At 39.7% G+C, this 576,716-nt stretch overlaps 4 protein-coding genes and 1 pseudogene across 4 annotated transcripts; 3 read left to right on the top strand and 2 right to left on the bottom strand.

The window, feature by feature from the left end:
- Positions 1-40,658: 40,658 nt before the first annotated feature.
- MAN1A2 (mannosidase alpha class 1A member 2) lies at positions 40,659-282,112 on the top strand. Its single transcript, XM_044000249.1, is given in 14 exon segments — positions 40,659-41,351; positions 129,125-129,380; positions 142,387-142,483; positions 159,655-159,773; positions 172,692-172,772; positions 196,621-196,715; positions 215,931-216,054; positions 216,377-216,470; positions 240,874-240,916; positions 240,918-240,987; positions 245,080-245,299; positions 258,345-258,517; positions 266,441-266,556; positions 274,923-282,112. Coding segments are annotated over 14 exon segments (1,929 nt in total). The 5' UTR covers positions 40,659-41,043; the 3' UTR covers positions 275,056-282,112.
- Positions 256,238-256,921, top strand: LOC122753124 (40S ribosomal protein S14-like). Its single transcript, XM_044000250.1, has one exon. The coding sequence runs from the start codon at positions 256,272-256,274 to the stop codon at positions 256,725-256,727; it is 456 nt and encodes a 151-aa protein (XP_043856185.1). The 5' UTR covers positions 256,238-256,271; the 3' UTR covers positions 256,728-256,921.
- A 2,160-nt stretch (positions 282,113-284,272) lies between the features above and the next one.
- Positions 284,273-306,196, bottom strand: LOC122755223 (translocon-associated protein subunit delta-like). The gene is given in 6 exon segments (XM_044003549.1): positions 284,273-284,687; positions 284,689-284,827; positions 284,830-284,855; positions 289,823-289,896; positions 293,990-294,179; positions 306,147-306,196. Coding segments are annotated over 6 exon segments (858 nt in total). The 3' UTR covers positions 284,273-284,308.
- Positions 306,197-372,419: 66,223 nt separating this feature from the next.
- LOC122755224 lies at positions 372,420-373,477 on the bottom strand (annotated as a pseudogene).
- A 32,358-nt stretch (positions 373,478-405,835) lies between these two features.
- TENT5C (terminal nucleotidyltransferase 5C) lies at positions 405,836-432,277 on the top strand. Its single transcript, XM_043963411.1, has 2 exons — positions 405,836-405,969; positions 426,123-432,277. The coding sequence occupies exon 2, from the start codon at positions 426,149-426,151 to the stop codon at positions 427,319-427,321; it is 1,173 nt and encodes a 390-aa protein (XP_043819346.1). The 5' UTR covers positions 405,836-405,969; positions 426,123-426,148; the 3' UTR covers positions 427,322-432,277.
- The last annotated feature ends 144,439 nt before the right edge of the window (positions 432,278-576,716 follow it).

Raw genomic sequence — 576,716 nt, forward strand, 5'->3', positions numbered from 1 at the left:
CCTGTGCTTTATCCACTGGGCCACCTAGCTGTCACCAAATTATAGGAACTCTGTTAAAGATTTTTAGATATCTTACCACTCTTCACCCAGCAATGTGTAGTGTGGTAAAAAAAAAAACGGAAGTTTTAGCTTAATCATTTGAGAGTCGAATGCATACTACTGAAGCGGCTTTTGAAGGACCACCCTTTTGGGGAGGAGACCATGACGAACACCCATACGCCTGCTGCTGCCCAGAGAGCGTGGCCAAGCACACCCGTACTTCCAGGATGCCAACTTAAAACTGAGAGTGGGAACGGAAGTTGGCTCTCTGTCTCACACACTCTGGCTTCTCAGTTTAGCGTTCTGGTAATCGGCTCTGGTTCTCAGTCTGGCAGGCAGTTTTGGGATTTGGTGAGTTTTATAAAACAATATAGACTAAGCTTAGATCTAAGATTATTCATTTGTATTTCTACTTTCCTATTTCCCTAATTGGTATCACTTGTTTGTTATCTAAACAATAAAGGCTAATCCCTCACTGATTAAAAGCTCAGAGATTTCTTTTCTTACTGGTCTGGGAGATATATGAAGGGAAAAGTTAAAGGGGGAGTTTAATGCTCTTATAGTCAATATTAAATCTCACAGTAGGTGAATAAAAGTGAACAAAGACTGTTCACCTTTCTAATAAACAAAAACATTAAAACTCGCATTAGGAAGAATGATTAGATGTAAACATATTATTTTATCCTACATGATTTTAAAGTAACCAAATGACATGGAAAATGAAGTAACTCCATTATTGTCACACTTTCTTTATACAAAATTTTTTGTTTAACCAAATAAGTTTATTTCCTAAATAATTGGCATCTCTTAGTACTGAAATTGTTTAACCATTTTGATAGAGAATTTAAAATATTGATTTTTTTTAGTGTCACTTTCATTTCCAAATATATTCTTTCCTCTATCCCTTTCTCAGAGAGCAATCTCTTGTAACAAAAGATAAAAGAGAAAGGAAAAAAAAGCAGTTCAGCAAAACAAAACACTATAAATCAAAACTGATAGTAAATGCAATGGTGCATACCCATGGTCCTTTTGAGGAAATGGGGATTGATCTCCTCTCAATCCGGACCTGTTTAAGGAAAAGGTCTGCTTCTCCTTCTCCTCCCCTCCCCCAAACAAAATCACATGATTCAGAGAAACCCTAGGCTGGTCACAATTAGATCTGCTCCTGAGCTGTGTCCATATAAGGGAGGAATTAAAGACTTGTCCCTGTATCACCTCCCCCATTGGCTAAGAAATACTGCATTCTGATTAGCTAGTTTTTGTGCATAGATTGTAACCTTTGAGTAATCAGAATAATGATGAAAAAGGGGAGGGGTCAGTTGCATTAGGGACTAGGAGATCAAAGGGCTGTGAGCCTCCATTTTGGTGGTGATTCCACAAGATGGATGAGGGGTGGCCCATTCTTATGAGAATGACAATAAATGAACCTTTGACACATCACCAACACTGAGTTCCAGAAGTTATTGAAGTGATTTTTCTCACAGTTCTCCACCTCCATAAAGGGAGCAGTTCAAGGAGTGCATTATCTCTTTTCTTTGGGGTCAAGCTTGATCATTATAATTACACATCACCCCATTTCTTTCAATCTTTTTTTTTTACCTTAAATAGAAGTCTTCCTCAATGTAATATATGCTTCCTTACTTTCCTAACACGATAATAATGACCCTGGGTAAGTCATTTAACCTCTCTTTACCTTAGTTTCCCCAAATATAAATGGAGGATATTAATAGTACCTACCTTCCAAGGTTCTTGTGAGGATCAAATGAGATATTTGTAAAGTGCTTAGCTCAGTTTGTGACACACAAGGACCCAAAGTTACATAATTTCCTAACCAGTTCCATAGGCAGTGGACAATTGCCTCTCTTTCTACCTTGGAACCCATTCTTTCTAAGTGTGAAATTTAAAATTGGATATTAGATCATAAATCTCCCCTACTTAACTTTTCCCTTAATTTATCTCCCAGACTAGTAAATGGAAGCTTCTGGTTTTCTAGATAGAGCCTTTATTGTATATAAGGTGTTGTTGATTAGAAGGATAGGAAAGTAGAAATACAGTAGAAATCGTCTTAAATCTAGGCTTAGTCTATATTTCTTATAAAAACTCACCAAACCAAAAAAGGCCACCTTTGGAGTGAGGGAGACCGTCTGTGCTGCGCCGCCAGGAGTCCCGCCAAGCAGGCAAAAAGGCCTCTTCCGTTCTCTCCACCCCGGAAGTCAAAAAAAAACCCCGGCAGGCAGTCTGACATGCGCAGCAGGCGGACTGCACCCGGCAGGCAGTCTGACATGCGCAGCAGGCGGACTGTTCATCTCCTCCCCAAAAGGGTGGTCCTTGAAAAACTGGCGTCCTTCAGTTATCCTAACCGACTGTTAAAAACTTTCATATTTTACTACATTTCCCCCCTTTGCTTCCTCAAGAAATGGAATGTTTCCTTGATGGAACAGTAAAAAGAATATAATAACCTTTGCTGACTAATAATATGCGAACAACAATACAGAAAAGGAAGAGAGGAAAGTTTTGTCCAGAGGGGCGATTTTTTTTCTTTCCTCATGAACCGACGCTTTGACATTAGTCTTGCAAAGGGAGAGCCTCTGCAGAGAGTACATGTTACAGATAGTATATAACAGAAAGGAGATAGTAAAAGCTAATAAAGCAAAACAGTTCATATAAAGTCTCTGAGTTCTCTTGTCTTCTTGAAGTGGTAAGATGTCATCAGGAGGAAACTGGATTCTGGTCTGGAAAACTGGATTCTGGACTCTGGTCTGGAAAGCTGGATTATCTTCTTTAACTGTTTGAATTGCTGTATTTTTAAAACCTTAGCATAGCATTGTCAATGATCAAATTAATAAATTCCATTACATTCCCTCCTTTATATGGTTAGACTTGTAATAGAGGGTTGAGGTAGTTATGCAATGTGTAACACTTTTTACCACCATGTGTCTGGATCAAAGCCAAATTTAGTATGTGTTCATGACACCTGAAAATGTTATGGAAAGGTTATCATACCATATCTCATGGTTCTGAGACAGCCAGTGATTGTGCTAGGCCACAGGTGAATTCAACTGAGTGAGATAAAAAGATAAATAAGTTCAGTTAAATTAGGTTAAATTAGGAGGGAGAGAGGATGAATACTGGACTGTGCCTAGTAATTGTGCTCTACATAGTCACCATCATAAGCAAACCATGGACTTATGTATACCTGTCTCTCCTTTTGTTGCACATATATTCTCTCCAGGGCCTGCATCAGAGTTCACAGCAAGTTAGTCTCTGAAATGATAAGTTTCCATATTTCTGAAATCTCATTAATTTCACCAAAGACAATATGATGGTAAAAATGTGTGCTATGCTGCATAACTGAGAATATATTAGTGATATATACAATAATTCCAAACCATACCCAGAGTATAATGACATATAAATAATAAACGAATGTAAATAGCTGATTATATTAGACATTGTTACATAATCTTCTTTTAGACATTATTACATAATCTTCTTTTAGCAATTAGACCACATCATCTTATACATGAATTCTCTAGTATAACAGTAGCAGATACTTAAAGTGGTGATTAATTCATCAAAAAGAAATAAGACTTCAATAAGCAAGATTCAATATTCAATAGCATATACTTAAAATGCCTTTGAAAAGTCACTTAGTTTACAAAATCGGGTTTTTAAAGAAAAGCAAAAGAAACAAAAGTAAAAAAAAAAAAAACAAAGCAAAACCAAAAACCAAAAATAAAAGGCAAAAGATTCGCTAAGCACCCTTTTGTGCTCTTAAAGAATTTAAAGGTGTGGTGAATTCCAGGTCTTTTCAGTGCCTTTCAAAAGTCAAAACAAAACAAAAAGCAAAAAGGATAAAAAAAAAAAAAAATAGGTATAGGGTAGGGAAAAGGGTGGGAGAAATTGAGGTGGGCCAGAAAACTAGGCCATGTGCTTCAGTGCTTTTGCCTGTGGAAGGAAATGCTTGTTAAATTTTAAGGTATTTAAGCTGCTAGAGTTTGGGGTATGCCACATTGTTTTAACTGGTTCCCCAATTCTCTGCATGCCAAAGTGGCAGGGGTTTCTGAATTGTCATTGATCTTTCTAATGCTGTCATAATGTTCTTTATGGTAGAAAATGTGGAGTTCTCTAGCATCAGTTTTGTCTGTGCCACTGATTCTCAATAAAGGCTGATTTAATTGATGAACCACAACATTCAGCTGATGCTGCTTAGCAAATGCTACAATTGTATCATTTCCTCCCCACTTTCCAAATTTCTTTAATTCATCAACATATTCTTCAAAAGGGGAGTCATTTACTATAAAAGACTCAAACTCTTGTCTATGGTTAATCATATAAGAAGCAGCTTCTTGTCTGTGTCTGAGATGATTTCTACAGTGACCTTCTAGCTGGTCTGCTAAAGCCCTAAAAAGGCAATTTCCGTCTCCTGATACTTTACGAAGACTGAGTCCCAAAGCATTTAACTGATCAGTGGGATTCTTAAATGGGAACTTCCTGTTTCCTCTGAACTTTCTTTGCTCTTTAACAGTTGCTATCGTTAGGGTTTTTACCTCTTTAGCGTCTACCTCAGGTCTATCTGAAATCTCTTCACCTATGAATGGTGCAGGCTTTATATGAGAGCAATGAATCCATGAGTCTTTTTCACCAATTTTAATGGCGGTAGGAGTTGTCAATAATACCTGAAAAGGTCCTTCCCAGGCAGGTTGAGTTCCACTGGTTCTCTGAAAATTCTTTACATATATTTTATCTCCTGGGTTGAAGTTATGCAATGAAAAGTCTAATGGTCCTGCCTGGACCACAGCTCCTGCCTCATGGAGTTCACGTAGCCTGGTTTGTAATTCCTGTATATAGGAAGCAACAGAAGTATCACCTCCCACCAGTGATGTATAAACTGGGGAAAAAGTTTTAGCTTGGATAGGAGGGTGACCAAAAAGCATTTCATAAGGAGATATATGAAGTTCTCCTCTTGGTCTACTTCGTAGATAGAATAATGCCAATGGTAGAACATCAGGCCATTTCAAATGGGTTTCAGTACATAATTTGCCAATCATACTCTTAAGCTCTTTATTCATACGTTCAACTTGGCCTGAACTTTGTGGATGGTAGGGCGTGTGGAATTTTGGAGTCACTCCCAAGAAAGAGTAGATTTGGGATAAAATCGAATCAGTGAAATGTGTGCCTTTGTCAGAATCGATGCGGGCTGGTGGGCCAAAACGAGGTACTATCTCTTTAAGGAGAATTTTGGCAACAAAGGCAGCTGTGGCTCGGGGGCTGGGAAAGGCCTCCACCCACCGAGTGAGCTGATCAACTATAACAAGGCAAAATTTATAATGTCCTGCTTTTGGCATAGTAATATAATCAATTTATAAGTGCTCAAAAGGTGTATATGCTAGAGGACGCCCTCCATAAGCTTTGGCCTTAAAAGCATACTGATTATAAGACTGACATGTGGAGCAGCCCGAGCAGATTCGAGATGCTGTATTAGTCACACCTGGTGCTATCCAGGTTCTCTTAATAGAGTCTACAATGCCTTGTGTACCAAAATGGCCTTTTCTGTGAACAGAGAGGCATACCTGGTGGTAGAATTTCCGGGGAAGAAATGGCTTACCTTCCGGAGACACCCAGATGCCATTGATCTGTTTCGCCTTAAATTTCTTTTTCCACTTTTCTACTTCAGAATCGTCATAGGTTAGGTTGGAAGGAATATCCTCAGAAGGTGAAAGGTTAAATACATGTTCAGGAGCTTCTAATGCAGCAAGCTTGGCTGCAGAATCGGCTCGTGCATTTCCCTTTGAAACAGGATCACTATTCCCTGTGTGGGCAGGGCAATGTACAACAGCTAGGGAAGAAGGCAGTTTCAGGGCATCTAAGAGGTCCTTGATAAGGTCCCCATTGGCAATAGCCTTGCCCGAGGATGTTAGAAAGCCTCGTTGACGCCAAATCATACCAATAAAGTGGCATATGCCAAAGCCATATTTCGAGTCAGTAAAAATAGTGGCACTCTTACCTTTGGCTATATTACAGGCCTGTGTAAGAGCCACAAGTTCAGCAGCCTGTGCACTAAAATGGCAAGGCAGAGAAGCTGCCCAGAGGGTGTCATAATCAGAAACTACAGCAGCTCCAGTAAAACGGGTTCCCTCTCTCATAAATGAGGAACCATCTGTATAGAGGACAAGATCAGGATTTTCTAAAGGTGTATCAAAAAGATCATCACGGGGTTTTTCAGCCATATCAACTAAAGAAGCACAGTCATGCAACGGTTCCCCCGAGAATGGTAAATTAGGGAGTAGTGTTGCTGGATTAAGAACTGTGCAGCGTTTTAAAGTGATATTCTCATTACCTAACAGGGTTATTTCATACTTAGCCAGCCTTTGATCTGAAAAGGCTTGTGTCCTGTGACGTAGTAAGAGAGCCTCCACTTCATGAGGGCATTGCACAGTTAGAGGGTTACCTAGGACCAAATCAGAGGCTTTTTCTACCAAAAGCGCTGTGGCCGCCACTGCTCTAAGGCAAGGTGGCACTCCAGCCGCTACAGGGTCCAGCTGAATTGAATAGTAGGCTATAGGACGCTGGTTAGGCCCCAGTGACTGAGTCAGGACTCCAGAAGCCACCCCCCTTTGTTCATGCACAAAGAGAGTGAAAGGCTTACTATAATCTGGCAGTCCTAGGGCAGGTGCTGATAACAAGGCCCGTTTTAATTCTTTTATGGCTGAGAGATGCTGGGGATCCAACTGTAAACTGTCTGGAACAGAACTTTTTGTAAGAGCTATGAGGGGTTTAGTAATTTCACCAAAAGAGGGTATCCATTGTCTACAGTACCCGGCTGCTCCTAGAATGGCTCTCAACTGCCTCTTAGTAGTGGGGGCAGAGAGTTGTTGAATGGCCTGGACTCGCTTAGAAGAGACAGAGCGAGTTCCAGCAGCCAAAATAAATCCTAAATATTCTACCTGGGGCAAACACCATTGTACCTTTGTCTTGGAAACCTTGTGTCCTCTCTTGTGCAGCTCCAGCAGTAAGTGACGGCTATCTTCCTGACAAATTTCAGCATTAGGAGAGGCCAAAAGTAAGTCATCAACATATTGTACTAGTGTGGAGGCTTTAAAGGTAATAGAGGCCAGATCCTGCTGTAAAATTTGGGAAAATAATGTGGGACTGTCTACAAATCCCTGTGGGAGTCTAGTCCAGGTCCACTGTCTATTTTTCCAGGTAAAAGCAAATAAATATTGGAAGTCCTCATGTACTGGTATGGAGAAAAAGGCAGAGCAAAGGTCTACCACTGTGAAACATGTAGATTCATAGGGAATTGAGGAAATTATCATAGCCGGATTTGCGACTATAGAATGTCTAGGAATAACATAATTATTAATCGCTCTAAGATCTTGCACAAAGCGATAAACAGGTTTACCATCTGGCCCAGGCTTGGGTTTTTTAACTGGCAAAATGGGAGTATTGCATGGAGAGTGATGACATGGAATAATAATACCCTGGCTTTTCAAAGCCTCAATTATAGGGGTGATCCCTTCTATTGCTTCCCTAGACAATGGATACTGTGGAATGGAGGGGGGTGGTCCCCCCTTAACTTTAAAGGTAACAGGCATGGCAGACTTAAGGAGCCCCACCTCATTAGGGGATGAGGCCCATAAAGACTCAGGAATGTCAGAGGGGATTTTGGATACCTCCCCTGCTGTTCCTTGAGCTTCTGTAAGTAAAATTGGTAATAAATGAACAGTATCCTCTGGCAATTGTAAGGAGACAGCCCCATCTGGAGCACAAGATATGGTTGCTCTAAGCTTGCAAAGGAGATCACGACCTAATAAATTTACAGGGGCATCAGGCATGAGTAAAAATGAATGTTCTACTGTTAAGGGCCCCATAGATACCATGCGTCTGGTTTTCTAGATAGAGCCTTTATTGTATATAAGGTGTTGTTGATTAGAAGGATAGGAAAACAGAAATACAGTACAAATCGTCTTAAATCTAGGCTTAGTCTATATTCCTTATAAAAACTCACCAAACCGATTTAGGCCACCTTTGGAGTGAGTCAGACTGTCTGTGCCGCGCCGCCCGGAGTCCCGCCAAGCCGGCAAAAAAGGCTACTCCCCTTCTCTCCACCCCGGAAGTCAAAAAACCTGGCAGGCAGTCTGACATGCGCAGCAGGCGGACTGTTCATCTCCTCCCCAAAAGGGTGGTCCTTGAAAAACTGGCGTCTTTCAGTTATCCTAGCCGACTGTTAAAAACTTTCATATTTTACCACACTACTGAAGCGGCTTTTGAAGGACCACCCTTTTGGGGAGGAGACCATGACGAACACCCATACGCCTGCTGCTGCCCAGAGAGCGTGGCCAAGCACACCCGTACTTCCAGGATGCCAACTTAAAACTGAGAGTGGGAACGGAAGTTGGCTCTCTGTCTCACACACTCTGGCTTCTCAGTTTAGCGTTCTGGTAATCGGCTCTGGTTCTCAGTCTGGCAGGCAGTTTTGGGATTTGGTGAGTTTTATAAAACAATATAGACTAAGCTTAGATCTAAGATTATTCATTTGTATTTCTACTTTCCTATTTCCCTAATTGGTATCACTTGTTTGTTATCTAAACAATAAAGGCTAATCCCTCACTGATTAAAAGCTCAGAGATTTCTTTTCTTACTGGTCTGGGAGATATATGAAGGGAAAAGTTAAAGGGGGAGTTTAATGCTCTTATAGTCAATATTAAATCTCACAGTAGGTGAATAAAAGTGAACAAAGACTGTTCACCTTTCTAATAAACAAAAACATTAAAACTCGCATTAGGAAGAATGATTAGATGTAAACATATTATTTTATCCTACATGATTTTAAAGTAACCAAATGACATGGAAAATGAAGTAACTCCATTATTGTCACACTTTCTTTATACAAAATTTTTTGTTTAACCAAATAAGTTTATTTCCTAAATAATTGGCATCTCTTAGTACTGAAATTGTTTAACCATTTTGATAGAGAATTTAAAATATTGATTTTTTTAGTGTCACTTTCATTTCCAAATATATTCTTTCCTCTATCCCTTTCTCAGAGAGCAATCTCTTGTAACAAAAGATAAAAGAGAAAGGAAAAAAAAGCAGTTCAGCAAAACAAAACACTATAAATCAAAACTGATAGTAAATGCAATGGTGCATACCCATGGTCCTTTTGAGGAAATGGGGATTGATCTCCTCTCAATCCGGACCTGTTTAAGGAAAAGGTCTGCTTCTCCTTCTCCTCCCCTCCCCCAAACAAAATCACATGATTCAGAGAAACCCTAGGCTGGTCACAATTAGATCTGCTCCTGAGCTGTGTCCATATAAGGGAGGAATTAAAGACTTGTCCCTGTATCACCTCCCCCATTGGCTAAGAAATACTGCATTCTGATTAGCTAGTTTTTGTGCATAGATTGTAACCTTTGAGTAATCAGAATAATGATGAAAAAGGGGAGGGGTCAGTTGCATTAGGGACTAGGAGATCAAAGGGCTGTGAGCCTCCATTTTGGTGGTGATTCCACAAGATGGATGAGGGGTGGCCCATTCTTATGAGAATGACAATAAATGAACCTTTGACACATCACCAACACTGAGTTCCAGAAGTTATTGAAGTGATTTTTCTCACAGTTCTCCACCTCCATAAAGGGAGCAGTTCAAGGAGTGCATTATCTCTTTTCTTTGGGGTCAAGCTTGATCATTATAATTACACATCACCCCATTTCTTTCAATCTTTTTTTTTTACCTTAAATAGAAGTCTTCCTCAATGTAATATATGCTTCCTTACTTTCCTAACATGATAATAATGACCCTGGGTAAGTCATTTAACCTCTCTTTACCTTAGTTTCCCCAAATATAAATGGAGGATATTAATAGTACCTACCTTCCAAGGTTCTTGTGAGGATCAAATGAGATATTTGTAAAGTGCTTAGCTCAGTTTGTGACACACAAGGACCCAAAGTTACATAATTTCCTAACCAGTTCCATAGGCAGTGGACAATTGCCTCTCTTTCTACCTTGGAACCCATTCTTTCTAAGCAACTATAACTCAAGCCTTGGGGCAGCTAGGTGGCACAGTGGATAGAGCACTGACCCTGGAGTCAAGAGGACCTAAATTCAAATCTCAGTTTAGACACTTACTAGCTGTGTAAGCCTGGGCAAGTCCCTTAACCTCAATTGCCCTAAACATATGGGGCCATCTCTAGTCATCCATATCTATCTATCTATCTATCTATCTATCTATCTATCTATCTATCTATCTATCTATTTATCTATCTATCTATCTATCATCTATCTCTCTTGCCACTGGACCCAGATGGCTCTGGAGGAGAGAGTGAGGTTGGTGACTTTGCACAGCCCTCCCTCACTTAAATCCAATTCACCGAAAGCCATGACATCTGTCATGGTCCTCTTCAATAAAGAAGGACACACAACAGCAATAATAACTCAAGCCTTACTAAGAACACAGTACCTCTTGAGTACTTAAAAAAAATACCCTTGGTACGTACTAGGTTCTTTATAAATGTGTTTTTTCCTCTCCTTCCTTTTGAGCATCATTCAGCCTCTTCTGGCTGAGTCAAAAATCATCATTATGATCATCAATTATTATCCTCTATGATGTAGCAATGCCTTCAAAGGTCCATTACCAGAACAGGGCTGCTTGCTCCTGCTCTAAATGGCTCTCTGACTGGTACGCTTGTCTGCCTTCTATTGTTGTCTTTCGTCTTTCCCAAGATCATTAGCTTTCACTTCTGGCTGCTATAATTCTGAGTGCTTCTAGTAGTCCTCTTTCTAATTTGCTTGTGATCTGAACTGACTAAAAAGTTATATAATTAAGTCCATTAGGATTTTTGTAAGGAAGGGAACAGGCATTTATTAGGCACCTTCTATGTCCCAAGGCATTTTGCTAAGCACTTTACAAATATTATTTAATCCTCACAACAACCTGGGGAGGTAGGTGCTATTATTATCCCCATTTTATAGCTGAGGAAACTGAGGCAGACAGAAGTTAAGTGACTAGTCCACGGTCACATAACTAGCAAGTATATAAGGCCAAATTTCCATTCTGGTTTTTCCCTTCCAGACCCAATCCTCCATCTGCTGTATCACCTAGCTGTCTCTAACCTTCCCAAAGAGGGGTTACTGATGACTTGGGCCCATTCCTACTGTGTTTTTGTACTCTGGCTTTGGGTAGGCTTTTTGGCACATTCTATTGTCTTGTTGGGACGCCTAGGGATAAGAGTGGGTGGTGGGGATAGAGAATCAAAACTTTGCCATTTAGATGTATCATTGACCAGGACTTGTTAACTCCTCAGAGATTCCCGAATAATGGCACCACTCTATGGGGATCCGCACAAGGTCCCAGGGTCACACAACTTCCTGACCAGTTATGTAGGCAGAGGACAATTGCCTCTCCCTCACCATAGAACCCATTCTTTCCAAGTGACATGGGGCTTAGGATAAATCAGAAGAAGTTTCTCCTGTGAGAAGCAAAACCAGAGATGGCCAGATAACAGGCCAGACATATGGAGGCATCAAGGGATTATTAAAGTTTAGACTGATCAACTAGATATCAGGACAGACACACTAAGAAGGAGAGATAAAGTTCTATAGTAGGAAAGTCAATTAGGCATGGCTACTACCTGACCTGAGCTAGGACACAGAGATAACCCCAAAGGTCAGGACCATCATTTCAAAGAAATCTCCCTAGACTCTCAGGAATAAGACAAGCATCCAAGCTTTCCCCAACCCACCCCAAAAGGGAACTTTCCAGTTTTCAAGTGGACACCCTATCTATCCTCTATAAAAGCTTTTGTCTCCTCTGCATTCATGGAGGAGAATGTTTCTAAGAATCCTCCCCTTGAGGCAAAGTCATCTACTTCCCTCTTGGTAATCTACCCTAGTGCCAAATAAAAAACCATTTTAATTCTAATTGGACTGTGTGCGAGAGAGTGTAATTCTTTATTGAGGAATACCTAACGATTCCCACCTGTTCCCCAGTTACACAAACAACTGTAACTCAAGTCATACTCACGGAGAATACAGAATCAGCCTCAGGGACTTGAACCTAGAATACTAAAAAACACATTTAAATTGCATGGGGATCTACACTCAAACATTATCTCCCTCTCTCTCTCCATCATTCTCTCCTACTACTGATCATTCAGTCCAACACTAATACTCTCCACTTTTGCACCATTATAGTATCTCTGCTTCAACATATTCATTCAAAATACTATTTTCCTCATCATATTCAATTCTATACTTCCTCATAAACACCCAGAGGTCTTTCCAACAAGACAGTTAGTCCACAAATCCCTCTAGATGAACCCATTCTGCCTGTGTGGACAACAGTGTTCTCTTCAAGGTGTATCTCTGGTAAATTAAGCTTATGGATTTTGTTTGGTTTTGATTTTTGGTTTTTGCAGGGCAATGAGGGATAAGTGACTTGCCCAGGGTCACACAGGTAGTTAAGTGTCAAGTGTCTGAGGCTGGATTTGAACTCAAGTCCTCCTGAATCCAAGGCCAGTGCTTTATCCATTGAGCCACCTAGCTACCTTAAGTTTATGGATTTTTTTTTTTTGCAGGGCAATGGGGGTTAAGTGACTTGCCCAGGGTCACACAGCTAGTAAGTGTCAAGTGTCTGAGGCCAGATTTGAACTCAGGTACTCCTGAATCCAGGGCTGGTGCTTTATTCACTGTGCCACCTAGCTGCCCCCAAGTTTATGGATTTTGAATATATATGTTGTCTATTCAAAGAGTTCTTAATTGTGTAGTGGATAGTTGAAGCTACCAGGTAAGTGACTTCTAGATACAAGTGAGGGATTGATATAGGAGGCAAAAAAGGGGTTAACAGAAAAACCTAGAACCCAAGCTCTAATTCAGATATTAGTTCTAAAAGGGATTCAGACCCCAGTTAATGGATAACTTAAGACTTGAGTCTTCATTAATATAAGTCAAGGCCTAGGTTTTCCTGTACCCACATAAATCAGTACCCATAAGAAGAACATACAGAGACAGGTCATAAAGACTTTAACAATAACAATGATATACTGACAGGCTATAGAAAATCAAACTAGAAATAAATGAAAAATGAAGATATTTTGAAACTAGCCATGGGAATCAGAAAGAGACATGTGCAGAAAAGACCAAATTTGTTCCCGGATTCACCTTATGATGGGTAAACCCCCAAAACACACCTCCATGGAAAAAGGTACCCGCCTTGGGGGTTGGCTTAGAACCCCAGGAACTCCAAATTAGGATAGGCCCACCCCTGCACCTCCCTAAGGTGGAGATTATTATAATGAGACTGATAATCAATTAATCCATACTATAAATATAACTATCTTTTCTTTCCCTATTCGAGAGATACCTTTTCACTTTTCTGGTTATCTCCTTGTGTTCACTCACAATATTGCAATAAAACTTGGGAAACTGAGTAACTGAGTCTTGTAATTCTTTTGGGATGACTCATGATCAATTTGATCCTAATTCCAGCCCACATCATTATCAGTATATTTTCTAATATGCTCGTTTGTCCATCCAAGACACCCAGACCTTCTTTTTTCTCTCTTTCTTTCTGTTCAACATAGGGAAGTCAGAATGTAGGGAGTATTGGGAGTTTGTCATGACTGACTCAACCTGAGTCCCCAAAGTTTCCATCTTTATATGTGAGGCCCAGTAGATGTCACCCTGTGGAGGACAGTTTGGATAGTTTCACCCCCAACCTCAATTTGGGGGAAGTAGCTGGAATGAATTCTCCCGGGTCGATCTTGTCTCCACCCACTACAGCTGGCTCCAGCATCATCTTCTTTGGAGGTCTCAGCCTCAATTCCTCCTCTCCTCTTTTGCCTTAGGGTTATGTCATGGGGAGCAGAGCACCCCAGAATTTCTCTGGAGCACATCCAGGAATCTTCTCCTTGAGAAACTAAACCTGAGGACAGATACGCCTAGAGAGATAAATGAAACCAAATTGGAACCACCCTCCATTCTGGTCTCCCTTAACCCTGGGGAGATAAATGTTGAGTATGGCTGTGGCCTTTGTGTCCTGAAGAGAGATCCATAGCCACCCCTCACCTAATTCCTCCAGTCACTGCCAGTGGGGGATGGTTCTCCCTAGCTAAAGGAACTTTCCACAGGCAGATGGTCCACCCCCATCAGTCCTCTATAAAAGTACCTACCAGCTTCCTGCTCAAGGAGATTGGTACCTCTGAGCCACGGGCTTTGTACTTATCTCCCCATGAGAAGTCCAAGGATTTCTGTTATGGTTTCTCTTCCCTCCCCCCTTCCCTTCCCTTGTCCCTAAATAAACTACCATCTTATTCTAACTACTTTTGTGTACAAGAGGGTGTAATTCTTTGAAGAGGAATTACTAAGAACCCCTAACCCTCCGGCAGCTAGCAGTGGATAGAGCACTGGCCCTGGAGTCAGGAGTACCTGAGTTCAAATCCAGCCTCTTAACACTCCAGACACTTAACACTTACTGGCTGTGTGACCTAGGGCAAGTCACTTAACCCCAATTGTCTCACTAAAAAATAAAAAGAAAGAACCCCTAACCCAAACCCGTACCCCATTCTCCCCATTACAGTTAGATATAGAGAAAACCCCTAGTGTGTAATAAATGAAATTATCTTGTGACAGTCTTAATCTAAGACAAAGGCCCCACTCTTCTCTGAAAAGTTAGAAAGCTGAGCAATAACAAAATTCATAAAATGCTGAGCCCCAAGGGGATTCTTTTGATCACAACACACTTGACTGAAACTGCCCTGTCTCAGTTCCTAGGCCAATGAATTGTCTGGGGCTGACCAGACCTTGTCACTCTCAGCCTCTGATTATTTTGTAGATCTCCCCAATTTTTCCCTCCCAAGATTCCTGAGCTTTCTTTGTGGACTTTTGCTTGTTATGCAAAACATCTTACCTCCAGAAACTGAGATGCTGAGCCTCTCCCATCAGCAGCTTAGTCATTCTCTCAGCCTTAGTAACCTATATAAACCGTGTTCCTCCTTAAGTATCCCAGGACTTGCTGGGTGACACTCTAAGCAGCAACTCACTTGCCCCGATTAAAGACTTTACTTTTGTTGTATGGACTGTTTTAATTTAAAATTCATGTTGAGAATCACCAAGCCAGAAAGCTTATCTAGCCTGGTGAATGTGGTGTAAGACATCCATAGATTTGATGTGGGATGGAATTAAGGGTTCAAATTGATTGTGAGTCATCCCAAAAGAATTACAAGACTCAGTGACTCAGTTTCCCAAGTTTTATTGCAATACTGTGAGTGATCACAGGGAGAGAACCAGAATAGTGGAAAGGTGTCTCTTGAATAGTGAAAGAAAAGAGAGTTATGTTTATAGTATGGATTGATTGATTATCAATCTCATTATAATAATCTCCACCTTAGGGAGGTACAGGGGAGGGTTTATCCTAATTTGGAGTTCCTGGGGTCCTAAGACAAACACCCCCTCTGCCCCCCCCCAGGCAGGTACCTTTTTCAGTGGAGGTGTCTTTTTGGAGTTTACATGTCATAAGGTGGATCTGGGGACAAATTTGGCCTTTTCTGCACATCTTTCTGGTTTCCATGACTACTTTCAAAAAATCTTCATTTTTCATTAGAATTTCTATACCCTGTCTTGTGTCTCAATGTTATATGACCTGCCCCTTTATGTTCCTGTTATGGCTTGCTAGAATGACTGTGAGGAAATGGGGATTGGTCTCCTCTCAATAAGAATATAATAGTCACCATTCAAATTACACTCATCTGGACCTGTTTGAGGAAAAAGGTCTTCTTCTCCCCACCCCACCCCCAAAATCTGGCAAACAAAATCACATGATTCAGGGAAACTCTAGGCTGGTGGCAATTAGATCTGCTCCTGAGCTGTGTCCATATCAGGGAGGAATTGAAGAATTGTCTCTGTATCACCTCCCCCATTGGCTAAGAAATACTGTGTTCTGATTAGCTAGTTTTTGCACGTAAATTATAACCCTTGAGTAACTGGACCAATGATAAAAAGGGGAGGGGCCATTTGAATTAGGGACTGGGGGATAAAAGGGGCCTGTGAACCTCCATTTTTGGTCACCCACCAGCTGCACATGGGGTGGCCCATTCTTGTGAGAATGACACTAAATGAACTTTTAACACATCACTACTGCTGAGTTCCAGAAAATTATTGTAGGAGTGATTTCCCTCACAATGACTTACAGATGTTAACTGTTTGAATCCTTCCCCTCTGCTTGGTGCTGACATAGTAGCATAGGCATAGATGGGATTCTCTATTTTTTTTTAGTGAGGCAGTTGGGGTTAAGTGACTTGCCCAGGGTCACACAGCTAGTAAGTATTAAATGTCTGAGGCCAGATTTGAACTCAGGTACTCCTGAATCCAGGGCCGGTGCTCTATCCACTGCGCCACCTAGCTGCCCCGGGATTCTCTATTTTTCTCCTGCCTCAACCCTTTCTGTTGGGCATTGGATTCACATAGAATGAGTCAAATCAGTAAGTATTGCAAGAAAAAGATGTGTATACTTCAAAAGAAAGTCATAAAAGATGACGGTTAAAAAATCACCTATCCTATCTCCTCCCAATGCTAGAAAAAAAAAAAGCAGGAAAAGCTAATTCAGCCTCACTAGAGAAGGAAAAAAAAAGAAAAAAGAAAAAGAGAGAGAACTGAGGCAAGGTCCATATGGATGTTGACATAAGGTCAAATAGAAAGGGGACTGAAAGACAGTTTAGTCAAGTCAAGTCCAGCAAGGACCTACTTGGGTCAGGGACCAAGCCCTATGAAGAGTAAATTCTTCAAAGAGGCAATAGACAGAGACAGCTTTGTAGTTTAGCTCTACAATCAAAAGGGTAGGAGTCCGAAAGTGAATAAAAGAGAATATAAGGGGAAAAGGGTAAAACCAGCAAAGACTTCAAGGCAAGAAAATACTATTAAAAATCTAGAGTACTCGGGGCAGCTAGGTGGTGCAGTGGATAAAACACCGGTCCAGGATTCAGGAGTACCTGAGTTCAAATCTGGCCTCAGACACTTGACACTTAGTAGCTATGTGACCGTGGGCAAGTCACCTAACCCTCATTGCCCTGCCCTCCACCCCCAAAAAATGTGTGTGTGTGTGTGTGTGTGTGTGTGTGTGTGTGTGTAGAGAGAGAGAAAGAGAGAGAGAGAGAGAACAAGCAGATAAATGAACGAAGAGAATACTGAAATTAGAAGGAAGAACGAGTACTAAAAAACAAAAGGTCTTACATGTCTCTAGCCAAATATTATAAGGAAAAGGAACTTGAACCAATGAAACTGAACTAATTGAAAAGAATTAATGAAACACAGATCCCTGGGAAATGTCAAGAGAATGTGGGCAAAGAAGGTGTTCTAGAACAATTCAAAAGAGAGAGAAAATCATAAGGGAACATATTAGAAGAGAGTGAATAGTAGAACTTATGGCCTTCACAAGAGAAATAATTAACAGAATAGAAAAACTTGAATCCACTGTGGCAAATCTCCAAAGAAGTCAAAGAGAGAAGAACAGATTTGGAATACAAATATGCTGAAGTGAAGGACAACCTAGATGAAATAAAGCAGAAGACCAAAAAATGATTAAAAAAAAAACCAAACAACTGATCTTTCTGCAAGGAAAAGCTATTGATCTTGAAGACAGGTTGTACAGTATCAACTTAAGGATTATACATCTCTAAGAAAAACATGGAAAATGAAAAAATCTGAACACTGCAATTCAGTAAATAATACAAAAAGTGGTCCAGAGCTTCTGAATAAGAAAAAAAAAAACACAGTACCAATCAAAAGAATTAATATGTTACTTCTAGGAGGGGAAAAACCCCAGAGCAAAACACCATGGTTCAAACTTCAAAGCACATAGTGGTTAAATTCAACAATTCCAATAACAAATTCTGAAAGTGGCCATGCATTTGAAAAGCTAGCAAGCCAACAAATAAGCACAGAAGAGCAAACCTTGAAAAATTAGAGAAGAAACAGGTAAGTTAGAAATCAAGATTATAGAACTGACAAACAAAACTAAAAGCTGGTTCTTTAAAATGACTGTGGAAATTTGTTTTGGTTTGGGGACCCTGCCTGTGGGCTGAGATTGAAAAGCCTTGGACTCTCAGGGGGGTTTTCTGTGTGGGAGGGGCTGGTGCCCCTCCCATTCTGCTTCAGCTGAGCCAAAAAGCCCTGTGGATTTTACAGGACACCAGGTCAGAGGGCTGGGGGAAAAAGCCCCAGCTTCCTCCGCCCTGGGGGGATCTACCCCAGAGATCCCAGGCTGGTGCAGGCTGGCCTCTAGTGCATCTCGTGCTGAGGTCCCAGGGGTGCAGCAGGAGGCATGGGTCCCTCGAGCCCCGGTGGGCACAGGCGGTCGGCGGATTAGTTTGATGTGTGTGGGGACGTAGGTGGCCCAAGGTTTGAGGGAAGAGAAGGAATATATATATAGGGGAGCTAGCAAGAAAGTAAAGGGGAGAGGTCGGAAGATTAAGAGGACAGACAGAAGAGGGGCTGCTACAAGGATGCTAAGGAAACTGAGGCTATGTAAAGAGAGGGGCTGATGGAGACGGAGAAAAGGCTAAGAGCAAGGAAGAAGAACGCCAGAAGGCTAGAGACTCAGAGAGGTTGGTGAGAAAGGGATGCTAGAGACGCCAGGGATTGGCAACAGAGCTGAGGATGCTAAGGGGCTTTTCAGGGGGTCAACGAAGTGAAAGGGGCTTGGAGTTAGAAGAAAGCAGCTGAGCAGTGAAAGCACAGGGAAGCCAGAGTGAAGGAGAAAGAGAGTGAAAGTTGGAGAAAGCTGGAGCATACCCTAAGGAAAGAGGTGCAACAGCCCTTATAATATTAAAAGCAGATAGTGGGGCAGCTAGGTGGTGAAGTGGATAGAGCACCGGCCCTGGATTCAGGAGGACCTGAATTCAAATCTGACCTCAGACGCTTAACACTTACTAGCTGTGTGACCCTGAGCAAGTCACTTAACCCCAATTGCCTCACCAAAAAAAAAAAAAAAAGCAGATAGTCAACAGTCCCCAGATTAGTCCTCCAGTTAGTTTAGTCCCCCCAAATTAGGCAAGTAGTTAATAAAATATTTCTACATTTGAATGGTGACCCAGATGGGATTTAGGGCCCAAATTATAATTTTTCTAAACTTATAATTTTTCATACAAGCACAGTTATATAGTTTTTTCAGATTAGATTAGTTATAATAAATAATTTTTTACATGTCTAACAAAATTATTGATAAACCATTGTCTAACTTAATTATTTTAAAAGAAGGCAGAAAATAAAATAAATAAAATGAAAAATGAACAAGGTGAAATCTCAACAAAACAAAAAAGGATTATCAGAATCTACAATGTACAGTTGGAAAGAAGTAGATTACCTTAAAAAATATAAAATTACCAAACTAACAGAATACCAAATAGAAATGTTAAATAATATAATCCCAGGGAAATAAATGACATTCACTTTAGAGGAATTACCAAAGGGACGGTAACAAAAAAAATTCCTGGTAGAGATGGAGTTAAAGAAGAATTCTTTTTTTTTTTTTTTTAGTGAGGCAATTGGGGTTTAGTGACTTGCCCAGGGTCACACAGCTAGTAAGTTTTAAGTGTCTGAGGGGGATTTGAACTCAGGTACTCCTGACTCCAGGGCCAGTGCTCTATCCACTGTGCCACCTAGCTACCCCAAGAAGAATTCTACCAAAGATTAAAAGAACAATTAATATATGTGGTACACAAATTATTACCAAACCCTGAGAAATAAAGCAGTCTGCCAAACTCCTATTAAAAGATAAATATATTTCTAAACTAGAGAAGGATGGTGGAAAGAAAGAGAACTATGGACCAATTTCATTAATGAATATCAATTCAAGAAATTTATATAAAATCTTGGCAAAAAGATTGTAGCAATTTATTTTTAAAACCTCCATTATGATCAAGTTAGATTTATATAAGAAATGTAAAGTGTTTATAATATCATGAAAACAATCAATATAATCAATCATATTAAAACACAAAACATCTAAAATTATATGATTATCTCAATAGATATTCCAAAAAGCTTTTTAAAGAGTATATCACTAATTTCTGCTAAAACCCCAACAAAGTTTAGGCAATAAAGCAATTTTAAAAACCCTCAACTCTCTCAGCTTCCTTTCTCCTCTGATTGAAGGGCTGTTGTGGAGAACTGAACTTTCCAGCTAAAGTTTTCTATCTGTAGTTCGACCTGGTTTGAACTCTTAACATGATGCCCACTTGCAGAGTACCCCCTAGTGTACACCCCTACATTCCCCAACTCTCTTTTATGTGTTGTCTTCCTCCATTAAATTGTAAGCATCTTGGGGACAAGAACTGTCTTTCTTTTTCTTATTTGTATCCCCAGTACTTAGTGTTGAGAGAACTTGGAACCTGGATGAGGATCATCTAAAGAATTGGAGGCTCATCACAAATCTTGTAAAAAAAAAGATTTATTAGGAGAGAGGAATATATGGCCAGGAGACAGAATGACTATGGAGATTGTCTCCCTGAGTAAGAGTAGAGCTGGCTTTTCTGTGTGTTTATAAAACAAAGAAACCTAAAACGGGGAGGAAATTACCAAGCGGTGGGAGAGGATTTTTAAATAATGGTTCATCAATTAGATATAAAGCACCCATCTATATCTTGCATATCATCCTGCATACCCTGACATTGCTTATCAGTGTACCAGGGTCATGATCAGCCACACTGCATTCCTAAGGTGGAAGGCAGAGCTTTTTTCCCTTGGGAAAGTTTAAGGATTCCTTGGGGCTTGGGGTCTTTTGGTTTATTGGGGTCCCACTATACTCAGCACAGTGCCTGGCACATAGTATGTGCTTCATATGCATTGAGTTGAATTGAATTGAAGAAAAAAGGACTTATCTAAAACCAAAATCAAGCATTATAGGCAATGGAATATAATAGAAGTTTTCCCAGTGAATACAAGAGTAAAGCAAGGATGCCTCTTTTCCCTACTATTATGCGATATAGTTCTAGAAATGCTAGTAATAGCAATAATAGAAAGAAATTAAACACATTAAGCTAGGCAAAGAGAAAACAATACTATTCTTTTTTGTTTATGACTTGTTTCCTAGAGAAACATCAGAAAATAATTGAGATGGGGCAGCTAGGTGGTGCAGTGGATAGAGCACCGGCTCTGGAGTCAGGAGTACCTGAGTTCAAATCAGACACTTAACACTTACTAGCTGTGTGACCCTGGGCAAGTCACTTAACCCCAATTGCCTCGCTAAAAAAAAAAAAAAAGAAAGAAAGAAAGAAAATAATTGAGATAAAAGTGATAGCAAAGCTGCAGGCTATGAAACAAACCCACAAAAATCAATAGCATTTTATATACTAATAGTAACAAAATCCAAGAGGCAATAATAGAAATGAGAATCCCAATCAAAATGATTAAAAATGCTTAAAATATTTGGGAGTCAATCTATTTAAGTATACTTGACACCTACGTAGATTCAATTACAAAATGTTCCTTAAAAAAATAAAGAAAAACTTAAACTGCTAGAGTTATATTCAGTGCTGAAGGCAGGGCCATACCACCATAATAAAAATAACAATATTACCAAAGTTAACTTATAGATTTAGTGCTATGCCAACAATCTACCAAAGAGATACTTTGCAGAGTTAAACAAAATAATAACAAAACTTATTTGGATGAAAAAAAATGAATGTGAAAGGAAATAATTTTTAAAATGTAATAAAGAAGGGGGAATAGCATTCCCAGACCCCACATTATAAAGGAGTTAATCATTAAAATCATGTGGCACATGAGGCAGCTAGATGGTGCAGTGGTAAAGCACTGGCCCTGGATTCAGGAGTACCTCAGTTCAAATCCAGCCTCAGATACTTGACACTTACTAGCTGTGTGACCCTAGGCAAGTCACTTAACCCTCATTGCCCTGCAAAAAAACAAAACTCCAAAACCCCCAAAACAAAACAAAAATCATGTGGCACAGGTTAAAAAAAATAGAAAAGTTGATTGGTGGAATAAATTACATAAGGAAGAATCACAAACAACTCAATAATCCTATGGTAAATAAACCGCAAAATATAATTAAATAGGGGGGAAAACTACCTGTTTAATAAGAACTAATGGAGGGAGGCAGGTGAGGGAGGGAGAAAAATCTGAAATTGGAAAGCTTGTATAAACAAAAGTTGAGAACTATCTTTACATGTAACGGAAAAAAAATAAAATACTTTATTAATTTAAAAAAAGGGATACAGTATTTGAATTTGAATTAAATAAATATACATAAACTTTCAAAAAAAACTGATGGAAACTGATAGAAAGCAGTCTGGCACAAATTGGGTTTACACCAACAGCTTAGATCATGTTGCATGAGAAATTTAAAATAGATACATAAGCTGGATATTAAATATCATAACACTAAAAAATCAGAAGAGGGGGCAGCTAGATGGCGCAGTGGATAGAGAACCGGCCCTGGATTCAGGAGTTCCTGAGTTCAAATCCGGCCTCAGACACTTGACACTTACTGGCTGTGTGACCCTGGGCAAGTCACTTAACCCCCATTGCCCCGCAAAAAATAAATAAATAAATATTAAAAAAAAAATCAGAAGAGAGGCACATCACTTACTTTTTATAGTTATAGGTAGAAGATGAATTCTTAACCAAGAGAAAAAGGCAATTACACAAGATAAAGCCAATCATTTTGATTATCTGAAATAGAAAAGGTTTTGTTCAAATAAAGTGTGGTGGTAGTTACAAAAAGCCATGGTATTTCTGGTCTAGTATAGTATATAGTGTAAGGGAACAAATTAACTGAGGAAAAAAAACCCAAAATTTTGTATCATAAATCTCTGATAAGGTTTTGTTATCTAAGAGAGAGAGATTAAAATTCATTCCCCAATAGAAGAGTTGTGAAAAGATATGAACAAATAGATTTTAAAAGAATTGTAAACTATTAATAATGTGAAAAATCGTTCACATCATTAATGCTAATAGAAATACAAATTGAAACCCTAAGGTTTCTTTTCTCAGTCCAAAAGATTGGCAAAGATGATAAAAGACAGGAAAAGTTAGTGTTGTGGGAAGAAAAAGAAATTCCTGGTGGAGCTGTGAAATATACAACCATTATGAACAGCAACTTGGAATTATGAAAATAAAGTGATTAAAGAGATTCCGTTGCTATGTGTATACCCCCAAAGAGGTCTTTTTTTTTTTTTTAAAGAAAGGTTCCAGGGGCAGCTAGGTGTCACGGTGGATAGAGCACTGGACCTGGATTCAGGAGGACCTGAGTTCAAATGTGGCCTCAGACACTTAACCCTGGGCAAGTCACTTAACCCCAATTGCCTCACCAAAAAACAAAAAAAACAAAAGAAAAGAAAAGAAAGGTTCCATGTATCCCAACATGTTTATAGTAGTACTTTTGGTGGTTGAAAAAAAAAAGTAAATGCCTGTCACTTGTAGAAAGCCTAAATAAACTGTGGTACATGAATGCAATGGAATGCTACTGTGCCATAAGAAATGACAAAGATAATGAATGTAGAGAAGCATGGAAAATCTCATATGAACTGATTCAAAGTGAAGTAAGCAGAGTTATAAAAAACAGCACACACAGTAATAGTAGGCCTCCACCAGTCTCGGACGACCATGGATCAGCGCCTTGAAGAGCCACAGGCCACAGTGTGGCTGTGCAGTCCGATACAGGAGCCACAGCTCCTGAGCGACTTATAAACGGTAACTGCCACATCCCGTGTTGTAACTACCCCATGAAGAGTAGCTGGAGTGTCCTCTCCAGGGCGCTGGCCTGGGTGGATCAATTGGAAAACAAGCTGTTGCTCATGCAACAGGTTTTCTGTGAGGGACAAATCCACCCTCTTCTCAATAATTCTCAGGAACTCAGCAGCCAGGTGATAAAGGCTTTATTTTCTTCTCATGAGAAGGAGGCACCCTAGTGTGCAGGTAGTGGGTGCCCAGAAAGGGGGCTCACAGGCCCTATTTTATACCCTAGTCCCTAATGCGAATGGACCTTCCCCTTTTTCATCACTGGTTGGGGTTACAATCTATGTGCAAAAACTAGCTAATCCGAACACAGTATTCCCACCCCTCTTCCTTGTATGGGCATAACTCAGGAGTGGACCTTATACTTCCTTATATGGACAGAACTCTGATTTCAAATTTGGCCTCAGACACTCGACATTTACTAGCTGTGTGACCCTGGACAAATCATGGTTTTTAATCCTCATTGCCAAGGAAAAAAAAAGAGAAAGAAAGAAAGTGAATGTTGCAAAATTATAAATACCAAGCTTGGCCCCCAAATAAAAGCAATTAGAAAAAAAAAAGCCATCTATTTAATAACACATCTATATATCCATACTATGTATACTTATAGCAGTGTATCATTGCAGTATTTTTGCATGTGGGGCCTGAGTCAAAGTGGCTTGCTGTGGGAAGTGTGGTAGTAATGGTTACAAAAAGCCATGGTATTTCTGGTCACAAATCCCACAGATACTGCACTGTATGGAATAATATATAAGCTCATGCAATCATAGTTATGAAGCCGCAGCATAGTGTAATGAAAAGAGTGGAGAATTTAGAGTCAGAAGGTCTGGGTTCAAATCCTGCCTCTGACACTATGTGACCCTGGGGAAGTCATTAGATTTTCAGTTTCCTCATTTTAAAAATGAGAATAATAGACTGCCTATCTGATGAGATGTGTATGAGGAGAGTACTTTGAAAACCTTAAAATGTTCCAGAAATATGAGTTATTATGATAAGTGATTGTTTCCATGCTGCTATTTTGCCTATATTTGAAATTGCTTTAAATGCATTTGAAATTATTTTAAAATCTTACTTTAGTGTTCAAATGAGTGCTGAAGTCAAGAAAAGAAAGTAGAATTTTAATAAGCAAAGCTTACAAAGTGATATGCTTTTAAAAAGAAATGTGAGGATCAATACTTAACATTTTGCACCCAAATGGTAGTGGGGTAAATGTTGTTCAGGTCAGGAAGCCTGATGTTTATATATCCAATCAAAGAAACATCAGTTAGGTGTCAGCTCTGTAACTTCAGTTTTCCAATGAAGAAATTTCTTCTAAAAGATGATTTTATTAAAATAGGATTTGTGGGAAAAGAAGCAGTAATTGTATATCACACTGTAAAACATAATCCCAGTTTCACATTTTGAGATTGAACTTCTTCCTACGTTGTTTGAATCTAAATTTCCATTAGCATGAATAAAAAGAAGGCATTTTCATTTTTAAGTTTTATTCGTGCTTTTTTTGAATTTTACATATCAATTCCTGACATAGCCCACCTTCTTCCACTGGAATGTTCCTTTGTAACAAAGGACAGTTAAGAAAAACTGAATAACAAAACCGCAATTGACAGTGTATACAACATTTTACATCTCTATTCTTTTACTGTTTTACCTAGAGATGGGTAGAGGTATGTTGTCCTCTAGGGGACAAAAATTGGTAATTTCATTTAATTTGAAGGCCGTTCTCTATTAGCCTTGTTTTCCTTTACAACTTCGTGGTCCAGTATATATTGTTCTCCTGATTCTGCTTTCATCTCTTTGAAACAATTGATGTGTGTTTCCATGTTTTTTTGAATTATTCATATGCATTGCTTCTTGCAGTGCATTGCATTCATATGCCACAATGTGTGCACCCACTTTTGTTTCCAGATTTTTGCTACCATGAAAATTGAGCAAGGCAATTTTGAAAAATGTTCTTGCTCCAGAATCTCAAAATATTTTATGACCAGAATTGGGTGAGCATTTTTGTCTTAGCATTATGAAAGATTCATCTCATCCCAAAGATAAGAGGAATGTTTCTTTCTGAGGAAGATATTTTCATGGGAGTTCCAACTTTAGTGTAAAAATTCTTGAACTGGATCCTCTGCCTGGTGAAGTAGGTGACAATTGGATTATGATTTCTCCATTCTGAGCTGCACTAGACTTTTTGATAACACTGCAGTCATGTCAGCTAGTAATCCTGACTTCAGAAGTGCAAAAAGTATAGGTTTGAATCCTTTTTTTTTTTTCCCCAGAAAAGGTCAATTAACTGCAATGGAATACTGGTAAGAATTGGTGCTTTTGCATAAATTTGCAACAACTGGACTAATGATGCATCCCACGTTCTTCTAGTTGACCTGGAAGTTAACATTGTAAAAAGTATTCCTTTTTTTCCCTCACATCTAGACTTTATAAGTGAAGACACTGAAATCCTTTTGTGATTTGTCAAAGTGTAGGACAGGTAAATTTTGTTATACTTCAACACAAGATTTCTGAGAGATGGGCTATTTTGGAAAGCATTTTAATAATGAGATTTATTTTTTCAGTTAAAAATGTTACTAGTAGTCTTTTGTTTATCATCATTTAATGTTTTAACGACATTTTATTTTTTTCCCAATGACATGAAAAGACAATTTTTAACATTCAATTTAAAAAAATGTTGAGTTCCAAATTTTCTCCTTTCCTCCATCACTTTCCCTCTACCAAATGTCACAGGGGAAATGGGGTACAGGGTTTGGGTAGGGGTAGGGGTTTGGGGTCCTTAGGAATTCCTCTTTAAAGAATTACACCCTCTTGCACACCAAAGCAGTTAGAATAAGATGGTAGTTTATTTAGGGGAAGGGAAGGGAGGGGAAGGGAAGAGAAACCATGAAAGAAATCCTTGGATTTCTCATGGGGAGAGAGGTATGGCACAAAGCATGTGGCTTTGAGATACCAATCTCCTCGAGCAGGAGACTGGCAGGTACTTTTATAGAGGACTGATGGGGGGAGGGTGACCATCTGACTGTGGAAAGTTCCTTTAGTGAGAGAGGACCATCCCCCACTGGTGGTGACTAGAGGAATTGGGTGAGGGGTGGCTACAGATCTCTCAAGCCATCTCTCTCTTCAGGACCCAAAGGCAGCAGCCACACCCAAATTTATCTCCCCAGGGGTAAGGGAGACCAGACTTATCTCTCTAGGCGTGTCTGTCCTCTGGTTTAGTTTCTCAAAGGAGAAGATTGTTTGATGTGCCCCAGAGAACTTCTAGGGTACTCTGGGTCCCATGACACTAAGATGGTAATTTTCTATAGCTTACATATACTCAATCATGTTACTATTCTTTAAAAAAAAATTTTAATTGTTACAATTATTCTTTATAACTTTTTGAACATGCAAGGTCATTATTTTGGGTTTGCTTTTTGCAAAATGATGCTATCATTTTCCATGTTGCTATTTCCAACATGGAAAGGCTGAACATATCAGCATTAGGATCTATACATTATCACATTCAGTTGTAAGAGGATTTTGCAGAAGAATTTCCAAGCCTTTGTTGCTCAAAGACAGTTTGAGAAGAAAATTGCTTGTGATCGCATTCATAGTAAACATTTGCAGGGGCAGCTAGATGGCACAGTGGATAAAGCACTGGCCCTGAATTCAGGAGGACCTGAGTTCAAATTTGACCTCAGACACTTAACACTTACTAGCTGTGTGACCCTGGGCAAGTCACTTAACTCTCATTGCCCTGACAAAAAAACCCCAACCCCCCCCCAAACAAACATAGTAAACATTTGCAACATGAAAATGGGGAACTCTGGATCAATTGTTTGTTCTGAAGATCTGAACCTTTGGAAGTGGAATCTTGATAGACTTTATCAGATTCTAAATTAAGTTAAAAAATAGCAGGTAAGGGGCAACTAGGTGGCACAGTGGATAGAGCACCGGCCCTGGATTCAGGAGGACCTGAGTTCAAATCCAACCTCAGACACTTAACACTTACTAGCTGTGTGACCCTAGGCAAGTAACTTAACCCCAATTGCCTCACCCCCAAATAAATAAATAAATAAATAAATAAATGAAAATAGCAGGTAAGGGATCATTCAGAGAAGAATGGGCAGCTAGATGGTACAGTAGATAAGAGTTCAGCCTCAGACACTTACTAGCTGTGTGACCCTGGCCAAGTCACTTAACCCTATTTGCCTTAGTTTCCTCATCTGTCAAATGGGCTAGAGAAGGAAATGGCAAACTAATTTAATATCTCTGCTAAGAAAACACCAAATGGGGTCAAGAAGAATCAGACATGACTGAAAAATAACTGAATAACAACAAAAATCTAGAGAAGACATGGACTCTTTTCGAAAATACATTCAATTTAAGTCAACAATAATAATTGCTAGCATTTATATTTAAGCTTTGTAAAGTACTTTATAAGTCATTCCCAAAAAGAGAAAAAGACCCATTTGTACAAAAATATTTATAGCAGCTCTTTTTGTGGTGGCTAAGAATTGGAAATCAAAGGAATGCCCATCAATTGAGGAATGGCTAAACAAGCTGTAGTAGGTATATGATGGTGATGGAATATTATTATGCTATAAGAAATGACAAGCAGGATGACTTCAGAAAGTCCAAGAAAGACTTACATGAACTAATATATAGTGAAGTGAGCAAAACCAGGAGAACATTGTGCACAGAGACAGCAATATTGTTTGATGAAGAACTGTGAATGACTTAACTATTCTCAGCAATACAATTGTCCAAGATGATGAAGCAGACCATCTACCTCCAAAGAAAGAACTGATACTGATTGAACACAGACTGATGAAGCATGCTATTCTTCACCTTCATTTTTTTCTTTTATTCAAGTTTTCTTGTACAAAATTATTAATATGTTAATGTTTTACATAATTGCACATGTATAACCTATATCTGATTGCTTACCACCTCAGGGAAGGTGGATGGGGTGGGAAGGGAAAGGAAGGAGGGATAGAATTTGGAATTCAAAAGTTTAAATAAAAATGTTTAGTATAAAAAAAAAAAAAAACCAAAGTACTTTATAAATATTCCCTCATTTTTTACTCACAACAACCCTAGGAGGTAAGTGCTATTCTTCTCACTTTACTGGAAATGAGGAAAGTGAGGTTAAGTGCTTTGCTCAAGGTCACATAGCTAGGGAGGCATCTGGGTGGCACAATGGATAAAACACCTGCCCTGGATTCAGGAGGACCTGAGTTCAAATTTGGCCTTAGACACTTGACACTTACTACCTGTGTGACCCTGGGCAAGTCACTTAACCTCATTGCCCCACACCAAAAAAAAAAAAAAAAGAAAAAGAAAAGGTCACATAGCTAGTAAGTGTCTGAGGACAGATTTGAATACAGGTTTCCCTGACTTCAGGTCTTCTCCACTGAGACACCTGCTGCCAATAACTATTCGTTAATTTCTGTGTAAGGCACTCCAGTAGATGCTAATGAAGCAAAAATGAAAAAGGGTATATAGTCCCTGTCCTCAAGAAGCTTACAGTTTTATAAGGGAACTAAGATATATACAGAAACAAGTCTGATTCAAGATTGAATGTGATAGTAGCTCATGTTTCTACAATTCTTTAGTGCTCCCAAGATGTTTTTTTTGCAACAACACAATGAAGGTAAAAGCAAAGGAGAGAGTCAAGCAAAGGCTTGGAGAAAATTTGCAAAGATACAGATCACTTTTAGCTGGTGGCTTAATATAGGAGGTAGTACTTGATCTTAGACTGGTATTTGTGTGAGTAAAGAAGAGAAGATGGCAAGAAATGGTGTAGAGGTAGATTCAACAGGAATTATCAACCAGTTGAGCGTAGGGAGAGAAAGAAGCCCAAATTTCCAGTCTGGATAATTGGGAAGATGGTGTGCATGCCATGAAGAATAGGGAAAGAGTATGTTGGGGCAGGGTTTTTTTTGGGGAAATGATGAATGCTCTTTCCACTTTGATGTAAGATGATCTTTTAAATGGATTTTATGTCCTCAGATAATATTTTAATAAGAATTTTCAAGCCAAATGTAATGAGAGAAAAGTACTTACAGATCAGAGATGACTTGATATACTTAAGGATTTTTATCATGAGAACATTAGTATTCCAACCATAAAGAAAATGTGTGAATTCATCCTCTCAGTGCCAGGAAAGAGTGCTGAAATTGAAAGGTCATTTTTGCTGATTAACAACTTTTGGGGACAAGAAAAATAATTGATGATCATTGAAACCATAGAGGCTCTCTCGATAATTTAAAAGAATTATTTAGAGATGATGAGAGATGTTTAAAAGAGTTAAGGCTACATAATTATTGAGGAAGCTAAATTACTTCTTTCAGATAAGTAACAGTGGAACAATAAATATGACATTAACTTCAGCATTGATCAGGAAAGAAAATGATACTGTATTAATTGATGAATGGATGAATGAAATAGCATTTATTATAGGCTTGCTATGTGCCACGCTCTATGCTAAGTGCTAAGGATAAAACTACAAAAACAAGGGGCAGCTAGGTGGTGCAGTGGATAGAGCACCGGCCCTGGAGTCAGGAGGACCTGAGTTCAAATTTGACCTCAGACACTTAACACTTACTAGCTGTGTGACCCTGGGCAAGTCGCTTAAGCCCAAACGCCTCACCAAAAACCAACCAAACAAACAAAAAAACTACAGAAACAAAACCACACTTGCCCTCAAGAAACTTACATTCTAACAGGGGAGAGAACACACACACATTATACATACATGCATAAATATGTGTATATACATATATACTATATACATACACATACATACATATGTGTAAACACATCCATCCATATTTCCATCCATCCATACACACACACACACACACACACACACACACACACACACACACACACACGGCATATACAAATCAAATACAAGATAACCTTGGAGGGGAAGGCACTAGTTCCTGGGAAGACATCATGCTGTTGGTGACCTACTGAGTCTTAAAGGCAGCTGGGGATTCCAAGAGACAGAAGTGTGATGAGGGGGCATTAGAGGAATAGGAAACAGTTTGTGCAAAGATATGGAGATAGAAGATGAAGTGTTGGCCTGGATGGACAGCAAATAATCAGCATGTCTAGACCTGGGAGAACAGAGTGAGGAGTAATGTATGAATAGACTGGAAAGAAGGTAGAAAAGAACCAAGTAAGGCAGAGGTTAAATTCCAGAAGAATTTATATGTGATTCTAGAGATAATAGGGAACCATTGGAATCTAGTGAACAGGGAGGAGTGGCACGGTCTTGTGTTTTAGGGAAAAAAGCTGTGCAATAAGGACCCCATAGAGTGGGAAGACTTGAGGCAGGTAGACCAATTAGGAGGCTACTGAAATTTTACCGGCAGGATCGATGAGGTGCTAAGAAGATGTGACAAGGATGATGATCCAGTGAAAGAAACTGAGAGAATGGCCAGATGGGGAGTCGGAGAACCAAGAGAAGAGTCACAAAAACATAGAAAAGGAGGGATTAATACTGAAGAGAGGGGGAGGAATGGTGTGGGCTAAAGGTAGAGAGGTCAAGAAGGATGAAGACAAAATCCTCAAGATTTTAATAATTGATGTTTACCCCTTAATGAATTTTATTAATTTTTATTATATAGTATGTATTTCTCTAGTTCTACTTACTTCACTCTGCATTTGTTTCTTTCTTTTTTGGGGGGTGGGGGGGTGAGGCATTTGGGGTTAAGTGACTTGCCCAAGGTCACACAGCTAGTTAAGTGTCAAGTGTCTGAGGCTGGATTTGAACTCAGGTCCTCCTGTATCCAGGGCCGGTGCTCTACCCACTGTGCCACATAGCTGCCCCTGCATTTGTTTCTGTAGGTCTTTCCATGTCTTTTTTTTTTTTTAAGTGAGGCAATGGGGGTTAAGTGACTTGCCCAGGGTCACACAGCTAGTAAGTGTTAAGTGTCGAGGCTGGATTTGAACTCAGGCCCTCTTGAATCCAGGGCCGGTGCTCTATCCACTGAGACACCTAGCCGCGCCCCCCCCTCCCCATTTCTTATACTACTCCTCTGGGTAAGTCACCCTGAGCCACCACCCTGGTGGTGGTCCTCCTCACCTCAGGCCCAGACTATTGCCATAACCTGGTGGTGGGTCTCCCAGCCTCCAGTATCTCTCCACTCCAGTCCATCCTTCAATCAGCCACTAAGGTGATTCTCCTAGAGCACAGGTCGCACTATGTCACCTCCCTATTCAATAAACTCTAGCAGTTCCCTGTCACTTCCAGAATCCAAGAGAAAACCTTTTCTTTGGCTTTTAAAGCCCTTTGTAACCTGGGCTCTTCTTCCCTTTCTAATCTTCTTGCACATTACTCCCCTCCACATACTCTTCAGTCTCGTGACATGGGCCTCATTCCTGGTTTTTGCACATGACAAAATCATCTTCCAGATTTTGAGTGTTTTCATTGGCTTTCCTCCATGCCTGGAATGTCCTTCTCTTTCCTCCTGTCTGCCTCCTGGCTTCCCTGAATTCCTTCAGGTATCAGGGAAAGTCTTCCCTTTGGTAAGAATTCCTGCTTAATCTTAGTGCCCTCTGAGATTATCTCCAATTTATCTTGCAAATATCTTGTTCATACATGGTCTTTTCCATGTAAGGCTCCTCAATAATATTCCTTGAGAGTAGAGACTTTTTTTTTCTTTATAAATCTTCAGTGCTTTAGCACAAGGCCAAACATACAGCACATGATTAATAAATGCTTATTGACTGACTTTTCATTTTGCAAAAATAGCATTAAGATTCTTCTCCTGGGTGAGGCTCTGAATAAATGCAGAAGGAACTCCAAGGAGATAGAATGTATGCTTTGAGTTGATGATATTAAGATCCTTCTCCTGTGTGACTGTTTTTGGTTTTGCTTCCCCCCCCCCCCCCCCCCCCCCCCCCCCCCCCCCGCCCTTTTTATTTGCATGCAGAGACTAGTGTTCTGTGAGAGGAAGAAGATAAACCCCAGTGAAAAGAATTCTTTAGTTTGAAACCTCTGCTAGAATTGTGTTCTGGCCAATAAAAAACCCAAAACTCTGTTGGCCAAGTTAAAGGTGGATGAATAGTTCTAATAACTAATTTCTGCAACATTTTAGAAAGTGCTAGGTGCTGTCTTTTCAACAACCTTGTAAGGTGGGTAGGGCTAGTATTTTTAATTCCTATTTTAATATGAAGAGACTGAAACCCAGAGAGGTCACAGCATTAGTTGGGGTTAGGATCCAGATCTTTTTACTAACAAAAGCCTGGGCTTCCCATACTCATTTCTAGGGTACCAGAAAGAGTTATGAGTATCCTGAACACTCCAGACAAGGTACTGGCTAGATTATGACAAGGGTAGCAGTGATGCGAGTTGGCCAATAAAATAGAGCTTGTGGTAGCAGTGCGGGGGGCCTCATGGAAGTTGGAGACTTGATTTCTGTTGATTTCCTACTCTCAGGATTGGGAGAAAAACCTTGGCAGGTGTTTCAGTCATATGGCTGTGAGATGAGGCTTGGAGGCTATTCGGATGCTGGCATTTTTGATCAAGATAACATGGTTTGGTCCCTCAGTCTTGGACTGATAAAATCAGGAGAATTCCCTTAAGTTTAGTCTCCCAGGGGCAAAAAACCCAAAAAACCTTCTCTGTGGGTATTTGGTCAACTCAATTTTAGCTTCAAAGAAATATACTATTTCAAATATGGTTATAGCCTGGGTATCCCTGATAACATATTCTGTTTTACCAGATACTCAGTTGGCTGGTCAAATCACCCACCGTCTGCTACTCTATACCCATATTATATGTTTTTCAGTCCTGTCTGATTCTTTGTGACTCAATTTGAGGTTTTCTTGGAGGAGACCCTAGAGTGGTTTGCCATTTCTTTCTCTAGCTCACTTTACAGATAGGGAAACTGAGTCAAACAGGGTTAAGTGACTTACCCAGGGTCACACAGCTGTTAAGTATCTGAGGCTGGATCTGAACTCAGGGAGATGAGTCTTCCCTCTTCCAGGTCTGGCACTCGAACTGCTACGCCACCTAGCTGTCTAACCCTAACTCTCTTGGGGCAGCTATTATATTACTCTTATTATCATATTTATAAGGATTGTCACCTCCAGAAGTGTAATTCCCTTTATGTGTATTTAGAGGGTAAAAGATAGCAAGAAGAATAAGGTAAATAAGCATGTATGCAGTGTCCACCAGGCACTATACTAAGAGTTTTACAATTATTTCCTTTGATCCTCACAGCAATCCTAAGAAGTAGGTATCATCCTCATTGTATAGTTGAGGAAACTGAAGCAAGCAGGATTAAGTGACTTGTCCAGGGTCACACAGTTAGTGCCTGAGGCTGGATTCCAACTCATATCTTTCTGACTCCAGGCTTAGAACTCTATCATCTTGCTGTCATTTATTAGGTCTTTATGTTCCTTGTGCCTTCATGCTACCCCTGTAGGCTTTACACTGATATGTGAAGTCTTGGTATTACAAAAACCACATAACAGGTTATGCTGGAAGAAACAAGTTATTATGTGAGAAGTGATGCACACTACAACACTGGACTTTAAGTTAGCAGACTGTAGTTGGATTAGTGATCATGGGTGAGATAAACTTTCTTATCTTGCTTCATCTTCAAAATGGAAATGATACTTGTATTATCTGATCCATATGGCTGTGAGGAAGAAAGTGCTTTTTGAAACTCAAAGTGATAGACAAATATGTTATTATTCTATGCTCCAGGATTGTTATTTCACTGATGAAGCCTCTTTGAGGTCCAAAGAGAGATTATGACTTTCCTGAAGTTATACAGCAATTAAGTGATTGAGCTAAGACTAGAACCCACCTCTTAAAGATTCCATATCCCAAGGGGGCAGCTAGGTGGTGCAGTGGATAAAGCACTGGCCCTGGATTCAGGAGTTCCTGAGTTCAAATGCAGCCTCAGACACTTGACACTTTACTAGCTGTGTGACCCTGGGCAAGTCACTTAACCCCCATTGCCCTGCAAAAAAAAGCCAAAAACAAACAAACAAACAAAAAAGACTCCATATCCCTCATCTTTTGTTTCATACTGTTCCATTTCCTAGATTACATCTGAGGTCTCTTTCAACTCAAAGATTCTATGAATATGTTTATAAAATTTTGGCCAACATAATTGCAAGTAGGGAGTTGTTTGTAGTCTTGTGGGCTAATGTGATTTTTTTTCCCCCTTGGTTTCTGGGTGGGAGCTTATGCCCACTGAAATGTGATAACACCCAAAACATTGCCCAGGTACTTCTTGCTGCAGAGGGGTTCCTGCAACAAAGGCTGCATAATTGAAAACTTGGTATCTATAGATACTGTAGACAAAATTCAGGCCTTCTGATTTTAAATGAATAGCAATTCCCATCAATCAGCTATTCAGAGACAATTTTGCTTCCAAGGCAGAGTAAGAAGTGGCCTACAATTCAAATTCAAGGTAACCCAAGTTTAAGGTAGGATGGGTAAGGATAGTGGAGCTAGAGAAGGGTTGTTTGTAAAAGTAATGAATGAGGCATTGAAAAGGTTCCAAGCCAGAAGAAGCAGGGGATGTGAAGTGGTAACTGGTCTGGGATGAAGAAGTAAATGAAGTTTTCTGACTATATTCATAATCAGTGGAGATTGGTTTGGGAAAAGAGTTCTATTTTATACATATGCATTTCTAGGTTCCTTATTATTTAAAGAATAGGGAAGCATGCTCCTCCAAAGAGGAAGGCATAGATTGGATGAAGGGGGCACAAGCTTTCCTTACCAACTCAGTACGTTTGTGTCCTTGTCTTTACCTTCTCACTTTTGTCCTTTAGTATTACAGTAATCAACTAAAATTAAAAGAGAGAATATAAGGAGTCATGAGGTATACATGAGGACTGAAAGAATTTCTTGTAGACCAACAGAATTATTCTTGCAGCAAATTATGAATCCAGTAACACTTAAAGCAGAGTGGGGAGTTGTATTTTTTATATCGTTGTGGGTGTTAAAAAAGGCATTGATACTGGAAAGAATACATGATTGAACAACAAAAAGTAGAGCTTTAATTTTAATATATAGTTTTGAAATTCATACATGTCAATTTTGTTCTTAATGATTTGTGGTACTATATTAATGATATTTTCATTAAAATATTCATTAATTCAGATGAAATCAATATTGTACTTGCTACTTCGGAAACTTGTCTGTACCTTTGGTCAAAGCACACATATTCTTTGTGGACAAAATACTGTCAGGTGACTTTCTGAAGTGAATTGTTTACTGTTTGTATACATGTTTTACTTCATTTAAATTGCATGAGATATGACCTTAGCCCCCTCAATTATTACAGATTAAAAAAAACCTCTAGTGGGTAGGGGTCCATTTAAAAAAAGTTTTGTTAATGCTTTCCCCCATCACTATCATTTTCCAATATTGCCCTTCTCCTCGACAAACTCCCTCTCTTGAAAGAAAAGTCAATTAAGCAAAATAAACAGATATAGGTCTAACAGCATATACATCATTTTTGCACCTGTTTTCTACCACATCTACAATGAGATAAGGGAGATATAATTTTATCATTATGAAGAGGCCATTTTCTTGTAAAAAAATATGTGGTCTTCATATAGGATATTGTACAGTAACTGAATAACATGTTAATCAGTGGTTCTGGAATTGAAAGTCCAGACATAAGCGCAAACAATTCAGTCTTTTTTTTTTTTAAACAAATTTTTTTTGTGTGTGTGAGGCAATTGGGGTTAAGTGACCTGCCCAGGGTCACACAGCTAGTAATTGTTAAATGTCTGAGGCGGAATTTGAACTCAGGTCCTCCTGAATCCAGGGCTGGTGCTCTATCCACTGCACTACCTAGCTGCCCCTAACAATTCAGTCTTAATGAAGTCTCTCTGAAACAAATGCATTTAGAAGATGTTGTTGGCCATTGGTTCTCAAAGAGGACCATGACATCTGGAGGTGATGCCATGACTTGCACTGAATTAAATTTAAGTGAGGGAGGGCCCTGTAAGATTGACAACCTCACTCTCTCCTTCAGAGCCATCTAGGTCCAGTGGCAAGATATATGTCAGGATGACTGGAGATGACCCCAGATGTTTTAAGACAAAGTCACCCAACTAGTAAGTGTCTGAGGTGAGATTCGAACTCAGGTCCTCTTGACTCCAGGAACAGTACTCTATCTCCTGTGCCACCCAGCTGCCCGCTTAGAAGCAGGAAAGGCTAGAAAACTACATAAGATCTAGCAGGGCTCCCAAACCAGATTTAAAGGATATCATACAGTGCCATTTTTCTCAAGCCTTTTGGTCACAGGCCCCTTTTATACGCTTAACAATTATTGAGGACCCTCCCAAGATCTTTTGTTTGTATCTACTAATATTTACCACACAAGAACTTAAACCATCTTAGTATTACTATGAAAAGTTTTTACCTTGAGGACACGCTGAGAGGGTCTCAAGGGAATCTCAAAGGCTCCTCTACCACACTCTGAGAACCGCTGATATAGAAGAAAGGTTACTGGCCTAAAAGGTTAGGTCTAGATTCTGGTTCTGGCCCCGTCACTTACTGGTTATGTAATCTTAGGTAGATTACATAATCTCTCTGAGGCTATATCCTCATCTGTAAATTAAGTCAATTGGAATGGATGAAATCTATTTTCTTCCAGTTCTAACATTCTGTGATTCACAGAGACAAGAAAAAAAAAGAGACCAATGGTTTTAGGGCCATTATTAGTATGGCCAAGAGGGCTACCAACCACTAAAAGATAATAGTGTTAAAGTTGGGAGAACCCTCAGAATTTATGGGGTCCAACTATCTCATTTTATAGTTGAGGAACTTTTTTTTTTTTTCAGGGCAATGAGGGTTAAGTGATTTGCCCAGGGTCACACAGCTAGTGTCTGAGGTCACATTTGAACTCAGGTCCTCCTGAATCCAGGGCCAGTGCTTTATCCTCTGCAACACTTGGCTGCTCCGAGTTGAGGAACTTTTAAGTGACTTGCCCAAACCCACAAAAGTGTTGACACTTCTATGAATCAAATCAGAAACTGGGAACTTGAAATCTGTTCCACTGGATACCTAGGTACAACCCAGTTGGAAGGAAGGGCTTTAGTAATGAACTAGGAGAGACAGGCTGTGTTGGAGCCCTCTCTAACTGGGTTGTGAGGGCCACTGTGAAATTTTCAGTACAGATATTTACAATTTAGAAATCAGCAATTGCTACAAATTAGGACTTAATTTGTTTGGTTGATTGTCCACATTTAAGAGTTAATGGGGGGGGGTAGCTAGGTGGCACAGTGGATTAAGCAGAGGATTCAGGAGTACCTGAGTTCAAATCCAGCCTCAGGCACTTGACACTTACTAGCTGTGTGACCCTGGGCAAGTCACTTAACCCTCATTGTCCGGCAAAAAAAAAAAAGGGTTAATACTAGAGATAAAAATTTGAAGCATATATATGTGTGTGTGTATATATATATATATATATATATACACACATACACACACACACATATGTGCTTAAAATATGCTTAAAATCCTCCCTCCCCCCAAATATTTACCAGTACATCACTGTATTGTTCCATAAACATTATTTGAGCTCAGCAGGCTTGCAAGAGGTCTCATTGACTGGAGGCCTACTGACTATAGGCTAATAATAATAATATAAATAACCAGCATTTATATAGAGTTTTAATGTTTGCAAAGTATTTTATATCAATTATCTCATCTGAACTTCCCAATACAGCTGGGAATAGACCCATGCTTTGGGGGTCACAGAAGAGGGGTATAGGGAGCCAGTTCTAACTAAGAAATATGCTGGTATGAGTAAATGGGGAGACCTTTGGGATCAGGGCAACAGTGGGGAAAGAGGAGGGCCAATGTGTGGAGAGGAAGAGAACCTCATCTGCTTAACATTTCATTCATTTTAAAGCCTAGTTGTGTGGCCAGTACCTTGTAAAGGTGTTCTACAGTTTATATATACATATAAAAGTTTATATATATGTATATATATAAGTTTATATATATATGTGTATATATATATATAAGTTTAAGTTAGGAGTTGGAAGACTCTGGATAACCCCCAGTTCAATACCTTAGTTTTTCAGAAGGGGATACTGAGGCCCAAGGTGGGTTGAAGTGATTTACTCAAGGTTACAAAGCACTAAGTGATAACGCTAAGACCTGAAGGCAGGGAGTCCCCATTTCTACAGCTAGTAATCATTCCTTTACATCGACCCTCTAGGAATTTATATTCCATTTAGGGAAGGGCTGAGGAGTGACAAGATTTACCTACCAGTGAGATTCAAGATTAACTGCTGGATTGGGTTGGATGTCACCAAATCCAACAGTTTTAATTAGGATTACCCTCCTGGTGACCGATCCTTCCCTTCTTCCAAATACCCGATTTGCCCCATGACTCGGATTTGAGACACGATGCTAAACTTGGATGAAAAGTGATCGTTATCTTCCGTCCCCAAAGAAACCCATGCCCAGTCTCATCCTTCCTCTGGCTCAGGATGCCCCTCTCCTCCCCCCCCCCCCCGCCCAATTGGAAGCCGTGCCCGAGGCTGAAAAGCTTCGGGAATGTTGGGCTGTAGGAGTGACCAGACCTGCCCTGCTTGCCCCCGAGGGCCTGGCAGAGGTGGCAAAGAGGCAGACGAAGGCTTGGTGCCAGGGGGGAGGAACAACTTAGCCATTAGCGCTGTCCAGGAGCGGAATGAATGGGCCGGCCGGGGGTGGGGGGAGGTGTACGCTCATTGGAGGTCCGCGAGCCGAGGAGGGTGGGAGAGGGGGCCAGGCCGGGTCCGAGCGGCAGAGCCCGGGTTGCGGGCGCCGGGACGCGAAGGGGGAGGGGAGGGGAGGGGGAGGGGAGGGGAAGAGGAGGGAGGAGGACGGGGAGGGGTACGGAGAGCGTGCGCGCGCACCGCCAGCTCACACCGCACACACACTCGCTCTCGCCCTGACACCCACTCGCGAGCCCAGGCGCGGAGGCCGCGCTCGTCCCCTCCACCCGCAGCCCTTGCTCCCCGGCGCGTGCCCGCTCGCCCGCCCCCACCCAACCGCCCAGCCGCCCAGCCACCCGCGGTGGGGGCGCGGGGAGAGGCTCGGCCGCCGCGCGCGGGGCCGGGGGGGCAGGGAAGGAGAACGGAGCCAGGCCCGGCCTGGCCCCGAGCAGCCGCCGAGTCAGTGCGTCTGTCCGCCCGGCGGCGGCGGGGGGAGGTGAGGGGCCGGCCGCGGGCCCGGAGTGAGCGCCCCGGAGGCCGGCGTAACCGCCCTCCGCGGCCCGCCCGCAGCGCCGCCGCCGCCGCTCGTCGTCTTCCTGCTCGGCGCCCTCCTCCTCCCGGCGGCCGAGGAGGGGAATGAGCAGCTGCCCGCCGCTGGCTCCGGGACCGAGTGGGCCCGGCGCGGCTGCTTCCCACGCTGCCAGCGCCGCCGCCGCCGCCCAGCGGGAGCAGGCCCGGGCCGGCGCCGTCCGGGAGCCGCGGCCTCGCTCCGTCCGAGGCCTCGAGAGGAGCCGGCCCCGGCACTAGAGCCGCCGAACGGGGCCGCGGCGTTCCACCCCCTCCCCCCGCGCTGGGGCTTGAGCCGCGACAGGAAGTGCCCCCCCACCCCCCCGCCTGGGCCAGCGATCGCTGCAGCCGCCACGGCCACGGTCACAGCCACGGGTGCGGCGGGAGCCGCCTCGGGGGCGCGGGGATCCCCAATCTGCTTTCCCTTCCGGTGACCCATGAAGCCCGGCGCCCGCTGACGAGCCCTTGCGGCCGCTGCCCAGCCCGCGGAGTGGCCCAGGCCCCGGCGTCTGCCCGCTCCCGCCGCCGCTGCCGGGGTTGGAGCCGACGGAGACGCGCCCGAGCAAGTTCCCCACGCGCCCTTTTTTAAACTTCGGAGGCTCCCTAGTGGAGGCATGTGAAGCCCCCCGGGGGGCCGGGGAGCAGGAGCTCCACGAGCCGCCGCTCGGCGTCTTCTCCGCCGCTCGGATTGTGGGACCGCGACGCCCCGGCATGAGGGGGACGCCGCTGACTGCTCCCCGGGGTTCAGAGAGCCGAGAGGCCGCGAGGATACGGAAGAGCAGACAGCCGTGATTCTCTGGGGGGGGGCGGTGGGAGGGCCGCCGGCTCCCGAATGTACCTGGAAGCCGGGGGGCAAGCAGGTACTTGTTGAATAAGCACAATCATCTCCGAAGTCCCGAACGGCGCCGAGTTTCTCCGTTTTTGCCAATATTTTGGAGACTGTTCGATGTGTTGTCCATTCGACGTAAGATGACGGCTTTTTAAAACTCTTTCTAGAAGAAGTAAACAATGACCACCCCGGCTCTGTTGCCCTTGTCTGGACGTAGGATACCACCCTTAAACCTGGGGCCGCCCTCCTTTACCCATCACAGGGCTACATTAAGACTATCGGAGAAGTTTATCCTCCTCCTTATTCTTAGTGCCTTCATCACCCTATGTTTTGGGGCATTTTTCTTCCTTCCGGACTCTTCAAAACACAAACGCTTTGACCTGGGTTTAGAGGATGTGTTGATTCCACATGTAGATACCAGCAAAGGAGAAAAAGACATTGGAGGCTTCTTGATCCATGGACAAGGACATGATGAACACAGACACAGGTATACAAAAGGTATTCTTTTGGTTTCAGATGGGAAAGCAATGGCATTGTGCTCAAGTACCTTAGTGAATAGAGCATGGTTTTGGTTGTATTAACGTGATTTTTCGGGGCCCCCCCCCTCCCCCTGCACCCCTCCCCCCGCTCCCGTTGTAATATAGTGATCCATACAATTGTTTGGTAAATTCTAGATTTTTTGGAAACTAGAATCAGAATTTCAAACTCTTTAAAACTCAGAGTGCACAGAGAAATCATTTCATTCAACCCTCCGATTTTACAAATAAGGAAAACGAAGCCCTGAAAAGTCACTGTTAAGGTGTCAAATGTGAAAAAAAATTTTTTTTGACTGTGTGTATACATACACACACACACATATAATATACACATATAGACATACACTTACACACATACTTACATTTAGGCTTATATCTGTGTGTGACCTAAAAGTTCTTAAAGAATGCTTTGCTAGAAGTGCCTTTAGTCTGGTGATCTTTAGTCTGTAGTATTTGCCGGTGCCTCTTTCCTGAACCTTTCTTTGGTTGGATTTGGTGATGGGCAGACGTTTTAAAGATTTAATTCTGTACCTCACTCATCTTTTCATCTTCACCGAGAAACACGCAAAAAAGGTGTCTCTTTAATAATTTATGTATTAAAATTAGGCTGATTTTTTTTCCACATCCAGGGAAATGGATTGCTTTATTTTGTAAAGCAATTTAAGAAAATCAGTACTTTAAATTGACTTTGATGTGAGTCATGTTTAACAGTAACACAGATTTGTACTTTGCTTGCTTCTACCTTTTCTCCCTATTTTTAGCTTTTGATATTGATTAATTTATCTCTTTAAAATGCAAGGTGGACTCTGTTGAAATGAATTATTTTTTAATCCACTGTTTTATAACTTACTTAACTTGAATTGTGCTAGTCAAGATTTAGATAACTAAATCTAATGAGACTAAGTGGAATACAGCTGTTAGGATAAAATGGGAAACCAAATTATAATCCTTTTAGATAATATTTATATTACTGATCAAAATATGTTTGTGGCGTAGTTTAATCTTTCCAGCAAGAGTCTCCAAACTTATTTAACTGTACTATCATCTTTTCATACTCTCTCTGTTTCCTAGGAGGAAATAGTCCTCTGAAAAAATGGAAACATAAAATGCTTAAATTGGATTTTTAAAATGCCGTAGTTATTGTTAAAGTCTATAGGCTTGTTTTCAGATAACTGATTTATTTGCTTAAAACTGACAAGCTGGATGTGTAACGAAGCCATAACTTTCGAGAGAAGCTTTATCCATCTGGTTCTAGACTCAAAGATTAGAGAGGTTTTGGAGATCACCTACTCCAGACAGTACATGAGCAGGAATCCCCTCTTCCTTAGCCAGCATCTACTTCTGTGGACCTCTGTTGATGGGACGCTTTTCAGTAGCTTTGGTTGTTAGGAAATTTTTCCTTATCTCAGCCAAAAAGTAGTCTTTCTCAGCCTTAGATTCATCATTGCTGGTTTGGGCTTCTGGGGCCATGTCAGCCCATCAAAGAATTGAAGATAGCGCCCCTTCTTCATTATTCTGGTCTAATTTCTCTAGTTCCTGTTCTAATGCCCTTGTGGCATGATTTTTACTACTGTAATCAGAAAGCCACCCTCTTCTGGATCAGCCTCTTCCTGAACTGCCTTCCTTACATGTGCTGCCTGGAATGGAAATGGGTATTTAGATTTTATCTAACTAGAACTAGAATATAAAGCTGACCTTTCACCCTTCTTCTGGATACTGTACTTGTATGAATGCAGTTTAAGATCTCATTGCTTTTTTTGGCTGTCAAATCTGTTGACTTGAATGAGCAACTGTTGACTGATGTTGAATTTAGAGTTTACTAAGAGCCTTGGGTCTTTTAGACATTGGCAATTTTCTGAGACAGCTCATGGCCCAGTGGATAAAGTTTGGAGTTTGGAAGACCTGAGTTCCAATTTGGTCTCTAACCCTTAGTAGTCATGTGACCCAGGACAAGTCATTGTAAGCTCGGTCTGCCTTAATTTTGTCCACTGTAAAATGGGGGATAATAATAGCACCTACTTCCCAGGGCTATTGTGAGACTCAAATGAGATATTTGTAAAAGCACTGAGCAACACAGTGTCGTGCACACAGCATACATTACGTATATAAATGCTTATTTCCTTTCCTTTCCTTCCCCTCCTAGTCATGCCTCCCCTATTTTGGACTTGTTTTTTAAAGGAATTTACATTTATCCTTATTATTATTAAATTTTAGAGATTAATCCAGTTTAATATTTAAAAAAATAGAGTATTAATAAGATTTTGTTTTCGAATACCTTTTTTTTTTTTGGGTGAGGCAATTGGGGTTAAGTGACTTGCCCAGGGTCACACAGCTAGTAAGTGTCAAGGTTCTGAGGTCGGATTTGAACTCAGGTCCTCCTGAATCCCAGGCCGGTGCTCTATCCACTGTGCCACCTATCTGCCCCCAATACCATTTTAAAATCTACTCACCACTTGTTAAACTCTAAGCTCAATTTGTGAATGGTGATTTCTGTAATTTTAATATCTCTTCTATAAATTAGTTTGGAAGTTGCTAATCTTTTTATTTGCTCCCTTTAATTTTCTAGTTGGGCATAATAAACACATTTTCAAAAGGTCTGGTATAATAGGCATTTATCTAAGACTTTAAATAGGTTATTTCATTTGAACCTTAGGTATCTTGGGAGATAAGTACTGCAGGTAAAATGCCTATTTTATACCTTAGGAAACTGAGGCTCTGGGAAGTTAGGTGATTTGCCCATATCTTTAGTGAATTCCTAAGGTATCCAGGCATTCTTTGACTCCAAGCCCATCCGTCTTTGCACTGTGGAAAGATGCCAGTGATATCACAATATTTGCTACAAAAGCATTGGTGCTACTTAGAATACTTTTCTCTTCAGCACTATTTGTATAAATTGTTATAACAATTTAAAAAATAAGTTTGTTCTTTAAAGTTTATACTTTGGTCTGACCACGACAGAATGACTTTGGTCAAGTCACTTAACCTCTTTAGATCTCTTATATTTAAAAATAATGATTGGACCACAAAATCTCCAGGACCTTTTGAAGTCCAGATTCTAATTGAGTCGATTCCTGTTTGAAGTGACAGCATGTGACACTAGCATCACAGGAACCTGCCATTTACCAGACACTTTCTATCATGTTTTCTGTGTTAACTTAAAATAAGTCATTATTATGCAGCCTAGATCAAAATATTTAGACAGTGTGTCATAGTTAAGCTAAAAGTAGAAAGCTTGATTTAAAATAGAAATGTATACATTGTATTCTCATTTTTATAAGCAAGAATAAGTTCACACAAATTCCTTATATTCATGTGGTACTTTTAACTTTCTCCATGGTTCTTTTATTGGTTTATGTTGTCAGAGTTTGTTATATTAGTTAATTTGTTCCTTGTGACCTTGCTTTTGTCTGTTTGAGTGAAAAGCAAGAGTACATTATGCTTCCTCGAGCTTCTTGCAGACCATATTCTTGTGGTGCCCTAGGATACTCGACCGTTTAAGTCTATCTTTTCAGCTGGTGGTAGCAGAGAGCAAAATGAAGAAGGCAATGCCTTTATAAAATAGTGTTTCCATGGTTGGTTCAATATGCAGAATAACTCATTTTTTTGTTAGTGTCGTAAAGTTTGCCAAATGCCTTCCTCATGATGACAGCCCTCTGAGAAAGCTAGTGACTCTTTTTATAGATGAAAAGATTTAGGGTTGGAGAGGTTGTCATTTGCTCATTATTACAGAATCCTAACTTAAAGAGCTGGAAAAGACCTTAGAAGTTATCTAATTCAGTTCATTCATTTTACAAATGAGGAAACTGAGGCTCAGAGAGACGACTTGCTCAAGAACTCAGGCAGTAAATAGGACTGCTGGCATGTGAACCTTGGTCCTAGAACTCTTCCACTGGATTATACAGCTGATGAGTGTCTGAAGCAGGATTTTCACCCAGGGCTCCAGAATTAAAGGTCAGCACTATCCATTATATCATGCTGCCTTTTATAGCACCTTTCTCTGATTGAAAACTGTAGTTAAACATATTATGTTTAAACGAAAGATGGTGACATCTTTTGAACTCTCATGAATGATTGTTGATAATGACACGAATGCCAGGTTTTGATGAGTTTCAAATAAGTCCTGTTAGTACTGGCCTACATAGCTTCCAGTGATCTCTTTGATATGAGGAAAGTGCTTTGTAAACCTTGAAGTACATTGTAAAATGTGAGTTACGCCTGCTATTTGCTGCATATTTTTCTTATTTCATTTTTCATTATAATGATTAAAGAGTTTATTCTGTTTTAATGGAATATTATGAAAATGAATGAAATCTGAATACAGAAGTATTTAATTGAAGGTATTATATTTGGGCCTTTAGCCAGTTAGCATTTTTTAGAAAGGGACTTGAGAAGGATATTGGACTTGATGTTATTCTTTCCCGAGGAAATACAGTGAATATTTTTAGTTTATATATCTGAAGTTTATTAACTTTGAAACTTGAGTTCCTGTTTCCTCTTATCTCCCTTGTTCCCTGTCTCCCACTCAGCTTTTACGTTCTCTGTCCACTCATTTTATTTTTTATTTTTTATTTTTTTTGCTGGGCAATGAGGGTTAAGTGACTTGCCCAGGGTCACACAGCTAGTAAGTGTCAAGTGTCTGAGGTCGGATTTGAGCTCAGGTACTCCTGAATCCAGGGCTGGTGCTTTATCCACTGCACCACCTAGCTGCCCCCCACTCATTTTATTTTTGGATCTTACTGTGAATGATCTTTTAACTTCTCTTGAGTTTCTGTCTGTTGCATGTATTTTATATCTGAACATAGATTTTTGTATGTTATTTCTAATCATATCTGAAAAATATCTGTGGTGATAAAACTTCTTAGTGAATAATGTAATATAGTTTTATTGACGATAGATAATTTTCAGATAGAGGTGTAAAATGTGCAAATTCAGTATGTAAAATATGTGTTAATCATATAAACATAGAAAGATTCCATTTTTATGGAAAAGGTTAGGCAAGATCATAACAGAAAAACTGATTGATTGATGGTTTCTTTTCCCCTAGACATTGCTTCCTAGTAAGTTTATTGCGAAAGATCTATATGAAGGATGATGGGAAGTAAATCATTGTTTCCCTAGGCCTTACAGCCCCCTCCCCTCCATTTTTACAGTATTGTCTCCCTATACCTTATACTACAGTGGCTCCCCCCCCCCCAATTTTACGGATTAAAGAACTTAGCAAATACTTGATAAATACTGTTTATCTGATGAGTTTTCCATCCATAATTGATGAGTTAGGATATACAATAACTTAGAGAAATACAGTGTATCTTGCTTTTTATAATAGTGTTCCTGAAAAGTTTAGTGAATATTAAATAATTTTAAATATAGACTGGAACCTGATATTTAAAATTGAGCATTTCTGTAAGTAGTTGTAATTACACATTTAAAAAAATCAGATTTCAATATAAGTAATCGGGGTGGCTAAGTGGCGCAGTGGATAAAGCACTGGCCCTGCATTCAGGAGGAGCTGAGTTCAGGTCCAGCCTCAGACACTTGACACTTACTAGCTGTGTGACCCTGGGCAAGTCACTTAACCCCCATTGCCCCACCAAAAAAAATATATATATATGTATATATGTATATATATATGTAATCAAGTTTACTCAGTAAATATATACAACAAACTCCATAGTAAAGATCCTTATCAGTGATTTTTGTTGTTGTTAAAAAGACATTATGTAAAAATGATACTTTTCTGTATTGTCTTAAAATCAGACTCCAAACCATTATGTGAATGGTTTACGTTTTGGCCCAGTTAAAATGAGTATGTTGCGAAGTGATAAAGTGAAGTCCTATATTGGACCAAATATAGGCCATTTGACAAGTGAGCCACACCCCTAAAGTGAGGTTCTTTGAAAGGGGAAAAATGTATATAGGTATACACTGAAAAAAGTTAAACAAAATGATGATGTTAAAATAGATGTATTTATCATTCTGAGTCAAAATCTCTGAGCTGGCAGGTACCTGCTTCAGAGGCCATGTGGCCCAGCCTATACCTCAGCAAGCATCCCCAACAAGTAAGTGGTCATTCAACCTTTCCTTGAAGCCTGTGGTGGCAGCTGATTGCACTTGGTGACAGTGCTTATCTTTTGAAAGCTTTTCCTCTTCAGTTGAAATCTGTCCTTTTGTGACTTTTCACTTGGAGCTGGCCAGAACAAGTCTAATCCCTCTTTCATATGGCATCCCTTCAGATGCTTGAAGATGACTGTAATGCCCCTCCAAGCTGAGTATTTCCAGTTGTTTCAGCTAATTCTTGTGTGTGGTGATCTCAAGGAGCTTCATTCTGCATAGTGGAGTGGTTGGAGGGCCCAACTTGTAGTCAGGAAAACTTGGGTTCAAATTTCTGCCTCTGATACTCATTGGTTGAGGGATCCTGTGCAAGTTAGCTTCTCTCAACCTCAGTTTCTTTATCTGCAAAATGGATCTGATAATAGCACCTACCTCCTAGGGTCCTGAGGGTCTAATGAAAAATGTATGAAGCATTTTGCAAGTAACTACCATATAACAGATACAGAACCTTGATGTGTTGGGTGAGATACAAAGATCAGACAAGAATTGGTTCCTGATACAAGTAGTCTATGTTGTCTAATAGATTTCTTTTCTTTTCTTTTTTTTTCCTCCATAAAAGTATTTTATTATTTTCCAGTTACATGTAGAGATAGTTTTCAACATTTGTTTTTTAATAGATTCTTTTAAACATTCATTCATTCATTCATTCATTGGATGGGGGAGGGTGACATGAACAGATTTGCTAAATTAATATTAGTAACTTTCATTTTAAAAAATAATTTAAAATTGTGAATTTGAGAAACATCAACAAATACAGATATTTCATATAAAAGAACAAAGATTATATGTGAAAACAAATCTCCATTATGTATAGCTTGTTTTTTAATGTATATAATAAATTTGAAATATAATTTTAAAGCTGTCTATCTTAAAATAAAGGAAATTTTAAAGCAGTCTATCTTAAAATAAAGGAATTGGTTTCTGTTCTCGTAGAGCTTTACAGTGTCATGGAAAGATTTGAGATACACAGATTACTACACAATAATATATGATAGAACATAAGAGAAGTCTATACTATATATTAGGAAGCCTGGGAGAGTGGAGGCGGCAACATCCTTACTAAAGGATGGGATCAAGGGATGCTTTAAGAAAGATATTCCACATTTGTAGTAATCATTATGGGCTGAGGAACATTTAACAGGTGGAGATGGGATGGGTGGGAAAGGAAGTCCATGCTTAGGAAATGGCATAAGCAAAGAAATAGAAACAAAAAGCTTGGAAATGTGTGTGTGTGTGTGTGTGCTCATGAGGTGGCAAATAGTTCACTTTCTTGGATCGTGAAGTAAGTGGAAAGGAAGCTAGGTGGCACAGCAGAAAGATCACCAGGCCTGAAAGTCAGGAAGACTCATCTTCCCGAATTCAACTGTGGTGTTACTAGCTGTGTGACTCCAGGCAAACCGCTTAAACCTGTTTGCCTCAGTTTCCTCCTGTGTAAAATGAGCCGAAAAAGGAAATGGCAAACCACTCCAGTGTATCTTTGCCCCAAAAAAACACCCCAAATGGGGTCACAAAGAGTCAGACATGAATGAAACAACTGAACAGCAAAGTAAGTGGAGGGATAGTCGTATGAAATAACACTGGAAAGTTTACAGATTGCGGAGGCCTTGAATTCCTGACTAAAGAGTGGATTTTAATTCATAATCAGTAGGGAGTCCTTGTAGCAGAAGAATTATAGAATCTAATTTGTCTTTAAGAAAAATTAGTCTCGTAGTATATGAAGGATGGCTATTGCAATAGAGCAGGTAGAGAGTAAGGAGACCCAATACGAATGTGGAGACATTCAAGAAAAAAACATTTGAGAAGTAGAATCAATGACTTGACAGCTGATTAGATGTGGCAGTGAAGAAGAAGGGTGAGTTTGAGACAACACGTTGTTTTGATGGAAAGATATAAAAATTCCCACACTAGCTGATAAGTTTCCACTGCAGCCCATGCTGCAATGGAATTCTAACATTAAGAGTACTAGCCCTAGGGGCAGCTAGGTGGCGCAGTGGATAAAGCATCGGCCCTGGAGTCAGGAATACCTGAGTTCAAATCTGGACTCAGACACTTAACACTTACTAGCTGTGTGACCCTGGGCAAGTCACTTAACCCCAGTTGCCTCACTTAAAAAAAAAAAAAAGAGTACTAGCCTTAGCTGTAGGTCCTACTACTAGTATAGATATGGTACAAGAGAAAGGAGGAGGAAGAAAAGTAATTTCTTTTCCTATAAATCTGTGTTAGGTGAAATTGCAAAACAAGCCTAAATTTATCTTTGGCACCCTCCCGTCCTTTTTGCCCCTCCCTGTTACTTCCTAATATGTCTTTCTAAAGATCCCTGTGCCTGTAAGTATTTCTACTGCAGAACTCCAGCTTTGGGGGAAGCAAGGGACTGATCTGCCATCTCATCAGAATGACATGTGCCAAAGTTATTGTTTTCAGTCTTCAAAAAATAAAAATTTCCATTTTTTTTTCAGTGTGAGGTAAGTTGTACAAATACTTTCTCTCTTTTACAGATGAGGGTACTGAGGCTAAAATATGTTAAGCAGTTTGCTCATGAACAATATTAAATATGAGAAGCAAAATTTGAACTAGTCTTCTCATATTTTACATTTCCAAAAGAGGATGCTGTTCAACCAAAAACAGCACATGTGTAATAAAATTTCCGAGACTATAGCAAAAGGAAGGGAAACATCTTAGATAATTTGGGTGGGTGTACCATAAGCAGGTTAACCTTGCTTCTGAGTTGATTCTTGTTATGTAAGATGTTCTAATATGGCCAGAGAGAAGTATGATGTGTCTTGGGTAGTCTAGGTATGATGAACTCTCAACAGTGAGGAGGCCAGGACCACGTGTTAATTCACTTTCTTCCACTTCTGTGCATAGATTTTCTGGATACAAGGCTTTTTCCACAAGGGTTAGATTTTGGGAGTATTGGGTGAACATTTAGGTAGCCTGCTTGGGGATCATTAAAAAGTCAAGGTCACATTGTATTGGTTGATAATCTGTCTTAGATAGTATTTGTTGTGTTATACCCTCTCTGCCTTGTGCTCAGATCTGGACCTGCCACTTCAGTTCCCATTCTGGGTCCCTGGGTGAAATTGTTGAGAGTTTACCATATCTAGACTACCCTTTGTTATATTTTTTAATTAAGGTAAACTGAGACAGTTGGTCTAGCAGTAATCAATAATTTGGGTCAGTGGCTTATCTCAATGACCAAAGACCTGGAAGTAGGGCTCACCAGCCTTCTTTTAGTTTTGGGGATTAAAGAATTGAGTAGGTGGGGAAAACAGTGTTATTTGTTACAGGGTAGCTGGCATCATGGGAGTGGGGGCATGATGGATTACATCAGGAAAAGCAGGCTGGCACCCAGGTGGAGCTAGTAACCATTCCTCTTTGTCAGTTAAGGGATATTAATTGTTTTATGGGACCCTCTGCATCTTGTATTCTTTGATAGGGCATCAGAACTACTCCACTTGCTGTCTCCTTGGGAGAGATGAAAACTCCTAATTGTACAAGGATAGGCAAGGACAGATGACATCTTTTGGGGATGTACCAAGTTAACTTGTAACTTTAAACTAACTCAGGAAAAGTGGAATTCCTGAAGTCAACTCAAGGGCATAGAAGGGTGGCTTCAGGCAGAGATAGACTCAGTTATAAAGTTAATACAGCAAAAAATCAGTTACATTGTAGAATCAGTTCAGTAGAAATCCATACAGTAGAAACTAGGGGTAATATTAATTTCGATCTTTTCACCTGGGCATGTGATGCTGCTCTCTAGAAATCTTATTGCCATTGCCTTTGAGTGTAATGAAACCTCTTCCTGACACCCCCTTCCCCAATCTCTATTTCTGGGAACAAAAAATAAACATTTATAGACAGGACTATTAATCAGTTCTAAGGACTCCATTTCCCATCCTTGGGATTTCTTAGAACAAAATACTCTTCCCTGTCCACCATTTTTCTTTATATGCGGTCTTTCCTTTTAGAATGAAAACTCTGAGGTCAGGGACCATTTTGCTTTGTATCCCCAGAACTTAGCACAGTACCTGCCACTTATAGGAAGCCAGTGATAAATGTTTTTTTCTTTTATTTGTTCATCCAAAGGGGTCTGTCCAAGGCTAAATTATTTCTTGTGAAATAATTAAGAATACAAGGACAATTTGTGATTAAATGCAACTGTGAGTGATGCACAAAATACTAGGAGTTTGGAGGAGAGTATTGTCAGTGAAGGTAGGGGTGGTTGAAGATGGTCATTTTAAGAAAGCAATAAGTCTTGAAGTTGGACCTTGAAGGAAGCTAGGTTTGGATTAATAGAGGGGAGGAGAGGGATTTGGGGGAGAGGTGAAAACAGCATCAATGGACAAGTATAAAGTGGTTCTAAAATATTTAAGTACTACTTCTATAGTAAGTAGCCTGATTATTGACCCCTGACTCTCTCCTTTCCAATCCATATTTCAAGGTTGCCAAATTTTTGTGATATAATAATAAAGAGGAGGATGAAGGGCAAAAGAAAGGTGACCTGGCTGAATAGGATTTGTACCAGAGATTATTGGAAGGTGATATTGGATAAGTAAGATGGGATCTTATTATGAAGTCATAAATGTAAGGCCGAGGCATTTGGACTTGATCCTTTAGATAGTAAGGAGCCATTGGAGATTAAAAAAAAAATTCAGGGGCTACCATTTGGAGATAATAATAATGATTGTTAGTTCTCCTTTTTGGAAAATAGTTCTGGAATGTCCTTAGTGTGAATCGATTGAGGTTTAAAAAAATGTAATGTAAAGATGGATTAAAATAAGTCTCTTGGCTTTCTATATTAAAACTTCTTCTAACATTAACATGTTTGTGTTTTTATCTAAAGAGCTCTTAAAAATTAATCATGGGCTGAAATTTTATGGTATTAATTAAGAAGTACACTGCTAGAAAGTATAGGGTACTATGATAGTTTTTGGAAGTAACTTTTCCTTCCAGCACTGACCTATGATTTCCTTGGCAAGGAAACTGCCATTACCAATGCAGACTGACTGACAAGTGGTCTGCAACTTTTAGTCCTGGAAAGTTGATTGAAGTGTTGAAAAATTAATAGACTTGCCCAGGGTCACATACTTAGTGTCTATTAACAATGGGACTTGGACCAGGTCTTTTGGATGTTGAGAGGCTAGCTCCCATGAGATCAAAGGATAATGAGATCATAGAATTGAGAGTTGGAAGGGATCTTAAGAGTCCATGTAGGTTAACCCCATCATTTTACAGATGAGGTAACTGAGACTTAAGGAAATGACTTGTCCAGGGTCACACAGCTGCAGAGTAACATTTTAAAACTCAGATTCTGACTCCAAAGCAAGAGCTCTTTCTGTCAGTCTATGTTGCCCTCTTGTCTAGTTCAATGGTCTCTCATTTTATATACATTAATTGGAAGTCTTATTTAGATGGCAAGTGAAATGAATTTAGTTTCATCTTTCTTTTTAGTTAAGAATATAAAATAACTGGATACATTGCTATACATTGATACAGATTTCTGGATGCCCTAGTGTAGAGGAAGTATTGTTTTAGGTGGTAAAATTGCTGAATGGTAGGATGGGAGGTTGCATTTGTTTCTATTCCATAGGCACTCTATGTACTTCATTCAGTTATTGCAAACTTCCTACAGAGATGAATGACAATGGATGCCCAGTATGGTTTTTTTGCTTTTTCTCTGCACATTTCAAGAACACTTTGTCAGACGCCCAGTTTTCAAAGGCATATTTTTATTTCCTTTTTTTAAAGGTTAGGAAGCATTTATTAATTTCAAGTATCTTTCTTAAATTGTATTCCTTTAAATGGAGTATAATAAAGTGAACGTCTTTCTTCCTAAAGTATTAGCACTGAAGAAGATGGTTTCCCCAACATGAAGAACAAAGTTGGATTTCAGTTAACTGTGAAATAAAACATATGGAGTAAACTTTTGTCTATTGTCTGACTCTCTCGATGTGGGAGAAATTTAATATTTTTCAAGATTTTGGTTATTCTCAACTACTGTGGGCTATCTAATAACTTTCCCTAACTGAAGTAAAAAAAACAAAATCCATTTCTATATGCTTGTTACTACAGGCAAACTATGCAGTTTGCTTACTCTCTCTACTTCCTCCTTTCTTTTGGCATAATTTGACTTTACTGTAGTAATTTTTGTTATACCACTGTTTATTCTTCAGGCTTTTGGAATGACAAAGAAACTAAAATATCCATTAGCTATGTCTCTATAAACCTGCAGCCTTTTTTGGGTAAGATTATTTGTTCTCTTATTTTAGAAAGAATATTGGGTTTAAAGTCAGAAGACCTGTATAAAGATCCTTCTTCATTACTTATTAGTTGTGTGACTCTGAACAAATTACTTAACCTTTGGGAGTCAGTGTCCTTGTCTATAAAATGCTGATAATGATGCTTGCATTACTTTCCTTGTTGGGTCTTTGGGAGGAAGACATTTTGTAAACCTTAAATAAGCACTATGGAAATAAGCTATTGTTATTCATAGAAACACTGCTTTAGAGTAAAATGGAATTTGTACTTGTAGATAAATGTAGAGCTTAAAGGAAGCATTTGTCTTGAATCCACACTTATGTCACCACCCATGGATTCAATTACCATCTTTCTGTAGATGATTCAAAAGTTATGGATCTAACCCTAACTTCTCTTCTGAACTACATTTCCTAGCCTTAACAGCCTGCCAGATGTCTTACTGGCATCTCAAATGCCCCTTATCCAAAATAGAATTCATCTCCCTTCCTTAACCTAGCTAGGCTTTCTCCAAACTTCCCCACGACTGTTGGTGGTGATACTTTTTCCTATTAGCTGAGGTTGCAATATTGAAGTCACCCTTGACTCCTTTCCCCATCTCCCATCTCTCATCAAAGCTTGTTGACCTTGCCTCCGCTCATTCTCTTCACTCACTATGCTGCTTCTTTGCTTTCAGTCTTGGCTTTCTCCTCCAATCCATCCTCCATAGACCTTTAGAGTAACTTCCTAAAGCACAGGACTGATTATGTCACTCATTCGTTCAAAAATGTGTCTCTAGGGTAAAATACAATAAAACTCACCTACCTTTCCAAATTTCTTTCTTATCCTTTCCCTTTTATTCACTCCACATTAGAGCCATACTCCTTCCTGGCTTAGCTGCGGTGTCAGTTCTCTTTTTCCTATCCTTCCATTTCCACAATTGTTAGTGTTCTCTGCTTTCTGAAGTTCTTTTGTGTTTGCTTATCTGTATACCTGTAAACCCCCTTCAGTAGAATCTAAGCTCTTCAAGGCTAAGGACTGTTTGTTTTATGCCTTTGTGTTCACACCTCCAATCACAGTGACTCAGAACATAAATGCTTGATAAAGATTTGTTGTATGAATTTGTACAGTCCCCCCCAAATATGCCTAAACTCATTCTGCTGGGAACTCTCCATTAGGAAATTAAAGATGAGAATTAAAGAGCGTGCCTGAGTTCTTTATCCCTTAAATCTAGTTTTGTAGATGCTATGTCCATCTAACAAATTTAATTAATTTAATAAAATTCGTTTAACAACACCTGTTAGATGTGCAGACAGATATCAAATGGGTTATTTTCTAATCTTGGGCCTTGATGTTTGAACACTTCCCATGTTACAGGGTATTTTCAAAGTTAAGAATTTATATGATTTTTTTTTTTGGGGGGGAGGGAGGATTGGGAATACTGAGGTGAAAAGAAGTAGGAGGAATTAAAAAGTAAGTGATAGGAGTTAGCAGACAAAAGAAATGCCATAATTTAGTCTTAGCCCTTCATGACCTAATGTAAATAACTCACTGGTTTTATTTTTTTATTTTAAAGTCATGATACTTTGATTTTATGGATAGTGACTAGGGAATGCTTTTATTTTACAAGATTATTGTGGAGATTGTCGTAACCAGATCTGTGAAAGGTTACAAGGATATGGAGATAATTTCTATAAAGAATCTGTTGTAATAGGATTTTACTTGTCAACAGCTATAATTTTAGTTCTTTAAAAGATCAATGTGTACATGTTTTTTTGGTATGTCTTTCATAAAGCCATAATATTTTTTAGTGTGGATAAAAGTTAAATCATTTTTGTATTTAAATTCCAAGGGAATTAGACTACTTTCCATATAAGGTCTTTAATATTGTAACTTTCAAATGAGATAATGTATTTAAAAGAACTTTGTAATCATTAAAGACTGGTATAAAGGTTAATTATTACCATTATTTTCGTCTCAGAGTTAACATAGTTTAGCAGAAAGAATTTGAGACAGGCTGGAACAGTGGACCGAATCTAGTTAAGTGTTTAATAGACTTAAATGTAAAGTCTTGTGTTTGGGTTAAAAAATGCAACCACATGAGTATAGAATGAAGAGAGTATAACCAGCCAACAACACTTCCTGGGAAAAAGATTTGGATGTTTTGCTGGACTATAAGGACATTATAAAGCTAAGGTGTGAATGGTAGCTGAAAAAGCTAATTTTATTTTATTTATTTATTTTTGTTGTTGTTTTTTTTTTTGTGTGTGTGTGTGTGAGGCAATTGAGGTTAAGTGACTTGCCATGGGTCACACAGCTAGTAAGTGTTAAGTATCTGAGGTGGGATTTGAACTCAGGTCCTCCTGAATCCGGGGCCAGTGCTCTATCCACTGTGCCACCTAGCTGCCCCTCCAGTTTTATTTTAAGCTTCATTAAGGGACGAATAGTGAAGAAACATTTAATATGGCAGACTTTAAGGATACAAAGGCAAAAGTTTCCACCCTTAAGGAACTTAAGGACTATTGGAAGAGATAACATGTACATATTATGTACATATTAAAAAAATTGAATACATAATGAGAAAGATTATGGTTGGTTGTACTTTGCCTTTGTCAGGTAACAGCTGAAATATTTTGTTCAGTTCCCAGGGACATGTAAAGATGGCGTCTAGGGAAAGGCCACTAGGATAGTGAAGGACTGGAAGCTATGTTCAATACTCAGTTGAAGAACCTGAGAAATATTTACACAGATTTTTTGGGGAGGGGATTATGGTAATTAACTTTATGAATTTGAAGAGAAGTCATGGAGAAGAGTGATGAAGTGATTTTCTTTGGCCTGAGAGAGCAGAACTAGAAATAGAAATTCAGAAGAGAGATGTTTAGTCTTTTTTTTTTTTTTGGCGGGGCAATGAGGGTTAAGTGACTTGCCCAGGGTCACACAGCTAGTAAGTGTCAAGTGTCTGAGTTCATATTTGAACTCAGGTCCTTCTGAATCCAGGGCCAGTGCCTTATACACTGTGCCACCTAGTTGCCCCCAGAGAGATGTTTAGTTTTGATGTAAGAAAACACTTGTTAACAGTTTGAAGTCTCTAAAAGTAGAATGGGCTTCACAGGAGGTTCTCAGTCAGAGACAGAAAGACTGTTAACTATTTTATTTTTATAAGTTTTATTGTCACTTTTTGTTTTCATGCCAGTTATTTCCTCTTGACCACCATAAAATCTTCCCTATAAAAAATAAAGCAAAACAAAACCCCCCAGCACAATCAATAACACAGAACTGAGAGTGACGGTTTATACCACATTCTATTTTTTGTGGGGCAATGAAGGTTAAGTGACTTGCCCAGGGTCACAAAGCTAGTAAGTGTCAAGTGTCTGAGGCTGGATTTGAACTTAGGTAGATCCTCCTGAATCCAGGGTGAGTGCTTTATCCACTGTGCCACCTAGCTGCCCCTATACCACATTCTACATCAGCATTACTATATCCTTTTGAGGGGGGGGAGGTATGTTTCATTATTCTTATTTGGAATTTAGTTTACTTTGTTTTAATGTTATTTTTAACACTTTCTTTTGGAGCAATAGTATTACATTCATGTAACAAAAGTTGCTTGACTATTACTCAATCAGTGGCACTTAACTTTCTTCATAGCTCTTTTTTTAATTCAAAATACTATAAATATTTTGGTATATATGGGACTTTTCCTTCTATCTTAGACCTCTTTGGAGTTTATGTCCAGTGATGGATCCTTAGGTGGAAGAATATGAACAGTTTAGTAACTTGTTGACCAAAATTCCAAATTGCTTTCTAAAAAGATCAGATCAATTTATAGTTTATTGGTGTGCCTTTTTTCTGTCAGGCCATTGAACAGTAACTATATTATTTATCATCCTTTCTACTTTGAGGTATGTGAGGTGAAAACTCTTATTCTTTTTTCTTTTTTTTTTGAGGTGACAAAGGCTTTATTTTCTTCTCATGAGAAGGAGGCACCCTAGTGTGCAGCTAGTGGGTGCCCAAAAAGGGCACTCGCAGGCCCTGTTTTATACCCTAGTCCCTAACGTGAATGGACCTTCCCCTTTTTCATCACTGGTCGGGGTTACAATCTATGTGCAAAAACTAGCTAATCCGAACACAGTTTTCCCACCCCTCTTCCTTGTATGGGCATGACTCAGGAGTGGACCTTATACTTCCTTATATGGACAGAACTCTGGAGAGGACCTAATTGAGATCTGGGCTCCTTGAACCATGTGACCTTGCTAACCTGAGGGGGAGGAGGGGATCTGAGACCTTTGTCCTACCAACTGGTCAGGGGGAAAACTCTTATTCTAATTTGCATTTCTCTTGCTAATGATTTAAATAATTTTGATATGGTAGTTGGTACCTTGACATTCTTATCTTTTCCTTGCTTATCTTTTTGAGGGATAGTTATTTTTTGCATGCTTATTTGTTTTTGTTTTTTTGCTTTAAATTTTATTTTACTTAGTCCAATTTAGTAGACAATTAACATTTTCCATCAACTCGAGGTGCAGAAACTCACTGGCTTCACAATTTTTTGTTTAGGTGCTGCCTTTGTAGGAGCCTTAGCAGCAGATGCAGCTGTTTTTTTTTTTTAGTTGCTTGCTTAGCCTTTTTTGCTTCCTAGGCAGCCCTGATGGTTTGTTCTTGTTGGGCCTTTCCAACTTCAGGTTTTTGGTTCCTCTGGGCTATTATATCAGCAAGAGAAGCCCCAGTGATGGCTCTCTGGAATTTAACAGCTGGGAGAGTTCTTTTCTTTTGAATTTTTTGACTGTCCCTTCTTGTGCTTTCTTTTATTGTATATGTTTGTATGAATTTCTGATATATCTTTGATTTAAGATTCTTATTGGATACATTTTTTGGCAGAGATTTTTCCCTGCTTAATTTTTCCAATTACTCTAGGAGTATAGATTTTGTTCATGTAAAAGTTTAAAAATTTTATATGTTCAAAATTATATTTTGTCTTTTGTGAGTTAATCTCTTTTTTGGTTGCGAATTTTGCTCCTTTCATCCTATAGTTTTAAAAATAATGTGACCATTGATATTTGTCTCATTCATTTGGTGATTATTGTAGTGTATTGCAGTCAGGTATAAGTATCTGGACTAACTAATGTCTGGAGAACTGCATTCTGTATTCACTTACTTCTGAATTAGTCAGTAAACATTTATTAAGCAACTACTACATAAGTGAGTTAAGTGCTAAGCTGGGAATACAAGTAAAGGCTAAAGACAGTTCTTGCTTCTAGAGAGCTCATAGTCTAATGAGAGAGGCAACATGCAAAACACTCTATACAAACAAGCGATATGGAGATAATCCAAGGGAAGGCACTAGTATTAAGGGAGATCTGGAAAGATTTCTAGTAGAAGGATTTTAGGGGGACTTTAAGGAATTCAGAAGGGAGAGAATTCCAGGAATAGGGGACAGCCAGTGAAAATTCATGGAGTGGGGAAATGGATTATTTTTTAAAAAAATCTTAATAGTCTTTTTTTTTTTTTTTAAAGTGAGGCAGTTGGGGTTAAGTGACTTGCCCAGGGTCACACAGCTAGTAAGTGTTAGGTGTCTGAGGCCGGATTTGAACTCAGGTACTTCTGACTCCAGGGTCCGTGCTCTATCCACTGCGCCACCTAGCTGCCTCAATAGTCTTTTATTTTTCCCTCAATTACAAGTAAATATAGTTTTGACTTTAATTTTTGTAAGATTTTGAGTTCGAAATTTTCCCCGTCCCTCCCTCCTTAAGACTGCAAGCAATCTGATATAGGTTATACGGTACAATTATGTTAGACATATTTCCACATTAGTTATGTTATAAAACAAGAATCAGAACAAAAGGAAAAAAAACACAAGGAAGAAAAAACAACAAAAAAAAGTGAAAATAGTATGCTTCAATCTGCATTCAGACTTCATGGTTCTTTTCTTGGATATGAAGAACATTTTCCATCATGAGTCTTTTGGAATTGTCTTGGATCATTGTATTGCTGAAAAGAGCTAAATCCATTAAGGTTGTTCATTACACAGTGTTACTGTTATTGTGTACAGTACTCTCTCCTGGTTATACTAACTTCATTCAGCATCAATTCATGTAAATCTTTCCAGGTTTTTCTGAAGTCAGTCTGGAGATGGATTATTTTATTTGAGGAAAAACAAAGGAGACAAGTAAGGAGTAAGAAGATTGGAGAAGGGGGGTATGTATGTAGGGAAGGATATGAAGGATTTTGAATGCCAAACACATGATTTTATACTTGATCCTGGAGGTGTGATAGGGAGCCATTGGAATTGATTTAGTGGAATGGGTAGAGATGTGTGTGACATGATCAGACCCCAACCTTTAGAAAAAACACTTTGACAGCTTAGTGGAGGATGGGTTGCAGTGGGGAAAGACTTGTGGCAGGAAGACTAACCAGAAGTTTGTTGCAATGGTCCTGGATGTTAGAGGATGAGAGTCTGCACCAGGGTGGTTATCGAGTCAGAGAAAAGAAAGGAAGGAATATTAGCAAAGTAGACTCAAATAGAAGTTGGCAACAGATTGGATATGTGTGGAAAGAGAGTGAGGAAATAAAAGATGACACCTGGGTTGTGAGCCTTGGTGATTGGAAAGACAGGATGGTAGTACTCTTTTATTCATTCATTCATTCATTCATTCACTTATCTATCTATTTTTTAAAAAATTATAGATGTCTTTTATAATCATATCCTTTATAAACAATGATCTCATTGGCAATTCTTTTGAAAATTGTGAATTTCTCTGTGTTGAAAAATAATCTTCATATTTAAAACTTTAGGAACTACTATTATAGATACAGCTTAAAGCTAGAATCTGAGGCCATAGACAAGGAATGCAGATTAAGGGAATGTGTCAAAAGATATTTATATGAATAAAATAGGGACAAGGAAGCTGGACTTGAAGTTAGGAACTCTGGATTCATGTCTATGATGTTATATATCTATATATCTATATATATCTATATATACATATATATACATATATATGTATATATATATACACACACACACACACACATATAAAACTGTGGGTAAATAAATTTGTCTTGACTACAGGTAGATGGATGGATGGATTGATAGATGATAGACATAGTTTTATGTACATATCTAATTTTATAGATGGTAGTATTCTCAATAGTAATAGGGAAGTTAGGAAGAGGGGAGGGTTTTGGGGGAACAGAAAAAGGGTTCAGTGTTGGACGTGTTGAGTTTAAGATGTCTATGGGGGGGGGCAGCTGGGTGGCACAGTGGATAGAGCACTGGCCCTGAATTCAGGAGTACCTGAGTTCAAATCTGGCCTCAGACCCGTGACACTTACTAGCTGTGTGACCCTGGGCAAGTCAATTAACCCCAATTGCCTCACCAAAAAAAAAAAAGATGTCTATGGGGTATGTAGTTCAAGATTTCCCATAGACATTTGGAGATTCTAGACTGAAGTTTAGCGGAGACCTTAGGGCTGGATAAATAAATTTGAGAATCAATAGCATAGATATGGTAATTGAATGCTTTCATTTAAATTTGGAATGCTTTACAAATTTCCATGGGTGGTCTTTATCTAGTCTGTTCCACTATTTTACATCTCAGCTTTTGAATCCATTACTAAATAGTTTTCATGATTACTGTTTTCTAATAGAGTTTGAGATCGCCTAATGCTAGGCCCCTGTCATTCCTTTTTTTCCCCCTCCATCATTTTCTTTGAGATTCTAGACTTTTTGATCCTCCAAGATAATTATTATGCTGTCAGTGAAGGATCTTGACATAGAGGATAGAGAGCTGGCCTTGGAGGAACTATGTTCAAGTCTCACCTCTGATAGATACTGACTTTGGGAAGCTGGGCAAGTATTTTAACACCCGTGTCTCAGGAAGCTCTCTCACACCATAAGGTGTAGAGCAGCAGGTTCTAGTCTGTATTGACAGAGGAACTTTCCTTATTGGGAGTTCTCTGTACCAATAAAATCACAGTTCTGGTTAAAAAAAAAAAAAGTTCTTTAGAGTAAACCCTGGAAGGTCGGATTGCTTTAGCACGATATCTGCAAATTAATTTAGATAATCATTTTTATTCTATTGGCTCAGCTTAGCCTTGAAACAGTGACTTGCCAACTTTGATATCTTTAAAAATTATTTCTTAGTTGTATTTACATGTCTTTAGAGTCTCTTGGTAGATTAACCTTCAGATATTTTATGCACTCTATAACCATTCTCAATGGAAATTCTCTTTCTTTTCTTCCTGATTTTATTAGTACTTTGTAAAAATATGGATGATTTTTATGGATTTATTTTGTATCATGATACTTTACAGAAACTATTAATTGTCTTTATCCGTTTCTTGATTCTTTCAGGTTACCTATATAAACCATGATCTTTATAACTTAGGTTAATTCTTTGTTAACGTTTATGCCTTTATTTATCTTGCTTTATTGCATCAAATATCAGACTCAGCACAAACATGATACAAAGTTTGCTTGCATTTCTACAACTATGTTAAATATTAGTGGAAAGAAGAGGCACCCTTTCTTACTTTATCCCTGTGCTTAATGTTGTAACGATTGGAATGATGCCACCTGCTGGAGAGGTACTGTAGGAAAGCTCCACCATGAGGAGAAGGCATCTGAGGGGAAGCCATATGGTCAGTTACTTGGCATCAGGAAGTGATGTTTGCTTGGGGGTAGTGTCTATCGAAACTACCAGCCAATCAACTTGAGGAGCCTCCCATTTCTGGGAGGAGGACATGAAGTAGGAAGCGGAGGCTGGCAGAGGGGTTCTTCCTCTTTTTGTTCCTTACCTCGTTATAGTGGGTTGGATGATGGGGTCTCTTAGAAATAGTTAGATTTTTACCTTTCTCTCTGATCCTAATACTCTTTAATAAATACTTAAACACTTAAATACTCTTGCTAAAGCTTATGATTTATTGGCGACCACTCATTAGATTTTAGGTAGTATAGCTAGAATTTTAGCTCATTACAATGTAAAAGCTTCCAGTGTTTAAACATTGCAGACAATATTAGCTTTGCAGACAGTATCAGTTTTAGGTATATACTTTTGTTCATATTAATTCTTCTGTGTCTATGCTTTAAATTTTTTTTTTAGCATAAGTTAGTACTGTATTTTGCCAAAGGCATTTTTCCTGTAGCTATATAATTCAGTTTTTTATTTGTATGATTAATTTTAATTGTTTCCCTAAATTTGAATCATACTTGTTTCCCTTTTGTAAATACAACTTAGTCTTAGGAATAATTTCTTGTATATGTCGCTAAAGTCCTTTTTCTAAGAAAAAACTTTATATAGTGAGAATGGTCTATACTTTTCTTTCTCTACTTTATTCCTTCCAAGTTTAGAATCATGATCATATTTGTTTAGTAAAATGAGCTTGATAGATTGTAGTCTTAATTATTAAGAAATAACAATTAATTCTTTACAGTAACGATTATTAATTTCTCTTTAATTGTTTGGTAAGAATTCTCTTCTAAATTTGGTTGTCCAAGGAAGAATTAGTATTTTTTTGGGATATTGTAGAGATCATTTTTCTTCAGGTTGGGTTAGATTGATGGCCTCTGAAGACCCTTTCACCTGAGATTGTGTGGAACATTTTCTAATCAGATGACTGAGAAGATAAATGATCACACTTCATTTCCTCATGTGTAAAATGGAAGTCATACTTGCATTATACCATTAGTTCTCAAAGGTGTGGATTTGGGAGATGGAGTATCATGTGTGAAGAACAGAGAGAAGGCCAGTTTGGCTGGATAGTAGAGTTCAGAAGGGGGATTTATATCTATTGGGGTGGAAACAGGACTTTAAAAGATAAACAGAGGGCACTTAGGTCCTGTAGTAGATAAAGCAACTGGCCCTGGAGTCAGGAGGACCTGAGTTCAAATGTGACCTCAGACAGTAACACTTCACTCCCACCAAAAAAAAAAAAAAGCAGAGAAGTTTACATTTCAGTTCAGAGGCAGTAGGGAGCTCCTGGAGTTGATTGAATCGGGAGTCACATGGTCAGGTCTGTGTTTAAGGAAAACTGCTTTGGCCGAAGTGTTTGGCATAGACTAGAGTAGAGAGAAACCTGATTTAGAGAGAATGGATGAGGAGACTTAAAATAATCTAGGCCAGAGGTGATGAGGACTTGAATTAAGGGGGGAAATTGTGTGAGTGGAAAGAAGGGTTCAGTAATGAGAGATGTTGTGGACAAGTGTTTAGTTATGTGGTGTCAGGGAAAGTGATGAGAAATTCTGAAAAATGCTGAGGTTATGAATCTGAAAGTCTTTGTAGATGAGGTTTGGTGATCTTTTTTTAGCATTTCTTTCCTGCTCTTATTACTTTTTTTTTTTTTTTTTTTTTGGTGAGGCTATTGGGGTTAAGTGACTTGCCCAGGATCACACAGCTAGTAAGTGTCAAGTGTCTGAGGTCAGATTTGAACTCAGGTACTCCTGACTCCAGAGTCGGTGCTCTATCCACTGTGCCACCTAGCTGCCCCTCTTATTACTTTTTGATGCTTATTCTCTTCATTGTAGTGACCATTCAGGCCTTAGAAATCACAAAAATAAATGTTACTTCTAAAGATTTAAGTAATGTACTTTTATAGTTTACTTCAATTTTTAATGTTGTTATCTAGTAATAGCTACTTTGGAGAAACACTTTTCTTCAAATAAAAACAGTGCAGTGTATGAATTGTGATACATCGCTGAAAGTGAAGGTAGTGATTCTTTTTCCAATTATTATTAACCTTTCAACATATTCAAAATGAAATTTTTCTAGTACACTAATGGATAGGCTTATAGAACTACACACAACATCGAAAGCTGGCAGGTGAATTCTTAACCAGTTAGGAGAATTAGTAATTTTCTTGCTCTAAAACTGGCCCAACGAATAACTGCTGCTACTTTTAAAAAAGTAGCATCCTCTTTGAATCCCATTGCTCTAGTCTATAGCTGCCGAGGAGGTTCTGCTCTGAGCATGGATCAGCTTTGGGGATTTCGTTATCAGGTCAATTCTGAAAGTGTTTCCAAGGGGGGTGTGGGGTGGGCCTGTTGGTGTTAGTTTTAGAGACTTAGAACTAGGCTCCTTGGATTTTTCCAGGTAGATCAGAACCCTTGGAAAAGAGTTGAGGATGGTAGCTAGCATCTTGTTGATGTCCTCGAGACCACCTTCTTTAGGGTGCTCTGTGTTGGGAGATGTACTTTTGAGACTTTGGTAGATAATCAGTGCTGCAAGTGTACCATTGAACTAATTTTCCCAATTACAATTTACTAGAGTACTTGTATTTCCTTTAAAACACAATAAATTTTCAATTATACATACCAATATTGGAAGTAATGACTCAGATAAATATGGAATGGATTGGGGTTATGGCAGCTGGCAGTAGAATGATGTGTTGATCAGTAGTTCCACTATTCATCCCACCCTACCAGGATAAAAAGGGAACATTACTGTTGAACTTATTGCTCACTTCACTTAGTCACTCAGTAAGTATTTATTAAGCACCTTTACATATGCCGGATACTGTAACGAGCAATAGCAAAACAAAAAAGAGGTGAAAGACAATCCCTGTTCTTGAGGAGAACACAATCTATGGGAGAGACCAAAAGCAGACAAGTCTATACAAACAGGCTATAAATACAAGATACACAGGCAATAACCAAGGGGAGGCACTGACATATAGAGGGGTTAGAAAAGGCTTCATGTACATGAGGAGTGAGAGCATTCCGGTCAAGGGGGACAGTCCAAGAAAATGTCTGGAACCTAGAGATAGTGTCTTGTTCATGGAACAGTCAGGAGACCAGTGTCAATGGTTGGAAGAGTATGTTGAGGGGCGAGTAAGGTGTGAGAAGATTGGTAAGGTAGAAGGGGGCTAGGTTATAAAAGGCTTTGAATGCTAAATAGAGCACTTTGCATTTTCTCCTAGAGGCAATGGAGAGCCACTGGAGTTTATTGAGTAGGGGGGACAGACATTGTCAGAACTGCCCTTTAGGAAAACCACTTTAGTGGCGGAAGGGAGAATAGATTGGAGTGGGGAGACACTTGAGGCAGGTGCACCCACCAGAAGGCTGTTGCTATTGTTGTAATCAAGGCCTGAGGGGTTGAGCTCTTGGAGCAGGGTTGTAGCTCTGGGCTCAGCCATGGGTGTTGTGTCTGTTTGACATAAAGGAGTTTGACCTTCGGGAGGGAGGTCGTGAACCTAACCCTATTTGAACTGGGTTGTGTGTTGGGTTGGGGTGAACAGGAAAGACTTAGAGTGGGTTAAATGAACAAATATTTATTGATCATCTATTGCTCTGGGAGCTGTAGGGGATACAGTACTGTCTGTGTCCTTGTCTTCTAGGAGTTTACAGTCTAATCAGGGAATTGATGTTAATACAAGTTCAATCTAACAGCAACAACAATAATAATAACTAACATTTATATTGTACTTACTCTGTGCCAGTTACCGCATTAAGTGCTTTATAATTATTACCTCATTTGATCCTCACAACAACCCTAGGAAGTAGGTGCTATAATACTTGATTAATTGTCAAGTAAATGTTATGGGCAGTAATTATTCTAGGAATTGCTAGAGGCTCAGACATTATGTTGGTTGTGGTGGTCTTGAGGATGCTTTGCTTAGGAGAGAGGACTTGGAGTCAGGATCTTGAAAGTTGGGTAAGATTTGGAGACTTGGAGGAGAGGAATGCATTCTGAGAGGGAATGTGAGCAGACACACAAAGGTGGGAAACTCAACATGGTTCAAATGATAGTGAATCAGTTTGTCTGGAATACAGGGTTTGGGAAGGGGTATAATGTTTGACTTCAGATTGTGAACCATAGGGAATTACTGAAGGGTTTTGAACCACTGGATTGTGTAATTTACAATGCAGATAATTTGTATTTATACAGCCAGGAATTGGTGGTAATTGGTATTATTAAAATTGAAGTGGACCATTTCCTTAAGATTGAAGATTTGCTGGGTATGAGGTATACAATACTTTGCTAAATTTGAGGGTTTATGATTATTAGAATGGTTTCCTAAAGAGGTTAAGGAATCTCTTTTAAAGATCTTACAAAAATAGTAAATATGAGAATTTGTGTTAGACTTTTTGAAATTAGGGTATTTAGAAGTTTTGGAATTCTTAGATCTTCAGAAGTTTCAATAGATCTATGATTAAGTGATCTCTGATCTAATCTAAAGGAGATATGCTGTAACCATTATAAACTTTATTTAGGAGTAAGTAGTGTTATATTTTTCATAAATGGACACTAAATACAGTACAATAATGGCTTACAAGCCTTTTCATAGTATATTACCATTTTTTGGTGTTAGTCATAATTTTATTTTATTTTATTTTTTTTGTTTTTGTTTTTTTTTTGCAGGGCAGTGAGGGTTAAGTGACTTACCCAGGGTCACACAGCTAGTAAGGCCAGATTTGAACTCAGGTCCTCCTGAATCCAAGGCCAGTGCTCTATCTACTGTGCCACCTAGCTGCCCCCTAGTCACAATTTATTTATTTATTTATTTTATTTTATTTTTTTTTTTTTAGTGAGGCAATTGGGGTTAAGTGACTTGCCCAGGGTCACACAGCTAGTAAGTGTTAAGTGTCTGAGGCCGGATTTGAACCCAGGTACTCCTGACTCCAGGGCCGGTGCTCTATCCACTGTGCCACCTAGCTGCCCCTAGTCATAATTTATTAAAGGTAAATTCTCCAGTATTCATTGTAATGCTTTAAAGAAAGTTAACAACAACAAATGATTAAGCTCCAACATTAAATCAACATTAACATATTAGCTTTTCTCCTTTATTTTCAAATCTATGAGAAAATGATCTTACTAAATTACATCATATCATTTTTAAGTGAGGTAATGCCTTTTCTTTAAGAAATTCATATTATATGTGTGCTCCAAATAAGAAATTAAAAACTAGAATTTACTAAGTAGATAAATTCGAGAGGAATTACTTTTTTTTTTAAAGTATTTCATTATTTTCTGGTTACATATAAGGATAGTTTTCAACATTTGTTTTCACAGGATTTTTAGTTCGAATTTTTTTTTTCCCACCCTCCCTCCTCCCCAAGATGGAAAGCAGTCTGATATAGGTTATATATGTACAATCACAATAAACATATTTCTACATTAGTCATCTTGTAAATGAAGAATCAGAGCACAAGGGAAAAACCTCAAAAAGAAGGAAAAAAAAACAGCCCCAAAATAGAAACAGTATGGTTCAAACTGCATTCATACTCCACAGTTCTTTTTTCTGGATGTTGAGAACATTTTCTATCATGAGTTCTTTGAAACTGTTTTGGATCACTGCACTGCTGAGAAGAGCCAAGTCTATCACCACTGTTCATCACACAATATTGCTGTTAACTTTGTACAGTGTTCTCCTGGTTCTACTCCTCTCAGTCAGCATCAATTCATGTAAGTCCTTCCAGGTTTCTCTGAACTCCTCCTGCTCATTGTTTATTACAGTACAATAGTATTCCATTACATTCATATACCACAACTTTTTTACCTGTTCCCCTATTGATGGGCATTTCCTCGATTTCCAATTCTTTGCCACCACAAAGAGAGCTGCTATAAATATTTTTGTACATGTGGGTCCTTTTCCCTTTTCTTTGGTCTCTTTGGGATACAGACCAGCAGGGGTACCACTGGGTCAAAGGGTATGAACAGTCCCATAGCCCTTTGGGCATAGTTCCAAATTGCTCTCCAGAATGGTTGGATCAGTTCACAGCTCCACCAACAATGTGTTCTGATTTTTCCACAGCTTCTCCAACATTTATTATTTTCCTTTTTTGCCATATTAGCCAATCTGATAGGTATGAGGTGGTACCTCAGAGTTGTTTTAATTTGCATTTCTCTAATCAGTAGTGATTTAGAGCATTTTTTTCATATGGCAGTAGATAGCTTTGACTTCATCAGAAAACTGCCTGTTCATATCCTTTGACCATTTCTCAATTGGGGAATGACTTGGATTTTTATAAATTTGATTTAGTTCCCTAAATATTTTAGAAATAAGGCCTTTATCAGAAATGTTGGCTGTAAAAATTATTTCCCAGTTTTCTGCCTCCCTTCTAATTTTAACTGCATTGCTTCTGTTTATACAAAACCTTTTTTTTTTTTTTTTTTTTTTTTTTTTTTTTTAGTGAGGCAATTGGGGTTAAGTGACTTGCCCAGAGTCACACAGCTAGTAAGTGTTAAGTGTCTGAGGCCAGATTTGAACTCAGGTACTCCTGACTCCAGGGCTCGTGCTTTATCTGCTGTGCCACCTAGCTGCCCCTAAAACCTTTTTAATTTAATGTAATCAAAGCCTTCCATCTTGCATTTCATATATTCTCTATCTCTTGTTTGGACATAAATTGTTTTCCTCTCCATAAATCTGAGAGATAAACTATTCCTTCCTCTCCTAATTATTTGCCCTACAAAAGAATCCTCTCCCCCTCTCCTTCCTTTTCTCAATACATAAGCTACTTCTTATCGAGCTCTCTTTCATGGATATGGCCCTGTTCTAGGGGTTCTGGAGGGGCACAAACCCATAAATCACAAATGGGCACTGCCTTTGCTGAGTGTATGATGTAGTTGAAATTTAGGCCGAGTTATTGGCAATTATCCATGTGAAGAGCAACCAAAAATGACAAGTCAAACTGTTCTGAAATTATAGTGTTAAGTCAATGGAAAAATTATTCCATCAAAATTTAAGTTTATATTGAACTTTTTAGGAATATTTGTAATGCATAAGGTGTCTGTAATGTGATCAGTATGACAAAAACCAATCAGTAATCAATAAACATTTACTAAGTCCCTACTATGTGTCAGGCACAGTGTTTAGTACTGGGAGTACAAAAAGGCAAAAGAATGCCTCTGCCTTCAACCAGCTTACAATCTAATGGGAGAAACAACATGCAAACCAATATATAAAGTAAGCCACAATAGGATAAATGGGAAATAATTAACAGAGGAAAGGCAACTGGAATTAAGAGGGGTTGAGGAAAGTTTTCTGTAAAAGTTGGGATATTAGTTGAGATTTACAGGAAGCCAGAAGGCAGAGATAAGGGAGAAGATGCCTGGAGCTGAGAGATGGATTTTTTTGTTTGTGTAATAACCAGAAAGCTAGTGTGTACTTGTATTGAAGTAAGTAATAAAAGAATACTGTTGGTAAAGGAACTCAGAGGATAAAGGCTTCCAGTCACCACTTGACCTACATAGACATTCATGAAAGAAAATTAAACCAAAACACAACCTAATATATTCTTTTCCTTCAAATATTTGTATGGGCAAGTGCTTTAGTTAGAAGAGTTTCCCTTTCTTAAAATAAATGAAGCTGTTTAAAAAACGTTTTACGTAAATATCATCTTATTTGATTATTAGAACAATCTTGTGAGGAAAACTGAGTATTGAAGAGGTGAAGTAATTTGCCCAGGATCAAAGAGAGCCAGTACATGGCTGATTAAGAGCTGAAATCCCCTTGGGCTGTGAGCAAAGTTCTTTCCTCACCATACCACTCCTGCCTGCAGCCTTGTAGCACCAGCATTCTCCTAGTGATGCTGTATATAGCGGTAAATCCACCTTTTGGATAATTGACCAAAAGATAATGTAGAGGTTTGATCACGTTGAAGAAAAACGTGTTAATACTAATTTTGTTCTCTGTGATTTAGGTTTAAGTCTTCAGAAACAATTTAAATTTAATATGAATCCTTATCCTAGCCATTGCTGTCTTGGAAAGATATCCACACTGACATTAGGCCCCTACCTTATGACATGACTTTGCCCCAGGATGATTTCAGGTAATACTTACAGGTATCTTGAACAAGAAAAAGGTCATAGTATGTAAAAATGCAGTTCTGGGTTAACTTCCAGAATAGTTATCACTGAATTCCTTTCTTGACCACTCCCTTTAAGAACTGAAAATAGTTTTTTCCTGTGACAGATATCTTAACCTTGAATGCAAAAAAAGGACTCTCCAAAAGAGATACCTGGTGGTGCCAACCACTTTAGGTGAATGGGGAGGCACTGATCTTATCTAGACTGGAATTAAATTTGGTTTTCACCCTTAATCTTTTTTTAACCTTTTACCTTTTATTCTGTTTTCTTCCCAAAGAGAAAAGTCTGGAAAGGGTTTTCAGCTAGAGAAATACTATATCTTAATATTTTTAGAGAAACTAAAAAGGAGGTTTTAAATATGCTTCCACCCTGGTTATAAGTAGGCTGCTACAGCATAGTATAAGATAAGACTTATGTAAGAAGTGGCATAAAATTCCTCCTTATTATGGAGGAAGGAATGATAGATGCAAGAGGTGGGCAAGAGTGAGGAACAAAATGAAGAGTTTGAATGTTTGAGCTGGTACCTGTGAAATGTTAAAAGACATAGAGGAAGACCCCTACCCCCTGCCCCAGTGTGTTGGGTAGATAAATTAATGGAAACTTTATGGGAAGATACAAAACAAGAACTGTGTAGCATAAGGTGTGCATGGATTGTGCTTTGTACCATTAGAGGGTGCTCCTACACTGATGCCCATATTGATGTGATTGAGGTGCCATAGAAATATAAGCAATTCTATTGAAGGTGGGTCAGTGGTATTGTCTTTGCATATCACAGAACTTAATGTGATTTTGAAAATCATTATAACTAAGTGGACTGATACTAGAACCTAGCTTCTTAAACTGTGGGTCACGACCCCATAGCGGGGTAACTGAATGTGGGGGTCGCAAAAAATTTGGCAACAGTAAAAGGTTATGTATACCTATTTTATATACTTATATATTTATGGTCGTGTAAAAATTTCTCAGGCGAAAAGGGGTCACGAGTGGAAAAAGTTTAAGAAGCCCTGTACAAGGTGAACACTTTTGTTTTTGTTTTTGTTTTGTTTTAGTGAGGCAGTTGGAGTGTGACTTGCCCAGGGTCACACAGCTCATAAGTGTTATGTCTGAGGCCAGTTCTGAACTCAGGTACTCCTGAATCCAGGGCCGGTGCTCTATCCACTGTGCCACCTAGCTGCCCCCTGAAGGTGAACACTTTTAAAAGCATGGTTTAAAATACCTCCTTTTTGGTTCAAGGAAAATTTTCTACAAATACATAAAGTAGCTTCCAGCCTCTTATATAAGTGTCAAAATGCAGTTTGTCAAATATTTTCTTTAATGTCCATGAAGACTGAAGTCACTTTATTTTCTTTGAGTCCTTCTAGGAGTATATACCTTTTCTTTGTCCAGACTACCCACCATTCTCACTTATTTTCCTCAGTGTGAGTGTTCATTTCTCTTAATTTGTCATTTACATTTTGATCTCTATGCTTTCTAAGGAAAATGGAATTCTGCATGATTTGAATCACAGACACTTTGAAAGTCCTGATTGTACTCCAGGGAGAATTCAGTCTAACTCAAGGTTAGAATTCCCTAAGCTTAGTAATGCGGAATGCCAATTTAAATGTCTGTCTCCATGCTTTAACAGCCACTGTTGGGAACAGATAAGACCTTATTAATAGTGAAGAAAAACAAAGGATATGAAGTAGTACTCCAGAGGGCACAAAGTACATAGTCTGCTTTAGATATTGGTATTCATGTATTCATCCCATTAACCTCTCTAGCTCATGCATTTTTCTTAGCTTTCTTGATAACTCAAGAATTCTTTCTCTTATCTGTGGAGAAAGGGACAGAAAACAGATTTTGGCTTTAGGTAGGGTTGAAGATGCTAGTTTTATAAGTTTTCCTAGCATTATTTTATGGCAGATATTAATGCTTCATTATTTCAAGGACCTGTGATTTCATGAGTGGGTACTCCCTGCAACAGTGATCATAACCTTTCTAAGCAGTCAATCAGGAAGCATTTATAAAAGTATTAGGAATACAGAAATAAAAAGGAAACAACCCCTGGCTAGGGTAGTACAGTGGAAAGCTGACTCTGGAGTTAAGAGAATATGGGTTCAAATCACACATTCACTACATGTGTCACATGACCTTGGACTCAGTTTCCTCATCTGTAAAATAAGTGGGTTGAAACATGGAGATGGCTTCTGAGGTCCCTTACAGCTCCAGATCCGTAATCGTTACTTTGTTGGAGTACGAGATAGAAAGTAACTACGGGATAATTTTGGTGAATGGGAGGAAATGCTCACAGTTGACAGATCTCTTGTCATAGACGACCTTGAGCTGGGTTTTGAAGGAGACTAGGGATTCGGGAATTGGAGGTAGGGAGCGAGTACCTTCACAGTATAGGCCTCCAGTGGGTGGGCAGGGATAGCCTGTGTAAAGGCACAGAGATAGATTGTAAAAGGGGGTGTTAAATAAGTCTTGAAAGGTCAGATGGTGAAGGAATTTCCATATTAAACAGGAACTTTTATTTGATACTGGAGATAATAGGGAGCCACTGGAGCTTCTTAAATAGGAAGTGACCTATCCTCTGTTTCTAACTTGGTGGATTTCAACATAATGTCCCATCTGTGGCCTCACCCTGGATCTTCAGTCATCCCTTGTGTCTTCTCGTTCTGGACATGTCTCTGCTATCTCCGCCCCTTTTCCCAATGATTTCCTTCTGGGACCTACAGTTTGGGGAGGGCCTCAGGCCAGTTCACCTTCCTTGTCCTCCTGGATATATTTCTGACTTTGGACTTTAATAACATGTGTTCCCCCCATCCCCATGCCCCCAATTTTGTTTCTGACTTTCTTTACATTCCTAGTGCTTAGCACAGTGCGGGTCAGATAACAAACACTAACTGAATGTTTCTTGCCTTGCCTTCTTTCTGAAGCTGAGTGAAGTGTGGAACAGAGAGGGGAGAGACTGCAGGTGAATAAAGGGAAGAGTATTCTGAAGAGCCCATTATTAGGTCTGGCAATTAAGTGAACTTTGATAGCTTTGGTGAGAGCAATTTTAGTTGAATGATGAGGTCATTCTCTGCTGTGGGAGGTTTGTAGTAGCTTCTCTGGTGAATTGATTTCCTTGTTGCAATGAGGGCCCAGTTAAAAGTACATAACGGATTTGTAATGGGTCTCCTAAGCACTACTGTGTACTGGTAAGAACTGGGATACAAAGAAAGGCAATAATGTTTCTTGCCCTCCAGGACTGTATATTCTAATGGGAGAGAAAACATGTAAATATCGAGGTACCTACAAAATATATACAGAGTAGATGGAAAGTAATCTGAGGAGAAAGGCACTAGAATCTGGGGCAGGGATTGTTTTTATATTTTTCACTTTGCTTTGTATCCCCGGCATAGTACAGTGCCTGGAAAATAGAAGGTATTAAGTAGATGCTTGTTGATTCATTCCAAGTCACTAAATGGTCAATAGAATAAGCCAAGGGCAGAGCCCTCAATCATGTCATTAGAGATATTCCCCCATGTTGACCTTGAGCAATTCTTTGGGTCCTTCAGTGAGCTTACCCATCCATCTAACCACAATTTTCATTTGTCCATAGTTATCATGAGAGACTTTGTCAAACATCTTTTTTTTGTTTTTTTTAGTGGGGCAATAAGCATCTGAGGCCAGATTTGAACTCAGGTCCTCCTGACTCCAGGGCCCATACTCTATCCACTGAGCCACCTAGCTGCCCCTTTTGTCAAACATCTTGGTGAAAGCCAGATAAACTGTGTTCAGCAGTTCTTCATCTATCAGTCTGTGAAACCTGTAGAGAAGAAAAGGAGATTTCCCCCCCCCCCCAATGTCTTATTACTAAAATAGCCAGGTCATAATAACTTCCATTTTAAGGGTCTAAACTGTCAGTTTAATATTCTGATCTAGAATTTTGGGTCTATAGCAGATTCAACCGTTAAAATTTGTAGAATCTACCTTTCTCTTTTTGAAAATAAGGACCTTTATCCATTTTAAGTTGTATGGCACCTTTTCTTTTATTCACGGTACCTCAAAGGTTATTTTCAGCATTTCAAACATTCACAGTCTCTTCTTTTGTAAAGTGATCTCAAGTTCTCTTCAAGTCCAACATTTTATTCTTGATTGGTAAATTTTTCAGTACCTCAAGTATAATTTGTGCAGGCTAGATGACTTCAGTTCATTTTAAGGGCAGCAAAGTACTTTCTTATCTTCAGTTTACATTTCCCTGTATAACCCTTTTTTGTGTTTTTTTTTTTTTTTCAGTCTGAAGATCATTTTCTTTGATACAGATGACAAGCACATTGATTCTGTTTTCTCTCTTGGAACCATAAATATCACAGTCTGCTCCAAGCAATGGGCATATTTCTTACTTTTTTTTGGTGGCTGTTCCCAACCTATAGCTAAAAAAAGTCTTTTGTTGTCATTGTCTTATTCCTGAGCCTTTGGTCTAGTATTGCAACTTTTTGGAATAGTATTGCAACTTTAGGCTTCCTTACGTTATTCTTATGGTTCCCAACCTGTCTTTTGTTTCTGTTTTCTATATTATTCTGTCTTATCTAAGACTTTTCTCTTGTCTAATAAGATAATTTTGAGAAGCTTTCCTTAAGCCCTTTGACCTTTTTCTCTGGCCAATCTTTCCACTCTGGCCAGAATCAGTGGCTTTTTAAAGTCTTTGTCCTTATCAACCACAGTGTTCTTCATTATACTTTCTCCTACCTTTGATTCCATGATTTCCCCCTGCCCCTCCTTCTTTCCTGGACTTTGTATCCTTTACTGGTTCTTTCAGTTATCTTCTCTATGTAGATAACTCTCAAATCTTTATCTTTTACTCTCATCTGTCTATTAAATTCCAGTAGTCATTGTTGTTGTCATCATCAGCTCTGTTTATTGATGACACATCAAACTTAATATGTCTCAAACCAGACTTATCATTTTTTTTTTCCACCCACTCTTCTTCCCAAATTCTCTATTTTGATTATGTTTCTGGTCACCAAGATTGAAAACTTGGAGAGTCATCTCTGACTCTTCTCTGGGTGGAGCCAAAGCTGACCTCCATAATCTCTTTCATACCCATCCTCCCCTTTCCAGTTCAGATGCCACTACCTTTGTTTAGATTCTGATTACTCTTATCTGGACTACTGTTAAACTCCATAGTGATCTGCCTGCCTTTAGTCTTTCTCTTCCTTTTTATATCCACACCAGTGCCAGAATAATCTTTTGTATAACTGATTATATCTTTCCCTGGCTCAAACCCTCAGATGGGTTGTCAGTTGCTTCATTGCTTATCAAATAAAATATAAAATCCCTACATTAACATTCAAGGCCCTCCAAAATTTGGCACCAATTCATCTTTCCTTATTTAACTGTGCTTTTCTTGATGAAGCCCACGTTGCATTATTTCTTGACTCTTTGGATTTGTCCATGCTAACTCTCACACCTGGAATGAACTTCCCCTAATGGTAGACACCTTGAAATCTTCCTTTAAGACCTAACTCAAGTATTGTTTTCTTCATAAAACCTTCTTTGATCTACCCAGTTTGAAGTGATCTCTGAAATCTTATTTCTCTGTTTAACCTTTCTGCACTTCATCGTATTCTAAATTGTGCCATAGTTATTAGTGTTCATATTTTACTTGTATTATAATTATTGTTTATCTTTCTTTGGGTACTTTATATATTGCTTATGGGACTTAAGAACATAATGGCCTGTAGTCCTGGGGATTGGCAATTTTAAAGTCCTTGACAGCTGGGACTATAGAATTTTTTTTATCTTTACATCCTCAAAGCTTAGCATAGTGTTTTGTGCAAACACAGTAGTCATTTGAGACAGCTATCTCCAAACAATTTTTTTTTTATCATTCCAAGTTTTGAGAATGTACTTTTACTATAAGCATATTTATTTACAAATTATATAACTGGACTACTCTACCAATATGTTGCGTTCATTACAAATCATAGACCAAAATAGAAATGAAAAGGTAAGATAAATGTTATTTAAAAAAATCTTTTAGTGATTCAGAATACCTTTTTTAATTTTTACTAAATATAATTAATATTTTTAGTGAGAACACTGATTGAAATATAGTTTATTATTTAAAAATTTTTGATTTAATATTGATATAGTAGTACTTCCTCATATTCTGAAAGTGAGCCAGTTGAGGGAATGACTGTCAACTCCATTGCACTGTGCATCTCCTGATCTTCCTCCCAGAATGCTTCGTATACCATATATGACACATGTACAGGCTAAATTTGGGTGTTAAGTGGCAAATATAAGTAATACAACTTTATGTTAAAGTGTTTTTTGCTTGGCATTTATAATTTTTCTCAAATGCCTACAGGGATCACTCATACCTCACCTTTGTCTAATCATGCCAGAGTCCTTGATAAATGTGTGGTTCAGCATCAAAAGCTGATATATTTATATGAATGGAAATGATGCTAAAGTAGATGCATTACCATCTGCTCTGCTGCTGTATCCTAATAACCATTGGACCTTTCCGTCTGACTTGCAGCTGAAACCTCTTATATATGTTGTTTTACTGTGTAAGAATGGAGCTTCTTGAGACCAGGTATGCTTCTTTTTTGTTTTCCTGGTGCTTTACATTTCATAAGTAATTATTAAATACTTTTTTATTCATTTGAGTTAATAAGCAGCTCCTGATTTGATGTGAACAAATGCAGGTTGGGTGCCACCAGGCTCTTATCGTTGGCAGCTAGAGAACATAAGATGTGTGGGACTGAATTCCCCTTGCTTAAGATGATCATCTTATTGAATTCTAAGCTAGAAAGATTAATTAAAATGAGCCTCTTTAGTTTCTTATGTCAACTGTTGTCTGAAATATAGAGAAGGACATACTGCAGTGACCATGCAGCACCAAACACTGTTTTGGAGTTCTTTTAAAAATAGCTCTTTATGGAGTATTTCTCTTCTGTCTCTCATTTGAATAATAATAATAATAATAATAATAATAATAATAATAATAATAATAATAATAATAATAACAGTAATCATGACCAGCTAGTGTTTCTATGGCATTTTATGGTTTGCTGAAGTCCTTCGCATATATTTGATCATTTCTTCCCCACAGCAATCCTGTGAAGTAGATAGATTACTATTATTTTGCCAGTTTTTCTGGTTGAGGAAGCAGGCTGAATGAGCCCATGTGATTTACTTGAGGCCACGCCCAAGTCTCTGAGCTGAGTTTGAATTGAGGTTTTCTTGACTCCAAGGCCAGAGTTTTTGACTGTGCCATCTTTACTTCAACCATAACTTTAATAGAGTAAACACAAATTTTTATGTAGACTTTTCTTTTTCTTTACAAAACCGTGCTATCGAGCCAGTCTTCAAGGTCTTGGTCTGTAACATTCATGGATGTAGTTGGAGGTTGTTCACATTCTAAACTCTTTTCTGAGCTCAGTGAGAGTTTTGCAGGAACATTTTTCTCTTAGTCCATCTTCTTATATTCTTTAGATTTGGAGATCAGAGCTGTTTGAGCTATTAGTTTCTTCCACTTTCCTCTAGGAGCATCTGATTTAGCAGGTGATCTAATTGTGCATCACTATGGCCCACTTCTCTTGAATACACTCTCTTCTCTTCCTCACACTGCCACCACCCTGGTGCAAGCTCCTAGCACCTCATACCTTGCTTATTCCAATAACCTGCTGGTGGGTCAGCCTGCCTAAGTCTTCCCCTACTCCAAATCGACCTCTATTCAACCACCAAAGCGATTTTCCTAAAGCATAGGTCTGACTATGTTTCCCTACTGCCCTGCCTTGCCTCTACCACATACTCAGTAAACTCCAGTGGCTCCCCATTGCCTTCAGGTTAAAAAAACTTACCTCTGTTTGGTGTTCAAAGCCTGTCATAACTTGGCCCTCCTCCTGCCTTTCCACTCTTCTTATACTTTTTTCCCCTCTCTTCTTACACCTTTTCTTTTTTCTTCTTAAACTTCTAGTCCCCCCTTCATTGACACTGGCCTCCTTGCTATTCTCTGAACAAGACACTAGATCTTTTTGCCATAGATGTTTTCTCTGGCTGCCCCACATACTTGGGATGCTCTTTCTCTTCATGTTCTTACATGTTGGCTTCAAATCCCATTTTTATTTTTAAGTGAGACAATTGGGGTTAAGTGACTTGCCCAGGGTCACACAGCTAGTAAGTGTTAAGTGTCTGAGGCCGGATTTGAACTCAGGTCCTCCTGACTCCAGGGCTGGTACTCTATCCACTGCGCCACCTAGCTGCCCCTTCAAATCCCATTTTGAAAAGCCTTTTCCCAACCCTTCTTCTTTTTTGTTGGTTTGTTTGTTTTTATAGGGCAGTGAGGGTTAAATGACTTGCCTAGGTTCACACAGCTAGTTAAGTGTCAAGTGTCTGAGGCTGGATTTGAACTCAGGTCCTCCTGAATCCAAGGCCAGTGCTTTATCTACTGCACCACCTAGCTGCCTCTTAACCCTTCTTAATTCCAGTGCTCTCCCCATGTTAATTATTTTCTGTTTATCCTGTATCTAGTTTGTTTGTACATATTAGTTTCACGTCTCCACGATTAGATTGTGAGTTCCATGAGAGCAGAGACTATCTTTTGCTTCTTTTTCACCCCCCCATCACACTTAGCACAGTGCCCGGCACATGGTAGGCACTTAATAAGTTCCACGATTAGATTGTGAGTTCCATGAGAGCAGAGACTATCTTTTGCTTCTTTTTCACCCCCCCCTTCACACTTAGCACAGTGCCCGGCACATGGTAGGTACTTAATAAGTATTGATTGATCAATATAAGCACTTATGTGTATGAGTATTATGATTCTTCTCTTTCTTTCTTTCTTTTCCCTAGGAATGAGTAGTGTGTGTGTGTGTGTGTGTGTGTATGTGTGTGTGTGTGTGTGTGTGTGTGTGTGTGTATTTTTTGGGGGTGTGGGGCAATGAGAGTTAAGTGACTTGCCCAAGGTCACACAGCTAGTAAGTGTCAAGTGTCTGAGGCTGGATTTGAATTTGGGTCCTCCTGAACCTAGGGCCGGTTCCTTATCCACTGCGCCACCTAGCTGCCCCCTGTGTATGAGTATTATGTATAACAAGTTCACAGACCCCAAGTTAAGAACCCCTGTAATAAAGGAGCTTTATAATTTCCTTGTTCTTTTCCTCCTGGCTAATTCTGGAGTCAACTCATCCTACATTTGTACTGTCTGTCCCAGCTATATGTACGTATGGGCAGGCTATATTATAATGTAGGCAATCAATATTCTTTATTGACTTGGTCTTTATTCTTGATGATTAGGCTCCATTCTTTCAAATGCTTAAATATCTCTTACAGGAGATACTGCAGTATTCTAGTGTTTGCAGAAATCAGCATCATGGGGCATATGGAAGATATCACCATCCATAGGAAATCTTTTTTCAATTTGGATTCTGTGGTAGAATCTCTTCTATCACATGGAACACTTGTTGAGCATATGTCTCCCGATTTTATGCCTTGACTGATGTTTTATGGTCAAAGGGTCATTGAACAAGGTTTTTTATTGTTAGCTCTTTCACAGAGTCTTGAATGATTTTGAATTGTGAATGGGTGACACTTTGTTGGAAGAGAACCTTTAAGTCAATATTTTGTTCTAACAAATAAAATGCTTTTTCCAAAATAAACAGTGAGCACAATGAGGTCTTATATTCTGTGCATCTTCAGTTACTTTTGAGGTGGTAAGGATTTGGTACATGACAGAATGTCACTTACCAAAATGCCTGCCTATTTCTTGCTAATACTCTGGTAAGAATGCATTCAGTGTGTGTGTGGATCAGTCTTAGGAAGATTTTGTACAGAGGGAAGAGTAGGAATGACATTCAGTAGCTGATATTCTCTTATGTGGGTTTTTCCCCTGTGTTTTTGTGTCTTGATTTCCAGATAATGTGAATCAGTCCCTCAGTGACCTCAAAATTGTTGCTTCTGTCATGGATCTCCTCTGTGTTTTGTCCAAATTGGCTATTTCCCCCCATTCTTTGTCCATTTAATTCCATTTCTAACTTCTCTATAAGAACATCTGTCATAGTAGAGTCTGAGTATAGTGCCTCTACAGGCTTAAATGGTAAATTATTCAGTCATCTTTGTAGGTTTTTTCCATTTTTCTTCTCTGTGCTATCCTGTTTTGTCCTTAAATGCTCCTGGAATAACTTTTACTAGTTGAATTCTTGCTATGCTTTCTTTAAATTTATTTTACCCTTTATTAAGCTTCTCTCTGCCTTTCAAGGTGATATTGTTCATAATCACCAATTGTTACTCATTTGTTTTAGAAACAAATTTTGAAATTGCCTTTGGCTGCTTCCTCTTTTTTACTCTGTAAGTAAGATAAGTATTTGTTCACTAAGGTTGCTTTAAGACTTTTTTTTTCCTGCTCGCTACAGTGTCATTTGACATTGGTTAAATTTTTTTTTTTTTTTTTTTTTTTTAGTGAGGCAATTGGGGTTAAGTGACTTGCCCAGGGTCACACAGCTAGTAAGTGTGTGTTAAGTGTCTGAGGCCGGATTTGAACTCAGGTACTCCTGACTCCAGGGCCGGTGCTCTATCCTGGTTAAACTTTTATGTAAGATTAATATAAAATCAATATTGGTATAATTTTTACTGTTCATTACCCATTACCCATTTTTAATTATTAGTTGTTTTAGGTCAGGATTAAGATATTTCTTTTGCATACCATCTCCTTTTTTCATTCTTTAAAAAAAACACCAATCATGATCTTTGCTTTAACAAGTTGGTGGTCCAGTTGAACATAGATGATTTAGAGATAAACCCATCAGTAGCAGGCTGTCTTTTACAATTTAAAATTTCATTTTTTATGATTATTTTTTGTACTCACCATATCTACCACCTACTGATTCTTTTCTCAGAGAAAGTATTCATTAAAGGTATGAAACTTATGCATAGTCTACGATATTTAATATTTCTTTTTAATTTTTGGGGGGTGGGGCAATGAGGGTTAAGTGACTTGCCCAAGGTCATACAGCTAGTGTCCAGTGTCTGAAGCTAGATTTGAACTCAGGTTCTCCTGAATCCAGGGCTGGTGCTTTACCTACTGTGCCACCCTGCTACCCCTCTTCCATTCCTTCTTCATTTTTGCAAGGTGTCTAATAATTTAATATTTAATGCTTTTGGGGGGGGTGGCGGGGCAATGAGGGTTAAATATCTTGCCCAGGGTCACACAGCTAGTAAGTGTCAAGGGTCTGAGGCCAGAATTGAACTCAGGTCCTCCTGACTCCAGGGCTGGTGCTTTATCCACTGTGCCACCTAGCTGCCCTCTTCCATTCCTTCTTCTTCTTCTTTTTTTTTTTTTTTTGGTATTCCATTCCTTCTTAACCCATGCTTTCCAATATAATTCTCACCATCCTTTCCTATTCCCACCTTGGCACTGAATTTAATATTAAATTTGGTGAACATAGTGTAAGTTGATTTAATTTGGAGAGTCATCTTAAATTCTTCATAGGATTTTTGTCATGTTTTATAGCTGATCTTGGTGTGTAAGCTATGTTTAGTTTTATGGTCTTTTTCAAAATACTCATGAACATTCCATTATGAAGTGACCATATATGAGTAATGAAATGTTTTTTATTGCTTTTGAAGATCCTTTTTGATCTCTTCCATGGCCTGAGACAAATTCATATTTTTCTTGGAGCCTTGGATGTAGTAGCTTTGACTTTGCTATCTTCTTCTGAGTGTGTTTTGATCTTCTTTGTCACCACAAGTAATTTTCTATGGTCAGATTTTTTTCTGTTTGCTCATTTTCCCAGACTATTTTTTGACTTTTAACTCTTTGTTAAAGTAGGGCTCTGCTTCCAGGGTGGAGGGCACACTGTCCCAAGCTTCAGGGGTTTTGTGTAGCTGTTTTCAGAGAGATATATCTAGGGTCCTGTAAGCTTTTAGTACTTCCAAGATGATATCTAAGGAGATGTGTGTTTACTACTCTCTTGGCCTGTGATCTGGTCTGTGAGTGACCATAAACACTCTTTTTAAGCACTAGAACTGTGATCATGGTCCCTGCTCCACTACAGCCATAAACTCTGGTGTGCTAGTGCTCTTCCTTGCCCTGGGCTTGCCACTCACAACTATGACCTGGATCTGAATATGGGCAAAACAACAGCGTCCTGCCTCAGTGCTAGCAAAGAGACCCTTGTAATCTCCTTCTGACAAGTTGTTTGACCCCCTTACCACGCTTGAAGCAGTATGTGGTCAGTGGGGCTGAGAGTTGACCCCTGCCCAGAGAGATTATCTCCACTCAGATCACCCTGAGCCTTGGGCTGTTGAAGAGAGCCATGACATCAGGAGGTGAAGTCATGACTTGTAGTGATTTGGATTTAAGTGAGGGAGGGCTGTGCTAAGTCATCAACCTTTTTCTCCTCCAGAGCCATCTGGGTGCAGTGGCAAGATATATATCAAAATGACTGGAGATGGCCCCTGATGTTTTTAAGGCAATTGGAGTTAAGTGACATGCCCAGGGTCACACAGCTAGCAAGTGTCTGAAGTGAGATTCAAACTTAGGTCCTCCCAACTTCAGGGCCAGTGCTCTACCCACTGTGCCACCTAGCTGCCCCTGAGCCTTGGGTTATCAATTCAAAGAATGTATCCTCCTTTTAATGCTATCTATACAAAAGGATATGTCTTTATTCAAGTTTGAAAGCATTTATTAAGCATCTACTATGTGCTGTGTCCTGTGCCAAGTGCTAGGGATAAAAAAAAAAGGCAAGAGACAGTTCCCACCATCAAGGAATTGACAATCCAATAGAGGAGACAGCAAACAAGCACATGGATATAAACGAGCTATATACAGGAATAGTAAGAAGCCCTCCTGTAGAAGGTTGGATTTTAGTTGGGACTTAAAGGAAGCCAGAAGGTGGAAGAGAAGAGGGAGAGTGTTCCAGGCCAAAGGAGCTGGCCAGCGAGCATGCCTGGAGCTGAGACAGGGAGTGCCTTGTTTGTGACACAGCCCAAAGGCCAGTGTCATCGGATCAAAGAATGTGACTCGCTGGAATTTATGGAGTTTGAGGGTTATGTGGTCGGATCTTCATTTTTAGAAAATCATTTTGGCGGATTAGAGAATTGACTGGACTAGGGAAAGACTTGAGGCAGGCCAGCTAATCAGCAGGCTGTTTCTTTTTTTTTTGGGGGGGGGGGTCGGGGAGGCAATTGGGGTTAAGTGGCTTGCCCAGGGCCACATAGCTAGTTAAGTATCAAGTGTCTGAGGTCGGCTTTGAACTCAGGTCCTCCTGACTCCAGGGCTGGTGCTCTATCCACTACACCACCTAGCTGTCCCCAGCAGGCTTTTTCAGTAGTCTAGACATGAGGGTTCTGGACTACAGTGGGGTTGTGTCAGAGGAGAGAAAGGGGCATATTGGAATTGCAAAGATGAAATCAACAAGCCTTGGCAAAAGGTTGGATATGGAGGGTGAGAGAGAGTGAAGAGTTGAGGATGACTCCTGGGTTGTGAGCCTGGGGGACAGGGAGGATGGAGGTGTGTTGGGTTGTAAAGATAAATGAGTTTAGTTTTGTACAGGTTGAGTGTAAGATGTCTACTGGACATCCAGTTCAGATGTCTGACAGGCAGTTGGAAATGTGAGACTGGAGGTCAGGAGAGGTGTTAGAGCTGGCTAGATACATGTGAGAATCATCAGCACTGAGGGGATAATTACATTCATCAGAGCTGGGGTGAAGTAGTTAGTTATAGAGGGAGAAGAGGGCCCAGGACAGAGCCCTATGGCACAAGGATAGGTAATAGGCAGGATCTGGATGAGGATTCAGCAAAGGAAGTTGGGCAGTGTTTTGTCAGGTAGGAGAACCAGGAGAGAGGGATGTTCCCTATCAAAGTATCAGAGGTTGTGGAGAGGTCAGAAAGAAAAGGCCATTGGATCTGATGACTAAGTGATCATTGGTAATTTTGGAAATAAGCTTGAGTAGAACAATAAGGTTGGAAGCCAGATTTTAAGGGGTTAAAAAGAGAGGAAGCAGGGCATCTGTCTATTCCTGACAGCCCTCTCCATTCTCTCCCCACATAGAAGTCAAAAAGATATTCTGGTAGCACACATCTAACCAAGTTCTTCTTGTACTCGAGAAGCTTCAGTGCTTGCCCATTTCCACAGTGATGATAGGCCAACTCACAGTTTGGCATTTCAGAATCTAGAGTCAGCTTTTCTTTCCAGGTTGGCACACACTGTGCTCTAGCAAACTAGCCTACTTGCTGCTTTCTGTGCAAGACATTCCATCTTCCATCTCCATGCTTTTCCATAAGTCATCCCCTCTGCCTGGAGCATTCTCCTCCCTTACCGCTAATTCTTTGGAAACTGTAGGTCTCTTCAAGGCTTGGCTCAAGGTCCACCCCTTCAAAAGGACTTTCCTGGTTCCCCAAATGCTGGTTCTCCCCTCACCCCCAAATCACTTAGTATTTATTTTGCTTATATCTTATATTTAATTATTTGTGAATGTTATATATTCCTGAAGTAGAATGTAAGTTTGTTGAAAGCAGTCAGTGTGCCTTAGCTTTTCTAGTGGTACCCTCAGTGCCTAGTGTGGTTCCTGACATATAGACATCCCTTAGTTTTGAATGATATATGGAAGGGATTCTTCCAATTGCTAAAAATTGTACATGAAATTTCCATTGCATAAGGGAAGCATCCACCATTAGAATAATTAGGTATAGAGAGGTTAGTTTGTTGTTGTTGTTGTTTCTCCTAGGAATTGAATTAAATTAATCCCTGTCCTTAAAGAGGCAGCTAGGTGTTGCAGTGAATAGAGTGCTGGAGCTGAAGTCAGGAAGATCAGATTTGGCCTCAGGCATTTACTGGCTTTGTGACCCTGGGCAAGTCATTTAACCTTTCTGTGCCTCAGTTTCCTCAACTGTAAAATGAGAATAAGAGATTAATGCCTACCTCTCGGGGAGGTATTTTTATGAAGATAAAATGAGATAATATCCATAAAGCACTTTGTAAACCTTAAGGACTGTGTAAATACTAGCAATTTAAAAGTTACTATTATTAAATTTTATTTTACCCTTGTACTTAGGCATCTATTAAACCTCTTCACTAAGTCATCAAGCCACATCAGTGTAGCCCATTTCCTTAAAAAGTAACTCATTGTTCACTATCTGTCATCAATTGGAGAACTGAATGGTCAAGGGATTGGAGGTCACAGTGTGAGTGAAGAGGTCTCTCTGTGACATAGAAGTGACCCTGAGTTTTCAAAGGTTATTCCAGTTGAGTGTATAGATATATAGCCTAAATGTAAAAAGTCAGACCTTTAAAAAAATGGAGGGGAATGGAAGGAAATATTCAGAATTATGGTATAGGTAGTATATAACATAGTATACAGAATTAACACACACACACACACACACACATATATATATATATATATATATATATATATATATATATATATATATATATATATATATAGTTAAGATCTATTCCATTGTTAGATCTGGTGTTAAAAGCTATGAAAAGTGTTCCAAAGAATAAATGAGAACTCTCACCAATCAAATGAAAGATTTTTCTACATGACTAACAGAGAACTACAAATAAAAATACTCCTTGAGTTTTCAGCTCACCTGGAAAAGCAGCAGAGAACAGATATAAACTAGCCAGTGTTAGAGGGGCTACAGGAAGGTAGGGATAGTGAGCATTGGCAGAGCCATGAATTGGTCCACCCATTCTGGAAAACTCTTTGGAATTATACAAGAAAAGTCACTTAAATGTTTAATAATCCTTGACAGAAATGTCCGTGGAGATCAGAGACAGACAGACCCCACATATATGAAAATACAGTAGCACTTTTTGGGGTAGCAAAAAATTGCAAACAAAGGGGTTCATCGATTGGGGAATGGCAGAACAGAATATAATATGCAAATGTAGCAGAATATTTTTGTATCATAGGAAACAGTGGACATGAGGAATTGAGAGAAATGTGGGAAGACTTATGAACTGATGCAGAGTGAAGTCATCAGAACTAGAACAATGTACAGAAATACTATATTAATGTAAAAAAAAGGAACACTGCACGGAATCTGAATACTAAGTTCTTTTAATAAATAATATTGGCTCTGAATAAGAGGAGAAAGCACTTCCCTCTCTGATAGGTGTGGAATATGATATATACTTGTCAGATAGGGTCATTATGTTATTTGGCATTGCTCGATATTTTTTCCTTTGTTATAAGTGTATAACACCTTGGTTTGCTGTAGGTAGTATATCTAGAAATGACCAATGTAAAAACAAAAGGCATCAATAAAACATACATTTTTGGTGGTCCATTAATTTAGTTTTATTTTAAAAATCAGTTGGTTAGTGAATTCCCATATAAATCCTCACTGGTCTTTTCAGACAAAAAGTTCCCTTTGCCTCTTTAGAATAATTTTATTTCAAGTTCTTCCTAGACCGTCTGGGTTGATTTTTCTCTGTAGAATTTGAATCTGTTGTATTCTATCTCCTCTTTCTCTGAACTTTTTTGCAATCTGTTCTCCCCAAATAAAGGATTTATGTCAGATAGCCTGGTTTTCCTTTCTTTATCACAAATTCTAAGACTGAATAGCCACTCTCACCAAGGTTCCTGCCATTTTAATCTTGGAAACAAATTCTTCCATGTCAATGAGAATCAGATGCAGGATAGAATTTCCTTTCATTGGTTTATCTACTTTTTGAAGGATGTTATTATCATTAAGGCAAGTTGTGGATTTTATTAGTTGCTCTGCTTATGGCAGAGATAGAGCTTTAGCAGATGTCCAGATGATTGAAGTCTGACCTCCAACCTTCTATGACATATGTCTGTCTTAGACTTGTGATCAATTTCAGAACTTTCTTTTTCTTTCCATATGATCTGTAGTGTACTCAGAGGATAATATTCTGTGTCTGTCTACCTTGATTTCCATTGAAATGCCCTCAATCTTGTTTGTCTGCTCTTAGATTTCCTTATGAGTGTATCTTCGGGTACAGTGCTACCTTGCTTGTGTGTAAGTTTATGCACACAAAGAATACACATGTACACTCAATTTTATGAATCCTGTTCTTTCGAATAAGATATATGTTTATATAACCATTTCCTATCAAACTGTTCTTGATTCAGAAAGTCTTAATGATAACAAATTTGTTATCTTCTGTTAGGCTCTCTAGTTTACCTTACTTATTAGCTACATACTTTCGTGTATGTTCATAGGTATCTGAGACCATGGGTTTTATTCTGAGACCTTTTTTGATTTTGGCTTCTGAATACTTCTTGAGTATCTGCAAGAGTACTTACTGAATCTATCCTTATAATGTAGCTAGCTACTCTGGAAAGGCACTAAACAACTTTCTGCCTCTTCCTTTGATTGGATTTGCAAGGTTCTAGATAAATACAGTCCTTTTTAGTCCATGTTAGTTGGCCAGAATCTTGTCATTATTATAACCTTTATTACAATTACTTACTGTTAATGAAGAGATAACTTAAAAAAAAAAAGCATTTATGAAGAGCTTACTATATGCCAAGCAATGTGCTAAGCTCTGCAAATACAAATAGAAAATTTAGACAGTTCTGTATCAAGAAGCTCATATTCTTTTTTGTTGTTGTTTTTGTTTTTGTTTTTTTTTTTTAGTAAGGCAATTGGGGTTAAGTGACTTGCCCAGGGTCACACAGCTAGTAAGTGTTAAGTGTCTGAGGCCGGATTTGAACTCAGGTACTCCTGAATCCAGGGCTGGTGCTCTATCCACTGCGCCATCTAGCTGCCCCAAGAAGCTTATATTCTTATAGAGGGAGACAAAACATATCTTGGGCTACAGGCAGGCATCAGGGACTAATCCCAAAGGTGCAACAGCTAGGTAATTGTTATTTTGCTAATTTATTCAGTTTGTCACCAATTATAATCCACAGATCTTTGCTATAAATGAAATAATGTACATAAGGTCTTTGTAATGTGATGCTAGTAATGTAATATCCATTTACATAGGACTTTTTGCTTTATACAGTGCTTTACATGTTTTATCCAATTTTAACACAGTAACCCTGTGAGAGAGGTAGTACAAATATTTTATAGCAAACTGAGGCTCACAAAGGTAGCCACTTGCTTAGGGCCACATGGCTATAAAATAATAAAACTATCATTCAAATCCAGAAACCTTCATGAGAAGTACAGTTATCAGTTGTCCCATTGCTTCATGAAATTTTTCTCTTTAGTTACCAATATGTTTTTAATCTTAAACAAAATGGTTTTATATTGTACATAAATAGCAGTTATTTTGTGGAGTAAGGGTGAGAAGAGTTTAAACTTGGGATTGCGTTGGTATAGGGAACTATTATGAAAAATCTCCCTTTATAAATGAAGATTAGCAACGGTGCTAAAATTTATAGTCTTGTACAATGGTCTGGGACATTGAGAACTTGGACCCATGGTTACATAGTCACTATAGATCAGGGAGATAGATTTTCCTAACTCAGATTTAGATCCATTCACTATTGTATGCTTTGTTATGAAATAGAATGAGTAGCTGCTTAAATTATTTTTGTTAGGCTTTCTTGGCACTTCTTCAAATTTTCTATGACACTAAGCTATAAAGTGAATGTATTGAGTTATTTTGTGCATTATTTTCTCATTTTGATACTCAACAGTATTATTTTGCTGATTCATTCAACTTATCAATTATCCACTGACAGATTTTCTGCAATAATGAGATGTGTAAAATGCTTTGTAAATCTTGAAGTCAACTCAACATTTATTACATTCTTATTTTTGGTCCACACAGTGCTGAGCAGTGGAAATACAAATACAAACAGAAAGATAGTCCTTACCCTCAAAGAACTTACATTCTAATGGGTTAAGACAATACATGAAAGGAAACTAAAATAGAGGATGTCCCTTTATAGGGACATAGTATAAAAAGTCCAGGGTGTCTGGAGTGTGCCTGGAGAGGAATGAAGACATCACTAGCCTGGGTGTTTCTCTTACAATGGAGTCTGTGGGAGAAACCAGCTAATCAAAAGAAGGTGCTACATTGGTGAAGTGAGAAGGGTGAGAAGTCTAGGAGTAGAAAGAACTTTCCAAGGTAAGGAAGAGGCTTCATTGATATGGTAGAGAAAGTCCAGAGAGTCAGGAACAGATCTTGGAGAGGAAGAAAAACACTATATTAATGCTAATTGGGATTAGCCAGTTATTCCTATTTATGGAATTATGGAGTTTCAGGGTTGAAAGGACATTTATAGAAAAAGGGAAGTGTTGATAGGTGTCTTTCTTTTGTTTGTAGGTTTTTTCATTAAAACTTTTGTATTAAAAATATGACTCTTTGTGCCAGTGCAACTTGAGAACTGTTGAAAGTGTTGCACAGTTTCCCTATTGCATGTTAGCCTGATCCTCTTTCTCCTATTCAATTCTGGTTCCAACATAACCCTTTTTTATTCAGTATCTGTCCTTAGATACATGTACAGGCTGGGCCAGAAGTCATGAATGTGAGAATAGGCTCTGGACTCCTCTCAAAAATGAAAAAGATTCGTAAAGCAAGAGATTTGTTTCCCCTGAAATAATGTCAGGACATGGTGACATGAGACAATCTGAATGGAGGAGGACTTAGATGGAAGGAGGATATGCAAAACTAACAGGTTGAGAAATAAATTGATTGGATGTTAAGAAGTTGAATAGTTACATAAATAGGTTTTCTAAATGCGCCCTTTGATTAGCTAAATTTTGGAATCAGATTGTACTTCGAGTAATGGGCCAATGGCAAATGAGGGGGGGGACTTAACATGCATTAGGGGATAGGATAAAAGGAGCTTGCATGCTGCAATTCTTTGCACTCACTTGCTGCAACACTGAATCACTGCTGAGTTTGGGAAAATTATTGAGTAGTGGTCTCTCACAAATATTTAATAACGCCTTAATTTTAAAAAAAAATTTACAGTACCATAGCATTGTATTCAGTATATATAGGAAATGGATTTATATTATGTGTGAAAAATCAAATTTCATAAATCGTGAAAAATCAAGACAAATAATTTTCACAAAGTTGTTAATACATTAGATTCCCGCATGACTTTTGTCCATCCTATATTAATGTACTGATTCAACTGACTAGCCATCCACTAAGCATTTCTGAACATTTAAATTTTCCAAAGATAACACATGGAAGAGTGGCATAAGTTTCTCAAGAAAATAGATGATTTAAAGGCATGATGGGCCTGTCATGTGGCCGCTGCGTAGCCCAAGTGATCCACTGATATCCATAATCTGTAGAGACCAAGGGCAAGGCCTCTAGCACGTTTGTGGGATCCTTGGTGGAGGATCAAAGACCAACAAGTGTCATGTGAGATAAGAGAGAAGGCGTGAATGAGTTGGGATCTATACTGACAGAGAAGATGACCAAGTTAGAGTAGAGCAGGAAGAGACCTTAGATTGAATCCTTTTATTTTACAGATGAGGAAAATGGGGACCATAGCAGTTAAATGACTTTATTGAGGCCACACAGATAGTAAACAAAGAGCATTAATTCTAACCTAGACCAATTCCAACCTAGACCGGCAAACTCCAAATTGTACCATCTTTCCATTGTATTGGATGTTCACAACAATGAGATCACATACATACAAACTGAAGTGTAACTACTACTCTAGATAGAACTCTTTTAATTTTTAAGTAAATCAGGCCAATTTAGTTTAGGTTTAAGCCAGGAGCTAGAAGCCAGGAGCTAGTATACAAAGGTAAATAAAACACAAGATTCTGATTCTTTAGTTCACAGTCTCCTTTGTAGGTTTAGGGAATTAAGTTGCTGTTAACAAAGGATAATGTAAGGACAAAGAATTATAGGCAAAATGTTACAAGAAATTTAGGAGAGAGATCACTGCCAGGGAGGAGTTGGAGGGGTGGTAATGTGGAAGAGGAGGAATGAGGATGTCACATAATTTAAATTTGATCTCGCAGTACATTAGTCACTCTTTTGCCTTCTTGTAGTGAATGATTTTCAATTTTCTCCTTCTGATGTTAAATTCCAGGTGAATTCACTATCCCCATTGGAGGCAAATTTCTTCTATTAACAGCCATGCCCCACAGCAATTCAGAAAGAACAGAAAATGGATTACAGACTGTGTCTTATGAAAGAGTTCTTAATAATTACAACCAAAGATAAGTGACAGTTTAGAGGTACCTTCCTAAATTACCAACCAATTCATCACTCTAATTAAGTTTGCCATATAGACTTAGCAACTGTTAGCACTTGAATTCAGCTGAGCTGTGTTGATGGGAAGAAGCAAAATTTTACCTGGCTTAGGTGGTGGTGGTTGTTGTTGTTGTTGTTGTTGTTTGCAGGCAATGGGGGTTAAGTGACTTGCCCAGGGTCACACAGCTAGTAAGTGTCAAGTGTCTGAGGCCAGATTTGAACTCAGGTATTCCTGAATTCAGGGCCGGTGCTTTAACCACTGTGCCATCTAGCTGCCCCCCACCCGGCTTAGTTTTGAAAGGACAAATAAAGATGGGATAAAAAAGTATTATTTATGTAGCATGTTCTGTCAAGGTAGCACTAAACATTTTACATTTAAATTTTTTGTTGTTCATGATTTTGCCCAAAACTCATGCAGAATCTTAGAATATTGTTTTAAGAAATTACTCAATAAATATTGATTTACTGGGATTTGAATTTTTTTTCAAGAAAATACATCATTAGAACTGCAAACATATTTTCAGCTGGAGACTAGCTGATCTGATGAAGAGATCTATTAACTGAAAATGAATAAATAAAAAGTAAGTGCTTACTGTGTAAGAAGCACTGGGGTTACAAGTTCAGCCCTGAACCTCAAGGAGCTTATATTCAAACAGGGAGAGAGTAGTGACTTGAGAAGAGTGTTTTAGTCTGGGGCAATCTTAGGGCTGATGGGTTGATGGATATGTCCTTTCCAGAGACTTATCATAGTGATAAGTCTTTGATTGATTGATTGATTACAATTCTGAGAGTAAGAGGTGGAGGTGTGTGAAAGGGAGATAGGCCTGGGTCAGGGCAGGAAGCAGCCTAGGTGAAGAAGCAAGCCTACTTTCTGGGAATTCAGAGTTGAATGGTTTAGCCCCTCTACAAGATCTCTGAAAGTCCTTTTTGAACAGTGAACCAACAGCAGCTATAGGGTAGAAATTGGAGGAGGAAGGAGAAAAGTTCCTGGGTATATATAACTGTTTAATGGGACACTGTGAAGAGGAGATAGGAGATAGAAAACTAGTGTGGCAGTGTGCATTATATTGGCAGGAAATACCTGGGAACAGGGGCTAAAGGATGTGTGAATAGTTTTCAGAAGAAGAAATGCTTGTTAACCATTTAATGGTCCAAACCACTAACAATAAGAGAAATGCATGTTAAAACAGTTTTGTCTCATACCCATTAAAGTGGCCAAAAAGACAGTCAATTTTATTGATAGATTGTAGAAAGATATGTTAATATCCAATTTACTATCCAATTAGCCTCCATTTAGTATCAGAGAAATATGGATTAAGTGGCAGCCATTCTATAAAACAGTTTGTTTGAATCTAAGTAAGTCTATATATACCTTTTGGCCCCAGTGAGACAATGACAAAATTCAATTTTACAAGTTATAATTAAGTGCCTTCTATGTGTAAGACATTGTGGTAGGTGCTGAGGATACAAAGGCAAAACAAAACAAAGAAACCTAAACAAACTTCAGCCTTTTGAATAGTTGCTGCCCTTTAAAAGCTTTTGCTTTTACTCGGGGAAGGGGAGATGTGTGCAAGCATGCACATAAATGTAAAGGAATTTTATTGTGCCATAAGAAAAGATCAATAGGATGGATTCAGAGAAATATTGGAAGACCTCTGAAGTTATGCAGAGGTAATAAAGTGGAGCCAATTAACAGGTGTGTAACTACAGTAATGTATCTGAAAACACTAAAAGCCAGCCGAATTTAGATTAATTGCAGTGGACCATCTTGGTTTCTGAGAACACAGGATGTGGTACGCTTTCCTCTTGGTATTGTATGGAATGTCAGAGTCGGTTGCTCTTTGTTTAGTTATTCTTAAGTATCTTTCTTTGTTGTAAGTTTAAGTGGTGAGGTTGTAGAGTGTTTCCATAAAAAGCAAAGAAAGGGCATAATTTTTAAAAAGTTTACAAAATAGCTGTAGAGTGGGTTAGCCAGTACTCTTGGGTAGTTAGCAATATTCAAGATTTTAACACGAGGTAACTATGTGATTGCATTTGTATCACTGAGATTTAGCGGGATGGGCTTCATAAATAGGAAGTAGTGTGGGATAGCGGAGAGACTGCTGGATTTGAAGTCTCAGGAACTAGAATCCAATTTTGGCTTTTCCCCTTAATCCTTGTGTAGTTTTAGGCAGTCACTTAATCTCTCCAGACTCGTTTTCCTTGTCTACAGAATGATGAGGCTGGATTTCTAAGGCCTTTTTGAACTCTTAAGTCTGTGATCTTCTCTGTCATATGTATTTAGAAGAAAGAAGACAGAAGGGCAAGTAGTATAATGCTTTCTATAAAGCATATGCCCCCTTCCTCCCTCCCACCTGGCCCCTCTATAAATTCACACCCCCTAGAAGTCTGAACAAGATAAAACCTTGGAATTGAGGTTAGGTAGCTCAACCTCTCTCTACCTGAAGCATCATTCTCCACTGCATCATCCTGCCAAAATATTCATCTCTGCTCAATAACTCCTGTGAAAACAACCTCATTGATTTAATTTTTGTACAGTTCTTATTGTTAGGGAGTTTTTTGTGTTTCACAGTAATTTTCACCCTTTGTCCATACTTTGGCATATAGGAAAAAGTACTGAGTGAGTACTTGGGAGATGATCTTGGTTGTCATCTCATTTCTGTCACTGTGTCACCTTAGGCAAGTTACTTGATTTTCTAGGACTCAGTTTAATCATTCGTAAAATACAGGTGGGGTAGGGAAAGCTGTGTACTAGATCTGGCCCCTTCCAGCTCTCATAATCAGTCATCCTACTTTTATTCTCTGTACTCAAGTAAAGTAAGTATGGTTGTCATTCTTCAGTGGTATTCATCACATTACTTTTGACTGGCAGAAGCCCTGTTGATGGGTCCCAGGTCTCCTGTTTTAGGTTACTCCAGGAGTTCCTGTTTGGCTTCCACCTATTACTTCCATGTCCATCTCCTGGCTTGTTCAAGTTTCCAAGCTATTTTATGTTGTCTTTTTAAGTGGAGCTTTGTCTCAGTGTCTTTTGAGGAAACCATTCACTAGCTTTTTCAGCAGTCTCATTTCTTACATTAAATTGTCAGAACAAGGCACTCTTGTCTTAAGATAGTTCCATCTTTATTATTTACTCATGGATTTTTTAGTTATAGCTCGAATCCTGACAGCTTCCGAATAGGTTCTTTGTCCCCTCACATACATAGTCTTTTTTGTTAAAAGTTTTATTCCTCTCCTGTGCTTGGTGTGTACATTGGTGGGGGTGTTCATTATCACTGACTTTGGCCTCTGATAAAGTCACTGAAATTTCACCCCAGCCTGGGTGTCATCCCACCCACCTCTTCTAGAATGGTATTACATGTTCTTTCTCCAAGGGATACATATCCTAGTTATTTGCTTGCAAGTAATGACTCAATAAATATTTCTTGGTTGACTTAGACATGACTTTTCTGCAAAAAATACATTGATAAGATTACAAAACAACCTAATCTGATGAAAATGTCTAAGCTGAAGATGTAAATTATAGTTACACACACACACGTGTATATATTATTTATATATATATATATATATATATATCCTAATTATTCTGCTCTAATGAGATATTCCCTTGTTTTGCATTCTACTCACATCTAGTAATAAGTTATAGGAAGATCTCAGAATCACAGATTTCAGGGGTTAGAAGAAGAATTAGACTCTGGTCCTTGTTTTTAGTCTTGTCTGACTCTTTGTGACCTCATTTGGGGTTTTCTTGGCAGAGATATTGGAGTGGTTTGCTATTTCCTTCTCCAGCTCATTTTATAAATGAGGAAACTTAGGCACATAAAGTTAAGTGAATTGCCCAGGGTCACACACCCAGTATATGTCTGAGGCTGGATTTGAACTCAGATCTTCCTGACTCTGGTACTGTGCCACTTACCTGCACCTACATATTCTTTATACCTCTGTGTGTGTGTGTGTGTGTGTGTGTATCCACTAAGGAGCCTGTTCTCTAATGTTAAGATATAAGCAAGGAAGGTCATTACTTAGAAATCTTATTCTTCCCTAATAGTATATATATTTTTTCCAGTTACATATAAGAATAGTTTTCAACATCATTTTTTATAAGATTTTTGATTTCCAAATTTTCTTCCTACCCTCCCTTCCCTTTCCCCTCCCCGAGACAGCAATCTGATAGTTTTTTATATATATATATATATATATATATATATATATATATGTGTGTGTGTGTGTGTGTGTGTGTGTGTGTGTGTATATAATATACACATATATATATGCTTATATTATATATACAAAATCATATTAAACATTAGAAATTTTATCCTTGTTGACTGAATATACACTAGTTAATATTTAAATAGAATATTTAATAGTTAAGCAACTTAAAATTTTTCCAGCTTTTATTCCTGAAATAATGGAAATGTATTTGTTGTCTTTGCTAGTGAACTCCTGAAACTGGCATACATTTTTTTTGTGGGGCAGTGGGGGTTAAGTGATTTGCTCAGGGTCACACAGCTAGTAAGTGTCAAGTGTCTGAGACTGGATTTGAACTCAGGTACTCCTGAATCCAGGGCCAGTGCTTTATCTGCTGCCCTACCTAGCTGCCCCCCATGTATAAATTTTTACTTTGATCTAAGATATCTATTTTTAGCAGTTTTTGTTTTGTTTTGTTTTTTTGCAGAGCAGTTAGGGTTAAGTGACTTGCCCAGCGTCACACAGCTAGTAAGTGTCAAGTGTCTGAGGCCGGATTTGAACTCAGGTACTCCTGTATTTTTAGCAGTTTTTAAAAATAAAAAAACCTTCAGTTTTTAATATATGCAACTTATATTTTATAAGGAATACCTCATCTTTTAAGAACTCTTTGAGGGCATTAAAAAATGTCCTTATGCCCTATATATAATCTTTGATAATCCTAGTGCATACATAGTTTTGGTTCTGGAATAATAAAGGGATGATAATCCTTTAAGTAACACTTGTTTTAGATATCCTGTTCATTGTGAGTATTGCCCTTAGCACAAGTTGTTTTTTTGTTTGTTTGTTTGTTTGTTTTTTTAGTGAGGCAATTGGGGTTAGGTGACTTGCCCACGGTCGCACAGCTAGTAAGTGTTAGGTGTCTGAGGCCAGATTTGAACTCAGGTACTCCTGACTCCAGGGCTGGTGCTCTATCCATTGGGCCACCTAGCTGCCCCTGTTTTTTGTTTTTTTGTTTGTTTTTTTTTTTTTAAGCAAAAAATTGAATTTAAGTAATTAAAGGAGGAATGAAGATGACATTGTTATAATGAAAGAACTAGGACTGGGAACAATGGAGGCATAGTCATTCCTGAAAGTGTTGCTTATTAGGTTTCACATAGTTCTTGTTTCCCCTTATGCACTTGTACTTTTTTTCCTGTCACATAGCATTTTGAAGCCTTTTGTTTTTTGTGGATTCCACCTTGTGTTTTCTAAATTATTGTGGGGCTAGATAGGGTTTTTCTAAAACATTTCTACTTACATATTAATGGCTATTTATATAATAATGGCTATTGCACCCATTTTGGCAGCAAACATTTATTATTAATTAATATTAAATATTAGAAGAGCATTGACTGAGTGACAGTTAACACAGGCTGAAAAGCCCCAGTGCCATATTGTCTCTGAGAGAGCACATGGCCTCAGGCAGAGTTCAGAAGCCCTACATTCATGACATTGGCCTAAGAGGAGAGTGAGCACCAAGAGACAGCAGGTCCAGGTCTGGAGCTGAGCTCAGCTGATGCCAGCCTCATGGTTGAGGTCTTTAGCATCTTTTGATAGAGGTGGATCACTGTATTGATCCAAGCTAATTGATTAGTGTCATTCACTTCCATTGGTTGATGTGACTTGAGGGTGGTCCATATAAAAAGAGCTCTACCAAGACATGACCTAATGGGAGAGACCCCCTGAGGGGCAAAGTCAGAGTCCAGAGAGGTACTGCTTAATCCCATCAGTTTACTGAACTAGTCAAAGAGGCTATTCTCCATTTCTGTTGTTCGCCCTGAACAGGATTAAAACTTCCTCCTAAAAACTGAATCCTCTGAAGTAGGGGGAGAGAAACCCAACTAAATTTGAGCCCCTGGGTTCCCACAAGAAATCCATTATTAGTTATTTTCTCACACTTCCACATTCTATTCGTTATTTAGCATTTGTATATGTCATATCTTTTCCACCAGATGCTAACTTAGGGCTGTTAGGGCAGAGAGCATGCTTTAATTATTTTTGTGTCTCTTTCAGCATCCATGTTATGCATAAATTTTTGAAATAAGGACAACGAACATGGCTTGGACAGACTTTTGGGAGATAGTGGAGGATAGAAAGGTCTGGTGTGCTGTGGACCATGGGGTCCTGAAGAATCTATTGGTTATTTAAACTCTGTGTTGATACGTGACTGGGCCACCTCTTCTAAGTATACATCTCTGTAATGATATCCTTTGAGCCATTTCTATGCGTTTTTTTTTTATTAGCAATATACACATACCTTCAAGTCGATTCAGGTCAATAAGCATTTATTAAACTGTAGACAGCACATATAAGACACTTTGCCAGGTGTTAAGGAGCCAGAGGAAATCATGAAAAACAGTATCTATCCTTAAAGACCTTACAGCCTATTATTTGAAGATGTACATCCCTAAACATGAGATAATTTTAGGAGTAGAGAGTCCCAGCACCAACACCAACACTGAGGGGAATCAGTAAAAGTCTCTGTAGGAGGCCAGACGTGAGCCTTGAAGGAAGCAGTTGATGTGAGGGAGGTGTGTATGCATTCCCATTCCCAGTGTGTTTTTGAAGCAGACAGGTTCTTAGAAGTAAATCAGGGAGACAATGCCAGATGCACAAGTTTTTCTAAGCCTAGTATAGATGCATCATTACAATCATATAGCTTTGCTCTAAAAGTTATTAAAAACTCAAGGATGAATGAAACTGGCTAACTCTTGTCCAAGAGGTGTAACTGGTCATTAAAAATGACAGCTATGACAGAGGGTCAGTGATTGGTATTATGACTCCTTGCTCATAAGGAGGTTCTAAAATGAAACGTGAGAAAAATAGCAAACTTTGACTTTTATTCCACTATATATCTCTTCAGTGCTTTTTGCCTGACCTACAACTTTAATTCTTTGGAGTTTGTAGTATTCTGTGACTTGTAGGCATACAGCATTACTGAATATTGATGTTAAGCAGATGGGCCTTTGGTTCCAGGAAAAACTTGAGGTCATTAAAAAAACTATCCAGGAGGCAGCTAGGTGGCCCAGTGGATAAAGCACCGGCCCTGGATTCAGGAGGACCTGAGTTCAAATCCAGCTTCAGACACTTGACACTTACTAGCTGTGTGACCCTGGGCAAGTCACTTAACCCTCATTGCCCCGCAAAAAAAAACCCAAAACAAAAAAACCCCAAAACTATACAGTTTCCCAAGCGCAGCCCAACCTAGTGTCCTTTATTCTGGGTCCGTTTCATTGTCCAGGAGTTCAGGTTTAAGATTGGAAAGAAATGAATACTGGACCGTACCTCATTTAAAAAAAAAGTTTAACAATAGCATGGAAAAGATTCTGTTCAACAAGGATACAGCATTTATATTTCCCCTTGTCTTTTTATAGAAGCTCATCTGGTCCAATGGGTGCATTGAATTGCATAGGTGGGGAATATGCATCTAGTCTGGAGGGCAGCTGACACTTAGGGGGCCAGGAAGTTGCTTCAGTTGCTTGACCTTTAACAAATTCACCTAGATGAATCAAAGTTTTGGGGGCAGCTTCTTGGTCTTTTAGAGAACAGCAGCCTGGCCCATGTGGCAGGAGCCTTAGTACCACATCATTGCTCCAGTAATGCCTCCTTAAGTGAACTTTCTCTTATTCTTCTCCACTCCCATTCTCCAAAAATTAGTAACCCGTTAACCTTTGGATTTCACTTAGCACTTTACTTATATGTCCTTGATAGATTATATTTATTTGTACATATATGTCAAAACCCCCTCCTAGGTTTTAAGTTCCATGAAGTTAGGAACTGTTCTGTATCTAAAATTTTAATTTCACGTAGCATCCAATTCAGTATAAAAATCTACTATGTGCAAGGCCAAGTGTAATCACAGGGACCACAGGTTTTATGGCATTCTGTAATGTTCGTGGAGCTCATGTTCTGTTGTGAGGGAGATATGTTTAATATAAGGGACTCAACAAATGACAGGCTTGGACTGAGATGGATTTGGAGGGTTAGGGAAGCCTTCATATGGGAGGTGGCACCAGAACCAAGCCTTCAAGGGAGGTAAGCATTCTAAGAAGTGAAAGGCCAAAGTGATTGAATTATATGAATGATGTAATCAGATGGAGACTGATATTAAATTGGGGAAGAATAAATGGATTGCTGTGCATTAGTGAAAGCCCAACTGAGGTCAGAAAACATATATTATCTGACATTGCATGCTGCAGATTTCCTGCATCACAAAGGGAAATAAATGAGAAGTTAGGGAAACAGATCAAAGCCATGCCACAGAAGCACGATAACCTAGTTCATCAGATATATCTTCATATAGGCTGGCCAAAAGCAGAGCAACTAATTATTTCTTGACTTGCTTTAATGTAACTGGATTTTCCTTGAGTTTATAGAGGGTGCAGAGTTTTGAATTGTATCCCAAATACTAGTCTTTGATAAATGGGCTTCAGAAATTGAATTAGATTTAATTTATATTTGATCTATGACAAGAGAAGCATCTTTTGAGTTCGTGATCTCAGTGAACTTTTTTTAAAAATTAATTTTATTTTTTGAAAAAATTTTTTTTCAAATTACATGTAAAGATATTTTTGGGGGTTCCAAAGTCTCCCACTCTCCCTTCCCTCCTTGCTCCTGAAGCCAGCAAGCAATCTAATATAGTTATACATTACAGTCATGTTAAACATATTTATTTCCACATTAGTCATGTTGCAAGAGAAGAACCAGAACAAAAGGAAAAAAAACACAAAAAAAGGAATAAACAACAAAAAGGCAACAAAAAAAGTGAAAATGGTATGCTTCAATCTGCATTCAGATTCTACCATTCTTTTTCTGAACGCAGAAAGCATTTTCCACCATGGGTCTTTTGGCATTGTCTTGGATCATTGTATTGCTGAGAAGAGTTAATTCTATCACAGTTAATCATCACACAATGCTGTTGATACCATATACAATGTTAGCTTTGTTTCTTTTAATGCTTTTTTGGAATGGGTAAATCATAGGATCATAGGCAATCAACAAGTGTTTATGAATCACCTGTGGACTTTTTAAATATAGTATTTTATTTTTTTCAACATTTGTTTCTATAAGATTTCTAGTTTCAAATTTTTCTTCCTTCCTCCCCTCCCCTTCCCTCCCCCTTCCCCAAGACAGCAAGCAATCTGATATAGGTTATATATGTACAATCACATTAAACATATTTCTGCATTAGTCATGCTGTAAAAGAAGAATCAGAGCAAAAGGGAAAAACCTTATAAAAGGAAAACAAAAAAAATAGAAATAGTATGGTTCAGTCTGCATCTAGATTCCACAGTTCTTTTTTTTCTGGATTTGGAGAGCATTTTCTCTCATGAGTCCTTTGAAACTATCTTGGACTGTTGTGTTGCTGAGAAGAGTCAAGTCTATCATAGTTGACCAACACACAATGTTGTTGATACTGGGTACAATGTTCTGATTTTTCTCATCTCACTTGGCATCAATTCATCTAAGTCCTTCCAGGTTTCTCTGAAATCCACCTGCTTATCGTTTCTTCACATTGATTTTTAAAAAAACTTTGTGTTCTCAATTTTCTTCTTCCCTCCCCCCTCAACCCTCCCTATGGAATTAAGCAATTCAATATAAGTCATACATGTGCAATTATGCCAAGCATCTTCACATTACTCAAGTTGAATCACCTGTGTTTTAAAAAAATTATTTGTGCTAAACTGTGTTTTTTAAATTATTGCTATTTATATATTAATGGCTATTGCGCCTATTGGATATTGGTACAAAACCTTTTGATTTTATTTAATCAAAAGTTTCCATTTTATATTCTATGATCCTCTTTACCTTATTTGATGAGAGGAAAACAACCCCTACTCAATAATTTTCCTGAACTCAGCAGTAAAGTGTCAAAGGCTCTTTTATTTCTTTCTTGCGAGAAAGTGCACAGTGAGCAGTGATTCAGTGTGCAACAGTTGAGTGCAAAGAATGGGAGCATGCAGGCTCTTTTTTTTTCTGTACCCCTACTGCATGTTAAGTCCCTCCCTTGTTTACCACTGGGTTACTAGAGAGTTACAATCTAGTCCTGAAATCTAGCTGATCAAAAGGCGCATTTAGAAAACCTACTTACATAATTTATTGAGTGTCTTAATATTCAATCAATTTAGAGTATTTCTCAATCCATTGGTTTTGCATGTCTTCCTTCTATCTAAGGCCTCCTCCACTGGGATTGTCTCATGTTACCATGCCCTGACATTATTTCGGGATGTTACACTTTACCCAAACTCAAGTCTCTAAACTTAAACCTCTTCCTTTTGAAAGGAATCCAGAGCCTATTCTCACATTTGATAAGTAATTTCTTCTTTGTTTCCCTAATTTTTCTCATACTTCACTGAAAAAAATGAAGGCCATTTGCTGAGAACTCCTTTTCTTGCATCACTCAGACATTGTCCCACACTGTCTCCTTCCTTCACTCATGTCTTCATGGAGAGGTGGCCTTTCTCCTTGCCAAGGAGAACCTCTAGGTTTCCAATTCTTTGCCACCACAAAAAGAACTGCTATAAATATTTTTGTACATATAGGTTCTTTTCCTTTTTTAAATTTCTGTGGAATATAAATCTAGTAGTAGTATTACCAGATCAAAGGGTATGCATAGTTTTATAGCCCCATGGGCATAATTCTAAATTGCTCTCCATAATGGTTGGATCATTTCAAAACTCCACAAGCAGTACATTAGTGTCACAATTTTTTCATATGCCCTCGAACATTTCTAATTTTCCTTTTCGTTCATATTTGAGGTGGTGCATCATAGATGTTTTAATTTGCATTTCTCGAATTAATAGTAATTTAGTGCATTTTTAATAGTCGGGGAATGAATTTTTTAAAATTAAAAGTATTTTATTGTTTTCCAGTTACATGTAAGGATAGTTTTCAACATTTGTTTTCACAGCATTTTTAGTTCCAAATTTTTCTCCCACCCTCCCTTCCCTCCCTCCTCCCCAAGGCGGAAAGCAATCTGATATAGGTTATATATGTACAGTCACATTAAGTATATTTCTGCCTTAGTCATATTGTGATAGAAGAATCAGAGCACAAGAGGAAAACCTCAAAAAAGAAGGAAAAAAAACCAGCCCCAAAGTAGAAACAGTGTGGTTCAATCTTCATTCATAGTCTACAGTTCTTTTTTCTGGATGTTGAGAACATTTTCTATCATGAGTTCTTTGAAACTGTTTTGGATCACTGCACTGTTGAGAAGAGCCAATCATCACACAATGTTGCTGTTAACTTTGTACATTGTTCTCCTGGTTCTGCTCCTCTCAGTCAGCATCAATTCATGTAAGTCCTTCCAGGTTTCTCTGAACTCCTCCTGCTCATTGTTTATTACAGTACAATAGTATTCCATTACATTCATATACCACAATTTTTTTTTACCTGTTCCCCAATTGATAGGCATTCCCTCGATTTCCAATTCTTTGCCACCACAAAGAGAGCTGCTATAAATATTTTTGTACATGTGGGTCCTTTTCCCTTTTCTTTGGTCTCTTTGGGATACAGACCAGCAGGGGTACCACTGGGTCAAAGGGTATGAACAGTCCCATAGCCCTTTGGGCATAGTTCCAAATTGCTCTCCAGAATGGTTGGATCAGTTCACAGCTCCACCAACAATGCATTAGTGCTCTGATTTTTCCACAGCTTCTCCAACATTTATTATTTTCTTTTTTTGCCATATTAGCCAATCTGATAGGTGTGAGGTGGTACCTCAGAGTTGTTTTAATTTGCATTTCTCTAATCAGTAGTGATTTAGAGCATTTTTTTTTTCATATGGCAATAGATAGCTTTGATTTCTTCATCAAAGAACTGCCTGTTCATATCCTTTGACCATTTCTCAATTGGGGAATGACTTACATTCTTACAAATTTTATTTAGTTCCCTATATATTTTAGAAATAAGGCCTTTATCAGAAATACTGCATGTAAACATTGTTTCCCAGCTTTCTGCCTCCCTTCTAAGTCTGGCTGCATTGCTTCTGTTTGTACAAAACCTTTTTAATTTAATGTAATCAAAGTCATTCATCTTGCATTTCATAATATTCTCTATCTCTTCTTTGGACATAAATTGTTTTCCTCTCCATAGATCTGAGAGGTAAACTACTCCTCTCCTAATTTCTCTATGGTATTACCCTTTATGTCTAAATCTTGTACCCATTTTGACCTTATTTTGGTATATGGTATAAGATGTTGATCTATGCCTAGTTTCTGCCATACTATCTTCCAGTTTTCCCAGCAGTTTTTGTCAAATACTGAGTTCCTATCCCAGAAGCTGGTGTCTCTTGTGCCTAACCTATTTCATTGATCCACCACTCTATTTCTTAGCCAGTACCAAATAGTTTTGTTGACTGCCACTTTATAGTATAGCTTCAAATTTGGTATGGCTAGCCCACCTTCCTGTGCATTTTTTTTTTCATTAGTTCCCTTGATATTCTTGACTTTCTTTTTCTTTTTTCTTTGTTCTTTTGCAGGGCAGTGAGGGTTAAGTGACTTGCCCAAGGTCGCACAGCTAGTTAAATGTCAAGTGTCTGAGGCTGAATTTGAACTCAGGTCCTCCTGAATCCAAGGCCAGTGCTTTATCCATTGCACCACCTAGCTGTCCCCTGGGAGTGGGTTTTTTTTTTGGGGGGGGGTGAGGCAATTGGGGTTAAGTGACTTGCCCAAGGTGACACAGCTAGTAAGTGTTGTGTCCAAGCTTGGATTTGAACTCAGGTCCTCCTGACTCCAGGGCCCATGCTCTATCCACTGTGCCACCTAGCTGCCCCTGGGAGTGCGTTTTTAAAAAGACAATTCTGATCAACTAAATGATCAACTATGATTCCAGAAGAAGGGCAAAGGACTCTGTCCACCTAATGAGAGAGATGATGGACTGACTAATAAGCAAAATAAAAAAAAAAATTCTAGGTTGCACAATGATTAAAGCACTGAGCCTGAAATCAGAAAGACCTGAGTTTAGATTTAGCCTCAGACACTCCTAGCTGTGTAAAATCCTGCCCCCCCCCAGTCACTTAATCTTAATTTGCCTCTGTTTCCTCTGTTGTTAAATAAAGATAATAAGAGTACCTACCCCCAGGGTTGTTTTGGGGACCAAATAAGCATAGTGCTTGGCACATAGTAGATGTTGTTTAAATGACTATTTTCTTACTCTTTTCCCTTCCATTTTTTGATATGACCAATGTGGGAAAATGTTTTACTTGACATGCTTTTGTGTTACAGAGGTTCTGTATTTCTTTTTTTACCTCCCTTTCTTTTCTTTCAGTGGGTGGGACAGAAAAAAAGAATTCTTAGTCATTAAAAAAATTTTTTTTTTAAATGAAGAAAGACCCTCAGCTGTGAAGGTTGGGGAAAGGGAGTGAATGCTGTGGGAGGCTTGCAGAAGGGATAAAAAGGTTTTGGAATAGCAACTGTGGTGAGCGGGATAGTGAATTGATTAAGGGGATATATAAAGACTGCCTTACTATAACCCATTTAAGATTATGCAATATAAACTTGAAGTGGACCTAGTTAACATGATTTTATGGTTTTCTTCAGCTCAGTCCAGTAGCATATGAATAGGAGCCAAGGTGGCAGATTATGGGAAAAACCCAGCGTTGGGGTTTGTAAAAACTTGATTGACAATAATGTTAAAAATTAATGAGTAGGGGGCAGCTAGGTGGCACAGTGGGTAAAGCACTGGCCCTGGATTCAGGAGGACCTGAGTTCAAATTTGGCCTTGACACTTACTAGCTGTGTGTGACCCTGGGCAAGTCATTTAACCCTCATTGCCCCCTCCCCCCCAAAAAAATTAATGCATAAAGTCTGTCCCCAAATTTAGGATTTAGGTAGGGAAAGGAGGAGAGGGTGGTCAGTGTAGAGATAATAGCCTGGAAAATAACTGAATAGAGATTAGTGGTCATGGTGAGGATGAAGAAGAGAGACAGGGATTGTCAAGTAGAGGGAAAGATACAATGATAGAAAGTGATGATGAGAGATTTCAGAACATATGAACATGGAAGGGAAAGAACATTTTGGAATGATGGCCAACTCAAGGGTATGAGCATCTCTGTGTATAGCCCTGGTGCACTAGATGTCATAGGAATTAAGTAAATTGAAGGAGTCTGTTTATTTTGTAAACTTTAAAGTTCTGTATACATGTTATTATCATCCCAATATGAGGGAAGGAATTGAGAAAGAGAGACCATGAGCTAGGAATTGAACTCAGGGAGGAAGGAGGAGATTGTTCTGGAAGGGTTCATAGATCATAGACATCAGGATTTGAATTGATTGATAAAAGTTTTTTAATGTGAACCTCAGAAGACGAGAGGTTGCTGAGTGAAGACAGTAGAGAAAATCTGGTAGTTACAGTGGGAATGAGCACTCTTGTTCTTCCACCTTGACCACTGAGTCGGGGGAGGTATGAAAGAAAGTGCAACCATATCGGAAAGGGTGGTCACCAGGGGTGTGATGTCCATTGGGTCCAAGTAAATGTGTGTGGTCACCCTGTCTGTCACCTTGTGGGGACAGCTAACTAGGACAACAGTTTCACAGTTTAGGTATTCAACATTTATTAAAATATATTAGAGTTAACAGAGAGAGAACAAGAATGGGAAAACCTAACCTACCCTCGAGGAGAAATCAGAGCTGCCAACCCCATAAGGTTCCAACCACCAACTCCTCAAACCAACTGCCTTACACACTGCTTCAACCTGGTTGATTGAGGGTGGTCACATGCTCACACAGCAGGGGGTCCATGTAATGTTAATTATATTGTCACAGAGTTAAGTTTCAGTGAGAACCAGAATATGGAAATAGTAAGAAAAAAAAAATTAAGATGTAGGATATTGATCACACTTTTTTTTTTTTTTTTAGTGAGGCAATTGGGGTTGTGACTTGCCCAGGGTCACACAGTTAGTAAGTGTTAAGTGTCTGAGGCTGGATTTGAACTCAGGTACTCCTGACTCCAGGGCCGGTGTTCCATCCACTGCGCCATCTAGCTGCCCCTAGTTGGTTTTTTTGTTTTGTTTTAGCTAGTAAGTGCCAAGTGTCTGAGGCCAGATTTGAACTCAGGTCCTTCTGAATCCAGTGCTGGTGCTTTATCCACTGCATCACCTAGCTGCCCCCTGGATCACACTTTCTTTCTTTCTTTTTTTTTTTGTTTGTTTGTTTGGTGAGGCAATTGAGGTTAAGCGACTTGCCCAAGGTCACACAGCTAGTGTCAAGTGTCTGAGGCCGGATTTGAACTCAGGTCCTCCTGAATCCAGGGCTGGTGCTTTATCCACTGCACCACCTAGCAATCACGCTTTCTTAATATAGACCACAAAATTGAAAAAAAAAAAAGTCAAGATTTAGTACCTATGTTTACCTACCTCTATCATTCTTTGAAAAGGATATCATTTAATAAAATTTGACTTGTCTTACAAGTTTACTTCTCAGAAAGGTTAAGAAATATGATGGGTAAGGGGATACTCTGCATTTAATTCTGAACATGGTTGAAACAGAAGTTAAAATAATTTGTGAGAGTGATAATGCCTTAGAATTCTTAATAGTGAAGGAAGAAAATCCTGCATGATGCCACTGTGACTTTCCAGAACAAATTACTCATTCTGGACCAGTATTGCCCTAAGTGTATTGGCTTTCCCTGTTAGAGGGTAAGCTTCTTATTTATGTCCTCACCAGTGTTTAACAGTGCAAAGAACTTTGTAAGTTCTTAATAAATGCTTTTTTTCCCCATTTATAATCCAAATTGCTTTGCAACTTTCCAGCTATGAAATGACTGGAACAATTTACAGTTCCACTAGTAGAGTATTAGTGTGCTTATTATCCTTCCATAGTTGATCCAACGTTTATTGTTCCCCTTTTTTGTCATCTTTGCCAATTTGTTGGGTATAGGGTACAACCTCAGAGTTGTTTTGTTTCACATGTTTCTTCTTATTAATTATTTTGAGCAAAATTATATATGGTTGTTACCAGTTTGCATTTCTTTTGAGAATTTTCATTTCCTTTGACTGCTTATCCATTGACAAGTATATCTTGGTCTTTTATATTTGTGTTACTTCTCCATGTCTCTTTAGATAGAAAATCATTGTAGGAGATATTTAACGAAGCTGTTTTTCCCCCAGTTAACTACTTACCCCTTTATCCTAGTTGTGTTAATTTTGTTATTATGGAAGCTTTTGTATTTCAATTAAAGTAGCTTAGATTTTAAGGAAAAGAGGCATGTAACTAAGGGCAAATATGAAATGGCACAAAATTGTAAGAAAAGTATCATGAAGGCTAACATTCTAAATGAAGGAAGACTTTTAGAGAATGTACAAAGAGAAAATATTTTTTAATTTTTAATTTAATATTTTATTTCTTCCCAATTACATGTAAACATAATTTTTAACATTCATCAAAAAATATTTTTCGAGTTCCAAATTCTCTTCTTCCCCATCTCCTCTTGTTGAGAAGGCAAGCAATTTAATATAGATTATGCATGTGCAGTCTTGCAAAACATATTTGTGTGTTGATCAGGTTGTGAAAGAAAACAGCAAAAAAAACCCCCAAAACCAAAAAAACCTGGAAAAAGAAAAGCTTGCTTCAACCTTCATTCAGACTTCAGTTCTTCCTCTGGAGATGGATCTAATTTTTTCATCCGAAGTCCTTCAGAATTGTCTTGGATCATTGTTGTAAAGTTGCTAAAATCCTAGCTAGTCTGTCTAAAATTATCTAATGAGTGGTCACCATTAAATTAGAAGCTTTAGCAAGAGTTTAGATTTTTAAATATTTATTAAAGAGCATTAGGATCTAATGATCAGAGAGAAAGGTAAAAAAATCTAACTATTTCTAAGAGATCCCATCATCCAACCTGCCATGGCGAGGTCAGGAATTAAAAAGACCAATGCTTCCTTCTTCCTCTCAGAAGCCTCCTGTGAAACTGGGAACATCCCATCCACACATACACACACAGCTCCAAGCTAATTGGCTGGTAGCCTTGATAGACAGTACCCACGAGCAAACGTCACTTTCTGATGCCAAGGAAAAGCCGCATGGCTTGTGCTCAAATGCCTTCTCCTCATGGCGGAGCTTTCCTACAGTAACTCTCCAACAGGTGGCATCACTCCAATCGTTACATTGTATTGCTTAGAATATCTAAATCATTCATAGTTGATCATCATACAATATTGATGTTACTGTATACAATAATCTCCTAGTTCTGCTCATTTTACTTTGCATCAGTTCATGCCAGTCTCTCTAGGTTTTTCTGAGAGTATCCTCCTTGTCATTTCTTATGGTACAGTACTATTACATCATACTCATATACAACAACTTGTTTAGTCATTCTCTGATTGGTGGACATCCTCCTCAATTTCCAATTTTTTGCCACCACAAAAAGAGCTGCTATAAATATTTTTGTACATATAGGTCCTTTTCCTTTTTGTTTTTTATCTCTTTGGAATATAGACCTAATAGTATTGCTTGGTCACAGGGTATGCATGGTTTTATAGCCCTTCGGACATAGTTCCAAATTGCTCTACAGAATGGTTGAATCACTTAATAACCTCACCAACAATACATTAGTGTCTCAGTTTACCCATATCCCCTCCAACATTTGTCATTTTCCTTTTTCTGTCCATAATAATATCCTTTTGATAGGTGTAGTGCGGTAGTTCAGGGTTGTTTTAATTTGCATTTTTCTAATCAATAGTGATTGAGAGCATGTTTTTTATATGACTGTAGATAGCTTTGATGACTTTGTCTGAAAACTGCCCATTCATATCATTTGACCATTTATGAGTTGAGAAATGTCTCCTCTTTTTTTAGAAATTTGACTCAGTTCCCTTTATATTTGAGAAATGAGGTCTTTATTAGAGAAACTTGTAAAGTTCTTTCACAGTTCTGATTACTGTGTATTTCTCTCCATCTTACTTCCCCCCTGTTTATCCTATTCTTACCTTTCACCCAGTCCATTCTTAAAAGTATTTTACTTCTGACTTTTACCTCTCTCAGACCACCCTTCCTTTTATCAGTTCTTCTCCCCCCCCCATTTCCTTCCCATCTTATACTGTAGGGTAAGATAGATTTCTATACTAAACTGAGTGTGTATGTTATTCCCTCTTTGAGCCAGTTCTGATTAGAATAAGGATATCCATTTTCTTATCAGTGGATAAAGTACTGAATTTTGAGTCTGGAACATTTGAACTCATCTCTCACCTCTGACTCCACTTCCATGGCTCTGGGTCACTTAACTTCTCTGTTTCAATTTTCTTCTAATCTATTAAATAATACCTGTTATTTTTGTTAGTTATGTGATAATAAATAAGAGTACGCAAAATAGTTTGCAAAATTTAAAGTACTGTATAAATGTCATTTGTTACTAATTTTTATAGAAGATATTTATATGCACCCATCTTATCTTTCTCAGACCAATTCACCTTTTTTTTAAATAGAATTTTATTTTCCAAAATATATGTAAAAACAAAATTTTAACATCAATTTTTAAAAAACTTTGTGTTCCAACTTCTTTTCCCCCCTCCATCCCCCCCCCCCCAAGAACTCAAGCAATTCAAAATAAGTTATACATGAATAGTCATGGAAGAATTCCCATATTAGCTAGTTGTGAGAGAAAACAGTCAAAAAAACCAAAACTTCAGATTAAGGAATTGTCAAAGAGGAAATGAAAAAAAAATTTTAAAACGTGTTTCCATCTGTTTTCAGATACTATCAGTTCTTTCTCTGCAGATGGGCTGCAGTCTTCATAAGTCCTTCAGGGTTATATTGGATCATTGCCTTGCTGAAAATAACCACATGCTTCCCAGCAGATCATCCCCCACTATTGCTCTTATTTTGTATACAGTACATTTCACTCTGCTTCAGTTCATGTAGGTCTTTCCAGGTTTTTCTGATAGTATCCTCTTCATCATAACCTCCCTCCTTCTTCAACCCTCCCTATGAAATCAAGCAATTCAGTAGGTCATACTGGTGCAGTAATGCAGAACATCTTCATCTTCCTTGAAAGTGTTTTGCTTTTTACTGCTTTCTCCCCCAGTCTGTCCTTTCCTCCTTCCCTTCCTCCCCTGCTTTTCTCCCTCTCCCCCCCAGGGCAAAAATATATTACTATACCTACTTGAGTATGTATGTTAGTCCTTCTTTGAGCCAATTCTGATGATATTAAGGTTCACTCACTCCCCAACTCCTTCCCCCTCTTCTAAGCTTTCTTCTTGTTTCCTTTATGTGAACTACCTCTCCCCAGACCATCTCTCCCCTTCTCCCTCACCCAGTTTATTCCTCCTACACCTCAACCTTATATTAATGATGTCATCATGGATTAGTTAGGTGGCACAGTGGACAAAGCACCAGCCCTGGACCCAGGAGGCCCCAAGCCCAAATCCAGCCCCAGACATAGGACACCCCACCCTGTCTGCCCTACAAAGAACAAAACATAAATGCTTTTTTTTTTTTTAAGTGAGGCAATTGGGGTTAAGTGACTTGCCCAGGGTCACACAGCTAGTAAGTGTTAAGTGTCTGAGGCTGGATTTGAACTCAGGTACTCCTGACTCCAGGGCCAGTGCTCTATCCACTGCGCCACTTAGCTGCCTCAAAACATAAATGCTTTACAGATATCATCCCTTCATATTCAGTTCAGCCCTGTCTTCTGTGAATTTCTTACTGAGATAGTTCTTATGATTTCAAAGTATTATCTTCCTATGTAGGAATTGTTAAGGGCTAAAATTCTAGTTGAACTGTCTAAAATATCTAATGAGTGGTCGCCAATAAATTATAAGCTTTAGCAAGAGTTAGACTTTTAAGCATTTATTAAGGAGAATAAGAATTTGGTAAAGAGAAGAAGAAAGGCCTAGATTCCTATCTATTAAAGGGAGAGCACATTTCTAGCTCCGCTCTCCACCAGAGTCCAGAGGAAAGAGAGCGAGACTGAGTGCCAGTCTCTTCCTTCCTCCTCCCACTCACCCGCGTCACTTCCTTTTCCCAAAGAAAAGACTCCTGGTCTTGCCCTCAAAGACCTTCACTTCATGGGTGGAACTCTTCTACAGTAAGTCTCCAGCAGGTGGCGTCATTCCAATCGTTACAGAATGTAAACAGTTTGATCTTTTAATATCCCTCATGAAGTCTTTTTCCTGTTTACCTTTTCATGATTCTCCAGGATCTTGTATTTGAAAGTCAAATTTTCTATTCAGTTCAGGTCTTTTCATCACAAATGCTTGAAAGACCTCTTTCTCATTGACATCCCATTTTTGCCTCTGAAAGATTATACTCAGTTTTGCTGGGTATGTGATTTTTGGCTGTAGTCCCAGTTCCTTTGCCCTCTGGAATATCATATTCCATGCCCTTCGATCCTTTAATGTAGAAGCTGCTACATCTTGCTTTATCCTTATTGGATCTCCACAGTATTTGAATTCCTTTTTTCTAGCTGCTTGCAGTATTTTCTCATTGACCTGGGAGTTCTGGAATTTGGCTATAATATTCCTGGAGGTTTTCCTTTTGGGATTTCTTTCAGGAGGTGATTGGTGGATTCTTTCAATTTCTATTTTAGCTTCTGCTTCTAGAATATCAGGGCAATTTTCCCTCACAGTCTCTTGGATGATGGTGTCTAAGCTTTTGTTTTGGTCGTGGTTTTCAGGTAGTCCAATGATTTTCAAATTATTTCTCCTAGATTTATTTTCTAGGTCAGCTGTTTTTCCAAGGAGATATTTCACATTGCCCTCTATTTTTTCATTCAGTTGGATTTGCTTTACTGTGTCTTGGTTTCTCATAAGGTTACTAGCTTCCATTTGTTCAATCCTAATTCTTAGGCAATTTTTTTCAGCAGACAGTTTTTTAATCTCCTTTTCCATTTGGCTTTTCAAACTGTTGACTTTTTTCTCATGACTCTCCTTCATCGCTCTCATTTCCCTTTCCATTCTTTCCTCCTTTTCTCTACATCTTCTTTCTATTTCTCCTACTTTCTCTTCAGAGTCCCTTTTGAGAGCTTCCATGGCCTGAGACCAGTTCATATTTTTCTTGGAAGCTTTGGATGTTGGAGCTTTGACCCTGTTATTATCTTCATCTTTGAGGTTGTATTGTGGTCTACCTTACCCCCAAAGAAGTTTTCGATGGTCTTCTGCTTTCTCTGCCTACTCATCCTGGCTTATTATTTCTTGTCTTTTAACTCCTTCTTAAAGTGTGGTGCTGCTTCCAGGACACACTGTTCAAGCTACAGCATGGCCTGGGGGATGGTTGGGGCTTCTTTTCAGCCTGCCTGGCCTTGCTTTCATTTGATTTTAAGCTCTCCACTGGAGGGTGGTGCTGCTTCTCGGCTCTGCTCCTGTTCTTAGCTTCAGAGGGTCCCAGGTGTTTTGGGTTGAGGGGAGGCAGGCTTTAATCTCACCTGGCCTGTTCTCAGGTCCGGAGATAACCGCAGGCCTACTTTACTAAGTAACCAACCAGCAAAGCTTTCTCTGGTGTGGTTCTCAGCTTCTGATGAGACTGCTCCCCTGTTCCTCTCCCCCACCTGGGTCTCCCGCCGCTCAGGATTTCTTCCTCGTTGCCCGCTGGGGTGGGACAGTCGAATCCTTCCCCCCAGTCCACTGGTACCCCTGCACTTACCCCCTCGGGCCAGCCGTTCAGTCCAACTGCGTACTCGGTTCCAGAAGATGCTGGTGCTGCAGCCGATTCAGAGGCATTGGGGCAAATTCCTCTGGCGGGTGTCTGGTGTGTTGGCCCGATTGCGGGGTTAGGCTTTATTTGTGGCCCAGCATGGCCCCCTGAGATCTATCTATAGCTGGAACAAACTCTCTGCCTGTATTTTTGTGTGTTTTTCTGCCCCAAGGGTTCTTTTATTGCTATTTTTGGGGTGGTTGTATCAGGAGCCCTGTGCGTTTAATGTCTTTCCTCCACCATCTTGGCTCCGCCCCAATTCATCTTTTTGCAAAAGGACTCAGATTGTTTCTATCTAATTTGGAACCTCATATTAATAAATAATCCTGTTGAAGGTATTTCTACTTTTGAGTGTCTGTGAATAGCTAAATATTCAATAAATAGCAAGGACCTTTACATTTTATGTACAAGAAAAAAACAATTCTTTGGCCTGTGTTTAATTGCTTGCTGTCTGTTATGTTTCTACTTGTGTGTGTGTGTGTGTGTTTAACTCATGAGTCACATTTAGCTGTTTTTCATAAAGGCCTACCTTATCTCTGAAAAACTTCTAAATTTAAACTTTCTAACAATGAAATGAAATTTAAGACAGGTTTTCCTTGGTGACTTGGACCAATTGATTGCAGGGATTACAGATTTTATGGCATGAGGCTAGGCTGTTGTTTCTGGTCTGTAAGTCAAGAGGAGGTTGTGGTAACATTGCTTTAAGTATTTTCTCCCTCCTTTTGAAGTTTGCTTCTCAGTCCTTTCCTGTGGTCTGATCTTTTGGCAGGTGTGGCTTTTCCTTGGGCATGCTCACTCTCTCTGCTAGTATGGATTACTGGCTACTGAAGCCCTGAGAGTTCTGTTGTCTATGTGCATGATATATGTGTGGGAGGTTTTCCTTAACTCCTGGGGGTGCTGGTTCTCTTTGTTTCCCTGATCTCTTGTTATATGACCAGTCTCCTTCCTTTTCTGGCTAAAGAGATGCTTACTGGCATTTGTCAAACCATATCTTATGGTTAAGTCATCCTTGGGAATAGGTTCTTGCAGCCTGATATTCCCCATGAATGTTTCTGTTGACCTATGGGTTACCTATAATTTGATCTGCTGAGACTGTGATGTATTCCATAAGTCACAGCTTTCTAATTTCACTGAAAGATGGGTATTAAAAAATGATGCTTTTTTGTCAGGCAGAATCTGAATTCATTCAAAGCTCTTCATGGTTTCTGAAATGAAATCTGTTCTCTGAGTCAGCTCTATCCAGCTTCTTGCCCCTCTTTGCTTGTCCAAGGAACATTTACAATTTGACTAAATGGGAAGCTTACTGTGCTTGCTAATATCCAGGCAATATGCATTCTTCATCTACTTTCCCTCCACAACTGGGTGCTTTACCAGGTTGTATGATATCCCCCCTCCCCCCCAGGTTTAGTTTTGAGACAACCCCTATATGGCATTATTTGGAAAACAGCACCTAAGAAATTCTACCGTTTGCAGAAAATCTATTCTATGTGAAGAGATAGTATACCTGCCATGAGAGTGATGAACATATCTGGTGAGTATACATACCATAGATCTCTCCCTTTTATGCCTTTCTCCATATTGATAATCTGTATTATTGTACCAATATACCTTTAGTATTATCCATCAAGGAAACGTTTAGGATTTTCATAGTGGTTATAGGAGACATTTGTTGAAAGGAACAACTTTAAGGCCTTGTTTTGGTCTGAGAATACTTTTTTGGGGGGGACGACTAATAATAATAATAAAAATAACAACCAGGCACAGCAGGATATTGTATTCCTTGCTTCCCTAGTAAAGGTGGTATATAGAAAAGTTTTTAATATGAGGCTGCTTGTTCCTTTTGAATTTGTGCATTAATTAATCTCAGATTAATTACTTTGGAGATGAGAAAATAAACATTTATGCCTCATAAAGTAATCAGTTTCATTTTGGAGGAGGGTTGTTTTTATGTGCAGATTTGTCCAGTATATCTTAGAACTTTCAAAGGAAATATTCATGGTACATAGCTGTTGTGCCTCTGAGAAGCATATAACCTTTTGGCCTTTTAAAATTTTTCAGTTCTGAACCAATTTTCAACATTTTTTTGTATTCTACCTTTGTGTTCAAGTTATCAGTCTTCAGTCTTTATGTTGAATTTGTTTGATGGTTCTTCTTAGGGTCTTTGTAAAATTTCTTTTGTTGTTGTATTGTTTCAGTTGTGTCCAACTCTTTGTCACCCCATTTGGGGTTTTCTTGGAAAAGATATTTGGAGTGATTTTCTATTTCCTTCTCCAGTTCATTTTACAGATGAGGAAACAAAGGCAAACAGGGTTAAGTGACTTACCCAGGGTCACAGTAAGTGTCTGAGGCCAGATTTGAACTCAGGAAGATGATTATCTTCCTGACTCCAGGCCTAGCACTCTATCCATTGTCCTACCCATTCAACAGATTTTGGTATGTAATCTGTAATTATCTTTAAGGTGGTTCTTTTGCCTTTTTTTTTTTTTTTTTAGCACTCCTAGGAAGGAAGACAAAAATACCATGAAATAATGTTTTTTGTTGCCTTCAGATATTATGAAACCAACTTTGACAAATCTTACTTGTTTCTCCAAAGAGAATTTATAAATCCTCCACTTACTGGCCTACTTTAAAAAATATCTTCCACTTTCATTTATAGCAAGACTTTCAATTTTAATATGATTTAGTTTAAGTAGCACCTTAACTTATTACTGTTCCTTGACTAAGGATCTCATATTTTTTCTTTTTCTTTCACTCAACCACTGTCATTATCACAGCAGAAGGCGGGTGTATAGACACATAGACGTCAGCATTATTTTGTATTTTTGTTTGTTTAATTTGTTGCTATGGGCAAATGATTTCTTACCATTGGCTATCCTCTTGGCATTGAATTGTTCCATACTTAGTAAGTCTAGTCCTTGGGTAGCAGTCTATTAATAGAAACAGAATAGTTTGGTAGAATATGCCAGAACTCGCTGTCTTCAAATAAGGCAAGGCATTAGAGTAAGACTTTTGTGGATTTTTTTTTTCAACCCGAAAGTTGTAGAGATTTTGTTTTGTGGGATGGGCTGTGATCTGTACTGTGGAAGGGTGTTTACACATCATTGAGATCTCAGATCTATTGAAGTTTGAGAAAGAAGACTATCAATCAATAGTGGATTTTTTTTTTTCTTTTTTGGACAAAAGGAGACTTCTCTCCCTCTCTTGGGGGGAGTTATTATACTGAACTCTTCCATTTGGAACTCTCTCCTTATGATAGCTTTAAAATCTTAATTGTTTTTAAAATTGTATTCCCAGATTTGAACTCAGGAAAATGAGTCTTCCTGATCCCAGGCCCAGCACTCTATCCACTGCACCACCTAGGTGTCCTTTGTTGTTCAATTGTTTTTCTGTCAAATGACCAAAAAAAAAAAAATTAAAAAAAAATTGTAATTTTGTTTCCATTTGCAAATTAGAAAGTCCTATTATGCTTCTGCAGTAGATAACTTGGTTTAGTCTGTAGTACATTTAAAATGAAAGTTTCTTACTGGAAATATGCAGATATCTTTTAACAAAAACCCAGAGAAAGAACAATCTGTAAATCATAATTTTATATGATTGACTACTGTTATTCATATAAATTTGAGTCTGTGTTTTCTGATAGCCTCAGCTTTTTCACTGTGTAAATGAGTAACTCTTTCATATGGCTGTATTTCTTTTTTGTAAGCCATACTCTTTATGAGTAGTAAAAATGTTAAGTTTTTAATCAGTTAATTTTTTCCCCTTTTATTGGAGACTAGTTTTTGTTATTTGTCTAAGATCATTAACTACCTATAAAAGGTCATTGTACTATGGGTAGCTTAATTAATGTTCATTTATAATTTCTTTGGATTATTGAGAGACCAGAATTTTCAGGTGATACGGAAGTAACAGTTAATAATTTAAGTTGAGGACTACTTGATCTAGATGTAGAAATATTTGTATGGGCTTTAAAATGAAACTGCCTTTTAGCATACAGGGTAATTTGTATTCATGACAGTATTTGTTTTCCATGCATCAAAGAAATCAAAACTTCCAGTGAAAGCAAGATAAACTTGATAGTAATATAACTTTCAAAAAGGAAATGAAAATAATAGTTTGCTTCAGTTCTCTAGTCTAGCAGAAGCAGGCAGTAGCTAATTTTTGGCTTTAAAAATTTGAGTGTAGATTTAACATTAAAAATAAATTCTTTTTAGGGCCAGATGACCTTCTTTCAGTTAGACCCTTGAAGGATGCACGTTTCAAAGCTGGTATCTCTTTAATTCATAGCTGGGGGTCATGGATGATAACATATTCACTGATGATAGTATAGTTGGAATGGTATAGCCTGGGAAGTGTAGGTGGAGGCCAACAAAATTAGGTTTGGAAGAGAGAAAACTAACCCTGTGATAAATCTTTAAAAATAGCTTTCTTTTATTTATTTTTCAGAGCTTTATGAAAGTTTAAATAGATTATACCTTCTTAAAAGAGGTCATCAGATTAGTTAAGTAAAGTCTTTTCCCCCTTACAGAAATCATGATATATTTTTTGCTCCCATTGTTTGTATATAGTAATTCTATTTTATTATTTTTTAAAAATAAAATCTTACCAGTCTAGATGGAATAAAAGTTATTACTGTATTTCTTTTGTTGTTCATCTTAGGGGTATGAGTTATAATGTCTATCCACTAATGCTCTGTCATGTTTATAATATATGACCATATATTATATATGATCACTGGTTACACATTTGGACTAGCCATTAACTAATTTCATTCTTTCTAGAGTTCTTTAAAACCTTTAAAGCAAAGTCATCTGGTATCAGTACTTTATCTAGAAAAACTTATGTATTTGGCATTCTCTCATCTAGGGCTTTCAACCCATCTGCTTCAAAAAACAAGTTTGGGAGTGGAAAAAACCCTTTCTCCACTTAATCCATAGTTTCTTTAAGGTTTAGCTTAGGTGCCCAGTTCATTTTCTGATCTCCCTAGTTGTTAGTGTTCTCTAGAGCACTGGACTTGGAGTCAAGAAGAACTGAATTAAAATCCTACCACAGGGGGCAGCTAGGTGGTGCAGTGGATAAAGTACCAGCCCTGGATTCAGGAGGACCTGAGTTCAAATCTGGCCTCAGACACTTGACACTTACTAGCTGTGTGACCCTGGGTAAGTCACTTAACCATCATTGCCCTGCCCAAAAGAAAAAAAAAAACAAACAAATCCTACCATAGATATTTAGTAACTGTGAACTTGGGCAGGTTGTATGCCACAGGATTATTACCTCCTTCCTGTGCCTTTCAGTTTAGTCCCCGGTTGGTTAAACTCTTGCGATTACTAATTTCTTTTCTAGATATCCAACCACCTCTTTATAATTCATTTTAGAATGTTCACAGTCATACTCGCTGATCTATAGTGTGCTGACTGTAATCTCTTCATTTTTTTGGAAAATTTGGCCAATGTTTGCTCTTCTCCAGCCCTGAGGTACAACTCTCATTCTCTTCAGTCTTTCAGCTATCACTGACAGAGGCTCAATGATCACATCTGTCACATTTTTCAGCACTTGAATTCATGAATAACTAAGAGCACTCTTAATATCTCCTTGCTTATCTTAGGTATTATCTCTGTATTAACAATTTTTGTTGTTGTCATCCAAAGGTTATTTTTGGCAGAGAAAATATAAGCTAAATAAGAGTTGAAGGCTATTTAATGATTAGCACCATATTCTTTTTGCACACCCGTCCTGTTACAGTGGTTGGATGGGGTTTGCTTTACTGCCTGAGGCACTCACTACTTGTCCTCACCTAGGAAGTGAAAGCACTTGAGGAATTCCCCTTTATATTGTGTTTTACTAGAGAGGATGAAGGATTTTAAGAAAGGATGGAAGAAAGAGTCTGAGCATATTGGAGAGAATCAAAATCAGCACCAAAAGCTTGACAAGTAAAAGAATGAAATATAGAGGAACAAGAGAAAGTATACTCCTTCTCATTGGGGCTATACAGTAAATATGAGGGTCTGTTCCCCCAAAACGGGGAAGGGTTTTTTCTCCACAAAAAAGGAGGGAAGAGCTTCATAGCTTTCAAATAAGCAGCAGCTTCTCAAACCCCACAGGAGTATTTGTACATAGACACTAACAAGTTAGACAAACTGCTATAAGCCCTTCACGTCAGTTTCCATTGTTTCTCCATTTATTGTACCTTGAATTCAAGGGAGAGAAATGTTGTAGAAAGCTTTAGTTTAGTTGTCCTAAAGCCAATATGGAATCTTTCAGTATCGATGTAACTAGTCTCTCTCCCAGTCCACTTCCTTCATCCATTGACAGATGAAATGAGTTGGGAGCTACCTAGATTCTCACTTTATCTTAGCTCTCATAGTTCTAACCTTACAAATAGAATGCATACAGATTCCATGTAGGTAGCCCACAATTTGCAGAAAGTTTTAATTAGGGAAAATAATCATGAGTTGTGGCCACAAAGGTCAGTTCTGAGATCTCAGCAGAATTCTCAAGTGCTTTAGAAAGAATACTTTCACAATTTTGCTTTAACAGAACTATAAAATTGGACCTCAAAGATCTCACATGCTTGAAGTATTTGCAAGCACCTTCTATATATTGCGTGTAATTGTTTCTAGGAGTATATGTAACACTAACTGATCTTCAGGCTAGTACTTTCTGTCTCTTGCATCTACTATCCTAGTGACAGATTAAATGCTGATTTGAAGAATGGCCATCTTGCCTCTATCTACATTTCTGCATTTACTGACACCAAGAGGAAGAATTGAGTAATGATGTTTAGTGACTTGCTGATGAGTTGTACAACAATATATGGAATTGATGTGCTGAATAGATAGTTGTGCTGTTTTCCCAGAATATTTATTTGGGATATGAAGAACTTACTGAAACTTATTAGATCTGCCCAATTTATCTGATTTGCATTGGGAGAAATGATTCACCCAGAAGAAACCTAGACTGCATCTTTTGTAAATTAAGTTCATCAGCTGATTTCAACTTAAAGGAAAGTTTTTTAGTGGCATGATAAAAGGCTCTGTCCTTGTCCCTCTCCTGGTTCAGTATTTTATTGATGACTTTGATAAAGATGTAGAAGATACTTTAATCAAATTTCTGGATTACAGGAAGCTGGGAGGGATAGCTAATTCATTACTTCTGTGATAATGTTCCAGTTTTGTGGCTCAGATTGTACCAAAAGATAGTCTGAAATACTAAATATTAAAGCCCTTTAATTACTGAAAAACTTAAAACAACAACAAACCTTACTCCCCTTACCCTGTTTCATCTTCTTTTTCACTGTGTCCTCTTGTTATCCCTGTTCTAGTCTCATCTTATTTCGCGATAGCTCCTTCTCCTTGGCTACTTACTAGTCTTTGCCCTCAGAGAATCCTAGGACCAAGAAGACAAAGAGAATGTAAATGATTTAATGCAAACTCTCTGGCTGAGAATTTGTAGTCAGCTTATATGGTAGCTCATTTTTTATTCTTTTATCAAGAGGGAATAAAGGAAATGAACAAACCTGTCTCCTCCTCCTCCCTCACTGTTCTCTTTTTATTCTTGTGTTCTTCTTATCCCATTCCTTGATATCTCTTTTTCCTTAGCTACCAGTCTTGGTCCTCTGAGAATTCTTGAGCAAAGGAGAATGGCACACGTTACTACATTACTCAATTTTATACTATGTGAGACCCTGTCTTAAATAAATCATGGGTACTACTCAGTAGAGGCAAAGGGGAAAGTCTTATCAGTTCCAGTGATTTTTCAAGATCTTTTATCTTATCATATTTTATATAGTCTTATGACTATTGAAGTTTTACTATATCCTATGTGAGATTAAAATTGGATATTAGATCATAAATCTCCCCTACTTAACCTTTCCCTTAATTTATCTCCCAGACTAGTAAATGGAAGAAGCTTCTGGTTTTCTAGATTGAGCCTTTATTGGATGGTAGTCACAAGGTGATGTTGATTAGAAGGATAGGAAAGTAGAAATAAAATACAAATCGTCTTAAGTCTAGGCTTAGTCTATATTCTGTATAAAACTCACTAAAACCCAAGGCCACTTTTGGGGAGAGAGACCGAGTCAAGCGCGTGCTGTTAACCGAGAGCTGGGCTGAGTCAAACTCCAGTCCGCGTCTGTCTGTGCAGAGCAGCCAGGAGACCAGCGGAGCAGGAAAAAGCTCCCACTTCCGTTCTCTCCTTGCCTTTTAAGCTCGCACCCCCGGAAGTCAGAAGTCGAGTGCTCAGCAGGCAATGCTGTTGGTCTCCTCCCCAAAAGGGTGCTCCTAAAAAAAACCCCAAACTGGTGTCTCTCCATTATCTAACCGACTGTTAAAACTTTTTACCACATTCCCCCCTTTTGTTCCTCAAGAAACAAAATATTTCCTTGACAGAACAGTAAAAAGAATATAATAACTATTGCTAACTAATAATATGTGAACAACAATGTAGAAAAGGAAGAGAGGAAAGTTTTGTCCAGAGGGGCGATTGTTTTTTTTTTTTTTTTGTCCTCATGAACTGACGCTTTGACATTAGTCTTGCAAAGGGAGAGCCTCTGCAGAGAGTACATGTTACAGATAGTGTATATTATAACAGAAAGGAGATAATAAAAAACTAACAAAACATATAAAGTCTCTGAGTTCTCTTGTCTTCTTGAAGTGGTAAGATGTCATCAGGAGGAAACTGGATTCTGGTCTGGAAAACTGGATTCTGGACTCTGCTCTGGATTCTGGTCTGGAAAAACTAGATTCTGGACTCTGGTCTGGAAAGCTGGATTCTCTTCTTTAACTGTTTGAATTGCTGTATTTTTACTAAACCTTAGCATAGGATTGTCACCTTCTATGAAAATTAGAAAGATACTGTCCTATAGGTGTCGGCACTATAAAGAAGTTGATCTGAGTTGAGTACTGTGATTCGAATCTGCTTCCTGACAAATTTTGCAGATTCCTACTATCCCCACCCTCTACTACCTTTTTATTATGAAATTCTCACTAATGATCTTTGATAATGATATATGGCAATGAATCATGTAATCAAAATTGTGGGTTATATAAAAGGCAATGGAAAGACTCATTTTGGGTGAAAATTGGCTTCTATTACGGAGATTGTAGCTTGAGCAAGGGATAACCAATGGACAGCCAGCCCCTCTTTGCATTGGCATGCTCATGATCTCGAGAGTTAAAGGGGATGGTGGTCCCTGGCACATTGTATGAACCTCTTTTAGAGTAGAAAACTTGTGGGACAATATGGAAAAGAATCATATATCCCAAAGTTTAAAAGCTGCCAAAAGCATGACATGTAACCTGTTGCGTAAGGACATAATAATCAATTTTAGAGGCCATGAAAAGGCAAAATTCATCATCATACAGTTGAGGAAACCAGATAAGGAGTGAAAATTCCAGGGGAATTTTTATGGAGAAGTAGAGCACATACAGATTTGTCTTTGTCAATAGATACTAATTTGGCAGTGGCAAACCTAGGGCTACACTAAAGAGAGATCCAGCCTTTACTCCCTAAATCTTCTACATGCATAGCTAATAGTCAATAGTCAAACATGGAAAAGCAAATGTCCAATATAAGAAAACTATTATACTTAAGACAGTGTAATACTATGTAATTTGTCTAATATTTTCCTCAGAGATAATACTTTGCTCAAGGCTTTTTTCATCTGAATTATAGAATATTGTTCTAATTTCTCTTTTTGCCTCTAGCCTTTCTCTATTCTAATCTATCTGGTTTTATGTTGTGTGAGAAATAGCACTCAAAAATATCTGGAACCCAGTAATGGAGATGTTTCAAAAAGCTCCTTTGTTTTCATTCTCACCAGAATGGGCCATTTCTTAGTGAAATATGCTACAAAATGGAGGCTCCTGGGCCTTTTTATCTCTTAATGCGACCGGCCTCTCCCCTTCTTCCCCCCTTACAAAAACTAGCCAATTAGAACGCAGCCAATTGGGGAGGTGACACAAGGACAACCCTTCAAACTCCTCCCCCACATGACCAGCCTAGGGTTTCCCTGAATCATGTGATTTTGTTCTCTATGGGGAGGAGAGGCAGACCTTTAGGAGCCCAACCCCCATTCCCTCACAGGTTGCTAAGTCTTTTTTCATTTTTGTCTGACTTCATGACCCCTTTTGAGGTTTTCATGGCAGTGATACTGGAATGGTTTTGCCATTTCTTTCTCCAGCTCATTTTACAGATGAGAAACTGAGGAAAGCAGGGTTAAGTGACTTTCCCAGGGTCACAGCTAGGAAGTGTCTGAGTGCAGGTTCGAACTCAGGAAGATGAATCTTCTTGACTCCAGGACCAGCACTCTATCCATTGTGCCCCCTAACTGTCCCCATTTAGCATAATACTATAATATGTAATAGAGTATCTTGTATAAAAGTGGTAGAATGGTATGACTTCTGACATGTGATTTCACTGTTTTAGAACCTTTTACTGTCTTTGCTTATTTAATGAAGCTATTTTCACATTGAAGACCTTCCCTAATCTGACCCTACCCATACCATGTATTCAGCCTTTAATTGTTCTTGTTTAAAAAAAGTATACAATTTTTTGGGTAAACCATAACACTTCAATGGTAATTTTTATTATTTTGTCATTATCATCACTGCTTCATATACCACACCACCACTTCTTCAGTTCAGGCTCTCAGCACTTCCTCCTGGACTATTGTAGTAGCTTTCTAATTGGTCCCCCTGTACCCATCTTTTCATCTCTCCAGTCTATTCTCTCCAGAGCCAAATTGATATTAGAAAAGCACAGAAGCTTAGTGTCTCCCTTCTGCTTAAGAAGCTCCAGGGGTTCCCTTTACCTCTAAGATAAGAGAAAAACTCCATTGACATTTAAAGTTCATCAAGATCTATCTTCTATTGACCTTCCCAGAGTAATCTCACATTTTTTTTGCCCTTAGAATACTAAATGGTCCAGCCAGAATGGCCTTCTAGCCATTTCTCACATAGGTCATTCCATTTCCCAGTTCTATGCCTTTTGCATAGGCTGTCTACCCATCCTTGAATTGCACTTTTGTACTTTTGTCTCTTGGAATCCTCAGCTCTCTTTAACAATCAAATCACTTGGTACATCTTTCAAGAGGGTTTTCTTTATTTTTCCAGTTGTTCTCTCTTATTCCTACCCAAATCTTCCTGAAAGGCCCAGTTTAGGCCTCTACTCTGAATGTTTCCTAGATAGTTCTGTGCCATATCAAGCCTTTTCTTTCATCACCTATTATCAATCAATCTATGCATTTATTAAGCACATCCTAATTTTTGGTGATACAAAATAGTTCTTGCCCTCAAAGAGGCTGCATTCTGTTGAGGCAGCCAGATCTCTCTATATAACATAGACACAAAGTGACTGGGGGACACTGTTGGTGGAGAGCAGGAAAGGCTTCATGTAGAAGGTGGTGGTTGAGCTTGGCCTTGAAGAAATGAGCCAATCTAAGAGACAAAGATGAATGAGAACCTTTCTGGCAAGAGAAACGTCCATTGAAGAGCCTCAGAGATGCCACACAGAGAGTGCTGTGTTGTGTGTAAGGCCAGCATGACTGGGCCCTACTCGAGTACTTGAAGGGCAGTAGTGTAGTAAGACTAGAAAGGCAGGTTGAGGCCAGATTCTGAAATGCACGTAAAATGCCAGGCTGAATATATTTGATTCTTGAGGTAATAGTGAAGCAACATGGTCAGACTTGTGTTTTAGGAATGTTACTTGAACATCTGTGTAGAGGATATATTAGAGTGGAGTGAGACTTGAGACAGGGAGATCAATTTTAGAACCTTATGGCAATAGTCCTGGTGAGAGATGACAAGGGCTTGAACAAGGGTGATTGCTGGATGAGTGGAGAGAAGACGACCAATGTGAAAGATATGGTAGAGATAGAAATGAGAAGATTTAGTATCTGATTGGATATGTGAGGTGAATGAGAATGTGATGTTAAGAATGACACTGAGGTTGTGGACCTGAGTGACTGGAAAGCTTGGTAGTGCCCTTGGGAGAAATAGAGAAGTTTAGGGGAAGGGTATGCTTTTGGGGGGAAAAGGATGTGTTCTGGTTTTTGGTTTGTTTGTTTTTTTGGTGAGGCAATTGAGGTTAAGTGATTTGCCCAGGGTCACACGGCTAGTAAGTGTCAAGTGTTTGAGGCCGGATTTGAACTCAGGTCCTCCTGACTCCAGGGCTGGTGCTCTAGCCACTGTGCCACCTAGCTGTCCCCTGTGTTCTGTTTTGAACACATGGAGGTTGAGATGTCTACAGGAGAACTAATTCAAAATGTTCAGTAGGGCTGTTGGTGTTGTGGAAGTGGGGAGGCTATCAAATGAGAGTGAAAGAGAAAGAGAAGAGAAGAGGCCCAAGATAGAGCCTAGAAGTATACTCACAATTAGGTGGTAGAATATAGATGATCATTCACCAAAGACTAAAGAGAGGTCAGACAGATAGGAGAACCAAAAGAGAGCTGTCATGAAAACCTAGAGATGAGAGAGTATCTAGGAGGTAGTCAGTAGAATCAAGTGTTACAAAGAAGTTGAGAAAAGGCTAATAGATTAGGCAGTTTAAGAAATCATTGGTAACTTTATAATAGCATGCTACAATTTCCTACTTTTTTGTGTTCTACCTTGTAGGGTGTGTGTGTGTGTGTGTGTGTGTCTTGTTAATTTTATGGGACTATGAGACTATAAGATTTTGATATATTATTCAGTGCTTAGCATTAAATTCAAAGCTGATTTTATACACAGGAAATGTTACTGTAAAAATTGATTTGATAGTTGATGCTATTTTTTAGGTTTGGGTTTGGTAGACTAGTTTTTCATTTGCTATTTACTTTCTTCATATTATTCTTATTTAGAATTTTCCCCAAGTTACATGTAAAAACAAATTTTCACATTGATTTTTTTAAAACTTTGTGTTCCAAATTCTCTTCCTCCCTCTGTCCCCACCCCTCCTTAAGAACTCAAGTAATTCAATATAAATTATACATGTGCAGTCTTGTAAAACATTCATATTATTCTTGTCACTCTAGGTGGGCCAGTTGGTTAGGATTTACATATAAGTATAGACTACTGAGTCCCTATTATAGGACATGATCTAGATATTTGCTAATTACTAACTCTTGGAAGTAATACTTAACTACTTCAAAAGTTTTGTTATTTCATTAGATATAGGCACATTGTGCATGGTTTGGAAATAAAAATTACTTTATTATTAGAGTTAATTGCAAAAAATGTTTAAATTGGGCATTTCTGTGGATGACACCACTTCAGTTTATAAGATCATTGTTATCTTCAACTTCCATCACCTCATAGATAGTCAGTTGCCAAATCTTGCCCATTTTACTTCCTTCACCATCTTTTATATCTGTCCCTTTTTCTTACTTGCATAATAGTATCCACTATCTTAGTTCAGAATCTCATTATCTCTCTCCTTGACTATTACAAGAACTCTCCCTGCCCCCCCCAAAAACTTTTATCTGAATCATTTTGAGTAGGAGGGGTATATAGGTACAATTTCTTACACAAAAGTTGCAGTGAAAGCTTTCAGTTAATTAATAAATTCAAACAGTATTTAACCTTTAGCAAAATTAAAAAGCCAATTTATAATAGCATGCAACAGTTGTTAAATATTACTATAATTTCCATCCATCAACAGTTTACCAATTAAAACATGGACTCACAGTTTACAAAATATCTCTTGAGCACAGAAATACTCGAAAGTAATTCTATTGAATATGTTCTCATCACAACAATCATATATCCAGAATTCCCAACTGAGTTGTCCTGGGATTACAATAGGTTTCTGATTCCTATTCCTAATTATTATACAATTTCTTAACATTGAAAGGTTCCCTCTCAACATAGAAATATCAAAGGAACTAAGGCTAATTCTCAAACATTTTTTAAAAATGATTTCTCACAAAAGTTGTAACCAAACAATAAAGTTTTCTTATAAATTCAGATTAAAACAGCAAGACATCCCTTTCACAGTTTAGTGCAGCAATTTGGATGCCCTAGTATTAATTTCTTTGCAACAAATTAACTCTCAAATAGAATAAGCCCCCTAAGTCCCACAAGTGTTATATACACATAACTTTCTCTTTTCTAAGAAAAAGCAGATTCCCATGCCCCTTTTCCAAGCAAATGAATTGCCTGGGGCTAACTGACCTAACTTCTTAATTGGTCTACTGGCTAATAGTCTTTTCCCTCTCCTGACCTCTATATAACTGCCAAAATGATACTCCTACAACTCACCACCTTGTTCAAGAAGCTCCTTTGAATCTCTCTGGCTTCTAGCAGCAAATACGGGCTCCTCTGTTTGGCATTCAGAGGCAAGCTTTACAGCTCATCTCCAACTTATCTTTCTTTTTTTCTTTTAAGTGAGGCAATTGGGGTTAAGTGACTTGCCCAGGGTCACACAGCTAGTAAGTGTTAAATGTCTGAGGTCAGATTTTTAACTCAGGTCCTCCTGAATCCAGGGCTGGGGCTCTATCCACTGCTCCTCAAAGCTTATTTTAAATGACTTTCCTTCATGCATTCTTCAACCCAGCCAGACTGGCCTCCTAATGTGACATTGCCTGTCTCTGTTTCCCCACCCTGTTTCTTACAATCTCTGGCTTCCTTAAAAACTCTGCTAAAGTGCCACCTCCAAATGAAGTCTTTCCTGAAGCAATGATATTTGTGCCATCCTCCCCCAATTATCTTGGATTTATTTTGCAAATGTTTTGTATGTATTTAAATATGTACATGTTTCCTATTATGGAAAGAAAGCTCTTTGAGGGCAGGTACTATTTCATATTGTCTTTGTATCCCTTGTCCTCATGAACTTTTTTTTTTTAAGTGGGGCAATGGGGGTTAAGTGACTTGTCCAGGGTCACACAGCTAGTAAATGTTAAGTGTCTGAAGCCAGATTTGAACTCAGGTACTCCTGACTCCAGGGCGGGTGCTCTATCCACTGTGCCACCTAGCTGCCCCTCTTTGTTTCCCTTGTGCCTAGCACTTAGAAGGTGTTTAGTATTGATTAAGATCCATAGTAGGGGGCAGCTAGGTGGTGTAGTGGATAAAGCACTGGCCCTGAGTTCAAATCTGGCCTCAGACACTTGACACTTACTAGCTGTGTGACCCTGGGCAAGTCACTTACCCTCATTGCCCCCCCCCCCCCAAGATCCATAGTGCATTATGAAATGGTCCTGATGTAAACAGACATGGTTTCCCCATATAGCTATTTGTGTTGTCACTTCATTTTTTTCTGTCTCCTTGGCCCACATTTCTATTTTTCTCTTCTTTCTTCTCCTATTAATCTTTACCTCCCTACTCTTTTTTCTACCTATCTCAATATGGGTACTGCTTTTCTCCTTGTTGTGGTTAGTCTGTATTTGTTTTCTTTCTCACATTTACTTCTAGATCTCCCCATCTTCTCTCTGGTTCTTTGCCTCTCATGGTTATTTTGATACAAGTTTTGTTATATGTTTTGATCAGTCTCTTGCTAGTGGATTGCTTCTGCAATCTAGTAGAAGAATTGAAAACAACCAGCATGAGATGGTTATATGTAGACAGATGTAAGTTCTTTTTAGGAAGTCAACTTATGAACCAGCCTTTTTTCCTCTCATCTCCCAGGGAAGAAGAAGAACGCCTGAGAAATAAAATTCGTGCTGATCATGAGCGAGCTCTAGAAGAGGCAAAAGAGAAACTAAAGAAGTCTAGAGAGACAATACAAGCAGAGATTGAAACAGAAAAAAATAGGGTAGCCCAGGAGATAAAGAAGAAAGAAACTAAGCCACTGCCACCAGTCCCTTTACCAAACCTCATAGGAATAAATGGTGGAGAACCAGAAGATGAAGACACCAGAGAAAAGAGGGAAAAAATTAAGGAGGTAAAGAATTAAATTTTACGGGGGAGTTGGTTGGGATATGTATTTTGTGCATTTTGGGATCAGTACTGTTTGTGACTTTGTATGTTTGGTCCTTGTTTGGAGAGAAGCTTCTAAGTTCTTCATTAGTCTTATTCCCTTTTCATTCTTGGGTAATTACAAGTAGGATTGTTTTTGTTCATATTAACAGTAATATAAAATGTGGATATTGTTCTGTGTTTTTATTGCTTTGGGGTCTTTCTCATCTCATATGTCACTGTGTCATTCAGAAAACTTGTCAAATTTAATGGCAAATTGACCATATCGAAAACTTGTCTTGATTTATTCAGGTATTTATTCAGTATTTACTCATGTATGACTTTAAAGAAAATACATAAAGTGATTTAGACATGACATTTTAGGTGATTGTAATCTAAAAAACATTTATCTTCCAAACTCTCTCCTGTTGCTTCATTTTGCTGTGGTGGTGACCCTGGTTTCTTAAACACAATTCAACACAAGCCCTAGTAATTCCTGTTGAGGTGGAAAGGCTTGGAATATGAACTTCTGCTTTCTGAGGACCAGTTTAACTAAATTCAGTTAAGTTTATATCCACTTTGGGTTTAAGATGATACATTTTTTGTCCACAATTCCTCTCAAAGAATGCCTACCAACTTATAGGGTGGAAAGGGTACTGTTAATATTGATAATATCATGTTTTCTTCTCTCTGTCTCTCTCTCTGTCTCTCTCTCTCTCTCTCACACACACACACACACACACACACACACACACACACACACACACACACACTTCATGGTTTTTTGTCAGTCAAGTCAATAAGCATTTGTGAAGCACTTACATTGTGCCAGAAACTATACTGACTATACAAAGAAGGGCAAAAACAAGCCTAGTAATAATAGTAATAACAAGTAATATATAGGACTTGAAGGTTTGCAAAGTATTTTACATGTTATGCCATTTGATGTGGGCTCCATCTATCATTATTTATTGTATTAGAAATTAAAACTAATAAATTTTAGCAATAGGAAGAGAGAAGGGAAGGGAATAAGCATTTTTATAGTGCTTGCTATGTTCCAGGCACTGTCTTAAGTATTTTTTTTGCAAATATTATCTCATTTAATTACTTAAATATTTATTAATTCATTGTGTTAACATAAACAACATAGTATTTGTGGAAAATAACTTTTCCAAGTAGTAATTATAGTGAGAATGGCATTCTTTTACATAGTTTTCAAATCTCTTTAATGGCTTAATAGAAGACACCTAAATTCTCATCTGCTTCTGCATTCAGTTTTGTGTGATGTGTTGTTTTGGAATGAAGAAAACCTAGTCTCACCAATGAGAGAAATTATTATTTTTCTATCATACTAATAACCAGTTGTTAATTGGGACAGAGGCTTTTCTTTTTCTGTTTCCTCATTTAGGACCCAGCCCCTGTAGGTCAGTCAGCCAGTGTTTGAAGGACCAGGCCGATAGATGAGATTGCCCAAATCTTCCATGAATATGCTCCTCCATCTTGGGGCTGGACCCCACCCAACTAGGAGAGTTTAAACAGTATCTAATCTAGATGAATTCCAGCCTCAAATCATTAAGCCTACATCTTTGTACCACTTCACTAGAGTTTAGGGCAACCCAGCTCATGAAGAAGTGCTCTGGACAGAGGGAGATGGATTCCCCTATCCAGATGGTTGGAGGCAGCTGTCTCATGATCAAGCCACATTCTCAGCAGGAGGAGCTGAAGAGATTTAGCCTACACCCTCATTTAAATGCCTAGTCCCTCATTAATTGTTAACCAGTCAAGGTGGATTTTTACCTGTTTGGGGCACCCACTTTTCTAAAAGTATATTAAGGCATTCAGTATCTCCTTTAGGGATTTTTGGTTACTGAAAGAAACCACTGACCATCAATTTATTGATTATTAATTAGCTAGCATAATTAATACATTGTTAATTAACTAGAAATTTTGTGTATCAGGTTTTTCTTTAGTATCACAGATTTGTAGTTGGAAAGGGGAGGAACATTTTAATAGGTGAATAATATCTTAGTATCATTATGAAAATGGTTTTTACCTTGCTGAAAAGGAACTCCTGATCTAGAGAAAGCCGTCATTCAATCAGTCAGATAGCGGTTTTCTTTTTTCTCTCCCCATTGTAATGATTGGAATGACGCCACCTGCTGGAGACTTACTGTAGGAAAGCTGCGCCATGAGGAGAAGGCGCCTGAGGGCAAGACATGTGGCTTTTCTTTGGCGGCAGGAAGTGACATTTGCTTGTGGGAGGAAGAGGGGGCGAGGCTGGTGCTCTCACTCTCTTTCGCCAGAACTTTCATGGAGAGCGGAGCAGAACCATAGCTCCCCAAGATAGATAGCTGAATCTAGGCCCCTCTCTCTCTCTCTCTCTCTCTCTCTCTCTCTCTCTCTCTTCACCAAATTCTCATTCTCTTTAATAAATGCTTAAAAGTCTAAACTGTTGCTAAAGCTTATAATTTATTGGTGACCACTCATTAGATATTTTAGACAGACTAGCTAGAATTTTAGCCCCTTACAGATGGCTGGATCATGAAGAGGAAAGCTGAAACCTCCATCTTCCATATTTTGCACATCTATATCAACTGATCTTCTGTCCTTTTCAAGTTGGAGACATTGTCCTTGGTAGAGGGAATACCCACAGAATTAAGAGTTGAAGAACTTCAGTTCCCTTCCTTTGTTTTCATCACCTCTTTTACCTGTAGCAGCAGTCTTCTTCCCTTTTAGCTGTTTATATTTTCTCCATTATAGCTGAAAAACAAAACAAAACAACTCCAAGTTCTTTTAATCTTCAGTATTCTTACAGAACTGTGCTGTGCCTCTGTACTCACCATCTCAAAAACATCCTAAATGTGGCCCAACCTCATTTTGTCCCTACCCTTGGTGCATGAGGTACTGTTGCCTTCTTTTCTAGTAATTACTTTGTATTTATTTAGTAGATATATAGTCGATAACTTGTATTTAAATATATTGTCAGGGCAGCTAGGTGGCGCAGTGGATAGAGCACTGGCCCTGGATTCAGGAGGACCTGAGTTCAAATCCGGCCTCAGACACTTAACACTTACTAGCTGTGTGACCCTGGGCAAGTCACTTAACCCCAATTGCCTCACTTAAAAAAATATATATATATGTGTGTGTGTGTGTGTGTGTGTGTGTGTGTGTGTGTGTGTGTATGTGTGTGTATGTATGTATGTAAATATATTGTCTCCCCCTGTGCAATGTAAGCACCTTATTTCTTTGTTTCCTCAGTGTCTGGCCTGTTTCCTGTGACATAGTGGTTGCTTAACAAAATGGTGGTTTGATTGATTGGTTGGTTAGCAGCTACATGTTCTTCCTTAAGTCTTCTGTACCAGTCATGTAAAATTGTAAGTTGTTTAAAAAGTGCAAGTTGATCAGTTCCTGTATTTCCACTTTGTTCTCTTTTAGACACCTTCCTATTTTCCTTCTCATCAGAATTGTTTAGGTTTGTCCTTATATCTTCAGAGGCTCATTCTCGTGAGTTTCCTATCATTCCTGGGGTAACTTGCCTAGGGTAGGTGCTAACTCATGTGTTCTTAATTAAATAAACAGATAGATAGTGCAGTAGATAGAGAGTTGTCTTTGGAGTGCCAGTCAGTAAATACCTACTATGTGTCAGGCATTGTGTTGTTACTGGGGATGTAAAAATAAGAATGAAAATAACCAGTGCCATCAGGGAGTTTACATTCTATTGAGGAAACATCACCTACATGAAATCAGAAGACCAAGCTAAAAATGCCAGCTCTATTTCTTACAGCCTGTGTGATGCTGGGTAAATCACTCCTTCTGGAAATCCCAATTTCATTTTCCATAAATTTCTACAGGGTTAAATTGGAAGTTTCCCAAATGTTCCTTCTAGCTCTGAATCCTATGATGTTATTAACTCTACACAGATCGACGCTTAATTTGTGTTTTATCTACTATTCTTTGCACACAGTCCTCTGTATGTTTTTTGTCCTATTTTAGGGACCTATTCATTTATTCAATCTGTGAAGAATAGAAGCTAAAATGGTAATTTGAAAAAAATGCTGGCCTGGGAGTGAGAAGGCCCTGGTTTTTGCCAATTACTTTGCCATTAGCAAAGTAATTGACCTTAAATTAATCATTTACCCATCTAAGTTTTCCTTTCCTCATTTCTAAGATGAAGAGTTTGACAAAGTCTGTCTTTTCCAGTATTAATACTGACTATTGGATGATATCATGTATGAACTTCCTGCCAGCTCCTAAAGTTTGTGACTCTGAATTGGCTAACATAGTATTTGTTAGTGTTTTGTCATAATTACCAACAAAATTAATTGAAACTGTGGTTTTAAAAATTACTTTGCTAGGTATCAGCTTTGTTTTGTTTTTTTGTTTGTTTGTTTGTTTTGCTTTGGTGAGGCAATTGGGGTTAAGTGACTTGCCCAGGGTCATGCAGCTAGCAAGTGTTAAGTGTCTGAGGTCAGATTTGAATTCAGGTCCTCCTGACTCCAGAACCAGTGCTTTATCCAGTGCGCCACCTAGCTGCCTCGCTAGGTATCAGCTTTAAAGAATGTTTTCATGTTTTATTGCTGCACAGCAATGTACTTGATTTTTTCTTTTTAATTGATATTTTGGATGAAGACATTGATGTCATGCTCTTCAGATTTGGAGCTAAAATGAAGTTGTGAGGGATTTCTGGTCTAAAAAGTCATTATAAGCTAGATAGAATAATGAATTTAAAAAGATGAAATGTAAAAGACCTAGGAATTTTAATGGTACATTTGGTATGAGTATTGGACATTTTAAAAGAACTAAAACAAAAATTCTTGTAATCTGGAGGTGTTTGTATTGTGCCTTGGAATATTGTGGTTATTTCAGATCCTCATTTTTTAGGAGGGATATTGATGAACCTGAGAACACTTAGAGAAAAGCGACCTGGACAGTAAAGGGGTTTGAAAGCATGAGGTTTGAGATTCAGTTGAACAAAATGCAGATATTTAGCTTGATGATGAAGAGACTTGGGGAAACAGGGTTTTGGTTTTCCAGTGTTTGAAAGGAGACTGTTCGGAAGAAAATTTAGTCATACCGTTTGGCTTTAGATAACATAGTTGGTATAAATGGGTCAAAGTTAAAAGGAAATAGATGATTTTGAAATGGAAAGGGTTACTTACCTTTGGATCCTAGTACATTTCCTGTTTTGTTTTAGAAATTCTCTCCCTCCCCCTAACCCTCTCCCTCCCTCCCTCCCTCCCTCCCTCCCTCCATTCCTCCTCTGTGTCTCTCTTCTCCTTCCCTGGACACTGGTATCCTTTACCACTTTGCTTTCCTTTCCTTATATACCCAGGCTCCTTAACTGCTCACAGGGCTCTAATAAGATGGAAATCATCAGTTCCCCTCCTTTTGATGAAGGGAGTATGATGATGTTTTGACATCTTTCTTTCCACTGCCTCCTAGGATCCTCTAGGTCTTACCATCACTCATACCTCTATACTCTTAAAGTCCCTCCTCCCCCTACTGTCCTCTTAACTGACATAGCTTAAGGACTTCTCCCCTTTCCATCTCTCCCACTGCTGAACTCTTAGGGCTTCTGGGCCCTACCCCCAACATGAAACTGAATGAATTCATTTTTTAAAAAATGTATCTCCAGCTGTGGCATAGTTCTTGGCAACTAGTATTTGACAGGTTCTTTAAAATTCATTCATAGTTTTAAGTGTGACCACAAACAAAATTATTTGAGGAAAATAGGCATATTCTTTGTGAAATATTTCTAAAAGAGCAGTGTAGTTCTTTTGATCATATATATTTTTTTGTAACTAAAAAGTTGGGTGACCACAAATATACCTTCCCAACACAAACTCCCATGATTCCAAATTCTGTGATTTCATCAAAAGATTTATATTCTGTCAGGATATTCTTTTCTCTGCCATACTACATATCACATAATAGTCTTACCTTTTTTCAGTTTAAGTTCAAAGGAAAAATTTTTAAAATGCTAAAAGTCCATCAGCAAGTGAATCTGGCAGAATTCAAGCTTGCCTTCCTGTATTCTTAAGTCCACCAGTCAACAGCCAAAGGCTAGAAGCAAAAGCTAAAATAAACCCAAACCCAGCCATTATGTTGACTACAGACAGTTCTTGAAGCTTTGACTTCTCTTTGCAATATTTTTGTTGTATAACTTGTTCTCTTGGTTCTTATTTCATTCTTCATCAGTTGATAAAAGTTTTCAAAATTGTTTATTTTTTTTAAGTGAGGCAATTGGGGTTAAGGGGCTTGCCCAGGGTCACACAGCTAGTAAGTGTTAAGTGTCTGAGGCCGGATTTGAACTCAGGTCCTCCTGACTCCAGGGCCGGTGCTCTATCCACTGTGCCACCTAGCTGCCCCCAAATTGTTTATTCTTATAATATTGATGTTAAAATAGAAATTGTTCTTTTAGTTCTGCCACTTGACTGAGTATCACTCCTATAAGTCTTCCCATGGCTCTTTGAAATCATCTATTTCATAATTTCTTATAGTACAATGATATTCCATTACATATATTTATGTGTGCACACACATACATATGCATATATACATATCTGATAGTAATATGTCACATCCATGTACTACAGTTCATTTAGCTGTTTCTCAATTGATGGACAGCCTTTTAATTTACATTTTTTGCCCCCACCAGAAGAGCTGCTATAAATATTTTTTGCACATATATTGACCCTTTCCTCTTTTGGGGTGGGGTGGGGTGGGTAATCGGTAATAGGCCTGGCAGTGGTATAGCTGGGCTCAGAGGGCATGAACTGGTCAGTGACTGTTTTTTGGTGTATTATTTCAGATCGCCTTCTGGAATAGCTGTATCCATTCACAGGCTGGACATCAGTGTACACTGAGCCCAGGATGTCTACAGGTTGGACATCAATGTGCACTAAGCTCAAGAAGGCCCGGGAAAGGTTTCTTATAGAAAGTGGGACTTTAGCTGAGACTGGGAGGAATCCAGGGGAGCCAGAAGGTGGAGATAAAGAGGGAGAGAGTTCCAGGCATGGGTACAACCAGTGAAAATGCCTGGAATTGGGAGAGGGAATGTTGTGTGTGAGGAAAATGAAGAAGGTTAGTATTATTGAATCACAGAGTAAATACATGGAAGCAAGATGAAAGTATAAAAAGGAAAGGTAAAAAGGAACCCAGGTTGTGATGGACTTTAAAAGTTGAACAGAAAACTTTGATCTTCGAGGTAATAGGGAGCCACTGGAATTGTGTGTGTGTGTGTGTGTGTGTGTGTGTGAGAGAGAGAGAGAGAGAGAGAGAGAGAGAGAGAGAGAGAGAGAGAGAGAGAGAGAGAGAGAGAGACATGATTTAGAAGATCAGTGTCATTTGGAGGATTGTCTGCAGTGAGAAGAGACTTGAGGCATGTGAGAGATGTGTTGAAGTGAGCCTAGGTGACTGGAAGAATAGTGGTCCCCTCAACAGGAAAAGGAAGAGTTTCAGAGGGAAGATGGTAGGTTCAGTTTTGGACGTGTCCAGTAGGTGACTGGAGATTGGAGATCAGGAAAGGAGTCAGGGCTGGACAAAGAGACCTAAGAATCTTCACCATAGGGATGATCGATGAAATCCTATCCCTTCTAACTCTTTTGGAGTGCTTTACCCCCTCCTAAACTAATTTGTCCTAAGCTCAGCCTACAGTCACTTTATTCCTGTTTTCCTTCTCTTCAAAGTCTGACCTATAGTTAACCAGTTCAACTTTAAGCAGTCTTCTTCCTTTGAGTTCTTTGTCCTTTGGCCTGTCAAAGCCTTTCCAAACCCCTCGGGCAGGATTACTCTTACAGTCCTCCTCCTTGTCTAGGCTGAACAGTTGGCTCTGAGAATCATCTGTAGAGATGATAATGGAAGCTGATGTAATCACTATGTAATATAACAGATCCTGAAGAGAATGGGCCCCAGGACAGAGTCAGGGGACACCCACAATGATCAGACATCACCTTGATAAATGTCCAGCAGAGAATACTGAGGAGCAGATGGGTAGGAGAATGACTTAGGAGAGAATAATACCATGGAAACCCAGAGAGAAGAATGAATCAAGCAGAAGAGGGTGTGTGGCAGTGTTCAAGGTTGCAGAGAGATCAAAAGGATGAGGATTGAAAATTGCCATTAGATTTGGCAACTAAAAGATTATTGGTCGTCTTACATCTGGGACAGCTAATTTGACAGTCACGTAAAACTGGAAGACATACAGATGTATTTGGGGGCAAATGGAACATCGGTTGATTTGTTTATATCAGAGTGGAAACAAAGTTTCTCATTTCATGTGCCAGAATATAAAAAAATTGTCGTTATTATATATGTTTGATCAAATTAGTGATAGTTTTAAGGGGAAAAGTCAATAGAGGCTAAGTGGTTTTACATTAATTATATTCATCAAGGCTTTATTTTATAAGATCAGCCAAAAAAATCTCAGTGAATATCGCTTAAGACTGAAAGATTTAAATGGGACTTTATTAGGGTGAGCTTATAGAACTTAATGTTTTTCATTTGAATAACTAGAATCTTAGCTGCAAGGGATGACAGAGAACAACTAGTTCATAGCAATGATCAGCTAATGTGTTCATCCTTGAGTCTTATCTTCGGGATAAACATTCTCATTTCTTCAGCTAGTTTTCAGATAGTATGAACTCAAGGCCCTTCACCTTTCTCTACAGCATTTTGATGTCCTTCCTAAAATGTGATGCCCTGAATCAATCAATCCAGAGACATTTGTTAAGTAGTTCCTAAGTGCCAGGCTCTGTGCCAGGCTCTAGGGAGAATGGAGCACAAAATTGAAGATGTGACTTAACAAGGACAAGTTCAGAATGATCACCTCTTTGTTCTCAAAGGTAGTTCCTCTCTTAATGCAGCCTATGGTTGTATTAATGCTTTGGGCTGCCAAGTCACAGTTAATTCATGTTGAGCTTTTCCTTATAAACTGCTGTCTAACTGCCCCTTTGCATCCCCCACCCCATTTTGTATTTGTGTAGTCAGGTTTAAGACCTGACATTTATTTCTCTTCCATTAATCCAACCCAATGTTTGCATCTGAACTCAGTCATCTTTGTGTTATCAGACCCTCCCCCTATGAAGGCATCTACCTAATGGATCCTTACAGAATCTTGTATTTTGAGATTTGGTGCATTGGATCCCAAGACAGTTACCCAAATTCTTATCTTCTCTCCCCCCCCCCCAACCTTTGTGTCAGCTGCAAATTTTATGAACATGTTATCTACGCCTTTATTCAGATCCTGAGCTATTACTCAGGGCCAAGGACAGATCATTAGGGCATTCTACTAGAGTTTTGCTGAAATACTTTATAGACATACTGAATCTATGATATTTATTCTGTGGTCTGTAAGTCTTGCAACTATGAAAATGGGAAATGAAGTTGGCTTGGCATGACGATTTTTAATGAAGCTGTGTTGGGTCATTGATTACTGTTTTCCATTTATAGTGCTCATGATAGGGATAGTTATCTCTTTGATTATACATTAAACAATTCCATCAGGAATTGTGTAGAACAAGCTTGTTGTTCTATAGTTTACATACTCACCTGCCTCCCTGCTTTTCTTTATTTGGAGGCACTTGTAGTTCAGTGACTTGCCTAGGGTCACACAGATGGTGAGTGTCTGAGGCCAGATTTGTACTCAGGAAGATGAGTCTTATTTTCTTCCATCTCAGAACTCCATCCACTGTGCTACGAATTTGTGTAACGAATTTAAAGAATAGCTAACATTTGTAAAGCACTTTACATATGTTATCTAAACTAATGTAAGGAACCCTTAGTATCTTCATTTTCATACATGAGCAAACTGGCTTGTGACTAGCCCTGGGTCACACAGTTCTAAGTGGCTGAGTCAGAATTTGAACTTGATTTGACTTGAATACTAGCACTCTGCGTACCATGCCACCAAACTGCTCCGCACTGATGGGGAACACTGTAGACTGCAAGACAGTCTTTGCACAGCTCCATCACAGTACCCAAGCAGTTGTTGTTGTTGTTGTTGTTGTTCTTCTTCTTCTTCTTCTTTCTTCCTTCTTCTTCTTCCTTCTTCTTCTTTTTTCCCAAACAGTTCTTTTAAGCTGCCTCTCCCCACATCTTTCCCACCACTCTCTCTGTCCACCCAGTCTCTTAGTCAAGAGTCTTCACTTGGCATTCGTGAGAAAAGAGAGGCCATTCACCCCAAACTTGCCCTGAAAAACAAGCTCCTTTTGCTACATCCCTAGACTTCTTCATATCCCCCATTCTCTTCTCTTTTATTCCAGGAGTATGTATGATGAAGAGGGGCCCTTTCTCTTTGCCAAGGCTAACCTCTCTTCTGTATCTGTATCTGTATCTGTCCTCTCTTCTATTTTTTTTATACTAGATTGTCCTTGTAATAATTTTATTTTTCTCAGATGTTCATTTATTAACTCCTTCCTAGGTGCTTGGAAATGCTTCCAGGTCTTACCTGTCCTTAAAACCCCCTAATGACGACTTAATAATTTTCTCAAGCTATCTGCCTATATTTCTTCCCTCACATAACCAAACTCCTAGAAAAAGCTGTTTGCTCTCTTTGCCTCTACTTCCTGTCCTCTCATTTCAGTTTGGCGTGTTACATCCTTCATCAACAAAAAATGCTCAGTGATCTTTTAACTATCAAATCTGATGATTTTTTTTTGAATTCCCACATTTCTTGACTTCTTTCCAGCATTGGATACTGATGACCCTTTCCTTTTGGATACTCTCACTTCTCTTTGTGCCTTTCTTGTTTACTTCCTAAATGCTTACCAAGACTATTGAAATAGTTTGATTGTCTCTGTTACTACCAAATCGATATTCTTAAACTACAGGTCTGACTTTGTTAATCATAAATCTCTTGCTCAAAAAAGTGACCTTTCTTTGTTCTTGGATCAAAAATCTGTGCAGGATTAAAGTCTTTAACTACCTGGCTCCAACCTCTCTGTCCAGGCTTAATATGCATTACTCCCCTCCACACAGTAAAGTCTGGCCAGATTGGCTTTGAAAGACAACTGCTCTGAGCAAGAATGATCTAAGACAATTCTGAATGATTTATGATGAAAAAGGCTATTCACTTTTAGAGAGAGAACTAATCCCTAAGTGCAGATTGAAGTATACTTTTTTCTCATTTTCCCCCTTCCCCCGCTTTTGGGGCAATGTTGCTAATGGAAATAGTTTTTTCATGACCACATGTATAAATTGATGTATTGATTGCCTTCTCATTAGGTGGGGAGGGGCCAGGAGGGAAAGAATTTTAGGCTCAATTTTTAAAAATGGCTGTCAGAAAGAAAGAAAGAAAGAAAGAAGGTAGGCCCTGGTTGAAAAGATGCCCTTCCTTCCAGCCTTAATACCTTTTTAGAATAATCTGATTTTGTTAATTTCCTGTTTATCTACTCATCTTTTGGTTAATATTCTTGTTTCTTCCGCAGAATATTTTTTTGGGGGAGCATTGTTTAGACACAAAATTCTAAGGTACCCATCCTTAAGGGGTTCTGTACTCTTGTTTTAAAATAATGAAATTCTACCTGTATTTTCTAAAGTCGTTGATATTTATTTTGAAATACTGAATTTTTGAGCCTGTGTAGTTTTCTTTCTTTCATGTGTATTCTGAGAATTAGTGTTCATTTTATCTCCAAGTTCTTATCATTTTTACTGTAGCAGCTAGTTATTTTTTGTTGGTCACAATGAATTGTAGAATAATTACTTTGATGATTCTTTTGCTTTTTATAGAGTGAAATTAGCAAGTCAGGAATTTATTTGTTGCTCTGCTACTTTTGGAAGAGTCCTCTCTTGACAGATATTGGATAATTGAAGTTTCCAATCGGTACTATATAGTGCCTCTGTATCAGGGTTTGTGACTCATTTGTATTTCTCCCTTTACAGGATAAGTCACTAAGTGATGGATGGTTTATGGTCTGCATGTTGGGTGGGAGTACTCGTATTGATGAGATTATTGAGGCATAGCAAGTATTGAAGCACAGGAAGAAATATGTAGCAGACACTTGGGAGTATAGGCCTGGAGTTTTATAGAAGCATTAGGGTTGCAGATAAAGCTTTAGGAATCATCTGTATACAGTTGGTAGTGAAAGGTGTAGAAGTGGATATGATACCAGTTCAGCCTCACAAATACTTATTAATCACCTACTCTTTGGAGAACTTTATGCTAAGTCTTGAAAGATACAAAGTTTAGAAAAGAAAAGGTTCTGGTTCTTTTAGAACTCTCACTTGAGTGGAAAGGAGAACACAAAATAACAGATATATGTGATACAAAATAAAGTGTTGCAGGGAGGTGTCCTAAGGTAGATGGGGAGACATGGTTGTTACTAGGAGAAAAAAGGATCAAGAAAGACTTCACAGAGTCTGTGGAATTTGAGGCGGGCTTTAAAGTGGTTGGATAGGAGTAGAAGAGGCAAAAGGAAGGAAAGCCATGTGTGCCAAAAGCTTGAAGGCAGGAAAAGGAGGGTAGAGTTCATGGAGTAGAAGAGTATGAAATAAGCAGGATGTTGAATCTGGAGATAGCAAAATAAATCCAAACAAAATACTGGGAAAATAATTTGCAGTGCATGCTTTCTTGATGGTGGGTCAATATCATTTTCATAAATACAATATAGGATTATAATATAACTGAATTTATTTTCTGAGGAAAAATTTGGAGTAGTATTATGTAGTTTGGATATTGAGATGTGTAACCTGAGTGGTAAGTGAAATAGAACTATAGTCCACTATGATGGTATATCCTTTAATTGGCATGCTTTGAAAATGGATTGTGTAGAATTCTGTGTTGTTCTTTTCAGTGATGAACAATTTTAGCTCAAGGGAGTTTTGTTTTAGTATCATACTTTTAACTGATAATATTGTGATAGAATAAAAAAGAAATAGGAAATAAAAATTAAGGAAATTAAGGAAATAGAAATGAAACTACAAGGTTACAAACTTTTTAGAAAAAATGTGCTGTGGGTATCTAGAGTGATGTATTAAAATTTTTGTCTCTTCAGATGATGAAACATGCCTGGAGTAATTATAGGAAATATGGCTGGGGGCACAATGAACTTAAACCCATTGCTATGAAAGGACATTCCACTAATATATTTGGTAAGTTGATTTTATCAAATTGCATTATTTCCGTTTTTAACCCAGATCCTTAAAAATTAAAGTTATCTTAGCTGTATTATACTTGAAACATTATTCTCTTTTTAGTTTTCTGTAGTTCAAAATTACTGTACTCATTTTTATGAGCAGTAAATAGTTATGTTCATTGTGGAGTGATTGTCCTAAATGTCTTGCAGGAGGGAGGTTATTTATTGAATTACTATTGCTAAAATTTCTGTTTCATTTTAATTTTCTTGTAATAGAAAACAACATCAGAGGTTGATACTCAACATTGTCTTATAGTTGGGTCCAGGAGTCTTTGAACACTCCTTTGTCTTTTTGAATCTGGATTGGGCTCTTGATGTGTGGGAAACATTAAAAGAACTGATGCATGAAACTTTTGAGAAGTTCTCTTATCTTTGAAGGGAAAGTGAGGTCGGTGAAATTTGTCTTTGTATCTCTAGGACTTAACAGTGTTGAGTTGAATGTATTGAAATGAAATTCACAATTGCTTCAGTTCATTTCACTTAATCTGTTTGGTCTGCCTCTTCTTCCTTGACTTTGAAGCTCAGAACCCCAAGGGAGTAGGTGTTTTCTAGAAGTTTAGGGAACCTATCCTATCTATTGGCTGCTGGAGTCAGAAGACTCGAGTTCTAGGCTCTGACATTTACTAGAGATGTGACTTTTGTCAATTTGCGTGGTCCTTTTGAAAGTAACCCCTTTGAAACTTTCATTAAGTAGCAATAATATTCATAGTATTTACCCCCAAAAGATTGCTCTGAGGAGTAGATGGAATCATGCTTGTGAAAGCACTATGTATGATGTAAATCACTGCATACTGAATTAAGTTTCTACTGGAGCTTTTTCTCTTTGCACTTCTATTATAATTAGAATACCCAGATCCTTTGAGCAGTGACCACTCAGAGCCAATCCTTGTACTTTTCCTTAGAGACTCCTTGAATTTCTTGTGAAATTTGGGACTGTCATCGTCTAAATATAGCTTTTCCTTAAATATTTTGTGATGAGTACAACAAAACACCCTCCTCTAAAACTATGCATATTTAGAACTCCTAAAGTATTTAAGTTGGCTTAATTGTAATGTTGTGAGGTTGTTGATATATATATTTTCGCACATATGCATGCACTCTGATATATGTACATGTGTATATTTATACACATGCATACACATGTATTAGGCAACTTTCTAAGGAGGTTGGTGGGAATTTAGGAAGGGGAGCTATATGATGCTATGTTGAATGGGAATTGTGAATAAACAGAGCACTTTAAAGCAAACTGTGCATTCAGAAATTGGGTAGGAAGGAGATGATTTTTGAGCTTAACAAAAATGATAAAGTTTTAGTCTATGTCCTCCAAAGGCTAAAAATGTAAGAAGGGCTCTCTAGGGACTCTCCCTTGAAAGAAGTTAGTTGAGTTTGGACAGAGAATGGTTTCTGTCTAGGATGGGAGTAAACTTGAAGCCTGAATGCAATGGGATCTTGTTTCAACAGTGATTAAGGGAACCTGGCATGGTTCCAACTTGGATTGAAGTTTAAAAGTAATCTGACAACAGAGGTCTGTATTCATTCATTCATTCATTCATTCATTCATTCATTCATTCATTCATTCATTCATTCACTTATTTATTTTTGGTGAGCTCCTCATAAACTGAATCGAGTAGATTAAAACAATGTACTTGTAACTTAGCTATCTAATACATAGTTTATAATATACCCTAAGATTTTCTTTACATTGTAATATTTTATGTACTTCAGACAATTGACTGATTTATTATTAATATTTGGGGGGAGAACCATGTACTATAGAAAATGTGATCCATGAACATGGCCAGGAGCATGATGGTCTTTGAAAAAGACCCCCATTGACGAGCAACTCTCTGGTGGCAGCTAAAAACTATCCACAGAGGGTGAAACTAGGTGGTATCTCTCTTTTTTAAAAAATCTTTTTTTGCAAGGCAATGAGGGTTAAGTGACTTGCCCAGGGTCACACAGCTAGTAAGTGTCAGGCCACATTTGAACTCAGGTCCTCCTGAATTCAGAGCCGGTGCTTTATCCACTGAACCACCTAGCTTTCCCCTAGGTGATATCTCAAGGTTCATCTTTCATAATGATTAGCTTTTTACTAACTTCAGGCTTTCAGGGTTTTCTAGGGGAAACAATAACAACTATTCATTGCCTCAGAATCCTGAATAAGATGTTAATACTATAATCAGTTCTCTGATTCTAGTTTTGGTTATCCAAGGAAATGATAATTCTTTAAAGGTTTAAAGAAATATAGTAAAAAAAAAAAAGATTCTAATTCCTTTTTATTTCTGATGTAGCAATGTGATGGATTAATTGTAAATTCCATTTAGAGCATAAATTGCACTATAATTATAATATAAAGCATCATGGACTGTTGCAAAGCCTATCTCTCTAGTCTCTCATCTTGTTTGCATACCACTTGTGGATTTATTTCCCCCAAAATGTTGGTTCTTTCATATTATACTCTTGCTCAGAAGCCTTTCTATTACCTTCAAGGGAAATATAGTCCCAGCATTCAGTGTATTTTATAAACAAAATAAAACGTGTGCCAGACTACTTTTTTTTTTTCCAGTTTTCTCTTATTGGAAACATCATGAATTCCCTCTCTCAACTAGAGTGATTTCTTCAACATTTCCTAAATATACCATGCTCACTTACAGTACTTAGCTTGACATGTTTCCCTCTCCTTATGACTTATTCACATCTTATTAATCCTTCAAACCCAGTTCAAGTTGATCTCTTTCTTGAAGATGCCTTTGACTACTTTGTATTCCCATGACACTTATCTGCTATTTTACACTTAAACATATGTTGCCTAGAAAGTTATTATTTTATCTTTCATATATATGAACCTTATCTCCTCAACTAATTTTATAAACTCATCAGTGAAGAGAATGTTTCATACTTGTTTATATTGTATTCAGCATTTCCTATAGTATTTTACAGGGCATGTGTGTGTATCATATTATACATACACATACATGTAATACCCATGTAACATAGTGAATAGAGAGCCAAACTCAGTCATGATGACTTCGTACTTGTGCACAAACTTTTAAATTTATATAATCAAAATTTTTGGGCAGCTAGGTGACACAGATAAGAGTCCTGGGCCTGGAGTCAGGAAGAATCCTCTTCCCGAACTCAGATTTGGCCTCAGACACCTCCTAGCTTTGTGACCCTGGGCAAATCACTGCAACCTGTTTGTCTCAGTTCCTTCATTGGTAAAATGAACTGGGGAAGGAAATGGCAAACCACTCTAGTATCTTTGCCAAGAAAACCCCAAATGGGGTCACAAAAAGTTGTGTATGACTGAAAAATGACTCAATCACAACAATGAAATAAAAATTTTCTATTTTAGTTTCTGTGAATGTCTTTGTCTCTTGCTTGGGTCATGAAGTCTTTATCCATATATCTGATAAGTCATGTCTTCCATGCTTTTCTAAGTTGTTTATGATGTCACCCTTTATTTCTAAATCATGTACCCATTTGGACCTTGTCTGGTATATGGTGTGAAATGTTCGTCTATATGTTGTTTCTGCCAGACTGCTTTCTAGTTTTCCCAAAAGTTTTTGTCATATAGTTAATTTTTGCTCCAATAATGAGGATCTTTGGATTTATCAAACAGAGGTTACTATGCTTCTTGGCTTCTATGTATTGTGTATATACTCTCTTGCATTGGTTAACTGCTCTGTATCTTAGCTAGTACCAAATTGTTTGATGATTATGGCATTGTGGTATAGTTTAAGATGTGAGAGTTTTCAGCGGTTCCCTTGATGTTCTTTTTTTTTTTTTTTTTAAGTGAGGCAATTGGGGTTAAGTGACTTGCCCAAGGTCACACAGCTAGTAAGTGTTAAGTGTCTGAGGCCGGATTTGAACTCAGGTACTCCTGATTCCAGGGCCGGTGCTCTATCCACTGTGCCACCTAGCTGCCCCGCTTGATGTTCTTTTAAAGAGCTTTAAAAATTTTTTTATCGCTCTATGAATTATTCTTTTATAATTCAATTGGTGTGACACTGAATATATAAATAATTTAGATAGCATTGTCATTTTTACTATAGTGACTCGGCCTACCCATGAGCAATTATTATTCTCCACTTATTTATATCTGTCTTTATTGTGTAGAGAGTGTTTTGTAACTGAAGTTCATATAGTTCTTATATGTATCTTGGCAAGTAGATTTCCAGGTGTATTATACTATCTAATTATTTTAAATGGAATTTCTCTTTCTCTTTTTTCCTGCTGGATTTTGTTGGTAATATATAAGAATGATGGTGATTTGTGTGAGTTTATTTTATATCCTGCAACTTCATTTAGTTTGTTAGTTTTTTTAGTTGCTTTTCTTTTTTTTTTGGTGAGGCAATGAGGGTTAAGTGACTTGCCCAGGGTCACAAAAGTGTCAAGTGTCTGAGGCTGGATTTGAACTCAAGTACTCCTGAATCCAGGGCTAGTGCTTTAACCACTGTGCCACCTAGCTGCCTCTTTAGTTGCTTTTCTGTGGTTCTCTCTAGTGTTTGTAACTAATGGGTGTTGTATCTTGTCTTTCAGTAAACTTCAAACTTCCCCCATCTACAAACTCCTTTTCTGTGACTTATAAATATACCCTTATCTTTAAAAAATCCTCACCTAACCTAAGTATCCCTGCTAACAGTTTTCCTATAGTTTATATAAGTATTTATTTCTTGTAAGTTATCTGATTGTTAGCATAGCATTGCACAAAACAGTTTCATATGATTTTCTTTATTTCTTCTCTAACTGTTCTGCATTATTTTTAATTTTTGATCTGTCTCTTTTGATGATGAGAGGTTAGAGGTGTAAATTTCCCCCTAAGTTACACTTTAGACTTCACTCAGCCAGCTTTGGTATGTTGTCACATTGTAATCATCATTTTCATTGATGAAAATACCTGGTGTTTTCCATGGATTTCTTGGGGGACCCAGAGCCCAGAGCTTCCCCGCCCCCAGCCAGAAAGTCCTGTTTTTCTCAGCTGGGACAAACCTAAGGCAACAAAAGAAATGGAAATAGATTCTTTTTTCTAGCTCGGTGGAGAACTGATGAGATCATACCACACCTAGATAATGGACTTTCCCTTGAGGAACTTGAATGAGGTTCTTCTCTCTGATGTCATCTGTAGAGTTCATTTTAATGTAGACTACCCTCAAGTCATATCAACCAGTGGAACTGAATGATGCTAACCAATTAACTTTGATCAATGTATCATGACTGGCCTCTATGGAAAGAGGATAAAAACCTCTTGGAAAAGGCAAAGTCCTCTCTCTCAGTTGGCCTTTTGCTCTGTCTCTGATGTGCTTTTGGTTTGGCCCTCCCTCTTAGGACATCATAAGTCTAACAGCCTGAGACCATGAGAAATTAGGGAAACACTCAGTCAATCCTTTACTGCTATATAATTTTTTTTTTCAGGGCAATGAGGGTTAAGTGACTTTCCCAGGGTAACACAGCTAGTAAGTGTCAAGTGTCTGAGGCTGGATTGAACTAAGGTCCTCCTGAATCCAGGGCCAGTGCTTTATCCACTGCGCCACCTAACTGCCCCCTGCTATATAAAACTAATAAATAATATGCTCACTACCAAAACTGATATTGCAACAGCAGTTATTTTAAAAAAACAGGTTTAGCTAATTAAAAAAAAAACCCACACATACACATGTAAGGGCCAAAATTGGTATGGGGGAATTAATTGGATGGCTCGCCTTAATATTGGGGTAAGAAAGGAGATTAACAGCCTCTTTCAAAAAACAAAACAGGGTTTATTAATGGGAATAAATGTAAAACTACAGTAAGGTTAATAGAACTAGGGACAATGCAAAAAAGGGAATAGGGGAAGGAAAAAAATAGAAACCACAAACTCACCACCACCCAGATTAAGCAGTTTTCAAAGAGGACCAGCTGCACACCCTTCTTGCATCTCGCTCCCTCTCTCCTCCGTTCTCTTTCCCAGAAGCCCCGCTCCTACAGGAAACCGGGCCTTACACACACACACACACACACACACACACACACACACACACACACACACACACACACACACACACAGCCCCAGGCTAATTGGCTGGCATCCCTGATTGATAGAATCAACAGATGGCTCTACAAACACCAGCTACCCAGCTTCTGGATGCCAGGATCACCTGACTGCCCTCACCGGGCTTTTAGTCATGGTGGGGCCTCCCCCATTATAATTTGGCCAAGCCCATGAAGACGCACGGGTGTCCAGCATCAGCTCAGTGCGCATGGGCATGCACTGGGGCTTCTAATTTTAGCCAAAGATGGGGTCATAAAAACCTCAAATCACAATTCCTTATACACACACACATATACATACACATACATTCCTTTCTCTCACTTAGAAAGGCACTGTCCTGATGCAGGCTCGTATCATCTCACCTTTAGATTACTGCAGTAGTATTCTGGATGCTTTCTGTGCTTTTAAATCTCTTCTCCCCTCCAATTTAACCATAAGCCATTTGCTAAAGTACCTTTCTTAAAGTACCGATCTGACAAGTCAGATCCAATAGGATCAGACAGAATATGCTTTATTTGTCATTAAGAACCCTTTTCAAACTTTCCTCTTCCTATATTTCTTGTCTTACAATTTACAATCCCATAAAACTTGACTTCTTGCTGGTCCCTGTACATAGCAGTCCTCCCAACTCCATTCCTTTTCACTGGCTGTCTGCCACTCAGTCCTCCTCAATGCTTTCTGACAAACTCAGCTCAAAATTCTACCTTTTTCTGGAGGGCTTTTCTACTTTTCTTCACTGCTAGAGGCTTCTCTCTTCTTTTATCATTCACCTACTCACTATATAGGATGTCCTAAAAGTCTTAGTATAGTTTTAAGCTATTAAAGCTTTTTAACTATTAAAACTGCATTAAATTAAGACTTTTGGAACAACTTATATATCGTTTGTGTATATAATTGTTTACATATTGTTGTATAAGTAGAATTGTCTGCTTTTGTTTTTTCATTTGTCTAGATCTTAAATGGGTTCATTGTTTTGTTATTTCCTCCTTTAACTCTTTTTTTGGGGGGTGGGGTGGGGCAATGGGGGTTAAGTGACTTGCCCAGGGTCACACAGCTAGTAAGTGTCAAGTGTCTGAGGCTGAATTTGAACTCAGGTCCTCCTGTACCTAAGGCCAGTGCTTTATCTACTTCGCTACCTAGCTGCCCCTTAACTCATTTTTTAAAAGCATTTAGGTATTATGACATTAGCACATATTATATATTTCTGTTATTGTACCTGTGTGTGTGTGTGTGTGTGTGTGTGTGTGTGTGTGTGTGTGTGTGTGTGTGTGTGTGAGAGTTAAGTGACTTGCTCAGGGTCACACAGCTAGTAAGTGTCAAGTGTCTGAGGGCAGATTTGAACTCAGTTCCTCTTGCATCCAGGGCCGGTGCTTTATCCACTGTGCCACCTAGCTGCTCCTCTGTTATTGTACCTTTAAGCATAATGTAGTTTCCATTTTTATATCATTTTACCAAGTCTGTTTTTGGTTTTCCTTGTCTTGAGATTATGATTACTGCAACTGCTTTTTAAAAATTTCTGCTCGAGCATAATAGATTTTGCTCCAGCTTTTTATTTTAACTTACTGTATCTTTTTTCTCAAGTGTGTTTCTTGGTAAAAAAAAAAAAAGAATTGTTGCATTCTATTTTCTGATTCATTCTGATGATATCTTTGATTTTATGAATGAGTGCAGGTCATCTCAGTGATTATTAATTCGGTATTTCTATCCTGTCCTTTTATACTTTTTTTTTTAATAAGCTTAATAAGAGGGAAAAGGTGTTCTCAGAATCCAGTAAGCTTTGTATTTCTGTTCTGGTGCTTCTCATCTTGGCCCCTTATGTGGTTCCTAATAACATTAATGCCTTTTCCTTTTAATGCCTTCTTCGTGATCCACCATTCGAGGGTTGGTTTTTTTTTTTAATGTCTAATTTCTTCCTTATTTTTACTCCCACTCTTAAACCACTCTCCTTTCTCTGTTTTCTTGTTTCTGTGTTGAATTTGATGTTTTTTCCTATTAAAACTCTCTGTGTGTGTTAAACTCTCCTTTGTCTAGTTGAGATGAATGTAAAGTTCATGAGATACCTGCCTCCTCTATGCTTCCTTCCACATTTATAGTATTTTTCCTGTAGAAGCTGATTACGTGAAATAGTAAGTTTTATTCTGTTGTTCCACTTATCTCTATTGTTTTCCTTTTTCCTTCCCCAAACACCACTAAGCCATCTATCCTGTTCCTCTCTATGCATACATATAAACATATATAATTTTTAATGCATTTCTGTGTTTCTAAACTTTTTCTGTGTTGTCTGTTGGCCTTTGCAAAACTCCCCCAAAATTCCCATTTAGTTTCTTATACTAACCTGTGTTATATAGAAACCAAGATGTGGAAAATTATGATGTAAAAGGGATAACTGTATTTGTTCTGGCTCTGTTTTGTTTTATCATTTAAGCAGTACATGAATATTGATTGTGCTGTTTTGCTCCCATTGACTTGTGTCTAGTGGAAGTCTATTTATTTATCTATCTATCTATCTATTTATTTATTTTTTTTGCGGGGCAATGGGGGTTAATTGACTTGACTAGGGTCACACAGCTAGTAAGTGTCAAGTGTCTGAGGTCGGATTTGAACTCAGGTTCTCCTGAATCCAGGGCCGGTGCTTTATCCACTGCGCCACCTAGCTGCCCTATATATTGATTTTTAAAGATGGTCATACTGTTTTGGTCATCATCCTCTTTTGTCTTCCTTATTGTCTATTTAAAATTAATTTACAAGTTTCTATGACTATATACTTGGTTTTTTTTTGTTTGTTTGTTTTAAGGGCAATGGGGGTTAAGTGACTTGCCCAGGGTCACACAGCTAATAAGTGTCAAGTGTCTGAGGTCGGATTTGAACTCGGGTCCTCCTGAATCCAGGGCCAGTGCTTTATCCACTGTGCCACCTAGCTGCCCCCATGACTATATACTTGTAATCAATATGTATACTTTTTTTTTTTGGTTCTACTTTTTTTACTCTTCATCATTTCATAAAAGCTTTCTTATTTTCCTTTGAACTCTTCATTTTCATTTTATCTTAAAGCACAGAAATTACATACATTCTTTTTTTTTTAATTTTTAAAAATTTATTTGTATTTTTTTAGTGAGGCAATTGGGGTTAAGTGACTTGCCCAGGGTCACACAGCTAGTAAGTGTTAAGTGTCTGAGGTCAGATTTGAACTCAGGTCCTCCTGACTCCAGGGCCAGTGCTCTATCCACTGTGCCATGTAGCTACCCCATAAATTCTTGATCCATTCATAAATTCATTCCTTGTTTGTTCCCTAGGTTTATTCACTTTTCCAAGAATTTTCCTTTGCTTGGGTTCTCATAATTACCTCATATCACCAACACCTGCTAGCATCACACTAAGTATTTAGAGGCATGGGGGGGGGCAGCCAGAGCAAAGGCATAGAAAAGAAGTAAACAAGAATTTGTTAAGCTTTTACTGAGTGTGTAGGACCTGTCCCATGCTAACAGAAACAAGAGATGGAGGGTTGTATTTGAAAAGCAGCAAGAAGAACAATTTGACTCTAGAGTGCATGGAGGGAGTGATGTGTGATAAGGCTAGAAAGGTAAATTGGGCTCTGGCTTTGAAGAGCTCTAAATGCCAAGGGAATAACTATGTGATCCTAAAGGTTATGAGGAGCCACTGACTTCTGTTGAGTAGGGAGCCTTTGAAAGTCAGATTGATGTTTAGGAAAATCATTTTAATGATGGTGTGGTAGCCAGGTGGCACAGAGGGTAGAGTGCTGGGCCTAGAGTCAGGAAGACTCATCTTTCTGAATTCAAACCCCACCTCAGACACTTACTAGCTGTGTGGCCCTGGGCCTTAACCCTGTTTACCTCAGTCTCTTCATCTAGAAAATGGTCTGGAGAAGGAAATGGCAAATAACTCCAGTTGTTGAATATCTTTCCTTCTGGAAGGGGACCATGACGTTGGAAGGTGATGTCATGACTTGCAGTGGATTGGATTTAAATGAGGTAGGGCCACGCAAAATCACCAGCCTCACTGGTCCTCCAGAGCTGTCTGGGTTCAGTGGTAAGATAGACATCAGGATGACTGGAGATGGCCCTGGATGTTTGAGGCAATTGAGGAAGTTACTTGCCCAGGGTCACACAGTTAATAAATGGCAGATAGTCATGACTGCAGGGCCAGTGTTCTATCTACTGGATCACTTAGCTGCCCCAAACCACTCCAGTATCTCTGCCAAGAAAACCCCAAAGGGATCATAAAGAGTCAAATGCAACTGAAAAAGAACTCAACAACAACATTGCATGGAGGACTTATATAATTGTTTTTGGAAATATTCCTAAAATGTATTAATGTACTTCTCTGTTTGAGGAAGTAGAGTTTTTTAAAATTAAAATTCAGACCTATAATTTCACTGGTATAGAAGACTATTACTCCATTAATTTTTTATTATTTTAAACATTTATTTATTTTTTAATTAATTTTTATCAGTAATTCTTCTACATTTTAGTGTTAGAGAGCTGCTTGGAGCAATTAAAGATGAAGGGGCTTGCTCAGGGTCCTATAAGTGTGTGTGTCAGACTGGTTCTCTTTCTATTGTGCCATATTGTTCTAGAGGAGAGTGTGTCATTTACTTTAGTACTGTTGTGACACCTGGGGGCAGTGTGGAGCTCACCAAATCCCCTTATAACAGCTTTTGCCTTTCTTGGTATGCTCAGTGGTTAGCATGCTGTGCACATAATAGGCACTTACTATTTGTTGCCTGATCCATACTTACTGTGTTCTTCTGGGCAAATCCTATAACATTTTAGTGCAAGAGACAACTCTTTAAGACTTTAGTTCCAGAGCAGGTGCTGACCTCACCTCATCCCACTGAAATTACAGGTCTTATCACAGCCTCTATCCTGTCATTGCAGAGAGATGGTAAGAAAAAGCATTTCATTTCTTTGGTGATTCACCATCTTACAGTGGACGAGGAATGTCCTTTTGAAGTGATGTTCTCCTTTGCACAAGAGTGTACATGAAAGAGTCATGGAATTTCATAGAGTTAAAGAGAACTTCAGCACCCCTCTAGTTTCCAAGCTCTTTGGCATGTGGTCATTGAGCAGGTTCTTAAATACTTTCATTGATGATGATGTCATGGGATATAGCAAGGATAACTATTCAGTGACAGTGTTTTTATTCCAGAACATGACTTAAAAGTAATTATTGTAGGTAAAGTAGAAGACAATGTGGTCATGTAACATTGCTTTTTACATAGTCACACATTCCTCATTAATGATATATAATTTTATTAATCTAGACATAGTAACATTACTTAGGAAGAATATATTTTCTCTCTTTAGTCACAAGGGGGTAACCTTATAAATTAGTGAGACCAGCATATAGCCAGTGTTTTTAAAAATTATTTTCACTATCAGTTTATGAGCCACACTCATTAATTATTTTATTGTCACATTTTCCATTTTGATGAAAAATATATTATACACTTTATCCTTTAGTACAGAATTAGAAGAGTTTTTGCCTATTCCCTCCAAATAAAATGAAATTCCAGACAATAGGTTTGCAACCATTGAAAATATTCCCCAGAAAGACTTTCAGAGTCACAAATGGGCCAGTTTGAAGAGGATTGCCCTTGTTTGGATGTAAAAGGTCTGGTCTGTTTCTTTAAAAAACAGATTCAGTCACAATACTTCTGTAGCATGGGTCCTTACATTGTTTTTCTTCTTTTTGGTCATGGACCCATTTAACAATCTGGTGAAAGCTATAGATGGACCCCTCTCAGAATGTTTTAAAATGTGTTTAAAAACATGTGTGCACACACACACACACACACACACACACACACACACACACACACACCACAGGATTGCAGGGAAGGAAACCTATTATACTGAAATAGTTATATATAGTTTATGAACACCAGGTTAGTCAGTCAGTAAAAATTGGCATACAAAAAGAGGCAAAAAGCACTCTCTGCCCTCAAAAGATTCACAATTTGATGGCGGGGACAACAAACAAATATATACAGACAAGCTATATACAGGATTAATAGGAAATAGTTAAGAGAGGTAAGGCATTACTATTAAGAGGAGTTGGGACAGGTTTTGTGTAGAAGATGGGATTTTTACTTGGGACTTGAAGGAAGCCAGTAGGCAGAGATGAGGAAGGAGAATATTCCAGGTATGAAAGCTGGAGAAAATGCTTGGAGCTGAGAGGTGGTGTATCTTATTTGTGAAATAGGAAGCCAGTGTTGTTGGATTGAAGCATATGTGGAGGAAAGACGTAAGAACACTGGAAAGGTAGGAGAGGTTTAGGTTATGGAGGGCTTTGAATGACAAGAGTATTTTGTTTTTGATCCTGGAGGCAATAGGGAGCTACTGGATTTTATCGTGTAGGGGAGGTGACATGATCTTTCCTGTGTTTTAGGAAATTCATTTTAGTGGCTGAATGGAGAGTGGATTAGAGTAGGGAGAGACCTGAGAAAGGCAGACCCATTGGCAGCTATTGTGATAGTCCAGGTGTGAGGTGAGGAGGTCCTCTACCATGGGGGTGGCATCATCAGAGAGAAAGAAGGGGATGTATTTGGGAGATGTTGCAAAAGTGAAATTGATAGACCATGATTGGACATGGGAGTTTGGGGGAAGTTGAGAGATAGTGGGGAATTGAGGACATCACTTAGTTTGTGAGCTTGAGGAACTGGGAAGATGGTGTGTTACCCTTGATAGTAATGGTAGGAAGTTGGGAGGGTTGGGGAGAAAGATAGTGAGTTCAGTTTTGGACTTGAAGAGTTGAAGATGCCTTTGGAATATGCAGTTTGAGATACCCGAAAGGGAGTTGGAGATGTGAAATTGGAGGTCATCAGAGAGTTTATTTTCTATCCTGCCGATATAGAGCTGGTAATGAAATATATGGGAGCTGATCAGATTATCAATTTAAATAGTATAGAGAGAGAAGAAAAGAGGACTGATGGAATACCTACATGATCTGGATGAATGTCCTGCAAAGGAAACTGAGGAGCAATAAATAGGTATGAGAAGAACCCAGAGAGAATGGTGTTTTGAAAACCTAGAGAGAAGAAAATATAAAGGGGAAGAGGGAGGGTACTCAACAGGGTCAAAGGTTGTAGGGATATCAAGGAGAGTGAGGATTTGGCAATTAGAAAATCACAGGTTTGTGAAAAGTTGGACGTGACAGGAATGACTGACCAAGTAACTTTGGAGGGAGCAGCTTTGGTGGAATGGTGAGGTCAGGGGTTTAAGAAGAGTTATAGGAAGTTGGAATTGACCTGTTGTGGAGCAGTTTGAAGAAGCTTAGCCCAAAGGGGCAGGGGGAGCATAGGACCATATAGTGAATGGGGACAGAAGGATCAAATGAGGGGTTTTGAGGGTGGGGGACCCATGGACATTTTCATAGGCAGAGCAAAACCTCTACTCTACAGTCTTGCTGAGCCAGCATCTGCATGGTGGTTGTTTGGAACTTAAAAACAATTTCATAAATATGCTTAAGTGGCCAGAATATCCCACAGAATCCTGCTTCACCTGGAATGTAACTGAATTTGTACTTTTTGCAATGAAATAGTAGAAAATAATATTCTGTTAATGTCTATTGAAAGATAAAATGAATATTAGTTATTAAAAAAATAAGCAAAAGAGACGTGTGTAAGGAAGAAAACCCAGCTTGCTGATTGGGAACTCTATTCTGAAATACACTACTGATCATGTACTGATCCCTGAACTGCACTAGACTGAAATAGATTTACTTCAAGTGGGTTGAAGTTCTTAGGTAGTCATCGAAGTCTTTTATAGTTAAGAAAACTGACAAGTTCCAGAGAAGTTGTCACATACACAGAAAAAGAAAATGCATTGCCCAGAGAGAACAGTCAGTTCATTAATTGAGACAGTTTCAGAATTGGCAGGAACTCCAGAAACCATCTGGTCCAACCTATACTTTAAACTCCTTCTGTAACATCCAATACACGTGTTTATCTAAGCCTCTACTTGAAAGTCTACATTTTTAGCTAACTTTCTGTTTTGACAGTTTGACAACTGATTGCTAGGAATTTTCTTTGTAATTTTATGTTGATTTGGGGGGGGTATATTTTAAAAATTTCTTCCATAACATTGACTAATGTGTAAATATGTTTTGCATGACTGCATGCATACAACATCAAATTGCTTCCTTTCGCATTGAGGGCGAAGGGAAGGAAGGGATAGAATTTGGAACTCAAACTTTTAAAAAAATGAATGTTAAAAATTGTTTTTACATGTGATTAGGAAAAAATAAAATATTAAATTTAAAATAAAAAATAATTTTATGCCACTGCCTCTCCACCTATTGTTTTTCCCCCACCTATTGCTTTTAATTTGTTCTTTTAGACTAAGTAGAATAAGTTTTCCTTATGACAGAATTTAATGTAGTTGAAGATAATTCTCATTGTTTCCTTCCATCACACCATGCCTCCCACCAAGTCTCTTCTCCAGGATAAACATTTTTGGTTCCTTCAACTCTTCCACATATGACAGAGTCTAAAGTTCCCTCACTGTCCTAATCATAGCCATCTGTATGTATTGGAGCTTGTTAGTACTTTCCCTAAAATGTTGTATGCAGAATTGAGCCCTCCAGTTAAGATGTTGTTGGACAGTGGCACAGTAGAGTGGAACTATCACCTCCCTCCTTCTGTCTATGCACGGTGCCTCATTTAATGCAGTGTAGGATGGCATTAACTTTTTGGCTATCAAGCTGTACTTCTCTGCTCTTCCTGCTGTTCTCACTTGTTGCCCCTGACTGCCACTGATACCTGCTTCCTTTTCCTCAGGAAAGTAATGACTCTTCAAAAACAGAATCTCCAGAGCTCTCATTTCTCTGGGTTAGTTACCACATTTCCCCTAGTTTTGTTAAGCCTCCACTAGTTTTTGTCTTTCCCCATACCTCTTTCTAGCAAGCCACAGTCAGTAGCAGAGCTCACATTTGAACATTGTTCTCTTGACTTCTGATTCAGCATCCTTTCTTTACATAGAGTGCTACACAGGGAGGAAGGAATTTGGTTGACCATCATGGGATTGTTTTCTAGCTGGATAGGAAATTTAAGAATCTAGGTGATCTCTAACTTAAATGAAGTCTGGCTACATATAGTCACATGGAATCTGGGTACACTTAGTCTGAGTTACACCACTATTTATCAGCCATAGTAATGTTTCTGGCATGGGGTAGGTTGGTGGTGGCTGGTAGAAATTATTTTCATATATATATATATATATATATATATATATATATATATATGGTAGAATTTATATTGCCTACTCTGCTGTCTGTCTCTTGTCCTTTGTTTTAGGAAAGAGTTTAGGGAAATGCTGTATCTGTCTCAGAAATTTGTTTTGGTAAAAGAAAGTAATATGTCAGGAATGTCTCTGTTCTCACCCATAGTTTCCCAGTTCCTGTGATATGATTTAATCATTGGTTGTTTGCATGTTGCTTCCCATATTATAATGTGAACTTCTTGAGAACCAGGCTATGTTTTTGCCTTTCTTTGTATTCATAGTAAACACTTAAATCTTTGTTCAAGGAGTGACAATTAAATATATTTTGAAGATAGTCCAACAAGTTTTAATAGTACATTTAGTTATAGTTTTCTCTGTTAAGATTCAGTTGCTCATATTGCCGTTAGATTTTATTTATTTATTTTTTTAAATTTGACTGGACTTTTGGAAGCATTTTAGGTAAGTTTTAGCTTGGAAAAAAGGGTCAAAAAAATACTAAGCATTAATTTTAACTTACAGTGCCACCTACTGTTATGATCCCTGTATTGTTACTAGTTTACTTTCAATTATCTAATATGGCTTACGAAATTTAGTTGAATTTTTACAATTGAATAACTTTTCCACTGACTTAGTCACTTGCCAAGTATTTATTAAGCACCTATAAAGTGCCAGGCATTGTGCTGGATTTAAAAGTGAATAAATTTCCGACCTCAAGGAGATTGCAATCTAATGAAGTGAGACGACATGTACATATAGATGTGTATACAAAGTATATGCAAGATAATTTTTGGGAGAAGGCACTTGTAGCTGGGGGAGGGTCATGAAAAGCTTAATGGATGGTGACAAATATTTTCATATATGCTTTTACTTTAATTCGTTGACTTTTCATTTGGTTTTGATTCCAAGTACTTTCATCATTATTGCTAGTATGTAAGCCTTGATGTTATGTAGTAATTTGTAAATCATTAAATGCAGTGGGGTAAGGGAACTCACTATTATAAGAACCTTCTTTGAATTATAATTTTTCAGTGATATTACCTTTTTATATCAGATTTTCTTAAAGTGGGGTGTCACTTTTGTGTTAGTTGCCAAACCAAGGTATATTTTACATAAATAGTTCAGTCTCAGTTATTCCTCTAGCCATAATAGAATTCCTTTCAACATCTCCTAATTGAAGTTTCCTCATCTAAAAAATTGGAATAATAATGTTTGTATTCCTTAAGGACCTCACAAGTTTGTTTTAAGGAAAGTGCTTTATAAATTGCCAAGTGATTTAGAAATGGGAATTGAAACCGAACTGAAAAATTGCGAACTATTACTTTCATTCTTTGTATCAAGAGCCCCAAGGCATTTTGAATTTTATTTTTATGAATAATATTGATATTTTAAGATATTTGAATGTTCTCTAAATTTTTCTCTGCCTTTTTCCCTTAAAAAACAACAGCAGGGGCAGCTAGGTGGCGCAGTGGATAGAACACCGGCCCTGGAGTCAGGAGTACCTGAGTTCAAATCTGGCCTCAGACATTTGACACTTACTAGCTGTGTGACCCTGGGCAAGTCACTTAACCCCAATTGCCTCACTTAAAAAAAAATAAAAAAAAACAACAACAAACCAACAGGAACAACATATTTTAAAACTTCCTTGGTTGTTTGTGGGGATAAGTTGCTCAAACACGGGTCAAGATAATTAACTAGAATCTTTATTTTTGAAATAATGATATGGATGATTATCTTTCCTTGTTCTTTTAAGATAGGTACTCTGTCAGACTTAATTTTTATACGGTTTTCCTTTTTTTTTTTTTAAATCAACTTTAATGAAAAATATATTTACTATGAAATTGTATTTCTTAACTCTAGGAAGTTCAAAAATGGGTGCTACTATAGTAGATGCTTTGGATACTCTTTATATCATGGGACTTCATGAGGAATTCAAAGAAGGACAAGAGTGGATTGACCACAATCTTGATTTCAGTGTGGTAAGTATATAATATTGATTAATGTTCTTTTTTTTTTTTTGATTAATGATCTTTTAAAGCAACTTTCAAGTGGTATTATATAACATAGCAGGAAATTAGTGTGACAGTGGAAGGAGACTAGTGTTATAGGCTGAAAGTCTCAATTTAAGCTTAAGCCTTGACCTTGATATTTAATAAACATTTGGCCATGTGACTTTTCTGAACCTTAATTTTCTCATTTACAAAATGGGAATAATAATTACTTGTTCTCCCTGCCTCATGGAATTGTTGTGAGAAAATCTCTATAAGTATGAGCTATTATATCAACTGGTAATGAATACTACTAGAAATAAGCCTTTTTTTCTTCTATTTTTTATATAATTCATGTCCTTTCTGTTTTTTCTCCTAATAAGTCTTACTACCCCTTTATTTTTAGCTTGAACTACTGAACTGATTCTTTGAATATGTTTTTGTGGTAAAAATAGCTGCAAGAATACATTGTCATTATGGTATTCTTATATTGCTTTTTAATATTTTTGTTTTGTCAATTATATAAAATCCTCGTGTCTGCCAAATAATAGATTATTAAGGATTGTGTTAAGTAGTAATTATTTATATAAGTAATATGTTTGGAATAGACTTCTGCAAAGGGCATATTATGTGTTACCTTATGTTGACAAGCAGATATTTTAGACTGTAAGAAAGCTTCTTTTGGTCTGCAAACTGTCATATTTAAAAGCCTTTCCACCCTCTTTCTTAACATGCTAATCAGTCTTTTCCCTTATTTTCTCCTCTTTCTCTTGTGAAAATGAAGGATATAATATAAGATATTAACTTATAGTCTTCCTAGTGATTGTAATTAAAAAAAGGCATATTTGTGTGAGAGAGGTGTAGGACTTAGGGACTAATTTAGTCCAAGAAGAGTGCACAATTATTGGCTTTTTACTAGAGAATGAAGATGTATATTGGTCACTTGGGTATGAAATGGGAGTATTAACCATAGAAAGATAAGCTACATATTTTTTGATTGAGTTAGTGTGAATGTGGCTGGCCAGATGTATCAGTGTTGTCTCTGGAAGTTGAGGAATAGAATAGGTGAGAATTTTCCCAGCCTTTAACCAATCCAGCTATTATCCTCTTTTTCACTCATTCTAGTGACTGAAAAATTTAAACAACAGCTACCCTTTTTTTTTTTTTTTTTTTTTGGTAAGGCAATTGGGGTTAAGTGACTTGCCCAGTGTCACACAGCCAGTAAGTGTTAAGTGTCTGAGGCTGGATTTGAACTCAGGTCCTCCTGACTCCAGGGCCAGTGCTCTATCCACTGCACCATCTAGCTGCCCCAACAGCTACACTTAATACTTCTATTTTTAAAAACGTAACCCTTGCAACATGAGTTCAGCACTTACTATTTTGTTGAAACTGCTCCCTTGAAAGATACCAAGGTCCTTCAGCTTGCAAATTCAGTTGTCTTTTTTAGTAAGCATTTCCCTTGACATCTCTGAAATATTTGACATTAAAAACCACCTCCTCCTTCTTAAAATTGTTTCCTAGGTTTCTGGAGCTCAGTAAGTCTCTGATCCCCTGATTTTCCTACTTCTACAACTATTTGCTATTTTCTTAGCATGGTGATCTTTTTCTCAAAGTTTGGATAATTCTTCCAAGTTGTGTGCTCTCTACTCTCTCCCCTCCCCCCATCCCTAAACACTTTCAGAAATCTCATTCACTATTGTGATTTAGTCTTATCACTTCAGTACAGTTGGCTTACAGATTTAGATCACCAGGTTTGAACTCTTGTTAGATAGTGTCCCAAAAGTCTTAGTGAAGTTTTAAGCTGTAAAAACTTTAAAAAAGAATAAATTTTATAAGTTAACTGTGCTACTATAGGATGGGGGAAATGTGATCTAATATTAGTAGTTCTTATGGCCTTATAGCTAGCATTTCTATAGTACTTGAAGCTTTGCCAAGTGAAGCATATGTGCCATCTCTTGATCCTTAGATGAAGCCTGCAAGGTGGTTGTTATTATTATTTCCATTTTACAGGGGGGAAAACCCACCTGAGCGTGAAAGCACGTAAGAAGTGGATGAGGTGGGTTTTCATCTCAGGTCTCTTCTGACTCCAAGTCCATCACTCTTTTCTATAGCCTCGAATAAGGACCTTAATATAGTATGATAGCTTAAAAAAATCAGTGCTCTCTTTTTTGGTCTATACCTTTGGTTTCCTTAATGTACTGTAACGATTGGAATAACGCCACCTGCTGGATACTTACTGTAGAAGAGTTCTGCCCATGAAGGGAAGGTCTTTGAGGGCAAGACCAGGAGTCAGGAAGTGACGCGGGCTAGTGGGAGGAGGAAGGAAGAGACGGGCGCTGACTCTGGGTTTTTTTTTCCTGGGGACGCTGGCGGAGAAGGGAGCTAGGAATGTGCTCTCCCTTTAATAGATAGAAATCTAGGCCTTTCTCTCTCTCTTTACCAAATTCTTATTCTCCTTAATAAATGCTTAAAAGTCTAACTCTTGCTAAAGCTTATAATTTATTGGCGACCACTCATTAGATATTTTAGACAGTTTAGCTAGAATTTTAACCCTTAACAGATGGCGACCACGAAGGGATTCGAACCCTCAATCTCCTCTTTCTCTTGTGAAAATGAAGGATATAATATAAGATATTAACTTATAGTCTTCCTAGTGATTGTAATTAAAAAAAGGCGTATTTGTGTGAGAGAGGTGTAGGACTTAGGGACTAATTTAGTCCAAGAAGAGTGCACAATTATTGTCCTTCCGCTTTCATCATTAGACACTTGGGATGTAATGTATTATCACATCAGGCTTTCTGTAAACTTTTTTCCTTTCACTGCTTCTCACTCTGTTATGAAGTGATATTGCTTCTAACCTTCTCCTCCTTTATAAGATTTTGGAAATGGATTTAAACCCTAATATGGTGTTTGATTAGTTGATCTACAAGGACATTTTTGGCTCTCAGTATATGATCATGAAAAATTCTGAATGATTAATGAAAGCATGTTCGAGGAGTTCATAATAAAGAGATATCATTTCAGCTAGGGAAAGCTTTGGGAAGGAGGTGAGATCTGAGCTGGACTTGTATGTATTGTTAGGATTTAAGTAGATAGAGTAGAGTAGGGAGTTCACATTCAATATATGAGATGATATGAATGAGTATGGAGGTTGGGAAGATGAAGATGGAGTGAAGGTTTAGTGAAGTCAAAGGTAACAGGACTAGAAAGAGGAATTGAAGTTAAGATAGTAGAGGGTCTTGAAATACCAGGGTGAGGAGTCTGGACTCAATTCAGTGGGCAATGGAAAGGCAGAATCTTCTTGAATAGGGAATGGCATCCTAAATGCTTTTGGGAAAGATGAGGATCGTGATTTCATATCAGGAATCAACATGAGATCCTATCTGATCTAAGTTGCCCTTGTCTTACAGAAATGTAAACTGATATATGTCCCTGGTCACACAAGTTGTGACTGTCAGAAAGGGGATTTGACATAAGGAAAATTTCTCCTCATTTTTAGTCCAAGAGCTCCTTGAGAGCCCAGGCTGTTTTATTTTGTTTCTTTACATTTATATTCCCCTAGTTTAGCACAATACTTGGAACATAGTAAGTGCTTAATAAATGCTTGTTGCCTTGTTTACTTGACACGGGCCCTCTAATTATAGAACCACTGCCGTTTCCATTTTGGCAGCCTGATTAATCTGCTGGGTCCATAGAATAAATTGGAGATAGATGTATTGATTTGGGATATATTTGAGTAATTGAAGTTTGAAGTTATAAGAGTATGATTTAGGATGGTGGTAGTAGGAATAGAAAGGAAGGAACATTTATGACACATTATGAAGGAAGCCTTAAGACGTTTGATAATCGGCTATTAAATATTGGTGGTGGGGAGAAAAAGTCAAAGATAACCATAGGGTTTTGAGCTCTCTATTAGATTGTGTTCTCCAGTGGTTGATCTTAAACTCCATGAGGGTAAGGACAGTTATTTTGTATTCCCAGTAGTGCTGACTCCCAGGTGATGAATTTTATTTAGCCGATTGTTAAATTGTCTGCTAAGATAAAGAGGATTTGTTGTCTGTGTTGCTTGTAGAAGTGCCCATGCCAATCAAATAACCACTTAGATAATAAAACCACAATTATATAGCCAATTGGCAAAGTATCTTTTCTTGGAGCTAATTTGAATATTTGAAATTATTTTTTGATAATCATACTGCAAAAGCATATACATGACAATCCTTTTTCAGCTTTTAAAAAATAAGTATTGAAGACTGATAGTATATGTATACGTATTACATAAACATATGTGTGGGTATATATACATTTTCTTTCTTCTTTTTTTTTTTTCTTTTTTAGTGAGGCAATTGGGGTTAAGTGACTTGCCCAGGGTCACACAGCTAGTAAGTGTATTAAGTGTCTGAGGCTGGATTTGAACTCAGGTACTCCTGACTCCAAGGCCGGTGCTCTATCCACTGCACCATCTAGCTGCCCCCATACATTTTCATTACCACCTTATGAAATATGTGTATCTGAAAATACCACAAGATTTTGACTATTGCATCACATTTCTTTTGGAAGAAATTGTTCTGTTCTTAATATCAGATATCAAGTTGATCATCTATCCTTTTAAACCCTTTAGCATATTTTCCTTCTTTCATTTTAGTTATTTCTCCTTTTATGTCTACTTTTTGCTTTTAGATATTGGAAATGTTAAAAAACTGAGATTAATTTACTTTAACACAATCTGATAGTCCACCCAACATACTGAAAAATTTGGCAGTTACATGGTACGCTTCCATGTGTCCTAGAAGGAAGTACATGATTTAGGAAGTAAGTTTCCAAGAATTATGGCAGTTTTTTGATCAATGTAACCATTTAGGCATCCAGACAGACTTGATTGTTAGTTCCAAAGCAGATAGTATATGTTTTGATTCTATATTCCATTTTTTTTAGCTTAATTTTCTTCTTAGCACCATGCCTAGAGCATAGTAGGCTTTATTTTGGTGGGGCAATGAGGGTTAAGTGACTTGTCCAGGGTTACACAGCTAGTAAGTGTCAAGTGGCTGAAGCCAGATTTGAACTCAGGTCCTCCTGAATCTAGGGCTGGTGCTTTATCCACTGTGCCACCTAGCCACCCCAAATTTATTTTTTCCTTACAATTTTAAATAAAATTTTCAAATGCTTAAGTAACTCTTAGTTATGTTAATATGATTAAATTATTACAAAGTGCATGAAAACTGAATGTACAGACTTGTCACCTGGTAACAGACCCAGGGACCATAGCAACAAGTTGAAATGTCTGAGAACATCATCAAATATTAAAGCGTGATTTTTTTGAGCAATGGCTGTGTACTTTCAGTTGTATTCTGTACATTGGTAAGGTACTAATAATGGAATAGCTAATAATAATAGGTGGCCAGTAAAGTAGAACATCTCATTAGGTAAACTAAACGTGTTAATTTTCTTGAAAGCTAAGGACTAGCTAGGTTAGAGTATACTTAGGGTTTCTCTACTCTGACAAGGTTGTCTCCACTTAGGGAGCTCTCATATAGGACTTGGCCAGGTTCCCCATAAGGATTCTGGACTTCATGAACCCATTCAGAAGATGTAAGGTAGGGGGCAGTTAATTCTAAACCCATATTAATTGACATAAGTTAAGACTCAAGATCATGGTATGCAAATAGCCCTAGTTATATTTGCTTTTCCTAGCAAGAGTGATCTCATATGTAGGTGTTGATACTTTTTCAGTTTCTATACAAAATCATACTTTGCAAACAAGTTTTCTAGCATTTGATTTTTTCATTGATAAGCATTTCCCTCAGAATTGCCAGTGAAGAACCATGCTCCGACTGCCATATTTAATTCTTCCAGATTCTTTCATTGCAGTTATTATGCAATGCATTGCAGGGTTATGATTAATTATCTTTTTCATTAATCTTTATTTTCTCTGTTAATTTCTTTTCTGTTAAACTTAGAAATCTCACCTTTCCATGATTATGTGAAGTTCTGGCTGTGCCCACTTGGTAGCTTTCCTGAGGTTTTCAATGTGAGTGTGAAGTTGGGGACAGAGTACATGGGTATATGTCCAGTATCCCAGGATTCTTAATATTCCCACAAAAAAAGGATACATCAAGATGAGTGATAGAACTGTTGTTGTGACTGATTTGGTACCATTGAATGAGAGCCACAGAAAGGGAAGGGGCTGACCCCTTTCCTAGAGAGGATATAAAGCACCCAATCATATCATATGGCTTCTTCCAGTACTGAAGATCTCTCTGGGAGTTCCCTCTAGGGATGTAGATAGCAGACCATCTTTACCTAGTCAGCCTGTGTGATTCTCATCTATGTCCTCCATCTGTGTCAACTTAGGGGGTCCACTGTTTGTGCTAATGGCCTTGTTGCTTTCTGCTGATACCTACTTGTCAATCAGAATCCATCTGGAGTAGCTGGGTGGCAGGAAGAGCCGTTACCACTGGGCATGTTCTTTACTTTTGCTTCTCCTCTGCTTGTCCCCTCTTCTGGCCTTGGCTGTCCCAGACACATCTGAGATGACTGGGTAGGAAGACCAGTGAAAACACTGCCCCCTTTTCTCCTTCAATCCCTCTCCTGGCTGCACACAATCCCTTTAGGTGGCTTGACTGCTTATGCATTCTGGATGACATGGGAGCTTATTTGTTCTGGTGATAGGAAGAACCGCCAGCCCTTCCCATTTGCCCTGCATTCACACCCTACAGATTCCTGGCACTCTCATCTCCCCTCAGTGTAGCCCAGACCTTCCCAGCATCTTCATTGTTGATCCCTTAGTATTTCTGGACCTTTTTGTATGCTCTGCAGCTGGACTTCTTCTAGAGTATAAGATCTTGAAAGCAGAGGCTTTCTTTCTTATTTGTATTCTTAGTGCTTTGCCCAGTGCTTGGCATATAATACGTTTTTGAAGCAAGGTTTTCATGTATTTACTTATTCATTCATTCATTTCCAGTTTTTCAAGGTGATCAGCCCATCTTCTTTCTATCGAATAGGGTTTCTTTTTTGTATTTTGGGTGGGGCAGTGAAGGTCCATCTTTACCTACCAAAGATGGCCCAGAGTCACACAGCTAGTAAGTGTCAAGTGTCTGAGGCCGGATCTGAACTCAGGTCCTTCTGACTCCAGGGCCAATGCTCTGTCCATTGCGCCGCCTCGCTGCTCCCTATCAAATAGGTTTCTTGATGGCATCCTGTATTCCTGTTCTTCAGAATTCATCATTGGTCACTTGTTGCAGCCTGCTCATGCTCACCATGCATCTTTCTTTTGCTCTCTGTATGTTGCTTACTTTAAGTTATTTGAAAGCGATGGTCTCCAGGTCTGGCTGCCACATAGCAACATGGGTAAAAATGTATTGAGAAATGTGGACCTTTGATTTCATAGAGAGCTGGTGTTAGTAAGAACAGTCAAACCCACTCCTCTTCAACTCTGGACTCCATCTATTCTGTATGTCCAGTACAAACTTAGGCAAGTTCTACAGGGTATCTCTTTAGTAGCATATTGAAATCTGGGCAAGAGACATTCCACAGCTGCTTCATCTTTTATATATGGATGGGACAGGCCAAACTCCTTGGAGTGATTATATTTCTTACAGGAATCTTTGCTCTATCTTGAGGCTTGATGCAGTCAATAAAATGTCTTCTGTAAATAGGAGCGTTATCCACAAGGAATTCTTCCTCAGCCTGGACTCTACCTTGAAGTCCTTGAATCATCCTGAATCATCTGGCAAGCATGCAGCCCCAGTTTTGTGTCTAATCTGATGTTTAAAATCAGAACGTTGTTTAACTGGGTTATTTCTATTAATATCTTCCAAGGAATCTTGAATGATTTTGATGTATAGGAGACATTTTGCTGTAAAAGAGCTTTTTGTAGTATAATTACTGGTCATGTTGCTTTTGCTCATTACATATTTGTTGAATTGACTGTGTGGCTCTCCCCCTCCATGTACTACTTAATCATTGGTTGTTCCAAACCTCCACTTCCTATTGTCTTATCCCCGTTTTCAGCTCTTCCCCACACATGTCCTACTTCAAACTCTGCCCAACCTTTCTAGTGTGCAGTAGGTGGTGTGGCCGGTTCTTTGGAATTCTTATTCCATAATGATGAAACTTTGGTATATTACTAACCTTGTTAAACTTCACTCTCTGATTTAGCCAGAATCTTTTCTGTTCCTTACCGCATGACACTTCTGTCTCCTGTTATCCTGATCAGAAATGCATTCCTTCCTTATTTCATGGAATTATTTTCTTCTTTCAAGATACAGCTAAAGCATCCCCTTTTATATAAAGTGTTTCCTGATCCCTCAACTGCTAGTGCCTCCTTACCCCAATTCCTTTGTATTTAACTACATTGTTTTTATTTTGTATATATTTATTCTTCATATATTTATTTAAGTAAAATATCTACCCAGATAGGATATAAATGCCTAAGAGTAGAGATTTTTTTAAAAAAATCTGTATCCACAGTGACTAGCATTAGGTGTTTGCTGATTAATTGATTGATGCATTCTCCCAACTAAAGCACCTTAAATGCTCCATTTATGAAGCTAGTCGACTTTCTCCCAGAGCCTGTGAGAGCAAAAGTCACAGAATCACAGAATTTGGAAAGTTGGAAGGTACCTCAGCAGTCACCTGGTCCAGCCCATTCCCAGGAGGATTCCTCACTAAAATATATGGGACAGGTGGCTACTCAGCTTCTTGAAGACTTGAGAAGGAAAGCCAAATGTCCCATGCCGCTTTCGGACCGCTCTTTTGTTATGAAGCTTTTCCCAACATCTAGTCTTTACAGCTTTTACCTGTTGCTTTTGTTTCTGCCCTTTAGGGATAAACAGAACAAGTCTAATCATTCTTTCACATAACAGCCTTTCAGATACTTGAAGAGAGCTATCATGTTACCCACAAGTTCTCTCTTATCTAGTTAAACATCCTCTCTGCCTTGCACCAGTCTCTGTAAGATGGATACAGGCTCCTCACTATCTTGCACGCCCTCTTTTAAGTGCTGTCTAGCTTATCAATGGCTTTCTCAAAATTTTGTAGTCAAAACTGAACACAGTATTCCATAGATTATTCAAGGGTCAGGTTGAGACAGACAGTCACCTCCTTTTTCCTGGAAGCTAGGCTTCTCTTAATAGAGCCCGAGAGCACTTTAGCTTTTTTGGGTGCCGTATTTTACTGTTGAATCACTAATGCCATCCCTATCCCCAAATCTTCACAGACTTTGGTCTAACCAGCTTTTTATTTTTTTACCCAAGTTGAACATTTTGTATTCGTTTTTACTGAATTTCATTTCATTAGATTCGAATTTCAGTGTTTTAGCCTGTCAAGATCTTTTTAGATCTTACAGTGTTAGTTATACCTTCCAGCTTATTGTCAACTATAGATTTGATAAATATGCCATCTGTGCTTTTTCCCTTGTCATTGCTAAAAAACGTTAAATAGTACAGGGTCAGGCAGCACAGATTCCTGGGTTACTGCCCTGGAGATCTTCTACCAGTCTGACTCTAACTATTAGACGCTGCTCTTTAAGACCAGCCTTGTCATTAGCACTTCATCCACTTTGGTGGATTGCCATCTACTTCGCATCTATCCATATTCTTCAGGAGAATATAGCCTGAGGTATCTTCCCAAAAGCCTTGCTGAAATCTGGGTAAACTCTGGCTGCAAGAATGTCCCTGATTTAGCAGTTTAGTAACTCCTGTCATAAAAAGAAACAAAATTAGTCAGGCTTGACTTACTCTTGAGGAAGCTATGCCAGCTAAGTGTGATCATATCTTCCTTCTAGATTGTCACCAGATATCTCTTTGGTAAACTCTTCAAGATTCTTTCTAGGAATAGAAATCAAGCTCATTGGCCAATAAGACTATCTTCTCTTTTTGAAAATCATGACATTTGCTCATCTACATTTCTTTTTAAAAATCTAAGTTGGTGAATGAGTTCCCTGTGCATCCACACTGGGCTTTCTTTGGGGAGGGGGGCAGGGAGGGGGAAGAGCCTTTTCCTTCCTCATTGAGATGGTTTCCTACTCCACCTTCAGAATTTTATATTTAACTTTCTTCCATATATGCTGGGCTTGCTTCCCTTGTAGCATTTTAGTTCATGGGATTATATTTGTCCTTTCTCTAAACCCTCTGAAATCTGTTTTCCCAAATTTCTTTTCTTTCTCTTTCATAAAATCTAAAATGGAGTTGTTATTTCTCCCCAGGCTACTTAGTATTTCTACCCCAGTAACCAGTTCTTTCTATTCAGTAGAAATCAGATCCAGTGTAGAATTTCCCCTTGTTTAGTTCTTCATCTTTTAAAGTATGAAATTACTACTAAGGCAAGTCAAAAAGTTAGAAATTGCAATTTTTGACAGAGCTACAAGCAGATTTGTGGATATTTGAAGTCCTTCATTATTCGTGTATCATGCTTCTGTGCTAGTCTTAATCTTTTTCTCAAAATCTTTATGTAATTTTCTTCTTTAGTCTCTGTGTTCCCTAGTATGTGCCAGTGTTAACTCCCTGCTTTTCACCTCTGGATTTCCTTATGGGAATATGCATTCTTATTATACACTGTCACATTCCTTTTACTTTCATATTCTTATCTTACAGAGGCAACTAGGTGTCCTAGCAGACAGAGTGCTAGGACCGAAGTCAGGAAGACCTGAGTTTGAATACAGTCTCAGACACTTAATATCTGTGTGATCCTGGGCGAGTTACTTAACCACCATTTGCCTCAGTTTCCCCATCTGTAAAATGGAGTTAATAATAGTACATACCTTGTGGAGTTGCTGTGAGATCAAATGAGATAGTTTTAAAAAGTACTTAGCACAGTGAACCTGTATAAATGTTTGCCCCCATCACCACTACCACCACCATCATCATTATTTTAAAGAAATTATACCCATTCTGAACCATGGTTCAGTCATGAGTTTTTTCCCACCAAGTATTAGTGGTACATATGAGGTCAGATTTGCTCCTTTGTACCCCTTGTTTGTTGCTTAAACTTAATGTACAAACATTTGAGGCCATGTGTTTTTGTTTCCTAGGAATTTCTACCTGTCTCAATTGCTATTCTTCCTTCATTATAGCCACTCTATGCTATTTAGAGGGGGGAGGGTGAAGTGTTTGAATCTTCATAAGCTTTCTTATTCTTTCACTCTCCTTTTTCATTTGAAGTCTAGTAGATTAGATTTTTCATGACACAAAACAAATATTCTTGCTAGCCTTCTTTAAGGGGATTTTATCTCTGGTCAGGGATCTCTGTATTTTATGCTATGGTTCAAATGCCCAAGTTCCATTCTCAGATACCACCTTTTTAGCTATTTGTTTCCATCTCAAATAAAATTTTCTATTTTGTGTCCCTGCCCTTACTCTTCAACCATGAAGAAAACCAAACCTGTCAATATAATCTTCATTTTCTTGCCCAAAACTTTGTAATTTTTGGTAGTGGCATTATCATTTTTCTTCATGTGAACCATCATAAGTGGATAGTTGTCTTCCACTTTGGGGGGTGGTGTAGAGAGAGGGAGTAATATCCTTTATTGCTATTTTCACAGTGCTTTATAGTCAACAATTTGCTATGGTTGAGAATTCATGTAGATTTTTGCTTCAGAGCAGGGTTCTGTTTGTAGTTACTACTCTGTGAAGAGCTCACTTACCATATAATTTTATTTAAATTGAAAACATATCCCCTTTTCTGTTAGATTTACAAAAGGAATTTGTTGGCACAAAAACATCTACAATAGAATTTTTAAGTGGCATGGTCTAGGATAAAAGTATTAAGATCTAGCTTTGAACTTTTAAAAATGAATTAGAAGGTGGAAGTAAGTACTATGTTTGCAGAAAGTTATATAAATATATGGAGGTACAAATTGAAAGTTAAGGCTGAAAAGACTTCATAGTTAAATGCATTGTCAATATCCCAAAAGTAGTTTTCTTCAAGAGGTTTTTTTTTTCCTTACATCTTAAAGATAAAATGTATCTAAACTCCTTCATCCTCTTTCTTGGGAGTCAAAAAAATCTTTCCTTTATCTTGTTCTTTATTCTCATTGAAGCCAAAAGAGGTTTTAACTGCAGTATATTACAGTTTACATTGTTATACATGTTCCACGAACCAGCTTGCTCCCCACTTGCTTTATTATAGGCTGACAGTGGCCACTGTACTACAGCCAGAGAGATATGGGTACAGTGTTCCCTTTGATTTATTCATATGTGTAACTATGTAGCACTTCAAAAATATCTACTAATAGCTTCTGTGTTTCTCATAAAAATTGAGGGTAGGGGCAGCTAGGTGGCGCAGTGGATAAAGCATTGGATTCAGGAGGACCTGAGTTCTAATCCAGCCTAAGACACTTTATACTTACTAGCTGTGTGACCGTGGGCAAATCACTTAACCCTCATTGCCCTACCCCCCCCCCCCCCCCCAGAAAAATAGTATATAAAAACTAAAAATAAATAAAACTGAGGGTAAGTGAATTAGGCTGGACACTTTGTTGCCCCCGCTGCCTCCTTTTGGACTTGTTGGGCATAGACCTCAATTTGGTGCCATTCTTTCTGTCTTCATAGCAGTGAGCACAAAATCCTTGGGTCCATTTCATTAAGACAGTAGAATCCCAGAAAATGATGATGTGTTTGGAAAGTATAGAATTCCATAGCCTGGTGGTAGAAACAGGATATTGTTTTGCCGTTCTTTTTGATTTGTCAAATCGTGAGGTTAAATGAGAGTTGACTTACTTATTTTTTTCTTTGGGTGTTTTCAGGAGCGGTTGGATGCATTACTTGGACATACTGTATACCCTTGACAGAAGTTTTTCAGTATTGTTGCTTTCACAGAAGAATAGCTTTCTCACTTTTAAAAATTGCTTTGAAATACTTTTTAAAAAAATAAAGCCTTTAAAGGTATTTATTTTTATTCTTTTTGTCTTCACAGAATTCAGAGGTGTCTGTATTTGAGGTCAATATTCGTTTCATTGGAGGACTTCTTGCCGCATATTACCTTTCAGGACAGGAGGTAAAAGACATTAAATAATATCATTTTGCCACTTACCAAATAAAATATTTACTTAGATGTTCTGAAAAGAAAGCCGTTTTTAATACATTAAATTGCTCCAATAAAAGGATTGCTAAAGGACTGGGTGTTTGAAGGAGAGTTGTTCTTGTTAATATATTTCATAAGTAAGAAAAATAAGATAATTTTTTCCTTTTGTGGGTCTTCACAAGAAGCAGACAAATTAATCAAAGAGATTGAGTGTTGTGTTTCAGTCTGTTACAGTGTAACACAATATGAAAAAGGTGCTTTCTCTCTGTGCAGATAATTCAGAAGTCCCACTCTCATCTTTCTTCTGAGCTTCAGTCGTGTATCATCAACCACTAGGGTTAGACATCTTCCCTGTGTGTCCCAGAGATATCTCAAGCTCTTTGTGTTTCTCCCTAATTCTCTCCCTCCTCAGAACTTCCCCATTTCTGTCATGACCACTACCATTACTTCAGTCTGCTAGACTTAGAGCCTAGGAGTCACGTGGCACTCTCCACATCTAGTCAGTTTTCAGTTCCTATTAATTCTACTTCCATATATCTCTTATATTTACTTTCCCTCTTCTCATACAACCTCTGCCCCAAGTCATGCTCTTTTCATCTCTTTTAAACTATATAATAGCTTAGTAATTTAGTCTCCATGCCTTTACTTTCTCCCCTCTTTACTCCATTTTATACACAGATGTCAAAGTGATATTCTTTTTTTTTCTTTTCTTTTCTTTTTTTTTTTGTGGGGTAATGGGGTTAAGTGACTTGCCCAGGGTCACACAGCTAGTAAGTGTCAAGTGTCTGGGGCTGGATTTGAACTCAGGTCCTCCTGAATCCAGGACCAGTGCTTTATCCGCTGCGCCACCTAGCTGCCCCTCAAAGTGATATTCTTAATGTGCAAGTCTAACCATATCACTCCCCTGATCAGTAGACCCAAGTGGCATTCTGGTACCTTTTGGGATCATATACTATGGTGAGTGAGATAGTGAATTGATTTTTGGAGATTTAAAAGGATTCTTTTGCTGCAGTGCAGGTCCAGTTGAGATTGTGTATTAGATTATTAGTGAACCCAATCAGTATGGCTTTAGAATTTTCTCCAACTTGTATTCAGTAGCATGCAGATAGGAAAGAATGAGACAGATGATGAGAGTGATACAAGTTTGGGAATTGTCACAGTGTGCTTGGTGATACAGTAAGGACTCGAGTTCTTTCCAAGTATAGCCAAGTGCACATAGTTGGATTGATTCATCAAAAGGTCAAGGGAGGGAATGGTGGAAAGTGTGGCCAGTATAGGGATGATGACCTAAGAGAACCAAAAGTAGAAGGATTGGATATTACGGTAAAAATGAAGAGTAGAGTGAGTGGTGCCAAAACCTGGATAAAAGTAGAATGCCGAAAGATTTGATTAGAAAGTTCATTAACATATAAGTAGAATACTTGAGGGTGATGGCAATATTGAGGGTAGGACTCTATGTAGCTGAGATGAATGGAGGAGTAGATCATGGGAACTTGGTAGATTGAGGGACTAAGATGTTAGGGTAGTTTGAAGGGAATATCCATATGTGTAGCTGTCCCCAGATAGAGACTGTGAGCCAGGCATTGAACTTACTGAGGAAGAGAGGAGAATGTCATGGGGGTTAATAAATACTGACCACCGGGATTTGGATTGGTTGATTTAGATAGCATGAACCTCAGAGGAGGAAAGAGTGCATCGTGGCGATGGTAGAGTCAGGAAATGGCTGTGGGGAAGAAGGAATGTTTGCATTTCCCTACCGTGACTGGGAGAGGAAGGGGAGGGGGAGGAGGCGATGTGGGAAGGTAAGAGTCAAAGTGCAACAAGTACTGGAAAGAGGGTAGCCAGGTATAGTTTCTGTCTGTAACTAAGGCATGTCATGATGATCAGAAATCAATATTTCTCCCAGTGATTATGATCTTATGTTTAGTAGAAAATTTGAGGAAAATTAAGAGAAAACTTTATTAGTTTAATAAGTATTTGTAATTTAAAAATGTTTCTGTCGAGGTTTGTTGCTAAGACTTCAAGGGGCTTACTGAAGCATCACAAGAGCCAGCCAATGCTGAAAGCAACAGACCCTTTAATTTGGGGTAAGGAAGGGCAAAACCCATATGGCTTGGCTAGACACACCAGAGGGACCATGAGGGATATAACAGCTCAAAACAAAAACCAAGATGATGATGATGATAAAACAAGCCCTTGGAAGCAGGATGATCCCTTTCTTCATCCCCCCCCCCCATTCCCCCACTTCCCCCTTTTTTTTTAAAACATTTTAGGCATTAATTTCTTAAACTAGGTAATCTGATGTAGTCTGGGGCTATTGTGATAAAATAAACACAGATCCTGCTCCTTTTAGGAACTTAGAATTTAGGGGTTAAGTGCTGGCTCTGGAGTCAGGAAGACTTGAATTCAAATGTGGCCTCAGACACTTACTAGCTGTGTGACCCTGGGCAAGTCACTTCACTGCTGTTTGCCTTAATCCGCTGGAGAAGGAAATGGCAAACCCCTTCAGTATCTTTGCCAGTAAAACTCTGTGGACGGAATGGCCCCCAGGGTCATGAAGAGTTGGATACCAGTAAACACCACCACCATGAGAGGCATATAGGATATTTGCCAATCAGTGAGTAAGTCCCTTCTAGGTGCTTGGCCCCAGAGATACAAGTTCAGAGAAGGAAACAGTCTGGGTTCCCTCAAGAGCTTCAGTGGCTAAGGAAGAAGCTTCAGGCGAGGGGCAACTGCCGAGATCTGGGAGGAGAGGGACTCCGTCAGTAGGGACGTGCAGTCCAGACACGGGGCCTACAAGGGATGTGGCCGTAGATGTCCCTTCCCTTTTTATAGTGCCTCACAGGCACCCGCTGCGTTATCTCAGCTGTCTTGGGAGAGGTCAGGACAGCCATTCTTGCTGCTCCTCCAGTGAGGAAGCTGAGCCCCAGCGAGGCTGCAGAGCCCACACCAAGCCAAGCACCTCCCGAGAGATGGATGGGACTGGAAGCTAGTCATACACCTTGCAGCACTCTATGCGTGGGAGTTATCAGGTGGTTCTGTTTCCCTTTTCCCACATTGTTGGTGCCTAGATTTTCTAGATATCCAGAACCTGGGTCACCCTCACCAGAAAAGACATTGATGTGGGACTTTTAGTGGCGGATTTGGTTTCCCAATTGTTTAAGAGTATCACAATCACAGTATTCTCATTAAGTACTCCATGATATTCTCTTATATGTCAATTTATACTTTGACAGCACTTTCTGACGTATTTTTTCATTAAGGGCCTACATTGTAAGGTTTGGAGATGGAAAGAGGAGCATACACTCAGTGGAGCCAAGATGACGTGTGCAGTGGGTCTATGGACATAGATGCCATCTAGTTTTCAGGAGGAAGCCATGAGCAGCTGGGGGGATGAGGAAGGGCCTCATGTAGGAGAAGGTGGTGCTGGAGTTGAGTTTTGAAGGGCATGAGTTGTTTTAAGGCACAGAGCTGAGGAGGAGTATACAACCTAAGAATTTTCAGTAGTCATTGCACAAGTACAGAGATGGAAGACAGCATCATGTATAGAACAGGATCTGACTGGATTAAAGAGGGTGTGGAGGGGAATAATGTATAATAAGGCTGGGAAGGTAGAGTGGATCCAGGTTGTAAAGGACCTTAAATGTGAGGTGTTCAAATAGCCTGGATAACCATTAGTCAAGGATGGCATAGAGATGCTCATGTTTGTGGCTTAAACTTAATCCTCTTCTCCCTTTCACTTTTTGCAGTACACAGTAGGATTCACTGAGGCATTTTTGTTATAGGGAATGATTTTTTCACAAATAGGGATCTCACAAAGCATTTAAAAAGTTGAATAATTCAAGCAAAGAGCCCTGCTGTTGTGAACCATCTGTACTCTTACATAATGATAATATTCTTTGTAATGAGATTTTGATGGAAAACTTGGCACATAAATACAGAAATAGTTTTTGAGAAGAAGAATATAGAATAAGGTGGGATTAGTCATTGAGGAATTTTCTGGAGAGAGATGTTTGATGAGGAGGGAAGAAAAGCAGGGTCAGAGAAAAGACAAAGTAGAGGCAGGAATGAAAAAGTCATATGTGCAAACGGCATAAAGCTTGTACTTACATGACTGTAGGCTGCCCAGAGGAATAATCTGCACTGGGGGATGATCTGACCTAAAAAAGCCTTTAGGTTTAGAAAATGGCCCCTTTTAATGTTTTTAGGGGAACTAGGTAGCACCATAGTGCATAGAGTGTTGGGTTTGGAATCAAGAAGATCCATCTTCATGAGGTCAGATCTGGCCTCAGACAATTATTAGCTGTATGACTCTGGGCAAGTCCCTTAACCCTGTTTGCCTCAGTTTCTTCATCTTGAAGATGAAGAAAGAAATGGCAAATAACTCCAATACCTTTGCCAAGAAAACCTCAAATGGGCACACAGAATAGGACACTTTTTTTTTTTTTTGCAGGGCAATGAGGGTTAAGTGACTTGCCCAGGGTCACACAGCTAGTAAGTGTCAAGTGTCTGAAGCTGGATTTGAACTCAGGTACTCCTGAATCCAGGGCCAGTGCTTTACCACTGCGCCATCTAGCTGCCCCGGGACAAATTTTTAACTTAAAAATGTTTTATTCAGAATTTCTAAGAAATTTAGCTTGGTATTTATTATGTTTTCTAAAATATATCTCTATATATGGCTATATATCTAAAATATGGCTATATATATCCATTTTGGTAGTGAGCATATTATTTATTAATATTATATAGCAGTAGGGGCAGCTAGGTGGCACAGTGGATAAAGCACTGGCCGTGGAATCAGGAGGACCTGAGTTCAAATCTGGTCTGACACTTGACACCTACTAACTGTGTGACCCTGGGCAAGTCACTTAACCCTCATTGTCCCACCCAAATCTCTTTCTCTCTCTTTCTGTGTGTGTGTGTGTGTGTGTGTGTGTGTGTGTGTGTGTGTGTGTGTGTATGTATGTGTCATATAGCAGTGAAGGATTGACTGTGTTTCTCCCTAACTTCTCATGGTCTCAGGCTCTGTGGTAGAGGAAGCAGGGAGAGAGCTTCAGCATGCCAATTGGCTCAAGCAGGAGAAAAGCCTTCAGAGACCCATGTTGTTCCCGAGAGAGACAGTACATGGTTTCAGGGAGACTGAAGAGAGTTCAGAAGACCTACAAGCCAGAGCCAAGAGTGCAGCCGAGAGAGAGCTCATGGCCTTTTTTTCAAGAGTTTTTTTACTCTTTAGATAGAGGCAGGTCATTATACATTGATTAAAACTGATTGGTTACCATTATTCAGTTCCATTGGTTGACATGACTTGAGAGTGGTCTACATTAAAATGAACTCTACAGATGACATCAGGGAAAAGAATGTAAAAGACCCTCCTGAAGTGCAAAGGCAAAGTCCATTATCTTGGTTTGATCCCATTGGTCCTTCACTGAGCTAGACAAAAGAATCTATCTCCATTTCTTTTGTTCCCTTGGGTTTATCCCAATAAGGTTTCCTCAAGTACTTCAAGAACTGGACTTTCTGTAGTGTGGGGGAGAAAGACTAAGGAACTGATCTCTAGGTCTCCCCCACCCAATTTTCTCACATTATTATGTACATACTAAGTGTGAGCACTGCACAGGGTGCTATCAGGCCTCCTTTTAGATGAGACTTTTTTTTTTGGGGGGGTGAGGCAACTGGGGTTAAGTGACTTGCCCAGGGTCACACAGCCAGTAAGTGTTAAGTGTCTGAGGTCAGATTTGAACTCAGGTCCTCCTGAATCCAGGGTGGGTGCTCTATCCACTGCGCCACCTAGCTGCCCCCAGGCCTCCTTTTAAAAAGGAGAAAGTTATTTGATCTTAGAGGTTAGAATTTGTTTAAGATACCAGAAAAGGTTACTAAGGTGCTGTGCTTTAGTGATTCATTTACAAAACATAGATTGTGAAAAGGTTTATAGGGACTGGCTCTTTTATGTCAGATTCTCATCAAATGATTGCAGGGAGAATTATTAATGACATAAGTAAAAGTAGCCCTTTAACAGTGCACAGCAATGACAGGAGCAACATTACTATTGTTGGGCTTCCATACTTTCCCAGGGAATTGGAATGATTTGTTTGAGAAATACCCAGTATTTTTAACTGTATCATTGATGTAATTGAGAGGCATTCCCAGATAGTACATAGATAGCCTTAGGTTCAGGTTACCTTTGGTCAAGCCCTACCTCTGACCTGGTTTGCTGACTTTGCCTTCCTAGGAAGGCCACTTAACCTGTCAGCATCCCAGGCCACTCTCTTTAGCTAGAAGGTTCTTCTGAGCAATTGCAGATTTGAACTGGTAGAGGGAGTTTATTTGTGTATTATCTATGTGGGTCAGTGAAATCTTGGCTTGGGAACCAGAGAAGATCTATTTAGTAAAGTGAACTATTTGTTGAAATATTAAGAGGTAAATAAACTTTCTTCTTTCCACCCTTTCTTTTAAAATGGAAATTTCACAGTGTATTTACTTTTCCTCTTGGTATTTTGTATCAGAAGCTATGAATAGTTTCTGGCTTTGGAGAACAAATAACGAGGCCCTAAAAGCATACAAGAACCAACAGAACTATTTGAATGACATAATTCTAGAATTGGATTGGCAGCAAATTCCCATATCTTGTACAAGCCTAGAAACAAATTCTAATTTACACCATGGTAAATTGCTATTTTTTAAGGGAAACAAGTTATATATTAAGACAAAGGAAAAATTTATATCAGTTATACTTTCTAGCGCAGGAAAGTAAATGAGGGCTATATACCATCCTAACAAAATGTTCTTGTCTATTTTTGATTTATTTATACCATAAATGGGAAGCTTTATCATTTTCTTCCAGAACAAGGCTATTTATATTAAATATTCACAGGATAAAAAACCTCAATGATTTATTATGTTTACTGATCTTTGTCCTAAATAGAAGGCATTTCTTTTACGTGATTGTCTCTTCTCATTTTTATAATAGCTATCAAAGTGGCATCCCTTCGTGGATAAGATAACAACATAATTTCTGTGGATAAATGCACTCTGAAATCTGTCAGATAAAACAGAGAAATGGTACTTTGGCATATTTAATACCCTGGTCACAGATAATAATAAAAAAGCACCCTTCACTAGAGCACTAATATACACTATTGCCTTTGTGCAAGATGATCCTGAATATGATCTTACTGCTCTAACTTGCAAGTGCAATAGAAAGAATTTTTTTGACCTAAAAGTCTCAAATATTTACTAATCTTTGTTAGATTTAGGTGATCTTTTTCTGTCACACTATCATACAAAAGTATTTATTTGATGCAATAAATAGGTTGAGCCAAATTCTCAGCCAAAAACATTGCCAGTAAAAAGTCTTACTTCTATATTTCTCTTTTATTGCCTGATTTCCCCCTCTACTATCATACTGTTTTTCATCCCCAATTTTCTAAACAAAGAATCTGCTTTTAAATTGACTTGATTCTCCCCTTGGAAGCCTCTGGGGGAACATGATTGCTATCTTCAAGCATCTAAAGAACTGTCCCATTGAAGAGAGATTAGATTTGTTCAGGTTGATCCCTGAGGACCAAAGCAGGAATATCAGGGAGAAGCCACAGAGAGGCCAGTGAAAGTTTCATGTTAGGAAAGGCGGCTTCACATTGAGAACTCTTCCCCAAGTGGGATGATTACAATAAAGGGTGCTGGCTCAACTTCAGTGAAGGTTTTCAAGAAGAGGCTAAATAGCCACTTAGTGTGTATGCTATAGTCAGGTCAGGATTCTTTAGATACAGATGGGTCTGACTAAGTGGACACTGAAGTGCCCTCCAACTCAAAATTTCTGTGATTCTTTGTCAGAAAAAAGATGGAAGAAATGAAAAAAAGAGCTACTTTAGGGAAAAAAGAGAATTACAGAGGATTATTGAAGGCCAGTGTTTCTAGGCTGGAAGGGAAGGCTGGATACCAGGATTGATCTAGCCTTGTTAAAACAGGGGTATACTTTCCCCCTTATTTGACCTTTTTAAGCTTGCTAGGAATTAAGTAAATTCATTGTTTACAGCTTGGGGTGCAAATGAGCTTAATATTAAAAAGACTGCAGAGCTATTGGGAACATATGCATTTTAACATTAAGACATTTTAAATGTGTACTGCTATCTAATTTGTGAAAGTAAAATTTATATATTGGATGCTAACAGACTCACTTTCATCAAAATCCAATTTTTTACAAGAAGAACACTTTTGTTTTTATTGATTAAAGTAACTCAGTCACTGTAAAGATGAACATTTAAAAAAATAAAAGATCTTTTCCCACAGATAACATCTACTACATTAAAGTTGTGTACTTTATTCAGGTATTTGTCATAGTCTTGTCTTCCTGTTGTAATGATTGGAATGACGCCACCTGCTGGAGACTTACTGTAGAAAAGCTCCACGATGAAGCGAAGGTCTTTGAGGGCAAGACCAGGAGTCTTTTCTTTGGCGTCAGGAAGTGACGTCTGCTGGTGGGAGGAGGAAGGGGGAGGTGGCGCTCTGTCTCGCTCTTTTTCCTTTGGACTCTGGTGGAGAGCAGAGCTAGAAATGTGCTCTCCCTTTAATAGATAGGTGAATGTAGGCCTTTTTCTCTCTCTTTACCAAATTCTTATTCTCCTTAATAAATGCTTAAAAGCCTAACTCTTGCTAAAGCTTATAATTTATTGGCGACCACTCATTAGATATTTTAGACAGAATAGCTAGAATTTTAGCCCTTAACATTGTTCTTATTCTCATAGAGAAAAACATGGCTCATATTTTACTGTGTCCCCCCCTCCCCCCCATTTTTTTTTGGGTGAGGCAGTTGGAGTCAAGTGACTTGCCTAGGGTCACACAGCTAGTAAAAGGTAAGTGTCTGAGGCTGGATTTGAACTCAGGTCCTCCTGACTCCAGAGCACCTGACTCGGTGCTCTATCCACGGTACCACCTAGCTGCCCCTTCCTTTTTTTATAAATGAAAAAACCAAAGCTTAAAGAGATGGTCAGATGTCCTTTGACTTGAATTTTAAAAAGTGTCAGATTAGGAATTATAGGATCTCAGAAGTTTCGGCCTCAAAGGTACTTTAGAGGTTATTTCCTTTTGCAGATGAGGAAATTGAGGTCCCTAGAGATTAAAGGACTGAGCAAATGAATGAATGAGAAAAGAAAAAGCAGTCATTCAGGGCCTTTTCTAGCCAGGCACTGTGCTAAGGCCGGGGACACAACACCCATCTTCCAAAGGGGAGATGGCATATATTATGGAGTGGTAGCCAAGGAAGGGGTGGGGGTCTGGGGAGTCACACAAAGAAATCCACTGATATTCCCTTTCTAGAAACAATTGTAGCATAGTGGTATTGATTTGATTATTGAGTCAAGAAATGGAAATAAGAAAAGGGAGTATGTGTTAAATGGCTTGGGCAAATGGTAAGATGGTGGGTAGTGGACAGTTGTGAGATGTAAAGCATGGTTTCATTTGAGCCCTGCTATAGAAGGCATGAGAAGGTTTGAGTTTGTATGGATTTACTACTCACCAGTCAGTAGAGAATGGGCCATTTTTTTGTTTTTTGAGGGACAATGAGTGTTAAGTGACTTGACCAGGGTCACACAGCTAGTAAGTGTCAAGTGTTTGAGGTCATATTTGAACTCAGGTCCTCCTGAATCCAGGGCTGGTGCTTTATCCACTGTATCACCTAGATGTTCCCCAAGCATGGGCCATTATTTAAAAGCTGAGTACGCAGAACTCTCCCAGGGACTGGGGCATTTTTCTAGTATTCTAGGTGGGAAGAAGTTGGCCTGTGTCAAGATGGATAATAAGAATGCAGAGACAGATTGCCCAAGGTCATATAGTGGTAAAAATGACATTTGAACCCAGATCCTCTGATTTCATATTCAGCCGTCTTTCTACTGTGCTAGTATAAATTTCCTGACACCCAGTCCAGTGCTTTTGCAGTTTGGCCATTGATTAGCCAAACAGGAAATGGCTTTTACTGGTGGTTGGCCTTTTGTTTTAGAGAACTAGAACTACTTGAGGCAGCACTGGCATGCACATGTTTAATGTTTGCTGCATACTGTCTCCTCTTTTGGTGTTAGTATTAGATTCTACCCCCTCCTTAACCTCACTAGGAAATTTGGTGTGACTCTTTGAGCACCTTTTGTGGGAATCAGCTGCAGTTTAGTTATCTTAGAAGAAGAGGCACTTGTTTGTCTTGTTTTACCTTAAAGAGAGAGCCAGTTTTACTCAGTTATTCATTTGAACATGGTTAATAACTGAAAATATTTTATTGTTTAACACTTTATTTGATATGCAATGTTTTGTAATTGATTACTTAGTGTATTTGTACATCTCATTCCAGAACCTTTTGTTACAATTGAAGTTAACTCGCAACTTTTGAATTAATTCATTTTTGCATTACAGGTTATTAAAAAGAAAGTGTTCAGTTATTACTTCTTTAGCAGAATCCTATCCTCCTGGCCAGGTTGGGGATGGGGGGAGGATATGGGTTCTCATCCTCTGTAGAATGAGTTTTTGTTTTAAAGAAAACATTGTTTTAATAACAAGGTTAGATAATTATATGTGCCAAGAATTTTATAACTTTGTAGTTGTTCTTTGAATTTGCTAACCTATAAATGTAAATTCTCTAGCTTAGAAGTTTCTAATTTAATGTTCTTATTGGAGCTATAAGGTTTGAGGTATCCCTCACTACCTGGCCTAGTTATTGTCAAAGGAAACTTGAATTGTATTAAGATATATCAAGTTTACTTTGCCAGTAACTGAGAAGAGGATTGATGCAAATGAAGCTGCTCTGAAACATCACCCTTTCCAGAATGCCTAACAGGATAGATTTCTAGAGCAGGGCTTTGTAAAGTTTTTCCACTCTCTAACCCCTTTTGCCTGAGAAGTTTTCATGTGACCCCAGGTATATAGGTATATAACACATAACCTTTTACTATTGCCAAATTTTTTGCAACCCCACATTCAGTTATATGACCCCATATGGGGTTGCAATCCACATTTTAAGAAGTTAGGTTCTAGAGGACCAAAGGACTGCTTTAGGAGATCATAGTACAATGCCCTTTGATGATGTTACTATGATAATGATATCTACCTAAAAGGGGGAATTGGTGGGAAATGTGATTTAGTGAGAACCTTGACAAATTTTCAAAATTGGTTAGATTAAGAATTTTAAATGTAAAATTGCATTGACAGTTGTGAAGAAAGTGAAATTGTTTGAAGCATCTATCTCTTGATTTTAAGAGAGAAAAGGACTAGTTTTCCAATTTCGTCCCTCATGATATAGGAATTGGGATTATTTGAAGTTTCAGGTAAATTATAGTATGATGATTCTTAGAGCTCTGTTTTATATTGAGTTTGTATTAAGTCTTTATATATGCTCTTGGAACCTGAGGAAAAAAAATCTAGAAGGAAGAACCCCTTTAGGACTGCCATCAACTGAGAGCCACTCCATGAGAAGTTTCTCCAAGGGACCACATGAAAACCTAAGAAGAAATGACCCTATTCAATAATTGTCTGGAACTCAGCATCGAAGTGTCAAAAACTTTTATTTCTTTTTCAGGAGAGGGCACCGTGAGCAGTGATTCAGTGTTGCAGCAAGCGAGCACAAAGAATAGGAACATGCAGGCTCCTTTTATCCTATCCCCTAACACATGTTTAAATCTCTCCCTTGTTCACCATTGGCCAGTTACTAGAGTTACAATCTGGTCCTGAAATCTAGCTAATCAAAGGGCTCATTTAGAAAACCTATTTACATAATTATTCATTGTCTTAATATCCAGTTAATTTAGAGTATTTCTCAATCCATTGGTTTTGCATAGCCTCCTTCCATCTAAGGCCTCCTCCACTCAAATTGTCTCATGTCACCACGTCCTGACATTGTTTGGGGGAAATTACACTTTAGCCAAGCTCTAGTCTCTAAACTTAAACCTCTTCCTTTCTGAGAGGAGTCCAGGGCCTATTCTTACAAACCTGAGGCATCTGAATCTCTACTGAAGATTAAATGGACATTGGGAATGGCTTTCTAGTCCCAACAGATTTTTGTCATCCCTATGCCTCAGTAGGGGTCTGCCCCCTCTGTTTTTGTGTTGCCTCTAGAGGACTCTAGATTGTGCCAATCCACAGAAAGATGAGTCTTTCTTTGAATTGAAGGGGGGAATGCCAAATGATTAACCCCTATTTTATCATATTGGTTTTTTTTTTTAAGTGAGGCAATTGGGGTTAAGTGACTTGCCCAGGGTCACACAACTAGTAAGTGTTAAGTGTCTGAGGCCGGATTTGAACTCAGGTACTCCTGATTCCAGGGCCGGTGCTCTATCCACTGCGCCACCTAGCTGCCCCTACCCCTATTTTATCATAATCAAAATTATTCAGTTTATGTGATTCCATAGGAGTAGTGATTATTTCTGTTAGACTTACATCTTACATTTAAGGATAATTAGATATGGTTACATAGATGCTTTCCAGCATTAACCCCCAAAACTTTAAACTGCAAGTTCTAAGTTCACTTGCTTGTTATAAAATTCACTTGCTTAACCATAAGAAGATAATTGGAGAACTTCCACCCTGTGGACCTCCACCCTTTTTGCCAAATCGTTGTGTATGGTGGAGATGACTTAATGATATGGAAAGTCCCCCAGCTATTTTTATTGTTCCTCTACCCTTACTGTCCTTCTATTGCCCTACATGAGAAAATGGCCATTTGGCCAGCGGATGTCCCTTGTCTTGCCCATTCTATGACCATGATGGCCAGTTTTCATGACTCTCTACCAGCCCTTGTTGGCCCTCTCAGAAGGTCAAGATATGGGTCTGTCAGCCAATAAAATCCTTAAGTTTACTTTGCTTCATCTGTATAATTTGGGTATCAAACATGATAAAACTAATGCCCTGGAGGAAGGGGGCCTCTCAGATCTTGAGGAAGATCTAAGGTTTCATTCATTGAAGAGGGTCCAGTCCCTTTAATAAATGGTTATTGACTTTGAGTTCTGCCCAAGTTGTCTTTATTGCAGATTGCATATTTTTCCGGCCCAGCATGCATACATGCATACATACACATACATGTATGTACATGTATGTGTGTGTATGTCTTTAGAGATGGGAAAATTCATGGTAGCTCCTGCTTTTCCATGTATGTCCATGACATTGTGGAATTAAACTGCAAGCACAACTGAATTCAGATTGGGAAGCTTCTTTTTACTTTGGGCAACTGCTGCTGAGGGTGATTAAGTCCTGCTTCAGCTGGCAGGTACTTACTTGAGATCATGTTTCTTTCCTTTCAATTTGAGCAGGGATTCTTAACCCTAGAGAATACATGAACTTGAGCGGGTGGTTTTATGATGATTTTTGTCAATATGATGGCTTTCCTTTGCAGTCCTAATATGTTCATTTCAATGCATTTAAAAATGTGATTTTTGAGAAGGGGTCCAAGGATTCACCAGACTGCCAGAGGGGTCCATAACACACAAAAAGGTCAAAATCCTTGCTCTAGAGTATCATAACGGTATGAAAAATAACAGCAACTGAGAGGTAACTGATGTGTGACGACTTTATTAGTACCCTCCTTCTGCAGGATTGCCCAGGTGGTAGGAGTTAGAGCTGGAAGAGGACCCTTAGAATAGATCCTGTCCAACTTACCTTATGTTTCACAGTTGAGCAAACTGAATCTAGCTGTACTTAGAGAGAATTGGAATGAGAAGATTGGTGGGAGAGCCTTTGAAGGAGCAGCGGTCCTTTTTTATGCTGAGTAATGCTCTAGGACACTTGCCTTTTGATTAGTGTGTTTGGTATTTGTCTGGAAGCCTGTCATGATTTCTGACTGCTCACTTTCCCGAATTTTGAGATTGAGAACTCAAAGGAACTGATGATTTTGGAACTTTTAGGCAGCCTAAAGACTTGTAAAAAGTTCAGCTCCTTCAGTGCTGTCTTAGAGGATAACTAGGTTAATGTTGGTGTGTTCTGGTATTAAGAAAATGGCTATCAATCAGCAGAATTCCTGGACTAGACATAGGATCAGAATGCTTGATTCCAGGCTCAAAAATTGCCTCTCTTCCAATTAAACTAAGGATAGGCATTAAAGAGGAAATATTTTGTTTTTTAAAAGAAAGTGTTTCAAAAACATATTTATGATAAACCTTTTAAAAAACTAGATAGTGTATAGAAATATGTCTCTGGGTCCAAATGATAAAAGCTTCCAAGAGTGTACTCGGTTCAAGAAGTTTTATTGAGTATATACAATGGAGAGCTGTATTTATTTATTTATTTATCTATCTAATCTATCTACCTACTCATTTATTTATTTATTTATTTACTTACTTACTTACTTACTTACTTACTTATTTATCTTAGTGAGGCAATTGGGGTTAAGTGACTTGCCCAGGGTCACACAGCTAGTAAGTGTTAAGTGTGTGAGGCCGGATTTGAACTCAGGTACTCCTGACTCCAGGGCCGGTGCTCTATCCACTGCGCCACCTAGCTGCCCGAGCTGTATTTATTTAACAGAAGAAAGTACTCATGATTGGGTGTAAAGTGTGAAGCAAATTTTTGTTGGATTTTTTGTAATCTTTAATTTCACAGCATTTATACACAATGATTCCCAGCCTTTTTGTTCATTGTTTCTGTATTCGGTCGCTAAATACTGGTTAGATGATAGCTTTAGAGCGAGAAGGAACCTTGTTGTTGTTCAGTTGTGTCCAACTCTTTGTGATCCCATTTGGGGTTTTCTTGGCAAAGATATTGGAGTGGTTTGCCATTTCCTTCCCTAGCTCATTTTACAGAGGAGGAAACTGAGACAAACAGGGGTAAGTAGCTTGTCTAGGATCACCCAGTTAGTGTCTGAGGCCCAATTTGAACTCATGAAGATGAGTCTTCCTGACTCCAGGCCCAGTGTTCTGTCTACTGTATCACCTTCATCCCCAGCAGGGACCTTAGAGGTCATTTATTCCAACCCCATTATTTTACAGATGAGAATCTGAGGTGCAGAGAGGTAAAATAACTTTTGTGGAGTCACACAGGTAGTAAATAGGGAAGCCAAGATTTGAGCGGAGGTTCTTCTCACCTCTTTGCCAGTTTCAGCCCTTTCTCAGCTCTAGTCCTACATCATTAATTGCCCACTGTAGAACCATGCTTTGCAGACCTTGGGGTCCTCTCCTTGACTCATCCCTCTCCCACATAGCTTTGTAGTCGTCAAGTCTTGTCAGTTCTACTTCCACTGTGTATTTTCCCTTCCCTTTTCTTTCCTTACACAGTCACTGCTAGGAGTAAGGCCCTTGCCACCTCCAGTGAATTAATTGTAGTAACCTGCTGATTGTCTTCCCTTCCTCTAGGCTTTGCAAATAGCTGTCAAATTCATGTTCCTAAAATGTATATGTGACTGTGTCATTTCTCTGCTCAAGAAGACCTAGTGGCTATGACTTCTGTGATAAATTGCAAACCGTTTGGCTTTTAAAGCCAGCCCTTCATGGTCCAGCTTAAGCCTAACTGTTTGGGAGTATTATATATTATCTCCCCTAGTTCATATTTCCCATAGTCTACATTCCAGCCGTAATGTCTTATTCTCTCCATCTAGGCAGGTGGCTAGTTGTCACAGTGGATAGAGTACTGGACCTGGAGTCAGAAAGACTAAAGTTCAAATGTGGCTTCAGAAACTTATTAGTTTTGTGACCCTGGACAAGTCACTTAACCTCTCTCTACCTCAGTTCCTTCATAGCGATAAGTTGGATTTATAAAAGCATTTAACCTCCCCGGCTTATGAGAATAGAATGAGATGTTATTTCTGAAGTTCTTTGCTGTATAAATACTAGTTGTTGCTTTATTGTTTTCTCCCTCTTCCTTGCCTTTTAGAGGCTTCCCTCTGTGCATGGAATCTGCTCTCTCCTATTTTCACCACTTTCAATTCTCTTCTTCTTTTAAGGCTCATTCCAAATACCACAGGGGGTAGCTAGGTGGCGCAGTAGATAAAGCACTGGCCCTGGATTCAGGAGGACCTGAGTTCAAATCTGCCCCCAGACACTCAATATTTACTAGCTGTGTGACTTTGGGAAATTGCCCCACAAAAACAAAAACAAACAAATACCACCTCCCCCAAATACTTTGTAGATATTTTGAATTTCATTCAATTTGCATATCCAATACAATGTAAGCTTCTCGAAAGAAAGGTTCATTTTTGTCTCTGTATAACAAAAGCCACAACAGCAATAATAACAAGCATTGACATTTCATTTGCAAATTTGCAGATGACTTTACATGCATTACTTCATCTGATCCCAGTGCTCACACTTTGGGAAACATGGGTACTTTGTAAATGCTCCTTGTTTCGGTTTGTTAGGGCCTGGGGCCTACATTGGAGCAGCCTGGAGAGCTCTCACTGTCTTCTTGCTCCTCTTGGGTATCTGCATCTCAGTGGTCATTTGTGTTCTGTCCTTTCCAGGAACGGGATCATTCTCCATGACAGAAAACAGAAGTAAAATGAGAGTTGGCTAGTACCTTGTTTGTTTTCTGCTGGTTATAACCATTCCACCCTTCCTGAGGAGCCCCCAGCTCATTTTTTGATCCTCCCCTTTCTCCAACTTATTAAAAAAACAACAACCCAGTAATTCAAAACTCTTAGTTCTGTTCAGCCTTAGCTTATTCTGAGCATTTGTATTCCTGGTGCCGTTTTTACATGACCATACCACACTTTTGCATTCATCCTGTGTGTATATTGTCTGGCTTTGCTTTCATGTTCTGTGCAATAATTACAATATATTTATGTCTTTTGTTTCTTTGTCATCTATATTTACCAATGTATTGCTCACATGTGACTTTTTCAAATCTGATTTGTATGTTGTTTCTTGCACCATCCATATTAGGTCTTTTTTTGGAGAACTCTATCTTTTCCTTATTCAAATTATTCCTCTTCTTCCCCCTCCCCCCAATTCATTAATGATACCTTTCTGTAGAATTTCAGGCCATAAGATTCTATATGTTCTTATTCTGAACTTGACAGATAATTTCCCTAAATGTAGGGTACCTGCTACGCTATTTCTATATTTTCTTCTCTCTCACATTCCATTTATTTCACCCCAAGATTCCAGCAATTTCCATTTAACAAACAGTTTCTCCTTTTTTGTGTGAGAATCCAGAATAGAAGCTCATTGGTCCTTCTACCTCTTGAAAGATATTATCACAAATGTAAGTCAAGAGTTAATTAGATGCCCTGCTCTTTTGCAGAAAGAACAGAATGCCCTAGCAGATTGAAATCTCTCATCACTACTGTAGCATATCTCTATTCCAGGTTCATGACCTGTTTCCTTAACTCTTCTTTATTTATTTATTCATTAATTTATTCATTTATCTATTCATTCATTCATTCATTTATTTATTCATTCATTCATTCATTTATTTTTTGCAGGGCAATGAGGGTTAAGTGACTTGCCCGGGGTCACACAGCTAGTAAGTGTCTGAGGCTGGGTTTGAACCCAGGTCTTCCTGAATCCAGGGCCGGTGCTTTATCCACTGTGCCATCTAGCTGCCCCTTCCTTAACTCTTCATCTATCTTTTTCTTGATTTCTACGTGATCTGTAATATAGTCTAATGAAAAAATATTGCTTCTGTTTCTACATCCTTTGATTCTCACTGAAATAAGGACCATTGTTTCTTCACATGCCTTCTCTTTTTGATTTAAAAAATCAATATTATCTATTGATATAGATATTAACATTTAAAACTAGCTATATATCAGTATATAGAGAAAGTTATCAACAGCTGTAGATATAGCTCTAGGTAGATATAGCTATATATTGAGACATCTCTGTGTCTACCATGGAAAAAGGAAGCCTTGGAGTGGGGAAGGGTGGAAAAAAGGAGAGAGGGAAAGGTATTTGTCATACACATGAACATTATGCTACCATAGAATATAGTGCCGTTCTTGAACCACATTGCAGTTAGAGGTTTCATGCCACTAAGTCTTAGTGACACCTTTGACATCCAATTTGCCTTCTAGTATTAGGGTCTTTATTTCCGTTTGCTAGTGACCCATATTCTGTGCTTTTTCTGTGTCAGCATATAAGGTCATGAGTTTTAGGGATGGTTTTTCCTTTTATGTTCTGAGACAAGGAGGGAGCCAATAGTCCCACCATATTCTGATGTGGTCTGACAACATCCGATGCTTTGTGTTTAATGCTGGACGCCATTTTTAGGAAGCACATCAACAGATTAGAACAGGGGCTCCTGAGGTCAGGATGGTGGGAGTCCTGGAGATTTGTGCCTTATTGAGCTCTCTTGAAGGACCTGGGGACATTTAACCTGGAAAGGAAAAGACTTCAAGTGTACGAAGGAACGTTCATGTGGAAGACATTTCAGACTTGCTGTTTGATTCCAGAAGGTACAGTCTGGGGTAAGGGATAGAAGGTGCTGGAAGAGGTGGGGTAGTAGAAAAGGTACTGAACTTGGAATTTGAAGAAGCCTGACATTGTAGAATTTATTTGGAATTGAAAGAGATGTTAGAAGTCATATATTCCAACTCCCCACCTCATTTTACAGATAAGGAGACTGAGGCTCAGAGAGATTCAGTGACTTGCTACTCCCTGGTAACATAGATAGTAGTAAGGATTTGAACCCAGATCATGTGACTCCAAATGCAGGATTCTTTACTATGCTGCTTTTCAAATCCTATTTTAATATATACCAAAGGCAAGTCATTAAGCTTTCCCTGAATTTCACTTTCTTTTTCTTTAGAATAGGAATAATAACAACATATATCAGAGGGCTGTTGTGACACTCATGTGAGGTAGTCCTGGTAAAGACCTCATGTGCTGTACAAACCCCCATTAATTTTAGCTCTATCATCATCTTCAGCACTATTAGACACAGACAGAGGTTTGATGTAAGAAAGTTTATTTTTAAAATTTAATTTCTATGCATACACTCCCATGGTGCTTGTTTGTTTTCAAAGTAAGATGCTTTTCCTAACAGTTAGAACTGTTGTAGCCTGCAGTGGGATGACTTAATAATTAGCGAGATATCTTCAAGTTTAGATTAGATGGCTACTTGTCACTGATGTTTTTAAAGTCAGTGATTTTGAGGGCATAGGTTAAAACAGGCAACTTTTGAATCTCTTCTCATTAAGATTCTCATTCAGAGACACCTTCCTTTTTCATTGCCTCTGTTAGAAGATTAATAGGTTCTAACAGTGATGATAAAGCTAATATCAGTCATATTTCTAGCTTCTATAAAACTTTCCCAAAAGGTTTCACTGAAAGGAAAGAAAAAAATATTTATTTAAAACGCCTAATTATCCCATTGTTTCCCAAGCTAATTTGGCCACAGAACACTCTTGAGGCAGTAGCACAGTGCCAGAATCCATAAATACTGATGGAGAGAGAGGAGGAAGCATTGGCTTTCTAGAAATGTAGCGCTGAGCAGCCGTGTGGTTGTTATCATGTCTCTCAGTCTCTCTGAATTTTGGTTTCCTAATCCCAAACCCTCCCTTCCACTATTACTCCAAACAGTTCTGCCATCTCCCCAGTCCCCCAGTCTTGCCACTGGGGTTTCGTCTTCAATGCCTCACTCTAAACCCCCCCCCCCCCCCCCCCCCCGAGTCAGTTGCCAAATCCTATTGCTTCTCCCTTCATAATATCACTGCCATGATGCAGCCCCACACCTGGACTGTTGCAGTAGTTTGCTGGAAGGACTCCCTGCTTCATCTCTCCCCACTCCAATCCATCTTCCACCCTCTGTCAAACTGACATACAAGCCTTACTGTGTCACCTTCCTATTAAATGACCGTCACTTGTTCTCTGTTGCCTCCAGTATCAAATAGGAAACCCTCTTTGTCTTACAACTCCCTCTGTAACCTGGCTCCTTCTACTTTTCCAGTTTTCTCACATCCCTGAACAAGACACACCATCTGCTGATTCCCAGCCTTTTCATTGGCTTTTCCTCATGATTTGAACTTTCTCCTTCATGTTTACCTTCTAGACTTTCTATTTTCCTTAAAGTCTCAGCTAGAGAAGCATTTCCCAATTCTGAAACCATTCCCAGTTTAACCTCTTTATAGCTTGTTTGTACGTAATTGTTTAGATCTTGTCTCTCCAGTTAGACTGTGAGCTCTTTAAGAGCAGGGAATGTTGGGGCAGCCAGGTGGCACAGTGGATATAGCACTGGCCCTGGATTCAGGAGTACCTGAGTTCAAATCCGGCCTCAGACACTTAACACTTACTAGCTGTGTGACCCTGGGCAAGTCACTTAACTCCAATTGCCTCACCAAAAAAAAAATATATATATATATATATATATATATATATATATAGTGAAGCAGGGAATGTCTTTTGCCTTTTTCTGTATCCCTAGTGTTTAGCACAGTTCCTGGCACATATTAAGCATTTAATAAATACTAGCTGACTGACAGTAACCATACTGACTATTTGCTACCCAGTTTTGAAGAAAATGCCTCTTTGGAAACTGACCAATAAAATAATTATGAGAGACAAAATTCTAGGTAAATCATAGTCAATTTTATCAATCACAACTAGTAAGAGAGTGACAAAAATGGATCCATAACTTCTCATAGTTAAAAAAAAAGTACGTGGCCACTTCAGGTTTTTATGTCTTTTGGACAAGAGGTGGTCCATTAAATAGCAATCAGATCTAATTAGTTGATGTGATCTGAAGTGGGTTATATTAAAATGAGGTCCTGGTTAAAGAGACATCAGGGAAAGGAAGTAGACTCTACCCAAGCTGATAGGAGCACAACAGCTTCCACTTAGGTATGGTTTGGTGCAACATTGTAAGTCCTAACCTCATGTGTAGGGAAGGTAAAGGTTAACTCAAACATTAATAAGAAGGGGAGGGAAGCTCTCAATCTCTAAAATATTGATTTTTAAAATTATTTCTCACAGAAACAGCACAAAAACCAGTTTGCCTAAAACATAATCACAGGGAACAATGTATATAAAAGTGCTCTAAGATTGCAAGTTATTAAGTATGTGCTCATGTGTGTACCCCTGTTTTACTTATACACATACACACACAGAGTTGTCATGGGAGTTCAGCTACTTACTATTTTAAATGTCTGCATGTAGCACATTATATTTGTATATCATTTCTAAGATCTTACTATTGGGGTCCCAGTACCCGAGTTTGAATCCTGACTCTAGCCCTTATGACCAGTGTGAACTTGTTTAAAGCATTACCTCATTAGGCCTCAGTTTCCTCCTCTGCAAAATGAAAGGGTTGTGTCATAGAAGGGTTCTAAGAGCTTCTCCAGCTATTAGTCTATGATCCTGTGATGCCAAATAGGAAAATTGTGAGTATGTTACTTTGAGGAGCTAATAATCTAGTCAGAATAGCTCCAATAGATTTTTTTATAAGACTCTTGCCCCTTCTTTCTTTATGCTAGCAGCCTGATTATCCTTCAGTTTGCCTACCCAAATAGAAATTTTTATACAGAACCTGGAACTAACTTGAAAGTGGCTTTTCTGGCTTGAAAATTGGAGTGAATGAGAAATATTTAATTGAGATTTTCTTCCTCATTTTTTCTGTGCTTCTGGTTATTTGCTATCTGGTATATTTCTTCTGAGAAATAGAAATTTATAAAATTAAAACTAGCGTCCCCTCTGTAATTCCATTTAAATATGGCTTACCATTCTGATAACCTTTACAGGAAAGCTGTAAACACAGGACTATAGGCTCTCAGCATTGAAAAGGAGCTTAGCCTTTATCTAGTCTCTCACTTTCCACAACGGGACATTGATGTGAGTCATCTTTTTCTTGCCCATTTTATATTTGTCTCCTAAATGTCTTCCTATTTTTTTTTTTATAATAACAGTGTTCTTGTTTCATCTTTATCCCAGTCTGTAAAACCTCCCTGATGTACTAATGCTTTCCCAAGCAATTTATAGTTCATTAGTGTTTGCCAAAGGTAATTGGCTATACTGAAAATTTATAAGCAGCATACTATGTAAGATTAAACCAGGATGATAGTGGGAGTGGGATATGCATTTCGGGCCATTGCCAGTTGTCTTGACTTTTTTCCTGCAATTGGACTTTGACGACTTGGGAAGAGAGAGTTGAGGCTGATGACTTTGTGTAGCTCTGGCTTACTTTAATCCAGTTCACCTATGATGTCGTTGGCCATCTTTGAAAACAAAAGACAAATAGCAACAACAGTTGGAATAGGATGAAACTGGTGTGTTCCAAACTTTTTTGGCTTTAGTTCTTGAAATAGGAATGTTGAATTTGGTAGGGGGATGTCTGGATAAAAGAACAAAACTCAACTTGTCAGATTTGTTTTTGTTTAGAAACTAGGGTATGGACCAAGTTACCTCGAGTTTATGGAGGAGGAGAGTCATTTCTAACAAGCTAGTTTGAGGAGGAAATCCTTTATAACTTAGGCAGTGTTCTAGAGTGTCCCTTTGTATATATGGGGAAAGATGTTGGTTCATGTATGGTTTCTTTGGAGAAGTATGACTTGTAGATGAAGAGAGAGGAGCAAGAGGTGGTGGAGGTGGCTGATGGACCCATCCTTATTTTCTCTCCAAATTTCTTCCTTTTTGTCAGGCAGTCCTGGGCAAGAAAGTAGGTAGGCAGGATGAAGTGATGGAAGAGGGAGAAAAGTGAGGCTAGGCAGGCAGATCTCAAGGTGGAGAGAGAAAAGCCATTCCCTTCTCCATAAATCCAACTGGAAAGATAGTATTAAAGGTGGTTCCTAAAGGAAAGAAGCCACTGAATCAAAAAGCCATTTCCCTTTTCTCCTGTCTTTCCTTTTCCTCCATCCTTTTAGTTCCATCATTATCACACTCTTCCTTTATTCAATAGCCTCTGGACTCCCCAACATTACTTTTTTCTCCATAGCTGGCCCCTTCATTTCTCACCAGTCATTGCCTTCTGTTTTGTTGCCCAGAACACCCTAGTTCCAGGTGCTTTGTTTCCCTCTGCCTCCTTTCTCTTCTCCCCTCCCTCTTTTTCCCCCAGGGCAGGTCCCTGTACCTTTGTCAGGAGACCAAGCTTCTTCCTCCTTCTTCTCTTTTCCTTTCCCCTGTGCCCTCTTTCCTCCCCTTTCACCTCTTTTGATGGATATATACCTTTATGTTTAGTACTGTAGAAGGGGAAATAGAGTTAACATTGAAATGTTTTCCCGGAGATCCTGATTATACCATAGACATCACAAGGTTCTCAGGGACAGAGGTTGAGAAGCATTGGTTTAAAGGATTTTGAACCAAAGCTAGATCGATGGCAATATTTTTTTCAATCTATATACTATGACTAAAATCCGGATACGGGTCACCCAGTTTACTTGATTGACAATGAGAAAATGATAATGGCATGTTTAATTTAGTATTCTTACCAGCCATCCTTAGAAACAGGAGTTTTTTTCCTAACTCCTTTGCATGAAATTGGTTGAGTTTTGGTGGCAAGAAGTGGGTAGAATATACTACTACATGAATCTAAGTTCATTAGTGCATGTCTTCAATATTTCATTTCTTTTTACTACTTTAACTTCAGAGTTGAACTAGCTTTGTAAGGAAGAAGCTAGCATAACATTGTTTATAAAGAATATTTGTCTTTCTTTAAATTTTTGTCTACCAAAGTATACACATATCACTAATATAAGGCCATCTCCTTTCTTCCTATAAATTGAATTTCCATATTTAACTCTTCTGGGTGACTTTCTTCATCAACATCAATAGTTTCCCCAATCACCAACACAATCCCTGATGTCCACCTTTCCAGCAATATAAAAGTCTCATCTTTTTCCTGTGTCCCGAAGTTCAGTGTCATATGCACTCTGAGTATTCAATTAATAGCTACTAATTGATGGTATAATTTATGACTATTCATATTTTTGTCTCAGGTATTCAAGAACAAAGCAGTGCAGTTGGCAGGGAAACTCCTTCCTGCCTTTAACACACCTACTGGGATTCCCTGGGCAATGGTGAATCTGAAAAGGTAAAATATGTTTTCTTCAGTTATTCTTTGCCTGAAGAATTAAATAAACCATTATCTTCCTTTTCTAAGTATAGGAAATTCTATGAATCCACTTTTTCATTTTCTTTTTTAAACTCAGGCTTCTATTTTTTCCTCTTCATATGAATAGATGTTTATTTCTTATATTGTATCTTTAAAGATTTTCCTTTACCTCTGCCTTGGTCCTTTCTTCCAGTTATCTTCTTCCCTTTATTCTGTGTCAGTTCAAATTTTTAACTAAATCCCAAGTTTCTCTCCTATTTTGTCTAATTTATACAACTCTTTCTTATTCACCTGGCTCATTCTGCATGACCACAAAATGTGTCTACCTCCCTCATTATTCCCTTATGCATTTCCAATTCTGGTGGTTCTTTTGGTCCATTCTATGGACCCAAAGGAATTTTCCCCTTCTGTACTATGCTACCTGCCTTTCCTCTTCCAAATCAGAAGGAAAATGACATTCTGAGAGCTGTGCTTCCTTTAGCTACATAATTTAACAAAAAAGGAAGCTTTAGGCCATGGCGTAGAGCTACAATTCTTTTCTTATAATAAGTGAAGTTGAAGGTTAACTCTTTAAAAAATTAATTATTTCGCATCTTTTTTCTTAGAACATATACCCTTGCTTTCAACTTCACTATAGATCATAGATATAGCTAAGGGACCCTAATGGCAATTTAGACTAAGCCCCATAGAGTTTAAATGACTTCGTACAAGGTCATAAAGGTAAAATATTTTGTTGTTGTTGTTGACTTGTTTTCAGTTGTGTTGACTCTCCATGACCCCATTTGAGGTTTTCTTGACCAAAGGTACTGGAGTGGTTTGCCATTTCCTTCTCCAGCTTATTTTGCAGATGAGAAAACTGAGGCAAAAAGTGTTAAATGACTTGTCTAGAGTCACACAGTAAGTGTCTGAGGCCAAATTTGAACTCATGAATATGAGTCTTCTTGATTCCAAGCCCAGTGCACTATCGACATAGGCCACCCTTTGAATACAAGAACATTATTTAAAAGTGATTATATCATTCATCTTTTAAATTGTATTGAAATAATTTGTTTTTTGCTATGAAATATGTATAACTGGACCTTTAAAACCTTTCTTGTTAGAAAAAAAAAGCCATACTATTTATTTTGATGTTTAGACTTAAACAACTTTATGTAGCAATCATTTGTAAAACTTTAAAAAGTTATATACATATACAAAGAAAACCTCAGCCAAGAGTATTCATTTTCTAGGGACTATTCCAGGGTGACTTGATTTGTAATTTTACCATTATAAAGTCAAATCTATTTGTTAGCAAAATCTCAACCAGAGTATACATCTGAAGAGTTAGAAGCCAGATATGATTCTTTGCTGTGCATTGAATCTAATTTACTATCTTTTGATTATGCTCACTATATAGTATGAATTACTTTCATACAACGACAGTGCAGACACACCCTTTTCGTTTAACTTGGTCTTATGATAAAAGTTTTTGGCATTTTATTCAGCAGCATCATTAACAATGACTTTTAAAACAAAATTTCAAATTGGCTTTGGTATAGAAAAAGGCCCTGAAGGATGGCTTTCTTTGTTTGCAAAGCCATAAACTGCATAGTGGACCTAGAGGGGACATACAGGACTCAGAGCATAGGAACATAGGAATCACAAAGAAGTACTTTCACATCCTGCTTTGATTCATAACTCTGTGATCATCTGCAAGTCACTTAAACTTTCTGTGCTTTGTTTAATAGCACCAAAAAAGTTTTCTCATCTGTCAAATGAGGATAATAAAAGTTATAGTACTTCACAGGGTTAATGTGCAGCTCGGGTGAGATAATTTCTAAAAAGCACTTTGCAAACTTTATTCCTCCTAATACTGGTACTACTACTATTACTACTATGGAAATACAGCAAAATTGTAGGAAGGAAAATTGATTAAACCTTGAAATACATTACTAAGTAAGATTCGACCTAGTATCTCTACTTGTGCAAATTTTAAAGAATATAATAAAAAATCTTTACTTTGGATTGTTAGCATAGAAATTTTAGTGTGGAGTAGAGCCTAAATTAGTTGACTTTTAAAGGTCCTAGAATTCCATGGATATTATAACAGTAGAATTGGTCTAGTATAGTGCAATATAAAAGGTAGATACTTATTAGTGTTGGGGGTAGAAGAGGAGGAGAGAGCAGGAGGAGAATAGTAGAGGTGGTGGGATGACAGTAGATGGTGGTATGAAAATAGATGACAGTCTTGAGAAAAATGTAGAATTTATATGCTATTTGGTGAATATATTTTTGCAGTTGATATTGGTTCCTTTTCTGTAGTTTCATTAAGCCTAATATAACTTTCTTGTCTATTTTTCTTGATTTTGTGAACTTTTGGTTTTGCTTTTGTCTGATAGAATGATTGAAACTCCTGCCTTTAATTTCCACTTGTTGCCTCTAATTTTTTTTTAGCTTCTCATTTTCATCAGAGCTTGTCTACTTTTTAGATTTCTTTTTGTATGTAACAACTTGTTGGGTTTTGTGTTCTTATCTTTCTGTCATTTTCTTGAATTATCTATGTCATACTTAAAATTAAAGACTTGTTTTTTTCCTATCTATTTCTTTTATGTTACTTTGCTGTATTTTCTTCCTCTTGTGTTTCTGGGATTAGTTTTGCTTATACAGCATTGTTTATATTCTCTTCCCACAGGCTCTCCAATTCTCTCCCACATCCATTTTTCTACCTTATTCAAAGTTCTTTGAATTTACTTATGCTATTCAGTTCTCCTTATTTCATGATTTTTTTTCTATTCTACCCATATCTTGTTCTTGATCCTCTACTGAATTAAGTGAGGAGCTTCCTTCAATTCCTCCCAAACTTTTTTTTTTAATAACTTTCTTTTGGGGCAGCTAGGTGGTGCAGTGGATAGAGCACTGACCCTGGATTCAGGAGGACCTGAGTTCAAATCCAGCCTCAGACACTTGACACTTACTAGCTGTGTGACCCTGGGCAAGTCACTTAACCCCAATTGCCTCACCAAAAAAACAAAAACAAAAAACAAAAACTTTCTTTTATTGTAGTTTTCTAGGAAGTTTTCTTTTACTTTGTTCTCTTCATTATTTCTCTTCTCTTCCAGTCCATTCCAAATTTATTTTCTTATTCATAATCTATATCTTTCCATGTTCCTCCTTTGTTCTTCATGTGGGCAGTGACGGTGCTTTTGAAATATCAGGTTTAAACTCATATTTCTATTCATTTTTGATGTATGTTAACATCTTTGTAAATCTTACCTCATCTTTCCTTTCTTTACCTCACTTTTAGAAATATTAATTCATGAGAGAAGTAATATCAGAAAGTTGTACTACTTTGTTGTAGAGATTGCTTCGTGTTCTAGATCCATGGCTTAGTTCCATTCTTTATCCATGATCAGCCTCCATTCTAATGACAACATAATCCTATCTTTGGCTTTGTGTCCCTCTTATTATTCTGAGTGCCTTTTTCTAAAGTCTTCTATTTTTTTTCTCTTCTTCTTCGTCTTCGTCTGTCTTCTGTCTTCTGTCTTCTTCTGTCTTCTTCCTTCTTTTTTGGTGAGGCAATTGGGGTTAGGTGACTTGCCCAGGGTCACACAGCTAGTAAGTATCAAGGGTCTGAGGCTGGATTTGAATTCAGGTCCTCCTGACTCTAGGTCCGGTGCTCTATTCACTGCGTCACCTAGCTGCCCCTATTTTTTTCAAAACTTACATATCCTTGTTGAGGTTCTTCTCCATTATAGATTCATTTTTTCCTATCCTGATAAGAGTAGTTTTATATTCTGCATTGAGAGCTTGTATTTCTACCCTAAATTCATTTCTAATTTATTTTAGCACTGTTTGTCTTTTAAATCATTTTAGGATTTCTTTTTTTTGTTGTTCTGTGATCCATGAGGTGTCATTGGAATTTTTTCTTTTGTTTTTGGTTCACTTTCCTAAATTATATTTGTTTAGCATATTTTGGTTTTGCTTTGAGGTTTTACTTATTTGTGGTTGTTTTTTAAATCAAATAACCAACAAGCATTTATTAATTGCTTTCTATGTAGCTAGCTGAATACAATAAAGGCAAAAACTCAGAAACAGCACCTGCCTTCAAGGAACTTACAAACAAATGGGCAAGGTAACATGAAAATAAGACTTATAGGTAGATAAAGAGTCATCTTAGAGGGGAAGACTTCAGTAACTGAGGGGACCAAGAAGGCCTCCTATGGAAAGTGTCATTTAAGTTAGACATAAAAGAAGCCATCAATGTCCTGAGGTGGAAAGGAAAAGGGAGAAGTTTCCAGATATGGAGAGAGCCAGTATAGAGGTAGAGAGATAGCATTTGGAGTGTCATGTGTGAGGAGCAGTGAGTAGATGAGAGTGTCTGTGTCCTAGATTCTGTGGAGAGGGGTTTAATAAGTTATAAAGAACTTTAAATGCCAAACAGGACTTCCTATTTGTTCCTGGACTAAGAGCAGGGGGTAACATGGCTTGACTTGGACTTTAGGAAAAACACTTTTATTGCTGTGTGGAGGATGGATTGGAGTGCAATCTGTGGGGTAAGTGAGATTGAGACAATAATACCAAGGATATAAATTTGGGAAGGATGATGGTTCCTTTAGACCCAGGTTTTTGGAGCTATTGGTATCAAAGACAATGTGTTCTGTTCTGAGCATGTTGAGTTTGGAATTTCTTTGGAACATCCAGTTTGGAATGTCCAAAAGTCAGCTGATGATCTGAGACTAGAGTTTAGGGTGGGCTTTATCTCTCTCTCTCTCTCTCTCTCTCTCTCTCTCTCTCTCTCTCTCTCTCTCTCTCTCTCTCTCTATCTATCTATCTATCTGGTGAGGCAATTGGGGTTAAGTGACTTTCCCAGGGTCACACAGCTAGTAATTGTTAAGTGTGTGAGGCCAGATTTGAACTCGGGTCCTCCTGAATCCAGGGCAGGTGCTCCATCCACTGTGCCACCTAGCTGCCCCATGGGTTTTATTTATAGATTTACGTAGAAATGATCATTGAAAAATGAGCTTGTGTGGAAAGGAAGAGGCCCAGGACAGAGATGTGATGAGGCTCATGATCCATCAAAGGGAGATCATCAGACAGGTGGGAGAGTCAAGAAAGAGCAATGTCATGAAAATTTGGAGAACAGAGATTATCCAGTAAAAGTTGGTGATCAACAGTGTCAAGTGCTGCACAAAGGTCAAGGATGAGAGCCTGTTTTGTGTGCTTTGTTGTTGTTCATGTTTTCTCCCTTTTTGTATTTCATTTGTTTTTCTGTGGCTTTTTTTTTTTTGCCTCCTATCCCAAACCATATCTCTCTCCCCTCCAGCCGTTTTAATTGATATAATATCAATATATCCCAATTGGGATATAAGGCTAATAGGTTTGAAGGAACATCCATCCCTACTTTAAGTAAAGGGGATCTAAAAGGACTGGTTGTAGCTGGTTTTCCTTTCCTTATCCTTTCTATCCTATGCCTCTGAAACCTATTTTGTATCCCATGCAATTCCTCTTCTTCTTTTCCTCCTGTTCTTCATGTGTCTGGATGGAATTGTAGGTTATGTCTGTGCATGTGTGTATTTGAGGGGCAGGGGATGGGCTGCAGCTGTCATAGATAGTCTGGGAGGACCAGTTAAATTCTCAGTGTGAATATTTACTTGGAAATTTCCAAATGCTACATATTAGGGCTTGATTGCCAAGACTTAAAGTGATGGAGAAAAAGGTAATGATGCAGATTAAAATGTAAACTATGTCATGCAATACATTTCCTCCCCCCCCCCCCCCCCTTCACATCAAGCAGTGGTTAAACATTTATTCAGCATACCCACCCCTGGGTAAATGGAAAGAAACAGAGTACTTGGGTTCACTTCCTGCTTTTGACATATAGTGATAATGTGGTCCTGGTAAGTCAGTAATATCCCCTCCCCTCCACCATTCCCCCCAAAGGTCCAGGCAGCTCTCCAAGAATGTTAGGTTGCAGAGAATGTCAGCCAGCATGACAGAGGGAATCTCCTTAGCCTAGAGGTCACCCACACTCATGAAATAACAGGTTTCCACCTGTACTGAAGTACTTTATCTTGTTCAGTGTTGTGTTGTTTAAAATCTAAATGTGGGTCCTAATGTGCCCCCCCCCCAGTCTTGGTGGGGGGATGCTGGCTAAAATCACTAATAAATTCAGCAAGAGTTTAGGCTTTTAAAGATTTATTAAAACTTGGATCTATTCGGTATAGCCAGAGAGACAGAAACCTTTCCTTTCCTAGCAGCCCACGTGAAATTCTGTCACCCAGCCGATGTGTCGAATGACAAGGGGCACTCCTGTTCTCCCTCACCAAAAAGAGAGTCCTTCTGTGAGTGAGCATCCCCTTCCTAGTTCCTCTCTCCCTCCTCAAAGGGGAGGTCCTTCAAGCTGATTGGTTGAGAGTAGTCTCTTGCTGATGTCAGTAGTGCACTGCCTCTGAGAACAGTGTCACTCAGGGCCATCCAGGTGTGGTTCCCATCCAGTCATCCATAAGTAGGTACTTAGTTTCTCATTCTCACCCAATTCAAACAATACTAAATCAATCAGGTGGGACCCCTGGGCATCTGCCAAATTCCATTATCTTATCACAGCATCTTATTTTTGTAGACCAAGAATCTGAAATTAAAGAGGAAATTATGACTCTATCTATGTGTGCCTGTATATATGTAGACTTCTATCTAGTTAATCATTTGTATTCTGGAGTTCATCTGTCATTTGGATATTTTAAAATCCAGAAGTATTTCTCCATATAAACCAAGTTTTATCCATCCTTGAGTAATAAACATATTACATGAATGTCATTATCTATTTAATTTGGAAATGTATTTTTCGGGGGGGGGGCGGGCAATGAGGGTTAAGTGACTTGCCCAGGTTCACATAGCTAGTGTCAAGTGTCTGAGGCTGGATTTGAACTCAGGTCCTCCTGAATCCAGGGTTGGTGCTTTATCCACCTAGCTGCCCTCTAACTTGGAAATGCAGAGGCAAGTTGCATCAGACTGGAAGGTGAAAACATTTTTGGTCTTTACAGTATTTTACTAATACAGTACTTTTTATTGTTTTTGTCATATACTGACCGACCATATGTAAAAGTCTTCATGTTCTAACTTGAGATTCCAGAAATATTTCTTTTTGCACAAGTTTTCACAGAGGTATTGAGTATAGAGAGCCCTGGATCATATTCCCAACCTTCTTGGTAGCTAAAAGAAATCATAAGCAGGTAGAATGTTGCCCAGTTTCCTCTTCTGGCAATACTGGAAATATCTTCTTCTTAATCAGTATGATTTCATTATTTGGTAGCAATAATTTGGTATTCATCATTTGGAATATATGCATTCTCAGAACAGAAACCTCTTAAATGTTTTTTAAATTTAAAATTCTGTGCTATAAGTATAAAGGTATGTTTTATATTTTATCTAAGTCATTTTGGTGATTTTATACCTACACTATCAAGATAATTCTTTTCAAATTTTTATCTTATTTTCCTCCTTATGAACGGATAATTAAAGGTTACTTTAAATTTAACTAATTATGTTGGTTATCCTCTCATCCACACTTTTGGATTTCCTGTTACAATGAGGGAAAATAAGTTGTAGTAATGGCAGAAAGTAACATTGAACATGAAATTAATCAGGGAGAAAAATCACTTTAAAAAAGCAAGGGTGTTTCTTTTCTTGAAGTTAAGAAGATTTATACTTCTTAAACATAAGACCATAGATTTGAAGCTGTAAATAACCGTAAAATGATCAGGTCTTACTACACTAGATTTTGTTAAAGAAACTGAGACCTAGAGAGGGGAAATTACTTTTCCCCTGGCATAAGTCCTAGTAGGAGGCAGAGCCAGGAGTCAAATCCAGCTCCTTTAAGTTCACATCTAGCTCTTTTCTGTTCGACCACAAAGATTCTGAAGAGCCTAGTCATGAGGAAGTCATACAACCTGATTGTCTGCAACCATGACCAATTTAAGTTCTCTGATTTCAAGTGAACTGCTTCAGGGTAGTCCCTAACTGATTCTCTTCTATGTCCCAGAAAGACTGATTTATTCTAAATCTTTTCTTTTCTTCTCAAGCCTTCCAACCTCCTCCTCCCCCTTCCATCTCATAATTTACATAGAAAATTGAGGCCATTTGCCATGAACACCTTCTGTTCTTCAACCTTTCAGACTCTCTTCTAACATCAGCTGATGGTGAAGAGGTTTTTTTCCTTGCCTCTACTTTTGCCTTGATCCTATAGCCTCCTGTTCAGTCCAGCCAATGCTTGTCTTCACAAATCAGTACTCTTTCTCTCTTTGCTTTTTAAATATCATCCTCACTTTTGAGTATAATTTCCCACTTTTCTTAGCCAGTGAGCCATCTCTAGTAATAAAGAATAAATAGGAAGGGGGGGCGCAATTTAGCAAAACCAAACAATATATTAACTAAGTCTGACAATAAATACTCTTTACCATAGCTAGAGTCCCCTACTTTTACCAGGAATGGAGGAGAGTGCATTTTTGCATCTGTTCTGGGGTTAGGGTTGATCATTATAATTGTGCAGCATTCAGGGTTTTGGGTTTTTTTTTCTTGTTTGTTTGTTTTGTTTTGTTTCCATTTCAAATGTATTTATAATGTTTATTGTCCTGATTCTGATTACTTCACTTTGTATCAGTTCACATAAGACTTCTCCTGCTTCTCTGAATTTCTTCAGTCATTATTTCTTATGGTGCAGTAAATATTCCATTATATTAGTGTCTTCCATTTGTTTAATCATTCCTCAGTCAGTGAGGGGATACTTTGTTTTCAGTTCTTTGCCTCAGTAACCTGATCCTCCTGAAGGAGCATTTCAACTTTGGAACTCGTGCCTCCTTGGTACCCCCTACCCCTGGGGGCTTCTCTCTCTCTCTAATTTAGAGGGTGGAGATAGAGGCTCCTTCCAGAAACTCCATTTAAGGAAGGGACCCATATTAGCCGTCGGTTCATTTTCCATCCAGCTGCACAGCTGCACTGCATTTTGCCATCATGTCCCCATACTGGGTACCTATTTCCTTGAGGGCAGAAAATGCCTCCTTTTTTTGCAGGGGAGAGGTATTACCAGTGCTTAGCGCAGTGTTATTCAGTTGTGTCTGAATCTTCATGACTCTATTTGAAGTTTTCTTGGTAAAGGTACTGGAGGAGCTTGCCGTTTCATTCTCCAGTCCATTTTACAGATGAGGAAACCGAGGCAAACAGGGTTAAGTGACTTGCCCAGGATCACACAGCTAGTAAGTGTCAGAGGCCAGATTTGAACTCTGGAAGATAAGTCCTCACAAGTTCAGGCCTGTCTTTCTATGCACTGTGCCACCTAGCTGCCCATTAACATAGTGCCTAGCACATCATACGTATGTAATAAGCATATGTTAGCTGGCTATGAATCCTTTGGTATAAAATATAAGACCTTTCTTTTGCTTCTGACCTGCTTATGCCTAGCTTTGGAATTTCTCAGAGGATATAATCAAGTTAGTCACTTTGTTTACCATAACTTCAAATTACTTTCCAGGATGAATGAATTTATAGCTTCATCAACAGTATATTGTCAAGCCTGTCTTTGTGCAGCTCCAGCATCATTGATAATATCTTTGTCATCTTGCCAATTTTGTCAGTTTTGCTTCATATAGGGTTGAAGTAGAGAGTTGTTTTGATTTTCACTTCTGTTGTGACTCATTTGGAGCTCATTTTTGCAAGGTGTTTAATAATTTAATATTTAATGCTTTTGGGGGGTGGGGTGGGGCAATGAGGGTTAAGTGACTCACCCAGGGTCACACAGCTATTAAGTGTCAAGTGTCTGAGGCTGGATCTGAACTCTGGTTCTCCTGAATCCAGGGCTGGTGCTTTATCCACTGCACCACCTAGCTGCCCCCTGTAATGCTTTCTAATAGTATACACTTTTTAAAATCAGAACCATTTGTTCATATCCTTTGACTTGTTTATATTATGGAATGTTTCTGTCTCTAACTTTTATTCTCTCCTTTTGGCTTCTTCCCTGCCACCTCTAAATATGATCAAATTCCCTTCAACTTATAAAACAAACCCAGCCATTCTCACATGATATCATCCTATATTTCTCTCATCAGCCATTTTTTTAAAAACAGAAAGCTGTCTATAATACATCTTGCCTCCATTTCCTCTCCCTCACTTCTCAGTCCTTTTCAGTCTATTTTGAGTGTTTCTGTGGCCTGAGACAATTCATATTTTTCTTTGAAGCTTTGCATGTAGGAGCCCTGATGTTGCTATCCTCTTCTGAGGGTACACCTCAATCTTTCTCGTCACTAAAAGAAACTTTCTATGGTTTGCATCTTTCTCTGTCTTCTCATTTTGCCCACCTGCTTCTTGACTTTTAACTCCTTAAAGTGGGGCATTGCTTCCAGAATGTACTGTCCCAAGCTTCAGGGGGTTCAAGGTGGTACAATTTAAGGAGGGGCAGGTTCTTCACTTGCCTGGTCTGTACTTGGGTCTATAAATAACCCCAATCCTACTTGCTATTCAACCCAGCACTTGTGAGCCTGAGCCCCTCCACAACCTGGGCCACCATTCACAATTGCTTCCTGGCTCTCAGCTAGGGTAGAACACCTGAATTCTGCCCCAGCTCCATCAGAGGCCCCTGTAGTTTCCCCCGGCCAGCTGCTCCACCCTCTCACCAAGACCGTGAGCTTAGTTCCAGAAGACACCGGTGCCGCAGCAGATTCAGAGGCTCCAGGGGTAAATTTTGTTGGTGCGGCCAGCCTGGGGCTAGATCTGTGTTGATTCCACCCGGGTCTGGGCAGCCGGCCGGCGTCTGGATCTGTGTCAGTGATTGTGGGGTTGGGCTTCACTCCCACCCCAGCACAGCAGCCCCCTCTTGCCGACCTTCTAAGCTGTCTTTGGCGGGAAAATGATCTCAGCCCGTTCTTTTGTGGGTGCTGCTCTCCTTTTCAGTCTAATGCCCAACCTTATCTCCCATTGAAAAACTCTTCAGTCTTACTGGTGCTCTCTTGATCATTCATGGATCACAAATCTAGAGCTGCAAGGGACCTTAGAAGGCCATCTAAGTCTAGTTCCTAACTTAGATGTCCGAGGTATGCTTTGAACCCAGGTCCTCTGACTCTAGAGCCAGTGCTCTTTCAACTGTGCACTTTGCCCCCTCAGTCCTCATTTGTCCGCCTTTCCATGTCCCATTTCCCTATTGGAACACTTTCTTATGGTTCTGTCTTGGGAACGCTTCTATATTCTCGGCAGTTTCCATAGGTTGAGCTCCTACCTCTTTGAAGATGACTTCTTGATTAATGTATCCAGATTTGATTCTCAAATCTACTTATCCAGCTCTGACCTTTCAACTGATCTCCAGCTACCTGGATGTCCAGTAGACATCTTAAACTTAACCTGTCCAAAACGTAGCTCGCCTATCCCTCCAGACCCTTTCCCCTTCCAAATTTCCTTATGACTGGCCAGGGTTCCACCATCCTATAGAGGCTTGTCTTCCTGGATTTCTCACTTCCTCTTACAATCTATGTTGCCAACATCTTTTTTTACTTTTGTGACATCTTGAATAGGCCCATTTTCCTCTTCTGATACTGCCACTCCCCTGCCACAGGCCCTCATCTCCTTACACCTGGACTATTGCAGTAGCTGCTGGTGAGTCTGCCTGCCACAAGGCACCCCATTTCAGTACATCCCCCTACTCAGCCACCACTCAGCCACTTTCCTAAAGCTTAGGTCAGACCGTGTGACAGCCCTGCTCAGATGCTAGTGACTTCCTATCACTCAAGAGATTAAATACAAAATCCTTCTTCATTTGACCTTACTTCTCCAGTACTATTATTCTTATTATTCTTGACTCTCTCTGGCATTATTGCTGTTCCTTGAGTAATATGCACCATTTCCTGGCCCTAGGCATTTTCACTGGCTGTTCTCCAGGCTTGAGATGCCCTCCCTTCTCCCTTCTGCCACCTGGCTTCTCTGGTGCCCTTCCACTCCCAGCTGAGCTCCCACTCGCCTCAGGAAGCCTTTCTCAACCCCCCTGAATTCTATGCCTCCCTCTTTTGATTATTTCCAATTTATACTGTAATCTGTATTGTTTGTACCTAGTTGTTTGTATGTTATTTCCCCAATTAGATTGTGAGCTCCTCAAGCACAATCCCCAGCACTCGGCATAATGCCCGGCACATAGTAGGTCCTCAACAAATGGTTACTGATTGACTTGAATATTCTCTTTCCTAACCTCTAGCCTCATTAAATATCATTATTTGATATTTCTATCTAAAGGTCCTACAGGCTGCTCAATTTCAAAATGTCCGAAGCAGAACTCATTTGACTTCCAAGCCCCCGCCTCTTTTCTCACTTTCTTATTTCTGTTGAGAACACCATTAACACTCCAGTTACCCAGGTTTACCATTCCTTTGTCATCTTTACCATTGTTGTACCCACCATGTCTCCCCGTACTCCATCCACAATACTTTTACATTTATCCCCCTTATTTCTACTCACATGGATAACATCCCAATTTAGGCCTATACTATCTTTTTGTTTGTTTGTTTTGTGACTTGCCCAGGGTCACACAGCTAGTAAGTGTCAAGTGTCTGAGGCTGGATTTGAACTCAGGTCCTCCTGACTCCAGGGCTAGTGCTTTATCCACTGTGCCACCTAGCCACCCCTGTTTAGCACTTTTAAAGTTCTTCCTAAGATGAACTTTCCTAAGCATATTATGTTACTCTCTTGAATGTATTCCACATGCCAACTAGAATGGCATGCTTGATGTTCTCTGTACCCAACATTCCATCTCCTGTTTCCTATCTCTGTCTTTGCACAAGCTATGCTTACCTCTGTGCCTGAAGCTCCTCCCTTATACCTCCTTAGTTCAAGTTCCACCTGCTACATAAGGTCAGTTGCTATTCAAAATGACTTTGTACTTTCTTCATAATAGATTTTGTATTTACTTATCTGTTTACTTGTTATTTCTCCCTAGTAGAATTTAAGGTCCTTACGGTGAAGGACTTTTTATCTTTATATCCCAGGTGCATAGCACATAGTAACCACTTATCAAATGAATGAGTACATCAGTATATTGATACACAAAAGGAAGAGAGCCAGGATCATGCCCTGAAGTTATAATAACAGTGTTCAAAAGCTCTGGTTATTGCAATCTCACACATTCAAGTTCCATCTCACTCATTAAGAAAACTTCCTTTATCCCTTCTACGTAACTTATACTACTCCCAAGGTAAAAGTGTTCTGTCTCTCCTCTGAATTACCATAGCGTTTTCTGTTTACCTTTCTTGTACACCTTTCACAATTATTTTGCATTATGGTTATTAGTACATTTGTCTTGTCTGTTACTAGATTTTAACCACCTTGATGTCGTAAGGCCACTCTGTAAAGTTGCTATCTAGCTGTACTTTCTAAAAATCTAATGAGTGGTCGCCAATAAATTAGAAGCTTTAGCAAGAGTTTTAGACTTTTAAGCATTTATTAAGGAGCATAAGAATTTGGTGAAGAGAGAGAAAGAGGCCTAGATGCCTACATCTATCTATCTCAGGGAGCCTGCATTTTTGCTCCGCTCTCCATGAGAGTCTTGACGAAAGAGATAACCACCCCTTCTTCATCTCACAAGCTTCCTGTGAAAACTCGAAATGTTCTGTGTACACACACACACACACACACACACACACACACACACACACACACACGGCTCCAAGCTAATTGTCTGATAGCTTTGATAGACAGTACCCACGAGCAAATGTCACTTCCTGACACCAAGGAACTGACCTTCCAAGTCACATGGCTTGTCCTCAGATGCCTTCTCCTCATGGCAGAGCTTTCCTACAGTAACTTTCCAGCAGTTGGCATCACTCCAATTGTCACAACACTATGCTTATTTTTGCAACTTATTAAATGCCATTTAGTAAAATGCTCTTACTAAATTCTTAGTAAATGTATACTATAATTGTTCAATGGCAATGAATTTTTACTAAGTCTAAATCTTGTCTTTAGTTATATAAGATCTTCATTATATACTGTAACTATGAAATCCTTCAGTGTTGGGATATGTTTGTTTTTCTGAATCCTTTAACTACATAGGTATCTTATAGAGTCCATCTTTTTCATTTGTTGGGCTATTTTACTCTGACAATTTTCAATTAATTTTAGAATGTTAATGTGGGAGATTTACTTAAATGCTAACTGGATTTACACAAGTCTGTATCATTGAAAATGCTCTTTGATCTGTAGTCACTCGATATGTCAAGGATTTGTGATTTCATCATTTGTGAAGTACTCCCTTCCTATCATAGATCACAGGCCCTCTGATGCAATTTAGAAGATATTTGTTGTGGCTAGAAACTCCAGCATTCTTTGGCCAACCTGGTAATTAGTCTCAGCCATCCTTAGCTTAGTTGTCCTAAGAGAATTGACACAGCTGTAGGTAATTACTTGAAATCTTTCCACCTTGGTAGCATCTACCAGAGGTTATGCTATATTGGCATAACTTTTAAGAACCCATTTGCCTCCTCCCCATAATAGTGTGTCAGAGAAGGAATGGAGTAATCTTTAATTATTACTGAATAAATTGAACTTTTAAAAGTAACTTTTATTGTGTTATACATGTAGAAAAGTGTTGGGGCTTCGTTGTTAGAAAGTTAGCCTCAGAATCAGGAAGACCGAGGTTAAGGTCCTGTTTTTGACACTTACTAGGTATGTGATGCTGGGCAAGTCACTGAACCTTTCAGTAATTTCCATAACTCTCTCAGAGTATAAGTTGCAGAGAAGATGCCAACCGGCACTGATAGAAGTTTCCCCACCCAGAAGTTCCCTATAGCAATGAAATCACCTGTTGAATGATTATTGAGTCCGAGAGTACATGAGCTGTGAATGACAAACATCGACATTATATTTGATTCTGGAGGTTATAAGGAGTTGAGGATAACATGGTTAGGCCTATTCATTAAGAACATCACTGTGACAGCTAAGTGGTGGGTGGGCTAGAAACTGTGGGTCACAACCCCACATAGGGGTCAAGTAACTGAATGTGGGTTTTGAGAAAATTTTGGCAGCAGTAAAAGGTTGTGTTACCTATTTTATGTACCTCTATATCCGGGGTCATGTAAACATTTCTCCAGTGAAAAGAGGTCACAAGTGGGAAAAGTTTAAGAAGCCCTGGACTAGAGGAAAAAAGGAAACCGTACAGGTAATTTCTGTTTTTCTCAATAAATTAGGAGACAAGGGCTCCTGCTGTTGGTAATAGGAAAGTTTGCCATAGGAGACTTTAAAAGAGAAGTGTCCAATAGTCAGTATCTTTGAAGGATGAATGGGAAAAATTATGCAGACTCAGAATCATGTTCTCTAAATAGCTGAGTTCTCAAGAAGGTGGATCAAGTTCTGATCATTATCAGAAGATAGATACAAAAGTTAAGTGTAACCCTGGAGGTGAAACATGGGACTTTTCCTTTCATTTGTGGCTCTTATTCCTTGCAGTTTTTGTGGATAATCCAGAATACTGGCAGAGGAAGAAAAACACTCTTTTTGGATTCTACTCTTAATACTTAAAGTTCTCTTTTTACAAAACCTCATGTCCAGCAATGACACTGAGCATTTGTGGTCAAAATTCAATCTCTGTTGAGACATTTTGAATTCCAATTCCAAAACTTTAATATTCACTAAAGAAAAAGTACAACCTCAAGGATTTAGTACTGGCCAGGACCCTCTTTTTCATTTTAAAAATGAAGACTCTTGAGAATCACTGAGGTGTTAAGGGACTTGAACAAGATTCATTTTAGCAGCACTTGCCAGGCACTGCAAGGTCCTGGGGAAATAGACAAAAATGAAACAACAGCCTTTGCCCTCAAAAAGTTTGTCTTTTGCTAACCCCAAGTCTTCGAGAAGCAAGGCTCTTTACAACCCCTCCCCGCCCCCCACACACCCCTTTTCAAATGTAATGATTTGGATTGTTGCTGTGAGAGAGTTTCAGAAATTAGGAGGTGATCCTTTTTCACTGTACCCTTTAATAGAGTTGGGGGGAGGCAACTTAGGATGAGTTATTTGAACTCTGCCTGTTTCTCACTCTTCCCTTGAAGCGTGCGTCATTTGCATTTCCTCAAAGTGTTTAATTTGGTATACATTTTTATCTTAATTCATTCTCTAAAAATTAAGAATTTAAATATTGCTGTATGGCATTCATTATCTTGACATTAACTTTAAAATGCTTTATGTCTGTAGTAAAGTTGTTGTACAGTCATTTACTCCTTTCAGCAGTCTTTTTCAAGGAGCAGCTGTCATTTGAGGCAGAGTGAGAGTTTAACAGAAGAGCTTCTGCTGGAAGGAAACGTAGTTTTTGCTCTTCGATGAATTCATATGTAACTCAGACATTGTGATGAAGGGAAATGTCTGCAGAAGAACTGCTTGTGAATTGTTTTTCATATTTATCATTTAGCTTTGATGTCCTTAACATAAGAGTATTAACCAAGGTTTTAACAAAATTTTCTTTTGTATAGTTATGAAATATAAATGCAACTCTTACTTTGCTGATGTCTTTTAAAAATTGTTGCTGGTTTTTAATTTTTATCATTTGGTGGTTTTAGTTAAACGATAAGAGAAGAGCTGAAAGAACATTAAGCAGCATAATGATGTATAGTGAAAATTACTTAATGTTGTTCACTAAATGCTAAATAGAAAGTAATATTACTTTTGAATTTTGGCATTGCTAAGGAAAAAGAGAGGCTTGTAGCAGCTAGAGCACCAGCCATAGATGCAGAGAGACCTGCCTTCGAGTCCTGACTCTAACACATAGTGTAATCACAAGCAAACCAATTAACCTTTCAGTTCCCTATAACAATTCTTTACGTTACATGAGTGTTGCAAATCTGCATTTGCATTGTTGGAGGAAATTTTTCACACCAGGAGTTCCTTCCCCTGATGAAATCACAAGCTTGCTTTCCTTCCATTCCAACACCTACACAAAGAGAAATAGATGATTTAAAATAAAGAAGAAACTTCTTCTTGGTCTAGACTTCATGCTTCAGCAAGAAATGACACTAGTGTACTATTTAGAGTCTTAGGAAAAATAATTTGCCAAAGGAATTTTAGTGATGTTATGAGTTAATAAATCTACAAATATTGGATTGCTTACTCCCTTTCTTTTATTGCTCAGTTAAGCACATTGATGAGAAACAATAAAAATTGCTGCCTACTATTTCTGTTAGATTATGTGACTTCTAAAGTTTTGAAATGAAAGTAGAGGAAAGAAATTTTTCTTAAAAAAATTTCAAACCTTGATGACGTTTGAACAAAGAATGATTTAACACTTAAGTGCTCAAGAAGACTAGATTTGGCAATAGGATGGAAAAGAATGTCAGTGAGTAAAATAATCCCAAAATACCTCAAGCAGCAGCTGGCTTCCCTTTCTGCTCAGCTCCCAATTGTTCTTTCATCAAGATCAGGTGCTTTTGACATGATCTCCCTCATTTTTCTTGCTTGCCACCAGAGTTTTTGCATATATCCATCCATTCTTTCTTCCACTCTCTTGTGCTCAGACCTCTGACCCAGAAGGTGTGCCAGGACCTTGTTTTTCTCTGATCTATCCACTCTTTTCCTCTCTTTTTTCATGCTTCCCTGCACCTCCAACTAGAAATGCTTTCCTCTCCTATCTCAAGGGGTGGTTCTCTTTCTTTCGTCAGGACTCTCATGGAGAGCGGAGCAAAAATGCCGGCTCCCTGAGATAGATAGATGTAGGCATCTAGGCCTCTTTCTCTCTCTTCACCAAATTCTTATGCTCCTTAATAAATGCTTAAAAGTCTAAAACTCTTGCTAAAGCTTCTAATTTATTGGTGACCACGCATTAGATTTTTAGACAGTAAAGCCAGATAGCAACTTTACAGAGTGGTCTTAGACTTCAAGGTGGTTAAAATCTAGTAACAGACAAGACAGATGTACTAATAATGCAAAATAAATACTCGTGGATTTTCTTTGGCTTGGAAACTTTGGTTTTTTCTTCATCTAACACTGCAACTTAGAAATTTTTCCAACAACCTTCTCATACTACACCCTCAACCCTGAGATGTCATTCTCTTAGATTCAGCTATTATCTCTATGTAGACATTCCGAATTCTGTATCTCTATCCCACTTAAACTTCAGTTCTCTATCTACATTCATTGGATGGCTATTCTGGGTAGTATTTCCCATCTCAAACTCATCATGTTTAAAAACACTTGTCCTGGGGCAGCTAGGTAGGACAAGGGATAGCGCACTGGCCCTGGAGTCAGGAGGACCTGAGTTCAAATCCGGCCTCAGACACTTGACACTTACTAGCTGTGTGACCCTGGGCAGGTCAGTTAACCCCAATTACCTCACAACCCCCCCCCCCCAAACAAAACAAAACAAAACAAAACAAAAAAAACCAATCATTCCTCTGGACTTTTCTGCTTTTAAAATGGCACTATAGTTTTCCAGTTGCTTTGGATAAAAATCTGTAACAAAATCATAAATTTTCAGAATTATAATCATCAGAAGTCAGCTGTTTGATCCCTAAAAGTCATTTTTTACTTCAGCCTCTGATTCTATCCTTATATCTGTCTCACATATATATCTCTACTCATTTGCCAATTCTTATAGGTTCGTCCTTTGTACCTATTCTTGATTTTTCATCCAAACTATCATCCTTGCCTAGCCCTTTATCACAGCACGTCTCACCTATTTCATTGTCGACCATTTATCTCCTGTTTTACCTCTCATGTTTATGGATTTTCTGCTTTAATGAAATTGGTCTGCCCATTACTTCCTGAATATGCCATAGAGAGTCTCACTTCTGCCTTTTTAAAACTCAAACCAGACTCATTCTCTGAAATACTGCCATCTGTTGTTTAATTCCTATTCTTTGGAGATTTCCCTGACTCACACAGTAATGACGATGGTCTTTATTTATTGCATCCTGCTATTAAGTAGAGGATATAAGAATTTAATTTTCACTTTAGTTGTTATTACTGGATAATCTCCAGTTTATGGAATTCAGGAAATTAATGTGGTTCACAGTTATTGTAAATGAAACCTCTTTTTACCTCTATTGACTTGTGAAGCTTTTCCAGTACTATATACTCAAACTGCATTTTAAACTATAATGTTCAACAATCAATAATACTATTTATATTTAAATTATGTGTATTCACTGATTTTTTTTCCCACCCCAGATGTTCTCCCTCTTTTAATTTTATCCCTCTTATTTTTTCCAGTGGAATTGGGCGAAACTGGGGTTGGGCCTCTGCAGGTAGCAGCATTCTGGCTGAATTTGGTACTCTGCATATGGAATTTGTTCACCTCAGCTATTTGACAGGGGACCCAGTCTACTACCAAAAGGTCAGTTTTGGTTTCAGTAAGTTAACTTAAGAAAAATGAATAATATATATATACACACACACATACATATTAAGCAGGAAGTATTTGACTTTTTGAGAATTTGTTTCTCAGAACCATGCCCCTTTATTGTATTAATAAAATAGCCTTTTTTTCTTTAAGGAAAATATAATCAAAATTTTCTTTTACTTAATTATCCTTTAATTTTTAAAAATCCAATTGAATATATAAAGAGAGCATGTAATCCAAGAGAAAAAAAAGACTAATATCAACAGTTAATATTTACATGGATGGTTTTATATTGTTTATATTTTATTTTCTTCAGGTCATGCACATTCGGAAACTGCTTCAGAAAATGGATCGGCCTGATGGGCTTTATCCAAACTATTTGAACCCCAAAACGGGCCGATGGGGTCAGCGTAAGTATTTATTGCATAATTGACATTTGCATTTTTATTACAACATAATGTATTCTGAAACATATTTTAAAAATACTTAATATTTAAAATATTTCTGAACAGACATTTTAGAGAAGAAATTCAGACATAAGATCACATAAGCAGTAATATGTTTTTCTAGCTCGTTATTCCTGCCTGATACCCAGCACTCTTTTCCTCATGCTTAACTTTATCATATGATTTGTCAGTTCTCTTCTACTACAAAACCCTGTATCCTGAACTTAAATACTAACATGGGTTTTTAGGTATGTCTGTCCTGATTATGCCAATTGTAGGGTGGCACACCCTCTGATGAAATAGTGAGTTACTTAAGAAAGAAGGGGAGGGGCAGCTAGGTGGCACAGTGGATAGAGCACTGGCCCTGGAGTCAGGAGGACCTGAGTTCAAATTTGGCCTCAGACACTTAACACTTACTAGCTGTGTGACCCTGGGCAAGCCACTTAACAGCAATTGCCTCACTTAAAAAAAAAAAAAAGAAAAGAAAAAAGAAAGAAGGGGAGTTCAAACCTCCATGGCAGTCAATAGATTTTTTCGGGGGAAAGCTTAGCCATAAGCCCCCTCCTAGAGGGCTGCAGGATAGACAGCAGTGGTTCTTCCTATCACCCTTAGGCAAGGTCAGATATTATATAGAAACAGAATGGAGAAGGCTTAGTGCTAGGGATGGCCGAAGGTCATGGGTCAAGTTTTCCCATGGGATAGAGCTTCTTTTGATGTTTACATTAACTGTGAAATCATAGTTTGCATTCTCACACTCCGGGTTTTACCATATATTCCACCCCTCATGACTTGCTTATATATCCTTTCCCATAGTATCTTCTGCAAAGTTCCCTGAGCAGTATACGAGTGGTTTTGTTAGCATGGGGAAGCAAAGGAACTTACCAGTGAACTACATTGGTGGCACAATCTACAATAATAATACAGGCATAAAGAGGGAAATAACATAAATGACAAGAGAATTAGCACAATTGTTAAAATTTACTTCTGCTCTACCCAAGGGGGGAGGCAAAGAAACAATCTGAGGCATTTGGTGACTAGCTGGAGAACTGAATTTCTGAACTTAACTCATTACAGACTAGCTGAATTTCTGAATTAAGCTCAGAGACAAAGAAACATGGCTTGGGCGATTTTACAACTGATTTGGGGGAGGAGAGTTGATACATATTAGAATCAGTTCTAAAATGGAATGAAAAACCTGTGGAGAAGAGATAATCCAAAAAGTAGCCATTAGTGTCAGCTGATGTAGAAAGTTCAAGAAGGATGAATGCTGAAAGACAGCTTTTTGGAAGTGGGAGGAGGGCCATTGCAGGGATCATCGACAACTTTGAAGAAAGCTGTTGCATCTGAATAATGAGGTTTGTTAAGGGCAGACCTGATGCCAGCAACATTCTAGTGTAGATACAGAATGAAGCACTCATACTAAAGGAGGTTTGCTTAGCCCTGACTTAACAAGGATATTCAGTAAAGATACTATTGTACTTATCTTTAATAGGTGAGGCACCTTTCATCTCCATATGGGAATGGGTTCAGCTACAAGTCAGGGTGTCTCACAATATCCACCAGTTCTGAAGGGTAGGATCCCACAGGGCTGGAACTCTTTATTCCCTATTGTAACCAGGAAGCCACTATGGTGCATTCTGTAACTGTGATTGTGTGTTTAAGATTGTGATTCAAAAATTACATTATTACTCTCAGTAAAGTCAGCCTACCAGAAGGTACAGCACTTAACTGATTGTTCAGGTAAATTTAGCAAGCAATTATATATATTTTTTATTATTAATTTAAACAAAAAAGAGCATTTCTACATGCATACCTCACTCTTCCCCTACATATTCTGTGAACCAGTGACACTGGCCTTTGACTTGTTTCACTGACAAATTTGATGAGCTTCCCTTCTGACTTTTTTTTTTAATTTATTTTTATTTTTTATTTTTGCAAGGCAATGAGGGTTAAGTGACTTGCCCAGGGTCACACAGCTAGTTAAGTGCCAGGTGTCTGAGGCCGTATTTGAACTCGGGTCCTCCTGAATCCAGGGCTGGTGCTTTATCCACTGTGCCACCTAGCTACCCCCTTCCCTTCTGACTCTTCTTCAGAGTAATTACAAAAATGTTGAGTAGAGTAGGGTAAGGACACAGCCATATGGCATGCAGCTAGAAACATTCCTTCAGGTTATTAATAAATATACCTTGAATATAGTGATTCATCCAACTAGAAATGCACCTCAACATACAGCCCTCCAGCTCATAATTCTCCAATGGATCCACAAAGATTTTGTCAAAGACTTTTGTGAAATACTTGTCGAAAGAAAAATAAAGCCTGTCTGTGGCATTCTTCTGATCCCCTATGCTCATATCATGATCAAAACATGGAATGACGTTTATTTGGCACATTTTATTCCTAGTGAATCCCTACTAAATTGCAGTAGCAACCACTTTATTCTTTAATGCTCAAAAACTTTCTCTTGAATACTGTATTCTGGGATTTTGTTAGGGATCAGTGTGAAGCTTCCAGACTTTAGTTTTTGGAATTTACTCATGTTTCCCTGTTCCATCTCACCTCCTTGAATATTAGAAGATTATTTACTTTCTGGTATCTTTTCCATTTCCCCAGATTCTGCAGAGGCTACCAATAATTGTTCTCTGTTCCTAGTTACAAATTCCTTCAGTATTTGGGGATGTAATTTTCCTAATGCTGGAAACTTATGCTCTCTTGCTATTTCCTTACCTGTATTGGGCATCAGTTTCCCCTAAACCAGGAGTTCTTAACCTGAGGTTTCTGAACTTGTTTTGGATAACTCTATTTCATTATAATTGGTTTCCTTTGTACTCTTATATATTGTATTTTGTACACATAAAAGCATTCTTTTAGAAAATGTCCTTAGGCTTCACTAGAATACTAAAGGATCCATTCGTTTTAGAGTCTATTGTTTATAACCCAAACAGTACTATATGTTGGTTAGATTCTCAGGCCTACCCATATATACCTATAAAACTCTATGTATATGAGTTAGAAAACACAGTTCATTTCTGATTTCATCAAAAATGTAGTTTGCCAACACCTCCTTGTCTTCATCTCCTATACAATTTTCATGTCTTTCCATAAATTTTCCTTGGAGTATCTAACCAGTGCACTTAAAAGTGTGTGTGTGTGTGTGTGTGTGTGTGTGTGTTTCATGGACACCAAGTTTAGCCCACCTCTTTTGTTCTTAATGTTGTCTTTTTATCCCATTTTATTCCATGTTAAGTCATTGTTGGTAATATATTCCCTCTGACTTCTATTTACTTTGCCTCTCTATTACTATTTTTTGTCATCTGAACTACAACTAGTATTTTCTATAAAAATTACACTTGATGGTGGTAATGTGTACACTATAAAATTACTATTAAATCTACTGTCAAGTTAAATGTTCATTATCTTTAGAATGAAAATATTTTATTTTAATAGTATAGATATGATTATAATAAATCTGGGAATAAATCCTATGATTCTGTTATTTTTTTTTCCCCTCTTTTGCCTTTCAGTTGCTCTGGGTGTGCCTCCAGCGGGGATGGGATGGGGGGCAATTAAAGTGAGTACAGGAATGTATCATCTTATAAAAAACAAACATGATAGTAACTTGGAGGGGATGGGGATGGAAAACAGTCCTCCAAATTTCCCTTCTTCCATCCCTATATATCACCCAGTCCAGATCTTTGTTATTATCATCTCTCCGTCCCCGATTTCTCAAGTAGGGCTTACAGGCTTCCTGTCTGCCCCCAACCTCTATACTCATTTTTGGAGATTCCAGGGTTTATATTGATGCCCTTTCAACACCCAGGGCTCCTATTTGATCAGTCCTACTTCCCATGACCTCTTCCTTTGTTCTACCTCAACTACCCACCAGAATGTCTTATCTTGGATTTTGACTGTCACCTTTCCCCACCATGTTTTTAAATTCCTGAACTCCCCCTTACCATAATCATAATCATAGTCTGTTATGCAGTCTGTTCTTCCATTTTCATTCTTCATTTTTACCTTGACCTTCATCCAATGACTATCTAGTTTTCCAAGGCCATCATCTCCGTACTGGCCTTATTTTCTTGCTTCCATAGCCTTTGCATTCTAATTAACCATTTTATACACAGTCTTCCACCTTTGAATATCTTGCCCTAGTCTCTTTTCATGATTTCATGGCTTTCCAACTCTCAACCCTAGGTCTTCTGTATCTTTTATCTTCTCTTTTCCTAATCCCAAGGGGCAGGTAGGTGGCACAATGGATAGAGCACTGGCCCTGAACTTGGGAGGATCTGAGTTCAAATCTCGTCTCAGACACTTACTAGCTGTGTGACCCTAGGCAAGTTACTTAACTCTAATTGTTTAAAAAAATCCAGGGCCATCTTCAGTCATCCTGATATATATCTTGCCACTGGATCCAGATGGCTCTGGAGGAGAGAGTGAGGTTTGTGACTTTGCACAGCTCACCCTCACTTAAATCTAATTCACTACAAGTCATCACTTCACCTCCTGATGTCATGATTCTCTTCCAGGACAAAGGACAAACAACGGCCCAAAGCTCAGAGTGATCTTAGTGGAAATAATCTCTTTGGACTGTTTCAAGGGTATATAAACTGCAGTCCCCTCCACTATGATCGCCTTTGGTCTGAAAGAGTTAGCTAAATGACCACCCTTTTATTAATAACCTGCTGGGCTTTTAATAAAATGATTAAATTACCCAGAACCTCATCACAGATGAGTCTTCCTGACTCTAGACCCAGCACTTTATGTAGTTTGCCAAATAATTATGTTGACAAGGTACACCGTAAACTTGCATTGTTCAGTTTCACCCTTTCTCTTACTGCTGCACAATGATCATTTTACTCTTTGATTGACACCATGGCAGTCTCCGTGCAGCAGGTCTTCCAAACCCTTTTCTTCTCTCTTTAGTCTCTCAACACCATCCCTCATTCCAGTCTCTCCTCCAGTTAATGTATTTGCCTCCTATTTTACTGATAAAATTGAGGTCATCTGTCATAAATTCCCTCATCTCTGCACCTCAAAACTCATTTATGTTTTCCTTTCCTTCTATTTTTCCTTCATTTCATTCTCTGGAAATGAAGTGGTCTTTCTTCCTATCAGCATTAGCCGCTCCATTTGTGCTCTTTGTTAGTCACTTATTTTTTTTGTCTTCAGTCTCTTCCTATTTACTAGCTCTTTACTTGGGTGCATACAGATGTTCTATTCTTTCCTTTACAAAACTTTCCTCTGATCATTTCTTCACCCGAAGTCCCCCCGTCTCTTATTCACTACCAAAATTCCTAGAAAGTCATGTACATTCATTTATCAACCTTTTGCAATCTGGCTTCCAACTCCATTCTAGTATCAAAACCTCTCTCAGTGGTTACCATGATCTCTTAATTGCTAAATCTGCTGGTCTTTTCTCATTCCTCATTTTTCATCCTCTTTGACCTCTCTGCAGCTCTTGACACTGTTAGTCACCCTTCCTGAATACTATTGAGTCCCTTTACCCCGTTGTCGTCTGTGACATTAAACTCTACTTGTTCTCCTACACAGACAGTTGGTCCTTCAACACCCTCTGAGTATGGGCTTCCCCTGGGTCACTGTCCTAGGCCAGCTCCTTTTCTTTCGAAAAGTTTGTGGCTCCACCTGCCTGTCAGGTGTGAGTAGGCTAGCTAACTGGATCCTGCAAATGGATGAGTTTTCCCAATCATTGTTTATTTGGGAGTGTGGTGGAGAAGTCAGAGAAATTCAAAATTAGTTCTGCCAGGTAGGAAATTAGAGATATCTGAGAACTCTTTGATTTTTTTTTTCTTCCTCATGCCCACTTCTATTCTTTTGCCAAGTCCTATCATCTCTGCCTCTGTAGTATCTCAAGTGGTTTCCTTCTGTCAGTTCACATTGGTACTGTTCTAGTTACCCTCAATGTCTATTATAATAGCCTCCTAATTTGTCTTTCTCTAGTCTTAGCCATCATTAATCCGTCCTTTACAACCTTGCCAAATAATCTTAAAATCCAAACTCCTCTTTCTCTCATTTAAGACCTACTACAGTCTGACCTCATTCTACCTGTCCAGATTTACCTTAGGTTTCTCCCTTTACATACTTTGTTTCTGCCTCTTTGGGTTGCTGGCTATTCCTGATACTTCGCATTTTATTTATGACCTGTGTTCTCACAAGCCAGTGCAAATGTCTGGAATGAATTCCCTCATAATCCTTGTCTTCCTTTACTGCTGCCTCCTCTTCCAATAAACTTGCCCTCATTCCCCTAGTTATTAGTGCCCTTTCCATCTGTAATAGAAAAATCCTTGAATACTTAAAACAAAAATTCATTTTGAACCGTCACTTCTTCCTGAAATAATCAGTAATACAGAGCTTATTCAGCATTTATGTAGAGACTATAAATTTAGACAGTGACTTGTTACTCAAAAGAGATCTTTCATTTTGTCATCCATACTTGTTTTTTTCAAAATAACTTCAGAATACTGTCTATGTCACACTGGGTATTTATTCATATGGAGAACAACACCGTGTGTGTGTGTGTGTGTGTGTGTGTGTGTGTGAGAGAGAGAGAGAGACAGAGACAGACAGACAGACAGAGACATACCTACATATTCACTGGTTATTTGGCACTAGTTCTTTAGAATCCTGAGAGAGCCTTTCTGATAGCCCTTAGCATCTGTGTTCCTCATTGAGAGAGTTCAGTTTGCCCCTTTTAAATTTTTTCATATTTTATATGTATATTTGAAAAGTACATCAGATTCCCTTTGCAGTATACATCTGCGAGGACTATAAATAGTCTACAAAACAAATGGTAGATTGAAATAAAATTGAACAATTCAGCTTTGGCTAACTATTATAATCACAGTAATGATAATGTCTGTGACTTGCACATAGCAATCACAGAGACTAATCACTGGTAATTACCTTCAAGAAAAGCATTTGATAACAGTTATACAAAAAAGAATAATCTATAAGGAGCCTAGATTTAAAAGAATATCATTAAACTCTTGGGGGGGGGGTGTCCAGTTTTGCTGTTTCACAAGCAGCTTTTCATTCTGAATTACAACTTTATGGTTTTGAGGGTGAAAATGCGCAAGCCAAGTCATCCAGCCAAAGATTTTTAAAAGGACATAGTAGGTAAATAGCATGGTTTAGGATTACAAGAATTTTGTTTTCCTTTGGACAAGTTATTTGACCTTGTTGATTTGTGAGTAATCATATTACTTGGCTTTGTTTAAAAAAATAAAAAGCCTGAGTTGAATATCTTGGATATTCTGAAAGACAGATTTTGTTCATTTATTATGCCAGCAGCAGTATCTAAAGAAAAGAGGCATAACTATTATGCATAAAGATATCAGTCCCAGAAAATTGGCTAAGGAAGATGATGTGACTGTCAGTGAGAATGCCTAGCATGATGCCTGGCAGGAGGCGGTCCTTTCTAAGCAGTAGTTGGGTTGGAGGTAGCTAGTGATACAGAGGGTCGAGAGGACAAGAACTGGAGTCAAGAAGACCAGAGTTCAAATTCCACCTCAGACTCTTGGCAGGTCTGTGACTCTAGGCATGTTACCTGACTTCTGTCAGCCTCAGTTTCCTCATATATAAAATGGCAATAATAGCACCTACTTCACTCAGTTATTGTGAGGATCAAATAATGATAGATGTTTAGTGCTTTGCAAACCCTAAAACCACATACATTCTACCTGTTTCATTTTGGCCTTAGTTTTCTCTCTTTTCAAATGAGGAGGTTGGACTAAATGACTGCTACAGTCTTTTTATCCTCTAAATCTATGATCTGATGTTTTTGGAATATCATTTCTCTCATCTCCCCATTTGCTTAGTTTTCCTGATTTAAAAAAAAATGTGGTGTTTCCTTACAAATATATCTGTCTTCATGGCTCATTTATTTATTTTGTGAACATGAACATATTTTATTATTTTCCAGTTACATGTAGTTTCAAATTTTCTCCCTTCCTCCCCTCCTTCCCCCCTCTACAAGCCAGCAAGCAATCTGATATAGGTTGTATATGTAGATATATGATCACCTTAAACATATTTCTGCATTAGTCATGTTGTGAAAAAAAGAATCAGAACAAAAGAGAAAAACCTCAAAAAGAAAAAAAAACCAAAACAAAAAAGTAGAAACAGTATGGTTGAACCTGCGTCCAGATTCCACAGTTCTTTTTCCTGGATGTGGAGAGCATTTTCCATCATAAGTCCTTTGGAATTATCTTGTATCATTGTATTGCTTAGAAGAGTTAAGTCTATCACAGTTGATCATCACACAATGTTGTTAATACTGTGTATGATGTTCTCCTGGTTCTGCTCACTTCATTCAGCATCAGTTCACTTAAGTCTTTCCAGGTTTTTCTGAAATCTGCCTGCTCTTCATTTCTTACAGCATAATAATATTCCATTACATTCATATACCACAGCTTGTTTAGCCATTCCTCAATTGATGGGTATCACCTTAATTTCCAATTCTTCGCCACCACAAAAAGAGCAGCTAGAAATATTTTTGTATATGTGAGGGCTCATTTTCCCTTTTTTATGATCCCTTTGGGATAAAGACCTAATAGTGGTATTGTTGGGTCAAAGGGTATGCACAGTTTTATAGTCCTTTGGGTTTAGTTCCAAATTGCTCTCCAGAATGGTTGGATCAGTTCACAGCTCCACCAACAATGCATTTGTGTTCCAATTTTTCTACTGCTTTCCCAACATTTATGATTTTCTTTTTTTTTTTCATATTAGCCAATCTGATAGGTATAAGGTGGTACCTCAGAGTTGTTTTAATTTGCATTTCTCTAATCAATAGTGATTTAGAGCATTTTTTCATATGGCAATAGATAGCTTTGATTTCTTCATCTGAAAACTGCTCGTTCATATCCTTTGATCATTTCTCAATTGGGGAATATATGTGAAATTTACATCCAGCTAGGCTGTTCAGAATGAGGTCACCAACATTTTGTTAAACATCTTTACAATCAGAATTTTACTTTAAAATAATTTATAAATATTAAATTGATTTGCTTAGATGACAGACAACGAAAGGGAAATAAGGTGGCAAAGTATTCCAGATGAGCTACAGTTTGAGAGGAAAGAAGTTCAATCTAACCAATTCTGGTTTATATAGGATAATGATCTGTCACAGATCTTTAGGAAGGGGTTATTCGAGGGTGAATGTGGGAGAGGAAGAATTTATCTCTTTTTTTGAGGTACGGATATAATTTCTGCCCTTGTAAATGTCAGAAATTATAAGACTTAGGTTTACCACCAGAGGAAGACATGTTAGCCCTTGTTTCCTTGCTACATCATAAACTGTCACAGCTTGAAACCAAGTTAAGTCACAGGCTGCTTAAATAGTTCTTTCATTGATTAGTGAAGGAGAGGTGCCAGGAATAGATTTTTCACTTTTGTGTACCCCTGGAGTATTTGTTGCCTTATATACAGGGAAGAATAGAATTTATATAAGGAATTATACTTTCCACCAAGTATGAATGTACTTGGAATTAAGTAAGTAGTATGATTTATTGAAGTCCTTAAGAAATCAGAGGAGAAATGAAACCATATTATCTCTGAAGGTTCATATGTAACCGTTTACCAAATCCTTTTTCTTCTGCCTCCTCAAAAATCTCTTCCTTCCCCCTCTTACTATTTCCATTGCTTCTGCCCTAATGCAGGCCTTAAATACCACCTCTCTAGATTGTCTAAATAGCAAGATGTGAGGCAAGTAGGTTACAAGTATTTTCTCCTTTTTTTTCAACTGATGAGAAAACTGAGGCTCAGAAATGTTTCATGACTTTTAAAAAATCTTGTTAGGTGTCTTTGTACTAAATCTAATTATGTTCATCCTGTTTAAAAAACAAAAACAAAAAAACAACCAAAATGACAAAACAGAAACCTTCAGGGGTTTTCCTGTTGCCTACAGCAAAGATGTCAAACTTGAAGCTCCTGCACATGGAGCCTGCAAAACTCCAAGTAACTGGAACCAGATTAAAATGTCATTTGGGAATATTTAACAAAATAAATAAAAATACAGTATAGCATAGGTACTGTCCATTTGTGGTTTTCCAAGTCACTATGTGGCCTACAGGAGTCTGTTCATTTGAGTTTGACACCACTGGCCAACAGAGTAAAGTTCAAACTACTTTGCCTAGATTATAATCTCCGACCCTCAGACCTCATATACTATTTTGTCTTGCAACTCTTCAATATACTGTTCCTATAATATTGTGTATTATAATTGTTACACAGGAACTTTTACAAGGGAATATTTATTTCATAAAGTATAATCACAAATATACAAAATTACTCTCTCAACACTGGGAGGCACAATTCCTCCTCCTCCACGGTCCTCCCTTAGTCTCTGGGGAATGGAAGAGAGTCAGGTTCATAGTTTAGCTCAGTTCCCATTCCAGCCTCCCACTTCCACCCCTCTGGTGTGAGTCTCAGTTTCCCTGACTTCTCGGGCTTCTGTGGCAGCCCCGCCTGTAATCCTGCCTCCAAGAGCACTATGGATTGAACTACTCCTTCCTGGTATGTTCCTGAAACAGAACAAACACCACTAGACCTGTTTCTGGGGAAGACTCGCCCTTCCCTTCTCACTGGTTCAGTTCATGGTGTCCATGCTAGGTGTAGCAGAGAAGAGTCACCAAAAAGATTGCAGCTGAAAAGGATGATTGACTCAGTTTCACCCATTTTTTTTTTTTTTTTTTAGTGAGGCAATTGGGGTTAAGTGACTTGCCTAGGGTCACACAGCTAGTAAGTGTTAAGTGTCTGAGGCCGGATTTGAACTCAGGTACTCCTGACTCCAGGGCTGGTGCTCTATTCACTGCGCCACCTAGCTTCCCCAGTTTCACCCATTTTTAAAGACACAGGCAGGCAAAGAAGGCTAATACCCCCAACCACGTAGTTGGTTTTATTTTAAATTTTATTTGCTTAAAGTTTGGTTTTATTTAAAATTTTATTTGTGGTTGTTTTTTTTTTTAAACTGGGCACAAACTGTAGAACACATGATTTTTTTTTAACCTTTAAAAAAAAACAACCATGAAAATACTTATGTTTTAAATCATGTTGGTTCCAGTAATAATTAACTCCTTCTACTCATAAAGGTGGAATATCACAACCATTCTTTGCCTTTTCATTCTGTGTAATTTTTATCCATATATGCCCATAAATGCTCCAAATGCCATCTACCCAATGTTCTAGAGGCCTTCATCTTATTCTTAGTCTCTCAGGAGAATTAATGAATCATTTGGGCTATTAGTATGTTATTTCATTTTTGTTATGCACTGTCTTTTTCAGTCCTTCATCAATCAAAAACCATTTATTAAGCACTTACTATTGTCGGCCACTGTGCTATTGATGCCTTTTATACTTTGGCTTCTCATTTTCAGATCATCATTGAAATATGAATAGAAAAGGTAGAGAGTTATGCCAATTAAAGATGCATTTTTAAATGTAAAGCAAGCTTGTAATTGGGAAAATAAAATTGTTTTTGAAATATAAAAAAAGAAGTAATCATTAATGTTGAGATGAAGAATAGGTACCTTATATATTATGTATACTCACATATCCCAGCAGCCAAGATGGATTAAGTTGATCCTTTGCTTTATTATCTTCTATCGTAGAGAAAATGTGGGCATATTTCAGTTAATCTCTGTTTTACCAACCAGTGCTATATTAACTTTCAAGAACATTTTATAAGCCAAGTTACCTCTTCAAAGTCAGACAATTGAAAACATCTTTTATTCCAAAGATGAACATTTTAATTTATGGATTCTCTGTATCAGTATAATGAAGGGGAATGCATTAAGGAATTCTTTCTTAAATCTCAAAGTAGGAGTTTGTTTTTCAAAGTGATCAAAGGTGCTAAACAACAAAAAACGTTGACCAAACTTTCTAAAATTAACCTGAAAAGGTAAGTTTCAAGTTACTTATTGCTTATAGTAATAAGCTGATTTCTCCACAGCGTATTTATTTTGGCATTTTGCCTATAGAGAAGAATCTCCCATTCAGAAACTAGATATAATTAAATATTAGAAATTTGTTAAAACAGTGAAAAAATTTAGTTTATTTCAGTTTTATAATTTGGCACATGACCAATACATTTTAGTTAATCATTATGGTTTTCATAGTTGACTTCATCATCTATAAAATTTACCTAAGTTAATCTCTGTCAAGTTTCCCTGAATAGGAAATTCTCTGAAAATGATATTGTACCATGCTGCTAAGTGGAAGGAGACATATAATACATACCCATATATCCTGCAACCTTTTTATCTTTTATCTCATCAGATTTCTGTCAGGCAGATATCTGACTGTCCAGGATTAGACTGAAGAGAAATGGCTGAATGAGAAGAAACAGATTTTTGGCCTTGAGAGCTAGGCACAGGTTTTGCCTCTAGGGCCCCAGGCAGACTTGCTGAGGAAAGTCGTTGTTTTCTCCCATCCTTCTTTGAACTCTCCCTTCTTTTTCCCTGTCTCTCTTGCATAGATGCTTCTGCCCTTCTTCTATCCTTGTGCAACTTCACCTCAACTGTCGCTTCCTTTACTTCTCAGTGCAGATGCCACCTCCTACATAAAGCCTTTCTTGACTGCAGTATTGATTTTAATCTCAACTCTCCAACTCAGTTATTTTATTGTCATTTTTCCATATGTGTGTATTTAATATACATATATACATGTATGTACATATGCACTAGTTTTGAGATCACCTTCATTTCTGAAAAGATCTCTCTTCTGTTCCCTACACAGTAAGTTCTCATCACTTGTAACCAAGAAAGTAAAAAAAGACTTGGGGCAGGGTGGAGCAGCAGGAGAAAACAGCTCAGGAAAAACAACTAAAACATTAATGCTGTGCCTGGCAGTATTTGAAGATCCAGTTTCCCACTTCTGCAGGGAAGGGAGGGAAATTTATTTTTTTCATTTTTCCAGGGCCAAGCTTTATGTTCATTATAATTACATAGCATCCAATTTCTTTTTCTGTTGTTCTTCCTGGTTGCATTGTTATAACCACAGTGTATATAGTTGCCTTAATTAATTTTGCTTGTTTCACTTAGCTTCAATTCACCTAAATCTTAGCATGCTTATCTGAGTTCTTACTCATGGATGCTTATGACACAATAATATTCCATTCCATTCACATCCCACCATTTATTTAGCTATTCCACAATCAGCAGGTATCTACTTTGTCTTTTGTTCCCTCTCCCCCCCACCCCAATTCTATGAATATTTTGTTGTATATGGGACCTTTAAATTTCTTTTGTTGACCACCTCATATCATTTGTAGCAGTGGGATCTCTTGGTTACACAGAATAGGACAGTGTTCTCACTTTTTTTAATAGCATATCTCCAAGATGATTTTCCAGAATGCTTGAAGAAGTTCAAAGCCTTGCCATTAGTGTTTCAACAGCTTCTCCAGTATTGACAACTCCCATCTTTTGTCCTCTTTGCCTAGGTCTGCAAAAAACCTGAGTTGTTTTGATGTACAGCCAATCCTCAGCTTTTGCTGGGGTAACATTTTTAGAAAGTGGTGCAAAAGTAAGAAAAGTGAATGTTGATACATTTGAACTTGTGGGAAATAAGGGGATAAGCAACCACCAAAAGCTGTAATATTTCACTTGAAATTGCTGAAAAAACACTTTTCTGCATACTCTGAATGTTTGTACTAGAACATTAATTCTTATAATATACACTTTTTCTAAAATAGCAACCTTGAAATGACCCATAAAATTTAGGGCAGAGGAGGCAATGCCAGTCAAGGGACTGAGATGGGGTGGTGATGTCAGAAGAACCCCGATATAAAAAAATGAAAGTAGGAGTCTCTTGCCATCTCATCTCCTTTTTGATTAGGTGGTTGAACTGTTTGCTGATGAAAAGAACATGCCTTGGGGCGAGTCCCCTGCTTGGGCCCTTTGGAGTTGCTCAGGAGCTGGGAGGCACTGGCAAGAGATTGCTTAGCTTGAAGTGGTGAGTGGTGAGAGAATGAGGAAGGTTTACTCACAAATTTTTCATTTTGTCAGTTCCCTCATTGCCCACTTGAGAGGTTACTTTAGCATTTTCTGGAGCAGATTCCCTAATTATTTTAGAAATACTTTCCTCCTTTTTGCAGATATAAATTTGCCCATGGGGACAGCTAGGTGGCACAGTGGATAAAGCACTGGCCCTGGATTCAGGAAGACCTGAGTTCAAATCCAGCCTCAGACACTTGACGCTTACTAGCTGTGTGACCCTGGGCAAGTCACTTAACCATGGCCTCATACACACACACACACACACACACACACACACACACACACACACACACACACACACCCCTGTTGCCCCACAAAAAAAACCTCAAACAAAACAAATTTAAAAAAAAAGATATAAATTTGCCCATAGCTGTGAATGTATACATTAGTCAACAGGAAAGTGAAAATGAGGTCACTAAGAAAATCACACAAATGCTTGAAGTCATGAAAGTGAAATGTGTGAATGTTGAGGATTGACTATATATTTTTTAAATTAATGATTTGGAACAATGTTTCATATTACTGTTAGAAGTTGTCTTTTGAAAACTGTTTATATCCTTTGACCATTTATCCTTTGGGTAGTGGTTCTTAATCTTGTTATTAATTACCCTTATATCCTAGATATCAAGGCCCTCTCAGATATTTGATGCAAAGATTTTTTTTTTCCATAGTGTCTTCCCTTGTTGTCTTAATTGCATTGACTTTGCTTATGCAAAATACTTATGATTTTGGGTAATTGAAATTATTTTTTATGATTAAGAGGAATGTTGATATTAGGAGGAAAGATGGTGAATTTGGTTTGGGACATGTTGGGGTTGAGGTACTTCTTCAGGTGGAAATAGATTGTTCACTAGGTAGTTGGAGATGTGGGACTGTAACTCAGGAGAGAGATGAGGCCTGCTTATGTAGGTGGGTTTTTTTCTTTTTTTCTTTTTTTCTTTTTTTTTTTTCTGGGGCAGTGAGGGTTAAGTGACTTGCCCAAGGTTACACAACTACTAGGTGTTAAGTATCCAAGGCTAGATTTGAACTCAGGTCCGCCTGAATCCAGGGCTGGTGCTTTATCCACTCCGCCACCTGGCTGTCCCTCTGCAAATGTAGGTTTAAGGTTCAAGGATTCAGCTACTTGGTATAGCACTGGATATAAATTAAATACAGCACTGGACTTGAAGTCAGGAACATCTAGATTTACATTTGGCTCCACCTTCTGACTGAGCTACTCACTGAGTGTTCCTGAGCCTCAGTTTCCTCATCTCTGAAATGAAGAAAAATAATAGAAAATAATTACCATATATAGTTGTTGTGAGGATATAATGAGACAATTTGTGTGAAGTACTTGGCAAATTCATGAGGCTATAGCTGAGCCTCTTTTTTTGTTTTTTGTTGTTGTTGGTGAGGCAGTTGAGGTTAAGTGACTTGCCCAGGGTCACACAGCTAGTAAGTGTCAAGGATCTGAGGTCGGATTTGAACTCAGGTCCTCCTGAATCCAGGGCCGGTGCTCTATCCATTGCACTACCTAGCTGCCCCTATAGATGGGCTTCTTATATTTTTTTCCACTCCCGACCCCTTTTTGCCTGAGAAATTTTTATGCAACCCTGGGTGTATAGGTATATAAAATAGATACACATAACTTTTCACTGTTACCAAATCTTTTGTCACAACCCCCCCCCCCCCCATTCAGTTACATGACCCCATATGGGTCTTTTGCATATGCTCTTTTGTCTAGTAATAGCTCTCATTTGGAAGATCCCACAACATTCTGGGAGTATTGCAATGTCATCCCTTAACAACACAGTATCTGGAAGTCTTCACTATCTAGAAGGAAAACCTTCCCCTTACACTCAGCTGCACTTAGCATCTTCCCTTACAAAAGCACATTGGATAGGCATATTATGTTTCTATTTTTATGCCTTACTTGATATTTATAATTAGAGGACCATCAGAGTTACCTCTGGTTAGTCTTTCAAGGAATTTTGTTTTGCTTTGAGGATATGCAAAAGAGACCTTGTTACCAGAAACCCATTAAAGAGCAGTTTGTAGTCAACAAAAAAAGCACAGTGGGATGTGGCTTCACTACGCCTTTCATTTAGCTGTGTGTTTGTAAAGATGTGGCTGCCTCTAGCTTTCATTAAGAGGCCTGCCCATTTCTTTCTCATACCTTTCTCAAGAATGTCCTGCATGACTTTGCACATTATTCACATACGTATTTTGTAAAGTTCAGAAGGTAGGGTAACAAATCAGTGGTTATTAATGTTCTCAGTAACTTTTTTTCCCTTTGCTATAAGGAAGTTCAAAATCTCAGTCAACACCTTTAGGAGGATGCGGACCTCCTCTTTGTGTGTTTGTCCTAGTCAAACTCGTCTTCCTGCCTTTGTTTTCTTTAATGTTGCTTCTGCCTATTAAGGCCTTCCTCCATTGCCTCTTCCCCCTCTTTTCAAAGATAGAAGGATTCTGTAAATCTTAGCCTTTGGCCGCTTTCCCTTTTTGCTCTTACCTCCAGTTTTCCAACTTATTTCCTTCTTCAGTATGCACACCTTTGCAGTGAAGTCACTATTTAAGTTGTATTAATTTAATTTGGAAGGTCTTAGTAGTTCTCCTTGAATTTTTGCAGCTTCATTTTCTGCAGGAAATATTGGTACATGTAAGTAAATATTTATTTTAAGTACTGTAACTCAACACAACCAAGTATGCTATGAAATTGGTTTTTATTACCATTAGTTACATGATAAAACACAATATGCCAACTCCTTTATTTGTCCAAGGAAAACCTGTAACCCATTTTTCCATTCCATTTATCTGTAACTATCTTTTGTCTTCTAAATTTATGTATAGAATGTTGAGATTGTTCTTCATTGATCCAGTAGTAATTCCATGTAAATGAAAAATATGCAAAATATCATTACTAATACAAAATTTTGTTTAGCAATAGAGCAGTCAATGTGGGGGGTGGAGTGGGAGAGTAGGGTAGGGGATAGTTTATAGAAAGAGAACATTCTCTTGCACTAGTGTAGACGGGGACACTCATGGGTCATCAGCAAGTGTTAAGTGGACTTGTATAGAGCACTTTATTTGCCAGCCTCAAAAAACTTACCTTCTTGCATCAGGATAAAAAAATTGTCATAGAAACATAAAAATGTATATACTGTGATTGAATCATTACAATTTGATAAACATGTATGTTGGCCAAAGCATGGGGTGGCAATGGCGGTATGAATTGTGTAATCAGAGCTATGTGTAGTTATTAAAGATGAGTTCTTAGAGAAGGTGACGCCTCTGATTAAATTTTCATTTCTATAGTTGAGGCTCTGTTGTTCTCTCCTCTCAGTTTCATATGTTGCTGCTGAAGGGGCTAATGGCTCCTACAAAGAAGGTCATTTAAAAAGTATACAAATGAGCTGAGAATTTAAAGAATGAGAATTTTGGAGGTGGGGGGTATGGGAGGGAAGTCAATAAAACTCCTGCCATATTTTTATTAAGGCTGTTCTTTAGTTACGGATTATGCATGTAAAAAGAGTATTCTGAGAAAGGGTCTGTAAGGACCAGACTACCAAAGGGGCACATCATGCTCAAAAGAGTTAGCCCCTGATCTAATCCAGCTCCTTTAGATTATAGATGGTAAAATTGTAGGCCAGAGAGTTTGTGATTTGCCCAAGCTTACATAGAAAGTAAGAGATGGCCAGGACTAACCTCAAGGTTTTTCTACTCTAAATCTAGGGTCATATCCACTACACCATCCTATTTTCTCTATGTTGATGATAATTCCCAATTTAAGAATGGGAAGTCAAGGACACTGCATTTAAATGATTTTATTTTGCTCAGTGGCAGGCCTAATTTTTTAATGGTCTCCTGATTTATGTCATCTAGGCAACATATCCTCTATAAGATTCACCTTTATAACTACCTCCGTCTTGTTAATTGTAAATAACATTAGTGATCCATTGGTTTGAAAGACAATACAGATTTTAAAATGTCCCCCTTTTTATTTGGAGCTTGAATGTGAATTCAGGGAAGGATAGTGTGCTAACAACCTGAGGGATAACTATGATAATAAAAGTAATAGCACTAGATGTCCTCTGAGGTCCCTCCATATCTGATATCCTTATTTTCATGAGCTGTCAGTTCTGTTAAGATTGTCTCCCAAATCTATATGTACAGTATCCCAAGAGTCTTAAGCTTTAATAGCTTAAAACTGCACTTTTATGTCCAGCCCTCACATCTCTCCTGAACTTCAGTGTTTCATTGCCAAGTACTTGCTGGGCATTTCTACTTGGAAACTGAAATTCAGCATATCCACCACTAAACATCCCTCTTGACATCTTTATTTCTGCCATTGGCATGCACTTTCCTTTTCACCCACACTTGAAACTTCAGTCATCTTATTGGCAGCGTCTCTTTCAATCGCTTCCATTCCCACTTTGAGGCTCTTCATCCATGTTTGTTTAGCTCATTTTCTAAATAGTCCCCCTGGTTCATTCTCTCGTCCCTTACCACTCTTGTTCTTCTTGTTGGGGACATAAAACCCTAGAGAGATCTCGAAATATAGCCTTTATTGTGTTTATTAACCTCTAGTGTTCTCTTTTGCCTGGCACAGTAGTAGGGAAGGGGAAAGGAAACAAGCATTTATTGACCACCTGCCATGTGCCAGGGACTGTGCTAAGCACTTTAAAAATCTTCCATTTCATCTTCACAATTCTGAGAGCTGGGGGCTATGATCCCCATTTTACAGTTGAGAAAATGGAGGCAAACAGGTAGTGGTTTGGCCAAGGTCACAGAGTTAGAAGGTAAATGAGGCTGGATTTGAACTCGGCTGGGCATTTAATAAATGTTTTTGCATTGGTTAATGGATTCAGCCGTTGCCTTACAAGATAAAATCTAAGCTTCTTAGTCTGGTGTTCATAGTTGTTCACATTTTAGCCCTGACCTACCTCTTTAACCTTGTTTACGCTACTGTGGGGTTATGGCGTTAGCCAGCTCACACAAGGAAATCTGACTTCCCATTCACTCCGTTACATAAGGGGAGGTATGTGTTCATGTGCATCTTCTAGGTACAGTGCTATATCGTCAGCCTGTCCTTGACAGTCTTGGGGACTTTCTTATCAATAGTTTCCCAGAGAAGTATATATGTGCACCTGGCCTCTCTCCTGCATGCCTTGTTTGCCCCTCCCTATAAGAGGAGCCCCTTTAGAGTAGGATTGTATGGGGATCAGGATCAGTTCATTTGTTGTCCGACTCCTGTGACAGACCTCTGCTACCCATGTGTGAGTTGCTTATAATAAATCTTTCTTTATTATTTGCAACACTAGCTGTTCTGGCATCATTCTTCACTATCTCTTTTACCTTGGCTTATGGGGGAACTTACTTGAGCCTTTGCAGAATCCAACAGGTGCATACACATCCACTGCTGTCCAATCCCTTTAGCTGGAAATGTTCTGTCTATTTGAATTGTCCTAGAGTGCTTTTTATGAATCTTCCCTTTGCCTGTTATTTACGCTGTACTTCATATTGCACTTGTTTGTGTAAATGTGATTTCTCATCCTAGTAGATCATAAATAAACTCTTAGATTTCAGGGACTCTGCTGTTTTTCATCTCTGTGTCCCCAGCATGTGGGTTTTTTTTTTTTTTTACATGAAGCTCAAGCTCAGCCAAAGCAGTCTGATTATTGTCTTCCAAACGGGTAGAGAATTCCTAACCTACTTCTCTTTGCTATAAGTCTTTCCCTTTCTCCATTTTTGCCCATTTTACTTATCTAACTTCTGGCAAGATTGATTCCACATTCTGTGAAACCTCTCACATCTTCCCCTCCTCCTAGCAGGGATCTTTCCCCTATGTTTTATACTACTTAATGATTATATAATCATTTGGAATTGATTATTTACTGCCTTGTCTTGCTCTTTTCAAGTGAATATATTTTTTTTGTTCTCAACTACATTATAAAGTTTCTTGGAGGTAGGATAGTGGGTCTTAAATTTCTTTGTATTTATGAATGCCTTAAGGACATAGTAGGTCCATAATTGGGTGCTCTATGTGGTTTTCTTGTTTTCTTTTCTAAGATAGTCGTGCTTCTGTAGAATAGCCTTTATCCAGTGTTCTTTTCTGCACAGTATGAACCATTATATTTTTTTAATATTTTAGTCACATTGTGAAATTGCTATTGTATAATATAACATATGATCATATTGCAAAGAATTCTTTTTTTAAGAGCCGCCCCCCCCTTTTTTTTCAGCAGAGCAATGAGGGTTAAGTGACTTGCCCAGGGTCCCACAGCTAGTAAGTGTCAAGTGTCTGAGGCCAGACTTGAACTCAGGTCCTCCTGAATCCAGGGCCGGTGCTTATCTACTGCGCCACCTAGCTGCCCCTGTTTTTGCCCTTTTAAAAAGTAGATCTAGGGGCAGCTAGGTGGCCGCAGTGGATAGAGCACCGGCCCTGGAGTCAGGAGGACCTGGGTTCAAATCCGGCCTCAGACACTTAACACTTACTAGCTGTGTGACCCTGGGCAAGTCACTTAACCCCAATTGCCCACTAAAAAAAAAAAAGTAGATCTAAAAGTCTTGACATTAAAATATGCAATGATTTGCTATTTAAGAGTAGGGATTAGATTTTTCCATAAATATTATTGCCATTGTTTGACATCAAGTTTTGTTTCAAGAAGGGGTTTTAGCATTTGGAATAGAATACAGAAAGATTTTTTTTTCTTACTCTTAGAATATTATGGACTAACTCCTATAAGTTGAGGGGAATAAGAGCCCCAGTATTAGGAGCTTCTATATAACAAGAAATTGACAGTCCCATCTCCTCAGCTCCAGTGTCCTTTGACTCTTGAATCCATTGTGTGAAAAATGATTTGGACTTGACTGCTCCTTAAGAATTTTGGTATTTAGAGAACAGATATTTAGGCTTTTATATATTTTTGCAATGTTCATTTCACAAGATACTTAGGCTTATGAGAGGTTAACTTAAAACTGTTGACATTCCTACCTGGGAAAATGACACTTGTAACTTCTGAAAACTTCTCAATTATTAGCGAAGTTAGAAGGTGCATCCGTAGAGGGCACAGATATGAGTTGAATATTGATGCAATAATTGTTTTAAAAAATTAAGAGGTGAGGGGGCAGCAAGATGCGCAGTGGAATAGAGCACCAGCCCTGGAGTCAGGAGGAACTGAGTTCAAACCCGGCCTCAGACACTTAAACACTTACTGGCTGTGTGACCCTGGGGCAAGTCACAACCCTAATTGCCTCACCAAAAAAAAATTAGAGGTGAGAAAGAGAAATGCACTGGGTTAAAGGGAAAGGGAGAGGGAACTGGAGTAAATGATCTAATGTAAAATAGGCAAGAAAGAGCTTTTACAGTGTGTAGGGGAAGATGGAGGACTTGGGGAAGGGGAGCACACGAACCTTAGTCTCACTGGAATTGACTCAAAGAGGAAATAGCATACACACTCAGTGTGGTATAGATATCTATCTTGCCCTACAGGAAAGTAGGAGTGGAAGGGGATAAGAGAAAGGGTTGGGTAGAGGTGCTTACTTTTAGAAGGAAGGGCGGGATTGGGGAGGTAAAAGTCAGATTCAAAACTTCTAAGTTCAGACAGAGGGAACGAGAGAAAGAAGTATGATAAACAGGGAAATAGAATGGAGAAAAATACGTAGTAATCATATTGTGGAAAAAAAATTTACAGCAGGTTTTTCTGATAAAGGTCTCATTCTGAATATATAGAAAACTGAGTCTAATTTATAGAAAGAAGAGCCATTCTCCAACTGTGATAATGGTCAAAGAGGATGAACATCCAAGATGGTTTAGCCATTTTATTTATGTGGCACCTATGAGATGATCTTTGAGGTAACTATATATCAGTTTATTTTAAAGAAAAGGAAATTTTGTAGAGGACAATTTGCTCTTAGCTCCCTCTTTTCCTATACTCTATACTTCAGATGCTTTGTCATCATTCCCCATTTTCCTCTCATCTCTGATGGAAAGGTAGCCTCTCTTACCCAGGCGGACTCATCAGTTTTGTACCCTTGATCTCATCCTCTTCCATCCCTCCCACCCCCCAGTAAATAGCCCCCTCATTCATATCTTCCTACTCTATAATCTTCTGTCTATTATCTACTGGCTCCTTCCCTACTGCCTATAAAATGATCTTTTTTTTTTGACCTGACCCTACCATCTGCTTAAAGGTGTTGTATATCTTTCTGCCCTTTCTCATCGTAATTCCTTAGAAGAAACCATTTACATTTATTGTCTTCATTTTCTTCTGACCACTAGCTTCTTAACCCCTTGCAGCTTGTCTTTGAATTGGACCTCATTCAAGTTACCAGTGACCTCTTAATTGTCGAAATCAATGACTTTCCTGGCCATAACCTGTTTTTTCCCTCGTTACTCAACATAATTAACCACCCTCTCTTCAATTCCCATGAGTTCCATTGTCATCTCTGTACAGATGGCTTCCAGTTCCACATAGGCCAGCCATGATGTATCTCCTGACTTCTGGCCCTAGCATTACCAGCTGCCTGTTGGCTGTATTACCAGCTCTGTCCTCTAGATATTTGAGACTCAGTATGTTAGAAGTGGAATCCACTGTCATCTTTCCCTCCCCAAACATATCTCTCTTCCTAATTTCTCTACTGTTTTCCCTGTTCATTTCCAGTCATGCAGGTTTACCAACCTGACAATAATACTTGATTTGAGCACGTGACAGATCTTTTTGTTTCACGTGACACAGCATCTCTCCCATCTCTCCAGTTCTCTCCATTCATGTCAGTCATCCTAGTTCAAATACTTCCAGTCATTCACCTGGATTATGATATTAATCTCCTAATTGGGTCTCAGGTGTCTTCCCCCTACCCCCCCACCCCACCCCCAGGCTTATCCCTCCACACAATTGCCAAAGTGATATTCCTAAAACACAAGGTTGGACTATATTGTTCCTCTGCTCAGAAAGTTCCAGAGGTTCCTATTGGTCTCTAAAATAAAACAAACTTCTCTCTTTGACATTTAAAATCCTTGCCCAGTTTAGCTCTATTCTATAATTAGTTCCTTTACATGTTCCACATTCTGTAAACCTGTCCTCTTGGGCATTTCTTAGATTCTTGTCTTCCTTCTGTGTCCTTTACACAGTCTGTCCCCTACCTCTAAAATGCACTCTTTTTCTTTTTTTTTAAGTGAGGCAATTGGGTTAAGTGACCTTGCCCAGGGTCACACAGCTAGTAAGTATTAAGTGTCGAAGCAGATTTGAACTCAGGTACTCCTGACTCCAAGGCCGGTGCTCTATCCACATGCCCACCTAGCTGCCCCTAAAAATGCACTCTTCTCACCTCTTTGATGCTCAGCTTCTTTCAAGAACCCCTTGTGTGCCCCTTTACTAGATGAGATCTCTGGACACTTCCTTGGACCCCATCCTGGGCTGCTGAGTGCCTCTCCTGGTATCCTTCCCCCAGATTCTTTGTACTTTCTTACATGTTACATCTTGTTCCTGACCCTTGAGGGTAAGGAATATTTCTTTTTTGTTTTTGCATCCCATAGTGTATACATAAGAGACTAGTAAACACTTCCCGTCATTGTGCGATCAGAGCAGGGATAAGTCGATCCGCAAGCATTGATAAAGTCCTAACCATGTGGGAAACAGGTGCTAAGCTAGGAAATAGAAAGGCAAAGCCAATCACCACTACCAGGAGCTCTGAATAGGAAGGGACAAACTTACATGTAGGATGGATGAAGAGAATGAAATATCGTCAAAGGGGAAAGGCTCTCTTAGTTTGGGGGCAGGGATATGGAATGACTACATGTAAAGCCTCCATACATCTTGGACTGACGTGAGTTACACATTCTCTATATAGGTAGGTGGGTAAATTGATCCATAGATTGAGATCTTTCTTTATCTCTCTATCTACAATTCTTTCCTACTTTCCTCTCTTCTCTCCTTATCCTCCGTGCCTCTGACTTTCATGGAAAAAATATCACTCCATAGATAAAAATACATTTGGTACAAACAGGAAGAACTCTTTATGGTTATTGTACATCAGTAGACCCAGTCATTGAGTAATTATATTCCTCCTATTGAATTTGCTTTTTAAACTGTGAGATGATGATTTTAATTTTTATGGAATGGAACAAAAATATCTTTAGAGACCATAAACCATATAGCTATGCCTCCTCTGACATAGGTAAATAGAGTACAAAGACAAATGGTGTACAGAACTGACAGATTTCCTTGAAAAATTAGTTTGTAATAATCAGTGTTTAAGTGTTGTTGATGATGCAGAGAAAAGTAATGTAGTTTTATTGGTTGGTCCTTGATAAATGTAAAATTATATCATTTTCTCCTTTATTCCAACATCACCTCTTTTTTTCTTTTTTGTAACAGATCACACATCAGTTGGTGGGCTAGGAGACAGTTTTTATGATACCTACTGAAAGCATGGTGATGTCAGATAAAACAGACATTGAAGCAAGGAAGATGTATGATGATGCAATTGAGGTGATTATGACCGCTCTGTTTACCTTTATAACAAACTAAAATGATACCACCTTTTAATAGCCTGCCTGCCTGCCTGCCTGCCTGCCTGCCTGCCTGCCTGCTCCTGCCTGCCTGCCTGCCTGCTCTTCCTTCTTCCATCCTTCTTTTATAATTGATTGGAGTATTTATATTATTCAGATAACTGGTTTTTTACAATTATTCTTTGAATAGTGTTTGCTTTTACTGTTACAGCATTTTATTGGTTCAGCTCACTTCACTTTTCATTATTTCACACAAGTCTTTCCATGTTTTTCTAACATCAACCTGCTTATCATTTATTATAGCACAGTAGTATTCCATCACAACCTGTTCAGCCATTCCCCAATGGATGGGCATCCCCTCAATTTCCAGTTCTTTGCCACCACAAAAAAGAGCTGCTATAAATATTCTAGAACACATAGATTCTTTTCCTTTTTCCCCAATCACTTGGGAAACAAACCTAATAATGGTATTGCCAAGTCAGAGGTTATACACAGTTTTATAATTCTTTGAGCATAATTGTGGGTTACCTTCTAAAATGGTTGAATCAGTTCACATTTTCACAAGCAGTGTATTAGTGTGCCAGTTTTTCTACATTTCCTCCAACATTTATCATTTTCCCCTTCTATCATTTTAAGCAATCTAATGTATGTAAGATGATACCACAGAATTTTTTAAAATGTGTATTCCTCTTATTAATGATTGAGAGCATTTTTTTCATATGATTATAGATTGCTTTAATTTCTTCATTGAAAATGGCCTATTGATATTCTTTAATCATTTGTCAATTGGGGAATGAGTCTCATTCATTCTTAAAAATTTGACAAAGTTCTCTATATATTTGAGATATGAGACCTTTATCTGATACTGTCTATTTTTTTCCCAATTTTCTGCTTTCCTTTCTAAATCTTAGCTACATTTGGTTTTATTTCTACAAAACCTTTTTAACTTAATGTAATCAAAATGATCAGTTTCACATCTTACAATGCTCTCTATCTCTTGTTTATTCATAAATTCTTCTCCTGCCCATAAGTCTGATAGGTAATATGTTCCATGTCCTTCTAGTTTTTTTCTGTCTCCCTTTATAGCTAAGTCCTGTATCCATTTTGATTTTATCTTGCTAAATGGTATAAGATACTGACATTGTCAACAGGCAATCACAACTTCACCAAACTTAATGGGAAAACTAGGCTTATTACAAGAGAAATGAATGGGCATGTGGAACCCAAAGAGTTCAAAATCCATACAGTAGTTTGCATATTTACAACAGTACAACAAAGGAAAACATTATTTTGCTAATTTGCATTTTCAGTGCATTTTAAAATCTGTATAATTTTCAGTTTAAAAATTTCAATTTTAGTTTCTGTTTTAAAAAAAAACACATTAGCTCACCCTCTTAAGACTTCCCAAAAAGCATTATGGCCCTTTGAGGTGTAGCAAAGACATTCCTTAGGCCAGGCCTATTGTAAAGGTATGTCAGTGTGATGTAACTAACAGTGAGCTTATTGTGGCACTGTGCAGAAATATAGCTGGTGAGAAGCTTCTCTACTTTGTAGAGATGGAGTAAAAAGCTTTGGAAGGAATTTTAGAAATCATGAAATAAGCTCACCTTGTACAGCAGTGGATTAATTCTAGTCTAGTCCATGATCTCTTTGAAAATATTCTATCTAGTAATGGAAAGATAAAAATTAAGGTCAAAGTCTATATTTGTATTGCAGTAGAACTTACAGCCACAAAAAATTTGGAGCCAAAGCTGTGGCTGTTACCTTCAGCTGTCCTGGTTCACACTGTTCCCATGACATTGCTCCTCTTTGAAAATGAAGCAGAAGTGATCACCTTCCAGAATGGAAACTGATTGTTCTTCTTCTCCTGATGAATGACAATATCCTGGCATCTTAAGATGCCAAGGCCAAGTCTTCTGATCCTCCAGTTCGTTGGTGTTCTCTTCCACCTCCAATCACTTTTTATTTACTCCTCTGTATATGTTACATTCCCCTGAAGTCACCATAATTTCCCTGAAGGCAAGGACTGTTGTTTTTGTCCTTGTAACCCCAGTCCCATGCACAATAAGGGGCATGCTGGTCTCACATCCACTTCATAGGATTCTTTGAAAGCCCAGCTCATGCTAATGCAGAAATGTGACTACACTTAATTGTAAGGGATTTTGTCTTTTTTGGAACTGGGCCAGGGTGAGAGGGGGTGGTGGAGGGATTATTAAAAACTCTCTCCTTTAAAAAAAGAAATAAAATTTAAAAAATAAGAAAACAAAGCACAACTCAGGTACCATTCAACGCTTCCTGATTATCCCCTAGTTATTAGCATTATTTTCCTCTTAAAATTTCTTTGTTACTTGACATATACTTTATTTTTACTTATGTAAGCAAATGTTGCAGTGTCCTGTTTCTTAAATGTGTGAACTACTTTTTTAAAATTCAATTTTATTTTATTTTCTGGTAAACATTCTCTAACTTCTTCCTCCCTCCCTCCACTCTCTTTATCCTAACTGAGAAAGCAAGTAAAACAAAAACTCTGTTAACAAATGGGTGTCGTTTGTATGCAGTTTATATCACCTCCACCCCACTTGCAAGCATCTTCAAAATGTCTTCTAGACCAATTCATCATCTGCTCTTACCGTACGCAGTCCCTTACACCTGGGTAGCTGACCCTATCACTGTTGAAACTGCTCTCTTGAAGAAAATAGACCTCCTAATTGCTGAACCTAATTGCCCCCTTTTCAGTTCTCATCTTGTTTTACTTCTCTGTTCTGTTGCCTCTCCCCTCTCTGCATTTTCTCTCCTGGATTACTTGAGTCTTCCATGCTTCCTTGATCGATCCTTTGTTCTCCTCTGAACGCTTTAATGTAAGTGTTCCCTACTAGGGCAACAAGATTATTGATTCCACACTGACCCTTGAGTTCATCTAGTCTCTTTAACTCTCTTGTTTCATAGATGAGGAGCTAAGACCCAGAGACCAGAGGAGACGTGCTCAAGGTTACATAGGCAAAGAACAGAGCCAAGATCTGACCCTAGATCATCAGACTCCAAATCTGGCTCTCTTTTCACGGGTTCTTCCTGCATCTTCTTTAGCTTCAGCTGTCTCCTTCGTCCATCCTATGTTTAGATCTGATCTCTCTTCTCAGCACCGGGCAGTTGTGGCCCCTCCAGTGTCACATGACCCTAGCCAAGCTTCTCTTTCCCTGGCACCTACTTTGACCTTTTCTTCCAGTGGCTCCACTAGTCATCTACCCGATCTTCAGTGGGTAAAATCTTAGGATTTGTCTTTGAATCTCCTGTTTCTCTTAACTCTCATGTTTAAATAATCCATAATCGAGGAAACTGTTTCTATATCTCTACTATCTCCTCTCCATTCTTTTCTATTTCTGCTGTCACGGCCTCAGTCTGATCCTCCATTACCACCCAATTTGGACAGTTGTCGTAGGTTTCTAACAGGACTTTCTGCCTATATCTCTTTCCCCCGCCAGTAATTTATTTCTACACTTGCCAAACTAAACTTCCCTATTTGGTCCCATTACTCCTTTAATCGGGATCTTTCATTGACTGCCTCCTTCTGTCAAGTAAAGTTCAGACTCCTTTCCCTGGTATTCAGAGTTTTCCATAATCTGGTCCTATATAACTTTTCTGCAACCTTTTCTCATACTGAACTACTCCTTGCTCTTCAAACACGCCCTTCCCTTTTCCTCTTCCTTGTCTTTTCTCATGGTGTTACTATGCCTGGAGTAGCCTCTCCAGGCCCCCCTTTTACGTGTTTGACTCAACTCCTAACACTTAAATGAAGCCTTCCTTATCCCCCCTGTGATAACACACTTTTCCCTTTTGTGACTTAAATATTATTTTGTTGTGCCCCTTTCTAATACATTTATCATGTATTTTGTATTATAATTATGTGTTTTAGTCCACTTATTGTTCTGTACATTTGATGAAGGCAGGAACTGTCTTGTCTGAGCATGATATATCCCCTAGTGAACTGCATATGAATGTGAGTTATTGACTCATGTATAAAATCAGTTTGAACACCAATACATTTTTAGAATCTCAAAAACTATTCACTTTACAGGCCATAGAAAAGCATCTTATTAGAACATCCAATGGTGGTCTAACATTTATTGGAGAATGGAAGAATGGACACTTAGAAAGGAAGATGGGTCATTTGACCTGCTTTGCTGGAGGAATGTTTGCTTTGGGAGCAGATGGTTCCAGAAAGGATAAAGCTGGGCATTATTTACAACTTGGAGCAGAAATTGCACATACATGTCATGAGTCATATGACAGAACGGGTAAGAAATTTCACTAACTTGGTTATTTATTATATAATAATCTTTATAATCATGATCTGGCCAGGAAAGCTAACTGTGTACCCAAGAACTACCAGGAATTCAGTTATACTTTACTTTTCAAATAGTGATATTCTGAAAATGTGGTTCCATATCAGCTTTTCATAACTACTTTGGATACTGAAATTTGAGAAGTTAATTTTTTAGATATGCTTAGAAATTTTTGCATTAATTTGAATCTTTCCTCTATCAAAAGTGTTTATTACTTTTGTAATTCAATTTCCAAAAAAAAAAAAAATGAATCATTATATGATAGGCTATAGCCTACAACTCAGTTACTCTTTTAAAAGCTTGTCATTGATTCCACCCTAATTAATACATCTAATTCTCAATTATTCATGTGAACACAAATAAGAGAATGGTCCGAACATATGTTTAAGAGGAGGTATGCATAAGTGTAGTTCATTTGAATCATCTTAAAATTCAAACACTGTCATTAGTTTTAGCCTCTTCCTCTGCAAAACCAACATATAGATAAATATCAAAACCAGTTTGACATTAATTTCCTCACTTGGCCTTTGTCCATTTCTCAGGACAAGTACTAATATGCAATGAACTACTCAGAAGATGTCAAGAAAACAAGGGTTCTGAATCATCCATTCCTGGTTATTGAGAGTTGATTTTTGTTGTAGTTGTTAATCCACCGATTGCTTTCTGTCATTGCTAGTTCCTTCGACTAAAAAGAAACTCCCCATTTGGGATGTAGTTAGAGGCCGGCTCTTATTACACCTTGGACAAGTCACTTAATCTTTCTGCATCCTAGTTTGCTCATCTTTAAAGACACAGAATGGGATTAGATAATCAATTAGCAGTTATCAGATCCCGAGGATTTGCTAGGTGCTAAGTCAGGCACTGGATCTCTAAGTTCCCTTCCAGCTCTTGGAATGATGTCCAGGGCATAGACCTTGTTTTTACATTTCTTTGTATCCTGGAGCTTAGCACAGTGCTTAACATTGGGACATAAGCACTTATTAAATCCTTGTTGACTAAGTAAATGACTGATTTTCTGAATCATTTTGGCTAAACACTTTCATAACAATTTAAACAGTGGAGTAATGTGATCATGAATGCATTAAAAAGTAAAGGCTAGTAATTTCTGTGTGAGAATTTAATAAACTAAATTCACGTTTTGAGATTCCTTTTGAGACACAAACATTTATGCACAGTATGATTTTTACTTAATCTTAATGTGTGATCCTTATAAAATATAGTTGGAATAACCAGTTAGCCTCATATTTTAAGTACAATGAATAAAGTATAGTTAGAATAACCTGTTTCCTCATCTTCAAGGTTAAGGCTGAAGGCCTTTATTTTTGACAATGTGTTAAAGATTATGAATAAATCTCCTGCAAATTATTTCATATAACTAAGTCAAGAACTCTATTTTAGACAAAATACTAACAAATTGAAAGGAACAGCCTACTGAGATATTACTATACTATTTGTTTTCAAATGTTATTATTACAAATCAGTTTTAAAAATTGTGATTGGCCTGATTTTGAAACATATCAGTAACACTAGCCATGTGTTTGCTGCTACATATTAGTATGCTGAATGTGCATTTATATTTCATTTGCATATGGTCAAATCTCATTTCCTCTTATCGAAAACACATCAACATATAACATTAAGTACTAGCTCACATGCCTATTGTAAAACCTTGATAAGACAGTTATGATAAGGATGCTTGATGGTAACCCTTATTATAAGATTACCTTACTGCCTTTGATATTTGTCACTGCTGCTTATGATTGCTATTTGTGTAAATGTAGATTGATGCAAAAACACTTCTCCACCACTGTGCATGAGTGAATGTTGTTATTTAATTTGTAGCTATTATATTCATAACTTGTCATTGTCGGACACCCCTTTTTTCTTTTCTGGCCGTTGGACTCATCTTTAACCCAAAACTTTTGATCAAATCAAGCTATCTTTCAATTGCTGGACATCATAAATATGACACATTTTTTGAAGCTGTGTTTTAGCACATCCTTAAAATGTTTTTTTGTCCTCATTTGAAGTTATGACATTTCACCTCGCATTACTACAGCAGCTTCCTTAATACATTTTGCCTTGAGTTATTCTCCAACACTGCAAAATTGTATTGGGATGGATATCACTTTAGGATGCTAGGATCTTAGGATCATAAGGTGTAATCTCCTCTTTTATATACTTTCAATTTTTCTGGCAAATTGTTGCCAGACTCCATCTTCCTTTCTTTCAAAGGACATACTTAAGTTATTCTGGGCTCATGATAATCTTATAAAAATGATGTGGTATTGAAATAGGTGATTTTTTGGCTTGATACCACCAATAAAAATAATTATTCCTCTATAATTTAATATCACAAAATCATATAATTTCATATTAGGAATTTCATATTATGGAGGTATTCGGGTACCTTCCAAGGTTCCAAGATTCCTTTCAACTCTGAAACTCTTGATTTTAATTTGATTGCTATAAAATTATCAGAGCCCCAAATCCTAGACTGAGCTAAGGCTACTGTTGAATAATTAAAAATAAAAAAAGAATTTTAGCATTTGAAGAAAAACAGGTATAATCAAAAAAGGGATCAGTCATTACTCAGGGTATTTGGGATGGTATTAAACAACAATGATGAACAGGCTGAACTACTTACTTAACTTTTATTTTGCTTCTGCTTTCTCTGCTAAGGAGAATGAACTTTGGACTGGGAAGGATAGAACAAAAAGTGAGATCAGAGTACCTAGCTGTTCTTGGTGAGTTCAGGTTGCTAGGGCTAGATGAGCTATAGCCCAGGAACTTGAAAGAGTTAGCCTATCTGATTGCTTGGCTCCTGTCAGGGATGCCAGGAAAATCGTAGTACAGGTGTTTTTTGCAGGACTTGGATGCTAAGAAAAAGAAGTATAATGGACTTAGTAGTCTACAGGCCAGTGAAATAGACTGATTTCCTGGCAAAATTCTAGATCATGTTATAAAAGAGATGAATTTTAAGCATCTAGGAAAGGAGGCTTATTATAACCAAAAACCAATATGTTTCATCAAGACAAATTAACCTCTTTTTTCTTTTTTGACAGGGTAAATATTGGTAGAGCATGGAAATTTTATAGACATAGTATATCTAGATTTCTACAAAAATGTGTCTTTATGGACAAGATGGAGAGATGTAAGCCTATAGCTAGTTGGATTTGTCATCGTTCAGTGACCAAACCTCAAAAGTAGTCATTATTATCTTAATGTCAAGTTGAATGAGGTCTTTAGTGGGGTACCCCCAGGTTCTTGTTCTTTCTTGCTCTTGTGGATATATATATATATATATATACCAATAATTTGGTAGCATAGAACTGATTAAGGCAGTGGTGTTTTCAGATGGGATTTGGATTTCTGGACTATGGATTAAAACATCAAAATGACAGATTCCTAGGCAGGGATGGAATGCATCTGACAAAGGTTAGTAAAAATGTGTTTTTGATGACCTTCAAATCTAATCCAAAAATTTATATATTGGATTTATTATATTCTTAAAAGGATTTACAATTTAATGCACAGCTCTTTTTTTCCCTCTGTTCACTTTGTATACTTGTGGTTTTTTAAGTTGAAAAATTTTTTTAAAGAATGTTTTAAAATTTTAACCAAAAGAACTCCTAACTAAAAAAAGGATGAAAGAAAAATACCTCTATATTCACCAAACTTGATACTATGAAGTGTAGTGGTAGAACAGGAGAAAGGATGATAGTTGAGATATTCAGAAGTTCACAGGGGACCAAATACAAGAAAGGAGCCTGTAGTAAAAAGCCTGGGGCCTCAAATGTTGATTTAGAAATGTACAGAGTGTAGGGAAAAGCAAAATGCACTAGAGATCTTTTTTTTTTTGTTTGTTTTTGTTTTTGTTTTTTTGTTTTGCAGGGCAGTAGGGGTTAAGTGACTTGCCCAGGGTCACACAGCTAGTAAGTGTCAAGTGTCTGAGGCTGGATTTGAACTCAGGTACTCCTGAATCCAGGGCCGGTGCTTTATCCACTGCGCCACCTAGCTGCCCCCATGCACTAGAGATCTTAACCCAAAGAGGGCCTAACACTCTTAGTGTAATAAAACCCATGACTCATCCATGGCTCTGGAAGAGCAAGATTAATTCAAAAGAAATAGGCTAGATACAGGGCAGGTAGAAGGTAGCATTACATAATGAGAAGATAGACCTGTATGGGGAAATCCAGGAAGCAGAAAGAGAAAGCATGGTGGAGAGTATTTGGGTGCTGATCAATGGAAGAAGAAACAGAAGATGACTTTGTCGTTGTGTCATGCTACAGGCCACCTAGAGAGAGGAAACATGAGGGAGTCAGGAGACAGGTGGCAAGCCTGGCACTGAGGTTTACTAGAGTATTGATGGGAGACTTCAATTATTTAGACATCTTGCTGGAGTTCTTTCTGCCAAAAAGAAGAGCAGCTAATAATTTCTTGGTTGCTCTTCAGTAATAATCTTATACTTCAAAACATGGAGGAACCAAAAAGAAGAAAATTTAATCTAGAGCTGATTCTTACTAAGAGGGAAATGTTGCTTGCTGAAGTGAACATGATGACAGCCAAAAATAAGGACAGAAATGTTAGAGATGATCTCCACTCCCTTTTCAGGTTTTTGATAGAGAACGGAAGAAAAGCTAGTCACAGTCTGACAGGTTTTGAGGGAGCAGATTTCACAGGGTTCAGAGTAGTAGAGGGAGGATACAGTAGATTAAAATTCTTCAGGTGAAGTTATTCAGGGAGAGAAAGGGAATTTTCAAGAGTTAAATTCTTACATGAGAAGTAACACATTGAGGGAGAGTTATCTAAAGAGATAAACGTGCACAGGGAACTCACCAGTCAATATGAACTTTTTAAAAGACAAACCAAAGATGGGGAAGAGATTGCTCTTTTTGAACTATGTGCTGGTGAGCTTGACTTTAATTCCTTATAGAAATACTAAAACCTGTTATTAAAAGGTGACTACTGGGGCAGCTAGGTGGTACAGTGGATAGAGCACTGGCCCTGGAGTCAGGAGTACCTGAGTTCAAATCCGGCCTCAGACACCTAACACTTAACTAGCTGTGTGACCCTGGGCAAGTCACTTAACCCCTGTAACGATTGGAATAACGCCACCTGCTGGAGACTTACTGTAGAAGAGTCCCACCCATGAAGCGAAGGTCTTTGAGGGCAAGACCAGGAGTCTTTTCTTTGGCGTCAGGAAGTGACACGGGCTAGTGGGAGGAGGAAGGAAGAGACTGGCGCTCGGTCTCACTCTCTTTCCTGAGGACGCTGGTGGAGAGGGGAGCTAGAAATGTGCTCTCCCTTTAATAGATAGGAATCTAGGCCTTTTCTTCTCTCTTTACCAAACTCTTGTTCTCCTTAATAAATGCTTAAAAGTCTAACTCTTGTAAAGCTTATAATTTATTGGCGACCACTCATTAGATATTTTAGACAGTTTAGCTAGAATTTTAGCCCTTAATACCCCAATCGCCTCACTTAAAAAAAAAATAGGTGGCTACTGAATTTCTAGAAAGAAAAGGAAGTGATAATTACAAAACGTAGTCTGATTTCCTCAAAAACAGTTGATTCTAAAACAATTTATTTTCTTTTTTTGACAGGGTTACCAAACTAGTAGATAGATAAAGTTTACCTAGATTTTAAACCAAAGCATTTGCCAAAGTAACTTAAGAGTTTTCTTGTGGAAAACCTGGAGAGAGATGGACAAGATGGTAACAAAATCAGATGGATTCAAAAGCAGCTGAATGGGTAGACTCAGTCATGCTGAACATTCTTGGTGATGACTTGGATGAAGGAATAGATGATGTGCTTGACATGATATTGCTGGTGATATAAAAATGAGGAGAGCTAACACACCAAATGACAGTCCAAAATCAAAAAGGTCCTGACAGACTAAAGCATTAGACCAAATCCAATAATAAGTTGATATTCCCTAGGGACAAATGAAAATTACTTCATCATTACAAGATGGGGGAAGGATGCTTAGACAATACTTCTGTTGTTTGTTTTGTTTTGTTTTTTAGTGAGGCGATTGGGGTTAAGTGACTTGCCCAGGGTCACACAGCTAGTAAGTGTTAAGTGTCTGAGGTCGGATTTGAACTCTGGTCCTTCTGAATCCAGGGCCGGTGCTTTATCCACTGCGCTACCTAGCTGCCCCAACAATACTTCTGAAAAGACTCTAGGGTTTTACTGGACTAAAGCTCAATTGTGAATCAGCAGTGTGGTGTCAAAGCCAAAAGTCTTGGCCCTCCTTAAGAGACATAACTTCCAGTAATGGGTGATATTCCCTCTGTACTCTGCCCTCTAAAATTATATCTGTAGTATTATGCTCATTTCTGGGCCTATTTGAAAAAAACAAAAACAAACATGGTATACTATGTGTTCAGACTCCATAGGTTGGCATTTAAAGCCCATCACTCTCACTAGACCACCTTTGCATGCTTATTTCATATTACGCTACGTTAGGGCCTTTCTGGCCTGCTTGCTGTTACCCAGACAGTGTATGATTTTGTACAGGCTTTCCTCCTAGAATTCATTCTCTTGATTAATCAAAAAAGCATTTTTTAAGTGTCTAGTATGCCTGGCAGTACACTGGTTCTGATAATACAAAAACAAAAAAAAATGAAATTGTGCCGGTCCTCAAGAAGTTTACATTGACAGGAGCTAACATGTACACATAAATAGATAGAAAATAAATAAAAATGGAATTTGGTGAACTAATCATTTGAGGGACTAGTAGTCCATAGGAATACAAAGGGTCTCATTTTGATGTTGACACTGAAACTGAATGCAAGAATTATATACTAGCTAGTTTGCCTGGAAAAAACAATTCTAGAACCTGTTATTAAAAGATTGTGATTATTACCACTGGCATCATCACCTGACATATTGATTAACCCTAAGGACCTGGGTTTTGATGTTCCCTCCTCGTTCCCTCCTCTTTCCCCCCTCCCCCAATACCTTTAAGACTTCTGAAATTATCCATCTGTCCTGCAAATGAATTTTCTTTTTAGGTGTTGTCTTATCTAATTTTTTTATAATAAACATTTTAAAGTTTTGAGTTCCAAATTCCATCCTCCCTCTCCCCTCTCTGACAGTAAGAAATCAGATATAGGTTATACATGTGCAATTATGTAAAACATTTCCATGTTTGTCATTTTGTATAGGAAAACTCAAAAGAAAAAATGAAAAAAAGAAAGTGAAAAATAGCGTGCTTCAGTCTGTGTTCAGTCAGTATCAGTTCTTTCTTTGGAGGTGGATAGTATGCTTCATCATTAGTCCTTTGGGATTGTCTTGGATCATTGTATTGCTGAGAATAGCTAAGTCATTCACAGTTTTTCATGGAAAGATATTGCTGTCACTGTGTACAATGTTTTCTTGGTTCTGCTCAGTTTGCTATACATCAGTTCATACAAGTCTTTCCAGGCCTTTCTGAAATCATGCTGTTTGTCTTTTTTTTTTAATATACTCTTACAAGTTTTGGTTTTATTCAAAAAGAATTTAAATGTGCAATGTTTTCCTGTTAAACTCTTTTTCCCCCCACAATTCACTCATTAAAGTGAATCAACTATATTTTAAGTTGATAGTCAATTTTTGAAAATGTTTAGCTTCATTTCAAGAAATCTACTTACTGTAACATGAACATACTCTTAGCACTGCTTTTCAAGCACCAATCATTTGACTACACGTTTGGTGGAATACATTTTACTTCTTAATTAAATAAAACACATTTCTATGTAAATTGCATTGTAAAAAAGTTATGAATTTCAGTGATGCAGTTCTGTCATCTAGTGTACTGTGCATGTATTATGAGGATGAAACAAGATATTGTCACATCATTCATATTTAGAAGAAGCCTTAGTATGATCTAGTGATAAATTACATCTTTAACTATTTGCTAGATATTCTAGAGTTTATATTATTTGTTTCCTTGGGGAACTTGGCATCATATTTTGATTATTTCTTATAGCACAATAATATTCCATCACCATCATAAACCACAGCTTGTTTAGCCATTCCCCAGTTGATGGACATTCCTTTGATTTCTAATTCTTAGCCACCACAAACAGAGCTGCTGTAAATATTTTTGTACAAAGGTCTTTTTCTCTTTTTGCGGATGTCTTTGGGATATAAACCTAGCAGTGGGATTGCTGGACCAAAGGGTATGCATAGTTTCATAGCCCTTTGGGCATAGTTCCAAATTTAATACATCTTCTTTAACACCATTTTTACTGATAAAACCACATCTATTTCTGATATTGAGGTATTTGATAGTACCAAGGATTTGGGTGGAGAGAACTTTCTGGGTTTTCAGTAACTATGGCTGCAGAGGAAGCAAGGGCTGTAACACCTGCCTGTTATAGATTGGCAGGTGATCAACAGTTAGTGATGATGCTGTTAAGAATAGCGGCTGCGGGGCGGCTAGGTGGCACAGTGGATAAAGTGTCAGCCCTGGATTCAGGAGTACCTGAGTTCAAATCCAGCCTCAGACACTTGACACTTACTAGCTGTGTGACCCTGGGCAAGTCAGTTAACCCCATTGCCCCGCAAAAAAAAAAAAAAAAGAATAGTGGCTGCTTCTCTCTAGGATTGCTTCCTCCTCATGACAATGGGGCTGGGCCAGAAACAGTTCTGGCAGGCGCTGCTATCTTGGGTCTAGAAGAACAAAAGCTCAAAAGGGAATCAATGAAAAGTCAACGAAAAAATATGAAAGAAGGTGGTGAAGCAGTACCAGGTCTCAAACTGTATTATAAAGTGTTAATTATGAAAACAATTTCATACTGGCTAAGAAATAGAGAGGTGGATCAGTAGAATAGAAGTGGTATACTAAATTACCCTATAATAAATGTAATCTCATATCTGATACACACAAAGATCCAAGATTTTGGAACAAAAAATCATTGACAAAAACTGCTGGGAAAACTGGAAAACAGTATGGCAGAAACTAGGTATACACCAACATCTGACACTGTATACGAAAGTAAAGTAAAAATGGATACATGATTTACACATAAAGGGTAATAGCATAAGCAAATTAAGAGCACATAGTTCATTTGTCAGATTTATGGACAGAGGAAGAGTTTAGGACCAAAGAAGATATAGAGAGCAATACAAAATGTAAAATAGATAAAATTTAAAAGCTTTTGTACAAACAAAACTAACATAACCAAAATTTTAAAGGAAGCAGAAAACCGGGAAAGAATTTTTGAAATAAGTATCTCTGATAAAAGTCTCATTTCTCAAATATAGAGAGAACTGAGTCCAATTGATAAAAATATGTGTCTTATCTAATTAAAGTGTGTGCTCCTTAAGAGCAGAATTCTGTTTCTTACTCCAGCACGGTGTTTGGTACATACTCAGGTTAATAAATGCTTATTCATTCGTTAAAACACTGACAGTGGGAAGGGACTGCATTCTGGGCATGGAGGTTAGTATGGCATAAATGCACAGAGTTGGGAAAAGGATCACCATGTGTAAGGAAGAGCAAGAAGCCAGTTTGGCTAGACTGAAGAATGTGTGAAAAAGGGAAATAAAAAAAAATTAGCCTAGAAAGGTAGGTTAGAAACAGGATGTGGAAAAGTTCAAATTCCACACCAAAGATTTGTATTTTATGCTAGAAGTAATTAGGAACTATTAGTTTATTCAAGCAGGAGAATGACACTGGCAGACCCAAGCCTTAGAAATAATCACTTTGGTAGCTGTGTGGAAAATGAATTGGAGAGGAGAGAGACACTTGAGGCAGGAAGACTAATTAGGGGATATTGCTATAGTTCAGATAAGGGGTGCTAAGAGTCTGAACCAGGTTGGCAGTTGTAACAGTAGAGTGAAGGGAAGAGATGCAATAGAGATGATGCAAGTAGAATTAACAAGATTTGATGGCTGGTTGGATTTGTGTTTTGACTGAGAACCAAGAGTTAAGAATGCTTCTCAGGTTACATATCCAGGTGACTAGAAGAGTAATAGTTTCTGCAACACATAGGAAAGTTGGGAAGAGGGTTGGATTTGGATGGAAAAATAATGAATTGTTTTAGACATGTTGAGTTTAAAATGTCTATGAGTGGGGCAGCTAGGTGGCACAGTCGATGGAGCACCGGCCCTGGAGTCAGGAGTACCTGGGTTCAAATCTGGCCTCAGACACTTAACACTTACTAACCCTGGGCAAGTCACTTAACCCCAATTGCCTCACTAAAAAAAACAACAACAACAACAACAACAAAAAATGTCTATGAATATTCCAGCTTGACATGTCCAATATGGGGCAAGCACTCCAGAGTGATGCAAGGGTAAGATGTGTAGATCTGAGAGTCTTCTGCATAAAGATAATGATTAGACCCAGGGAAACCAATTAGGTCAGCAAAAGAGAGGATACAGAAACAGAAGAGGACCAGTGATCTTTCTACTACAGCATTCTTTTTTTTTTTTGGTGCGGCAATGGGAGTTAAGTGACTTGCCCAGGGTCACACAACTAGTAAGTGCCAAGTGTCTGAGGCTGGATTTGAACTCAGGTCCTCCTGAATCCAGGGCTGGTGCTTTATCCTCTGTGCCACCTAGCCGCCCCCTACAGAATTCTTTTGACTTTACTTCAGCTGATGTCCTGTCTTTTCTTCCCTGAGAGTCTTCCCTGCTCTATGTATGAAAAATCTTCCATTTGAAGAAAGAAGTGAAAAATAGATGTCCTATTTTCACAGCTACCACCTCTGAATGCTGTTCTTAGAAAGGGACAGCTCACATTCAAACAGACTCCCAGTGGAAGAAAGCTCCTTGTCTTTTCATGCAGTTCTCTATTGCTCAGTAGCTGACACTTGTTTTAAAATCTGAGCGTTCCCATTTGTTTGGGAATTGATGACTGGGCAATTTACTGATGAAACTTAAAGATAATTTGGGCCTTTCTGGTGTTGGCGGCCCAAGCAAAGGAGCAGAAATGGCGCTTCACAAGGAGAAGGAAAAGAAAGAAGAGCAGGTCATCAGCCTTGAGCCTCAGGTTGTAGAGGGAGAGAATGTGTTTTGTGTCTGCCATGTCTTTGCTTCCTTCAACGACACCTTTGTCCATGTGACTGATCTCTCTGGCAAAGAAACCATCTTCGGAGTGACTGATGGGATGAAGGTCAGGGCTGACAGAGATGAATCTTCTCCCTTTGCTGCTATGTTGGCCGCTCAGGACGTTGCCCAGAGATGTAAAGAACTAGACATCACTGCCCGTCACATCAAACATCGGGCCACAGGGGGAAATAGGACTAAGACATCTGGCCCTGGTGCACAGTCAGCCCTGAGAGCCCTGGCACGTTCTGGAATGAAGTTCAGGTGGATTAAGGATGTCACTCCAATCCCCTCTCACAGCACTCGCAGAAAGGGTGATCACCGTGGTCGCCGTCTGTGAACATCATTTGTTGGATTATTTTTGTCAATAAAAGTGTCACAATGGTCTGTTTGCTTCTGGTATTCTCAAATGGTATACTCTTCCCTCATGCTGACTGCTTTGATGTGTGTGCCCCTTTTTTGTCTCACAAAGATTGTGGCTGTGATGAAATAATGGGATTTGGCAGATACTCAAAGACCCGCCTGGAGATTAATCTAGACTGATTGACTCAAGTGAGAGTGATTGACTGCTGATTAGCCTACTTCAAGTTAAATGGATTTGGATGACACCAACCAATCAGCTTGAAGCAGTGTGTAAGGACTGCCTCTGTTCCAGACCTATAAAAAGCTTCCACAGTCAGCTTGCTGGAGAGTTCCTGATTAAAGCAGGCTCATGGAGGAGGACTTGAGGAAGAACCCAACCAGGCTGGAACTCTAGGATAGATAGACCTTTTCTTAAGTTTCTGAACTCCATGTTAATACCTGTAATGCTTTAATAAATGTTTAATGCCCAAAGACTGGTGCTGAAGCTTCTAATTTAAGGCGACCACAATTTAGATTTTAAACATCATATGGTTTAGGATCCATCTCCAGTGCATATTTTAGGGAAAGATGCTTGACTGGCATATCACTAATATAAGATCAAAAAAAGAAGTGGCCAGTCAGGATTGCTTGACTGAAATCATTGCTTTTGTACTACTTTCTATCTGTTGGATTGTTAATTCCTAAATTATAGTCTACCTTGCTGACTATTGTAATCTGAAAGTTGATCTTAACATTACTCAATGTTTTTATGGTTTTTTATATTAGGCTGTGAGTATTTTATACCGCAACAAACTGGAATGGAATCTTGTAAAAATTTATTGTGACCATGGTAACTTGTTTCCTCTTGGCCCCATCTTTAAATGTGTTGGATTAAATGACCTGTAAGGTCTCAAAAAAAAAAAAAAAAGGTAATTTGGACCCCTGCCCAAGTTTCTAAAGATGGTTTAGACCCTCTGCTATGTCAAGCGGATACTTTTTATAAATTTATTTTAAAAAATGTGTTGTCTACAGATTTTTTTAACTTTTTAATATTCTTTAAATTTTGTGAAGATACACTATTGCTTTTAGAAAACTTGCTTTGAATGAAAAATGGGGAATATTAGAAATGAAATTTAAGTTGTGAACTGTTTCCCCATTTGTATATATTAAATAAGAAGTTAAAAATCCTCTTGATCCTTTGCCTGACCTTTACCCACTTCAAAAAAAACCCAAAAACCTTTTTACATAAGATAAGTCAACTTAACAGTTTATTTGGGAATACAATGGAAAGTGTTTTCAGTGTGTTTATGTTTTAGGATTGCATTTTTTTCCAAAAGAATTACTGGACTCCTGTCATATAGGTAAATTTATCACTGGGTTGTAATGCATTATTCAAGAAAAACATATAGTATGTCCTAAGAGCCTTAGTCCATTTAAAAGTTTTAATAGATGTTCTTAGCTGTTCTAAAAAGAGAATTAAAAAAACTAGATTTGTTTTATGTTAAAGACACATTTTACAGTGTCTCCACTTCATATTCACTATTCTTCAAAAAGAAAATAAAAGTCATAACAAAGAGTACTTGTTTATTTATCTTGTTTATTTGTCTCTTTACAGTGTTAAAACTGGGTCCTGAAGCATTCAAATTTGATGGTGGTGCAGAGGCTGTAGCTGTGAGGCAGAATGAAAAGTATTACATTCTCCGCCCAGAAGTAATTGAAACTTACTGGTACATGTGGAGATTCACTCATGACCCCAAATACAGGCAGTGGGGCTGGGAGGCAACTGAGGTAAGTGAAAAGCCATGTTAGCTTAGGGAAGTAAGGAAGAAACGAAGCCCTCCTACAGTAAGCTTCATGTTCTCTGCTCAGCATCTAAAGACCTATTTCCATTTAAAAAATGAAGGAACTGATAGACAAGTGTAGCAGAAGTGACTCTCACAGTGTTTTCCGGCACATTGGAAGTAGATCCTTTAAATTCTTTTTCCCCATTAGAACTCCTTTTCTGATAGCATCATTTTTGTGGTGGTTTTTCATTATGATTAGATTAATTATCATTGGTATTTTTCAAAAGGTTAAGCAGAAGGACTTGCTAGAGTGTCTTCTCAGTCTCCTAACTTAAGACAAAATAAATACAAAATGGAGTATTTTGTTGTTATTGTGCATAAGTATAGACAGGAAAAAAATTTGTAATAAGAATGTCCCAGGGGCAGCTAGATGGCACAGTGGATAGAGCACCAGCCCTGGAGTCAGGAGTACCTGAGTTCAAATCCGGCCTCAGACACTTAACACTTACTAGCTGTGTGACCCTGGGCAAGTCACTTAACCCCAATTGCCTCACTAAAAAAATAAAATAAAATAAAATAATAATAATAATAATGTCCTATGTTACATGAAGTCCCGAATTTAACCAAATAGGTTACGTTTGAAAATTTTCTTTTTAAAGTCTTTAGTCTAAAACTTAGAATACATTTACCCATTGAAACAGTATAATAAACAGCATTTAGAGCCCCAGAATATTCTTGAGTCATAATGCAGTTGAAATACTGTACATTTATAATGACCAATAAAACAAAACGGTAGGTGTTACATTTTGCATTATACAGATTGCATTTAAATCTAAAAACACTTAAAATAAAACTAAGCCTTCCTCAATAAGATCCTCCAGAATACAAAGAAAATAATTCTAACCATATGAGGAAAACTAGAGAAGTGGTAGTTAGTGTGAGTCAGCCCATTAATGTATGTGTATCAGACTCTGAAATGGACACCCAGCTAGACTCCAGAATTATGAATGAAATGAGAAAGGGGTATTCATTGGAAAGTGCTTTCACTAATACCATTCGCCACTTGGAGCTTTTTTTTTCTCAATAAATACTTTATAAAGATTTTTGAGTTCCAAATTTTATCCCTCCCTTCCTTCTCTCCCCTCCCCCCTTTCTGAGGCAGTAAGCAATAAAATATAAGTTATACATGTGCAATTATGTAAAAAAAAATGACCATATTAATAATTTTTTAAAGAAAACTTGAATAGAAGAAAAAATGAAAGTGAAAAATAGCATGCTTCAGCCTGTGTTCAGTCAATATCAGTTGATAAATTGTTCATCATTAATTAGTCCTTTGGGATTGTCTTAGATCATTGTATTGCTGAGAATAGTTAAGTAATTCATAGTTCTTAATTGAACAATATTGCTGTCTCTGTGCACAGGTTCTCTGGTTCTGCACACTTCACTATACATCAGTTCATACAAATCTTTCCAGGCCTTTCTGAAATCATTCTGTCTTATCGTTTCTTATAGCCAATAACATTCCATCACCATCATAAACCACAGCTTGTTTAGCCTTTTCCCCATTGTTGAACATTTCATTGATTTTTTAATTTCTTAGCCACTACAAAGAGAGCTGCTATAAATATTTTTGTACAAATAGGTCTTTTTCTCTTCTTTGGATGTCTTTGGGATTAAACCTAGCAGTGTATTGCTGATCAAAGGTATGCATAGTTCTATAGCCCTTTGGACATAGTTTCCAATATTACTCTGGAGGCTTTTTAATACCATTTTGATACAGTAGACATACCAAATTTATAAATCATTCACAAAATATGTTCCCCATAACAGTCAGCAAAACAGCATGAGAGTGATGTGTTAATAATAACACATCTTTGTCATTCATTAAAGTTAAACACTTAATTTTAATAAATTGTACCAACATTGTCTCCTAACTTTTGATGTAAGTTTTATAGCTTTAATGCTGTCTTCATATAAAGGTAGTTGTGTTTTCTTTTTAACTCTACTTTCTTCATTTTGCATAATTTCCTAATAGAACTAACCTGGTTCTGTGAATTCTGCCTTCTGGTCATGCTTGTGGGCATTAATGTATCATAGTTTGATCAATCATTATCCTGTCATTGGACACTAGTTTATTTCCTGGTTTGGTTTTTTTTTTTTTTGCTATGCAGATAACATTGTTATGAATGTTTTTGTACAGAGGGTTTTCTTGTTATCAGGAGTCTCCTTGATACATAAACCTTATATTAGTATTGCTAGACTACATTCTTAATTCTAGTACTGATCCTGTTTTTGTCCAGGGTTATCATTTTTCCATAGCTGGCCACTCAGGTGACTGACTGGTGGTAGAAATCTCCTAGTGATGCTTATATATGCAAATCTTTGATTGCCGTTGAACCTATAAGAATCAAAATGACAACCTAGAGTCACATAGGTGAAGAAATTAAAAGTAGGCTTTAGTGTTAAAATAATGACTTTAAGTTAAAAAATTGTATAAAAGATATAACTGATGGTACAAAGACCATAAAAGGAGGTGGACCAGGCATTTGTTGATAATTATAAACAAAGGATAAGCCAAGTAATACATTAGCACCCATATTACTATTAAAGATGATGATAATTTACAGAGTCTTTTGTGAAAATCATAGAGGCATTCCATTGTGCATTTTTCACTGATGAATTTAGAGATTCATGTTAGCCTAACTAGAGAAAGTTGTTGTAATGGATGATATTTTGGGGGGTGGCCAGCTATAGCAGATTTATAGAAAGCAAGAGTATGTGGCAGGCCTCATGAAGTTAGGTGATTTTGTCTAGTATGCATTTGCCTTAAGACCCCTGCTATCAGATTCTTGTCTGTGTTACCTGACCTGATCCCAGTTCTCTACAGCTAATCTTGAATGTATGCAACTTTGCTCAGCTCCAGTTCTGACTCTTTCTGGTTCTGCTTATAAGGATACCTACCACTCTCACCATCTCAGCTCAACAAGCTATATCCCCATTATGAACTCTGGCTGACTGCAGTATGATTATTTGCTATCTACTTAAGAGTCTTCCATTTAAAGTATTCCATTTCTCCCCAACCAAAGAAATCTTGATCTATCCCATGGAACCAACTTAACAAAGAACCATGGCAAGAGATATGGTGACAAAAATTCTTTTTTCTCCCTTTTTATGAAATAAAAATCTCATTTCGCATGGTTTCATTTTCAAATTACCTTCCTCTGTCCCTTTTTCAGGAAACTATCTCTCACAAGAAAGAATTTAAAAAATGAAGAAAAAAAATTTTTTTTTAAATCGTGTGTGTGTGTGTGTATGTGTGTGTGTGTGTGTGTGTGTGTGTGTGTAAGTAAAGGAAATAATATATGTAAAAGGCATTACATTGCATTCAATTAGGTCTATCATTTATTTAACTATTCAACTTGCTTTTATTGGTATGCTTCTCTTTGTGGAATTGATATATTCCAAAAAGTTAAAAGCTCATGGATCTACTACCTCCTTTCTGTCTGTCTACCTAAGACCTCAAGTTATCCATCATCCATTAAATATGTGGTTACCTGGGTGACTAAATTACTAGAATAGGTAGTTTCTATTCTCTTTATACTTTTGATTTCTCTAAATACCTGTCTTCTTTCTAATGAATTGCTAATTAACATTGAAAGGATTTAATTTAATTGTGCCATTTCAAAGTTGCTTCTTAACAGATAATGTTCTTAAAAGGTGCAAACTTCTTCCTCTCTGAACACTTTCAATGTTATTTGAAACAGAGTAGAAGATTTTTAAACACAGAGCTTCCTTACACTGATTGTGTTCTTTGCCTCAGGAAGTTGGAAAAAATTCAGAATAACTAAGGAAGCCTTGTAAGCGAGTCATAGTCTGTGCTTCATTTTAGAGTCATTTCATGAAGTGAAACTTTAGTTCTTGATAGAGCAGGCACCATAACATTGAAAATGTGAATGGAAAAGCACAAATGTAGACCTGGGAAATAACTTCTACAGCCCACTTCTTTTTCAGTTTCTCTTTCATTGTGCTTCTCCCAACCTTCTTCCCCCCCCCCCCCCCCCCCCCCCCCCCCCCCCCCCCGCCCGTGCCATATCTGCAAGAAAAATGCAGCCAAGTCCCATTTAAGAACCAAGGTTTTTTCCTCTCTCTCTTTATTCCCTTCCCTAAGATAGTTCTTAAAGTTGAATTAGGCACAAAGTTACCTCAGTTCTTAGTCTTGATGCTTTGAGTTGGTACAAATTTGTATGTAAGATAAAGCTAATTATTTCAAATTTCACTGATTCAAAATTTTATAATTTCACAACATCAGAAGTAAAGTTTATCTTGTATTAGACATATTCTTCATAGATAAATGTACCACAGAAGGCAAACAGAAATCATGAGGTAAAGAATGTTCACAGAAGAATCATTTCAGTAGTCAAAACCTATCTCCTTCTGATCATGTGTCACCCTTTTGCCTAACCTTTTGTAAATTGTCCACAGAGGATTTAAATAACCCTGGTGTTTTTTCTGATCAATACCAGTGGTGTATTTGGGCTCTCTATTATCCCCTTTTTTCATAGCTTAGACACACTTCCTCTCTTCTGGCTGGGTAAATAGAGAGAAAAGAATAGATATGAGACATATTGTGGGCTTAAAAACAAAACTTGCAACTGATCAGATATCTAAATATAAATATCAGATATATAGAGTGAGTAAGAATGAGGCTTAAGAAGAGATGGAATGATGGATTATGTATAGATAAGGGCATTTTGGAATTATTAACATAGAATTGGAATATTCTGGAGCGATGTTAAGACCAAGAGTATAACCATTCCTATGTGTGTAGAAGAACAGGTCCATAGGAGTTAAGTAGATTGTGGAACTGAGATGTCAGGATCTTGGAGAAAACATAAGTTCCTTAGTATAAGGGTAGGAATTAAAGAAAGTGAGCCAGGCCCTGAACTCCTTAAGAAAGAACAGAAAGTAGGGGCAGCTAGGTGGCGCAGTGGATAGAGCACCGGCCCTGGATTCAGGAGTACCTGAGTTCAAATCCGACCTCAGACACTTAACACTTACTAGCTGTGTGACCCTGGACAAGTCATTTAACCCCAATTGCCTCACTTTAAAAAAAAAAAAAGAAAGAAAGAAAGAAGAAAGAACGGAAAGTGATCTGGGGAGCCAGATATAACAGCCACCAGGATGGGAATTGTGTGACAAATTTAGGTAGAGTAAACCTCAGAGAAGTTGCTGAATGTGATGAATGCTACAGAGAGTGTGGTTAGAATAGCAAAGGGAAAGAAAGTATATATGAGTTCATCCAATGGGACCATTGAAGGGTAAGAGAGGAAAAAAAACAATACAAGAAAGGATTGCTAGAAATGCACATGCATGTGAGGGAAGCCAGGTCACAATGAGTTCAAGAAGATGAGAGTATGTGAGAAATAGTTATGAAGTTAAATCTGTTCACCATAGAACAGGAGTCAGAGAGGGTACAGGGGCAGGGGCAGGTGTATCTGGCATGGTACGTGGGGTTGGGGGAGGTTTGGTTTGTGCTGGATTAGAATGGTGAAGGATTTTGTTCTTTGGCACGTGGGCACCACTCTTTATGAAGATGAAGGGGGAAGGATTATGTTAACAACTAGGGAATGAGTTCAGGGAAAGTCAATGGGTGAGAGGCATTCTACTGATCAAAACAGGTAATTGGAAGCTTCAAGGACAGTGCCTATCTAAGATATATACACTGATAAAGTTATCCAATCACATGTCATAGTCAGGGAAGTGTTTTCTCTAGCCTTAGGATTCTTCCTCTCTGGTTACTCTTTTGTGTGCTTATGGATCTCATTTAGGAAACCCTATAGTATGGTCCTTGATGTAGTCATAATGGTATTTGTAAACAATAACATCCAGAAAACTTTATCATCTATAGGGAATCCCCTTTTTGGACTGGGTGGAAAACTTCCATGACTGTAGTGAATACCTTTGGCAGCCATGTCTAAATTATGGGGAAAAGTTATCTTTGTGGTTGTATGTATTAAAGGATCTTATATGATCTCATCTGTGTGTGTGTGTGTGTATGTGTATGCATGCACAAAGAAACATCTTTTTAAAAAGTGTTTTAGGATTGTGTTTTTTCCTAGTGAATTTTTTTTTAAACCGAAGAACACTAAAACAATGTGAATACATATATTCACTATAACATTCAGTCATTTTTACTGCTGTGAAGGTGTCATCTGTCATAGAAAAAGCTTTCTTTCTTGTCTCCATTTTATTATCATGGATACTCAATCTGTTTATCAGCTATTCTCATAAAGATTTTATAGAGAATAGAAAAAAGTATTTAAATTAGGTTTGGATAATGTTTTCATCATTATCCTTGGGCTTTTTTTCCACTCAATTTTTTATCCTTCTCTCTTGAGATATCTTGAAAGGTCAACCCCTTTGTGCCTTCAAAGTTGTTACTTCCAGCAGAAATGTCTTTAGATATTTCTGGCCTGACTTCTTTTGCTGATGTCATCTTCTTAAGTACATGTTATATGTTCTCATACATAATGTACTGAGGCATTAGAATTCAGCTATGGTGATTCCACTGTCATCAGTTATGAGAAGAAAGCACTACAGAAATGCTAACGATAGTCTTTGTGTCTATTTCTTGTCTTCATATTTTCATCTGTAAATATTCTTAGGGTGATCTGGTTTCATCAGGCCCTATGTCAACATTTCTAGAAGTGCATTTCCCCCTTTACTGTTTTTCTTGATTTGTGAGGTAATATTACTTGTAATTTTCCATGCTCTTACTATATAGTGCTTTGTAGATGACCTTGAACTCTGCACCAGTGGTTTTCTTTGCAGGAAGGGAAGAGGGAAGGAAAAAAGTATTTATTAATTGACTACTATATGATAGCCACTATGCTAAGCAGTAGAGATACAAAGGAAGGCAAAAATGGGGGAGAAAACACGCAAACAGCTATGGACAAAGAATCTATAGACGGGATAGATTGGAAATGTTCAGCAGAGGGAAGTAAGAGGGATTGGGAAAGGCCTACAACAAAAGGTGGGATTTTAGCTGGGCCTTGAAGGAGGCCAGGGCAGCTGGTAGCTAGAGATGAGGAAGATGCTTCCAGGCATAGACGATAGCTGGGGAAACACTAGAGTTGGGAAATGGAATAATAGGAAGGAAGCCAGTGTTACTAGGTTATGGAGAACTTGTGGGTGGGGATGTAAAGAGACTGGGGGTGGGGGTGGGGGGGAGGGTGGCAGATTATGAAAGGTTTTGGATGTCAGACACAGAGTTCATTAAAACAAAATAAGAGAGGAGTATTTGGAACTTTCAAACACATTTGAACACTTCAGAATCACCCATTTATTATACAGCTGACGTGTTAACTATAAATCCTTTTAATTTATTTATTAAGGTTCCAGTGTGAATGAATGAAGCAGTTATTAAGTGGTTACTATGTACAAAGCACTGGGCTAGGCTTGGGAGATTCAAATGGAAAATAAAACAGTCTCCTTTAAAGTCTCTCCAGCATTCTATCGAGATAGACAATACCTTTGCAGATTTCAGCAGCAAGTTAGATCTATGTAAGCCATTGCAAGTAGTCTTAACTTGTTAAAATTGGTGAGATTTTACTCTGTTACTAGATTTGGAACAGCTCAAATCTACTGTGGAAAAGTAAATATCAACAAGTAAATGGGGAAAACCCTTCTACTTCAATTTTCAGAACAGAAAGGTAGGGAATTTCTTCAACTTGTTAAAAGGTTAAACAGATTACTTGTAAGGAAAGGGATTCACTTAATGCTTTTCATTATGGAAATTCCATTTGGTTAGAAATCCCATTTTCAGTCATCAAATCTCTCAGCATATTGTTTAGCTGAAATTGACCCCTCAAATTTTGAATTTTATGGAATTGTTTTGTTCTTTTTTCCCATTTCATTTCTAACATAGGCTATTGAAAAGTATTGTCGAGTCAGAGGTGGATTTTCTGGGATCAAGGATGTGTATTCTTCTGCTCCTGCATACGATGATGTACAGCAGAGCTTCTTCCTTGCTGAGACACTGAAGTAAGTGGGTTTCTTTCTGTATGATTTTCTTGTCAAGTAGTTTACTGTGTGATCTTTTTTGTTTGTTTGTTTGTTTGTTTGTTTTTTGGTGAGGCAATTGGGGTTAAGTGACTTGCCCAGGGTCACACAGCTAGTAAGTGTTGTGTCTGAGGCTGGATTTGAACTCAGGTACTCCTGAATCCAGGGCCAGTGCTCTATCCACTGTGCCACCTAGCTGCCCCATGTGTGATCTTTTAACAGATGATGCATTCTAATTGTAACATGTTAAAGATAAAATAGTCATCATAATATGATAAGCTTCAGATTTCAGATGAATTAAATTTAATGAATAAGGAACATCCTTTATGTAATTGTTCCCTTTTATGGCACAGGAAGATAACCTGGGAGTAATATTTTCTAAAATAAGATTTTCTTATTTAAATTCTAATATCTAGTTTTGTTTTGTTTTGGTTTTGCCTTTTGTAATGGTGACTCCTCACCTTTGAAGTTTTTATTTCCAATTTACTTTAGGACAGTTTTAAATGAATATCCCATATATAGCTAAGACCTTACAAATAAACAAAGTTCATCATCTTTCCCATTCTCAATCCCACTATTACTTATCTGTTATATACATATAAAGTCTTTTTATAAGATTAAATACAATCTTGATACCTAAACCAAGAGAAGTATAAACAAATATCACTAATAAATGTTTACTCTGATACTAAAATTTTAAGCCCTAATTTAAAAAAACCAGAAATATATTTTTGAAATTATTCACTATAATCAAATTGAATCATAAGACTGATGGAAGGATGTGTTCAACATTTGGGAAAAAATGTAATTAGCCATTTAAAAAGCAAAAAAATACCTGAACCATAGGATTATACAAATAGATAGAAAAAAAGTTTTTGACAGAGGACAACATTCATTTATGATCAAAATCCTTGTGAACAATAGACATAGAAGGTCCATCTTTAATGTGACTAAAGTATAGACTTAAAACCAAAAGTGTGTGACATTCCAATGAGAAGGCACCAGATGCTTTTTCAGTAAACACATGATTAAATCAAAGATGCCGCCTTTATCCACTATTATTTGAAATTTTGCTCAAAATGCTAGTAGAAAAGAAAAGAAATCAAAGCCCTAAATGTAGGCAAAGAGTAAATAAAGCTAACTTCATTTTCTGATGTCATGTGGTTTACTTAGAAACAGATCCAGAGGATCATCAAAGGAAGTAATTGATAATAATAACTTTATTAAAGTAGCAATATACAAAATAAACCCACAAAAATCAACAGTATCTTATAAAAATTTAGTTCTAATTTTTATTAAATTCAGGAGGAAATAATAAAAGGGGAAGTCCCATATAGTATAACTACAAAATCCATAAAATATGTGTCAATCTCCCAGCATACACTAAATGTAATTAGAAGCACTCTTTAAGGAAATAATGACTTAAATATTTGGAGAAGATATTTAGTACTCATGGCTGGGCCTTGAGCACAGTAAACATGACAATGGGGCAGCAAGGTGGTGCAGTGGATAGAACACTGTCCCTAAATTTAGAAGGACCTGAGTTCAAATCTCACCTCATAATTTACTAGCTCTGTGACCCTGGTCAAGACATTTAACCCCAATTGCCTTAAACATCTGGAGCCATCTCCAGTCATCCTGATATATATCTTGCCATTGGACCCTGATGGCTCTGGAGGAGAGAGAGATTGGTGACTTTGCACAGCCTTCCCTTATTTAAATCCAATTTATCCAATTGACTGCAAGTCATGATATCACCTCCTGATGACATGGTCCTCTTCGAGAATGAAGGACAAACAACAACAAACATGAAAATTCTACTTAAATTAATTTACAGACTTTTGTAGTAATCAAATTACTGAAGGGGGTGCTTTATAGAGATACACAAAATAATAATAAAATTCATTTGAAGGAATGAAAAGGTCTAGAACCTTAAGAGAAATAATGGAAGCACAGTTATCACTCAAGTTGTACTTTAAAGCAGAAATCATCAAATCTATTTGGTACTCATTAAAAATTAGAAAATTGATCAGTGAAGCACAAAATAGGAAAACAAGACAATTGAGCTGAATAATCTAGTATTGTATTAAATTCAAGGACACGTTACTAGGAAAATTCCTTCTCTCTGACCTCCAGTCTGATCTCTCTAACTGAACGTTCCATCAAAAAACATATCTAAGACAGAACTCATTATCTTTTCTCCAAATCCTCTCCTCTTCCTAACTTCCCTATTCCTTTTGAGAGCATCACCGTGCTCCCAGTCCCCCAGGCTTACAACCTGGGTGTTGTCATTTTCAGCTCCTCATTCACTCTTGTTCCTGCATATTCCTGGTGCAGGCCTACACTGACTTATTCTTACATGGGACAACAGGCTGCTGTTGGGTCCACCTGCCTCAAGCCTCTTACCACTCCTACCCACCCTCTGTTCAGATGGCAGAAAGGTTTTTCCAAATTGCAAGTCTGACAATGTCACCTCACTATTCAGTAGCGTCCAGTGGTTCCCTGTCACCTCCAGAATCAGATACCAAATCCTCTGTTTGGCATTCAGAGGTCTTCATGACCTAGTCCACTCCTACCTTTCCATTCTTCTTACACCTCTTTGATCTAGTGGCACTGGCCTCCTGGCTGTCCCACTAACAAAACTCTCCTTTGTATTGACTCTAGGTTTGTTTTGTTTTTTTTTTTTTGGCTGTCTCTCATGCCTGGAAAGCTCTCCCTTCTTAGCTCTGCCTCCAGGTTTCCCTGGCTGCCATCTTTTACCGGAAGTCTTCCCTAACTCCTTTGAATTCTGGTGCCTTCTTTTTGTTAATTACTTCCCATTTAGCAATGTTTAATTGACTGCCCTGCTTCACCTCACCTCTAACCCCACTGTCCCTCCATATCCTATCAGTTGGGGAGTCCTATTGGTTCTATCTTCATGATATCTCAGGTATATGCTACTTTCTCCAATATGACCCTGCCACCATCACCTCACATCAGGACTGCTATAATACCCTACTGGTTGGTCTTCTTGCCTGAAGACTCTTCCTCTCTACAGTCCTGTCAAATTGATCTTCCTAAAGCATAGGCTCCCCACCTCCATTCAGTAAACTCCAGGAGCTCACTCTTACCTGCAGGATCAAATTTAATTTTAATTCCTTTTCTAACCCGGCTCTTTTTGACCTTTCCAGAGTTCTTAGACCCTCCTCCATTCCACAGACTTCACAGTCTAGCAGTATTGTTTGTCTTGCTCTTCTTGGCACAGAACATCTCTCTTGTAACCCCAGGCATTTTCATAGGCTATTCTTCATGGTGGGAATTCTCTTAACTCCTCATCTACATTTCCTGGCTTCTCGGGTTACTTCAGGTTCTAGCTAAGGTCTCACCTTATTCAAGAAGAAGCCTTTCCCAGGTGTCCTTCATGTGTCTTCTAAGATTACTGCAGTTTATTCTCTCTATACCATATTTGTCCATAGTTGTTTGCATTATGTTTCACTTGAGAGCAGAGGACGTTTGTTTTTTTCTCTTTTCTTTGTGTCCTCAGCTTTTAGCACAGTGCCTGGCTCAGAAGAGACACTTTATAAAAGATTGACTTTGCTTTTTAGTGTGGCAAAACTGGGGAGTATTGGCTATGTCCACTCTCTAACAAAGAGGAAATGAGAGGAATGCATGAATAAATGTAGCATGATGCACCAAGCAAAATGAAGGCATAAAGAGACTCCATAATTCAGAAACAAGGTACATGGCAGACAGGAACCAAGAATCCACTCCCTGGAGTAGAAAGCCACATAACAGACAATTCCAAGGAAAGGCTGGAAATGATTTTTACTTCATTATTTCATTTGTAAGAATATTCTCCCTCTAGATTCACTGAAAATATTGAAAGCCCCAGCAATATTTTGCATAGAATAGATGCTTAGTTTAAAAAAATGTAGGACTGAGGAATTTTCAATTTTGTAAACGTTTATAAATGCTTATTATGTATAAAGCATTCTACCAAGCAAAAAGAACACAGTCCTTTAAGGAATGTGCATTTCCAACTGGGGCAGTCAGGCAAGTTGAGGATTTGTCCCATGGGCTGGACTTTTTAAAGGAAGACAAAAAATTTAGAAAGTTCAAGATAAGAAATGAATGTATTCCTTCATTCCATCAACAGACTCTCATTAGGCACCTACCACTTGGGCCAGGGACCACACTACAGACTGGAGATACAAAGGACAAAGTGAGAAAGGCCCTCTCTAATAGTTTACGTCTTAATGGAAGTAGAGTGGAAATGTACAAGTCTATTTGTAGGTAAATGCAGAACATGTGCAAACTATATCCTGGGTGATTTCAGAGGAAGGTCTGTGTATGTAGGACGTGACATGGCGGCCGTGAGTCCCTTTCCCCATGATCTTGAGGCTCTTTTGTCTATACTTGGAATGTTTAAGACACGCTTGTTTCCTTGGTTAGAAAGTGAGGTTCTTCCGAGCTCAAACTGTTTAACTTTTACTCTGTGTTAAACCCAGTACCCAGCCTGATGCCTGGCAAATGTGAGACACTCAATAAAATGCATGGTAATTGCCAGACCATGGCTTGTACAAAGGTATGGAAGTTGGAAGTGCTGAGTTGAGCTAGAGTCCAGTTTGTCCTAAACATTGAATGTGTGTTGGAACTTAAGAAGTAAACAAAAAGATAAAGAAAAAAGAATACTGAATTGTGAAGGAGAACAAGGTGAAATATAGCTAGAAAAGCCAAATTGTGGAGAGTCTTCAGTTTTAGGTAGAGTTTAGAACTCACCGTAGAGTTAACAGCATTTCAGAAGGTTTTGGACAGAAGCGTACTATTCTGTGATTTGGAAAACTTGTTTTGGCACTCATAGTTGGAGAAGGGAGGGATTGAAAACAGGAAGGTGAACTTAAAGGGTATTGGAGTAGTGTCTGTGAGAGGTAATGAGGGCCTGGACTAGGGCAGTGGCAGTGAGAATGGAATTAGGAGAATGACTGCAAGATGTTGTGACTGCTTAGATAGAAGGCGAAAGGATAAAGTCAAAGGAACTGTAAGGTTTTGAGCCTCACGGGCAGGGAGGACGATGCTCCCAATAGAAACAGGGACAACTAAGGGGTGCAGCTTTTGGCGTTGTTGGTCACTCTGATTTCATGACACTCCTGGTTCTCCTACCAGTCTGACTGTTCCTTCTCAGTCTCTTTGCTGGATCTTCATCCACATCACAGTCACTATTCAGGGTGTTCCCTCAGGGAACATCAGCTCCCATGAGTTCAATGGTCATCTCTATGCAGGTGATTTCCAGATCTATAAAAGCATCTCTAATCTCTATCTTAAGTTCCACTTCTGCAAAAACAGCGAATGGCCTGTTGAACATTGCAAACTGGATTTCTTGTAAGCCTCTCATACTCAGTATTTCCACAGCAGAACTCGTTATTGCTTTCCCCAAAATCCCCCCTCCTCTTCCAAACTTTCCTGTTTCTGTCAAGGGTACCAGCATTCTTCCTGCCACCCAGGAACAAATCTTTGCCTTCTCTCCCTTCATATATCTAGTCAGGTGCCAAATTTTGTTTTTCTGTCACCACAACATGCATATGTCCTTTTCTCTCCACTAACAGCCACCACCCTGGCTTAGTCCCTTGTATCAATTCTTACCTGGACTATTGCAGTGACCTCAAGCCTCTTCCCACTTCAGTCCATCTCTGTGTAGCTACCAAAGTGATTTTCCTAAAGGAAAGGTCTGAGCATGTCACCCTACACATTCTCTTTGTCCATCTCCCTTCCCTTCTCCACCCTTCTCTCTGCCTCCCTCTCCCTCCTGTAGTGGCTTCCTGTTACCTCTCTTATCAATTAGACCTTCACCACCTCACTCCTTCTATGGCCAGGCCCTTGATCAATTACTGTCCCTCATATACTTTATGGTCCGGATATTCAGGCTCACTTGGTCTTCTCCACATGTGGCATTCAGCCAGTGAGATACTGGCTGGCCCCCCTCCTCACCTCCACCTCTTAGAATTTCCTCAAGCCAAGCTCCACTTTCTACATGAATGCTATGAATTCTCCCTGCTACCATTGCCTTTTCTCTCTAAACTTACTGTATTCATTCTGTATATATCTTCCTATAGTTTTGTATATATCTGTCACATTAGAATATGTTTCTTGAGCTTGACACTGCTTCATTTTTTTTCTTTTTATTTCCCGAGCTTATCATCTGACACAAATGCTTAATTGATTTGTTGATTGAAGCTTGTTTTGTATGAAGCAGACTAGTAAAGTAGGCTAGTTGAGTGTACACTGGCTCACCAATCATTACATCTCAGTGCATGGCAAAAAGTTCCAAAATTGGATGGGGATTTTTTTTTTTCTAATGGTGCAGTTCAGGCTGGGAGAAGCGGAGTGGAAGCAGGGTATATAGCAAGGTGGCCTAGATGAACCACCAGACGGGATGTGAATGTGATTTTCTTAGGAAGAACGAGTCGGGTGTGGACAGTGGCTAAACAGTTAGCTTTTAGCAGTAGGAAAGTAGCTATGGAGGAATTAAAGGTGAGGGTTGAGTGAGTGAGGGGCAAGCAGTGGGGCAAAGTGTTTTTTGTTTGTTTTTCTTTTAGTGAGAGGGAATAGGATTGTGAACATGGTTTTAAGCCTTAGCTTGATTCTGTGAGATTTGGATAAAAATGTAGAAAGATTTTGAAATATGGAATAAGAGAGATGGAAGATCATAGCAGAGTTAATTTTTACAGGTACTCAGTCCAAATTTTATGGTTGAATTAATTCATAAATTTATTTTTCTAGGATAATATGAACATTAACATGTATTTTCAATTTAAAATATCTCATTTTCTTCCACAACACAGGGAATTTTGTAGCTCAAAAATGTTGTTTATGTAGCAATGAAACATAAGGTTGTTTTCATTAATATGTATTTTTAAGACATAAACAGTAATCTTGTTTTCTCCCAATTGATTTTATTCATGTTTTGTCCTCCTTTAATTGTTTTTTTTTAAAACCACTTGCCTTATGAAGTAGCAAATTTCATTCTATTTTGTTATCAAAGGAAAGGTTCATCTAAGTTATTCTTGACAGATAGGGTAAATCCCAAAGTGCCACAGGCGTTAAGAGAAATGACTTGACTAGTTAATTAAGGAGTATTACCTGCACTATGTAACTTGTCAACAGGCAGTCATAAGTTCACGAGACTTATGTGAAAACCAGGTTTATTTCAAGAGTTCTTTATGTTCAGCTTCTTTTTTTCCTTGCCCATTCTTCCTACCACCTTCCTTCCTTGGTTCAGATTCCATCCTTAGTGCTGACTTCATGACTTTGGGTGAGTCACAACCTCCCTGGATCTCAGTTTTCTCCTATAAGGGGGATTGAACCAAATGTTCTTTTAGGACTCTTCTAACGTATATTTATGATCTTATCAAAATAATTATAAAATTTGAAGATATGATGCAGATAGTAAGCCTAATGTCTATGTCTTTCTGCAATACCTACCTGCTCTGAAATACTATTATTCCCAATTTAGAGATGGGAAAATTGAAGCTTAGAGATTAAATAACTTGGCCATGGTTTCCTGGTAACTAAAACTAGAACTAGAACCCAAACTGCTGGACTCAAAAACTGTTTACTACTGTGTCATGCTGACTTCAAACAAGGTTCAGTTTGGATTTGCTAAGCATAAATCAAACCTGTTCTTTCAGTTGTGTCATTTTAAGTCCCTGTAAGTAACACAGTGTAACTTAAAATGCTTATCATGCATCGTGATCTCATATTACCACCAACAAGAAGCCCAGAACCTCTGTACCTTTCCTTGTCAAAATGTGAGCAGTTTGTAGTCAGTGTCCCTTGAGCCTTACTTAAATAAGTATCTGATTGAAGAATACCAGAAGCCTGCTAATGTAGTGACAGCTCTACAGAAGGTTCTGTTCAAAACCAGATCTATTCTGCCTTCAAAGAATATACTTTGTAAATGTTATACTTTGTAAGTTTTCATTCCTTTTGGGAAGGTAATATGAAGTAATCTTTAACTGTAATATGTAGCACCAAATTTTATTGCAATTGTTTAAAAACAAAAACAGCCACCGGAAAACTGCTTTATAATGGCTCTATTTTAGAAGTTTGAATTTCACATGTATTTTTACTGTACATCATTTAGATATGTGAATAGAAAATACATTGTATAGTTTTCCTATTAGTAGTGGCACCACTATATTTCAGATTACTTCTGGTAAACTGAGTTCATTTCTATGTTTTGAATATACATTGCTCAAAATAAGATGTTGGTTTCCTCTGTCACTAACATCTGAATGTGTTGCTCAACCTATTTAATTTTAATTGATGTGACTATAACACTTTTTCTTTTCTTTTTTATCTTTCATTTTCAGGTATTTGTATTTGCTCTTCTCCAATGATGACCTTTTACCTTTAGACCACTGGGTGTTTAATACAGAAGCCCACCCTCTGCCTGTGTTACATTTAGCCAACACCACACTTTCAGGAAATCTTGATTTACGGTAAAAGCAGCTCAAGAGGAGAGACTTGACTCACCTGTGTTTTGTTTACATGGACCAATGCAGAGACTGGGCTGGAGAGGGGGACTCTTGGAAACCTGGGCCTCCAAGTCAGGATGTCAGGGTGAGAAGCGACTACTCCACTCGAAGCTCTTCAACCTATAGATAAACTAACTTTGAAATTATTCCATTTTATACCTGACCAAAATATGCTCCACTATTTGCAGGACAGAGACCTGATGTGCTTTAAATCCTAATGAGAAGGTCATATGGGGGGAAATGCCTGTATTGATAAAGAATCCTGGAGTCAGGAGAATGAACAGACACACAGAATTCTGTGCTGCAGAGTTACTGACCGCCTTTGCAGCAAATGATGTATTTGTTTCCTTCTGACATGGAAGGGGATCCTAAATACTTTGTTTTTCCTCGCTCCCTTCCCTCCCCCTAAGGAACCATGAAACAAGAACAGTGCAACAGCAGAACTGCACCAGCAGCAGCAGCCACAGGATTGTAAACTGAAAGGGAAATACTGGCCCTGTGTCTTTATGAATTATCAAGTCCCCATTTGGTGACCAGCCTGGCAGCCATTTCAAGCATCCCCATCTGTTTCATTAATACCCCTTGATTGAGTGGTTTTTTTCTGGGACGTGAGTTCACCAAGGAAATACATTTCCCGTCTTTGTCTCCATGTGGAATCATCAAATCTGCAGTATTTTTCATATTCACATTTTTGAGAACCTAGGTTTGGGAATTTTGTGCATGTAGCTCAGTCAAGTATTGGTAGCATGACAAAAAAAAAAAAAGCCCCATATTTCCTTGAAACCTGTTCTAAGAGAAAGCTTTGTTATTTTGGGGGTGGGAGCACTTTCCTCAAGCAGAAGGTAAATGCTAGCCTCTTTAGCCTCCATGATAAACTCAGTACAGTCATTTACCTTTCAACCATTGTGAATGTTTATGTTCAAAATGTTCTTCTGTAGCTCTGAGTTTCTCTTCATTGCCTTGATGAGCTCAATTATTACTACACCTTAACCAACTTATAAAAAGATAAGACACCAAAACTTGTTTGATATTCAACCCCACCTCCTAGCCCCTCTCTCAATGCAAGTTGGATTAACTGTCCCACTACAAATCAATTCAGTCTTCTCTGGAGACATTTATGGGTTGCCAAAAAATTGTCAAAATAGTCTTCAACGATAAAGGCGTGGTGCAGATAAGCATGTAACACATTTGATTTTAGATGTGTCTGTGACATCTTTCATTGATGGATGAAAGATTTTGCACTGATGTTTATTTTATTAGCCAGCCCTATTTGTTTCTGAGAGAGAGCATACATTTTATCCAGTAGCATGAAATAATGAAAGATAATCGTTACCTTGGGATTATGTATTTTCTGAATTAGAGAAATTTTATGTTACACTACAAAACATATTTCTTTATCATTTTATTTTACAAACAACTCCCATTAAGCATTTAAGTGAAGAAGTTAATGTTATTGGCATTTTGATATTACCTTTATTAGTATTGGGGCAGTTTTTGAAACTATCTTCTCAAGCCTGTTTTGGGAATTTAAATCATTTTAATAGTTTTTTTTCTCTTTTCAAACCTTCTTATTTAATGTGTGATGGACTTAAATGGGAAAAGATTCCAAGAAAATAATGTGTTTCAATTATGCCTTTTAATTCAATTCTGTATGATTACCATCAATCATAGATTGTCAATCCACAAAGTATCAGATATATATTCTGTTAGGCAATTTTTTCAACAGTACGCATTCAAAATTATATTGTGAAGAAGGTAATTTATGCCCTTATAAGAGTTAATTTTAGCACACTAAATACTTACACCAAATTCTGAAATCTTGCCTCCTTTTACTACTTGAAAGTCAAGAAATATAATGAAGACCAAGTACTCTTAGTATAATTTAAGTACACTTGTTTAAGAGGGATTTTAGAAGCATAGAGGGAAAATAATTCCTTTTCCGAAAAAGTTATCCTTCCTCCTAAACATATGGCCAATCCCATGTATAAGTCATGGAATGGATATGAAAACTAGCCTTGCCTAGATCCAAAGTGGATCAGCATGTGGGCAGTGAGCGGACACTCTGCTATGAAAGAGGGAACGTGCCTTCAGGCCTTACAAGGACTTCCTAAGATGACAAAGTGACCCTCCATAACTGCCTGCCCCCACCCCCGTGCCAGGAGGCTGAGCTTAGTGGAAGCAGATAAGAGGGGCCACAAAGGTCTGGAAGAACAGGAGTCATAAACATATTTTCATTTTTCTCTTCTCAGAATACCAAAGGTGATTAAACTCAATTACAAACTTTCCAGTTTCTTGTTTTGCTTTGTTGTGAATTTGAAAATCATTTCCTCCAACAAAAGTATCTTCCTCCCAACCTTGGCTTACCTGTGACTTCCCTGCTTTCTTCTTTGGACACCCTCCAGGACTTTGCCTGTGTAGAACTTATTCTTATCCTGGAATGTCCAGGGCCATCTGCCACTTTGCTGGGTAACCTTGAACAATTTACCAAGCCTCTCTGGTCCTACACTTCTTCCTCATTAAACAAGGGGTTCGAGCAACATGATCTGTGAGATTTCTCCTGACTTTAAAATCCTCTCTTTTTGTCCTTGATGGGGAGGGATGGGTAGTTCTCCATGTACTGCCTCCATAGAACCTAAACACCTTGCTTAGAGAGGTGTAAGCCTTTGCCAGGTATGTGCATAGCAGGTAATGCTATCCATTGGGGCACGCAACCAACCAAAAAGTAACTTGTCATGAAGGAGAATCCATCTAGTCTTGAATCTTTAGCTTTTACAGCCATTTTATTTCATTTGTAGTCTTTCTTTTGGATTTAGGTTAAAGGATTTTCTTGGACCCAACCAGTCTGATGTCATTAAAACCAGTGAGGAATCTACAAACTGAGGCCTTGAGTGCAGTCTGAGAAAACAAAAGGTCCATTGCATGAGGTTCTGTGTCCCCACTGTCATGTGTGTAGGTGTGATTTTAGTTGTCTGTCATCTGATTGGGGGAGTAGGTCTTTTCACATCGAGTGAAACAACTCTCAGAAAGCATCTTTAAAATATTTTTAAGACTCAGCTGGTCACCAAAGCAGACGTGTTTGATTGACCAGGTTATATCTAAATTCTGTTACAATTCAGTGTAGCAAAAATATTTTTTCCCAGTAGTGTCCATATGATAGTCATTTTTTGTAAAGAACAAATATAACAATATGAGCTGTTGTATGTTTATCAATTCATTTTTTCAGGCCCCTCTGAAACACCAATCACATAAACTCTAGGCAGACAGTAAGATGCCCATTAAAATATCACTACAAAAGGTTTTCATTATAGACTCAAAAGAAATGAAGAAGTCAGTTTGATACAAGGTATGACTTTTGACTATCTTTTGCAGTAATCAATCTTTGTTCTTTTAGTGTGGGTTTGATTTTTATAAAGAGCCAAAAGTCTTTCAGAGGCAAGTCTGGTGAATACGTTTGGTAATAAAGCTGGCACTCTTTTGGGCTACAGTAAGACAAGAAATTGTCTCAAAAGGCATTTTCAAAAGACAAATTTCTAAAACATGTTCAGTAGTAATTGCACCATTGGAATGAATTGAGGGCATCGCCTCCTGCGGCGACTTTGCTCTAAAATAGCACATACTCCTTTGGGTTTATAGATTAAGGAATGTTTGGTTTTTTTGATACAATATCAGTGGGGCTTTGGGGGGGTTGGTTTTTTGTTTGGTTTGGTTTAAGTTGTTTTGTGGCCATATCTTATTAACTTTGTTGAAAGGGGAAATAATGCCCTTTCCTAGCTTTATTATAGATTGCCACATTATTTTCCATTTTCTTTAGATAAGACCCTATTTTTCTGAATACCTATGCTTTCTCCTCCCCTGAAATCTCATGTCATCAAATATGCTTACAGAGAGAGTTCTCTCAACCTCAGGGGCTTGGAAATTCTGCCTACAACTCCCATGTCTCTTTCGCAATCACACTTTGAATCACAACTTTTGTATTTTTGTGAAGAACAAGAGGGATTTCACACAGAAAAGGTTGTTCATTTTCTTGGAGATGATCTAGCCTCTTTTAGATTAAAGATCCAGGCAAAGATTAATAATTTGCCCATTCCTAATCCTCAGTCCTGGGCATCAATCTGTTTCTTCCCATCCTGGGCATCAATCTGTTTCTTCCCAAGGGTTCCTTTACCTAGATCTGATCATCCTGTGTTCCTCTGAATAAGACATTTTTCTGGGTTTCTTCAAATAAATGGTTAATATCCTCTTAGTTACCTTTGCTTGTGTCTTGGAGTGGAAGAGATTTATGAATGAAAATAGTATAGGAGAAACCCCCAACCTTCTTAAATCTAATAGACAGTCATAACTGTTTGCTAATGGAGGGTTTAGTAATATAGCAGTACTACATAACTTAATTTATTTCAAATAATACTGCATATTTGAATTCCTATAGAAAGTTGACATAATGAGATGTGAGCCATGCTGTAATTCTTTCTCTATAGAAATATAACTTAACCAAGTGAAGCATATTTATTAAACCACTCACTAGCCTCCCAGTGGAGATCTGGGAAGTTAAGAAATGGCTACTAGTCTATATAAGTAACTGAAGGACAGATACCTTTATTGGGGTGAAGAGAGAATATTATATGATTCTTATTGGAGAAGCTTCACTAAAATGTCTGTCCTCAAAAAAATCAAACTAAGATAAATACTGCAGAGAATGTTAGCTCTTCAATCCACAATCTCAAATAAGTAATTTTAACCTTTAGGTAACTGTCTTGTACTTCCATTTCCTTTTATTATTTCGAGCATGGAAATAAAGTTGTTTCAAATAAAAATTTAGGAAATACTTTCATCCTTAGTTACTCTCCATTTCAGTAGTTCCCCCAAGCTTATCCACTCTAAAATGTACAGTCCTCTTCATAAAACAGACTTTACATGGCTGACTGCATAGGGGTGTGTGTGTATGTGTGTGTGTGTTTGTGTGTGTGTGTGTGTGTGTGTGTGTGTGTGTAGTATGTGGGATTTTTAAACTCACTACAGTCTGTGTTTGGCATGCTGAACACAGAAGTACTGGTTTTGACCACACAGATTCCAAGCTGAGTATTTACAGTAACCAAATAGTGAGAGGGAGGCCTTTTGGATAAAGTACATTTTCAAGGTGATTTTCTGTTACCTCAGCTCATTCAGGTCAGCAGGATGGAGAAGATTCTGCTGAATGATAACAAGAGCCAGCTGAACATTTTTGTTAGAGTAACTGTGATGCTTATTTTCATTTGACACCTTTGTTACTTGTTGAGTCAGCTAATTTGTATGCGTGTGTGTGTGTGTGTGTGTGTGTGTGTGTGTGCTCGCGGGCGCGTGCATGGGTATGTTTAAAGAAAGGGATATATCTATGTGTATGTTTTGTCTAAAGTTAGACTTTGTGGCATCTTCAGAACAGAATCCATTAATGTTCTTTGATTAGGTGTGGCTGCCATTGAAACTGAGTGTGGGGGTGGGGCCAACTGCCATCTGCCCCTTCCCCAAAGCTTTGTTTCCATGTTCAAACAAGCAAACAAGACCATACTGTCCTTTTCAGTGCAATGTCATTGTGATGCCACGTCTCTGAAGCCTTCTTGATAAAGAAGGCACTCCAGGGTGTCAGAGTGTTCTTGATTCTCTGAGTTTATCCTGCTCCCTCAGAGGAAGCTCATGCTTTCACACTTCCATACCCTGTGCACTACAAGTACACGGCTGCTCTGATCTCAGTGTTACAGAGAAATACGCCCTGTGAAAGGAAGAAAGCAGCAAAACTCATGGAAGACAAAGACATCTGCTTTTGTGTTTTCTGTTGGTCAGCCTGTTGAGATTTTGTCAGCTGCAGAGGTTGAGTTGGTCCCCATGTCTTTAGCAATAAGCCCTACTTTTAAAACTACAGAGAAAATGCTGTTTAAAATTTACTTATTGGCCCCTCTTTAGATAAATTGTTCAAAAAGGTTCCCTCATTGTCTTCCCTCTCCACCTCCCTCCACTCCCTTCAGCCTTTGTTTTGTTGATGCTCATTATTATCCAGGGTAATGTAGTCAGTCCAATGAGAGATCATGCCATCCTTATTCATCATCATATCTTTAAAGTTTAATAAATCCATTTTTAACTTGGTTTGGCTTCAGTAACTGAAGAATTCATTACAAAATTCTAGCTTGATCACCATATTGCTAAGATAATACTTTTCTATGCACAGAATGTGTTTGAGATGATAGATTTTTCAGTAAGAGATCTAGCAAATATTTTGCTATTTTCTTAAATTCCTAGAATAGAAGCTTGTTTTCAGAGTGAGCAGGGTATAACCATCCCTTTTCTATTAATAAGCTGCTGTTTGGAGTCCTAGCGGTCTACCTCTAGTCTCAACCCTGTGGGTGCTTAAACACATTTATCTGCAATGAATTTTGACAGCTCTAGACTCCTTTAGTTTGGAGCTGTGGAAGAAGCTCCACAGAATCCATTGCAAATTACACAGCCCAGAACTCGGTGGTGAGAAGCCACGTGTTTAGTCAAGAAAGAACTAGTAATCATGGATCTAGTGGTTAGTATTTGGTTGGTTTAAAGGGGATCCTTAATTTTAATGACTGAGTTGGACTACCACCCCACAGTATCAGTAGTGGGATGGCAGCCCCACTACCTAAAATTCACTTTTCTCACAAAATTTAAGTGGGATAGTTATTGGTCTAATGCAAGGACAAATTTCTTATTACCAGTTAAAGCTGTCTGAAATGGAATGGGCCACTTCATGAGTTTCATTTTCTCCATCACTGGAGGTATTCAAACAGAGGACAGTTAACCATGTCTCAAGGATATCAAAGAAGGGGTTCATCAACCAGGCAGGAAACTATGTTCCATGACTTCTAAGGGCCTTTTCCAATTCTAGGATTCTGTGATTCTAACCTAAATGAGATATTCACCGGCTGCTCCAAAACTGGTTTCCAATCATGTCCTCCATATGTAATTTTTACAGATTAAAAATAATATTGTATATAAAAGATCAAATAAAGATGTTCTTTAAGTGAAAAAAATTGTTCATCCTTCATTCATGTCACAATTATGTTTACTAATGATGACACAGGTTAATAGTGTCTTTTCCAATTGGAAGAATGTTTATCTTCAGTCTCCGAAATTCAGACAAATTTGCTCTAATTCAGTTGTTCGTTGTTGTTCAGTCAGGTCGACTCTTTGTGACTCATTTTGGGTTTTCTTGGTAAAGATACAGGAGTGGTTTGCCATTTCCTTCTCCCGCTCATATGATAGATGAAGAAACAGGTAAACAGGGCTAAATGACTTGCCCAGGGTCATGCAGCTAATTAGTGTTTGAGACCATATTTGATCTCAGGAAGATGAGTTCCTAGTTCCAAACTTGGCACCATCCACTGCCCTACCTAGCTACCCTTTTTAATTTATCTTTTTATATTTAATTGTAGTTACTAAGAACTTAAGAGGAGTTGAAAAAATTCTCTGTGGTTAGCTGATTTCGAGACAAGTAGAGACAAATGCCCTTACTTTGGCCTATAACAGCTCATGGATCATCTAACTGGACCCTTAACAAATAATACCCATTCAACAGTTCCCCTCCAACCCCTACTCTGCCACTTGTAAATCTGACCCGATAATATCTGCTTTGGGATTTCCTGAACTAAAATAAGGGCCAGAAAGATAGACACAAACTGAACCTAGAGAAAGTCTCGGGTGTGTATGGATGCACTGAGCAAAGCATTCTAAAACCTGACAAAATACTCAATTCATATTCCTGAAATTCCTTAACAGCAAATTTCAGGATTATCACAACTTTAGATATTTGTCATAGAGCTTTCTAAATAAATCGGATTCATAAATAAATCAGCGAGAAAAAATTAGTGAGCAGGATCAGTCCTACAAGTTACCGTGAAGTGTGGAAAAGAGCACCAGGTTTAGAGGCTGAGAACATGTTTGCAGCTCGTTTTAGGAGCAAGTAACAATCTCTGGGCCTCCATTTCCTCCTCTGTAAAATGAGGTGAAGGGTCTAGTGGGTGTGGGGCTGGCCTCGGAGTTGGGAAGACCTCATTTCAAATCCTTCCTTTGATCCATAAGATTCTAGATCTAGAAGCCACCTACTCTAATCTGACCTTTCCATTTTACACAGAAGGAAACGGAGGGGCCCAAAAGTTATGACTTGCCCAAATCAAACACATAAGTGGCAGAGCCAGAATTGGAACTCATTGTATGTCCCAAGTTCAATATCTTTTCAACTGTATCCAGGTGCTTCTATCAATTTACTATTTCTGTAACCATGAACAAGTCACTGAAACTTCCAGTGATCCTAGACAGCTATCTGTGACTAAGTTGCAGAAGAGTTGCTGATTTGTGTTGCTGGGGAAGTTTTCAGACTGAATTTGTTATGCTCATGAAATCAAAAGTCTGGACCCCTCCAACCTATTTCACCACTTACTAAGAAGATTAAAAAGTGGCTGGACTACATGAGCTTCTTCACCCAGCCAAATAGGTACCTGAAATTCCCCTGCTAAGTTCATTTGGTTTATAGAAGTCCATTTTTAAAATTAAAAAAAATATTGGACTTCTAGTTACTTACCACTGGATTTCATTAGTTCCCTATAGTCAGAAACTAATATGATAGAAGTAAATCAACTAACATCATTGGGGAAGGTAGGATGACCTGGGAAACATGAAAATAGCATGAGGGAGGGGCAGCTAGGTGGCGCAGTGGATAAAGCACCTGCCCTGGATTCAGGAGGACCTGAGTTCAAATCCAGCCTCAGACACTTGACACTTACTTACTAGCTGTGTGACCCTGGACAAGTTACTTAACCCTCATTGCCCAGAAAAAAAAAAATAGCATGAGGGTAAGGTTTGGGGTTGACTGATAAACTTGCCTGAGGTGGAGCCATTGTAGGGTCAGGTGCGATGCTGGGAATTACTCTCTCCTTTATTTTGGCATCATTCTGGTATGCAGACCATGTGAGTAGTCCAACCCTAAACAACCCAATATGAATTCCCTAACTCCCTCTTTTGAGGATACCACCGCCATCATCCTAGTTCAAACCCTCATTCCCTCTCACCTGTTCTTCACCACACGGCTTCTTGCACATCCACTCTCCCAGTACAGCCTCCTTTTCTCACCACAGTCATATTAATCTTTTTTTTTTATTTTCCTCAAGTAACAAACCCTTTTATTTTGCATGAAGATAAACGTCTATGCAGGGAAGCTCAGTTCATATGGCTCAGGCCTGAATGTTGCTTTTGGCACTGAAAGCCATGTAATAGATCGCCATGCCAATCATTGCAGCCAGCACCTCAGTAGAGACCCACGGCCCATTCCAGGCACCCCGGTGATTCATGCTGACTGTGAGCAAGGGTCTAATGGCTGAAACATCCTCATTGCTTCTCTGGGCCTTTCTCAGAAGACTATAGGAATCTTCATCAAAGAACTTGACTTCATAGGTTCCAGAATGGGCACTCCTATGTTCCAAGCTCCAGGATACCTGATAGCGCCCAATATCCTGGCCATGAGTCACTGGAAACTGCTTTCCATTAACATCAGCATAGAGGGCTACATTCTGTGCTCCATTCTTGCACGTCAAAGAGATCTCAACAATTAAAAGTCTCAGTGGAAATGACCGCATCGGAGGTAGTATAGTAGGAAGGAGTAATCACAGGATCAGGGCAGGGCTCCGCTGAGCAGGCCGAGAGCCCGAGGAGGAGCAGCAGGAGGAGCAGGACTGGGCAGGTGGAGGCCGGGCCGGCTCCAGGGAGGCCGCCATCAGCTCCCTCCAGCATGGGTGGGAGAGAGAGCCATATTAATCTTCTTAAAACACATCTCTGACCATGTCATTTTCCTGTTCAGAACCTCACCTTTGTCTCTGTCCTTGATCTACCTCCATTAGACACCAAATAGATCTAAATTTTAAACCTTTGTTCAACCATCTAACTAGCTGTGTGACCTTGGATGGACAAAGAGCCTTCTAAGTTTTCCTTATCTGTATAATAAGGAAGATAAACTCGATCTCCAAGAACTCTGCCAGCTTTTAAGTTCCTTGACCCCATAACTACACCTTTCCAACCTTCCCTCTACTCCCCTACACATACTTGAAGCTCCAACTAGTGTACTAATAATCTCCTTGAACATCTCCCTTGAAATAGCCTTTCTCTGTCTTAGCTGATGCCATTTATTCTCCTTAGAATCCCTTCTCATTTCCACCTATTTGACACCTACTCATCTTTTCATAGAATTTAGAACTAACAGATCTGAGAAAATGTCTACTCTATTCCACCCTTTCAACTGATGAGCAAACTTGAGTCCCAGAGAGATTAATTTATTCTTCCCAAATCCCTTTGGCACGCTCCAAGAAGCCATCCGTGTTCTCCATCTGAACCTTTGTAGAATTTTAGTTCTATATCTCCAGTCATATCGCTGCCTATTTTATCTCCCCTACTTGACTGTAAACTCCTTGAGAACAGGCTTTGTCCCATTTTCCCTTTGTCACTCATAATGCCCTGCACGTGGTAGGTCCTTAATGAATAGTGACTGAATGAACAAGTTCACTGTTATGCGTTCTAAAAGACTAGGAATCACTGTTTTCTCCAGTAATAAACGCCTAGACCCTATATCAACGAAAGGTTCCTTGTCCTCAGGTCGGTGCGTTTTCTCCTCATGCTGCTCCAATTAAGGTAGAGTCTTATTCTTGGATTTTCCTTATAAAAGAGAAATTCTGTCAAGGGAGCACTAAGTTGGGGGGAAGCTACAGCTTTTGAAAAATGTTGTTCACTTTCTCAAACTTTTACTGATGTCAAAACCTTACTGGTGTAAAGGGGAAGCTGCCAGAGTATGGAAAGCCTACAGGACTAGGAATGAAGAGACCTGGGTTCAAGTCTAGAAGTGACCTTATCGATTCTGACCTTTCCATTTTACATAGAAAGAAGGCCCTGAGGTTATGACTTGCTCAAGTCAAACACGTAAATGGCAGAGCACTTAAGATGGAGCACTAGGCCTGGAGTCAGTTCAAATCTGGCCTCAGACACTGAGTAGCTGTGTGACTCAGGGCAAGTCACTTAACCCTGTTTGCCTCAGTTTCCTCATCTGTCAAAATGAGCTAGAGAAGGAAATGGCGAATCCTTCCAGTATCTTTGCCAAGAAAATCCTAAATGAAGTCACAGAGTCAGACATGACTGAAACAATTGAATAGCAAATGTTCTAGTTTCAGCTTTGCTGCTTATTAATTGTATGATTCTGAGAACGGCATTTCTTCTCTGTAAAAACAAGAAGGCTAGACTAGATGAACTCTCAGATCCCACCTAGCTGTGATTCTCTTAATGTGACCTATGGACCATTTCCTACCTGATGTTTTCTAATTGTTCTAAATCTGTTAGGCTTGGAGTCCCAGATATATAAGTTACTTCAAGGCAGGAACAGGTAGTGACAGCTAGCATGTGTATAAGGCTTGAAGGGGTACAAAGCAGTTTACAAGTTAATTTCATTTCACCCTCACAACAGCTCAAGTAGTGAGTGGATAGAGCACTGGGTCTGGAGTCAGGAAGACCTGAGTTAAAATCCAGATGGAGATACTGACTAGCTGTGCAGCCCTGGGTGAGTCACTTAACCTATCTGCCTCAGTTTCTTCATCTGTCAAGTGACAACAAGAGCACCTATCACCTAGGGTTTTTGTGAGAATAAAGTGATACAATATTTTTAAAGCACTTTGCAAATCTAAAAGTGCTATACAAATGCTAGCTGTTATTAGTACTATTATGAGCAAACCAAGGCCCAAGAGATGAATGATTTACCCAAGATGGCCTAGCTAACAAGTAGCAGAAGTATGTTTGATCCCATTTCATGTTTTCCCACCCAATATTCCTCTAATAGTTTTTGATTGGCATTAGGTAGTCTTTCCCCCCCGTGTTACTGGTATTCAGTCCCTTATTGTTAGTTATTCCTGAAATTTGTAATTCAGAAAATGTCACTTGTGAAGAACAGGGAAAATTTGGCCAATTCAACATTAAGTCCCTAAACCTTGCTGCTGGCTACTAGGCAAACAAACAAACAAACAAAAATTACACAAGCCCTGCCCCGAGAATTTGTACATTCTGAGGAAGAAGTTGTAAATTCTGAGAAAGAGATGGAGGTGGAGGGGAAGGGAGAGACAGGCGGATAGGTAGTAATACAAAGTAAGGCACAATTAGGAGAGAGATACAGATAAAGTGCCCTAAGAAAATTTGAGGGAGATAGAACTTCAATTAGGGCTTTCAGGGAAGGTTTAAGAGGAGGTAACACCAGACCTGAGCCTTGAATGACTATAAGGCTATTGAGAAATGAAGATGAGAAGAGAGTGCATTTCAGGCATGGTCTGATGGCCTAGGATGACCTGAATCCCCAGGATCAGGGAACAGGAAATAGTAATGTGCCAGCAGGGAAAATACCAAATAGAGAGAAAGAAGCCTGTGCCAATGTTGTTCACCAACACAGAATTTAGTTCCTTAGTGCTGCCACAACAATCTATATGTAAGAATATTGGTCCACAGCAAAGCCTGAAGGGCAGGAGTGTGTGACTACCCACCATCTAATGTAAAGACTGATGAGCCAAATCTTTTTGTAAGGCTTCATGGCAGATGAGAAGCTCCATACAAGCCAGGGTGGCAGGTAGGCTACATGAGAAAACAGGTGATTTACAGGAAGGATCAGTAAGCATTTACTCAGTGCCTGCTATGCGCCAAGCATTCCACACATAAAAGAAAATCATGATTATGCCATGTGTGAGACAGAGAGTCAATGTGGTGTATCAGAAAAAGCACTAGGTTTGGGCTCTACTACTCATTAGCTATGTGACCTTGGACAAGTCACATAACTTCTCTAGACCTCAGTTTCCTCATCTATAAAATAGCAGTTTGTACTGGGTCATCTCCAGGGGGTCATGCCAACGGTGATCAGTGTAAAATATGAAGGTCACACCAACAACAGCTATTCAACTGCATTTTATGTTTTTCCTGAAAATTAACCAGATTGGAAGCATGTATGCGTGAATGTGTTAGTAGTACCTTAAATTTCCTTTCCAGGAATCACATTAGGTGTTTAATGTATTGCCACAGATTGAATTTAGATGCTGAGTAATGCTTTGCGGTACAGCATTGATTTATTCACACTCATGGATTCTGCCCGTCTCTTTTTGATAAGGCAGAACTCACTCATGGTTCCAGATCTGAAATTTTAGTCAAATTATATTTGTAGTCCAGGGTCCCGAGTTCAAATCCCAAACCTTCCCAAGCATGTTGCCACTTCACTTCCCTGGATCCCAGTTTTCTAATCAATCAATCTTTCTAGATATAATCTATTGATCTACTCATCTATCTATTCACCTATCTGCTCTTGCATTTATCCATCCACCCATCTCTATCTCTAACTTTCCTTTCATCTCTAATATCTATGATGCCTTGATCACCCATACCATAACACCATGATGTCCATTAGTCTCATCCTGAATTCTGCAGGGTTTTGAAGCCTCCCATAATCTGCCCCATGTATTCTGTGCTCCAGTAACACTGGTCATTTTACTATGATCCAAACAAGAAACTTCATCTCTAACTCCAGGCCTTTTCAGTAGCTGGCCCCCACATCTGGAATCCTCTCCTCTCCTCCTCCTGGTTGCCCCAGCTTCCTCCTAGGCCCAGCTAAAATCCCACCTTCTACAGCAAACTTTTCCATATCTCCCTTAATTTCAGTGCCTGCCTTCAAGGGATTATTTCATATTTATCCAGTATATAGCCTCTTTGTACATTTTTTTTTGGTATGCTTTCTCCCCCATTAGGTGTTGAGCTCCTCAAAGGCAGGGACAATTTTTTGCCCTTCTTAGCAAAGAAAGGGACAGTGCTTAGCATAGTGTCTGGCACATATTAGACCCTTAATAAATTGTTATTGACTGACTAAAATCGGCATTTATATCATGTACATGAGGCATCCAACTGAAATTATAGGTCTATCTTTGAGAGACTGCAAACCATACTTTGCTTCTTACTGTCTTCATTTTAATTTATTTTCCAATTAACAAGTATTCTCATGAGACTTCAAAAAAAAAAAAAGAAAGAAAGAAAGAAAGAAAAACCAGGAGTACCACCTGTCTTCAATGACTTTTCCCTTTCCATCCTCATTTCTGTGCTTAGCACAGTGTGTGGTACATACCGTTGTTTAGTCATGCCCAACTCCTCATGACCCCATTTGAGGTTTTCTTGGCAAAGACTCTGGAGTGGTTTGTCATTTCCTTCTCCAACTCATTTTACAGATGAGTAAACTGAGGCAATCAGGGTTAAGTCATTCAGCATCACACAGCTAGGAAGTGTCTGAGGCTGGAGTTGAACTCAGCTCTTCCTGACTCCAGGTCAATGCTCTATGCACAGGGACACCTAGCATAGTAGATGCTTAATTAATACTTATTGACTGCTACTGACTGCTCTGCTCCTATTTGTTTCTCTTTCCTAGAACAAAACCAAAGACAGGTTTAGGTCAGGACAAAAAAAAATGTTTTGTTTCCTGTGCATATACGTTTCCAAGTCTCTATTCCAGCTGCTTCACAGTTGTTTTCTTCCTCTTCCTCCTTCAACTCAATCTTCCATCTGCTCCTCTCCACACAAGTCTCCCAGCTTCTCTGTCGGTACAACCTCAAAGGCTGACCTTCCATGATCTGAGTTAGAGAAAGCATTTCCCCCTTCTGCTGCTGAAGAAAGGGAGGTCTAGGAAGACTCTAAATTACCTTTCCCTGGTTACGTTGTTATCCTCAGTGGAAGGCTCCTTCAGCTCAAACCATACCCGAGTAAAAATCCTCCTCTTGAAATGAAGGGTCACATTCAAAAAAGGTTAGGGACCAATGTCCTGGCCAATAATGAAAATGATGTTGGCGGTGGTGATGATAATGATAATGATGCCATTTCTGTGGTGATTTATATATATTGTCTAATAAATCACTGGCTTCCTTTAAGTCCCAACTAAAATCTCTCTTCATTCCAGTACCTTCCTTTTAATTATTTCCCATTTATCCTGTCTATAGCTTGCTTTGTATTTGTTTGCATGTTGTCTCCCCCGTTAGATTGTAAGCTCCCTGAGGGCAGGAACTGTCTTTTGTCTCTTTTGGTATCCCCAGCCTTTAGCACAATGCCTAGCGCATAGTAGGCACTTAATAAATGTTTATTGAATTGAATTGAAATCTAATAAGGTAGGGAAAAAAGTCCATGAGAGACTAGCAAAGAATAATAGGAACACCTTTCAGAGGGGAGGGGGGAAAAGCCAAAGATAAAAATCATAAAAAGTAGCTTTTTATGAGCTACTATTTGAGCCCAAAGCTAATTAGAGAAAAAGTTGTAGGCAGTAAGGTGTTTCTGCCACTAGAGGGCAATAGTGTACAACGAGCCCCAAAAGCCTGGGCCCTGGGTGAGTGGCAGTTCCTGCTGGAACAAGGAGACACAGCAAAACCTCATATTTACTGCCTCCTTCTAACCGGGCATGGATCAGGGTGAAGTTCAGGATCCCTAGGGATGTGCTGGGTATTTATCTCACTGCCCACTCAAAGGAGGATTTGTTGGAACAGGGCTCTATTTAACTTAAAAGTCTCCCGCCTCCCCCCAACAATCATATTCACATTTAAAGAGCACAAAGATCATTATCACCACTCTTTTACATATGCATGCAGAGATTAACTTGTTCAAGGTTGCCTAGCCCACAAGTGTCTGAAGTGGGATTTGAACCCAGCACTCTCTAACTCAAGTCTGGTGCTCTTTCCCCTACATCTTGCTAACTAAATGGTACCGATTTGTAAAAGGAATAAGATGAGATGTGAACTAAACTACCTGCATGATTGGGCGGTTGTGAGGGAAATGCTTTGTAAAACTCAAGGAGAAGAAAAAAAAAAACCTCAAGGAGAGGGACTGGACTAGTGATTTCACTGGGATAGGGTACCTCTAGGTAAGGAATCCCCCCTACTAGTGTAGGTCAACACTTTTCTTGCAACTTATCATCTTTGGGCATTTCCTACAGCACTGAGGTTAATTGATTTGTCTAAGGTCACACAGTCATTATGTGTCAGAGGTAGAATTCAACCCAGGTCTTCCTGGCTTTGAGGCAAGCTCTGTTACCCCTTCTCATTCTATAGCTTAGTTCTTGGTACAATGGTTAGAGCACTGGCCCTGGGGTTAAGACCCAGCCTGGGACACTAGCTGTGTGATCCCGGGCAAATCACTTAATCTCTCTCTTCCTCAGTTTCCTCATCTATAAATTGGGGATAATCATACTGACCTCTCAGAGAATTAGCAAAGATCAAATGAGATAAGGTCTATAACAGTGTTACATTAATGCTAGTTATTGTTATTACAAAATAAAAGTGCTGCATAAATATGATTTACCATAAATAATTTTCATCAGGAAAAGACTGGCCATCTTCCAAAACAAAGAGGCCAACAGCTTTGGAACTCTTTTTTTTTTTGCTGGGCAGTGAGGGTTAAGTGACTTGCCCAGGGTCACATAGCTAGTAAGTGTCAAGTGTCTGAGGCCGGATTTGAACTCAGGTCCTCCTGAATCCAGGGCCGGTGCTTTATCCACTGTACCACCTAGCTGCCCCTAGCTATGGAACTCTTGATCAAAATATGATTCCTCTAAGGCATCAGTCTCAAAATTCTAACTTGAATTCCACTCGTGACTTTATATAGACTAAATAAAGGTCTTAACTGTTCTACATAAGAGGTGGGTTATGGGGGAATTGTGTATATTGAATAATTGCATTTTAAATGCAAATGTACTAGGAATGTTGCCTAGAATAATGAAAAGAGTATGAGGCTTGAAGTCAGGAGATCTAGATTCAAATCCTGACCCTACCACTAATTTATATCACTTGTGGTGAATCCTTGAACCTCTCTGGGCCTCAGTTTCCACATATGTAAAATGGGAAGGTCAGACCAGATGATCTCTAACATTGCTTTCTTAACATCTCCAAGATTCTACATTTCAACTTATAACTGAAAGAAAAACTATTACGCTTCCTTTTTGTAGGAATTACCCATTCTTCTCATCCCCCTTTCTCCTTTTCAATTCTCTCTTTTATCAATCTGGATACTTGTAGATTGAGTTTTCCTGGAACACAGCATATGTATGCATATACATGTTTCTAGAACTTGTGCCTAACCTGAATATCTGCATCTTGATTGTTTTCTGGGTCTTTAATTTTTTCATTGTGAAAATTTCAGGTTGACCTTCTCAACTGGCTTTGGAATTTGATGGAGGAAAAGTTTGGGTCCCACATTTACATAGAGCTTTAAGGTTGAGAGAATGCCTTCCATGCAGGATATCCCCAAAGTCTGGTACAATTTGAAGCCTTTAAGCTTAAATTCTATCAAAGCTTCTAGTGAGCTAAAGCTTAAAACTGCACTAAGACTTTTGGGACACTATTACCATCTTATTTGTGCCTCAAAAACAGCCCTATTAAGTGGAGCAGCCCCATCCTCCCGGTCCCTCAGGCTCACAACCTAGAAGTCACCATGGAGTCTTCATTACCTCTCATCCTTCATATCCAAGGCCTGCCCATTTCATCTTTGTAACATCTGTACCCCCTTCTCTCCTCTGAAACTACCCGCCACCCTGGTGCGGCTCTCAGCTCTGCACCAGTGGACTACTGCAAAAGCCTGCTGCTTGGTCTGCCTGCCACAAGTCTCACCCCACCGCAGTCCTTCTCCCCTTCAGCTGCCAAAGTGATTTTCCTTATGTACAGATCCAATAATGTGTGACTCCCCTACTCAATAAACTTCAGTGGCTCCCTGTCACCTCCAGGATCAACTAGAAAGTCCTGTTTGGCATTCAAAACCCTCCAAAACTTTGCTACATACCTATACCCACAGACTCCCTCTCTCCTCCCACACTACCAGTCTTCTTAGAACTTACACCCTACCCCCCCCACATACTCTACAATCCAGTGATACTGACCTCCTTGCTGTTCCTTGAGCAGTATATCTCTCAGCTCATGGCATTTTGACAAGCTGTTCCTCATGCCTGGAATGTTCTCTCTCTCTCTCCTTCACTAAGAGGACAGCTGGACAATGCAATGAATAGAGTAGTGGAGGCCTGGAGTCAGGAAGACCTTAGTTCAGATCTGGCCTCAGAAACTTACTAGCTGTCACTTAACCTCTGTCTGCCTCAGACTCCCCATTCTGCAAGATTTGGGTAATGAAGTAACCTACTTCCCAAGGTTGTTTTGATAATCAAATAAGATAATATATATAATACATAATATAACTCACATTATAATGTGTGATAGATAGTAAATGCCTGGTGCATAGTAAGCTTTCTATATAAATAGTAGGTATTAATTGTTGGGAGATTGAGTATTCTCTTCCCCATTCTATAGATGAATCCTCATCTGAAGCTCAAAGATGAAAGCGTCAGATCTGAAACTTGAACTTGGTTTTCTCTGTCTCCAAGTTCAGTGTGCTTTCCACTATTCCACACTGAATAAAGAATCTACTCTTTTCCCCATTAGAACCGTACCGAAGCAGAGCTAGATCTTTTCCCTCAGCTTCCTCCTCTTTATTAATAGGTCTCTACAATTCCTTCCAGTTTGTTTAAAGGAACTGGAAATGTTTTAGCTTTGAGAAGAGAAGCTTGAGTGGGACTCACTGTCCCTGGGGGATTTAAAAGGTTGTCAGGTGGTAAAAGGGGTTTGTCTTGTTCTACCTGACCTCAGAGGGCAGAACAGGGAGCAGCTGGTTAGACGGTTCAGTGGCAGATTTCAGCTGGATCTGTGGGATACTTCTTTAAAGCCACAGTTCGATAATAGGATCGCTCTTATCTCTTTATTTGTGGTTGTTCAGTCCTGTCTGACTCTTCATCCCTTTTGGGGTTTTCTTGGGGAAGACACTGGAGTGGTTTGTAATGACCAAACATTCCACTGCCCCAACATTAATAAAGGTCTGCTGAATGAGAGTGGCCGATAGAACTGGTCTGTGACTGAAGCAGAACCTCTTGAAAACAGAGAAGGAAATGCTCCCGTGCCCCCTCTGGCAAGGTCTTCACATTGGTATTGGTGATCACTAGTCACGGTGTTGACGAACTGACATTCCATTTTTTCCCCTCTAAAACGAAGAGAGGAGAAATGTGGAGAAATGGGTACCGGTCCAAAGGGCAGGGCCAGTGGCCTTCCCTAGGATCCCTTAGATTTTTCTGCTATATAAAACCACTTGAGCCTTTCGCTAAAGGAAAATTGGCTCGTAGAATCACAGGATCTCAGGGCTCTGAGAGACCCCAGAGACCATCCATATAACCTATGCGTGAACAGGAAATAGTTTCTATAACATTGCCTGACAAATGTGTTTGAGGACTCTCTGCTTAAAGACCTCCATTCTAGGTGAACCTATTGCCTAGATGTCCCGGTCCACTTTTGACCTGGGAGATGGCATAATGGACAAGGCACCAGCCTTGAAGTCAGGAGAAGGGGGGTTCTGATATCACCTCAACTACCACTGTGGGTATGGACAAATTATCTTGGTACAGTCAGGTGTTTTCGTTCCAAGCAGAGAGAACAAATTCAGAACTCTAACCCTAATCTTAATTTCATCTATAAAGCGGGAGTAACCATCTTACTCACAGGGCTGTGGGGGTGAGAATGGGGAAAGAGTTTTGCCAAGAACTAGGGTAACATTACTTTTATTGTCACTATAACTCACATTATAATGTGTGATAGTACAAAGAGATAGGTGGCTAGGTGGTGCAGTGGACTCCTGGCCTGGAATCAGGAAAACCCATCTTCTTGAGTTCAAATCCAGCCTCAGACACTTGCTAGGCTGAGTGACTCTGCCCTATTTGCCTCAGTTTCCTTATCTGTCAAATGAGCTGGAGAAGGAAATGGCAAACCACTCCAGTCTCTTTGCCATGAAAACCCCAAATAGGGTCATGAAGAGTTGGACTCAACAGCACAGTATGCCAGGCACTGCATTGGACACTGGGCATACAAAGAGAAGCTCAGGGCAGTCCCTGCCCTCAAGGAGATAACATTGCTTTGGCTGAAAGGTCTTCCTAGAGCCTCCTACTGAAGTTGTTTCTTGCTGATGGCTCTAAGGGTTTCACAAGGAGCCTCCCCCATTGCCAGTGGAAGCCACTGCTAGTGTTTTGATTTCTTCCACACCTTTTACAGACCATGGGTTATGCTTCTACCCTCCCCTTTGGCCAGAGTTGAGAAAATAGTCCTTTCCACCCCAGTCTCAGCTGAGGTGGCACCAGTGAATTCCCAGCCCCTTTCTCTCCTCTGAGCTGAACTGACAGCAATGTGGGTGGAGGGAGGAGGAAGGAAATCTGGTAATCAAGGAGCACCATGTGCCTTATAAATTGTAGAGGGGGAAACAGGAAGGTCTGCCAAGTGGAAAAATACTAAACACTTGGAATGTTTCATTGGAAGATTCTGTGAAATATCTTGCTGGAGGGGCCAGATAAATAGATGTGGGTCTCCTTTCCTCAGAGCAGAGTCTGTATTATTTTTTCTTTGTACCACAAATGGAAAAGACAGCATGAGAGAGTGGAAGGGTTGCTGCAGTTGGAATCAGAAGGCCTGGGTCTGGGGCTACCGGGCTACTGCGGCTATTTCCTAGCTGTGGGAACTGGGCCAGGTCCTCAGCCTCCTGGGGCCTCAGTTTCTTTATCTGCAAAATGGGAGGCAGAGCTCTCCATCTCTAAATTGATAAGCCCTGTGACCCTGTGATCAGCTTATTTGCCAGTGTTTACAAACCAATCTTGGACTTGAATTGGAAAGATCAGGTTCACCCACTCCCCTCCCTGCCAAAAACCTTCCCCAGATCCCCCCAAGGGCTGATGCATTCACCAAACAGGAGGCTGTTTCAAGAAAATAGCCCTGAATTGTTCTGAGGACCTTCCTTGGGTGCTCATGATTCTGAGGGGAGGCCATCTGGGACTGGAAATTCTCTCTGTCTGAGGCAGCTAAAGGGAGAGGAGTAAGACTAGGCTCTCCTATTCAATCTCATGCAACAAACATTAACTTCCTGATATGTCCAAAGCCTCGAGCTGTATTTGGAGAGATTAAGAAGAAAGGAGTCAAGCATTTATTAAGCTAATTTTAAGTGCCTACTATGTGCAGGGCACTGTACAGATATCTCATTTGAACCTCATAGCAACCCTGGGAGGGAGATACTATTATGATCCTCTTTTTATAGTTGAAGAAACTGAGGCTGGCAGAGGTTAAATGACTTGCCACAGGGTCACAGTTAGTGCTGGAGGCCAAATACGAACTCAGGTATTCCTGAGCTCGGCACTTTATCCACTGAGTCACCTACTTATCTCTAAGCACCCTTGCTTGCCACAAGAAAAGGAAAATAACCCCTGCCTTCAATTCCACTGAGGGCATGTAACTTTAAAATACCGATGGGATAATTTAAAGGAATTTGGGGGATCAAGAAAGGTTTCCTGAGGTGGTGCATAAATTTATCTAGTATGGGACAGTTTAAAAAAAAAGACTGAGTCTAGAACTGAGTTCAAACCCTACCACTGATCTTTACTATCTGTGACCCTGGACAAGTCACTAGGCCTCAGTTTCTTCATTTGTAAAAAATAAGCTCATGGGATGAGATGGTCTCTGAAAGTTCGTTTGACCTCTAAATCTATGATTGCATGGTTCTTGAAGGAAACTTAGAATTTGAAGAGGTGAAGGTGAGGAGGATTTATCTTCCAGGTATGAGGATAGTATATGCAAGAGCATGGACTCCAGAGGTAGACTGTCCTATCTAAGGAACAGGCACTAGGACAATTTCAGAGGAATACACAGAGTGTAAAGTGGAGTGGTGCCTATCTAGTAAAAGGTAGACTGGCCCCAGACTGGGAAGGGCTCTAGATGTCAAACAAGCTGAGAAGCTCAGTAGGGAGCCATGGGAGACTTTTGAGCAGGGGCTTCCCCTGGTGATACTTGAGCTTCTCTGATCCCTCCATGGAAAGGAGCTTAGGGAAGGCCAGATAGTATCAGGTTGCAAGTTGCTAATTCCCTCTAGTTTACCCAACAAGCACCTGTTCCTATGGGCCCTGGGCATACTGCCCTCAAGGAGTTTCTGCTCTGTTTGTGGAAAGTAAGGTTACTCATTTACCAAATATGAAAGATATCCAAAGTAAATACTAAGTATTTTTTGAAGGAGGATTTTAGTAACTTGGAGGACCAGAAAAGACTTTTTTTTGGGGGGGGGGGCAGGGCAATAAGGGTTAAGTGACTTGCTCAGGGTCACATAGCTAGTAAGTGTCAAGTGAGTGAGGCCGGATTTGAACTCAAGTCCTCCTGAATCCAGGGCTGCTGCTTTATCCACTGCATTACCTAGCTGCCCCCCTAGAAAAGACTTCTTAAAGGTGGCATTTAACCCAAGGAAAGAAGCTGATGGGGGTTCTAAGAGTTGGAGCTGAGGAGGAGGTGCATCCCAGGCCTGAGGATTGGGACAGAGGTAGCCTGTGCAAAAATGTGGAGGCTGGAGGCAAACCCTCCTTGACCAGGTACAGCCACTGGACACACATCCTAAATGTGGTTAGACTTATATTTTAGAAATATCAATTCGATAACTGAGTGGAGAATAAACGAGCAAATGGGAAGAGATTTGAAGCAGGGAAATCAATCCACAAGCACTTATGAAGCACTTACTATGCACTGGACACCGCGCTAGATGCTGAGAATGTTAACACAGAGTGGCTATTGCAATAGGCCAGGTCAGAGTTGATGGGGGCCCTGAACTTCCCTGAGACCTCCTCACTCAGCCATTGGTTCAAGGCATCATCCTCATCTCCCTTCCACCTGAAACTTGGATTCCATCTCAAAGTCCTCTTGCTCTGATAGATGAGCTTTTGGTTTGTCTTCCTGAGGTCCACGCTTCTGGGCCACTTTGTGGCCATCTCCTTTTCAACATTCCTTTATGTATTTTCTTCTCCCATTAGAATGTAGGCCCCTGCCACTAATAGTGGCACATGCCCATAATCCTTGCTATGGAGAAGGATGAAGCTGGCAGATCCCTTGAGCTCAGGAGTTTTGAGCTGAAGTTGAGCTAATGGTGATCAGGTGTGTACACTAAGCCTGGGACCGATATAGTGAATCCTTTTGAGAGGGGAGACACTAGGCTGCCTAAGGAGGGGGTGAACAAGCTCAGATTGGAAACCAAGCAGGTCAAAGCTTCTGTGGAAATCAGTGGTGGGATCTCAGCACTTCTAGCTTGGAAGATATGGAAAAAGGAAGGAAGAAAAGAAGAAAGAAAGAAAGAAAGAAAGAAAGAAAGAAAGAAAGAAAGAAAGAAAGAAAGAAAGAAAGAGAGAGAAAGAGAGAAAGAGAGAGAAAGGAAGGAAGAAAGAAGGAAAGAAAGAGAAAGGAAGAAAGAAAGAAAGAAGAGAGAGAAAGGAAGAAAGAAAGAAAGGAGAAAGAGGAGAGGAACAAAGGAGAGAGGAACAAAGAAAGAAAGAGAAGAGAGAAAAAAGAAAGAAGGAAAGAAAGAAAGGAAGAAAGAAAGAAAGAAGAGAGAGAAAGCAAGAAAGGAAAAAAGAGAAAGAAAGAAAGAAAAGGAAAGAAAGCTCTTTGAGGGCAGGGACAGTCTTGCTTGCTTATATTTGTATCCCTGGCACTTAGCACACTGCTTGGCACTTAGAAAATGCTTAATAAATTCTCTATCTATCTATCTATCTATCTATCTATCTATCTATCTATCTATCTATCTGTCTGTCTGTCTGTCTGTCTGTCTGTCTATTTATCTATCTATCTATCTGTTTGTCTGTCTGTCTGTCTGTCTATCTATCTATTTATCTATCTGAATAGGGTGGTGGTCATGTGAGTGGAAAAAAGGGTTTATGGGTTCAAGAGATACCATTAAAATAGAATCAGGAATGGAGTCAAACATGACCTTGAGGTTGTGAACATGGACGACGAGATGTATGGTTTTGCTCTTGACAGAAATGGGACAGTTAGGAAGAAGAATGACTTTTTGGAGTAAAAATAATGAGTTCTGTTCAGGACATGCTGAGTTTGATTTGACTATAGACATCCAATTGGAAATGATCCATAGACATTTGGTAATGTGGAACAGGAACTGGGCAGAGAGAGCAGGGCTATCTGGGAATCATTTTCACTTGACCTTCACAGCCCCTCAAGCTATCATCCTTTCTCATCTCTCCTCTCTTACTTGACCCAATTCCTAGAAGAAGCTGTCTATACTTTTTGCCTCCTATTCCGTGCCCCCCTCCCAGTCACATCTCAATACCTTCCAATCTGGCTTCTCTTCCTACCACTCAGTTGAAGCTGCTCTCTCCCCAGTTATTTATTGCTAAATCCAATGGTCTTTTTTTTTCAATTCTCATCCTTCTTAGCCTCTTCGCAGCATGTGACACTTGTTGACCAACCCTTTCTTCTGGCTACTCATTCCTCTCTGGATTTTCTTGACATTTCTCAGTTGTCCTTCTCTTCCTACCTGTTATTATTGCAGCAGCAACAGCATGTGCCACTGCCTGGGTGTACCCCAGTCTCCTCTAGCCCTCTTCATCCCTCAATATCCACACTTTCAAAGATCTCATCAGTTCCCATGGGTTCAGTGACTCCCAGACCTATCCATCTATATGCCATCTTTCTCCTGAGCTCTAGTGTCATATCTCTGAATATCACATCTCCAGTAGGCAGATCAAACTCAACCTGCCCAAAACAGAACTCATTCTCTTTTCTCCTAAACCCACCTCTTCTCCTGTCTTCCAGTTGTCCAGGTTTGCAACAGAAGTAGTCACTAAAAAAAAAAAAGAAGAAGAAGTAGTCACTCTCTCCACTCTCATTCCCATGTCCAAACAGTTGCCAAGAGGGGCAGCTAGATAAGGTGCAGTGGATAAAGCACTGGCCTTGGATTCAGGAGGACCTGAGTTCAAGTCCAGCCTCACACACTTGATACTTACTAGCTATGTGACCTTGGGCAAATCACTTAACCCCCATTGCCCCACCAAAAAAACAAAACAAAACAAAACAGTTGCCAAATCATGTTGATTCCCACCATCTTCTTAACATTTCTTGCATCTATCCTCTCTCTCTTCTCACTACAGCCACCCAGAGTACATGCCCTCATCCCCTTCTCATCTGGCCTATTGCAAGTGATTCCTAGTTCATCTCCCTTTGTCTGTTCTCTCACCTCTCCAAGCCATCTTCTCTATACAGCCGCTAAGTTGATCTTCCTAAAGTCTGACCACATCTACCCATGTCACCTCCTGCTCAAGAAGCATTAAGGGCTCCCCATCATCTCTAGGACAAAGTGCAGACTCCTCTGTTTGGCATTGGAAGCTGTTCACCATGTGACCACAGCCTAGCTTTTCTAACGTATCTTGCCCCTCTGTGCATTCCTTCCCTTCACATGCCCTACATTCCAGCCAGAGTGGTCGGCCCCCTACTCCCTAGCTTTCATGCTTCTTTGTCCCCAGGCTAGAATGATCTTGCTCTATTTCTTGGCATCCCCTACCTCCCTGCAAAGCTCAGTTTGAATACCACCTTCTTTGATGAAGGCCTTTCCTGATGGCCTGTCTGTTAGCCCCTAATCACTATGTATTCATTTGGGGGTATGCAGGGAGGGCCAGTGCCTCTGGTGTGAGGGCTCTGAGCCCTTTTCAGGGCTGCTCATCCACCTTTGGTGTCCACTGGGCACCCAACTCTCAGCTCCAAGAAGCTGTAACATGCTCAGTGGCCACACCCAGGTAAACCGTCTCAACAGATGGGCTAAACCGGATTGAGGGTAATTGACGGGCCCCAACTCCATCAGGGAGTAAAGGGAATGTCTACCCCAGGCATGTGAAGACTTTTTTTTTCCTGGCAGAATGGGTGCACAAGAACAATTTGTTCTAATGGCTGGCTAACTGAGGCTCTATGGAGTGCTTAGAGCTTAGTCAGACCTTCAAGACCCCAAGGTTACCCAATGCATCCTGGACAATCTCCAGTCATCTTGACTTTTGTCCTGACACTGAACGTGGATTACCTAGGAAGAGAGACTGAAGCTGATGACGTCGTACAACTCTGCCTCTCTAAAATCCAATTCATGCGTATGTCATCACCACCTCATGATGTCACTGGTCCTTTTTGAAAACAAAGAGTGGACAACATAGAAAGGGGACTCTGATTCAGCTCCAAGTTATACTAGATGGCCTCTGAGGTCCCTTCCAATTCTGGTGCCCTTTGATTAAGAAAAAGAAAAGGCTGAGGGGCAGTTAGGTGGCGCAGTGGATAGAGCACCAGCCCTGGAGTCAGGAGGACCTGAGTTCAAATCTGACCTCAGACACTTGACACTTACTAGCTGTGTGACCCTGGGCAAGTCACTTAACCCCAATTGCCTCACCAAAAAAAAAAGGAAGGAAGGAAGGAAGGAAGGAAGAAAGAAAGAAAGAAAGAAAGAAAGAAAGAAAGAAAGAAAGAAAGAAAGAAAGAAAGAGAGAAAGAGAGAAAGAGAGAAAGAGAGAAAGAGAGAAAGAAAGAGAGAAAGAGAGAAAGAGAGAAAGAGAGAAAGAAAGAGAGAAAGAGAAAGAAAGAAAGAAGGAAAGAAGGAAAGAAGGAAAGAAAGAAGGAAAGAAGGAAAGAAGGAAAGAAGGAAAGGAAGGAAGGAAAGAAGGAAGGAAGGAAGGAAGGAAGGAAGAAAGAGAGAGAGAGAGAGAAGGCTGAGGGGGCACCAGCCAAGAGCAGTGAGCTCTGGAGCAAGTCTAGGGTGCAACACACATTTTGCCCCTCTCCCTCCAGGCTCCTCTTTGCCTCCTTTAGTTCCTCACCCTTGCAATTTCAGGAGGCTACCTGATCCTAATAATCAGGCAGCAAATACCTTCCCTGTACCGGGCAGGGAAGCTTAAGCCCTGGAGGAGGTGCAAAGGCAAAGACCAGGTCACTGCCCTCCTGAGGCTCAATGGCTGGAGATAAGGTATTTACTTACCCAGGAGCAGAAGATCTGATTTGTTTAAAGGCGACTTTGTTGAAAGGCTCAACTTTTAATAGTTCAAGGAATTCCCAGTGAAGTGTCCAGGCCACTCTGTTACCAGAGTTCATGTCAAGCATAATAGAATAGGAGCACAGATTCAGAGTTGAAAGGGCCTTAGCAACTGTAGCGTCCATACCTTTCCCTCCACTCCCATTTTCTCAGAGAGAAAACTGAGGTCCAGAGAAACAAGGAACTGGGCTCCTCTTACTCCCAATCCAGGGTCCTTTCTGCTCTACCACACACATAGCTCTGGTTTCTCAGCAACTCTGTGAGGTGAGTAATGCAGATATAATCGACCCCATTTTGCATATGAGGAAACTGAGGCAAACAGAAGTTGATTGACTTACCCAGGGTAACACCCCTACAAAGTTTCTGAGGTCTGAATTGGAACATAGGTCTTCCTGATTCCAAACCCAGTACTCTAAGCACTATGAGCCCCCTAGCCACTGAAGAGTACCTAAGGATCCCTGTGGGCCATAGCTTAATTCAGAAAACCACACATTAACATTATCTATGTCCTGATGTATTTTTATTTATTTGTTAAACATTTCCCAGTTATATTTTGATCTGGTTCCCTCCACACTTAGGGGTTTTGAACCCCACATGTGATACTTGATACCTTTGTACTAGGGTCTAGAATTCAGTTCAATTAGAATTCATTAAGTGCTTACAATATGCCAGGCGGAATTGGAGTTAAAATGTGTCTGTTACAGTAGTACTGGATCCTCCCATCAAAAAAAAACTAGCTTCCCCCTTGGGAACTCTAGGAATTGGGTCCCGAGAGCATGGAATGCAGTACAGGTTAAGTGTGAGATTTGGGGGAGGTCGGGGAGGAGACAAGTCAGAAAGGCCCAGGGAATGATGCCTAACCTGAGTAGCCAGCAGGCCATCTGAAGGGGGTGAGGGCCCTCAAAGAAGATGGAGGACCTCTGAAAAAAAGGAGGGGGGTCTCAATCCTGAAGACATACTTTACAAGTTGGCCAAGCCCAGCCTCTCTGACTATATTTGGGCTTCTTCCACAGTCACAACTCATCAATCCCCATTAAAGGCACTTCATTTAGCCAATATTTTCTTTAAAAACAACAACAGCAAACCCACTGCTTCCTTCCATGACTAAGTTAAGTACTGTCAATTGCTGAGAAAGCAGTAATTAGGAAAACAGTAATCAAGGGCAGAAGAGGCAGCCAGGGAGAGCCAAGCTTCAGCAATCTCCCTCCCGATGAAGTGCCCTGCGATTGGCTCACGCCACCTGTGGCTAGATGAGCATCCTTCTGCCACAGACATTTAATTGAGGCTGCATTAACTTCAGGTCACATTTAGATGGGCTTCAAAGAGCACCAAGGACCTTCCCAACATCCCTCCTTGTGAGGGAGAGAATTGGAGGATTATTATCCTTAATTTACAAATAATAACAAAAATAACCAATGGCAATTAAAAAAACCAAACACATTAATTCCTGAAAAGTTATTTAGGTACATCACCTCAATTCTTGGTTGCTCTAGGCAGCTCTTGAATACATACACTTCAGAGAGGGTGCTGACCTGCATTGGTAGAAGGACTTTTCTCATCTGGGAGTTCCCCAAACTAATTAAATAACAAGTACAGCTCCTATCCTCGAGTTCTTTTTTTTGATCCTTACAGCAACTCCTTGAAGTAGGCTCTTTAGGCATTATTATCCCCACTTTACAGACAGGAAACTAAGGTTCTGAGAGGTTCCCAGGGACCTAAAGCTAGTAAGTACCTAAGCCTGGGTTCAGACCCAAATCTCCTGACTCTAATTTGTTACCAGCAGGACACTGCTTGCTTGCCTCCATTGGTCAAATGATTCTGACGTCTTTGAAGATCACTCCAGAAAGCTCAGCCAGGGAGCTGGGGAGTATCCAACTATTGATCCTTGAATGTTCCATTGGGCCAAGATTATGTGGTCACAATGACCCTCTTTGTTTGATCTTCTTTTCCTTAGGGACTTGAGCTCTCTATACCCCACCTTCTGTCTCTGTGAACTCAAATTCATGGCATGCCATGCCCTCTTTCCCTTATCCATCTCATTAGAAGCCTGGAGATCAAATTCAGCCTCTGACAGTGACTAGCTGTGTGACCCCTGGACAAGTCATGTAGCCCCTCTAGGCTTCACTTTCCTCATTTATAAAATAAGGATAAGAATAGCACCTATTTCCCAGGGTTGTTGCAAGTTTCAAATGTCCAGGGTCACACAGCTAGTAAGTGTCAAGTGTCTGAGGCCGGATTTGAACTCAGGTCCTACTGAATCCAGGGTCAGTGCTTTATCTACTGTGTGTGAGATATATGGAGCATTAATCTCTCCCTTTTATACTTTCCCATGTATATATATATACATATACATACATATACATATACATATATATATATGTATATATGTGTATATATACACACCTCCCAGGCCAATAAGAAAAGGAGCCTCTGAGCTTCAGTTCATAAAAGATCAGGTTTTATTGCTTGGGCATTAATTAGACCACAAAGGTGAAACCAATTAAGGAAATAAGGAAGTAGAAATGCAGATAGATAGTCTTAACACTAAACTTAGGGTTTTCCATCATTAACTCACCAACCCAGTCAGTCTGCAGTAACTCAGCAGTCGCCCAAAACAGAGTGTGAAACATGTGCTCCACCAGGTCCCCGAACACCACCAGCCTCAACTCATATATATATATATATATGTGTGTGTGTGTGTGTGTGTGTGTGTGTGTGTATATATATATATGTATATATATATATGTATATATATATGTATATATGTATGTATGTATGTGTATATATGTATATATGTGTATTTATATATAAGGGAAAGTATAAAAGGGGGAGATTAATGCTCCATATATCCAACTGTGACTCTCACATGTGCCACCTCGCTGCCCTCGCTGTCTAAATCTTAAAGCTCTATATAAACGGTATCATCATTCTCACTATTATTATTAACATCATCATCTTCCTCTTCCTTCAAGGTCCAGCTTAGGTGCTACCTCCTTTGTGAAGCCTGCCCTGATTTTTCCAGTGGTTGGTGTACTCTCCTTCCTCAGATTGTCTTGAATTTACTTATGAGTACATGCGCCCCCTTATCTTGCATTTATTTATGACTAGTTGTATCTTCCTGTCTTCCCCCATCCTCTCCATCCCCCTTCCAGAGGACAGGGAACTACCTCATTTTTGTGTCTGTATCCATAGCACCTAGCATGGTGTCTTCCACATAAGAGGCAATGGTTGTGGCATGAATGAAATTGTACGTCAAAACCAAACTTGCCTGCCTCCTATAAATGATGAATGAGGCCTTCCTGAAGTGCTCCTTGAATGACTTCTCATGGGGTAGAGTTGATCCTGGATTCTCAGGCCAGCAGAGCCCAAGAACCGACAGATGCTTCAAATATGATACCAGACCATATTGTCTGATGATCAGCCTGGCTTAGGGCAGGGAGACTCATCCACAGAAAGCTAGCCACCAAGTCCCAGAAACTCAGAAACAATCTACTAAGGCTTTGAGGTCTGGTAGGCAAGACCCATGCCAATGAAATCACAGATGCTTAAAGTAACATGGTAGAGTGGGAAGGACATTGTCTCTGGAGTCAGGGGATCTGGGTTCTAATCCCACTTCTGACACTACCTGTGTGACTTTGGACAAATCACTTAATATCTCTGTGCCTTGTCTGTAAAGTGAGGGAGGGTGAGCCACCTGGCCTCTTGGGTTCATTCTAACTGTGAAGCTAAGTTTTGAAACAGATCCCTCCCAGAGCAGGGAAATACCTCCTAGACCAAGTGATTGATGAGTTGGGCTAGAATTCCTGCCTGTAGCTCACTGAGGACTGGTTTGCAGTCAGTCTGAGCAGGAAAGAATGAGTAGATTGTGGCTGTCATTATCCTACAAGACTGAATCTGCCTGATGCTCACCTCTCATCTGCCTCGAGGGAGGGCCCATGGATTCCAGGGGTTCTCTTTAAGTAGAGAGCTTAGCCCATTTTTCCTGCACTTTTCCCATCAGCTATACTACTTTTGGAACTTCCTATCATCTCCCCCACCCAGCACCATGTACCCTTTCCTACCCCAATGCATAACTCTTTCTCCCCCTACCTTTGTTGTCTTCTGCAGAAGACTGTAAGCTCCTCGAAGGCAGGGACCATCTTTATTTTCATTTGCATTTGTATTCTCAGTACTTAGCACAGTGCCTGGCACATTATAGTCACTTAATATTTATTAATATACTGACTGACTTGAAAGAAGCCAAAGAAACCAGGAGGCAGAGAAGAAGAAGAAGAGTTCCAAGCATGGGTTCAGCCACTGAAAATACCCAGAGTCAAGAGATGGAGATTGAGAATCAATTTCAAGAGGAGGGTGATTGATGGCTCGGTTCTCTAGAGGTCGTTTGTGCTTCAGGAAAGGGACCAGATGAGACGGCTTCTGAAGTCCTTTACCATATGGAGCTGCTATGATTCTAGAATGAAGAAGTATAATTGTCGGGGCAGCTAGGTGGCGCAGTGGATAGAGCACTGGCCCTGGAGTCAGGAGGACCTGAGTTCAAATTCGGACTCAGACACTTATCACTTACTAGCTGTGTGACCCTAGGCAAGTCACTTAACCCCAATTGCCTCACCCAAAAAAAAAAAAAGAAGTATAATTGTCATGGCCTGGGTGGAGAGAGTCTTCCAAGATGACCTCTTCTCCAGACAAAACTCTGGGGGTTCAAGCTCTATAGATTCCACAGGGGGATTCTGGTCCTTTCAATCCTCCTTTCAGTAGAGTGTGACTTGGAAGGTGGTTGTCAAGGGGTCAGATCCAAAACTTTTCTGACATGGCCGTTTGAGAATGTTTTCTGTACCCAAGTGCTTCCCCTTACTCATGAAAAACAAGGAAAATATAACAGAAGGATTTTTTTTTTAAGTCATATAATCTCACAACAGGTTTACCATGTAAAAAAAATCTGAGGGTTATAATTGACTGTTGGCTCAATATGAGTCATCTGGTATGATGAGACAGCCTGATCTTACATCTTTTTGTAAGTATTGTATTCAGAACAAGAGGTGACAGGCCCACTGTAGATTGCCTTGTTCAGATTTTAGCCAGAGCACTCTGGTTATTTCTCAGCACTATGGTTTAGAAAAGACATTGACAGTTGAAGTGGGTCTAAAAGTCGTGTACCAGTATGATGTAGATATTAAAAAAGAAGTCATGTGAGAGACAGTTTAAGGAATTGGACGTCTCAGCATGGTGCTCACTTTAAGATGGGAAGGGAATGTAATGGGCATGCACCTCACTCCACACACCGTCTTCATAAGGAAGAGTGGCTCATAAGATAACCCCACCCCCACCCCCATACAGCGAACTGTCCTCTTTGTAGCTGTCCCTGGGCTCCAGATGCTTCTGACTGACTCCTGAGTCAATCCACCAATCAGACAATAAGCATTTATTAAAGGTCGGCCATGTGCCAGGTCACTGCAGTATGGTTTAGGGATAAAAATATTCAAAAAGTCAGTGGGTCCCCACCTCTTTATGGATTTTACATTCAAGGAGCAGGGCTGTGTGATTCCTTGCTGTTGAATGTTGTTCTCCACTGCTGGTCAGTGACAGGCAATATTTAGTTTGAGAAAAGAAAAAAAGCTCTGTGTGTGTGTGTGTGTGTGTGTGTGTGTGTGTGTGTGTGTGTGTGTGTGTGTCACAGTAGCTAGCTTCAAGTCCTTGAAGGGCAATCATATGGAAGATGGATTGGAATCATTCTGCTTGACCCTAGAGGGAGAAATTAGGAGCAATGGGTAGATGTTTCAGAAAAGCTTCTTGTAGGAAGAGCTTCCTAGAGGAAGAAACAGGGCTGTCCATCAGTGTGAAGTGAGTTACTTTACTGGAAGCAACCAAATAGGGTCTAGATGACCTGTTATAGGGGATGATTTTCAAGTGGTTGGCTGAGAAAGCTGGGCCAAGTGACCTCTGATGATACTCAAGTGGTTGGGTGAGAAAGCTGGGCCAAGTGACCTCTGATGATACTCCTAGCTCTAGGAGCAGACGAGTCTATAGTAAAATTTCACAATTGATCAAACTCATCCATCATGGGTAGGTATGATTTTATCTCAGAGCTGTCAGTGTAATTAGATAAGAAGAAAAAAGAAGAGGTGTGGATATTCTTTGTATATTGTGAAAACTAATTACTTCAGGGCAAACATTAGTTGGGAGCTGGGAACCTAATAGAGGATTTTATTGCTTTCTCTCATTTCCTCTACACCCAACCCCCTTTTTTTCTTGATTAAACCCCTAATATTGACAAATGAGGGTGTAGTTAACCTTCAGGGGTAGGTCCCACAGCGTCAGCTGAGAGAAGCTCAAAGGTGGTGTATCCTGGGCACTACATGTAGACTTGGCACTTTGGGATGCCTGCTTTAAAGCCCTCTCTGGCATATACTTGTTGAGTAAAGTTAGAGAATTTTTAGGGACATAAGAATTAATACGTGGAGTCAACCCAGTGCTTCCACTCAGATCAGTGTTTGATTTCTGAAATGGGTTATGGACCAAGGGCATGTTCTGGGAAGGGCACAGTTGTCCTTCTTGCTGACAAATCTCAGTAGTTATTGGTATCCAAGTGAAACATCCAAATTGTCCTTATTTATTTTTCATGAATCTGTCTAAACCTTCTAAGCCATAAAAGTACTGTCTAATCACTGCCCTTCTGGTTTGTTGTTCTTTAGTCACTACAGTGGTGTCTGACTCTTTGTAACCCTATTTAAGATTTTCTTGGCAAAGATCCTGGAGTGGTTTGCCATTTCCTTCTCAGATAAGGAAACTGAGGCAAACAGGATGAAGCGACTTGCCTAGGGTCACACAGTTAGTAAGTGCCCGAACCTGGATTTGAACTTAGGAAGATAAGTCTTTTTTTTTTTTTTTTGTGAGGCAATGAGGGTTAAGTGACTTGCCCAGGGTCACACAGCTAGTAAGTGTCAAGTATCTGAGGCCGGATTTGAACTCAGGTCCTCCTGAATCCAGGGCCGGTGCTCTATCCACTGTGCCACCTAGCTGCCCCAAGATGAGTCTTTTTAAAAAAAAATGTATTATTTTTTTTTTCAGTGAGGCAATTGGAGTTAAGTGACATGCCCAGGGTCACACAGCTAGTAAGTGTTAAGTGTCTGAGGCCAGATTTGAACTCAGGTCCTCCTGACTACAGGGCTGGTGCTCTATCCACTGCGCCACCTAGCTGCCCCCTCTTATCACTTTTACTATAAATATTCATAGCATTACAATGTCTATGCTTTTATTTCATTTCACATTATTTCCTTGGACTAAATCAGAGGTGTTACAGAAAGACCCAACCACAGGATTTAAATTCAAAGGACCTTGTTCAAATTCCCTCTCTGCTACCTAGTGTCTCTGTGACCTTAAGTCAATCACTTAATCTTGCTGACCCTCAGTCTCTTCATCTGTAAAATGTGAGGATTGGACTAGAAGATTTAAAAAGTGTTTTCAAGTCTTATGATATACTTTTGTCCTTTAATAAAAATCAGGCATCACTTCTACACCAGTCCAGTCTTGGATTCCAATCAATCAATAAGAAAATATTAAACAACTGCTATGTTATTCTTATTATAATTATGTTCCTCATTGCATCTGGAGAACCCTTTACATATACACACACAAGTCCTAGGAATAGCTATGTCTAATTTAAGGCACTGTGCAAGGGTAATGGGGAAACAGAGACAAAATGGAAACAGTTCCTGCCCTCAGGGAGTACCACTGGGGAGACAACATATCCAACTAGAGGCATATAAAAAGAAATAAAACATAATGGGTGGGGGATGGCTCTAGGAGTTGAGGGAGCAGAAAAAGGCTTCATGTTCTTGCTGGCATTTCAGCTGGGCCTGGAGGGAAATGAGGTATTCTGAGAGTCAGATGTGATGATGGATGATGTGCGTTCCAGGCATGGAGACAAGCCTGTGTAAAGACATGGAGAGGGAGGGTTGTTTTTGCTTATTTTTGAGATACTGTAAAGAGGAACAGAAATAGAGACCCACATTCAGCAGATCTAACTCCAAGGTTACCGTTGTTGTTTTCAGTCACTTTTCAGTGGTGTCTGACTCTTCATGACCCCATTTGGGGTTTTCTTAACAAAGATACTGGAGTGGCTTGCTGTTTCCTTCTCCAACTCATTGTACAGAAGAGGAAACTGAAGCAAGCAGGGTGAAGTGACTTTCCCAGGGTCACATAGCTAGTAATGGTTTAAGGTCAGATTTGAACTCAGGTCTTCATGACTCAAGGCCCTGCACTCTATTAACTGTGCCATATAGCTGCCCTATCCTTCATTAACACTGTTTTATACCAAGAAGTCCTTTGTGAAAACACCAATCTAGTCCCCAGGCTCCATTTGGTATACCAATCCTGAGTAAACTGAGTAAGGATGCTCACAGGGGATGGAAGCACTCCTTTGGTGTCTGAAGGTATATATAGGGATGACTGCTACCATTTCCTGGCAGTCAGAAAATGTAAAAAGTGGGCAAAACATACATAGACCTTGCAAGATGCTGGATTTGAGGTAACCCAGCTGAACTTTCCCAACATTCTCCTCCCAACAACTTTAGAATCCTGCCTCAGGGGCAGCTAGGTGGTGCAGTGGATAAAGCACTGGCCCTGGATTCAGGAGTACCTGAGTTCAGATCCGGCCTCAGACACTTTACACTTACTAGCTGTGTGACCCTGGGCAAGTCACTTAACCCCAATTGCCTCACTAAAAAATAAAAACAAAAACAAAACAAGACAAAAAAAAGAATCATGCCTCAAATCAAATTTTGGATTGGCAGAGCCAATGAAAGTTGAGGGTGAGGCATTTTTCTGGGCTAAGAAAACTTGGGTCAGCAGGAGAAATTTGTGACACTGCTATGGAAGCCTGTTGGGTGCCTACGTATACAGCAATAGTAATAGTAACCAAAGCAGCAGCAGCAGCTTCAGAAGCTCTCCTCCTGGAGACAGTAATGAGGTTTGACAACTGGTCAGAAAGAGATTACAGGGGACCCTTTGCTGGCACTGGGTTCAGCTGGCATTGATTGGCAAGTCTATTGCCCATACACAGTTCTGGGTAACACTTCCAGGGTGGAAAGGAGCACTTGGGGTTGGTCACAAGGGAGTAGAGGCCCTGGTTATAGTTCTAAGGCAAAGAGGAGTGCTAATACTTGTGGCTCCAGGGAAGCAGGGGCCTTTTCTGGGTAAAGACCAGAATGTAGATCAGGAGAGCAGTGACCACATTTCTCCCCAGATCACACCACCTTGTAAGCATGGCAAACATGCAGATCTGAAAATAGCACAAAAAAGCCTGAAGCTTGGGACATTGCCTCTCCACCCCCAGATGAGTAGACTCCAACTTTAATAAAGTTCAAGAAATAGGCTGGAAAAATGAGCAAACAACAATGATAAAAAGAATTTGATCATAAAAAGCTACTATACTATGAGGGAAGACTGAGACATAAATTCAAAAGAAGGAAACGATGTGAAAACACCTACAAACAAAGCCTTAAAAAGAAAGATGGTAATTGGATGCAGGCCCAACAAGAATTCCTAGAATAGTCAAAGAAAGAAATGAGAGGTAGAGTAAAAATTGGGAAAAGAAATGACAATTATGAAAAAAGAATTAAAAGCTTGGTAAAAGAGGCACAAAAAGTGAAGAAAATAACACCTTAAAACCAGAATTGGCCAAATGGAAAATGAGATACAAAGGACACTGAAGAAAATAATTTCTTAAAAATGAGAATTGAACAAGTAGAAGCTAATGGCTCCATAAGACATCAAGAAACAATAAAGCGGGGGCGGCTAGGTGGCACAGTGGATAAAGCACCGGCCCTGGATTCAGGAGTTCCTGAGTTCAAATCCGGCCTCAGACACTTGACACTTACTAACTGTGTGACCTTGGGCAAGTCATTTAAACCCCATTGCCCCACACACAAAAAAAAAAAAAGAAAAAAAGAAACAATAAAGCAAAGTCAAAAGAATGAAAAAAAAAAGAAAAAATGAAATATCTCATTGGAAAAACAACTGACCTGGAAAATACATCAAGGAAAATTATTGGACGATCTGAAAGCCACAATAACAAAAAGAGCCTAGACATCATCTTTCTAGAAACTATCAGAAAATTTCCCCAATATCTTAGATCCAGATTGTAAAATAGAAACTGGAAGAATCCAACAATCACCTCCTGAAAGAGATCCCCAAATGAAAACTCCCAAGAATATTATAGCCAAATTTCATAGCTCCTAGGTCAAGGAAAAAATATTTTAAACACCCCAGGGTGGGGGGAGGGAGAGGGGAGAAAAGAAATAATTCAAGTATTGCACAGCCACAGTCAGGATCACATTAGGTTTAGCAGCTTATATGTTAAAGGAACAGAGGACTTGAAATATTATATTTCACAAGGCAAAGGAGCTTTCGTTACAGCCAAGATTAACCTACCCAATAAAATTGAGTATAATCCTTCAGGAGAAAAGAAATAGATATTTAATGAAATACAGGACTTTCAATCATTCCTGTTGAAAAGACCAGAGATGAATAGAAAATTTGACATGCAAACACAAGACTCAAAAGAAGCATAAAGAGGTAAGCATGAAAGAGAAATTGATAAAGTTAAACATTTACATGGGAAGATGATACATATAACACCTAAGACCTTTATCTTGTTACAGCAGTTAAAAGGAATTTACATAGACAGAGGGCATGGATGTGAGTTGATTATACTGCAATGATCTAAAAAAATAAATAAAGGGGGGAGAAAGAGGGATGCACTGGGAGAAGGAGGAAGGGAGAGATCAAATGGGGAATTTTTTTTTCATATAAAAGAAGCGTGCAAAGAAAAGTTATTACAATGGAGAGAAAAATGAGGAGGGGTGGCAGACATGCTTAAACCTCACTCTTGTTGTAATTGATCCAAAGAGGGAAGAATACACACACACACACACACACACACACACACACACACACACACACAGAGTGAAAGGAATAAGTGAAAAGGGGGGAAGAATGATAAAAGGGAGAATTGATTAAGAGAGGTAGTGGTTAGAAGCAAAATGGACCTTTGAGGAAGGCCAGGATAAAAAGAGAAAAAGAAGGATAAACAGAAGAAAATGGGATAGAGGAAAATACACATTAATCAAACTGTGAATATAAATGGGATAAGCTTTCCCATAAAATGGAAGTGTATAGCAGAATGAATTAGAAACCAGAATCCAACAATATGTCATTTACAAGAGACACACTTGAAACAGAAAGGCACATACAGAGTTAAAATAAAAGGCTAGAGCAAATCTAATATGTTTCAGCTATATGTTAAAAAAAGACAGGGATAGCAATCATATTCTCAGACAAAGTCAAAGCAAACAGACCTAATTAAAAGGGATAACCAGAGAAACCACATTTTTCTAAACAGTACCATAGACAATGAAATAATGTCAAAATTATTTTTAGCAAGTTTTTCTAATAAAGACCTGATTTCTCAAACATATAGTGAGTAAAGACCTGAATCAAATTTGTAAAAAATAAGAGCCATTCCTCAACTGATAAATAGTAAAAGGATGTAAACAGTTTTCAGAAGAAGAAATCAAAGCTATAGTCATATGAAAAATGTTCTAAGTCACTGTCAATTAGAGAAAGGCACCTATCAGATCACAAATGTTGGAACGGATGAAGGAAAAATAAGTATACTAATGAATTATTAGTGGAGTAGTGAACTGGTTCAACTATTCTGGAGAAACATTTGGAATTAGGTCCAATGGGCTATAAAACTGTTAATACTCTTTGACCCAGCAATACCACTGCTAGTTCTATACCCCCAAAGAGATCAAAGGAAAAGGAAAAGAACAACAATATTTATAGCAGCTCTTTTTGTCATGGCACAGAACTGGAAATGAAGGGAATGCTCATCAACTGGTGAATGGCTGAACAAGTTATGGTATATGATTGTGATGGAGTAGTATTGTGCTATGGGAAATGATGCGGGGGGTGGTTTCAGAAAAACATGGGAAGACCTGTATGAACAGATGCAAAGTGAAATGAGAAAAATCAGGAGATCATTGTGCACAGTAACAACAATAATATAATGATGATCCACAGTGAAAGACTTGGCTACTCTGTTTAATACAACGATCCACGACTCATGATGAAAAAAATGCTCTCCACCTTCAGAGAGGGAACTGATTAATTCCAAGTACAAATTGAAGTTTGATTCTCTCACTATTTTTCTTGCTTTTTTTTGAAATATGGATAATATGGAAATGTTTTGCATGATTTTACATGTATAATTGATATCATATTGCCTGCCTTTTCAGTAGGTGGGAGGAAGGGAGAGAATTTGGAACTCAAAATTAAAAAGAAAAGAATGTTCAAAATACATAATTTTAAAATAAAAAATGTGGGCAAGTCATCCCATTTCTGCTTTTATTTTCTCTAAAGGGTAATAGTTATGGATCTGGAAAGAATCTAAAGGCCAATTTACTCCCTTTAGAGAGGAGGAAATGAGGCCCAGAGAGTCTGTGATTAGTCCAAAGTCACATAGATGTAAATGGCAGAGCTAAGATGTAGACTTAGTTCTCCGAGTCCAGAACTAGTCCCCTTTCTACTACTATTGATTTAATCCAAGGGACAGCCCATTTAGGGAAGTGGAGAGAATTCTTTCTGGTGGGAAAGTGGAAGCACATGGTCACAGAGGCAAAACTCCAGAGCAAAAGTACCCTTGGACCTGTATGCCCTCTTGATCATGGCTCAGATCAGTGCCATACAGCTGGGCAAAAGGAGAATCCATTCCCACAGACAATCACCATGTCTGCTAAGAGTTCCACACTCAGAAGCATCACAGTGAACCTGGGCAGGATGCCCTTCTCTCCTGAGCATAATGGCAATGTCTAATATTTATGGACCAGAGACTTCACCCAGGTGAGGGAGGAATGAGCTCAATAGAGTGAATTAGTAGGTATTTGAGCTAGCCACAGAACAGCAAATATTTACTCAAGAAGGAGGCCAATGGAGTTGACATTTTAATGGTCAATAAATAAAACTGAACCCTCTCCTCCCCTCCACTACCCTTTTCCCTCACTGTCATCAAAGGCTTTTTTTTTCCCCTACTGCTTTTGGCAGTGCCTGCTTTGGTCACTCAAGCCACCTGGGGTATAGAGGGAGAACATATGGGAACTGCTACCATAATTTCAAGTTAACATAATTTGCTTCATTTTAAATAGGAATCAGAAAACCATGATGTCCTAATATGGCCTCTAAGTTCGCTGAGAACCACCACACTCATGGAGAAATATTTGTTCCCTTCTAAGGCCGGAGATTGATTCTAAGAACCATAGGGCTATCTATAATGCAACTATCAGGTGGGATTTAAAATGGCAATGCCAGCCTGATAACATAGAGACACAATGAGGTTTTTTGTTGACTAAAATACAGCATCAAATCACAAAGGGACTTTGCTGTTAACAGTTATTCAAAAGGAAGGCAGGAATACAGGCTAGGTGGGTGCTATATGATGACAATTCTCCCTTATCTTAATTTTCTTTCTGACTCAAATCCATTTGCATGTTAAACCAAAGAGAAGCTTAGGAATGTCTAACCCTAAGTATGATAGTTGTCTGAAACAGAGGACTGCAACTTTTCAGTCACAGGATTAAAGAAGAATTAATCTACGCCTAGAAGTATTTTGTGTGGTTTTCATTATCTGGGTCTGGTGGGTATGACTAAAGAGCTATCTGCCTGCCTTTATTAGAGAAAAGATTCTAACCACTTGCTGTATCATAGGAGATTGGAGCTGAGATGGCTGGCAGGTAGCCTTGAAAAGATGAAATTTATAAAGTGGTATCAGGGAGCAATGTCCAACAGAAACTACATGCCTGGAAGCTGCTATAGAACCATCTAAAACCATTCTCCTGGTTTTAGACTGGCAGAGACCATTGTGCCAATCAATCACTATCAGGAAAGCAGACCGGTACCCATCAAAGAGTATGTGTTCATCAGCGGACAAAAGGGACCAGATGAGCAGTGGGAATACATCACATCAACAGGGAGCATACCTAGTGAGATCTGTGTGATGATGCTGCTGAAGACTTCTTGGACTACTGTCACACCAGAAGCACAAGCCACACACATGTTCCCTGTGTACATGTAATCATTAGTGTATGACACATTCTCCCCACTGATCATAAATATGATGATTTTTGTAAATAAAAAATAATAAGCATACATAAGGTAATACATGGAAATTAATTTTTTTCCAGGGCATGTCATTTTAAAAACTATTGTCCCATTTTTTTTAATGAACAAAAATCAATTTTCTCTCCCTCTCATATCCCTCTACCCCACTAGAAAATAAAAACAAAACCCTTGTAACAAATATACTTGTAAGAGCATATATTCCCCTAAGAATAGGGGGAATCTTCTATTATGACTTTGCTTACTATGTTGTTTCATTAGATATTTTTGCTCAAATTTTTTTTCTTTAGCTGACAAGAAAAAAAAGAAAATACATTGGAGAGGGCTTTGAGTTATGATTTTTAGTGAATGCAGACTCTTAAACTACTTTAAACAAGCCATAGCAATTCCCAGGACTGACTTTCTCTCTCTCTCTCTCTCTCTCTCTCTCTCTCTCTCTCTCTCTCTCTCTCTCTCTCTCTCTCTCTCTCGTGTGTGTGTGTGTGTGTGTGTGTGTGTGTGTGTGTGTGTGTGTGTGTGTGTGTGTGTGTAAAGGGTACTCCAGGCACCACCACCACAACAACAGCTATGCCATTTTGTGGCTTATAAAGTCTATTTTTCATAATACTTATGTGAAGTACCGTATTATTGCTTCTTCTATTTAACAAATGAAGAAATGACTAGCCCACAGTTACCCAGGCTGACTCCCTGTCTGGTGCTCTTTTCACTACACAATCCTGGCATTCAGTTCAATTGAACAAACATTTAATAAACAAGACGGACACAAAATATTCTTTGCTCTCAGAGAAGCCACATTCTACTGGAGTGGGTACAACATGTACAAAAGGGAGTAAATACAAAGCATATACAAGGTAATACAGTAAAATTTTTTTTTCAGGATATGTCATTAAAGTGGTTTCATTTTTTCAATAAACAAAAATCAATTTTTTTTTCTTCCCATATCCCTCTTTCCCACTGGAAAAAAAAAGAAGAAAAAGAAAACACTTGTAACAAAAATACATAATCAAGCAGAACAAATTCCCTCATTGACCAGCTTCTTTCTTTCTTTCTTTCTCTTTCTTTCTTTCTCTTTCTTCCTTCCTTTCTTCCTTCCTTCCTTTCTTCCTTCCTTCCTTTCTTTCTTTCTTTCTTCCTTTCTTTCTTTCTTTCTTTCTTTCTTTCTTTCTTTCTTTCTTTCTTTCTTTCTTTCTTTCTTTCTTTCTTTCTTTCTTTCTTTCTTTCTATCTATCTATCTATCTACCTATTCATCTATCATCTATCTACTTATCATCTACCTATCATCCATCCATATATCTATCATGCATCTATCTATCTATTGATCTCTCTATCATCTATCTACTTATTTATCTATCATCTATCTATCCATCCATCTATTTATCTATTTACCCACCTACCTTTCTATCAATCTATATCTATCTATCTATCTAGCTAGCTAGCTAGCTACTTATCTATCAATCTACTTATCTATCTGTCATCTATCTACTACCTATCAATCTATATCTATCTATCATCTCTCTAGCTAGCTAGCTAGCTACCTAATTCAAGATAGTATAGTTTCAAAAGTGAAATATACTAATGATTGGAGGACCAAGGAAGGTCTTGTGTAAGAGTTGGTTCCTGATCTATATTTTGAAAGAAGCCAGTGAGTCTAAAGAGAAGAGGTGTGGAAGCAGAGGGGACACTTGTACAAAGGAATGGAGGTGGGAGAAACATCAAGGGGAACAGTAAGCAGGTCTACCATGTGCTAATTTCCAAGGCTATAATTACATAAGTGTCCTCAGGGAGCTTACATTCTAGAGGGGGCAATATAGTATGTTCACAGATAAGTAAGTGCAAGATAATACACATTTGTTGGTTTTTTTTCAGGGCAATGAGGGTTAGGTGACTTGCCCAAGGTCACACAGCTAGTAAGTGTCAAGTGTCTGAGGTCAGATTTGAACTGAGGACCTCCCAAATCCAGGGCCAGTGTTTTATCCATTGCACCACTTAGCTGCCCCAAGATAACAACACCTCAAAGCCTATTTGCATGGGATTCTCCTTGGTCGTAGAAATGCTCCGTACTTCTGTTAGGGGCTGAGTTTATGAGAACTTGAGGGAAGAGAGAGCCTGGTCTTCGAGAGAAAACAAACAAAAACTTTCTAGTTCTAAACTCTCTACAAGTTCCTGAAGGGAAAGAAGGACCTGGAAGCCAGAAGGCCAAGATCTCCCTTCTCTCAAACTCTCACTGACTTGGCTCCTCATGAAGGCATGGAACATTGAGTAATCAGTCTCCATCTATGGGCAGAGTCTCATGCAAATAGACTTTGAGGTGAGGTTACATACAAAATAAATACATAGTGATTAGGTGAGTGGGATGGGGCAGAGGCCAACAACTTAGATAGCCAGAAAGGGTGAGGGGATTTGAGGCAAGATCCTGCTCGAGATTCCTGGTCTCCCACAGTGAGACAGGCCTATTGAAAATGGAGTCTGAATTCAAGGGGAAGTATGGCAAGTCTCTGAATGACTTCATCCAGCAAAACACCAATGGAGACCTAGAAAGCGTTGCTCTCTCTGTGTGGACATGACTAAAAGCTTTGGCCAGAGCAGCTGAAAGCTCACAGCAGCGCTTCCTGATATTCTGACATGCAATTTTAGCAAAGGAACTTGCAGTAACTCGCATCAGTAGTAAGAGGAACATGTTTGTTTCATTAAACTTTTCTAGGTGAATATATGTTGCTCAACTCCTGATGTTTTCTCTTTGACCAAAGGAATGAGCATTCCAAGGGAATAGAAATGAAATATGTTTCAGTTGACAGAGAAAATCCTGGAATGCTCTTTCTCTTATCCTCCACCTCATGAAATCCAGAGCTTAATTCCCATAGCTCCTATGAGAGGTCTTTCACGACCCTGGCAATGATCAACCCTTCCTTCACAACCTGCCCCCTTGAATGCCTTTGTATTTACTTGGAATATAAGGGCAGAGCAGGCTTACAAGAGCTTTGGAAAGGACAGACATTTTTCATATCTTCTTTGAGAAAGACACACGTGGTTCTGGAATCTCTTTAGGATCTACTTGAGGGAAGAGAAAGAGAAAGACTCCACCTAAGACCTGTAGGGGAAGCCAACTGAGTGACTATTCAGAGGCCCTGATTTCCAGCTAACTTCCCTAGAAACTTCAGGGAATTTCCCCTTGAATGAGATTAAGGCCTTTCTTTTGGTTGAGTGAGACCTCATTTCACTTCCATCTATGGGAAACTTTCTTGTATGTTTTAATTTGTATAACTTCTCCAATTTCTGTTTGCTATTTGTTTGGCCAAATGGGCTTACTTGTTATTCACTATTGGTGATGATATTTTGGTCAACTAGCATTTTGTGGGAAGGAGTCAGATCTGTAGGTGTCAGCTTGGGGTACCTTCCTTATTCCTTAAGAGACAGTGGCTAGGATAGGTTTTTTTTTTTCATGAACCAAGCATGCCCCTCTACCAGCAATATTTAGTAGAACAAATAGATGTAATTCTACATATAAAGTACACCTCAATATCCCAGACACAGCCAAATGGCACAATGGAAAGAATGCTGGACCTGGAAGACCTAAGCTCAAATCCTAGTTCAAACACTTCCTGCCTGTGTGATCCTGGGCAATGCCCTTAACCTCGGTCTGCCCAGTCTCTTCAAATGTAGAATAGGGATGATAATAACAGCACCTACCACTCAGGGTTGTTGTGAAGATCAAATGAGATAAGACTTGTAAAGTGTTTAGCAAGTGACTGTGACATAGTAGGTGCTTATTCCCTTCCCCCACCCCTTCTCTGGTGTCCTCTCTCTCTCTCTTTTTTTTTTTGGGGGGGTGGCAGGGCAATGAGGGTTAAGTGACTTGCCCAGGGTCATACAGCTAGTAAGTGTCAAGTGTCTGAGGCCGGATTTGAACTCAGGTCCTTCTGAATCCAGGGCTGGTGCTTTATCCACTGTACCACCTAGCTGCCCCAGTGTCTTCTCTTTCAAAGGAGGACAGAGCAGCCAGACTCACAGCCCCTTCTCCTGTTCTCATCAAGACAGGAATATAGTCTTCCTTGGAAAGCAGCAGACAAGATTTCAGAGCTGTCTATTAATGTCTCCTATGAGGCACATTTATACAACCCACATGGGTGTATGAAATCTAGATGAGTAACACATCTTAATGTGTGTGTTTTTATTTGTGTATATATAAATATATTAATAACATTAATTCAGATTGGCAAAATATATATGTATATATATATACATATATAATTTGCCAATCTGAATTAATGTTATTATAGGGCAGGTAGATGGTTCAGTAGATAGAGGGCCAGGCCTGGAGTCAAGAAGACTGATCTTTCTGAAGTTCAAAACCAGCTTCAGACATTTACTAGCTGTGGGACCCTAGGCAAGTCATTTAACCTTGTTTGTTTCAGTTTTCTCATCTGTCAAACGAGCTGGAGAAGGAAATGGTAAACCACTCCAGTGTCTTTGTCAAGAAAACTCCAAAAGGGGTCACAGAGTCAGACAAGACTGAAACAACTGAACAACAACAGCATTAATGTTGTTGCTCTCCCTCCCAGTACAATGTGAGCTCTTTGAGGACAGGAATCAATTTCATTTTTATCTTTGTAACCTCCTGATGTTGAGAGAAATCGCAAAAGGCTCTCCATCCTATAGGGTGGATCTCCTTTGTTAAATTTATGGAAATATGGGCATGGATCACATAGGCTGAGCAAGGCCGAATGGGAAGCAATGTACATCATTGGGAATGATCAATGGGGTCACAGATCCATTGGAATACTTAAGTGATCCCCAGGACCTAGCACTGTGTTTGGTCCACAATGAATGTTTTATAAATGCTTACTGAATTGGATTGAATGTGAAACACATTGCTTCTTGTGGACCACCATGGACAAATAAATAAACTGGACTTTTGGTCCAAAATGAAGGTTTAAGAGTGTGCAGAGTGAATTGCCCAGGGAGAGCAGATGAGGCAGAGATCAGATTAGTCTGTACACTATTGCCATCAGAGTCTCAGGGTTAGAAGGAACCTCAGAGGCTATCTAGATCAACTCTTAAATGGAAAAAAACCCATCAGTTCTATAACAAATGCAATATAAGGTCATCTAGCCTTTGCTTAATGGTTTCCAGTGAAAGGGAACCTATTACCTCCCAGGGCAACATATCTACTTTTGAATAACACTGATTATTGAGAAATTTCTTACTTTACAAAGCCTGGATTCACTAGAGGTATCATGGTAGAGTGGATAGAGTGTTGGACTTGGGCCTCATTTTCCCCATTTGTAGAGTGAGGGACTTGGATTGAATGGATTCTAAACTCTCTTCCAGTTCTAGATCTATGAGTCTATATTCTCTGTCACCTCTACCCATTGTTCCTTGTTCTGCCTTCTGGGACCAAACAGAACAAGTCCAAAATCCCTCTCCCTCATGACAGTTTCTCAAATATTTGAGGGCAGCAATCATAAACCAACTAAGTGTTCTCCAAGCTAAATATCTCTATTTTCTTCACCTGATCTTCCTATTACATGATTCTTTGTTTCAAAGAGAGAGGTAAAAAGAATGAATACCTTCATTCCCATATACATCCTTTCCCCATCCCTTATTCTGAGAGCTGTCCCTTGTAACAAAGCTGAAAAATCACCTATTTGCCGCAGGTTGGTGGTTGAGGGGAATTTTGGGACAAGGGGTAGTACCAAGTAGCTCTCAAACACAGCTTTTAATGAATGGCTACTTGATGAATCTATAGTATAACTAGCCTTTTCCCCTTAGGAGATTCTTCCTATTCTCTTTTCAGGGAGCTGTTGGAAGATTCTCTTTCTCCAGGAATCTGTATAAGGATGACTTCAAGCATTTAAAATCCCACTATTAGAAATTAATTCCTTTGGGTTAAGCATTATTGTCTCCATGTGCTCTCTTCTACAGTATTAGAAGGGCTGACTGTTTTTGTGGTTGTTCAGTCCTGTCTGATTTTTCATGACCCTGAGTGAGGTTTTTTGGGCAAAGATAGTGGAGTGGTTTGCCATTTTCCTTTCCAGTGGATTAAGGCAAACAAGGGTCACACATCTTGCAGGTCTTCCTGACTCTAAGCCCAGTGATCTATCCACGGTGCCATCTAGCTAATTTTAACCTCAAAATGAGGAGTTAGAACTTTTCTTATCCCTTCCAACTCTAGGTCCTATTTATAAACCCTGTGACCTCCCAAATAGTCCATTAGATGACGCATAAGAATACAAACACTGTCAAGGGTCCTTGAGCCGAGGCAATGGAAAGGTGCAGAAAGAACTGGCATGAAAGGAAAACATCTGTTCTCTGTGACCTTGTTGGGGCATCTGTCTTTCCTGCAGCAGACCAGAGGATTTTGATTTTTATTTACCTCTTTGCTTTATGGCTTCAAAACAGCTTCTAATAGCAACTAATGGAGTTGAGGAGCTAGTAATAGGCTTTCTGCCTTCGATTTCCCCTCTCCTCTATTCTCATGTATTTATCAATATCCTCTATAATTTATATAAAATATATAATCATACATATATAATTTATAGATCAGCTCTGTAGTAAATATAGTTATCCTCTACAGTTATAGATATTCTCTATGTTCATCACCTGGGAAACTGAATGTAGAGAGCAACATTCAGAGCAGGTGGAAGACCTGAGGCAGTGAGGGATGAAGATACCTGGTTCAGACTATGGTAATCTTTCTTTCTTTCTTTCTTTCTTTCTTTCTTTCTTTCTTTCTTTCTTTCTTTCTTTCTTTCTTTCTTTCTTTCTTTCTTTCTTTCTTTCTTTCTTTCTTTCCTTTTCTTTTTTCTTTCTTTCTTTTTCTTTTTTTTTGTGAGGCAATTGGGATTAAGTGACTTGCCCAGGGTCACACAGTTAGTAAGTGTTAAGTGTCTGAGGCCAGATTTGAACTCAGGTCCTCCTGACTCTGGGGCTGTGCTCTATCCACTATACCACCTAGCCGCACCTATAGTAATGTTTCAAGTGACTTTCCAGAAGCCTCCGGAGCAGCCAGACTAGGGTTATCTGCTATAACAAGAATAAGTGTCATTGGGGAAGAGTAATCTGTAAGGGTGCTGGGACACTCATCAGCTCTAAACTGTCATCCTTATAGTTATGTGGTAGAATTTCGGGACATACATTAAAATTTAAGGGGAGAAGACTACTCTCTTTCCTCTTTTAACTAATGCTGGTTGGCTCAGCTGTCAATTAGCATCATCCAGGGACTTTTCCATTGGCTATTAAGCAGATGAAGAATGGATGTTGGTAAGACTATAGCATGTAGCTGGACAAGCAGTCCATTGGATTAGTCCACTGGTACAGCTGACATAAATAGTCCCTGAAGATGAAGTCCAAAACTAAAAAGAAAAAGAAAAAAGAAAGAAAAAGAGAAAGCTGGATCACAAATATGCAGTGTTTTCAACTATCCCAAATTGCTACTAACACTAAAGCTTTCTTCCTATCCTGCTGTTGCTTCTGGCCATCATTCTCCCCTTCTTCCTACCAGAATCTTGGACTCTGCCATTGAGTCTTCCACTTCCGATATGAGGTTTTACCTTATCTTTCCAGGGCCCAAATCTACTTCTCAGCCATCCTTTTGCCAAATCCCTATTAGGATCCACTTCCAGCACCCCTCTCTGTAATGTATTTCTTCATTAGAACGTAAGCTCTTTGAGGGCAAACACTCTCTTGCTTGTTTGTATTTGTATCCCATATGTTAGCACCATTGCCTGGCACATAGTAAGAGCTTAATAAATACTTTGTCTATCATTCGATATGGTTGCAAATTATGGAACACTGATTGATTTGATTCTGGGGAATCAAAATTGCATGTGACCTAAGGGACCATGCAAAGATGCATGGCAGCTATAAGTCAGGCACTCAGGTGCCAGCATGGATAGAATGCTGGACTTAGAATCAGGAAGACCTGAGTTCAAATCCTGTCTAAGATACTCTTATTTATAATCTCCAATTTATTCTGTATTTATCTTGTTTGCACCTAGTTCTTTGCATGTTGTCATCCCCATTAGACTATGAGCTCTATGAGACCGGGACTATCTTTTGGCTTTGTATCCCCAGCACTTAGCATAGTGCCTGGAACATAGTAGGCACTTAGTAAATGTTTATGGACTGACTAACAACCAGCTATATGACCCTGGGAGGGTCACAATCTCTTTCATCTCATTTCCTCATCTAAAAATAGTGCTAATAGCATCCATTCCACAGACTAGGGTTGGCTGGGAAAAGGCTGGGGAAGGACCACACTCTACCTAGAGGTCCAGAGGAATACCAAAGACCTCACTTATGCCCATGATTAGATCCAATTAACAGGGCCTGAAGAAAGAGTCCTCTTGTAGAAAGATGGTGTGGTACAAGTCATGTTCTGAGGATTGGCTTGAAAGAGCCAGGTGGGAGGTAGGCAGAGGACCAGAGGTATGTAGAGGGAATCTGCTGGGTGTGCAGGCACAGCCTGGCAATGCTCCTTGGTGACCTCTTGAAGGCCATAGCCTCTGCTTATTCTCTCTGATGATAACTTGTACCACACTCTCTTTTCCCAAGAAGGCTCTTCCCTCAATCTCTATTGACTATCTATTTGGAAAGGAGTTTGGAGTCATATTGCTAAAGCCAAGGAATGAGGGAAAGGATGATTTAACAAGTACCCTGAAAAAATGGAGAGCTTCAAGAAGAGGGCAACTGAGATGATGAAGGACCTTGGTTGGAAGAACGGGGGATATTCAACATGGAGAAGAGGAGACCCAGGGAGGACATGATAGCTGTCTCCAAGTATTTGAAAGGCCAGCCCTATGGGCTGAGACCAGGATTAACAGAAGTTACAAAGAGGAACATTTGGGGCTTGATGTCAGGATAAACTTTGTAACAATTAGAGATGTCCAAGAGTGGAGAGGCCTTCCTCAAAAGGGGCTGGGTCACTCTTCCTGGGAGGTTTCTAGTGCAGGGTGATGACCGCTTGTCTGGTATGTGATAATGGAGATTCCTTTGGGATAGAGTTGGAAGTCGATGACCACTGAGGGCCCTTCCAAATTCTGTAAGTCAGCATGGAAGCTCTGAGGATGAACACATGACAAATCAATCAGTGCAGCATGGTAGGGACAATGACTTGTCCCATGACTTCCTCCCTCAAGACAGTGGCACCATGTGAACTGATCTAGCCATTCTGGAGAACAGTTTGGAACTATGCCCAAAGGGCTATAAAACTGTGCATACCCTTTGACCCAGCAATACCACTATTAGATGTTTTTCACAAAGAGATCATAAAAAATGGAAAAGGACACACATGCACAAAATTATTTAAAGCTGCTCTTTTTGTGGTGGCAAGGAATTGGAAATTGAGGGGTTGCCCATCAATTGGGGAATGGCTGAATGTAATGGAATACTATTGTGCTATAAGAAATGATGAGCAGGCAGTTTTCAGAGAAACCTGGAAGGACTTGCATGAACTGATGCTGAGTGAGATGAGCAGAACCAGGAGAACATTGTACACAGTATCAACAACATTGTGTGTTGATCAACTGTGATAGACTTGATTCTTCTCAGCTGTACAATGGTCCAAGATAGTTCCAAAGGACTCATGATGGAAAATGCTCTCCAAATCCAGAAAAAAAGAACCGTGGAATCTAGATGCAGATTGAACCATAGTATTTCTATTGTTTTTGTTGTTTTTTGAGGTTTTCCTTTTTGCTCGGATTCTTCTCTCATTACACGACTAATGCAGAAATATGCTTAATGTGATTGTACATATATAATCTAAATCAGATTACTTGCTGTCTTGGGGAGGGGGGAGGGAGGGGAGGGATGGTGAAAAATTTGAAACTAGAAATCTTAGAAAAACAAATGTTGAAGATTATCTCTAAATGTAACTGGAAAATAATAAAATATTTATATGGAAAAAAGGACAGTGGCACCATGCTAGCAGCAGAGGCAATAACAACTCACGTTTCTATGACACTTTAACGTTATTGTGCCATTTTTCTTGCTACAATTCTGTGAGGTGTGTGTGTGTGTGAGTGGGGAGTGTAAGTATTAGCCCCATTGTATAGAAGAGGAAATGAAGGCTCAGAAAGGTTGTGATTTAACCACTTGTGTCAGAGTCCTTTCCTAATGCCCAAGTAGGTGTTGGTGTCTCTCTCCCCCTTCTCTCTCTCTTCCTCCCTCTCTATTCTCTCTGTCTCTCTCCTCTCTCTGTCTCTCTGTCTCCATCTATCTCTCTGTCTTCTGTCTCTCTCTCTTCTCTCTCTCCCTCTCTCTCTCTCTCCCTCTCTCTCTCCTCTCTCTATCTCTCTCTGTCTCTGTCTCTCTTTGTCTCTCTCCCTCTGTCTCTGTGTGTGTGCGTCTCTCTCCTGTCTTCCTCCTCTTTCCCCTCTCTCTCTGTTTTTCTCTCTCTCTTTCTCTCTCATTTTATATATACTTATCTGTAGTATAGTCCATTCCTCCAAAAGAACATAAAGTTCCTGAGGATTTTGGTCTGTCTTTCATCCCAATACCTAGTATAGTGCCATGCATTTAGGTATAGAAGGAGCTTAATAGATATTTTTTTTAATTGAAATTGAATTCTTCCTCTATGTCTCATGCCCTTTCGAGTGTTCCCCATGACTTGCTCTACTGAGTGAGGCATTGCTATGAGGCTAAGTACTGGGAGGAGGTGGGGAGAGGTAACAGGGGCCCTGAATTGACAGGAAGGCTGTACTATGCAGAAGAAGCTGAGCCAGGGTGCCCATTGGCAAGCCAAGAAAACCGTGGTCCAAAAAAACCTAGCTGAAGTGCAACCTAGGACAGGTTGATTACGCAAACAGGAACCAGGAACTAGGCAGATAGACGTGGGTATTGACAAGCAGTTGTGTTGCCAGGAGATACACTACCTACAGTTTCTCTCTATGCCAATGTTACCCCTGTCCCTTTTGTGGGCCTTAGCGTCACCCCAGGTGAGATGATGCCTCTTAGAAAGGGAGCTAAGGAAAACCTCCGGTAAAACTGGGTTTGCTGAGAAAGATACATCTCCTTCCTTTGACTATTAAAAAAAACAACCCATACTCACTACATTACTATACAACTTGGCCTTTCTGTCACTGATTGAATGACTAACCAAAGAATTACAGAATGGAATTGCTGATAGGGTGATAGGGTTTAGCTCTGGCTTGGAAAGAAGAAAAGACCTAGACAGGGATAGAATATGAGAAAATCAGCTACTTATTCTAACTGTTCTTGATAATAATAGTTAATAAGAGGATATTTACATGGGGTTAGGGCTCTGATTTGGATGCCTCATTTACATATAATCATAATAACAATAATAAGAGCTAACATTTTTATGCCCGTTAAGGCTTGCAAAGTGCTTCACGAATCTCATTTGACCTCACAACAGCCTTGTGACGGGGGTGCTATTATTATCTCCATTTTTGCAGATGAGGAAATGAGGCTAGAGTTTTGTGGGCATGAATCACATCTGGGAGCTGACACTGGGGTTCTCAAAAATCAGCCAGCAGAGCAACAGTTCTAACACATCTGGCACATCTGGAAAGGTTTTGTGTGTGGCTCTGGGGATGGAAGCCCAGCCTAGCTAAGTCTGAAGGGACTCATCTTCCCACCAGTCACACGATGGTGACAAGGGTTTTTTGGCCATCCCCTAAGTCACAAAGAGAATCATAAAACTGTAGAATCTTAGAGCTTCAAGGGACCTTAGAAACCATTTAATCCATCTATATCTCAAAAAGGTACCCTCTACACCCCTTTACCATGTACAATCTAGATCTACAAAGAATCTCTCCCCCCTGCCCCCAAACTGGCCATTCAGCTTTTTCCTGAAGACTTCTAAGGCTTTAGGCTTGACAAAAGTGTGTGCTCCATCCCAGCTAATGCCAGCCTTATCTTATCTTATCTCACCTGTCTGCTGGCCCAGAGAATGAGGACTTAGCTAGCAGGGGCTTGTAGTGCTTGGGAAGGTGGGGAGTGTAGAATGTACCCCCACTCTGGCTTTTTGTCTGAAGCACTGGCCCAGAAGGTAAGAGATCTTTGGTCTAGTTTGAGCTTTGCCACTAACTAGCAGGGAGACCTTGATCAAATTGTCTGGTCTATCTAAGGCTTCCATTTCTTCATTGACAAAACAGAGGGTTGGGCCTTTTCACCTCTGAAATCCCTTCCAGCTGACACTTGGTACCTCTATGATGTCATCTTGGCAAAACCGTTGGCATAACAGGGAGTCCTTAAGCAGATCTGCACGTGATGCCCCCCTCACCACCCTCTTTTCCCCAGGCTCAAAACAGAGAACCATAGAATTTAGAGTAGAAAGGAATCCTGGTATGCATTTAGCTCAACCCAAAAGGAATTCACATGCAAGTCAAGACATCACCCTCCTGAAGTCATTGTCCTCAACAAGACAACTAAAGGAATTCGACTATGATCTAAGCAACAAGCAGTTCGATGGCCTCTACTTGAGGATGTCCCATGAGGGGGAACTCATGCTCTCTTGAGGATGCCTATTCCACTTTTGTATGGCTCGAAATGTTAGGAAGTTTTCTTGACATCAAGCCTAAATCTCTTCTTTGTAACTTCTAGCCATTGCTCCTGGTTTGGTTCCCTGGGCCAGACAGAACAAATCTGATCCTGCACCCACACAGCTTGAACATAGCTATCACGTGCGTCCCTTAATCTGAAGGCTTTTCTTTTTTGGACTAAGCAAGCATCCTTTGATTCTTATATGATATAGGATTCAAGTCTCTTTACCATTGATATTTTTCCCCCTATTTTTTCTTTTTTTAAAAAAAAATTTTTCTTTCTTTCTTTCTTTCTTTCTTTCTTTCTTTCTTTCTTTCTTTCTTTCTTTCTTCCTTCCTTCCTTCCTTCCTTCCTTCCTTCCTTCCTTCCTTCCTTCCTTCCTTCCTTCCTTCCTTCCTTCCTTCCTTCCTTCCTTCCTTCCTTCCTTCCTTCCTTCCTTCCTTTCTTTCTTTCTTTCTTTCTTTCTTTCTTTCTTTCTTTCTTTCTTTCTTTCTTTTTGCTGGGCAATGAGGGTTAAGTGACTTGCCCAGGGTCACACAGCTAGTAAGTGTCAAGTGTCTGAGGCCGGATTTGAACTCAGGTACTCCTGAATTCAGGGCCGGTGCTTTATCCACTGCGCCACCTAGCTGCCCCTTCCCCCTATTTTTTCTTTTTTTTTTTTTTTTTTGCGGGGCAATGGGGGTTAAGTGACTTGCCCAGGGTCACACAGCTAGTAAGTGTCAAGTGTCTGAGGCTGGATTTGAACTCAGGTACTCCTGAATCCAAGGCCGATGCTTTATCCACTGCGCCACCTAGCTGCCCCCCCTATTTTTTCAATCTTAATAGTATTTTATTTTTTCCAGTTACATGTAAAGATAGTTTTCAACATTTGTTTGTATAAGATTTTGAGTTCTAAATTTTTCTCCCTTCTTCCCTTCCCTCCCCCCTCCCCAAAACAGTAAGCAATCTGATCTAGGTTATATACGTATAATCATGTTAAACATATTTCCACATCAGTCATGTTGTAAAAGAAGAATCAGAACAAAAGGGAGAAACCTTAAGAAAGAAAAAAAAAACAACAAAAAAGTGAAAATAGTTTGCTTCCATCTGCATTTAGATTCCACATTTCTTTTTTTGGATGCGTATAGCATTTTCCATCATGAATCTTTTGGAATTGTCTTTCACCATCAATATCTTAAACTGTGATACCCCCAACTTGAGGGAGACTCCAGATGAGGTCTGACTAGGGCCAAGTAGCCAGGCATTGTCACCTCTTAGCATCCAGAAACTATGGCCTTCTTATCGGAGACCTTATTAGCTTAGGGGAGGGAAAGAAAAGAGATTTTTGCTTATTGAAAAAAAAATTTAAAACAAACAAAAAGATCACATTTTTTTTTGGGGGGGGAGCTATTGTGTCATATGGCTGACTCATACCAAGTCTGCAGTTCACTAAAATTCCACCTCCTCCAATCTTTTTGAGATAAACAGCTGTCAAAAAAATTGGCCATGCTTCCCCCACCCTGTATTTGGGAAGTTGATATGTTGAAGCCATTTGAAATATTTTACATTTATCCTTATTGGATTTCATCTTATTAGATTCAGCCCAGAGCTAGAGCCTGACAAGATCCTTTGGGTATTTTACTCTGCCAGCCTTCCATGGATTTAGAGAAGTTTGTAGCTGGAAGGGACCTTGGAAGTCACTCACTCATTCATTCGTTCATTCATTCATTCGTTTGTTCATTCATTCATCAAGCATATAGAAAGCATTCAGGTTGTAGGGTAAAAAACAAGAACAGACAGCAACTGCCTTCAGGAAATTCTCTTTCTTATAGGGGAAAAGAGCATGTTCAGCAATAAGTAAATTGCATACACAAATATATGTGTATATATGAGTATACAATCACATATGTATATACATACACAATGCATCTACATGTGTGTGCATGTGTACATGTGTATATGCCCTTTACATATGGGTACACATGCAAATCTGTATATACTTCCCTACATATGTATGTGTATGCATATACCGGCACGTGCCCTTCAACAGTCCTCTGATGCTCTCAAGGGGTTTGGAGTATCTAGGCTCTCTGCTTAGCTCCATGATTCCAGCCCCCACTGATGGAGTTCCCTGAGTATAAGGGGGAGAGGTCACCTGTAAGACAATAACATTTAGGCACTTAACAGTTGGATTAAGTTTTACAATGAAATATTTACTTCCAAGGTATAATCACAAATATAGAAATTTATTTGCCAAGGGGCTTAATCCCCCTCCCCAATTTGTACCACCCCAGTCTCCAGGAAGGGGATTAGATTCATAGCTAAACTCAGTTTCTCAGTTCCACTTTCCAAATCCTCCCATTCCCCCTCCACTTGGGTTCAAATCTGAGGCAGCCTGGGCTTCTGAGTCTCCTTGCAGGGCTTGCTGTACCATCCCACCAGTAATCCCAGCTCCAAAGTCCCACCATGGCTCCAACTCCTGAGTCTAGAGGGAATTACCACTTCTATCTGAAACTGAGAAGGAGAAATGAGACAGATCAGAAACAGAAACACCCAATTCTTTTTTTTTTTTTTTTTTGCAGGGCAATGAGGGTTAAATGACTTGCCCAGGGTCACAAGCTGGTTAAGTGTCAAGTGTCTGAGGCTGGATTTGAACTCAGGTCCTTCTGAATCCAAGGCCAGTGCTTTATCCACTGTGCCACCTAGTTGCCCCCGAACACCCAGTTCTTAAAGCAAGAATAAAGAGGTTGGGGAGGGGGTGGAAGGTATCCCTATTCCTGGTTCAGTTCATGATGCTCACATTGTAGGTGAACTGTGATTTTCATCCTCACCAGGAAGGAGACAGGATCGGGGAGGAGAAATGACTTGACTGTTTGACTGCCTCAGGTTTTAAAGATATGGTCTATTCTGGCTGTGCAGCCAATCAAAGGAGGTTCCACTCACCCCAAGTGATAGGAAAACACAGGCTGCAAGGTGTCTTCATGTTAGGCAATCTGGGCATGGCTAAAGCAGAGAGACAGAGAGACAGAGAGACAGAGAGACAGAGAGACAGAGTTTACCTTGGTGGTGCCCAGATTATTTTCTTCTCTCTCTCTCTCTCTCTCTCTCTCTCTCTCTCTCTCTCTCTCTCTCTCTCTCTCTCTCTCATTCTCTCCACCCCCCCATATCTATTATCTATCATACTACAGACATCTTTAGATACATAGGCAATCTAGGCATGCCTACACACATACATAGACATATACATGCAAGGTATTTTGAATATACACATACACAATGTACACATGTATATTTTTCCCACAACAAATATACATATACACACACAAATACACTGACAGAGTAAATTTAAAGCACTTTTGGGTGTATGTAGAGACTAATACAATTAGGGGGACCAAAAAAGGCCCCAGAACTTGGAAACTTCTCTACAATATCTCAGCTTCTTGAATACTTCCAATGATAGGGAGCTCACTACCCGCCCCCCCCCCCAGCCCATTCAATTTTTCAATTTATGTCCTTTGTCCCTGTGCCCTTTTCCTATTGAATCAATGTTATCTTTGTTAGGCAATGGATTCTTCCCCAGGCTTTTTTTCTTTTCCCATACCCTGTCATATTATCCCACTGCAACCTGTCCTCGCTCAGCCTCAGACCTGTGAACATTTCTGCTAACAAGAAACATGAGTCAATTAGATGTGTCAGTCTGTGTTGACTGGAAGTCCTGAGGCTGCAAATTGCCACCTAGTCTCCTCATTAGTGAGGTAGGCACTAAATCATGACTGAATCACTAGGCCCACTATTGGCAATGCGTCTCCCTGTTGACGTGGATGCTGCCGTTGCTGCCATAAACTTTGTTCTGGGAGTTGTTGTTGGATGTGAAGCCTGAAAGTGCCAATTCTGGGGGAGAAAAAAAAACCTCAGTGCCTCTTTCCTTCCTCCATCCATCTGTCCATCCACCATCCAGTCAAGAGGTATTGATTAATCAGCATGCCTTATTGGGCCTGAGATAAGAGCACCAGCTCTGGACCAGTCACAGACTAGGTGAGCCTTGCTACCCTGGAAGAGGAAGTGAGGGAGTTCTCCCAGAGGGCTATTGAGGCACAACTGGACAAAGACTCCCCTTTCACTCAGAGAGGCTGGGTTGCTGGGCATATAAATTAGATTACTGACATAATGCCTTTTTGCTGAACCCCATTGGGAAGTGACAACCTGTGTCTTGGTTTTGGCGGGGCTCCGAGGCAGGTTTTCTGTTCTCTGCATCCATCCATTCTCCCCCAGCTCTGCTTCCCCCTCCCACCCCCCAATTATTACTTGGATAACTTTTTTAGTTGTGTATCCATTGCATCAAATACTGGATTTGGGTTCAGAATATCTGCCCGGCTCTGTCACTTACTACTTAAGTGACCCTGAGCTAGTCACTTACTTTGTTTCTTGACCAAAAAAAAAAAAAAAGAAAATGGGGTTCATAATATCCATGTTATCTACCTCACAGGGTTGTTGTGAACATCAAATGAGATATCAATATATAAAGTGCTTTGTAAGCTGAAAATATCAGCAGGTTATTAGGCAGCAATGTGGAGAGAGCACTGGGCTTGGAGCCAGGAAGGTCTGAGTTCAAATTCTGCTTCAGATACCAGCTGTATGATCGTTTGGGACTTTCCCCATTTGGAAAATGAGGTTAATAATAGTACCTGCCTTACAGGGTTATGAAGATCAAGAGAGATAATATATGTGAGGTGCTTTGCAAACCACAAAATGCTTTATAAATGTGAGCTATTATTACATAGTAGCACCTTCTTCCACTTGTCAGGCCTCCAAGTATGATACAGTCCTAGAAAGACTTTACCTCCACTGGCTAAACCCCTGGTCCCTCAGTTGTAGTGCCACTCTTCTGATTATATTGGCTGGCACCTGTAGCTCCCAGAAGAAACATTAACTGCATTAGACAACTAGGTGGCACAGTGGATAGAGCTCTGGGCCTTGAGTTAGGAAGACCTCAGTTCAAATCTGGCCTCAGGCACTTGCTAGTTCTGTGATGCTGAGCAAGTCATTTGACCTCTGTCTGCTTCAGTTTCCTCATCCACAAAAGGGGTATAATAGTAACACCTGCCTCCTGCGGGTGTTGGAAGGATCGGATGAGAGAATTGTAGAGCCCGGCACCTAACAGATGCCGTATAAATGCTGGCTATTACTATGTTCTCTCGCTCGCTGGCACTTGCACTCTCTCACTTGCTCTCTCCTCTCCTCTCCTCCCCCTCCTCCCCTCCCCTCCCCTTTCTCCTCCTCCTCCTCCTCCTTCTTCTTCCCCCCCCCCCCCCCCCCCCCCTCTCTCTCTCTCTCTCTCTCTCTCTCTCTCTCTCTCTCGGAGCCAATGAAAATGATGTCCAGAGTTGGGAAATGGAAAATCTTGTTCAAAGAACAGAAAGGAAGACAGTATCGGAAGACGGTGTCACTGTCTTGCAGAATGTGTTGGGAGGGGGAATAAAATGTAAGAAGACTGAGGTAGGAGAGGGTAAGGTTATAAAGGACATTGAATGTCTAGAGTCTTTTGTATTTGATTCTAGTGGGGATGGGAAGCCATGAAGTTGATTTAATAAGAAGGGAGTAGGGGCAGCTGGGTGGCGTAGTGGATAGAGCACTGGCCCTGGAGTCAGGAGGACCTGAGTTCAAATCCGGCCTCAGACAGAACACTTACTAGCTGTGTGACCCTGGGCAAGTCACTTAACCCCAATTGCCTCACTAAAAAAAAAAAAAAAAAAAAAAAAAAAAAAAGGGAGTGCATGGTCAGATCTGGGTTTTCAGAAAATTAACTTGAACACAGTGTGGTCACCACCCCTAGGGTGGTGGCAGTGTCAGAGGAGAGAAGATGACATATATAAGAGATGTTACAGAGGTAAAATCAACAGGCCGGGCAATAGATTAGAAATGGGGGGTAGCAGTGAGAAGGAACGAGGACTCACGGATGACACCTGCTTTGTAAGCCTGGGCCAGTATGTGCTGGTCCACTCCACAGTAATGGAGCACTTTGGAAAGAGGGAGGGTCTAGGGGACAGAATAATGAGTTTGTTTTTTGACATGTTAAATTTAGGATGTCTATAAGCTATGCACTTGAATACTTTCACTAAGGAGGAACGCAATTACTCCCAAAGTAGTCCATTCTCCTTTTGGATAGCTCTAATGGTTAGAGAGGCAATGTGACATAAGTAGGCTAGCCTTGGAATCACAAGGACATGGGTTCAGAAAATCTTGCCTCTGACATAATGTGTGACCAGGGGCAAATCAGATAACCCCTCAATGCTCCCTAGGCAACTCTCAAAGGCTATAAGCTACAGGTGAGTTGCCCTGTTTTCCCACTGGGAGTTCCATACAAGAACAAAATCACAGGTCAGGAGCAACAACAACATGTTGAAATGTTTTCCATCATTTCCAGCCAAAATCCACTTCTGCAACTTTTACTAACTTCCTATCTCATTCATTCATTCCTCAATTATTAAATAAGTATTTACTTGTGTGCCCTGCATTGTGCTAGATACTGGAGGGACTACAAAGACAATTAATTCAATGACCACACAGTTCACCAAACCTCTGTCAAACAGCTTCAATGCTCTAGGCACACAGAGAAGATACAGAGACAAAGATGGAATAGGCCCTGTACTCAAGTGCCCTACATTGTCTTAATGATATAAAACTCATGGAGATAAGGAAATACAAACTGATTGGGGAGAGAGGACACCCACAACTGGGGAAATCAGGGAGGAGGTGCCTAACTTGGGCTTTGAAGGATGTTGAGAAGCAGAGGGAAGTGGATTCAATTCTACAAATACTTATTCAATGCCTAGTTTATAGAAGTAACTGTGCTGGTGCTAAGAATACAAAGATAGAACTGAAGAAGTGCCTACCCTCAAGCAGTTTACATTCTAATGAGGTGGGGAGAAAACTGTCCAAATATGGGGAAGAGCTTGAATGCACAGAGGGAGATGGAATGTTGATTCCATTTCTGTCCATTAAATGTTGACAAGTAAGCAAGTAATTCTAAAACAGATTAGCATATAAGTTTTTATTTATTTTTTAAAGGGCTATAAATTCAGATGTCCTATTGGGTGAGATGGGAGAAAAGTTTGAAGGTGGTACTTGACCTGGATCATGAAGCAAGGCTACAAGATGGCAAGGGATATTCCACCCAGAGAATGAGGTCAGACAAAGGTATAAAGGCCTAAAAATCACATGTTCCAGTTTGCCAAGAGTATAGGGTGTGTGTGTGAGGGAGAAGAACATGAGGGAAGGTTGAAAAGATAGATTTGAGTTTAGGTTAAAGAGGGCTTTCAATATCAGGCTAATGATGAGTAGGATGATGAGTCCAATAAACAATAGGGAGTCATTGACTGTTTTTGAGCAGGAGAAAGTATGATGGGATACTTGTTTGTATATTAGGATAGTTAATTTGAGAGAGATGGGGGTAAGATAAGAAATTGCAGGCAGGGAGATCCAAGGTCATTTTTTCCTCTGTGCTCCTCAAAGGAGCAAACAGACATTAGAACGAGTATATTGGCTTTGAGATGCCCCAAGTCCTGCAGGGTTCTCCCCACTTTGTTCTGCCTTCCTCTCTCAGTGTCAGGATGACATGGAACTCATATGTGTGTGCACACACCTCTTTTTCTGGACAACTCTTTTTTCCCCTCTCTCTACTTCTGTTTTGGCCATAGTCATGGGCATTCTCTGTCCGACTTGTGCACTCAGGCCCAGGAGGAGGCATTGGAGCTTGGGAAACTATGGGCTAGACAGGAAGGAAAAACCACTTCCTTCCATCACCCTAGTGTGGGGCAATATATACAGTAAGCATTCACTAAGTACGTGTCACCTAAATAGGGTCAATGAATGAATGAATTCAAATGTGAGGATAAGGACAATAATACTCAACTGTGGGGATAATAATAACAACTAGTATTCATAGAATACTTTAAGGTTTGCAAAGTGATTTTTTTTACAAATATTAACTCATTTATCCTCACAAGCATCCCAAGAGGTGCTATTATTATTTTTCCCTTTTTGTGGATGAGGAAACTGAGGCAGTCAGAGGTTAAATGACTTTCCCAGGGTCATGCAGCTAGTGAGTATCAGATCTGAGAATTGAATTCAGGTTCTCTGACTTAAAAATCAGGGCTCTTCCCACTACACCAATCCATTAACTCCTCTTGTCTGGTTTTCTCAAGGAGGCAGAACCCAAAGGTTGAATAAATATTCGGTCCTTCAGTGGGGTTGGGAGAAGAGGGGTAAATTCTGTGATGTGGACAAAGAGAAGAAACAGCTCAAGCAAACAGTCATAAATGAGCAATCCTGAGAAAGCTAGAAGGGTCAATGAGATGGAGCAGTAAACATCAGTGAAAGGCATGAGACTGGGAAAAGTCAACACAGTATTGAGAGAGAACCACCGCCACCCCACCCCACCCCACCCCTACCCCAGAGTAGGGTATTTCCCTCTTACATACATAAACTGATTAAATTAGACTGGAAGAGACATAAGAGCAGTTAGTAGCAGGTATGAGTGTACAGAATGGTGAGAACATAAGGTCATTTAGCCACTACCCCAGGGACCAAGGGAATCAAGTACCACAATTTCCTCAGGTCCTGGCTCTGCAGAATGTCCAATTAAGATCGCCTCTAGCTTTGGAAGGTCACCTGTTCTCTGCCCACAGTGATGCCTCCCAATTCACCTCAAAAATTGATCTGCCTCAGGACAGGTTTCTAAGCAAACAATGAGGAAGCCACTGTAGCCACAAAAGGGACACAGCAGCCAAAAATCACAGAAGTCTAGAGCAACAGAGTTGGTAGTGACCTCAGAGGCTGTCTAGTCTAACCAGTACTTAGATAAGATTCCTGCCTATAGGACACCCAACAAATAGTTGTCCAGCCTTTGTTTAAAGACCTCTAAGAAGGGGAATGTGACATCATGGCAGCCCCTTCCTGGGCTCTGGGATATCTCTAATTGTGAGAAAGCTTTTTTTGGCATGGAGCCTAAATATTTCTCTTTTTTAAAATCATAAAAGTGTTTTATTATTTCCCAGTTACATGTAAAGATAGTTTTCAACATTTGTTTTTATACGATTTCTAGTTCCAAAATTTTCTCCCTCCCTTCCCTCCCCCTTCCCCAAGACAGAAAGCAATCTGGTATAGGTTATATATGTACAATCACATTAAACTTATTTCTGCATTAGTCATGTTGTGAAAGAAGAATCAGAACAAAAGGGGAAAACCTCAAAAAAGAAAAAAAACCAGAAAAAGTAGAAACAGTATGATTCAATCTGCATTCAGATTCCATAGTTCTTTTTTCTGGATGTGGAGAAGATTTTCCATCATGAGTCCTTTGGAATTGTCTTGGATCATTGTATTGCTGAGAAGAATTAAGTCTATCACAGCTGATCATCACACAATGTTGCTGTTACTATGTACAATGTTCTCCTGGTTCTGCTCACTTCACTCACCATCAGTCCACTTAAGTCTTTCCAGGTTTTTCTGAAATTTGCTTGCTCGTCATTTCTTATAGCACAACAGAATTCCATTACATTCATACACCACAACTCGTTTAGCCATTCTTCAACTGATGGGAATCCCCTCAATTTCTAATTCTTTGCCACCACAAAGAGAGCTGCAATAAATATTTTTGTCTATGTGGGTCCTTTTCCCTTTTTTATGATCTCCTTGGAATACAAACCCAGTAGTGGCATTACTGGGTCAAAGGGTATGACCAGCCCCATAGCCCTCTGGGCACAGTTCCAAATTGCTCTCCAGAATGGTTGGATCAGTTCACAATTCCACCAACAATGCATTAGTGTTCCAATTTTCCACAGTTTCTCCAACATTTATTATTTTCCTTTTTTGTCATATTAGGAAATCTGATAGTTGTGAGGTGGTACCTCAGAGTTGTTTTAATTTGCATTTCTCTGATCAATAGTGATTTAGAGCATTTTTTATAAGACAATAGATAGCTTTGATTTCTTCGTCTAAAAACTGCCTGTTCATATCTTTTGACCATTTCTCAATTGGGGAATGACTTGCCTAAATGTTTTTCTTTACAACAAGCAATGGTTTCTCCTATTTCTTCCCTCTTTTCATAGAGAGCTGTTTATGGGAGCCCCTTGGGCATTGCAAACCAGGGAACCTGCTCAAATCAGAGGTTGTGAGATCTGGGCTAATTGTCCAAAAGGGATGTGATTCCCTAAATCTTCTCTTCTTTGGAATAAATACCCCCAGAACCTTCACCCAATCATCTAATGGCATGATCCTCTTTTGGTGGCTATGGGCTATAGGAGAGAGGACAACAGCTAGGTACAATGGAAAGAACATAGGCCCTAGAGCAGGAGATCTTAATCTAGGCCTTGGAGACTAAAAAAATTGATAACATTTCAATGTAATTGGTTTTCTTTGTAATTGTATGTATTTTAAGAATTTTAAAACATTATTCTGAGAAGGGGCCTATAGTTTCCACACACACCCATCCATCCTTCCTGGATAGATCACACATTTTCTAACATCAAAGCTAGAAAAACTTCCCAAATTCTGTTGTCTGTGGCCATGAGGGGAATGGATTGGCATTTCAGGCTGCCCTGTAGTTTCCTGCTTAGATGTCAATCACATCTGTTCTTGTCTCAAACATGTGTCTTTGGGGTGGGTCAAAAATGGACAAGGAATTCTCAGGGGATCCAAGAGCAGGCTGTCCCCATGGAGTAGGCCCCCTCAGAGGTGCTAAGGTAGTTGAGTTTGGGGGAGTGAGGAAGTGATTGTTTTTGTGTCTGGAGGTCATTTCAACCAAAAGTCAATTTCAGCTGTAGGCAAATGGATTTGGTTACAGAACCTTCAAGTAAAAAGGGCCCTACAAAGGAAGATTCTCTCATGGAAAGCAACTGACGCTTCATGACCAGAGTCCAAAGGGATTTGGTTGACAAATACTCCACATTTACAAGCACAGGGAAAAGAAAACAAAAAATCCCAAGCTTTGAAATAACATACAAGTACACTGGGTACCACATTCACCATTGGGAAGGGTCCTTTTTCATGGTAGCCTCCCTTTTCTCTTCCCATTGTCCAGCCATCTCACAATTATGAGTTTTCTTTGTACAGAGGGTGCTAGAGACTATAAGTTCACAAATTTGGAGCCGGAGGGGCCCTCAGAGTGTATGGAGAGCTCAGAGAGCAGAACCACATATAGTTCTGGGAAAAATACTCAGGGCTTGGTTTTCATAGAGAGCTATTTATGGGAGTCCTTGGGGCATTGTAAACCAGGGAGCCTGCTCAAATCTGAAGTTGTGAGATCTGGGCTGGTTTTGCCTGCAATGTTTTATTTAGACCTTGAGCCAACCGTGAAAGTGTCTGAATGATGTGAATGGAGGGGTCAGAGCTTCTTTCAGATCTCATCATGGGTGAGAGGATGACTAATGGAATATGGTAATGAATTGGTGTCAGTGTACCTCAAAGGCTGGACCTTTCCTCTCAAAAGCCACCTGACTTGTAGAGCTAGCTAAGGCTGAGTTCCAGTTCTCAGATGTCAGCCTACCGGTGCGTTTGTCTTGGTGGATTCCCCAAGCACTCCTCGGGCTTTATGATCCTGGGGGTGGTATGGACATCCAAGGATTCTACCAGTTTCATCTGAAGTTGTCTCTTATATGTGTCTACATTGCCAAAATGACTTGCCACTTTGGTCCAAAATATTAGTCAAATGAATAGTTTTGGCCTCGTTTAGGCATGATGTCATTGAACTTGGCTTCTGGTAGCTCTTTTTTCCTGGTCTGTCATGTGTTTGGTGGGGGAGGGTCCCTGAACCTCTGCTGAGGTCTGCAATGGTCTTCCCTTGTGACTCAGTCTCATTGGTCGTCCCTTACTGCTACACTTCTCCGTGTTGCCTCTGTTCCCAAGACCTCATAGAGACCAGGGGCTGTCCCAACTCTTCCCCTAAGCCTACACTGAGTGTCCTAGGGTGGGAGGGTGGTGGTAGAAGGGTCTAGGCTTTACCACAAAGTTTATTACTCCTTATCCTCCTTCTGATCCTGATGGAAAAAACAAGAAACCACTGATTCATTTGCTTCTTCTCATGCTGGTGAGTCTTTCTTTCCTACCCTTGCTGAGTTGTCTCAATGAGCTGGTGACTAGCATCTTCCCCTAGAGAAGAACACTCACCCCAGGAGCACTTGCCTGGGAAAATGCCCAAATGAAAATGAGGTATTTTCTCACAAGGGTTTATTTCTCAGCAGTGCTTTCTACCACATATGGGGCCCCTCTCTCACCTCTCTTCTGCTCCCATCTGTAACATTCACAGTTGATTTGCTACAGTTTACCCCACCCAGCCCCCATTTTGTAATTCATCTGTGTGGATAATCCAGGGTTTACATCAGGCTTATCATACATGTGGTTTTGGGACTAGCAACGGGGAATCTTTTCAGTTCCCTGCCCAATGTACCAGCTTTTGTTTCACTGTTGTTCCATGTCTCTAGATCCTAGAAAACTAGACCAAGGCTCTGTGTTTTACTTAATACTTGGCTTTTCTACTGGCCATCATAAAGTCACATAATCATAGAAGATCAGAGCCAGAAGGGACCCCCTAGGGAACATCTAGTCCAGGGATTCTTTTTTTTTTTTTTGGTGGGGCAATGACAGTTAAGTGACTTGTCTAGGGTTACACAGCTAGTAAGTGTCGAGTATCTGAGGCTGGATTTGAACTCAGGTCTTCCTGAATTCAGGGTCAGTGCTTTATCCACTGTACCACCTAGCTGCCCTTATCCCAGGGATTCTTTTTTTTATGATAATGTATTCTTTATTTTTAAAAAATCATTTTATTTGTGAGATATATTTATGTTTTATACACATATCAAACATAGATATAATATACACAAAGACACATATATGCATATATGTAAATTTTTATATTATTACATTTAGATATACCTAGATATATTCTAATACATATAACTTACTACTTTAATTAGGGATTCTTAGTATTTTTGATTCCATGGACCCCATGGCATCAAGCACAGGAAGTCCAGTAAAGCCTATAAAACTTTTAACAGAAAAAATATTTTAAAATAAAATATACAATATTGCAAGAGAAACCAATTATTTTGAAATAATGTTATTTTTTTTTCATAGCTCATGGACCCTGGGTTAGGAATCTCTGATTTAGCCCAGAGATGGCAAACGTGGTCCACATAAGGCCTGTAAAATCAAATTAGAAAACATTTAACAAAATAAATAAAAATGCATTCAAATATAGATAACATTACATTTTAAAACTAAGTCAATATGTGGCCCAACATCGATCTTCATGTACAGATCCTTAGTGGTTCTCATTTTTCTTTGAGTTTGACACAACTGCTCCAGTCCAACCTTTTTTATTTTGCAGATCAAGAAACTGAGGCTTAAAGATTATGTTTTGTCCAAGGCCTTATGTAGCAAGTTTGTGTCAATCCAAAAATTAGAACCCAGGAATCCTTGCTCCAAGTCACATTCTCCAGCATGGATGGATTCCACTTCAACTACTCTAGCTCTGTGAAGACTGGCTATAAGTGAACAAAGAGATATTTTTGACCAAATGCTTGGGAATGTTCGGGTCTAGTTGGGAAATACTTTTTTTCCTGTAGACCCAGTTGAAGAGTACATAGGGAGTATTTACTTAACCAAAGAGAGAGGTAGAAAAGGCCCTCAATAAATATTTGTTGAATGAATACAAAAGCCACTTTCCATGATGCTTACCATCAAAAATATTAAAAGTCAATACTGATAAGGAAACTATAAACACCCAAAGTGTAGAGCACAACTCATTTCACCTTTTGACCATAAAACAGAAAGAAAAATGGAAGGATCTAAGGCATGAAAATACTCTGGAAGAAAAATGAAGACCGTTTTTCATTTTCCCATCTGGCTTCTCTTGGTTCAGGGATCAGAGCAGAAGCAGAGGGGCCCCTACTCTCTTAAAGTTAATTTTCTGCAAGGCTTAGTCTTAAATTGTTCCAATGGGTCCATGAATTCATACATTGTGCAGATCACAAAATATCTATCCCTTTTCATCCTGTGTGATTCCTCTTCATGTCCTCCCATAGAGCCTCCAGAGAAGATATGACCATTGTGTTGGAGACCATACTTAAAGATGCCTCTTATCATTCTCCGCACACAAGTATAGTCCTCAGTTGATCTTTCTGTTATTTATGCCTTGCTCTTTCTACATGACTGGCCTTACTCTTTTTCTGTTCATGCACATTTACTAAATGATATATTTCATGGGATTTCTTGAATATGAATCATCACTGGTGATATGCCATAGCTTTTTTTTTGTGTGAGGCAATTGGGGTTAAGTGACTTGCCCAGGGTCACACAGCTAGTAAGTGTTAAGTGTCTGAGGCCGGATTTGAACTCAGGTCCTCCTGAATCCAGGAGCAGTGCTCTATCTACTGCACCACCTAGCTGCCCCATAAAGGTCATTTTTTGTGTTTTTATTTTTGTTTTTGTTTTTGTTTTTGCGGGGCAATGAGGGTTAAGTGACTTGCCCAGGGTCACCCAGCTAGTAAATGTCAAGTGTCTCAGGCCGGATTTGAACTCAGGTCCTCCTGAATCCAGGGCTGGTGCTTTATCCACTGTGATATCTAGCTGCCCTCATGCCATAGCCTTTTAATGCTTGTTTTGGATCTCTCTGGAGACCTTTGAATCACTAGAAATTTTGATTCTTCAGGTTGTGGCATTAAACCCTTAAGAAATGGTTGTTGAATGAATGAATGGATGGATGGATGGATGGATGGATGGATGGACGAACAAATGGATGGATGAATGAATGGAAGACTTAAAGGGATATCAGTGAACATGAAGGCTTTCTTCCCCTCCAACTATCCAGCCTTAGAGTTACTGTCTTCACCTCCCCCAAGGTTCTTATTGGGCTCTATATTTCTGTAAATAGTAGCAGAAAAGGGTGGACCTTTGTGAGCCCAAGGAACTAGATATGTTCTGATGGGGTTAACATATCCAAAGCCTGGGATTCCATACTAGCATAGCTCTCATCCTATTTATCTTTTTGTCCTGTCTACTGCACTGTTGTCCTTGACTTCACTTTTCTGGACACTTTCTCCATCACTCAGACTCTCACCCCTCCAAACATCAGTAGATCACATGCATGAATTGCTATGACCAAAACCCAGAACAAAACAGATCATACCTTGGTGGCCAACTCTTTAGTGATACGCATAGTCTGCAGTTAGGGAGGTTGGTCTCCAGGCAACCCATCGTCCATCCCCAGGCTACCACCAGTGGCTCTTCTAATTTGGTCGGACCTACTTGTGTTCAATTGGAATAGCCTTTGAGAATCTATGGTCACATCTATGTCCCAAGAAAACCTCTGAGGAAGGTGTTAATGGGACTCCTTGTGCATAGTAGGAGCTTCATAAATGTTTCTTGAAAGAGTAAACATTGTCGTCATTAACTAATAGATTAGAGATATCATTCCTCCCTGTAACATACTTCCCTCATTGACTGGGGTTTTCTATTCTACTGAGAATTTCAGGTACTCAGATGTGGGGGTCTGTTTGGGGAGATTTGGGATTGGGGTAAATGGAGAAAGGCTTTTTCATCCCAGGCAAATCATAGGTTCTCTGACTATGCCTAGGACTGACCCCGCCCTCACTATCTGGCTGTGATCCAACTGTGACATTAAAAGTAGTGAGGTCAGGAGCCTAGAGACTGGGAAGTAGTGGAGTGGGGGGTGGGGTCATAATTAGATAATGAGCTGGAAGAGTCTCGATTCTGAGGAGGGGCTGGGCTGTGCCCAGCTGGGGCCTGAGCCTTCATAAAGGCAAATGAACACTCTTAGGATGAAACTGATGTTTGTCTCCTTTTTTAGAGCTCTGAGAGTGAGGGGTCTTCTGTAGGCAAGAATCTTAAGGAGGTGTGGAGAAGATTATGAAATCTTCCTTGAAGAGAGGGGTGAGTGATACCTTGAGAAGCATTAAAGGGGGCAGCTAGGTGGCACAGTGTATAACACATTGGCCCTGGATTCAGGAGGACTTGAGTTCAAATCTGGACTCAGACACTTAACACCAACTGTGTGACCCTGGGCAAGTCACTTGACCCTCATTGCCCCACAAAAAACCCAAAAAACCAAACAAAAAAACCCCCAGAAGGGTTAAAGGGAAGCAGCTCAGGACATTGCTTTTGGGACATGATCAGCCATTGGGAGTGGCAGCTGGGACAGTAGTAAGCCAATGGTTCCCTGTTGTGCTTGGCTGCTTCCTCCTTTAGAGAGGTGTTTTCTTTGGAACATAGGAACAGAATATTTCCTAGGAGCTTAGGGGAGTCCCAGGGATGGGTGTGACAATACATTGTGCCCCATATGGTCACTGGAAATAGCTGTTCTTTGTTGACATGAAATACTCCCAGGACAGCAGAGTACCTGGGAGGCCAGCTAGAAAAATATGCTACAACCCCAAAGAAAGAGGAAAAAAAGACTCATGTACAAAATAGCTATAGTGGCTTTGTTGTTGTTGAGATAGTAAAGTGCTAGAAACAAAGGAGTGCCCATCAGTTGAGGAATGACTGAAGAACATATGGCATGTACATGTAATACAATTTAATTATACCATAATAAATGACAAATGAGACAGTTTCAGAGAATACTGGGAAGATTTGTATGAAACGATACAGAGTAAAATAAGCAGAACCAAGAGAACATTTTATACATTAACAACATTGTAAGGAAAAACATCTTTGAAAGACTTAAGAATTCTGATCAATGCAATGACCAACCATAATTCTGGAGGAGCAAAGATGAAGTGTGTTACTACCCACCTCCTGACAAAGAAGTGACCGACTCAAGTTACAGAACGAGGCATGCATTTTCACAGGTACTTTTCAGGAATTTCTTTTACTTGTATATGCATATCTATTACAAGGTCATTTTCCTCCTCAATAGGATGAGAAGCAAGAAAAAGAGAGGACTAGGAATAATGTTGTCAGAAAAGGAAAAAAAAAAAAGAAAGTAGAATCATGGAAGCGTTCATTTTATTTTCATTTCTCTTAAATGTTTTATTATTTATTTATTTTTAACATTCATTATGGTTTTTTTAGTTTCTCTCCCTCCCTTCTGCCTCTTCCCCACCCATTGATATTGTAACAATTGGAGTGACACCACCTGCTGGAGAGTTACTGCAGGAAAGCTCTGCCATGAGGAGAAGGTGTCTGAGGGCAAGCCATGTGGCTTGGGAGGTCAGTTCATTGGCTGACGTTTGATGTTTCCAATTTAGACAGGAGGCTCGTGGGACAAAGAAGGGGCAAGGTTTTCTCTTTTTTCATGAAGACTCTTGTGGAGAATGGAGCAGAAATGCTGGCTCCCTGAGATATATACCTGAATCTAGGCCTCTTTCTCTCTCTATTCACCAAATTCTTATGCTCCTTAATAAATGTGTAAAAATCTAAACTCGGGGCAGCTAGGTGGCATAGTGGATAAAGCACCGGCCCTGGATTCAGGAGGACCTGAGTTCAAATCCAGCCTCAGACACTTGACACTTACTGGCTGTGTGACCCTGGGCAAGTCACTTAACCCCCATTGCCCCGCAAAAAAAAAAAAAAATCTAAACTCTTGCTAAAGCTCCTAATTTATTGGTGACCACTCATTAAATTTTTAGACAGACTAGCTAGAATTTTAGCCCCTTAAAGAATGGTAAGAAATGTTATATCAATTATATATATGAAATGATGCAAAACACTTTCAAATTAGCCATGTTGCAAAAAAAAAAAAAGCAAGAAAAATAAAGTAAAAAAATATATACTTCAATCTATACTCAGACTCCACCAATTCTCTCTCTGGAGGTAGAAAGCATTTTTCATCATAGATCTTTCAGAATTGTCTTGGATCATTGTATTGCTGAGAATAACTAAATCATTCAAATTGTACATTCATAGTACAATATTGCTGTGACTACATACAGTGTTCTGTTTCAGTCCACTTCACTTTGGATCAGTTCCTGTAAGTCTTCCCAGGTTTTTATAAAAACTATTCTGTTCATCATTTCTTGTTTTTGTTTGTTTTTGTTTTTGTTTTGCAGGGCAATGAGGCTTAAGTGACTTGCCCAGGGTCACACAGCTAGTAAGCGTCAAGTGTCTGAGGTCAGATTTGAACCCAGGTCCTCCTGAATCCAGGGATTGTGCTTTATCCACTATGCCACCTAGCTGCCCCTGCTCATCCTTTCTTCTTATAGCAATGGAAGAATATTTTTAAAGGATGCATAGATGAGAACAGAAGGAAGACTAGAAGGAATCACAGACAAGCAGGACAGCTTTGAAAGTTACATGTTGAATTTATTATACTTCAAAGGAAAAAGCCAAGCTATATGTAATAGAGATTCACAGTTTCATATACTATTCTCTTTTTTTCTTCTGCTTTGTATATTGAAATGCTCATTTTATTTGGTGTTTATTAAGTTCAGGATCTTTTTTTAAGGTACTATAAATATAAAGTTCTGCATCTCTATTACTGAAGGATATCTTTCTTTTTCTTCTTTTTTTTTGTGGGGCAATGAGGGTTAAGTGACTTGCCCATGGTCACACAGCTAGTAAGCGTCAAGTGTCTGCAGCCGGATTTGAACTCAGGTCCTCCTGAATCCAGGGCCGGTGTTTTATCCTTTGTACCACCTAGCTGCCCCCCGAAAGATATCTTTCCAATAGACCTCTATCATTAAGACTAGTTCCTGTCATAGACCTCTTCTTGCCTGATGAAATGAGTGAGAAGCAGCTAAATATAGGCTCCTATAATCCTATGGGCGGTAGTTAGATGTCTCAGTGGATAGAGCACCGGACCTATGAAAATCCCATGGATAGCATTGGCATTCTATGGTCCATGGGGTCAAAAAGAGTCAGACATGACTGAATGACTGAACAACAACATAATCTTATGACTCAATGGTCCCAGACTTTTCAGTGCAGTTTTTGCAGAATGATAACATCTGACACTTAGAACTCACCTTTATCTAGCAATTTTACAGTTGCAAAGCATTTTGCATAACAACAGCTTGCATTTATAGTATTTTGAATGTAATGGGTGATTAATACATGCATGTTGACTTAAGATTTAAAAAAGCACTTTCAACAATTTCAATTAAATTCAGCAAACACTTAATAGGCTGCTTGCTATTACAAAGCTCTACGAAGACAAAAATGGAAACAGTCTCTGGTCCCAAGGAGCTTCCAATCTAATGGGGACATACAACAAGTTTTCAGAAAGAGAAAGGACACTGATAAATGAGGGTGGGGGTTAGAAGGAGGTTCCTGAACTGTGTCTTTCAAGAAGGGCCTCTACAAGGAGGAAGTTTTTGTTGTAGTTATTCAGTCAGTCCAGCTCTTCATGACTCCATTTGGGGTTTTTTTGGTAAATACTGGAGAGGTTTGTCATTTCCTTCTCCAGCTTATCTTTATTTATTTATTTGTTTGTTTGTTTGTTTGTTTATTTATTTATTATTTTGCAGGGCAATGGGGGTTAAGTGACTTACCCAGGGTCACACAGCTAGTAAGTGTCAAGTGTCTGAGGCCATATTTGAACTCAGGTCCTCCTGAATCCAGGGCCAGTGCTCTATCCATTATGCCACTTAGCTGCCCCTTCTCTGGCTTATTTTACAGATGAGGAAACTGAGGCAAACAGGGGTAAGTGATTTGCCCAGGGTCACACAGATAGGAAGTGTCTAAATCCTGGATTTGAACTCAAGTCTTTCTGACCATATGCACCATAGAGCCTAGCTGCCCTATGAGAAGGAAGCAAGGAGGTCTAAATTTATGAATCACTGTCAAGGGAAGATCCATTCCAAATAACAATGTAGCATCCCTAAGACTATACATAATGTAAGTCAGTGGAGAAACATGCCTTGATTTATACAAACTTTTTTAGGGAGTACATCAACCAGGTAAAATGAGGTATAACTGTGTAGCTATTGTATGTAGTAGAAAGAGCACTGTGGGACTGGATTCAGGAGGACCTGAGTTCAAATCCGACCTCAGAACCTTGACACTTACTAGCTGTGTGACCCTGGGCAAGTCACTTAACTCTCATTGCCCTGCCAAAAAAAAAAAGCACTGAACTTGGAATTAGAAGACCTGATATATACTGTATCTTATCCTTCCCCCAGGAGAATGTGAGCCACTTGACTGTTTTTTTGTTTTGTTTTGTTTTTTCTTTTTGTATCCTTAACACTTAGCACAGTACCTATGTAGCACACAGTAGGAGCTTAATGACTACTTTTCGAATTGGATTAGAATGTATTTGACAATTAATCTCAGTTCACAGGGTCATGTCTGTAGCAGGTCCTATGTCCCATGTTGTTGTGATAAGGTTGTTTATACAAAATCAACCTGAAAAGCAACCAGCAACAAACATCCAGCCATGTTCTATTTCTGTTTCTGTCGGTTGGTCAGTAGGCATGTGTTAAGGACCTACTATGTGCCAGGCACCGTATTAAGTGATGGGGATACAAAAAAAGGTAAAAGATACTCCCTGCCTTGGTAGAGCTCACAACCTAAGGGTGGAGACAACACACACACACACACACACACATAAAACTATGTACAAACACACTAGATACAGGATAAATTGGAAATTATCAACAGAAGGAAGGCAGTAGAATTAAGAGAGATTGGGAAAGGCTCCCATAGAAGGTGATATTTTAATTGGTCTTTGAAGGAAGGCAAGAAGCAGAAATGATTATAATAATAATAATAATAACAGCAAAAGTAGTAGTAGCTAACATTTATATAGCACCTACTATGTGCCAGATAACACCTACTAGTGCCAGGCACTGTGCTAAACATATTATAATTATTATCTCATTTGACCCTCACAACCACTCTGGGAGGTAAGTGCTGCTACTATTCCCATTTCGCAGTTGAGGAAACGGAGGAAGACATAAGTTAAATGACTTGCCCAGGGTCACACAACTAGTAAATGTCTAAGGCCAGATTTGAACTGAGATCTTCCTGATTCCAGGCCCAGTACTCTATCCATTGAACCATCTAGCTGCCTCTTAGGTGAGGAAGAGAACATTCCAAGAATGGGAGACAGCCTGTGAAAATGCCATGACCTGAGTGAGAGTGTCTTGTTCAAGGAATAGCAAGGTTAGTATCACTGGAACAAAGAGTATGTGGGGGGTAGGGTGTAAGGGATAAAAAGATTGGTAATATGTGTGTGTATGTGTATGTGTGTGTTACAAAGGACTTTGAATACTAAACAAGATTTTCTAGTCAAGCCTGGAGGTGACAGGGAGCCACTGAAGTTTATTGAGTAAGGGAGTCACTGTTGGATCTGTACATAAGGAAAATCGCTTTGGAAGCTAATTGATGGGAGGAAGTCCTGGAGTGGGGGGAGACTTGTGGTAGGCAGACCAACCAGCAGGCTTTTGCAATCACCCACATGTGAAGAGAAGAGAGCTGGCACCAAGATGGTGGCAGTATCAGAGGAGAGAAGGGGGTGTAGTTAACAGATATCACAAAGATGAAATTGACAGGTCTTGGCCATTGATTGGATATGGAAGGTGAGACATAGTGAGGAGTCCAGGATGACAGGGACTGGAGGGATGGTGTTGCCATCTACAGTAATAGGGAAGGTTGGAAGCAAGGAGAATTTATGGGCAAAGATAATAAGTTGAGTTTGGGATATGTTAAGTTTAGGGTGCCTCAAGGACATCCAGTTCAAGATGTATAATAGGCTGTTGGAGCTGGGAAATTGAGTTCAGGAGAGAGGTAAGGACCAGATAAATAGATCTGAACATCATCAGCAAAGATAACTGAATCCATGGGAGTTGCTAAGATCTCCAAGTGAAATAGAGAGCCTGGGACAGGGTCACCCACAGTTAGCAGGCATGATCCCAGTGAAGATTCAACAAAGAAGACTGAGGAATGCTTATATAGGTAGGAAGAGATCAAGGAGAGAGTAGTGTCCTGAAAACCTTGAGAGAAAAGTCTAGGAAGGAGAAGCAGGTGATCCACAGTGTCAAAGACTGCCGAGGGATCAGGAAAGATAAGAACTGAGAAAAGGCCATTGGATTTGGCAAATTAAGAGATTATTGATGGGGCAGCTGGATGGTACAGTGGATAGAGCACTAGCCCTGGGTTCAAATTTGACCTCAGACACTAACTGTGTGATGCTGGGCAAGTCACTTAAGCCCAACTGCAACCAAAAAAAAAAAAAGAAATAGAAAAGGAAAAGAAAGGGAAGGGAAGGGAAGGAAAGGAAAGGAAAGGAAAAAAGAAAGAAAAATCACTGGTAACTTTGGAGAGAACATTTTCAGTGGAATAAGGAAGTATTAACCTGGATTGTAAGGGATTCAGAAAAGGGTGAGAAGAGAGGAAATGGAGGCAATTATTGTAAATGATTTTTTCAAGGAGTTTGTTCATAAAAGGCAGAGTAATGAGATGATTGTGGGGATGGAAGGATCAAGTGAGGGTTTTTTGAGGGTGAGGGAGACAAGGGCATATTTATACACAGTAAGGAAGCAACCAGAGACAAGGAGAGATCAAAGAAAAGTGAGAGTACAGATGATAGAAGGGTGAATACGGCTGGGAAGATGGCATGGAGTGGCATTGCTTGTCTAGCTAGAAAAGCTTGCTTTGGCAAGGGGGGCAGTTGCCTCTTTATGTGAGACAGAGGAAGAAGTAGCAGAAGGCATCTCATTGATAGGAAATGAGGAAGAGGGGAGAGGAGGTTCATAGTGAGAAAAGGCCTCAGTTTTTTTTTCTGTAAAATATAAGCCAACGTTCTCAGCTGAGAGGGTGTGGGGAGTGTGTGGAGGTAGCCATGTTAGGCCTGAGGAGGAATGAAAAGGTGGAGAGTAGGACAGTGAGATAGCAGCAGTGAGGGCCCAGTTGAAGCTGTGTAATATAAATTTGTAGTGGACTCAATGAGAATAGTCATGTGATATTCTCCACCTTAGTTCAGCTGCACATATGTAGGAGTGAAGACAGCAGATAGTAGGAGTGATCCAAAGCTGAGGCTTGGCTGATCATTTGAGAGACATCAGGCCCCCAAATGTATCCTCAATCTGCCCTGATGCCTGAAATTTTGCCATTAGAGATTCATTCCTTTGTTTTTGAGGATGTCTTAAATCTCTTAGAATTCACCAAAAATTTAAATCTTTCTGGGCTCAGTTAGCATTTTAAGAAATTAGGATACAGCAAGTGAAGGGAGGGAAAGGTGAGGAAATGAGTAGTAGGAGGCCAGTAGAGACAAACTCTCAGCTTGACGATTCTGTCTGAGATACCCATGCTTCCTGAGGAAGCTGTGCATTGGTGACATTGCATCACTCTGAGAGGAAAGTCCCTAAGCATCGGAATTCTGTTACAGTGTTCACAGTGAGAGCCTCTCTGAGAATAAAATAAGTCATTTCCCTCCTTTGGGTATCAGTTTCCTTATCTGTAGAATGAGGGGGTCGAATGACTTTCAAGATTCTTTCCAGCTCTGACATTCTAAGTTTATTCTGAGCAGAGAGAAGCAGTGCCCATGAGTCAAGGGCCCAGTGGGTGACTCTCTGAGCCCAGACATGCAAGTAGCCAACCTTGCTCTCATTGTGGCAGCACCTACTGAGGAGTGGGATGTACTTTTCATCCTCAAAGATGAAAACTAGAACGTGAGGTCCTAGAAAGCAGGGATCATTTTGCTTTTTTATTTTTATCTCCAGCAGTACTTTGTTCATAATAACTGCTTAATACATGTCTTTTAATTAATTGATTGATTATTTAACTAAGCAATTGATTAATTTGTTCATTCATTCATTCATTCAGCCATTTCTATTAGCCAATGTGATGAAATGAAAGCCCCTAAACAGAAAACTCCCTAACCAGTACTTTTAACCATACCCTTTTCTCCAGAAAACCCCAGGAACTAGGAGAAGAGACAGGGAAGGGAGTGATTTCTCATAAAAAAAGAGATCTCATTTATAAATTTCTCTGTTCACTTCAGTTCAATGTAAGACACAGTATCACAGAACCGCTCAATCTCAGAGTTGGAGTGAACCACAGAGGACTTCAGAGAGTTCAATCCATGCCTGAAACATACCCAACCAAAGGTCATCCAACCTCTGGTTGAAGACTTTGCATGATGAAGGGACATCCATCCTCTTGTGGTTGGCAGCCCATTCAACTTTTGCGCAATTTCTAATTGTTTTGGAATTTGTTCCTTCCCAACCAGCCATCCACCCAGAAACCAGGGCCTACCTATTCAGGTTTTGGAATTTCACCCTGGGGTTGAACGGTGCTGACTGGTGGCTTAGTGAGTTCAAACTTACCTAACTTACCATATTTAGCTGTCCCTAGCCTATGCTTCCCATCCCAACCAGCAATCTACCCTTAATCTATCTCAGCATCTTACAATCTACCCTGCAGTGAATTAAGTACCCCTTTTAGCCCTCACTCCCACTTTCTACCTTTTCCTCTGGAAAAAAAATAATAAAAGCCCCACTACTCTTGCTGGTAGAAAGGGAATAATTCCTGGCATATAATCTCTATGTTGTCTCCATTTATTAGAATGTAGGTTCCTTGAGGGCAGGGTCTATCTCACTTTTAAAGGTGTATTTCCAGCACCTAGTATAGTGCTAATACCTGGCAAATAGCAGGCGCTTAATAAATGTTTTTGCATTCATTCTTTCTCCCAATTGGAAATCTAGCTCTCTGCTATGCAACCCATTGTTTCCAGTTCTCTCCTCCCTCTTCCACATGACTACCCTTGTCATAAAGACTGCTATATCTGCCATAAGTCTTATCTTCTCCAAGTGAAATATCCCCAGTTCCTTCCACTGACCTTTAGAGGATACATTTTATGGACCCTTGACCCTTTGGTCACACTCATCTGGACATGCTCTGACTCATCAATATTCTTTCTAAAATGTGGTGCCCAGAAATGAAAATTATACTGTAAATGTGGTCTGATCAAAGCAGGATACAATGGAATTGTCACTTCTCTCAGTCTGGAAACTATCCTTTCATCACTTCAGTCTAAGGGGAGGCACCAGGGGATGGTGGGAAAAGGATGCTGGATGTAGAGTCAGAAACCCTGTAAAGCCTCTTCTATTTCTAAATCTATGACTCTGGGTTTTTAGCTGCCATGTCACCACTGTAAGCCTCTTTTTTGGTCCTGTTTTGAAAGTGTCCCTTGGATGATGTCCTAAGAACTAGTCTCTAAACTAGTTTCCTCTTAATTTACCCTCCTCCTCCTCTTCGGGGCAGGTAAGTGAAGACCTCAATTCAAATCCTGCCTCAGACACTTAGTAGTGGTGTGACTGGGTAAGTCACTTCACCCTATTTGCCTCAGTTTCCTCATCTGTAAAACTAACTGGAGAAGGAAATGGCAAACCACTCCAGTATCTCTACCAAGAAAACCCCAAATGGGGTCATGAAGAGTCGAACACAGCTGAAAAATGACTGAAGAGCAACCACCATCCTCTCAGTGAACCTTGGCCCTCACAGCTCCCTGCTTCTTTTTCCACTTCATAAATTCCTAGTGTATGTCAAAGCTACCAGTTTACCTCTCTTCCCTGGGACAACACCAAGGGATTTTGCCTCCCTCTACACATTTAGTCACTGTAATGATTGCTCCTTCTCTCTCTCTCTCTCTCTCTCTCTCTCTCTCTCTCTCTCTCTTTTTAGTGAGGCAATTGGGGTTAAGTGACTTGCCCAGGGTCACACAGCTAGTAAGTGTTAAGTGTCTGAGGGCAGATTTGAACTCAGGTCCTCCTGACTCCAGGGCCGGTACTCTAGCCACTACACCACCTAGCTGCCCCTCCTTCTCTCTTTCTTAAAGAAATATAAACACCTTTACTACTGAATTAAATTTAAATTCCTTAGGCCCTAGTCAGCTTGGAAATCAACACATTCCCAAATTCATAATACTTTCCCCCACCTTGGTGGGAAGGGTGTTTACCATTGTTGCTTATGTTGTCAGACTATAGGAAAGAGGCTTCAGAAGGGGTCCTTGCAATTCCAGACACATATAGGTCTGGATAGCTCACTTGGTCTCAGAAAGCTTTACTAGAATTAATGTTAATTAATTGTATTAGTATGAATACAAATTAAAACCAGTAGAGATACCTAGCATGAATAAGTTAGTTAACAACTTAGACTAGAAGGTTGGGTCAAATTTAATAAGATGGTATTTCATAAAGATAGATATAAAGTTTTCATGGGTCCAAAAAATCAACTTCACAAGTATAAAATGGTGGATATTGGTTAGATAGCTTGCCTGAAAAAAAGATGATGGTGGTGGTGGGGTGGTAATGTGGTTTAAGTGGACTGCAAGCTGAAGGTGAGGCAACAATGTGATGCAGCAGCTAGAAAAACTAATACAAATTTAGGCTACATTGAGAAAGAGGCAGAGGGAAGTGATTGTACTCTTGTAGTCTTCTCTAATTAGGCCACAGCTGTAGTATTGGATTTAGACCCAGGTACTACGGATTAGGAAACTCATTGATAAGCTGGAGAGCAGCCAGAGCAGGATGACCCATGACCCGCAGGGTAAAGGGCTTTAGGATGACCTTCAGCCTAGAGAAGATTCAGCGAGAATGAGAGTATTTGGAGCATTGTTATATGGAAGATTGGTTAGGTGGTTTCTTTATCTACTTGTCCAGAATTGAGAATGCCCCAAGTGTTGTTATTTGGCTTTTGTTATGGAAAAGGACCAGTGATGTCAAGAGACTGATGTCTTGACTTGCAAGTGAATCAGATGGAAGCTACCAATATGCAAATTTAGGTTGGAAGTCATTAAAAACTTCCTAACAATTAGAGCTATGCAAAAGTCGAATGCAAAAGAGAAGTCTTAAAACCAAGGATTCACAACCATCTTTTGTGTAATTGACCCTTTTTCATGGACTCTTTCCCAGAAGAACATTTTTAAATGAATAAAATAAAATATGTGACATTGCAAAGGAAACTAGTTACACTGAAATCTTTTTAAAAATGAGTTCCTGGGGCACCTAGATGGCGCAGTGGATAGAGCACCGGCCCTGGATTCAGGAGTACCCGAGTTCAAATCTGGCCTCAGACACTTAACACTTACTAGCTGTGTGACCCTGGGCAAGTCACTTAACCCCAATTGCCTCACTAAAAAAAAAAAAATTAAAAAAAAAATGAGTTCCTAAACCCCAACATAAGAACCCTTGCTTTAAACAAAGGTTGGACGACGTGTGTTGATTGTCCTTGTAGAAGGCACTCTTCATCAGGTTCAGGTTGGATGAGGTTCCTTCTGACTGAGATGCTACAAGAGTCTGTGCAATGGCAGCATATACAGGTGGGGCGGGGTGGGGCTGAGGTGTCAGCAGGGGAGGGTTGGCATCCCAGGCTGCCTGGTCAGAGTGAAGAAACAGACGCCTAACAGAAGACCCCATGCTGCAGTGGTGCCCAGTTCTCAAGACATGGAGAAGTACTGAAGGCTCTTTTCTCAGATGGATGCAGATTGGCTCCTATTTTGAGGCCAAAGCCTCACTTCTTTCGTAGCCAGACCATGTGACTTCCTTCTTGAGCATCTCCTAGGTGTTACCTGGCCTAGATTCAGTCAGACCTTCTGTGCTACCTTCTCTTGTTTCTCCCTTCCTCCTCCTGTCTCCGAGCATTGCTTCATGTCCCAGAAAGCCTGGAATGGCTCCTGGCTTCCAGCCAGCCAAATTTTCCTTTCCCCATTATTTCAAATCTCTAGCTTTTAAATCTCCCACTTCCTCCACAAAGTCTTCAGAAGCAAGCTGGTGATTTCTCACCCCACCTGGACTGACTCATTCTCCAAACTTCATGACATCAAGAGCTATAGGCTTGTACATCTGTCATATAAAGAGGGCAAGCCTTGGGTTTGCTTTTGTGTTTACAGAATGTTTGCTTAGCAACCTGAGTGCCCTTCTGTCTTTTGTGTGACTATCCTTGTCTCTAGAGATTGCCTTAGATGCCACAGCCCTAGCTGACAGAGGCCAGGGGTGCTTGCATTTAATAGGTCTCCTCCACCTGGGACATGTGGGTGTTTGATGAATGAATGCTTTTTTGTTGGGGAAGGACTGGTTGTTTTGTGTGTGTGTGTGTGTGTGTGTGTGTGTTTTGGTGAGGCAATTGGGGTTAAGTGACTTGACCAGGGTCACACAGCTAGTAAGTATCAAGTGTCTGAGGCTGGATTTGAACTCAGGTCCTCCTGACTCCAGGGCTGGTGTTCTGTCCACTGCACCACCTAGCTGCCCCCAGGGAAGGACTGTTGTCTTTGGTCAATGCTTGAAGTGCCTCAGTAGGGGAGCACGATCCTGTTGGCAAGGTCATGGATGTCATCCCAGCCTGCCTTTGAATGACCTATGACCTATGATCCATTCCCCATTTTTTTAGAGGCAACATAGTATACCGGACAGCACCCTGTACTTGGAGTCAGAAAAGACCTGGGTTTGAATCTGAGCCTCAGTTTCCTCATTTGTAAACTGGGAATAATAAAGCCAATAGTATTTATCTTAGAGGAAGAAATGAAATCAGGTATATAAAATATTTTGTAAACCTTGAAGGATTATATGGGTCAACTATTATTTTTATAGGCACAAGGCATCCCTATATGTCAGGGGTTCTTAACCTTTTTTAGTGTGTGTTATGAAACACAAAAAGGCTTCAGCAACCCGTTGAAACCTATGGAATGTTTTTAAATGCATAAAATCAAATATATAGGGTTACAAAAAAAACTAATTCTATTGAAATCCAGTTATCAAAGTATTTTTCTTTTAAAAATTCATGGGGTAGCTAGGTGGTGCAGTGGATAAAGCACTGACCCTGGATTCAGGAGGACCCCTGAGTTCAAGTTCAGCCTCAGACATTTGACACTTACTAGCTGTGTGACCTTGGGTAAGTCACTCAACCCTCATTGCCCCACCAAAAAAAAAATTGGTAAAGATTATTGGAAATTAAAAAGAAAAAATTGATTGGGGGCAGCTAGGTGGTGCAGTGGATAAAGCACTGGCCCTGGATTCAGGAGGACCTGAGTTCAAATCTGGCTTCAGACACTTGACACTTACTAGCTGTGGGACCCTGGGCAAGTCACTTAACCCTCATTACCACCCCCCCCACACACAAAAAAAATTCACAAAGAACATTATACACAGTAACAGCAATATGGTAATGATGATCAGCAGTAGAAGACTTAGCTGCTCTGATCTAGACAATTCCAAAGGACCCATAATGAAAAATACTATCCACCTCCAGAAGAGAGAACTGATAAACTCTGAATAGAATGAAGCATTCTTTTAAAATATATATATATATATATATATATATATATATATATACATGTATATATGTTCTTTTTTAAAATGTGTGTATGTGTTTTCTTTTGCAACATGGCTAATATGAAATATTTTTCATGACTCCATATGTATAATCAATATTATATTGCTTACCTTCTCAAGGGGTAGGAAGGAGAGAATTTGGAATTCAAAATTTAAAAATGAATGTTGAAAAGTTTTTATGTGTAATTGGGAAATATTCAACAGAGCAAATATGTATCTATATATAGCAATGGCCCCCAGATTAAGAATTCCTGTTGTATTATATTCTTAATTATACTTCATTCTTCTATGCCACATCCTTCCTTCCTCTCTCCTCTTTTTCCTACCCATTCTCTACTCTGCCACTCTCTTCCCACTGTTGCCTTTCCCTCACTCCTTTCCCCTGCTCATCACTTTCTCCTTTCTCTTCTCTCCTTTGCTTCCATCTCCTTCTTCCCTAACTCACTTTCTTTTACCATGTCTTTTCACCACTTTAAAAAAAATATTTTTTAAATATTGAATTTGGAATTTTCTTCTTCCCTCTAGCCCCCCTCCGCCACCCACTGAGAAGACAAGGAATAGGTTAGCCCTTATACATGTCTTCATTGCTGCTCATAAACCCTAAGGAAGAGAGAAGAAAATAGGGCTCTTGATGGAGCCACCAGGAAGAATTGGGTCAGATCTCTAGTGTCCCCTCTGGTTCTAAATCCTATGAACTGTGACCTATGGGGCCTAAGGTAGCAAGTAGAAAGTGTACTCTGGAGATGTTTAGCATCTATGTGACCCTGGGCAAGTAATTTATCCTCCCTGGGCCTCAGTTTCTTCAATAGTACTATGAGGAAAAGGGGGGACTAGATATAATCTAAGGTCCTTTCCAATTCTAGATCTATGATCCTAAGAAATATGAATTATATAAATAGGAGAATTGCTCATCCCTTCAGGCTATCTAGTGTTGTTGGTTTTTTTTTTTTTAATAAAATTCCAGTTCTTCCCCTCCCTGTTCCACCCTCAACCCTACCCCAAAGCACGGACTATGGTTCCATATTTTTTAGGCAGTATGTTTGCAGTCTGTGGGATGAAAAGTCATCTGTAATTGTCAGACATGATAATGATTGAGCCAGGAAGAATTTCCTTGGGATTAATGAGTGAATGAGGTTAATGGTATCTGGCTACAGTTCAGATAATCAGCTCCTCCCAGCTAGCCAATAATCCTTGAGAAATACTAAGTATTTCCAATCCTTACTGCTGAAATTAAAGTTAATCAGGACAAAAAAGAATACAACCCTCCAAACAAACCCTAAACAGATCCATTCAGACAGATGTGGTCTCATTCTTCAAAGAGATTGAGAAGCCAGACTGATGAGATAGATGATGGACTCACTCCTAGGAGCTATTTGCTATTCACCTCATCTTCTCAAAAAAAAATAGAGGAAGAAAGGGTGAGTGAAGATAGGAAAGCAACAGACAGTATCCCATTCTACCCCAGGATTCATTTTCACTCTAGCCCCACCTGCCCTTCATATTCTTTAAGTGATATACTATGCAGACTGTCAAGAAGTTTTTCATGGTGGTTCAGGGGTAAGAACACTGGACTGAGAATTAACAGAGCTATTCACTGCAACTGTTAGCAATTAACTGTGTGACTTTAAGTAAATTGCTTGACCTCTCTGAGTCTAGATTTCACCATATAAAATGGGGAGGAAAGGAGTTGGATAAGGTCTTCTACAACTTTGAGATCTTCTGATTCTTGGGTTCTGTGACTAGGTGATCTCTAAGACCCTTTCTGTGTTTCACATTCTGAGATATTTTGAAATGTTAAGGAGATATGCCTGGGAAGGGGAGGAAACGTAGTGTAGTGGAATGAACTGGTCCTGGAATAGGAATACCTGGGGTTGAGTTCTGCTCCTGTGACCTTGGGCAAGCTACTTAACCTCTCTGGGTTTGTTTTCACATCTGTAAAATGGGCAGGTTGGATTAGATGATCTCAAAGGTCCCTTCTGGTTCAAACAGTATGTCATTAGGAAAACAAAACAAAACAAAATCTCCAAAAGACAAGACAAGAAAGTTGAAGTAGCTGACTGATGGAACTCTTTCAGGGATTTAGGTACCACACTTTCCCCTTAATAAGGACACTTTGCCAGTGCTAACCCTGAAAATGATGAGTATCTCCTTGGTATGGATGTTGGAGGGCTTTCTTGTGAACTTTCAGCCACTCTCTACCTCTTGAGTCCCTCCCCATCAGCACACACATCATACAGTCATCCCTTTGTTCTGATTTCCAGGACATTCATCTCCCTGTTTAGAGAACAGGGGAAAACCCTGTCTCAGAGCTTGCCATACATCAAGGGGGAAAGTATCATTGTTTGGCTAATTGCTAGTCGTTAATAAATTCCATTAGGGCAGGAATTGGGGCTTAGCTGGTTTTTGCACATCTCCTGGCACTTAGCTCAGAGGTCTGCACACAGTAAGCACTTAATAAATGTTTGCCAAATTGAACTGAACTTCTTATTTCTGTCCTTTGGGCATCCTTTCCAGAATGAGGTTAATGTAAGTGGTGAGCTTATCCTTTTGTCATGGTTTTATCTGTTTGTATTCTGATCCCTATTTATTTTTCCCCTGAAGTAAAGCCAAAGAGAGAGGTGGCAGATCTGTCCACAGGACTATTTTCTCACTGGAACTGGCAGCTCTCAGGATGCCACTGTTAATTTTCAACTACACAAGTGGCCCAAATAGTTCTGGCAGAGATGTCACCATCTTGCTTTTTTGGAAGAGGAAACATATGCAGAATCTAATTTCATTGGCCTTGGAAAGTTTTTGGTTCCAAGTGCTTCTTTATTCCAAGAAGCAAAGAAAACATCTGGGTACCACAGATTAGTCTCCTCCTCCCCTGACAACCAGCCCTTCCTGGGATTCCAGGCATTTGATCTGTCCTCTCCCTGGCCTTAATTCCTTTCCGTGAATCCAACTGAGTCCTCCATCAGTAATCACCAGTCCCTTTCCCATTCCTCAGTGCCTGCCTGCTTCCAGTCCCCACTGAAATTGATCACTGGCTTTCTTTGGTCTCCTATCCTATAATTTGCTATCTGACATTCTCATCCTTTGACTGAAAGAGAAACAAAGGTTTTTTTTTTCAGATTCTGGTCCAATGTGGTCATTGTGGGCAATCATTATAGGGACCCTTGGAGAAGTTGCCTCCACAAGCAAGATGGGTTTCCAGTCTCAACCTGTCTCAGACCTCTCCTGTCAGTGCAATCTTAAGCCCTGATGGTTCAGAAGAAATTGATTAAGAGTGGCAGCTTGTTTTATCATTGTCTAACTTCTCATGGATGAAATCCAGATTCCTTAGTCTGATATTCAATCAATCTATCAATAAACGTTTATTAAGTACCTATTATGTGCCAGTCACTGTGCTAAGCCCTACACAATCTGCCCCTTTTTACCTAGCCACATTTTGTTCCCCACTCATGCTTTGAGGAATCCAGAACATGCCAACATGTATTTTTCCTTTAAGTCCCAACAAAAATCCCTCTTTCTCTAGGAAACTTTCCCCAATCCCTCTTAATTCTGCTGTCTTTCCTTTGTTACTTATTTACTATTCCTCTGGTGTAAATTGGTTTGCTTGGAGCCTCCCCCAGTACATTGTGAGCTCCTTGATAGCAGGTACTGTCTTTCACCTTTCTTTGTGTCACCATTGCATTAGGAGCCATTGCCAGTTTTCCTGACCTATGCCTTACCATTGGAGTCCAATGACTCTGGAGGAGAGAGTGAGGCTGATCACTTTGTATAGTTCTGCCTCACTTAAATCCAATTCACTTTAAGTCAAGACATCACCCACCTGATGTCATCGGGTCCTCTTCAAGAACAAAAGATGAACAACCACAACAGCTCTTAACACAGTGCCTGGTACATAGCAGGTGTTTAACAGATGCTTATTAAATATTGACTGTTTATTGACTGCTCTTGTCTCTATGCCTTTACTCATACTCCTTCCTGTAACACCTCCTCTGATTCTCTTCTAGCCATTTCTTTTCCCTCTTTCAAGACTGAGCTGAAGCTCAACTTCCTTTATTACTGCATTCCTCAATTACTGCAGCCCTCTCTTCTTCTTAGGCCTGCCAGAGAACTGGTAGGGACAAAGGGAACATTTAGTCTCCCTCTCTCATATTTACAGAGGCCTAGTGAAATTTGGAGACTTATCCATGGTTGCTGTTGGGTCATTTTCAGTCATGCCTGACTCTCTGTGACCCTGCTTGGAGTTTTCTTGGCAAAGACACTGGAGTGGTTTGCCATTTCCTTCTCCAGCTCATTTTAACAGATGAGAAAACTGAGGCAAACTGGGTTAAGTGACATGCCCATCTACTAAGTATCTAAGGTCAGATTTGAACTCAGGAAGATGAATCTTCCTGACTCCAGACTTGGCCCACTGCACCACCTAGCTGCCAAAGGTCACAAAGCTAATAAAGAGTAGAGTCAGAATTTGAACTCGGGTCTTCTGATTTTCCAAATTCAGTGCACTTGCCATTACATAGTCTGCCGTGTTCTTTAGCCGACTTATATGTGTCTCCCTGGAGATCATCCATTAGTCAATATTAGTTAAGTATCTACTTTATGTAAGGTACATAGGAGACACCAAGGAATATAGGTTATAGTACCTGCTTTTCAGCTTTATGATGACATTGATAAGATCAGATGTAAACAATGAAAGGTTAAGTAGCAAATAACAATAAATGGTCATTATATAAGAGATGATTGTGAAGATAAATTGTCAAATGCACATTAGAAACAATAAGTCACCACTGACTAAACATCTACCATGTTCCAGGCATTGTACTAAGCTCTGTGGCAGAATAGTCTCTACCTCAATAGAACTTACATTCTAATGTTATAACTTTAGTGCAGTGTTGTCAAACTTGAATAGAAATGGGGACCACTAATTCATACACAAAGCTCCCCACTGCTACATATTGACTTGGTTGGAACATGTGATATTATATGTATTTTATTGTATTTTTATTTATCTTGTTAAATATTTCCTAATTGCATCTTTTTTTTTTAGTCAGGGAATTGGGGTTAAGTGACTTGCCCAGGGTCACACAGCTAGTAAGTGTTAAGTGTCTGAGGCCGGATTTGAACTCAGATACTCCTGACTCCAGGGCCAGTGCTTTATCCACTGCGCCACTTAGCTGCCCCCTCCTAATTGCATCTTAATGTAGTTCAGCCTGAACTGGGAAGCATATCTGAGATGGTTAAGTTATTGTAGGTTGGTGTGATAGAGAAGATTTGTGTCTTAGAGAATCCTAGGACCTTAGAGGTGGAAATAATATATAGGGTCACCTAGTCTAACTCCCTATCTGATGTATAAAATGTCTCTACACTAGATAGGTAAGTATTATAGTGGACAGAGGGCTAAACTTGGAGACGTGAAGGCTTATGGTCCATTACTGCCCCAGACACTTCCTAGCTGTGTGATCTTGGGCATGTCTTGCTCAGCCTCAGTTTCCTCATCTGTAAATTGGGGATAATAATAGCACTTACCTTCCAGGGTTATTGTGAGGATCAAATGAATAAAATGTATAGATAGCATCAGGGAAATAATGAACATGAACTTAGACAGACTTCAGAATAAAGTAGAGGATAGAAGGGCCTGCCATGCGGTCAAGAGGTGTGTGTGTGTGTGTGTGTGTGTGTGTGTGTGATATATATATATATATATATATATATATAACAAAGGTAACAGAGCTTTATCTCTTTGCAGGCCTTAAAGGGCTATATAAGCATTAGATATTATTATCTATTACAGCTTAAAGCTACCTCTCAGTCAAAGTCAAGATGGTGGAATGAGAGGCAGCATTTTTGCCTTACCTCCCTAGCAACTACCAACTGCACAACAATCGAAAAAACACACCAGACCAAATTTGATTGAGAAAGCCAAAAACAAGTCACAATGTGTCATTTTTCCAGTCCAGGGCAGCTTAGGAAGACAAGCAAAAAGGTCTGCAGACACTGGGGTAGTGGCTGACCAGGATCAGTTAAGGCAAAAAGAGTTTGTTATTCAGTTGCTCAGTTGTGTCCAATTCCTCTTGACCCCATGGACCATAGAAGGCCAGGCCCTTCTATCCTCTACTATATTCTGAAGTCTAAGTTCATGTTCATTATTTCCCTGATGCTATCTATCCATCTTCTCTGCCATCCCCTTTTCATTTTTCCCAACACCAGAGTATTTCCCAACTAATCCCATCTTCTCATTATGTGACCAACATATTTAAGCTTTGGCTTCAGTATTTGATCTTAAACTGAATAGCCTGAATTAATTTCTTTAAGTATTGGCTGATTTAATCTCCTTCCTGTCCAAAGGACTCTCAGAAGTCTTCTCTAGCACCACAATTTGAAAGCATTGATTCTGAAAGTCCAACTCTCAAAGCCATACACTGCTACTGGAAAAACCATAGCTTTGATCATACAGACCTTTGTCAACAAGATGATATTTCTGCTTTTTAGTATGCTGTCCAGATTTAACATCACTTTCCTTCAAGGGAGTAAGCATCCTTCAATTTCATGACTACAGTCACCTATCTGCAAAGATTTTTGAGCCCCAGACAATATTCAACTTTGCAGTACTCCTTTTCTATTCTTAAACCAATCAGTTGTTCCATGTTTGGTTCTAACTGTTGCTTCTTAGCCCATGTATAGGTTTCTTGACAAGTAAGATGATCTGGTGCTCCTGTCTCTTTGAGAACTTGCCACATTTTGTTGTGATCCACAGTCAAAGAATTTAGTGTAATCAATGAAGTCAAAGTAGAAGTTTTTCTGGAACTATCTTGCCATTTCCATAATCCAGTGAATGTTGGCAATTTGGTCTCTAGTTCCTCTATTTCTTTGAAAACTAGCCTGCTCTTTTGGTAATTCTCAATTCATATATTTCTGAAGCCTAGCTTGCAGAATCTTAAGCATAACCTTGCTGGTATGTGAAATGAGCACAATTGTTTGGTAATTTGAACGTTCCTTGGCATTGCCCTTCTTTAGGACTGGGGTATAAATCCAGTGGACACTGTTGTGTTTTCCAAATTTGCTGATGTATTGAGTGCAGCACTTTAACAGCATCATCTTTTAGATTTTTAAATAGCTCAGCTGGGATTCTACCACTTCTACTAGCCTTATTGTTGGCAATGCTTTTTTTCTTCACTTTAAAATTTAATAGTATTTCATTTTCCACAATTACATGTAAAGGCAATTTTCTTTTTCTTTTTCTTTTTTTTTGTGGGGCAATGGGGGTTAAGTGACTTGCCCAGGGTCACACAGCTAGCAAGTGTCAAGTGTCTGAGGCCAGATTTGAACTCAGATCCTCCTGAATCCAGGGCCAGTGTTTTATCTACTGAGCCATCTAGCTGCCCCTAAAGGCAATTTTCAACATTCATTTTGTTTGTTTTTTTTAGTGAGGCAATTGGGGTTAAGTGACTTGCCCAGGGTCACACAGCTAGTAAGTGTTAAGTGTCTGACACTGGATTTGAACTCAGGTCCTCCTGACTCCAGGGCCAGTGCTCTATCCACTGTACCACCTAGCTGCCCCCAACATTCATTTTTGAAAGATTTTTGAGTTCCAAATTTTTTCCCTCCCTTCCCTCTCCCATCCCCAAGATGGCAAGCAATCTGATATAGGTTAAACATGTACAGTTTTGTAAAACATATTTCCACATTAGTAATGTTGTATAAGAAAAAACAGAACAAGAGAAAAAAAGTATAGAAAAAACAAAAATAAATAAAAATAGTATGTTTGATCTACATTCAGCCTCCATCAGTTCTTTCTCTGGATTTGTGTAGCATTTTCCATTATGAGGCTTTTGGAATTGTCTTGGATCATTGTATTGTTGAGAAGAGCTAAGTCAATCATAGTTGATTATCACACAATGTTACTGTTATTATGTACAATGTTCTCCTGATTCTAGCCATGCTTTTTGTTTGTTTGGTTGGTTTTTTAGTTTTTTTAGTTTTTAGTTTTTTTTTTTTTTTTAGTGAGGCAATTGGGGTTAAGTGACTTGCCCAGGGTCACACAGCTAGTAAGTGTGTGTTAAGTGTCTGAGGTCATATTTGAACTCAGGTCCTCCTGACTCCAGGGCCAGTGCTCTATCCTCTGAGCCACCTAGCTGCTCCCTAGCCATGCTTTTTAAGGCCCATTTGACTTCCTTCTCCAGGATGTCTGGCTCTAGATCAGTGGTTAGTGGTGATGTTAAGAACAACAGAACAACCTGTAACAGCAAGGATGCTGAAACAGAGCATCGGGACAGGACACACTAGGGCAGAAGGGGATCTTAGGGCATCCCTGAATTAGTACTGGGTGCCAGAATAAATGACATCTGGCAACTCAATTGCCCATTTCTGGGTTCTCAGATCCAGAGCAGCGAGGAGAAGTTAGAGGGAACATAGGCCTGCCCTAGGTGTGTACTGTGAAAGGAACAAGTTCCAGAGATGTAGCTATGTGTCTTTGAGCCTAGGAACAGAGCAACAGAGACTCAGTTCTAGATTTCAGCCCGGCATCTATATTTTCAATGGAGTAACCAGAAAAGGAGTCAGAGCAAAGAGGAGTCTGAAACTCAACCACACATAGATCATCTGATCCAAACTTGTGTTAGGGACTTGCAGAGCTCAGACCAGGAGGGGAATAAAGAGACTTCCTTTGGATTACACTAATTTGGGAGCCTTGTAGGCCTCCAGACTGAGTTTCAAAGATGGCAGAAGGACAGAAAAGGACAGAAAATCTGGCCAAACATCCCAGCCCCCACCCCTACTCCAGAAGAACACAGAACTCAACACTAGCATAAAGTCCAAAATAAAAAAGTAGGTTGGAAGAATGAGCAAACAAACCAAAGCAAAATAAATTATGATGACTGGGAAACTTAAGACACAGACACAAAAGAGAATGACAAAGATGTCTACTAGCAAATCCTCAAAAAAGTATAGATTTGACATAAATCCAACAAGAACTTTTAAGAGTTAAAGAGGTTTTTTAAAAAATATTTTAAAAAACCAAATGAAAGTTAAGAAAGAAAGATATGAAAAGAGAATTAACAGCTTGGTAAAAGAGGCACAAACCCTTACTAAAGAAAATTGCTCCACAAAAATTAGAATTGACCAAAGGGAAACTAATGACTCCTTGAGATATTAAGAAATAAAGAAACAAAGTAAAAAGGCTAAAAAAATAGAAGAAAATGTGAACTATCTTATAGAAAAAAATCAAACAATTGACCTGGAAAACAGATCAAAGGAGAGAGAATTTAAGAATTATTGGATTACCTGAAAGCTATGAAAAAAAGAGTCTAGATGTCATCAAGAAATTATAAAAGAAAGCTGCCCAGATATTTAAGAACCAGAGGGCAAAATAGAAACTGAAATAGAAACCCCAGAATGAAAACTCCTAGAAATATTACAACCCAAATCCAGAGCTCCCAGGTCAAAGAAAAAAAATACTGAAAGTATCCAGAAAGAAAGAATTCAAGTACCAAATAGCCACAGTCAGGATAACAACAGATTTAGCAGCCACTACTCTGAAGAATGGACTGCTTAGAATATTATATTCTAGAAGGCAAAGAATGTAGGCTTACAACCAAGAATAATCTAACTAGGTAGACTGAGTAGAATTGTACAGAGGGGAAAAATAGATCTTTAATGAAATAAAAGACCTTTGAGTATTCCTAATGAAAGACCAGAGCTTAGTAGAAAATTTAATAGGCAAACATAGTACTCAAGAAAAACATAAAAGGTAAAAGTGAGGGAGAAATCATAAGAGATTAAACAAGGTTTAATTTAAATTGTTTGCATTTTTACATGGGGAGATGATACATGCAACTCCTCAGAACTTTACCATCACTAGGGGTCTTAGAGAGAATCTAATTAGATAGAGGGCCTGGGTACGATTCCATTACATTTGGACAGTCTCAAAAGAAGAATAGAAGTGGGAGTGGGGAGAAGAATGCCCTGGGAGAGGGGGGGAGGGAAAAGAATAATGAGGAAAATTATCTCCTAAATGGAGTGTACAAGGAAGAATTAATACAACAGATAGGGCAACATGGAGAGAGCTGACATTTGAACTTCACTCTCATCTGAACTGGTTAAAGGTGGGAAGAATACTCATACACACAGCTGGGTACAAAAATTCATCTTACCCACTGGGGAAGTAGGAGGAGAAGGGCCTAAGGGAAAAGTGGGAAATAAGAGGGAGGCTAGATTAAAGGAGACAGTAGTCAGAAGCAAAAGACTGTAAGCTCCTTGAGGGGAGGGCCTATTTTTGCTCTTATTTGTATCCCCAAACACTTAGCAGTTTCTGGCATATAGTCAGTACTTAACAAATGTTTGTTTTCTTAACTTACTGGTTGACTACAGTATCAACAATGAGTAGTCATCTAGCCTCTGTTTCAGTACCTTACCAAGCAACCTGTTCTATATTTTTGACAACTCTTGTAAGGAAGTCTTTCCTTATATTGAGGTCAAATCCATCTCTTTGCCTCTTCCAACCTTTGGTCCCATTTTCCCTTATGGAGTTATTCAGAGTATATCTAATACCCATTCTACATGGAATCCAATGAATATTTGATGACAGTGGACATATTTTAATTCTTCTCATCCTCCTTGGTTGTCCATCTTTGAATATCTCCAGCTTGCCAAAATCTCTCTTGAAATGTGGTACCCAGGGCAGCTAGGTGACGCAGTGGATAAAGCACCCACTCTGGATTCAGGAGGATCTGAGCTCAAATCTGGCATCAGACACTTGACACTCTCTACTTGTGTGACCCTGGGCAAGTCACTTAACCCTCATTGCCTCAAAAAAAAAAGTAGTAGCCAGAACTGAATATTATACTTTACATAGAGTCTGACTAGGGTAGAACACAGTAAAATTTTTTACTTTACTTTTTTTGAATCTTATTCTTCTATAGTTATAGTCCAAGACCACATTAGCTTTTTTTTGGCTGCCAAGTCATCTTATTAAATTTATTATCAGCTACAATGTCTAATACGTTTTTTTATAAGAACAGCTGTCCAAAAAGGAAAAGAAAAGAACAGCTGTCCAGATAAATCTTCCCATTCTGCATTTGTACTGTTGATCTTTTAAGTGTAAGAGCAACATTTTTCATTTATCCCTCTCAAATACCATATTATTTGATTTAACTCACTTTATTTCTAATCTTATTAAATTATACAAATTAATTATTCAATATTAAACACTATTATACTAATATTATTCGATTTAACTAATCTCTCATTCCTGGTTCTATCATCTTGAATCCTGAATCTGTCATTTAAAGTATTAGCTAAATAACATATTCTGAAGGGATAGGATCCTGTCAGTTTCCATAGTTTTCATAGATCTTCAGATACCTCTACTCAGTCTGGGCTAAACCTTCTTGTCTCTCCCCTAACTTTCAAAACAATTACTCCCCTGCATCTCACCTCATACTTTATTGAGAAAATGGAGGCTTCTCACCTTGAGCAACCTCTTCTCTTACACTTTGAATTTATCCCTCATTCCTTCCTTTCCTTCCTTCTTTCCTCCGGTATCTTTTATTAATTTTTTTTTTTTTAGTGAGGCAATTGGGGTTAAGTGACTTGCCCCGGGTCACACAGCTAGTAAGTGTTAAGTGTCTGAGGCTGGATTTGAACTCAGGTACTTCTGACTCCAGGGCCAGTGCTTTATCCACTGCGCCACTTAACTGCCCCTCTCCAGTATCTTTTGAAGAGATGACTCCTCATTGCCAATGTCAAACTCTACTTGTACATTTTATCTTATCCTCTCTTGTCTCTTCCTAGAGAATTTCCTTCAATTATACCCCATCTTTTGCTAATCTGCAGTCTCTCCTTATATACTAGCTCCTAAAAACATCCCCAGGTTTTCTCCATCTTTAGAAAATCTTTGATGCCATGATCCTCTTAATCCTACATCTCTCCACCCTTTCAAAGACAAATTCCTAGAAAAAAGCTGTCTACACTTTTTGTCCCTACTTTCTCTAATGCTCGCTTCTTGACCTCTTGAAATATAGCTACCAACCTCATTACTGAACTGGAACTGTTCTGCCCAAAGTTACCAGTTCTCTCTCTCTCTCTCTCTCTCTCTTTTGACGAAGCAATTGGGATTAAGTGACTTGCCCAGTGTCACATAGCTAGTAAGTAAGTGTTAAGTGTCTGAGGCCGGATTTGAACTCAGGTCCTCCTGACTCCAGGGCTGGTGCTCTGTCCACTGCACCACCCAGCTGCCCCACCAGTTATCTCGTAATTGCCACCTGTTCCTGTGACATTCTTACACCAAAATACCTGTTCACCATGCTAGTCCCCTTCTCCAATTGATACATTCCTCCCAGGACCTCCATTTTTGGGAGGGACCCAGCCAGCCAAGCTTCATTCCCCTCCTGGCTATACTTCTGACTTTCTGAACTTCAATACCACGGCCCCAAGAAGATACACTTTCTCCTCTTAGATCTTTTTTTTAGCATGTTGTCTCCCCTGGCCCATTAAAATGTAAGTTGCTTGAAGAGAGGGGTTATTTTCCTTTTTGCTCAGATTTTTATCGCCAGCTCTTATCAATCAATCAATCAACCAACCAACATTCCCGTGGTGCCTGGCACAGAGTAAATGCTTAATAAAGACATTTGTTTTTGCCTTACTTCTTTATCCTTCACACAAGTTATAGTCTTTTTTGAAAAAAAATAGTTTTTTTCCAATTACATGTGAAGATAGTTTTCAATATTCATTTTTTTTGTGAGGCAATTGGGGTTAAGTGACTTGCCCAGGGTCACACAGCTAGTAAGTATCAAGTGTCTGAGGCCGGATTTGAACTCAGGTCCTCCTGAATCCAGGGCCGGTGCTTTATCCACTGCGCCACCTAACTGCCCCTCTCAATATTGATTTAAAAAAATTTTTAGCTCCAAATTTTTCCCCTCCCTCCCTTCTCTCCCCCCCCCACCCCAAAGCCAGCAGGCAATAAGTTATACAGTACAATCATGTTAAACATATTTAAACACATTAGTTATGTTGTGAAAGAAGCTTCAGAACAAAAAGGAAAAGCCACAAGAAAGAGCAAACAAACAACAACAACAACAACAACAAAAGTGAAAATAGTATGCTTTGATCTGCCTTCAGACTATATAGTTCTTTTTCTGGATGTGGAGAACATTTTCCATCATGAGTCCTTTGGAATTGTCTTGGACCATTGTATTACTGAGAAGAGCTAAGCCTAACACAGTTGATCATCACACAATGTTGTTGATACTGTGTACAATGTTTTCCTGGTTCTGCTCATTTCACTCAGCATCAGTTCATGTAAGTCTTCCCAGGTTTTTCTGAAAGCTGCCTTTTTTGTTGTTTCTTTTTTTAATTTTATTTTATTTTTGCAAGGCAATGAGGGTTAAGTGATTTGCCCAGGGTCACACAGCTAGTAAGTGTCAAGTTTCTGAGGCTGGATTTGAACTCAGATCCTCCTGAATCCAGGGCTGGTGCTTTATCCACTGCACCACCTAGCTGCCCACCCCCCTCATCATTTCTTACAGCACAAAAGTATACCACTACATTCATATACCACAATTTGTTCAGCCATTCTTTAATTGATGGGCATCCCCTCAATTTCCAATTCTTTGCTACCACAAAGAAAGCAACTATAAATATTTTTGTCCATGTGGGTTCTTTTCCCTTTTTTATAATCTCTTTGGGATATAGACCTAGTAGTGGTATTGCTGGGTCAAAGGGTATGCACAGTTTGATAGTCCTTTGAGCATAGTTTCAAATTGCTCTACAGGATGGCTGGATCAGTTCACAATTCTACCAACCAATTCACTAGTGCTCCAATTTTTCCACATCTCTAGTATTTATGATTTTCCTTTTTTGTCATAATAGTCAATCTGACAGGTGTGAGGTGGTACCTCAGAGTTGTTTTAATTTGCATTTCTCTAATCACTTCTTTTTTTTGTAGGGCAATGAGGGTTAAGTGACTTGCTCAGGCTCACATAGCTGGTATTGCATTTCTCTAATCAATAGTGATTGAGAACATTTTTTCGTATGACTATAGATAGTTTTGATTTCTTTGTCTGGATACTGCCTGTTCATGTCTTTTGACCATTTCTCATTTGGAGAATGACTTGAATTCCTACAAATTTGATTCAGCTCTCTATATATTTTAGAAATGAGGCTTTTATCAAAAACATTGGCTGTAAAAATTATTTTCCAGCTTTTTGCTTTCCTTCTAATCTTGGTTGCATTGGTTTTGGTTTACTGTCATGAGTACAACTATATAAAAGCATAAATTATGAAAAACAGTGATGATGTTGCCCCTGAGCTCCTCACTCACCCATGGGAGGGAGCAGGGCTTGGGGGTGGAGGACAAAGGATGGGGGAAAGTGTGAATGGGTTCTGGCTCCCGGAGTGGGGTGGCCTGGCAGGGGCAGGGGCCCATGGGTACAGTCCTCCTGCCAAATCAGTGTATTTGGTAGTCGGTGGAGCAGGAGAGCTTGCACAATTGCCCTTTGAAGTACATGTCAATGGTGAAGTTAAGGTCTCGATTACTGTTGGCATTGGGCTGTATGCCAATGGTGCCAAAGATCTCCTTTCCCATCTTCGATGTGAGGTAATCCTCCCTGTAGAAGACAGTTTGCTGCCAGTGTGTGTAAGGGGACTCAGGTCTTGTGGAGAAGCCGGTGCTTGTGGCATTGGGTAAACTCGATGTTGAAGTAGGCAACAAGGGCATGGATGTAGTCATTCCTCTTCACTTGCAGCCAGAAGGGGGAGGTGAAGGTAAGGTCATCCACACGCACTGTGTAGATATCCACCTCCTTAATGAGGCAGGCATTGGTCACCAGCTACTTGGGGTCTACCATATTAACAAGAGGCTCCTTGATGCAGGACATATCAAAGCTGTAGATGTTCTCCCACCATTGAATCTTGTAATCCTTGTATTGCTGGTCCTCAATGGCGGTTACACACAGTGTTGCCCAATCGGGGAAGATGAGCCCATTAGGGACCAGCCACTTGCCTCGGGCATGTAGGACAGTGTTGAGCATGGATTCATAGAAGAGGCAGTATCCCATTCATTCACTAATGATCACATCCACCTTATCCACAGGGAGCTCCACTCTCTCCACCTTCCCTTTGATGATGGTCACCACATGGTCAAGTTTGTTGGCCTTGATGATTTGGCAGCATAGTCAGAGAAACTAGAGCACTCAATCCTAATGACCTTCCAGGCCTGAGCCCATATCTAGCACCACCTTGTTCCTAAACAGGTGCCGATTATGGAATGTGGAATTGTGGTGAGAGTCTGCACCTTGTCCTTGAGCATCTCCTTATGGATGCCAAAGTGGGCATAGGAGTTGAAGTAATAACCTTAGACATCATGTCCTCCATGTTGGACTTCTCACTGCTCTCAGGCTGTATGATGGACACTTCTTCAAGTGGAGGCTGGAGGGTCATTCCATTAGCCAAGGTGGCCACAAAACTCTCCATGATGCAGTTTGTGGCCTCGGCTGCCACTGCCATCTTCTCTTCCCACAGCTTGCCCCCTACAAGTGACATTCTTTTTTTTTTTTTAATTTTTTTTAAAGTGAGGCAATTGGGGTTAAGTGACTTGCCCAGGGTCACACAGCTAGTAAGTGTCAAGTGTCTGAGGCTGGATTTGAACTCAGGTCCTCCTGACTCCAGGGCCAGTGCTCTATCCACTGCACCACCTAGCTGCCCCTACAAGTGATATTCTTAAGGCACAGATGTGACCATATTATTCCCCTGCTCAAAAAGATCCAGTTCTCCCTATTGCCTCTAAGTTAATATATAAACACTTTTGTTTGTCATTTAAAGTCCTTCACAATATGGTTCCATCCTACCTTTCCAAACTTATGACACATTATTTTTCTTCATACACTCTATGGTCTAACCAAACTACTTACTGTTCCTCATACATAGTCTTTCACCTCCACTCTACATGATCTCTCTTGCTGTTATTGCCTCCACCACTGAAATTGACTAGAGTTTATTTTGTGTATATTTTAAAATTTATTGAAGATATATTATTGATGTATTAACATATGTGTGTATATATATGTGTGTACCTATATACATATATATTTACTTAAATGTGTATATATTGTTCCTGCCACAAGTAAATTATAATCTTTAGCACAAGAACTTTTAAATTGTCTTTGTATATTACCTGTGGCCACTTAATAAATACTTGTAGATTAATTGACTAAATCTAGGGGTTGCTGTTCTGTGACCCTTCTCTATTCTATGGTTCTACCAATCTGCCCAGTACTGAGGCTTAATACTCCATTACATTTGTATCTTTACTCTCCTGCCAGATTTTTGTTCATATCAGGTATGTCTGCTCCTGGGCAGCTATGTGGGGCACTAGATAGAATGCAAAACCTGAAGTCAGGAAAACTCATTTTCCTGAGTTCCAATCTGACCTTAGATATTTCCTCTTTGTGTGATCTTGGGCAAGTCACTTACCTCTGTTTGCCTCTATTTCTTCATCTGTAAAAATGAGCTGGAAAGGGAAATGGCAAACCAATCTAGTATCTTTGCCCAGAAAACCCTAAATGTTCATCATAGAAAGAGCAGACACGATTGAAATGACTGAAAAACAAGTCTGCTCAGCTAGATATCCATTCTTTTTCTCCCTAATAAGCCCCAAGAACCACTGGATTTTAAGGTAGGGATTTCTTTATAAGGGAAGGGCAAAGTTCACAGCATCTTTAAGAAATATATGACCAGTATACTTGACTGGAACTCACCTTTGTAGTTTCATGTGTTTTTTCTTAGGCTAAGGGCCCCAGAACCCCCATGCCCTCTGACATGCAGGAAATAGGAGCTTACATGAATCTATGCTCACTCAGTGTGTCCTAAAGTTGGGGAGGTGTCCTTCCAGGAAATTCTGGCTACTTACCTTCTATCTTGCCTCACCTGGCTCATTAGTAGGGGGAAATATACCCCGTCTCTCATCTGAGTCAATAAGGGATAACCATGCCTGGATCTGCCCTGTTGCCTACATATTTCTAAATGTTCACTATGGTAACCCCATTATCCCATAGCTTCTCCATCAGAGGGCATCACAGAAACACCACACTGGTTATTGCATACAACAGGGATAGGTACTAGATCTATGATTTTCATTGGCATATGGAAATCCTAGGTGAAGAAAGTCCCTCTGCCAATGCAGTAAAGCATCTTCTTTGAAATTTATAGTCTTCTGGGCAGCTAGGTGGCGCAGTGGGTAGAGTACTGGCCCTGGATTCAGGAGGACCTGAGTTCAAATTCGACCTCAGACACTTAACACTTACTAGCTATGTGACCCTGGACAAGTCACTTAACCCCAATTGCCTCCCCCACCCCCAAAAAGAAAGAAATTTATAGTCTTCCAGAGATGCCTAGAACAGCTTAAATGACTTAGTGAGAGCTTAAGTGACTGCTCAGAGTTACACGGGCTGTATGTGTCAGAGTCTGGCCCCACACCCAGGTCTTGCTGGTTTTGAGACTGGCTCTCCATCTACTAGGACACATTAACTCTCCATTGTACACACTATCTATTACTAATTCTCTGTACATTTCCTAAAGAGAACTCACCTTCGACAGTTAAACATAACAAAGTCCATTCCCTCTTCCACATCATATTCCTTCAATTACTTGGCCAACTATTATGTTCTCTCATTCTTTTCTTCTCTGGACTTAACCCTCGCCAATTCCTTCTACCTGTCCACTTACTGTGTGGGGAGGAAAAGCCTTTTAATTGGCTGCTGAATTGTAATGAGACCTCACACATCCCAGCACACAGATAATAGAGAGTAATTTGTATGTTAATGTCTTTGGGGAAAGAGTTTTTTCAGAAGATGTGCATTTCAAAATTTCCCCATAAATGGAACAATCCCCAGGGCTGCTCAGTGTGTTTTTGATAGGCTCTGGGAATACCAAGTCTGGCCTAATGGGGGAGAATGTGAGTCAGACAGATTCATGTTAACTCACACAACTGGTGGGTGGGGAAGTCCCACTGCCTACTCCTTGCTATGTCTAACTTACATAGGTCTCTCAGGATAAAGGGAACAGAATAGGTTGTACTGTGTGAACAGTGGAAACTTCTAAAAGGAAAGCAGCTACTTCCTTTGAGGCCCACAGATAGAGAGACCATAGAGGCCTTAAGAATTCAGTTTAATTCAGTTTTTAAAACTATGTATTATACACCTACTAAAGTCCTTGAAAACATGATCTATTTCATTTTTATCCTTGTCTCTCAGCACCTAACACAGTCCCTGGCACATAGTAGGCACTTAATTGCCTATTGATTGTTTCATTCTCTGTTATTTGCATTCCTGGTGCCTAGCATAGCCCCGGGCACCACAGTGGCTATGTAATAAATGCTTGGGGGGCGGGGGTGGGGTGTGGGGGGGGGCAGCTAGATGGTGCAGTGGATAAAGCACCGGCCTTGGATTCAGGAGGACCTGAGTTCAAATCCGACCTCAGACACTTGACATTTACTAGCTCTGTGACCTTGGGCAAGTCACTTCACCCTCGCTGCCCTGCTCAAAAAAAAATGGTTGGTGTATGATTGATTCATTGTTCAATCATGTGCAAGGAACTATGCTAAATTGGGGGGATAAAAAATGAAAAATCTGAAATAGTCCCTTCCTTCAAGAGGCTTATGTTGTACTACAGGAATATAAGAGAAAAGCAGAAAAGTATAATCCAGGGCAAGAAGTGGAGGGAGGCAAAGGAGAGATCAGATAAAGGTTTGGGGAATGTTTGAGTAGGGACAGAGGACGGATAGCCCAGAGGAGGTAGCACATATCTGGGCCTTGAAGCAGAGTGAGGGTTCTTTCTCAAAGTCAGATCAAGCCATCAGGCATTTATTAAGTGCCTACTATTGCCAGGCTGTGCTAAGCATAAAAAGGTAGAGAGTGCATTCCAGCCCTGGGGGACAAATTGCATGGAGGGAGGAGATGACATGTCCACCTGGGGGAATAATTAATGAACAACTCCTAGAGGGTAATAAAATGGGATAAGCCTGGAGAGATAGATTGTATCCAGAAGGTCTGAGGAATTTGTATTTTATCCTAAAGAAGAAGACAGTGGAGTTCCCCAGAGCACTTGAGGAGATGTTGGAATTTCTCCTCCAGAGATTCACCATTGACTGCTCTGATGCCCTATTACCCCATTCCTTTGTCAGTCATCTGATGCTCATGGACATAGAGGGAGACCTGGCCAGGAGTGACCGCTGTCAGAATACGGTGGAAGACACAAACGAAGATGGGAAAAAGGCAAACAGCTCCAAATACATTGGCAGATCACCTGCTCCAAACACGAAGAGCCATTATCAGTGAGTTATGGAATATGATAAGGCGAGGGAGGCAGGCAGGCCCTTAGGTGAGGTGAGGTAAGCTGTTTTCTCCGTCTCGGAATTCATGCTTTTTTCTCTGGTGCCAAACCCAGTCTTGGAAACATCAGCTGCTAAGAGGTCAGCTTCCATCTGCAGTAGGAAAGCATTCGATTTAGGAATAGTGCAAGACCGACTTCAAACAAGGCACAAGATCCTTAGCCCAGTCATGGGCTAGAGGGGACATAGTGGTGTGAAAAGAGTTCCTGATTTGGAGTCCTGGCTTCGAATACCACTTAGAACCCGTGTAACCCTGGACACAGGTCTCTAGACCTCAGGTCCTTATCCATAAAAGTTAGAGGCTGGATTAGATCAAGGGTTCTTAACCTGAGATCCACGAATAAAAAAAAATATATTTTGACAATCATATTTCAATATAATTGTTTCCCTATGTAATCCTATATATTTTATATATTTAAAATAATCATTCTAAAAAGATCCCCTTTAGATTTCCCCAGACTGCCAAAGGGGTCCATGATGTACGGTGACACCCCCCACCCCCCAAAAAAAGTTAAGAATCCTTAGACTAGATAATCTCTAAAGTGTGCTCCTGGTGAACACCTGTGGTCCTGAACCTCTTCAGAAACACACAGGATGTGATATGATTTTATTCTCTATAACAGAACATGATGTCAGGAGCTATGAGTAAAATGGAGTTAAAATCTAGAGTGAGATGGGAGCGTAGTGAGCAAACAATTCTTGCAGACACCACATCCTGGCCACCACACACCTAGTTCCTGTTTCTGTGTGGTCAAGTCCCTGGCTGCCTGCAACCCTAACTACCCTTACAAACTCCCTTCACTTCTTAGGTTGGTTTATAGAGCTATTATTGGTATTCTTCTTCCTGAGCCTGTTGCTTATGGATTTTTAATCTGATCCGGTTTCCTTCTAGAACATTCACTACCTTCCATTTTACCCTCTGGCTTGATTGGTTGATGGTCTCCTTATCTGATGAAGATCCCCTTTGCCCACAATTAAAAATGGCTCCCAATGGCAGGGCCCTGAAATATAGGCTTATATAGATTTAATGACAAAATATATAATCTAGCAGAGCAAACATTCCTCAGCAAAAATTAGGTGACAAACTGAATTTTCCTACTTCCCCACCAGACCCATTCCTAGTTGGACATGACTTTCTCAAGTGAGGTTTTCTCCCATTACCACCAAATCTGTGGATACCCTCATAAGTAGAATAATCCCCAGGGCTGCTCAGAGTGTAATTTCAATATGCTCTGGAGTAATGGGGGAGAATATGAATCAGATGGATTGATGTTAATTCACAGACCTGGGAACTCACAGATTCCATTGCATGTCCACTGCCGGTTTGGCAGTGATTTGGAGGTTATTAAAAGGTTGGAAAACAAGGCTTACAAAGTGAAAAGAACCGTGATTATGAAATTTAGAGAAGGGAATTATAGCGTCATAGAACCTTATTTAATCTATCAATTCAATATATTTTAATTAAGTACCTACTTGCTAACTCAGTTGTCTTCTAACCCTAGAACTTTTCTTAGTGCCTGAGGCCTGCTCACTGCCGTTAACATCCCTCCACTCTGGCCCTTTTTTCCCCCATTGTCCAGTTCCTTGGGGGAAGGGGGGGGGTCTCCAATTTGTGAAGAGGCTTAAGTCAATCATCCTAATTTGCTTCCTCATTCCCCAGTGGGGTACCTTCTCTCTAAGCTCTTCACTTCCCTTTTAGGTATTATTTCCCCCATTAGAATGTAATCTCCTTGAGGGCAGGGACCGTCTTTATTTTTGCTTGGGCTAGTATCTCTAACATTTAGCATAGCACTGGGCAAATAGTAGGCTCTTAATAGATGCTGTCTGCTTATTTCAAGGCCCCTAATCTGCATTCTGGGGTACAGAGCTTACCGTCTTTGGAGGGGAAACAACACATACATGGATAAATGAAAGTAAGGTTGACAACGAAAGTAGAGTTTATCTAGTCTAACCTCTATCTGATCATGAACTTTCTCTTTTTTTTTTCCCTTTTCTTTTTTTTTCTGGGTGGGGCAATGAGGGTTAAGTGACTTCCCCAGAGTCACACAGCTAATAACTGTCAAGTGTCTGAGGCTAGATTTGAACTCAGGTCCTCCTGAGTCCAGGGCCAGTGCTTTATCCACTGAGCCACCTAGCTGCCCTCGAGCTCACTCTCTAATGTTCTCAACAAGTGGTCATCTAGTTGCTTCCTTGAACGTCGTTGGTGATGGGGACCTTCACTATCCGTTTTTGGACAATTCTAATTATTAGAAAGTTCTTCCTTATACTGAGTTGAAATCTGTCTTTATACTTCTATTCACTGAGCCTGGCTCTCTCCTCTGGGGACTGATCTTTCTTTAGTTACTTAGATATTTGAAAACAGTTATTATCTTTACCTCTTCCTTCCCAAATCTTCTCTCTTCCAGGCTAAATACCTTCCTTCCTTCCTTCCTTCCTTCTTTCTTTCCATTCTGTATAGGTACTTGCTATGTGAGGATAGGCAAATAACTTTAATATCGCAATGCCTCAGCCAGCCCTCTTATGTTATATAAAGCTACAAATGAGCCACCAATCCACACTGGTAGAAATTTTGAGGTGTTCCCTGAGCAGATAAAAATATGGATCTAGACCAAAGAAAAAGAAAATACAGGAATAGCAGTTAGCTTGTTTTCATTTCAATTGTTTTGTTTTCCTGAACAAACAGGAGAACACATTTTTTTTTAAACAGAAATGATTAGGTTTAGACAGAAAGAAGTGTTTTTTTTCTGACAATGGTGATTGTGAAACATTGAAAAGAGATCCCAAGGGGGTGTGGAATCTCTTGCACAATAATTCCCCATATCTGCATTTTCAAGGTTTTCGTGTGTACCATTTCATTCGATCCTGAGGTATCAATAAGGTAATATGGGCAAGTATGATTTCCCCATTTCGCAGGTGAAGGAACAGATTTAGAGAGGCTAAATTGTTTGCCTAAGGTCACCAAGAGTGCTGAGACTAGAGCCAAGCTTGGTGGCTCATTTCCTGTACACTTCCCTCTCTACCATCCCTGAGCTTGCTGGGGGGGGGGGGCGGGTAGTGGTAAGAGCATTCTGTTTGGAGCCTGGGGATCTGGGTATAAATTCTGGCTCTGTTTCTTCCTACCTGAGTAACTATGGGCAGGTCTCAGGACTTCCATATACTCATTTTATTTATAAGATGAGGGGGTGGGCAGACTGGATGACTTCTAAATCTCCTTCCAACGTTAAACCTATAAGCTTATAATTAAATGAACCCTTGAGGTCACTTTTAGCTTTAAGGTCTCTATTGTGTTCTGATTTCAGAAGCATCTGACTTGACTGAGGAAAAAGGAAGGGAATAAACATTTATATTCACCTTCTATGTGCCAGGCATTTTGCTAAGTGCTTTACAATTGTTGTCTCATTTGATCCTCACAAGAACCCTTATTCCCATTTTACAGTTGAGGAAAATGAAGCAAACAGAGGTTTAAGTGACTGGCTCAGGGTCATACACCTAGTAAATGTTCTGAAGCCAGATTGAAATTCAGGTCTTCCTGACTCTAGTCCCACTTCTCAGATCACACCATGGCCATCCCTGTGTTAATAGCCTGCAGTGAACTGGGAAAAACAGGAAACAGCTGAACAACCTGCCTTTTGTCTTCACAAAATTAAAAAAAAAATGAGGGAGACCTGTCACAAAGTAACTGCTAGGCACCATATAGATCCATGAGGTACAAGGGGATGGTACACTGGCCCAGACCACATATGATGGATTAATTCTTGCTAGGGTATCCCAACCTAGATATCCTATAAATATGTTCCTTGGATCAATATGCTGCTAATGAAGGGAGATAGCAGTGGACCAAAAGGAGGAATCAAAAGCAATTCACGGACTTAGAATTTCTGATGTTCATTTCTGCTGCTAGGTGGTTCAGTGGATGGAACACACAGAGTGAAGACACACAGTAAGGGCTTTTATAAATTCATGCTATTGGGGCAGCTAGGTGGTGCAGTGGATAGAGAACCAGCCCTGGAGTCAGGAGGACCTAAGTTCAAATCCAGTCTTAGACACTTGACACTTACTAGCTGTGTGATCCTGGGCAAGTCACAACCCCAATTGCCTCACCCAAAATCAATCAATCAATGAATAAATGAGTGAATGATTAAATAAATGAATGACTAAATATATGAATGAATAAGTAAATAAATAGATAAATGAATGAATGAATAAATTAATTAATAAATAAACAAATGAATGAATGAATAAACAAAGAAGTAAATAAATAAATGAGTACATGCTATTGTTCATTCAGTACATGATTCTTCAGTCTGTGTCTCCAGACTATTGACTTCTTCCTGGCATTTTCCTCTATAAGGAGTATTTTGTGACATCTCTATTGGGAGGGCAAATGGGAGAAAAGAAGGGTGAGGGAGTTTGGGATTCTGCTGAGGAAGTAGTTTAGTTCACTGGAAAAAGTACAGCCTCTGGGACCAGAGAACATGGGTTCGAATTCTTCCTCTCATGCTTCCTACCTGTGTGACCTTGGGAAAAATATTAATCTTCCTTGCCTTCAGCTTCTTTATCTGTAAGATGAGAGTTAGCCTAGATGGCGGTCTCTTCCAGATGCAGATCTAGAATTCTTGAGTGGAAAGAGAATAAATTTGCAGTTAAAGGTCTAGGTCTGTCTCAGCATTGATCATTATCTGCTATGTGAGTTAATTGTGTCATCTTTCTAAGCCTTGGTTTCTCTATTTGTAAAATGGGGAGAGTAGAATATTTACTATCTCATGACACATTCCAATCAATTAATAATATTTATGAAGTGCCTGCTATGTGCCAGGTACTGGGCTATTCCATGCAGGTAAAAATACAGGAGGAAGACAATCCCTCCTCTAAAAGAGTTAACATTCTAATGGAGGAGACAAGGGCGTATAGAAGCATATACATAAAAATATAAATAAAAAACTACTAATAAATACAAAGTACTTAAATACAAGGTAGGTTGAGAGGAAAAACTGTCAGGAAAAAGAATTTGTAAATCTTAAAGCAGCAGGCAAATGTGAGTTATTAATATGACATTAATCTATTTTACTATGAACTATAGTGGAAAGAATACTGGACCTGGTGTAAGAATTCCAGACCTACTTTTCTTTTTTTAAAAAATATTTTATTTCTTCCCCAGTTACATGTAAAAATGATTTTTAGCATTTGTTTAATTTTTATTGATGTTTTCCTTTTTTGTCACCTAGATTTCTCTATGGATTTCTTCCTCTCCCACAGAGCCATCCCATATAACAAAGCATCTATAAAAGAAAAATAATTAATTACAATGAAAACATTTTTTAAAATGTGAAAATATAAGCAATGTTCCTCATCTCTGCAAAGGAGTAAAGCCCTACTTTTATTGTATGAACTTGCATAGATTACTTGAACTCTCTGGATCTCAGTTTCCTTGCCTACAAAATGGGTAAAATAGTATTTGGACTCCCTATCCCATAAGGTTGTCTTGAGAACCATATGAGACCATATATGTAGAAGTGTTCTGTCACCTTAAAGCAATGTATAACTGAATTGTTACTATTCTAGGTAAGACTTTGATGGAGACAGGCATTTGAAACCATGGCTTGAAGTATCTTCTCTGGATTTTAGTTCTCCCTGTTCTGTTGCTGTTGTTCGTCCTTTGTTTTCAAAGAAGACTAATAACATCACATGTGATGTCTTGGCTTGTGGGTAATTGGCTTGAGGTAGAATTGCACAAGGTCATCCTCTTCACTCTGTCTTCCAGAGTCATGGAAGTCCAGTAGCAAGACAAAAGTCAGAACAACTGGTGATGGCCCTGGGATGGAGTGGGTGACCTTGGCATTTCTGATGTTTGATCAAGCTCTGCTTCAGCTGCCTTCAAACCTGTTGGAACAGATTGTTTTCATCCACTCATTCTGCTGGTAAGTCTTCACATGCTTGGGGTAGACACCCCTCTAACTCATCAGCAGGTTTGAGGTTCATCAATTCCCCTCAGCCTGGTTTTGCCCATCTGCTGAGATGGTTCTTCTGGGTGTGCACATGCTACCGCTTCTTGGAGTCATGGGGGAGAGTCAGATGAAGGTAGACACCAAAGATGGATGAGCAGCCCTGAAAAGGCTCAGCAAGCCTTCACACCAGAGGTGCTAGTCCTCCCTGAGCACCCCATATAGTCCAGCCCTATTTGAATGTTGATGGGTAGATAGCAGATGGAGGGTTCCATGGCCATGGGGGAAGCAGCCCAGAGATAGACATGTCTAAATACTGTTGAAGGGAACTTGAGCACATGCCAGTGATTGATGTCTTGCCCTATTCTTGAGCATGTTAATGTGGTACAGATGTGTGCTTGAGAGACTTCAGACTGTGCAGTCTCCATTAACTGTTGCCTTCATTCTTTTAGGCTCTGTTACACAACAACAAGATAACTTGTGACATAGCAAAGAGTGTAAGCAGCCCAGCACTTCCTTTCTTAGTGGTGGTGCTGGTACTTGGGCACTGGAGGGGATTTCTTGTGTGGGATGGGTGTAAAAGCATACATTTAGAGGTAGAAAGGACCTGAGAAGCTATCTGACCCAACCTCTTTATTTTATAGATGAGAATCCTGAGGTCCAGAGAGGATAAGTATCTCATCCAAGCAAGGTCAAGGTAAGATGGTTCAGAATCTGGACTTGAACTCAAATCCATCCTTCTGCATGACTAAACAGGAGTGAAAGTCATGGGAGGGGCAGCTAGGTGGTGCAATGGATAAAGCACTGACCCTGGACTCAGGAGAACCTGAATTCAAATCCAGCCTCAGATACTTGACAATTACTAGCTGTGTGACTCTGGGCAAGTCACTTAACCCCCATTGCCCCACCAAAAAAAAGAGTCATGGGAATTGAGGAGGTTGATGAACTGATAGGCCATTTGAGGGGACATTAAATTTTTTTTCTTTCTTTCCTTCCTTCTTTCTTTCTGGGGTGATGAGGGTTAAGTGACTTGCCTAGGGTCACACAGCTAGTAAGTGTCAAGTGTTTGAGATTGGATTTGAACTCAGGTCCTTCTGAATGCAAGGCTGGTGCTTTATCCACTGTGCCACCTAGTTGCTTCTATTAAATTCTATATTAAAGTCTCCAAGGATAAGTCAGAGAACAGGGAGGAGAGAAAGTAGATCAGTTCCTAGAATGAAGGGCTTAGAGTTATGAAGACCTGAGTTCAAATCCAGCCTCAGACATTTATTATCTGTGTGATCCTGAGCAAGTCACTTCACCTCTGTTTGCTTCAGTTTCCTTAACTGCAAAAAAAGGATAAAAATAGCTTTGTCACCGGGTTGTTGTGAGGATCAAATGAGATATTTGCAAAATCACTCAACATGGTGCCTGGCACATAGTAAACACTATAAAAATGCTTATTCCCTTCCCTTTTTTGAAACAAAAAAAGGAGAAATAACTCGTGGTACAGTATTTGATTATAATTAGGATGGGTGTATGTGAAATGGATGAAGTAAAGCTCAAAGGAGGAGATACTATCAAATAATGATGGAAGAGGGGGCAACTAGGTGGTGCAGTGGATAGAGCACTGGCCCTGGAGTCAGGAGGACCCGAGTTCAAATCCAGCCTCAGATACTTGACAATTACTTACCCCTCATTGGCCCACCACCACCCCCTAATAAAAAAAATCAAGCAAGTAAGTAGGAATCAAACCCCAGTCAAAGGGTAACAGAATTTAGAATTGGAAGAAAACTTAGAAATCATCTAGTTCAAGTTTCTAGTTTTACAAATGAGGAAATTGAGGTTCATACAATTAAAAACTCTTGTCTAAGGTCACATAGATGACAAGTTTTGGAGTTAGAATTTGAACCCAGGTCCCAAGAGTCAAGTCTACTTTTTTTCTTATATCATGCTTTCATGTTTCTGAAAATCAAAATTGATCTCTGTCTCTATTTCTCTCTCCTCCCCGCTAATTTATTTGTCAAAATTTTGACATTGGAAAAAAATACCACAACTTTCCTATCTCTCCTTGTCCGTCCCCACCCCCCATCTCTCCCAGCTGAAAGATATGATGGCTATCAGTTACTTTGCAGATGTACATCAAATGATTTATGCTTCACAAGGAAGACAAACACCATGTTTCAGGAAGAGTGAGTCATTTGAAAGTTCACTGTATCAGGTCTAGATCTTCTTGCTCCTCATGGAGATCTGTCTTGTCTTTTTCAAAGTCCATTTCCCTCTATCTTCTACCTTGAGAACTTAGATGTTTACAAACCGAGAAACACTAGCATAGCCGGTGGGAGCTGTCCACAGCTGAAGCTGATGCACAAGATCAAGGAGGGAAGGGGCTTTAAGAATTAACACTAACCTCAATTGCTAGGGCACAAAGAAGGTGGAGACAGAGTGACAGTGTTTCACTAGGTGAATCAAATTAGGAAACAGGCCATTTGTAAAAATTTGAACCGTTTGCATACAAGGTTCTTTGAACTCTTTGCCTGATCTTAGACCGCGCTTGCCTGTTTTGAAAAGAAAAATAAAGACACTTTCCATGCTTCAGTTACCTAAGCTTATCTATTATGAGGCAGGGAGCAGTGTAGAAATTAGATGGGAGGTAATACTTCATGTTGCTAAACACTATTGTGGATGTCTTATTTGAAAATTATTGGAAATTATTGGAAAACTCAAAATCAAAACCAACTTTTTCCTGAAAGTGTCAAAATTGATGCTTGTCTGATTCTTAATATGAGATCCTAGCTTTTTAAAGTTGGAAGGGACCTTAGAAATCAGCTCACCTTACTCTCATTTATTTTTGGGGGGGGCAACAGTCGTTAAATGACTTGCCCAGGGTCACACAGCACAGGGTCACTTGACACAAGTGTCAAGTGTCTGAGGCCAGATTTGAACTCCTGAAATCAGGGCCAGTGCTTTATCCACTGCTCCACCTAGCTGCCCTTCTAATATATATTCTTAAAAGAGGTTGCTATTATTATAACTATGTAATGAACAGAAAAATCAAGACACCCTGGAAATAAATCTTATAATAACTCCTGACAATGTATCTTAATCCCATTCGATTGAGAATGGTATATGAGAAAGAACACTGGATTGGGGGTGGGGAGGGCAATGCTCAGAAGACCTGGCTCTTGCACCTGGTGTCAAATCACTTCATCTTGTTGAGTCTCAGCTTCCTGATCTGTAAAATGGGGCCAGTACTACTTACACTCCCTACCTCACAGGGTTGTTGTGAGGATTACATTAGATAATTCATGTGAATGTAGAGTGCTGTATACATTTGAGCTATTATTACTAATTATAGGGTACTTTTCTAGAAAAATTCAGAGTCTGTAATCTCCCTTTTACCCTCCCCCTCACAGCTGATTTGACAAATTCTCTGGGCGTCAATTTCCTCCTTCATAAAATGACATGGTTGGACTGGATGATCTCTGAAATCCTTTCTATGTCTCATGTTCCATTTATAATTGTAAGTAATTTTAGACCAGTTTTCCAACTTCTAGCTAAGCATCTCTCCACTGACCTAACCTATGTCTGGGTCTGTAGTTGGGTCAAGATAATGTGGACAAAGATGATCCTTCTGGGCTCTAAAAGATCCTCATGAATAAAGCGATTTGGTTTGGGGTTGGATTAACTTGAGAGGCACAATGGACAAGCCTGGCCATTTTCAATCCAGGAAGACAGCCAGATACCCAACAGCCAGCCATTTTTCCAGGATGCACTGAGCACAGAACTATCCGAAGATCTGAGGATGGACAGGGTAGCTTCTCAACATGTCTTCAAGAGTCATGCTTTCCCCTTTGTATGTTAAACCTCACAACTTTAAGAATAATAAAGGAGAAAGTGTTATTGCTTTTACATGTCTAGAATGACCAAAAAAATCATCAGAGATACTGTCTTTTTTTAAAAAAAAAGTCTTCTATAACCACAACCCAAGGAATGCCATAGTCATTGCCTAGGTTTGTGTATTTCCACAAAGAAGTGGAGTTAAGCTTGATCCGCCTGAATCCTCTGGTTTCACAATGATTAAAAGCCAATTGTTTGGAAAATAGAGAAGGAACTGACTCAGGGAAGAGACCAGACTAAAAGACTTCCGGATCCAACTCCCTCAATGGGTAAGTCTGTGTCTCATTCCCCATTGGTAAAATGGGACTAAAGACACACCCAGAACCTGGCTCAAATATCAGGAGGATTAATGAGATAAACACCTACAGGCTTCTCTGAATTCTTAAAGAGATTAAAGAAAAAGGAAGAAATATATTATCATGGTTTGGTTTTAAAGAAATATTTTAACCTTTTCCTAAGCACCCATCATATGCCTGGCACCCTCACTGGTGTGAGAGAGGTAAAGAAAAATGGAAAAGAAGTCCTCACCCTCAAAAACTTTCTACTGTCCTGGACTGGGGGGGGGGATTTGGAATACAAGATATAAAATGGTACCCCACCTCTGGGTCCCTAGGCTCTGATGGGCTAGCTTTTGCCCTCTCTTGCTGGGGCCCAGGTTTCCCCAAATGTTCCACCAACATATCACCTTCCTTCCAGTTCTCTTTCATGTGCTATCTTCCCCCACTAGAGTATAAGCTCCTTGAAGACAAGAATACTTTTTCTTTGTGTATATGTGTTTGTCATCATAGTGTGGAGGATATAGTAGGCACTTGATACATGTTTAAGAAATGAGTAAGGGAACTATTCTCCTAGTTCTCAGAGCTTGATTGCATAATGGCACAATGCAAGAAAGAAATAATCAAGAATCCAAGGCTAAGTAGCACAGATGGAAGAGGAGGGGACTGATACCGCTTGGTTAATATGCTTGTTGGGTAAATCCATCCTCCTTTGAACCATGACCTCTAAGGCTCAATGATTGGATCATGGAAGAAAACCAAAGGGTCACTTGTGGGGGGAGGGAGAAAAGCGAAAGAGGGGATTTGCTGGGGGAATGGAGGGGAAGCAGGAAGGCCTGCGATCTCTGGCTACTTTATCACCACAGAAGGAAACCCACAAGCAAAAACATTGACCCTCAACCATGGTGATTTGTGCTCAGGAAGCCAATAGTCCCCACTGGAGGTTCTAACAGATGCAATGTTTTTTTCCATTTTCTTCTCCTGTTACATTTATTATATACTTTTGCTGATGTTGTGACAGCCTAATTATAGACTTCACTCCAACTTAGCAAGCAGCCAAGTCTGCTTATTATGCAAAACCCTTCTTTGAGACTTTGTCTCCATACAGACAGAGCCTGTTCTTATAATGTGCCAAGGGGGCACTACTGCTCATTCAGCTCCTAGAATATTAGAGGGAGGGGATGAACCTTAAAATAATAACAATTCATGTTTTTGTAGTGCTTTCAAGTTCATATAATACTTTCCTCAAAACAGACCAGGGAGACAGGTAATGCAAGTGTTGCTATTTCCATTGTACAGATGAAGAAACTGAGGCATAGATAGGTGAAATGATTCACCCAGGGTCCCACAGTTAGCAGAGGAATGAGGATTAGACACCAGATCCCATGTCCTTTAAGTTCATCTAGTCCAAGACTCTTGTTTTACAGATGAGGAAGAAGAGACATAGGGCATAGAAAGGACTCATTAAAAGAGAGTAGTGATGTGGTGCAGTGGATAGAATGTCAAGCTTAGAGTCAGAAAGACTCATCTTCCTGAGTTCAAATCTGGCCTTAGACACTTACTAGCTGTGTGACCATGGGCAAATCACTTCACCCTGTTTGCCTCAGTTTCCTCATCTGTCAAATGAGCTGGAGAAGGGAATGGCAAACCACTCCAGAATCTCTGCCAAGAAAGCCCCAAATGGGGTCATGAAGAGTCAGACACAACTGAAAAACAACTGAACAACAATAACAACAAAAGAAAGAGGACTGATAAAGGACAGAGCGCAGATTTCAGTCTAGTATTCATTTCTCTCTACCATTCTATCTCTTTGGGGGATACTAGGGTTCCACCTGGAAGATTGAAAGAAATAGCAATGGTCAAATGAGTTTAGAACTAGAATTATAGCTTTCAGTTTCTTGTAGTTCAGCAAGAGGCAGCATGCTATGATGGATGGGTAGAGAGCTGACCACAGAACCAGGAAGATATGGACTTTTACCTTAGTTGATCATATTTGAGCTAGCCAGGCACCTTGGGAGGTGGTGAGGATAGAAGACACCATGAGGAATAGGTCTCAGGTTGGAGGGGGAAACCTGAAATTGGGTTGGGGGTCATTACCAGAATGGGGACTTTGGGTCTGTCATACTGAGGGTTAAGTGACTTGCCCAGGGTCACACAGCTAGTAAGTGTCAAGTGTCTGAATCAGGATTTGAACTCAGGTCCTCCTGAATCCAGGGCCAGTGCTTTATCCACTGTGCCACCTAGCTGCCCCCTTGTAAATCTGAAAGTACTATCTAAATGCAAGTATTCAGTACTGTCACATTAGCCCCTGTCATATCAGAGCCCACCTCCCTAACTCTTGTACCCACCTAATCTGACTATAGTAAGCCTTAAATCTCAAGACCTTTCCCACTGAATCTGACCACAGTAAGTCTCTCAACCTTAAGACCTTTCCCAATCCTCCATCAACACCTACAGGCTCCCATCCCTTCTCTCACAGCCTCACAAGATGCCTGGTTAGGTCAAATCTGATAAATGAAATTACAACTAACACACTGAAGTTTTGCTGTTCAATCGTTTCAGTTGTGCTTGACTCTTTGTGACCTCATTTGGAGTTTTTCTTGGCAGAGATACTGGAGTGGTTTGCCATTTCTTCCTCCAGTTCATTTTACAGATGAGAAGACTGAGGCCAGCAGGGTGAAGTGACCTGCCCAGGGCCACACAACTGGGAAGTGTTTGATGCCAGATTTGAACTCAGCGAGTAGAGATTTTCCTGACTCCAGTCCTGGACTTCTGTCCACTGTGTCAGCTAGCTGCCTGCACACTAAAGTAGCCTGATATAATGGGGGAAAGTACTAGACTGGGAGTCAGAATGAGATCTATTTCAACTCCCTTATTTTATAAATGAGGAAACTAAGGACCAGGGAGATTAAGATTTAGCCTAAAGTCAGGATAAATAATCATTAGAGGCAGGATTTGAACCCAGGTCCTCTGATATGATTCCAGAGGCAGTGCTCCATGCCACACTTCCTCCCCAGACCGGAATGCAAGTGTCAAGTTTGGCTACTATCTCTCTGTATGATTTTGGCCAAGTCCCTGCCAAGTCTTTGGGCCTTGACTTCTTTCTTACTCTACAAAATGAAGCCTGAGGCTTAGATGTCCCTTATAGGTACTTGAATCATGACATTCCAAGGTCATAAGGATTTCATGTTTTCTCTTTTCTATGGGGCATTAGCTTTGAAATAGGGTACTCCTATGGGACAATTTGCTTAACCCTAGGGAATGGTAGGAATTCCAGGCTCTGTGACAGGCTAGTTGGAGAGCCATTTGGGGATCTCAATGTAATTCAATTTAACAAACATTTATTCACTGTCTCTTGTGTGCTAAGCACTGTACTAGGTGCTGGATGGATGTCAGGCCCTTCCCGAATGGCCTTAGCTGTCACTCATGAGATATGAAGTGAACAAACAACAATGATCATGCCTTATAGCTTATACTGTCACGGCATCTTTCTTCCCAGTAGAAGGATTTGAGAACCATTAATCCTTAGATCCTTAGCCTAAGGGATCAAAGGAGGTAAGTCAGCTATGTTGGTGATAAAAGCTTACTTTCCCCAGCTCTTTCCTTTCTGGAAGTGAGGGAAAGAAAGGTAAGGCGAGATGGCAGGAGGAGTCATGTTCTTTACATACTCCACTGTTGGAAGTTGAGGGGAGAGTAGCTGGGGACTTGGAGTTGGATAAATTAAGGAGGGAGAATTTTACTTTGGGCATTCCCCTTTCCCTAGTGGTACCACTTCAGATCTTATCAATGAAGCAGATATTTATTGGGCACTTCCTATGGGCAAGGCAGTGTTCAGTCCCTTCACTTTGGGGGTGAGGGGGGGATGTTTAATGTTTTCATACTGCTTGTCCATTATGGAATCCTTCTCCATCCTCCCACCTGGAAGTGATCTCTCCCTTATCTGAATTCATGCTGTTTGTCCTTTGTTCTCCCAGAGAACCATGACATTGGGGGTGATGTCATGACTTCCAGGGAATTGAAGTAAGAGAGGGCTGTGCAAGATCACCAACCTCACTCTCTTCTCCAGAGCCGTCTGGGTCCAGTGGCAAGATATATATCAGGATAGGGAGCAGATAGGTGGCACAGTGGATAAAGCACTGGTTCTGGATTCAGGAGGACCTTAGTTCAAATTCGGACTCAGATACTTGACACTCACTAGCTGAGTGACCTCGGGCAAGTAATTTAACCCCCATTGCCCTGCAAACACTCCCCCCCAAAAGCCCCAAACAAAGAAAAAACTCTAAGATATGTATTAGGATGACTGGAGATGGCCCCAGATGTTTAAGGCAATTGGGGTTAAATGACTTGCCCAGGGTCACACAGCTAATAAGTTTCAAAGGTGAGATTTGAACTTGGGCTTTCCCAACTGTAGGACCAATACTTTATCCACTGTGCCATCTGAGCTCATATTACTGTATTCTCCCTTTAAAAAACAAACAATTCAGACAGCTCCTTAAGTTTTATAGAACAGCTCTTGAAGAAAGGAAGTGCAAATATTCTTTTTTTTCTTTTTTTTTTTTTAGTGAGGCAATTGGGGTTAAGTGACTTGCCCAGGGTCACACAGCTAGTAAATGTTAAGTGTCTGAGGCCGGATTTTAATTCAGGTACTCCTGACTCCAGGGCCGGTGCTCTATCCACTGCACCACCTAGCTGCCCCCAAATATTCTTTTATAATTAAGGAAACTAAGGCTGAAGAGGGGAATAATCTGCCTGTGGTCATACAATAACAAGTGTCATTTACAATAGAATTTATTTCTATTATTTTATTTGTTCATTTTTATTTACGTATTTTACTTATTTATATTCCTTACCACTGCTACTAAGTACAAACCTCTTAAGAATGGGTAACTTGTATCTCCCCTAGCTGCTCTCATTACTTAATGGGTTTGTTAAATGAATTAATATGAATCAAATCCACTCAGTGCTTCCTTACCCACGTTAAAGCTGACCTTTGCCTCAGCTCCACCTGACCTTACTCTCTGCTGAGTAATGGCTAGTCAATTTGTAATGAGGCAATTTGTGGTATAGACAGAAGAGCATACAGAAGAGCATAGGATTATCTGGAGTCTGGATATTCAATCAACCAATCAATAAACATTTATTAAGCATCTACCATGCGCCAGGCACTGTGCTAAGTGCTGGGAATGCAGAAAAAGACAAAAGACAATCCCTGCCCTCAAGGAGCTTACAATCTAATGGGGGAGAGAACATGCTAACAAATATATACAAGATAAGTAGGAAATAACAGAGAGAAGACACTGGTAGCAGATAGGGAAGGATTCCTATAGAAGGAGAGATTTTTGTTGGGACTTTAAGGAAGTCAGGGAGCAGTAGTCAGAGTAGAGAATGGAGAACATTTCAAGAATGGAGAACAGTGTCAAAGAACATCAACAGTTGAAAGATAGAGTGTCTTGTTCCTGTAAGAGCCAGGAGCCCAGTGTCACTGGACTGAGGAGTACAAGGCAAGGAGCAAGGTGTCAAAAGACTGTAGGGCAGGGCTACATTATGAAGGGCTTTGAATGCTAAATAGGGCATTTTGTATTTGTTCCCAGAGGCAATACGGAGCCATTGGAGTTTGGGGGGGGGGGGAGTGTGATGGTCTTTTAAAAAATATTAATCATTTAAAAGAAATCTTAATAGTATTTTATTTTTTCCAGTTACATGTAAAGATAGTTTTCAACATTCCTTTTTATAAGATTTTGAATTTCAAATTTTTCTCCCTCTATTCCTTCCCTCCCCCCTCCCCACGAAATCAAGCAATCTGATATAGGTTATATAGTACAATTATATTAAATGTATTTCTACATTAGACATATTGCGAAAGAAGAATCAGAACAAAAGGGAAAACCTCAAGAAAGAAAAAAAAGTAAAAATCATAAGGTTCAATCTTCATTCAGATGACATAGTTCTTTTTCTGAATATGGAGAAATATTTTCCATTTCCATCATTAATCCTTTGGAATTGTCTTGGATCAGTGTATCACTGAGAAGAGCTAAGTCTATCACAGTTGATCATTACACAATGTTGCTGTTACTGTGTATAATATTCTCCTTGTGCTGCTCACTTCACTCAGCATCAGTCCACTTAAGTCTTTCCAGGTTTTCTGAAATCTGCCAGCTCATCATTTTTTATAGCACAACAGTATTGCATTACATTCAAATACCACAACTTGTTCAGTCATTCCCCAGCTGATGGGCATCCCCACAATTTCCAATTCTTTGCCAACACAAAGAGAGCAGCTATAAATATTTTTGTATATGTGGGTCCTTCCTCCCTTTTGTATGATCTCTTTGGGATATAGACCTAGTGGTGATATTACTGGGTCAAAGGGTATGTACAGTTTTATAACCCTTTGGGCATAGTTCCAGATTGTTCTTCAGAATGGTTGGATTAGTTCACAACTCCACCAATGATGCATTCCAATTTTTCCACATCTTCTCCAACATTTATCATTTTATTTTTTTTGTCATGTTAGCCGATCTGACAGGTACAAAGTGGTACCTCAGAGTTGTTTTAATTTACATTTCTCTAATCAATAGTGATTTAGAAAATTTTTTCATATGGCTACAGATAGCTTTAATTTCTTTATCTGAAAACTGCTTGTTCATATCCTTTGATCATTTCTCAACTGGGGCCAGACTTGGATTTGAGGAAAAACACTTTAGTGGCTGAGTGAAGGATGAAATTGAGTGAGGAGAGACTTGAGGCATGTAAACCCACCAGCAGGCTATACCAATAATCTAGGCATGAGGTGATGAGGGCCTGCCCCACAGGGGTGGTACTGTCAGAGAAGAGAAAGGGGAGAACATTTGAGAGATGTTGCAGAGGTGATACCATTAGGCCTTGGCAACAGCTTTGATATGGGGGGGGGGTGAGAGAAAATGAGGGAGTCCAGGATGACTCCTGGGTTGTAAACCTGAGAGACTGGGAAGATATTCAGATTAGCCAATTCTATTTCATTTGCCTGCTGTAAATGTAAATGTAATGCTGGAAATGATTTGCCTTGGGTAAGTCACTTGATCTCAGATTCAATTTCTTCCTCAGTAAAATAGGAATAATCATACATGTATTGTGCTGATACATTTTACAGTTGAGGGTGGAGCACATTATCTAGGAGGTGAGGAAATCAGGAAAGGTAGGGGGTGCCATTTTCACTGAATGATCAAGGGAATTAAGGATTCCTCTAGGGGAGATGAAAAGGGAGTAAATTCCAAAGCTAGGAAATAGCCTGTACAAGGACATGGAGACTGGAATGGAAGATTGAGTACTGGGGAATAACCAGTAGGCCAGTCTGGCTTGAATGTGGAGTTGGAGCATAGGAATAATGTGAAATCATCTTGGGATGTTAAGTTGGAATGAGACTAGCTGACTTTAACTTCTCAGTCTACCCTCATCCTCATAATTCTCAGCACATGGACCCTACCCTCAGCCTTCTTAAGGTCATGTCTTTGTCTTTCATGAATATCCCAATCCCGTTCTTTCACTAATTTTGCTTCTCTTTTCTAGAATAGTCTCCCTCCCTTCTGCCCTCTATCAAAACCCTACCCAGCCTTTAAGACATAGCCTTTCCCCACCTCCTCTGTGAAGTCTTCGTTCCTCCGCTACCCCAACCAGCATGGTTTCTTTCTTCTCTGAATTCTGCCAGCACTCAGAGTCTATAGTGGACAATGTGGTCTGTACTAATCTTCCAGTAGAGTATAAACTCCTTGAGGACAAGGACTGTTTTCCTTGCTTGTATTTGCAAACAGTGCTCAGCACAATGCCTGGCTTTTGTTGTTATTGTTCAGTTATGTTGGATTCTTTGAGACTCCATTTGGGGTTTTCTTGGCAAAGATACTGGAGTGGTTTGCCCTTCTCCAGCTCATTTTACAGATGAGGAAACCGACGCAAACAGGACTTGCCCAGAGTCACACAGCTGGTGTCTGAGGTCAGATTTAAAATCAGGTCTTCCTAACTCCAGAGCAGGCACTCTATCCACTGCACAATCTAGCTGCCCTCACAGTGCCTACTACAGGTTTTTTTTTTTTTAAATCCCATTTACATACAACTCTTGTTCTAAGGTTTTTGGAGTCAAAACCTCAGCAAATTTAAGTTACAATTTTTTTCCTAAACTGCAGACCTGAACATGACACTCCCATACTTATTAAATTCCCATGGCTCTCATTGACTTTAAGATCAAATATATTTGGCTTTTAAAGTTATTCACAACCGGGCAGCTAGGTGGCGCAGTGGTAGAGCACTGGCCCTGGAGTCAGGAGTACCTGAGTTCAAAACCAGCCTCAGACACTTAACACTTACTAGCTGTGTGACCCTGGGCAAGTCACTTAACCCCAATTGCCTCAGTTAAAAAAAAATAAAAAATAAAGTTATTCACAACCTGGTCCCAATATACTTTCCCAACCTTGTTATATCTCCCTCCCTCCCTCAGATTGTCCTTCTCTCAGTTCCTTATACACAACACCCTGTCCTGTCCCATACCAATGCCTTTGCAATGTACTCAAAATACATTCCTTTCTCCCTTCTGCATCTTGGCATCTTTTGTTTCCTTAAAAACCCAACTCAAATGTCATCTTCTACATGGTCTTTCCTGATCCACACCCCTAGTTGCTACTTCCCTTTCAACTACCTTATAGCTTTAAAAAATATATTTATATATGTACATGCTGACTTCTCCCTCCCTCCCTCCCTCTGAATGTAAGCTGCTTGAGGATAGGGACTATTTCTTATTCTTTGTCTCTCAACTTCTAGCACAGCCCCTGGTACATAGGAAACACTTAAATACCTGCTTGTTGATTTCCTCATTGAGTGATTCTTATCAATCTAACATTGATGTCATCATTCAGCAGAACCTGTAGTGTCTGGAATACTGTGCTCCCCTCTGTCCTATACCTAGGCATGTGGGTTGGTCTAGATTTAGTACCAGGGAATCTGCCCTTGGTGAAGGGGTTGGTCTCCCTTTTTCCTACACTCACTAAGCTTCCCACTGCAGCATCCTGGGAGTAATTTTTATGATGGTAAATTAGATTACAAGCTATAATAACCTATAATGCAGATGTCTAAGGGATTCCCCAAAAGGAAGGTATAAAAATATTCAATGTACATTATTCATTGGCTATTGGAAAGTGAATTTATTCCTACAAATGAAAAAGTAATCATAAAGTAATAAATTGCATTAACAGAATTAAATAAATCAACAAGATGCTGTAACTTAACTTTTAGCCATGATTGCAATCATCGAGGATGCTCATATTTAAATCTTATTGGAACATTAAGCAATTTTGTAAGCCTATTAATGTCATTTTACATTTCATCTTGGCTTGTTGCAGTCCTATCAAATGGTTAACCTAGCTTGAGTCTTTCCTTTTTCTTGATGGCTGAACTCTCCAATGCAGAATCTTCTTCTTCCTCCAGCTAGTTCCAACCCAGGACTTCTGGATCTTTCAAACTTAAAAGGTCTCCTCCAATCCTGGACACAAATACTCTGAGATTCTAATTTACTTAAGATCAGAAAAGGGGCAAAGGCAGTCAGGTCCCAAGAGAAAACCTATCTAGTCTACTCTATGATCTCCATATGAGAAATATTGGCAGGTTGATCATGGCTAAAGAAGTGACCCATTCTTCTTCATGGAAGATGCCAGCCACATCCAAAGGCATTGAGCAGAAAGGTTTCTTTTCTTTGAACAAATGCAAAATCCTTTCCCCTCCTTCCCAATCCCCCATTGCTGTCACCTTGTGGGGAATGGTAGACCTTAATCCATGATCATTTGCCACGCCAATCTAAAATGCTAAGTTTTTTTCAGCATTGGGCCACCACATAGCCCCCAAAAGCCAGGAAGTTTGCTATTGCCAAAAGGCTCACATCACAACACAATGTCCTTGGAGTCCCCAGAATTTTATAGGGGATCTTTGGAAGCATTTTACCTCAATTGTTCCTTATTGGTCAATTCAAGTTTGCTAAGTAAGTTGCCTAAAGATTCTTCTCCAAAGTGTATATCCCCATTCATCTTGTCAGCTAGGCCAAAGTGAAGAACCATCTAAGATTCAAAAATCATCATTAGTGGAAAGCACTTCTTTTTTTTTTTAAATTAATATATTAATTTCTCCCCAATTATATGTTAAAACAATTTTAAGGTGTTTTTTTAAAAGTTTTGAGATCCAAATTCTATTTCTCTTCTCCATCCACTAAGATGGTAAACAATCAGATATAGATACATATGCAATCATATAAAATATTTCCATATTATTCATGACCCAAATCAAAGAAAAAGAAAGTGAAAAACAGTGTGTTTCAGTCTATATTAAACAATAATAGTTCTTTCTCTGGAGGTGGATAGTATGCTTTATCATTAAGTCTTTGGAGTTGTCTTAGATCATTTTCTTGCTGAGAATCACTAAGTAAGTCACAGTTCATCATACAATATTGCTGTTACTGTAAACAATGATATCCTGGTTCTACTCACTTCACTTTGCATGAGTTCATGTAAGTCTTTTCCGGTTTTTCTTAAATCAACCTGCTTGTCATTTCTTAGCAAGCCTGCTATATGCCATATATTCTTGGGGCGGGGGGGGGGGGGGGGCGTAATTCCAGAATCAAAAAAGACTTCCATGGCTCTCCCAGCCTAGGTATAGGTTTTGAGGGTCAGGGGCTTCAAGGATACCAGCTCAGAACTGTAAAGATCTAAGGGCTATTGGAACTTTACCACATAGTACCAATATCCAGAAGGTGTGTTTCTTCTCTATGGTAATTCTTCACCAGCCTTGTGCCATGTGGCATTACCTTGAAGGGTCCCAATCTTTTCCTAGAAATCATCTTTCCCCACTATTATGTCTCTTCCTCTTCCAAGGGGTTGGAGGGTTGGGGGGTGGGGGTGGGGGTGGGTCACAGGAAGCCTTATGGTTTTTTTTTACCAGGTCTTCCTCCCTTTGAATCAGGTGATGGAATTCCTAGTTAAGGCTCTGTTATCAGGGGTGTTCTGAAGATAATCTGATAAATTGCCAAAGAAATAATAATCAAGAGGATTTCAGGCATTGCATTAGGTTTTGTTTTTTTGGGTTGTTTTTTTTTTTGTCATTGCATTAGGTTTATGGAGATCAGTCATAGGATGTTAGAGAGGAAACATCATATCCAATCTAGCACTTTCATTTTATCAATGACTAAACTGTGGGCTGGAAAAATAAAGAGAAATGACTGGCCCTAGGGCCTATAGATTTGGGATTAGATCCTGGGTATTCTGGGTAGGGCAGATGATAGATATGTCATTGTTTTCCTAAACCACACATTTATTCTGATAATGGGTGGGTAGGCTTTACCACACTTCAAAAGGGGTCCATAACACCAAATAAGTTGATTGTAAACCTCTGATTTAGACCTATCCCAAAGTGGTGGGGGGGCAGCTAGGTTGCACAGTGGATAAAACACTGGCTCTGAAGTTGGGAGGACCTGAGTTCAAATTTGACCTCAGATACTTACTAGCTGTGTGACCCTGGGCAAATCACTTAACCCCAATTGGCTTAAATATCTGGGGCCATCTTCAGTCATCCTGATATATATCTTGACACTGGACCCAGATGGCTTCGCAGAAAAGAGTGAGGTTGGTGACTTTGCACATTCCTCCTTCACTTAAATCCAATTCACTTCAAGTCATTACATCACCCCAATGTCATGGTTTTCTTTGAGAAAAAAAGACAAACAACAACAACATCCCAAATTGGAATGTACTGTCTGCTATGATTATGAGTTTGATCTTAATGAAAATCTTCAAGAAGACTTTAATAATATTAATAGCTAATAATAATATTGAATAATATAAAATATCCTCACAACAGCCTTGGAAAATAGGTACTATTATTACCCCCATTTTAGAGATGAGAAAATTGAGGCAAGGATAGGTTAAGTGACTTGCCCCGAGTCACATAGGTAGTAACTGTCAGGGACTGGATTTGAACTCAGGTCTTCCTGACTCTCCAAGTCTGGTGTTCTATCTATCCACTGAGCCATCTAGCTGACTATAACCACTGTGGGGGTATGTTATGTAATTCTGGTACTGGTTGGACTAGATGGCTCCCTGGTATTGCTACCAACATTGGACTTCTTCCAGTTCAGCAATGTCACCATTCCTTCATAAAGCCTACTCGGACTTCCACAGTCTCCAGTGACCATGTCTTTATTCCTCTGAGCTTCTGCAATATTTGTGGCTTGTTCCATTCACCTGGGGCAGCAAGATGGCTCAGTGGAGTCAAGAAGATCTGAGCCTCAGACCCATGTGACCCCTGGCACATCACTTAACCTTGTGTTTTTTAAACTTGAAGCCAAACTGTATTTTATAAATTAATTGATTGCTATTATACCTTTTTGGGTAGTAAGCACTTATTATTAATATTATATATCAGTAAAGTATTGACTGCATATCTCTTTAACTTCTCGTGGTCTCAGGCTATCATTCCTTAGCTGTCCTAAGAGGAAGAGCATTCAGCCAAGAGAGTTGGTAAAAAAAGAGCAACCCTGGCATGTCCAAGGGTTTTATCCTCTTTTGATAGAGGCAGGTCATTATGCATTGATTAAAGCTACTTGGTTAGCATCATTCAATTCTATTGGTTGACATGACTTGCGGGCAGTCTAAATTAAAATTAACTCTACAGATGACCTTAGGGAAGAATATTGGAAGTATCCAGTATCTAAGTGTGGTTCTTCACTGAACTAGACAAGAGTCTATCTCCATTTCTTTTGTTCCCTTGGACTTGTCCTAGACAAGTGCTGAACTTTCTGGAGTGGGGGGGGGGGAGGAGAAGAAAAGACTGAAAATGATCTCTGGGTCCCCCCCCAAGAAATCCATTATTACTAATTATTATCTCACAATCTGTCTTTGCCTTAAGGAAGGAAATGGTTTACCACTCTAGTATCTTTGCTAAGAGAACCCTACAGACATGATGATCCACAGGGTCATGAATAGTCAGACAGGACCCAACACTATTCACCTGTCACTTAACATAAGCTGTCCTTATGTAATATATTAACAAATAACATTGTTATTGATCTATCTACATTTATGTTATGGTTCCTCAAGTATATTCTAAGTTCTTTAAGGCAGGGACCACATAATATGTCCATTATATCACTAGCACCTAGCAAATGCCCTGTACCATGCTCAGTGAATGTTTTGGTTGTAAATTCAGTGTCCAGATGTTTGTGCATCCTTGAAGGTGTATTAGAAAATTAGGTGGCAGCTAGGTGGCACAGTGGATAGAGCACTGGCCCTGGAGTCAGGAGTACCTGAGTTCAAATCCGGCCTCAGACATTTAACACTTACTAGCTGTGTGACCCTGGGCAAGTCACTTAATCCCAATTGCCTCATTAAGAAAAAAAAAAAAGAAAGAAAGAAAATTAGGAGATGAGGTGGGTCCTACCCTGAAGAGGCACAGTAGGTAGCAGCAAGGGTATATTAGAGATCTCTGCCTGGGTAGGAATTAGAAGGCCCAGGTTCCAGCCCAGCCATTGCCAATGACTTCCTGGCATGCTTGGGTGAGTCTCTGTGCTTCCTGTGTTCCACCTATAAAATGGGAATAATGAAAGGCAGCTTTGCAACAGTTTTATGATGCCAGCATGCTATTTACAAAAAGACAAGGAACTCTTTGGAAAATGTTTCATTATTTTTAAGAAAGGTAAGACATATTTTAGGAGGAGTTTTCTTACATGGGGATACCAGCTTTAAGACAATCATATATATATATACACACACACACACACAATACCCAAGCTTTAAAAAAAATCATAAGCCTGGGGATAATTCTTTATTTGACATATCAAAAACTGTTTTCTCAAGTCCATTGAGATAGAAATCTATTTGCCCTCAACTTGTATCTTTGATGTAAAATGAAGCACACGTTCTCTTCCCTTTGCTCAATTAATCAACAAAAATGTATTGGATAACTATTGGTCTAGAATATAATGTGAAGTCTGATTAAGATGAATTCATCTAATGAATAATTACTGTTTTGGGGAAAGTCACTTCTGATCCCTGGGAGAACTGTGATGTATAGTGGAGAAAGACCTACGTTTGGTATCAAAACACCTTGGAAAACCTAAATTTGAATCCCTGCACCTGCTATTGACTAGCTAGATGATCGTGAATGAATCATTTAACCTTTAGAAAGAATCTCAGAACCCATCAGATAAGGCAAACACCAGGGTGTGGCCTGGACTAGATTAAAATGTAATTGGCAGGGGGTGGGGAAGCTAGGTAGTGCAGTGGATAAAGTACCTGCCCTGGATTCAGGAGGACCTGAGTTCAAATCCTGCCTCAGACACTTGACACTTACTAGCTGTGTGACCCTAGGCAAGTCACTTAACACTCACTGCCCCCCCCCCAAAGTAATTGGGAAATGTTTAACAAAATAAGTAAAATGCAATTCAACATAGATATTGTTAATTTGTGTTTTCCTCAATCAATTGGCAGCCAGTAGGGATCTGTTTCTTTTTGCATTTGACTCCATAGATCTAGTCCAGCCCATATATGAACAAGAGTCCTCTCTATAAATATACTGAATGAATGGTCATCTAGAGCTCCTGAATAGGAAGGAGAAATCCTGAAAAATGGCATCTTAAAAAGCCTAAATAACTACTACCCACTAAGATGATTCTTCTGACAACATATGATACCACCAGGTGGAACCGAAGAAGGCTTGCTGAGGATTAGTAGTGCTGTTAAACATTTGTATCAATGACTTGGAAAAAGGACATAGATTTCATGCTTATTAAATTTGCAAATGGTACAAAGGTAAGAGGGACAGTCAGTACACTGGGTAACAGTCAGGATCCAGAAAGATCTTGACAGGCCAAAACGTTGGGCCAAATCTAATAAGATGAAATTTAATAGAGATTAAAGTCAGACTTGGGTTCAGAAAGTCAACTTAAAGGATCATTGGATCAACTTCAGAAGAACAAGATGAAGGAAACATGCTATACTGAAAAAAAAATCTGGAGGTTTTAGTGGCTTGTAAGTTAAAAATGCTTAAGTAGAAAATGTAATACGGTAGCCAAAAAAGGCAAATGTAATTTTAGGCTTTGCTTATTATACAGATGCATTAGAGTGTCTAGGGCAAGGGAAATCATCATCTCATCAAACTCTGCACTGGTCAGACCATATTGGAGTATTGTGTTCAGTTTGGGGTGACACATTTTAAGCAGAACATTGACTGGAGAGCAGAGATGGGATAAGATGAATTCAGGGGTGTGCTGGAGCCAGCTCAAATAGGCTCCAAAAAGTCAATTATTAAAAAGTAATATAGGGGCAGCTACGTGGCACAGTGGATAAAGCATACCCCGGGGAGTCAGGAGGACCTGAGTTCAAATCTGACCTCAGACATTTGACACTAGCTGTGTGACCTTAGGCAAGTCACTTAACCCTCATTGCCCTGCAAGAAATAACAAAAAACCAACCAAACAAAAGTAATATATATCAAAACCATAAAGTCTTGGGGTAGCAAAAGGGTACTTAAAATTATCTTTCTCTCATGAAAACAGGGAATTCCCAAGTCCTTATTTTGATTTTCCCCCCTTATAAAATGGGAGTCTGATAAGATAATTTTCAAAAGAAGTGCCTTTAAGTATGTTGCATTGTGGTTTAAAATAATCAATGTGTTCTGGAGGGGAAAAAATTCATCTGAATTTTAAGTTTTTATTAGATTTAAGTGGATACAAAATATCTTGTTTCTTTATGGATGAATTGTGGAAAGGGATTGGGTGGGGAAAGTATTTTGTAGAGCTATCAATGTCCAAATAATAAAAAGAAATATATAATAAAGGTAAAAAAAGTAATATATTTTTTGTTATATTTTAAGTTTTGAACTGTCTCCCTCTTTTCTCCACATCACATACTAAAGAATACCATTCGAGGTACATATGTATATACGTGTGCATGTGTTTTATATAAATAGCTATAGCATATATAGTACATACATATATACATATAAATATGCATACACATATGCAAAACTATGGTAAGAATACTTCTATTTCTCAATTCTTTCTCTGGAGGTGGATAGTATCTTCCTTTCTTCGTGGGTCCTTTGTAGGTTGATTTGAATATTTATAATACTCAGAATAACCGTCATTCAGTTATTCTTTGAACAATATTGTTACTGGATAGAAAGTTCTCTTGGTTCTGCTTATTTCACTCTTCAATTATTCAGTGTGAGCATTTACACCTTAGAAATCTGTAAATGCTATGAATCAGGCCTTGATTTATTGTTTTGTCGGTTTTCTAGATATGTTCAGACATTTCAGACATGTCTGACTCTTCAGGATCCCGTTTGGGGTTTTCTTGGAAAAGATATTGGAGTAGTTTGCCACTTCCTTTTCCAGCTTATTTTACAGATGAGGAAATTGAGGCAACCTGGGTAAAGTGACTTTCTCAGGGTCATACAGCTACTTAGTATCTGAGGTCAAATTTGAACACAGGTCTTTCTGACTCCAGGTCTAGTGCTCTATCCACTTTGTCACCTAGTTGCCCTGTAAGTGTTAATAATGCAAATTAAACTTTAAAGTGTCTTGTTAATATCTTCCTCCCCTTAGCAGATTGTTAAACATTTAACAGTATATCACTGGATATATGCTCTTATGACAAGAAGGAATCTTCACAGGATGATGACAAATACAATGTTTGAAAGATCTATGGAAGGATAGAGTATAGGCCCTGGAGTCAGGAGGACCTGAATTCAAATATGACCTCAGATGCTTATTAGCTGTGTGACCCTGGGTAAGTCACTTAACTCAAATGCCTAAGGGGGGAAAAATCTATGAAGAGAAGACTTAGGAGGGACTTGTTAAGTATCTTCCAAGTGTTTGAAGGATTGTCACATGGAAGAGGAAATAATCTTATTATATGAACTTGGTGCCAGAGGATAGAACTGGAAGTTTCAGAAAGGTTAATTTAGGTTGGATTTATGGAAAAACTTCACAAAAATTACAGCTATCCAAAAGAAGAAATGCTTTAAAAGGTGCTAGTCTTCAACCTCTGTTTCCTCTTTTATAAGATGAAAGGACAAAAAGTAACCGACTACCTTGCTAACCACCTTCCACCAAGAAGAAAATGTTTGGCTTTACAAAAATACACAAAGCAAATTTGTCATAGGAAAAATTTGGAAACAAACTATAGCTAATTTTGTGGGAAGATGAATAAATCATGATATCTAAGCACAATTTATTTTGGTACAAAGAAATATGAATATGAAAATTCAAAGAATTATGTGAAGATTTCTATGAACTGATGAAGAATGAAGAAATTCCCTCAGACAACAAATATGCTCTTATGAGGACTAAAAACTCTTTACATTAACTTTTTCTTTATTATAAGGGTGGGTTTTATGCTCTGAGTGGAATGGTTTTGAAGAGTGATTTCTATAAAAAACAACTATTAGCATTAAAAAATTAAGTCAAGGTGAAATCTCTTTACAGCAAACTGTAAATTCCAAAGAACTATCTTCTGTGTTAGAGGTTTTTAGGGAAGTGCCTTTGGGCTGTGGTTTTTGTGATTATATTTGTCAGCTGTGTTCAATCACAATTTATCAACAAAAAATTTTAAAAAACCTTCAAAAGTTACTGAATTTATAATATCTTTTTATTTTGTGTTTCTTCAATCAATGGACACTTAGATGCAGCTTCTAGTACTTTTTAATTAAAAAAAAAAGAAGAGGAAATGAGACTGGATCTATATGCTTCCTTTTCGACTTTAAAATACTAAACTCACTATGATCTCTAGGTCATCTTAAAGCCCTGCTAACTCCAAATCTTTGATTTGAGGGACAAAGAGAATTTGGACTGAGGAGAGGAGGGTTAGTTAGTTAGAGGGAAGGGGCAAAGAGAGAGGAAGAATAGGAAATAATAGAACTAAGTTGTAGCTTAGATGAGTTAGTATGTAATAGATATCACTGGGGCTAAATGAGGGGGAAAGGTTGTAAATTAATTCTATGGCTAGGGATACTGCTTTCCTCAACTGAGACAACCCCCGCCCCCAACACTTTTAGTTACCACCACGCCTGCGCAGCTCTTTTTCTCTCTTCCTTGTCCCTCTCCCTCCCCCACTTCATTCTTTCCCCTCCTCTCTCTCCCGATAATTTACGCGTTTCTGGGCAACCATTGATCTCGTGCAGCCAATCAGAGAGAGTATTATCTCTGCGCCCCTACTCCGTCATTACCCCTGCGGAAGGATCCCTTTTGGGGCAGCTCCGCCCTAGTCCCGCCTCTGGCTATGATCGGAAAGGCCGACTTAGGGGCGGAGGCAGCGCAGCGGGGCGGGGCGTACTGAGACCGGTATAAGAGCGGAGGGGGCGGCGGCGGAGCGGCTCACTCGGTGCCGGTGCCCGGGGTTTGTAGTTACCGAGCCCCTCCCGCCGGGGCTACCGACGGCTAAGACGTGCTAATACCATCATCGCCGTCTCCTCCTCGCCCTCCTCCTAACAACAACTCCACCCACCGTCCAGGTGAGCGAGTCCTGGGTTGCCAGGTGCCTCCCACTCTTATTCGTCGCCCCCCGCTCCTTCCCTGCTTTGCCCCCGGCAGGGTTGAGGCGGTAAGAGAGCCCGGTGTGGGGTCTGCGAGCTGCTGGGCGCCGAGGCTGGTTGCAGCGCTCCCCGGGGGTTGGGCGGGGGGAGAGGGGCTGTAGGGGGTGGGGACAGGTGCCAACCCCGGAGAAGGGCAGTGCTTGTGGGGGGTGGTGGGCGACCCCCTGGAAGGGGGGGCCTCCACCTTCTCTCTCCCCCTCTTCTTGAGGCTGACTGCATCTCTCCGAAACCGCGACTCTCCGCTACTTACTCCGAACCCGAAGCGGAGCTGCGTCTCTGAGTTGGCAAACTTTTAAACTACCCAGCACTCAGTGCTCCGCACTGTGCCAGGCGCTTGTGGGGAGGAGGATTACTAACTGCCCCAGTAGGGCGGTTTAAGGAAAGTGCTTTGGAAGCTGCCTTCCTGCGTTTTCGAGATGTGAGCGCCTCCAATTTTCCTGGGCTTTCACCGCTGGCTTCGCCACCCCCTCCCTCCTGCCACTCCGGGCCTTCCCACTCTGACCTTTCCCTAGTTCTGAGACGTCCCGCTCCTAGGCAGCCGGGGGCGGCTTGGTCACCTTCCTTCCCCCCACTGACAGATGAGAGAATTGAATCCAGCCGGCCTCGAATCAGGAAGACCTGGCTTTTCATATCCTTGCCTTCAACCCTGGCTGGCCGGGGGACTTGTGAGCAAGTGACTTAACCAACTTCTCAGTAGGACGTCCAGGCAATAGGAGTACTAGCTGTTGAGCAGTTAACTTTCTGCGTTGGAATTAGTGGATGGAATTTCCTCACTGAGTTCCCTAAACCGAAATTGCGGGTCGGGACCACAAAAGGAAAAGAAAAGCGCAGTTAATTTTGGGCTCGGTACTGTGCGGGGCTCAAAAATATAGAAATGATACTGCAATCGAATAGCGTTGTTTACCTGATGATGATCTGGGGCTTCCGTGGAAACTATTAGGAGGAATGAGACCTCTTTTTTTTTTTTTTTTCCCTTTGACATGAACTTTTTTTGTTTTGTGAATACTGCCGGGTCAGCTGTAGCTATCCTGGGCTTATCAAACACAGCTCAAACCACAGTTGGTTAGGAACCTGTTTGGGCTGAATCCATTAGGATATTTTTTTTTCTTAAGTCGCAGTTTCCACGTTGATGTAGTTAAATATTAGTTCGGTCTACATTTTCTCCTTTAGGGATCTGGGTTTAGTAGTTGGGGGAACGGAAAGATGCACAGCATCCTTACTGATGAGGGGGAGAGTAAGAAACATAGCATTTAGTAAAAACAGACCACAGAATAAAACCCCCAAAGTGACCTGAAGGAACGTTTTTGTCTTGTGGTTCCCTACGAAGAAACAAAAGAGTTTAAAACTGCAGATACATTTTAGGAAACAATATTATTTAGCCCTCTAGGGGAAAAGGCCTTTTTTCTTTACAAAAACATAGTGTCTGACCCTACCCTCATAGACCCATAGAGTGTTAGAGTTGGAAGGAACTAACCTCCTCACTCTTTCAAATGAGTACAAGGGCTTGAGAACTAGATCTACCCGGCCAGGCACTGATCCATTTCTACTCAATTATAATAGACAAGAGTTACTCAACAAAGGTGTTCATTTTTAGTAAAGCCTAATTTCTTGTGATTGTTTTGTGTTATCACAGCTTGGCACCAGATAAAATATGGGGAGTGGGAGAAATGACCCACCCTGCCTTTTGGCAGGAAATTAGCACTGGAAAGGTAACATCTTTTTTTAAGTATGAAGTTCAGGAGAAAAGATGGGAAGAGGTAGGTGGTGGTGGTAAGGAAAGAAAGAGCAGCAGCATTACTATTTTTTTAAAGAGTAAAAAAAAATTTCCATTAGGAAAAGACTGTGGCTTCAGAACACACAAACAGCCTAAGCAGTTACTATTTCCACTTAATTCTTAGTCAAGTTCCATATTGCCTATGGGACCTGTGTTCAAAGTTTACATTTTGTAATCCCTCCCTGACCCTAGAAGTAACTTCACTTCCTCACTTAGTATTCTTAATCTGGAAAATGAGGGGGTTAGTCTAGATGTATAATTTAGCATCCATAGCAGCTTGGTTTTTTGTTTTATTGTTGTTGGTGGTGGTGGTGTTGTTGGTGTGTGTGTGTGTGTGTGTGTGTGTGTGTGTGTGTGTGTGTGTTTGGTAAGGCAATTGGAGTTACGTGACTTGCCCAGGGTCACACAGCTAGTGTCAAGTGTCTGAGGTTGGATTTGAACTCGGGACCTCCTGAATCCAGGGCTGGTGCTTTATCCACTGTGCCACCTAGCTGCCCCCCACATGACTTTAAACCACAGAAACACCAGTGTACAGAAACATGTAGGTGGGATTGAGATGTGTGTTGTGGGGGAAATGGTGGTTGATATATGCCAGACTGAGAGTGTAAACTGGAGCTCCATTCACCATTATGTAGTGTGTCAAACATTGATCTAACAATAAAATCCCTTTGGGTTTTCCAAAAAATCCCAGCTATTCAGTATAGCAATTAAGGAAAATTAAGAAGTGCTATGTTTAACTTTGGGCATATAGATGTACAAACTACCACATAATCATTGAAATAAAGTAGATTCAGTGAGGTGAAGGAATATTCATTACTTCTGTAGGTATAAGTTTCCTTGAAATTAACACTAGTGAAATAATAGCCTTAAACACTTTGAAGTGATCAAGATGTTAATGTGTCAAAGACCATTTTCAAATTAAAGCCACATCTAACAACAACAAAAAAAGAGTTTTTACATAAGGTACAATAGTTGTCGATTTAAATATTGTATGTTGTGGTTTTGTATCCGGGTAAGGCTGGGTTCTCATAATCAAGACTTAAGCTCATTTGTCTGCTTCCTGCTAACTCTGTGGGCCTGTTGTGATAGGTTTGTATATGGAACACTCCAATTTTTAAATGTTACTTGCTTTAATGAGGGGAGTGTTTATATTGTTTTCTGAGTCTTCACTGAACTCTGTGTAAAGCTAACAAGGAAGAGTTTATAATGGTTTATCCTTTTTTTTTTTTTTTTTTTGGTATCACCATAAACTTGGCATAGTGTTTTCACCTTAGTAGGTGCTTAAGAAATGTCTTAATTTTGTTGAATTAACTAATTCAATAGCCATTTAAAGTCTATGTCCCAGGGATATGTTACAAAGATAATCTGTGAGATACTAAAGAAGAATTACACTGTATCCAAGAGACAAGAATGTTACTTTGGAAAACACTTTAAAGATGAATCAAAGCATCAGCATGCTACCAAGAAATGTCAAAAAGGTTTTTAAGTTGCCATGAATTTGGATGAGGCAAAAGTGTTGACTCCGTAAGAGTTTTGTCAATCAGATTTCTTCGGAAGTACTCCAAGTTATTTTATCTGACATGAGTAGAATTGCTCTTATATCTGGATTTTAAATAAGCTAACCTGAAGTAAATAAACATTTTTAGGAAGGGCTTAAAGAAAACTGAGGGCTTTCTTAAAAAAAAAAAAACACCAGCGACTTTTAAAATCTGTCTTGTATCATACAGATAAACTTATTGACTTAATATAGCAGCCATGGTAGCCTTGCTAGTACTAGAGAGTACTAGACTTGGATGTATTTGTAAAGCTTTGTAGAAAGGAGAGAAGACATGGTGGGGAAAGTACTCAAGTTGAACCCATTCAAAAAACCAGACCCTAAAAACAAAATCCTGTGTACCATTATGGCCAAAGATGATAATTACCCTTTTGTATGGAGGGTAATGATCTTTATGTTAATGATGAAATGGTTTACTTTTATAGCATGTTAATGTATGTAAGAGAAAGCAATTTGGAGCCTTATCTCTTGTTCACAGTTTATCTTTACTTTTGTGGTCCTTGGGAGCAAGATTCAGGGCCATTCATATTTCATAGCTCATTGACTTTTGGGGATAGTAATTATTATTTTAACACCGTGCTGGGTTGTTGAGACAAAAGTAACAGACTGAAGGCAATAGTGAGGATAATGAATGAACTTATTCTGGCTGGCCTGGAATCTGAGTTGTTGGATAGTTTTATAGACATTATTTTGCTATTGTGCTTTCCCCCTAGCTGTGGTCTCTGCTGTTAAGCTTGCCACAGTCCCTTTTATATATAATTGGTTGTTAAAGATCCAGTACCTACCCATTCCTTACATTCTTACCAATGTCATTCAGTTTTTCTCTATTGTTGATGTTATCTCTGAATCTTTTTCTTTGTTGGATAAAGCACTGGACCTGGAGTCTGGAAGATTTGATTTCAAGTTCAAATTTTGCTTCTGACACCTACTAATTAGCCGTTTGACTCTGGGCAAGTCATGGGACTACTTTCTGGTTTGTTTGTTCTGGGCATGAGGGTTAAGTGACTTGCCCAGGGTCACACAGCTAGTAAGTAAGTGTCAAGTGTCTGAGGCTGGATTTGAACTTGGGTCCTCCTGAATCCATGGCCGGTGCTCTATCCACTGGGCCACCTAGCTGCCCCATGGGACCACTTTCTGACTTATTTTCTTCTTCTGTAATGGGGATAATAAAAACACCTACATCATGGGGTTGCTGTAAGGATCTAATGCCATATTATATAAAGCACTTTGCAAACCTTGAAAGCAGGATTCAAATGCTAGATACTGTTATTACTAACTCTTCTGTGTATTCTTGAATATTTGACCTGTCCTAATTCTTACTGCCATTTAGGTATCCTAGCCTCTCCCACACCTAAAAACTGCTCCCTGCTTTTAATTCTTTATAGAACACTGCCTAATTAATCTCCACCCAATCAGTCTCAATCAGTCCCCTACTGCCAGTGATTATCTTCTTAATCCATCTGCCATCCCTTGAACACATTTTACTACTACATCTAGCTTTGCTTTATACTAATAATCCCCAGTCTAGCTCAAAGCCAGGGTCTTTGCCTAATACTTTTCTTATTCTGTGTTTCCTTCAATTGGTTAATGTTCTTTTTGCATTATAATTCTCTGGTTCCTCTCTACTATGAAGGAGAGGAAGGGTTCCACATTCACAAATTTGGTCCTTCTCCCTCACATTTTAAGAAGAAAACAGAACTTTTTTTTCCACATGATATCCTCCCACCCACACGTTACTTTCCCCCCTGCTTTGAAACAGCAATTGTGTGCCAGCAGAAGCTTCTCTAAACAGAACATCCTTGTGTCTTGCTAGGGTAGACAAAGGGTTATTAAGGGAGTGGTTGGCACCTTGCCATGGTCAGGGTGGGGGTGGGGGAGCTGGTCAGCATTCACTTCCCCCACTCCCATCTTTGCCTTCCCTTTCTGCTGCTTTTGGGGGGGTCCCCTGTACCCCAAACTGTGATTTGACTGGCTTTCCTACTTTCAGTTCTTTGCAAACCATAGAACTTTAGTTTAATCTGGAACACAAAACCAAGAAGACTCTTCTGTGGTATAACAGTGTATCATCCAGCCTTTTCTGGGATACCTGCAATGATGAGTGTATTTCCTAAAAAGACGGCCCTTTCAACCTATTGTTGGATAGCTGTATTTCTTTATGCAGAGCCCCAATTTTCCTCTCTAACTACTGTCCATATATACTTTCTGGGATCCCACTGAAGAATTGTGATTACAATTCAAGGCACTTTAGTGCTTACTAAATATTAGGCACTGAGCTAGGTCTTAGGCCCTTGGGGAAAACTCAACATGAAAACCCTTCAAATACAGCAATCATAACTCCCTCCCAAATTCTTTCTTTTCTAGGCTAAATACCATAATTCCCATGGTATGGGATGAGACTCCTCACTATCTCTGGTTGCCTTCTTCTGGGTTGTCTTTGTCATTGTTTTTAAAATGTGACCCCAGAATAGAACTTATACTAATACTGTTATCTGTCCAATGCAAGCACATACAACAAGAAGAGGAAGAGAAGGAAGCAAATGTTTATTAAAGTACCTACTATTTACCAGGAACGGTGCTAAGTGCTTTACACATATTTTCATATTTGATCTATACAATAAACCTGTCAGGTAGTTGCAATCCCCCTTTCACAGTTGAGGAAACTGAGGCAGACAGAGGTTAAGTGACTTGCCTGGGATACCTCAGCTGATAACATATGAAGCTGGATTTAAATTCAGTTATTCTTGATTCCAGGACCAGTGATATCTTCTGCACCAATGAGTTACTTTAACCTTCCTTTCTCCCAAGTCTCTCACAGTCTTGCCTGCTTCGATATCTTATGCTCTAAGTAGAAGTGAAGAATTACAAGAGAGAGAAATGATTATGGTGTAAACTAGGATGCAAGGGCTGAATTAAGCACTGTCAAGGATATTTGATAGCAGTGGACCCAGGGCTCTCATGTGCCTGAAATCCCTTCTCCACACCCCCCCTTACCATTAATGTTTTTACTTTTCAGAAAATTATAGTAAGGGAAGGGAGACATTAATGAGGCGCTCAAGAGAAGACGACCTTGAATAGAAAATGTTTGAATGAATCAGTTGTCATCCTTAAAGGATTGTACTCAAGACCTTGAGTAAACCCCCAAATCTGAGGAACTTCTGTTAAGTGAGTGACTAAAAAAAGAATTAACTCAAAAACTAAAATTGTCATGCTCTCCCAGAAACTTGTGGTGTGTGTGTGTGTGTGTGTGTGTACGAGCACACGTGCGCGTGCATGTGCATGTGTGCACATGCATATTCAAGCATGCTTGTGTGAACATGTGTGCACATATACACATATACACTTGGAGTGGGAAATGGAGAGCATTGTTATAGTAATTTATCCCAGGTCCTCTTGCATTTTTCTCAGGATATTCAAATTCTTAGGGAAAATGGTATCATTGCCTAATTTTATTAGTATACTTTTAAAATGCCAATTATCTTCTGTTAGAAAAAATGGCCTTGGGGCAGCTAGGTGGCACAGTGGATAAAGCACCAGCCCTGGATTCAGGAGGACCTGAGTTCAAATCTGGTCTCAGACACTTGACACTTACTAGCTGTGTGATCCTGGGCAAGTCACTTAACCCCCCTTGCCCTGCAAACAAACAAAAAAACAAATAAAGAACAAATAGCCTTTTTCTCTACTAAATAAGCACATGGAGATATAATTTCTGGTTTTTCTAAATATCTCACACAAACATAGCCGATGTTAATGAATGTTAATGCTAGGACTCTTATCATCAAAAAGTAATTGAGAATTTTTTAGATCATGGTATTTCCTCTCATGGAAATGCCTAATATGCTCTGACTTAGAACAAAGATGCTCCATCTCCCAACAATGGGCGTTTTCTTTGGCTGTCTCTCATGCCTGTACTGCTCTGCTCTCCCTCCTTATCCCTCCTCACTTCCACCTCCTGCCCTTCCCCTGCTTCCAGCTAAAACCCCACCTTTTCTACCAGAAGCTTTTCCTGATTCTCCTTCATGCCTAGTGCCTGTTTGATTATCTCTAATTTATCCTGTATATTACTAAGTTTTATGTGGTTGTTTGGATGTTGTCTCTTCCATTAGACTGAGGGCTCCTTGAGGGCAGGGACTATTCGTACCTTTCTGTCTTTTTTTTTTAGTGAGGCAATTGGGGTTAAGTGACTTGCCCAGGGTCACACAGCTAGTAAGTGTTAAGTGTCTGAGGCCGGATTTGAACTCGGGTCCTCCTGACTCCAGGGTCGGTGCTCTATCCACTGTGCCATCTAGCTACCCCCTTTCTGTCTTTTTAAACTTTTTTTTTCTTTGGCTCAGTGCTTAGCAGAGTGCCTGGCAACATAATAGATGCTTAATAAATATTTATTGACTGACTAACAGTTAATTTGAACTGCCTGCAAAGGTGAATCTGAGGCATTTAATTTCTTTAGTGTCTCCTGATTATGTTGCTGCTGGGTTTGGTGCTGATTCTGTTTCCACTCCTCACAACTCCGAATCGATGCTCTGCAGTAACCGTGTTGCAATTCCTTCCAGTCTTATCTCTTCAGCCATGTTACTTTCAGCTCGATACTTTGAGGGACTGGCCAGATATCATTTTAGAACTTACTGCAACACATACATCTCTAGTTGGCTAGAGTTCTCCTAGGGAAGGTATCTCTATGGGTGTGGTTTTCAACATAGTTTAAAAAAAACAGTTTGCTAGAATTGTTCATATAAGTATATGTGGAATATAACCCATTTCATCCACTGCATTTGACATTGCTTAGCCAACTTCTTTGACTTTGAACCCATGAAATTGTACCCCTTTTGGGGCTAGCTGGCTGGGTTTCATTTTGGACTAGGATCCTCCATTAAATCAAGCTGTATATCAATCGCTAACTGAATTTTTTGACTCCTAAGTACACATTGATGTCAGATGGTGGAGTAAATACTGATAAGTCTGAGAAAATTCACTGATGACTGAATTCTATAAAGGGTTTAACTGAGAAAGGACCATCTGTGGACTGTCACTTGGGCTGACTTTTTTTCCACAATGTATTGCTTTATAATATGGGAAACTACTTCCTATGGATGTGGAACATGAGTTTGGGACATGTAAGTGGGTAATTCTGGAACATGAGCTTCCTGGAAAACAATCGTGAGTAACTTTCAATCTGAATGGGTCAAATAACTTAAATTTTAAAGAGGAGAGTAGAGGGAATGCAGTGTGCTCTTTTTGCTGTTTTAGTCCTGATAATCAAAATAATTTGTCTTGTACTATAAAAAAGATGATTATTGTATGCCTCAAGTCATTTATATTAGAAATTTAGTGTTCCTAGGAATCATTAAAACTTTATTGAATCCTATAGGTAAGTACCTGGGTGGGGAATTTTGGTCAGATACTGAATTGGTATGACTAATAGGCTGCACTCCCTAAAATTGGTTCTCTGAAAGGAAAAGACATTAAACTGATAGACTGAAAGTAGTTGAAATAAAATAACAATACTAAAAAAGAACTATAGAGAAGTTTACTCTTTTACTAAAGGTAAATAATATCAAATGAAATAATTGTAAAGCTTTTAGTGCAGTGCTGGACACTTATAAGCACTATAGAAATGTTAACTATTTTTGTTAACTTCTGCCACAGAAGCAGGCAACACAAGTATAAAGAAAAGTCAGAGAAGTTGGGAATTTGAAGAGTAAAAAGTATGTTCTATCCAGAGCTGGTGGGAGCTGGGGAGAGGGAAGAATTGGGAAGACATGCTTCGGAAAAAATGTTTTGCCAACTCTCCTTTCTCTTTAAACTCCCACCCTCCCCACACACAAACAGAATAGGGAAATCAAGATTCTCCATCCTCTTCCTTGTTCCCTACTTCCTCTCCTAGTGACAGCATTCACACACTGTTTTGCAAAGATCATCCTACTATCACACCACAGGCTGGGTAGACCTCAGCCCAAGTAGCACATGTTAACTTTTGTGCCCTGCCTATATACTTGACTTGCTCTTAGACCGACCTAATTTAAAACAAGACCAGCTACCCTACTTTCTAGACTGAATGCTTAGATGCCTGAATTTTGGAATTTGGGGACTAATTTAACCCTTGGATCACCATCACTTGCTTTCCTATATCTTCTCTGCCTTCAGAGGTACCAATCCCTTGGAAACTCACTCCTCCATGTGATATCCCATTCTGCTTCCTTTCCCAGATACCTTTCTGCCCTTCTGTTTCATCAGGCTCCATGGAGTTACTTCTGTAGCTGCCAGGGTGGTTAAAACCTCCCAGAAGTTGGGCTGGAGGACACAGTAAACCATCTTGGGAGGAAGACAGATCTTCCTCCTCTTCTGCCTCACCCTTAAATGGGCCTTTTAAGATTTTAAAAAGGATTGGGAGGGCAGCTAGGTGGCGCAGTGGATAAAGCACCTGCCCTGGAATTCAGAAGGACCTGAGTTCAAATCCAGTCTCAGACACTTGACACTTACTAGCTGTGTGACCCTGGGCAAGTCACTTAACCCTCATTCCCCCCCCCAAACAAAACAAAACAAAAAAGGATTGAGAAAGGGAGGAAAATTAATGGCCTTTGCAAGTAAGATCTCTGGGGGTAGTGAAAATGGGTGGGATTATTCCTTTTGTCTTGCAAGAGTGTTTCTCCAAGTGTGCATGCAAGCTAATGGGTAAACTTTTTCTTTAAATTTTTTTTAAAAGTGAACTTAACCAACTGGAGAAGCTCTTATTCTTTCCTCTCCACAGGATAGGCAGAAATAAAAGGTTGAATAAAATAGTAAGCAAGCCTTAACCCGATTATCTATATATCTATATCTATATACACACATGTATACATACATATACATACATACACACATCATAATGTGTGAAGAAAGTTACAAACATAATCTCACACTAGCTTAACTCGGTACAGGTTTAAAGTACTCTATAGTCTACTCCAAGCTGTCTTTATTTTCATTCTTCAGTCAGTTAACCATTAGCTGTGACCCTTGTGGTCATTGCTCCTTTTTAATAATTCAGGTTGAATAATGCTCAGGTAGAACCCTTTCCTCTTGCCTCAAGCTTTGGGTCATTTTCTTTCCTGGCCCTGGGCCCACTACTTTAGTCTCAGATAAAAAATACTCTTGTCAAATTTCAATTCAGCTGGTATTGGATATCCTGAAGATTCTACCCATATAAATTCTTCCTTTCTTGTTTAGAATTTACAGCACTATACTAATTTTCTACAAATTAATCTAATCCTTTCCTCTTAATTCCCAAGTTTCTCTGAGCTCTAACTCTGACTGCTTTCTTAAAAGGCAGATTATCCCAGCCCCTTTGTTCATTATCTGATCATCCTAGACTTTTGCTTCTTTCTGCACCCCAAAGAGCCCTGAAGTCAGTTCTTCAGCTGATCCTCCCTGCATGATTGGATGCACCCATTAGGGCTTGTCATATGCCTTCTCTAAGGAACTCGGGTTTTCAGACCTCATCTCTAAGCCATTGTTTCTTTAAATAAAGAATAGAAACACTCACACCATAGTTAAATTTTCTGGCTCCAGCTAGGCTGGATATGCCCCCAAATCTAGTGTTTTGTTTTGTTTTGTTCTTAAGAGGAAATTTTTTTTAAAAAAAAGCTACATGGGGAAGGGAGCTCTTTGAAACTTTCAATAGCTTCCTGTTACCTACAGTATCAAATCTCAGCTTCTCTGCCAGGCTTTTAAAGCTCTCCATAGTATGACCTTAGTATCTTTAACTGTTTTCCCTATTCTTTTCATACACAAACCCTTTCCTATAGTCAAAATATTGTCCCTTCATTTTATTATGAATACCATTATTATTTCTTATTATTAGTTTACATGTAGATTTCTTTAAAGCTTAGAAAACACTTTCTCATCCTCACCCACTCTAGTTTGTTCTGGTCTCCATTCTTTATCTGGTTCTGATCTAGACCTAGAATGACCTCTGCCTTTCCCAACCTTCACTGACTTTGACTCAAGTCTCACTTCCTTCATAATTCTTTTCTCATCCATGGTATTCTCCTTGATATTGTGATATCTTGCCTTCTTTTTTTTGTTTGTTGTTGGTTTTTGGAGGGTGGGGGTGGGGCAGTGAGGATTAAGTGACTTGCCCAGGGTCACGCAGTAAGTGTCAAGTGTTTAAAGCTGGATTTGAATTCAGGTCCTCCTGAATCCAGGGCCTGTGCTTTATCCACTGTACCACCTAGCTGCCCCCGTGCCTTCTAAGCATCTCTGTAGAAACTAGTGCTGGTATTTCTGTCTTCAATGTTCTATACTCATGCTTAGTCTTCTCTACTAGATTGTAAGTTCCTTCTGATAAGGCTTATTTATGTCTTCCTTCTATCTCCCATGAAACATCTAATGATGCAGTCTTGGACACACAGTGGATGCTTATTATGTGCTTGTTTGCATTGGTTAAAAAATGTAAAAAAGAGTTGAAGATTTATCGAACCCTTTATTTGCTGATGGAACTGAATACTCCGAAACAGCTTATATACCAGTATCAACTTGTCATCATCCAAGAGCTATAATCAGGGATTAAATTCCTGTAGCACATATTTATAATCCGTGAAATTGTGTTTATATATTCTTTGATTTCATGTGCACAGATAGATCTTCTTTCCCATTGTATTGTAAGTTCTTTGGCTCCAAAGACCAGAATTTTCTAACTTAAAAAAAAATCATCACTCAAAATGCTGGGTTGACAGGAGATGCTCCTCAAGTACTTTTTGACTGAACCTAGTCTCCCGATTGAAGGATTTATCTGTCTTTACACCTACCATGTTATATATCTGTTCTCTCCATCTTCTCTGTCTTCATGTATCCCCTTAAAACTTCTAAAATGTTCTATTCAGATTTTGAGGCCAGATGGGGTTAGCCTAGGAGGTAGAAATAAATGGGAAAAATGTCTGGCTCTTTCTAGAGCTAGAACCCATTTTCTTGTGGGTTCTCTTATATGTGATAATTTCCTTTACCATTGTGACATGGTGTGGTAATAACTGGAGGTGAGGGGAAGGGGGGGTACAAATATAAAAGGGGTCAGAAAAAAGGAAGGAAATAATCATTAAGTATCTACTATGTGTCATTTAATCAGTACAACCCTTGGAGGGGGAGGTGCTTATTACAGTTGAGGAAACTGAGGCAAAGAAAAGTTAATGACTTTCTCAGTGTTCCACAGCTGGTAAGAGTCTGAGGCTAGATTTGAACCTGGGTCCTTCTGGCTCCTGGCTGAACAAATTCACCCAGAGTTGTATCAACTGTAGTAGGATCTGTGGTTGCTCGGCACCTGAGCTACAGCTTGGTGACTCCCTGACTTTGTAATAAAAATGTTGTGTCTAATAAGGATCCATGAATTGAATAATCGGCTCCCTCTTCCCACCTCATTGCACATGAATATTTAACTTGATTATAGGGGCTCTTTAAGCCGTATGGAAATAACAGTGGACATTTTAGTTCATGTGAATCTACTTGACTTCAGACTCTCAATCTGGTCACTATTGTACATATTAATCCTATTAATTGGAATTCCCCTATTAGTGAACAGAGCCTTTTATGAGCTGGGAGTGCTTCACATGACTCTTTTATGCAGGGATTATCGTAGTTTTGAACCAAAGTAGTTAGAACCCAAACTATGAGCCGAATCCAGCTTTTTGGCATGTTTCCTGAAATCTACCCTACTATCATCATTGTTGACCTAACTTTAAATATGTTAAACCTGTTACCATGGTGGTGAGGGGGAGGATGGAGATTAGGGAAATCATTTTTCGCCTAACAAGGACTAGTTAGTAATTGTTAATTGCATTATTTAGTAGTGATGATGATAGCAATAGTAGCAACAAATTCATGACTTAGTGTGATGTCAACCTAATTCTTGAGCAGCTTTTGTATTTTAAATAGTTTATGGTGAAAATGATGAGAAACTAGGAAGTACAACTTGATGGTGATTAGAATTACTTATACTCTTATAGGAACATAGTTATGAAAGGCTAGCTATGATGTGGAAAATCACTCTTTGGGACTCAAAAAAGCTATCTCAGAGTTATCTATTAGCCTCTTATAAGTAGAATTTCATTTGAATAATAATGATACTATTCAAATGAAATTCTACTTATAAGAAGCTAATAGATAGCTCTGAAATAGCTTTTTTGAGTCCCAAAGGTGGTGCAGTGAATAGAGCACCAACCCTGGAATCAGGAGTGCCTGAGTTCAAATCCGGCCTCAGACACTTGATACTTACTAGCTGTGTGACCTTGGGCTAGTCTCTTAACCCCAATTGCCTCACCAAAACAAATATTAATAATGATATTAATATATCTATATAGTTTCTATTATAAAATATATAGTGCCTATTTGTGCCAGTGTTAAGCACTTTACAGGTTATCTCTTTTGATCTTCACAACAACCCTGGAATGTGTAGGTGTTATCATCCCCATTTTCACAGTTTAGGAAACTGGCAAATAGGTTTACGAGACTTGGAAAGGTCACACAGCTAATGAGTATCTAAGGCTGGATTTGAATTCATGTCTTCCTGAGGCTCAGGGATCTATCCACTGTACCACCTACCTGCTTATTAATAATACTACTTATTGGTACCTGCAAGGCTCTTTGGATAATTTCATGATAAGCATGTAGTATAATTACAATTATTATAAATATAAGCATGAATAATAACCTCCTAGGATGTGTATTGAGAAGGTTCCCCTAGGGTTATTCAGTGTATTGCTGCCTCCAAACCATCTTCCAACTAACATGATAGGGATAAGGGACAGAGAGTAGACCTGTGATTTCACAGATGAGGATGTTGCTTCTAACAGTGCCATTGGGCACCTTTTCTCTAACTTAGACTTAAGTGCCCAGAGTGCTCAGGTAAAGTGACTTGCCCCAAGGTCACAAAGAATATATGTCAGAGACAGGTCAATGCTTGAACCAGGTTAAAAAAACAACTCTCTTTTTGGGGGGAGATAAACTTATTCAAGGACTAGTAAATATCCAGTTCTTGAATATCTTAGAATGAGAAATAGCAATCAAGTAAAACTGCAAAAGCTTCTCAGGAATACAGAGCATTTAGAAATATAAAATCTAGATTGGGACTATGATAATGATGGGTACTCTGTTGTCTAAAGGGTTTTTTTCCCTAAATTTATTTTATTTTATTTATTTTTGTAAATAGGCATCTTGCTGTTAAAATAGTACTGAATACACAAATGGAAGCTTGGCCAAAGACCATTGTGGGTAAAGAGAATTTTGACCTCAAACATACCTAGAATGACATTAAAAATACTTAATGTTTGGTGTGTGTGTGTGTGTGTGTGTGTGTGTGTGTGTGTGTTTTGGTGGGAGCTCTCAGTATGAAAGTCAGACAATCTATTTGTCATGAAGCATAGAAGTAGGAAATTCAGTCCTTCATACATTTTGTCCCAAGTTGTGTGGTGTTAGGTCCTATATTGGGGATGCAAAGAACAATTCAGTACAAAACATTAAGGCATTAACAGTTCCAGTCCTTTCCAGCCTATGAGCTAGGTGGTAAAGGAGTTATACACATTCCTGGAGTGATACAAGGGAGCACATGGGGACACAAGGAGGGGATTCATAAAGTGCCGTAGGAATCTGAGACTAGCACTTTGGCCTGGTGTGGAGGTGGGGGGAGGGAGCACATGAAGAGGCTTTGTGAAGCTTGTATCTGCCCCAGAGCAGGTGGGACCTTTAAAAGAACTCTTTGAGGGGGAACAGATTGTCTTTCATTCTGTCTTTGCTTCCTTAGACCCAGCACTGAGCTGCGCATGTTGTTGGTATTTATTAAATACTTAATATATTGGTTTGAAATGAAACTGGTAGAGCTGGAGAAAGCACACATCCCAGATATGGAGGTGGTGATGGTAGTAGGGAATAGAGGGGGAATCTTGTACAGAATGAGATAAGGAAATAGCTAGTAGTAGTCTAGTTTGGCTGGAAAAGTAGGTTGGTGCCACATTATAGCAGATTTTAAATGCCAGGCTGAGGAGTGGGGTATTTTATCCTAAATATAGACAAAAGGGAGGAACTAAAGACTTTTGTTCAGGGAATTGACAAAGCGTGATCTTTGTATTAAGATGACTTTGGCTATTCTGTGAAGGATGCATTGGAGGAGGCAGAGACAAATTAGGAGACGATTACACTAGGCAAGGAGTTGAAGGCTTAGTCTGGGGTAACTGGTAGTAGCAGTGAATGAAAAGATGGGGCAGGTGATAGGTATTCTAGAATTAGGACCAGTGAAAGAAGACAGCAGGATGACACTGAGGTTTTCAGCCTGGCTGATTTAGGAAATTGATACATACATGCCCTCAACAACAAGTTGGGAGAAAAGTTTAGTTCAACACATTGAATTTGAGGTTGTGGTGGAAAGAACATCCCATGAGAGATGTTAAGCAAACCTTCTCAATGAATGGGTTGGGCAGTGGCTGGAGGGAGGACAAGAATTGGAACTCAGCATTTAAAAATAATTTAATGCTAAAATGAAGCATATTTGAAAAGAGAGAGAGATGTCAAGCAAGCAGTAATATATTACTGAGGAGGGGTCTTAGCTACATGTAGAAGCTATCTCTAGTGACAGTTGGAAATCACACAAGCAGATGTGACCACTTACTGGGGAGAGTATGTGGAAAGGACTGGGAGCCATAGGGGGCTTCCATCTTTTTTCTTCTCTTGTTCCTCTATATCTTACCTTCAGGGCTGATATGATAATGTTTATGGAAATTAAGGAGGAGAATAAGGAGGGAAGGCTACTCAGTAGTATCAGACACTGAAGGAAAGTCAAACAGGGGTCATTCAGAAGGATTTTGGGGATCTAAGCATCAAAGTTACTGTTTTAGTAAAGTGATTATTAAATATTTTAAAAAACGTATTCATAATCTTTCTTCACTAAAATTGTTACTCGGGTGTTTTTCCCCCCCAATATTAATCTTGCTACTTTAGAATACTGAAGTAGGTTGTACATCAGGTGAAGGTCTCCCCCCTTCCATGATGTAACCATAATACTGTGTCTTTAGAGAGAAGGAAGTATGGTACAATGGAAAGAATTTAGGATTTTTAGGAAGATGGAGGTTTTATTAAAGCTCTGCTGCTGTCATGTGACCCTGGAAAAAATCTCAATGTCTGGGCTTCAGGAGATTTGAACTTGATCCACTCTATGGTTCCTTGTAAGTTTCTGTGGTATGTAATACTCTTTCTTTTTTTGTGGGGGGGGGGTGGGGAGCCATGAGGGTTAAGGGTCTTGCCCAGGGTCACACAGCTTGTAAGTGTCAAGGGTCTTTGAGGCCAGATTTGAACTCAGGTCCTCCTGAATCCAGGGCTGGTGCTCTATCCACTGCGCCACCTAGCTGCCCCCTGTAATACTCTCTCAGTAGGCATTTAAAAAATGTCCACCCAATGGGGTGGCTAGGTGGTGAAATGGATAAAGCCTTGGATTCAGGAGGACCTGAGCTCAAATCTGGCCTCAGACCCTTGACACTTACTAGCTGTGTGACCCTGGGCAAGCCCTCATTGACCTAAAAAAAATTTTTTTTAAATTTACAAATGCCCACCCTGAGCAGAGCATTGGGGTGTGAAGCACAGATGAGATAAGACCAGGTTTCCTGCCCTAATGGGATTTATCAAAGATATAACCCTATAGAAATAACTAAATGCTCATGTGAGATGCTGTATGAAACCTTTTGGGCAGAGGTAAAAGATGTGATTTTACTTCTTCGTGGGTCCTTTGCACAGCTATCTCAAGGAATGGGCAGGAAGCAAGACAATCCTGGAAACTAGTGTGAAATGGGAAGATAGGAACTGTGCCACTTGAAGTTAGTGTCTGCTGTTGGATTCCTCAATAGTAACTTGCCATCAAATCTGAGAGATGTGCAATGAGTCAAAAACAGTTTAATTGTTTTATTATAGTAGTGCAAGTAGTGGTCACCTTGGCTATGCAATATTGTACCTAGAGTAAATAAAGACAACTCACCAGTGTGTCCTGTGATAAAACAATAGGTAAACATTTGGTTTATAAGGGAGGGATACAATACTGCATATTTGGAAGATCCAGGTCTTGTTAAAAACTAAAAAATCCTTTCTGCAGAAAATCCTCTTTAAAAACTCCACCCCTGTCAGATGGATCTTGAAGCATGATTATGGTCAGAAATCTTCATCAGCTCTCACTCCATTGCTTGCTGAAAGAAAGTCTAAATAAGCTTGCACTTGAGGTCTGCTCCTCCCCAGTCTGGCCTCTCCAGTCCATACTATTACAGCCTTTCCCTGAACATTTGCTGCACTTGCATACCACTGATTGCCACTTCCTTCCCTCTCACCTCTTCAGATCAATGACAAATGGTGCCACTTTCCCAATGCTTTTCCTGACCACCCCGGCTACAAATGGTTTTCTTTTTCAATCATTTTGTACTGCTAATGGTGCTTATCATATTGTTTCATATTGGTGACAAGCATGTGCCCTCTGCCCTGCCATATGGTAAGTTCTGTGAGGCACAGGCCTCCTCTTTGCAGCCACAGGACACCTCCCATAGAATATAGACCACTCAATAAAAATTTGTGAAATGGGGGCAGCTAGGTGGCGCAGAGGATAGAGCACCAGCCCTGGAGTCAGGAGTACCTGAGTTCAAATCCAGCCTCAGACACTTAACACTTACTAGCTGTGTGACCCTGGTCAACTCACTTAACCCCAATTTCCTCACTAAAAAAACAAAAACAAAATATGTGAAATTAATGGAAATCATTATTTCATTCACCTCATAGCCATTTTCAAAATCAAAATCAGCACTGTAGGGGGAAAGTCTGAGATAACCTTAGCCCAAAGACTGTTACTTAAAAGCTGTTGGTTTCCAACAAAAGAAAAATGCTTTAGAAACCTTGGAAAGGTTTGGCATATATCAGTTGAGCCCTAAATTAGACTGAGTAGGGTGGGAAACCTACTATCTGATGTTCACAGCAAGTACAGTAAGATCATTGTAAGGTATTTGAAGGTCAGATTAGCTACATGCAATATACTTGAACCTATTTTTTTCTCATTTCTGTTTTCTTACCTCTGTAGATTCAATAGTCAAGGTTTATTGAGGAGATATAGAGGCACTATGAGAAATACTATTTTTTTAAAAATCACTAATTTAATACTACTTTACCAAGTACTTTATAGTACCTTATGTTTTTCAGAACCATCTCTAGCTTCTTATTTTCTAATTGTGTCATTTTAAAAATAACTCACTTTTTTTTTTTTTGCGGGGCAATTGGGGTTAAGTGACTTGCCCAGGGTCACACAGCTAGTAAGTGTTAAGTGTCTGAGGCTGGATTTGAACTCAGGTACTCCTGAATCCAGGGCTGGTGCTCTATCCACTGGGCCATCTAGCTGCCCCAATAACTCACTTTTCAGTGAATAATAAAATTTTCTATGCAAAGCTTTGGGGGAGTAACTTTCATGTTCTTTCTAGATCCATTCCACTTCAACCCTAGAGACAATCTTAACTTTTATATTTACCATTTCTTAAAATAATAATTGGAAGATCAAACAGAAAACCATTTGGGAGATAGCCATACCTCAGTGGTGCTGAAGGCATCCCGCCCTTTATGCTGGGGATTCTCTGTATGGAAGTTTAACTTTATACAGGGATTGATGAGCAACAGTTAAAATGAATACTTGGCTGAGCAGACCACCCTTCTCAGACTCTACTGGATCACAGATCTAGGTTCTGGATGGAATCTCAGTTTAATCCAGTTCTCTCTCTCTCTCTCTCTCTCTCTCTCACACACACACACACACACACACACACACACACACACAAATATATATACACACACATACGCACACATATATACACACACACATATATATGCATACACACACGCACACACACGCGCACGCACACACACATGCATACACACGCATACGCACACACACGCATACACACGCACACACACACACGCGCACACACACACGCGCACACACACACACATACGCACACACACACATATATATATATATATATATATACACACTCAAAAGTCACAACCTCCCTGGATCTAATAGATCAGGAAACTGAGATCCAGGGAGGTTGTAACTTGTCCAAGGACAAGGTCCTAGGTAGGATTTGATCCCGAGTCCTCTTCCTGCAGAGCCAGTACTCTTTAACAAGCACCACCTCCTTCATAATATATAGATTGATTAGAAGGGAGGATTGTAGGGAAAGATGTTGGAGGCAGCATTTTTGCTCAGTCTTGCAGTATGGCCGAACCTGGTCTCTATCTCTAAATCTGCTGCCTTCTTGTACCAAATTAAAGGAGAAGTATGGTTCCTAGTTTTCTGTTATTCTAAAATAACCTGCAGAGGTTGTAGTAAAATTACCTACTATTGCAAGATGTAACACAAGAATGTGAGGATCTGAGGGCCCAGAACCCTACTGTTATAGGATGATCTTTAAATGCGAGAGGTGTACGGCCATTCCTGGGAATGTTTTTGTTCCATGGGAAAAGAGGAAAGGAATGAAGCCATTTAATTTGCTGATTTCTGAGCTCCTAACTGGTTATAATGTATGTGCAGTTTAGGTGGCTCTTCTCTACCCCTTATGTAGTCACCACACACTATCCATTGATCCTCCCTCCCTGAGGAAGTATTCTTAATTTATGGTGGTGTTGGAAAGAGATGAATGTATCATATGCAGCTGTTAGAAGTACAATTTTTATGCATGGAAATAAGTGCTAACTTCCATTTCTCACCCCTCCTTTCAGTTTCCCTGGAAAGACTAAACCCCAAGATGGCAGATGAGACAAACACCAGGGATTGCATGTCCTTCAGTGTGCTGAACTGGGATCAGGTCAGTCGGCTGAATGAAGTTTTGACTGAGGTCGTACCAATCCATGGACGGGGCAATTTCCCCACCCTGAAGATCACACTGAAGGATATTGTTCAGACTGTCCGCAACAGGCTGGAGGAGGCAGGAATCAAGGTGCAGGATGTCCGACTGAATGGCTCTGCGGCTGGTCACGTCTTGGTCAAAGACAATGGCTTGGGTTGTAAAGACCTGGACCTAATTTTTCATGTGGCTCTTCCAACAGAGGCAGAGTTTCAGCTTGTGCGAGATGTTGTTCTGTGTTCTCTTCTGAACTTCTTGCCAGAGGGAGTCAACAAGCTAAAAATCAGTCCAGTGACTCTTAAGGAGGCCTATGTGCAGAAGCTGGTAAAGGTCTGCACAGACACTGACCGTTGGAGCCTGATCTCCCTCTCCAACAAGAATGGAAGGAATGTGGAACTCAAGTTTGTAGATTCCATTCGTCGTCAGTTTGAGTTTAGCGTGGACTCCTTCCAAATCATTCTGGACTCTTTGCTTTTGTACTATGACTGTTCAAGCAATCCCATGTCTGAACACTTCCACCCCACTGTGATTGGGGAGAGTGTGTATGGTGACTTTGAGGCAGCCTTTGACCACCTCCAAAACAGACTGATTGCTACCAAGAACCCAGAAGAAATCAGGGGTGGGGGACTCCTGAAGTATAGTAACCTTCTGGTACGGGATTTCAGACCCACAGACCAAGAAGAAATCAAGACCCTGGAGCGTTACATGTGTTCCAGGTTCTTCATCGACTTTCCAGACATTCTGGAGCAGCAGAGGAAGTTGGAGACCTACCTCCAGAACCACTTCGCTGAAGAGGAGAGAAGCAAGTATGACTACCTCATGATCCTTCGCCGGGTCGTGAATGAGAGCACTGTGTGTCTCATGGGACACGAACGGAGGCAGACCCTCAACCTCATCTCCCTCCTGGCCCTGCGTGTGCTGGCAGAGCAGAACATCATCCCGAACGCCACCAACGTCACTTGTTACTACCAGCCTGCTCCCTACGTCAGTGATGGCAACTTCAACAACTACTACGTTGCTAACACTCCCGTGCCCTACAGCCAGCCATATCCCACCTGGCTGCCCTGTAACTAACTAATCTTTTGACTTGAGGATTTCTGAAAAGGAAACCTCAAAAGGGCAAGGGCTTTGAGGAGGTAGGGGAGCCTTTCTAGATGCAGGTGTTTGGCTTTTAAAGGGGAACTCAGCTCTGATTCTGCTTATTTTCTTTGTGTACCCATCGAATGGGTCTACAGTCTAGCATGAGAAAACTTTTAAAGGGACCCTTATTACAGTGCCACTTTGGAAACTGACCTGTCCAAAACACACTTAACACTTCATGGTCCTGAACCTTACGCACTTGTGGATTTGAGCCCTGTTGCAGTGCAGTTACTTAGAATGGAAAATAACTTGGGCAGTGTATGAGAAGCCTTAAGCCAACTGTCTTCTCACTTCAATCTTGTATCTAAACTAGGCTGTGTTTTAGCCCTTGTCCAGAGTCCTTAGCAGCTAACACTTGGGCAAAACTGTTTTTTTTGAATCCATGCAGAATGACAAAGGTGAGGGTCTTCTTGGGTGCTTTTGTTCTTGTTCCAAGGGGATTGTGAGTAAAGGCCAAGTTGCTTATGTTTGCTGACTAATCCCCTTTCAGCAGAGCTGAAGGTTTCCTTCATCAATTAAACCAAAGCCAACAGCTTCAGAATTGAGGTCTGGTTAGACGTGGCATATGTGGCTTAGATGCTGTGCTATCCCAAAGAATTGTGAGAGGTTACTGCTAACGCATGACCTAAAAGGTTTCTTGGAAATGTAACTTAAAAACAAAATAAAATGTAAGACAATGTTAAAGTAGAAAAAAAATTGGTGGTGGTGGGTGATGGTTGTGACTAGAGAATTAATGTTCAAATGACACTTTATTTAAGGCATTCTTAATGAATGGAACTTTTGGTTGTTTCCCTCATTCAGTCTTTTTTTCATGGCTGACTTGTTTTGTTGTTCTGTTTTTAAGACCTAAGTTGGGTGGTCTTGTTTCATTTTGTTACTACATTGACCTATGCAGACTTCCCCACGTCTGTGTTGTAGTAGGATGAGATATGCCCCCTTTGATCACATGCCGAATATGACAACTTAATTTCTTTATTTGAAATATGTTGAGTGCTAATCCCCCCCCCACTCCAAAATATTTCAGTAGTGTAACTATTCCCCTAACTTTCTATTCACAGCAGATGAATTCAGGATGCTTCCTTTATTAAGAATTTGGGCTAGTGGGATAGCTTCATTTGTAATTCTAAATGATGTGTGGAAAGATCCCTTTGAATGGAACAGGCTGCTTGAGGAGTGCTTATGGCTTCAAGGAATTGCAGTAGAATTTAGACTGCTATTCTGAATCTTTCTCCTGGTTGTAGGCTTGGATTCATAAAAAGTCTGGCATGGAAGTGGTCAGAGCTCCTAATTTGGCTAATGTTTTGTAAAGGAAGTTCCCAGTTTCCCCTTCTTGGTAAGAACTGGCTAAGGGAATGAAGAGCTGCTGGGTCTTTAACTGTTGACCTGACCAACTGTACTTACCTTGTATTCTGCACTTTAGGGAAAGGCAGTGTTTATTATCTTTAGTGTGTGTTCTGTTGCCTAGCTTGGTTAAGAGTTCCAGGATCATCTAGGTGTAGAGACCACTGCAGATTCTTCCCGACAGAGAAGGAATTTCATGTTGCAGCTTTTTATAGGGCCTCCCACTTCAGAGAAACAATTTTACTTGACTAGGAAAATGATAGCCCAGTTGGCAGATTTCAAAGGGATTTATTCAAATCCAAGATCCTGAATTTGACACTGCTATGGCCATAGAAATCCTGGGCTGTGACAAAGCTAACTTAATGAAAGAATGCTTGAAGATCAATGACTTCTCTATCTAGGAGAGAGCTAAGAGATGTTTGGTGTGTTCTGTCTGGAATGTGATACCTTGGCCCTCTTTTCAAGTGAAATAGATGGGTGAGCTTGGTTTTGTTTTCCCCCTTGGGTGTCACTCATAATGTATTAACTTTAGCAAGGTGAATAAAAAGCCACCTTAGCAGTATAACTTGCATTTGTTCTTTAGAAGACCTTGGAAAATTATGTTGAACTCCTTGCTTTTAAATCAAAGCTAAGTTATAAGGCTGGGCTCAGGTGTGAATGGGATTCAGGTCCCTTAGTAGTATTTCAGGTGTGACACAGACTTAATGTGAATTTATCAAACCTCTTAATTGTCTGTGACTTACGATAAGCTATCTTTGGAAGGGTCATTAATGGAAATGTGTCTTCACTAAAATGATTCATTTATGGCAGAATGTTAACCAGAACCTTGGCAGTGGCTGGTTTCTATTTGCTTGCCAGATAAGTTTGGGGGTGAGGGTGGTGGGGTACCTCAGGACAACACCCTTAGCTTAACTAATTAAATTCCCAGTTTGTCCATTTTGAAAGTCATTCTGCTTATACCTCTTGTTTCTCTCTGGTATTAATGTCCTGACTACAGGGTGGTTGGGGTGGGGAGGGGAGGAGGAGGTAGGAGGATCACTTCTGTTCCCACCTGCAAAAGTTTGCCTTTATTCCATCCCCTCGGAAAGGAGTACTGACATCTTTATATTTGGATTTTAGGTCATCTAGAACGTGTGTGGTGTACTGCTTTAGATCATCTAGAACACGTAGAACTTTATTTCAAGTTAACTCTGTGCTCTTTTTTGTCTCAGAATAGTAGTTATGGACAGACCACAGGGGACAGAAAAGTATCCAAGCAAAGTGCTCAGATAACATTTCTGGAGCTTTTTGCTCCTCTTTCTTTGCTCATTACCTTGCCCCCCCCCTTTGTGGAATTATCTTCTTACCTGAGATTATTCTGATTAAACTCCAAACTCTTTTTGTAGTTTGCAAGTAGATGCTTGTTCAGGAGCTCTGGAAGCTGCCCAAGCTGCAGCTCAGGCACTCCAAGTGAAGTGTGCCATGTGGCATAGACTGGAGAATGAAGAACAAAACCAGGTCACTAAAACCTAATCCCTGGCTCAGTTCTGTAGTTTGCCTGCTAAGGTAGCCCTTAACCAGCTTAATGATATGCCAAGTAACCTCTAAATTCAGATGTCTGGACATTCTACTTAAAAATGTGCCTTTGGAGGCCACAGAAGTGTTGCTGTGGTCTCTATTTATACCAAATCTAGGGGTTCCTTTTTTTTTTCTTTCTAGTGTTGAGTAATAGGAAATGTTGGTAGTCACAGAGGGGATTAAAAGTTCAAGTATGAATTCTAATCTAAATTTAAATAGTACTTTATTGATGTTGGGTTCCTAAGATGTCCTTTTTTTGACCTTTTGCAAACATGCAGTGTACTCTATTCCTCAGAATCAGCTTGGAGTGATCAGCCGAGATAAGAATTGTACCTTTTTCTTCATATTGACAGAGGCCTCCACACTCAATTCCTGGGCCTCAAGCTTTCAGATCTCCTTTAAAATCTTTCTTTGGCAGATGTCATCTCTCATTCAAATCCACTGGCAAACACTTAGAATAAAGCATTTTACAGGAATACTCTCTCAATCAGTGTAGCTCTTATTAACTAGGGATATGTGGGGAAACTGGGTATGGTTCACAGCCTCTAAGAGGTAGATTTCCACTTAGGGGTGAGGAAAGGAAGAAATGCTCCTTGGGGACCATGGTGTAGAAGCAATTGGGCAGCTTGCTGTTGGGGTATGAAATTTCAAACTTGGCTTTCATCTAAATCTTTTGCTTTTTATGGTTATCGATCATCCAGTGGCCAAAGACCTGAATTGAATTCATCCTCCTCCATTTGTGGTAGCCCCGTCACCCTCACAAGTAGTCTTTACCTTTGTAGTAATAGGAATAGGAATAGTAGTAGCAGTATTGGTGGTGACAATGATAGTGGTAGTAGTTGTAGTAGCAATCAATAGTTGAATAGGATTTTCACTAGTATCCACTGTATTCTTAACTAAAAGTGCCACTTTAGGTATTGGATATTCCGACCTTTTAAGAACAATAATTCCCTTTTGGTTAGTGTCCCCCAACACGGACTAGACTTTGGGGCCCAAGTTAAATTCTTCAAACCTTTTCTTCTATAGGGTGATGTTAAGACATAATTAAAATGTTACCACAGGGTGGGAGAAAGTCCATATTGCTATGAGCCATTACAATTCATAGTGGTTATCTGATTATTAACTCTGGACCAGAGAGAATTCACTGGTGCGTGCGTGCGTGTGTGTGTGTGTGTGTGTGTGTGTGTGTGTGTGTGAGAACCTATCTTAGGTACAAACATTCTTTTCTTAGAAGTTTAGAGAAAAACTCAAGTTTTTTTTAACCTTAGAGCCAGATATCCTTAAGCTGGCAGAGGCCAGAACATTGTATCTACTCTGGTCTTAGCTGGCTTTGGGACAAATTCCAATTCTCCTAATTAACATTCAGAGGACCAAAGGAGGCCTGGGAAGATACTAGAACATTTTTTTCAAAGGGGTGTAATAGAGCAAATTAAGAAAAGGAAAGGCCAATATTGCTGAAACCAGATATGTCAAGTGCCTAAATCTTGTTTATATCACTTATTTTTCTAATAATTTAAGTGTAATATATTAAAAAAAGCCAAATGTGGTGGTTGGAGCAAACAAAGGTATAGAGCAGTCATCTACTCCTATATAAGTATGAGAAGGTTAAAAGACCATTCACTAATGAAGTCTATAAATTAAATGATGTGGGTTTGTGTGGGTTTTCTTTTTGCCTGAAACTTATTTTATTTAAAGATAAAGAAATTTCTAATGTTTTAAGTAGGTTTTAAAAAATTTTTTGTTTCCAAATTAATATATATGTATAGTTAAGGAAAAAACCCACCTTTAGTCTAGGAAATTCTTTTCAGTTTTCTAAATTTGCTTAGCAACTAGCCATTGGAATTCTTAATTTGATAGCAATTCAGGATGTGTGGGATTACTTCTTTGTTAATGGTCACTAGCCTTCTCAGTCAATATGGATGAAATCACTTTCTTTTGTCAATGCAAAATGTGTTAAAACTTTATAAAAAAAAAGCTTTGAGTTTATTGAGAAATAAAGATATATTTTAAAGACCTTTGTCAATTGTGTTTTTACTGGTGTGAATACTATGGACAGTACCAATAGGTGTTTTTACTGTGGATGAATATCACACTTACACATTAGGCTCATTCTAAATCACCAGTGGGTCACGTCGCTAGTAAGGCATAGGGCTGATACATTTGAATTCTAGGTATCGTACCTTGAATACCTCACACTTTGGCTAGCAGAACTTTCAGAAACGAATCCCATGCCTGTTAACTAGTACCATGTTAGATAACTAGTACTTTGTTAACTAGTATTTACTACTATGTACTAGTACAAAAGTGTTGCTGGCAAACCTGAGGCAATGACCAGTCAGTTATGCCCTGGCAGGAGATTAACAGCTTGCAACCTCTACAAAAGCTTTTGTGTGCATCTGTTTTGCCCTCTCGGAGAATTCAAGCTGGCTGGCCAATTATATTTGACTTTTTTTTGTTGTCCTTTTTCTTACCGGTGTGTAGAATATGATAGCCCATCAATGTGCTCCTGCTAGGTTGGTCAGCAACCTTTACCCAACAGCCAGTTTATTTTGTATTGTAAATTTTTGGCTGTAGTATTGATATTGGGGAGTTAAAAGCTCCCTAAAGTCTCTCATTGACATGAGATGAAGGGAAAAGAGATCCTTATGCTATTCCCGACTGTTAGCAGTTCAGGCCAATGGGAAACTTGGAGATCATACTTCCAGAAGTCATTATTCCAAATCATCCCAAACTGATAGGAGAATAGGGGTATTATTATATCCTCTCATCACCTTCCAACTGACTTGCTAACGACAGCAGAAGAAATCAGCCTGGAGTTTGGTCCTTTCTGATGTTGGCCTGATGTGTCTGCAATTGGTTTTCAGAAAACACACACACACACACACACACACACACACACACACACACCAGGCACAAGCTTAAAAGCTAGTCCAGCAATACCTTTCCTTGATTAAATGAGACTATAGGCCCAAGGGCACTCACTGCCTTTGCTTGTCTTAAAATATGCACTATGGAAATAAATGTTAATTGTTATCATTCCAATTTCCTCTATAATACTTTGAAAAGCATCAGTGATTTTCCTGTCCCTTTCTGTTTGATCCTCACATGATTTTATATGGTCCCATAGCCATTATCTCTTTTACAGATCAACTGAAATGGAGAGACTGCAACAAACTTATTCAAACCCAAATTAAGGCATTCTTTTCTCTGCACTTTGATGAGAAATAAAAGGTAGCTAAAGCCCAGCTAGTCTGACAGCTTTGACGGTATGATGGCTGCTGCCTTAATCGTCCAAATAGGGGTGGTTCAGACTGCTCTAAAATGGAGCAGGCACATCACCTGCCTGTTCCAAATGCTGATAGGCTGTTAGTCATTCAGGTTAGCATCCTGCTAGTCCTGTATTTATGTGGATAAGGGTGTATGTATGGGCATATGTAATTTTTTTTTTTTTGTATCTACCAGCACTTCCTTTCCACCAAAATCCCAAGTTCAGCAATATTGGATCTCCTGAACTTTTATCCATTCCCAGGCTAATGTGGCCCACATGGGGCCTCTGCAGAAGAGTCAAATTGTCACTAAAGCATGTTAAACAGGTTCGTTCTCTCCGTGTGTTATGAGAGCTCCTTCCACAGACCAGCAGCCTCCACAAAAGGTGGTGACTTTTGGAATGCTCAACCAACTCTCCAGAGACTGGGCCGGGAAGGGGGGCGGAATCCAGTGACCATTGCTCCTTTTGCAGGAAGGTTTAAACAGAACAAAGGCATCTTACATCTGCAGAGCCCAACATTTAAAGATGGGGAAAGGCAAATGCTAAGATACAGTCAAACTGATCCCCTCTTCAACTACTAAAAGCGATAATTTAAAAAAATCTCATTCGATGTAAATTTGTCCTACTTAACAGCTTACACAATGCTTTTCTCCCAATCTTGTGAGAAGTACAGCGTTTTTTCACACCATCCTACCTTCAAAACAATGTTGGCAATGGGAAGAACAAGGGGGGCATTGGCTACTTACCGGAAGCCTGGTAACCCAGCTTAGAAGCAACTATAAAACATCTGACCCAATAACAAAGTCTTTAACAGTTCAAAAAGTGGAAAACAGGTAGGATCTTGGATGCACTCATCTAGTAAACTGGTTCAAGTCGTCTTCTTAAATTGTCTGTGCCTCTGTGTGTGTGTGTGTGTGTGTGTGTGTGTGTGCCTGTCTGTTTCTCTGTGTGTGCCTGTCTGTCTCTGTGTGTCTGTCTCTGTGTGTGTGTCTCTGTGTAGTGTGTCTCTGTGTAGTGTGTCTGTGAGTGTGTGTCTCCGTGTGTGTTTGTATGTGTGGCTTTTGAGAACAATTCTTTCCACTTCCTGACACATGCTCCAGCCTGATATTGCCAAAGAGAGCATCACGTCATTTGGTCAGCGATTGTTTCCTCAACCCCAACATGCATGCCTCTTGCTTCTACCCCTCCACTGGCTCCTCATCTGTTTATAGTTCATATGCAAAATCTCCTGGGATGTCTTTAAATTGGACCCTTGATCTGGTCCATGCAGAGAGCTTATTGTTGTCAGACTTTCCTTCCTTCCCTCCTTGTGAAGTATCAGTTTTGTTGGCCTTCACGTGATTTCAATGTGGACAAGACAAGGTCCCTTTTCTCAACAGTTTCTTTTGGTCTCCTCAGTTTCTAGATGACTTTTAGTAAATTATAATTATACCATTTCCACAAAAGTCAGTCCATCTTTGACTTCACCCCTGGGATTTTTGCTGTTCCCATGGATATGTCACAACTCTTATACATGCAACCTATGTGAACCTGGGCAAGTCACTTAATTTCTTTGGGCCTCAGTTTTCCAATCTGTAGAATGAGGGTGTTGGAGTAAATAAGCTCTAAGGTCCTTGCCAACTTTAAATCTGTGATCCCACGGTCCTATTTCAGCAAATGTAGAACAAGCAGGGGTTTGGTGGTAATGCTGCAGTCTGTATGCTATATGAATAAGGAACTGAGAAGCAGCGTGGTGAGGTCCCATTTCCCTAACACATAAAGACTTACAAAGCTTTCCATTCCAAATAATTATAAATTTGTTCTGGGATTCTTGATTTCATTAGTATGAGAAATTCTTCTATGCAAACTGACACCCCTTCAGTCCTTCATAGATAGTTTAATGACTTGCTAAGCTTCCTCCCCTCAACTCTTACAAAGAAGTCAACAATTTGGGGCCAACTCTTTCAATATTCATTCATCTAATAAACATTTATTAAGTGTATACTATGTTCCAGGTACTGTGTTAAGTGCTGGGGATACAAAAAGAGGCAAAAGACAATCCTTGCCCAGTCAAGAGCTTGGTGCTGGTCCTTCATTTTAGAAAAGGACCAATGACACCACGGAGTGATGCCTTGGGTTGCCTGTGAGTTGGATTTAAGTGAGGCAGAATTCCACAAAGTTGTCACCCTCACTCCTCTTCTTAGTCACCCAAGTTCAGTAGCAAGACAAAATTCAAGACACTGGCAATGGTCCAGGATGCCGTGGACAGTCTTGGCGCCTCCAATGGTTGACCAAGCTCTAAGCACTCCACAGTCAGCTGCTTTCATGGTTATTGGAATAGATTGTTCCCATTTGTGCATTCTGCCCAGGGAGGTCTTCACATTTTTAGGGTAGACAAACCCATAATTCAGTGGTAGGTTTGAGGCCCATCAGTTGTCTTTAACCTGGGTAAGCCTGTCTGAGGAGACAGTTTTACTGGGGTGTGGCCTCTGTGCTTCTTGGATCCACAGGTGAGAGTTGGGTGGCAGGTGGGCACCAAAGGTAGATGAGCAGCTCCAAAAAGGGTTCAGCAAGTTCTCGCATCATAGGCACTAGTCTTTGAACACCCCATGCACCCCTCAAGGAGGTTACAGTCTAAAGGGAGAGACACCATGCAAACAATTCTATACAAAGATCATGAGGAGCTTCTACCCCCATGGGTAGACTGGCCCTCTGACCACACACATACGTACAGTCTAGATGGTCACTTGTTTGTGTTCTGAGCCCTTCTAGCCAGCACTTGCATTCTGGTGGCACAACTTTCCTAGAAACCCTCAAGTCACTTGGACTTAGTAAGTGCTTGGGAAATGTTCATTGCTTGGATGCCACGATGGTATACTTTTCACTTGAGAGCTCATAGAGCTGGAGTTACTGGGTACTTGCTCTCTGCTAGCATGGAGGTAGAGATCAGAGAGAACATAGTTTGTACTCTTCAGGAGCCGCAAGTCTAGGTGAGAAGCATACCCGCCTATGCATGAAACACTTTATATAAAGTTTGTAAAGCATTTGCCATCACATCCTTTGAGATAATGTATATAAGTGAGAGAACCTGTAATGCTCTTGCCTAACCTTAAAAGTGCTGTACCTAGGCTAGCTATTGTTATTAGAATTTGGTCCTCTCAACAACTCTATGGTGTAGGAGTTATTATCCCTAACATTTTACATGTTACTCTCCCTACTGGAGATTTCAGCGAAGTAATTTGTCCTTGGTCAACCAGTTTATGTTTGAGGTAGGAGTTTGAACCCAGTTCTCTGAAATTCCAAGTCCCAAACTTCCAGGCACTATGACCCCCCATTGCCTCATGATTCCACTGGTATATGAAGAGAAATAGACAAGCTCTAAATTACATTGTTCAGTCTCTGAAACACGACAGTAGATCAGGAAAAGTGGAGCTCCACTTGGGGTTAACCATTATCAGACCTGGAACAAATGATCTGGTTGGGGGTGCAGACAATGGTCGTCCTTGTTGGGGCTGAGAGCCACATGCGTCAGAGCTGTCAAAGCTGTCTATGCTGTCAGGGTTCAAGTTCTGTTCCTGGCAGCAGGCAACATTCCCAATGGGCCAGTGGAACCGTGACAGCATTATGGTCACCGATAGAAAGCCAATCACTGCTGGGGAGTTGTGGCCAGTATTTGTGCTGCCTGTTGTTCTCCAGTCCTTTGAGTGGATGGGCTGCTTCTTCATGGCTGGCTGCAGTGGCTATGCAATGTAGGTTAAATCGAAGATATTGTTCCAGATGAGGATAAACCAAATACAGTAAGGTCATTTATTTATTTTTTTTCTTTCGTTAAACAACTTTCCTTTGCCAAGAATTATAATGGACATGTTGCAAAAACCCAGAGCTTCACTGATTTGTGTGATGGGCTTGTCTGAGATTCTGTGACCAGCTGCCTTTGTTTTCAAGTGCACATTTCTAATAATGACAATAATAAACAACCACTGCTTGGCATTTGGAAAGACATTTCTCCCCCAAAATTCGATATTCAGTGTCTCCTTTCTCCTTGCAGCTTTAAATTAAACACCAGAGTACTGTTCCAGAATTTCCTACTTTAGAGCCAGGAGTTAGCCTTTTAGCTCACTAATGCAGATGATTATCAGAGGGGTAAAGGTGGTGGGCATTTGGAACACTTAGAAATCCCAGATTTGGGCCGGAAGATCTTGTAGTCTCAGATTAGGATCATTTTCATATTCTTCCACTTTTATATTCTTTTGATTCTTTTTTTTACTTCTTCCTATTGTCTCATTAGCTTCCATCTGCCCAATTCTGATTCTTAAGGAATTATTTTTCCCAGTTAGCTTTTGCACCTCCTTTTCCATTTGTCCAATTGTATTTTTTATGACATAATTTTCCTTTTCCGAGCTGTTGACTCTCTCTTGTAGAACTCATTTCTTTTCCCAATTTTTCTTCTACTTTTCTTATTTGGTTTATAAAATCCTTTTTTACCTCTTCTAAGAGGGCTTTTTCATGTTGAGGCCAATCATTCTTCCCCTTTAAGGCTTCAAAAGTAGGCATTTCAACATTATTGTCCTCCTGTTTTGGTCCTATCTGTTGCTATAGTAATTTTCTATGGTGTGGGTTCTTTTCTGTTTCTTATTCATATTTTAGCCTATTCTGTGCCTTTTAAAGTTGAACTCTGCTCCTGTGGTACAGTGTACACTGTCCCAAGCTTCTTTTGGTGTGGGAGATTAGGGGCCCAGTCACTGGCTTTCTGCTTTGAGACCTCAGCAGCTTGCAGCTTGCTCACTGCACTGATTTGGCCCAGCCTAATTGTGCCTGTTGGGTGGTGGATACCCAGTTGGCAGATGACCTTCTGCGTTGAAGCTGGGGGGGGGCTCACAACTGGCCTGCTGTGCCATCAGCTTGCTGAGCTAGGACCAAGGGTCCTCATTTACTGATCTGTGCTATGGCTAAGAATCTTCTGCTGACTTGCCCAGATACCCTCTGCATTCCCCTATTACCCAGGTGAGACAGATCTTTCCTAAAGACCTTCTAAGTTATCTTAAATGGGAAGATTGTTCCACTCCATCTTTTTGTAGGTTCTGCAGCTCCATAATTTGTTTAGAGGCTTAATTTAACATTGTTTCTAAGGGGAATTTGGGAGAGCTCAGGCAACTTCCTGGTTTCTCTCTGTTATCTTCAGATTAGGATCATTTTCAAGGACTGGAGGGAGGTTTTGAAAAAGTCTTTCTCCTTTTAGCCTCCCATCAGCAGCAAGTTGGAACCAGCTCTTGTTAGAGAGAACTGTTCCATTTTCAGTATTAGCATTTGCACTGAGTAGAAGTGGCAATTGCTGCTACAAATCTGGCCTTGATTTATTGTTTAGACTTAAGAAAGTGATGGAGAATATGCTAATAATTCAAGATGAAACTTCAAAGTGATGCTTTTTTCCCTTTTTTTCTTGGAGAGTTGTTAAACATTTACCAAAGTGCCTCTGCCTCTCATTCCTTCTCAGTTGATTACTTTGAAAAGAAAACAAGGTTACTGATCAGTGGTGAAAGGAAGAATGGGAAAAGGTGCTCTATTTGAGAGTATAACACTAAAGCTTCCACCATATCCAATTAATTTATGTTTTCAACCTGAGATCATAAACTATTTGAGATCAACAACTGTTTCATTTATTTTTCATGTCTCTTAACACTTCTCTCCTGCCCCTAGCAATGTCTAGCAGAGTAGTATGTGAAAGATCAAGGTCATACCTTATTGAGACTTCTTCCAGTGGTTTCTAGAGAGACAGCACTAGCCCTTCCTTGGGCAAGGTTCATGCCAGCTACTCTTTGGACAATCTCCTACTTTTCAAAGGTGAAGGATCCTAGGGAGGAAAAAAGCCAGCTGCTCCACATAGGACCATACTTCCCTCCTTTAATTATCTTAATTATATGGGGGCAGCTAGGTGGCACAGTGGATAAAGAACCAGCCCTGGATTCAGGAGGACCTGAGTTCAAATCCAGTCTCAGACACTTCACACTTACTAGCCGTGTGATCCTGGGCAAGCCACTTAACCCTCATTGCCCTGCAAAAAACCCTAATTATAATAATTCACAATTATGAATAATATTATCACAATCACAATTCCCATTTTAATTATCACAATCATATAATCAATACCACATTTTTAAAGAGCCTGTTCTATGGAGGCATCAGAGCAGGGATCTTTAACCCAGGGTCTGTGAACAGATTTTTAAAAAAATGTCAATAATTATATATGAATATAATTAGTTTTCTTTGTAACCCTATGCATTTGATTTATGTTTATTTTACATTTAACTTTTTTCATGTGTTTATAAAACCGAGAAGGGGCAAGGGGGCCAAATGGATTTCTACAGATTTCCAAAAGGGTCCATGACTCACAAAAAAGTTAAGAACCTTTGGGCATACAAGTACTGCCTTGCACATTATAGGCAATTAGTGAACATTACTTGAATTGAATATAGAAGCAATGAGAACCTTAAGGAAAAAATGGACATATTATCTTTAGGTCAAAGAAGAGAGCATGGGTCATGGTGTGGTATATATCTTTGACTTTAGGCAAGGTAATTTCCCCCCCAAATCTAGAAATTATATTACCATATATTATGTATATTTGGCTTTCAAAAGGGAAATTGGATTAAGAGGAATTGGTGGTTCTTAAAAATGAAATTCCCGTGTCACAATGACATAATCCTGATGAAGGAGAAAAGTGGCAGGCATCTCAAGAAACTAATGTAGGTGCATGAAGAGCCCTCTGATGAGTGTATACATAAACACACATTTATATACATACATGTATGTGTGTATTTAAATTTATATTTTAAAAGGATATGTACAACTAATGGAAGTGGGAATATGTAGTTAAGGATGAATATAAAATAGTGACACGAATCTCTAAGAAGAGTATCAGGAAAGACGAGAGACCCAGAACAACCCAGGTCTTCTGAGACACAGTAAAGATGACAAAAAAAATTTTTAAGGCATGTTCAGAAGAAGAAAAATAAGGAAGGGATAGCCCTTTGCTTGGATGCTATATTAACAGATAACAAAAAGCAGAAATTCTTACTTAGTTTCTGTCTTGTTTTAAGACTTCTCTATCATGGAAACCGGTCTTTAAACTTGGGAGGTTAGAAGAAACAAAAAGTTGAAAAAAAAAGAAATGCACACAATAACTTTATTATATATTTAAATGGAATAGCAAGTTGTACACAATAGATTTGCAGTTTCATGTGCAATCATCTTTTTATTCTGTTATGGAAATCTTCTTTTATTCCATAAGTTAAAAATAAAATAAATTTAATTTTTAAAAAAGTAATTGAAATCCATGTTAGTTGGGGAAATAATAGTAAAAGCATCTAGTAGTTTTTAATATGTTCAGATCTCTAGTCCCAGACAAATATATCCCAGGGTACTCAAAGACTTCAGGGAAGATATTTTAAAACCAGTTTCAGAAATCTTTAAGAAGTCATGGAGAGGGCAGCTAGGTGGCACAGTGGATAGAGCACTGGCCCTGGATTCAGGAGGACCTGAGTTCAAATCTGATCTCAGACACTTAACAATTACTAGCTGTGTGACCTTAGGCAAGTCACTTAATCCCAATTGCCTCACAGGAAAAAAAAGTCATGGAGAGACACTTACTAGCTGTGTGACCCTGGGCAAGTCACTTAACCCCAATTGCCTCACCAAAAAAAAAAAAGAAGAAGAAGTCATGGAAAATAAAAAAGAAGATTTGAAAAGGTTAAAATGTTCCATTTTTTTTTAAAAGGAAGCCCATAAAGCTTTATGTTGATCATCTCTGGACAAAATTATAAGTTGAATTATTAAATGAATGATTTGTGAGCATTTCAGAAAGAGAGATCTGATTGCTAGACACCAGTTGGGTTCTCTAAGAATCCATTATCCCCAAACAACTTCATTTTCTTTTTGGATAAGTTTACTACATTTATAAACTAGAGTAACTCATTAACACAAGCATCTGGATTTTAGAGAGGTACGTAGCAAAATCTTTTTTAAAAAATCCTTGTGGACAAGATGGAGAGAAGTGGGCTTGGTTATGTAATAAAGGGGTGTGTGTGTGTGTGGGGGGGGTGTTGGCCAGGAATTGAACTCAAGCCTTCTTAGTGAGAATCTTCCCCACTGAAGCATACTTACCTGCTCTGCCTGATCTCTCTGACCACACACAGACTTGCAGACTTCTTCTCTTCCCTCTCTCCCCCATCCTCTTTTTCATCCTGGAGTCCTCCACAGGCCCACCAAACACAGGCATACTTGCTAAGTCTCAGCTCCTAAAGGAAGTGGGTTGAGGTGGAAAGGTGATGTTGGTTGAATCAGAGTCTTGGGGAGATGACTTCCTCTTCCTGGCATCACCCTGATGTGAAGCAATTAGGTGACACAGTAGAAAGAGTTCTGGGCCTCAAGTCAGGAAAATGAGTTCACATCCAGTCTCAGACACTTATTAGATGTATGACACTGGGCAAGTAACTTAACCACTGCCTGCCACAGTTTTCACAACTGTTAAATGGGGATAATAATAGCACTTACCTACCTACCTACCTACTTACCTATCTACCTAGGTTGTGAAGATCAAATGAAATAATATTCATAAAGGGCCTGGTGCATAGTAGGTATTATATAAATGCTAACTCATTAATATTAATAGTAGTAGTAACTGGCACCCAACGATTGATGACAATTAAATGGATTACTGTCAAACTGGCAGAAACTTTCTTTTTTTTTTGTGAGGCAATTGGGGTTAAGTGACTTTCCTAGGGTCACACAAGCTAGTAAGTGTCAAGTGTCCGAGGTTAGATTTGAACTCAGGTCCTCCTGAATCCAGGGCCAGTGCGCTATCCACTGCGCCACCTAGCTGCCCCTAAAATTCTTTTTTGTTTTTGTGAGGCAATTGGGGTTGACTTACTTGCCTAGGGTCACACAGCTAGTAAGTGTCGAGTGTCTGAGGCCACATTTGAACTCAGGTTCTCCTGATTCCAGGGCTGGTGCTCTATCCACTGCACCACCTAGCTGTCCCTGGCAGAAACTTTTTAGAGCCCTAAAGTACTCTATATTTGTCCCTCTTCTATTAGCCATATTGGAAAATGATTTGGAGGAAGATAACGAAAATATTCTCACCAAATTTGCAGATGACACAAAGTTGAGAGAAATAGTTAAAAGATGAAGTGATGATTAAGATTCAAGAATTTTATAACACAGATAAATTGATATACTGAAATAAAATGAAACCCTTCCATCTTCCTTGCTTCCCTATTTCTTCCCAGAACACTATTATCCTTCTAGTTATTCAGATACATGACAACAGGATCATCCCCAACTCTTCCCTCTCCATTACTTCTCATCCAATCAATTACTAAATTAGTGGGATTCCATCTCTGTGTCAGATTCTACCTCTTACATCTGCTTCCTTCTCTCCCCTAACATGATCATTACTCTAGTTCATGTCTTCATCACCTCTCACCAAGACTATTAAAATAGTTTTCTAATTGATTTCTTTGCTTTTCCCCTCTCCAATTCATCTTCCACATAGCCTCCAACCTGATATTCTTAAAGTTCACTCATCAGGAAAGTCTCCTTGCTTCAAAATAGAGTCTCCCCTCTGAATCTAATTAACTTTTCACAATCTTGACTTCAGCCCACCTTTTCAGGCTAGTTGAACATAATGAATTCTGTGGTCCAGCCCAATTAGCTGATTTGCTGATTCCCACATGTGGTATTCCATCTCCTAACTTCACACCTTTGTACAGGCTGCCCAAATGTACTCTCTCCTCACATCTGTTTCATAGAATCCTTAGCATCCTTCAAGTTTCAGAGACTCAAGTACCAACTATACGTGCTGTGCCCTCCCTCTTAGTATTCACTCTGTATTTTTGTATCTTTAGTGCTTAACACCCTGTCCCCTGCATAAATAGATAAATTATAGATAAATATAAATAGTCTTTCATTTAGTTTCTAAAAAATCAATTATACAAGTACAGGATGGAGAAGGTATAAATTAGCAGGAATACATGTGAAAAAGACTGAGGTGATTTGTTTGGGTGACTATCAGCTCCATATAAACAAAAAACCCCCACTCTACTACAAAAAAGCTGCAATAATAGAAATATAGTGTGTATAGATCAAGGAAGGTATTAATTCTGCTGCAGGGATGTCTGTAGACCTTATCATGTTAGGAATAATTACAGGAACTAAGGATATTTGGCTTGGGAGGAACATAATCCATGTCATCAAATATGTGAAGAGATGTCAGGGAGAAGGGAGACAGTAAGATGATTCTGTCTAATCAGTCACCTTTATGCAGTATTTTACAGGCACAAAAATCTTTACCTACAATATCTTACTTGATCCTCCATACAAAACTTCTCCCTCCCCATGAAGTTGATAATGGACTAGCAAGCAAATAGCCTTAGATGAAGTAACTTACCATGGTTGAATCTAAGTCTTCTGACTTCAAATTCCCTTTACATCACTCTTTGGAAGGTCATGGGAATGTAGCTTTAGAGGTGCAAGAGATCATAGAGGTCATCAAAGAAAAACCTCCTCACTTTAGAGATAAGGAAATTGAGTCCCAGAGAAGTGAAGTGACTTGCCCTTGGCCACATGGCTGGTAAATGTTCAAAGTGGGATTCCAACCAGGGGCTTCCTGACTGCAAGTCCAGAATTTAGAAAATACTGCCTTTCAAAATTCCTGTCCCTTAAAAGATCAGAACTAGAACCACTGGCTAGATTTTGGCCTGATGATAAGTAAGTACCTGTTAATAGTTAGTGCTCTTCATTGAATGGAATGGAATTTCTTGAAAAGTACGGAACTCTTCATCCCTGGAAATATTGAAATAATAGTGACTGGATAAACATCTTATTGGAATATGGTAGAAGGAATTCTTGTTCAAGGCAGGAAGATGCACAAGATGACCCCTAAGGTCCTTAAGATTTTATGGTTGTCTGAAGTGTGAAACAGTATTTATGTTCTCAAAAGCTGTCATTAATGTGATTGGAGAGAGTGGACCATTTAGGCTTGTCTTAGTCACTGGAATTTCAAGCTTAAATTTAGGGTAGCGACTTCTTTGTGCCCTCCTCATCACACACTATATGCTATTCCCCCCGTCTTCTTTTTTTCACTTTGCCAGGAGAACTGTAATTATGCAAGAACTGAGAACTCTAGGAAAACAAATTCCAACCTACTTTCATGATTTTTTTTCTTAAAATATCAATGGGAGGTGTCTTACCCCTTGGTTCTTTTGGTGAATCCATGTGGTAACTCCACCCCACTAATTCAGATCATAACTTCTATATTTCCTCATCCTGTGCAATTCTTATCCATGTTTTCCCATTAATGCTCCATAGGGGATCCACCTAATGCTTTGGAGGTCTTCATTTTGTTCTTTTAACATCTGGTCATCTGTAATTTCTCTTTCTTACTCAATGACCAACTCGATTTCCTTTCTAGTTATACAGCAGGATGACTTTTACACCCTTCCTGGTACACAGGTCATCTTTGAAAAACTGTTGTGTAACCACAGTAACTCATGAAGCAGACAAAAAAGCCTACAACTCAAAAGGTTTGCATTAACATGAGAAATCTGGTTCCTGGCAATACATTGACAACCTGGAAGGACATTTTCCTGTGTCAAAAGGGAGACCAGCTTGAACAAAGGGTGCCATTTACTCCTCACTGGCTAGATTCCCCAACCAGATAATCACAGGACTGAAGAGCTATGATAGAAGAAGAGAAGAGAGGAGAGGAGAGGAGAGGAGAGGAGAGGAGAGGAGAGGAGAAGAGAAGAGAAGAGAAGAGAAGAGAAGAGAAGAGAAGAGAAGAGAAGAGAAGAGAAGAGAAGAGAAGAGAAGAGAAGAGAGGAGAGGAGAAGAGAGGAGAAGAGAAGAGAAGAGAAGAGAAGAGAAGAGAAGAGAAGAGAAGAGAAGAGAAGAGAAGAGAAGAGAAGAGAAGAGAAGAGAAGAGAAGCACAGCATCTGGGCTTCTGCCCCTAAGGGTTAGAAGGGCATAGGTTAGGGTGAAGCATAAGAAAAAATAAAAGTGAAATTATGAGAAAGTGGAAGTAGAATGGATTATGGTAGGAAAGGAATTGCACACTTTATTGGGGGAACAAAAGTCACCTATTTTCATGGGTCCCATTTCATATCATCTGAAATTTGAATGAGCACTGACTAGGCTAGGCACTGACCTAGGGGTCAGGAGAACTTGGATAAGGCATATGGCCTTACTGAGATACTGTTTCTTGGACTGTAATGTTCTCTAAGGTTCCCTCCCGCTCCCAAGAGCTAATCATCTATGGTTGGAGACATCTTGGTGCTTAGCTGACCACCATTGCCCAGGTGATCCTGGACAATGCCATAGTGACCTTTGTGACTTGGGGATATTGAAATAGGGAAAGAGCTGATTATAGCCCAGGAAACTCTCTCTCTAATTCCCTGTTACCTTCAAACACACACATGCATGCACACACCCCTCATTCTCATTTGATTTCTTTATTAGTAGTCCCTGAGACTTTGAAAGAACCTTGATTTCATTATCATCATGGGCACTCACTCTTTCCACAGAGATAGACTAAAACCTTTGCATATTTTGTAAGTTACTGTGACCATCTGGAGATAAGCCTTTCTGCATCTATCTAGGGTTGATCCTTGGCCAACAGACCATCACTTGGCCAATAGTCCATCCCTAGTCTCTTCCTTGATGTCTTTCCAGAATGATTTACCACAAATTACTTTACAACAAGAACTGGTTACATTTTTATCCATATCCTTAGCACCTAACACAGTGTCTGGCACATAGTAGGTGCTAAATAAATATTGATGGATTGGTAGATGGAGAACTCAGTCAACACCATAGCCAGCTCACTGGAGTGTTAATCATGAATACTTCCCAATGATAAGGCAGGAAAGATGCTCTCAATAATAATAACATCTAGCATTGATGTAGTGTTTCAAGATTGGCAAAGCACTTTACACTTGTTATCTCATTGGATCCCCAGAACAAATCTGTGTGGTAGGTGCTATTATCATTCCCACCTTACAGCTGAGAAAAAAGATTATGTTCTATATTGGATAATCATTGGTATATAACAGCTGCTCATTTGAATCATCAAAGGACACATCAAATTACTGTGATTTATTGTATTAATTACTAACATATTTTCCTTCCTCTTCAATATTCTAAACTCTATGTAAAGAAAGCCTCTGCCCTTTGTGGGTGACACCTGTGTATGGGGTTGAATTGTTATGATTTGAGGAGTGCAAGGAATGTTATCTAATTTCCCTATTTGTATTTCCTTGTTTATACCCGGGGGGCAGTACAAACTGACCCATCTCCCCCAACCCAAACCCCACACCAAGCAAGGGAAGTAAAAATTAAGTCAGTGACTAAAAAAAGGATCTGGGCACTATACCCAAAAGCTGTTCTATGCAGCTCTGCCTCACTTAAATCCAATTCACATGTAAGTCAAGACATCACCCTCATGATGTCATTGGTCCTCTTCAGAAACCAAGGATGAACAACAACAACAATGAAGACACTTTCTGATTGACTGAGCGATCTTGGATTGTTGAATGGACTCATGTAGGGACTAATCCCAGTTTGGTGTTGGGTGTCCTTTTGTAGGCCATGAAGGAATGAACTTCTAAGATTGTGAAGAAATCATGGGTCATTCTATACCTGGGGAGCTAAATAGAATAGTGTAGGTCAGGGCTTCTTAAACTTTTTCCACTCATGACCCTGGGTATATGGGCATATAAAATAGGTACACATAACTTTTTACTGTTGCCAAATTTTTCATGACCTCCATATTCAGTAGGGTCACGACCCACAGATTAAGAAGCTAGAGTGTAGATGGCAAATACTTAGTCTGGGCTGGGTGGTTTGTTTATTTGCTTATCATTTCTACTCCTATGCCATTTTGTTTTATATTTCCATGTCACTAGAAGGCACTGGAAGAGGCTGTATCCTCTGAATTCTTTATATATTTGTATTTCTTTTTTCCTTATAAATACTTCACAACTTCCAGGATATATGATCTTCCTGGTGTCAGTACTCCATCCACCAACATTACAACCCCTCTGTGGTTTAGCAGATAGGATGTCTCAGGGGAGTTACTGTGGCCAGATCATGAATCATCTTTTGGCCCACCTGCTAATGAATGAGCCAATTCCTCAATGAGACTGTAAATTTCTTGAATACAGTTTGTCTTATATTATCTTTATACCAATCAAGGAAGTGGATAGGATGTAGCAGGGACCCAAAGATGGCAATTGAAACAGTGACCTGATAGCAATTCATATATATATATATATATATATATATATATATATATATTTAAAACTAGGGCCATCTTAAGATTTGGAACCCTGTGGTCATTGGAGAAATTGTTGAAAAATAAGGCATATGTAGACCAAATTGGTCAAACATGACTAAGAAGTTAACAGAGGCTGGCCAGCATATTAGCGGACTTTTGCAGAAGTTACTAGAAGGCCTGGTATTTGTGGCTCCATGATATTTAAATTGCTTCTTTCTGGCTGCTTGGAGTATTTTCTCCTTCACCTGATAATTCTGGAATTTGGCTACAATATTCCTTGGAGTTTTCCTTTTGGGGTCTCTTTCAGGAGGTGATCGGTGAATTCTTTCAATGATGATTTTATCCTCTGATTCTATGATATCAGGGCAGTTCTCCTTAATAATTTCCTGGAATATGGTGTCTAGATTCTTTTTCTGGTCATGGCTTTCAGGCAGTCCAATGATTCTCAAATTGTCTCTCCTCGATCTGTTTTCCAGATCAGTTGTCTTTCCAATGAGGTATTTCACATTTTCTTCTATTTTTTCATTCTTTTGATTCTGCTTGATTGATTCCTGGTGTCTCATGGATTCCTTATTTTCCAACTGTCCCACTTTAATTTTTAAGGCATTGTTTTCTTCAGTGAGATTATGCACGTTTTTTTCCATTTGGCCAGATGAATTTTTTAAGGTATTGTTTTCTTCAGTGAGATTATGCACCTTTTTTTCCATTTGGCCAAATGAATTTTTTAAGGCTTTGTTTTCTTCAGTGAAATTATGTGCTTCCTTTTCCAAGCTGCTGATTCTTTTTTCATAGTTTTCTTGTTTTGCTTTCATTTCTCTCCCCATTTTTTCTTCTACCTCTCACAATTGATTTTTAAAATCCTTTTTGAGCTCTTCCAGGAATGCTTTTTGTTCTTGAGACCAATTCACCTTCCCTCGTGAGGCTTCAGATGTAGGCAATTTGAGGCTATTGTCCTCATCTGAGTTTGTGTTGGCTTCTTCCCTATTGATACAGAAGCTCTCAATGGAGAGGGCTCTTTTTTGCTTCTTACTCATTATTGCAGCTTATTTATTTATTTTTTAAGTTGAGGTCTGCTCTGGGGGCACCAGGGTCCCTGTTTTGGGCTTCTTATGCAGGGGTATAGGTGCTGTGTGACCGGGTTTTTACTCTGAGGCCTCTATGGTATGTGGAGATCCCCCGCCCTGCACTTCCTGTCTGATTGTGCTTGGCCAGCCAGGCGCCGGACCCCGGTGTCTGATCCCGCCTGACCCGTTCGTGGCCCTCTCGGCTGGTGCAGGTAGGTTTTTCCACTGTCCTTCTTGGCCACCAGATTTTTGAACCAGGTTCCGGGAGCCTCAGTTGTTCGGCTGTGGCCTGCAGCTCCTGCTGACTTGCCCCGACCCCCTCGGCGCTGGGTTATTGCCCTGTGCTGGGCCTCCCTTTTGCCCGAGTCAGACCGACCTTTTCCTGAAGTCTTCTAAATTATCTCTGGTTGGAGGACTGTGTCTCTCTGTCTCTTTGCAGGTTCTGTAGTTTCAGAATCCGTCCAGAGGCTTGATTTAATGTTCGTTTTGAGGGAACAGAAGGAGAGCTCAGGCAGCTTGCTGCTTCCTCTCCGCCATCTTCAGGCCTGGTATTTGTGATAAGGCTACATGAAGCCTTTGGCTAAGGCTGCCAGTTTCTTCTTCACCTCTGGAAGCACAGATAAGTGGGCGACCCACACCTTGGGACTCTATAAGAACTCAACCAGCCAGAGGCAAGATGTGATTCATTCTTATTTGGCCCAAGGGGACCTTACTCTGAAGGAGTGTTCAGTGGAGGGCTGCCCTCTTGGCAGCCAAGCAATCCAGGTGCAGCTAGACTCCCCTTGTTTAGGGATGAAGAAAAAATCTTTTCCCTGAGTTTTCATGGGATACGCGCTACTTACTTTTGGGTTTGCTCACCTGGCCCAAGCCTGCTCATTGCAATGAATCCATTAATACTGAACAGTAGACTGTCTGAGCTGATACTGTCTCTGTTTTGTTTCCTGGGTACTCAAAAATGTGCACAGGTAAGCCTGGGGCAGGGGGCATTTTGAATACCATGGTTGTCATGTACTGAAGGAATAGCTCCATACTTCTTAGTTCCCTCAAGGGAACAGTTGACCCAGAATCTATCTATCTGTTGTGCTTCTAACAAGCATAGAACATTTAACTCATCTTCCAGATAATAGCCCTTCAAATACTTGAGGATTTGAACCCATGTCTTCTATGTCCAGTTTGCTGGCCAGGCCAGTGACCTTGCCACTGTGGGCTGGAGTTATTAGGCTTACTGAAATTTTTCCAGTCTAAATTCCTTAACTGAAGTATCCCTCTCTCTATCTCTATGTCTCTCTCCACTTAGAATCTAGACATCCTGAAGGCAAAGACACTTCCTTCATCTTTGAGTTGCCCTTAGCTCCCAGCTTGAGGACAAGCAGATACTGGACACTGAACAATTTGATTCAACATTTATTTATTACACGTAGACAATAGGAATATGAAGTATAAAGAAGCTTATTCTTTACTCTCAAAGTATCTATACCTAAACAAGGAATGGTTTTATATATACATCCATATACACACGTCCACATCCACGTGTGGGAGATTAGAGAGGCAGTCTGTCGTGGATAGAAAGCTGACCTCAGAGTCGGGAAGGTCTAGCTTTAAGTCTCATCTCTGACATACACTGAATGTGTGACCCTTAGTAAGTCACTTTGCTGCTTATTGTCCAGAGCAACTTTCTAAAACTAGAGGTTGCTAGACACTGGGTATACAAGTATAAGAGTGAGATGATTCCTCTCCTCAAGAGGTTTAGATTCTAGGACAGATAGGATAGAGGATAGATAAACATATGATATGATATAATATGATATAAATATAGCATGTTCATAGGTACATATAGAATATGTACACAATAAATATAGTGCGATGGCAGAAGACTAAAAAAACTAGGGGAATCAGACAAAACCTCTTGAAGGACGTTGCACTTGAGCTGAATCTCGACAATGGACTCTTCTCTCCATCCTTAACTCTGCTTAGTTTCACCTCCATGGAACAAGATACTCCCCACCAGGCAGGTGCCCCCTGGTGCCTCCCCCTCTTCCCAGTTTGCTTCTTCCTCTTGTGTGTTGTCTTCTCCTGTTAGATTGTAAAATTCTTGAGGGCAACACTGAGCACAGCACCTGGTGCCTTAACAGACACTTATTGAATGAAAGGAAGCCAGTGGTCCCAAGAAGCATTCAAGGCATGAAGGACAGCCTATGCAAAAGTGGGAAGGTGAGAGGAGAGATGACATTTATGCAGAGCAGCAAGTAAGCGCATTGGGCTAGAGTAAAATACATGAAGGGCAATAACAATGGGTAAGCAGCCTGGAAAGATAGGCTGGAGCCAGACTGTAAAGGACATTAAGTGGCAAGCAGTGGAGTTTGTATTTTGTCCTAAAGGTCAAGGAGCAATTGGAACAATGACCCTATAGCCATTCATTCACTCATTCACTCACTCATTGACTAACTTATTAATTCATTCATACACACACACACACACACACACACACACATATATATATATATATATGTATATGTTTAAAGCTAGGACCATCCTAAGATTTGGAACCCTGTGATCACTGGGGGAATTGCTGAAAAATAAGGACTTTGCAGACCAAATTGGTCAAAGATGAATGAGAAGTTAACAATTCAGGCTGGCCAGCATATTTGTGGATTTTTGCAGGAGTTACTAGAAGGCCTGGTATTTGTGATAAGGCTACACGAAGCTTTTGGCTAAGGTTGCCCAGTTTCTCCTTCACCTCTGGAAGCACAGATAAGTGGGCGACCCATGCCTTGGGATCCTGTAAACACTTAAGCAGACAGAGGCAAGATGTGATTCTTTGGCATAGGGGGACGCTGAAACTTCTGATCCAGTCAGACCCACACAGTAGGATGGTAGGGTCAACAGTTGTATGAAGGAGAGAGACCAATTAGGAGGCTGTTGCTCATATCTGGAGAAGAAGTGATCAGGGTTTAACTAGAGCAGTTGTGTGAGGAGAAAAGCCAACAGGAGTGTAAGTGATATTGAGGAGGTGGAATTGATGAGACTTAGTGATTGATTGGATCTGGAAACTGAGGAAAACTCCAAGGGTGAATGATGGTATCTCCCACAGAAATTGGGAAGTTAGGAGGAGGTGGGCCTCCAGAGGGAAAGGTCATCTATTGCCAACGCCTGTCTAGTTACCTTAGCAACATTTCCTCTCTCTCTTCTCTGACGTGGCAATCTCCCTGGTGCTGGCCCTCATCACCTCATACTTGGACTATCGAAACAGCCTGTGGGTTGGTTTCCCTGCCTCAAGTGTCCCCACTCCGATCTATCTTCCACTCAGCTAGGGAGCCACTGGAGTTGATTAAGGCCTGACTATGTTACCCCCATACTCAATCAACCGCAGTGGCTCTTTATCACCTCCAGAATCAACTAGAAAATCCTCTCAGGGGAAGCTAGTTGGCAAAGTGGATAAAGCACCAACCCTGGATTCAGGAGGATCTGAGTTCAAATCTGGCCTCAGACACTTGACACTTACTAGCTGTGTGACCCTGGGCAAGTCACTTAACCCTCATTGTCCGGCAAAAAAAAGAAAAAGAATGACAGATCTGGCATATACTAGAAATTTAATAAACTCTTGTTTGAATCAAAAAATTAATATAGAGTCAGTGAGTCAGCTAGCATTTATTAAGCACCTACTATGTTCCAGGCACTGTGTTAAGTTCTGGGGATACAAAGAAAGGCAAAAATCATTTCCAGTTCTTAAGGAGCTCACTGTCTATGGTGAAGCACTTTGCATACTTTGAGGTACTACATAATATGTGCTTTTATTGGTACAGAAGTCACCCAATTAGTGTTAAATAAGTGAATGATGATGAATAGACATGACTCTTTCCTCTCAAGAATCAGCTGTTGCAAGTGAGGATCTTATAACTGTAGAAGACAGTTGTGATTGAAGAAGCATCATTCAGTAGAAAGAATACTGGATTTCCATGTGGCTGACTTCATTTTTCTCCATACAATACTCTGGACTTCCTCTAGCGTTCCCCAGAAACCTCTTCATTATAGAATCTCCCTCCAGACCTGGGATACATACCGTGGAAGTACCCTCCTCCCCTGAGGCCTCACTCCCTCTGATTGGATGGCTCCTCCCAGACCAGACCTTCTACTGAAGCAGGTCATTCAGGCCAGCCATATGTCATGTCTCTCTAGGCTATTCCACAGGATTTTTCAATCATGTCTCCCATATTACCTTTGTTTCCCCTCACCCCATTCACTTTAGAGTATCCTTTTTGATGTGTATTCCCCCATTAAAATATAAGTCCCTTGGGGGCAGAGAATGCCTTTCTTTCTGCTTTTATTTGTATTCCCAGTGCATAGAAAAGTGTCTGGCACATAGTAAATACTTAATAAATGCTTGTTGATGGACTGATTTGGGTTTGAATCCCAATTCTGTCACTACCTGTGTGATCTAGGTCAAGACCTGGATTCAAATTCTCCCTCATTTATCAGTTGCATAACTGGATAAATCACTTAATTTCTCTGAGCCTCTCTTTCCTCCTCTGGGTAGAGCAGTACAGGGAGAGCTGGGAATCTTGTAAGGTTCTTTCTAGCTCTAAATCAATGATTCTGTGACTGTGTTTTGATGGGTACACTGATTACATTTGTCCGTTACATAAAAGGATCAGGGTTGGGATTGGTGGTCATCTGATCTGAAGTCAAGATGAAGATAGCAATCAGGTAGACATTTCCTGAAGAAAGCAGGCCATTGGGTTGTAATTAGAAGGATAGTGTAGATGAGTCATGGCAGACAGAATTTCATATCCCTGTTACCATTCCTTCTTTGATTGCATCCCCCATCCAGTCTAATTGTATTGTTGTTTAGTTGTTTTCAGTCATGTCTGACTCTTTGTGACTCCTCTTTGGGAGGAGGGGTTCTTGGCAAAGATACGGGAGGGGTTTGCCATTTCCTTCTCTAGCTCATTTTACAGATGAAGAAGCTGAAGGTTACATGACTTGCCTAGGGGTCACTGAGCTAGTGTCTGAGGCCAGATTTGAACTCAGGTCTTCCTGCTTCCAGACCCAACACTCTATCCACTGTGTCTCCTAGTTGTCCCTCTAACTCTATTAGCCTTGGCTTATTGTTGACTTGTCCCCAGAAAAGTCATACTTTATCCAGTTGACATAAACAGAAATAGCAGTTGACATAAACAGAAAAGGCAGCCCTTGGATGGGCAGCATCCTGAAGCAGCAGTTTTTAGAATGAATCTAGGTGCTGAAAGACTACTGAGGCCATCCCATGAAAAGAGAGGCCAGTAACCATGGCTGGACACTCCCTGAGGGGAGGTTCTTGGTCATGCTCTAAAGAAGGACTGTCAGAAGCCATACAAGGCTAGGTGGGGCTTGGGGAGAGAAATACCATCAGTTGACCTGTGTAATTCAGATTAGTGTGTGCTTTGGGCCAAATCAACCCACAAGCATTTTAAAAGCCCTCCCTATATGTCAGAAGATGTTTTAGAACATGGGACGACAAGATGAAAGTGAAAAAACTGGTGGTTTTTTTCCCCCCCCAGGCAATGAGGGTTAAGTGACTTGCCCAGGGTCACACAGCTAGTGTCAAGTGTCTGAGTCTGGATTTGAACTCAGGTTTTCCTGAATCCAGGGCCAGTGCTTTATCTACTGCACCACCCAGCTGCCCCCTGGTGGGCTCCTTGAATCAAATCTCCCTCCATCCCCCCCTCCTATCCTGCTTATTCATTTAGCTTCATTTGGTTGCCACAGTGATTTTTCCTAAAGGGCAGGTCTGACCTTGTCACTCCCCTGCTCAATATGCTTCAGTGGCTCCCTATTACTTCCATCACCAACTATAAAGGCCCTTGTTTGGCATTCAAAGCTCGTCATACCTGTATCCTCCTTACCTTTCTAGTCTTTACTTTCCTCCACTTTCCTCCACTCTCTGCACTCCACGATCCAGCTACTCTGGTCTACTCACAGTTCCTTGAACATGACAGTCCATCTCTTATTGCCATGTCTTTGTGTGAGCTAGCTTCTATACTCAGAGTATTCTACCCCACACCTCCACCTCTTGGTTTCCCTGTCTTTCTTGAACACTCAGCTCAAGCTGTAGTTACTGTAAGAGGTCCAGATTTTAGACTTTCCTTCTTAGAGTGCCTTCCATCTTCTATTTACTCTGCATATATCTCGTACGTGCCCAATTATTTACCTGCTGTCTCTTTGTTAGAATATAATCTCCTTGAGGGCAGGGACTATTTTTGGTTTTCGATGGTGCTTAGCAGAGTCCCTGGCACACTTTACCAGGGACTTAAAGCCCTGTACAATTGTTAGCTATCATCATCATTATTTTTACATTAGTAGTTGTAGGGTTCAGGAAAGAGTTCATCATAATAGCTAGTATTATATGTTTTAAGGTTTACAAGGGCTTTACACGTAATCTCACTTGATCTTAACAACACCATGAGGTAGATACCACTTAATAGATGAGAAAACTGAGGCTGAGAAAGATTAAGTGATTTGCCCAGGGTCACAAGCTAGTAACAGTCTGAGATAGGATTTGAACACAGATCTTCCTGATTTCAGGTAAAACACTCTTTGCCACCTATTTCATGTAGAAAATGATACTTGAGTTAAGTCTTAAGGGATTCTAATTAATGGAAGTGATGAGGTGTGTTCCAGGCAAAGGCACAGATACCACAGATAGAATGCTTATGTGTGAGAAATATGAAGAAGTCCAGGTTACCTGGACAAGAGAGTACATGAAGGGATGTAATATATAAGAAGTCCGGAAAGATAGGTAGGGTTCAGATAGTAAAGGGCTTGAAATTCCAAATGGTCACTTGAGGTAACAGGGACCCCCTTCCCCTGGTGTTTATGGATCAGAGGAGTGACCTGGTTAGCCTTATCCTTTTGGGAAAATGGCAGGTGTATGGGTTGGGGGTGGAGGATAAATTGAAGTGGAGAGAGACTTGAGGCAGGGAGAACGATTAAAAAGCTAGTGCAGTAGACTGAGTGAAAGGGCAAAGGAGGTAGAGGGAAAAGTGCCACATTTGTAGGTAGTCCCTAAATTCTTTGCCTAGACAGACACAATGATGGCATTGACCAAATCCACTTTCTGGAGGTCCCTACTTCTGTACTTACTTTTAAGTTGTTTCACATTTTATTAATGTCTTGGATAAAAGCACAGATGGAATGCTTATCAAATTTCCAGATGACACAAAGTTAGGAGGCGTAGCTAATCTGTCAGATGACTCCGATAGAGGATCTGAAAAAAAAAAATCCCCACAAGCTAGAATCTGGGCTTAATTTATTAAGATGCAATTTAATAGGGACAAGCGTATAAAGGTTTGGCTTCATAAATTCAAATCCTTAAGTATGAGTTGGTGGAAGTTATGACAAGGCAATAGTTTATCTTAAAGAGATGGTGGGTCTTGGTGAACCAAATTCACTTTGAGCTTTTCAAAAGTGTGATATGGAAGCCCCACCCTTCTGTCCCCACCCCCCATCCCTGTGAACAAAAATCTAGTGTGATTTAGCCTGCATTGAGAAGGGATGGTGTCCAGGACAAAGGGGGTGATGGTTTTGAAGTACTGTGACCTGGCCAGACAACACCTCAGTATTATGTACAGTTCTGGGCATTACTACCTCTCAGCGGAAGGACCTCACTAAAACTGGAGAACTTCCAAAGGAAGGCAATGGGGATGATGAAAAACCTTGACATGGGTCAGATCAAGCTGAGTTGAAGGAATGACTAAGTCAGGTGACATATTGGATAAGATCCTAGCCTTGGAGTCTTGTACATCTCTGCTGTCTTGCCTATCAGAATGTGATCTCTTTGAGGACAGGTAGAGATGGGTTTTGCCTTTTCTTTATCCCCAGTGCTTAGCACCACTTGATAAAGTCGATTGATAAATGATTGAGTCAGGGTCTACTTGGTTCAGGTCCTACTGCAGATATTTACTGTGTGACCCTGGGCAAGTCAGTTGCCTGCCGGAGTTTCCTCAACTTTATTTTACTTTTTCAGTTGAAGTCAGAACTTTATGACAGTTATAGCATCCAAGAGCATCTGAGCCTCACAACAACCTTATGATGTATTTCCTTCACTTAAAAATGGGAATAATAATAGTACCTACATTACAGAGTTATTTTAAGGGTCAAAGGAGATCATATTTAGGTAGCTAGATAGCACAATGGATAGAGTGCTAGACCTGGAATAAGGAAAACCTGAGTTCAAATCTAGCATCAGACACTTACTAGGCATGTGACCGTGGGCTAATCACTTAACTTCTTCAGTTTTCTCAATTGTAAATGGGGATAATAATATCTCCTAATTGGCAGGGTTGTTGCAAGGATCAAATGAGATATTTGTCAAATGCTTAGCACAGTCCTGGGTATATAGCACTTGTTCAATTTCTTCTTTACCCACTCTCTGGGTCTCAGTTACTTCATCTGTAAAATGAGGGAGTTTAAACTCCATGATCTCTAAGATTCCTTCCAGTTTTGAATCTATGATCCTATGAACTGAGGATATTAATCTGGAGAAGAGAAGATTTAAGAAGAACATAATGATTTTCTTCAAATATTTGAAGAGTTGTCCTGTAAAGGGGATTATTCTGCTTGTCTTCATAGGACAGAACTATGAGTAATGGATATGCATTGCAAAGAGGCAACTGTAGGCTTGATAGGGAAAGAAAGACTTTCTAACAATTAGAGCCACCCAAATGTCATTCTGTCAGTCAACCAGTTTTTGTTAAATACCTGATATGTTTCAGGCATTGTGCTAAGTTCTAGGCAGAAGACAGTCTCATTGTCAAGACACTCACAGCCTTTTTTTTTTCTTCATATTTTCATATCAATCATGTTGTGAGAGAAGAATCAGAACAAAAGGAAAAAGACACAAGAAAGAAGAAATTAAAAAAACAAAAAGTGAAAATAGTATGCTTTAATTTGCATTAAGACTCCATAGTTCTTTTTCTGGATGTGGAGAACAATTTCCATCATGAGTCTTTTGGGATTGTCTTGGATCATTGTATTGCTGAGAAGAGCTAAGTCTATTACAGTTGATCATCATACAATGTTGTTACTGTGTACAATATTCTCTTGGTTCTGCTCATTTCACTCAGCATCAGTTCATTTAAGTCTTTTCAGGTTTTTCTGAAGGCTGCCTGCTCATCATTTCTTATAGAACAATACTATTCCATTATATTCATATACCACAGCTTGTTCAGTCATTCTCCAATTGATGGGTGTCCTCTCAATTTCCAATTCTTTGACACCACAAAAAGAAGCTATAAATATTTATATACATGTGGGTCCTTTCCCCTTTTTTATGATCTCTTTGGGATATAGACCTAGTAGTAGTATTTCTGGGTCAAAAGATATGCACAGTTTTATAGCCTTTTGGGCTGGTTTCAAATTGCTCTCCAGAATGCTTGGATCAGTTCACAACTCCACCAACAATGCATTAGTGTTCCAATTTCCCCACATCTCCAACATTTATCATTTTCCTTTTGGTTATATGTGTGAGGTGGTACCTCAGAGTAGTTTTAATTTGCATTTCTCTGATCAGTAGTGATTGAGAATATTTTTTTTCATATGACTGTAGATAACTTTAATTTCTTCATCTGAAAACTGCCTATTCATATCCTTGGACCATTTCTCAATTGGAGAATGACTTATATTCTTAAAATTTTTGTTCTCTACATATTTTAGAAATTATGCCTTTTTCAGAAACACTGGTGCAGTCACAGTTTTGAGCTGTTTCTGGGCATGGTGCATTCTCCTTCTCTTTAGGTCTTTGAGCTTGGCTCAAAGCTTGTCCAGCCTTGGCCAGGTGACCACTTGTTGGAGATGGGGAGAGCAGATTCTTATCCAGGGGAGAACTGGATGAGGCGGTCTTCAAGTTTGCTTTCTTACTCTGACATTCTGCTGTGAGGAACGGCGGTGAAATGGGATTTATGAAGCTGAGAGATGGAGGGAATTTGTGTCTGGCTCAGTGAATAGTCCAAATTAGGGAATATTAAAAAAATAAAGGTAGTTTTATAACTTTCAAGTGGCTATGTGTACTGTAAATAAGATTTACATAATAGAGTTTTCCTTGGTGTGAGCAAGTTCTGACAGTGCCTCTGTGAGATTCCAAATAAGTCATGGAAAGATTATCTCAGTTGCCCATGGAACTCTAAGACAGTAATTTGCAGGATAGTTGATGCTCTACACGAGAGAGAGAATTTTCTCACCAGAAAATCCCTGGACTAATGAATTTAAAGGTTTGGATTTAAAAAAAGATTTAAATGAACAATATAAAAAATGAGGCAAATCCCAGGAAAAAGGACATTTCACAACAGCCCTGTTACATAATGCACCATAAACAGCAGTCACAACTATTATTCATTTAAATCTTTTTTCTTGGAATCATTATACTGTATTTCAATTACAACAGTTTTTCAAAATCTAGTACTTTTTATGATGAGGTTTTATTGCATATTCCAAGTGAATAAAAATAATTCTACTTATATTCTAGGGAAAGCATGATTGATGAGAGCCATGTTAGGGAATATGCTCAGAGCTGCCCTTCCTGGTTTTGGTGATTTCTTGTGCTAGCCCATTGGTTGGCCGTGTTGGAGATGGGAAAACCTTGGCTGCTTATAGCTATTTGGTAGCTCACCACTGAAGTACATGCATGCTTTAAAATGTTGGTTTAATGCCCCTATTTGCTTCTGAGGAAGAAGAAATGATGACTCAATGGATCTTCATCTTGGCTTGCTTGGTCTCTTGCTTTTATTCTCTTAAGTTTCAAGTAGTGTGCTTTGTCTCTAGATTCCCAGCAATAGAGGTAACAATGCTAACATTAAGATAGCACTTTTCTATGCTCCATGAACTATGCTAAGTGCCTTACAATTAGGGAGCAAAATGGGCTATGTTCCTCCCCTATCAACTGTCATCCCCAAATAGAGGATGGACTCAGGTAGCCTTGTGCATGGTTTCTTGTCTGCCCTTACCACTTTGTGTTTCATTTCCTAAGTAGGTGGCTAAACATGATTCTTTTTTGTTTTTTTTTTTTGTTTTTTGGGGTGTTTTTTGCGGGGCAAGGAGGGTTAAGTGACTTGCCCAAGGTCACACAGCTAGTAATTGTCAAGTGTCTGAAGCTGGATTTGAACTCAGGTCCTCCTGAATCCAGGGCCAGTGCTTTATCCACTGCGCCATCTAGCTCCCCAGCTAAACATGATTCTTGAGGTGGATGTGCCCAGGCTTGGAGATATATTCTTGTGAGTTTGAGAATCCCAGAGTTTTTGGATTCCGTCAGAGCTAATTACAAGCGGAGAAGTCCCTAGCCTCTCTCCCGCTCTTGGAGAAGATGATCACCAAGAGGATTGGCGCAAGTCTCTCCCATTTTATAAAACATAGACCAAGAGTTGTTTGCACAGTTGCAGAGCAGAGGTGAAAAGTAAAATGCTTAATCAGCGATCCTGCAGACTGCTTTATGTCCCAGTGAGGTCTGATCATCAGCCTCTTGAGACAGTCTAGTAACGGTTATAAGTTCTTGATGAATCCTCTTTTAAGGACTCATGTATGCCATCAGTGTTTTTGATTAGCATTTCTTTTGTGTGTAGGCAATATCCCCCCCATATCTGATTCATATTGTATATTGAGTACCTTTTTGTTCCCCTCTTTGGGGAGACCTAAGCATAAGCCAAAACACAATCTGGAAGCAATTTTCCCCCAGGATGGGGGACATATCAAGCTAAAAAGTTCAAGAAAAGAGACCCAGTGTGGAGGACTTGCCGGTGGGCTGAAAAAAAAAAAGGGAGTCCCTTAGTGGAGTAGGGAGAGTTGCCGGCCTCTTGAGCCCTGCAGTGGTTGCTTATGCTAGTTTTGTTTTGTTTTTGTGGGGCAGAGTTACACAACTAATAAGTGTCAAGTGTCTGAAGCTGGATTTGAACTCAGGTCCTCCCAAATCCAGGGCCGGTGCTTTATCTGCTGTGCCACCTCCCCCTGTGGAAAAGCAACAAATTTAAAGTCAGAGGACTTGAGTTGAGACCCCAACTCGGCTGCTTATTTGCTGTATCACCAGGTAGAATTCACTTCACCTCTGGACGTATTTCCAACTATAAAAATTGAGAGAGTTGGATTGAGATCAGCCCCCATAGTCACTTCCAACCATCAAATCCTCTAACCTTATCCTGTTCCTGAATGTTTTATGGTTCAGGAATTACTTCTGATTCGGAAGATCAAATCCTTTGGCTTGTGATAGTCTTGGGGAATAGGATCCAAACTAGTCTGGAGCCAGCCAGCTGTCCCAGATCCTAGGCTTCTAGAAAGAAAGCCACCTACCTAGGGACAGGCAGGAAAGGAGAGAGCAGAAGCTGATAAACTATGCGTCACCAAGCAAGGAAGTAAAAAGAAACCCAGAATTAAAACAAACTCCTATGGATCGAAACACCCTCTTCTGGGAGTAGAGCCAGGGACATGCAGGTTGTTATGGAAAGGAAGGGACAGGAGTTAAGGCATTGTCCCTTGGTTTATTTGGGGTTAGAAGAGAGAAGACCAGGGTAGCCCACTTGCACATGTAAACTCTGAAAGAGATAGAGCAGGTGGGATGGGGAGGGGAAAGGATAATGGAGCCAAACCACATAGTCTGTGTGTATCTCTTGTAATTCTGGAGGGGCATAGTGCCAGCCCTGGGTGTTCCCTGGGTAAGGGGACAATGACGTGCACACAGAGCAGTTTCATGCCAGGCCAGGGTCAGCCAGGCAGAAGCTGCCTGCAGAGGAGCTGGGTCTGGTGACTCGTTAGCTGATGTAACAGCTCCTGGTGGGGAGTGCTATGGGGGTGCCATATTTGCTTCTCAAATTCTAGGCCTCCCCTGCTGGGAAGGAGGGGGCAGGGAAGGGTATTCTGGTGTATGAAGGTGGGGGGTGGGGAGGGAAGTGGCAGCAATTTTCTCCATCGTTTTGCATCATTGACTTCCAATATCCTAATCCCCGTTCATGTGGGAGTCGGAAGAATCACATTTCATGCTTTAGATGTTCTGTGCAATAGACCTGAGAGGAGTTAGCATACAGATGAGAATGAAGGGAAGAGCAGTGAAGAGTTGACTTTTGTACAGGACATGGGCACAGAAAGCAGGCCAGTCTGTACTTCCGGGGACTGTCCTGCTTTTCCCACACCTAGGAAATGGGAGAATCCACACATAGTATTGCTCTCCTCCATTGTGGTAGGACTGACCCTCTACTGGAAAGCATAGTTTACAACATCAGAGAAGCCAAGGTTATGATAAAGAGGAGAACAAAACAGACCCTTTCCTGAGGTACCATTGGTCCTAGAGAGGTGTATACATCCACAGTCTTTTACAGTCTGGAATATGAGGGCATCACAGCTGGGGAACAAGTCCTCTTTCTGCTCACTGCTTTCTGTGGGTTAAGGGATGAGGATGGGTGGTGTGCTCGCTCTCTCTCTCTCTCTCTCTCTCCCCCTTCCTTCTCTTTCTTCTCTTCCTCCCTCCCTCCCTCCTTTCCTTCCTTCCTTCTCTCCCACCTTCCCTTCCCTTCCCTTCCCTTCCCTTCCCTTCCCTTCCCTTCCCTTCCCTTCCCTTCCCTTCCCTTCCCTTCCCTTCCCTTCCCTTCCCTTCCCTTCCCTTCCCTTCCCTTCCCTTCCCTTCCCTTCCCTTCCCTTCCCTTCCCTTCCCTTCCCTTCCCTTCCCTTCCCTTCCCTTCCCTTCCCTTCCCTTCCCTTCCCTTCCCTTCCCTTCCCTTCCCTTCCCTTCCCTTCCCTTCCCTTCCCTTCCCTTCCCTTCCCTTCCCTTCCCTTCCCTTCCCTTCCCTTCCCTTCCCTTCCCTTCCCTTCCCTTCCCTTTCCTTTCCTTTTTTTCCTTTCCTTCCTTCCTTCTTTCCTTCCTTCCTCTGTTTTCTTCTCTCTCTCCCTCTCTCCTCCCTCCTTTCTTCTCTCATCACTCCTACTCTTCTTCCAGTCTCTCATGCCTTTGCCTTCCCCTCTTATTCACCCAGTTTCTCAGGCTAGGGAAGGCAAAGACAAGCCTCCTTATTCTTCCAGTGCCATCTTCCATGGGACCTTATGAGTTATCTTCCTCTCATAAGTTGTCACCACTTTTTTTTTTCTTTTACTACCACTTACTGGCCCTGTTGCTACCACGTAGACCTTTTAGCTGACATGGTCACCATTCATTCTCCCCCAGGCTGAGTGAGGAGAAAAAAGAGAGGATCTCATCCCTTGCCATGTGCTTTTTAAGCATTGTTTTTAGAAATACAAATGAATAACAACAATAGCAAGATATTTTATAGGGCTTATATATGTATATATATATGTATATATATATTTAGTACTAACACATATATATTATGGTACTTATACATATTATATATTTAGTCCTCATATATACACATACATCTATCTGTCTATCTGTCTATCTGTCTGTCTATCTATATCTATATCTATCTATCTATCTGTCTGTCTGTCTGTCTATCTATGTATCTATCTATCTATCTAATTTAGGCCTCACTACATGCCACTGGGCATATTATCACCATTTTACAGATGAGGAAAACGAAGTTAAGGCGGTTAAGTCAATCGCCTTAAACCACATTGCCAATAAATCGTAAGACCAAGACTAAAATCCCTGGTTTTTCTTACTCCAAGTCCTCTGCTTTTTCCAATGTGACACTCATTGGATTGTGCCAGGGATCAACATCTTCACCTTGGCTTCCATAACACAGTGACTAGGATACTTCTGATAGGATCCAGGACAAGCACCCAATGGGAAAGTCCAACCTTGCAGTGATCTGTTCATAGGGTATCTCTAGCCCTTCTCAGGTTTTGGTCATGGTTTTGGGTTTTTTTTTTCCTCTAGAGATTATCCTCCATGTTTGACAGAGAGGGAAACTGGATGGGGGAGGGGAGGAAGAAGAGTAAATTTGATGGCTTTTCAGGTATTGCCTAATATAATCATGCAAATAAGCCCAGTTCTATGGGCTCACATTCCTCTAGCAGAAACCAAGCTGTGGGCAGGTGCAACTTTCAATATAACCCCAAAATAATGATACAGAGTACGTATGTTGTGCTTCAGGATGTATACCCACTTGACATGACATGGTTCAACCCACATGAGTATGACCTTGGTAAATGCCAATGAAATATAGTGGTACTGTTGAAATTTCAGGGAGGAAGGGCCAATCTATTTGAAAACCATCTGTGAGCCAGGTTGACAGTTTAGAAGGTGAGCCTGTGTCTCTGGGCTCCTATTTTGGGGCCTTCCAGATACATCCCTTAGCCCATATACAACTTCTCAGAAATTCCAGGGGCTTGACTCTAGCAAATAATTGCCCAAATGACTTCATATAGATTCTATCATCATCCAAGATATTTGAGCAGTGTGCATTAATTATCAAAAAACCCCCAACCCAACAAGTATTTATTAAACATTATGGGACAGGCACAGAAAAGCCAAGGTGACAGAATCCTTGCCCTCAAGAAGCTTACATTCTAATGGGGGTAATAGGCCTCCAGCAGTCGCAGACAACCAAGGATCAGAGCCTTGAAGAGCCACAGGCCACAGCGTGGCTGTGCAGTCTGATACAGGAGCCGCAGCTCCTGAGTGATTTATAACGGGTAACTGCTGCATCCTGTGTTGTATCCACCCCATGAGGAATGGAATGTCCTCTCCAGGGCGCTGGCCTGGGCAGATCAATATGGAAAACAAGCTGTTGCCCGTGCAGCAGGTTTTCCCTCTCCGAGACATTGGTGGATCCAAAGGAGAGGCAGAGCCAATACAGTTTGGCACCAGTGCCACCGCAGGAGTTGCCAGGGGGATGTGATGTCCAACATCCAACTGCCTAAGGGACTCAGACTCCTGATTTTTTTTTCGGGGTTAACTCCTGAAGCCTTTCCCATATATGGGTATAGCCGCAAGGCAGCGGAGGTTTAAAATCAGAGTTTCCTTCCCCTAGGCAGGTTGCCTTCCAAGGCTAACAAGCCTTGAAGTGACTGGTTTTAAGGTGCCAGTGACTCGCCTTCGCCCCTTCTCCTGTTAGTGGAAACAGTTCTGCCATGAGAAGGCCAGGAGTTGGGCTTCGGTTGTCAAAGGCTATTTGAGACACGCTATCGGAGCATTTTATAGAGAGTGGGAGCTTATCCCCATTCCCATCCTGGTTTGACAAACCTTTGGGGGTATAACATGAATATAGACCACTCCACATGCTCACACGCATCTCACATATATGTGTATGTGTGTATCTAGAAAACATACAAAATAAACACGAGGTAGTTGTGGGAGAAAGTCTACTAATAGCTGGGAGGGGATGATTAGAAGGGCTTCATGAAGTACACCCTTGAACTGAATTTTGAAGGAAATCAGTCATTTCAAGGGGAAGTGCTTTCTATACCTGGAGCACAGTCCGTCCAAAGGAATGGAGATTGGGGATGAAATGGTATATGTATGAAGAACTTTAAGAAGGCCAATTTGTCTAGACCATAAAGTCCATGATGGAGAGTAATGTACAAGGATGCAAGAAATCATTGGAAATTCATAAAAATCCTCTGAGGTGAGTACTATAGGCATTTCCATTTCTGTTTTATAGATGGAGAAACTGAGGTTCAGAGAAGGTAAATAACCTTCCTGTGGTCACATAGTTAGTATTAGAGATGAGATTTGAATGCATGCCTTCCTGATTCCTCCTTAGTTCAATATTCCATAGATTCCCAGTTGAAACTTCATTAAACCATCTTATATTAGCTTCACTGATACCAAACAAGTGTCTGAAGCTACAGGGCACCTGGAGGGAGAGATAAGAAGCAGCATGTTCCAGATAGGTTGGGCCACTGCCACCATCTAGACTGCCATCTTGGACCATGATGGGAACAGCCCAGCCCCCCCTGAACCCAATGAGATTTTGGAATAGCTGTCCCTCTGGTCCACTGCTTGAAGCTATCATCCAGAGAAGCAACACCTGTGCAGGTGCAGCCTTGAAACTGTTCTTGTAGGTGCTATAGCCACATTTAAAAAACAAAAAACAAAAAACACCCAACCAACAACTTTTTATTGATTTGTTTACACCACCAAAATATCCCTAGTTTCTTAGTACCATAGTTTATACCACCATAAAATCCCTAATTTCCCCAAGTATCCCACCCTCCCTCCCTCCCAGAGAAAACCCAATCATATAACAAATGATATTTTAAAAATAATTTAAAAAAATGAATAAAATGAAAAAACAAGCCCACTCATATAACAAATAGTATTTTTAAAATAACTTTTAAAAAATAAAAAGAAGAAAAATCAGCATACTTAATGAATACACTGAAAAAGTCTGAAAATACATCCAGTGTACAACACTTCTGGGCCTCCAACCTCTACAAAAGGGTTCACAGGGGGTGGTGGGGTGTCTTCTCATATTTCTTCTTTCAAGACATGCTGATACTTTATAATTTTGTAATATTCCCTTTTTTGTAGTGGTTCTTTTTGTTTACATTGTTGTAATCATTGTGTATGTTTTTTCTTGACTTAGTTTTTTTTTTTTTTTGGTGGGGCAATGAGAGTTAAGTGATTTACCGAGGGTCACCCAGCTAGTAAGTGTCAAGTGTATAAGGCTGGATTTGAACTCAGGTCCTTCTGAATCCAGGGCTGGTGCTTTATCCACTGTGCCACCTAGCTGCCCCATCTTGGCTTAGTTCTTCATCAGTTCAGACCAAAGGTCAAGGATATTAAAGGAATTAATGAAAAAAAAATTAAAGAAAATTTAACTATACCAGATCTTAAAGTACATTATAAGGCAGTAATGATCAAAACTCTCTGATACTGGCAAAGAAATAGACAGGTGGATCATTGGAACAGAGGAGACATACAATACACAGTATTCAATGATTATAGTAACCTTGTGCTTGGCAAATATAAATATTTAAGCTTCTGGGATAAGAATTCAACATTTGGTAAAAATTGTTGAGAAAACTGGAAAGCAGTCTGGCGGAAGTTGTGTATAGAACAATATCTGACACCATTTACCAAGATAAGATCAAAATGGATACATGACCTATACATATAGGGAAATATCATAAGTAAATTAGAAGAACATGGAACATATTACCCATCAGACTTATGGATAGGAGAAGAATTTATGAATAGATAAGAGATAGAGAGCGTTGTGAGATGTAAAATGGATAATTTTGATTACATTAAATTAAAAAGCTTTTGTACAAATAAAACCAATATAGCCAATGTTAGAAGGAAAGTAGAAAATTGGAAAGAAGTTTTTTATAGATAGTTTCTCTGGTAAAGGTATAATATCTCAAATATGTAGAGAATTTTGTCAAATTTACAAGAATGTGAATCATTTCCCAATTGAAAAATGTTCAATGGATATGAAGAGGCCATTTTTATTTTTCTTTTTTTAATTAATAAAGTATTTTATTTTTTTCCCGTTATATGTAAAGATAGTTCTCAACTTTTGTTTATACAAGCTTTCCAATTTCAGATTTTTCTCCCTCCCCTCCCTCCCCCCTCCCCTAGACAGCAGGTAATCTGATATAGGAGATATATATATACACACACACACACATATGTATATATGGATGTGTGTATATGTATATATATATATACACATATATACACATAATAACATTAAACATATTTCTGCATTAGTCATGTTATAAGAGAAAAATCAGAGCAATGACGAAAAACCCCAAAATAGAAAAGCATCAGCACCAAAAGCAAAAGAAATAGTATGGTTCATTCAGCATCTATACTCCACAGTTCTTTTTTTTTCCCCTGGATTTGGAGATCCTCTTCTATCATGAGTTCCCTGGAACTCTTCTGTACCATTGCATTGGTGAGAAGAAAATACTCCATCACAGTAGATCAACACTCAATGTTGATGATACTGTGTACAATGTTCTTCTGGTTCTGCTCATAAGAGGCCATTTTTCAATGAAGAAATCAAAACTATATATAGTCATTTGAAAAAATACTATAAATCATTATTGATCAGAGAAATGCAAATTAAAACAGCTTTGAGATATTATTTCACACCTATGAGATTGGCTAAAATGATAGAAACAAATGTTGGAAGAGATATAGAAATATTGGGACACTAATGCACTGTTGATAGAACTGTGAACTCTCCATTTTGGAGAGCAATCTGGAATTAAGCCTAAAGAGTTATAAAACTGTGTATATCCTTTGGCTCAGCAATTCCACTATTTAGTCTGTTTCCCAAGGTGATCAAGGGAAAAAGGAAAAGAATCTATATATTCAAAAATGTTTATAACAGCTCTCTTTGTGGCAGCAAAGAACTGGAAACTGAGAGGATGCCCATGAACTAGGGAGTGTCTGAACAAGTTGTGATATATGATTGTGCTAGAATACTACTGTGCCATACAAAGTGATGAGCAGGTTGATTTTAGAAAAACATGGAAAGACTTGCATGAAAAAATGAAGAGTGAAATGAGCAGAACCGAGAGAACATTGTATACAGTAACAGCAACATTGTTCAAAGAATAACTGTGAACAACTAATTTATTATAAGTTATAAATATTCAAAGAAACCACAAAAGACTCATGAAGGAAAATGCTATCCACCTCCAAAGAAAGAACTAATAAGATGATGTCTTATATACATTTATGTGTGTGTGTGTGTGTGTTTGTGTGTGTGTGAGAGAGAGAGACAGAGACAGAGAGACAGAGAGAGAGAGAGAGACAGAGACAGACAGAGAGAGAGAGACAGAGACAGAGACAGAGACAGAGAGAAAGAGACAGAGACAGAGACAGAGACAGAGACAGAGAGGGAGATGGTGGCCTTCTCTAGCGTATATAGTGTATATATCTGGGTAACCAGAGTGATTTATGGAGATTTCAAAATTTTTTTCTGGGGAGAGGACAGAATATTGGCAAACAGTGTTTCTGACCCTTGTGGATAGATGCTCCAAGACGTTGCTTCAGTTGCCAATTGTTGTGAATCAGCAGAACAACTGTTCACTGAAGACATGTCTAGGTATGGGAGTCCCAAGAAGCATAACTGGATATGTAGTATTCTATCACAATCATATACCATAACTTGTGTGGCAGAGAATAGTCTCATAGTACAGGCTTTCTGCCAACCTGTTCATTTACTGGGATTTCATTATAGAGAGTTGTGATCATTCTTGGAGGGGGCAGCATACTTATACACTAGGAGAGAAACCCTTGAAGTTCTGGCTAAGACACTCCAATATCTCTGCTAAGAAACCCCCAAAGTGGGGCCATGGAGAGTCAGACATGACTGAAACAACTGAAAAGCAACATTTGTGTGTGTGTTTGTGTGTGTGTAGATATAGATATAGATAGATAGTGTATGTATATATATATATTATACACACACATATAGTATACACACATATTTGTCTCTCTGTCTCTCTCCCTTCCCCCATCTATCTTTCATCCCACATATCTCTTTTTCTATAAGAGGCATTTCCTTTATCCCTTTTCTTTATCCTCCCTCTACCAACCATAATGTGCACAATGCCTGGCATATACTGGGTCCTTACTAAATATCTATTGACTAACTTTCCAATTACATTGCATATATCCTGTATGAAAATAGTTAATTATCTGTTATTTCCCCTTATAGAATGTGAGCTCTTTGAGGGCAGAGACTGTATTGTTTTTGTTTTTATTCCCAGCACTTACAATGACTGGCACATAGTAAATGTTTAACAAATATTTGTTGAGATATTGCTGTTGTTCGTCCTTTGTTGTTTTTTTTTGTTTATTTGTTTGTTTTTTGCAGGGCAGTGAGGGTTAAGTGACTTGCCCAGAGTCACACAGCTAGTATTGAGTGTCTGAGGCTGGATTTGAACTCAGGTCCTCCTGAATCCAAGGCCAGTGCTTTATTCACTGTGCCACCTAGCTGACCCCCGTCCTTTGTTTTTTGTTTGTTTTTTAGTGAGGCAATTGGGGTTAAGTGACTTGCCCAGGGTCACACAGCTAGTAAGTGTTAAGTGTCTGAGGCCGGATTTGAACTCAAGTCCTCCTGACTCCAGGGCCGGTGCACCACCTAGCTGCCCCTTCCTTCTGTCCTTTGTTTTTGAAGAAGACCCGTGCCATCATGGGGTAATATCTTGTGCATGAACTATATTTAAGTAAGCCAGAGTTGCACCGAGTCATCAGCCTCACTCTCTCTTCCAGAGTGATCTAAGTCCAGTGCCAGGACAAAAGTCAGGATGACTGGAGATGGCCCGGGATTCTATGGATGACCTTGGCATCTTCAACATCTGACCAAATTCTAAGTACTCCACAGTACCAGCTTTAGCCCCCTTTGTCACCATTGGAACAAATTGTTCTCATCTACCTATTCCACCGGGAGAGTTCTTCATATGCTTGGGTTGTCTATTCTCCTAACTCAATAATGGGTCTGAGGCCTGTCGATTACCCTCAACCTGGTTTAGCTCGACACTTTACCTGGGGGTGGCCACTGGGTATTCTATAGCTTCTTGGAGTGACGGGTGAGAGTTGAGTGAAGGTGGATGAGCATTCCTGAAAAGGTTTCAGCAAGCCCTCACACCCAGAGGTGCTAGTCCTTCTGAGCACCACATATACATATACAGACACGTGTGTACATACGCGTATGTATACATATGTGTGTTGTATATATATACATATATATATATATACACACAACACACACACATACATATATTACTTGTCATAATGCTCTGTACATCATTGGGAACCAGTAGATAGTTGAAGAATGATGTTCAGATAAACCAGGTTCTTGGTCACAAAAAACCTAACATATCATTCTCTTTGGGCACTGCTAACAACATTAGATAGGTCAGGTGATAGACCCGGGCAGAACTCTTCCCTGAATGTTGTAAATGGAAACCACAGGAGCCCAGAACACTACTGTGGGGCTTGATGTGCTCCTCTGGCCTCAAGGACTCAGAACATTGTCTCTGGATGCAAATGGAGCCCTGTGGCTGCTCTGCTTGTGGCTGCAGAGCCATCCCAGGACTGTGGCTCTCAGGAAAGGAAAGGAAGCACAACCAGGACCTAGTAGCTATAGGAACTTCTGGGTCCTGAGTAAGATGGGAAAATGGCGTCCTCTTGGAAGGTGGGGAAAGTGGGAAATTATTATCCCAGGAGGCTCTGAGCCTTGACTTATGGGTCAAGAAGAACAGAACTCTTCGCCATTAAAACACCATTGTAAGAAACATTCTTTGTCTTGTGTGTCCTCCCTTTGTTCTGCCTTCCCTTTCCTCCACCTCCCATCCTCCATGGTGACCCTAGGCATCTGTCTGTCTTGCCTACCCTTAGTCCTGCCTCTGCCTGGTGGGAGAGCCTCCAGCTCTCTGTCTGGAATCCTGCTGAGACTTTTCTGATTGTCTTTTTAAAAGATCAGGGAATTTGCAGTTACTGAGGGATCTTTGATAGCATCTAGTCTCACCTCTATGGAAATTGAAGGAGCTAATAGGGATGGAATGAATTACCTAAGGTGATATGGGCAGGTTACAACCAGGATTAGAACCTGAGTCCTTATCACTAGTAGGATCATAGAATCAGACTTGAGAGAGACCCTGGATCTTATCTAGTCCAATCGTCTTATCTTTTAGGTAAGGAACTGAAGCCCACAGAAATCTAGTTGCTTGTCCAAAGACACATAGATCATTACTGGTCAAGCCAGGCTTTGAACCCAGGTCCTCTGGGTTTATATCTAGTCCTCTTCTCTTTGTATCATTCAGCTCACTCTTCCAAATCTTAGTGCTCTTTCTTTTTGCCTTTCGGAGAGGTGACAATTGTCAATGAGAGAAAGGATGATGTAGTACTAGTCTCTCTTTCAGTCCCCTAAAACTTTTCTTCTTAATGGTTTCCGCATTCCCCATGGTAGTCAAGAAAGTGAAAAGGATGATGGGGACATCTCATTTTATAGGTTAAAACTAAGGAGAAACAAAGTCTCTTGGGCAAGGCCAATTGGGCACCAATCTGCAGTGGATGTGAATTATGGCTAGCTAACATTCTTATGGTGCTATTAAGATTTGTGCTCTCTCTCTCTCTCTCTCTCTCTCTCTCTTTCTCTCTCTCTCTCTCTCTCTCTCTCTCTCTCTCTCTCTCTCTCTCTCTCTCTCTCTCTCTCTCTCTCTCTCTCTCTCTCTCTCTCCCCCTCTCTCTCCACCCCTCTTTCCCCCTGACTTTGAAAAGTGAAATAACTTCATTTTCCACTGGGCTACATATGCCCACACAAACATATTTTATCTCATTAAAAAAATATTTCATTTAATCCTCAAAACAACACTTTGAAGTAAGTAGGTGCTATCAACACCACCATTTTACAAATGAGGAAACCGAGGTTTAGAGAGGTTAAATGACTTGTTCAGGGTCAACATGCCTGATGAAGAATTTGAATTCAGGTCCTCCTCTCTCCAACTACAGTACTCTATTCACTGGGTTTCTTAATGACCTCAACTTCCAGGTCAGTGGCTATCAGATAACTGAGCACCACAGTACCATTAAGATGTCTCCCCCTCTGTCCAGATAAAAATCTCACCACTGCCACCAAAGTGAATGTGAAAAGCTCCATTGTGGGCAGTGAGCATTCATTCTTGGGAGCTCCTCTGGCCCAGGGTCTTGAACACATGCTGTCACAGAAACTTCCATTTCTGGCAGGTGGTTCACATTTTGAGCACAGTTTCTCCCATCCCTTATGTCTCTGAGGATGTTGGAAAGTTGATCAGAACCCCAAACCCTTTCTGTCCCTGTGTGCTTTTAAAAAGGGAACAGGATGCCCAAAGGGCCCAAGACTCTGAAGCAAGAGCAAACCCCCTGTGCCAGGGTTGTGGGGAGGGCATGAGTTGTGCCGGCTGACCCCACCTGTTCCCATCCAGAAACGAGAACCGAAGATGCAGAGAGTAACTAGCTTTATAATCTCTTGTGCTCCACCTCCTTCCCTCCCCTGTCTCCTCCCAGCGTCCCACGGGGCAGGTCTGGATCTTCCTGGCTCTGGACATGTGTGATCCCTAGATAAGCATTTCCAGTGAACTTGGCTGGCTGGAGTTCAGTGACTGACCTGATAGGATGGTTGTGTAAGACCTGAAGGCTATTTCCTGGCAATCAGACCTGAAGTGCTTAAAATGTGCATTTAACATGATTCTAGAAAGTATTAAATACATATATTCAAGAAAACAAAAGCAAAGAGTTTGGGGTCCAAGTCAGGAACAGGTTCTGGCTTTGGAAGAGAATATTACAAGTGAAAGTCTGCATTTCTTCTTCCCTCTCCTCTCCTCTCCTCTCCTCTCCTCTCCTCTCCTCTCCTCTCCTCTCCTCTCCTCTCCTCTCCTCTCCTCTCCTCTCCTCTCCTCTCCTCTCCTCTCCTCTCCTCTCCTCTCCTCTCCTCTCCTCTCCTCTCCTCTCCTCTCCTCTCCTCTCCTCTCCTCTCCTCTCCTCTCCTCTCCTCTCCTCTCCTCTCCTCTCCTCTCCTCTTCTCTCCACTTCTCCCTCCCTCCCTCCCTCCCTCCCTCCTTCCTTCCTTCCTTCCTTCCTTCCTTCCTTCCTTCCTTCCTTCCTTCCTTCCTTCCTTCCTTCCTTCCTTCCTTCCTTCCTTCCTTCCTTCCTTCCTTCCTTCCTTCCTTCCTTCCTTCCTACCTTCCTTCCCTCTCTGTCTCTCTGTTTCTGTCTCCCTCTGTCTCTGTCTCTGTGTCTCTCTCTGTCTCTGTCTCTCTCCCCCTGACTTTGAAATGTGAAATAGCTTCATTTTCTATGGGGCTACGCCTGCCCACACTTACCCATCCACAGCACACCCCTGGGTGCTGAAGCAGCCATCACATGGCAGTCAAATTTTAACACCCATGCTGATTCATGGGTTTACGCAAGCTCACACATTTGCCCAGTGTAGGCTCCTGACGTGCATGATAAGCTCTCATTCTGAGAATTCCAGCGCCCCAAAGGTTATAAACACACACCTCATGGGTATCTACCAATTTGCCCTTTACAAAGCTATTTCCTCTTGAAAACTGTGAGGAAGGCCCATGCAAGTGTCAGCATCGCCATATTTGCTCCAAATGAGTAAACTGAGGCTCAAAGAAATTAAAGAACTTACTCATGGTCACAGAGGCAGAGAGATAAGAATAGAATCCAAATCTTAGAATCTGACATTTGGAAGGAAACTCAGTGGTTGTACAGTTAAACCCATCCCTCCACAGAAAGCATTCTATATGTTATCTCTAATTAGAATAGCTAGTGTTGGGGCAGCTAGGTGGTGCAGTGGATAAAGCACAAGCCCTGGATTCAGGAGGACCTGAGTTGGAATCCGGCCTCAGACACTTGACACTTACTAGCTGTGTGACCGTGGGCAAGTCACTTAACCCTCATTGTCCCACCAAAAAAAAGTGTTTATAGAACCCTTTAAGGTTGGCAAAATGCTTTGCATTTTTTTTCTCCTTTACACCTTGTTACAACCTACGTGTGAGGTGGGTCCTTTTATTATCTCTCTTTTACACATGAGGAAACTGAGGCTGAAAGAGGAATGATCTGCCCAGGGTTGCACAACTGGGAAGCATCTGAAACAGGATTCCAATTAAGTCCAATTCTCTTTTTACCATGGCTTGTCATGACCTCACATCACCCCTGCCAAACCTCAGATCTCTCTGGAATAGTCATTCTGTCAGCCAATTAACAAGCATTTTCTTGGGGAGACAATGGGGCTAAGTGATGTGGCCAGGGTCACACAGCTAGTAAGTGTCTGAGGCTGGATTATGAACTCAAGTCCTCCTGACTTCACCTGGCTGCCTCTCAACAGGTTTTTTTGGGGTGCATACTATGTAATAGGTATTATGCTAAGCACTGGAGATAGTGAGAAAGGCAGAAGATAGTCCCTGCCCTCAGGGACCTCACATCTAATGGGAGAGAAAATATTCAAACAACTATGCCCATAAAGATACACGAGGTTATTGGCAGGTGATCTTAGGAGGTGTCTGGGAAAGGTCATTTCCCCAAGAATTTCCCAAGTCCCCATTGGGCTTCTTCTCGAAGACGTCCAGTGATCCGGAGCTCACAACCTCCTGCGTCAGAAACAACCCATTCCACTTTGCTCAGCTCTAGTTAATAATGATAATTCCTTAAAAAAGACAGTAGAGCTTAGTATGACAGAAAACTGGCCTCGAATCCAGGAAGATTGGGTTTAAATTTCACCTCTGACACACACTGATTGTGTAATCCAGTTAACCTCTCCATGTTCCCCTTGGAATCTATCAGTTGCCAGACCACATTAGTAAAGAGAATTTCCTCGTAAGAAATTTCCTCTACCAATAAAATCACAAATACCCCCGTTTTCTAGAGAGGGAAAATCATTAGAAAGGTTTTCCTTTCTTTATATGGGGCTGAAATTTCTTCTCCATCTTTCCGTAAGTGACTTCCAACAGTTGGTTCTCACACTCTTCTCCAGCGCCAAGGAGAGTGATCCTAATCCCCCTTTCACATGAACACATTAGTGAGAACAAACTTTCTCACAAAAAGGCACATGAACCTGACATTTGCCCATGAAACAAATGCTCTCACAACATGTACTTTGTTAGAGCTCAATGGAACAATTTGGTACCAGACTTTTAGTTTCTATGTAACTCGTAGTTCCGAATAGTAGCTCTCCCACAGACTGGGTTCAATCTTTGTCGACAGCTCGTTTATGACTCTGTGCCTCAATTTTTTTTCCCAGGGAAAACCCTGGGAACATGCGAATTTGGTTCATTTCTAGCTCTTTGCTAACCCCTTTCTCCAGTTCCCACCCCCTTACTGGGAGGCTTAACAAAAGCATTTACATGTAGAACAAGTTTATTAATTATATATATAAATGGAACAGTAAGTTGTACATATTAGATTTTCAGTTTCACATGCAGTCACGTAAAAATTACACTATATTATGGAAATGATTTGTTTTATCCCATAAAATAAAAATTCAAAAATAATGTTATTAAATGCATAAAAGAAAAGAAAAAGACATGTACAGAACAGAAGAGGGATTATTTTCCAGACCTGTAGGAAGAGGGGGGCAGCTAGGTGGCTCAGTGGATAAAGCACTGGCCCTGGATTCAGAAGGACCTTAGCTCAAATCTGACCTCAGTCACTTGACACTTACTAGCTGTGTGACCCTGGGCAAGTCGCTTAACCCCCATTGCCCCACAAAACAAACAAACAAAAAAAGAATGAATGGACTCAGACCTGTAGGAAGGGAATTGTTATAATCCTACAAGGCTCACAGTACCAACTAGTCAAGTCCTTGCATTCCTCTGGGAGTCCTAGAGCCCCTAGAATGTTAACTCTCCTCTTCCTTTCTTCCTCTGCTCTCATCATTTGCTTGCTCCCCTCTGGGAGTGGCCTCTTCCCTTCCCCCACTGCATACTAATGCCTTTATACTGGTTCCTGGCTACTGCCAACATCTCTCAAGATGCCCTCCCCCAATTATTCTGACGTTCCCAATGTGGCTTAGACTCCGGAGGGGCTCCACTTGAGAATTCCTGTGAAGTGTAACCAGGCCACCTGGAAGCCCATTTTTCCTCCTCCCAGAGTTAGTATGCTCCAGCCTTGTGGTGTCATAGGCAAAGGCCACTTGATTACCCTTTGAGCTGCTTGGGTCTCTTTGGCCCAGCAACTACAGCATTATGAGAAAGGGCTATGTGACTTATTTCTGAGCTGCTCACTAAATATAGGTGAGGAAACTGTAGCTCAGAGAGGTTAGGTCACTCACCCGAGATCACATTGCAAGAAAATGGCTGAGCCTTCTCATCCTTACAACAGAGTATTTCACTGAACCTCATTTCACTTTAACCATGTGCAGAAGGGTCTACTGTCCTGACCAGAGAAGGAAGAATCATGGAATGTGAAGAGTTGGAAAGGCCTTTAAGAGGTCATCTGGCTTAACTTGTCACCCAGTGCAGTGATATCTGTAAGGTGCATGAGAGTAAGGACGTGTCTTAACTAACTTTGTATTTCCCCAGGTGTTTAATAAATGTTAGGGGGTATTGTGTTATCATTAGAGTGTTATGCAATATTATATTGTATCCCTCTAAAGCAAACATGGTGTACTTGGTAGACACTTATTAAATATTTATTGACTAATCCTGACTACTCCAGGCTCTGCTGGAGCACTTGCAGAGATGTGGAGCTCATTAGCTCATAAAGAAGCCTATTCTACTGTCTGACAGCTAATAACTCTTTTGTTCTTTCTGGTGATCAGAACCATAACTAGGGTGGGACACTACAGGGTTTTGCTCTAGGGTGCTGTCATTTAAAGGGGGCATTGACAACATTCTGATTCCTTCTGCGGCATAGGCAATAATTAGTTAAAATGGGATACTACCAGATGGTTGCTTCTTCTCCCCTCCCCTCCCAGCAAGGCTGCAGACCAGTTAAGTTTCTCCTTGGCCTAGTTCCATCTCCTTCTCCTCTCAGGTGGTATTCTCCCCAACATTAGCTTCCTAGTGTCTCAGGTGAACATGGGAACTGGGCTTTAGGTTCTTCTTCTCTTCTCTATTGAATTTGTTTTTTACAAAATTGTCTGGGGGCAGCTAGGTGATGCACTGTCTCTGGAGTTAGGGAGATCTGAGTTTAAATCTGGCCTCAGATACTTACTAGCTATGTGACTCTGGGAAAGTCACTTAATCTTAGCTGTCTCAGAAAAAATGATATGAGGGTATGTTTCATACTGCCTATCTTGGGTATGTTTTGTGAGGCCTGACCAACTTGGGCCAATTGCCCAAAATTTCTTGTTATAGGTTAGGTGATATTAAGACAAAGTCTGGCTCTTACACTTTCCTTCCAGAATCTCACCCTTCCATTCACCAGCAGCTTGGGGTAAAAGGACTTGGTTGCTCAGATTTAATCCAGTGTTGGGTGGGGGTAGTGGTAACAGATAATGGTGGCTACTGGGATCCAGCATTGATGCAACTTAGACACAATGGCTAATGGGTGTTTAGGAGGCATGAGTAGGCATTCTGTGGATGACATTCACATGTGTGGGAGGGACATGTCAGTGATCTGGCCCACTGTGTGTGCTACCGGTTTCCAACATACAAATACCCTACTCTCAGGTAGTTGGTACCTGGGGAAAAATCAAGTCAATAGCATATTCATATAGTTATGGTGTCTTTTGTATTAGCACCATGAACTTCTACCAGGAGGAGGACTGTACTCTGTGTGTAGTTTTATATGATCACTTCATTTTATTGTTGTTTAGTTGTTTTTTAGTCATGTCTGACTCTTTGTGACTCTGGGATTTTCTTGGCAAGAATTCTAGAGTGGTCTGCCAAGGGCCACCCAGCTAGTAAGAAGGTGAGGCTGGATTTGAACTCAGGTCTTCTTGACTCCAGGCCTGGTGCTGTATCCACTGTGCCACCTAGCTGCTAAACAGTCCTCTAAATGTGGTCTGATCATGTCTTAGTACAGGGAGACTATCGCCTCTTTATTCCTGAAAGATAAGCCTCTCTTAATGTAGTCTTGTTTAGTGTTAATTATTCTCCACCCAAAAATATTGCAAAGGGTGCTTGGTGAAATCCAAAGTAGTGCAAAATTCAGATAAATTCAATTTAATATTTATTTAGTACCTGCTATGGGCAAACTTACTTAACCTCTGTCTCTATTTCTTAAACTATAAAGGGGGATAATAATACCATCTACCTTGCAGGGTTCTTGTGAGATCAGATGAGATAATATTTGCATTTAATACAGTGCCTGGAACATAGTAGGTACTTAATAAAGCTGATTTATTGTTGACTATTATGATATTTCCTTCCCTTTCCCTGAAAGACACAGTGCTAAGAGCTGGAAAAAAGGAGATAGACAATAGCATAGACCTTTACTTCAGAGAGTTTGCAATGTAGGAAAGGGATAACCACATATCAACAAATAAGGTGATAAGATTGGTCTAACAGTCCACACTCGAAAACCAAAGTGGATGAAGAATGTATATCATTCAAATTATGATATGTAGCACTACATTTGGTCCATATGTGTGTAGATACACTTACAACTATTCACATATAAGATACAGAATCTCTATTCTTTATAGAACTGTCTGCTTTACATAGGCACTAAATGTGGAAAAGCATTTGGGGGAGGGAGGAGTAGCTAGCTACTCAGAATGAAATCTGAGTCTTCCACTACTGGGTGATGCTCTGAGCTGGGGTTCCTTGGGCCCCTTCAGTCTTTATTACACATTGAAAGAGGAAGGCTGCCTTTCTAGACCTCTGCATAAATGGGAATAGACTGGCCTCAAGCTACCCTCACATCTCAGCCTAGTACTCTTTTCTAGAGTGAAAAGTTTAAAAAAAAATTCCCATTTATCACAATAGCAAAAACTCCATCCCATCAAGTTACTTATCTCCTTCTCAACTACCAGTGACCCATGAGACTTTATACCCACATTATGGATCAGAGGACAGTTATTGAATGAATTTGAAAATAAAAGACACAACATGAAGACTCCCAATTGACTGATAACTCACTTCTTCTAGAGGGATCTGAAATTCCAATTCCCCAGATTGGAAATCCATTTGGAGGGAGAACACCCTGGTGTTCTCTCTCCGCAGCTAATTGGACTGTACCAAGTGATCAAAGCCACAGTCTTGGCTGTCTGAGTTCCTGTATTCCAACCAAAGAAGTTGGAAGTCTAACACTAATACACACATTCTCTGAAAACCGGTAAAACTGGTGCATACACTTAGAGAAAACATCACACCCAAGGGGCCTCATCGAGCACTCAGTATCTGGTTTTCAAGCCTTTTTCATTGCTCTTGTTTATATTTGCTGTCCTCACAGGAAACCTAAGCAGCAAACACGTGCAAAGAAAAGAGAAGTAATTCTTTGCCAGATTCTCAGAAGACATGGCCTGGGGCTGCCCCACTCTACAGGCAGCACAGGCATCTTTTTTTTTTCCAGCTCCAGGTATTTGTCAGTGCACCCACAGGACTGACCACAGCCAACTGTCATATTGAACTGAAATGGAGCTTGGGAAATCCATTTATCCTACTTCCAGTTAAATATTGGGCCCAATTATTTTATATCTCTTTCTCCTGCTTGAATTATCATGAAGGAATATGTAGAGAGCCTTGAATCAGTCTGGAGGAAGCACACTCTGCAGGAGCAATGTAGCCTTATTGATAAATGCATGATACAAACTATTCAAATAGCTATAAGGGCTTCCTTTTTCTAGTAATCAAAAGATCAGATCAGTGACCATCCTACTATGTGCTATTGTTGTCATTATTGTTGTTTGTTCTTCCTGAAGAGGACCATGAACTGCAGTGAACTGGATTTAAGGGAAGGAGGGTTGTGCAAAGTCGCTAACCTACTTCACTCTCTCCTCCAGAGCCATCTGGGTTCAGTGGCAAGATATGTATCAGGATAACTTGATATGGCCCCAGGTGTTTGAGTCAGTTGGGTTAAGTGACTTACCCAGGGTCATACAGTTAGTACATGTCAGGAACCTTGCTAAGGGCTTGGGGTAGAAAGAAAGGCATAAGACAGTCCCTGCCCTTGAGGTGCTCACATCCTAATTGGAAACATGCAAGCAATTATGTCAATGCCAAGAGATAAAAGTGAGGAAGGAATGCTTTTCAAATACAAGAGCATACCTGGGCAAAGGCAGGGAGAGGAAGACAGGATATTAACCTTGATTTTGCTCATTAATGGCTAAACAGTCATTTTACTGACTCTGGAATAATTTTCTTTTGCGTAAGCTATGACACCAGTCCTGACTAGTTATAGAGGCATTGTGAGGGTATCCTCCGCCTTTGGTCTTCCTCCTCCTCTACCTCCTTAAATGTTGATCTCTCCAGTGTGCTATTGATTCCCTCCTGCCTCCTCCCTAGTATTGTTTTAGGAATCATTCCCCTTCTCTCATATATATATATATGTATGTATGTATGTATGTATGTATGTATGTATGTATGTATATATATATATTTTTTTCCGCAGGGCAATGAGGGTTAAGTGACTTGTTCAGGGTCACACAGCTAGTAAGTATCTAGTGTTTGAGGCTGGATTTGAACTCAGGTCCTCCTGAATCCAGGGCCACTGCTTTATCCACTGTACCACCTAGCTGCCCCACTCTATTATATTTTTAATCTTTCCCTCACCTATTTATCTTACAAACATGCCCACATCTCTTCACTCCTAAAAGAGTTTCCTTTGATTCAAAATTTTGGCTCTTGCTAGTGCTGTTCTAGCTTTTCCTCCCCTTTACTGCTTAAATTTCTTGAAAAACCTGTCTACACCTAATTCCTACCCTTCCTTACCACTCATTGCCATTACTCAATAGTATATATAGTGCTTTACATGTATTATTTCACTAGAGCCTCATAACAACCTTAGGATATGTATATTATGGGGCAGTTATGTGGTGTAGTGGATAGAGCATTGGGTTTAGAATCAGGAAGATATCTTCAAATCTGGCCTCAGACATTTACTAGCTGTGCGACCCTGGGCAAGTCACTTAACCCCGTTTGTCTTTGTCCCTTATCTGTAAAAGGAGCTGAAGAAGAAAATGACAAATCACTCCAATATCTCTGACAAGACCCCAAATAGGGTCACAGAGAGTCAGACACAACTAAAAAAATGCCTAATTATGTATTGTGACTACATAAAATGGAGATAACCATATTACATATGAGGAAACTAAGAGAAAGGTTAAATGGCCTACTCATGGCTGCTGGGTGGCCACTGGGCCTGGGGTCAGGAAGATCTGAGTTGAAAACCTACCTCATATATTTTCTTGCTATGTGATCCTCAGCAAAATCACTCAATCTCTCTCAGCCTCAGTCTACTCATTTGCACAATGGGGATAATAACAATCACCCACCTCTCAAGGTGGTTGTGAGGATCAAGTGAGATTATATATATATATATAATATATATATATATATATATATATATATATATATGCTTAGCACAGTGCCTTGCATACAGTAGGTGCTTAATAAATGCTTGTGTCCTTCCTTCTATGGTCACACTGCTAGTTGAGGTCAAATTCAGAATTTGAACTTAGATCTTTCCAACTTTAGTTCCAGTATACATACATACATACACACATACATATAAATTCATACAAATATATATGTGTATGTATGTCACTAGTTACTTAATCTCCAAGTCTAATGTGTTTTTTTCAGTCCTCCTTGAAATTTCTGCATTTTTTGATAGTACTGAACCACCCACACTAGATATTGGTGTAGGGATGCTCACATTGCAAGCCTACCTGGTTAGTGAGCCTATTTGACTGCTAACTCATTTCACCTGAGAAACCCTGGTAAAAGTATTCTTGTTGCCCTGGAAAGTTTTAAAATGACTTCAAGCCCCCAGTCAGAGATCATGCTTTGGCAAAATACAAGAGAAGAAATAAATGTTCTTTTTAAGTGGGTAAAGGAATTAAAAAAAAATGTTTTTTATTATGAGCTCAACAAATATCTAGACACATGAACATTTCCATAAAGAACAGAGGAGGTCTGTATATGAATATTTATGATGAATGGCTAGTTTCTTTTTTTTTTTTTTTTTTGGTGAGACAGTTGGGGTTAAGTGACTTGCCCAGGGTCACACTGCTAGTAAGTGTTAAGTGTCTGAAGTCAGATTTGAACTCAGGTCCTCCTGAATCCAGGGCTGGTGCTCTATCCACTGTGCCACCCAGCTGCCCCTAGTTTCTTTTTTAAAAAAGTATTGTGTCTCCCTCTGAACTTCCTTCTGTTACCTTCCATGCATTAACAAAAGTTTCATTGATATGCTTTTCTTTCTTTTCTTATTTCTTTATGTTGGCATGATTCACACTAGCTATTTATTCCCCACTGTTCCCCATCCCAAGCCTTTTCTTCTAACAAATAATCATAGTCAAGCAAAAATAAATCCACATATTGGTGTGAAAAGTATATCTTGTTCTTATCTCTAGTCTATCATTTCTCTGCCAAGAAGTGACAAGCATACTTCATCATCAGTCTTTGGTGGTTGTGATTAAGCATTATGTTGATCAGAGTTCCTAAGTCTTTCAAAGCTTTTTCTTTATAGCATTGTAATCACTGTATAATATGATTTTGTTCACTTAGATCTGCATCAATTGATATGTCTTCCTAGGTTTTTTCTGAATATGTGCCTTTTGATATTTCTCATAGAACAATAATATTCCATTATATTCAAATGCCATTACTTGTTCAGCCCTTCCTCGATTGTCGAGAACCTACTTTGTGTTTTGTTACAACAGAAAGTGCTGCTATGAATATTTTTGTACATATGTCTTTTCCCTCTTACTTTGATCTCTCTAGGGTATATTCTTTTTTTTTTTTTTTTTTGGTGAGGTAATTGGGGTTAAGTGACTTGCAAAGGGTCACATAGCTACTAAGTGTCAAGTGTCTGAGGTCGAATTTGAACTCAGGTCCTGAATCCAGGGCCGGTGCTCTATCCACTATACCACCTAGCTGACCCCATTTAGGGTATATTTGTAGTAGTGGCATAGGGTAGGGTAGACACATAAATCCCAAGCATGGTGCCCAACATAACACCTGTGCCTCCTTTCTGTCTCTCTGGGCTGTTTCACTTACCTGCTCTCACAATTGCATGTTTGGGAGATTTCCACAGAAGGGTGTTACAGCCATAGCTAGTATCACATGATTATTTAATTCTCTCTCAGGGAGTTAGGGATAACCTAGTATGGGAGGATGCACTCCTACTATTCACTAATGATCCTGGGCTCTCCTTTGTATGCTTCCAATTTACATAAAATCATCTGTGATGACATCATTAACATTTAAAAATGAAATATTTATAAGATTATAAGGCAGAAACAGTACTAATCATAACATTTACTCAATAGAACTAAAATAATGGGAATCATCGAACTATCACCATCCACCATATCTCACACTCCCCTAACTAATGCATGTGATGTCCATGGGGGACAATGGACATACTTTTTTTTTTGGACGTACATTTATAGAAACCCAGCAGATTTCTACAACTTGTGTTATGTGTCTCAGCAGTGTTGCAGGAACACTGCTAAGTGTGAAGGGTACAAAAACCAGATCTACTTCTTAGGAACTTACATTCTATTGGGGGAAGACAATGCATAAAGTCACACCTCTTGCCACAGCAAAGCAAGATGCAAAACATCTATTTTCCTCTGCTTCACCCTCTGAAACCAGAGGGGAAACACAGGAAAACCCCTGTGACATTTCCTGTCTTTTAGACGTTAGATGATGTTAAAGGATGATTCTGCCTTTCTCCAGCCAATCAGCCTTCAACACAGCCATGCATCTCTTCCATTCAGCACAGTTCCCAGTCAAACAGATGTCAAGCCTGCCTGTCAGCTTTGATCAACTCCTATGACTTCTGTGCCTGGATCCTTCTAATCTCAGCTTCTTCTCCTATTTCTGTCTTTATCTGGTCATTTCCTTCCCTCCTTTCTTCTTGGCTTCTAATGCCTCAAATCAGGACCTCCCTGTAATAAGCTCTCATCTCTAATTTAATGTATAAACTCGAAAGTTCTACTTTTCTGTCAGACATGTCTTTGGCAGTCCTTATTCATTTAATCTTCCTTTAAATCCAAAACACTTATTTGGTTAATAGTTTATCAGCTATATCTTTTAAAAATCTGAAAACAGAAATGCCAATAACTTGATGAACTATAGTGTAATGCAGCCATCTATAAATCAGTCAGTGCTCTATCTTCAAAAAGGTCCTCAGAAGAGTTTGTGTTTCTCCTCAAGCTTATTTATTAGAGTTCTTTGCTTAAATGTTCTTTTCCTACCCCTTTCGGAAATAAAAATGTCCACGAATGAAGGGAGAAGTGTTTAAACAGAGCTTGATTACTTTATGGGTATAGTTCCATAATGCTTTCCAGAGAGTAGCCCATGGATGTTTTGCTCATACCCCTTTAGACCTAGCATTGCACACTGGTGACCTCATGGCTCTAGTCTTCTTCCTATTTCCATGGTTGGCTGTCCTCTCATTGCTTTGGTCTCCCTCAGCTCTCAAAACTTGGCTTCTCTTTTTTGAAGGTTCAGAGGAGGAGTAGAGAGGAGCCCAAGAGAAACAGTTGTTTCCCCAACCCATCCATTCCCCAGGCTAACCATCCACAGTTCCTTGAACTAATCCTCCTGTGGTGAGTTCTTCCCTGGAACTGCAATATCATCACAAGTCCTAGCCATGACATGCTGCTTACTTCCCTTCCTACTCACTGCTCCAGGATACTCCACCTTCACAGGAGCTGTCTTACTTCCCCTGAGGATGGTTACATCATGAAGCTGATTAGATGATTGGTGACTCCTTGCCTAGAACCACCATAGCTTTAGGAGCCCCAGCCACCCTGTTCACTTTCCTCTTCTCCAATATGCCCCATTATGCTCCACCTCCATACCAGCCTTCCTACCGAGTGGATTTCCCCCACCCACTTTGGCTTTATGCATAGTCTTTCCCCAATAGAATGTAAATGCCTAGAGGGTAGGTCTGTTTTTTGTACCCCTAGCACTGAACAGTGTACCTGGCACTTAGTAAGTACTTAATAAATACTCTATCCATCTATCTGTCATTTGGCATAATCTCAAGGCTCCTCACTATCCTGTTTGCCCTCCGTTAGATGCTCTCCAGTTTATCATTTTCTTTTCTATAATGGGTTGCCCAGAATGGAACATAGTACTCCAGATGTGGTTAGATAATAGTGGGACTTTGACATTTCTAGTCCTAGTCACTATGCTTGTTGTTGTTGTTGTTGTTGTTGTTTTAGTTATTTATTGTTATAGTTTTAGTTCTATCTTTTACTTTTATATTATATATATAAATTTTCAAATATCCCCCTCTCTCTTATATAAATAATTAAACAAACAAACAAACAAATATAGGGAAAGGTCAGCAGAACCAACCAACACATCAACTATGGTGATTTATAGAATATGCAATATTCCACATTGTGCTCCTCTTCTTCAACAAAAAGAGCAAAGTCTACTTTCTCATCTCTTTTCCAGGACTGAGCTTGGTCTTTACAATTATAGCACAAAATTCAGTTTAATTTTATTGCTCTTTTATCTACATTGTTGCAGTTAATACATCTATTATTTTCATGGTTCTGCTAATTTCATTCCCCATCACTTCATATAAATCTTTCACATTTTTCTGAATTCCTAATATTTTTTATTTCTCTCAGCTTAGTAATAGTACATTACATTACATTCTTGTACCACAATTTGGTTAGCCATTCTGATTGATGAGCACCCATTTTGTTTCTACAAATAGTTGCAACATTGTGGTAGTAGTTGCTACCTCAAAAATGTCTTTTATGAATATTTTGGTATATATGAAACCCTTCTTTCTGCATTTACCTCCCTTCAGATGTGTTCCCAATAGTGGGACTTAGAGGTCAAAAGGTAATGATATTTTGGCCACTCGATCTCTTTCTTTTCAAAAAATGTGAAGAAGGGAAAATTTAGGGCTTCTAAGTGCTCTCTTACTGTCTCAACTTTAGATCTTCCTTTTGCTTTTCTCTCCCCACCTTCTAATTCATTTTGTTTTCTTAAATATGTTTTCATGGAGGACTGGCCAATGAGCCCAGCCCTTATAAGTATTCGTAAAGTACTAGGCTGATGCAATGCCCACATGGACTTTGGAGTATGTGCAAATATTCTATCATTGGTTCCAGGCCACTAACCATGTGTTGAAGGCAAGACTCTTTGACTAAGGAGCATGAACTAGGTGCATTCAAAGGACATCAGGCAACCTGAGCCTAGTCCCCTTTTGGTTTGACTCTTTTCTGATGAGAGAAGAAAGACAGTGTGGTAGGAGGAGAGCCCTTGAAACTCAGCTCATCTGAGGATGATGTGTCCTGTATTTCAAGGCCACAGTCTTCCCATTTCTTGTTTTTGCTTTTAAGGAATGAAATTACTTTGAGCTTATGAGCTACAGAAGGTTGGGAGATTGAGCTGCCAGGAGGTGAGTTTTACAAGCAGACAATCCAGCATTGATCCAGTGAGTAAGAACCTTTAGGAATCAGATGAGAAGTGAACTCATCTTGCAGCTACACTGCATATGTACTGGAATTTGGTGGGAACCAGCACTATGTAGAAACTGTTAAGACTGAGTCCATTATCCCCAGATGCTAGATGATGTCGCTTAGAACTGGGGCATTAATCACTGAGAGCTAACAGTGGGGGAAATGCACTAAAGCAGAGCCTTGAATCAGTAGCATCAGAGATGTCCTAACCCCTTAGCTATACCTCTGGAGCCCTGAAGGGGAGATGTAGCAGGACTTGCTCTGTAAGAATGAGTCCAGAATACTTGTTACAGGTTGACTGGCCCTTGTTCAATCCAGTCCAACAAGAGGAAGCTGGATGTGGTAGGTAGAGGACCTTATTCCCAATTTTGGTACTTATTATTGTGCGATCAAAGCTTCAGATTCTTCAACTATTAAAATGAAGGGCATTAGACCAGATGACCTCTCAGTTTCCTCCCAACTCTATTATTGTTGTTCAGTCATTTTAGTCATACCTGACTCTTTGTGACCCCATTTGGGGTTTTCTTGGCAATGATACTAAAGCAGTTTGGCATTTCCTTCTCTAGCTCATTTTACAGATGAGAAAATTGAGGCAAACAGGGTGAAGTCACTTGTCCAGGGTCACCTAGCTAGTAAGTGTCTGGGCCAGATTTGAACTCAGGAAGAATTCTTAACTCCAAGCCCAATGCTTTATATTCTGAACCACCTATGAACCTATGAATTACTTTCTATGTACAAAGCACTGTGCTAGGCACTGGGGATAGAGAGACAAAACAAAAAACAATCCCTCCCCTCAAAGAGCTTGCATTTCTACTAAGGAAATACAACCAGTAAACAGAAAATATATAAACACACACACACACACACATATATACACACACACATGCATACATATGTACACATATATTCATTTATTTGAGGAAGGAGAGAATACAGACAACTTGAGTAATCAGGAAATTCTTCCTGTGGAAATGGCACATGAATTTAGTCACAAAGACATTCTCAGAGGCAGAGGTGAGGAAGAAGCATGTTCCAGTCTTGGGTGGACATCCTGGACAAAGGTGTGGAGGCAGGAGATGGAATGACAATCTGGAGAGGAATGAGTAGGTCAGTTTTGTTCTAGAGGAGAGTAAAGAGATATAATCCCATGAAGGTAGACTGAAGCCAGATTGTGCAGGGTTTTAAATGCCAACTCAAGGAGGGAATTTGCATTTTCCTCTAGAGGCAAAAGGGAGGCAGTGAATTTTCTTTTTTGGGGGGGGGGGGTAGGGCTATGAGGGTTAAGTGACTTACCCAAGGTCACATGGCTAGTAAGTGTCAAGTGTCTGAGGCTGGATTTGAACTCAGGTTCTCCTGAATCCAGGGCCGGTGCTCTATCCCACTGCGCCACCCAGCTGCCCTGGCAGTGAATTTTCTTGAAGAAGTGAGTAACATGGTTAGAGTTGTGCTTTTGGAAGATATTTTGGCTTTTCTGTGGAGGATGGAGAGGGGAGAGTCTGGAAACCAGGGATCTAATTAGGAGACTGTTGCAATACTGGGAATTATTAAGATGTGTTAGGAGGAAAGAAAAATGAGCAAATTTGTTCATTGCATTTTTGTTTAGTTTTCTAGGGCCAAGGCTGATTGTTTAAGTAAAGACTTCTGACTTGCTTATGGGCTAATAAATTAAGTGTGTCTAGATTTCACAAGTGATTTTGTCTTTTACAAGCCTTGTTCTTCATACCAGCAACCTCAGCAAATATGCTTTCCCATGTTAAAAGCTCTGCTTAAGGCAGAATCTTTTACTCAATTCCATTCATTTTGGCAAGAGAGGCAAAAGAAATGCATTCATCAACTTGCTAATTATCCTTCTTTCATTTTGAATATTGGCTTTCATATAATCTTGAGTCTATGCACATATATATCTGCACACCTGGGGCTAGCAGAAGAAAGGTACCTGTAAGCAAATGATCATATGTTTGAATATCTACAATTATATTCCAGTTTTGCACATCTTACAAGTTAAAGCAGAAGCCAAGGCTCCATTACCATTTCCACACTGACACTTAATCATGGCATAGACTCTTATTTTATAGTTCTGTCATTAAAGATAATTGTTAGGTAGCACAAAGTTGGAAAGACGGGCTAACATTTTAAATGACAGAATCAGGATCCAAAAATGGTCTCTAGATGCTAGAACATTGGGATGAATCTAATAAAATTAAATTTGGGAGGGATGAATGTAAAGACCTTCACTTGGGTTGAAAAACAGAATCTACTTCATATGTGCAGGATAGAGGAGTGACTAGACAGCCATTCATATAAAAAGGGATTTGGGGATCTAAGTGGGGTTACAAGTTGAGTATGAATCAACATCGTGATATGCCAGCAATAAAAGCTCCTTGGATCTTGGGCTGCATGGAGAGGCATGGGATTCAGAACAATGGGACATCAGTCTCACTGTGTGCTCTACTCTGTTTATACCACATCTGGAGAATTGCATGTTCAGTTCTGGACACCACATTTTAGGAACAATGTTGACAAGCTGGAGCATATTCAGGGTACATCAAGTAGAATGGTGACTGGAAACTAGAATTGATTTATGAAATTGATGGTGTCTATCTCAGTGAAGATGACTTGGGGGAAGTTATCTTCAAGTGAAAGGTTATCTGTGGAAGAGTGATTCTCCCTATTGTTACTGTTCATTCCCTCATCTTCATACTATAATGTAGATAAATGTCTATTTACAATTGTATCTCCTCCAGTAAAATATAAGCTCTTGAAGGCCTGGTCTATCTTTTGTTTTGTCTTGTATTTCCAGTACATAGTACAGTGTCTTGCACATAGTGGGTGTTTAATAAATACTTGTTGGATTGGATGGCATTGATACAGATCTAGTGAATTATTCTGAGTCACTCCCCAGTCTGACCATAGCTGGTATACTACTTTCATTTCTGGGCACCATATTTTAGGTAGGATATTGGTAAAGTTTAGGTAAAGTTGTAGCTCTTATCCTCAGCAAGACCAAGCTTACAACTACCCTTGGTCCTTCCCTTTCTTGTCTTTTCCAGAAAATTGCCCTGACAATCACTCTTCTCTATTTCAACTTCAGCCTCTCCCTATTTGCTTGTTTCTCTCCTGCTGCTTTCAAAGACACCCAAGTTTCTCCTATCCTTCAAAAAACCTCTCTAAATCTTACCATCTCTCAAGCTATTATCCTAGTTCTTCCATTCCTCAGCCAAGTACCTAGAAAAATCCATTTACATTCATTGCCTCTACTTCCTCTTCTCTCTCTCTCTCTCTCTCTCTCTCTCTCTCTCTCTCTCTCTCTCTCTCTCTCTCTCTCTTTCTCTCTCTCGTCAACTCTTTGCAGTCTTGCTTCTGACCTCATCTCTCAGCTAAAACTGGTGTCACCAAAGTTATCAATGATCTATTAATAGCCAAATCTGATGAATGCTGCAGAGGTGTCTTTTTTTTTTGACACCTCTGCAGCAGTTGGCACTATTAACCATCCTCTGTTCCTAGATACTTTCTTTTCAGTTGGGTTTCTATCACATTTCTCTGTTTTGGTTCTCATGCTGTCTATCTGATTGCTCCTTCTTCATCTCCTTTATTGAATTGTCATCCATATAATGCTACCTAACTGTGGGTGGACTCTAAGTCTCTGTTCTGGGCTTTCTTCTCTGTATACACTCTCTGATCAGCTCACATGGATTTAATGATCATCTCTGCAATGATGGCTCTAAAACCTGTATTTACAGCCTAAGCCTGAGCCCCAAATATTTTGAACTGGCTGTTCCATAGGCATCTCAAATTCAATATGTCAAACACACAACTCTTTCTTCCCCAGCCCAACCTTTCTTGGAAACTTCCCAATCTCTTTCAAGGATACCACCATCCATCTAGTCATTCAGGTTTGTAATCTTAGCATTACCCTCCACTCCCCACTCACACTCACCACACATACCCATTCTATGGCCAAATCTATTTTTTTTATCTCTATAATATTTCTGGAATCTACCCCCTTCTCTTCACTCCCATATCACCAGTACTAATTTAGCTTCTTATCACCTCTCACCTGGACTACTGTGATACTGTTCTAAGAGCTAAGTGACTCAATATAGAAGATGTGGGAATGTCAGGAAGATGTCAGGAAAACCTGAGTTCAAGCCCTATCTCAAGCATTTACTATCTCTGTGACTCTGGGCAAGTCACTTAACCTCCCAGCTTTAGTTTCTTTATAAGTAAAATAGGGATAATAATAGAATCTGTCTCATATGGTTGTTTTAAGGATCAAGTGAAATAACCTATATAAAGTTCTTTGCAAACCTTAAAGCACTATATGGAGCTAGTTTTTATTATTAATATTAATTATTAAAATTATTAATATTGATCACCCTGCCTCAAGTTTCTCTCCATTCCAATACATTTTTTAATAGAACTAATGGGATTTTCCTAAAGTTTAGGTCTAGTCATATCACTACCATGGGCAGCTAAGTGGTGTAGTAGATAGAGCACTGAGCTTGGAATCAAGAAGACCTGAGTTCAAATATGACTTTAGATACTTACTGGCTGTGCTACCCAGGGTCAGTTAATCCTGTTCACCTCAGTTTTCTCATCTGTAAAATGAGCTGGAGAAGGAAATGGCAAACCACGCCAATATCTTTGCCAAGAAAACCCCAAATGGGGTTTTGAAGAGTTGGATACAATTGAAATGTCTGAACAACATATCACTACCTTACTCCAGTGGCTCCTTATCACTTCTAGGATGAAATAGATATTCTAGTATTTGGCATTCTCCAAGCCCTTTCTAACCTGGCCTCATCCGACCTCTCTAGTCTTATTACACATTACTTCCCTTCATGAACTCTTTGGTCCAGTCAAAATAGCCTTACCATTCCTCATATATAATGATTTATCTCATGTCTCGGTGCCTTTACAGTAGGTGTTGCACTCCCTCCCCACTCTTATGACTCAATTCCATGAACTGCCTTGAGAGGTTGTGGATTAGCTCTTACTAAAGGGCTTCAAGCAATGGCTGGGCAACCACTTATTGAGGACATTGCAGAAGAGATGCCTCTTCAGGTTGGATAGGAAAGGTTTCTGATATTTCTTCCAATTCTGAGATGATTATGTGATTCTGTGAATTTTAATCCATGAATTTGCTGATGGTACTTATTTGTGAACATTAATTTTTGCTTGGTGTCCAGTAACTTTCTCCTCCTAGGAAATATCCCTCTGCTTAGTTTAAATAAAAAAAATATTGATCTCTTTTATTTTTTACATATTGCTTTCATTTTATTTTCCCTACCTAACCACTGAGGCATCCTTTGTAACAAAAAATAAAAAAAGAAATTTAGTATAGTTAGTCTGTCATCAGCAAAGCCTGACAGTGTGTTCAATGTTCTATACCTAGAGTTCCCTACCCCTGGAAATAAGAGAGTGAAGTATTTTTTCTCATTTCTTCTTCAGGGACAAGTTTGGTTATTTAAATTCTATCCTATCACTGATATTTCAATGTAATGTCCTTGAGGACAGGGACTATTTAATTCTTGTCTTTGCACTTGGTATGGTGCCTGGAACATAGTAGATGCTTAATAAGTGTTTGCTGATTGATTTTATCTTTCTTTAAATTTTTTAAAACTAAATTTCATTTTTGTCAAGTATTTTTTCTCCTTCCTATCTTCCTCTAACTCTTATCCTCCACTCTCAGTGAAGAAAAAAGAAAAACAAAGCCCTAGTAACAAATATGCTCAATCAAGCAAAACAAATGCTTATATTGCCCATGTCCAAATATGTGTGTCCCATTTTACATATTTAGTCTGTCACTTCTCTGTCAGGAGATGGGTAGCATTCTTCATCATCTGTTCTATGGAAATCTGGTTGATCATTACACTAATCAAAGTTCTTAAGTCTTTTAAAATGGTTTGTTTTTGCAAAACTGTCATTATAGTAGAAATCATTCTTCTAGTTCTACTCACTTCGCTCTGCATCAATTTATAAAAATCTTCGTAGATTTCTCTGAAACCATCTCCTTCAAGATTTCTTAAAACAATCATATGCCATTAGATTCATAACCTTCTCCTCAAAGGGCCAAGTGTATAGGACTCTTTCCTTATTGGTGAAGTTGGATTACTTAGTATTCAGGCCCTGGATGAGAAGTAGGCTGAATTGGTAAAAGTGGGTGAGAAGAGATTTGGGTTCTTCTAGCTTCATTCAAGAAGACATGCAGTTCCAACCTCCCTTTAACCCGAAGTTGGGAAAAAAAGACTCTGGGAAGAAGCCGACATGTAGAGGAACCATCACTTGGATCATGTCTCTATTCTAGAGACTTCAGGAATTTCCATTTGATGAGATTTGAAACACTCACTCTTGGTTAAGCTGGGCTATCTCACTTCCAATGAAAGAGCTTATTTACTTTTTGTATTATCTGGTATTTATTCTCCTCCATATACTTTGATTTCTCTTTTATTCTTGACTTGGATAAATGAGTTTATTTGCTCTTTCTTCTGTGTGTTCATTGAGGAACTGGATTTTGATGGAAAGGTAGTCAAGCTTGGAAATAGATAGCTTGGGACACTCCTTTCCCATTAAAGAATGGAGAATAGGAGTATAGATATCTTGAACCTCAAAATAAAATAAAAAAAAGACCTGATTCCAATCAGCGCTGTATCTGGTCCTCCAGGCTATGTTTCATACTTTGGCAGCCTTAAAGTGGTAAATAATAATGGGGGGGGGGGCATTTACTGTGTGCTAGGCATGGTGCTAAACACCAGGGACAAAAAGAAAGATAGTCCCTAATCTCAAGGAATTTACATTCTAATGCTGGAAGGCTATACATAAAAGGAAGCTGAAAAGCAGTGGGGGAGGGGCAGGCAGAGAGAATGAAGGTAGCCTCTGAGCGGGTATAGCACTGGTCACCGGGGATGTTCCAGGGTGAGGCAGTAGCGGAGGCATAATTTTGAAGTCTAGAGAGTCAAGAATAGGGCAGGGAGGAAAAGACTTCCAAAGGATATGAATGCAGTTGGCAATTTACATACTAGTCCTTTTCAAACATGATCTCATTTGATCCTTACAACTCCATGAGACCAGAATGACAGGTATTATCATCCCCATTTTATAGGTGAGGAAACTGAGAGTCAGAGAGTTGAAGGGTCTTGTCCATGTTCATACAGTTAGTAAGTGTCTGAGACAGGATCTGAACCCAGAAGTCTGGCCCTCCATCGGATGAGACATGAAATTTAAAACTCCAGGAAAAGTCTTTTATGGGTCTCCTGTATGTCTCCCAGTATTCAGCAGCACCAGGCACCTGATAGGCACTCAATAGACACGTGCTAAATTAAATCGAATCAAATCGAGAAGTCTACTGAGAGCCAGACTGAAGTCAGTTGTGTATTTTGACATATTGGACACGGGCCAACTGGAATACTCAGAAACTTCTTATATAACATCCAAAATGGCCCTTGTGGACCAGTGCCAAGCAAAAAGGATTGAGTGCTGTGGAAAGTTTTAAGGAGGTGAGGATGGTGCGTGCCAGGCACCTGGCAATGCCTGCTTTCTACCCCATCTCCCCCCACCAAGCAGACACTCCCAGCTTGTCTTTGTGTAGGCTTAGAGCAATTCGGTTGCCAGACACTTCCCCTTGTGCTACCAATGTCCCAGTCTCCGGTTCCTCCCTGAGTGTTTTCTATTTTCTGCTCTGTCTGGACAGACTCGATTGTCTAGCCCTGTCTGCTCCCAGCCTTCCTTAGGAAAAACGATGTTCCCTCCCTCCACGCTGATGAGTGCCCTGGCTGTCCCTGCTGCTCTGGGATGGATTCTTACATGTGTTGGGAAGCTAACAGGACGAAGAGAAACATCTAATTTCAGTGGCCTGATGGGCTGCCAGGGAGAGGAAAACCCTTGGGCTGTCACCATTCAGGTCACACTTATCCAGAGCCAGACTTCATTCATGTCTTCCTGCCCAGAGGTTTATTCTTCCACGGCTTCCAGGAGCTAGGAGGGAAAGAGAGAAGGGGCAAAAGCAGGGAAAGAACATTGAAAGAGAAGATGGTGGAATGAAGGGAGAGAATTGACAAAGAATGAGAGGGGAAGCATCCTGTGAAAAACTGGCAGAGAGGGTGATGGGGGAGAGAGAAAGGACAAGCAATGGGAGAGAGGATGTGGATCAAGGAGGGCTGATAGAGAAGATGGGAAGGAGGAGGTGAAAGAGAAATGAAGATAAGAAGTCAGGAGAGGGGAAGAAAGAATTGATAGATGATAGGAAGGGAAGAGAAGGTCCAGGAAAATTGACAGAGAAGATCGGATTGGAGAACAGTATTTCTTCTGACCTGTCTGAATCTGGGCCAAATGAGTACAAAAATCTCTCCTCCCCCCACCCCCATCCCAGAGAGTATGACTGTGACAATCCCAGGTGCAACAAACTCTAAGGTATGATGGAAAAAGAAGTGAGGAACTTTATTTCCACCTAGCTGTGTGACCTTATTTAACATATTTCATTCTCTATGATTCAGTGTAACCTTGGACAAATCATTCAGTTTCCTGATCTGTACAATGAGGGCATTGAACTACATCCTTCAGTCCTCTCCAGTCCTGACATTCAGAGTTCATAGGATTCAGAGCTTCAGCCAGGAACCTAACTGATTAATTTAGTCCAAGCCACTTGGCGTGGGCATGGCAGTCCAGGGGGATGCTGATAAACATTTAACTACCAGCCATCGGGGGGAAAAGAGTACATTCACCACACCTTTAAATTTAATCTACGTCATTAGCATTTTTTTCTTCACATTCTCAGGTCTGGACCATCCACAAAACAATCAATCAAGTTCTGATTTGTAGCGCTTGCCAAATTTTGAGGTTTAAATGTGCACAGGGAAAATTCAACCATCAGCTCTTTGGAACCTGTAGGAGTTGGCTCCAGCACACCCCTGGGAGGTAGCTCATTTCATAGATGAGAAAAATGAGGCCCAAAGAGGTTAAATGATTTGTTGAATATCAGAGCTGGGATATAAAACCAGGTCTTCCAACCATAAATTCAACTCTCCATTACTGGACCCCCAGTTGTATGTGGCTGTGACCCTACAGGATGATCCAGGGACTATAGGAAGAACTACATGGGTAAGTGATTTGAAAGGTGACTGAGAGTGAAATCAGGACCTTCCAGAGGAGAGGAGCAGGGAAGAAATACAGTAACCCTTTCCTGCCAATATCTTCAGCCGTCACTATTATTTGTGAGTGAGACTTCGCTACAGACAAACTTGTTTTCTTGGCCCAACAAGAAACAGTTTGGGGAAAATTTTTTATTGTTGCTTTTGTAGATCCATCAACTACGGACACAATTCCAGGAGTCTTTGAACCTAGAATCTGCTTAGGGAATCATTCAACCTTACAGTGCCTCAGTTTACCACCGGCATAAATGGGATCATAAATTATATTGGCCCTTTCATCCCACCTAAAAACTGAGAAGGGGAATATTCTAATATCCTTAGGGAGAATGAGAATGCTCTGGGGAGGTAGTTCTCATTATGTAGGGTACCTTTGAGGTAGCCATGAGTTTAGTACTTTTATTATTTTCCACAAAATGTGCAGCATGACTCAGTGTAATAAATAAATAAATATGCCTTCTGTTCACTGAATTAAAAATATTTTACAAATACTGTTCAAGTTGTTTTCCAGTCATGTCCCATTCTTTGTGATCCCTTTTGGGGTTTTCTTGGCAAAGATATTGGAGTGGTTTACCACTTCCTTCTCCAGCTCATTTTTACATATGAGGAAACTGAGGCAAACAGGGGTAAGTAAATTGCCCAAGGTCACATGGCTAGTAACTATCTGAGGCTGCATCTGAGCTGAAGTCTTTATGGTGTCAGACCTGGTACTCTATCCACTGGGCCACCTTGCTGCCCTTATATACTGTTGTTGTTTGGGCATTCAGTTGTGTCCAACTCTTCATGACCCCATGGACCATAGCATGCCAGGCCTTCCATCCTCCACTATTTCTAGAAGTCTGTTTAAGTTCATGCTTGTTGTTTCCATGACACTATCTCTCCATCTCATCCTCTGCTGTCCCCTTTACATTTTGCCTTCAATCTTTCCCAACATCAGGATCTTTTCCAAAATGAGTCCCATCTTGTCACTGTGTTGCCCAAGTGTTTAAGCTGCAGCTTCAGTGTTTGACCTTCCCATGAATAGCCTGGATTAATTTCCTTAAGTATGGATTGATTTGATCTCCTTGCTGTCCAAGGGACTCTAGGGAAGTCTTCTCCATCACCACAAGTCAAAAGCATTGATCCTGTGGTGCAATTCTTGCAGCCAGACATCACTACTGGAAAAACCATAGCTTTGACTTATACGGACCTTTGTTGGCAAGGTAATGTCTCTCCTTTTGAGTATGCTGTCCAGATCTGCCATATCTATACTACCATTTTCCAAATTTAGGTCAATGTTCTTGTGATGAGAAAAATATACATTCATTTAAAGGTGTTACTGGAGTCCTAATAGCTTCTTGTCATCATGCATTTTCTGAGCCTGAAATACTCTCCCTCCTCACCTCTGGCTCCTAGCTTCCTTCAGATCTCACATATAGCCCTACCTTTAGCAAGAAGTCTTTCCCAGTCCTCCTGAATCCTTAGGACCTTGCCTCTGTTGATTTATTCCAATTTATTATCATCATCATCACTAGCATTTATATGGTACCTACTATGTGTCAGGAACCATGTTAAGTACTTTACGAATATCTCATTTGGTTCTCACAACAACTCTGGAAGGTAGATGCTCTTATTAACTCCATTTTATAGTTGAAGAAAGTGAGGCAAATAGAAATTAAATGACTTATCCAAGATCACACAGCTAGTAAGTGTTTGAGGACAGATTTGAACTCAGGTCTTCCTGACTTCAGGCTCAGTGCTCTATCTTACTGTGCCACTTAGTTACTGTGGGAAATGTGGGCCCCCCCCTCTAAAGTTTAAAATGTTAATATCCACAAACAGGTGGGCGGGGGCAGGCTCCTCCCAGTCTAAAAAGGGACTGCCTCCCTTCCCCCTCCTCAGGGAACTGAATCACATGATGAGGGAGACCCAAGGCTGGTCACATGGGGGAGGAGTTTAAAGGGCTGTCTCTGTGTTGCGCCAACACCCCCCCCCCCAACTGGCTACACTGCATTCTGATTAGCTAGTTTTTGGCGCCAGTGTCTTGGCACGAAGATTGTAATTGGGGAAGAAGGGAGGGGCCAGCCGTGTTAAAGGATAAAAGGGCTCAGGGGCCCACGTTTCACTGACATTCCATTAGGGAACAGGCCCATTCTCATGAGAATATAAAGACCTTTGATACTTCTCCAGCACTGAGTCCCAGAAATTTTTAAATGGAGTTTCTCACAGTTACATATATCCTTTACTTTTTTTTGGAGGCAATTGGGGTTAAGTGACTTGACTAGGGTCACACTAGTAAATATTTGAGGTTGAATTTGAATTCAAGTCCTCCTGACTCCAGGGCTGCTGCTTTTTCCACTGTGTTACCCAGCTGCCCCTAGTTGTTTGCATACTATCTCCCCCATTAGGCTGTGACCTCCTTGAGAGCAGGGACTGGTTTTTTGTTTGTTTTGTTTTGATTTTTGGCCTTTCTTTGTTTCCCCAGTGCTAAACAAAGTGCCTGGCACATAGTAGGTGCTCAATATATAGTCAATGACTTAATGTATGTTGTTAGTACAACTATTATCATGGGAAGGAAGGGGATTCACATTTTTTTCTTAATTAAAAAGGGATACTTATGCTTGAAACACTGGGAATCACTGGGGTTTGCTTTTAAACTATGTTCACCATGAAGGATGAACATTTGCCATCTTTTCTTCTCTGAGAGATTATAGAATTTAGAACTTGAAGGGAAATTTAAAGTCATGTGGCCCAGAAGTTTCTCATCTGGGCCACATATTTCCCCAAGGGATAGGAGAATATTGTTTAAGGGGACACAAGGAATAGTTGGTATAGACCTATAATATTTTAATGAAATGTCCCAAATGTAGTAGTGTTAGTAAAAAAAAGTTATACACTAAGTAAAGTTCTCTTTATAAAAGATAATTAAAATCTTTAACTCATTTCATATGTGTATGCATATGGTAAATTCTAGAATTTATTCCATTTTATATCAAATGTGAGTTCCTCAGAAACAGGGACTGACTTCTTTGTGTGTTTGTAGCTCAAGCACTTAACAATTGCTTTTTCACTCATTCACTCACTCACTCATTCATTCATTCATTCATTCTTCATTCACTCATTCATTCATTTATAGCCTACCTCAGATCTTTACTAGCTGTGTGATCCTTGGCAAATCACCTCTCACTTTGTTTTCTCATCTGCAAAATGGGAATGATAAGCATACCTATAATACCTTAAAGGGTCACTCCCTTTCTCCAATTCCCTCATCCATAAAGTAGTAAATATGCTAATGAGAGACCATGTGGATCAGTGAGTGGCTAGAGAGCTATCCTCAAAGTCAGGAGGACCCTAATTAAAATCCTGCCTCTGACAAGGGCTAGTCATGTGGCCTTGGGCATTCAGTTAAACTCTCAGCATCCCAATCAATGCTCTAAGACCATGAGGTGCAGAGTAGCTCCTTATTGGACTGGTAGAGGGATGCTCTAGACTTCACAAGACCTAGACCACCAAAAGGGGAATATCCCTGGAAACAATTACCTGACAGGGTAGGTGGAAGGCTCCAATAAATATTAAAGTGCATATGAAATCTTTTGCAAACTTTAAAATGCTACATAATATTATTACACCAAAGCAAAGGCATATGATAGGCATTGACACTCTGGAAGCTCAAGCTCAAGCAAACAAAACAAAAAGTACTTTCTCCGTGTGGATTGCAGAATTAGGGATTCTCTGCTCAGATGCAAGTCCATGTTTCCCTCCCATTCCCTGATCTAGGAATCCTGGCGCTGCTTGGGTGGTTATATCAGTCATGGTTCCTCCAGCTGATGGTGCCCCTCCCCTGCCTTACATCTACTTATCAACATACATATTGTCTCCTGTAAAGATCGGAATGACACTGCCTGCTGGAAACTTACTGTAGGAAAGCTCCACCATGAGGAGAAGGCACCTGAGGGCAAGACATGTGGCTTTTCTTTGGTGTCAGGAAGTGACATTTGCTTGTGGGAGGAAGAGGGGGTGAGACTGGTACTCTTGCTCTCTTTTGTGAGAACTCTGGTGGAAAGCGGAGCAAAAGATGCGCTCTCCCTTTGATAGATAGATGAATCTAGGCCTTTCTCTCTCTTCACCAAATTCTTATTCTCCTTAATAAATGCTTAAAAATCTAACTCTTGCTAAAGCTTATAATTTATTGGTGACCACTCATTAGATATTTTAGACAGACTAGATAGAATTTTAGCCCTTTACACTTCCCTTCCCGTAGAATGGAATAAACTCCTTGAGCCATCTCTATCCTTGTATCTCTTAACACCTAGTCTAGGGCTTGTACCCCCATAGGTGTTTAATAAAACTCATGTTAAATTGAATTGAAAGACAGGGGTTATTTTAATTCCCATTATCACAGCTTCAACTACCCAGCCCCTTATAATTGCAGAGGTCTTTACAGACAATGAATTCTGGCAATATCCCTGTAAGGTAGGGAGTAAGTTTGACTGCTCTTATCCCTGTCTTTCAGATGAGAATACTGAGGTTCAAAGACAATGAATTGTTCAAGCCCTTATACTTAATCACAGGAGGTTTTTTTTGTGTGTGTGTGTGCCCTTCCCTTCCCTTGTAGTTCCTTATCTTAAGATGAAAGATTTATATGATCTGAAGAGAAACCAGAGTATAGTTCCTTATACTTAAAAAAAAAAAAAAAAAGCTAGGCTGGAACAAATGCTTAATTTGGGGTCAACATTTGAATTCAGGTCTTCTGACTTCAGGCCAGCATTCTTTTCACTGGAGCACGTGACTACAGAAAGCCTTCTGTTTTAGGTTGCAGCTCTCTCCAGAATCTTGAGAGATACTTAAAATAAGTTATGAGAGATGAGAAGAGAATGACCCTCGTTGCTAGCCTGCAGATACACACAACCTCCATTGTTGTGGGGTGGGGGGGAGGTTGTAGTCAAGGGGTGCAGAGCCAATTTCTCTTGTAGGCAAGAAATGTTTTCAGGTCTGCTCTGGGATATACTCTCCGGGAGTCTCTCTCTTCCTGTGATGGTGGTCCCTCAGCCCTCTCTCCCTGGCCCAAGGTCTATATGAGCCTTCTGGCATGCCACAGGGAAGTGTGTGCAGCCTTGGCATCACTCCCATCTCCAGGAGTCACCAGCATCAGCCTGGGGCAGAGATCAGAATGGCAGCTGGGCTGACCTCTGAAGGCTGGGCATCTTCCAGCAGCCTCAAGGTGGTTGGCTCAGATGTAAGAACTAGGTAAGGATAAGGAAGACGGTGAAAAAATGTGTATATATAAATGAGGAAGGTAGGGGCTCACAGAAACATTTTCCTATCATGGATTTCCTCATGAGCAGTGAGCAGCCACCTCCCACCACCCTCCCTTAGGGTTATGGCCCCTAGCGCTGGCTCAGCTCCTACATTCCCTAGCTCTGACTCCTCACTAGTATTTCTTAAGCTGTTGCCTCCCAAATCCCAGTCAGAGATGTTTTCCACCTCATTTGGCACTTGTCAAAGGTGCTGGGTTGACACAGCCCCTAGCAGAGCAGAAGGCCTCTCTTTTCCCGAGGCTGGGGCCAAGAATTCCATTCCTGACTTCCTGGAAGGAGGAACATAAAGAGAATTTTCTCTCTGAGTCACTAAGGACCTCAAGTTCATTGTGAAGATGGCTCTGCCAAAGACCAAGGTGACCTATTGTCTGAGTAGGGATTATTAGGAATTACCCAGGCAGACAGATGTCCCCCTGTGCTCCCCACCCGGTACTTAAAGTGTCAGCCTCATTACAAGAAAATGAAGCTGCCTGGGAGGTAAGGTTTGGATTGGAAGCATCTGGAGGAATATTAGGGAGGGATAGACTGACATCTTTAGACAGGGATGTGATGGAGCCACTTTATACCACCTCAAGAAAGCCAACCGTTAAATTTTCAGTGTAAACATTTTTGCCTTGGAAATTGGCAAATGCTCCAAATTAGAGTTTGATTTATTGTTTCGTTGATTATCTAGATTTAAGAAAATGATGGAGCAAATGCAGATGGATGCAGATTACTATATGCATTATAAATAATGCAAATTAAAATGTAAATCATAGACATTTTAACATTTTATTTTCGTTTTAAAACATCTATCTATCTATCATCTCTCTCTCTCTCTCTCTCTCTCTCTCTCTCTCTCTCTCTCTCTCTCTCTCTCTCTCCCTCTCTCAATTTACCCACATTTCTTTTCTTCCTGGAGAGCTGGTCATTAAATATTAACCAACATACCTTCATCTTCAGGTGGGGGGGGGGGCCCTTTGGTATGTCAGGATTCAAATCTGTTGAGAGGCTTTATGAAAATGATGATCTATACTAGGAAGGTCCCTCTTTATGAGTAGCAGGCAAGAACATTCCTAATCCACTCTGGGCCACAAAACAAAAGGTTTGAAAGCCCAGGATTTACCAGGGCTCAATTCAGTAATTAGCTAATTTTAGGCTAATTGCTTAACCTCTATGCTTCATGTTTTCAATTGTCAAATGGGTATGATACCACCTACCTTAATTATCACACAAGGTGAGGAGCAGCCAAAGTAAAAATGAAGGTGCTTTGGGGATTAAAAATATGATATTCTAATATAAGTGGGAGTTGTTATTTTATTGCTTTATAGAAACAAAACTGAGAATCACTGTGGCATAGTAGATTAGACTTGGAGATAAGGACACAGGTTCAAAATCAGCCTTTTTGTGACCATAGGAAAATTATTTAACCTTTCTGAGCTTCAGGAAACTCTCTAAGACTGTGAGTTACAGAGGGATAATGATCTAAATTGGTTAGTTGTTTCTTCATGACCCCATTTGGGCTTTTCTTGGCAGAGAGATATTGAAATGGTTTGCCATTTCCTTCTCCAGCTCATTTTACAGATGAGGAAACTGACACAAACAAGGTTAAGTGATTTGTCCAGAGTCACATAGCTAGTAAGAGTCTGAGGCTGAATTTGAACTCATGAAAAGGATTCTTCCTGGTTCCAAGTCCAGCGTGTGCTATCCCCTGCACTAACTAGCTGCCTTATGATCTACATGGGTGGAGGGAATTCCCACATTTCATTGTGAGGTCCTTCTGGCATGGATAATAACAATGGTAATAATTTATTATTATAATTAATATATTAACATAAGACATAAGAATTAATATTAAAACTAACATTTGTATAGTGCTTACTATCTGCCAGGCACTGTGCTAAACACTTTATAATTATTATATCATTTCATCCTCTCAAAACCCATGGAAGGTAGGTGCTATTTTAATTCTCATTTTGCAGATTAGGCAAACAGAGGTTAAGTAACTTGCCCAGGGTCACACAGCTAGTAAATATCTTAAGCAGGGTTCAAATTCAGGTTTTCCTCACTCCAATACCAGTCAACCTACAATTTTAGAAGGTAAAATTTTCACACACACACACATGTATATATGTATATATATATATATTTAGTGAGGCAATTGGGGTTAAGTGACTTGCCCAGGGTCACACAGCTAGTAAGTGCTAAGTGTTTGAAGCCAGATTTGAACTCAGGTCCTCCTGACTCCAGGGCTGGTGCTCTATCCACTGCACCACCTAGCTGCCCCTACACTAATATTTTTTCTAAAGTATCCAAACAAAAATTTAGATAGTATTAATGAACCACAGGGCTTCCTATAACTCAAGGTATTTGAAGAGAGAGGACCACTTCCTTCTCAAAAATGAGAGAGAAGAGATTGAGATTATCTGATAAACAGGTTTAAAACCTCACAGAAACAACTCTGAAATGAAACAGACACTACTTTACCAAACACTAATAAAGGCTGACAAAAGGTCCACACCACTGGGTTTGTCCAATGTGAACAATACTGCTTTATTTCTGGATGGACCCCGTGAAACAGCTAAGATTGAAGAGTAGAACCAAAAAGTCTTCCATGAGTGACACCTACATGGGATCAACCAACAATATGTTAACAAAGAAGGGTTGAATAAATGACTGAACAACATGGATTCATTTGCAAAACTGACCAAGACCAAGTCCCTTGCTGACAGAAGTTACAGAAGGTTCATCTTCAAGGATCATGGACAACAGCAGTGGTTCAAAAACTGTATCACTATCATTCAGAACCAATAGCAATGTTCCATAATACAACTACAGGCTCCAAGCTATTTTGAATATTCAACAAACAAAACATTCTGGAACCAACCACATCACAAAAGTATTGTCAATAGTTAACCTAGACATGACAATGACTCATATGAATTTGTCAACAATGTTTTTGAATAGATGTTGCCATAATGAATGCTCATGAGCTCCAATCTATTGTAGATAAAACCTGTGGCTGGAGGGGCCATTTGTATGACTCCCTCATTCTAGGAGATTGGGAAAGTCTTATGCAAATGGCCCCTTGAGCCACAGGTTACATAGAAAGTAGTGTATTGCAAGGGAAACTCCATTCTATTGATACAATCTTCCAATGTCCTGAAAGTGTCTCATTCTTAGTAGGGGGCACCTAGATGGCACAGTAGATATCACACTGGCTCTGAAGTTGGGAGGACCTGAGTTAAAATCTCACTTCAGACACTTGCAGTGTGACCCTGGGCAAGTCATTTAACCCCAATTTGGGACCATCTCCAACCCTGGACCCAGATGGCTCTGGAGGAGAGAGTTGATGACTTGTACAGCCCTGCCTCACTTAAATCCAATTCACTTCAAGTCATGACATCACCTGATGTCATGGTCCTCTTCAAAAATGAAGGACAAACAAACATCTTTATTAGGGTAGGTTTGATTCCAAGGTGACAGATGATAGAATTATATGTATCTGTAAGGGATTTTAGAGGTCATCTAGTCTAACCCCTCATTTTACAGATAGGGAACCTTAGGCATAGAAATCTCATAGCTACTGGTTTGTCCTGGAGCAGAGTCAGAATTCTAACTCAGATCCTCTGATTTAAGATTTCAAATCCAGTGTTCTATGCACTAGACTACAGTACCTCCTCATAAGTAGGAAAACTCATTCTGATGATTATTTCCTGCCAAGAGGAAATCCATATAGTGTTAATGTATGGCTTTCATGCATTAAATGTAGATTCATTATTAGAAAATATGACCATAGATTTAGAGTCAGAAGGCACCTTACAGATCAGCCAGTTTAACCCACTTCATTTTGCAGACGAAGAACTGAAGCCAACAGAAGTGAAAGGACTTGCCCAAGGTCATATGAGGAGTGGATGGCACATCTGAGATGTGTGATTCCAAGCCCAGCCCATTTCTCAATGTGCCAGACTTCCTCTTTTAAAACAATGATTTTAGGGCAGCATTTTCCAAACTTTTTGGTCTCAGGCCATCTTTGTACTTATACACACTGAGAATCCCACAAAAGAACTTTTATGTAAGTTATATCTATTGATATTTACCATTATTAAAACCTAAAGTATCATAGTAATATTATGAAAGTAGTTTTGACCTTGGGAACCTCTTAGATCCCTGGACCACACTTTGAGAAGTACTGATTTAGGGGAATGACTGAATAAATTATGGGATATAAATGAGAGAGAATATTATTGTGCTGTAAGAAATAGTTTCAGAGACACTTGGAAAGACTTTTGTAAATTAATACAGCATAAAGTGAGCAGATCAGCAGAATAATTTATACTATAGCATCACTAATGAGAAAACAAACAATTCTGAAAACCAGGAGAACTCTGAACACCCCACTGATAGACTGTGATTCCAGAAGATTGATAATGCAAAATACTATTCTTCTCATGACAAAAAGGTAATGGAATTGAGGACAAGACACACATTTTTGGAGAGGTCCAATGTAGCAATTTGTTTTGCTTGGCTACACTTTTTTTATGATGAGGGCTTTGTTTTTCTTTTCCCCTACCCATGAATTGAGGGGAAGGAATGAAAGGGAGAAAAAAAATGCCTGACAGTTGAAAAAAAAATTATTTTATTTTAAAAAAGGAAAGAAGGGGCAGCTAGGTGGCACAGTGGATAAAGCACCGGCCCTGGATTCAGGAGTACCTGAGTTCAAATCCGGCCTCAGACACTTAACACTTACTAGCTGTGTGACCCTAGGCAAGTCACTTAACCCTCATTACCATAAAAAAAAGGGGAAAAAAAGGAAAGAAAAAGATAAAACAATGATTTTCAGAGACTATACTTAGACTTTGAAGATATATAATACATGTGTATTGTATATCATATTATATATTACAGACTGACTCTACTCCATTGCCAGCTGTAGATATGCTTATGGCTGTCAAAAGTGACATTTTGAAAACTGAACTGACTGGTTGTCTTCTGCTGATAATGACTTTCTTCCTTAGTCAGCAAGCAAGCATTTATGAAGTGCTTATTATGTGCTAGGCACTCTTGCTAAGCCTAGGAAGACAAACACAAGTTGAAAAAAGAAAAAAGAAAAGAGCAGCTAGGTGTTAGAGTAGAGCACCGGCCCTGGATTCAGGATTAGCATGAAGAGGGGTTGGGAAAGGCTTCCTGTAGTAGGTGAGATTTGAGTTGGGACTCAAAGGAAGCTGGGAAACCAGTAGGCAGAGATGAGGAGTGAGAGTATTCCAGGCTTGGGGGAAAGAAAAAATGCCCAGAATAATAGTCATGGATGAAGTAATTGAAGAATAAGAACAAAGGAGAAAAGAATGGGGCACCAGTAAGAAGGAGGTTGTGACTAGGATTGCTTTGTGGTCACTAATATTGCCTCCATTTCAATGGGTTCTTTTTTGCCTTAAGAGAGATGGAGGGTGTGTAAGAGTGGGGTGAGCATGAGACAGAGGGTTTGAGACTGCTTCTGTGCTCTTCCCCAGCTTCTTCCCCAGCCCCTTTAGGTCAGGGAGGTTGTAGAGGGAAGTCATTTAACCCTCATTGCCCCGCCAAAAAAAAAAAAAGGTTCATGTAATGGCGGGAAAATGGGGTACGGGTTGTGGTAGGGGTTGGGGTTCTTAGGAATTCCTCTTTAAAGAATTACACCCTCTTGCACACAAAACGTAGTTAGAATAAGGTGATAGTTTATTTAGGAGCAAGGGAAGGGAAGGGTGAGGCAGGGAAACCATGAAAGAAATCCTTGGACTTTTCATGGGGAGATTTGGCATAAAGCACATGGCTCAGAGGTACCAAATCTCCTCGAACAGGAGACTGGAAGGTACTTTTATAGAGGACTGATGGGGATGGACCATCTGCCCATGAAAAGTTCCTTTAGTGAGAGAGGACCATCCCCTACTGGTGGTAGCTGGGGGAATTGGGTGAGGAGTGGAGGACTATCCCCCACTGATAGTGACCAGAGGAATTGGGTGAGGGGTGGCTACAGATCCCTCTTCAGAACGCAAAGGCCGCAGCCACACCCAAACTTATCTCCCCAGGGTAAGGGAGACCAGAATGAAGGGTAGGATTCCGAAGCTAGCTCAGTCCTGTTGGTTCAGCTTATCTCTCTAGGCGTTATCTGTCCTCTGGTTTAGTTTCTCAAGGAGAAGATTCCTTGGTGTGCCCCAGAGAACTTCTGGGGTGCTCTGCACCCCATGACATTCAGTTAATAGATGACAAGGGACAGGGGAAGCTTGGTGTGAGGGACAGTGAGTCCCTAAGAGGTAGCAATAAAAGAGGTGTTCCTGTTCTTACCTTCTTCATCACTAACAGGGCCCTGCCTAGATTGTCCTGAGTGTGGGGGAAGAGTTTGCTCCTGAGCCCCCAATCCTTAGCCTGACATTCTTCGGCCTGAGGATGTTCAGCAAAGGATAATACAGAAGGATCTTTGTCCAAACAAATCCCCTCACTGAACTACCTTAAGCCTTCCTCTGCTAACTTGTTTTATCATCCTTCTATTAACAGGCATTTATTAAATGCCTATGATGTGCCAAGCACTGTAGTAAGTTCTGGAGATTAAAAAAAAAGAAAGGTGTGTGTGTGTGTGTGTGTGTGTGTGTGTGTAAACCAGTCCCTGCTCTGAGGACCTCAGAGTTTAATGGGAGAGACAATATACAAACAACTATGGACTGACAAGACATATGTGGATTATAACTGAAGGTGATCTCAGAGAGAAGGCACTAAAGTTAAGGAAGATGGGAGATGGTTTCTTTTTTGTTTTGGTTTTTTTTTTTTTGTTTGTTTTTAGTGAGGCAATTGGGGTTAAGTGACTTGCCCAGGGTCACACAGCTAGTAAGTGTTAAGTGTCTGAGGCCGGATTTGAACTCAGGTACTCCTGACTCCAGGGCAGGTGCTCTATCCACTGCCCCACCTAGCTGCCCCGGAAATGGTTTCTTATAGAAGGTGGGACCTAGTGGAGACTCGAAGGAAGCCAGGTTAGCCAGGAGATGGAGATGAGGAAGAAGAGAGAGATCCAGGCATGATGGATAACCAGGGACCATTCGTGGAGTTGGAAGCTATGGGTGGGGTCATGTGTGAGGAACAGCAAGGAAGCTACTAGGGTCACTAGAGGGATGGGGTGAGTAAGGTGTAAGAAGACTGGCCCTTCTGAAGTTACACAACCTCCAAGAAGTCTTTCCTGCAACTTACACTGGTTCCTTATCTGACCTTCCATGGTCATTATCATCTGTTCTACACATTCTCTCCCGCTCCTTTATTTTGAGCATTTTACTGTGAGAGACCTCATTTCCTCTGTCACACATGTGCATGCTCATGTCTCCCCAACATCAGAAAACTTCTTCAGGGCAGGGACTGCCCTCATGCTTTCTTTGATGTCTCCCCTAATAACAATAACAATAACAACAACAATCACAACAAAAATAACAATCACAACAATAAAAATAATAACAACAATAACAAAACAACAAAAATAGTAATAACAATAAAAATAACAAAAACAATAACAACAATAATAAATATACCAATACAATATTAACAACATAAGGTACGTCACCATAAGGAAGTCATAAAAACATTAATATTTCTAAATCAAAAACAAGAAAGAAGACTACTAGATATTGTTAGAGCGAATGGTTAACAGGTCAAAAACCGCTATAGAAATATTTTTGGAACAAGCAGGCACCATTTCATTGAGCAATAGTAAAGGATAATTGAGATTTGTTGAATATAACCTAATGTGACTTAGCTCTGAATGGAGCCTATGATATGGCTGAGATCCAACAATGGAACTAAAAGGCCCTCTGTGGGTGACATCTGCATGAATTAGGCAACAATATGTTGGAAAAAAAAGCATTAGGCAAAGAGAGCTGACTCACACACATTTTGTGTTTGTGTGTGGAACTGAAGGGATTTGTGATGGCAATTCTGAATCAGGTCATTCACAACCAGAAAGTACTGAAAAATGACCCTTCTTTGAAGAGCCCAAACTTAGTGACCAATGTAGAGGAGTCAAGGAAATGGTTCAGGCTGTGAAAGTTTAATATTTACTTAATAACTGGTGGCTAGAATTATATATCAGAAACTCACTTTCTTTTATGGACTGGAAAGTGACTAATTCCCCTCCTACAAATGCAGGCCTTAGAATATCCTAGAAAATCCAACCACTAGATGCTATTAGAACCAGATGGTGATTACGGATAGAACTGGATGGTAACATTACTGGGCCAATACATTGATTTGTAGAAACGATGTTTTTAAGATGAAAAGACAATGTTTTTAATAGATGTCACCAAATATTCATAATCTCCAAGCTGCATGGAACAAAAGCTTTCAAAGTATTGAAACCGATTAGAATCTGATCAGAATCAGAATGAGCTACATAGGAACCTTGTTGTCCTGTCTGCTACTGGAGTTACACTGAGGATGCTGTCAGTGAACCTGCAGGAGATGGCCCTGCACCCTAATACTGTTATTCAACTACAAAAAGCAGCTATTTTATCTGTCTGTACCAGGTCTATAAACTATTGAATTTAAAGGAATAATAACAGGAGAGCGACTTGTCCTGGGACAGTTTGTTTTTGAACTGCATAAAAATAAAGGGGCGGGGGTGGGGAGAGAAAGAAAATACATGTTTGTTAAGTGCATACTATGTACCAAGCACTGTGCTAGAATGTTTTTATGATCTTATTACATTTGATCTTCTCAACAACCCTGTAAGGTAGGTGTTATAATTATCCCCACGTTACAGTTGAGGAAAGTGAGGCAAACAGAGGTTAAACAAATCACTCAAGGCCGCATAGTATTGGAGGTGGGATTTGAATTCAGGTCTCCCTGACTCTAGCTCCAGTGCTCTAAAAGCCATGCCACCAGCTGCCTCTGAAAATAAGAAGATGGGGCAGCTAGGTGGTGCAGTGGATAAAGCAGTAGCTCTGAATTCAGGAGGACCTGAGTTCAAATGTGACCTCAGACACTTGATACTTACTAGTTGTGTGACCCTGGGCAAGTCACTTAACCCTCCTTGCCTGGCAAAAAAAAAAAAAAAAGAAAGAAAGAAGAAAAAAATAGACAATTATAACGAAAGGAGGTCTAGCCAGCTCTTTATATCTCACAAAGCACATTACATTCATTACTTCATGATCCTCACAACAACTGTATAAGATAGGCATTATTATCACACCCATTTTATAGCCGGGGAAACCTAGGCTCCCAGGGGTTGTGTCTGATAGATGACTACTCAGCCAGGAATATGTGGAGGAATAAATTCAACCCCTTATTCTTCTGATTCTACATCAAACCCTTCTCTCCACCTCATGACAGTGTGCCTAGAGCAGTGCTAGGCACACCCCGGATTGAACATTTGTTGTTGAAATATTTGCAAACATGTTAAAAACCTCCCATCTTAGGGCTAAGCACTTCGGCCATAGCTAAGCTGGTCACACCTTTGGCACCGTGCCAGATCGTTGGCACAACTCTGCCTTCGGCTTGTAACTTCCCAGACTTGCTATTGCTACCAGCTGCGGCAGCAGAATCGTCTTTATTTTTTGTGTGGTGGGCTCCCCTTTTATTCTCCCTCAAAGCACTGTCACATGTATTTTATGTGTCATCTAGATAGTCTGTCTCCTTGACCACCCCCCTCTATGCCCATCTATCAGGTGTTCAGGTCTGGAATTGAAGACAAAAGCCCATTTCTGAAGCCTCACAGCTATTTTTGGCTCCACCTGAGTCCTGTGTAGAGAGCCCTGGGCTCTCAGCACATGTCAAAGCCACAAATTTCAAGCCCGGCCCAAATCAGCTCTTGAAATTGTTCAGCCAAAATTAGCCCTGGGCATGAGAAGGCAGGATATGGGACAGGACTGCACAGTGTGGTATTGCCTATAATAATCTCATGGCTCTGTCTTTGTTTCCTTCCTTCCTTCCTTCCTTCCTTCCTTCCTTCCTTCCTTCCTTCCTTCCTTCCTTCCTTCCTTCCTTCCTTCCTTCCTTCCTTCCTTCCTTCTTTCTTTCTTTCTTTCTTTCTTTCTTTCTTTCTTTCTTTCTTTCTTTCTTTCTTTCTTTCTCTCTTTCTTTCTTTTTCTTTCCCTCCCTTCCTTCCTTTTCTCTCTTTCTTTTTCTCTCTCTCCTCCTCCCTTCCCTTCTTCCCTCACTCTTTTTCTTCCTCCCTTCCTTCTTTCTCACTCTCTCTCTTGCTCTCTCTTACACACACACACACACACACACACACACACACACACACACACAGTGCTTTACAGTTTCAATGCAGCTTGGTGGCTTAGCTCAGTCTGGAATCAGGAAGACCTGAGTTCCAATATGTTGTTGTTGTTTGGTTGGTTTTTTTTGTGGGGCAATGGGGGTTAAGTGACTTGCCCAGGGTCACACAGCCAGTAAGTGTCAAGTGTCTGAGGCCGGATTTGAACTCAGGAACTCCTGAATCAAGGGCCGGTGCTTTATCCACTGCGCCATCTAGCTGTCCCCCCCCATCCCCCGAGTTCCAATATGAACTCAGATACTTATTAGTTTTGTGGCCCTGAGCAAATCACTTAACCTCTGTCTACCTTGGTTTTCTCAACTGTCAAATGGGAATATTAATAGCACCTACCTCCTCATTGTGGGTATCCAATGAGATATTAAGAATAAAGCACTTAGCACACTATCTGACACATAGCAGGTGTTTAATAAATGCTTGTTTCCTTCCTTCCTTCCAAAGCACTTTAGATCCATAATCTAACTAATTTGGCATAACAACCCATCCAGGGGGGCAGTACAAGTAATATTATCTTCACTTTATTAGTCAGGAAACAGACAAATATTTAGTAACTTGCCCAGGCCACAAAGTTATTAAGTAGCAGGTGCAGGGCTCCTTCTCAGGTCTTGATTCCAAGGCCAGTGTGTTCATTACTCTAGCTCACGTTTACATTATACTTACAACTTTGCAAAGCACTTTTTTCATGAGCTTATTTGGTTCTCACTACCCTGAGAAGCAGGTACTGTTATTACCCTCATTTTACAGATAAGGAAACGAAAGCTCCCAAATGTTAAATGACTTGCCCAGGATCATACAGCTACTAAGTCTCTGCTGCAGAATTCCAACTTGAGTCTTCCTCACCCCAAATCTAGCACTCAATCCACTATGTCCAGCTATCTCCCACTTTCTCAAGTCACCACCTTTTGCTGGGATGGCTTCAGCCAAGGTGAAATGTTAGCCTTTTGGAGTTCAAGCCAGACCAGGAGGTGGGATAAAAGTGACATCTTTTCCTAGGGAGTATGGGAAACAGTCCTGGACATTCTGGTAAGCTACATGTCTCAATGCCACCAGAAGTATATATACAGTAGGCAGTCATGTATGTGTATGGCTCTGTTAGTCATGGTTCAAGACACTGCTGTAGATAATGTGAAAGTGCCCAGGAAGGCCTCTGGAAGATGGACATTCAAAGCCATAAGAGTTCCCAAGATGCATAGAGGCTTAAATGACCCACCAGGTCACTTTTTCTCCCCTCTGAGGGATAGTCTATAGTGGTTAAGATGGTTCTAAGCTAGAAACCACAGGGTTAAAGTGAAGAGTTAGATGAGAGCTAAAAGGAACCTTAGAAGCCTCCATTTTACAGATAAGGAGTCTGGGGCTCACAGAGATTAAATGATGTGCCCAATATCAAACATATAAGATCAGAGGCAGAATCTGAACCCAGGAGTTAAGTCTTGGTGTCCTAGTCCATGTCATTCTCCTTAGTTCAATTATTTAATATTCTTTTTTTTTTTTTTTTTTTTTTGCGGGGCAATGAGGGTTAAGTGACTTGTCCAGGATCACACAGCTAGTAAGTGTCAAGTGTCTGAGGCAGGATTTGACCTCAGGTCCTCCTGAATCCAGGGCCAGTGCTTTATCTACTGTGCCACCTAGCTGCCCCCCTTGGTTCAATTATTTAACCGATCTAGAGTGTCCAATTAGAGCAATAAAACGCCATCGCTTAAACAGCCCATTTCTGTCCCTAGACTTCTGTTATTACACCTCTGCCAAAGCTTTGCTGCAGAATTGAGGAAGAGAGACAGATGAAATACAATCCTGAGGGCAGAAGGGTTTGTATAGGCCTGATGTCCCTCTCCCCCATGTCTCTGCTTTCTCCTTATTGCCCTTCGTTGTTGGGGTTGGTGTTTGCTTGTTTTGTTTCCGTTAATCTGTCAGATTATTTACTGAGTGCTATCAAGGACTGGCATCAGGACTCTCTGGGCTTCATAAATCACTGTCTGCCATAATGAATTCAGCTGCTAAATCCTCTAAATGTCTAAAATGTGGCTTGATGCACTGGATTTAAAACTGGAAAATCTGGGTTCCAGTTCTGGCTCTTCACACAACCAGAAAAGGAGGCCTGGGCAACGTGTCTTGGAGCTTTGTTTACAAATTAAAGAGAACAAAGCACCGCCTGGTCCCCACAACAGCTGTTTAGAGGGGCAAATGAAATAATGAAGGCAAAGGGCTTTTATAACCATAAGGTGCTCTATAAATGTGATATCCATGTGTTGAGACACTCTCTGTGTCACCATTCGGGGTTTTCTTGGCATAGATACCAGAATGGTTTGCCACTTCCTTCTCCAGATCATTTTACAGAAGAGGAAACTGAGGCTAACAGGGTTAAGAGACTTGCCCAGGGTTGTACAGCTGGTAAGTGTCTGAGGCCAGATTTGAATTCAGGTTTTCCCAACTCCAGGGCCGATGCTCTCTCCACTAAGCCATCTGGCTGCCCGTAAATGTGATATCCCATTTATTTATTTAGCCTACAGAGGTAAAGCTTACTCAGGACACTGAGCTAGGCACAGGGAGGGAATGTTTATACAAGATTAGATCTCCACACTCGTAAAGTTTACTGTCTGTTTTGGGAATAAGATATAAAGACAGATAATTATAACAAACTATTGTAGACATGTATAGGAGATTTACAAAATAAAGTTCTATGGGAATTCTTAGGAGGGAGATTATTGCCAATCCACTAAAGAACAGACTTTCCAGGCAAGATGACATTTGAAGAGGGCTTTAAAAGGAGAGCCAGGGGCAGCTAGGTGGCGCAGTGGAAGAACACTGACCCTGGCTTCAGGAAGACCTGAGTTCAAATCAGACCTCAGACCCTTGACACTTACTAGCTGCATGACCCTGGGCAAGTCACTTAACCCCCATTGCCTCCCCCCCCCAAAAAAAAAAGGAGATCCAGCCTTGGAACCAAGAAGGAGAAAAAAAATGTTGCCATGTGACTCTGGAAAAGTTTGAATTCTCAGTGCTCTAGGCAAAGCTATAGTAATAGCAATAACAACAACAGTAAAAAGCTGTCATTTATAGAGAGTAACTTATCTGATTCTTGCAATGACCCTGGGAAACAGGTGCTAGGATTATTCCCATTTTACAGATCAGGAAACAGAGGCACAAAGATTAAGTGATTTGCCCAGGGTCACGTAGCTAGTAAGTGTCTTAGGGAAGGTGTCTTCTGACTGAATCCATGCTCCATGAGCCCACCTAGCTGCCTCACAAGTCTCAGAGAAAGTACATATTTACCTTGGTACTTTTCTCATCTGGCAATTCCCAATCACAGCTCCAGTCAGTTACTGTCCCTTTAAAGGAACGATAAGAATGCAGTAGTAGGTGGACCTGGTGAAGAAGAGCATTGTTACTAATTTACTGAGCCTGTTGAGAATTATTTCTCCCATGACTCTATCTGCCCTCAGAAAGAGTAAAAGGCAATGGAGAATGAGATGGAGGCAGAGGGGGCTCATTTTTTCCCTTCTCTCTAGGCTCAGATGCCCAAGTAACCCAAATGCCCTGTTCACATGAGGAGCTATTCTCAGGAAGACCTGAGAGTGAGGTTTGACGTTAGCCAAAGGTTAAGAGGGGTCTTTCTGAAATCTTTTAGTTGGGCTGGTGGTGATCGAAAGGAAGTTTGTTTTCAGCCCATTAAGCACAGTCACAATGTTCAGCTGAAGTTTCCCCTCCTCCTTTGGTGCAGATCTCAGCAGATTGGGGACAATTTAGCCAAGGTTCATTTCTATTTTAGCTGACAGCAATTTGCGTGCCTACCAGGAAACCAGGGGTGGTATGAAAATAGAGAATTGCTCATGGGCTCTTGCACTCATGATCCAACACCTGCCTGTTTCTTGGTGTCCCTTCCTGGCTTAAAAAACAAGACAACAAAGGTAAAAATGACCCAAAAAAAGGCAGAGAGGAGAGACTTCCGGTGTGCTTGATGCTGGTAAAAGACAAGGGGGCAGCTCTGAAGGAGGGAGTATGAGCCTGATGAAATACTAGTCCCATCTGGAGGACGTTCATAGGTTCACACTTATGGACTTAGGTGTGGAAGGAATGTGAAGGACCATCTAGCTCCAACTCCTCAATTTTCAGATAAGGAAACTGAGGCCTCAAATGATTTGCTCAGAATCACACAGAATGCCTTGAAAAGAAAATTTGATACTGCCATCAATACTGCAATGCTTCATATGATCTGCTATTTTAGTGGTGTGGGCACCCCTTGAATTAGATCATAGCCTCCCAATGCCTTACTGGACAGTCTAATAAACCCACCCGACAAACCTAAACCCCAGACTAAACTAGCAGGACAATAGTTTGGGAAAATACATACTTAGTTCTAGTTTACATTAGTTTTCTGGAATCACCAAGTCATGGAATTTAAGCACTGAAGATATAATCTCATCCAACTTTTCCCTGTCATAAATCCCTTTGAGAGGTATTCTCAGAATATATAATATGAAATATGTGGCATTACGAAAGAAACAGATTATTTTGACATAGTTATCTATGTTATATATTCTACATGTATGTATAAAACACAGGCTCATCAACCCCAAGTTAAGAACCCCGAACTAGTCTAACTCTAATTTTATAGATGGGGAAACTGAGTCCCAGAGAAGGGAAATGACTTTTCCAACTTTGAGGTGGACCGAAAAACTCTGTCTTCTGATTCTCATTTCAGTATTCTTTCCCTGATACTATTTTCAAAAAATGAAAACAGAAAACTAGCTTCTAGATTTTAAAGCAGAGTAACTTGTCTGTTCTACTTCCTCCACATCTCTTGAAATCTGCCCCCCTTTCTCTAATCAAACCACAACTACCCTAGTTTGGTCCCTAATCATCTCTCACTTTAATTGCAGGAAGACCATTCGGGAGGCTGTTCCAATAGTCTGTCTTTCTCTTCTCCAATTTGTTCTCCACACAGTTGTCAAAGTGATGTCCCTAAAATGTAGATCTGTCTGTGTCACTACTGTGCTCCAGAATCTTCACTGGCTCCCTATTCCCATCTGCTGAAGCCCTTTCTAACAAAAGTAGAACATCTAATAACTTCTTGGCCCACCTTATTAAGACAATTTCATCATTCACAAGGTGGAGGGACCAAAAAGAGGGAAACTCAATGCCACATCTTAATGCAGTAACTAAGAGGGAATAACTAGTTCCTGGGAGTATGAATGATGACAATCATGGGGAAAGGCAGAGAGAAAAGAGGGTCAGAGAATGACTGCTTCCTTCTAGGGGTTTTGAAATATAAGGAGAGTTTAGATGCAGACTAGATGAAAGTACAATTACAGTTATCTCTTCCACATCCTGACTTTCCCCATTGTGGTATCAATATATTGTGTGTCAGCATGAGAAATTAAACAGGAATTTGGGGGGAGTTTTGTGGAAGTCGCAGATGACAAGTGAAGGGAGGGACAGAGATTTTATGCAGATTTTCCAGACCACGGGGCACAGCGCCCCTAACCCCCATGATGTGAAAGGGATGACTGTACATGGACTCAGACCCGGTTGGATGATTAGACGCCAAAGTAGTTATTAAGGGTCCAACATTGACCTGGCAGGAGGTCTCCAGTGGAACATCCCTGGGATCTGTGTTTGGCCCTGTGTACACTTTTATTAATCACTTGGACAAAGGAATGGGTGGCAAGCTCATTAAATTCACAGATGAGATTCATCTGTGGAAGACAGCTCATGCCCTGGATGACAGGGTTGGGATCCCAAAAGATCCCTCACACTAAAGCTCTGGGCTGAAATCTAATAAAATGAAATCCAATAGGGCTAAAATGTGAAGGTTTATTCTTGAGTTAAATGAGTGTAGAATGGGGATGAAGGGGCATGTTTAGAAGGGTTGATATGAAGAAAGATCTCAGTCTTTCTCTCTCTGCAATCAAATATAAACTCGTCCATTTGGCATTTTATGGGTTGTAAGCTCAGTATGAGTCAGCCCTGGGGATGCGGCAGCCAAAAAAAAAAAAAAAGCCAAGGTGACCTTGGGCTGCTTGTTAAGTTCTGCTGCTTCCAGAAATGAGATGAAGACTCCATCCTATTCGCCCCCAGTTTAGATGACATGTGAACATTGTGTTCAGTTCTAATGGGAGGAACATTGCTAGGCTTAAGCCCCTTTGGATGAGGCAAATGATATCTGCATTCAAGTATTTAGAAGGCTGCCATGTACAAGATGAAGATGACTTTTCCTTCTTGTCCCTGAAGGGGTCGAACTAGCAGCAATGAGTGGACATTGTAGTAGCAAATTTGGGCTTGATGTTTGAGAAAAACTTCCTATCAGTTACAGCTGCTGGAGGTGGTAGGGTCCCACCAGGGATATGCTGGTAAATGTTTAACAACTGGCTCTCTGAGGGGAAAAAGAAAAAGAAAACTGTACCCTAGACACACTTTTAAATTTAGTCTGCATTATATCATTTTCTCCTAAGTCTAGATAATCAACAAAACAATAAATTAAGCCCTGATTTGTAGAGGTTGCTGATTTCCAAAGTGTAAATGCTGAAAGCGCTGAAAATTTAACAATTGGTGTTCTGGAGCTGATAGGAGCTAACTCTGGAACACCTCTGGTTCCTTCTCACTGAAGGGTTTTAAGGCAAGATTACACGATCACTTCTTGGACATGTTGGAGTTAGGATTATTTTCAGGCATAGGTTGGATTGAATGGTTGATGAAGTGCCTCGCAACCCTAAAAATCCCATGATTCCATGAGTCTGTCTCTAAGATAAAATATAATCTCCTGTTTGGTATTTTAAGTGCTTCAGAATCTGTCTTCAGCCTAACTTTCCCCCTTGTTCACTCTATGATTCAGTCAATCAGTCTTCCTATGCAGTCCCTCACCCACAATCCATGGCTTGAATGGCTTTCCTCCCTGAGCCCCTAGTACCCTTTAAGGTTAACCTCAAGTGCCATCCCCTTAACGAGAGATCACGCTTTAGAGACAACTGTGCTCCCTGTTCCTCCCCATCACAGGTCACTTTGTATTGGAACCCCCATGGGCTCTAACCCTAAGTCCAGAACTCTGTCTATTTCATCACTGCCAACCCAACACAGGTCCAATTGTAGAAACTGCTGGTTACAGCTGCTGCTCTCCTGCTCCTGCAGCTCAATAACTTTACCTCCATGAATGTGGCAAGATGCTTCCAAAGGGGTTTGGAGGGGACAATTAGGATCCATAGTTGTAAGTTCCAGAGAAGAAGTTATTGACTCAGTATTGAGGAGAATTACTTGACAGCTGGAGCTGTCCAAAGATAGAATGAACTGTTTCATGAAATAACAATTTCCTTGTCCCTGTTTCTGTTCAAACAGAAACCAAACAGCCACTTAATAGAAGTTTTGTAAGGTAGATCCACGTATTGGGCAACCACTTGGATAACATGATCCCTATGACCCCTTGCAGCTTTGGTATTTAATGAGATTCTTCCCCAAAGACTAGGGCAGATCATTTTTCATTAATGACGCCATCTATTTCCTGCTCCCTGAAAGGCTCTCCTGCTCTCCTGGCCCCCATGTAACACCATGTGCTACCCAGAGGTCAAGAGGGGAGAAATTCATTGTGTCATATGACCCATTCTGTGAAGCAGTGGGGTCCCTAAAAGGAGAACTTCCTTCCAGAGTGAAACAGCCAGCTGTGCACTTAACTTGGGTTTCCCCGGCTGTAGGCTTCTGGGGCATGTACTCTGAGAATTGCTCAGTGTGGCTGAATAAGATCTCATCTCTTTTTCAAACTCTCAGGCAGACAGGTGCCACTTGTTAAAATGGTTAATGCAGATGATGGGTCTATCTAAGGGCAGCTGGAATTTTCTATTTTGAAATGAAAAAAAAACATGAGAAGGATAAATAACTTCACACATATATTGTGTTCATGAGACTTCCTTGTGGGGAGTTGAATTATCACTTGGACCTCTTGCAATATCTTATTCTCTCAAGGGAATGCAGAGAGTGTTTGTAGAGGCTGATGACTAAGGAGGACAATACTCTCAAGGCAAGATGATAGCCTGAAGAGAAAGCTGGATTTGGAGACAGAGGGACTGGTGTGAATCCTTCCTCTCTCTCTTGCTACCTATAAAAATTTAGGTAGGATACTTCCTGTCTCTGAGCATCCTCTTTCATTTCCATAAAATGAACGGGTTATAGCCATTCTGTAGAACAACTTTTTTTTTCTTATTTTTTCCCCTCAGGGCAATGAGGGCTAAGTGACTTGCCCAGGGTCACACAGCTATCAAGTGTCAAGTGTCTGAGGCAGGATTTGAACTCAGGCCCGCCTGAATTCAGGGGTGGTGTTTTATCCACTGTGCCACCTAACTGCTCCTGTAGAACAACTTGGAACCATACCCAGGATATCACAAAACTGGGCATGTTCTTTGACCAAGTAATACTACTAATACTAGGCCTATACCCCAAAGAGACCAAAGGAAAAAGAAAAGGACCCATATGTATGAAAATATTTATAGCAGCTCTTTTTTGTAGTGACAAACAACTTAAAACTAAAGGGGTATCCAAATTGGAGAATGGCTGGACAAATTATGGCACTTGAGCCATTAAAAAATGGTAAAAAGGATTGTCTCAAAGAAGCCTGAGATGACTCATAAGAACGGATACAGAGTGAAGTGAGTGGAACCAGGAGAACAATTCATATAAAAATAGCAAACTATGGCAAGATAGCAAATATACAATAATGGTAAAATAATAGCAAGATAATAAAACAATTTTCAAAATTATTCAATAGGAGCAGCGAGGTAGCACTATAGTGGATAAAGTGCCAGCCCTGGAGTCAGGAGGACCTGAATTCAAATCTGGCCTCAGACACTTGACACTTACTAGCTGTATGACCCTGGGCAAGTCACTTAACCCTCATTGCCCTGCCCCCCAAAACAAACCAAACAAACAAGCAAAAAAATTCAATAATAGGAAATATTATAATTATATGATTCAATATACTATTTATATATTATTCTATTTCAAACAACCCTGAAAGACTTAAGAACTCCAATTAATGCAGCAATCAACCATGATTCCAGAGGGCCAGTGAGGAAACATGCTACCCACTTCCTGACAGAAAATGGATTGGTTAAAATGCAGAATGAGACATAATATTTTTGGACATGGTCAATGTTGGAATCTCTTTTGATTATGCACATTTGCACAAGGATTTTGTTTTTATTTCTTTTCTGCAATGGGAGAGGGACAGAAGGGAAACAAAACAAATGCTTGTTAACTAAAAAAATAAGATTAACATTTGGTGGGGGGGGGGCAATAAGGGTTAAGTGACTTGTCCAGGGTCACACAGCTATTAAGTGTCTAGTGTCTGAGTCCAGATTTGAATTCAGGTTCTCCTGAATCCAGGGCGAATGCTCTATCCACTGCACCACCTAGCTGCCCCCCCCCCAGATCAGCACTTCTTACTCAACCCCATAGTCTTATAGAGTTTCCTAGAGCACAGAGAGGTTAAGTAACTTGCCCAAAGTTACATAATCAGTATGTGTCAGAGGCAGAGCTTCCAGGTTCTCTGGCCAGATCTTTGTCCATTATACCACATTGTTTTACATGCTGTTAAGGGCTAAAATTCTAGCTAAACTGTCTAAAATATCTAATGAGTGGTCGCCAATAAATTATAAGCTTTAGCAAGAGTTAGACTTTTAAGCATTTATTAAGGAGAATAAGAATTTGGTAAAGAGAGAGAAAAAGGCCTAGATTCCTATCTATTAAAGGGAGAGCACATTTCTAGCTCCCTTCTCCGCCAGAGTCCAGAGGAAAGAGGCGAGACTGAGCGCCAGTCTCTTCCTTCCTCCTCCCACTAGCCCGCGTCACTTCCTGACTCCTGGTCTTGCCCTCAAAGACCTTCCCTTCATGGGCAGAACTCCTCTACAGTAAGTATCCAGCAGGTGGCGTTATTCCAATCGTTACAGTCCCCCCTGTTGTTCCTCAAGAAACAAAATGTTTCCTTGACGGAACAGTAAAAAGAATATAATAACTATTGCTAACTAATAATATGTGAACAACAATATAGAAAAGGAAGAGAGGAAAGTTTTGTCCAGAGGGGCGATTTTTTTTTTTTCCCTCATGAACCGACGCTTTGACATTAGTCTTGCAAAGGGAGGGCCTCTGCAGAGAATACATGTTACAGATGGTGTATATTATAACAGAAAGAGAAAAAAAACCAACAAAAACAAATCAAAACTGTTCATTTAAAGTCTCTGAAAGTCTTTTCTCAGATGTCCTCTAGGTGTAGTCGTGGAATGGAAGTCTTTTCAGGGGTTGAGGTGTGGATGCTGGTAATCAGCCAGGAAAATTTCCTACAAAATTGAGCTTAACACAACTTTAAAATAGCTTTGTCAATAATCAAATCAAACAATGAAAGTTCTCAAAAACATGTCTAAGGGAATACAGAATCTTAGTTGTTAACACTTGAAACATACAATAAAACAAAAATTGAACCATTCTTTAAAATTACATTATTATTATAGTCCCCCCTTATGGAGAGTAATTGAGAAGACAATTGCTGTGATATTAATTTTTTAAAAATAATTTTTGTCTTTGTTTCATCACTTTTTGCATCATCTGCCTAATTATCCTCATGCCATTATGAGAAATTTTAAAATCTTATATAATTGGTAACAGATGTCAAGGCCAAATTCAACAGTGTATTTATCATGACACCTTAGATAATTATGGGGGTTACCATAAAAGAACAGAGAAATGATGGGATATGAGCATTCCCACACTTGAGCAATATGTACTGCCCATACAGTATGCCAGGCTTAAAATAGGTGGATGGAATATATGTCCATGCCACCGAACATATTGGAAGAAACTGAGTCAGACTTAATCAGATGCATGGGATTGAGATGTCCATGGCATCAGGCATATAGGAGGGAGCATAGAAGCCAGGTGTAGAAGTGAGATGGGTGGGATGAATACTTCCAGCCATCTGTACAATATTGTGGGGAAAAAGAGAATAAAATATTAAACCAAGAGAATCCAACCTCAACATTTGTCAAAAGCTGTTCCCTCGGCCATACCTTGACTTCATGCATGTCTCCCCTCATGTGACAGTTCAGTGTCTGCTCTTGCATGTATTCCTCTTGTGATTGGATGGCATCTTGGCCAACTGGCATCTGATAACTCAGAATAAAGGCAATTAGTGTCTTAAATGATAAGTTCCCATAATCCAAGTCTCATATGGATTTAAAAATTGAGGATAATAAATGATTGCAAAAAATGTGAATACATCTTGACTCAGAACACAATATATAGTTATGCAACAATTTCAAATAATATCTTTTTTTTACTTAGTATACAATTACTTTTGTGAAAAATCAGAACATATTTAAATACAAGTTAAAGCACAACAGAATCTCAAAGAAAACTTTTTTTTAAAAAAGAAAACTTTTACAAATGTTCCCCTCTTTTTTTTTTTTTGGAATATGCTTATCAAAAATAATACTTCTAGAATTAATTTACACTTGCCATGGCAACCAATTTGCCAGGGAAATGCTTTAAAGAGTTTGATCAAATAATCAGTTGAGGAAAAAAAATAACAAAAACAAACAACTCAGAATATGGGAGCACAATACTCCTAGAATTAACATTGTATTATGAAATCAAAACCATCTTGCAATTTTTTAAAATTAGATAAACGAATAGAAGAAAATACACATGGAACAATAAAAGACAATGAAATTCAAACTAAGGAAGTCTAAATGAATGTGAACTTAATATTAATAAGAGTATTATAAAATATAAACTTGATCACATGACTATAAAAAGCTTTTACAAATATTCTCCTTGTTTTAAAAACTAAATATAAGACACAATCTCAAAAGCATTAAAATTTCTATGAAAATAAACCTATACCATTAATTTCAAAATGTATATGTAATAGCATAGAAATCCTATGTAACCTCTGAACTGACATTAATAATCTGAGTGAATTCAGAACACTCTTGATTCCGAAATCTAAAATCCCCAATACTCATATCAATACCTTGCTGCTTACTTCTACATTTCTGTAAAATATATACCCTTCCATGGCAAAAGAAGCAGAGTCTTGAACTATGTTGATTGTCATTCTTATTCAGCTTAAGTTTTTCTTCTTTAACCCCTCTATATTGTCTGTCGGGCTTTTCACCATACAAATGCTTTATAAGATTACTAATTAAAGACAAAAGCAGGTTAGCAAAATTATGAACAAAACGAGCATATCTGGAATTTAAAGAGTTTTCTAAGATTGTCTCAAAAGCACAGCCAGGCCGGGGAAGGGCTGAGCCTGAAGCTGCAAATGCAGGTAGAAAAAGTTGAGCATGCGCATCAGATCTCTGGACTTCCCAGGCAGGGGAAGCTATGGGCTTGGCCATAGGAGTAGAGGGTGGGGTCTGGAGAGGAGGGGAGGGACCAGCACAATTTGAATCAGACTTGATTTTGAACTCAGGCCTGGATTCCTCTTCCCCCACTTTGCCTCCAGGTGCTAGGGGATTAAAAGCTTCTAGAGGGTGGGTCATTGCCTCCAGGCATGCAAAATTAAAGCAACAATTACTGTTAGAACTGGGAAAAGCTGCGGGAATCTCTTCAGGTTTCTCTGAAAAAGCATGGTTGGGAGAGGGAGAAATATTTCCTTGTGTGAGTAAGTTGCTGGCTCTTTTAACAAAAATAAAAAGAAAAATAGAAAATCCACAAAAACAAAGCATTAACATGATCTTATCTCCCATTTGTCTGGTTAAACAGACTAAAAAAAAAAAATAAGGTAATTAGGGAGTTTAAAAGGTCCATTTGAAAAAATTTAAAGGGAAAACACAGCCAGTACGCCAGTACTTAGCAGTTAAAGGGAGAGGGAGGGGAAATTTCTTACCCAACCAGAAGATCAGAAGTGAGGTTCAGCTTTCCTCTTCGTGGTCAGCCATCTGTTAAGGCTAAAATTCTAGCTAAACTGTCTAAAATATCTAATGAGTGGTCGCCAATAAATTATAAGCTTTAGCAAGAGTTAGACTTTTAAGCATTTATTAAGGAGAATAAGAATTTGGTAAAGAGAGAGAAAAAGGCCTAGATTCCTATCTATTAAAGGGAGAGCACATTTCTAGCTCCCTTCTCCGCCAGAGTCCAGAGGAAAGAGGCGAGACTGAGCGCCAGTCTCTTCCTTCCTCCTCCCACTAGCCCGCGTCACTTCCTGACTCCTGGTCTTGCCCTCAAAGACCTTCCCTTCATGGGCAGAACTCCTCTACAGTAAGTATCCAGCAGGTGGCGTTATTCCAATCGTTACAATGCTCCTACTCTATGTTCATATATTATTTGGTATTATAGTTAGCAATATCTGTGTCATATTCCTCTACTAGACTGTAAGTTCTATAAGGTCAGAGACACTTTCTTATCTAAACTCTTGGAAGGGAAGGATGTAAACTCTTCTTAAATCCTTTGATTACCTTAAAGACACCTTCCTGATAGAAGTCCATGGTCCTGGGGGGCACCTAGGTGGCGCAGTGGATAGAGCACTGGCCCTGGATTTAGGAGGACCTGAGTTCAAATATAACCTCAGACACTTGACACTTACTAGCTGTGTGACCCTGGGCAAGTCATTTAACCCTCATTGCCTGGAAGAAAAGATCTATGGTCCTATTAACCTATACCTTCACCCAAGGATGTATGACATATCTGCCTCCTTCTCCTCCTCCATGGACCTCAACTGACTAACTGATCTCCAAGGGCACAGCTGAGACAGAGTGACTTTATCCCCCATAGAGAACCCAGATTCCTTACAGACACATCTGGATAGAGTGACCCTGATGCCCATGCAGAAAGGCCAAGTCATAGACATGGACAGAATGCCTCACTCTCCCCTCTCCCCCATCATGAGCTTGACACAATGGACTAACCCAATAAAATGAATGGTCCTTGAGGAAAGAGATTGTGTTTGTATCTCTAGGACCTAGTATAGTGCTCTGCATATAGTGCAGACTTAACACATTGCATAAATAACCAGGAGATCCTCTCTTTATAAGACCACCAGAAAGAGAAAACCCAGGAAGAATCTGCCAGTATACTTCCTTGGTGATCCCAATGGTGATTTGCCTTCCTGACTACCTCCATCCTTTATGCTGCCCCATATTGCTATTTATTTAAAAATTTATTTTATTTAGCACTCTATTTTCCCAAATTACATGTAAAATACAGATTTTGACATCAATTTAAAAAAAATCTTTGTGTTCCAAATTCTCTTCCTCCCTCCCTACCCCCCAAGAACTCAAGCAATTCAATATAAGCTATACATGAGCAGTCATGCAAAACATATTTTAAAATTTCTTTGTAAGAAGTTAAAGGACACAGACAATATCTTATGCTTTCGTGTCTCCTTTGCACCTAATGCACTGCCATCCAGACAGATGTAAAGCTAATGCTAAGAAAAAAAAAAGACATGAATGATTTTGGCAGAGAGACAATGACTTTTACTCAAATGTTAACTTCATATAAAATATAAAATAAAAAAATTTGAAGCATATAATCATTGATACCTAATTATTATATCTAAAAAGTGACAAACCGGGGCAGCTAGATGGCACAGTGGATAGAGCACCGGCCCTGGATTCAGGAGTACCTGAGTTCAAATTTGGCCTCAGACACTTAACACTTACTAGCTGTGTGACCCTGGGCAAGTCACTTAACCCCAATTGCCTCACTAAAAAAAAAAAAGTGACAAACCACTTAGAACTTCAATATGAACACAAGTATAATTGGGTAAATTTCTTACCCTTGATTGAAAATAATCATTACATGATTTAACCTTTGCTGTCCCTCAAGTTTAAGCCCATGTAACTCTTCTAATTTAACCTGAACTTTTTCTTAATAGACAAAAGTCTTCCTGCTTGATTATAGAACTTTGGCTCTGGTGTTTTGAGGCATCAGAGTGTCTTGGTGTTTGAAAGGCTTGGACAAGGCAGCTTATATTTAGCCTTTCCTTTCCTTAGCAAGGGATTTCCCATTAATTTTTTAAACTCTGCTTCCAACTTATTAGAGTGAAGGTGCTAAGTCACCTTTGTTGGCATGTCCTGCTAGTTTTCTGAGCATTGCCTACTGCTTCTGATTCTTTTGCATCTTTTTCATTGCAAAAGCAGAAAGAAAAGAAATCACAGTGTGAAGATCTTTTTTTCTAGTCAGAAGAGAATTTAATAATAATCTTATCAAGACATGTTGTCTTCAATGAAGGGATAGGGAAGGAGTGAATGGAGATGGGGAAGCAAGAAAAAAAAATGATTTCTGCCTATGTGAAGAATGGGGTGGCTTCACTAGCCAAGTTTAGCATCACCTAAAGCTAGATTTCTCAAAGTTTGAGGATCTAGCTCAACCCTTGATGCTGATTGTCTAACAAGCCAGTCACATGAGTCCCCCTCCTAGAAGGGAAGGATGTAAACACTTCTTAAATTCTCCAGGGGAAAGTCCTCTCTTACTGATGTTTTGCACCCTTTTGCCAGAAGACTGTAGGAGACTTCCTTCTATCACCCTATTGTTATCACCTCTGCATACAATCAGTCTCAATAATAATTCAAGCAACCTTCCAACAGTTTTACAGCCTGGCTTTTTTCACAGAGACAACCAATTTTTTTTTTTTTTAAAAGAACTGTGCTCTTTGTTCTTGGCACATTTAAAAATGCGTTCAGGAAAGCAATGTTATCCTTTTAGACACAGATACAAAGTGATTTCTTTGCAGAAATCCAAAGAGTAGAACACTTAAGAGCTATCTAAAAAGAAAGTTCTGGAGACCTTCATTTAGCACCATCATTTAAAGTAGACTCTGAACCCAGGTACTTGGGATTCAAGAGAAGATGAAAGAAGAAAAAGTCAAGGCCAGCAGCCTTGAAGGATTCAGGGGTACACTCTGTCTTCTCCAATCCACTTGGTTCCTGAGAGCACACGCTTTAACTTAAAGTGATTGTTATAAAGCATCCCTCTCACAAAGTTCACTTCTGGTTGTGGCATAGCTAATGGATGTGGTTGTTTGCATGGTTTTGCATCTCAATTGCTGGCTTGGCTCCCGTCGGTTGGTGCTCAGTGTTGACTCCTTACCAGACTTCCCTGATGCAGCTATCAGCAGACTCTGCCTCAGATTGCTCAGGGTGGCATAGCCTCTCAAAGATGACTAGGTCATTATCTAGTCTTTTCCATCTCTGATACTTATTCACTGAAGAACAGAATGGGCACAGCAAAGCAAAAGCACAGCACAGCAAAGCAAAGACGTGTCTTAACAGCAAATGGTGACTTAGGTAGAGAGATAAGGTATCCACAACAACCCCTGTTGATATTTCTGATGCTACTTCTCTCCCTCCCTACCCAGAGGTTTACAGAATTTTTTTCCCATGACATTTGAAAGCTAACTGGGAGAGAGAATATTTCCATTAGCTCAAGTCTTTTGTATGCATGCTAAATTCTGACTTAGCAGTCAATTGAAAAAGCTTGTCATTACCATGTAGTAAGCTAACAGGAAACAGGATACTCGCTCATGTTCTGAATGTGGGAGATGAAGGGCCCCTCCATCATGCATTTCTGGAAGCAGGTGCTCTCCATAGGGAGGTTGATAACAGGCAAGATTTATTTATTGTACACCTACTTAGCACTGCACTTTTCTTGTCCAGTCCTCCTAGCCAATGGGAATAGTTTGTCTTTAATGAAGGGATATGGAAGAAGTGAATAGAGATGGAGAAGCCAGAAAAATGGTTTAAAGTCTTTGATTAAGTAAAAAATGGGGGTGGCTTCACTAGCTGAGTTAAGCATCCTCAAAGACTAGATTTCCAAAGGTTTGAGTATCTAGCTCAATCCTTAATGCACTGTGGCAAGCAAGTCACGTAATTTCCCCTCTTAGGAGGGAAGGGTGTGAACTCCTCTTAAATTCTCCAGTGAAGGAGACTCTCTCACTGCTGGTTTGCTGTCGTTCAGTCATTTTCAGTTTTGTCCAACTCTTTGTGACTTTTCCTGGCAAAGATACTGGAGTGGTTTGCCATTTCCTTCTGCAGTTCATTTTACAGATGAGGAAACTGAGGCAATCAGGGTTAAGTCATTTGCCCAGGGTCACATATCTAGGAAGTGTCATGCCTGTGACTCTCTCCATTGTTCCTCTATCCCACTCACACTTTAATTTCCAGCACTTCTTTATGATTTAAGGGGGAGTGCTCATCCTAGGTCCTCAGTTATTTGGAAGCTCCTTGTGTTTGGGGAAGAGCAACACAGCTTCTATCATACAACAAGCCCTTTGGCTATAAACTGAATTACTGCCTGACAACTTCATTATCACAGGAGGCTGAGATCCCAATGGCCAGGCAACAGTACCACAGAGCTCAACATAGCAACAGGCCCAGACTAAACATTCACTGACTTCAAGGTTGTTGGCATTTAGCTATTGAGGAGAGAATCCAAGGGTAGCCTCAGGAGGTATTGCCATTCAAAGACTGGTTCAGATGACTATTCTCAGCCTCTTCTGTATGGACTGGCCACCAATGATTCTAATTAAGAGAATCTCCAAGGAGAGAGCCCTCCCTGCTGAAACCTCAAGATCCTATAAATAGTGGCCTTGTTTTGCTGCTTTATGGGTAGAGAATATATCTGTTTTGGGCCAGCTCTCCTTTTTTTTTTTTTTTTTGCCAGGGCAATGAGGGTTAAGTGACTTGCCTAGGGTCACACAGCTAGTAAGTGTCAAGTGTCTGAACCATCTAGCTGCCCTCCCCTTTTAAATTTTTAATTTTGTTAAAAAAATTTAAATTTTATTTTTATTGATTTATTGATTGATTGATTTGTCAGCTGTCCTTCTTGAACTCACTCAGGTCTTCTTGACTTCAAGTCTGGTTCTCAGTCCACAATTCTAGCTAACTGCACAATCAAAGGACTAAAGGACCTTTCCTTTCTCTCCTCCTCCCCTATTTAGAATAGGATTTTCCTGTTCTCTAGCTAAGAGAACAAAGTGGGCAGGAACATGAATTAAATTACATTCAAAAAGCCTTTCTTGGGTACCCACTATATACTAGATACTCATTTAGAAAGTAGCCTGTCCTCAGAGAGCTTACATTCTGAAAGGAATATAATACAGACATACCTCAGAGATATTTCTGAGGCACAAGGACTACTAGGGTTATTTGCTTTGGATAACTGCCTTCATCCTCTCTTCCAATTTGCCTATGGGAACAGGCCAAGAGGCAAGTGCATAGCTCACTTAGGACTGAGAAGTTCCATGGACTCCTAGTCCAGATCTGTTTCTACCAGATTGAAGTTCTGCTCCATTTTTATTAAGGTTGGTTGAGGGAGGGAAGAAGGGGAGTAAGGAACACCCACCATATGATTAGAGAGAATAAAGAAATCAAATCTCTATAAAATGTCCAAGGAAGGAAAAGTTTGATTTCTTGGATGGGGGTGAGGGAAGACTTTTCATGGTGATCTTCCAAGAAAAATATGATAGAGAAGTTGTGCTAAATGAGAACATATTGGGTGGGATTCTCTTTGTAAAAGAGAGGCCTGCTTTCCTTGAAAGTCAATGCTACTCTTCTTTTCCTTCCATCTGCTCCCAGATACTTCTTTTTGTTTCCCCAGATGGCTTGTTCATGGATGGTGACCAACAAAATACTGTGAGCTAAGGATATTACCCAAGGGCAGCTAGGTTGCACAGTGGATAGAGACCTGGGCCTGGAGTCAGGAAGAGTTATCTTCCTGAGTTCAAATCTGACTTCAGACACTTGAGCTGAGTGACCCTGAGCAAATCACTTAATCCTGTTTGCCTCAGTTCCTTATCTGTAAAAAAAATGAGCTAGAGAAGGAAATGGCAAACCAGTACAGTATCTTTGCCAAGAAAATAGGGTCATGGAGAATTGGAAATGACAGAAAATGACTGAACAACAACAATCATGACCTAAAACCCTGAAACCAATGTCAGTATTTGAAACCTGGAATACTTTTTGAAAGAAGGAAAGGGAGGAAAGATGGAAGGATGGATGAAGGGAAGAAAGGAAGAAGATAAGAAAGGAAGGGAGGAAGGAAGGGAGGAAAGAAAGAAACAAAGAAAGGAGGGAGGGAAGGACAAAGAAAAAGAAAGAGAAAGAAAGAAGAAAAAGGAAGGAAAGAAGAAGAAGGAAGAAAGGGAAGTAAGGAAAGAAGAAAGGGAAATTTCACGAATGTCTTCCCCACTCTGCCTCCACCCTCAACCAATGAAACCTCTTGCAACAAAGAAATAGTTAAGCAAAACTAATAAATACATTTGCCATGTCTGAAAATGTATGCCCCACTCTGCACCTGTACTCTACCTATCACCTCTTTGCCAAGAGAATGGGGTGTGCTTCACTGTCAGCTCTCAGAAGCTGTAACTGGTCCCTGCATTGATCAGAGTTCTGATGTTTTGAATGTTATTTTCCTTGACGTCAATGTGGTCATTGTTCTTATGGCTCTACCTAGCTTCTTTCTGTATCAGTTCATACAACTCCTCCCAAGTTTCCCTTAATTCTTCTTGTCCATAATTTCTTATGAGTAGAATAATATTTTGTTTTATTCCTATACCACAGTTTGTCCAGTCATTCTCCAGTTGATGAATACCTACTTCCCCACCCCTGCCCTCACTCATTTGCTGTCACAAAAAAACCCAAATATCACCTTTTCCTAGGGTGTCTGAAGCAGTGTTAGGGGCCCTACTGTTGCTACTGCTATTGCTGTTACTCCTACCCTTAAGGCTGTTAATAATAACAGCCAACTTTTGTAAATCCCTTTAAGGTTTTCAAAATACACATCAGGAGGTGATGTCATGACTTGCACTGAATTGGATTTGAGTGAGGGAGAGCTTTGCAAAGTCACCAACCTCACTTTCTTCTCCAGAGCCATCTGGGTCAAGCGGCAATATATACATACGTAAACTCATTTTAACCTCATAACAATCATGCATGGTAGGTGCTTTTCTGGGCCTGCTACATCATTGATCTGACCCATTTAACAGCTGAAGAAACTGAGGCCCAGACACTGGGATGACTTGCTGAGGTTCACACAACCAGAAAACACAGGTTATGCAGGGTCATGGTCTTATGGTGGCAAAAGGCCAGACCTCAGAACAAATCATTTGTGTGTCCTGGGCTAGGTTTGAAAAATGTGTTCCTCTTCACTGGAAGCTTTGAGCCCATGGTATTATGCATGAGACTTGACTTTTCACAAAATAAATACCTTACAGGTCAGGTAGTGGAATTTCTTGGCATTCAAAAGATATTCACTCACAAATACAATCATAATGAAAAGATTTCTTTGTTTTTTTTCCCACTCTGCCCGTCTACCACCATAGTTCTGGCCCTTCAACTTTTTTTAATACTTAAAAACAATATTGCAACAGAATTAGTTTCTTTTGTCATTCTACATATTTGATATTATGTATTTTAAAACATTATGTTGAGAAGTGATCCATGGGTTTCAAGAGACTGTCAAAGGGCCCACAAAACAATAAGGTTAAGAAGCCCATACCATAGAGGATAAGGGTACTGAGCCTTGCTGGACATGCTCAGAACATGAGACACCTCTGAAAAGATAGTGATAGCCATGGTGGGAGCGTATGGGAGGAAGTATGGTATATGAGATAGAGAATGGGCTTAGGAGGTGATGAATGGATGAATGAATGACTGAATGAAAGAAAGGGTATTTAATAAGTACTTACTATGAGATAAGGGGCAGCTAGGTGGTGCAGTAGATGGAGCACTGGCCCTGGACTCAGGAGGATCTGAGTTCAAATCCGGCCTCAGACATTCGACACATTATTAGCTGTGTGACCCTGGGCAAGTCACTTAACTTGGGGCTATCTCCAGTTATCTTGCTGTATATATTGCCGCTGGACCCAGATGACTCTGGAGAAGAAAGTGAGGTTGGTGACTTTGCAAAGCTCTCCCTCACTCAAATCCAATGCACTGCAAGTCATGACATCACCTCCTGATGTGTGTCCTCTTTGAGAATGAAGGACAAACCACAACAACTATGAGACAAGCACTGTGCTAAGTGCTGAGGATACTAAAACAAGTAAGCAAGATAGTCCTTGTCCTCAATCTAATGAAGAAGACAATATATAAGGAAGTTGGTGTTAAGGGCTAAAATTCTAGCTAGTCTGTCTCAAATATCCAATGAGTGGTCGCCAATAAATTATAAGCTTTAGCAAGAGTTAGAGTTTTAAGCATTTATTAAGGAGAATAAGAATTTTGGTAAAGAGAGAGAAAGGCCTAGATTCCTATCTATTAAAGGGAGAGCACATTTTTAGCTCCGCTCTCCACCAGAGTCCAAAGGAAAGAGCCCGAGACTGAGCGCCAGTCTCTTCCTTCCTCCTCCTACTAGCCCGCGTCACTTCCTGACGCCAAAAAAAAAGACTCCTGGTCTTGCCCTCAAAGACCTTCGCTTCATGGGCAGAACTCTTCTACAGTAAGTCTCCAGCAGGTGGCGTCATTCCAATCGTTACATTGGTAAGTTGAGGGATGGCCATGGTTTAGTGATGGTGAAGCATTGTCATGGACGCCTGGTCCAAGCAAAATAAGCAAAAAGTTCACCTATTAGAGGCCAGGAATTGAGAGGAAATGTTTTGTAAACCATAAAACACTATGCATAAGTTGTTGTTCTTGATCCCCTAAATTAGGCCTTAGAGAGAACATTTCCGGATATACATGGCATATGGTCATGATTCAAATGAAGTGTAACATTCCCTTTTCTTTTCTTGTTCCATGGAAACAGGGAAGTCTTCAGTACATGATCGGCAGCTGAAAGGGGCTGTCCATTTTGTATTTTTCTGAAACAAGCTAACACCAGAATTGACTTCTGACTTAAGCCCAAAACTCAAGCTTTTTGAGATCATATCCTTTTTGGATGATTGATCCATAATGGTCTTTGAAGGAGAACTTGGTGACATTTGGAGTACATTCCTAACCTTTTGAAGTAAGTGTCCCAGAGGGCAAATACCATAATCTTCAATTAAACCTTCCTGGATGTCATTGTTAGGAACAGTATGCTGGGCCAGCTACATCACTGGTCTGACCCAATGCAGCATTTCTTATGTTTCCATCGACTCTAATCCTACTCTGTCCAATGAAAGTAAAATGATTTTAACGCTGACATTAACATTAGTGTGAGTTCAAATCCGGCCTCAGACATTTAACATTTATTAGCTGTGTGACCCTGGGCAAATCACTTAACTCTTATTGCCCCACAAAAAATACATTAACAATAGCTATTTTGTTTTTATTTGTATTTATTCTCCTTGTATAGACATATACACACATTTAAGTGCATATATAAATGATATATATATTTTTTTTCTTTATGTCTCTCTTATTAGTCTGCATTCATATACCACAGTTCTTTTTTTTTCTGGATGTTGAGAACATTTTCTATCATGAAATTCTTTTAAATTGTTTTGGACCATTGCATTGCTAAAAAGATCCAAGTCTATCACCATTATTCATCACACAATGCTGCTGTTACTGTGTATAATGTTCTCCTGATTCTTCTCTTCTCAGTCAGCATCAGTTCATGTAAATCCTTCCAGGTTTCTCTGAACTCCTGCTCATTGTTACTTTTCACATTGATTTTTTAAAACTTTGTGTTCTAAATTTTCTTCCTCCCTTCCTCCTCGTCCTTCCCTATGAAATCCAGCAATTCAATATGTCATACATGTGCAGCCATGCAAAACATCTTCTCATCAGTCAGGTTGTGAAAGAAAATAGACAAGATACCTTTAGAAAGAGAAGCTAACAAATCAAATTATACTTCAATCTGTATTCAGATACCACCATTTCTTTCTCTGTTGATGGTTTGCATTTTTTCATATGTCCTTCTGATATCCTCCTGCTCATCATTTCTTTCACTGTTACTATTGCTAACTGTATTACCCTCCATCTTATTCCCTTCCCTTGATATTTACTCTATTTTCTATCTTCCTTCACCCTATCCCTCCTCAAAAGTGTTTTGTTTTTTACTGCCCCCCTCCCCCAATCTGCCCTTCCTTCCTTCCCCTCCCCCCCATCTCCTTCCCTTCCCATTTTCCCGCAGGGCACAATATATTACTATACCCAATTGAGTGTAAATGTTATTCACTCTCTAAGCTAATTCTGATGAGAGTAAGATTCAATCACTCCCCTGCTCCTTCCCCATCTTCCCCTCTACTCCATAAACTTTTTCTTGTTTCTTTTATGTGAGCTACTTTTCCCCAGTCCACCTCTCCCTTTCCTTTTTTTCCTGCACATTCCCCTTACCCCTTAACTTTATTTTGAAGATGTCATTATGGGTCAGCTAGGTGGCACAGTGAATAAAGCACTGGACCTGGATTCAGGAGGACCTGAGTTCAAATCCAACCTCAGACACTTGAAACTTACTAGCTGTGTGACTCTGGGCAAGTCACTTAACCCTCGTTGCCTCTCCAAAAAAAAAATAATAACATTGGGCTATGAATATCTCTCATTAGTCTGTAAGCTTCTTGTGAGTAGGGTTTGTTTCCTTCATTGTATTTTTATCCCCCATGCCTTACACAAGTCCTCACACATAGTAAATGCTTAATTTATTCTATTATAAAAAAGTGAACTATGCAATAGTGTACAAAACATTAAACAAAAAAGAATAATAGCAGGGGAGTGACTTGTCCTAGCATCATTTCTAGCTTTACTTCTTCAGAAAAGATGACGAAAAAAGAACCAAAGATAAATAATGCTGTCCACCTCCAAAGAAAGATCCGATAAACTCTGAGGGCAGATTGAAGTATACTTTTCCCCACTTTCTTTATGTTTCTTGATTTTTATTGGCTTTTTTGGCAACATGGCTAATATAGAAATGTTTTGCATGACTTCATATGTATAATTGATATCATTTTGCTTGCCTTCTCAATGACTGGGGGAGGGGTGAGAGAGAGGAAGAGAATTTGAAACTCAAATTAAAAAAAGAGAATGTTAAAAATAAATAAATTCATTGCTTCTATAAAATTCCAAACAAATAAAAATGATTGGCAAAAATACTTTGAGGAAAATGAGATGATGAAGATGATGGTGGTGGTGATGATGGTGACAACAATAAATGCCACTTGATGTTCAGGTATAACATTAAGTTATATGGTTCCACTGAAAAACACACTAAACAGCTTTGGTAAAAAGTTTTTAGTGGTATAAAAATGTCACTTGGACTTGAAAGACGTAAAATTCTTAATGTATGCCAAGGAAAAATAGAGATTGAAGGCTATGAATTAAGATGTCAAATTTAAGCAAGGGATGAAAATCATAGTTATAAATGTCTCTAAGGCACATCATATACAAGACTGTGAATGCTGAGGTAATGTGTGTTAAAAGCCTAACTGGCAACCTGGAGTCAAAAGTTAGTGGGAAGAATACATTTAGCGTAATTAATATGTAAGCAACAATGCATCTAGAATATGTCCAAATAAAACTGATATAATATGAATGAAATGTAGGATTCATCACTCCAAGGCAGCTATAAAAAGATTTGATACTTCTTCAAAAAAGAAAGAGGATAGATAGGCATCAGAGCCCACAATAAAAAAGGTTTAAAATGTAGAGAAATACTTGCAAATGTATAGAAAACAAATGCATCTAATTTTACAAAGCAAAAATAAATTATTACAAAAGTCTATGGCAATGGATTTGTTGACTATAACTGAATGTGGCCAATCTCTGGAAAGAGTCTATAAAATGGCTAAGATCTAAGAGTAGAATCAAAAGGGCTTCTATGATTGACATCCACATGAACTTGACCAACAACATATATGTAAAGGAGGTAGTTAGGTTGTACAGTGGATAGAGTGCAGCACTTGGAGTCTTTGAAAGTCTAAGTTTGAATTCTCCCTTCCTAAGAGTAGAATCAAAAGGGCTTCTATGATTGACATCCACATGAACTTGACCAACAACATATATGTAAAGGAGGTAGTTAGGTTGTACAGTGGATAGAGTGCAGCACTTGGAGTCTTTGAAAGTCTAAGTTTGAATTCTCCCTTTAATTTTCTTTATCTGTAAAATTGGAGTAATGCTACCTACCTCACAGAGTTGTTGTAAAGATCAAATGTGAGAGCAAATGTAAAAGTCCTTTGTAAACCTTAAACTCCTATATTATTGGTAATAACAACAACAAAATGGTTGAGTCGTGAGGATTTTTTTTTTTTTGCGGGGCAATGGGGTTAAGTGACTTGCTCAGGGTCACACAGCTGGTAAGTGTCAAGTGTCTGAGGTCAGATTTGAACTCAGGTACTCCTGAATCCAGGGCCGGTGCTTTATCCACTACGCCACCTAGCCGCCCCGAGGATTTGTTTTAAAAGATGGAGTTTCTGACAGCAGTTCAGGATGAGGTCACTGCCACCAAAGATTTCAGAAAAGTTATCCTTTAGGAACCCAACCTTAGTGGTCACTCTAAATTATGCAGTGGAATGGTGGAAACTACAACATCATTACTACAGGATACAAAAATTTAGCATCCACCACATACCTGGAAAGACATGATCAGATTAGAATATACCAGAAGCTCATGATCTTTTTGTAAATGTTCATATGACAAATTCCTGTACTACCAATAAAAACTCCCAAACATCACAGAGGATTCAACAAATAAATTAAACTGGAAACAGAGAAACATCACAGACAAAATTGTAATCACAAAAGAGTCACGAATGGAAAAGGTAAGAAGTATGAGCAAGACACTGTTAGATAACTTGTTAGTGACAGGTTATCTAGGACGACCTATTTCCAAAGTCCTATGTTTCCCTCACCACCCCTCCAGCCTGCATGAAACCCGAGACCTCACTTAGTACTTAGCTTTTTACTTTCCTAATGCATTTGTCAAGTATTATGATGATTTGAACATGTCTCTTATCCTGTCCCAGATGTAAACCCCACAAAGTCAGGTATGGCACCTTCCTCAGGTTCTAGCACATTCATCTGGGCATACCAGGTGATTAAGTAATATGTGTGGAGTCAATATTACAAAGAGAAGCTGTAGCTAGAGCTATTTTATTCCCTGAACAGTGTCTATGAGGTATTTGGTCAAAATTCAGAAAATGTTTTCTTATAACAACTATTCTATAAATAGTGTTTACATTCCTAGATTATCTCACAAAAACCGGTTAATATGTGATGCAGCTAAACCATAGTCTCAATTGTACAGAAGAATATAAGCACCCCCTTTAAACATTGCTTTTATGGAAAAATGAATTATAAATTTCAATTCAGGGGCAGTTCTGGCAGCCAGTAGGGTAAAAGGTTGGGGGAGGAGAGGTTGTTCAGCCTCTATGGTAGCCAGGTGATGTAGTGAACAGAGAGGGCGGGATTTTTAATCATGAAGACCTGAGTTCCAATCCAGCCTACCTAAGGCACTCTTCGGCTATGTAGCCATGGACAAGTCAATTAATCTCTCCAGCTTCAGTTTCCTCATCTGTAAAATGGGGATGATAATAGCCCCCACCTGTTAGGGCTCCTGTGAGGATCAAATGATATGACAAATGTAAAGTACTTTGCAAACCTGAAAGTGCTATGTAAATGCTAGCTATTAGTATTACTATTAGGAACAGGGACTTCTGCCTACTACATCCCTTTTTTAACATCAAGATTAATTTCTTGGGGCAGGTAGATGGAGCAGTGGATAGAACACTGGCCCTAGATTCAGGAGGACCTGAGTTCAAATATAACCTCAGACACTTGACACTTACTAGCTGTGTGACCCTGGGCAAGTCACTTAACCCTCATTACCCCTCAAAAAAAAGAAAGAAAGAAAGAAAAAAGATTAATTTCTCACCACACGTAATGGGAACTGCCTGTTCTACTCTCTCCTTACCACCAAAACCCAGCAACCAATTTCATTATCGACTAATCCACAGAAGGGGCAGCTGGGTGGCACCATAGTGCATAGAGCCAGACTTAAGAGTCAGAAAGACTCCTCTTCCTGAGTTCAAATCTGGCCTCAGACACTAACTGTGTGACCCTGGGCAAGTCACTTAAACCTGTTTGCCTCAGTTTCCTCATCTGTAAAATGAGCTGCAGAAGGAAATGGCAAACCATTCCAGTAACTTTGCCAAGAAAACTCCAAATGGAGTCAAAAAGAGTCAGGCATGACCGAACAACCACAAATCCACAAAAGTAGCATTACTGTTAATTTCTCTTATTTTTGCCACCCTTTTCTCCCAGGGAGCTGAGGGATTGAAATAGATATTAACGGCCACATTTATATCACATTTCATGGGTCACAAAACATTTTCCTAACCACCTTCTGTGAGGTGGGTAGAACAAGTATTCCCATTTCATAGATGGGGAAACAGACTCAGAGAGTCTAAGTGATTAATACAAAATTGTGTGGCATAGCTGCCATTTGAAACCATGCCTTCTGGGGCCAAACCTAGGTCTCATTCCATCATGTGCCACCGCTTTTCCAATATTGTACCTCCTTTTCTGACATTGATTCCACATGGAGTTTCTTTTTCTGCCTCTAAGGTCTAAATGAATAGCAGGCAAGAAACAGTATCATAGGCTCCTTTTGCAGGCACAAGGAAAGAATATCGTTGTAAGTATAAAACTGCTTATAAAGTTCTTACTGTAACTGGAAGAAAGAAACTGGAAACATTAACAGCTAAGTCCCAGATCGGCTTACACCTCATTAAACAAGAACTCCTATTAACATAATAGCTCAGAGGCTCTTTGCAAATGTACTTAAATAAAACTCAAATCGAGAGCAGGTCAGAGGGCAGCAGACGTCCGGGGATCCATAAAAGATCCTACAGCTCCAAAGTCAGGTGCATGTTATCATGTCACATCGTATTTGGACACTATGTCACATCTCTGGACCTAGAAACCCCAAGTGTTTAAATATAGACTTCATAAGCTAACATAGTCCCACAGTGACCTATCAGGTCCCCTATCAGAGAGAGGAGAATTGAACTGTAGCCAGTACCTCTACCTTCCAAGGTTGCTAGAAATAAAATGCTTGAAAAAGGTAATTCAGGTTGGTTCAGTTCAATTTATTTCAGTTTAATTTAACTAACAGTAGTATCCTCTCACATGTGGTCATCTGAAAACGGCTCTATTCAAAACTATAGCAAGCAACCCCCCACTGATGTGCTTCCTTTATCAGACAACTGAAGGATGAATTAGTTCAACAAAAAAGACCTAATTAAACAACATAGTAAAGAAATGCAAGATCCTGGGATAAACTCTCCCACTCCACCAAACTGTCAGTGGGGAGGGGGACACAGGTCAGGATCAAACCAAGAAACAATCATGGGAGGATGCAGTCATGTAGAGATCTGCACAGCCAGGGTTCTCTGCCTCTGAAGCTGTGGCTTTCTGCTTCACAGAGATGCCAGTGCCTTTTGTTGATAATACTCAGGCATTAGCTGCTACCTCTTGTGACCTACCTAGGTCCTCTACCTATTTCTCCTGTCTTCATGCTCAGCGGATGTGTCTTGCTGAGCTGCTCTCTACTGCCCTCTGCTGCCCTCTTCTGGTGTAACTTCTGTGCAGCTTATTCCCCTTTAGAATCCAGGTAGATGGTCCTGGGAGCAGGTTGGTGGCTTAGCAAATAGAATGCTGGGCCTACAGTCAGGTAAACTCATCTTCATGAGTTCAAATCTGGCCTCAGACACGTACTAGGTATGAAAACCCTGGCGAGTCACTTAACCCTAATTTGCCTCAGTTTCCTCATCTGTAAAATGAGCTGGAGAAGGAAATGGCAAACCACTCCAATATCTTTGCCAAGAAAACCCCAAATGGTGTTGCAAAGAGTCAGACACAACTGAACAGCCAGGCCTCCATTTCTTCATCTGGAAAATGAAGGGGTTGGACCAGATGACCTCTCATTATGCCCCTTTCAGCTCTAAATATATGATCCTTTTTGCTTGTCTAAATAATCTCCTTTATTTCATCCTCTGTGATTTGTCTTCCCATCAAGCTCCAACTCTGCTGGCTTGTACAGTTTTTTAGTGATTTGTATGTTGATGGAATCATTCTTTCAAGTCATCATCCAGTTTCCTCTTCCTTCTTATTTTTAAACTTTGAGAAAAAGTAGTCTACACTCCAGCTTAGCTCCCATGTCCTCCTTAATTCTCTGATGTCTGGTTTTTGTCCCCACCACTGTTTTGAATCTGCTCTAAGGTGAGCAACAATTTTTAATTCCCCAGTACAATGACATTTTAGTTGTTATTTTCCTTGTTCTTTCTGAAAGTTTTAAATACAGTTGGCTACTCCCTTCTGTCTATGCCTTTCTTCAAAATCACAAAATTTGAGTTTTGAAAGGGATAGCATCTATTTCAATCAGCTGTGTCAAAGGTAGGTCGATGGAGCAGTGGACAGTGGACTGAACCTCAAGTCAGGAAAACCTGAGTTCAAATCCAGTCTCAGACACTTACTAGCTATATGACCATGACACTTAAACTCCACCTGTCTCTATTTCCTCATTTGAATGGTGGAGATAATAATAGCAGGTTTTTTGTGAGGATAAAATGAGATAATATTTGTAAAGTATTTTATAAATCTACTTATTATTATTATTATTAAAATAATTCTTTCTACAATATCCCCAATAAATGATCAGTGAATTTTTTACCTTCATTGAGAAATACCCACAACCTCATTTCACCTGGAATCATTAAGGTCATTTTCCTTGTATCAATTCCAAATCTTTTTCTCTCTAACTTCCACCTACTTTTCCTAGTTCTTTCTGGAGCCAAGTAGAATAAAGCTAGTTTCCTATCTCTACATCAATATTTTAAATGTTTAAAGCTGACTATTTTACCATCTGGTTTTATAGAATCATAGTTAAAAGGGCCCATAAAGACATAACTTCTCTTCTCCCAAATACTTGTAGTTCCTCTAAAAGAAATGTGTGTCTCCAGTTTTCTCATTATTTCAGTTGCCCAGTTCTTGCTACATGCCAGCTTATTTTAGTCTTAGAATGTGGCCCTGAGAACAGAACACAATCCTTCAGGATTCAATAGTATTGTAGAATTATCACTTGCCTTGTTCCTTCCAGACACTGATACTCTTAATGCAATTGAGAACAACATTACTTTTTTTGGCTACCATAATATGCTGTTGAACCATATTGAGTTTGCAGTCCACTGACACCCCAGATTCCTTCAAATATTTTTCATGAGAACTGTTGTCTGATCATGCATCTCTTCCTTTCCTTAGTAAACTGCCACTTGGAACCAATATATTGAACTCTATATTTGTCCCTATGAAATTTCACCTTATTCAGTTGGAACCATCATCCTTTAGTTAATTGTAATAATTAGCTGGAAGAGTATTATGTGCCCAGAAACATAGAGAGAGGTTACTGTGCATGGATTTTTTTTTTGTGGGGGGTAGGGGAGGAGGGACAGCCACTAAAAAGGTAGAGGGAGAAATTAAGGCAGGAAGAAAATGGATGGATTAGTGGAAGTTTAATCTATGGCATGGGATTTCTTAAAAAGTATTTTATTATTTTCTAGTTACACATAAGGATAGTTTTCAACATTCATTTTCACAGGATTTTTAGTTCCAAATTTTTTTCTCCCACCCTCCCTTCCCTCCCTCCTCCCCAAGATGGAAAGCAATCTGATATAGGTTGTATATGTACAATCACATTAAACATATTTCTACATTAGTCATCTTGTGAAAGAAGAATCAGAGCACCAGGGAAAAACCTTAAAAAAGAAGGAGAAAAACAGTCCCAAAGTAGTTCAATCTACATTCATAATTCACAGTTCTTTTTTCTGGATGTTGAGAACATTTTCTACCATGAGTTCTTTGAAACTGTTTTGGATCACTGCACTGCTGAGAAGAGCCAAGTCTATCACCACTGTTCATCACACAATGTTGCTGTTACTGTATACAATATTCTCCTGGTTCTGCTCCTCTCCGTCAGCATCAGTTCATGTAAGTCTTTCCAGGTTTCTCTGAACTCCTCCTGCTCATCATTTCTTACACCACAATAGCATAGCATTACATTCATATATCACAACTTGTTTAGCCATTCCCCTATTGATGGGCATTCCCTCGATTTCCAATTCTTTGTATGGCATGGGATTAATGGAGGTTTTTACCTAAATTAACTCATCTCTTGCTAAAAGAGTGAGTTTCCTGGCTGAGACAGATTTCAAGCTTGACTTTGATGGAAATCTAAGACTACTTTTGGACTGGATATAATCAGTCTCCCATCCAGGAGAAAAAAAAAATAATACCTAGTGTCCCACAAAATCCCCCAAAACAGTTTGTGTAGTTTCCACATCTCTAAGGAGTATAGAGTAGGTAATATCATTATGCCCATCCCTTATAATATGGTAGAACCTAGCCATTTTCAAGTGCAGTGAGGTGGGGAAGTGAATGGATAGAGTAATGGACTTGGAGTCAGGAAGACCTGAGTTAAAATCTAGCCTCAGACACCTACAAACTGTGTGACCTTGGACAAGTCACTTATATTATATCAGATTCAGTTTTTTCCATTTGTAAAATGGAGATAATGATATCATGTGGCTCATACAATTCTTGTAAGGATCAAATTAGGGGCAGCTAGGTGGAGCAGTGGATATAGGGTCCTGCCTAGAGTCAGGAAGACTCATCTTTCTGACACTTACTAGGTGTGTGACCCTGGGCAAGTCACTTCACCCTGTTAGCCTCAGTTTCCTCATCTATAAAATGTGCTGGAGAAGAAATGGCAAACACTTTAGTATCTCTGCCAAGAAAATTCCAAATGGGGTCATGAAGAGTGACAAGGATGCCTGCCCTCATGGAATGAGTGAATGGATGACTGAAAAGCAGTCCAGTATTCACTGGCTTTGGATCCCAGCTCTGCTATTTACTCCCTGAGGGACCCTAGAGGAGTCATTTTTCTGAGTCTCAGTTTCCTTATCTGTAAAATGAAGGAGTTTAAACAGTTGCTGATAACATAGGTAAAATGTTTTGAAAACCTTACATCACTCCATAAGTGTCAGCTATGATGATGGTGGTGGTGGTGGTGATGGTGATGACTATAAGGTGGGAGGTCGATTTGGCTTGTTCTATCTAGTTCCAAAGGCTGCTATTATCATCTTCACTTTACATTTGAGGTCTAGGTGCTCTACCTTCAATGGAGGCTCTGAGAAGAACTCTTTGCTCTGCCCTCCAATCAGAGGGGCCCCAGAGCAGAGGCTATTGACTGGGCTTGAGTACCAACATTGAAGCCATCTTGCAGGATACTGAGGTTCCTGAGGGCATGATGGAGTGTGGCCAAGTGGGAAAGGAAAAGAATGCCCACTATTACCTAATGACTTCTGCTTGAAGAACTCCAAGGAAGGGGCACCCACCACCTCTCCAGGGAACACATTCTGCCTTTGGATCACTGTGCTTGTTAAATAGTGTTTTATGACCAACCTACATTGGCCTCCCTACAACCTGCATTCATTGCCTATTGTTCTGATCTCTGGGCCCAAACAGAATAAATATAGTCCCCTATCCACTTGACATCCCTTCAAACACTTGAAGATAACTATCATTTTTCCCCCAAGCCTTCTTCTTTTCTCCAAGCTAAACATCATTCATTAATACAATGAAAACTTATCGAACACCTAGGATGTGCAAAGCCTTGTGCAAAGGTGAATAAAAGTCATATGATCATGCTAATGAGAGTTAGAAATCACCTTTTGTGACTCCTTCCTTTTTTTTGTGAGGCAATTGGGGTTAAGTGACTTGCCCAGGGTCACACAGCTAGTAAGTGTTAAGTGTCTGAGGCCAGATTTGAACTCAGGTCCTCCTGACTCCAGGGCCAGTGTTCTATCCACTGTGCCACCTAGCTGCCCCTGTGACTCCTTCCTTTTACAGATGAGGAACCTGAGACTCAGAAAGTGACTCATCTGGGGTCCCTCAGGTAATAAATAGCAGAGCTGGGATCCAAACCCAATCCTTAGATTCCAAAGCCTGTGGATATTGGACTGCTTCTCAGTCATTCATTCACTCATTTCATGAGGGCAGGTGCTCTTGTATCTTTGTCTCTCCTACAGTTCCTAACTCATGAATAGAGTAAGAACCTAATACATGATTCACAAAATCATTATATTTCAGAGCTTTGAGGACCCTACAATCCAACTGGGAATAGAAGATATTAGCTATTATCCACATGGGATATTCCTCCTGGAAGCAGCAACAACCAGGGCTTTACATAATCAATGAGTTTCCTGGAAAGTTGTTCTTGAAACTAGATTTTGGAATTGACCACATTTGCCTTACATTGAAATCCCAGAAATGTTTTTTTCTTTGCTTCTGATTTGCTTTCTTTGCTTCATTTGGCAATGACTCCTGATGCTCAACTATAGATTTCTCTGCCAGCCCTTAATTTCTCTGGCAAGTCATGAACAAGCTATAGATAAACACTTAAATGCTTGTGGGACATTTAAAGGAACTCTTTACAAAATTCAGAAATCCTTTTAGAATGGGAATGATTATTCTGTACTCCTATATGCCTTTGTTAAATAAGGGGCCCCTTGTAGGATGCTTCAGAGGAGCCTTTAGCTCTTATTCCACTGGGATTGGGGGTGGGATGTCTCCATCCTCAGCCTTGAGACTCTAGGTCAGTTTATAAAGCTTCGGATTGAGTAAGGGGTAGGGAATACTAGTGATAGTTAGGGTGAAACTGTCAACTAACTCTGCAGTATGGTCTGAGGGAAAGAACACTGGACTGGGAAGTTAAGAAGACCTGAAACCAAGGTCCAGCTCTCTCTCTCTTCCATAAGGCATAGAATGCTAGAGCTCTTGGAAATCATTCAGCCCAATCTCTACCAATTTAACCTCTCTGAGACCTAGGTTACCATAATATTAATGTTGTATTATTATATGTGAATGGACAGTATAATATTTTATATAATAGTATAATCTTTGTATCACATAGTGTAAGGGAAACACTTTGTAAACTGTAGAAATGTGAACTGTGGATGCCATTGACAACAGTGATGATGATACTGGCCACCCTAGGGGCCAAACATGGAACTGGATGGCATAATCATTGAATAAACAAATTAACAAATAATTGTTCTATAATGACTTTGTATAATTTTGTTGTTGTTCTTGTTTGCATCATTCTGGTTGTGTCCAACTCTCTGTGACCCCATTTTGGGGTTTTCTTGGCTAAGACACTGGAGTGATTTGCCATTTCCTTCTCTAGCTCATTTGAGAGATGAGGAAACTGAGTCAAACAGGGTTGTCACTTGCCTAGGGTCACACAGCTATAGTCTGAAGCTGAATTTGAAATCCTGATGGTGAGTCTTCTTGATTCCAAACCCAGTGGTCTATCTACAGTGCCACCTAGCTGTCCTAATAATACATAATTTTGTATAATACACAATACTAGACATTTGGGAGATCCTAGTGAAGGAGCACCTCTATGTGGGTTTCATTCTGTTGGAAGGAATACTGACTTTGATGTCAGTGAACATAAGTTCAAATCTGACTCCTGATGATTTCTATCCATGTGACCCTGGATCACAAAGCTCTATATGATTTTTAGTTTCCTCATTGGCCAAATAAGAAAGTTGGGTTAGATGATGTCCCTTCTGGTCAAAATCCTTTGACTCCATGATCCTGTTTGAGGTGACTGGTATACCCTGGACTGAATCAGGAATTCTACTTTTGGATGAAATAAGTCTCCAAGAAGGGCCTTGGACAGGAACCATATTGACCTACAGCAGACTGGAGATATTTATTTAGTTGTTTTCAGTTGTATCCAACTCTTTGTGACCCCTTTTTGAGGTTTTCTGGGGTAAAGATATAGGAGTGGTTTGCCATTTCCTCCTCCAGCTCATTTTACAGATGAGGAAACTGAGGCAAACAGGATTAAGTGACTTGTTCAGGGTCATATAACTAGTTAAGTGTCTGAGTCTGTATTTGAACACAGGAAAATGAGTCTTCCTGGATCCACGCCCAGTACTCTATCCACTGTGCCATCTACCTACCTTCTTCTTCTCTTACTGGCATTCATAAGAAGTGAGGACAAATGGTGAGACAGGAAGTACAGGGCAAAGATGATAGAGGCACTGGGAAAAGGAGAAGCTAGGGGAAAGAAGGGGAAATGTGAGATTGTGGTGTGTGGATAAGTCATGCCCTTCCTTCTATTTCCCCTCTAGTTATCTTTTTTTTTTGTTCTCTCATTGAATCCTATACCTCAGCTTGATGGTTCCTTCTTCTGGCTTTTTGTGGCTGCCATTTTCCCCCTGATGCCAGCTGCTAGCCTTTCCCTCAGAAATTACCTTCTGTTCATTCTGTATGTATCTTGTACATACCTAGTCATTTGCATTTGTGATGTAATGTGTAAGAAGACTAGAAAGAGGGAATGGACCACTTACATACCAGAAGTATTTGAGTCTTGGATAACACAAACCACATCTGAGGAAAGTGATATTAAACATGACATCAGATCAGCTTTTTTAGTCAGGACAACATGGTGCAGCCATTATTTGTGTGGGAGCAAAGGATAGTTCAGATGACAGAAGAGCTTGCCTAAAGTATAACCACAAGGAGAAAGAAGACGGCCAACTGGTAGCTTCCTATTTTAAGCAATTCTTCTGTTGTTCCTACAATGCTGAAGGATAGCTAGTATTTTCAATGGCCTCTCAGTTGGGCAAAGTCCCAGTTTCCTCACCCTAGTTACATCTTTGTCTAACATGATCTGAACCAATGTTTCACATTCCCCACCTTTTACCCCACAGCAGCAATCTGCCCACTTCCCGATGTCCATAAATATTCCTACAGAATTGTCATCCATCATTTCCCTTCCCAGCTGCTCTGCAGCAGTGAGAAGCATGAAGCTAATTTTTCCACAAGAACATCACTGTCTGCACGGCTTTCTTTTCCCCAACTTTACTGCATCTGGACATCCTGACATCATCCATCATTCAGCAGATGGAGGTGGCACATTGACTGACTGGATCCAAAAATACAGATCCATGATCATCTCATGCAACTATTGACAGAATGCAACAAATCTCAAGTGCCTGTGATGTGCCAGGCTCTGTCATGGGTGTTGGGGGTACAAAGATAGGATGCAAGTCCCGCCCTCAAAGGACTGAAAATCCAATAGGGGAGCTATAAAATGTACACACATATACAGGATAGCAGAAAGCGATTAAGGACAAAGGAAGTATCTGGATTAAGGTGCTCTAGAAAAATGTGAGGAGGCATCCAGGGTAGAGGGAGTAGGGAGCAGGGAAGTCTTTGAGGAGGGGGTGGCATAACAGCTGGGTTTCTTCTTTCATGTCATCATTTAACAAAAATCTGGAAGCTTCTTTGATGAAATAACATTTCTCTCAATGTTGGTAGAAATTATATGTTCTTATTTTGGGGGATCATAGATTTAGAGCTGGAAGGTATCTTTGCTCACCTACTGTCATCTAAACCTCTCACTCTGCAGATGAGGAGAATTAAACCCAGAGAAGTTCATGACTCTACCAAGGTCACACAGTTTACAAGCATCAGAAGCCAAAATTTGAAGTTAGTTGTGCAGCCAGGTGGCAAAGTGGATAGAGCACCGGCCCTGGAGTCAGGAGGACCTGAGTTCAAATATGAACTCAGACACTTGACACTCACTAGCTGTGTGACCCTGGGCAAGTCACTTAACCCCAATTGCCTCACCAAAAAAAAAGAAAAGAAAGAAAGAAGGAAAGAAAGAAGGAAAGAAAGAAAGAAAGAAAGAAAGAAGGAAAGAAAGAAAGAAAATGTTAACTTAGTTCCAAAGGGGAGGGCATTCAATATAATGTAAGCTCTTAGAGATTAGAGACTTAAAATGATACTTTGTCCATGGTGAGCACTCAAAAGAAATGTTCGTTGAATTGAATTTGTGCTTAAGTTTGGAGTTTAAAGAGTTGGGGGAGTGAAGAATAGAGGGAGGAAAAGATGAATTTCACCTTCTAGAAAATGCTTTCACAGTAAGTAGAGTGCTGTACCTGTAATAAGAAAGACCTGTGTTCAAATCTATCCTCAAACACTTACAAGCTATGTGACCCTGGGCAAGTCACTTAACTGTTGTCTGCTTCAGTTTCTTCATTTGTAAAATGGGTTGTTACCTCTCAGGGTTGTTGAGAAGATCAAAGTCAAATGAGATAATATTTGTAAAGTGCATTACAAATCTTATAGTGCTATATAAATGTTAGCTATTGTCAATAGTGCCTCCCCTCTGAGATTTCTTGTATGTACATAACTTATTTGCATAGTATCTTTCCCTTTGCCATGTAAAGTCCTTAAGGAAAAGGGAGTCAAGTTTTTTGATTTTCTTTGTATTTCCAGAACTTAGCCCATAGTAAATGTTTGCTCCTAAACCCCTCATGTTAGAGATGAGGAAGTGAATCCCCAGAAACTTAGGCACCTTGCTCATTCAACTCATAAGTACCAGGGTCAGGATTTGAACCCATGTCCTCTGCATCTGGCTATCTTTCCACTCCACCTTCCTGCCCTTCCTGGGGTGAGGCACCTTAGAGATGAAGGCCCTTAGCTTGGACTACTATGGATCCTGGTTTCTTTCTGTCTAGGTATCACACCATCAATGAAGCTGAAACTTTGAGGTCAAACTTGTTCCAGATTCTGATACGGTGGCCAGAGGTGGATAAGAAAATAACCACAGTGACCTATTTTGTTTTTCGTGAAGAAATGGGAATAACCATGATAGAGGAAGACAAAGACCCAGCTGAGATCACAGCTTCTGAGTCTGCAGAACAGGAATGGGACAGAGCAGGTATAAGCAGCCATAAGAAGCTTATGATCATAGACATAACACAGAGGGTTTTATGACATAAAATGTGCTGTCACTTTTATTCATGATTTTTTTTCTCAAATACTTCATTACTGACCACAGTATAGAGGTTGCCAAGGAAGCAAAATTCACTGGAGACCATGTAATCAATTGAGGCCTCCAGCACTGGGGTGCCAAGGCTATTATCTGATCCACAAATTGTGATTTTGGCAGGCAGTGGCATCATTCGGAGTTGTGACTCTGAAGAATGCCTATTCACCTCCACCACCTCAGGGCTCCCCTTCCTATTGGTCCTTTTGTCTGAGTTCCATGTGCCTGATAGTTGGCATTGCTAGTTTTGGTCCCAGAGGAGATCTTCATATATCAGGTATAATGGTCAAGGTCTATTTGTCTGTTTTATCTTCATATATGGGCAAAGGGAAGAAGCTAGGGACCCTTTAGGGGTGGCTATGGTGCAATGTATTCTGTCTGCAGATTCCACTAGTCTGATAACATGTTTCTGAGGCTACTTCCTTTTCCTATTCTTTAGATTTATACCTGAAGGAGAGTGTTTCAAAGGGGGAAATTGTCTACCAAATGAAAGGAATAAGGTGAATTGGAACATATCTTAGAGAATCTCAATTTCACTATCTGAAATTGGGGTCATACTTTATGATCCAGGAATATTATCCTCATAGTAATAGATCCCTACCCAAATGTTTCCCCATTCAGTCTTCCAGACAGTCAACAACAATTTATAAAGCATCTTCTAGCTCTAAGATCTTGTTATCAGACTCAGGCACTGTCCTTAAGGAGCTTATAATCTAATAGGAAAGATAAAATAGGTATGAAAATAGAGTGTAATAGAAATCTTTCAAATGGCTTCCCTGCTTCTAATCTCTATCTTTTAAAATTAACCCTCTATATAAGAGGTGTCAGCAGACACCATTGCTACCTGAACCTTTCCTCAGTGCCAAAAAACGTGATTAGGAAATATTTACCAAAATAAGGAAAAATACAATATAACATAGATAATGTTAATATGTGGTTTTCTACATGAATATGAAACCTTCAGGGATACTTATGTATGTTTAGTGGCTCTCATTTCTATTTGACACCATTGTTCTATATAGATATCAAAATAATCTTCCTAAAAAATGTATCAAAGGGACAGCTAGATGGCGCAGTGGTTAAAGCACCAGCCCTGGATTCAGGAGTACCTGAGTTCAAATTTGACCTCAGACACTTGATACTTACTAGCTGTGTGACCGTGGGCAAGTCATTTAACCCCCATTGCCTAAAAAAAAAAAAAAAAAAAAAAGAATGTATCAAACTATAATATGATTAGAGGAGCCACAGTAGGAAATAGTCTAGGAGAAATTTTCTATGCATTAAAAAAGTACATCATACATTTATGCGGGTGACCTTAATCTCACTATCATCCAGAAAGAAAGGTAGTGTAAGTACTATCCTACTTATTTTACAGAAGAAAAAAATTGAGTCTCATAAAAGTAAAGTCATTTTTTCCCAAGGTCATCCAGCTAATTATTGGTGATTCAGGGATTTGAATGTAGGCCTTTTGACTCAAAACCCTGTGAGAACTCATGTGAAACAACAGAAATAATGCTAGATTTGAAGTTGGAGGACTGGGGTTTTTAGATCCTGGCTTTGCCACCTTTTCCTGGGTGACCTTTGGGAAATCACTTCATTTCTCTTTGCCCTCAGTTTTTCTCATCTTCAAAATGGAAGAGTTAGACTAGGTGATCTCTGCAGTCTCTTGCAGCTCCACACCAGTGATTAAATTGAATAAGAATCCCTTAAGAAGTGGGGAAACTAATAGCAAAGAGAACTATCCAAGGCCTGGCTGCAGAAAGAAGCTCTGGGAATAAAAACAACAGCAACAAAACAAAACTGAGAACATGGGACTCGCATGTGCTTTCCTTCTTTGAAGGACCAGAAAAGACAAAAGTGACTTGTATTTGGAGATAGCCTGAAACAGTTGAAAGACCACTGAACTCAAAGTCATGGGAACCGAACTTAAATCTCAGCTCCTGCCACTTATTTCCTATGTTACAAGGGCAAGTAATCTAATGCCTCTTGGGCCTCAGTGTCCTCATGTATAAAATGAAGGGGTTGGGCTAGATGTGCTTTAAGGTTTCTTCCAGCTATAGATTTATCATCCTCTGAAGAATCTTGCCCAAAGACACATGCAATGGAGGCATGTCACATGCCTATACCTCCTAAGATGGTGGCACCCATATTGAAGATGCTGAGGGACTTGCTTCAGTGATGCAGGGAAATTGGTACCTGCACTGACATTCTGCATTGGCCTACCTTGGTATTGAGAGCAGCCTTTTCCCATTGTCTTTGTAGACAGAAATTAGCCAGAACTGTCTGCATCTTTAAAGCTGCCTGGAAAGACAGTGAAGCCTTTCCCCCTTGCATTTTCATATGAAGTTGAAAGATTTTTTTCACTCATACTATGCTAACCAAGAGGGCCTAAGGACTGAGTTTCCTCCACTGGCTCTCAGGCAATGTAGTTCAGAGCAAAGGATTTGAGGTTTTCACCATCCCCTTAAATTTTTTTTGTCCTTGTCAGTTCTAGGTGTACGCAGTGGAGTCTCCTACTTGGGAGCTCTAGTCATGGGAATCTGGGAGTCCAAGGAATCTAAACCAGGTATTGTAGCCATCCTAGCAGCAAAGTCTTGGGGACCAAGGGTTGAGGGATACTTATTCAGCAGAGTTTTGCATTGGAACTTGGTAGGACTAATGCTAAACAGTGAACATAATCCTCCCTCACTGTCCCTTCCCTTCCTGTCCCCTGAAACTTTGGTACTTTGTGAGGGATTGTGCCTATGAGGTGTTTCCTCTTTCTATGTTTTTAAAGCAAATATCCCTTTCTAAAAATGAATCTGATGTTAATTGGCTATGTGGAATTGGAGCACTAGTTACAGGAACTTCTAAAATGGGAGGAACACAATGTGAAAGGTCTTGAGCCAATGGTGGAAAAAAGAGAACCCCCAATCCTGGTGTATATTGGTGGTAGTCATAGCAGTTGTGGAAGTGATGTAGAATTTAACAGACCTGGTCCTGAGTAATGCCTGTTATATGTAGAAGTGAAGTACCCTGCAAAAATGAGTGAGTGAGTGTGTGTGTGTGTAGCTATATGTGTATGCAGCAAACAACTTTATAGCTTAACTCACTAGGAGGGGTGGAGGCAGGATAGGAGGATGCTCAGTACACTATGTGATCTCAGCCTTAAGGCATTTGTTTAGCCCAAGGATCTTGAAATCTTAATGGAGGCTAGAAAATTTGAGCAACCATTGCCTCTGGTGTAAAAGCCCCTTGCAAATGGCTTTACTTTCTTATTGTTCCAGAAACTGTGTAGAGTAGGGACAAATTTGTGTTTGTTGAATTTACCAGAAGCTGGGGGTGGAGTGTGAGTATGGAGAGGGGAGAGCATGATTGTGAACTCCAGTGGAACTTGATATGGGGAAGGCATTGCCCAGCCATTGTCACAAACCAGGTAGCTTTGGGGCTAGCTGTTTGTTGTCAACCCAAGTTCTGAATGATGATACTTGTAGTGTGTGTGTGTGTGTGTGTGTGTGTGTGTGTGTGTGTGTGTGTGTGTGTGTGTGTGTGTATGATGGCACAGACTGTGCTTTAAATTGCTGATGCCTGTAAACTTTGTTTTGCCTTTGGAAGGAGTATCTTTTCGGTTTTTTAATTATTGGTGGTTTTTCTCCTCCTCCAGGAGTTGTTTTCAAAAACCAGGAGCTATAACAAGGTCACAAGGACACCTGCTGGTTTCAATTTAGATGACAGAACTGCTTCTTGCTTTGTATAGAAAAGGATGCCCCTTTGTAAAGGACACTCATAGGCTTCTTGGACAGTTAAAATAGAAAAATAACTTTTAACTTTGCAATCTATAGAGAATATGGCATTAAAATGAATTCTTTCTGAGTCTTAATTTTCTCATTGGTACAAGAGGCATAATAGTAGCTGTCTTCTACATGCTACCTGTGTGATGGCAGACAGGTCACCTAACCTATTTGGGTCTCAGTTTTCTCATCTGTAAAACAAGGGGGAAAGGGGAGCTGGTGGCCTCAATGACCTCTGAGGTCCCTTTGGCTCTAAAACCACTATTCTTTCAAACTTCCCTATTTCTGCCAATGGCTTTCAACCTTGGTGGCTTCGACCCCTCACTGTCCCTCAATCCACATATCCAATATATGATCAATGATGACAAACTCGCAGGGTCATTTTGAATAAAGTATTTTATAAACTGAAAAATACAATTCCAAGGGGGAATCATTTTTATTGTAACCCTCATGTAATTCTAATCCAATAAACAAACACATATTAAGCTCTTACTAAGGATAAAGCACAATGTTAGGCCCTGGAGGGGTACAAAGACCAAATGCATGTTATGCTTGGAGAAGAAGGATGCAATGTATCTGATCACTGGAGGAAGGAACAACTCACTGTTGGCCCATCCACTGGGGATCATTGCATCTCTGATTTCACTAAAGGAAGGGAAAAAGGTATGAAGGGGGAAAAAGTGGTGGCAGAGGGAGATTCTTACTCTTGCTGCATCATATTTGAAATGGAACTTATCATCTACTCCAATACCACCTGTGTTTCTTTCAAACATCCTTATTTCCCTCAAGGGTTTACAACTTTAGAATCTTCCTCCACTCAATCTCTCTCACTCCCCCTATCAAATTAGTTGCCAAATATTGTTGATTTCATCTCCAAAACAAGTCTCACATTCGTTCCCTTCCCTACATCCACACATCCTCAATTCTAGTTCAAACCTTCATCAAGACATTACTTGTGGCAAAACTGAGACCTAGAGAGTTCAAATGATTTGCTCAAGGTTCCATAGGTAGCAAATAGAAGAGCCTAGATTTGGTTTTTTGTTTGTTTGTTTTTGTTTTTGTTTTTTGTTTTCAGGGCAATGGGAGTTAAGTGACTTGCCCATGGTCATGCAGCTAGTAAGTGTCAAGTGTCTAAGGCCAGATTTGAACTCAGGTACTCCTGTATCCAGGGCCAGTGATTTATCCACTGCGCCACCTAGCTGCCCCCTGAGAGTCTAGATTTGAACCCAGGTCCTCAGCAGTGGATAGAATATGGGGCTTGGAATCAGAAAGACCCATTTTTGTGAATTCAAATCTGGCTTCAGACACTTACTACCTGTGTAACCCTGAGTAATTCACTTCACCTTGTTTGCCTCAGTTTCTTCATCTGTAAAATGAGCTGGAGAAGGAAATGGCAGACCACTCTAGTCTCTTTGCCAAGAAAAACCCAAAAGGGGTCACGAAGAGTCAAACCCAACTGATACAACTCAGCAACAACTTCTGACTTTAAATCCAGTGCTCTTCTCATTATACTGTGCTTCCTCCAGTGATGGATACCTCCTAGGAACTAAATGCAGTTAGAATTGAGGATCCCACTATGGCAGAAGCAAAACCAAAGGAAAAAACCTGAGGGAAAGTTAAAATCCTGTGAAGCCAGATGCCAAGTTCTGGAAACTTTTCCTGGCCAGTGGTTATCAGTTATGAAACGGACCTGAAAAGCCAGGTCCTGATTTTCCCCTTCTGGGGCAACAGCTGCTTGACTTCTCTTCAGAACTGGGAATTATTTAGTTTGGGCAAACAAGATCTTGAAAGGACTGGGCACTCTCCTAATTTTCCATGATCAGTTGCCTAGTTTTGTTTAACCACAAGGCCAAGGGGAAATTTTCCATTGGTTTACAAATTTTGCTCAGGAAATGTTATAATACCCATTGTCAATCTAGATGAAGCCTTTAAAAAAAGAAAACTCACTCACAAAAACCCAAATTTATGAAAACAGTTCAGTAGAGGGAGGGGTGTGATGATTAAGATCACAAAAAATTATCGTCTTTTAATTGGGGTGTCCTTTAATTGGGGTTTAGATATGAGCTTTTTCCTTGCATTTAAGAATTTGTTTATTAAGAATGAACTATTTGGCCATGGTCTAGAGGAAAAATTTAACAAACTCTTCAGCCTGGAGATAATGCTGAAGGAAAGCAAATACAAATAAAGATGAAGCATTTCTGAGTTATATCCATGGGAAGATTCCTAGTCCTGTGACTTTGAACAAAGTACTTCTCATTTCTGGGCCTTGATTTCCCCATATGTAAAATGGGCATTAATCCTATCTGTTGAGGTTCCATTGGCTTAGTGAGCCCTGGTGCTTTCTGCCTGCTCATTCCTGGGATTTGGAATCTGGGCACCATCGATTCTCTGACCCTCAGGTTTCAGGCTAGTGGTAAGGTCAACAAGAAGAAACATTCTTAATTAGTGTCAAGTAGCCAATTCCACTTCTAAAATCACTGCCATACAATAACAACAGGAAAAGTTGCAGCACATATGCCTATGAGTTGGGGGATGGAGGCTTTTTAGCTCTGTTTTGCAAATGAGGAAAAGTGACTATAACTCCAATCCCAAAGCTCATTCATATGGGATGCTCTCCTTATTGGTAGAAATCAATGTTCCATGCTTGCTTGAGGGATGGGACAGACTTGACAAGTCAGGATGGAAAGAGTTCCATACCAATGGGCTTGAATACCTGCTATGAGCTAGTCATTGGGTTAAGTACTTTTTCCATATATTGTCTCATTTGATTTCCACTTACTGAAGGTCAAAAAAAAAGCTGTGTCAAGCAGAGATGGCAATTCAGTGGATATAGCTAAGCAGAGGCACCCAGCAAACAGCAGAAGTGCCCGACAGAGAGGAGAGATAACAGCAGAGTCACAATTTGGCATCATCAGAGGACATCAGTAGTTCTGTAGCAAAGGAGGTATGAATTGCCTCAAAGTTATGCGTTTTCTGGCCAAATGTGTCCTATAAATGTGTTATTGTTGTTCAGTCATTTTTTCCAGTTTTTTTGGGGGGGGAAAGACACTGGAGCAGTTTGTCATTTTCTTCTCCATTTCATTTGACAGATGAGGAAACTGAGGCAAACAGGGTTAAATGACTTGCCCAGAGTCACACAGCTAGTAAGTGTCTAAGGACAGATTTGAACTCAAGAAGTTGAGTGTTCCTGATTCCAAGCCCAATGTTCAATCCATTGTACCCTCTCAAAGAGGTAGCCCTCTTTAATGGGCTTTTAGAACCCAGGCCTAAAGCCACACCATTATGAGACATTATAAAAGGATGTCACTGCAATTTGTCAGTATCCTCCCCGAAGCCTAAATTATTCAGAACTCACCATGATGATTCAGATGAGGACTGACTGGGGAAGAGTACACTGAGACTATGATCCTTTCATTCTAGACACTGCATCTCTGTCACATTAGCCTAAGTTCCCACAAAGACTGCTGCTTTATTACACTGTTGACTCACATTAAGCCTGCTAATCCCCTTGTCTTCATTTTATTCTAACTGCTATCTAGCTATGCTTGGACCATCATATAATTCTGCAGTTATTTTTCTTGCCTTGAATATTATGCTATATGTTACCTCAGTTGGGAGAAATGATGCCAAACTCAAATGGAAATGGGCCTATTGACTCAGGGCTATAAGTGTGGAACCTTTGGTTAAAGGACCTTGTTGAATGCTCAACTTAATATTCTACGATACTAGACTATTCTAGGATATTTCACTATTTACTGTTCTAAGATAGATCATGGGATGAAAGATTCAGAGTTCAAAGGAACCTTAGAGGCAACAGTGTCCAACCCTCTCTTTTTACTGATGAGGAAACTGAGATACTAAGTGATTTTCTCAGGGTCATAAAACAAACATTTATTAATGGTATTTCTTATTAATAACAATTATTATGCTAAATACTCGGGATACTAAAAGAAACAGCAGATAGTTCCTTTCCTTAAAGAGCCCAAAATTGAATGGCAGAGACAACATGCAAACAAATATATGTAAAGCAAGATATATCCAGGGTAAATGGGAAATAATTAAGAGAGGGAAGTGAATGGTCTGCTTATGCTCATCATGAACCCTGCAAATCAAGATGACCAAATGCCCCACAACATGGTATTTTTTGCTTACACCACTTTATGATGAAATCAACTCTAACAACTTTATTCACCTTTCAAAGGGAGAACTTATGAACCTGCAACTTCTTTAGAGGTTCTGGTTTTATTTTGAATAACAGATTGAGAACTGTAAATGGAGGCCACTAGGTGGCACAGTGGCTAGAGCACCGGCCCTGGATTCAGGAGGATCTGAGTTCAAATCCAGCCTCAGACACTTAACACTTATTAGCTGTGTGACCCTGGGCAAGTCACTTAACCCCAATTGCCTCACCAAAAAAAACGAAAGAAAGAAAGAAAAGAAAAGAAAAGAAAAGAGAAATGTAAATGACTTTGTAAGGGTGATCCAGTACAATCCCCTCATTTTTCAGATAAGGAAACTAAGGCTGAGGGTAGGTTAAGTGACTTACCTAGGGTCACACAGTTAGTAAATGAATGATGCAGAATTCTCTTTTCTTTCTTTTTTTTTTTTGAGGGGCAATGAGGGTTAAGTGACTTGCTTAGGGTCACACAGCTACTAAGTGTTAAGTGTCTGAGACTGGATTTGAACTCAGGTCCAGGACTGGTACTTTATCCACTGCGCCACTTAGCTGCCCCCATGATGCAGCATTTTCCTGACTCTGGGCACAATACTCTATATACTGAGACATCCAGGTACTCCTACAAACATTTGCTTGATTTACCAACTGAAGAGACATTAGCTAAGGGCAAAACTACTTTATGATACAAATTTGCTTATAAATATTTTACTGAAGAAGATGATAAAAGATTGTGCCCAATAGCACCCAATAAAACAGCAAGCACCAATGGGGAATAAAAGCAACTTAAAGAAATATTGGCAAGACACCTAAGAAAGTCACTCCATGGGTATTTAAGAATGAAAATTAAAGGAAGTCAGTAAGTAGAAAAAAATTGGAAAGATCTATAAAGAATTTTATAATAAATATTTTTTACCATGAAGAGAAGTAGAGAGACTATACTTGGTATCTAACATCATGGTCTCAGATGTGCTCATGAAAGAGACAGAAATGGCACAAGAGTGAACAAAGGTGATATAAATAGTTTATTAACCTCAGTGTACAGAGAAAAGGTCTGTGGCAGTGGTACACAAGTGTGGGTGTTGGAGGATTGATTTACAAGGTATCAGAAAGAAGAAAAGGTGCCAAAGGGATAGGAGAAAATCTTGAATGTTCTTAGTTCCAAAATTATATGAAGGTGACTGGGAGCACATCAACTACTGATCTATAGGCCTACTTTCTCATCTTTGTAAAATGTTTATGAGGATAAACTACTTTTTTTAGTAAGAGTATTATTAGTAGGCAATGGATGAGCTTTTGTAAGTAATACTCCACAGCAGACCACACCTCTGCTTTCATATAACTCATGGAAAGATGAAAAGTAGCCAAGATCCCACTGTGTATATGTTTATTGTGAAAATGCATTTGATCCCATAAAGCATAAAGGCATCATGAATATTTTCTTCTAACAATATCTTCTATTCACACAGCAAAAAATACAAGATTTCTTGAAAGATCAGGAGATCTTGAAAGATCATTAAGATTACAGCTTGAGCAAGGCACAAAAAGAGGGCATGTATGATCTGGTGATCACATTGTCATTGAGTAGATTAAGCTTAGAGTCCAGATTGAAGATGTTTTTCCTATAGAAGTTCCTGTTTGCATAGGACATTGTACTGGTTGCAGCTAGTCCTGGAACATTTCATGGACTCCAAGAGGTCTTTAACCATTCAGGAGAGTTTGGCTTAACTGTCTCCCAGGTGGATGAAGAATGGCTCATTCAGACTTGGACATGCATTTAGGTGAAGAATTTCTAGAACTCATCCATCAGTATGTATCTATCCCAGACAGACCGTATAATTAGACAATAATTGAGGACTAGGATTAAACAGGAAGAGGAGAATAGGCTAAATTGCCTTTGGGAAATTGCAAAACTCCTTTAATAAATCTAAACTTTTGCCAGAAACAAAAGCCCATTTTTAAAAATATCATTATCCTGGGGCAGCTAGGTGGTGCAGTGGATAGAGCACTGGCCCTGGATTCAGGAGGGCCTGAGTTCAAATTCGGCCTCAGACACTTGACACTTACTAGCTGTGTGACCCTGGGCAAGTCACTTAACCCCAATTGCCTCACCAAAAAAAAAAAAAATCATTATCCTATCAATGGTATGATATGTCTTTGATTCATGGAACACTATAGTTTCTGAAAAAAATAAAAATTATTTTCATTGCAATGGCAACGGAGAGTAACATGGCAGGCAATGTATGACAAATAAGAAACCACAAAGAGGGACCAGACTGAAAACATCCTCCAAGAAATGTAAACTTGAAATAGAAGGTGGATGGCCATATACAGACATGGAGAGGCAACAGGTAGATAGCTCATGGGCTCTGATGGTTTTTCTTAAATTAATTTTTAAACTTAATTTAAATTAATTTTAATTTTCAATTTTTAAAATAATAAACATTTTTATTTATAGTTTTGGGTTCCAATTTTTATCCCTCATTCCCTCCTTCCCCTACCCCCTCCCTGAGGTGGCAAACAATCATATATGGGTTATACATGTATGATTATGTAAAATATTACCATATTTGTCATTTTGTACAAGAAAACTTGATTAAAAGAAAAAAATGAAATAAAGTGAAAACTAGCATGCTTACTTAGCCTGTTCCATCAATATCAGTTCTTTCTTTGGAGGTGAATATTATGTTTCATCAATAGTCTTTTGGGATTGTCTTGGATCATTGTATTGTTGAGAATAGTCAAGTCATTCACAGTTCTTCATTAAACAATATTGCTATCTCTGTGCACAATGCTCTCTTGGTTATGTTCACTTCACGATACATTGGTACTTTTGCACTGTTAAGAGAAATTGAGGCAGACCTCCAGGATGTAGGTTGGACTTCTCATGATCAATTTGGGAGGACATGGATAAGAGTCACAGAAAATGGACAGCATGTCTTGAACTGCTTCATTGGAGGGAACATCCACATTGATTGGATCACAGAACCAATTCATTATTTTTATACTAAAATCCTCATTTAAAAAGCATTCACATTGAGAGGGGCTCTTGCCTTTATAATGAGAATATGTGAATGCCTTAATGAATGAACCCTTTTCATATATTTAAAATACAATTTGGTTGCCAGAAATATGGTTTTTGTTCAATTTTCTTATAACCCTTGCAAATAGTCCACCTCTAGAATAATCCTTCTTTTCCCTAATCAAACCTGCCCAAAATAACAGGGATTTTATTAAGGTTTTTCTTCACGGAATCTCCTAAAGAGGTAGCATGCATTAGTGAATTGAGAGTGTGTCCGAGAGCCAGGCACTCCTGGGTTCAAATCCCACCTCTGACATCTACTAGATGGGCAACCCTTGGTGGGTCATTTAATCTCTTAATACTCTAGACAACTCTTAGACTGTCAATTGCAGAAAATGTGCTGACCTGCTTTGGGGAGGGGGTTTCCTCACCTGGGAGTTTACTCTACCAGTGAAATTCAGGTCCAATCTCTCCATTGTTTTCATATGGGAAAAATGAATCTCTTCTAGCACATGTTTGTGAAGTGGCCATCCAACCTTGGCTTAAAGTCTTCATCAACACGGACATGATCCAGTACCTCCTGATACTCCCCTTTCCTGATACATCTAAATGTTAGGCAATTTTTCCTGAAATGAAACCTAAATTTGACTTTTTACAATATCTATCTATTGTCCCAAATTTGGACCAATGAGGACAAATTTTTTAAAAAAGAGTTAAATCGGGGCAGCTGGATGGCGCAGTGGTTAAAGCACTGGACCTGGATTCAGGAGGACCTGAGTTCAAATCTGGCCTCAGACACTTGACACTTACTAGCTGTGTGACCCTGGGCAAGTCACTTAACCCCCATTGCCTGCAAAACCAAAAAGAGTTAAATCCACCTTGCACATGAAAAGTCTTCTAATTCTTGAAGAGAGCTGTCTCTAGTCCATACCTTTCTTTTGACTTAAACTGAATTTCATATGGCAAGTACTCAAGGCCTTCTACCATGCTGATGGCCCTCCCCTGGACATATTCCAGCTTATCACTATGCTTGCTAAAGTGTGGTTCTCAGAACTGAACATGATACTTCAAATGTAATTGGATCAGGGAAAAGTACAGCAAGACTCTTATCTCTTTCTTGGCAGCTATTCCCCTATTAGTGCAGTTCAAGATTCCATTAGCTTGTGCAGGTGCCACATCCCACTGCTGACGCATATTGAGCTTGCAGGTCACTAAATCCCACAAATTTCTGTCAGAGAAATTGCCCTCTAACTATGGCTCCCCCATTTTATGTGTGAAATTGATTTTGTTTCAACCTAACTCCCTATTAAATTTCATTTAGATTAAATCCAATGTTCTAGCCTGTCAAGCAGAACCTAGAGTTTCTCTTGGGCAGTCCAGTAATGACTCAGGAAATTGTAGGTGGATGTGATTGCTTAGCTTGAGGCCTGCCAGTGTATACATGGTGACTTGGTCTTCTGGGAGATGGGCATCTGAGGGCACTGCCTGGGGATCTGCACACTTGGGCTTTCACATTGTTCTTTTCAGTCAATTTACTTTTTTCCCCCCCTTTTCTTCTCATAGGGATTGTCAGTCTTTGTGCAAAAATTTTATTTGAGAGCTTCCCATCACTCCGGGGCTGACTTCTTTTGTCAAATTTTAGTTAGTAGCTTGTGATGTTTCCTGAACTCATTTATATCCTCTTTCTGACCCAGTGGTACATTGCCTATTTTGATACTTCTGTTTTTTACCTTTATTGATCTTCACCAAAATACTCTCTGCCATGCTTCCTGCTTTGTTTTTTAGATTTGCTCTTAATATAAAGCACTGCTCAACCCCACTCCTTTTAAACTATCCTATTTATTTTGAAGAAGTAACACTAATCCAGTTATGAGTCTCATGCTACCAATTATCACTGCACCTATGAGATCAAATTTCCCTCCTTGCATGAGGACCTCCAGTTTATCTTGATGGCTGCTTATGTTTTGCACATTTATGTATAGACATTTGAGGCCAGGGATTTTGCCACTTATCTCTTTCTTAGATTTGTCCCTTGTAAAAGTCTGGGTGTCTGTCTCAATTGTGATTCTTCTTTCTCCACTGTAACTTTTCTCTGTGTTGTCTAGCTAAAAGGATGCAATACTCTTCCAAGCCCCACCCCCACTCACCATCTATTTAAATTGCTAATTTACTTTATATAACTTTTATGTTATTTGATTTTTTTTCAATTAGCAAGCACTTATTTTGGTTTCCATATACTTCTGACTCCAAACTAAAACCAAACCAAACCAATCCCTAATAAAATATATCATATATCATAAACACATACATTCACACATGACATGTTTGTATGTATACATGTTTGTATGTATATATGTATACACACATTCAAACAGAACAAAATTCTATATTGACTATGTCCAAAAATGTATGTCTCATTCTGTATCTTGAGGCCATCATCTGCCTGTCAGCATATGTATAGGATGCTTCCTCTGTAAATATGGTTGGCCACTGAAATGGTCAAAGTTCCTAAGCCTTCCCAAGTAATTTATTTTTATGCTGCTATTGTTATTGTTACTGTATACATTGTGTTCCTGGTTTTGTTTGCTTTGCTCTGTATCAGTTTGTACAAATTTTCCCAGGCTTCTCTGAAACCATCTCTTTCTTAATTTTTTATGATGCAATGAAATTCCATTACATTCACATATTGCTGTTTGTTTCACTGCTCCCCAATTGAGAGGTATCTCTTTAGTTTCTAGCTCTTTGCCACTACAAAAAAATTCTATGAATATTTTTGTATACATGGGTCCTTTTCTTCTTTCTTTGATCTCTTTGTGGTATAGGCCTAATAGTAGTATCTCTGGATCAAAGGCTATGCAGAGATTAATAACTTTCTGGGAATAATTCCAGATTACTTTCAAAAATGGTTGGACAAAGGGCAGCTAGGTGGCACAATGGATAAAGCACTGGCACTCTATTCAGGAGGACCTGAGTCCAAATCCAGCCTCAGACACTTGACATTTACTAGCTGTGTGACTCTGGGCAAGTCACTTAACCCTTATTGCCCTGCAAAAAAAAAAATGGTTGGACAAGTTCACTGCCCCACCAGCAGTATATTAATGAGCCTGTTTTCCAAAAGTCCCTCCAGCATTTGTTATTTTCTTATTTTGTCATCTTTTGTCGGATTTGCTTTAATTTATACTACTCTAATTATTAGTGAAATAGAGAACTTTTTCTTATGGCTATTAATAGATTGGACTTTTATTTTGAAAACAGCTTCTTCATATCCTTTGATTGATATCCTTTTGATATCAATTGGGAATGATTCTTATTCTTAGAAATTTGAATCAGCTCTTTATTTATCTTAGGAATGAAAACTTTATCAGAGAAACCTCTTGCAAATTTTTTTCCTGTTTTCCATTTCCCTTTACTTTTAACTACATTGGTTTGGTTTGTGCAAAACCTTTTAAATTTTGTAATTTGTCCCTTTGATCTTTTATCATCCTCTCTAAATTTTATTTGGTCAAGAACTTCTCCCTTAACCATAAATCAGGAAGGGAATTTCTTTTTTGCTCCTCTAACTTGTTTATGGTGTGACCTTTTATATATATATATGCCTCATATGTGTTGGAGCTCATCTTGGTATATGGTGTGAGGTACTCATCTAAACCTAGTTTCTGCCAGGTTGCTTTCCAGTTTTCCCAGTGTTTTTTGTCAAATAGTAGTCCTTACCCCAGTGGCTGAGATCTTTGGGTTTGTTAAATACTATATTACTATTGTTCACTAGCATTTGGATTTATTGAACACTAGAATGGTAGTTCATTTGCTTTTCCATGTTTCTATTCCACTGATTGATCTGTTTGTTTTTTAATCAATATCAAATCTTGTCCTGTTCCTTGATCTTGGAGTAGTTGTGGGGAAAAAATCGGGCTATGTTGCTTCTTCTTACTCCACCATTGTTGCTAATGTAATAATATGCCTTCTTACCTTTTCCTATCAGAATAACCTCCTACTATATTTCATCAGAAGCCTGACATGGTCCTCTGTAAGACCCTGACACTGGTGTTGGCACTGGACCTGCAAACCCTTTCATTTCTGCTCTCTAGGGGGAGAAGAAGTAAAGGTAGAGATTTATGGGAGTATTCCCACTACAAAGTTATGCCTGACCCACAGTATCCAAATAGTTCATAGGAAAGGTCCTTTTGAACCAGTGACATGAAGCATGGGTGAGTATGATGTTAGAGGGTCCTTATAAATACCCCATTATAGAGTTCTGACAAAGTTAGGCTCCCAGTGGGAACACCCTGCCCCCATTGTGGAATCCTCCTTCAACAACTGCCCCTCCCTGTTTATTACTTTTGCATATTTGGATCAGGCAGACTGGCTCCAGATCAAAGCCCTGAAGATCTGGATGCAACAGACAGGGAGGGAGGAGGGGGCTGCTTCTGATTAGGGGCTGTTGCCTTTGCCAAGAGGAGATGTCCTCTGTCTGTGGACAATTAAGTCATTCTCACGGACCAGCCACATGGGCACAGGAAAAGGTTGGAATGACCTCTTTCTCTACCCAGTCCCCTCCTCTTGTTCCTCCCACTGGCTCAGGCCTCTGCAGATTTGGGAAATCCCACGAGGTCCTTGCCTTCCACGAAAGCTTTGAAATATAGCAGGTGCTGGGTGGCTCTTAAATCAAACCCAGACCAAGCCGGCTTGGCTGGAATAGAATGAGATACGGCCAAGGATAGTGGTGGTGGTGGTGGTATTGGCTCCTTAGTGATTTTTTTTTTACCCAAGGGATAGGCTGGTGGTTGGAAGTATTGCCAACAGGGTAGGATTGGTGTCCAAGGAAGGAAAACTGTATGGTGAGGGACTTGGAGATCATTGTGTAAGGATTCATTGAAGAACCTGAGTCAGGACATGGAAAATGCCCATACAATGTGACTTTAGGAATGTCAGAAAGATCCCCTGGCCTCATCTTTCCTTCCAGCTTGCTAATACTTAAAATTCCACAGTTAGATATTCTTTCCTTTGGTTTAAGATTTTTGTCTCCTGGGAAATTCAATAAACAAGGAGAGGAAAAGAGGGAAGTCACACATTAAGTCCTATCAGTTATTTATATCTTAGTGGGCACAAGTATCAAATCCTTTCCTGAAAGCAGATTTCAATTGTGGTGGGGGGCAGGGGGATGGGAAGGAGAAGGGAGGGAGAAATGAAGAAAGCATGAGGGTAGTGGGTATCTTGGGAAGGAAAGATGTGCCACTGAGGAGGAGAAAGGCACAGAAAGGGAGAGATTGTAGGATGTAGGAGACAAATACTAATTAATCACTTTACAAATGACATTGCTTAACCCTTTCCAGAGGTCTTTAAATTTTAATAGGAGTTTCTTGAGGACCAAAGCCAACAAGATCCAGAAGAATCAATCTCTTGGACAGCATTTCCCAAGATGCTCCGTAGATTTATAGAATGCTCTTGCCAAAAGGACCCTTCGAGATCATCTAGTCTCATTCTTTCATTTTCAAACTTTATGTTTAAAATGTGTTATTAATGTCTGTTGATGCTCTTTATAAAAAAAAATCACTGTCACTTCCCAATGATTCTCTAAACTCTCCCCCATCCCACCACCCTTCCTTATAACACACAAGTACAATTAGGCCTAATAAATTAACACTTGGTCACATATGAAAATTTATGCCACATTCCACATCTACAATTTACTACTTCTTTGCCAAGATGAAAGAGGCATTGGTCCTCTGAGGTCATGAATAGTCACTGCGTTAACTAGTTCTCAATCCTTTCAATATTTTATTTTATTGCAGCTACATCATAGTATTTTAATAATCATGTATATTGATCTCTTTGTTCTTCTCATTGTATAGTTGAGGGTATTAAGTTCTAGTGAGGAGAAGGGGCTTACCCAAGAGATATGCTGCCAGAAATTCCTCCATTAATGATTCACTCCTTTAGGTCTCAAAGGTTTTTCCATCTTCATTATTCCCTATTGAAAGGCTTCCCTCCATATTATGACCTTATCGGCTAATGCCTTAATGGCTGCCAGATGAGAGCAAAACAATGGTATTGGAAGTACTAATAAAAATGATAACAACAATAAAATTATAATAACAACTCACATTTACACAGGACACCCTTTAAGCTGCTTTAATATGTACAAAGCACTTTCTCCCACAGCAACTCTGAGATTTAGGCTATCAAGTATTATAATCTTCAATTTATAAGTGAGAAAACTGAGGCTGTACTCACACAACAAGTAAATATCAGAGAGGGGATTTGAATTCAGGTTTCCTGACTGCAAATCGAGTGATTTTTGGACAAAAGCATTGGGGAAGCCCTTAGGAGATAGAAATGGGCACTGGAAAAGTGTGAGAATATTATTATCAGGGTTCTGTAAGGGTGTGTCAAAAAGATCATCACAAGGTTTCTCAGCTATGCCAACTAAGGAGGTGCAGTCATGCAAAGGCTTTCCTGAGAATGGCAGGTCAGGAAGCAGTGTTGCTGGATTAAGGATTGTACAGTGCTTTAAAGTAATTCATTTCCTAGCAGGGTTACTTCATAACTAGTGAGCCTTTGATCTGAAAAAAACCTGTGTCCTATGATGCAATAAGAGAGCCTCAACTTCATGAGGGCACTGGACGATTAGAAGGTCACCTAAAACCAGATCAGAGGCTTTTTCTACCAAAAGTGCAGTAGCAGCCATGGCCTGAAGGCAGTATGGTGCTCCAGCAGCTACAGAGTCAAGTTGAGTAGAATAATAAGCTACTGGGTGCGGGACAGGCCCTAATTTTTGAGTCAAGACCCCAGAAGCTCCTCCTCTCTGTTCATGTACAAAAAGAGTAAAAGACTTACTGTAATCTGGGAGTCCTAGTGCAGATGCTGATAACAAGGCTTGTTTTAATTCTGATATAGCTGAAAGATGCTGGGAATCCAGCTGTAAATGTTCTGGGACAGAATTTTGGGTTAGAGATATAAGAGGCTTAGTCATTTCACCAAAAGAGGTTATCCATTGTCTGCAATATTCAGCTGTTCCCAGAATAGCCCTTAGCTGCTTCTTAGTAGAGGGAGCAGAAAGTTGTTGCATAGTCTGGACATGCTTAGGAGAGATGGATCGTGTGCCAGCAGCCAAAACAAAACCCAAATATTCCACCTGAGGTAGGCACCATTGTACCTTTGACTTGGAGACCTTGTGGCATCTCTGATGCAGCTCTAGCAACAAATGGCGTCTGTCTTCCTGGCAAATCTCAGCATTGGGTAGAGCCAGGAGTAAGTCATCTACATATTGAACTAAGGTGGAACCTTTAAAAGTAATGGAGGATAAATCCTGCTGCAAAATTCTAGAGAATAGTGTGGGACTGTCAACAAACCCCATGTGGGAGTCTGGTCCAAGTCCACTGTGTATTCTTCCAGGTGAAGGTAAACAAGTATTAGGAATCTTGATGTACTGGTATTGAAAAGAAAGCAGAACAGAGATCTACCACTGTGAAGCATGTTGCCTCACATGGGATTGAAGAAATGATAGTAGCAGGGTTGGGCACTATTGGGCGTCTAGGTTTAACATAAGAGTTAATTTCTAACAAATCTTGTACAAAATGATAAACAGGTTTGCCATCTGGCCCAGGCTTGGGCTTCTTAACTGGCAAAATGGGAGTATTACACAGGGAATGATAGCATTGGATAATACCTTGATTTACCAAAGCCTCAATTATAGGTATAATTCCCTCAATGGCTTCCTTAGATAACAGATATTGTGGAATGGATGGTGGTGGGCCATCTTTGGTCTTAATAATAACAGGCACAGAAGATTTAAAGAGACCTACATCAGAAGAGGAAGAAGCCCACCGGGACTCAGGAATATCAGAAGGGATTTCAAAAGTATCCCTCACTGTTTCCTGAGTGTATGAGATCAAAATTGGTAGCAAGTGGACAGTGTCTTCTGGCAATTCCAGGGAAATGCCACAATCTGGAAAACAAGATATGGTTGCTCTAAGTTTACAAAGGAGGTCATAACCTAATAGATTTACAGGAGAGTTGGGCATAAGTAGAAATGAATGTTCTACTATTAATGGGCCCAGAGATACCATTCAAGGGGTTAATTTTGCAACTGTTTGAGTTTTCCCTGAGACCCCAACTACATTCAGGGTCAGGTTTGCTCAATAGGACTGATCTTGAAGCTCCTGTATCTAATAAACAATCATAAGTGTTCCCAACCTTAAGGGTTACATGGGGTTCATTATTCTGGGGAGGTGAATGGACTGGCACAAGAGGACCAAAGATTGTGGGGTCTGGAAAGGTGAAGTCTTCAGATTCCACCATCCTTTCCCCTCCCCTGCACCATCAGTCCTCTGTTTCTCTCTGAAAAGATCTATAAGTGTTTTGATTCTGCCTCTCTGTACCTCTCTGAGAGGGTCAATAACTGTCTTGATTCTGCCTCCTGGAGGGGTTTTTTAATTCACCAGTCATCATCTGTCTAAGTTCCCTTTGCCTAATTCTGCAGTACTGCATTATGTGTCCCCGTCTATTGCAGGAATAGCAAAATCTAGAGGGTTGATAACAATTCAGGGGTCGATAAGTGATTCTCAACTGCCTGACCTTGTTGCCTCATGGTTTCCTGTAATGGAGCTAAAATGCTCTAGTCTTCCTTTCTTCCCTCTCATTTCCTTCATAAATATATGTTGCTATTTCTTTAATTTTGTCAGTACTCAGGGCATTCCCACCTGGACCTAAACCATTAAGCTGTTGTCTTAGCTACCTTTCCCCACAGAGGCAGGCAAAGTGACCACACACATTTAGTTTTACCTGTCACAAAAGTATGGACTGGCATTAAGGACACATTTTGTCTCTTCATAACTTCACATATTGTTCCCTTCCCTGCCCCCCTCAAGAATGCAAATGGATAGCTCCATAATCTGAATAAATCCAATCCAATAGGCACTTACTAAGCATCTACTAGGAGGAAGGCACTGGGTTAGGCAATAGAGATAGTAAAGAACAAAACACTTCCTGGCTTCAAGGACCTTATGTTCTTGAAGATAGAATAATGGAGATAGATAGAATAATCATATACAATTGTGCATCATAAAATCTGGGAGCAAACACTAATAACTAAGGGGATGAAGAGAGGTTTCCCATAGGAAGTATAACATTGAGGCCTGAATGAAGTTGGGGTTTCTAAAAGGTATAGGGGAGGATGAAGTATATTCCAGGCACAGGGCTACCTGTGCAAAGGCATTGAGATGGAGTATTAAGTATGAAAAACAAGAAAATAGGCCAGTATGTCTAGAATTGTGGCAGTGAGGTGGTGTAGTGGATAGAGAGTGGGGCCTGATGTCAGGAAGACTTACCTTCATGAGTTCAATTCTGGCTTCAGATACTGACTAGTTGTGTGACCCTGGGCGAGTCACTTTACCTTGTTTGCCTCAGTTTCCTCATCTTTAAAATGAGATGGAGAAGAAAATGGCAAACCACTCCAGTATCTTTGCCAAGAAAACCCCAAATGGGGTTTTGGACATGGACATGACTGAAATAAGTTAATAACAACAAATTAACTAGAATGGTGTGAAGTGATGTGACAAGATGTGTGTGTATGTTTGTGTGTGTGTAAAGGGAAAGAATGCTAAATAAATCTAGAAAGGTAGACGGGAATTACACAAAAAAAGACTCTGAAATAAGGAGTTTGGGTTTTATGCTAGAGAGAATAGTGTGTAAAATTTCCCTTTCTTGCTGTAGCATCATTTTTTGAAATATAACCCTAGAAAGCAAAGCAATGCCCAATATTCTTTAAACCAAAGCTTCTTAAACTGTGGGTCAGATCCAATATGGGGTCGTGTAACTGAATGTGGAGGTCATGAAAAAATTGGCAACAGTGAAAGGTTATATATACCTATTTTATAATACTGTCAACTAGGCAGAACTGACCTCTAACCTGTGACTGGCCAGAGCCAAACAGAACAGGCTAGAAACAGGGGAGGCAGGAATCAAATAGAAGTTTTATTTTCAAAATGAGGAAAATGGCTTGTAAGCAAGGAAACATGTGCCGGGACCCCGCCCCTAGTGGGGCTAGTGTGGGGAGATCTCAATACATATACTAGTGGTTGTGCAGTGAGCTGTAGCCCTGACAATGAAGGAGAAGCAAGAATGTGACAAGTTTGATTCACTGCAGGACTTTCCAAGTCTGTCCAGTGCTTGTCCAGCTCAGAGAACACCTGGTAAATTATGTGATGTTGCCAGAGGGTGAGATCATTCAGAGGGTGGGTGCAGAAGATTGTTGTTTTGCCAAGCTCAAGACAGCTTGTTTGCTGCGCCTTAGCTCTGGAAAACAGGGAACCTCCTAATATTTTGTCATTTCCCCCCTTTAGACCTCCTACCCTTCTAGCCAATAAAACAGAGGCAGGTGTAAACCAGGATGCCACAAGAGGTCAGTTGGGCCAGGACAAAATCTTGCCCAAGGTATCAGTCCCTTGAAGGGACCTATTAGGGAAGTGTGTACCAGGTATCATTGCTAGTCATCAGTGCTTGCAAGAAGAAATGCCTGAGGGGGCAGCTAGGTGGCACAGTGGATAAAGCAATGGCCCTGGATTCAGGAGGACCTGAGTTCAAATCTGACCTCAGGCACTTGACACTTACTATCTGTGTGACCTTGGGCAAGTCACTTAACCCTCATTGCCCAACCGAAAAAAAAAAGGAAAAAAAAAGAAAAGAAGAAGAAGAAATGCATGGGGTAGGGACAAGAATGTAGAGGGAGAAAATGCCAAAACACACTTAAATCAGGGCCTTGGTGGTTGGGTACATAACAAAAGGGATGAAAAAAAACTAGGACATTAGATTCAGCCCTAGTGAAGAATCTTGGGACAGCTGCTTCTGGGTCTATACTAGGTGAGCCTTGAGGTCCCTGGAGGTTTCTGCCATCCACTCAGGAGCAGGGGCTTTCTTCAGATGATCCAGGAGTACAAACTCACAAGTTTGGCAGCTATGGGAGTAGGCAGAAGGACCTGGTAGGAGCCCTTAGAAACAATTATCGATTACACATAGAGATGGTCCAGTTGCCTAGTCTCACAGGGCTAGGTTCAAACAATGCAATCAGGTTTTTTCATAAATTCATGATCAGAGTTATGTTCACGTCAGATTACAGATCAAACTACTTAGAGGGCTCACAATGGACTAGTTTTGAGAAAGGAGATTTATGGGTCACCCAGGTTACCAAGAAAACTTAAACATAAATGTCTTAAAACAAAAGACCAAAGTAATACAGTAATTACCACCTGTATTAACTAATATCAAGTCTCCTTGTGTCCTAGTAACCCATTCTCAATAGCCATTTAATCAGCACATTTTGAGTCCCAGATGTCTCAGTGTAGTTATCTGGTCCCTAAATATCTTTTCTTGGACAATAGGCTTTATTCTCAGGACAGTTCTGAGGGAGGCTCTGCTCCTCTGCTTCCGTATCTAGAGATTCCTAGATAATTCTGCTAGTACAATTTAGTACAATCATTTAAGTTTGGTTCTCCCAATCTTGAAACTTCAGACAATTTCAGTTTATGTGTTCCATTTGCTGCTGTTTCTATCCTTACCTAAATCCTGTACATGATATAAAAATCTTTTTAAAATGTGTGAGGGTCCAGGGGGCAGCTAGGTAGTGCAGTGGATAAAGCACCAGCCCTGGATTCAGGAGGACCTGGGTTCAAATCTGTCCTCAGACACTTGACACTTACTAGCTGTGTAACTCTGGGCAAGTCACTTAACCCTCATTGCCCTGAAAACAAAACACAAAACAAAACAAACAAAAAACAACAAAAACTGTATGAGGGTCCAACTGTAAAATTAACTGGCTTGTCTTTTAATATCATCCAACAGATATTTTTAAAATGGTAAAAAAATTTCACTTTCTTTACCATCATCAATACAATTTGTGTAGAAAATCCAATTACTCCTTAATTGATAAATCCTTAATCCATTTTGTTTTAGTGAGGCAATTGGGGTTAAGTGACTTGTCCAGGGTCACATAGCTAGTAAGTGTTAAGTGTCTGAAGCTGGATTTGAACTCAGGTACTCCTGACTCCAGGGCCGGTGCTCTATCTACTGCGCCACCTAGCTGCCCCCTTAATCCAATTTTGAGAACCTATTACCAAAATACTCAAAGCCTGAATTTCCATGATAGATACATTTGGAAGCCAATCATATACATCTGTATATAGTTCCTGGGGGGAAAAAAACCCAACAGTGTAATCCTGTCACTTTCTCAAATTTTACTATTCCATTTATTTAGAAAACTTCTACATTACATCTTTGTCTTGTATATTATATACCAGGGGTCTCATAAAAATGTCTTCGATGAAAAGAGGTCATAAGTGGAAAAAATTGAAGAAGCCCTGCCTTAAACCATGCCATGTTATCTAAACCTTGAATAAAAGGGAGGAAGGTAGAGTCAGAGGTTGGGACTTGGGGTGGGAGTTGCATATGGAATACTTCAGTGACTCCAATGGACTGGAAGAAGCAGGGTTCAGGAAGGACCTCCTCTCTACTCTGGGATGGAGACTCCAGGGAGAGGAGGCAACATTTGTCTAGGAGTGTCTGGATCCAAACATTTAAGTGGTTGCATGATTTGCCTTCTGTAATAGTGCCTAATTCAATCCTTTGATAACATAGCCAGTGTACTTGTTAAAAAGGAGTTGGTGCCAAGCCTTTTCTCTCCCTTGGCAATCTTATTCACTCTCACAGCTTTGACTACCACCTCTAGGCAGATGACTCCCAAATCTTTGTCTCTGGACCTGGCTGCACTTCTAAGCTGTGGGTATACATCTCTTAACTAATGACAGGATTTCTTACCTTAGATGACCCCTCTCCAATAGTACCACAAACTCACAAGTCAAACACTGCATATTGATTTTCCTCTTAAGTCTGTCTTTCCTTCTGATTTTAAGATTTTTGCCTGTGGCACCCAGATTTATCCTGTCACCCATGTTTTAGGAGAAGCCTGTCTTGATTTCCCCCACCCCTCTTAATGACTTCCCCACAAACAGTCGTTGTCCAGTTGTTTGGTTGTATACGACTCTTTGTGGCCCCATGACCATAGTACACCAGGACCTCCTAGCCTCTGCTATTTCCTAAAGTTGGTCCAAGCTCATGTTCTTTTCATGACTATTCATCTCATCTTCTGCCATCCCCTTCTCCTTTTGCCATCAATCTTTCCCAACATTAGGGGCTTTTCCAATGAGTACTGTGTATTTATTTCGTATATGTTCTGTGATATTTAATTTCCAACTGACTAAGTATGAATCCCCACCCCAACCCTTACTTTCCATTCTCTCATTCCCATCCTCTTCCACCCATCCTCTTCAATGTCCCACTCCAATTGTGCCTACCTCTTCCACTGTACCCTCTAGAACTCCTGTTCCATAACTAACAACCTCTCTTCATTTTGGATCTCTTCCTATTGTGCTTCTTCCAACTTCTGGTATTTACAGAGACCTGGCTTCCCCTAGATGACACTGTATCCCGGATGATCCTCTTCAGTATTGTCCATACATTCTCTCAGACCCTAAATCATACTGGTCTCAGAGGTAGAGTTGGAATACTTCTTGCTTTGTGCTACTATATCCAGGCTCTCCCTTTGCTAATATCATTCATCTCTCTCCTTTGAAGTGGAATCTATCAGAATTTATCAGCCAATCTAGATTATTGTGCATGTTGCTTTATTGCCCCCCATTATTCTTCCTTCTTTCTCAAGGTATATACATATACAGTGATCCAAATATATATATATATATATATATATATATATATATACACATATACATATATATACATACATACATATATATATATATATATGTATATTTGAATCACTGTCCTCATATCCTTCCCAATATCTGCCTTTATAGTAATGGACTTAAATGTACATCTCTCAAACATCCATGCCCTCAATACCTTCAAATCCTATGATGTCTTCCTCCATTCTACTTCAGCCACATACAGGGAAGGCCATGACCTAGATTTCACCATTACCCACAAGTTCATTTTCCATGATCAAAAATAGACATTTCTCTATCTCTTCATAACCTCCTATCATTCTAAATCTCCCAATGTTTTAACCTCCTACATCCATTCTTTGTCCTCATCATGACTTAGCGCCCACGCCTGGCATTTAGTAGGTGCTTAGTCAATGCTTGTTTATTTGATTTGATTTAATCACTCCATCTCTCAACATTTTCTTGAAACATTACCCAAATGGCCTGACTGTATTTTCCTCTCTTTCCAATCCCAACCCAAGCTCAACTTCATTCTGTCATCTATTTCTGAATCCCTCTGGTTCTTGTACTGTTTCTACTTAGGAGTTGCCAAATTAACTCTGAATTTCTCACCATTTCCATCCTCTGCTCTTATTCATATACTGCTGACCAGAGCTGATGGGGTCTGTTACAAATTTATTTCATCTAGTCTCAAATGGCTCCTCACTTCAGCAAGGCAAATTTGTTGTTGTTCAGTCATTCAGTCATGTCTGACTCTGCATGACCCCATTGACCACAGCATGCCAGGCCCTTCTATTTTCCGCTGTCTCCCAAAGTCTCAACCTCACAATCCTTTCTTCCATGACACTATCTATCCATCTCATCTTCTGCTGTCCCCTTTTCCTATTTACCTTCAATCTTTCTCAACATCAGGGTCTTTTTCAATGAGTCCTGTCTTCTCATTATGTGACTAAAGTATTTAAGTTCCAGCTTCAATATTTGTCCTTCCAATGAATAGTCTGGTTTAATTTCTTTATGGCTCCCTAATTAATTTTCTATCCCACAGAGATATAGAGATTTTTTTCAAACAGAGGTCACTGATCTATTATAATTTTAGTTCAAATTATTTTTGTAGAATTGAGTAGTTGGAAGGGATTTCTGTGGCATCTATCCAAAACACACCTGAATAAGAATTCCCTCTACAATATCATTATTCAGCCTTTGCTTGAAGACCTTCAGTATGAGGAACACATAACGTCCCAAGGTAGCCCCATCCAGAGGTTATTTCAAACCTCTACTCTCCTTGAACCTCCCATACTTTCCATCTTCTTAGATGAAGACCTCTCCAGAAAAAAAAATAGAAGAATAATAGCTAACATTTATATAGCATTTACTCTGCACCTAACTCCTGTGCTACAATTATCTCATGTCATCCTCATAACATGCCTGGGAAATAGGTGTTATTATTATCCCTATTTTACAGATGAGGAAATGGAGGCATGCGGAGGTTAGGTGACTTTCCCAGGATCAAAGAGCTAGGAAGTATCTGAGGCTGGATTTGAATTCAAGTCTTCCTGACTTCCTGACTCAGTATAGCTGTAATTTGCTGAGGTTTCCCTTTTCTCCCCTTATCTTTAGCTTAAAACCCCTTGACTCCATCCCTTCTTTCTCTCTCTTTATTCTGCTCTCTGATAATAAGGCTCTTCTTGCCAAGGCCATTCCTTCAACATATGCTTTTGATCCCATTCCCTCCAGTATTCTTCAGGAGATTGCCACTGAATCATTTCCTTTCTTTCTTTAACTCAACCATCCTTCCCATCTTCCAACAACCATTCCTTCAAAATGGAAGGAAATGCTCCCATTTCAGACTTCATGTAGAAGTAGAATGGAAGTTTCAGAATTAATGTAGGGACAATTTTCCTGACAACTAAACCTGTCTAAAAATGGATGGTGCTGCCTTGGTTGCATGAGTTTCCTCTTACTGGAGGTGTTCAAGTGAAGCCTGGATAAGTGTATTATGGAGTGAATTCTTATTTGGGTATGTTTTGGATAGATGCCACTGAAGTCTCTTCCAACTACTCAATTCTGCGAAAATAATTTGAACTAAAATCTTAAAAGATAAGAATGGACTAATTGCTAAATGGGTTACCTTTGTCAGATAACAATTGCATTTTGATGTGAGTTTTCATCCATGGGGTCTTTGACTCAAAGATTTGAGTGATATGGGATCTTTAAGTACTATTATTTCTACCAGTAGGATCTAGTTTTTGGCCTCTTGGAGCACAGGGGAACTTTCCTGTCTTGGGCAGGTGTAGAAATGGACAGTTTGCTGAGTTTGTCACACATCTAAGACCTTGGTTCTCTGAAGTCCATGAATCAATTGCCCTCCTGTTCTCATTAGAGTACTCATGAGCCTCATCCTAGGGAATTAAGCTAGGATGGCCATGCCTAAAGATAGATGTTCTGTTGTGGCATAGTTATTGGGAGTTTGGAGTCTGTTTTGCTGAATAAGAATTAGGTGCTGTTAATATGGGACACCTGCAATTAGGATCTGGTTCAATTCCCTAACCTAGGATACTCTAGAGCAAGGGTTCTTAACCTGGGGTCCATAGACCTCCCCCCACCACCACCAAAAGGTCTACCGATA

The sequence above is a fragment of the Dromiciops gliroides genome, chromosome 4, assembly GCF_019393635.1.
Source record: "Dromiciops gliroides isolate mDroGli1 chromosome 4, mDroGli1.pri, whole genome shotgun sequence".
Classification (NCBI taxonomy): domain Eukaryota; kingdom Metazoa; phylum Chordata; class Mammalia; order Microbiotheria; family Microbiotheriidae; genus Dromiciops; species Dromiciops gliroides.

Bases quoted from the DNA above. Each gene is read 5' to 3' on its own strand.
- LOC122753124 (XM_044000250.1), top strand. From the start codon at position 256,272: ATGGCGCTTCACAAGGAGAAGGAAAAGAAAGAAGAGCAGGTCATCAGC.
- TENT5C (XM_043963411.1), top strand. From the start codon at position 426,149: ATGGCAGATGAGACAAACACCAGGGATTGCATGTCCTTCAGTGTGCTG.